Source organism: Leptinotarsa decemlineata, unplaced genomic scaffold (assembly GCF_025532065.1).
Source record: "Leptinotarsa decemlineata unplaced genomic scaffold, Ldec_3_MD MMD2_tig00003557_RagTag_RagTag, whole genome shotgun sequence".
Classification (NCBI taxonomy): Eukaryota; Metazoa; Arthropoda; class Insecta; order Coleoptera; family Chrysomelidae; genus Leptinotarsa; species Leptinotarsa decemlineata.
The window spans coordinates 61,059-587,352 of record NW_027412590.1 but is presented as its reverse complement, the minus strand read 5'-3'; the positions used below and the strand labels follow the sequence as shown (position 1 = coordinate 587,352).

The 526,294-nt window shown below is 35.2% G+C and overlaps 7 protein-coding genes and 1 long non-coding RNA gene across 14 annotated transcripts; 5 read left to right on the top strand and 3 right to left on the bottom strand.

The window, feature by feature from the left end:
- Window positions 1-78,221: 78,221 nt before the first annotated feature.
- Window positions 78,222-136,394, top strand: LOC111516690 (collagen and calcium-binding EGF domain-containing protein 1). Of its 2 annotated transcripts, XM_074178154.1 has the most exons (9): window positions 78,224-78,647; window positions 82,642-82,895; window positions 86,123-86,248; window positions 97,447-97,595; window positions 112,506-112,741; window positions 113,334-113,442; window positions 133,558-133,676; window positions 133,726-133,895; window positions 136,017-136,394. In XM_074178154.1, exons 1-9 carry the CDS (start codon window positions 78,636-78,638, stop codon window positions 136,348-136,350), a joined length of 1,509 nt encoding a protein of 502 aa, XP_074034255.1. In that variant the 5' UTR covers window positions 78,224-78,635; the 3' UTR covers window positions 136,351-136,394. The 2 variants fall into 2 exon arrangements, with proteins under 2 accessions (XP_074034256.1, XP_074034255.1); XM_074178155.1 differs by lacking the exon at window positions 86,123-86,248 and having other exon boundaries at window positions 78,222-78,647.
- A 12,466-nt stretch (window positions 136,395-148,860) lies between these two features.
- On the bottom strand, window positions 148,861-150,213 carry LOC111516909 (uncharacterized). The gene has a single exon (XM_023172999.2). The coding sequence runs from the start codon at window positions 150,211-150,213 to the stop codon at window positions 148,861-148,863; it is 1,353 nt and encodes a 450-aa protein (XP_023028767.2).
- A 6,585-nt stretch (window positions 150,214-156,798) lies between these two features.
- LOC141483484 (uncharacterized) lies at window positions 156,799-162,858 on the top strand. Of its 2 annotated transcripts, none has more exons than XM_074178152.1 (6): window positions 156,799-157,213; window positions 159,732-159,961; window positions 160,631-161,026; window positions 161,481-161,680; window positions 161,920-162,082; window positions 162,686-162,858. In XM_074178152.1, the coding sequence occupies exons 1-6, from the start codon at window positions 157,170-157,172 to the stop codon at window positions 162,808-162,810; spliced, it is 1,158 nt and encodes a 385-aa protein (XP_074034253.1). In that variant the 5' UTR covers window positions 156,799-157,169; the 3' UTR covers window positions 162,811-162,858. The 2 variants fall into 2 exon arrangements, with proteins under 2 accessions (XP_074034253.1, XP_074034254.1); XM_074178153.1 differs by having other exon boundaries at window positions 161,920-162,078; window positions 162,686-162,804.
- Window positions 162,859-188,874: 26,016 nt separating this feature from the next.
- LOC111513625 (protein O-mannosyl-transferase TMTC1) lies at window positions 188,875-445,600 on the bottom strand (the record flags this gene model as incomplete). The annotated part of the gene is made up of 14 exons (XM_074178141.1): window positions 188,875-189,316; window positions 240,406-240,535; window positions 242,528-242,663; window positions 247,493-247,698; window positions 247,780-247,923; window positions 251,070-251,183; window positions 261,024-261,188; window positions 270,239-270,360; window positions 271,427-271,616; window positions 272,536-272,639; window positions 290,298-290,370; window positions 291,666-291,803; window positions 374,672-374,745; window positions 445,423-445,600. Coding segments are annotated over 14 exons (1,966 nt in total), but the record flags the coding sequence as incomplete, so codon positions are not given.
- LOC141483481 (uncharacterized) lies at window positions 336,748-343,920 on the top strand. 5 transcript variants are annotated; one of them, XR_012466117.1, is made up of 5 exons: window positions 336,748-341,143; window positions 341,669-341,685; window positions 342,251-342,305; window positions 342,683-343,265; window positions 343,326-343,920. XR_012466117.1 is itself a non-coding variant. In XM_074178149.1 (5 exons), exons 4-5 carry the CDS (start codon window positions 342,687-342,689, stop codon window positions 343,659-343,661), a joined length of 915 nt encoding a protein of 304 aa, XP_074034250.1. In that variant the 5' UTR covers window positions 336,748-341,143; window positions 341,669-341,685; window positions 342,251-342,305; window positions 342,683-342,686; the 3' UTR covers window positions 343,662-343,911. The 5 variants fall into 5 exon arrangements, 3 of the variants coding, with proteins under 3 accessions (XP_074034250.1, XP_074034248.1, XP_074034249.1); XR_012466116.1 differs by having other exon boundaries at window positions 341,669-341,740; window positions 342,234-342,305; XM_074178149.1 differs by having other exon boundaries at window positions 343,326-343,911.
- On the bottom strand, window positions 345,601-349,996 carry LOC141483483 (uncharacterized). Its single transcript, XM_074178151.1, has 2 exons — window positions 346,044-349,996; window positions 345,601-345,987 (listed from the first exon to the last, which is right to left on the bottom strand). Exons 1-2 carry the CDS (start codon window positions 346,389-346,391, stop codon window positions 345,967-345,969), a joined length of 369 nt encoding a protein of 122 aa, XP_074034252.1. The 5' UTR covers window positions 346,392-349,996; the 3' UTR covers window positions 345,601-345,966.
- Window positions 358,283-360,642, top strand: LOC141483480 (uncharacterized). The gene is made up of 3 exons (XR_012466115.1): window positions 358,283-359,336; window positions 359,439-359,519; window positions 359,633-360,642. It is a non-coding gene; the product is annotated as an uncharacterized lncRNA (long non-coding RNA).
- Window positions 429,763-430,912, top strand: LOC141483482 (uncharacterized). The gene is made up of 2 exons (XM_074178150.1): window positions 429,763-429,925; window positions 429,989-430,912. Exons 1-2 carry the CDS (start codon window positions 429,771-429,773, stop codon window positions 430,692-430,694), a joined length of 861 nt encoding a protein of 286 aa, XP_074034251.1. The 5' UTR covers window positions 429,763-429,770; the 3' UTR covers window positions 430,695-430,912.
- Window positions 445,601-526,294: the final 80,694 nt, after the last annotated feature.

Below are 526,294 nucleotides of genomic sequence, written 5' to 3'. Positions count from 1 at the left end.
GGTATGAAGTCCTCAGACATCAGTACCGCCCTTCACGGGATACGCCTAGCTGGCTGGGGAGGGGGGATGGATGAAAAAGCTATTCGTCCGTTAACGGGGGATATGAGGGCCTCATTCGACAGAGTTTCGGGGCCTTTCATATTGGGAGGGGTCGTCTACAGCATAGTATATAGCTTCCCTAACTAACGAGACCCAGGTGGAAATGATGGTACGTAGACTTAGAAAATAAAGAAGGGACAATGAGCAACCCCTGGCACCAACTCTCTCAAGGACGTGAAATATATCGTAAGACGTCTAGCTACTCGGAAAGCCCCAGGCTCTAGAACAAATAACATACCGGGCATTGAAAGTTCTACCACGAAAGGATATGACAGCTAAAACAAACATCATAAATGCTATACTCAGACTGCAGCACTTCCCATACCCGTTCAAAGAGGCTATGGTTATTCACATCCCGAAGCCAAAGAAGAACCACCTATTCCCAGATAACCACAGGCCAATCAGCTCAACCCCTTCCTCAAGCAAATTGGCAGAACGTGTCATCCTGAAAAGACTAGAGGACAAAACCAGCTACATAGGAATCCTACCAGATGAACAGTTTGGTTTCAAATCAAAACACTCGACAGAGATGCAAGTCCTGAGGGAAGTAGACTTTGCGACGGAAGGCTCTAACTTCAGCAAAGGATACAACACCGGAGCGATTTTCTCAGACGTCTCCAAGGTGTCCGACAGAGTTTGGCACGACGGACTTCTGGCCAGAATGAGCAACTTTGGCTACACGAAACGAATGGTAAGAATAATCGAGTCTTTTCTAGCTGACAGGCGATGCCAATGCAGAGTAGGACAAGAAAGCTCAATCATGCGATTACTGGAAGCAGAAGTCCCACAAGGTGTAGTCCATCCGCCACACCTCTTCTCGATATACACAACAGACGTGCCCAAGCCGGAGAACAACTTCAACAAGTTGGTGCTCTACGCGAACGACACAGCTCTGCTGGCGAGATTAACAAGCCAAGCGCACGCCACTAGATACCTGCCAAAAGTCTGAGGTTGTCTGAGGTTTTGGATAATCTGCCACTGAGTATTAGACCATGGTATCAGCTTGACGGGGCACCGATCTACCGAACGGTATAAGCGGAACAGTTTATCATCCAGATGTTTAGGGGCAAAGTGATAGGACAAGATTGGAAAGATTATTGGCCACGAAGATCACCAGACTTATTTCCGATGAACTTTTTCCTGTGGAGTTAACTGAAATAGAAAGTGTATAGGCACAAGCCACTTGGGCAATCTGTGATTGAAAAACGCTAGTTCAACGAAAGGATTGAACTTTGCATCCCGCAAAATTTCGCTGGCGAGAATGCCATAATATTCTCCGTAGGTACGTAATATACAACTTCATGACATACTTTTTTCCTTTCATCTATGATCTAATCTATCGAACTTCTATAGTTCAAGGTCAAAGTCGGATTTGGTGTTGGTCAGTGCAATCACTGTAAAACTGAACACGTTTTGATTTTTGTTTCAAATTCCTACAATGTTTTGCTTCGAAAGTAATCCGCCCTCGAGTTAACGGAACTTGATACAATTCAATTGTCTAGTCGCTAGAGATAATCGACTTCTATTCTTAAAAACATAGACACATATTTCCATTATGTACAAGCACAGTAAACACAGTATTTCTTATTTTTTGAAGAAAGGTTAACAGGTTTTCAAGCCAAACAAACTTCACCTGCGTTAGTTAACCAACCCCAGACGCAAACACCATAGCGCAAATCCGACCCCACTTCATCATAGTTTATAATCTTCAGTTGATCTGAACTGAGAATATAGCCAAGATTTCGTAGGATGCCATTTTGGTATAAGTTCATCGCAATGTGTTTCAAAGTTCAGGTTTTTATCAATCTCAACACCCAAAAACATGATACTTTTTGACAATGGAAGCAGATAATATCATTTGATAATTTCAACTATGTTTCTATCTTCTCATATTGAAGGGTCTTGAAGTTTCACCGTTTCACCTATATAACTTTTTCACGAGAACAAGGAAAACTATGAATATACTTTTATTTTTTTATCTGTATTCTGTGGGAGGGAGAGTCTTGGGAGTTCTCAATTGTTTTTAATATCGTATTTGTGCATATAAAAGTTTCGTCACGATTTTTCAGACAATTCGGGAACATAAGGTATAAAAGTAATTGTGGGGTACGTAGTTCTTGTTGGATTTGTGTTCATTGTGTAATCCGTATAAGTGGGTTGCGGCATTTACCAATTTCTTTGATTTCTACTTCTAAAGACTATTAAGGATACTAGTTTTCGTTCGAAAGAGTATTAATGATACTCATTTTCTCTTACAGATCACGAACTATACTGAAAACTGTCTTATTCTTGTCACACAATCATCTGACTATATAGAATAAAGAAAACAAATTTCTAATGATTTTATTATTTGTTACGACCGGTTTCGGTTTATTTTCAAGTCGTAACAAATGATAAACTTAGTAGAAATTAGACAATAAGTTTTTTTATTCTATATTCAATATGAATTCCTACAAAATAAATAGGTCGTCAATCGGACAAGCACCTGACTATACTTTCTTTGATACTAGCGTGATATTTTATAGTGAAGATATTTATATATCAGTGTTATTTTTATATGAATACTATTTATGATTGAATCTTCAAAACTACCCAACTCATTTTGATGCGGTTTTTTTTTTAATAGAGGGAGTGATTCAACAGGAAGGTTTATATGTATATAACATGCATAAGTGTTTGATATCCTTTAGAACAAATTTTATAATTACCGGAGCGGCCTGACAGCGACTCTCGAAGGTGGTCGTTGGTTTTGCTTGGTTGGCCGTCTATGCTTGTCTCTCTCTCGGAATCTGGGGTCATTGTGTAGATCGCATAGCGCTGGATTGTGGTGAGATGGAATCCTGTCAAACATGTCTTCTGCGTGTTGTCTCATATATCCGTCTGCGTAGTGTATGTTCAGGTCTAGATCCCAGAATATTTACCTATCTGTTTGAAAATCTGATTTCCCGTTAACCAGCTGTCGCAAGTAGGAGATTTGAGCCGGTTCTAAGCCTCCCTCCACCACTATGACGTAATAATTGCTTTTTTTTGTTGTTGTTTAGTGAAGTCAAGGTGATGTGACCTTGAAGTGTCTGGTGCATGGATCGTTCAGAATTTTTTTCCGGTTCTAAGTCTCCCCTCACCACTATGACGTAATTATTGCTTTTTTTTTGTTGTTTACTGAAGTCAAGGCGATGTGACCTTGAAGTGTCTGGTTCATGGATCGTTCAGATTTTTATTTCATATGAGATTTTGTGTGTGTGTGTGAGAGAGAGAATGCACGGTACAGGGTTTCATCATGTGCTTGTCTATGTACAAACATACGTCTGCATACTCCAAAGATCTTCCAAGTAATGAATGTTCCATCGGTGAGAGGCCACCAAGTTAATAGTGGTGTGACGTCACAGCAGCAGCAACCGTTCAACGGTAAGAGAGCAAGATGTTCACTCCACGACGTCTGACTGAGTAATGCGTATTCATCGGTGTGCCCTCACCTCTGTCGAAGTGAAGAAGGCTGTGACGTAACGCATCGCTCTAGCCTCGCTATCGATGGTGATACGCAGGTGGCCGAGGACTGTACTAACGTCTGCCCTCTCCGAGAGCACAACGACCACTGCCTGTTCGTATCGGCATCTGTTACCGCATCCAGTTGAGAAGTGGGTTTAGCTGTGACGTCAGACATCTCTAGTGGGTAGCAACTAGCAATGTGAACCTATCACGGTTTCATGGTGGGGGGTGACTCGCGCTGTTCAACATAAAAAAAAATGCCTGGCAGACTATGAAATCAGTAGACGAATATATCTGCAGCAGTAAGCAATTGGTAGAGTGTTATTCAGTTCGTAATAGAAGGAAGACGGTGAGTGTATTTTGCTGTTGAAAATTGTTTATATTTTCATACATATTTTCATCATGTCCGTTTCAAAAGTAGACTTAAATAAAATCAATAACTTGATTGTACAGGAGGTTGAAATACTATAGTTGAAATACTGATACTCCATGTATCAGATGGAGTAGTAGAAAGCCAAAAAATTTCTTTCCCAAAAAATGAAGTATATATAATTAAGAATATGTCAACTCATTCTACAAGGTTTGGAAAATCAATTTTATTAACTTTGGAAGATGTGAGCAATGATAAATTATTTAAAACATGGCTACCAAAACGTATTTCGTTGCAATTCAGTGATGACGATATAACTTGTATCAACTCATCGGGTGGTAAATATACGATGGTGTATTTAGGTCAGAGCCCGCAAAGTTTTGCAGGTATGAAAACGCGATCTCTAGTCAAATTCAGTATGATTGAATAATAATAGTAATTATGTATAGTGAATTTCTTTTTTGTTTTAATAATATTCATATATTAGATAATTTAGATGATAATTATATGGAAATATAAACATTACTGACTTAGTTGGATACACTCACTTTATAAGTACAAATAGAATGGGAATGTGAGTATTATATCATGGAAACAAGTTGGAGGTTGCTAATTGTTTTTTTATTTGATTTCAGTTCCACCACTCAAAGATGTGGATGCAGTATGCAAGTCAAAATTGGGTCGATGTTGTAGATCTCAAATCATCGGTTCAACATTCGTCGTCTAAATTGAAGGTGTTGGGTAATGGAGCTGAACATGCAAGCAATTATAATATGAGTGTATGCTATGATGAAAAACAAATCGAATTATGTCTTCGTGATGCTGAGAACTATCGGAGTGGCGCTGAAGTTTGTTACAAATTTTTGGATAATGAATTGGAATTGTGGCAACTTTGTGAGGTTATGATTGAACTGAACCTGAGAAGATTCCTGTATAGCCTCTAACCACACTTGCCAGAATGGATTATTCATCACTTTGAATTGAATGATGAAAATCGAGAGGAAATTGAAGATGGTCGCGAAAATGATGACTATGAGAAATAAGTTATTTAAGATAGTCTATATGTTCCTGTAAATCATAAAATAAAAAATTAAAAAAAATTGTATTATTTTCATGTTTTATTTATTTAAATCCCATTATATATAATAGAAAATGATTACAAAACAATAAATATGATATATATGAATTATGAAAAATAACAATACATGATATAAGCCAGTTACAAATGAAAGAAAAAAAAATCGTAAAAACAGTACACGATAGAGAGGAAAAATGGAATAGTATCAATAATTTAAAGAGTGTCAATATCTTGCTGTGAACTGAACCATCCAATACATTGTATGTTAAAAGTGTATCATGCAAAATTAATGCATATACTTTAGTTTTGTCTGGAAACTTGGTCTTCCTTGTCTCAAACTCAATCTTTATATCAATAGTTGATGATTTTGTTGCATTCGGTTCATGGGAGCAATCGATGACGAATAGTGGATTCTCTCTAAATTGTCCAATGTCCATCAGAGGTTCACTCATATTTTTATCATAATAACTCCGCTGGAAACTCTCAAAAGCATAATAAGCAGGAGCATCAAGTTTTTTATCGAAATTCAAATTCCTACGCTCATATGGATAAACTTCAGAATTCAAGTATACTCGAATACTATTGATATCAGCAGTTGTGAATTTTGTAATATCCTGTGTTCTATCCTCTGATGTAGTAGTACTTTGGAATGCGATGATGACAAAACGAGTAGTTTCCAGAGCGTTAGTTGTTTTGATGGCCCATATGTCTGAAGAAGTCCCACGTAATGATGGTAGTTCATAGAGGTCCCACATACGATAAGCCAACTTGATTTTGGCATTCAGACCGCTTTTGTTTATTCTACTCGAAAGTTTGAGCTTGTGTTTATAATCTGGTACAATGTGTCTTATTTTCCAGTCGATTTTATTCATTTCCAAATCAGCATCAACCTCACCTATATATGAGTTTTTGAATGATCGAGCGATAATCAAAATCAATTCCTGTTTAGCATTCAAGATACTTTTGTTGTAATCTCCAGCAAAACCCATCAAATATTTCAGTGTTAATTTTCCAATAAAAACATGACTGTTTGCATCCAAGATATCTTGTTTCAATTGTGAAAGTCCCCAGCCAGATGTCAATAATGTGTTAGCATGTGATTGTCCATATGATATCATGGTTTTCATTGTAGATGTTATCCCAGGTTTTCTAACAACAGCCACTTGTTCACCACCCATTTCGTAACGAATTTCATCAAAGAGAAATGCAATTGCATTGTTCGCTACATCTTTCGGGGTGAATTTACCTTCTATGTGAATGAAGCTCTCGGCAATATCTAGTATAACATCTTGATTATTGATTGCAATTCTAATTTCATCCAAATTCCTGGATAGCGGTGATCCGTAGGGCTTATATGTGTGCTCATGTAAACTTATGAGAGAATGATCGAGCACTGGTTCATCGAATATATTCAACTCTTCACTGTTTGTTTCGAGCACCATTGTTATTTTCTCACTTTCAATCCAATCGATTTTATTAATTTAAGATCACTCACAGACAGAGCGTTATGTGCTAACTGTTTAGCATACACTCGTGGAATGAGCTTCTTTTTATGCACACTTTTCTTTTTGATAATGCAGCTGGTTTTGGTTTGGGATTGTTCAATACGATTTTGTCTATTGTAAATGAAACCCATAACAAGAGTTATTCGATTTTCTTCAATTCCAAAATGATGAAAATCTCTTCTTCACTTCCAAAATCGATAAGGTTATTTTTTTCATCCAAAATACGCACTGTAATGTTGTGAATCAATTGACGACCTTCTGGACTGACAGGCATATATATAATACTGTGTGGTTCTATAGTAAGATTGTATCCAGGTTCGACATCAATATCGAATGAGGAAAGAATGTGGGATTCTTCACCATTTATATATGAACCAGATATTATATTGCAATCTAAGCGGATAAGTCTCACAGTTGTGATGTTTATTGGTAATGAGGATTCATGTATCTGATTTGGTGGAAATATGTCATGAGCGAATCCCATCATTTCTGCTATAGAATTTGGATGTGTCAGATCGATTTCATATTTGGATCGCATTCCACATTTGAATGTATTATTATTGGCGTGTAGATAGAAAATATCATCTGCAACGATATCAATTGATTTTTTATCATGAAACAATCTGAACATGATGTGTTTCTGTATGACGGCATTGACCTCTTCTATTTCGTAAGCACCACATGGAATTTCAATTGTAAACTTTTGGAGTATCGATGACTTGTCATTACTGATTCTGAAACTCACTAAATTATTAGCTTCAGTTATATTATTGATTGTATTGCATCCATAGAATATCAAAAGTCCTAATCCATAACGGCTGTTCCTATCCAATTCAATAGGTGGAAAAATCCGCACTCAAGACACTTGTCCCGACAGCTTGTGGCTCGAACTTTTGTGACAGAGAGAAACTGTAAGCACAAGTGACCACAGAGAACTGTATTAAATTTCTGTTGACGATCATAGTTATATTTGATTTTTACATTCGAACATTGTGACTTCTTTCCCGCATTTTTAATATGCCACCCAATGTGTTCCTGGTCCACTTATTCCATCTAAATTAACAATAGCTGTCTCGTTTTGTCTTGGACCTGAAGAGGGTAATCTGTCACGCATAAAAACACCACGAAAATGTGAAATTTTCATTTTCTGTGCATAATAACTGAGATCGAGATCAGTAACAGGCCTCTGAGGTAGGGGTTCAATTAGTTTTTTGTTTTGTTTGTGGCTTTGTATGGTTTTAAATATGTATATTTCTAAACCTTTACGGTATAGTTTGAGGTATATTCCACTTCCGCGTTTACCCAATGCTACAGCCTCCATGGTTTTATTGTGGCGATTGGCTTCCATCAAAGCCGCTCTGCTGGCTTTTGCCGAATTCACGGCCTTGGTAATACCAGCAGCGGCTCCCGTCAAACTCCCTAGTGCGGATAGTCCAGCAAAAATTGGTATCAATGGCAAAAGTCCACCGATCTTGGGAACATGAATTATGCGTGGTGTGCGGATTTTCTTCTTTCCATCGGCAGCTTTGAGGAATTTACGTGCCGCCTGCAATGCCACAGTGATAGCTTTTTTGCTATTATTCGTCACCAGCTTTCTTCATTACATTTCGCACTTTATGGACTATCCCAGCACCAAATGCAACTTTTCTAATTTCATTTTTCTTCGTTTGTTTCCTTATTGGTACTACAACCCATGCCCATATGTCTTTGTGTTTTCATAATGTTGGTGACAAGTAATGCAGCTGCTTTTTTCCCGAAACTCGCGTCCTCAGATTTAACCCTATCCCAAGCGCTGTATTCAAGTTCTTTGTCGGCTAAATGTCTTGCTGCAAGATCGGATGGATTCTTAGAATATTGAATATCGTGTTTTTTGCATTCAATATCTAATTTATTGATTCCAGGACAGTTGCGAGCTGAACGTTGTTTCAATTTTGTACCTGGTCCACAGTATTGATAACCTCCGGGTAGATGTAATTCGAAAGGAAGTTTGTTTATTAAATCATTAACAAAACTACAACCTCTTTGAATTTTACGATCACGTTCAATACGTCCGAATCGTTTCATGGTACACATTGAACTGAATAAGCTAATAACATTTATATAGTCTCCAACCACGGCACGATGCGCATTGTAAAACAGAAAGAAAAGTTTGCTGTAGATAATCTAGATGAGAAATTTGGCTGTGGATTGAATGGACAAAGGGTATTCAGACACTACTTCCATCATCAGTTCGAGGACTCATTATAGGACCTTCAAATTGTGTAAGGACGAATGCAAAGATATCACTATCAACACATCCACAAGGCTGAGATTTAGAAATGTGTATCTCTATTTGAAATCACTCAATCAACCTAAATATCAATACTTGCGAAATGTTTTGGAACCTATAAAAGGATTAGGTTTTTATACATTTAACAATAATGCAGAAATAGTGGAACCCTCCGACGCTAAGCCTAATTCTGTTTTCACTTTTGATGATGTGATATGTGAAAAGCAGGATATTATTAGATAGTATTTCTTTATGGGACGTCATAAGGATGTTGATTGTTTTTATATAGCACAGACATATTCACGTGTACCCAAACAATTAGTGCGTGACAATACCAATTTCACTTCAATACCAATTGATGTGTGTCAAATGCTGGGAGGACCAATATGGATTTCTAGTCATTGATAAGGACAGAAAAATAGATGAAGGTAGATGTCGCAAAGGATTCGATAGTTTTATATATCCATGATCTTCATATTCAAACTTATTCGATCACTGAATATTGTAGAGGTCACTTTATCAGTGAATTGAGCTATAATTTGAAAAGAGCATTATGAATACGAAAAATGATTCTGAAAATAAAAATAGTGAAATGAATTTGAAACGTCAACTAGTAGAGACAACAGAAACTGGTCAGGCAGAAATTCAACTCTATCAAGAATGATAATATTGAAAATCGTACAACACTTGAGGAATTGTATGAGCCCATAACGAAACCATTGAATGTTTTATCATCAAACGCTACTTCGAAATCATTAATGTTATCGTCAACCCATGGAAATTTTCAATCTACTTCAAATTATCCCATGAGTACTCCAGTAGGGAGAAAACAATCTTTTGGTAGTGTATCATCTGTTAATAGTGACACGAGCACACTTCAAGACGATATGAGAACAACTCTATTCGAAACACCATCATCATCCCACATCGATTTCTCGGAACATGACTCCTCACCTAATATGAATGAAAGTCGTGAAGATGTTTTGGCGAAACATTTGAATAATGTAAAATCTAGAAATCCAGCATATGATGGAACATTTGGTGTACGTATGGATCATATTACACAAAAGCTGAAAATGGGAAGTCTAGTGGTACATTTCAAAGATGGAAACATTTCATTTTGGGATGCTAATAAATTGAAAAAATATGAATGCGCAGGTACTCCAGACTTGTATGATATGATCTTTTTGAAGAATCCGCAAGATGTTGATGATGAAGAAACTCGTCAAGTATATTCCAATATTGAAAATAACGAATGCTCCATATAAACAATATCGTCTGAAGAATGGTTATGAAAACACAAATTCTAAAAAATTTCGTGAAGTTATCAAACCTCTATTAGACTCACGACAATATCCAATAAGAAGTATAATTGATGGAGCACTCAAACGAAAGAAAATGGAGAGAACATATAATTCTAAACCTGTGAATTATGTGTACTGGAATTCACCGAAAGAGTTAGTTGCTCGTCTACGACTATTGGCAGCCTCAAAGTCAGCTGGGCATACTGGACATGACAATGAGATAATTTCAATAATTGAAGAATTACGTGAAGATCTAGCTGAACTACAACCTTATGCAAAAAGTAATAAAGGATACAGATATATACTTGTAGTGATTGATTGTTACTCAAAATATTTGTGGACTGTAGCAGTTAAAGATAAAACAGAAAGTACAATAACTAATGCAATGAAATATGTACTGAAGGAAGCCAAGTTTTCTCCCAAACATATACAAAGCGATCAAAGGAAAGAATTTTTTAAAAGAAGCTTCTCATCTCTCATGCGAGAATATAATATCAATCATTATTAAACATTTAGCACAAAGAAGGCGGCTATAGCAGAAAGAGTGATTCGTACAATAAAGGCATGGCTCTACAAGGAATTTTCAATGAGAGGTCACCACAAATGGCTTGATATTCTTCCAATTATAACTAGTAGATATAACAATAAAGTTCATCGTACAATAGGTGTGGCACCCATCAATGTTGATTCAACAACAAAATTGAAATTCAAAGGTATCAATGGAATTGGAGGAAAACAAAGTGAACCCAAATTCCAATTGAATGATATTGTACGTATAAGCAAGTACAAAAATATTTTTTAAAAGTCTTACACTGCGAACTTTACCACGGAGCTCTTCAAGATTGTTAAAATCAATAAAACCACCCCAACCACTTATAATCTTGAAGATATGAATGAACAACCGATCAGAGGATGTTTTTACGAAGAAGAGTTATTACGAACCGAGAATCCTGACGTATATCTGATTGAGAAGGTGTTGAAGAGAAGAAAAAATAAAATATTTGTAAAGTGGTTAGGCCTTCCTAGCGAACAAAATTCTTGGATTGATGAATCAAAAATGGTTCAAATGTATCTACTATTGTATTTACGAATAAAGTAATGTTAAAGTTCATTTTTGTTTTCATTTCAGTTATAAGTATGTCAATTGAAAAATATTGCAGCGGTAAACGTTGCCCCAGCCATTCGCAACGTTCTGTGTATACCAAACCAAATTAATAGTATACTCCATTCTCGCTTATATTTTTCAACTCACGATATTGAAAACACATTATCATTCCCAAAACTAATCGCCGTCACTTCGAAATGCAGTCTCCAATTCTTTTCGCCAATTATCTCTCACTGATAATGCCGTCTCATAAAGTTGAGTCGACTCCTCAAGCTCTACCTGAGCTTGCATTCTCGAACGTTGATTGAATTGATTATCTTCAACAATTTTTGAACGGAGTTCATCTGCATCCATACACATTTTAGCCAATTCAACTTTCGCTAATGCAATCTTAGCATCTATTGCTTGAAGAGTTTCCTTATTAGCATTAATAGCCCGCTCACTCTTTTCAAGTTCTGCAAAAGCCATTTGCACCTTCACAAAGCGGCATTTTGCTTTCTATTTCATTTCTCCAAACCGATGTAGAGGACTGAAAGAAGATAGCGATTCAGCTTTCAAATCACCATTCATTTCTTTAGGTGAACCTTTTGGTTTCCTCTTCGATCTGTCACTTTTCGTTGTGGGTTTTTTCCCTCGCACAACACTTTTCGACTGTTTCTTTTCTCTGAAGTCAGTGACAATCGATGAAGATGCATTAGTAACCTTCCTCTTGATTGTTCTAGATTTCTTATCAACACCAAGAGGAAGGGTAGATGAAGGGTGTTTGAGTGGTGATGATTGTGAAATGATTGGATTTTCATTAACAATCTGCTCATTTGGTTTCGGCACATTTGCGAAGTTGACAAAGTCGTTAATATCAAAATCATTTATCGAATCTTGACTCGATAAATGTAATACTGGAATATTTTCAAAATCAATGTCGATATCAACAAGTGGTGAACCATCTTCAGCAATCAACAACGGCATAGAGCTCATGGTAATGATTATTTAGGTCTGAGGAATGATATGTGATAGCAATAGAATGTGAATAGGAAAGGTGATGATGTTACTGATACTTCACCTTTTATAGAAGAAAATAAACTAACGCATGCGCTCTTCTATCAACTAGCCCACTCTTTCATTGACTAGCACATGCGCTCTTGCATGCACTCTTCCATCAACTAACCCACTCTTTCATTGACTAGCACATGCGCTCTGTCAATAAACTGTTCACGCATGTGACGATCTTTGTCATTCAAGAGGAACATTTTGTTGCATGCATTTCAAAATGTGAGAAAATAACACAAATAGATTCAAAATAATATATTTAATAATAACAGAAGATAATGACATTTTTAAAACAAAAAAAAATAAAAGTGTTGATGTGTCTCTGTCGTTGTAGAATGTTCTTTGATTCTTGTCCTCAATATTTGTTGATCATGTGTCAGACAGCAACATTGAAGGAAATGAATTCTCCTATTGGGGTAGAGTTGACCAAACTTCTCACACAGATCCCAAGTACTCCTACATGAAGTGCATACATGATTCCAACAATTCGTTGTGTATGAATCACAACGCAAACAACGCAGCAGCGGAGCTGGAATAGCAGCACAGGTAGCACAAATATTTATATAAATACCCTTATTGGATATTATAGGTTCGGAACACTTCAGGCACTGTAACTGTTGCTGACGATATTCTATTTTTGGCCGCTTCGGTGGATGAGATGGAGGCGACAGCTGAATCCGCGACGTACAGTCATTGCACATACCAGTGCAAGGATTAATTGTTTCCCTAGGTCTACTTATTTGGCAAAAGTAGCACACAATAGCCCCCACTATCATCATTGGGTAGACACACACTTTTGGTTTTTCATCCCACTCTTTTGGAAACGGCATTTTCACTAATTCGTTTAGAAATAATAAGAGATGACTTATAGAAACTCTGACTGCTCTCTCTTACAATGACATTCTCTATTTATACAAATTAACATCATGTGAAAATATAGTGGGGAAACTTATCCTTCTCTCCCACTCAAAACGAGTCAAGTGGTAGGTGGGAGTCGTACCACTTCCACTTCCTATTCAATCATATAAGTCGACTTACCATCCTGAAGTTCATTCATTCACTCAACAACTGTGTGCAAACAAGTGTGAGCAAACAACAAGATGAATTCTGGAAAAATAGCTGCTGCATTGAATAACATATCTGCTATTGATGAAAATAATTGGATAGACGAGTCAGATGATGAGGATGTCAACATTTCACTAGAGGAAGTGATAGTTGAAGAAGAAGATATTGGAGTCGATGAAGACGTGATAGATGAAGTTGAAAATGAGGCCAATGAAGATGATGACGTGGTGGAGTTTGAAGGGGTTGTGGATGGAGAAGAAGACGATGAAGGGATTGTAGCTGACTCTACTGAAGGAGATGGTGCTTTGAGGATTGGTATGCGAATGCACAATGTCAGTGAGACATTGGAAGATCCATTGGACTTATATTGTGCAATGGATGCATACGTGTTGATCAGCACAATTGATGGTGGTAACAAGAAACTATGTTGGTGCTGTTTTCGTTTTTATTCACACAGAAATAACAATGGAGGATGGTATCATCATGTCATCATGTCAACACCCACAACACTGTCTCTATTATGGAAATGGGGCAGAATTGGTGTGATGCTTGCGAGAGGCCCCTAACAAACTTCACCCGAGTGTCGACATGCATTATATGTAACAATGTCAAACCTGTGGCACAATAACCGTGGATCTACTGGTCAAAAAAAACCACAGCCCTTTTCAGGGCTACATAATTCACACAAACAGTAGTAGTAGAATTCACAGATTATGTGACAAATAACTACTTTGACTAAAAAAGTCGAAGTTAGAATTTTGGTAATCACTGAATATCTGTGCATATGATGAGTACTTCTTTGACTGAAAAGTCAAAGTTGGGAATATATATATATATATATATATATATATATATATATATATATATATATATATATATATATATATATATATATATGAATATAATGATAAGTACTACAGAGTGGGATGATGATACTTTCACACAAGTTTTGACTTCAATGTTAATCTATTTCTGTTTGAAAGTATAATGATAGCTCTGAATATGGTTGTTTGTTGCCTTCAATTGTAGCCCTGAAAAGAGCTGTTTTTTTCCTATTAATCCATACAATGGTATGGACTAGCGCTCCTCATCATCAGAAACAATGATGATGGTGTTATCATCTGAATCATATATATCTGATGATATACTGATGATGTCGTCCTCATATTCATCTGAATCAGATGATATACTAATTATATCATCCGCATGATCGTGTAGCTCGTTATCCTCTCGATCGTCTAACTCTACATCTACTTCCTCTTGCATACGTTCGCCTACGCGTTCTGGGAAATTATCAGGAAGATCATAGATGCGTTGCAGAAATTCTGCGAAGCTTGTATTGGAATGAGTAAGTGTTGAATCTATTTCATGTACCTGGATGGGTCCTGTACTTGATATAGAATACTCTGGTACACTCATCGGTTCGGTAGTGGAATCAGCACTCGACATTGTGGAAGAATGATGTAGAACTGGGATTGATGCTATATTTATATCAAAAAAAAATTGGAGGGGTGAAGTGTAAATGTAAAACAATTTAGTGTTTGAAATTCGAAAGCAACAAGAATGACAATCTTCATGGAACTCTGAGTGATAATTAAGAAGAAACTGGTAAGAGAGAGGGAAAAGACACTGCCCCAACCTCACAGTGTCCTGTGTACACCAACCAACAGCATGTGTACTCCTAGGAAAGGATTAGGGATTGGTTAGGGGGTTGATTAGGGGTAAGGGATTCATTCTATTAGGATAGGAGATGATGGAGGACTATCCTCGTTGAGGATAGGTGGGTCAGGAGGATCTTCCTCATCGGACTCGTCGGACTCGTAGGAGTCGCCCCACTCGTCGAGCTCGTCATTTCCGTACCAGTTCCAGAACTCATGATGATTCTCAGCTGATTGGGAAGGATCCGGGTACTCACTGTCCGAAAGGTCTGCCATGCCCGTTCAATTAATACGTCATCTGTTGGTTTTGGTTATGGTTCTATTATCCTAACATTTGGATTTATGTCCAGTCCTGGATATCCCAGCCAACCTGATGGCCTGACTTTTTTCTCCAAAACTTCAACTCTCTGTTCCAGTACATCATATTTTTTCATTGTAGTCGCTGTTATGTTAGACATAGCATCATATTTTTTCATTGTAGACGCTGTTATGTCAGACACTTTTATTTCTACATCACTTGTAAGTTTGTCAAATTTACGAGTGAAAGTTATCCGAGCCTCTGCAATTTTATCATCGAATGCTTGACGTGCATCGCGAGCAACATTACCAATTGTGGATTTTATTGCAGCTTGTAGGGCTAGAAGTATGACCTCTTTTGTTCCATTAATTTCCCCCTCAAGATATGATACAGTTACACAATCACTCTTGTCAATTGGTTCGCTTGTATTTTTCAATATTTTTTTTTGCATGTCATAATGACCATATTTTGTTTATTTAAATCCATTTCCGGGAGGACCTCGAATGATATTACCAACCCATTTTTTTTTTCTACCAAACTTATCTATCGTTTCAGACATTGTGCACCCTACGATGATTATTTTCAAACTGATATTTCTTTCATTTACATTATGCTATATACTTTTCAGTAATTGGTTAGGAAAAATATAAGTAAAGCAAATAACATTTTTTTTATCATTTTAATATTCATCAAAGTAACTTGACAAAAGTAATACTTCAATGTGAAAAAAATCACAATGAAATGATCACAAATGATGAATGTTCCAGTTTGAAGGAAAAAGCAACAACACTTCGAATGATAATTCAGTTATTCATCTCAACAGTCAACTAATTAATTAGTTGGTCTGAGGCGCTCTCTTGAGAAGAAGAATGAACGATTTCAGACACCCAACGAATGTTGTCATTAGGATCATTTCGATAAAACTCTATATCGCTATGACCCCATGGAAGAGTTCGAGTGGTATTCGGAATGATGAATCTTTTGTCGTCGTGATATGATAATGCGACTTTATTTTTCAATTCAGTGTAAATATCATGTAATAGGCTTCTGAATTAGTTCATCTTCCTGAATATCATACATTTGATGATTTTTTCATAGTCTTCACATGTCAATTCATTCTTTATAACAGATCGTTTGACGCCTTTGGCCTTCTTCAGTTCACCATCAACAGATTCCACATAATACGCTTTAGCACCTGTACCGTAAAAGCTGATTATTGGATCATTTGGGAATTCATCCTTGAAATTGCCCAGAACTGACTTTGTCACTGGGATATTGAATTGGTTTTCCATTTTATAATTAGATGTATCGAACTCATTTATATCATTTTCGATAAATTCATAGAAATTGTCTGTATTTACTTTGAGAATAAGGGAGTCGGTATCAGTGTAGAGTAAGGACGCATCTTCTCCAAACTGTTGTTTGATACATCCATAGAAAAAATCATACATAACTGTTTTGGATAATTCCAGAATGGAAAATCCCAAATACAGTGGTTTATCATAATGAACTTTTACTCTAGTCAATTGTACAGCAACAAAATTTTCAGTAAATATGGAGCATTTTTTTAAATTTGGTCGCGATATGAGACAACTATCACCTATAGTTGATTTTAAAGGGTTATATTTTTAGGAGTGATTAATTTTTTGGGAAAGAAAGTTTTTGGCTTTCTACTACTCCATCTGATACAAAAAAAAATGGATGAGAGAATCTTCCAAAGAAAGAAAGGATTATTCAATTTGAAAATAAGTAACTCTATACATGGATGTGTAGATCATGCAAAGAAGTTACTTTCAGACACAAACTGAAAGAAAGTCCTCCTGAAACAGCTACTTTCATATAAACATTGAATTACACGAAAGAAAAAATTCTTTCGAAACAAATACTTCTATATGAACACTGAATTATACAGAAGACACTTTTCTCTATTCAGTTTGTATATCGAACATTCGTGGAGGAATAAGAATCAGATATCATTCACATGAGTTCTACTTTGAATGAATGGTAATAAATTGTACTCACATGGAACACTGTCACCCTAACTGGTATACACGTGTTTCGCCTTGAGACACTTGCCCTGAGGTTCTTCAGTACCAAATTGGATAACATTATAGAAAATACACACAATTCATTCATGAATTCCGATTTTGAATGTCACGGAATAAGCTTGATCTGCTTATGTCATCGATGACATCGTAATGACATTCATTCACCTATTTGATTTAATCCCAGCCATGAGGAATCTTATTTGATTTGAAAGGGTTATATTTTTAGGAGTGATTAATTTTTTGAGAAAGAAAGTTTTTGGCTTTCTACTACTCCATCTGATACAAAAAAAATGGATGAGAGAATCTTTCAAAGAAAGGAAGGATTATTCAATTTGAAAATAAGTAACTCTATACATGGATGTGTAGATCATGCAAAGAAGTAACTTTCAGACACAAACTGAAAGAAAGTCCTCCTGAAACAGCTACTTTCATATAAACATTGAATTACACGAAAGAAAAAATTCTTTCGAAACAAATACTTCTATATGAACACTGAATTATACAGAAGACACTTTTCTCTATTCAGTTTGTATATCGAACATTCGTGGAGGAATAAGAATCAGATATCATTCACATGAGTTCTACTTTGAATGGATGGTAATAAATTGTACTCACATGGAACACTGTCACCCTAACTGGTATACACGTGTTTCGCCTTAAGACACTTGCCCTAAGGCTCTTCAGTACCAAATTGGATAACATTATAGAAAATACACACACTTCATTCATGAATTCCGATTTTGAATGTCACGGAATAAGCTTGATCTGCTTATGTCATCGATGACATCGTAATGACATTCATTCACCTATTTGATTTAATCCCAGCCATGAGGAATCTTATTTGATTTGAAAGGGTTATATTTTTAGGAGTGATTAATTTTTTGGGAAAGAAAGTTTTTGGCTTTCTACTACTCCATCTGATACAAAAAAAATGGATGAGAGAATCTTTCAAAGAAAGGAAGGATTATTCAATTTGAAAATAAGTAACTCTATACATGGATGTGTAGATCATGCAAAGAAGTAACTTTCAGACACAAACTGAAAGAAAGTCCTCCTGAAACAGCTACTTTCATATAAACATTGAATTACACGAAAGAAAAAATTCTTTCGAAACAAATACTTCTATATGAACACTGAATTATACAGAAGACACTTTTCTCTATTCAGTTTGTATATAGTTTCATATAGAAGTATTTGTTTCGAAAGAAAAGAATTTTTTCTTTCGTGTAATTCAATGTTTATATGAAAGTAGCTGTTTCAGGAAGACTTTCTTTCAGTTTGTGTCTGAAAGTTACTTCTTTGCATGATCTACACATCCATGTATAGAGTTACTTATTTTCAAATTGAATAATCCTTCCTTTCTTTGGAAGATTCTCTCATCCATTTTTTTTGTATCAGATGGAGTAGTAGAAAGCCAAAAACTTTCTTTCCCAAAAAATTAATCACTCCTAAAAATATAACCCTTCCAAATCAAATAAGATTCCTCATGGCTGGGATTAAATCAAATAGGTGAATGAATGTCATTACGATGTCATCGATGACATAAGCAGATCAAGCTTATTCCGTGACATTCAAAATCGTAATTCATAAATGAAGTGTGTGTATTTTCTATAATGTTATCCAATTTGGTACTGAAGAGCCTTAGGGCAAGTGTCTCAAGGCGAAACACGTGTATACCAGTTAGGGTGACAGTGTTCCATGTGAGTACAATTTATTACCATTCATTCAAAGTAGAACTCATGTGAATGACATCTGATTCTTATTCCTCCACGAATGTTCGATATACAAACTGAATAGAGAAAAGTGTTTTCTGTATAATTCAGTGTTCATATAGAAGTATTTGTTTCGAAAGAATTTTTTCTTTCGTGTAATTCAATGTTTATATGAAAGTAGCTGTTTCAGGAGGACTTTCTTTCAGTTTGTGTCTGAAAGTTACTTCTTTGCATGATCTACACATCCATGTATAGAGTTACTTATTTTCAAATTGAATAATCCTTCCTTTCTTTGGAAGATTCTCTCATCCATTTTTTTTGTATCACACCTATAGTTCTTTTTATATTTCCCCAATGTGTAATGAGTCTAACATCAATTCTATTGTCTACGTTTTCCATTGTTTTCCCATAGACTGCATTATTCATTAGTTTGTAGAAATCTTTTTCAGATTTGTTATTAGACCGATTACGCATTTCAGTATTCAAATCTATATAGGGTTTCATCCAACATGATTGCTTGAACCTCAATACTCTATGTGTGTTCATCACTATCAAGCTATGATTGGCAGCTTGCTGTAAGTTTCTATAGTGAACAATATATTTTCTTTCATCGTTTAAATTTGGAATTAATTTGGGAACGTTCGATTTTGCATATGGAGGTATCAAACGTTCTACTAAAAATGGAAAATCTGAATGTTTATCGTGAAGTTCTTGGGGATAATGAATATCCACTTCCAATACATATCCATAAGAACTATCAACATCCACATTCATTATATCAAGATTGAGAATTTCATGAGGTGTTAACCATGAAAATTCACCTGTTGGTAATGATTGTGACATGCTGTGACCATATAGATTTGTTGCATCCAAATATGGAATGAATGAAGATGGTTCATTTGGATTATAATTCGGTTATAAATTTATTGTTTGCTTTATGTTTCCTTTCACTACATTGACTGATTCCACCACGAATACCTTCTTAAAAGAAGTGAACCATATCAATGTCAGTTAGTAATTCCAATTCAATATTAGTATATTTCAACATGGCATCCCACGATAATCCGGATGCAGTGCAGTGCCGGATCCAATTTATATTTATCAACAGATATATTTCTAAAGTTTTCAAAAATGTCACATAATAGTAACACATCTGACTTCAAATATAAATCGGAGTATTCACCCAAATCCTGACATTCGAACAAATTCCAAACAAATTGAGCTCTCCCATAATCATTATCTGATATATGTTCACAATTGAGTTTGTATATCCATAGGTATAGGAAACCTGAGATGATTTTCATAAATATTTTTCAAATCATCTTCGATTTTGCTAACGAATTTCTGGGCTGCATCCACACCCCTATACGAAACAAATTTTGATAAATCATCATTGTATGAACATTTTATCATATAAGCAAATGAATAAGACTCATGTTTGAATGTCTTGATCGAGTACGAGTATTCAGGATTTGGTTTAGTGGTTTGAATCGGCTTGAGTACTGATTCAAAATCGGCATACACTACAAAAGGTACCTTCATTTGTTTCTCAAAGTTTTCAAAAGTTAGTATATTTTCAGGCACCATTTTCCCATATTTATTGACTTTGAAATTGGTTGATGGTGTTGTAGTACTCAAGATATTACAATCATTTATCTTATGACGTAATAGTAATTGTTCATTAGAAAAATATAATAAACAGCCATCACATAAATATTTCTTATGTTCATGAGCCGATAATTGGCTTGAAACTAATCTTGAAAGTTCTTTGATCCAACAATAATGACTATTACCGAAATCATCAGTGAAAAGTAACAAATTGACATGTCTCCTAAATCTTCTCTGAGAGTAATGTAATGGTCCAATTATTTCATACATTATTTTACCATTCTCGAATTCAATTTCTAAACCGTACACATTAACTGAAATATCATTCTTGTCTTCAAATTTCACAATATCCTTCAAATTTACCGGAAAATTCATACCTGTTACATCTATGACTGTATTGAAATGTGGATATGATGAAACTTCTGACGTTCTATCGATTGCAGGATGTAGTGCTGAAGTGATAGCCCATGCAAAACAATGCTGATCTTCATTACGGACATTAACCACGGCCTTCCTACGCTCGATACATTCAGGCAGCTTCACATATGAACATCCACTGAGCGGGCTGTATTTATTGATGTTCACCTCCAGAAACATGATTTTTTCACAAGTCCCACCTTGAATATAAATCAAAATTACTGATCCATCCAATTAAAACTTGGTAGAAATGCTTACCTGAATCACGTTCCTGGAATTCTGTAGTTTGAGCGATAATCCCATTTCGAAATCCATCAAATAAGGAATTCAAATCAGTAGATTAGTCAACTGTTCTATTCTGAGAGTTGAATGATTTGGTTTCCTTCAGGTCTTGTGTTTGCAGAATATAACTCCCAAATACTTCCATATTCACCTTGATGATTTTGTGATCCCTGATGGCTGATTCCAATAATTCTATAACTTGTAATCGTTGGAAACAATGGAACTCTGCACCCTGTATATAGCAATCCGACGCTTGAAGGCGCTCTTTATAATTTGAACACCATCACTCAATTGAACACATGCATTATTCTTATGTTGCAGACTTCTATTGAGAGAATTCACTTGAGTCAATGGAATCATCACATTACAACAATTACATGTGTACATAGGTATTGCAGCGTCATCTAATCTCACTCGTTTCACTGATGGACCTCCTTGATAACTCTGGAGCTGATGACGGCGAAGGTTAACACTACGAGTAAAAGATTTACCACATTCACAAAAATACATTTTCTATGATATGTTCTCACTAACTCACTTGATGGAAACTGACATAACCAACACTCGCCCGCTTCTAGAATACCATAATCCACGTCGCCTGCGCGTCACCGTCGAGAGTGAGGGTAGAGCCATGCGTTACGTCATAGCCATCGCCACATCGAGGGAAGTAAAGGCACATCGATGAATACGCATTACTCAGCCAAACGCCGTGGAGTGCACATCTAGCTCTTCTACCGTTGAACGGTTGCTGCTGGGGATAGAGCGATGCATTACGTCACTGCATCGAGAGAGAGGTGAGGGCAGACCGATGAATACGCATTACTCAGCCAGACCTCGTGGAGTGAACATCTTGCTCTCTTACCGTTGAACGGTTGCTGCTGCTGTGACGTCACACCACTATTAACTTGGTGGCCTCTCACTGATGGAGCATTCATTACTTGGAGGATCTTCGAAGTATGCAGACGTATGTTCGTACATAGACAAGCACATGATGAAACCCTGTACCGTGCATTCTCTCTCATACACACACACACACACACACACAGACACAAAAAAATATCTGAACGATCCATGAACCAGACACTTCAAGGTCACATCGCCTTGACTTCACTAAACAACAAAAAAAGCAATTAATACGTCATAGTGGTGAGGGGAGACTTAGAACCGGAAAAAAAATTCTGAACGATCCATGCACCAGACACTTCAAGGTCACATCACCTTGACTTCACTAAACAACAACAAAAAATAAACAATTAATACGTCATAGTAGTGTGGGGAGGCTTAGAACCGGCTCAAATCTCCTACTGTCGCACCCCTACGAACGACAACCCTCAAAAGTTGAAACCTGTGCGAGCTAAGATTCAATGAGGTCTTACCTTTTAACGTGTGATTCCTAACACGGTACATATCTTGGAGCGTTTACGGCAGCTTCTACGCACGAGTTCATGAACGACTGGATCTGTCTTCTGTATGTCGCTGCGCACTGACCCCAAGCAGTGCAGGCATAGATAGATAGATAGATGGATAGATATATTTCATTTGACTACGTTATGTAAAAATAACATTTGTAGCAAGTCATGTCATTCATTATACAATGTGAAACTTGGAAGACCGTGTCAATTTATAGTATAAATTCCTTCATAATATGATTTATATTAATGAATCATACATATAGGTATTCCCACGCACTCGCACACACATACAGACTGAAATATATATAAATAAAATACAAATTACCTGAACGTACACACTATTGTGCAGTATTGCCGAAGGCAATATTTAAAATAGAGACAAATTCTTCATATATATAATTTCAATAAGTGAGTCCTGCATATCAACGTACAGTATTCTATATGTCCATGTGAGAAGAGGCAAATTCTTCCACAGAGTAGAAACAATTTTTAAGAAGGTAACATTTTAGTTTTTTTTGAAATTCTGTAGTGCGAGCTGCCTTATTCTCTCCGGTATTTTACTGTGAAGCCCTAGGGAAGGGAAGTTGTTTTTTGATTTTGTAAGTCGAAAAGACTGTGTTTTCATGAGATTAGATGGAAGAGTGGTATGGTAGGTATGGGACTCTGACATTAGTGTAAAATTGCTTTTGTGTTTGTGAATATCAATCATAAAATAATATATGAACAAACACGGTAATGGCATTATTCTATATTTAACAAACAAGAGTTTGCAGTGCATTAAAATTTGCTCCAGATATTATTCTGACATTTTTGTTTGCAGTGTAAAAATTTGGTTGGCGGTGGATGCGTTCCCCCAGAGGATCACACCATATGTTAGGTGTGAGTGCACCTGTGAATAGTAACTAGAGAGCAGTATGTCAATGTTCAACACCTTTTTAAGTTGTCGTAACAGGAAAATATAACTGGATATTTTTGAGCTTAACTAATATACGTGTTCCGACCAGTTGAGTTTATCATCTATAATCATACCCAGTAATTTCGCGTGGTTTCCATTTGCCACCTGGTTGTTCGTAGAAATCGTGAGATGTTGAGTTTTCTCTCTATTTAGTTTTAGGTTGTTGGAATTATACCACGTTTTGGCTTTGCTTTCTGCCTCTTCCATAGCAGTATTTGGGCTCAAAGTATCCTTGTCAAAGCTAACCAAAGTAGCGTAGTCTGCAAACATAATCATAGTTTTTGGAAAAAGGTAGAAGAACAGGTCGTTTATGTATATAATGAACAGTAATGGGCCTGAAATTGAACCCTGTGGTACCCCATGCTTCACTGTTCTAAATTCTGATAGCTCATCATCCACATTAACGCACTGTTCTCTGCCAACTGAATACGATCTCAGCAGCTGGAGTGATGGACCTCTGATGCCATAGTATTTGAGTTTTTTCAATAGACTGTTGTGTGAGATACAGTCGAAGGCCTTGCTAGGATCGCATATTGCGATTCCCGCATGTTTATCAAGCTCGTGGCCCTCTACAATGTTCTGTACAATCCTACAGATAGCATCAATTGTTGAACAACTCCTCCTGAATCCGAACTGATTTTCGTGTAGGAGAGAATATTTCTCGAAATATTTAATTAATCTTTGTTTCAAAATTATCTCTATGATTTTGGAAAACACTGGAACTAACGAAATAGGTCTGTAGTTATCAGGTAATTTTTCGTTGCCTTTTTTTAGTATAGGAATAATTTTTGAGATTTTCAGTGCATCAGGAAACACTCCTTCACTGAAACATGCAATCATCAAAATTGTCATAGGGGGGATTAAAAATTCTATTGACTCTTCCATTATTATACTGTTTAGGTCATAAATGTCGAAATTTCTAGTTTGCTTCAGAGAACTGATTGCATTTCAAACGAGGGCACTGGTTCTAAATGAAAGCCTGTTATGACATGTGGAACATGTATAAGGATGTCAGTAGCTTCCATATTCGAGGGCTGTAGAGAGTTTATCACGTTGTCAGCTTCAGTGGTAGAAAAATCTATAAATGTGTCTGGTTTCACACAAGTGGTCTTGAAGTTATTTTTTCATGAATTCTCTCATAATTAATGAGTTTTCAGCTATCTCTAGGTTTATTGTTTGAGTTTTGTATGAAGTTGCTAAATGCATTTCTTGTTGTTTAAATCATAGATTGCGAGTACTTTTGCTTATAGTAGTTGTATGCGGCCTTATCAATAGGGTGTTTTGTACAATCGTATATATTTTTTATCGTAGCGGAAGTGTTGCGCATGTTACGTAGTTCTTGATTGAACCAGTTCACCGGTGGCTTCATAGTTACCTCGGTTCTTCCCTTTGGAAAGTGCTTTTCAACGAGAGATTGATAGGTACAGATTAAAAAGTTCGTTTGTCGATTTACATCAAAATAGTTGGAATTTAGGTCGTTCCGGAATTTTTTCAAACTATGTTTGTTTATCAACCTCCTCCAAATGAAGTTTTTCTCAAAGTTGGGTATACAAATAGCAAATGTTATGTACTGTCCGTAATGATATGATGAGCATGAATCAACAATACCCGTATCATACGTATTTTCAGGGAGATCAGTCAATATGTTGTCAATGCAGATTGCTGATGAATCAGTCACCTTAGTATTTTCTGTCATATTTGCAATTAAACCAAATGTTGCCATCAAAGATGCAAGATCGTTATAATTTTTTGATTTCTTGAAAAAATCAATATTGAAATTTTCCATAATTATAATTTTATCGAAAGAACCAGAAACTTTCATGAGCAATTGTTCGAATTTATCGAAGAAAATGGTAATGTCTCCATTACATGATCGGTATACCGTCACTACTGAGGTTTTTGTCGAGAGAATCTCAATTGCGCAAAATTCGGCATGGTAAGCTATACGGAATTTGTCCAGTCGTTCATGAACTCGTGCGTAAGAGCCGCCGTAAACGCTCCAAGATATGTACCGTGTTGGAATCACACGTTAAAAGGTAAGACCTAATTAAATTTTAGCTCACACAGGTTTCGACTTCTGAGGGTTGTCGTTCGTAGGGGTGCGACAGCTGATAAACGAAAAAACAGATTTTTAAACAGATAGGTACATATTCCGGAATCTAGACCTGAACATACACTACGCAGACGGATATATAAGACAACACGCAGAAGACACGTTTGACAGGATTCCATCGCACGACAATCCAGCGCTATGCGATCTAAACAATGACCCCAGATTCCGAGAGAGAGACCAGCATAGAAGGCCAACCAAGCAAAACGAACGACCACCTTCGAGAGTCGTTGTCAGGCCGCTCCGGTAAGTATAAAAATTTTTCTAAAGGATAACAAACACTTAAATTATGCATGTTATATACATATAAACCTTCCTGTTGAATCACTCTCTCCATTAAAAAAACCGCATCAAAATAAGTTGGGTAGTTTTGAAGATTCAATCATAAATAGTATTCATATAAAAATTACACTGATATATAAAGGAAAAAAGTATGTCATGAAGTAGTATATCACGCACCTATGGAGAATATTATGGCATTCTCGCCCGCGAAATTTTGTGGGATAAAAAGTTCAATCCTTTTGTTGACTTAGCGTTTTTCAATCACAGATTGCCCAAGTGGCTTTCCGTTAACTCCATAGGAAAAAGTTCATCGGAAAAAAGTCCAGTGATCTTCGTGGCCAATAATCTTCCCAATCTCGTCCTATCACTTTGCTTCTGAACATCTGAGTGAGGAACTGTTTCACTTATACCGTCTGGTAGATCGGTGCCCCGTCAAGCTGATACCATGGTCTAATACTCAGTGGCAGATTATCCAGACAACTGCCTCATAATGAAATTTCTGTTCACGTGTGCGCTCATTTTTTTCCGAAAAAATATGGTAACTATTTGGTTATATTTGAAGGTGGTTGACAGTTATCACCCGAAGACGATTGTTATTATTGTTATTAATATTTCAATTTTTATTTTTTTGTTGTTGCTTGATTTTATGTTATTTCTTTGTAATTGCAGTTTTTTTGTTCAAATAAAATTGTTATTTTCGGTTATTCTTTTTAATATTTTTTCAAGAATTTCAAATCAATTTATATTATAGTAGACAATGGTAGTCCGAACTGATGAAATAATACACATATTTGGTTATGTAATAACCCAAACCACACATCTGTCTTGAATGAATATTGGTCACGTTATTTACTTGAATATCAAAATATCTTTTTTCAAGTATATGCATGAACTTTGGCTGATGGGGTAGGTGGTGTTTTTCAATATTAGCAGACTGTCTACAGGGCGTTCTAACGAAAAATTGACCCTCCCTATAAGTCAGAAACGGAGGTATAATCGAAAATTTCAAAGGACATGTCAATTTTTATTTCTAGAGAGACTAATTCTGATATGGAAGGCATACCCTAAACTTCACCCCCCTGCAATCGGCAACTATCCCCCTTATTTTTTTCAAAGACATGGGGGTCGGTTGAAAAGTTGTTTGTCCCTCTATTACTTTTGTAATTTTTTTCGAAATCAGTTCATTCTTTATTGAAAAATTGAATGTTGAACGTTTATGAATCACAACGTGTTAGAAATCATACGATTAAAGGTGAGACCTCGTTAATCCTTAGCTTGCACAAATTTCGACTTCTAAGGGTTGTCGTTCGTAAGGGTATGACAGCTGGTTAACTAAAATACAGATTTTAAAACAGACAGGCAGAGGAAAAACTAAATAATTCGGTGTCGTTCGTTTTAATGGGAGAATCAACAACAAATAATATCAGTGGAAACAAAATCAACGGAAAAAGTGTTCAAAATGACCATGACATAGTTCCATACAATAATACAGTCCACTCACGAAAGCGTTCCGTACATTATTCAAGATGTCTAGAGTCAGCAATCGGCATTCCCGGACAATTCTCTATCGCAGGTCTTCTAGATCTGTAGGCTGAGTAGACTGTACTTTCGACTTCGGGTGTCCACACAGAAAGAAGTCCATCGGTGTGAGATCAGGTGATCTACTAGCCACTCCACTGGACCCCTTCTGCCGATCCAACGCATTGGAAAACGATCATCTAAAAACTGTCTCATCCGAACATCAAAAGATGCACCATCCTGCTGGAATGTTATTTCATTTTCTGCTAAATTGTCATCATTTTCTGGAATTTGTATAATCATAGGATAAACACAGTCTTTTAATAGATTTAAGTATGTGTTCCATTGAAATTACCTTCAATGAAGAATGGTCCAACAATATGATTACCAAGAATGCCGGCCTAGACATTCAATTTTTGTAGAGTTTGTGAATGTGTTTCCATCATCAAATGAGGATTCACATCGCTCCAGTAACGACAATTATGTCTATTCAATTCACCATTCAACATTACAGAACTTTCGTCTGAAAAACATGTATTGTATAATAGGTTTGGGTTATTTGTCAATTTCTCGCTGACCACCTCACAAAACTGAAGTCGACGATCAGGATCATTGTCGTTTAATTCATGAACTAGCCTTATTTTGAAAGGATGGAATTTGTAGACTTTCAAAATCCGAAAAACATCAGTAGTTGATACACCAGACGCTCTAGCTATTTGTGTGATAGATTGTTGATTTCGTCAATGAAATGAGCGACAGCGAATTTTCAGTTTTTTCTCAAATAAAACGTTCAACGTTTGTTTGAAGGTGATTGACAATATTTCATGATGAATTTCGCTAGTTCGAACTGCCATTGTCTAATATATAAAATGATTTGAAATCCCTGAAACAACTAAAAAAGAAGAATTGAAAAATGAATAGCTGAAAATAACAATTATATAAGGCAAAAGTAACCTGAAAAGAAATAATAGTGAAATAAAATACAAGTAAAAATAGAACGATTGAACAATGAAGAAATAAAAATGAAAAGTTAAGAGTTGCCAAGCCACGTTAGTTCACGACTTTTCGATTGTTAGTATCTACAATCGTCTTCGGGTGATGACTGGAGAGATTCCTCTGAGAGATCACTATTTATGGGTCGTTCGAGTACTTTCACTCATCCCCGCTTTCCATTTTTACCGTCTCACTGGTTCAGTGGGAGATGACCGTTTGGCGGAAGTTGGCCATTTTTCGCATGATGATGGGTTTCCATATGTTGCGTATCTCTACGCTAGCTTGGCTTAATACGTTGTTGGAGAGCACGTATGCGGCTTCCTTGAATATTCTCCTAAACCAATGTTCCTCTCTATGTATGATCTCAGCTTGGGACCACTCGATGTTGTGTTGATGGGTCCAAACATGGTCTGCTATTCCTGATTTGCTGGTTTCCCCTCGATGTGTGTGTTTCTTGTGCTCGGCAATGCGAACATTCAATGGCCCCTTAGTTTCACCAATATAGGATTTTCCGCACTCACAGGATATCCGGTGAATGCAATTCTTGGAATCGCAGTCCGCGTTTGGTGGCCTGGTTTTGGTGAGGCTGCTACGGATAGTGTTACCAGATCTGAAAGTATTTTCTACCATCGCTTTGGAGTAGCCATTCCGTTGAAGATAATTTTTGATCTAGTACAACTTCCTTCCAATTGATGCAGTAGGGTCCGGTACGATCTTTGTGTATCGTCCCTTCTGAAGAACCTCTTCGATCTTCTGTTCGTAGAGAATAGTATCCATCACCACAGTAGCGTTTCCTTTATCTGCAGGTAGGATCTTGATTGTGTTGTCTCTACGTAGGTCGTTCAGAGGTCTACGTTTTTCATTGCTGATTTTAGAAATGGTTCTCGATCCAGCTGTTCTCTGATTTTCCATCTGAATTATTCTACCTCGGTCTGGCCAATAAGGGAACAGGTGGATTCCACTGCCCTAATTACTTTCAAAGTGGCCACAGATGTTGGCGCAATGGCGAAATTTAGGCCTTTCCTCAACAAGGATTGTGTACGTTATAAATAAAATCATGTTTCAATCCATGATTGTCTATATCTAATTGTTTGGTAAATAAAATGCAGAAGATAATTATTGAGTGTTTTATCATTTATCAATATTGAATACTCCATGGTGAATTACATGTCCATCTTATTACAATCCAGTCTAAACGGAGCCATTTAGGGCATTATAGGACAAAACAGCATCGTGTAGGTGAGTGCATATACTTTAGTGTTTGCTGAAAACTTCAAAACAGAATTCGAAACACGCAAGGGCGTGTTTCGAATTCTATTTTGATGTTTTCATCAAATGTTGATGTTTGATGTTTGATGACTTCATAGCATCGGGTTGGTGGGAGCAGTTGATGATAAATAGTGGATTCTTGCGAAAGCTACCAAAATCATCATCGGCTCACTCATAGCTTCATCGTAGTAGCTGCTTTGGAAGTTTTCATATGCATAGTAGGCTGACGAGTCTAACTCCTTGTCAAAATCCAGATTCCAACGCTCATATGGATATACTTCAGAGTTTAGAGATAGTCGAATATTATTAATATTCGCATGTATGGATTTCGTCACATCTTTTGATATATTTTCAGATTGGTCGGTGCTTCGAAAGCCGATGATGATGTATCGAGGTTTTTCAAGGCTGTTGGTTGTCTTTACGGTCCAAATATCTGAGGATGTATCACGAAGTGTGGGTAATTCTTAGAGGTCCCATATACGATAAGCCACCTTTTCTTTTGAATTATTTGCATTTTTATTGATGCGGTTCAATAGCTTCAGTTTCTGACGATCTTCTTGTACAATGTGTCTGATTCTCCATTCCATTTTGTTGATTTCCTAATGAGCATCGACTTCTCCTATGAAGAAATTTTTGAATGAGCGTGCAATAATCAAAATGAGCTCTTGCTTAACATTCAATTCTCCTCTGTTGTAATCTTCAGCAAAACCCATGAGATACTTCAAGGGTAATTTACCGCTGAATACATTGCTGACGGAATCCACTATATCTTGTTTATTCACATCAAGACCCCATTTTATTAGTAGTAGGGAATTTGCATGTGTTTGTCCAAATGATATCATCGTTTTCATTGTGGTAGTTATGCCGGGTTTTCGAACAACGGTCACTTGCTCTCCACCCATTTCATAGCGAATTTCGTCGAAGAGGAGGTTTTCAAAATTGATTGGGATTCGGATTTCATCTGAATTTTTGTAATATGGGATCCATACGGTTTATATGTATGCTCATGAAGGCTGATTAGAAAATGATTAAACATGGGCTCCTCGAATACCTCCAGCTTATCACTCGTGGTGATGGTCGTCATGTTATTACTATTTTTTATATCGCACCTTCAAGCCAATAGATATGAGAAAGTTTAAACTACTAGCACTTACCCTATATCTTGACCGTTTGGCGGGCATACGTGGAATGAATCGACTTTTGGATTTTCTCTTCTTCAAATGCACATGATCATAGTCTCCACCAAATGCATTACGCTGATTCAACTGTTGCCGCTGCGGTAATCGCTGGCTTTCGAAGCACAACCCTATTTTTTAGAAACAATTATGGGGAAATCAATAGCTTTATCAATTATTATCATCTGCTCAGCGTTAGGAAATGATAAATACTGAGTTGGAATTTTGTCAACTCCTGCTTTATACTGAATTTTCCACAGATGATCATCGCTCACCATCGTTTTTGCTCAATTGTTTGAATGCTTATCGAGGGATGTTTTCTCATATCAGATTGCATCGATTTGATATCCTTTTCCATATGTTCACACTTCTTTTCAATTTCCACTAATTTCAGCCCAAGCGTAATGAGATCTTCCCTGACTGATGCGGAATATATTTCTACTCCATCTAATCTCAAACTGATTTTATCGATATCAGAATCTAATTCTCCTCTGATCTGTGAGGTGTAAAAACCAACATATTCCCGATTAACACAATCCGTACACTCTTCAGGCTCGGCTATATTTTTCAAACGTTTATTTTCCATATCAAAGTTTCCATCGGAAGTCAATTTAAAACCAACTCCAGGTTGTCCTCGCAAAACAGTATTTTAAACTGCCTTACTTCTGCGACCAAACTTATCGATGCTTCCACCACTCATTTTTGTGATACACTTATGACGGTCGTCGATGTTGTGAATCAACATATGAGAAATGATGATCGTTATAGCCTAATCAATTCCAATTTAACCATTATTTTGTCAACATTGAAATTAATTAGATTACCATTATCATCCAATATGCGTAAAGTGATATTGTCGAGGTACTTACGACCGCCAGGCTGGATTGGAATATAAATAATATTTTGCGGTTCCTTGGTGAGTTTGTAACCGGGCTCTACATCAATATCAAATTCAGATGCTATGGATTTCATCACCATTTGAATATGCTTCAGCTGTCACATTACAATCCACACGAATAATTCCCACCCTATTGATATTTACGGGCAATGTTGATTCTTGAGTTTCACCGATGCCAAACACATCGGCTTCGAACCCTAGAAGTTCGGCAATAGTGTTTTGAAGTTTGAGATGGATGTAATATTTCGACTTCATTTCACATTTCAGAGTGTTGTTGTTTGCGTGTAGGAGAAATACTCCATCGATATTCTCCTCAGCTCCATTTTCCAATTGCATTCCTTTGGATTTGATGAATTTCTGAATCACCTCATTGATTTCATCAATTTCATATGCTCCAGGTGGAATTTTTATAATGATAAGAGGTAAGTTAGCTTCTTTAGAATAAACGATAACATAATTTTTCACATCCACATTGAATATGGAGTTGTAGGAATAGAAACCATGTGAGCTCAGACCATAATTAGCGCCACTATCTAATTCGATGGGCGGGTAGAAGTTGGCGCTCAACTCGCTAGAGTGTTCCGAAAATGAAAACGTGCGTGACATAACTGATGAATTTTCACTTATTCAGGTCTTTTTATTGTTGACAGAAGAAATTGTGGAGTGATCGTCGTTATTTAGGTGGTCTGTCCAGATGATCCATCCTATTATGTGTGACTACATTCACATAATTCACTATACAATAACAAAAGAAAATTTTTCTTGTAGGTGGCTCATCATTCACATAGGATTTATTGCTGTTGCCGCTGGAATTATTCTGATGGTCTTCGCAGTAATGATACTTTGAGATATCAATATCATTTTGTAGATTTTGTGGTAACTTATTCCATACAGATGCAATTTCATGCAATGCACACCCAATCAACACCTGTTTCGGCATATCAGCGAGTTGTTCTTTACTCATAGTAGATAAAAAACACCGATTCTGCACCACAAAAAAACATAAAAGTTCCACGAGGCTGTAAGTTTTCAACGTGCGATACCTCAATATGTACAAGGTATCTCAAAATACCTCATTGAAAACAAACATGGCGTCGAAGTGTTTCAAAATACATTATTTAAGAAAAAAACATGTCAGTTTAACAGAAGTCTAGCATTCCAACATGTCAGAAGGACACTAAATCTCGTATCTTTGTTAACCAAGTAAGCATCATCAGAAGAAGAAGGAGATGGCACCAAAGGTATCGAGGAGTTACGCATTGTGGAGTTAACATTCGAAAATGGGGAAAGCGACCGTTCCACAAACTTTTCGACTGTTTTGCGTGCCACCGTTTTGCGTGCGACCGTTTTGCGTGAGTTTTCGATCGTTTGCGTGCGTTTTCGATCGTTTTCCGTGCGTTTTCGACCGTTTTCGACCGTTTTCCGAGCGTTTATTCGTTATCGTTTCATGGTTATTGTCGTAACGGTTTTTTGTGTTTCAATATAACAATCATTTATCATTTAACGCGTTCCGCTAACCAAGTAAGCATCATCTGGAAATGACTTAAGTCCATGCTTTGTCATATGAATATTAATTTTGCGAATTTTCAGACTCTTGAACGGAACCATGTGGAACACTCAACCTAACTTCTGTTACAGAGTAGTGTCGGTCAGCTAATCAGAATGGAGAAATCAAATATCACTCGATTGATTGTGCTAAATGAAACTGAACTGGAAAATATGGGTCGTATGATAATGATAATAGTGATGAAACATCAAAACCTTGGAAGTGAAGTAGTCAGCGTGGGAGGTGGTGGCGTGTGTGAGGGTTTGTGGAAATAAATGAGTTCTTACAAAAAATAATAGCGCAACTGTCACCAATAATGATCCGATCGTCGCGTACAGACGTCAAATGAAAGGGTAAGAAATGCAGAGTTCATCGACAAAGAAAAATCAAAGATGACGCTACATGTCAGAAAGGCACTAAACCAAATCTTCGTTAATGAATTTTGAATCTCAACGTACAGCACATCAAATGGAAGGGAAACGAATACAGTGTGTACCGACAGAGAAAAAAAACAAAGATGGTGTAACGAATATAATATCCAACGCCTAATATGAAACAGCATAGGAAGAATTGCACATTCAAACAAAAACATTGAACATACTTTGAATTTAAAGTTGTTGGGTTATGAACAACTACGAATGTGTTCCAATTGCAGAAGCTTGATTCAGAACGCAGAATTTATTGACAAAGAAAATGAAAAAATCATTGTATACTGAAACATGATATATTTGGATTCCTCAGGGTGAGAAGGTTTCGAATCCATCAAAAAAACGACCACTTCCGGTTTTCACTTCCGGTCGTCCGATTTCGATGATTTTGACATCAATGGATTCGTTTACATGTCATGAAACATAATTAATCATTTGTCGAAACCAAAAGTGCCGTTTAAACTATTTTCATTATACTAGCAGCAACAGACCGATGTGAGTACTCAATTCAAATGATTTCATCTGTAGATTATGAAAAGTATAATATACATCGTCTAATGTGAAATAGCAAGAAAATCATTGAACATACTTGAAATTAAAAGTTGTTGGGTCATGAACAAATATGAGTATAATCTAATTGCAGAAGTTTTAATCAAAAGAAAGAATTTGTTGACAAAAAAATAAAAAAAATCATCCTATACTTAAACATATGATATTTTTGGATTCCCTAGGGTGAGAAGGTTTCGAATTCGTCAAAAACAGGTCACTTCCGGTTTTCACTTCCGGTCTTCCGATTCCGATGATTTTGACATCAATGGATTCGTTTAGATGTCAAAAAACATACTTAATCATTTTACGAAGTCAAAAGGACCTCATAACCTATTTTTCGCTATACTAGTCGCGACAGGTCGATGTGGGTACTCATTTCAAATGATTTCATTTGTAGACTATGAATAATATAATATCGAGCGCCTAATGTGAAACAGCATAGAAAGAATTGCAAAGAAAATTGTTGAGAAAACTTCGGATCGTCACGTACAGCATGTCAAAGGAAGGAATAAGAATTGCAGAATTCATCGAAAACGAAAAAATAAATACGGTGCAACATGTCGGAAGGGCACTAACCCACATCTACATTGATGATTGTTGAGTCTCAACGTGCAACACATCGAATGAAAGAAAAAAAAATGCAGAATTTATCTACAGAGAAAAAACAAAGATGACGCAACATGTCAGAAGGGCACTGAGCCACATCTTTGTTAATAATTGTCGAATCGTCACGTACAGCACATCAAATGAAAGGAGAAGAAATGCAACGGACAGCCAATTGAAGGTTCCTTCTATGGTATGGAATTGAATAAATACATATTTGGTGGAGCGAGTTTTGAAACGAAAAGGACGTCGTCTATATGTAAAATGGCTGAGATGCTCCGAACATCACAACTCATGGAGCAATGAAAATTCATTAGTGTAATAGCATTATTATTTTACTTGATGAAAAATAGAGTGGAATGTAATAAATTTGAATTCCATTATAAATTTTGTAAAAATGTGAAATCAATTATTCTTCGCTGACTAAATAGTTTCGAAATACCAAAAATCATACGAGTAATATTGTAGCAATGAATTTATCTATTTTATAAATCAACATATACAGTGTGACCCATTTAAGATGGAAGCACCCTTATAAAACTTGCATTTTTCAACCGATTGGAATGTTTTTTTTTGTTAGGTAGATTTTCAAAAAGTCTATTAGGACACCAAATATCATGAATAAATCTCAATTTCCAGGGCCAACTAATTTTATTTTTCACGGTCAAAAATCTAAAAAAATTACTAGCGATTTTTTTAGAAAAACTCTGACTACACCACTGGATTTGTGACATTTTCAAATGGGTAACATGTAAATAACGTTGAAATGCGTCAATCAATAAAAAAGTTATAAAGGAATGAAATTTGAAAAATATGCCGTTTAATCAACCCACCAATTCATGTTCAGGAATTTTTTGAAAATTCTGAATACACCACTGGATTCAGGATGTCTTGAAATATCACTGGTCACAGTTTTATCGAAATCTGTTCAGTAATAAAAAAGTTATAAGGGAATGAAATTTGAAAAATATGTTGTAAAATGAAATTTTAACAACGTTCTTACTACACCACTGTTCATTATTGAAAAAACTATTGGGGTGATTATTGCAATGTCGTACAGTTATAACATCTGAAAATCATGATGGTAAAAATAGTCTATAGGTATTTCTCGAAGTGGAGTGGATACATAAACAAGTACAATCAGGAGAGAACTCCTGGTTAATCTTCATGAAAACAATTTCAACAATATAAGACAAGTCTAATGTACTCCCAATAGAAATTATAACGAAAAAAATATGCAATGGATAATAATTATTATCATTCCAGTAGGTAACATCAGCTGTGATTTCTTCCTTTTGTTGAATAGCAAAAAATGAGATTTGCAATTTTAACTGCCTGTTATTCAGAATGCATTAATGAAATAAACAAGTTAGCTGTGACTTACAGTTTCTCATCTATTTATTTGCGCATGAATTGTCATTTTGTTACGCACCATTAGTGAACTGAATAATTTGTGTTTCAAAATAAAAACAGATAATGGCTCAATTGTCAATTCAAGAAAAAATCGAAATTATACGTCTTTCCGGTGATGATTACCGGAGTGAAAGAGAAGTAACTAGAATATTCAATGAAAGACACCCAAATCGTCCAGCCATAAGTAACAGCACGGTACATAAAATAAACCAAGTTTTCAATCGGACTGGAGCAGTAACCACATATATTTTAAAGAACAATATACGAAGAAGGAACGAAAATAACCAGACTATATTAGATTACTTCAGAAATAATCCAAATAGTAGTTTGAGGGATGCCAGCTTAGATATAAACTTACCTAGGGAGAATGTTAGGCGATGTCTGAAGAAAAATGAATTGAGGCCATTCAAACCAAAGTTTTTACATACTCTGAAACTAGGTGATCAAGCAAAACGATTGGAATTCTGCTTATGGGCCCAGGGCGAGTATCTTAATGACAGGCAATTTCTAAAGAAAATTTTATTTAGTGATGAAGCTAGTTTCACAACAAATGGAGTGGTTTCATCACAAAATATTCGCTATTGGGCCACTGAAAATCCTAACTGGGTGATAAACTGTAAAAGGCAGTATTCAGAAAAAGTGAACGTTTGGTGTGGAATACTGAATGAAAGGATAATTGGACCATTTTTTTTCGACGGCAACATGAATGGCGCAATTTTCCTACAATTTTTAAGGAATGAATTTTCGGACGCAATAGATGAACTTCCCCTTGCAGAAACAAGGAATTTATATTTTCAGTTAGATGGTTGTTCCATACATAATGCGGGAATTGTGAAGAGTTGGCTGAATCAAAATTACCCTAATCGTTGGATAGGAAGGGGGAGTACATTAATTGGATGGCCACCAAGATCGCCTGACCCTACTTCACTCGATTTTTTCCTTTGGGGTTATGTTACACAAAAGGTTTACAAATCACGACCAAGGAATCGAGTGGAACTGTGCACCAGAATTCAGCAAGCTTGCGATGCAATTACTCCACAACAATTGAGGAATTCTTTAAAAAATATTCGTAAGCGATATGATAAATGCATTGAATTGGATGGAAGTTTGGTGGAGGCCACCAGAATATGAATTGCACTCATTTATTTTTCAATTCGGTATCTTCTTGGTTTCTATTTTTACATTCATTGTGAATAAAAAATTGTTTTCCGCTAGTTTGTAGCAATTAGAAAAATGTACTTAGAGTTAGTTTTTTGTAGATTCATTTGAAATTATTGACACTAAAGTTTGTTGTGATAAACTGATTGATTGATATGGTTCGACATACATTATGAAAGGAAATTGATTCTCCCATAAACGTTTCATGAATTTTATTTGAATAAATAATATTTTGTTGAATATTGCCCCTAATCCAGTGGTGTAGTAAGAACGTTGCTAAAATTCCATTGAACAACATATTTTTCAAATTTTATTCCTTTATAACTTTTTTATTACCGAACAGATTTCGATGAAACTATGATCAGTAATATTTCAAGACATCCTGAATCCAGTGGAGTATACAGAATTTTCATAAAATTCCTGAACATGAATTGGTGGGTTGATTAAACGGCATATTTTTCAAATTTCATTCCTTTATAACTTTTTTTGAAATTTGAAAATGTCACAAATCCAGAAGTGTAGTCAGAGTTTTTCTAAAAAAATCGCTAGTAATTTTTTTAGATTTTTGACCTTGAAAAATAAGATCAGTTGGCCCTGGATATTGAGATTTATTCATGATATTTGGTGTCCTAATAGACTTTTTGAATATCTACCTAACAAAAAAAATCATTCCAATCGGTTAAAAAAAGTAAGTTTTATAAGGGTGCTTCCATCTTAAATGGGTCACACTGTATAATGAAATGAATTGAATTGACAAAATAGAGTTAAAATTAGCAGGTTATTCCAGGGTCTATCTGGGTGTATGTCAATATACGATTACCATGGAATTCTCGTCTCCTGATCTGCTCCTCTCGTAAATACGACTGGGCTGGCATACCCCTCCTCCTCTTAATCGTAAAGAGCGAGCAGTTGAAGTAGTGTGGGGGCGCTACCACGACCACAACCGAATCATATAAAAGTCGAGTTCCGATCCTGAACCTCACTCAGTAAATGAGAGAACATCAAGATGAATTCCGAAAAAATTGGCGCTGTATTAGCTGGGATATCACTTGATGATGAGGAAAATTGGACGGATGATGAGTCATTGAATGGGGATGGAATGGCTCCCAACATAGGGGGAATTCTGGAAGAGGAAGTTGAAATTATAGGAGACGAGGCAGATATTGAAGTCGACGAAGAAACTAATATTTTGGAGCACGGGGAGATTGTTGAAGGGCATATCATCGAGGATTACCTGAGTGATGAAGGTATTGTGGCTGATTCATCTGAAGATGATGGTGCCTTAATGGTCTCCCATGATACGGTCTCTATGATTCAGCTGGGTCAGTATTGGTGGGAGGCATGTGAAAGACCGCTCACAAATTTCACAAGAGTGTCAGCATGCATAATATGTAATAGTGTCAAACCTGTGACACACAAACTGTGGGCCTTCTGGTAAAAAAACAGCCCTTTTCAGGGCTACATTATCCATACAAACAGTAGTAGTAGTACACCAGAGAATATCGTCTCACGGCATGAGACTCTTCTTCCCAGGTCTTCCATATGAATGGAAGTTGAAAAATTTCCACGTAGTAGTACAATACGAAACCGGTTTACAGCTGAAAATATACATTTTCATTGAATAACTAGTCTATTTTCGATATTACACGGAAAATAGTTATGACGAAAGTGATTGTATGAAATTGGATTTCTTACAATTGGGAATGAATATTAACTACACCCTGCCCCAAATATCATGATCCGCGTAGCAAATTCAGCGACTGCCATTGAAATAATGATGCAGGTGCAACCGCGAATCAGCGGCTATGACAGAATAAATGAATTGATCCATCGCCACTGTCGCGGACCTGCGAATAATCCGCGGATGAAACCGCGGATCCGCGATAATCCGCGGATCCGAATAATAATTTCATTCCAGACTAATTTTTAGTTATATCAGCATAATAGTTGGAAAAAAGCAGAAGCAGATTTTTTTTATCAGAATTTATTTTTAAATTAGAAAAAATATCAACAAACTAATTGTTATTATTTTCAGGGGGTGAAGTGTAAATGTAGAACAATTCAGTGTTTGAAATTCGAAAGCAACAAGAATGACGATCTTCATGAAACTCTGAGTGATTATTATGAGAAACTCTGAGTGATTATTATGAAAAACTAATAAGGGGGAGGGAGGAAGATACTGCCCCAAACTCGAAGTAATTTCTCTACATTTTCCCTCATGAAATCATAAAATTTCTCCGTGAAAATTTTAAGAATGAGAGAGTCGGTATCGGTGTAGAGGAGAGAAGCATTTGACCCATAATGTTTTCTTATGAATTCATAAAAAAACTTATACATAACTGTTTTAGATAAATCAAGAATACTGAATTCAAGATATAGGGGTTTATTGTAATTCATTTTCACTTTATCCATATGGATGCGACAAAGTCTTCTGAGAAAATTGAAAGTGTTTTAAAATTTGGTCGAGCGATGAGAGCATTCGCACCAGTGGCACGCTTTATAGACTCCCAATGAGTCACAAGCTGAATGTTATTTCTATTATCAACGTTCTCCATTGTTTTTCCAAAAACAGCATTTGTTCTTGTCTTGAAAATATTTTTATGATGAACATTTGTAGCTTGATTTCTCATAAGGGTATTTAGGTCTATATATTTCTTCAACCATGGTGATTGATTGAATGAGAGAACTCTGTGAGTCCTCATCACTATGAGTCCATTTTCAATTGCCTGCCTCAAAGCCCTATAATGAACAATGTATCTTCTCTTATCATTCAGATTAGGTATTGATTTGGGTATTTTTGAATTTGAACCGGGTGGAATTACGCTCTCTACAAGAAATGGCAGATTCGAATGTGCATCGTGAAGTTCTTCAGGGTAATGGACATCTACTTCCAGAACATATCCCTTGAGACCATCGTCTGGAACACCCATGATATCTAGTTTAAGAATTTCTTGTTCGGATAGCCATGAAAAACCACCTGTCGGTAATGGTTGCGACATACTGTGACCATATAGGTTCGTAGCGTCCAAATAAGTGATAACTGATGATGCTTCATTTTCATCATAATCTGGCAGGAAACGATTATTGGCAATATGCTTTCTTTCAGAACACTGACTAATATCCCCACGAATACCCTTTTGGAAAAAAGTTATCATGTCAATATCCGTAAGCAATTCCAGCTCTACACCGGTGTATTCGAGCATGGCATCCCAATAATGACCGGTAGAGGTAAAATAGTGGGCTGGATCTTATTTATATTTATCCAGACATAAATATTCGAAAATATCGCATAAAATCAATACATCTGATTTCAAATACAGATCTGAATAGTCCCCTAACGTTTCACACTCGAACAAGGACCATACACGTTTTGCCCTCTCATAATTATCGTCAGATATATGTTTCTCGTTCAATTTATCATGAAAATCGGATTTTGATGGTAGCTCAGTACGTGGTCAAATCTTTGAGAAAACTGTAGGGAAAAACTCCTTTTTGTCTCATCAAAAGGAACAAAATTCGGTAACTTGTAATTCAAATTACATCGAGAATGTGCAGCTCCATATCTTTTCCTTCCCGTCAAGTGATAATGATCTCTCACTTTGACGTCACCCAATTCGAAGGGTTTCTCACAAATACCGCAACTATCAGCAGTTGAAAATCAATTGTCCTTTGATGCTGTTAATGGCTTCATTGGCACGATACAATTCAAATATTTATAGTAGATGGCCCTCAGCTGGAACTCCAGTCTGGCTACAAATACTTTGGCAGCGTCCTCCACACAATATAGAACACATTTGGAGGCTGAATTATCGAAAGAACAACGAATTCAGTATGAGAATGAGTATGGCTCGTGAATAAATGATTTATTTGTGAAGGAACGTGTTGGATCCGGTTCATTTGTATGTGAAGGCTTCAGAATTGATTCAAAATCAGAGTATACCACGAAGGGGACTTTCAACTGCCTTTCAAAATTTTCAGATTTCTATATTTTTTCCGGTATGGCCCTACCACATTTATCAATTTTGATTTTCGTTGTGGGAATGGTGTTACAAATAAAATTGCAATCATTTAACTGATGTCGCAATAATTTGCATTCATCTGAAAAATACATCAAGCACCCATCACAAAAATACATCCTATGCCCGTGGGATGAAATTTATGATGAAACCAACCTTGATAGATCTCTTATCCAGCAATAGTGGCTATTACTAGATTCATCGGTGATGTTCAATAAATTTACATGGCGACCGAGTTTCCGCCGTGCGTAATAAAGAGGGCCCACAATTTCATATTTCGGTTTGTTGTTTTCGAAAGTTGTTTTCAACCCATAAATATTGACTGAACAATCATTCATATTCTCAAATTTTGGAATATCACGTAATTTCATGGGAAAAATCTATAAATAGGAATAAATGACTTGTCAAAGGGAAAATAGGAGGAATGAGGAATCTAAATTATTTCCTCATTGTGTAAACTTTTTGTGTAGTGTAAGTATTTTGTTTTATCCCATATACACCTGACGAATATTTTGTTTTGTCTCATATACACCTGTTTTTTTGTGGAATTGACAAGTATAAGTTATATTATACAATCATATTTGTAAATATGTTCATGTGTGAAAATGTGATGATTCAGTTTTTATTCATTTTGTTACATTACTTTACATTTATTTGTGACATTTGTGATATTTATTTGTGTGTGATATTTAAGTGACGTGCTAAATATACACTATTGTATCAAATATTGGTAAATAAATATTCTATTCTATTCTATTCTATTCTATTCTATTCTATTCTATTCTATTCTATTCTATTCTATTCTATTCTATTCTATTCTATTCTATTCTATTCTATTCTATTCTATTCTATTCTATTCTATTCTATTCTATTCTATTCTATTCTATTCTATTCTATTCTATTCTATTCTATTCTATTCTATTCTATTCTATTCTATTCTATTCTATTCTATTCTATTCTATTCTATTCTATTCTATTCTATTCTATTCTATTCTATTCTATTCTATTCTATTCTATTCTATTCTATTCTATTCTATTCTATTCTATTCTATTCTATTCTATTCTATTCTATTCTATTCTATTCTATTCTATTCTATTCTATTCTATTCTATTCTATTCTATTCTATTCTATTCTATTCTATTCTATTCTATTCTATTCTATTCTATTCTATTCTATTCTATTCTATTCTATTCTATTATTCTATTCTATTCTATTCTATTCTATTCTATTCTATTCTATTCTATTCTATTCTATTCTATTCTATTCTATTCTATTCTATTCTATTCTATTCTATTCTATTCTATTCTATTCTATTCTATTCTATTCTATTCTATTCTATTCTATTCTATTCTATTCTATTCTATTCTATTCTATTCTATTCTATTCTATTCTATTCTATTCTATTCTATTCTATTCTATTCTATTCTATTCTATTCTATTCTATTCTATTCTATTCTATTCTATTCTATTCTATTCTATTCTATTCTATTCTGTTCTATTCTATTCTATTCTATTCTATTCTGTTCTATTCTATTCTATTCTATAACTTCAACATTAAGTACATCTCTGAAGTCTGGATATGATCCTACTTCAGAAGTTCTCGTTTGCGCTGGTCGCAGAGCTGATGTCACCGCCCAAACGAAGCAAAAATGGTCTTCATTTTTCACATTAACTACTGCCCTTTCCAAAGCGATGCACTCTGGAAGCTTGATGTAGGAGGATCCACTGAGAGGACTATATTTGTTGATGTTTACTTCGATAAAAACAACTATCTCCAGAGTCCAACCTGTGAACACATTATTCGTTTAATGACTGAAATCTTTCATATTTATGTAGATAATATACCTGAGACACGTTCTTGAAGTTCCACAGTTTTTGCAGACAACGTGTTGACGAATGTCCTATATACCTCTTCCAGATTGTTTGATTGATCAACAATTTGGTTTTGGCTGTTGAAAGATTTCACCTCTAATATTTCCTGCGTCTGAAGTATGTACCTCCCAAACAACTCCGTGTTCACTTACAAGGTGATATGAAATTGTACCATTCGATCAATCAAAGTCACAACTTTATGCCTCACTTCATTAAAGAAAGATTGATAGTCTGAATGTAGATTCTTACTGTCGACCATGTAGCTAACAATCCTATATTTAAATGCGCTGTTGATGATTTTCACACCATCCTCAAATTTCGTACAGGAATTTGTTCTATGCTCCATTGTTTTGAGGTGTGAATTCATCCTATTCACAGGCATCATTCTATTGCAATAGTTGCACAATTCCTGAACTGCACTTGGTTGGGCAGAATCCACTCTAGGCCGTTTTGCTGAAGGACCTGCATCATTATCCGGCCTGCAGGATTGCATTTGATGACGACGCATGTTAGCTTTATGGCTGAAATTTTTACCACACCTATCACAGTGCAACATTCTTGTAGATATATTCAATACACGCGATATCAAACTAACTCCTGTGAATGAGTGGCACCTCTTCTATATGTTCATTCAAAAAGTGGGGGAGGGAAGGAGAATACACAAGCGCCCTCAAATTGACATCAGCAAAGGCACATGATATTGCAGTAGGTCACTCAAAGTCAAACTGAAAACGTACTCCAAAAGTCTTTTAGTCGATGTGGCTGAAAGTCGTTCAAAGTCAAATATTCTAAATAACAAAGTGGATCAATGAAGGTCGTTCAAGATCATACTTAAAACATTACCTCAAAGTCACCTTGATTTTGTCGTGTGACGTAGATCAGGGTCGTTCGAAGGCAATTTCAAAACAATCGTTCAAAGTCATCTATACAACAAGCTAGCTGCGTAATTGGCTTGACCTCAATCAGAGTCGAAGTCGCCTTGTTGAAAATATGGAAAGTTAATGAAGGTCATTCAAAGTCAACCCAAAACACTGCCTCAAAGTCACCTTGCCTGCGTTGTGTAACGTTGATCAAGGTCGTTCAAGGTCAAACTCGAAACAATCGTTCAAAGTCACCTTGGTTACGTTAAATCGTGTGATGCAAAACTAGCTCGAATCCATTGGAAGTCAAAGTCACCTTGTCGAAAATATAGGGAAATAATGAAGGTCATTCAAGGTTAAACCCAAACAGCACCTCAATGTCACCTTATCTGCGTTGTCGCCGTTGAAGGTCAAACTCATAATACCTCCTCAAAGTCACCTTCGCTACTTCGTGTGACGTGAAGGTCATTTCAAGGTTAAAAGTGGTGGGTGGAGGTTCTGAAATCGGCTTAAACTACCTACTCATTTTTTGCATGCTATTTCCTGAGATTTTCAGATTATGAGGAACAATGAATTTTAAAAATATAATAAAAAAAATTGTTTTTGTCAGATTAAGCGACTCCCCCTAGATAATCGTCGGATTATGAGACAGCACGTCTAAAACATAAAGATGAACCATATATATCTCAATATGACGCGCTGGGGTATTTCAAAATGGCGAATTTTTTCTGCACATTATAATAATGGCCGCGAGTTTGCGTCAGATCGAAATCGTCAGATTATTGAATGAGAGCTTTTTTTTGTTGCACTTAACACCCCCTTAGAAAATCTGACGCGCTCGATTACATTTTTTTTCTTTTCGCTTTCAACCCTTACGTACAACCCCCACATCATGCAAACGATGGAGTCCATTTGGATCTACCATTAAAACAACGTCTCCTACATTGACAGATTTTGAATCACCATGCCATTTTGATCTCCTGATCAAACTTGGCAAATACTCCTTTGTCCATCTGAACCAAAATGAATCAGATAATTTCTGTGCAGCACGCCAACTGGACATCAAATTCATATCCCTATCGCTGGTTTTGGTACAGGAGAGTGCAGCATACGACGGACCGATGAGAAAGTGATTAGGAGTCAATGCCTCTGCATCTTCAGAGTCCAACGAAACATATGTTAAAGGTCTAGAATTTAAAATATTTTCGCATTCAATCAAAAAAGTTCTCAGAATATGTTCTGGATAGTATTTTGATTTTAAAATTTCTTTTAAAACCTTTTTTATACTTTTAATAAGTCGTTCCCAACATCCTCCCATGTGAGGTGCAAGAGGAGGATTGAAAACCCATTTAATTTTAAGGTATTCGACAATGACATTTCAAAATACGTTATTTTGCATAAGTTTTCGATCGTTTTTTGTGCGTTTACGATCGTTTTTCGTGCGTTTACGATCGTTTTTCGTGCGTTTTCGATCGTTTTTCGTGCGTTTTCGATCGTTTTTCGTGCGTTCTCGACCGTTTTTGTGCGTTCATTCGTTATCGTTTCATCGTTATTGTCGTAAAGGTTTTTCGTGTTTCAATATGACAGTCATTTATCATTTAACGCGTTTCGCTAACCAAGTTAGCATCATTGGGAAATGACTAAAGTCCATGCTTTGTCATATGAAGATTCATTTTGCGAATTTTCAGACTCTTGAACGGAACCTTGTGGAACACCCAACCTAACTTCTGTTACAGAGTGGTGTCGGTCAGCCAATCAGAATGGTGAAATCAAATATCGCTCGATTGATTGTGCTAGATGAAATTGAACTGGAGAATGAGGGTCGAATAATAATAATAATAATAGTGATGAAACATTAAAAGCTTGAAAGTGACGTAGTCAGCGTGATAGGTGGTGGCGTGTGTGATAATGAATGAGTTATTACAAAGAATAATAGCGCAACTGTCAGAAGGGCACTGAGTTGTATATTCACTAATAATGATCGGATCGTCGCATACAGCACGTCAAATGAAAGGATAAGAAATGGAGAATTCATCGACAGAGAAAAAACAAATATGTCGTAACGAATATAATATCCAAAGCCTAATGTGAAATAGTATAGTTAGATTTGCAAATTCAACAAACATATGATATATTTGGATTCCTTAGGGTGAGAAGGATTCGAATCCATCAAAAAACGACCACTTCCGGTTTTCACTTCCGGTCCTCCGATTTCGATGATTTCAACATCAATGGATTCGTTTAGATGTCTTGAGACATTATTAATCATTTGTCGAAGCCAAAAGGACCTTATAACCTATTTTCATTATACTAGCAGCAACAGACCGATGTGGGTACTCATTTCAAATGATGTCATTTGTAGATTATGAAAAGTATAATATCGAGCATCTAATGTGAAATAGCATAGAAAGAATTGCACATTTGAAGAAAATCATTGAACATATTTGAAATTAAAAGTTGTTGGGTTATGAACAACTACGAGTGTAATGTAATTGCAAAAGTTTGATTCAAAACATATAATTTGTTGACAAAAAAATGAAATAATCATCGTATACTGAAACATATGGTATTTTTGGATTCCTTAGGGTGAGAAGGTTTTGAATCCGTCAAAAACAGGCCACTTCCGGTTTTTACTTCCGGTCGTCCGATTCCGATAATTTTGACATCAATGGATTCGTTTGGATGTCAAAAAACATAGTTAATCATTTTACGAAGCCAAAAGGACCTCATAACCTATTTCCGCTATACTAGTCGCAACAGGTCGGTGTGGGTACTCATTTCAAATGATTTAATGTGTAGACTATGAAAAATATAATATCGAGCGCCTAATGTGAAACAGCATAGGAAGAATTGCAAAGAGAATCATTGAAAAAACTTCGGATCGTTACGTATATCATGTCAAATGAAAGAAGAAAAATTGCAGAGTTCATCGACAACGAAAAAACAAATATGGTGCAACATGTCAGAAGGGCACTATCCCACATCTTTGATAATGATAACTGAATCTCAACGTGCAGCACATCAAATGAAAGGGAAACGAATGCAGAATTCATCGACAGAGAAAAAGTAAATCTGACGCAACATGTCAGAAGGGCACAAAGCCACATTTTCGTTAATAATTGTCGAATCGTCACGTACAGCACGTCAAATGAAAGGAAAAGAAATGCAAAATTCATCGACAGAGAAAAAACAAATATGGCGCAGTATGTCAGAGTAACACTAAGCAACATCTTCGTTAATGATAGTTATATCTCAAATTGCAGCACATCAAATGAAAGGGAAACGAATGCAGAATTCATCAACAGAGAAAAAAACGGAGACGATGCCAAGAGGGCCCAAAGTTGTATCTTCACTAATAATAGTCGCATCATCACATGTAGCATTTCAAATGAAATGGGGGAAAAAAAGCAGAATTCATGTGTTTGTTGCGCTATTCAAATCCAAGGTGACATGGATCAATGTCAACGCTGACTATGCATCTAACAAAGACTCTTTGATTTTCTTTTGTTTCATTTCAGAATATGTCATCACCAATTTTAATATTCAAACATAAAGTGACATTGATCACTGTCAATGTCGAATCTACATCCGGAGATACGCAGTTCTCAAAGCGATGAAACAAAGGCTCTTTGTTTCATTTTAAAATATGTCATCACTTATTCTACTTTGAATACGTCATGCATGGCGAAATGAGTTAGTTGCATCCGTTGAAAGTGATACCAGTGACAAGTGCACCGATTCTATTCGAAAGTAAGTGTTTTAGGTTTGACTTTTTCCTCAGATGAAATTATTCAAATGTAATTTATTTGAAAATTGGTGAGAATTTTTGAATCATTTGATTTCCAAAATTTTTCTCGAAATATATATGTTGGATGATTTCAGTCAAATGTTTTACATGTCGTGGTTTGTTCGAGATAGTATTCGCATATATTGTCAATCAAAACATGAAGCTTTCATTTTGTATTTTTCACAGATGGATTGACAAAAGTTGAATGCAAGTTCGATCGTGAAGAGAAAGCCAAGTATCAAAGTAGTAGATTTGCCTGTGGAGATGCCGCAGAGGATATTCACTGCCAAAATCGTGGAAGGAAAATTTGGTGAGGCGGTCTTGTTAGATTTGGGAGATAAAGTATCATTTCTGCCCCACCGAGTGACGGAGGCGTATCGTCCTCACTTAGAAGAATTTTCATCAGGGAAATACGCTATTGTGTTCAAAGGGTTAATGGACATTGGGAAACCGAATCTTGTCGTTTCATTTGAGATTGTACAAAATTAAGCTTAGTACTGTTTCCAATTTTTTCTTTGTTTTATAGGCAAAGAGTTTTTGGGTATATACAATATTTTTCATTCGAGTCAAAAATTCTCACTCACAGATATGATCCGCATAAAGTAGTGTTTTCAATATTTTTCCTTCACTTAGTACGTGCAGAATATGCGTTTTAAATTCTTTATTTTAAATGACACTTGATTTTTTATTTTCATTATAAGTGTAGCAATTACTTCATGAAAGACATTACCCTCTCTGTTGCCAAAACATTTTTTTTAGTGTATGTTTTTATTGAAAAATCGAATTTATTTCAGAATAATACATCAACGTGTGCAGTATCAGTCAGAGTCATCTCAACAACAACATTCAAAACCGTCATAGCAACCTTTCCAGAACGAGTTTCAAATCTAAGCAGTTTCCATTTTGCTCAATCTTTAGAGGCTTGAATTTGTCGATATTCAGTGATTTGTTGGACAAACTGCGTCTATTCAATATAAACACAACCGTAATGAATTTGGAAGACTCTGAAGATTCATCGTGGTGTGTTCCAAAATTCAAGAAAAACACGCCGTTTTGTATGGGTCATTTCAAAGGAAATTTGTTCAGCTGCAGTCTCAATAACGTTGATATTTTATATAAATGGCTTTATAATATACTACCAAAATAAATACAATACATATCACACACACATCTTTTTTTGAAAATGAAAACTTATCTTATACAGGGAAAGTTGTCAAAAATATGCAGTAACAAAAAATTATATACCAGATTTTATGGAGATGAAGTAACATCATATTGAAAGATACTAAGTTGACAGAAACAGGACATTTTAGAAATGAAGGAAATAAGTTTGTCTGTCATTTTAAATTCTGATTCGTTGGGTCGATATAACAAAAAGTGGCATTTTATATCTTGAATTTTATTCAGGACATTATTATAGATTATTGACATTTGTCATTGAATTTCAAGTGTGATATTTGTAAATTCATTTCGTATTGTAGTTTTTTCGAAATTCCCATTCAAAATAGCATCCTTTGATATAGATACCGGACGAGTCTATTATGTGTAGATAACCTGAGTTTCAATTGTTCGGAGTTCTGAGTTCTTCTACATATAAACATAACAAAGTAACGATACAGACAAATATGAAAAATCGTCATAAAATAATTCAAATCCATTCAAGTGAAAGATATTTTAACCTCAACTTCGATATTCTGAAACAAAAACACACAGTATCCACAATTCCATCTTTCGTTATTCCAAGTTCATAGTTATCAAAATTGATACGATTATAATATATATAGGAATATAAAACTATCTTCAAATACAGTTGCATGAATGCACATCAAGCATTTTGTCGTAGTACGGTGACCGGGGCAAAGTTACAACTTCAGCATAATATGAATGTTCATAAATATTAGAGAAGGTCAAGATCATCAACAGGTATTTAGAAATTCATTCGGTGTCCAAAGCTTTCTTTATAACTATTCGTTCGATATTAAATATTATTACCTCAAAATATATCGAAATCATAACACGTTTGCGATTACTTTTTTCAGTTACATTTGAAAAGTGAGTTTCAGTTTGCAGAAATAATAGCCCACACATGTTGGAAATTTTGCCATAGTGTGGTGAAAATCGTATTGAAAATTCTACGAAATATAAGCGCATACATACAGAGTGAATCAATATTTGAAATACGTCGTTTGGAACCCTCCATAACCCTTCTCTATCGAATTTTGGCAGGAATAATGCTGAGTCGTATTGTAGAGTTAACGTTCCAAATTGGGGACAGTGAAGTATTCAACAGTTTTGCGTGCGACGGTTTTGTTTTGCGTGCGTTTTCGAACAGTTTACGTGCCTTTATTCGTTACCGTTTCGTCGTTATTGTCGTTTTTTTTCCTATTTCAATATGACAGTCATTTAACACTTAACGCGTTTCGCTTATCAAGTAAGCATCATCAGGAGATGACTAAAGTCCTCGCTTTGTCGTATGGAGGTTCGTTTTGCGAATTTTCAGACTCCTGAACCGAACCTTGAGGAACAATCAGCCTAACGTCTGGTACAGAGTGGTGTCGTAAGCCAATCAGACTGGAGAAATCAAATATCAGTAGAATGATGGTTTTAGATGAAATTGAACTGAATAATGTGGGTCGAATAATAATAATAATAGTAATAAAACATTAAAACTCAACTTGTGTTACAGAGTGGTGTCGGTCAGCCAATCAGAATGGAGGAGTCAAATATGGGTCTAATAATTGTGTTAGATGATATTGAACTGGGGAATGTGGGTCGAAAAAAAATAATAATAATGATAAAATAGTAAAACTTTGAAAGTGACATAGTCATCGTAGGAGGTGGTGGCGTGGTAGAAAATGTGTGAGGATTTGTGGAAATGAATGAGTTATCAGAAAAAAAATGGAGCAACTGTCAGAAGGGCACTAAGTTGTATATTCGCTGATAATAATCGAATCTTCGCTTACAGCACGTCAAATGAAAGGACAAAAATTTCAGAATTCATTGACGAGAGAATACAAAGATGGCGCAACATGTCAGAAAGACATTAAGTCACAATTTCACTCATGATATTTGGATCTTAACGTGCAGCACATCAAATGAAAGAGAAACGAATTCAGAATGTTATCGACAAAGAAAAAACAAAGATGACGCAACATGCCAGGAAGGAACGAAGCCACATCTCCGTTAATGACAATTGAATCTCAACGTGCAGTACATTGACTGAAAAAGAAAAAAAATGCAGAATTCATCGACAGAGAAAAAAAACAAAGACAACGTAACATGTCAGAAGGGCAATGAGCCGTATTTTCGTTAATAATGATTTGTTCTCAACGTACATCAAATGAAATGGAAACGAATGCAGAATTCATCGACAGAGAAAAAACAAAGATGGCGCAACATGTCAGAAGTGTACTAACCTGCTTCTTCGTTAATAAAAGTCGCATCGTCACGTGCAGCATATCAAAGAAAAAACAAAAGAGGCAACCAAAAGGGCACTGAACCATATTTTCGTTAATAATAGTCTGATCGTCGCATTTGACATGTTTCATTCACTCAAAACTGAAATGTTTAGAAGATACCAAAGGAGATCTTACGGTGACTATAAGTTCTGGTATGTCTTGTTAGAATCGAATGATGCGTGCAATTTCATTAATTCCAGCAACATGATTATTTCAAGACATATTGGTGTCCATTTGAACCTCAAAAAACTTATTGAAGCAGAAGGTGGAACCCCAAAAAAATAGGAGATATAGTACAACAAGTCAGTGAAGAGCGGCATTTTTCTGCAGAAAAATGTTTGAATTTCTTCAAATTTTCCAGATATCTGTAACAGAAAGACAAAACTCAGCTACGGAACGCTTCTATCTACCAAAGTTAAGTATGTGTCGATAGTGTGTAATGAAGGTTTCCATTAAATTCACTGGTTGCGCCCTCTGGAGGATGTTTGTTGCGATACACCATAGATGACAATATTTATTGTTTATCATTTCGAATCCGTTGAATACAAGTGGTTTGGAAATAGAAAAAAACAACAATTCAACGCTTTGTAGACGTGTTTGATGCTCTATGACCAACACCCGTTATCCATATTTCCATTATTATCCCCATTGTATGACCACCAAACATTCAATATTATTGGGATTGAAGGGAGCTGATAGGTTAGGTGGAGTACCAAGGGGGCCGCTGGATGGAACGAGTATCGTAGCGATTTAAGCGTGTAACTCCGCCCCTCGGCCCCCTTGGTACTCCACCTAACCTATCGGCCCCCTTCAATCCCAATAATATTGAATGTTTGGTGGTCATACAATGGGGATAATAATGGAAATATGGATAACGGGTGTTGGTCATAGAGCATCAAACACGTCTACAAAGCGTTGAAACGTTGTTTTTTTCTATTTCCAAACCCCTTGTATTCAGCGGATTCAAAATGATAAACAATAAATATTGTCATCTATGGTGTATCGCAACAAACATCCTCCAAAGGGCGCAACTAGTGATTTTAATGGAAACCTTCATTACACACTACCGACACATACACATAGTAGATAGAAGCGTTCCGTAGCTGAGTTTTGTCTTTCTGTTACAGATATTTGGAAAATTTGAAGAAATTCAAACATTTTTCTGCAGAAAAATGCCGCTCTTCACTGACTTGTTGTACTTTATCTCCTATTTTTTTGGGGTTCCACGTTCTGCTTCAATAAGTTTTTTGAGGTTCAAATGGACACCAATATGTCTTGAAATAATCATGTCGCTGGAATTAATGAAATTGCACGCATCAGTCGATACCTAACAAAGCATACCAGAACTTATAGTCACCGTAAGATCTCCTTTGGTATCTTCTAAACATTTCAGTTCTGAGTGAATGAAACATGCCAAATGCGACGATCCGACTATTATTAACGAAAATATGGTTCAGTGCCCTTTTGGTTGCCTCTTTTGTTTTTTCTTTGATATGCTGCACGTGACGATGCGACTTTTATTAACGAAGAAGCAGGTTAGTACACTTCTGACATGTTGCGCCATCTTTGTTTTTTCTCTGTCGATGAATTCTGCATTCGTTTCCATTTCATTTGATGTACGTTGAGAACAAATCATTATTAACGAAAATACGGCTCATTGCCCTTCTGACATGTAACGTTGTCTTTGTTTTTTTTTTCTCTGTCGATGAATTCTGCATTTTTTTCTTTTTCAGTCAATGTACAGCACGTTGAGATTCAATTGTCATTAACGGAGATGTGGCTTCGTTTCTTCCTGACATGTTGCGTCATCTTTGTTTTTTCTTTGTCGATAACATTCTGAATTCGTTTCTCTTTCATTTGATGTGCTGCACGTTAAGATCCAAATATCATGAGTGAAATTGTGACTTAATGTCTTTCTGACATGTTGCGCCATCTTTGTATTCTCTCGTCAATGAATTCTGGAATTTTTGTCCTTTCATTTGACGTGCCGTAAGCGAAGATTCGATTATTATCAGCGAATATACAACTTAGTGCCCTTCTGACAGTTGCTTCATTTTTTTTCTGATAACTCATTCATTTCCACAAATCCTCACACATTTTCTACCACGCCACCACCTCCTACGTGACTATGTCACTTTCAAAGTTTTAATATTTTATAATTATTATTATTATTTTTCGACCCACATTCCACAGTTCAATATCATCTAACACAATTATTAGACCGATATTTGATTCCTCCATTCTGATTGGCTGACCGACACCACTCTGTAACACAAGTTGAGTTTTAATGTTTTATCACTATTATTATTATTATTCGACCCACATTCTTCAGTTCAATTTCATCTAAAACCATCATTCTAATGATATTTGATTTCTCCAGTCTGATTGGCTTACGACACCACTCTGTACCAGAAGTTAGGCTGATTGTTCCTCAAGGTTCGGTTCAGGAGTCTGAAAATTAGCAAAACGAACCTTCATACGACAAAGCGAGGACTTTAGTCATCTCCTGATGATGCTTACTTGATAAGCGAAACGCGTTAAGTGTTAAATGACTGTCATATTGAAATAGGAAAAAAAACGACAATAACGACGAAACGGTAACGAATAAAGGCACGTAAACTGTTCGAAAACGCACGCAAAACAAAACCGTCGCACGCAAAACTGTTGAATACTTCACTGTCCCCAATTTGGAACGTTAACTCTACAATACGACTCAGCATTATTCCTGCCAAAATTCGATAAAGAAGGGTTATGGAGGGTTCCAAACGACGTATTTCAAATATTGATTCACTCTGTATGTATGCGCTTATATTTCGTAGAATTTTCAATACGATTTTCACCACACTATGGCAAAATTTCCAACATGTGTGGGCTATTATTTCTGCAAACTGAAACTCACTTTTCAAATGTAACTGAAAAAATTAATCGCAAACGTGTTATGATTTCGATATATTTTGAGGTAATAATATTTAATATCGAACGAATAGTTATAAAGAAAGCTTTGGACACCGAATGAATTTCTTAATACCTGTTGATGATCTTGACTTTCCCTAATATTTATGAACATTCATATTATGCTGAAGTTGTAACTTTGCCCCGGTCACCGTACTACGACAAAATGCTTGATGTGCATTCATGCAACTGTATTTGAAGATAGTTTTATATTCCTATATACAGGGTGTCCCTGGACTTCCTCTTTTCCTCTCGGGAATGTATAGATGGGGTCAAAATGTCACCAGTATTTCATATAACTTTTTTTCCTAAAAGTCTTCGTAACCAAGTTACGGGCCCTCGAAGGGCCCGTAAGAAATGAAAAATGTTTTTCTTTGATAACTTTTCAAGTGAATATTCAAAATCATCCAAATTTTGGTTATTGACTAAACAAATGAATTCCGTCGATGAGCTTTCATGCAGGAGTCAGTTGCTTTGCTACAAAGTCAGGAACGGACTACCCCCGATGGTCCACACCCCAAAACTTTGAAATGACAGATATTTTTCAATATTTTTCAACAAAATAAGGTTACTTGGACAATTTTATGAATAAAAGTACTCGTGTGGAAAGTCGATCGGAGCAACGAGTCTTGATAAAAATGTAGTTCTACTCGACGGCATCAAACCCGCTCGTCCACCATTATTTGAAATGAATAATTATCAAAGCAGAAATAATAATGATAACGTTAATTCAACAACATTTATAACAGGAATAATACAAAGTATGCTAAAATGAAGTCGTAAACAAAAAGTACAGTACCTATATGGAAGTTTAAGTCACAATTGTGATAGCAGATATTTTTTCAAAAGAAATATCAAGTTCTGTAGATTCGTGATGTTTTTAAACTAACAATCTACTCTACTATGAAATATCGAATTCATTCCATATTTTGTATGTACATAATACGTGTGGAATAATCACGTTTCGTGTTGATCAGTTATCTGAATCTCATGAAACTCAACACTCGAATGTTTCAAATTCTTCTTCACAGCTAAACTGTTGAGGAGTTTCACTAATAATTATAATTTTATGGCAGAAATTCTTTAACACGAATCTAAATTTAGCTGAAAAAACGCACATCGGAAAAAATATTTACTATACTAATAAAAAGCAAACGAATGAACTACAAAAACGGCTGCACATGATCAGGTGAAAAATATCCAGGGAATAATATTTCTTTCACAGATGTTGACAAAAAAACCTTTTAGAAAGTTTTGATAAAAAATGAGAAACTGGAATGCGATTTTGTTTTGTTGAGTGGTGCGTTGTCATATGACTATCATTGTATTGTCAATATTCTATAGGATATTTTGAATTTTTTTGATATGGCCGAACAGTTTACATTCAATGAATATGCAGATATGCATGTATTTTATGGACGAGCATTTTGTAATGCTGCAGAAGCTTGTCGTCTGTATTCCGAGCATTTTCCCAATCGAACGGTACCGTCAAGAGAAACATTCGAGCATGTCGATCGCAGCTTGAGGGAGACAGGTATGTAATAATTGATAATTAATTTGAGCACGTTGTTTTATTTCGATATTATTGTAGGTACAGTTTTGCCAAAACGAGGTGGTGAGGGCGCTCCTAGGACTGTACGTACCGTTGTATTGGAGGAAAATATTTTGGAAGCCGTCGCTGATGATCCTTCAATGAGCATCAGAAATCTATCAGAACAGTTCCATACATCCAAGTCCACTATTCATAGAATAATTAGGGAACAACTGCTCCACCCATTTCACATCCAGAAGGTACATGCTATGACATCTCAAGATTTTCCAGCACGACTGGAATATGCCAATTGGTTCATGGATAGGCAAAGAGAGGATATGACTTTTATTAATCGAGTTTTATTCACTGATGAAGCAGGTTTCAGTAGAGATGGAGTTATCAACTCTCATAATCTCCATATATGGGCCGAAGAAAATCCCCATGGAATATTGCAAACCAAACACCAACGGAAATTCAACGTGAATGTTTGGGCTGGTATCATAGGAAACCATCTTATAGGACCATTCATTCTACAGGACCGATTGAATGGAGAACGTTATTTGGAGTTCATTCAGAACGATTTGAATGGACTTTTGGAACATGTTCCATTGCAAACCCGGAGAGATATGTGGTTTATGCATGATGGCGCTCCTCCTCATTTTAGTTTGATTGTGCGTGACCATCTGAACCATATTTTCCACAATAGATGGATTGGTAGAGGTGGGCCATATTCTTGGCCATCGCGGTCTCCGGATTTAAATCCATTGGATTTTTTTCTGTGGGGGCATCTAAAAAGCCTTGTTTTCGCTATACCTATTCACACAAGAGATGCATTGTTGAATAGAATAACATTACATTGTGAAGCCATAAGAAACGACCCTGGAATGCTATTTCAAGTACAGAGAGGGTGTCTTCGCAGACTAAGAAAATGTATAGAGAGAGAAGGTGGTCATATCGAGCAGTTTCTGTAGCGGATTTTTCATTTCTGTTTGCTCTTGAGGCTCTTGAGTTTCGTTAGTTAAACGTGTTTGCATTATAAAAATTCGTCATGAACATTTTACCTATCATTTCCATTTTCCTTAAAAACTAATATTTTCGAATAATGGTAGACATCTCAGGATAAATGTTGTTGAATTAACGTTATCATTATTATTTCTGCTTTGATAATTATTCATTTCAAATATTGGTGGACGAGCGGGTTTGATGTCGTCGAGTGAAACTACATTTTTATCAAGACTCGTTGCTCCGATCGACTTTCCACACGAGTACTTTTATTCATAAAATTGTCCAAGTAACCTTAATTTGTTGAAAAATATTGAAAAATATCTGTTATTTCAAAGTTTTGGGGTGTGGACCATCGGGGGTAGTCCGTTCCTGACTTTGTAGCAAAACAACTGACTCCTGCATGAAATCTTATCGAAGGAATTCATTTGTTTAGTCAATTACCAAAATTTCGATGATTTTGAATATTCACTTGAAAAGTTATCAAAGAAAAACATTTTTCATTTTGTAACTTCGAGGGCCCGTTACTTGGTAACGAAGGATTTTAGGAAAAAAAGTTATATGAAGTACTGGTGATATTTTGACCCCATCTATACATTCCCGAGAGGAAAAGAGGAAGTCCAGGGACACCCTGTATATTATAATCGTATCGATTTTGATAACTATGAACTTGGAATAACGAAAGATGGAATTGTGAATACTGTGTGTTTTTGTTTCAGAATATCGAAGTTGAGGTTAAAATATCTTTCACTTGAATGGATTTGAATTATTTTATGACGATTTTTCATATTTGTCTGTATCGTTACTTTGTTATGTTTATATGTACAAGAACTCAGAACTCCGAACAATTGAAACTCAGGTTATCTACACATAATAGACTCGTCCGGTATCTATATCAAAGGATGCTATTTTGAATGGGAATTTCGAAAAAACTACAATACGAAATGAATTTCCAAATATCACACTTGAAATTTAATGACAAATGTCAATAATCTATAATAATGTCCTGAATAAAATTAAAGATATAAAATGCCACTTTTTGTTATATCGACCCAACGAATCAGAATTTAAAATGACAGACAAACTTATTTCCTTTATTTCTAAAATGTCCTGTTTTTGTCAACTTAGTATCTTTCAATATGATGTTTCTTCATCTCCATAAAATCTGGTATATAATTTTTTGTTACTGCATATTTTTGACAACTTTTCCTGTATAAGATGAGTTTTCATTTTCAAAAAAAGATGTGTGTGATAATATGTATTGTATTTATTTTGTTAGTATATTATAAAGCCATTTATATAAAATATCAACGTTATTGAGACTGCAGCTGAACAAATTTCCTTTGAAATGATCCATACAAAACGGCGTGTTTTTCTTGAATTTTGGAACACACCACGATGAATCTTCAAAGTTTTCCAAATTCATTACGGTTGTGTTTATATTGAATAGACGCAGTTTGTCCAACAAATCACTGAATATCGACAAATTCAAGCCTCTATAGATTGAAAAAAATGGAAACTGCTTAGATTTGAAACTCGTTCTGGGAAGGTTGCTATGACGGTTTTGAATGTTGTTGCTGAGATGACTCTGACTGATACTGCACACGTTGATGTATTATTCTGAAATAAATTCGATTTTTCAATAAAAAATACACTGAAATAAATTCGATTTTTCAATAAAAACATACACTAAAAAATATGTTTTGGCAACAGAGAGGGTAATGTCTTTCATGAAGTAATTGCTACACTTATAATGAAAATAAAAAATCAAGTGTCATTCAAAATAAAGAATTTAAAACGCATATTCTGCACGTACTAAGTGAAGGAAAAATATTGAAAACACTACTTTATGCGGATCATATCTGTGAGTGAGAATTTTTGACTCGAATGAAAAATATTGTATACACCCAAAAACTCTTTGCCTATAAAACAAAGAAAAAATTGGAAACAGTACTAACCTTAATTTTGTACAATCTCAAATGAAACGACAAGATTTGGTTTCCCAATGTCCATTAACCCTTTGAACACAATAGCGTATTTTCCTGATGAAAATTCTTCTAAGTGAGGACGATACGCCTCCGTCACTCGGTGGGGCAGAAATGATACTTTATCTCCCAAATCTAACAAGACCGCCTCACCAAATTTTTCTTCCACGATTTTGGCAGTGAATATCCTCTGCGGCATCTCCACAGGCAAATCTACTACTTTGATACTTGGCTTTCTCTTCACGATCGAACTTGCATTCAACTTTTGTAAATCCATCTGTGAAAAATAAAAAATGAAAGCTTCATGTTTTGATTGACAATATATGCGAATACTATCTCAAACAAACCACGACATGTAAAACATTTGACTGAAATCATCCAACATGTATATATTGAGAAAAATTTTGGAAATCAAATGATTCAACAATTCTCACCAATTTTCAAATAAATTACATTTGAATAAACTCATCTGAGGACAAGTCTAACCTAAAACACTTACTTTCAAATAGAATCGGTGCACTTGTCACTGGTATCACTTTCAACGGATGCAACTAACTCATTTCGCCATGCATGACGTATTTATAGTAAAATAAGTGATGACATATTTTAAAATGAAACAAAGAGCCTTTGTTTCGTCGCTTTGAGAACTGCGTATCTCCGGATGTAGATTCGACATTGACAGTGATCAATGTCACTTTGGGTTTGAATATAAAAATTAGTGATGACATATTCTGAAATGGAACAAAAGAAAATCAAAGAGTCTTTGTTAGATGCATATTCAGCGTTGACATTGATCCATGTCACCTTGGATTTGAATAGCGCAACAAACACATGAATTCTGCTTTTTTTCCCCCATTTTATTTGAAATGCTACATGTGATGATGCGACTATTATTAGTGAAGATACAACTTTGGGCCCTCTTGGCATCGTCTCCGTTTTTTTTCTCTGTTGATGAATTCTGCATTCGTTTCCCTTTCATTTGATGTGCTGCACGTTGAGATCCAACTATCATTAACAAAGATGTTGCTTAGTGTCACTCTGACATACTGCGCCATATTTGGTTTTTCTCTGTCGATGAATTTTGCATTTCTTTTCCTTTCATTTGACGTGCTGTACGTGACGATTCGACCATTATTAACGAAAATGTGGCTTTGTGCCCTTCTGACATGTTGCGTCAGATTTGCTTTTTCTCTGTCGATGAATTCTGCATTCGTTTCCCTTTCATTTGATGTGCTGCACGTTGAGATTCAGTTATCATTAATAAAGATGTGGGTTAGTGCCCTTCTGACATGTTGCACCATATTTGTTTTTTCGTTGTCGATGAACTCTGCAATTTTTCTTCTTTCATTTGACTTGATATACGTAACGATCCGAAGTTTTTTCAATGATTCTCTTTGCAATTCTTCCTATGCTGTTTCACATTAGGCGCTCGATATTATATTTTTCATAGTCTACACATTAAATCATTTGAAATGAGTACCCACACCGACCTGTTGCGACTAGTATAGCGGAAATAGGTTATGAGGTCCTTTTGGTTTCGTAAAATGATTAACTATGTTTTTTGACATCTAAACGAATCCATTGATATCAAAATTATCGGAATCCGACGACCGGAAGTAAAAACCGGAAGTGACCTGTTTTTTACGGATTCGAAACCTTCTCACCCTAAGGAATCCAAAAATACCATATGTTTCAGTATACGATGATTATTTCATTTTTTGTCAACAAATTATGTGTTTTGAATCAAACTTTTGCAATTACATTACACTCGTAGTTGTTCATAACCCAACAACTTTTAATTTCGAATATGTTCAATGATTTTCTTCAAATGTGCAATTCTTTCTATGCTATTTCACATTAGATGCTCGATATTATACTTTTCATAATCTACAAATGACATCATTTGAAATGAGTACCCACGTCGGTCTGTTGCTGCTAGTATAATGAAAATAGGTTATAAGGTCCTTTAGACTTCGACAAATGATTAATTATGTTTCATGACATCTAAACGAATCCATTGATGTCGAAATCATCGAAATCGGAGGACCGGAAGTGAAAACCGGAAGTGGTCGTTTTTTGATGGATTCGAATCCTTCTCACCCTAAGGAATCCAAATATATCATATGTTTCAGTATCCAATGATTTTTTTCATTTTCTTTGTCAATAAATTCTGCGTTTTGAATCAAGCTTCTGCAATTGGAATAAACTTATAGTTGTTCATAACCCAACATTCTTTAATCACAAGTTTGTTGAATTTGCAAATCTAACTATACTATTTCACATTAGGCGTTGCATATTATATTCGTTACGCCATATTTGTTTTTTCTCTGTCGATGAATTCTCCATTTCTTATCCTTTCATTTGACGTGCTGTATGCGACGATCCGATCATTATTAGTGAATATTCAACTCAGTGCCCTTCTGACAGTTGCGCTATTATTCTTTGTAATAACTCATTCATTATCACACACGCCACCACCTATCACGCTGACTACGTCACTTTCAAGCTTTTAATGTTTTATCACTATTATTATTATTATTATTATTATTCGACCCTCATTCTCCAGTTCAATTTCATCTAGCACAATCAATCGAGCGATATTTGATTTCACCATTCTGATTGGCTGACCGACACCACTCAGTAACAGAAGTTAGGTTGGGTGTTCCACAAGGTTCCGTTCAAGAGTCTGAAAATTCGCAAAATGAATCTTCATATGACAAAGCATGGACTTTAGTCATTTCCTAATGATGCTAACTTGGTTAGCGAAACGCGTTAAATGATAAATGACTGTCATATTGAAACACGAAAAACCGTTACGACAATAACGATGAAACGATAACGAATGAACGCACGGAAAACGGTCGAAAACGCACGAAAAACGATCGAAAACGCACGAAAAACGATCGAAAACGCACGAAAAACGATCGTAAACGCACGAAAAACGATCGTAAACGCACGAAAAACGATCGAAAACGCACGGAAAACCACGTATTTTGAAATGTCATTGTCGAATACTTCGCTCTCCCATTGCCCTCACGTTGAGTCCACAACGCTCAACCTCTCGACACTTTTGGATCTCCTCTTTCTCCTGATGATGCTAACTTGGTTAACAAAGATACGAGACGTAGTGCCCTTTTGACATGTTGGAATGCTAGACTTCTGTTGAATCGACATGTTTTTTTCTTAAATGATGTATTTTGAAACGCCCTGTACACTTCGACGTCATGTTTGTTTTCAATGATGTATTTTGAGATACCTTGTAACATTGAGGGATCACACTTTGAAACGATACAGCCTCATTAATCTGTAATGTTTTTTCTTAAATCTGATTCATTATTATTATTATATCACTTTCGCGCTTCCAATTTTCGTCGAGTAGTTCACGATTAATTCCAAAACCGGCAACGCTACATTGCCCCATAAACAATGATTTATTGTACAATTGGCAACGCCGAACCTGACATGCTGGCATGTATTAACATTTGACAGATGCAGTCTTATGAGTCTAGTGTTTACAGTGTCCTTCTTCAACCAATAGATAGTTTAGCTAGTGACTCATAGATGACTCTGTGTATTCTATAACTTAATTTTCAAACCGGCATCGCTACATTACTCCATAAACATTGATTTATTGTACAACTGGCAACACCTGCTTGCACTAGCAACCGGTAAAACCTCGATCTCCATCTCTCTTTGCATCGATTACGTCACACGCGCCTCTCGCTCTTACACACACATACACATCTTTACATGAAATAATAATTATTTCCCAAATCTAAGTATATTTTCCTATCTTCAATATGATAATGACGATTACATTCTACGGAAATCAAAAAATAAAAATGCTGTCAAGTATAATGAATGAGTCAATTTCGGTCCCGACAAAACTAACGCTATAAATACCCAACATTCGCAGTTAACTTCAATATCTTTCGATGGTGTAGAGGCTAAGGACAATGTCTACGGCGCGGACGACCCAGGTTCGAATCTCATAACTATAAACTTTTTTTAATTAAAATCACGTGACTGGAACGTGACAAGGGGGCCGAGGGGTTAGGTGGGGTACCAAGAAGACCTGAGCGGTGATGTGGAGTACTAAGGGGGGCCGAGGGCAAGGGGGTCCACGCTCAAATCGCTACGATACTCGTTCCATCCTGCGTCAATTTCGATGAAGTTTCCTCCCACTCCCAAGTGGTCCAGAACATACGTTGTTCATCTACTAATCGTAGTATTTCATCCTGGTTCAACTTCTTCAGTTCTTGAGATATTTTCTTTTCAGCACCTATAAAATTTTTTCCATTATCACTATATAATTCCTCAGGAAATCCTCTCCGACATCCAAACTGACGAAGTACATTGATAAATGAATTCATACTCAAATCATGTGCTATTTCAAGATGAATAGCTCGAGTGACCATACAGGTGAAAATAACACCATATCTTTTTTCTCGGCTCCTCTTGACTGATACTTCTAAAGGTCCGAAATAGTCAACGCCTGTTTAAATGAAGGCCCTGATTGTGAGTTCAATCCTGCAAGGGGGTAGTTGTCCCATCATTGGGATTCTCGGTAAAGCTCTTTGATTTTTACAATGTTGACAGCTGTTCCAAGCACTTCTTACCGCTTGCCTCATTCTTAATATCCGAAATCTCATTCGCAGATTATTCACTACCATTTCTTGACCATGGTGGTGAACCATTATATGATAATGTTGGATCAGAAGTTTAGTTATTCTGTGGTTAGGATATAAAACTATAAGACGTTTTGCAGAGTCGGTCAACTGAATTGACTGGTCCAGTCTTCCACTGAGCCGTATGAGTCCATCATCCTCAGAATAACTGCAAGAAAGAGTGTAAAGTCGACTTTTACTTCTGATAGGCATTTTATTTCTAAGAAATGTCATCTCTTTATTGAATGAATCCAACTGAATTTTTCTGAAAAGATGAACTTCAGCTTTGCAAATTTCCTCTGCAGTTAATTCGAACTTGAATTTACTGCGATTCTTAATGATTTCATAAAACCTTATGACATAGGCTGTAGCACGTAACAATCTCTTCCATTTAGAGAACCTATTCGGGTCAGGCACTATGAGATTATCTTGAATGAAATGATAGAATACAAATTCGCAAGGTCTTTCCTTCAAATGATCAATATTTACTTTCCTTTCCATTTTTTCTTTTGGCCACTGATCTGGTGATAATATCAAGAAATCTGGTCCGGTAATCCATCTCCGGTTATTATCGCTAAACGTAATTTTTTCCAATCTCTTCGTATCTTCATCAGCCACATTTTCTTTGGAATTGATGTATTTCTATTCTGAAGAATTCGTCAAGTCCTGTATTTCTCCTAGTCTTTGGGCAACAAAACTTTGAATCTTCTAACTTCAGACCATATCCAATACAAAACCGTTTTTGAGTCGCTCCAGTACCAAATAGCTAAAATTTACATGTCTAAGGTTTTCTTCTAGAAATGTCCTAGGCGCGCTCCCATCAGTGCAGCTTGTAACTCTAACCTAGGAATGGGAAGAGGTTTTAAAGGTGCCACTCGTGTCTTAGCAGTGATAAAACTCGTCTGAACTTTCTCTCCTTGTTGAATTCTTAAGTAGGCTACAGCTGCGTAACATTTTTCAGAGGCATCGCAGAATATGTGGAGTTAAATTTCACTTTTTTGTCTATCCAAAGTGAAGTATTGTCTGTGAATCTTGAAATTGTGGATAGTTTTCAAATCTGCAATCCACAGTTGCCACTTTTCATCCATACACTTTGAAATTTCATCATCCCAGCCAATTTTACTTCTCCAGATGTCCTGTAGTAAAATCTTCCCTTGAATTAAAAAATTTGCCAGAAATCCAAATGGATCAAAGATGGACATCAAAACTTTCAAGATTTCCCTTTTTGTTGGTCGTCTTAGGTGTTCCAAAATATCGCTGTCAATTTTCTGAAATTTTGTTTGAAAGCTGAACTTGTCGTCATGAGGATTCCAAAAAACTTCTAAAATTCTTTCCATTACGAATTCTACATTCTTTTCCATATTCTTTCCACCTGAAGCTAAGAGTGAAACATCAATACTTTGGCTGATTTTTTCATGATTCGTGATCCAGTTACAAATGACAAAACCTCCTGCTTTGTGTACATGAATCACATCCTTAATAAGACTTATTGACTCTTCGAGTGTGTCTGCCGATCCCAAATAATCATCCATATAGTGTTGTTGTATGATGGCGGTTGCTGCTTCTGGAAATTCTTCTCTGAAGTCTTCGAAATTTTTGTTTTTATTATCCTGGGCTAAGCAAGGTCCACAGGGCGATCCAAAAAATACGACAACAATCTCATATGTATCAGGTTCAATTCGTCGATCTTTTTCTCGCCATGATATTCGTTGTGCAGAGCAATCTTCCGGTCTAACTTTAACTTGCAAAAACATTTCTTTTATATCAGCAGTGAATGCATATTTTTTAATTCTAAAATTCAACAGAATATCATTCATGGAGTTATACAAATCGGGACCTGTCAATAAATTATCATTGAGGCTCACACCGTGACTTCTGACTAAAGCATCAAAGACAATTCCTAATTCATTTGGTATGTTCACATTTCGTCGTTGTCACTGCAATATCTGCTCTGTGAAAAAACTATTTTTTTCAGTAGAAAAAAAAAACTAGACCTTTGTGATAAATATAAGTTTGAAGTCTTTTTAAAACAATGAAATTTTGGCACAATAGTTTCGGAATGTATTTTGAAAACAAAAATCATAAAATAAAGTGAGGTTTTTTCGTAATTTGTAATATTGCTCGTTACTTACACATAGCAGGGATTAATTGTCATTACTATGTACATAGCAGATGTTGCTAGTTGTCTTTTTGAAAATAATATTATCATGTTTTGCGTTAAAATTTAAATAAAGCAATAGAAAAGGATTAGAAACTAAATTTTTATTTCAAAATTACAAAATGATATTCAAAGATGCGGCAATGCATCATAAAAGGCATGATAGTCACTTTCCATTACCTTCTTTAACTCTTGTAAGTGATCAAATTTTTGCTTTGTTATTTTTATTGGAGCTGAATATAGTTGCTGTGGTATAGATGGAATCTCTGCAGATTGTATTTTATTGCGACTTTGACGAGGTTTTTCGAATTCAATCCAATCATCGCTGTGATTTATTTTGTACTTCATGATGCCGGATGGCAGATATAATAATCCACGTATGTCCGTTACTTTTGCCTCTCTTCCAGGTCTTATTGAACCGAAATTGCCCTTAACATTATCGTAGTTTTTGAAAAAAGTAAAGTTCAAGTTATGTACCCTGTATGGATGATGATCCCTTGCCTGCCTCATTCTACTAATGTAGTGACATGGTGCATAAATTGGTGGCTTAAAATATTCTTCAAGCGATGAATGAACGGAATCAGCCTCCATCATAGTATGTCCACGTTCCAAGATCAGCTGCTCTATGGTAATATTTGAATTTTTGGCTAAATTATTAAGTGCACTTGAAAGTATCTTATTGCGGTTCTGATACCCGCATCCATCGGATATTAAAACAACATGTTTGTAGATTTTCTCTTCAAAAGTTTGTTCTATATAATGAACTATGCAAGTTGTGAATTCGTTTGATGTTACACCTCCATTGCTTTCGTGCCAAACATAAAGATCCACAGTTTTGTCGTTAAGTGCGTACACTGTGAAGTTATGGATTTGCAATTTCTGTTTGTAATAAACAGCAGAAGCTTCTAACTTAGGTGCCAAAAGGACACTTTGCAAGTCCATTGTTATGATTAGCTTTTCATCTGAGGCAGATTCTTTTGCGTCTTTTTTAGCTCGTTTTTTTTCCTCAAGTGGTCATTGTATACATTTTCTGGAATATTGCCTGTTTCCCACGAGCAACATATATCACACTGATCCTTCCTAGGTTGGTGAATAGCAATTTTTTCAGACTTTAATATCGTTGTAAATAGTGTACGTGATACTGGTTTTGTGTTCCTTTCTGTGCAAAAATTAACGTATACTTTGTATGCCCGTTTGTCCATGGAGTTTTACCGTCGATCCAATCTTCCACGTTAGGATTTTGGGACTGATGCATTAACATTGACTCACTTTCATCACTATTCTCTTCAATTTCTGCTACTTTCAGGGCTAGTTCTGTATCTATAAGCTCTTTTTCTAATGTTTTCTTCTTTATTGCCGTTTCGATTTCCAATTCCTTCAGTCTTGAAGCTTGACTACTCCTACTGCTTCCTTTTAGTTTGAAACGAGATTTTCTGATTGCTCCTTGACCTTCAACTGCTGTCACGACTACTTCAGATTCAGCCTCTAGTTTCTCTTTCTTTTCTTTCAATCTTTGACTGTACCTCAGGTTTTGAACATATTTGCTTGCATTATAGATTTCTAATAGCCAGGAAAGGGGAGCTGTTGACACCATAAGTGCCAGAGAATTTTCTGGTAGGGTGCGTGAGAGAGATGAATGAGAATTTGAAGGTACATCTGTTCGATCTTCGCAGTGAAAACAATTAAAGGCAAACCAAAGCGAAGAAGACTTGCAACAAGATCATTTTGCAATTTGCGACCAGGAAAAAGTGTATCATTGAGAGATTGGGAGTTGACATCTACAGTTGAAGCATCAAACACAACTCAAAGCTTAGTGTTCAGACTATCAGGTCTTAAAACACAAAAGTGAGGAATATAATAAGAGTGAGAGGCAGAGACATTCTGAGAATTTATATTAGTGGGAAGTTTCCCCACAACTTTTCATCCACTGTTCATGACAAGGGACAATCGAACAGGGTTTAGAATCAGATTTGCGAACAATGTTGCCAGATTGCGTTGTTGATCAGTTTACATTCCAGGGAGAGGAACCTACGGCAAGCAATATCTTTTGAAACATTGAAGAAGAAAAGGTCTGACTTAATAGGAAGTTGAAGTTGAAATCGATCATTTTACAAAATTTGGAAACTTCCTCTGATATGAGTTTCAACAGAATCATCTTCGAGAGAAATGGAAAGCGCATCTGGTACTTGTTCTAACTCCCAGAAATAAGTTACACAAGTTTCGAAAGAAATATCGGTGGCAGCAAAAAATTATGAGGTGTAATGGAATTTTACCCATGATCACCCATGATCAAGGAAAACGGGCTTTTCCACACCCCTGGAAATATTTTAACCTGTGAAAAGTGAGCCAAAAATATCAGCACCGAGAAGTATATTTACAATTACAGGATGTTGAATTGAGAATCTGCCAATGAAAATTTGTGAATAGGAAGAGATTGTTCGGGTAAACTGGAACAGATCTTAGGAATGACTATAAAGTCCAGATTGAAATGAAGAGAGATTTTATCAAAAGGTTTCACAAAACAAGTAACATCTTGTTGAGAAAAAGGGTCTTTCTGGGTAATTACAGAAATGGAGACGATATCTTATCTAGAGATAAACCTAAAAGCGAGCACATTTAGAGGAGATAAAATTAGACTGCCTTGCACTGTCTAGGACAGTGCAAGCTAGTGAAATTTTCCATGTTTTTCTTTGACTTCAATTAAAACAGTAGATAGAAGGACAGTGGAATTACAATGAGACAAGAGGTTGACACGAAGTTGAGAATAATCGGGATTATCTGACGAAAAATCAGCTTTTGAGGTACAAAGTTAATCATTATTATGAATGAATGAGGGTTCAAAAGTGCAAGGGTGCAAGGGTGCAAGGGTGCAAAAGTGTGTGGTATCCACCAGAACATTTCTTGCACACAGTGGTAGAAGAGCAAATACAATAATTATGGCTAAAACCTAGTCAATTAGAACACCAATGTTTAGATTCAACCGAAGAATATCTTTCTTTGGGAGAGTGAGCTAAAAAAAAGAACAACAATAAATCAAATGTGTTTTTTGCATAGCCGATATTTAGTTTGCGTACGTGGAATGGAAGATGAGCGTTTGAGTTCACTTTCCGAATTATTATTATTATATGTGAAGAATTCAGGTTTTGAAAGAGGCCTTGGTGGCTGAGAACTATTGGGATTTACTGAATCTAACGCAGTGCAATGTTTTTGCAAAAAGCTAATTGAAGTGCCATGATAAAAGCCTTGTTGGAAATCAGATCCACATTCTAATTCAAAAGTAGTGACCGTGACAGAATCTAAGCGATCTATGAGCATGTGAAATAAAGGAAAGTCCCAATTGGTAGCTTCATAACCTGAATTGTCAAGCAATGACAAATTTTCTTTTTTTTTACATAGAACTATAGCCTGCCAATGAGCGGCTGCAATTAAATGCTCATTTTCATATCTCTGTTTCAAGTAATTTTAAGCATTTGAATAATTTTGAGCAGTTGAAGGGTACGTTCAACAAGAGCAAGAGGTTCATTTTGCAAAGAAGAAATGAGGTAATTAAATTTATCAATGTGTGTTAATGAACTTTTATTATGAACAAGGGCACTAGTAGGTGTCTATGAAAGTTTGCTAACTCTTTAGTTCTCCACTGAACTTTGGTAATCCAATTTTGGGTAATTTGACATTTTTACTAATGACAGGAGAAACATTTAGCTAGTTACTCAATATACAAAAAAGCTGAATGTAGATTGTTTAAATTTCATAAAATTCGTCATGAACAAACTGTGAATATCTTGTTGAGAGGCAAGATCATCGCTGTCTGTCGTGGCTAATAAAGCAGTTTAATTACTTTGAATTTCCTGGGAAGAATCATTTATCGTATCAATGTGTTTATATCTACAATGAAAATTCACGTGAACGAACTCATCATTAATTGCGTTAACAGCAGCGACCATTTTCAATCTTTTCAATTTACTAATTTCAACTTGCCTTAGGGCAATATATTATTTTATTTTTTTTGCCTCCGCCATTTCAGATCAACAAAGAACGAAAAAAAAAAATCATAATGTATTTCGAAGAACCAAAAAAAATTAAGAAGAAGGAAAAAAGAAGAAGTCAACTGTTCGAATTCGAATAACGAGAATACAAAAACAAAATCAATGTTGTGTTCAATGACGAGGTACCAGAGTATTTTTATATGAATGAGCAATGATGATGAGGATATATGATTAGTTGAAAAAAATATAATCAGTATGAAAAAGGTGTATTCATTTTCAGAGAGAATAGGGTAGAAGTACCAGTGAATGAACGGTACCAGTGAATAACCGATTTCGAACAAATTCGCGATTATTAAGATTATGTCGCATCTATTCTAACTCACCTAGATTTGCTATAGCAGTTCACTCTCTCTCTCTCTCTGTTTCTATAAAACATTATTTGGTTCGGTTTCAGTGAAAGAACGATACAGTTATTTTTGTTGGAACAGTTTTGATTAGTCCAGGTGTACTCGAACAACTGATAAGAAGCCATTGAGTAAGAATAGCACTTAATAAGGTTTTTCTACTCCAAAATTTTACGAAATTTCACTATAAGATGGGTGTTTATGGTTTAAAATATTTAAGAGTCTATATAACCTCAAAAATTTTTATATTGCCGGGAAAGGCGAAAAATATTGTCGTTCATTTACTGGATCCCTTGTTTTCCCCAATGAATGAACAATATGTTAATTCACTTGGTAACGATACGTTAACACGTGCCACAGCATTATAAACCCTAAAAGCAACATCTTCGTATGTAGATCGATACGTCTGATGAAGAAATGAAAATAAAATGCTCTGTCCAGTAAATGAACAGCTTTTAAGTTGCTGTTCATTCAATGGCTCAGACTGGTCCATTGAATGAACTTGGAAATTTCATTTAATGGCTCAGGCCGGCTGTACTTTGAATGAACGTGGGAATTCAAATCTAAAATATTATATACCTATTATACAGGTTAGTTGATCTGTTTGTAACCTTCTTGGTAGGTCGGAGGATGATACAAAGAAGAATTATAGAAGATTTCAGTATTCTGAAGATAGCCTTAAAGAAGCGCTGGAAAAGGTGAAACAAAATATATTCTCGATATGTGGTGCAAGTCGAAGTTATGGAATACCAAAAAGCACACTCTTTAATAAGTTAAAAGGAAAGGTTCCTTTAGTGCAGAAAATAGGATGATTTTAACGGCGGATGAGAAAAATCTACTAGAAAATTGGATTCTTTCGAAAGCAATTGTAGGATTTCCCATGCACTCTGATGAGGTAAAAAACTTTGTCCAACGTGTTTTGAAAACAGTCCAACGAACAAATCCGTTTGTTGTTGACAGGCCTGGTTGCGACTGGTTTAAATTATTTTTGCAAAAACACCCAAAAATAACAATTCAAAATCCCAAAAATAACAATTCGAAATACTGAAATTATTTCTAAGTCTCGAGCAGCAGTAACTGAAGAAGCTATTAGAGGTTGGTTTCGGGAATTATATGAGTATTTGCAGGTTGAAAATTGCACATATATAATAAATGAGCCAAGCAGAATTTTAAATGCGGATGAGACAGGTCTGCAGACTTGTCCAAAAAGTGCCAAGGTTTTGGGTCCCAAAAATTACCGAAATTTTTATGAAATTGCAAGTGGCCCGGAAGAGGAATCCATCACTGTACTTTGTACCTTCTCTGCGTCGGGTGCATCCATTCCTTCGATGATCATATACCCCCACAAACGCATTCCAAGAGATATAGCACAGAATATTTATTTATTTATTTATTATCAAATATTTCACTTGTTGAAAGGAACAATGGAAAAAAGAATGAAAAACATATCTTCCAATATACAATAACAAGGAAAACGTCAGCTAAAAAAAGAAAAAAAATTAACATTTACAAAAGATTTGCCAAATGAAAAAGAAACACAAAATAACATGGAGAGGAATAAAATCATCGATAAAATTCATCCAAGGAGTAGCAATTTCTTTCAATTAAAACAGTTTTCAATCTAGATTTGAAAATATTTATATTAGGGGCTGCCTTTATATTCACATCTAATTTGTTGAAAATTTTCGGTCCGAGATAAAGATGGCTTTTCTGGTAGAGGGCTGTTCAATGTGATCGAGGTAGTTACTAGCAAATTTCCAGAGCGAGTTGGATAATCATGAGTTTGCTTGTTCGATAAAAAGCTTGATTTGTTATCATAAACAAAAATACATAATTCATAAATATATATCCCAACAATGGTAAGAAGTTTCAGGTTTCTGAAAGAGCTCCTGCATGACCCTCTCCATTCCAGTTTAGCAATTATTCGGACTGCCGACTTTTGTAATATAAAAATCCTTTCCACGGACGATCCCGTACCCCAATTCAAAATCCTGTATCGCAAATGACAATAAATAGTGGCATAGTACAGACTCAGCAAGATTTCAGCATTACAGAAGTTAGACAAGAATCTTAACGCATAACAATTTTTACGTAGTTTTTCACAAAGTGAGTCGATATGTGGTGTCCACGTGAGTCTGTAATCAACTGTGATGCCTAATAATAGTAATGAAGGATTCTACATGAAAATCATCATTCTCATATATACTGAAAATCTTGGACTCATTTGTAACCATAGTGAATTTCATCAGCACAGTTTAAGTTATATTGATTTTCAGGTGATTTTTACTTGCCCATGTTATAATTTGCTGGTATACCTTTCCAGTAATATCTGATAAAGTTGCCGAGTCTTTCTCTGTCAAAAGGAAATTTGTATCATCCGCATATGTACCACGTGTACTGATGAAAGTTGTTGAAAATAGTGAAACAAATCATTCGCAAAAATGATGAAGAAAAGTGGTCCAAGTATAGATCCTTGAGGGACACCTTGCTCTATTTTCCGTGGTTTACTCACAGTGTCGTCAACAATCACTCGTTGAATTCTGCCATGCAGATATGATTTAATTAACTTGTGAGCAGTCCCTCTCACGCCATATCGTTCCAATTTCTGTAGCAGTAGTTCTTGGTTCACGGTGTCGAAAGCTCTTGAAAAAATCTATAAATAAACCACAAATGTGCAATTTGCAATCAAGAGTATTTATAATGTGTTCACTGAAATCACATAGAGCTGTTTCTGTACTCTTATTCCTTGTGAATCCATGTTATTTTGATGAGAGGATGTTATTCATAGAAAAAAAGGAAATTAATTGATTTTTGATATTCAACTCAAAAACTTTTGATACACTAGAAAGCAAACTAATGCCCCTATAGTTTTCATACAACTTTTTATCACCTTTTTTATAAATTGGTACAACATTAGCAATTTTCAGTTTATCGGGAAACATTCCATATTCTAGTGTTAGGTTAATGATGTGATGCAGCGGATTTGATAATTCATGAGCACATTTTTTTAGGAGCTTGTTTGAAATCTCATCATAACCACCGAGTTTTTCAGTGTTTTTATCGAATCAATTATGTCAAATTCACTAATGGGATGCATAAAAAAGGAGTTTTGGCAGATGGGAACATTATTTCCGGTATCTGTTCGGTATCTGCCGAACTACTTAGCGAAACCAGTATCTGTATTTTAGAAGAAAGTCAAAAATACATTTATGAAGAACCACCAAATATGAGCATCGATGGATGATATTATTGACGCCGTATTTGAAAATGTTCACTATGAAAACAATATTACTAATGAAGCCAAAAACTATCCAAGTTGATGATTCTAAGAATCAGAAAGTGATAGTGCATAGTAATTAAAAAATACTAACAAATGTATGGTCTCAACATTTGTACTGGCCAAAAATCGAAAAAACACGGACAAAAAACTCCAACGGCACCTATGCCCCTTGCAATTACATCGAAGAAATAGAAAGAATATACATAGACAAAAGATGCTGAAAAAAAAGAGAAGGAAGACTTGATTCTGAAAAGGAAAGCCATGAGGGAGACTGAAAAGCAAGAGAAGGAAAATAATAAATCACAGTTTCCTAGAAAGAGGAAAACCATCCAAACTAATGTTCTACCTGAACAAAATTGTAATTAATTTCTATACATAATATTGGCAACTTAAAATTCAATTTCTTACCGTAGGTACTCATATAACACCGTCAATAACAAAAAAGAAAAAACTTACTCAGTGGAGACCAATGCATGTAAAATAATATGTGACAATTCGGAAGAAGTTGTAGAAAATGGGGATATGTTTTACAAGAAATAGGTAAACAGGTATATTTAGACCTCGTTTTGAGTTTGACTATCACTTTTTCAGGATCAACTATTATGAAAAAGGGTATAAGAAAGAACAAGTTAACTGACACCTTGACATCTGTTGTGTCTACAATAGTTAAAAATGATTATGGACAAATTACCATAGGTTCTTATGTAATAGTCAGATACCAGAAGAAGTACTTTCCTGGCATTGTCACCAATATAGAAGACGATGAATATGAGTTTGAGGCTATGGCCCCACTTAGCCCCAATTTGTTCAAATGGCCGGTTCCTGAAGACCAAATTTGGTACAATAAAATCAGATCATGGAAGCAATTTTACCACCGATTTTGAAAAAATTTGGATGTTATGAATGTCAAGAAATTAGAAAATATAACTAATGTTTATGCTATACTTATAATACAGTGTATTTGTTCTTTGCATTATATGCCGGTTTACTGATTTTTATGCCCTTCTCTTATTTATACAGAAATCTATTCACTTTGTTCATTTACTAGATCATGTGAGTTTATTTACTGGGATTGGGCGTTCATTTACTAGGGATTCATGCAATAATTACATTTAATTTTGATTTTGTTGCATTACATTGCATTAACTGAAATTCTATAATTAAATTTGGAAATTGATTATTTCAGCATCACATAGAAAGTTAGTTGACGTAAATATTTATTATGATGTAATAATTATGATGATTTGAAAGTTAACAATGCCCTAACCGTTCATTTACTGGTGCTTCTACCCTAATTCAAACTCATATGAAAGATAAATAATGAAGATACAATATTATTTCAATATGTGTGAGTGAGAGATTATATTATGGAACAAAATATATACTATATGATATACTTTGATAATATTCTAGAGTATCTGTTCAATCATCCACCAGTGAGGATCGAGAATTGAAGCGACATTTTGCCTGAACAAAACATTCACCGGTAAAAAAACAAACGTGAATGGAATATTGTCAGAAACTGAGTTGAGCGTACGTACTTACCTAAAGAGAAATACAATTTGAATCGAGAGAAGTACGATTTTTTTCACTCATGACTTTTATTAGATACCAAATATTAGATACCGAATTGACTGCCGTGTTGTTCAGTGGTTCAAGCCCTAGTCTGAACGATAGATTTCCACTTACTATCGTCCAACCCGTGTTAGGAATCACACGTTAAAAGGTAAGACCTTGGTAATCCTTAGCTCGCACAAGTTTCGACTTCTGAGGATTGTCGTACATAGGGGTGCGACAGCTGGTTAACGGAAAAACAGATTAGATACCAATATAAATTCCAGTTCGATCGGTCCAAAAATACGACGTGTTTTTCAATATTAACAGACTTTATATAATAGGGTTACTCAATAAATAAGAGACTCAATAAATTAGAAATAATATCACTGTATTGTACTTTCATGACATATCTTGGTGAGTTGAGCTATATAGTTGCGCCGGCAGATTTTAAGACACTGGCAGAGAGGCGGTATGTCCCTCGTTTCGTGGTACCACACACCCACGCCCGATACTCGAAGGTACTCGTGTCAATATAAATACAAACAATGTGATACAAAATAGAATGAGTTCAAATGAGAATAGAGCATGGGGATGAAATTTATTTTTGTGCTTAATTTTTCTCACAGTTTTTCTGTCAATCCCTGTACCTTCAGTATTTCTCCTAAAATTAATTTTTTCGTTTTCAACAACACTCAAACGAACATTGAGTTGTTCTCCTCCACTATACCTTATTGAATTGTGTGGTTTTTTGAAACGATTGTCCACAGAATCACTTTCATGGAATGTTTTTTATATTGTTCCCAAGGTTCCAAAGATAATATTTTTTCCTGGAAGCCCGTGATTGAGAATACAAGCACCATCTCGATATGGCACGTTCTCACCATATAAAAGATCGATTTTCACTTCGTCTTGTGTGTATAAAACTTTAGGTAAATTAAACTTATTTGTGAATTATGAATGTACGAAAATATGTGAACATAACAACTCGATTCTTTAAACGCAATAATTTGGCATAAACCAAAACTAAAAATTTCAGAAGCCTACTGAAGGAGAATTTTATTTCGATTTGATCAGTTCTCATTATTCTCTTCCCGACATGTTGCATTAATCTTGTAATATTTGGAATCATGAAATTTCATTTCATGTTTAGTGCAAATCGCTAGAACGAAAGTCTTTTGAATTGTTATGAAACTTTACATCAATGTTTAGTTTACAGAAAAGTATGATCCTTCAGGTCAGTTTGTAACTTAATTATTGGCCAGAAAAATAATCGAACTGAATAAAAATTCATTTGAAAAAGGAGTAGGTACGAGTGTAATGAGGATGTAGAAAAATACATATCTCCCACAAAACTTATACGATTATTATCGTTTCAATTCTACAATAAATAATGAGTTCTCAGTTGAACTACTCACCAAAAAGTAGTTTCTTCGTGTTGATAATATTACTATTTCGAAAACCATCAGCCATATTATATACATATTGGAAGAAAAATAAAAAACATTGCAACAGACAAACGTCCGACACAAGAAATACCAACACAAAACGACATGAAACCAAAGAATGACTTTATCTGTGATTCTGATAAGCTGATATCTGTTTTTTAATTGATTACAGAAAAAAATAAATGAAAAAGGGTAAATTATTCGGGAGTTTTACTCATCAAATTGAAATATGCAGTATTAATTACATCGACATATCTTCTAGTGTTAAAACTATCGCATTTGAGGATATGTATCATTTCGCTCAAAAGTCCTACAGAACCCTGAATAAGAATTCATTTGAATTCAAAACGTCGACAAGGAAACAATTGTATTTTTAAGAAAAAATTGATCTTGTTACCCAACCAACCTTTTTTCAGGAGTACTGTTTAATGTTTGTCCGAGCTTTCGCAAATTTAATAAATTGTTTCCATCATCAGAGACGCCACAACATTTTGGGTCTGCGTTATATTAAATTTTGAATTGATGGTTTGACCCACAACTCTTTTGACGATGTTTCATAAGATGATTTCGTGAAATATTGGGCACATAGTGTTGAATGAACATTGGTAAAATACATTTACCTACATGAAATTGGTGAAGGATGTCTACATTTTTGATAAAATTCGTTACAGCTCAAAATTAGGTATCGAAAGAGAATCTTATCAACACGTGGAAATTCACAAGTCGTCTCTGTTGGCTGGGACTGACAGACAGTTGACATGACATATGTCAGGGGCATTAATGATAATATCTTTTTCGATTGATGACCTATTTATTTTGTAGACATTCATATTGAATATAGAATAAAGAAAATAACTTTCGTGTAATTTCTAATAATTTTATTATTTGTTACGAACGGTCTCGGTTTATTACACCATTTTCAAGTTAATTGAAAATGGTCATATAGATGAAGCTGAAGAAGTTTTACTTCAGACGTGTGGTCCAAAACAAACTAGTTTTTTAATTATCTTTATACAAAAGCAAACTTTATCGAGTGAAAATGCATTTCATTGTCGTAATAACCGAAAAATCATAATATAGACATTGGGATAAAAAACTTGTTATTTAACGTAAATGTATGTGTGGCGTATGCGTTTCCGTATGTGTGTCTGATTTGAATGTGGTGAAGTTTCATTTATTTTGTGATTTAACTTAAGTTTCACTCACTAATCTAATACAAATACTCATGGAACTGTCAAGCAGAAAAATTAAGGATTTAAACACAAAAGACACTCAAAGGATCCGCAAATTATTTTGGCAGTTACCAAATATTTTTCGAATAACTTTTCAGCCGAATCAACAAAATCTTTGTCGCGAAAGTTTTTTCCTCCAAAGTATGTGGTATCTGCTCTGAGATCAACCATAAAATTTGTTCTTTGTCTCATCGCTTCAGACAATGTTCAGCGTAGTCATACACAGAATGTAATATATGTCCCGAAAATAGTTTTACCTAACGTGAAAAATTAATTTTTTTTTCATTATAGTTAGTAACATGTGAACGCCAATTCATTTTAATTACATCGTGAGCAGTTATATTTCATAATTCAAACTTGTGACAAATTTAGAACTACCAGCAACGAGCAAAATAGCGTAATGAATATTCAGAAGCTTTGACATTGCCAGTTTTTCCAATAATTTATTTCCTTTTGAGTATGTCATAAAATTTTTTCGACTTCGTGGAATTTTTTAAGAGCACTCAATATCTGTTCACTGTTGTTGAAAACTTTCCGTGTGTAACTAGATCGTTGAGTGATTAATCCGTCACTCATCGTCTTAATGCCATCAATTTCCCAGCGTCGTTCATTTAGATTCGTGACTTAAAGTCATATCAGTAACACATTTGGTCACTTTGTTAATAAGTGGTGTGAGTGCTCGATTTAATTCCGGAGATAAATTGTGCGGTGCAGCATGTGGGTACTCATGTGAAGTTCAGTTTATCTGCTCCAAGAAATATATCATCTGGAATTGGTTACAAATGAGCTGTGAGGTAATAATGTTTTTTTCATCTCATGAACGTAATGAATTCAAATACATATCTATATAGGGAAAATGCGTTCTTACACAGATAGAATATCTATTTTCATTGATTCACTAAAAATATCAGTATTTCTTAAAATAAAGAACGTTTATATCAAATTCATTTTCTAGGCCACCTTCGAATTGCGTCGGATTCTTTTTTAGTTCATCATTTTATAAATGAAAATCAGTCAAACAGTCCTACAATGTTAATGGAGTTTTTTCCCAACACAAATCGTTTTTTCAACACCTCGACACTTGTTTCGATCACCAAATGATCATCTTCAAGAGGAAGATTGAACTGTTGATGATCTGAAGATGATCACCTGGTGATAGAAACACGTGTCGAGGTGTTAAAAATAACGATTTGGTGTTGGGAAAAAACTCCAGTAATATTCATTACTAAACCAAAGGTTCCAAACAGTACATCATAAAAACAGTTCTACGTCGATTCGAATCATGACTTTTGATTTTCTAGAATATCAATAAGAATATATTGTGAAGGCTTTTTTGTAAGAAACAAACCTATGCAGACGTTGCAGCGCAAAAAAGAGCTTATATATATTTCATTGCGTCGATTATGGTAAATTTACTCTTTACAACTCATGCTTATTTCGGAATCAATTGTTTTCAATAATTCTCAGAAATATCACTTATATATATATATTCACAATTGATTGCAGTGTAATGTCATAGAATTTGTTAACTAACCGTTTAAAACAATTAGAACATGTGCATCTTTGAAAACTCACATAATAAACAGTTTCGTTTCATTAGTTTTAATGAATTCCTTGATTGTTTTATTTTATTTGACATATTCATAATTTTGCAAAAACATGTTTGCGGTCTACCATCTGATGCATGCCTCTGTATTCCTTTCACGAGAATTTCTTTGACCGCCTGATAAATATGAGAAGTGAACGTATACACTTCGAAGTTTTCTGATAACTGAGGATGATTATAACACACTAGTAAAACAAATACTTCTGGAGCACAACTCACTCTGCATATCCATTTCAGTTATCATGTCAACAGAAAAAAACTGTGGCAAACGATCAAGGAATATAGTACAAGCGCCAGCGTACAAAGTAACGATAAACCATTTGAAATTGTACATAATAATCAGAAGGAAACAGACTATAAAAATAGGTGAAATCTTCAATGATGACTATACAACACTGCAACATATTTTCAATATTTCTCAGACCTGTAGATGAATCTGAAGTTATAACAATAATTAACAGTTTAAAAAGTGATTCTTCTCCCGGATTCGACAATATAACTGCAACAACCCTTAAACACATTGCTCCCCTTATTTCCATGCCTTTATGTCATCTCATAAATCAAATATTTACAAAAGGAGAATGTCCAAATCACTTCAAAGTTGCTATTGTCAAACCGGTCAAATAGGCAAATAGTTATAATCGGTAGTATACAGAGTAGTGAAAAAAATATTAATTATGGAATCCCACAAAGAACCGTCCTGGGATCCATATTATTCCTAATATACTTGACCGATCTATTGATTGGATCAGATGCTGATAGGACTTACTTTCTTTTGTGGATGATACTGTGCTTTACGTCGAAGTTAAACCTAGAAAAGAAGTCGAACAAAAAATAACCAGAGATCTACAATTCTTGACAGAATGGTTTGATACAAATTTAGCAATCATAAATTTGGAAAAAACTACCCCTTCTCAAACTATGAAACTGGGCTTCCTTCAAAGACAACTCATTTGACGTTACTTAAATTAATTTATCAACTTATCAACAAAAATTATATAACAGAACTCTTTCTTCTGAAAGCAACTGTAACTCTTATATATATATATATATATATATATATATATATATATATATATATATATATATATATATATATATATATATACATATATATATAATCTCGTTAGTCCTCAGCACCCAGAAGGTTTCTCTTTTGAGAGTTGTGGTTCGTAGGGAAAAACAGATTTTTACAAACTTTTAACCGATATAGGCGTTCTCAAAAGTGTATGAACAACAGTAATACACTCAATGAAAGTTCTCATTTTGTGACATTGATATCTGAAGACAGAAAGAAAAACAAGAAAAAATTCGGTCAATTAGGGAGAGGCAAGTTTTCTAGATTAGCCTGACGAGCTCCTGTCGACACATCAGTGAAGGAGAGCCTATTTTTCTGATGCCCCTACATGGAAGAACAGGTGAAGAACAATTGGACTCAAGGGCCTATTTGTTAATGATTTTCAGTTTTGAATTGTTGCCAGTGCAGAGAAAAAATCGTTTGTTTTATGATACTTCAAATTCAAGAAACACAAAACAGCGTTCTTCCTTCTAGAAATTGAATTTATAAATCAATTTGTTTCGACTGGAATCAAATAAGCATAAAATTATCAGCACCATACAGCGGCTGTATCGTTATCTCGAACATCTTAGAAGTGTTACTTAGTCGCTTTATGAATATAATGTTTGGAACTTATTTTTGTCGTAGAGTAGGGATTCTGCGTGAAGTAGTGCTCTTGAGAAATCTGATGCTATCTTGTTTTAGACTCACAGCCGAATCTAGGAATGCAGTGGTCAATGTTAAAGCTCCGCTTTTTTTTATCTGATATTCGAATTGGTTCAAGTATTTTTGAAACTATTCGTTCATGCATCTACTAATGCATCTAATTGAAATACACTGATATTTCTGAATATGCCGTCTACAACTAAATAGTTTTCATTGAATAATGGGATTATTTGAAAAGTGATTTCTGTCCTTTCGTCACTTCAGGTGGGAAATATGGAAAACAGATGGACATCTTTGGCCAAAGATCAAAATGAAACGTTATTCATTTGTTTATTTGATGATTGTCGACAGCATTTATGAAACAAACTATCATTATCTCATCTGTTTGGGGGTTATCGCCTTGTATCTTCCAGAAGTGATGTTGGAGTTCAATTTGAAACTATCAAAATTTTGTGAAAAAACAGATATCATATCAGCTTTTGATAAATCCAATCGATGTCTTGTGTGAGTCAAGAAAAATTAAATAATTTTTGAAGATCCTTCTTCAGTCCCATGAAGTTTGAAATTTTTCACCTTCCAATTCTGATGACTATAAGAAAAACAATTATTGAAAACTTGAGAAGCGATAGGAAGCATAGTGCTATTCTATTTCTTATTATACTATGGTAACTCGCTTCAATACCTCTTTCACGGAAATCCATGTATGCAGAACAATTTCAATTCCAAAGTTTTATCTGGCCAGAGTTCATCATCATTCATGTTCAAATGGAATTGTTAGAACAGAAAGCATGAGTAGAATTTGCCAATTCTATTATGTAAATCGCTTCTTACGATAGACATGATAAACTCTAGGGTAATACGTACAAGCTGATATAATGCATGATAAATCACGAAAAACTATTTTATACCTTTTCAGATCATCAAAAATTTGTGTAATTATAATTCCTCACTTTTGCTGCAGTTCCCCAAGGTACTTTTTTTCGGTACCTTTGGAGCTGTCTGACTTGTCCATCTAGTCCAAGTCTCCCGAAAACGCTGCAGCCTCTTGGGCTTATTACCCCAAAGTACTCACTATTGTATAACTTATATTGAATTCCTTCATATTTCAATGGTCTCTACTCCTACACTGCACTACTCGTTAACTATACTGTGATATGATCAGGCTTTTGTTGGTGATATCTAACATTTTATCTGCAACTGTAGCAGATATTGACAAAGGCGATAGTCTAACTGATTTACCTTGCAAACTGAATCATACTATGATACAGTTCATTTCCAGATGCTGCAAATTTGGTTGTCAAACCTCGCGCCCAGAAAAATGTTCTGTTGTATAAGTTCTGGTATATAAATGTAGTTAAAAATTTGTATAGAGTTTCTAGTGGACCTAGTACGTACTTAATTGAACAGACAATGAGTTGAAGTGCCTCGTTCGGTTGTGAGATACATGAATGACTTGCAGGTTTCAGATTATACCGGTGACATAAACAACGTTATCTTCACATCGTCAACTTCATCGCCAGGACATGTTCTGAACAAAAGTGGAATTATGGATACACTTCTTGATGTACTATCTACTTCGCTGAAAAATATTTCTCTGCCATTGCTGTTTGTGTTTCTCGTTCTGATTGGTAATGGTGAAAATACTAATGAAATCGTTCGAAGCCAAGACGGTTACTCTCTTGATTCATTCCATGATATGGCATTTGGAAATGAGTAAGTATAATATTGTTGTATTTGTAGATTCAGAATACTCAGTGCAAGTGGTAGTGCAACCGATTTATGATCGATTAGTTGTGTGTTCGAACCAAACATTTATCAGTTATATATTTCATTATTTGTATCTTTCGATTCTGCTACATGACTGATTACACTGCAAATAACAATGATGTTCTTGAAGTGGCTTTAAGAGTTGTTAATAATACCTACCCATAATTCGATGTTAATTACAACAGCAGTCGATGCCGCTGATATCAATTGAAATAAACCTCAAATATCAAAAATTGTCAACTGAATACAATGAAATCCAATATCTAACTGAACTATCCAGAACTATGTGAACTTATCAAATTGTGGTTTCCACTGTAACAAAATATTGCAACTATGTTATTTTTCAGTATTCTGAAAATCCCTGGGTGATATATTCGAAAACTAGTATTATATTATTTTTGAGACGCCTGGTATGAGACTTTTGTTGAATTTGAGTTAAATGCAAAATCTGATACTTTCCAACCAAGTACAAAAATTTATTTCATTGTCATATTCCTACCTATTGAAAAAGTGAAAAGCGCTCAACATAAGAATGAAAAATGAATGAATAAAAAATGAAAGAAAACTGAAGTTGACTGCAAATATTGGCCAAAGGAAACCAACTATTTGGAAGTGCTGAAAATAAACGCGAGGAAGAAAATAGAAAACTATTGGATCGGCTAATCAAAATATAAATGACTATATCAATAACAAGTTTGACAAATCTTTAGTCGTCTTACCAGTCAATCAAGCGCATCTTGATTCAGCAAATTAATTGAATGATAACTTTCTTTAATATGTACTGAATGTTGAAAATCAAGGTACAAATGAAAATCCACTTGAATTTCTCCTACCTGACATCTTGTACTGACTCACGTTTTTGCATATAATTAGTGGAGAGAATATAATTCGTAATGGTACATTCCAATAGTTGTTTTGAAGAAATGTCTTCATTTTCTGTCACTGAGTTCATGACGAATTTTCAATTTTTGTTTAGAATTTGTAAGTCAGCTGTTGTATTAGCTGTTCATAAAAATGGCGAACAAATATTTGTCGAATCAGTTTGTCAACTGCTTTCTCTGAGTTATTTCCTTCATTATCAAATTGAAGTTTGAATTCATTACCAATTGTGCAATATCAAATGAATATCAATGAATATTGATTTCAACTTAGAAATCTCTCTCATAAATTTCACAACCGGTTCATATGGATTATTTTTGCACTAAGCAATTTGAGAGCATTCATAGGTCTTTGATCTTGTAATATACTTGCATTTTTTTCATATAAATTGTACTGATTTTGTGGAAAGTTGTCTAATAATTGAAATGGAATATTTTCTGAATGGAATTTTTGATGGAAATATAAATAATTACTTGTATTGGATATTGCCTTGACATACTTAAATCAATTTTCGTAGCAACCCCTCAGGAAAATAATGCATTATGAAACATTGATGAAGTTTTCATTTCAAATATATTCCTCAGAAGTTTGAACTTTTAAAGACATCTTCATAATTTTTGTAATTTCAATCATACCCCGTCAACCAGCTGGTTACTAGTGGTGTTTTATATTTTATATCTTGTTATCAATTTCAATACATTTCGAAAAACACAACAATGAGTCTATATTAATTTCTTTAGTCGGATACAAGCCTTTCTCTATGGTAGTTGGACATTCCATGATAATGTGTTGATTCAAGTGGATGGTTTTTCCACTTCTGGCAACAATTCATATAAATTTCCAAATATTTCATTTCTGAGATTTTATTTAATTCGGAAGGGCAATTGCATTTTTGAAAATTTTTCTGTGAACATTTTGACCTATGAATTTTGATTGATATTTCTCACTACATTATTATATTATTGTATCCAGTTGTTATTTATTTTTCATATGGAAATGTCTCTCAAAAAAGTATTGAAATCATATGATTCCATTCTGCCAATTTAGACTTGAGTAAGGTTTTCGAAAGTGCCAACCACTGCATTCTGTTGGAAAAGTTATTTCTTCACGGAATAGGGGATTTTCTTCATACCTTTTGAATTCTCATTTGAATAAAAAAAACTCGAAAGTTCTGTATCAAAGAAAATATTGTAGAGTACTTTTCGGATCTAACTCAAAGAAGAAACGATATTCCAGAAGCTCTCTACTCTTTAAAGTTTAGTAAATGATTTGTATGAAATATCTGAACTATCAAACAGCAATATTATAAAATATGCCAATGATCCTGAAAATCATACAATGAAGTGTATTAATTAGTCTCATCAAGTTATACATTAATTTCTCAGCTAAAAAGCTGGCAAGTAAATCCTATGCTATTTGAGTTTTGAAAAGTCATGTGATCGTTGCTCTCAAAACAACATATGGTAAAGTATATCCCTTTCTGAAGTACGGAACAATACTTCAGGAAAGAAGTAGTCATTTTGAAAAAAAAATTACTAACGAACGTATATTGATTATGAAATATACAGATTTTTGGCGAAATAGAATCAAAAGTATCTATCTGTATCTACGCTTGTGAGATGTTTGTATTTGGATATATACTAACAAATCGAAATTTGAAAATGATGTAGATGAGTATAACTATTGCACAGGACAGAAAACAAAACTAATTTTTTTTAAAGCATATTTTAAAAAATACGGAGAGGATCACTATGATGCTATTGAGTTTCACAACCGGTCATTCGTATTTATAGCAGAACGTTGTAGGTACTAGACATATTTTCTGACATTCCGTTCGTTTTTGATCTCTTATATGATATTGAACTATATTCATCACACGAATTTTTTGACAAAATCGATTCCGCATAAATTTTCATATTATTCCATTGTTCACGTTGTTATAAATATCTTTCAAATTTATATTTTCAATTTTCAACATTTCGACTTTTCAATCTCAAAGTAGTGACTTTCCTCTGATATTAGTTTTCATCTAGCTAACTAATAGTTATTCCACTTTGCTACTCTAACTATGATTTTTTGTAATTTTGACAAAATATTTTTGTTACGGTTACCACTGTTCTTCAATATTGCTCTGAGTACACATTCATCCTGAAAAATATGTGCTTACTGTGATTTAGAGTTAGAACTTCGCATAACTTGTGAATTCGAAATTGATTATGCATGTTCGACACTATAATATGTTATTCAATCCTAGAAATGAATTGAATAAACATCGTTACATCCGATCATTTCAGCATAGAAACTCTCGAGTGTCCATCAAATAACGTCATAACATCGAAATACAAATGTAATGTGAATGGTAAATGGATAGATTGTAACAGAAACCACTGTTGTAAGGACTACACATTTGTAGGAGGACAGTAAGTATGAATGAGTTAATATTGACAAAACATTTTCAGAAGAAAGCTTTCATTAAAATGCCCTGAAAAACAAATTCAAATCAAATGAGACTCATCAATTTGTTGTTTTACACAATGTACCTGTATGATACACAAACTTGCTACTACGTTCATCTTCTCTATTTTTATCTGCACAGGTGAATCTCGAAACAAGTTTATGTATTATATGCATCGTGTAATGTAATAGATTGCTGGATTCGATGCACTTTGGAGTTCATCTAATACTATTCAGAGCAAGTTATTATAAGCTCCATTTCCATATGGATATATCCCACATATTCAGCATTACGCCATCGATTTTAGACACTCGACACCCTTTCGCTGATGAATAAAAAAACTAAAACTATAGGAAGCCAATTTTCCGCTGATACAATAACTCATTTTCGATACAGATTGGTCTTATGTTTGAAAACGAAATAATGTAAATCATGCATGCTACCAGTACGCTCTATGGTTTCTATACTATGAATTGCAACAAATATAGCTGAAAACATTCGGAAGAGAAAACGGGCTCACAAGATGCTGAAAAAACAAAAAATCTCTTCTTCAGCCATCTTCATCATTTCGTGAAATGTAGTGTGAGAACAAATCAATAATGCTTATTGAAACATTCATCGTGAAATTGTTCGCAAAATAAACGATGCTCCAAGTATATTTGGAATATCATGTAAAGCAAAAGAAGCAATCCAAAAATTCCTGGTGCTTTGAAGAATGAAACTGAAATCTACAATGAACCACAAGGAATTTCTGATGCAATTGCTATTTTTTCCGGAAACGTTGGAATTTCATTTGACATGTCTTCGTATCATACCTTTGATATCTTCGATTACCAGTACCTATAAACGATTCATTATTCAATATTTCCTGAAGTGTGAACTTCTTGTTTCACTCGACCCGACCCCTAACCGCTATGAACTAATCATAACCCTCTTGCTCCTTCAGTCCGTTGAAAAAGAAGGTATCAACTCATCAGTTTGTCTGCACTCTTCACCTGAAATTACTTTTTTTTTCGACGAAGATTATAACATCTTCTACTCGTATTTTATTCCTAATGGTCCCTTCATTATTTGCGTTTCTCGAAATATTAAGGAGTCAAGAACATTTCGTATTTCAATGTAAATTCAGTAATCTCACTCACTTTCAATACATTTTCAGAAGGGCTATATATTAAATATACAACACGAATGAAAACAAATAATTTGTTGAAATGCTGACGAATTATAAGTGTCATGTATTCCTGTCTAATAGTGTCAGGCGATCTCGTCGGACGAGAAGCCATTCCTGTAGAACGTCTTCCGTCGGTGAACATGATGCTTCTCAGAAATATTTCATTTCCTGTAATTCCACTTTTCACCGTTGTATGAAACCGTAGTGCCTTCAAAAATTTATATTTATCAAATCGTGTTATAGCTGCACAAGCTGAGGATGAAGTTTGTTATTTTATTGAAACTTCTGGCAACTACAGGATTTATATATCTTCAGATTTTGCTTCATTCACCAATACTGAATTCTGAAATTTTTGTCAAAGCAAGACTTGTTAACATTGAGTTATTTCCATGAGTGAATACTATTTCTATAACAAATAATTCTACCTTTGTATATTTCATGATAAACTCACATAGTTTTTAAGCAAATCACATAACAATCTCTTCAGTGTTCACTGTTCAACAAAACATTACAGAATATTTCAGAATGGATTTCAGACAGAGAGCAGACAAAGTAACACGGGAATTCGGTATTCTGTTTCATAAAATCGGCTGAACTTTATCTGGAATTGACGAAAATCGTGAATACAAATGGTCCTCATATTTACAAACTGTTTTAGCGTTTGCTGAGCCAACTTACAAAAGGAATTCCAGATCCTAAGTGAAACAGCTCAATTACAATTATTTCATTCAGCTTTCTGATGAGATTTAACTCATCCTATCTGCATTATCGTGTTCAGTATTAATATAATTTGTAATTGTATACTCAGTGGTATGGTACTACTTTGAACATGCCTAAAGAAGTTACTGTGTGGTGAAACATTGGACTTATTTTTCACGGAAAATTTCATTTTCCAAGTTTCACTTCAGAAATGTAAATAATGAATTGAGGATAATAACAATAGGAATCCAGTACGATATTTTGTATGTGAGATACACTTGTATGAAATTTGCCCTTATTTTCCATTCTTGGATTTCCACTTCTTGACTTTTATCCGTAACTCCATCCAAGTTATGCACTGAAGTAGATAATGATTTCGACAGTAACTAAAAAAAAGCTGTTTTTCTGTTAATCAGCTGTCGCCCCCATACAAACGACAACTCTCAGAAGTTTAGAAACTTGTGCGAGCTAAGGACTATCGAGGTCTCATTTTTTAACGTGTGATTCCTAACACGAATTGCAATCGTAAATTCGAATCTAACTCGGATACGACTTTGGCGTGAGCAGTTGACAAACTCTGACAACAATAGTGAAATTTTATAGCTTTTCGTGGATTATATTTTTTTATTACAAAACACAAGCACCACAGTGAAGTCCTTAAGGCGATTTCAGAACGGTACCTGTGTGCGAAAGTAGCAATTCATATTGTATTTGAATCGCTGGAGATTAAATCCACTTGGAAAAACGTTCTCAGCAAATGTATTCCACATAAACGAAGTTCTCCAAATGGAGGAGTTTTGAAATAGTGAAGTTCGAAGTTTACTGAGTTGAACCTCAAAAAGTATCTATAGGAGAGAGACAAATCTCCAACCTTTATTCGATGTTCCAGGCTATCAAGGTTGCAAGTGATATTCGCGTCTCCATTCAGGTGCATGGCTCTTTTCTGGATGGAATCTAGCAACTTCAGTGTATGTTTGGAGGCAGAGCTCTATACATGAGAACAATTCTCCAAAGTAAGTCTGATCTGAGCTTTATGAAGCATCAAAAATTGCTGAGTTGTGTACAGTTTTCTAGTTCGGAACAGTGTTCTAAGCTATTGAGAAGCAGCCTGCAAGTCGTCTTGAGTTTGTTCAGGTTGGAGCCCAGCTCCCTTACCCTTTTGGCTGATCTTTGTCGAAGAAGGACAAATGGGTTCATGACTGGGATATTGACGGCATGAAGTCCTCAGACATCAGTGCCGCCCTTCACGGGGTACCCCTACCTGGCTGGGATGGGATGGATGAAAGATCTGTTCATTCTTTAACAGGTGACATGAGGGCCATATTCAACAGAGTGTCGGGGCCTTCTATATCGGGAGGGGTCGTCTACAGCCTAATCTATAGCTTTCCTGACTAAAGGATTTTCGTGAGTTTCCGCACCTTCAAAAACTCGCCGATTCCTCGTTTGAATTTTCATTCAATTTTTTTATTCAATTTTCATGTCAATCAATTATTCAGTTACATGATTTGTTTTCCGTGCGATTTACAATTCAAATGTCTTATCATATAACCATATATTACACAATCTGTAGCCACCTAAGCTAGGCTTGTGTCGTGGCTACAGACTGACATGAGGTGTGTTATATAATGTATAATAAAATAAATACAAAAAAAGAAAAAACTAAAATAGGTCGTTTGGTTACATAATACTATCCACCTCACTAGGTTGAAAACCGCAGTTGGAGAATGATGGCTATAGTGAGGAAATAAGAAGAGAGAAAGAGAGAGCAGGTAATTTAGCTTAAACATTTTCAAAGATATCCTGCAATTGATCATAATGATTTCTGATGAAAACTTTCAGTTCCTTCTTCAATTTATGATAATTATTAATATTCTTTAAATGGAGTGGTAGCTTATTGTATAATTTCGGGCCAAAATATGTCACAAATTTCTGGTTATGACTCAATCTACAGCGTGGTATGGTAATTGCTTGGTTGGAGGTCATTCGCGTATTATAATTATGTGAAATGCTGTTAATGGGGTTCCTACAAAACCATAATGAACATTGATGAGCGTATAATTTTCTGACTTTGAACAAACCACTTTGTTCATAAAGTAACTCTGTAGAATATCTCCTATCCTTTTTCAATGCGATTTTGATCAATGTATTTTGTATAACATCAAGATTATGTAGTGATGTTTGAATAAGCCACCCCATACGAAGATGCAGTATCTAATCATCGACTCCACCAAGGCACCGTACACCGTCAGTATGACATCTCTACTTAGGATACTTCTTAGTTGGAAAAATTTTCGAATCCGTTTGCGGAGTTTTTTCACTATGTGATCTATGTGATCATTCCAGCGTAGAAATTGGTCGATCATGACACCTAAATATCTGATAGAATTTGTTTTATATATTCGGGAACATCCACAGTTTTGGTTTTCTGTACACGTAAAAATTTGTGAATCTTAATGAAGTTTTCGTCAGGTTGATCATTTCTTGTTGAAGTGAAAGTTATAAATTTAGTTTCATCTATGTTAAGACTCAATAGATTATTACTTAGCCAATTATATATCGATTTCATTCCTTTGTTTGCGTTTTCATATGTTTCATTCCAAGTTCGTCCCACAAATACTACCGCAGTATCATCGGCGTAGGATAATAGTTTTCCTTCGAAATTGCTGATATTAAAAATATTGTTTACATAAAGCAAAAATAAAAAAGGGCCTAATACTGTTCCCTGAGGTACGCCCATGCTGACGGGTAGCGTATTACTATATCAATCATTAATTTTAACTATCTGGATTCTGTTAGATAAGTAATCTTTGAAAATTTCGAGAGGCATTCCTCTAACTCCAATGTCGTGTAACCGCTGAAAGAGGATATCATGATTGACGGTGTCGAATGCCTTGGCTAAGTCTAAAAATACAGTGATGCATTTTGCCTGATCCTGAAAACTATTGAAAACATTATTTGCCAATTCAAAAACTGCTCCTTCAGTCGATAAATTTTCTCTGAATCCATATTGAGATTTGGAGAGGATCCCATTTATGTTACAATAATCAACGAGTCTATTTTTTAAGATCTTTTCAAATATTTTAGCAAAGTTAGTGATAACTGTTATTGGTCTGTAGTTATTTGTTTTATGTTTATCCCCAGATTTATAAATCGGAGTTGTGATAGGGTCTTTGAAAGCGGAAGGAATTTTACCAGTCAAAAAAAATTGAGTTGAAGATATGACATAATGGCTTTAATAGATAGATTTGAAATGTTTTTACGAAGAATACTGAAATTTCATCTGGACCAGGTGAAGTATTGTTTTTCAAACCGGAGATTATATTTATAATTTCAGTTTCAGTTACAGCGTGCAAGAATAACGAGTTTTTAATGCTTTTTTTAATTTCCGATGTTGACTGGGCCGGTTTTTCTATTTTTTTCGACATGTTTTCACCTACATTTATGAAGAAGGAGTTGAATTCATCTGCTACTTCTTTATCTGAGCTACATATTTGGTTACTGTCGTTAATTATGTCAAATTTCCGGGATTTACTATCTTTAATAGTTTCCCAAATTTTCTTAGTATTTTTTTCGGCGTTATTAATTTTATTTTTGTAATATTCGTTTTTTGTTGTCCTGATTAAGTTACATAAAAAGTTTCTGTAGCGTTTGTATTCATTTGTATGTTCTTCTGAAGGATTCTTTACTGATTTTTGTTTGAGGTAGTCCCTATGCTTTATTGAGTTGAGTAAGCCGAGCGTCATCCAAGATTTCAATTTGGTATGTTTTCGTGTATTATTTGATTTAATTTGTGTACTACTATCGATATGTAGTGATACTTGGTTAATAAAGCATGTGAAAGCTAGTTCCGGTGCATCTGTTTGGAATACTGTTTCCCAAGTTTCAGTGCACAAGAAGTGTTTCAATTTATTGTTGTTGACGTAGGAATTGGGTATCGCGGGAGTTTCGTCTTTGGATTTTTTTATTCATATTCAATTCAGTTTTAATGGAAAGTAGTAAAGTATCATGGTCACTTATATCTGTTTTGAAAATATAAGTCTTTATATCCTAATTTTAATATATATGTGATCGATCAAACTTGGACCTCTCGTTGGCTTGTTTAAAAAAGAAAAAATCCTGCCTCTGCCAGCATGCATATGTATCTGTTTACCGTAGTTTCTGTTAAGTTCAAAATATTTACATTTATGTCGCCCATGAATATGTTCACATCGCTCATATTTTGGGTTGAGAAATAACTTTCTAGATCTGAGAGATACATATCCAGATTTGTTGAGGGGGGCCTATAGGAGCATGTTAGTGAGTATGTGATGTTATTGATTTCATATGAGATTTCTATTAGGTTCACTTCAGATACGTGCTTTATGGTTGTTGAGTACGTAATATTACTATTTATATATACTATTACACCATCGTTTTGGTTACACTGTGATTTATTATATAGAATATGAAAATTTGGGATTTTAAAGTTTTCGAAGTCTTGCAGTATCCATGTTTCAGAGAAGATTATTATATCCATATTTTTTGTTTGTATATTTTCCAAGTATATGAGAAGTTCATCAAAATTTTTGTTTAGACTCCTGATGTTGAAATGAAATATGTTAAAAATTTGCTTACCGCTCCATTGATTTTTACTCTCTTCGAAATTGTGACAAACTATCATTCCAACATATCAGTTTTGAAGTTTAAGCAAATAGTGATTTAACAAGTAGATATCAGAAATTGTAAATTGCTCCTATGCATATAATGTTAATAATTCATTATCATTAGCCAGGTCGTGAAGTATCAACAATTGAAAATCAAGTATTCAGAGAGGAAAAGAAAAGAAGAAAAATATTATTATTATCAATGAACATAGAACATTAGTACATTATGTTAACTGTGTTGTGTATTGAGTAATGTCAGCAACACAATTTATGGACTCCTTGAAACTCCATGCATTTCTCATACCAAAAACGTTTTGTGCTTCTTTCAGGATAATTCTACGTTTTTTTGTCAGGTCTTCTGCAATGAATATTTTCTTTCCTTTGAACTTATAAGCATCTTTAAACAGCTTGGATTTCAATTCCGTGTTTGCTAACTTCAGTATAATAGGTCTGCTTTTATTAGGTTTATCCATTTTCCTGCCTATTCTGTAGCATTCAACTATATTGTCATTTCCTAAATTCAGACCAGTATTTATATAGATTATGGATTTGATTTTATCTCGCAAGTTTTCTTCCTCATCAGCATCTTCGTTTACCCCGTATACACAAACATGGGTGGCTTTCATATTCTGATATATATCATCGACTTTTTGTTCCAGGAGATAATTGGTCTTTTCCATTTTATCCACTTTTTGCTGTAGATGGGATGTTCTTTCAGCCTGAGTTTTTAGTTCCTCTTCTAGTTTCTTCAGTTTTTGTTCAATTTTGTCTGTTACCTTTTTTACTATTCCACTAATGAAATCTCGATCTTGGAATATTTCTTGAAGGGATTCTTTTATGAGGGAATTAATTTCTTGTTTGTTTCTGGTCACAGACATAACTTGGCTTGATGTGGTTTCGTTGTGAAATGACACACACTTCACTTTTCACGGGATTTCACAACCACTTTGTACCGACTAAAACCTGTAGTTTTCAAGGAGCAATTTAACGTAGGTCTATTCACTATGAGACATGAACATGATTGAATGGACTGCCGAATGGAAGGCAGCTTCAAATCTCTGCAGATGACTTCATTCCGCACGAACCAAGGAGCATTCACAAACATCCCCATCACTTCATTTTGCAATACCTCCAGAATGGAAATATTATATTCCGCCGCTTGTCCCCGGACGCCTGAAGCCTACAGGATGACAGGCTTGCACATCGTATTGTAGATGGTAATCTTGTTCTTCGAACTCATTTTAGATTTTCTGTTGATTAGAGTGTACAGACTTGCTATCCGACCCTCGATCTTTGACTTAACGCACATGATGTGCGGGTTCCAAGTGAGCCTACGGTCTATTAGAAGGCCGAGGTACTTTACCCGCGTTTGCCAGTCTATCTTCCTTCCAGAGATTCTCACTTTTCTGGCCGGAGAAGATAGCAATCTTCCCATGGTTATCTCCTGAGTCTTGTCCGGGTTCACTCGGATCTTCCAATCGAGGTACCGGCGCTCGAGGTCGTCCAATGCACGTTGCATATAGATGACGCCGAGCTCTCGACTCCTGGAAGACGAGAAGAGAGCCGTGTCATCGACGTATAGGGATATCTTCACACGCTCGGGCCTCGGAAGGGCCCGAGCGTGTGAAGAAAGAGCACAGCCCCTGTGGCACTCTAGCGAGGATATCTCTGTTGTCAGACAAAGAACCCTCTACTCTAACCTGAAATGTTTTGTCTTTCAGGAAAGACCCAATTAACTGGATCAGGCCCCGGGGCAGGTCGAACGCAATTAATTTTTGCAGAAGGCCTTCGTGCCATACACGGTCGAAGGCCTTCGAGATATCTAACAGTACAATGTGCACTTTTTGTTATTATTTAACTCTTGGATGGTGTTCTTGACCAGTCTTAGAGCCTGTAACTCAGTGGAGTGTTCTTTCCTGAAGCCAAAATTGTTCATCAGGCAGAACATTTCGGTCCTCAACTTCTTCGTTGAGCCTTTGGAGAACAACTCTTAGTCTACTCTCGTCGGCTTAGCCGTCGACGAGAGTAGACTGATCAGGCGATAGTTCTGTGGGAACAGCGGGTTCTGACCCTGTTTCTGGATCATGACGACGATTGCATGTTTCCACCTTCTGATGGAGTGTCTGAGGGTCAGCAAACTGTTTATAATCTGCAAAAGGCTTTCAACGCAGTTGAAAGTTTCAACTTGTTGGTTATCGAATCGACCCCCGGAGCTTCCTTGGCCTTCACGGCCCTGATGTAACCCTTCAGTTCTTTCACAGAAGCTGGACGGATGTTATCATCGTCATCTTTCCTGAGGATACGGTGAACCCGATCTTCCAACAGCATATCGCAGTCGATGTCGTCATCATCGTCAACGTTTAGTTGAAACTGACGTTTCATCGTGTCAGTAAAGGCTAACGATTTGTCGGCGGGAAAGTAGCGCACTCCGCGCTCTCCTTGAATGGGTGAGGGAGCAGTGTTCTTCCCCCTGAGCCTACGAGTGATTCGCCAAAGCTCGTCATCCCCAGGTCCGAAGGACTCCAAGAGTTCCTCCAACCTTCCGTTTCGGTGATCAATGATGGCCTGCTTGACTTGATTGGCCATCCTGCTTGCCGCAATTTCATCTCCTGGAAAAAGAGTTCGTTGATAGAGCCTTCTCAAGCAATTTCTCTTTCGAATCAAGGATTTGATACGAGGGAGAAACTCATTATAACTCTTCACTGGAGGTGGCCGCTAGAAAAGCATCATTCATATAAAGCTCGAAACGCTCAACTGCCGCATCGAGTTCGTCGGGAGAACGAAGTGCCTCAGGAGGAGCGCGCATCTCTCCGAGCTGAGTTGTGAAGATATCGCAATTCATCTTAGATCTCTTGCGATAATCAGGATAAGGAAGATCATCGCCCAATACCAGGATTACTGGATTATGATCGGAATGCAGTTCCGACAGAACGTAAATTTCGCTAGTCAGAGAGACGTTTCTGAGAAGCGCGATTTCTAGTACATCAGGCCTAGTCTGCCCGCGATAGTACGTCGGCTCATCTGGTCTCAGCACAAGATATTCATGCCTGTCAACATGCGTATGGAGCGCTTGGCCGTTTCTATTCGTGGCTCTGACCCACAGTCTGTGCTTGACATTAATGTCGCCAGCAGCAATTGTCGGAATGTTGCTTTCGATCAGCAGTTCATCCAGAGATTCTGGGAGTAAATGATTGTTCGGGAGGTTGTAAACTGAGATTATTCTGTAACAACCCCTGCTCAGTTGAATTTCCATGCCCACGGCCTCAGTTTCGTGTAATCAAGCACTGTCAATGCCGTATTGGACATACTGAAGGGATCGTTTGACAAAGATGTCTCCCCGAAACTTTCCAATTTGCTTATCAGGTTGTGGTTCCATGAAGTGGGAGGTTCTAGTACCCGGCAGAGTATTTAATGAGGTCACAGTAACTATCTTCACTGATCTCAAAAAGACTAAAGTTTCTCTCATGATCGCAAGGTTCTTGAAATATCCTTTGAATTAATATTGACCTAGCACACTCATCGGTGGCATACTCAATTTCAGTTAGCAAAGAAAAGGCTACAGTTATTTCTTGAAATTTTTTCACCAAGTGCACATAATATTGAAAATCATCTGAAATGAAAACATCACTTTCGTTTTCTATTTTTTCATTTCAGTACTCATTGATAGGAGAAGAAGTGGTCGCAATAAAATTACATTTTGAACGATTATTGAAATAAACCATTGTGAGTTTTGAACATAGTTTCTCTCGAAATTATGGAATTCATTTGCTTTGGGATCATTAAGACGAATATTATAGTTGGAACAGTTGATATGTTTTCCAAAAATGAAAAAATGTCGGATAAAAAATTGATGGTACCCTCTCAGCAACAAGTGATGCTGCTTGTCATAGCATACTGGAAATGATGCATTCGTAAACATTTTTTTCCGAAACCAATACCTTGTCCCGTTCATCGATTACAGTAATGTTTTTTCAACAAATGTACCTCATAATATTCAAGTACAACTAAAAACACCAGAGCCATTTCATTATCGATGAAGTTTATTACATTATGTAGGTTTTTATTTATGTCCACGAGTTCTGAACGACCGCATTCGCTTTTCCACTGGTTGGAATAATTATCACTTTGAGCCACTTTCGAAACAGTCTGTAGTAATGAAAAGCTACTTCATCTTACTGAAACCTGATATAGTTGAAAACTCGTTTGGGTTCATCCATTATACGGATCAGTGTACAGGCAAACCTCAGTATTGCAAGTATTGAATTTGTAAACATTTTTCATTATTGTCAAAAAGTAATGGAAAATATTTCGAACAGTTATTGAAATGTCAAAAATAGTTATTCGACATTATGACATTTATCATTTGGAATGTTGGTTTCTCACTAACTCTGATTTCCAGAAATTAAACAGAGTAGGATAAAGAAGTAAAAATTTTATCGAATACGTTATCACAACATTCTCTTTCTTGACTACGAATGATGGTACATTGTCTGTCGCATCAGAAAGTACTGAAAATGTCGCGTTACTACGTTAAAATCATCTGACTTTGATATCTTGGTTTGATCTTTGTACCCTACCTGCTCATTTTTGTTAACAACCAAATTATTGTTTTTTTAATCTGTTCCATTAATCAGCAAAAATAATTTTCAGATGCATTCATAAATCTGAAGATCCTTGTTCTATGAAGCTTTGTGAACAAAGATGTACTGTTTATTTACAGCGAGTTATATGTACTTGCTACCATGGTTATAAATTCAACCCGGAAAATCAGAGAATGGGAAAGAAACCTGTATGTGAAGGTAAGCTTCTTTCTATCCACAACATTAACCATTCGAATATTCATCCAACAAACATCTGTAAGAGATCAATACTATATACAAGGTGAGTGAGGATACATTCCATCAAATCATTATATAACCACCTTCCTATGAAGCTTGAAACAATATCAAAAGAATAACGATGAGATTGGAACCTTTGGTGTGAGAGTTGAATAACTTTTTTCGAAATCAATTGCCCTAACACCAAACTGATATTTTTGCACTCGACGCGCGTTTCGCCAACAAAGTCAGCATCCTCAGGAGAAGAAAATTGACACCTAGTCTAGTCTGGTTAGTCCTTATATACTAAAATTTGTTACCTGGGGTTGTATACCTGAAGTCCAATATGGAATTTCTCGGTAATTAACTACCTGCAAGTTCTTAGTAATTACTCTCTTCCTAACAGAAGATTAAAAAGCGGGCTAAACGGGATGGGTCTCTTATCGCCATTCATGCTGTTTTTACATTTTGCTATTTCTAGACTCTCACATGCATCGAGTAGCCTGGTGTCATGCACATGCTTAATCAGTTTCAGATTGATTTCACCAATTCTGTGGTCCTTGTCTAGAGCATGTTGGGCGACACTGGATTTTCCTATCCTTCCGTATTTCATGTGTGCACAATGCTCCTTGAAGCGGGTTTTAATCGCTTGTTGGCTCTGGCCGATGTATTAGCTGTTGCAATCTTGACAACTGATTTCGTAAATCCATCACCTTTCTGTTTATTCTAGTCTATCTTTTGGATTACCAAGAAGCTGTTGCAATTTATGAGAAGTTTTATATGCAACTTTCATATTTACTTTATCGAATATCTGTTGAAGCTCTCTCGTGTATTGGGGTTCATATGGGATTACTATAAACTTTTTGAAAAGTCGAAGTTTTACGAAGTGCGTCCCTAAATTTGCATTTTCTAATTATCCTGTCAACTATATCTGGGTTAAAACTGTTTGCTTCAGCTACATACCAAATCACTCTCTCATCTGAAAACGGCAACTTTCCTTCTTTTTCTACTTCACATGTGAATTTTATACTCTTACACCTGTTGTTTAGTGCTGAAAGGACATTCTCGATTCTGGTTATCCCTGTATCCACTACAGCGAATATGTCATCTACATACCTGATCCAGACCTTAGGGAAGTAACTGAGTTCTTTCCCAGTTTCCGTCTCGAACCTACCCATGAATAGGTTCGCTATAAATGGAGACAAAGGGTTACCCATAGCCTCTCCTTCACGCTGTTCATAATATGAGCCATTATATTGAAAACAATTTTGATCTGTGCAAAGCTCGGTGAGTTGAATGTATTCTTCAACAGCTTCATTTGCTGAGTTGTTCGATTTCAAACACTCTAGAGCTTGTGATATTGGGACGCTTGGAAATAAGGAACTCGCATCGATCGATACCAATAATTCGCCTTCTCCTAATTTAATATCTTTTATTTTCTCTATGAAATCTTGTGAGTTTTGAAAACTCGCATCGTTGGGCCGATCGGGAGATTTCCAAATTCTTTTATCAACCATTTAGCGATATTATACGAAGGCGAATTACTTGCTGAGACTATTGGTCGCATCGATTTTCCAGGTTTGTGTATTTTTGGTAAACAATATATCTTTGGTACTGTGGGATTTGAAAGTTGTAGCCTCCTGTTTAAAATCGGTGTGATCAGTGTTGTTGTAGCATTAGTCTTATTATTACAGAACATTATCGGGATGTTCTAGAAAATAAAAAGAACATTTTGGTCCTTCGAGCCGGATTGTGTAAAATTTTAAATAGTTCATAGTTTGTTTGAATCGGTTTCACTGAATTTTGTAATTTTCGGTTACCTACAATATTGCGATTCGTAAACTTACATTCATACGGAAAATATAAATAAAATTATTGTTCATTCATTTCACCTCATTTTGAATATAATCTTTCTAGGGAGTTTTTTATTTCACAGGCAGTGTATCGGTTTTTACAGTAACTGTTTTTGCTGCTAGTCCGCACCTTTACGGGTTTAGGGAGGCGGTGTTGCCAAATGTACTGAAAAGTAATAGAAGCTCTATAAAACTTATTTCATACCTTGAACATTGTGAAATTGTTTCTCAGATAAAAAAAAATAATTTAATAGATTGTTTCGTTATTCGGAATGGGAGTTACTGCAGCGGAAAGACAATTGAAAATGCTCACGGCTAAAAAAGAGTCATTATTTTCAATTTTGCAAAACCTTTTGGATTTATCCAAATCAATGAAAAATGAAACGGAAAAATCTAGGTTTTCAGCCTTATATAAGTCGATAGATTTGACGAAAGCGGATTTGATCAAGGTTATTGACCATATCATGGAGGTTAGTTTTGATGTTGATGATACGTTCACACCAAATTATGTAATTATTCAAACAATTGATGAAATGTGTTGTTACATCCATATTGCGGCTGCAAAATTTGAGAGAGAAGAACAGCAGACGAATGCTTCGCAAGGCAGTGCGGCGGCGTCATCTCTAATGCTTCTCAGGGTGATTCGGGTCTTCTGGGAAACACCAGTTTTGCGAGAAAGCTTCCTTCGCTTCCAAAATTGAACTTCCTGAAATTTCTGGTGATATTCGAGAGTGGGAAACGTTTTACTCAATTTTCGAAAGTTTAATACACGATAATAAATTGCTGACGAATGTTGATAAAGTCAATTATTTAGTGGGCCATTGGAAGGGCTCTGCATTGAGTGTTTGCACGGGATTGGCTCCTACTGGGGACAATTATGATATTATTTGGAAATCTCTTGTTGACAAATATCAAGATGAACGTTCATTAGCGACTAGTTATTTGGATCAGATTTTGGAATTTGGGCATATACAGGGGGAATCAGCAAAAAATCTTGAATCATTTAAAAAAAAAATCGATTGTGCGGTATAAGCCTTGAAAAACCTAAAGATGAAGGATTTGGCAGATTTTATTTTGGTGCATCAGGCACTTGTAAAACTGGATTCGGAAACTTTTAAATCTTTCGAAATGTCTGTTCGTGGTAAGGATATACCAGCTTATGAAGATGTAATGAAATTTGTTAAACAGTAAGCTAAAACACTCAATTTGAACCGAAATGCTACAACTGGTAGGGGGAATTGTGTTGATACGAGATCGCGTTCAACAAATAAATCTTTCTGTGTCACCCAAGACAACAGATCGGATAATAAAGAAAATACAAACACTTGTATGTTTTGTCATAAGGGTAGACATTTTTTGAGTAGATGTGAAAAATTCAAGCGGTTGACTCCATCTAAATGTTATACATTGGTTCGTGATAATAATTGGTGTTACAATTGCTTGTCTCCAAATCATGGTGTAAGATCTTGTCCGTCTGATCGGGTTTGTTCGGAATGTACCAGAAAACATCATCATTTATTGCATTTAGGGAGACCTTTGGCCGGGGTACAACATGACCAAGGAGTACATTGGCCTGTACCAAGTGAAGTTAATGCTAGTAGTGACGTCTCGAATACGAATACTACATCGAAACATTTTTGTGGAACGGCAATAAAGAATCGTAATAATACAGTATTATTATCAACGGTGATAGTAAACGTTCTGAACGGTTCAGGTCAAGGTCAAATGGCTAGATTTTTATTGGATAGCGGCAGTCAGGTTCATCTCATCACTCAGAAATGTTCAAAAAAATTGGAATTGAAAATATCTCGTTGTTCTGTTTCGGTACAAGGAATTGGTTCTAATACACATTCGGCAAGAGGTATCACAGACATCATCGTGGCGTTTCGGTATGATTCATCGGAGAAATATTTCATGCAGGCGCTTTTAGTTGATAAAATTTCTGATAGACTTCCAAGAGTAAAAATTCAACGGAGTTTTTTGGGTAGTTTTGGAGATATTCAACTAGCTGATGATAAATTTGATGAGCCGACAGAAATTGACAGTATCATAGGTGCGTAGCTCTTTGCAACGGTGATGGGGAACAAGAGTTATGCTCCTTCAACGGGATCACCAGTGGCGGTACAGACTGTTTTTGGGTATGTTATAATGGAGAAAGGTCCGATATTCAACTCGGTTTCAGACTCGAATGTATTTTTCGATTTGAAAGAAGAATCATCTCTGAATGAACTTATGACAAAATTTTGGGAAATTGAGCAAGTTCCAAAAAACACTTTACCGGATGTTGAGGAATTAGAATGTGATAAAATGTACACTAGTTCTGTCAACAGAGATTCAGAAGGGAGATTTACGGTGGCTCTTCCCTTTGAAAATTCACCCAGTACACTTCAATACTGGGTGAATATTATACTTTCTGAAACATGGAATGTTGATGTGTTAAGTGACTTTTCTATTCCTGATTTCACAATCTACTACAATGAATCAAAAAGAAATCAGAACGATGGTTTAATAATTTATGTTGAAGGTACAATTGCTTCAAACGCGTTCTCAACACCCATAAGTGAAACAAATCTATTAAGAGTCATATTACCAGTCTTGAATACAACAATTGGGATCACCGCGTCATATAGACCACCATCAACAAATACTCAGTTGTTTCAAGAGGATTTGAAAGCATACTTCTCAACTTTGTCAAAGTGCGAAATTGAAATTTTTATGGGAGACATTAATATAAATTTAATAACAAGATCTCAAACGAAGTCAATGATTATGTCAACATTTTAACAGAAAATGGTTATCTTCCATACATAAATGAATCAACTAGAGTAACCAATGAATCAAAGAGTAATCTGGATCACATTTTTGTTAGAAACTGTACAAACTCAAAAAATTATTCTTTCAACTCATCAATTATCGAAACCAGTCTATCTGATCATTACCCAACTTCATTATGTATCCGCAACGTTAGTCAAAATAATAAAGCTTCACGAACCATACGGGAAAATATCACTATTAAAAAAATTGACTATGTCAAATTAAAGGGCATCCTAACCAATGAAACATGGGCCTATGTTTTACAATGCGAAGATTTCCAAAGTTCATATGATAATTTTATCGACAAATTGAAGCAATATGTGAACCGAGCAACTAAACATCAAGTTATATCAAAGAATAGAAATTCTAAACTTAAACCGTGGATAACTCTGGATTTGATAAATTCGATAAAAAATAGAGACAATATGATAAAAAGGTTGAAGAATAACTATTCAGATGAGTTCAAAAATGAATTTACTGAATACAGAAATAAATTAAATAAATTAAATAAATTAATTAAAACAAAGAAAAATTAAAATTACAAACAGAGGTTACATGAAAACTCAAGTAATTATAAAAATACGTGGGAAATAATAAATGAAATCACGAATAAAACGGTAAAAAAAGAAACAATCACCTCTATCAATATGTCAGGTTCAAATGGTGAGGTTTTATCTAACAACAAGATGAAAGCTAACGCATTTAATGATTATTTTGTAAACGTCTAAAACTATTAATAAGCCTGATAATCTTCCGGAAGACTTTTTGAATGACAAATCTATAGGGCCTACGATACTTTCAGATCCAGTAACGGAAATCGAAATATTCAACATGAAAAGTAATTGTGCTCAGGGCTTGACGAAATATCAGCGAAGCTAATAAAAATCATTTATCCGTATATTGTAAATACCTTAGTGAATATTATAAACAAAATATTCAAAACGGGTAATATTCCAGTGCAATGGAAGGAATCAGTAGTAATTCCAGTTTATAAAGCAGAATTACCGACCGATCTCTCTAATAACTTTGCAAAAATTTTTGAACATACCTTAAAAAACTGATTTGTTGTATTTTTCGAATTCCATCATGTGATAACAAAAAAAAATTTGGTTTCATGAGTAACTCGAACTCCAAAGAGTCGGTTACGAAAACCGTAACCGACTCTTTGGAAAATTCCGATAAGTGCCTTGCAGTTTTTCTAGACTTAGCTTAAGCTTTCGACACGGTAGCACATGGCGAGCTACTGAACAAACTATATAGGTACGGCATTCGTGGCCCAGCGTTAAACATTTTGCAAAATTATTTATCGAACAGAAAACAAATCGTTAAAATTGGCAAAGAACTTTGTTCTTCAAATGAAATCACAATTGGTGTTCCACAAGGCACAGTATTGGGGTCGATTTTATTTTTAGTTTACATAAATAGTATTGGCTGTATAAAATCAGTTGATAATCTTATTTCATACGCAGATGACACGGCGATCATATTTTCTGGCAAAACATGGCAACCAGTATATCAAACAGCAGCAAATGGTTCGAAGGATATCTAGATATGGCTGAACTACAATCTCCTCAGTTTGAATTTGAATAAAACCAAATTCGTTTGTTTTACGCTTCTCAAAAACGATCAACCAATTGACACTGCCCTAAAAATACATACCTCTGAATGTCCACAAAAGAAGCAATGTGATTACCCTTCGATAAAAAAAGAGTCAAAGTTAAAATATCTTGGTGTAGTTTTGGATCAGCATATGAGATGGGATGAACATACCATATATGTTACAAAGCGACTCCGCCAGCTCACTCACAAAATGTATAATTTGAGAGAAATCTCAAACATTAAAAATTTAATGACGGTATATAGATCTTTAGCAGAATCGGTTATTAGGTATTGTATCTCTGGGTGGGGTGGCACATTTGACTGTAACCTGTACAGCCTCCAAGCCATGCAAAATACCATAATCAAAATAATTCTTAGGAAAAAAAAACTCTACTCAACAGAACAGCTCTATAAAGAAACCATACAATTTTAAGGTATTTTTTTTGTGGTGTTTATAAAATATATACAATAAAAAATATATATACAAATATACAAAATGCACACAAGGGTTTCCCCAATGGAGTGGGACAGTGGGAAGGATTGGGATGGGTAGTGAATGGGGTAGAGGGAGTGGCAGGAAAAGACCCCGATACATTTGCGCTCTCCAGAATTCCGCACGGAAGAGAAAAGCGCCTCCACACAGTCCCCCGATGGGACAGTGGGAGACGCCCCCGCTGGTGTTGGCGGTTGGCTCTCCACTCAAAAACGCCTTATATCAGCCTCATCTATAGTTTTCCGCTTCCTGCCGAGGCTTACGCAGAAGTTGTCATTCTGTCGCGTTTCGGTACTTCTCAGAAAATCATTCGTCTGTTTGTTGGTAGCAGTTGTCGATATCCCCCTGGAAAAAGTTCATTAAAAAACCAGGTAAGAGTATTTCTGCTATCACGTCATCATGTGTGCGTGAATACTCTTATCCAATTTTTCCATGAACTAAGCGCGATCGCATTCGCGCCGTTCACGGTATATCTCCAGTTCTTCATAGACTAGCCCGTGCTTACGGCGCTGTCCATGATAGCTTCTAACTGCCGTAACGTCCCTCGTCAGCGGGCTCTTCGGTAGAAAGAACTTGAAGAATTTCTGAGCCAGTCTCCTGATATGGTCGGTGACTGACTCCACTTCTGCCAGATCTAACAGATTGTTCAATAAAATGTATCTGTCACTGTTAGTGCAAATACGGAACACATTATTCTGCATTCTCTCGAGTCTCATTAATGGGGACTTCTTGAGACTGCAGACCACAGGACTCGCGTACAACATAGCCGGCCTAATTATTTGTTTATAAATAAGCAACGTGTTGTCAACACTGAGCTTAGAGTTCCGTGCAATGAGCGGATACGTGCGTTTTATCGCCGCACCTGCTCGTTGGATCGCCATACTCAAGTGTTCCTGGAAGTTCAGGCGCTTGTCCAGGATTACTCCCAGATATCTCGCACTCTTCTGCTCGTCAATGCACTTATCCTTAACTCGCAACTTCTTGAAGATTTTCACATTCGTGAATTTCCTCGTGAAGTTTACGAGTTCAGTTTTATCGGGATTTATTTCGATTTTATTTTGTTCGAAATACGGCACGACTAGCCTATCGAGGTGGATCTGAAGCTGCTGCTTCGCCACCTCGCTCGAGAAAGAGTGCGCGTAAATCGCGGTGTCATCCGCGAAAATACCCACCTTCGTCCACGAGAACATAGGGAAGTCATGCGTATATAATGAATATAAGTGCGGTGACAAACAGGACCCCTGCGGGACACCTGCTTTGATTGAATAATTTGCAGATGTGGTTTGGTCCACTCTTACACGAAAAGTTCGGTTGCTCAAGTAGGATTCTAGTATCCTAATCACGAATAAAGGCATGCCTGCCGACCACATTTTGGCGACAAACACTTCTATCCAAACTTTATCGAATGCTTTCTTGACATCTAACAGGACCATAACTGTATTCTTCCCCTGGTTGAAGGACTCCCTCACCCCGTGAACAACCCGGACCAGTTGCGATGTCGTATTCCGACCTCACCGGAACCCGAATTGCTCCTCGGGGATGAGTTTCATCCTATCTTCCAGGCGGAGAAGTCTGCTTAGGATGATTTTATCAATAACCTTCGCGACCGAACTGAGAAGCGAGATCGGTCGGTAGCTATCAATACGTGTTTTGATTTTTCCTGGTTTCGGAACGGGCACTACCACCGCATGTTTCAGACAATCTGAGTAATGCTGGTGCTTGATTATTGCGTTTACAATATGCACCAGTTGTACGATACCCTTTCGCGGTAGGTTGCGGAGCAGAACTGCATCAATTCCATCAATGCCTGGGGCTTTGTTTTTCTCCAGGCGCTTGATGTTCAAAATGATCTCTTCTACGTCTGTGATCCACTTTATCAATGTTTGCTCCGGTATAATTGGAGCCGGCCTATTTCTGACTTCATTAGCCAGTCTGGTTTTATTGGTGTGTTCTTCACAGACATCCGGTTCAACTCGGTGCACGCTGGAGAAATATTCCCCGAACAACTGAGCCTTTTGATGGTCCGTCACCGCGTGCGCTTGCCCGCTTTCTATGGTAGGAGTAGCCTCAGACCGATTGCTCAGTTTTTTGGCCATCCTCCACACAGAGTAGTCGTGCACGTTCAGGCTTTCGAGTTTGTTCTTCCACTTCATATTGGTGAACTCATAAATTCGCGCATTACCTTCCGCAGCAAGTATCAGCATTTGATCCTTGCTGCGGGGGTCTCCTGTGCGCTGCCAATCTTTTCTGGCTCGATGTTTTTGTTTTATGAGCTCAACCACATCATGCGGAAGAATATCTCGCTCCCCTTTCACCTCTATCTTCCTGGTAGAGACGTCACGAGATTTTTGAATATTCCTTATGAATTCTTCACAAACCTCGTTGATCCGTGATTTGGAAATGTTGTCTCTTATAGTTGTGAGGTTATTCATGGTCGATCTAAACTCCGCCCAGTCCGTGCTCTTGTAGTCATATTTTATTTTTTTATTGTTGGGTATCTCCCTTTTGAGATCAAAGAGCACCGGACAATGGTCGGAGCTGAGCTCGTCCACGGTAACCAACATCCCCAAATCGCGGACGTTTTTATTCAATACCAGGTCGATAGTTGTGGGTGACGAACCATTCCAGGGGTAGTGGGTAGGCTCCTCCGGGAATTCGATATTGATATTGTTGTTCAGGGAATATTCCAATAGCGTGCTACCATTCGTATTCTGTTGATTGTGGCAGTTCCCCTCATGCCTCCTGGCGTTGAGGTCTTCCACAACCAGCACTTTATTCCCAACATTAAGCAAATTGTCCAAATCATGCGGAGTGAAGTGTACACTTGGTTTGTTGTATACCCCAAACACGCAGGTACCGTCAGCAAGCTTGATTCCAGCATGTTCAATGTTACTGCGTTGCTGCGGTATCTGCGTGTGTGCGATACCCCTCCTTACCAGTATAGCCACCCCACCGCCTCTCACAGCATCAGGACGGTCCTTCCGGATAGTGGTAAAACACCGCAGTTTCAGTTTATGCTCCTGTCGTAGCTTTGTTTCAGATAGAAGCATTATGTCTACATTATGTGTATGAATGAAGTTCACAACACTGGGGTATTTGTTGCCAATTCCATTCACATTCAACATACACGCCTTTATAGGCATTTAGAAGCTGTAACTGTTGATATTACTCGCGAACGTCGCGAATGCATTCCACTTTTTCAGGGGACTATCGGCCCCTGCCATCAATTTACAAAGGTCATTCGTCGCACGAATGATCTCTGAGAGGTTTACGACCTCGTTAAGCCTCTGGAAGCAGTTAACTGCTTCCATAAGGTGCTCTTGAGTCTCCACCGGGGGTCCACCCTCCTGTTTTCTCTGCACAGGAGGGGGGGGAGGGAGTGGCTGGGATACCTGAGCTTGTCGAATCTCGCTCCTCTTTGCCCACAGATTTACCTTGGGCAGTGGCGCAGGCACAAGCCTGGGGACAGGGGGCTTCCTGGATGCCTGTGTTTCCAATTGCTTGGATTCGATCTCCTCCGCCTTCTCTTTGTAGACTTTACAGTCCCTAGAGTTGGCAGGGTGATCTCCTCCGCAATTTACGCATTTAGCCGGTTCAGTTTTCGGCTTTTCACATTCAAAGGTTTCGTGTCCTTCTGCACATTTCAGGCATCTCGGGGTCCTATAACAATTGCTCGTCGCGTGGCCCCATAGCTGGCACCTGTGACACTGCACCAGCTTTCTAGTATTTCGTTTGAGTTCCCATGTGATCCTCGTAAAAAGGACACATGGGACGTTTATTTTTAAATAGTTGAGGGTAACATCTTTGTCTGTGACGACCATGTACAGTGGACGTCTATCCGTCCTTAATCTGTACACGGTCGCCACGTTGACCTTTCTGAGTTTTCTCATGCCATCCTCAATTTCTTCCGGTTCCGTGGCAAAGTCCAACCCCCAAAGGACAAAAGCGTGTGTCTTGTCCTCCGGAAGCGTGTAGGTATGGAACTATTATATAATAGACAATGGAAGTCCGAACTAGTGAAATTCATCACGAAACATTGTCAATCATCTTCAAACACATGGATCCTTGCCACATCAACCGCTACGAAGGGTGAAATGTAAGATTAGAGAAAAAAAAAAAACCAGATCATGAATTATAAATTAGAGAAGGCGAAACAAGGAAGAGAAAATAAGGCGAAATTTAAAAAAATAATCCCAAAGGAAAAAGAATTATTCATTGAGTGAATTTTATCATATCTTACAAGAATTCAACTAGATAGAGTGTATATTTTCTTTGATATCTGTATTTGTTTAATATAATCACCATTCATTTTATTTACCTAATGAAAATCCTAAATTATTCCAAGGGGATGCACAAAACAAGCGCCTCGAGTGCTCAGGAGAACCCTTGGGATAATAAAGGATAACTGTAATAATAATGTTTGTTTATGTAGTATCTTATTATATCGAATTGGAAATGAAATTGAATTGAAAAAATTGAATAGTAATCCCCCCATATGAACTCCAATACACGAGAGGGCTTCAACAGATATTCGATAAAGTAAATATGAAAGTTGCATATAAAACTTCTCATAAATTACAACCTCAGGTAACAAATTTTAGTATATAAGGACTAACCAGACTAGACTAGGTATCAATTTTCTTCTCCTGAGGATGCTAACTTTGTTGGCGAAACGCGCGTCGAGTGCAAAAGTATCAGTTTGGTATCAGGGCAATTGATCTCGAAAAAAGTTATTCAATCTTAAAAGAATTCAAATAATCTATCAGAAAGCATATTCTGAAAATATATTGAAATGATTTATCAATAACTCATTACTTAGTGCAGGGTGTGATCTCCAGTTCACTTTCTGTCCGACCTTCACCACTATTTTAATTTACTCTTACATCTAAACAGACAAAAAAATAAATGATGAACCAGCACAAACAGGCATTCTGATGCCTAGGTGTATCTCACCCATTTGTAGTTGTTTTGACATATGTTTATGTCTTAATTTGTAACGTAATTTATCAGTTTGTTTGAAGGTGATTGACAATGTTTCGTGATGAATTTCACTAGTTCGGACTTCCATTGTCTATTATATAAAATGATTTGAAATCCCTGAAACAAGTAAAAAGAATAATTAAAAAAGAATAGTTGAAAATAACAATTATATTAAGCAACAATAAACCTGAAATGAAATGATAGTAAAATAACCTACAAGTAAAAATATAATAATTGAATAAATGAAAATTAAAGGAATGCAAAAAGAAAATAATAAAAATAAAAAAGTGTAGAGATTCCAAGTCACGTTAGTTCACGACGTTTCGATTGTTGGTATCTACAATCGTCTTCGGGTGATGACTGGAGGAATCAGTCCAGTCATCACCCGAAGACGATTGTAGATACCAACAATCGAAACGTCGTGAACTAACGTGACTTGGAATCTCTACACTTTTTATTTTTATTATTTTCTTTTTGCATTCCTTTAATTTTTATTTATTCAATTATTATATTTTTACTTGTAGGTTATTTTACTATCATTTCATTTCAGGTTTATTGTTGCTTAATATAATTGTTATTTTCAACTATTCTTTTTTAATTATTCTTTTTACTTGTTTCAGGGATTTCAAATCATTTTATATAATAGACAATGGAAGTCTGAACTAGTGAAATTCACGTAATTTATCAGCTTTGAACTGTACAAAAAAAACAACTATACCAAATAGTTACGTAAACAAGGTGAAGTAAAGGGTTATGCTCACAGCTAGCCTGAACAGGGATAGAGGGGTGAGTACCTGAAATACTAGGTGTCACTTTAACGGGCGCCAATAGATTCAAATATTTAACCCTGACTCAAAATAAAGAAATTAGAGAAATTGAATCTATAAGATCTACTCTATAAAGTAACCAATTGATAATGAACTTTGGCAGGTAACAATTAGAAAGACTACGGTATCAATTTAATAGAAATATATTATATACTGGCTCATCTATAAATATATAATGAATAAAACAAGATTTAAAATGGTTTCGTGCACTTAGAAAACTCTCATGAGAGGGAAGAAGAGGAGTGGATGAGATCTGTATTGTACCTAGGTCTTCGTCCAGTCCCCTAAAGACATTTCGCAAAACTTACATAACTAATACAAATGACAGAAAACATTTAAACAATATTCGCTGAGAGTAATTCCTCGTTGATGATTACTAAAAATAGATACTGGCCCGTGAAAGTTACGGAAAGCAAAATAAATGATCAAGAACAAATTCCGCTTTCTGTATTGTACGGAGTACCGCACTTCCTGGAACGGGTGTTCACTTCCTTAATTATATCTTTACGAGGCGACCATGAATATAACGGTATTGCGACCAGCGAATATATTCTCTTCCGAATAATTTTTATTTCCCCGAGATGATTTTAATATATGGGGTTAAACGTCTAGAAAATCATATTTATGATTGTAGTGATTTAATTATAAAAATTTGAGCTGTATGAAATATAGGAAACCTATTCAACTTAGTGAAATTATAAGAACTCACCTCCGATTACCGATTCCCTAATAATCGCGAGAAGTTGACTTTCTTTTCCACCAAAAATAGGACTGATATCTAAAATCCTCCGTAGAGACAAATCGACAGTTGATAATCTAATCCGATGAACTATTCAACCAAATATCACTGTCGAAAGGAACACTGATCAATTAAAACCGCCTAAAGCGTAAAATATGAAATCGACAGAATTCAGCGTTCAAGACATTCGAGCCATTTTCTGAATAAAAAAAAACTCTACAATCCTTTTTTTGTACCCGATAGATCGTATCGCTACAAACAAAAGGTTTCCTCGTTTCATCGATGATGGCAGCAGCTCTCGTATGCGATATGAAAGACAATTGAAATATATTCCTGGTTGCCTACCTTTCAGGAGTTTTTCTAAAATTTTACGGATAACGTAACAAATTCACTTGGTGTATTAATAAATTTGATTTGATTTGATTTGAAAATAGGAATGAAATAGAAACCTATGCATCAAAACTTCTCAGAGAACCAATTATGATGTATACCATTCCCATCATCACCTACACCAGCCTATAAAATTGTAAATTCGAGTCTGCTGGAGTAGCTGGCGAAACATTTCGTATTACGTGTTCTATTTTACGACGGCCTATCAGCTCGGATTTTGGCTCGTTAGTAGAACAAACGTGTTCGTAAAATGTCAGAAGAGTTTTGGGTATGAACCAAAAGTGTTTATTAACGAACAAATGCAATGTATTATCAGTTTCATATTGATAGTAGGATCATAGTTTTTGGGAGTATTCACCTTCAAGAATCTAACAAAATAGAAATGTATACACCTTCGTGTACCTGTATAAATTTCTCCATTACTTAGATATTGTTTTTTCGGATTTAGGAATGTGAATATTGCCGGATAAGGTCAGAAAAATCAGTCGTATTATCTCAGGTACTATTTTTTCGCATACAAATCGGTAATACAAATAGGAAAGATTTGTTAGGTTATTTATTTGTTTGTAATGGAGAAACTGAAATAATACCAAAATAATTTCAAAAATGTTTCCACTCACAGTAAGCTGAAACAACAGAAAATAACATGAGCTGAAAGAGTTATAGAGCTTTATGAAAATTGCACGAATCTGGCGACGTAAGGAGATAAATTAAGATGTTTCGTTGGTTAACAAAATGACATATTTTTCAGTTTCACGTTTGAATAAGATATGCTACTTTTCATTCAGAAATATCAACGGGACTAAAGTCTACGTGGGTGAACTAGTTGCATTTTGTTTTTTACGTCGACGAAGTCGCCACAAAAGCAATTGGATATGAGAAATTATGTGATGACTGCTGTGATCAAATCTAAAGAAATGAACTATGAATGTTTTTACTTGTTGTTTACTGCCAGTCTTCAAGCATAGCCCACTGACTGATGAGGAAACTGCTGTAATGATAAAACTTACACAGTACCAAGTGAAAATGCTTCAATTTATTGCATATGTGATTTATGGATTTCAATAATGTTTTTGCGGTAAAATTACAACCCATGCGCAAACGTGGCGTATTGTGAAATTTTCCATTACAACTATTGTCTTAGTTTATAACTATATAGGTTGATACGATATGTTTGATAATGAGAAAAAATTGCAGATATCAACGAATGTTTGAATGGCAATGGAGGTTGTCAGCATAAATGTATAAATGAGGTTGGTAGTTTTAGATGCGAGTGCAATTCTGACTACAAATTGCGACAAGACAATAAAACTTGTGAATTGATAAATGTATCTGAAAATTCGAACATTCAGGCTGCCTATGTAGACCGATGCTACGCTAACTGTGAAAGCATGATCATTCTTACGGATCAAATCAGATTATTGGAAGAAAAGGTAAGTGATAAAAATTATAACTTCTATTTTTGCAAAGACAAATAAAATATCTAAATTATCATACGCATGATAAAAACGAATTTTGAGGGTGATGCGTATCACACGATGAGAAAATTTATTTGAAGTGAGCAAAATGGTAAAAGTTACAAAGGCAGATTTAAGAATTGAGCAGAATCATTTTCAATTTTTAACTCTACACGTGAACTTGGTGCCATTTGAGAAATTGTTAGATCAACACAGTTTGGTTTCAATCTCTTTCGAGCTGCTTACGTTCATTGTTGAACTGAGGTTTGATCAGAGAAAAATGTATTTTGTGTCGGAAAATGTTCCATAAATTATTCAATAGCAGAAAACTTGGAACATGAAAATTTCAGAATCATCGGATCATCAGTTCCATCAGTTCAATGAATAATGATGGGTTACTCAATTCATTTATCATTGTTTCCATTTCAAAACGATGAAATACTTCCGAAGACTGTTGTATCTTCTCGAATTTATGTTAGTTTGCGATTTGGTAGTTCGGCAAATTAAATTTTTGATGTAAATTTCGAAGTGAAATAATGTTCAATTGAAAATTGTTCGCATATTTCAGATGTTCGCTTTGAGTACGGCAATCAGACTTTCAAGTTTTGCTTCAGGACCACCAGGACCAATGGGACCACAAGGACCTCCTGGTCCACAAGGACCTCGAGGATTTCCTGGTAAGATATTGTTGCAGTTCTTTCCGAAGTTTCAACAATATTTGATCACACTCTACAATTCGTAAAAACTCAATTTCACTCCTACACTGACAACACAACACAAAAACTCTAACAGAATTCCATCGATGAAACTCAAAATCACTATATACTATTGTATATAGAGAGGCGATGTATTTTCAAAAACAGATGGATACTTTCAATAGAAAAAAAAGCCAACATTTATAAAATTCAGTTATCTGTTCTAACAGGTATACAAAACAATACAGATTAGGGGAAGTCAAGATACGCCTAGTGATAATAATATGAAACCAGAGTCAAATACCAGTGTCGTATTTACCGCCTTCGGAACAGGAACAACATCTCGAGCACTGCGACTGTTACTATATCGCCGTTGATGATGTCTACTGTAGTAATGGCATCGTCCATAGATATTCTAATAAGTCTGGTAACTCCTTTGATGTGGGTAAAATATGCCGCTTTTTTTGCGAGCGGTCGTAAATCATGCGGCTACCAGCAGAAATACGTTATACGAGGGTCAGTCAGCAGCGCGAACCATATGTTTACTCGAAAGTGTGTTTACGAGGGTCAGGCGTCAAGTGTTGATCATATTCATTATATATTATTTATGTTTTTGTATGATCTTTCATTGAGATGATTATATAATATGAGATTCTAATAACAATAAATTGAGGAATATTTCGTTGTAATAACTGGCATAAATTATCTGATTTCTTAAATTATGGGCAGGTAAAAAGGTTGAGATACTTATAAAGGGACTCCACAATAAAGAGAAAATTAAGATGAATAATCTTTATTTACATATTACCTAATTAAATGGTGATTTGTTGTTTTCTTGAGTATACCCTAATAGTATAATTATAATCTATTCAGTATTTTGGCATATATATTTAGACACATTTCAAATATTTAGCTGGGGGTTGGTTGGAGTTAGGTCGAATAACTGAAACTACTATTATTTCGTTGCCGACGTTTCGACTTTTATGAAGTCATCTTCAGGGCACTACAAAGTTACAGTAAATCAGATATAAATACACACAAGGTAAAAAAATATTGAAATTTGCGACAAGAATCACTCCTGCAGATGAAAGGTCAATATTGAGTACATTAATTTGGTACAATTCAATTGACCTCCTCTGTCCTCTACATTACATTTTTACTCTCAATTGAATTGTACCAAATTTACTCAATCTTGACCTCTCATTCGCAGAAGTGATTCTAGTCGCAAATTTTAATAATTTTTCACCTATATGTGTGTATTTATATCTGATTCACTGCAACTTTGTAGTGCCCTGAGGATGACTTTATAAAAGTCGAAACGTCGGCAACGATAATATTGGTTTCAGTTATTCGACCTAACCCCAACCATCCCCCAGCTAAATAAATCTACTAAGGTCAAAAAACGACACCTAATATTTCAAATATTTACAAATTTTGCAAAATTTTGAGTTTCGGATGTTGTTTATTTAAACATTGAGATCTTATTTGCCTGTTTGCAAATTTGATTGTGTAATAGATTCGAACTCTTGTAAACAATGAAAGTAAATAGTCTTTGGGAAAATTGCTACATGGATGGGTGAATTCTACATTGGAATATTCTTTTAAAAATATGTTTTCTACACCATCATGTATGCAGTAATCATTAAAATTCGAAACAAAAATATTCTCTAATAGTATAAAATACTTCTAAAAATCATTGGGAGGGACTGTTAAGCCACCAAATATATTATTACTACCTTTGTAAGCTTTGAGCTCACAAAATGAAGTAGACTTGTCTCTTTCGGATGATGAACAATATTCCAAACAAATATGACATGAATGTTTAAAGAGACATCTACGTAAAAAATATCCACCAACATAGACCAGTGCATTTCCCTCCTCTGATATCAAATTCCTATAATCGGTTGATTCTATTTTTATAATTGGAGAAATATTTTCGTAATTTTTTTCCTGAAAACTTTCAATATTTTTCAATGACTCCGATGTTATATTAAGCAAAATATCGCTACTGTCTTCCATACAATTGCTGCCTTCTGTCTCGTGAAAATATCCTATAGCAAAAAGTTTTTTAAATGCTCTGGTAAACTGAATTGCAGTTGGATTTCTAGCGTTTCCACAAGCATTTCTGATTTGACCAAAGTAATTCTCGAGACAATCCTGATTGAGATTACGCGTCAATAAAAATTTATAATTTTTAATTTTCATTATTTTCCATAAATTCAAAACGGAGGAGATAGTAAGCCTCCAACCAAAAATAAATTTCAGAGAATTCGTAACATTCTTTCCTCTTTTGTCTAAAACTTTCAAGTTTGAAAAAAGCGTGTCCATTTTCTTTAAAAATTCGAATTGCCCTGTAGTTCCCATAAAAGCGTGGCATGTTTCCAAATTGCTTGAATTGAATACATCAAACAACTTATTCATGTCTTCAACGAAGTTAGCAGTTACTTTGGCTTCTTCCGGTATTTTTCCAAAGTCTATATAAGTGTGCATAGCAACGGCCACAGAGTGACTGAATACTTGAGAAGCCAATTTAACCTTCATTTTTTTGAAATTATTCGGATTAAGATGTTCGTCACTCAGCCTTGGCGCCAACCTATATTGTTTTGCCTTATCAAAGGTGTACATCATTTCTAACACCATCAACAAGACAAAAGTTATAGGAGAAAAAGTTATTCCTTGTTGACTTGAGTAAATGTGGAACATCGAATAAATAAAAAATATTGGACTCGTCCACGACAAAATAAGGTTTTTCAAAAGTTACTGTCAAACAATTTTTAACTAATTTATAAAAATTTGGGCCTTGATCGGAAGTGACTGCAAGAACATTCAGTCCAATGCCCCTAAGTTTGCGGATAGTCTCGACAATTATTTTTTTCAAATCCTCAGCATTTACAGAATTTTTTGTGAAGAAATATGAAATAGGTTGTTTCCAATTATGAGAAATCCTTCTTACCATAGTCACTAATGCCGAGGTAGCTATGTTGGTAGATCTTTTGTTTTGTAAATCCTCAAAGTCTACGACGACGTCTCTTGACACATTATAAAATAAATTTGATTTGGTTGACATTTCGTCAATGCATAAAATACAATCCTTAGCTTTACCTGACATCAAAGGTACTCCTAATTCCAAAATTTTAAAAATGAATTCATTGAATCCTGGGGTAATTTTCCAATGTTCAGTCAGCTTTCTCAGAGTAGAGGGAGATGGCAATCTCATAACTTCAGATAATTTCTTGTATGCTTTTGGTCCTAATAAAAATAAGCTCAAAGCAAAATGCTTGACTTCTTTAGAGTACCTGGTTCCTTTGGGATTTTTGTCGAGTAATTTCAATTGATTTTTCATCAACATAGTGGCCTCCTGTGGGTACTGCTCGTCCAAAAATTGTTCAACATCTTCTCGTGTTACCGTTTTGCGCCTTTTCGAAGATTTGAGCTCGCTTTGCAGCTCCTTAATTCTTCTCCTGAGTCCTTGCTTTCTGGGACTGCTATCAGATAATTTGGAAGAAGTTTGACACGATACATCTATAAAGAAATTAGCACATATTAGAAGTGATTCGAGGAATAAATAGAAAGAATTTTAAGTTAGATTCAAGTACCAATTAGTGTATTTTTACTGAGGAATTAGGTCTTTTTGTGGAGAGAATGAAGCTTGAGGAACAATTTTTTGGTTTTGTTCTTCTCCAAATCAAAAAAATAGATGGACTCTTTATTTCCTTTTGTTAATGATTCAAACGTCTTTGAATGATATACACGAACCTATCAACAGAGAGTGTTTATAATTTTTTTTTGATTTTACTTCTTTCATGGAAGTTGTTATTTCTATTTTTTTGATTTGGAGAAGAAGAAAACCAAAAAATTGTATTTCACTGGTTCGGACTTCCATTGTCTACTATATAAAATGATTTGAAATCCCTGAAACAAGTAAAAAAGAATAATTAAAAAGAATAGTTGAAAATAACAATTATATTAAGCAACAATAAACCTGAAATGAAATGATAGTGAAATAACCTACAAGTAAAAATATAATAATTGAATAAATAAAAATTGAAAGAATGCAAAAAAAGAAAATAATAAAAATAAAAATAAAAAAGTGTAGAGATTCCAAGTCACGTTAGCTCACGACGTTTCGATTGTTGGTATCTACAATCGTCTTCGGGTGATGACCAGTCATCATCGAAACGTCGTGAGCTAACGTGACTTGGAATCTCTACACTTTTTTATTTTTATTTTTATTATTTTCTTTTTTTGCATTCTTTCAATTTTTATTTATTCAATTATTATATTTTTACTTGTAGGTTATTTCACTATCATTTCATTTCAGGTTTATTGTTGCTTAATATAATTGTTATTTTCAACTATTCTTTTTGATTATTCTTTTTTACTTGTTTCAGGGATTTCAAATCATTTTATATAGTAGACAATGGAAGTCCGAACCAGTGAAATTCATCACGAAACATTGTCAATCACCTTCAAACAAACAAAAAATTGTATTTTTACCTTCCACGAATTCTTGAGATAACCCACTTTGGACTGATTCATTGGATTGTAGTACATAATCAGTTTCTTTGTTGGGAATTAATTCTAAAAAACATTTGTAATATGAATGAGTGATTATGTTCATCATCATAGAGCTTTGGCATTTACCTTGTTCAACTTCCTGACATGTATCTGTTTGTGTACACGCATCTAATTTTGAAGGAGCTAATACGCTGGAGGGACCTGGATTGTCATTGTTTTGATCATTACCTGAAAATAACTCATTCAAAAAAATATTCCATGCTTGTGAAGTGGAAAATTTCTTACCGTCCAATTTTGTTGGAAACTTTAAGGGCACAGCAGTGGTAAGTAAATGTTTTCCAGAGGAAGTGAAGGATTCATCGTCAAAATGTTTTCTACAAACTCGTATTCTAATGTAGGCTTGCTCAGGTATTAAGTTAGCATATTTGTGGTCTCCAACAAAACCAAATGCTTTTTTCCACTGCTGACACCTGCGAAATATAGTTTGAACATTAGTTATAAATAGTATCTAAATCACATTACTACCGAAACATTTTTGACCTCTAACTGACATTATGTATTTGATGAATTTATTACCTTGTGGCATCTTTTGGGAATCGAAAAAATGAAATATTTTCACGTAAAGTATCACAAGAATCCACACTGCAAAAGGTACGGTGAGAAGTCATCACAACAATGAAAAATGTTCAAATAATTACAAGAATAAAAGTTCCAATAAAATGTTTATTTTACGCACTAAGTATAACTGGCCGGAACGATGCGAACTGTTCAATCGGAGACACTCTGTTAAACTGGCTCCCCCGTCAGACGGACACTGACGACCGACCGGCCAGGCAAGGGACGCGCGAGGACGGAGGGTGATGATTTGGGTCGCTGCTGAGAGTGAGCAGACTTATTAGAATATCTATGGACGATGGTAATGGTAGGTATAAAAACCTACAGACCACGACCAAAAAAAGAAAAATAGCTTTCATACAATATTGTGGAAGATATGTTCGTTCCAATTATGGTCATTGAATATTTACGAGAATCAGTATTAATATCCCTGCATACCCGCTGTCTGAAAATAAAAATCTAGCAATCAGAACGGAGTTACTAATGAAAGTAATTCACTTATTTATTCGAAATAAACAGAGGGACATGAGTCCAATTATGAGTTTATTTTCATCAATTGATAATAATGGTGCCTAATTATATGGCAGCAACTGATTTTGGATAATGTCACAGGATTGTATTCGGCGCACTGAGGTTGCAGATGCTGTAGGATATTAAGTTGAATCATCTGAAAATGGAACTTTAACAGATGATGATCGACTGTATTGCCAAACAGGCGCCAAACTAACTGAATGTTATAAGAAAACAAATATAACTGAGGCACCAGTCAATCTAATAATATCACTGATGATCTTCAAACATGACTCAACCTCTGACGGAAGCACCAACCTTTTACGAAGGTTCGAAATAGTTGAACACTTCAATCTAGCAGACCGCTATTTTAATCTTCATGCATCCATTGTTCACTGTGGTTCTGGCGTTGAATTTGGTCATTATCTAAGTCGATGAGAGTGTATTGTATTAATATTTAATATACTTTATTTTTTCTTCTTTTTTTCCTTGTGTTTGTGTGACACTTTCATGTATTTATTCATTGTATCTCACGTTTTGTGAAGATTTTTATGTATGTATAATGTCGACGTATCCTATATCAACTTGTGATCATGAAGGATTTAATAAATTATTATTATTATTATTACGCCTTGGTAAAAGACGAAACGGACTGGTTTGAGTTTGACGATAGTCGTGTCACTAAGTGTCTGGCGATGTATTGAATTTATTGGTGCCTCTGGAGACACCCTACATTTTGTTTTATGAGAGGGGGGGACATTGGTAGATCAAGGTTTTCAGATGATGTGGTGCTGCAGGTTTTTATGGGTTCTCCTGCAGCTGAAAAACCAAATGTGCCACTGGAATCAATGAAGTCGCCCCGGAGCGCATCACAGATGTTCTTCGAAATGGTTTGATGAACTTGAAGGATAATCATATTTTTTTACGATTTTTGTGAAGAAAATATGAGAACCGATACTTGATGAGAAATTCATTATAACATTTCAAAAAACTTTATTGTGACTTCTGGAGTGTCACAATACTCCGTCCACATACCTTCGTCCGAAGTGGACATGGTAAACCGAAACACGTGTCGCTATTTTGTGAACTGTCAAGTAAATTCTCAAAATGGGGTATTTTTTTCGATACAACTCTTATGGAAAAGGAAGATGTCATCTATGGGTGCGTCAGAACCCTCGAATACCAAAGATGAACGAGGCTCTCATAATCTTCAATATCAGTTTAAGGACAGAACAGTAGTTCAGCCTGGCATCACTAATGAGAGCTTAGTTAGTCGAAACAGCGCTGTCTGCTGTTGGATAACAGTAGGTATGCTAAGTTCGTTCTGCCTCATTCACTTCCGGTGTAGTCGGATGGCGAGTCGGATGGCGATGGTCAGTTGGATGGAGGGTCGGTGGTGGTAGGAAGAGCAAGACCAACCCCAGCGAGGTTTATTAGGGTGCGGCGGTGCAAAGAGCAACCCTTGCGTGTGTGTGTGTGTGGAGGGTTGTTGATCTTTGTTGGTGGTGTGGGGTGTGGAAAAGAATGACAAGTGACAGAGGCGGCGTGACAGGTGTTTGGTTGGGATGCAGGATTTCGGTATGGTTCCTTGATTTGGAGATGGGTCCTTGATTTGGAGATGGGTCCTTGATTTGTACCTAGATTTGGGTCCTCAATTTAGGCCCTCGATTTGGACCTCGATATGGGTCCTCAATTCGGGCCCTCGACTTGGACCTCGATTTGGGCCCTCGACTTGGACCTCGATTTGAGGCCTCGACTTGGACCTCGACTTGGACCTTGATTTGGGCCCTCGACTTGGACCTCGATTTGGGCCCTCGACTTGGACCTCGATTTGGGTCTTGACTTGGACCTCGATTTGACACACACACACACAAATTTTCATTTTAATCAAATGGAATATATCAAACAGTTTCTTCGCATATTCACAATTGTTATCATGTATTATTGATAAACAGGAAATGTGATACAGGAAATGCGATAAGAGACACTGAAATACATCATTTAACGACATAAGAGTATAATATATTTTCGATGGTTTGGTCAGTCATATGAGTGTGAGAGAGATGGAGCTTCGAACTGATCTATTTCAAAAATAGTAGTAGCGTAAACAGTTCGGTGTTGTTGGTTGTAAAGCTAAAGCATTGTGACTTATGAGACGTTGCCGGTTTTCTAATAAGGAACGTATGAATTTCAGCGTTTGAGAAAAAAAAAACATGGCGGCGGATATTAAAGAAAAAAACATGGGAGTCCAGCATTAAAGAAAAAACATGGCTACCATCGTGATTTACGTGGTATGCAGCGTTTGAGAAAAAAACATGGCGGCGGAAATTGAATGGAATATACAACGTTAAAGAAAAAACATGGCTGCCAACATGCAAGTAAAAAACATCCAAGTTGACGAAGAGAAAACAAAGATGGTGCGCGCGCAACACGAAAGGTTGGGAGGGTCTAATATTTTTTCGTGAGATCCGACATGCCAAACATTATTTGTCTTTGATAAATGTGTCAAATATATAAAATAATAAAGTTTCAGATCTGTACGACTCATCGAAAAATAAATACTTTCGGTTTATAAAATTCGAGATAGAAGCAAAGTAATGGTGAATTTTGAATGGCCATATCATGTAGAGTCCAAATCTACAATGAAATGGACACTTCCGGTATTCACTTCCGGTCGTTCGATTTCGATAATTTCGGCGTCAATGGATTCGTCTCGATGTAAAATAACTGAACATATTTGAGCTTTCATCTTTCTTTATATATTTCATTTCATTTTTCATGATGGGTTGTCAAATAAAATCGAGTCGACTCGAAGTGAAAACTGACAATTGTTTGTAAACGTAAAAGAACATGTTTTGAATAGTAGACAGAAGCGTGGATGGGAGAATTTCGTGGTAGATAATTAAAATAAGATTTTGTGGTAATGACCAAACAGGAGAATTTATTTTGATCATAGTAGTTTTGATAACCAGTTTGCAAAAGGAAATTGTGTTTTTGATAAGAATTATCAAAACGAATGTGAAACCGAATGCAGGAATTTTGTGGGTTTGAAAACAGGAAGTCGTTTCCTGTGATGAGAAAAAGTTTACGGAAATGTGGTTTGAGATATTAATTGAGGTTTTCCCAGCGGAAGTTTTTTCCTGTGATAAGAATCGAAAACAGGAAGTCGTTTCCTGTGATAAGAAAAAGTTTACGGAAATGTGGTTTGAGATATTAATTGAGGTTTTCCCAGCGGAAGTTTCTTCCTGTGATAATAAACGATAAACAGAAATGTGGTTACAGATAATTGTATTATTTGAGTGAACGCTAACTAGGAGTCATATCATTCTGATAAATCGATATCGAACGTATCGGCAACGATTTGTCAAAGGGATTGAAAGAACTCACCGATTTGGTAAAAAACATCATTGAAAACAAACATGACGTCGAAGTGTACAGGGTACGTCAACATATATCTGAGAAAACATGTCAGTTTAACAGAAGTCTAGCATTCCGCACAGTTGCCGGTTTTATGATGCCTGTCAATACGGATCGGTGTTTGTGCAACTGTCAAATGTCAATGAGGGTGTGGAAAAATATTACAGATTAATGAGGTTGAATCGTTTCAAAGTGCAATCCCTCAATGTTATTAGGTATCTCAAAATATATAATTGAAAACAAATATGGCGTCGAAGTGTACAGGGTGCGTTAAAATACATCATTTAGGAAAAAACATGGCGGCGAAAATCGGATGGAATATACAACGTTAAAGAAAAATCATGGCTACTAACATGCAAGTAAAAAAACATCCAAATTGGCATTATTAGGAGATGACGTGGAGAAAACTTAGATGGTGCGCGCGCAACACTGAAGGTTAGGAGGGTTTGATATTTTTTCGTGAGATCCGACATGCCAGACATTGTCTTTGAATAATGTGTTAAATAAAGGAAATAACAAAGTTTCGGATCTGTATGACTCATCGAAAAATAAACACCTCCGGTTTATAAAAATTGAGATAGAAGCAAAGTAATGATAAATTCGGAATGGTCATATCGTGTAGGGTACAAATCTACAATAAAACGGACACTTCCGGTTTTCACTTCCGGTCGTCCGATTCCGATAATTTCGACATCAATGGATTCGTCTCGATGTAAAGAAACATAATTAGGCATTTGCAAAGTGTTGAAAGCATAGGGAGCTAACTTTGTTATTATTGAAGATGGCAAGGGGTTGCGGGTACTCTGTCACAATTTTCACTTGAGAACATGAAAATGAAAAACATAGGTTTGTAACATGCATTTTATTTATTTTGGTAATACATTATAAAGCCATTTGTATAGAATATTTGCGTTTCGAATGTTGTAATTATATTTGACTCAGTTGTGCAACGTAACCAAATGTTAGGTGGTAAATGGAAAGAGTGGTTGGGATGAAAACACGCGGTATCGTGGAAGGGAGTAATATCATTGTTTGAAAGTATGTTAATTGTGTTCAACAGTTGAAATAATCAGTGATGAAATGTCATCTGAAAAATACAAACGGAAAGTCGGAGAAAAGAAGATTGTTTGGGAGCAGCTGAATGTTTCAGATTTTCAAGACAGAGTGTTCAATCGGAAAGTACTTTAAACAAAATATCTTTTACGAAGAATTCAACTTCGCAGCATAGATAATGTCACCGCCAATGATGAAAATGAATTTTGTGCTTTCAACTGCAATAATAAACAAGGTTTGTATGTGAACGTACCAAAGGGTGTGAAATACATGACAATATGTGTGAAGCCTAATAATTTCGGTAATGGATGCAATAGAACACAATGGAAATTGATGAGTTCAACATTTGTCAATGACAACCAGTTGGCAGTTTTTGTAAGCAAAGTGCCAAAGAATACTCCATTCAAATATAAACTGAGGCTGACATTCCAAGATCTTCGTGAAGTTGATACGAAAACGGTGGAATTTGCTTCAGAGCATGCAACGTTAAAGAAATCGCAAATGGAATTTGAGCTTTATGGAATTTTCATTATAGTGTGTACGATATTAGCATGTATTTTGATTAGAGTTTTACAAAAAATAATTATGGAATTTAATAAGAAATGGCCGATTTTGTTCAAATAATAAACATTTGAATATTCACGTTTTCATTTTATTCCAAGTCGAAGAACATATATTAAACAGTTTCGCATATTCTCATTGTTAGCACGTATTATTGATAAAGTAGGAAATGTGATAAGCTACTTGACACCGTCGACACCAAGCACCAAAAATATGTTTGCCATCGAGATATACAGGGTGTCTCATCATTTAAAAACATCACTTCATTGTGTACAGGGTGTCTCAAAATTCATCAATAAAGAAAAACAAATATTGTTATCAATTAAGTTGCAGCTAAGTACTTCATGTTTTTTCTGTAACCCTATGCTGGCGTCATTACCATCTCACCCACACATACTCACAACTACCATACATAAAAGTGAAAAAATGACTTTGGAATTCAGTATTGTTTCGAAATGTTGTAGTGGCCAATCATATTTTTTCCGTACCTCACTACTTGTGAAAATGTAATGAATAAAGAAGAAATGTTGCAGTATCTATTTCGATATGGTTACATCGAAAACAATAATTCTCTCACAGATTTTGAATCGAGAAATATAATCTTCCCATAGATAGTACATCGAATTCAGATACTCTGAGTTTGCTTCAAAGACCGAGATGTGTGATTGCTGAAAACGCTTTCACGATTCAAGGTGAATGGAACAAAACATATATCAAATGGTCTTTTCCGCAGGCATCTGTCAAAATTAGGCTTGATGCTGAAAAAGCCTTCAGTTTATGGGAGAATATTTCTAATTTAAAATTCAAGTATGTTCGTTTGACGAATACCGAAAAACCTGATATAACTATATCAGTGATGAAAAGAAGGCATTCATTCCGCCGAGACTGCATGGGTAATGGAATGTGTCAATCTGAATGATGGTCCCGGGAGAATTTCAGCTCATGCTTACCCACATTCGAATGATGCATGTTCTGAAATTCATTTAGACAAGGACGAATCGTGGGATCTTCATGGAAACGAAGGTACAAATTTTCTCATGACGCTAACTCACGAAATTGGGCATGTACTTGGATTGGGGCATAGCAGCCAAGAAACTTCCATTATGTTTCCTTGGTACCAACAAAAAACAATTCAATTAGGAATAGATGATGGAAATGCCATTGAATCTTTATATGGTCGACGTAATACCACCGAAATTCGAAATTCGTGTGGACACGGCCGTTGAAATCGAAAACGGGAGAAGAAATCACAAAAACAATTGATGACGACGAGAATGAGTTTGTAATTTCGATTGTGGTGAGCGTAGGATCTCATCTCAGCCAAGTCCATCTGCCACAGATCATCCAGTCCCTTGATAATGGTACGACGTCGAGGAAAATTTTCTCTAACTGGCTTATGCAGTTCACAGACAAGTTGAATCTTGTCTTTGGAAGCCATAACTGTGCGTAATGTTGTGAAAACATTCAATTTATTACATTGGAGGAAGGTTCTGAAGATTTTTTGTTGATTACGAGCTCCAAATTTTCAACATTCACACCTAATGTAGATATTTGCGATTCGACGTTAGATTGAAATTCTTTCAACTCTTCATCTATTTTCTTGATCAAAATATCAGTTTGCTGCATAGATTGCAAAGTTTTGGCATTCTTTTCGTGAACTAAATCGGTGAGTTCTTTCAATCCCTTTGACAAATCGTTGCCGATACATTCGATATCGATTTCATATTGAAGTTTGAATTTTTCATGCAATTTTTGGAGCTGTTCCGTAGCATTTCGAGTCGTTTGAAAGAGGTCGGTGTTAACTGTTTGAATTTTTTCATCAAATTCAATATCTAACTTATTAACCTCATTCTTGATAAGTGCGTTTACATCATTTCTCAAATTTTTCATATCATTGGTTACTTTCATCGTGAACTCAATCATTTTTCTATCATAGTTAGTCATATTTCTTCTTATGAAAGTAGTGAGGTTTTTCTCAACTTCATCCATGTATTCTTTGTTGACTGCATCTGATGCGTTCGTAGGTCTTTTCACATTACACAATTTCAAATTATCGAAATCAATGTTCCCATCGGGTGTATGCAGCAAACCTCCACCAGTGCCTACTGATGATGTTGCAGAATGCTTTCGCTTCCTATTTGAGCTACGTCCGAACTTGTCAATAGTCATGATGCAAATGTGACACACATCGATATGATTTCAATAATATGTGTTTTTTCAACGTGATTACGGTGTTCAAAAATGGTCGTTTCAACGCATTGAATTTTTGTTGAATTTTTGATACTTTTTGGGGTGAAAACGAACGATTTATCGCATCAAATTTTTGGCATTTTTTGACACGATTTTCGCGTCGTTTCTGCATTATTTTCCATAGCGTGTTACAATGTGAATCATATGGGTTTTTGCACGAAATGATGGTTTGAAAGATACGTTTTTTTCGATGCGATTTCTTTGACGAAACTGTACATTTAAACGCATGAAATTTTTGACATTTTTTGGTGCGATTTCCACGTCAGTTATGCATTATTTATGGCATCACATTTTTGGAATAAAATACATGTCTTATGAATGATGATTTATTACTGAATAATGTCGGCTTCTCTGAGTTCATTAAATATAGATGTAATTTCATTGTCATGTGACGTATTTCCAGCATCTCTCGAAGCTATAAGCAGCTTTAATCTATCACATAACTCGTTCGGATCATCCCAATACACATACTCGAAGGGCTTGTCATTATATATCCAACGATGAGAATCGATGGCTTTCGTTTGTAGATTTCGAAACATAGGTCTTATTATGCCGAACCATTTCCATTTTTGAGTTCCCTTCATGAATCCTCTGGCATTCAGGTGGGATTGTGTTACTTCCAACAAACGTTTATAAGAGGCTTGATCCTCCTTATTGAAGTCTTCAGGTTCATCGAGAAAGATCAAATTATATAGCCCTGGAGTTCCTTTGAATGCGAGTCCTTCAGTTGTAATATTACCACGTTTATCAAAGTCGATGTAGTTTCTACCGAAAACTAATTTAACTTTGGAAGAAATTATAGAAGGTTTCTGTCAGGTCTCATCTTTAGATAGTCTGTATGCTAATGCTTTACGTGAATATTCATTTTATTATAAACAAAAACTAGTGTATGATTTATGTAATGGATGAGAAAATATTTACTTTTTTGTCGCTCAACAATCATTGTCGCAACAATCCTCATTCGTACGAACACAATCACATACTTCATAAATAAAACACATAAAAATATATTTGTTTTTTCCTTTATTCAAAATCTCTCTGCCTCCAAGATACAACAATAAAAAGCTTGGTGTTGTAATGGTTGTAAAATAGAAAAAACTTCGAGCTGTTATATAAGTATTTATTGATTACATTAAGTAAAATATTAATGATAAATAGATGTAATTTTCTTCAGGAGTTCTTTTAGCTGATGTAAAAGTCCTTCTGCAGGGCATGGAACACCAAACATATTCCAATTGAATTTTCCTGCTTCAACAATACGTCTTGTGAACTTGTTGTATTTAAAATACGTGTTCTCTCTAAAAAAGTACATGTGTCCATCAATGTATCGAAAAGCACCTGTGATGTCTCCTGGAATTCCCGGAAATATATCGGAAATCCGTCCTCTGGTTGTTATTACACTAGGCGTTTCAAAAAATTCCACGTATGATTTATTGTCATACAGTATGTAACCTTTTCCACTATTAGTTTGGAATATCACATTTATATCGGATGTAACTCGAATTGGATGATTTTCTTTGATTTCTAGGCTAGGAAATAGTGCCACATAATATTTACGTTTATTTTTATCGAGTGCAATTATGTCGCCTGCCGAATTTTGAAAAATTTGGTTAAAAGAAACGTTTTCACTCATATAATCAACAATTCTCTCTGGTTTCGCAGGTATCAACATCTCATTCAAATCCAGCTTCCATAAATATTTGTTGTAACCTACATATAGTCTGTGATTTGGGAACTCTGGAGCTTTTGCCAAAAACATAAAATCGGGGATATTCACATTGCAAAGGTTTTTTATTTCAGTCTCAAGGGTGTTGGATGTTTTCTTCGTTATTTGGGGAGTATTTGTCGTTGACGTTTTTTTGAATACCACAACAGTAAAAACAACGCTGAGTTGTTTTTACTGTGGTGGTATTACGTCGACCATATAAAGATTCAATGGCATTTTCATCATCTATTCCTAATTGAATTGTTTTTTGTTGGTACCAAGGAAACATAATGGAAGTTTCTTGGCTGCTATGCCCCAATCCAAGTACATGCCCAATTTCGTGAGTTACGGTCATGAGAAAATTTGTACCTTCGTTTCCATCAAGATCACACGATTCGTCCTTGTCTAAATGAATTTCAGAACATGCATCATTCGAAGGTGGGTAAGCATGAGCTAAAATTCTCCCGGGACCATCAAATTTAGATTGACACATTCCATTACCCATGCAGTCTCGGCGTAATGAATGCCTTCTTTTCACCACTGATATAGTTATATCAGGTTTTTTGGTATTCGTCAAACGAACATACTTGAATTTTAAATTAGAAATATTCTCCCATAAACTGAAGGCTTTTTCAGCATCAAGCCTCATTTTGACAGATGCTTGCGGAAAAGACCATTTGATATATGTTTTCTTCCATTTACCTTGAATCGTGAAAGCGTTTTCAGCAATAACACATCTCGGTCTTTGAAGCAAACTCAGAGTATCTGAATTCGATGTACTATCTATGGGAAGATTATATTTCTCGATTCAAAATCTGTGAGAGAATTATTGTTTTCGATGTAACCATATCGAAATAGATACTGCAACATTTCTTCTTTATTCGTTACATTTTCACAAGTAGTGAGGTACGGAAAAAATATGAGTGGCCACCACAACATTTTGAAACAATACTGAATTCCAAAGTCATTTTTTCACTTTTATGTATGGTAGTTGTGAGTATGTGTGGGTGAGATGGTAATGACGCCAGCATGGGGTTACAGAAAAAACATGAAGCACTTAGCTGCAACTTAATTGATAACAATATTTGTTTTTCTTTATTGATGAATTTTGAGACACCCTGTACACATTGAAGTGATGTTTTTAAATGATGAGACACCCTGTATATCTCGATGGCAAACATATTTTTGGTGCTTGGTGTCGACGGTGTCAAGTAGCTTATCACATTTCCTACTTTATCAATAATATGTGCTAACAATGAGAATATGCGAAACTGTTTGATATATTTTCATCGACTTGGAATAAAATGAAAACGTGAATATTCAAATGTTTATTATTTGAACAAAATCGGCCATTTCTTATTGAATTCCATAATTATTTCTTGTACAACTCTAATCAAAATACATGCTAATATCGTACACACTATAATGAAAATTCCATAAAGCTCAAATTCCATTTGCGACTTCTTTAACGTTGCATGCTCTGAAGCAAATTCCACCGTTTTCGTATCAACTTCACGAAGATCTTGGAATGTCAACCTCAGTTTATATTTGAATGGAGTATTCTTTGGCACTTTTCTTACAAAAACTGCCAACTGGTTGTCATTGACAAATGTTGAACTCATCAATTTCCATTGTGTTCTATTGCATTCATTACCGAAATTATTAGGCTCCAAACATATTGTAATGTATTTCACACCCTTTGGTACGTTCACATACAAACCTTGTTTATTATTGCAGTTGAAAGCACAAAATTCATTTTCATCATTGGCGGTGACATTATCTATACTGCGAAGTTGGATTCATCGTAAAGGATATTTTGTTTAAAGTACTTTCCGATTGAACACTCTGTCTTGAAAATCTGAATCATTCAGCTGCTCTCAAACAATCTTCTTTTCTCCGAATTTCCGTTTGTATTTTTCAGGTGACATTTTATCACTGATTATTTCAACTGTTGAACACAATTAACATACTTTCAAACAATGATATTACTCCCTTCCACGATACCGCGTGTTTTCATCCCAACCACTCTTTCCATTTACCACCTAACATCTGGTTACGTTGCACAACCGAGTCAAATATAATTACAACATTCGAAACGCAAATATTCTATACAAATGACTTTATAATGTATTACCAAAATAAATAAAATGCATGTTACAAACCTATGTTTTTCATTTTCATGTTCTCAAGTGAAAATTGTGACGTTAGAGTACCTGCAACCCCTTGCCATCTTCAATAATAACAAAGTTAGCTCCCTATGCTTTCAACACTTTTGCAAATGCCTTATTATGTTTCTCTACATCGAGACAAATCCATTGATGTCGAAATTATCGGAATCGGACGACCGGAAGTGTCCGTTTCATTGTAGATTTGGACCCTACACGATATGACAATTCCGAATTTATCATTACTTTGCTTCTATCTCAATTTTTATAAACCGGAAGTGTTTATTCTTCGATGAGTCATACATATCCGAAACTTTGTTATTTCCTATATTCAACACATTATTCAAAGACAATGTCTGGCATGTCGGATCTCACGAAAAAATATCAAACCCTCCTAACCTTCAGTGTTGCGCGCGCACTGTCTAAGTTTTCTCCACGTCATCTCCTAATAATGCCAATTTGAATGTTTTTTCACTTGCATGTTAGTAGCCATGATTTTTCTTTAACGTTGTATATTCCATCCGATTTCCTCCGCCATGTTTTTTCCTAAATGATGTATTTTAACGCACCCTGTACACTTCGACGTCATGTTTGTTTTCAATGATGTTTTTACCAAATCGGTGAGTTCTTTCAATCCCTTTGACAAATCGTTGCCGATACGTTCGATATCGATTTATCAGAATGATATGACTCCTAGTTTGCGTTCACTCAAATAATACAATTATCTGTAACCACATTTCCGTTTATCGATTATTATCACAGGAAGAAACTTTCGCTGGGAAAACCTCAATTAATATCTCAAACCACATTTCCGTAAACTTTTTCTTATCACAGGAAACGACTTCCTGTTTTCGATTCTTTTCACAGGAAAAAACTTCCGCTGGGAAAACCTCAATCAATATCTCAAAACACATTTCCGTAAACTTTTTCTCATCACAGGAAACGACTACCTGTTTTCAAACCCACAAAATTCCTGCATTTGGTTTCACATCCGTTTTGATAATTCTTATCAAAAACACAATTCCCCTTTGCAAACTTGTTATCAAAACCACTATGATCAAAATAAATTTTCCAGTTTGGTCATTACCACAAAATCTTATTTTAATTATCTACCACGAAATTCTCCCATCCACGCTTCTGTCTACTATTCAAAACATGTTCTTTCACGTTTACAAACAATTGTCAGTTTTCACTTCGAGTCGACTCGATTTTATTTGACAAACAATCATGAAAAATAAAATGAAATATATAAAGAAAGATGAAAGCTCAAATATGTTCAGTTATTTTACATCGAGACGAATCCATTGATGCCGAAATTATCGAAATCGAACGACCGGAAGTGAATACCGGAAGTGTCCATTTTATTGTAGATTTGGACTCTACATGATATGGCCATTCCAAATTCACCATTACTTTGCTTCTATCGCGAATTTTATAAACCGGAAGTATTTATTTTTCGATGAATCGTACAGATCTGAAACTATATTATTCCATATATTTGACACATTTATCAAAGACAAATAATGTCTGGCATGTCGGATCTCACGAAAAAATATTAGACCCTCCCAACCTTTCGTGTTGCGCGCGCACCATCTATGTTTTCTCTTCGTCAACTTGGATGTTTTTAACTTGCATGTTGGCAGCCATGTTTTTTCTTCAACGTTGTATATTCCATTCAATTTCCACCGCCATGTTTTTTTCTTAAACGCTGCATACCACGTAAATCACGATGGTGGCAATGTTTTTTCTTTAATGCTGGACTCCAATGTTTTTTTCTTTAATATCCGCCGCCATGTTTTTTTTTTCTCAAACGCTGAAATTCATACGTTCCTTATTAGAAAACCGGCAACGTCTCATAAGTCACAATGCTTTAGCTTTACAACCAACAACACCGAACTGTTTACGCTACTACTATCTTTGAAATAGATCAGTTCGAAGCTCCATCTCTCTCACACTCATATGACTGACCAAACCATCGAAAATATATCATACTCTTATGTCGTTAAATGATGTATTTCAGTGTCTCTTATCGCATTTCCTGTATCACATTTCCTGTTCACTAACGTTTCATCAATAATACATGATAACAATTGTGAATATGCGAAGAAACTGTTTGATATATTTCATTTGAATAAAATGAAAATTTGTGTGTGTGTGTGTCTCAAATCGAGGTCCAAGTCGAGGGCCCAAATCGAGGTCCAAATCAAGACCCAAATCGAGGTCCAAGTGGAGGGCCCAAATCGAGGTCCAAGTCAAGACCCAAATCGAGGTCCAAGTCGAGGGCCCAAATCGAGGTCCAAGTCGAGGGCCCAAATCGAGGTCCAAGTCGAGGTCCAAGTCGATGACTCAAATCGGGGTTCAAGTCGAGGGCCCAAATCGAGTTCCAAGCCGAGGGCCCAAATCGTGGACCCAAATTGAGGTCCAAATCGAGGGCCTAAATTGAGGACCCAAATCTAGGTACAAATCAAGGACCCATCTCCAAATCAAGGACCCATCTCCAAATCAAGGAACCATACCGAAATCCTGCATCCCAACCAAACACCTGTCACGCCGCCTCTGTCACTTGTCATTCTTTTCCACACCCCTCACCACCAACAAAGACCAACAACCCTCCACACACACACATGCAAGGGTTGCTCTTTGCACCGCCGCACCCTAATAAACCTCGCTGGGGTTGGTCTTGTGGTCTTGCTCTTCCTACCACCACCGACCCTCCATCCAACTGACCATCCGACTCGCCATCCGACTACACCGGAAGTGAATGAGGCAGAACGAACTTAGCATACCTACTGATAACGAGTCAGTTATTACCGAAAGAAGATTATGGGTATTGACTTTCGCGAAATAGCTTGATTTGGGCGTTTGTATGTCACTGACATTTCACCTAACATTTTTCCAATCCTCGCCGTAGGTTTATTTTATTTTCAAAAGACTTGAATTGATTGTTTTTCTCGAATCAGACACAACATTCATTAATCCAAAACAAGCTATATTCCCAATATTTTCCACGCGCGTTTCATCGATCGAATTGATGTCTTCAGTTGATGTACTTTTTCAATTCCCTGAAGACGCCAACTTGGTTAGTAAAACGGGTATCAAGATGAGTATTGCATTTCTGGTGATTAGAAAAGTACTTGTTTTGAATTCATCCTACGCCAGAGGCTCCCATTCCACCTTCGATTTTACATTTCTACTCATTGTGTATGTCTTCTCATCCTTCCATTGTTTTACTTTCTTTCACTGATCAACCTCGATAATAGTTATTCATAGATTCCAATTATAAGATATACGCATATATTTCAGGATCGGATGTTACCTCTTCCAAATCTAGCTCCAACTTGGATTATACTTACTCGATGGTAGATGCTTTCGTTCCATTAGGAGACGGCAATAATCAATGTTCCTGTAAGAGGGGACCTCAAGTATGTATGGAAGTCACCGAATAACAAAAATCAAAACTGTTATTTCCAGGGTGAAATTGGTGCCACTGGACCCCAGGGACCTAAGGGCGAGCAAGGCGATAGAGGAGCAAAAGGGCCGAAGGGTGATAAATGGTCAATCGATTTCCTTTTATTATTATTAGCTGATCTCAGACACGATATAGTTCATTTACAGAAACGAGTGTATACTAATGAAGAAGAGTAAGTATTTTTTGAAAAAAAACTACTGTGACTTTTTTCGACTGATTTCAAAGGATCGTTTTCATTACTGGAATAAACTGACATTTCCCACTTTTCAACAGAAAATTTTCAAAAATACTTCATGAAAATACATGATTTCATTCTCAGGATATCACTCAAACGATGATGAAAAGGTGTATCTCGCTAGGATGCCTTGTCAATTCTCAATTCCAGGTATTTCTGTGTAGCGGCAGTACACAGAAATACCTGATTCAACTATTTCTCATGATTGAATATCAATTGATAGACAGTTGACCGAAAAAAATATCTCTGTAGTCCAATCCACTTGTCAGGAAACATCACATTCAAATTCTTCCATGATTACTGATCTAACTAAAGCAACAGTTCATCTTTGATCTGATAAAGTAGGTTTTTGATCAACCTAGAAAAGTTTTCTCTGAATAATCGAAGCAATATGTGTCCACTAAATTTTTGTTCAACAAAATATAGTCTGACAACATAGTTATCCTCAATACTACACTCTACCTACATCAACGACACCTACTTCCAGAAATGAATAGTTTGAAATTGAATTTTATCTCTCACAACTAACCTACAGCGTAGGTTCCGGTAACTGCCTATTGAAAAACAACTACTTCACCGGCTAATACCACGTTGGATATCAAATTGTATATGACAGATATTTATGAAAGATACCTCACAGCGGTTAGTCTTGCAGATGTTATTGGTTCATCCAGCAACAGGATCACGCTGAAATCAAACAAGTATATCACCTACGGATCGGGTTAGACGTAAAACCTTTCATCAGTGCCCAAACAATAATGTGTCTGGAGCTCGATTAATTTCAATACGGCTCGTCTACATGTAACAAACCTTTATCTGCACTGATGAGAGGTAATACTTCGAAATCAGTCTATAGGTGACCTACTTGATTGACATATACTCTACTTACTACTTACTTGTAGTTGTTCTCATTTTGATACATCAAGTATTCTATCTGTTTTGACTTGTCTGATGGATTTGTTCATACTCGATGAAATAAAGAAATGGAGTTTGATTTCGAAAAATTGGGAAATGAAAACTGAAGAATATTTTTCTCGAATAAAGCGCTGTATGATTCATTCAAGATGTCATTTCCTTCCGGAAAGTTTTTTTAGTGATAATATATGAGGTTGTATAGGTGAACGCCTAAGGGTTCAGAAGTCATAACAAGTCGAATAATAGATTTGATCAGAGGCGACGACAAAGGCATCCAAAACTTCGATAATAGTAATGTTGAGATCTTCAGGAGACATTATCAGGTCAAGTAAATTACTCTTCCTCGCAGACTAGTCCACAATTTGTTCTACCCTAAATGAATCAATGATTGATTGTAATGATCCGCAGTTTGTATTGTCGAAGTAAGAGAATGAATCAATATCGACTTCCGAGTAGAAGAAAGTCGACAACTTCGTCGATAATTTTTGAAGAGAACCAGGTGTCAGGTACTGTTATAATATGAATAATTGACACACAAACTTCGAACACAAATTCATCGAGTAGTTTGTTCGTGTAATCGTGTGATACATTACAACTTTTGTTTGATAGTGGGGTAGTGAAGTTGGTCGCTGTGGTTTATTATTATCGTTTGTTATTTGTTTTGAATCAACAGTGAGGGAACAGAGTCTGTCTGTTGTATAGCAGTTGAAATCGTGAGTGTATTGGGAAACGTACTTTTTGGAGTTGCAGAGAAATATATTTGAAATGAATGCTACGGGGTTCCCCCCAAAAAAAATAGAAGTTGGTTAATTTCTCGAAGTTTTGGCAGATGGGTCATTTCCAGAAGCAGGTTCTATTACTTTATTCATTTCAATTTTGAATCCTCAGTTGATCCAATGAGAAGGATTCACTATTGATAATAACATGGCTGTCTCCAAAGGTTCGAGTTGTAACTTCTGATCTTCTGCGTCCTTCTTTCACAAAAAGTCAATAAACACTTTTTCATAGAAAGGTGTTCAATATCAACCTGAACAGATTTTGATGAATCATCAGAAACAATCAATATAGCAATTGGGGATTGAAAATTATATTTTATCTGTTATTTGTTTGTTGAAACTTTTTAACCTGTTATACTTTTTTCAGTCCACCAAAATTTGATTTCGAAACGGTACTTAAGAAAAAAAGATTCAAGCAGAAGAATAGATTTTTGCATCATAAAAAGGTTTTGGAGGGCTTCGCCAAACCATCTACCGTCATGAATAGAGATGATATTTCAACAGAAAATGATCAACCGATCAATGTTGAGAAAACTTATGATGTGGTGGAAGAATTTCGTGTTGATGATCAACCAACAATCATAAGGAAGACTCTTGATGATGTTCAGCAATTAGGAGATGATGATTTTGAAATCAACGAGGAAGATGTTGAAGAATATGATGATTTCTCAGGAGATATGGTTTACGATGATTATTTATGAATGTTGTCATTTATGAATTCAGTAAATAGTTACTAAAACCCACACTTTGCATCATATAATATTGAATTCTGGTCATCTACATTTGTACAAAATAATCAACACAATTATAAACAGTTGAATATGTATTTGAACGAAAATAACACACTCATGCCAAATGGTATCAACTAATATTCACACTTCAAAGTAACGTTTTCAATAATTTCTAGTTTGCACAAGTTTCAACGATAGAAGTTTGCCACTATTCTGAATTCAATAAAAATTCTTCCAAAAAAGTATTTATCATAACACAAGAGTTGACTTGGATCAGTTTTTGTTAAATTTAGTGTCTTATTTCATATTATATAAATATATCAACAAGTTTTCAATAAAGAACAGAAATCAAAACTCATTATTATCTTCTGTTACATGTAAATGATAAATACAAATTTCGATAGGAATTCTCACCCAAACTTCTGGATTGGATACACTGTTCTTCGTAGTGAATTGAAATATTATCTGTTGCTGAAAAAATGGATCTATACTTCTAACTAGAAACGCATCAGTGTTCAAACTTGTAACGACATTTTTTTGTGAAGGACGCAACTTTTATACTTAGTGTTTTTTGAGTTTATTTCATTTCATAAATTTGAGACGAGATTTTCGTAATGAAAACATAATGAGAACATAAAAGGATTGGTTATCAAAAGAGTAAGCACTTTTTTTCAATTTGTAGGCAAAATTAATGAATATGAGTAATTGACTAATTGAACTCTCCAATAGTTTATATTACGAAGTAAACTTTACTTCACTTCAGCAGATTTATTGACATATAATTCATTTTTTCAGATTGTGGAAGATAATAAACTCAAAAAACAGTATGAAAAAATTAAAAAATATCGTGTGGCAGAAATTTTAGACTGACTACACTATAAATTGGTGACAATTTTTATGCTCCAAAGAATGAAACATACACATGACTCTTTGATGAACAGAGCATTATTATGAATCTGAAGTTATGAGCAGGACACTAAATCTCACTCCAAAGGAAGGGTGCTGTCTTTATCGATATTGAAGGAGCATTTGACAATGCACTACCTAAATCTATAGGATCGTCTCTGGCTAGGAGAGGTATAGAATCGACCATAATTGGCAGCATCTATGCCATGCTGGTGAACAGAACTGTAACTACGACTCTTCAAGGCGAGACCATTAGCTTCAGGGGTCATCACCCAACCAGCAAAGTTGGTTTATAATTCCATGGTGTTGCAACAGTTTTATTTTATTATTATTCTATAATTACTTCCAAAATGCTAATTGATTGTATTAGATGATCGGTGAACACAATACAGTTGTAGGCAATAAAAGTGTTTTATAAATTTGTCATAGAAACGTTTATGGAATAAAATTGAAAAACCATTATAAAATAGTCAGGAAATTATCACAGAAACGTTTTTGAAACTAACTTATAATACTTATTTTCCTATAGAAGTAAATTGTTATGTAACAGTTTTATAACACTTTTCTGCGAGATTTTTATGATAGTTATAAAACTATTTCAAGCTTATTTTATAACTGTTTCCTGTAGCTTCAATGGAATTATTTTATTAGAATGCTTTCTGACACTATTTTATTTTCATTACTATATTGTCACTTCAATGATAATTTCCCAACTACTTTACAGTGTGGTATATTCACAACAATTCAAAAACACTAATATAACTGTTATAAAATTGAATTGCTTTTGCTAATATATATTTGCTGCCACCAAGAATAAACTGCAGCAATCAAGAACAACCAGGTGACATCGATTCATAATCACAGCTTTGAAAAAAATCTTCAAAATTTCAATTGTGTTTAGTAAGAATATTTTTATTCAGTTATTCAAATGGGACACCATCGATATCGTGGTGGAAATTAGTTCTTCAGCAACTTCTAAATATTTGATTTTTATTGAGTATAGGTACCCCGTAAGTAAATTCAATATTTTCAAGGCATTGGGTTCAGTAAATCAACCTTATTATTCACAATTTGGAGGACTGTAAAATACAAAGAGTTTGCACTTTCAAGTTTCAGTTTTTAGTTATCTATTTAGAAAACCTGAATATTTTGTTCTGAGTGGAGCAGTTTCGTGTTACAACCCTTTAAATGATGACAAATTCAGGTACAGTAAGGTATGCTTTACAGAAAGTATTCAGCAGTAACTCCCCATAAAAGATACATTGGTAGGTCATTAAATGACTTCGTTTTAGTTTATACATCATTGTAAACCAACTGGCTTCGGGCATAGAATTGTGGTTTTGTATTAGCTTATCAGCATCAATTTTTGGCCATGAGAGTTAGTTATTATTCACCCATGACGACGGAACTATGGTGAACATATATACCTAAAACGTAGATAAAATGGGTCAAATCCAGCTTCAAAAAAAAAAACTATCAACTGAAAATATAGGCCTGAATTATCAAATATCTGGTCAATCATTGAAGCTAATTAAAAGATATATTCTGACATCAAAAACTTACCCCTCATTTCCTCTAAACGCATGATAAATTATATATCAACAATATTTCATCGGCGATCATATAGGTTATGTCTAATATTCACCATGTATTTAGCATTAGACAACGGATAATTATCATAAAAAAGTAATATGTGATGAATATAAGTAGTTTATATTATAAGAGTCACCAAAGTGTCGTGTATTAGCAAAAATGTTGCCAACTAACTTATAACAATCACAATAGTTGCGTACAGATAGCAGAGCCACAGCGGAGTAGAAAGGCAAACAAATATTAACAGGGCCGTATTCTTAGTATTCTGTGTAAAAAAACATCAAAATAACGGGGTGCTTAGTTGTGTTTCGAAAAAATATTTCATATAGAAATGAGTTGGATGGGAATTTAGTTTTAGCAGCTAAACTATACAAGGTGATTCCAGGTTTCCGATAATTTTGTGATTTGAGCGTATGCGTTCGCGTTCAAATTCGATTGTATGGGTTCGCTACCCGCTTTCTATAATTAATTCGTGACAGTGTTCATATCCATAGGTATTCGTGAGTGTAAATGCCTTTGATGTTGGGATGTTGACTGATTGACGTATGATTAATTTTTGTGACGACTGGTTCGAATACTTTATTTGTAACAAATATTTTTTTATAATTTTTTGTTTAGTAAAAGAAGGGATAATGGTTGGTTTTGGCTAGTTTGGTTCGGTTCAAGTTATTTCAGAAAATCCATCTATTAAAAAAAATACGGTCGAAAATCTTACTAGTGGATCTAGAACAGTTTGGTGTTGGGAGAAAACTCAATTAATATGAGGTAACACTCTTGCAAAATACTTCTATATTTTTAATACATCGTAGCTCAGGGCCAAAAAAATATTGAAAACTCATTACTATAAATTATAATTCATTGATATATTTTGTCAATAACTAATAATCAGTTTTTATTGTTACTGTATTCAATTCTAATGTCACTATGATATGCATATATATTAGTGTATTAATTAATATTTTCAATTTGATAATAACTCCATTGTGTGGATACTGTAGTGGATTCTTCTGTTTGTATTCGGAATATATAAATGAAAATAAATGATAACTCAATGGCGGAAATTTTGAGCATTTATTGGGGGTATATAATAGTTTTAGATTCAGTTCGAAGTGCTTCAAATAGACGAAGAAATGACTTGGTGTTCCATGAAAAAACTTTCAGGAAGCTTTTTGAGTCGCCCTGTCTATTAGAAATACTAAAAAATACTTCAAACTATCCTACCTGATCTAGTGCTTCAATTTTTTCCTTGCGAAAAACAGGAAAAGGTTATTATAATGGTTAAAACCCGTCGTTTAGTCTTTATAATCGATGAAACATTTTAGCCAAAACATCAAAGACAGATAATATTTATCCGAACTATGTGTGAGAAATCTTTCATTCATACAAGCACTTTTGTAGAAACTTATAGCTTCAAAAGTAGTCCGACTCTGCCGCAATACCATCACTCCCAGAACTAAGTGTTTCTCAACAGTTTTATAGGGGTAACATAGTAGCTAAAATACGTTGAAATGCTTGCTACTGATACCAATTCATTTTATCGAATGACGCCATTTTAAATGATAGCGATCCGGGATACTGAAATTAGATGAGTTGAAAATATGAAATACCGCACATATAGTGATATTTACAGCCGAAAAGTACATAAATATTATAACATTATATTATTTAGAGTAAAGTGAGTTAAGTTTGCGACCAGAAAATTAATACGTCGACAGAGTGAATTATATAAATTCATGATTTATATAATTCATATAATATCATAATTTTACCGAATACCGAATACCGAATATGAATAAAATCATAATTTTACCGACAACATTTATGAATGAGTGGCGCGCTTAAATTTTGCTAATAATAGGCTATATATTTGTCAATGAAATTTCATTTGCAGTAAAAATATCAATCTTCGAAACACAAACAATGTCTTTATAAGTTTTATGAGTGCAGAAGTGAAATTTTAAAATGGCTTCAACCTTACTAATTGTTAGTTTTCAGTTGGTGACATATCTGTTACAATGTGTCCAATACAAAATTGCGTCTTCAAGAAAACATATTTAACACTTTTTTAGTTTATTGTTATCGTTTTCGGCTGTATTATATTTTATAACGCCTACTTGGAACTACTAAAAAACTCTTATAAAATTGTCTCCTGATTATTTTATGTGTCGCAAAAGTGCAATAAGGGAAATTTTTATAAAACTACTTTTTAAGAGTGTTACAAATTTTATAGTAACTGCCAAAATGTTTATTAAACTGTTTTGTAGTGTTTGTAAAAGGCCTTACAAAATATTGATAATGGCTATAATGCTTTATAAAACGGTGCCAATTTCCTATTTATAGCAGTTTTATAAACACTTTGAAAACATTTCTGTGAGAAATGCTGTTTCATAATTTGTTTCTCCGAAACATTTCCGCAACTATTATGAAATACGAAATTGCTAGTTGGGTAGAGGCTGCCCTTAAGGTGGGGTACTATATCCCCTCCTGTTGTCGCTCCTGATGGATAGTCTGCTTGATACCCTTGACAGAAAAAAGGTAGATCTGCAAGCTTATGCAGATGACCTTGTCAGGTTCATGTCAGGAAGAATAGCTTGTAATATTCTCCAAAGTACGATGGAAGTTGTTGACAATGTGTGCCTGAGAGAGCAGATGTCTCTACCCCAGAAAAACTATGATAATTTCCTTCATCGGGAAGGAAAAAATTAACGATCTTACGGCCGAGGCGAAGCTATCTGGCTTATAGACACAGGATTGTCTGGCCATCAGTGGTGCCATCAGTACCACATCATCAGCGGCCATGAAGATCCTTCTAGATCTACCTCCTCTCCACATTTTTCTAGGTGGAATGCATATAGACTTGTGCATATTGCCGATTACACAAATCAATTCAATGCAGGGTGCAACAGACTGCTGGTTGACACTGGAAGTCACAACATTCTGCAAATGACCTCTGACTTTATGCCTTCAACTCTCAACTACGAACTGCCTCATAAAGTTCTGTTCACGAGTAGAGAGGACTGGATCCTTCGGGAATAAAATATTAAGAGCAGATAGTTGTTGGTTCACAGATGGATCAAAAACACCTTCCGTTCTGGTGCAGGTGTTTTCAGTCACAGACCCAGGACAGAGATATCAACCTGCCTAGGACTATGCGACTGTATTTCGAGCGGAAATTCACGCTATCGAATTGTGTGCGGAGATATTGGAAGACACCAACCTCATACACACGTCAATAAAAATATTCTCGGGCAGTCAAGTGGCGTTGGAAGCTTTTGGCTCCTACCGAGCAACGTCTAAATTAGTAGAAAATTGCCGAAAACCACCCTCCTCGATAGGAAGACTGAAGATTGTCTCTGGTCTGAAAAGCAATGAGGCTGCTGATTCCATCGCAGAGGAGAGTGCTGCAAGCAGTTTCATTGGACCAGAACCTGTCATTGGCATCGCTTTAGGCTTTGCCAAACAAAGTTCGAACACCTGAATGACAAGAAGATTTATGGACTCCTGGCAGAATCTAGGATTGGCTCACTCCAAGGCGTTCATTCACCCTTCGAAGCTTGATACCAAACAGTTGTTGGACTACAGTAGGGATGAACGACTATGTCTAACAGGACTTTGTGAAAAACTCTTATTTGAATCATCATATGCAGAGACTCAGACTGTTGGAAGACAGTGTATGTCGCCTTTGTTTGGAAAATGATGAACAGCAGAGCACATACTTTGTGCCTGCCCGGCTGGGGATTGAATCAGGTTTTTAGAGTTCGATAGAGCCGTACTCTTACCATCTGACCTGAGAGAACTCTCACCATGAAAAATAATCGGCTTTCTTTAGAAACAGGTTTCATTTGGTCGAGTGTAAAAGGTGTGAGCCACAATAAACCGGATTGCGGTGGTAGGTCGAATAGACCCACTCACTTTGGACTCAACCTAAGGATGAAAGGCAGTAATCGTTCTTCAATGTCTTTGTGATTATAAATAACAAGGGTTTTTAATTTGATGTCTTCAGGAAGAATGCTAGTACTACGAAAGCGCAGGAAAGCCGCATATTCAAATTATTGGTGTCTCAAAAATAATGAATTTGAAACTCTGAATTTCTACTTCGATTTGAAATTTTGCCTTCAACCCCGTAATTTCTGAATTACGACTTCAAACTTGAAATTCCGACTCCAATTTCGAAATTAAGACTTCAAACTCTAAATCACGAGAATCAAATCAACATTTCGAGTTCAAAGTGACGTTGTAATTATATGGATTTAATCAATCAGTGTAACATTTTATTTTGATGTTAAACCTAAATAAATCAGCAAAAATGACCATGTTCAGTAATCAGTTTCTTATTCCAAATGGCCAGTGGTGTTTTAGTAAAAGTATTTTCCAGAATGCGAGACGTAAAAATGTGAGGGAACGCGAGTAACCATTTCAAAAAATTTCAGTTGAAATTCTAAAAATGTAGAATGTGGTGTTATTATATATAGTGATGGCAAATCGTTATATTATATGATTTATCAGCATCTGAACAATAAGATCAGATTAATATGTAAGAATTCTTTTCGAAACTGATTTCATTTTTTTTCAATATTTTTTGAGCCTCATATTTTAAATTCAAATGAGTTTCTGAGTGTATATCATTCTTATTTCAGTATCCAATATCGTTTCTGATTGGATAATTCATGAAGTGCACCAACTGTGCACTTCATGAATTCTCAGTCAGTACCTCAATATTGTATCCGTTCAAGAAGATACAGTAGCAATGATTGTAAATTCTCAAACTATGATATTTTTCCACGAGCTCCATTCAATTGGAAAAAGTGAAATTTCATATCATTTGTTCTGATACATAAAAAATATTGTTTTTCAAAAATAAAGAGGAGAAAAAAGGGTGGGACTCGCTTTATATCTCACATAAGTCAAATGGTTTATGGTAACCGTTAAACATTGATACTACTAGGCGTCTTCGGCTGTACAAAAAAATTTTCACTATGAAATTTAGAGAATAACTTGAAACAATATTCTTTATTGGAAGAGATATTGTTTGAGTTTTCTCTGTATCGACCATGTTCAATACCACTCAGTTGATATAAAGTATATTGTGCAGGATGGAAATAGATTGATGATTTTAAAATTATTCCAAAAGGTATCGATCTCAATACAAATATATATCGTTTATTCTCTGAAGTTCGTTGGGTAACAAGCTATAACAAAACCGAATAAGTGAAATGAGTCCCTCGAACCAAATTATCATAATCCGCTCAGGTTGCTTCTCAAAAGTTTGGAACACTGTTCCCAACCAGAAAACTGTACACACCTCAGCAACTTTTGATGCTTTATAAAGCTCAGATCAGACCTTCTTTGGAGTATCGTTCTGATCATAAAAGAGCCATTCGCCTGATTGGAGACGCGAACATGACGAGTAACTTTCATAGCCCGGAACATCGAAGAAAGGTTGAAGATTTGTTCTCTTCTATAGATATTTTCACGGGAGTTGTTCAAGTGACTTGGCATTTTTGATTCAACCAAGGGCAGTACATATCAGAAATACCCGACGAACTGTTGCTGCTCATCGTTTCGAGATTCAACTCAGTACACCTCGAACTTCACTGTTTAGGAACTCCTTCATCTGAAGAACTGCGGTTATGTGAAATAAACTTTCTGGGAAAGTTGTTCCAAATGGATTTAATTTCTAGCGATTCAAATTAAATTTGAATCGCTAGAGATTCAAATTTAATTTGAATCGCTACTTTCGCACAGGCACCGCTCTGAAAGTGTCTTCAGGATTTTCCTTTAATACTTGTGTTTTTCAAAGGAAAAACACACAAGTAGCACAACTCCATGTCGCAGTCCTTGAACTTGGTTTATAAATCATTATTCATTCATTACTATGACAGTTTGGGAATAATTCGAGAATTTTAATTCCATACAGAAAAAAATTGGTTGATAAGTGCTTCATTTATACAGTGTCACCATTAAAGTGCGCACCATATGGGAAACTTTTTTTTCGAAAATTTTCAATGAAGTTTAACTTCGGCACTTGTTTGTGCTTTAAATTTAACTCAAAATGATGCGGCCAACTTCGACTCACTGATGTTCAGTGTTTATCGAATTCAACTTTTTTTTTGAAAAAAATTGAAAATGTGCATTTCTGGATCGAATTTAACAAGAAGTTACTCGAAAAAGTTGTGTCTACGGCAATTTTATATCCATATGCCAACTTTTATGCAACTAGGATAAATTTAACGTTTTGCTTATTTTTGACAGATATCCCCTTTAATTTAAAAAACAAGTTCGGTTAATTGTCATCAATTCATGTATACATAACAAACTCATCATGAAGTTCAACTTTTCTGATAAATTTTTACTCATACGGACATTTTTAGAGAGAAATTAAAAATGTGCTATAAAAATTTTAACATGACTGGTGCAAAGTTTCAATCACTCAGCTATTTTCTTGAACAAACGTCAGTACCTTCAATTTTGAAAAAGCAGACACTACTCAAAAACTGCAATAAGTATTAATAAAATTACTAGAGTTGAAATTACATTAAAATTTCAATATTCAATATTTACAGATTATTTATAAACACTAACTAGGGCGGTAAGGATGCCTAATCACGTTGAATAAAATTTTTAAGTAAGTCTTGACAAACAAAATGCATGTTATGGTAGTGTCAAGTCGTTGTTTTACTTGTCAAATTTTTAACAGTTATTGTTGCAATAATTTCGTCTCTTCAGGAGAGGATAGAAATAGTATTAATATGTAGTGAGAATACACCATACCGGCAAGTAGCTAACATTTTTAATGAACGGTATCCAGGAAAAAATGTTCAACATACTACTGTGTCAAGGATAATGTCGGAATTCAGAGAAACAGGATCCGTAGCAAATCATTTTGAGAAAAAGCACACTCCAAGTAAATATGATGAGGCCCAACTCAACATTTGTTTGAAAGTTATTGAACACGGGAAAACGAGCATAACCGACATTATAAAAAATACCTATTACAAGAGAGAAAGTGTTAGAAAAGTTTCATTAAAAAATAAATTTTGACCTTACATGACCCCAATGTAAAGTTTCCGTATAAAATTTTATAGACAGATGAGGCAACGTTCTCTTCAAATGGAACGGTAAGTTCTCAAAATTGCCGATGGTGAGCCCAAGAAAATCCCAATTTCACAGTTGAATGTGATGATCAGTATTCCTTTAAAACTAATAATGTATGGGGTGGGATACGAAACGATCAAATAATTGGGCCATTTTTCTTTAGGGAAAAGTTATCATCCGTCGGTTATCTCAACCTTTTGAATAATGAGGTTAGTGAAGTTTTAGATAATATGCCTTTAAATATTAAATACGACCTATGGTGTCAGCTTGATGGCGCACCAATACATCACACGGTTGCTGTAAAACAGTCCCACCATCAAATGTTCAGAAGTAAAGTTATTGGACGTAACTGGGAACAATATTGGCCACCTAGATCACCCGACTTGACGCATTTAGACTTTTTCTTGTGGGGTTACCTGAAACAAAAAGTGTACCGAAGCAGACCATTTACTGACATACAACATCTGGAAAATACCATTCGCGAGTGCTGTGCAAATATAAATCCCCGATTTATTAAAAATGCAGTTACAGATGTCAGTAGAAGGACCATAATTTGTATTGAACGTGGAGGACGACATACTGAAATGTAGGCTATAAGTGTGTGACAACTTCATATACATCAATAAGTAATTTATTGTACCCATTTGTATTTTCTATAATATTATTGTTGTTTGAAATTTATAATGATAATAATAGTACTATTGAAATTACTTGCATACTTTTCAGTTGCCTCTGCTTATTTGAAATCAAAGGTTTCTTTGAGAAAATAGCCAAGTGAGTGAAACTTTGCACCAGTCATGTTGAAATTTCTATAGCAAATTTTTAATTTCTCTCTAAAAATGTCCGTATGAGTAAAAATGTATCAGGAAAGTTAAACTCCATGATGAGTTTGTTATGTATACATGAATTGATGACAATAACCCAAACTTGTTGTTTAAAATAAAAGGGATATCTGTCAAAAATAAGCAAAACGGTAACTTTATCCTAGTTGCATAAAATTTGGCATATGGATATAAAATTGACGTAGACACAACTTTTTCAAGTAATTTTTTTTTTAATTTGATCTAGAAATGCACTTTTTCAATTTTTTTCAAAAAAAAAGTTGAATTTGACAAACACTGAACGTCAGTGGGTCGCAGTTGGCCGCATCATTTCAAGTTTAAAGCACAAACAAGTGCCGAAGTTAAACTTCATTGGAACTCTTCATATATATAATAAATATAAATATATAATAAATATATAATAAATAGATAAGTACTTTTTGATCATTCCCATATTGATTTCAATGTAAGAGCCACTGGTGGACAGCTGTTTCAGCCTATTGGGCATCGTCAGTACCGGGCAGGCGGTCCTGGATTGAAGAAATGGGAAAAACCAAGAAAGTACTTGATAAAAATAGCTGCGAGAACGCAAGCGAAACATAAGTGGAACCACCTATTGGTGTCACACCCAAGTCAACTTGCCAAGTTTTTTAAGTCGGTGTTGGTGGTTTGACCAATCAACCGATAACTGCGGTAACAGAAATTTGGGAAGCTGACCTGAAATGCCATCGGAAAACGAATCCACATGTTTCTAGAAATGATATGAAATCTAGAAAGGGTAATACAGTCAAGCTGTTGGAAAATAATTCCATGAGAATCAAAAAATAAATAGATAAGTACTTTTTGATCATTCCCATATTGATTTGAATTTAAGAGCCACCGGTAGACAGCTTGACTGCATTACCCTTTCTAGTTCATATATGATGAGCTGTTTTCTCGGGTTTCGCTCCGTGTTCTGTGTATTTTCTCCCCATAAGGATTATTTTCACAACGTTTCGGCAAAGTCTCATTTGCCATCTTCTGGTGATGTCTGGTTTTTTTCAACTAAACTGATTAATTCGAACTCTGTGTCTCAATTTATAGGGATGGATGTTTCCCTTTACCTGCGTTGCTGCCACTACCTGTGTTTGCTCGACTACCTGTTTTGGTCTTATTACCTGTGCTGCCTCTCCTGTCTCTGTTATTGTACCTGTATTGTCATGTACCGAGTTTTGCCTCTGGAGTTGAGCAGTCTGATTGCTTATGCGAAGCGATAAAACGGATCTCCATGTTGATGGTAATCTTTGCGCATCATCCCTCTTGTTCATATTATTAGGTCGTTTTTCAATTTCGATAGCCTTTCTGATTGTTCGTGAGTAAAAGGTTTCGTTGCTTGCTAGCATTTTTGTGTTATCGAAATTGATGTTATGTCCTGTTTGAAGTACGTGTTGGAAGAGAGAAGACGTGGTGACTTTTCCCTTCACTGCTAGTTTGTGTTCATCTTTGCGAATGTTGATTCGTCTGTTGGTCTGGCCGATGTGAGTCCTGTCACAATCATGGCATGGTACTTCATACACTCCTTGTGATTCCAGTGGTATCTGATCCTTGGGATTACGAAGCCTGGACCTTATTGTCCGTTCTGGTACGAACGAAGTTGATATGTTATGTCGGTGAAGAATTCTGCTCATTTTATCTGTTGTTCCTGCAATATATGGTAGTGTGGTTGTTATGACCGGTGTATCTCGAGTATTTTGTTGTTTCCGTGTGGTCTTGGCAGCCATTTTTATACTTCTTTCTGAGTAGTTATTCATTTGTAGAGTTGTTTCGATGGTGTTCAACTCTTGTTGTCTGTGATCGTTGTCTGTCAGCCTCCTCGAACGTGTAATGAGTGTTTTTGCCACCGCGTGAATTTGTTTTGGGTGGTGGTGTGAATTTGCGTTCAGGTACCTGTTCGTGTGTGTTGGCTTTCGATATACCGTGTGACCTAATGTTCCGTCCGGCTTTTTCATAATCAGCACATCGAGAAATGCGAGCTGGTTGCCTTCTTCAACTTCTTTTGTAAATTTAATGCGTGGATGGATTTCATTCAAGTGATTAAACACCTGGAAAGTTCCTGGTGTCCATGAGACCAAATCACGAAGATGTCATCGACATACCTCAGCCAGAGTTTAGGTTTCAAGTGTGACGTTGCTATTGCTTCGGTTTCGATTTCTTCCATAAAGAGATTGGCAACAACGGGTGACAGTGGCGAGCCCATTGGTGCCCCTTCAATTTGTCTGTATCGTTGGTCGTTATAGATGAAGTAAGTGTTTTTGATGCAATATTCCGCCAAGGTGATGATATGCTCTTCTGGTTTGTATTTCTTTTTGATTATTTCTAGTGCCTCTCCGGTGGGTGCCTGGGTAAATAACGAGGTTATATCAAAGCTGACAAGGATGTCGTCCGGACTAACGGTTTGTGTTTTCAATATGTCTATGAGGTGGTCGGCATTGCGCACATATGAATCGACCTTTTCCGCATGTGGTTGAAGTACATGAGCAACGTGTTTCGCTAATTGATGCACTGGTGAACCTACCGAGCTCACGATTGGCCTGAGTGGTGCCCCTTCCTTGTGGACGTTGGGGAGTCCATAAAGTTTAGGGCACTTGGATGATTTCTCTCTTGGAATCAGATGTCTTTTGATTTTGTCGTCGATAGGAGAATTATTGATAGCAGTTTTTGTGGTTTTCTCTAGATAGGTAGTTAGATCTCTAACTATTTTCTTGTAGGCTGGATCCTCTAGTAGTTTCATCATTTTGGATTCATAATCTATGGTGTTTAACACTACTGTTGCATTGCCTTTGTCTGCTGGTAGGATGATGATATCCTCATTCTCTCGTAGATTTTTCAGTGCTTGGTATTCCTTATGGAGTTTATTTCTGGTCGGCGGTTTTGTATTTTTGAGTACGTGTGCAATGTCCTGTCCAATTGACTCTTGCGTCTCCTTGTCGTCTATCCTATTCAGGGCTGATTCTACATTGCTAATTATATTTTCAACCGGTATGCGGCCTGGTGCGACCGCGAAGTTGAAACCTTTAGCTAGCGCCTCAGTGGATGCCTCAACTAGGTGCTTGCTCGAACAGTTGTAAACAACTCTGGTGGCCTCAATCCTTGGTATGTTGTTTTTCCTTGTTTGTGTCAGACTGAGACTGTTGAACTTGTCCTTCTGTTTCTCTGTTGTGATATTGAAGTCTTTTTCCGCTCGGAATTCCGCTAGTGTGTCAATCTTATCCCATATTAGTGGATGAATTATGTTGCTTAAAGTTGTGTGTAGTCTAAGCCGTTGTGTGTCTGTTTCGTTTAGTTGTCTTCTGGCGTCATGGATGTTGGCTCGTAAGAGTGCAAAACTTGTTATTCTCATGATGTTTTCTGTGGCCTGGGTCTTGAGGTGATAATTCATTTTTACGCAGTTTGGAATGATTTTTTGATCTCTACAGCGTCGAAGGAACGTGAGTTGGCAGAGAAGCCTGGACCTCTTTGTTCGAAGTTTCTCAAATGTTCTTGTTTGTTGGAATACCTTCTCCCCGTAAAGGTTTAAAATGTTAACTCGAAGATTCTCACGGATAAAGTATGATGAGCTGTTTTCTCTGGTTTCGCTCCGTGTTCTGTGTATTTTCTCCCCATAAGGATTATTTTCACAACGTTTCGGCAAAGTCTCATTTGCCATCTTCTGGTGATGTCTGGTTTTTTTCAACTAGACTGATTAATTCGAACTCTGTGTCTCAATTTATGGATGTTTCCCTTTACCTGCGTTGCTGCCACTACCTGTGTTTGCTCGACTACCTGTTTTGGTCTTATTACCTGAGCTGCCTCTCCTGTCTCTGTTATTGTACCTGTATTGTCATGTACCGAGTTTTGCCTCTGGAGTTGAGCAGTCTGATTGCTTGTGCGAAGCGATAAAACGGATCTCCATGTTGATGGTAATCTTTGCGCATCATCCCTCTTGTTCATATTATTAGGTCGTTTTTCAATTTCGATAGCCTCTCTGATTGTTCGTGAGACACAGAGTTCGAATTAATCAGTCTAGTTGAAAAAAACCAGACATCACCAGAAGATGGCAAATGAGACTTTGCCGAAACGTTGTGAAAATAATCCTTATGGGGAGAAAATACACAGAACACGAAGCGAAAGCCGAGAAAACAGCTCATCATACTTTATCCGTGAGAATCTTCAAGTTAACACATATATATATGTGTTAACTCGTTATATATATATATATATATATATATATATATATATATATATATATATATATATATATATATATATATATATATATATATATATATATATATATATATATATATATATCTATATCTGTCTGTTTAAAAATCTGTTTCTAAATATATATATATATATATATATATATATATATATATATATATATATATATATATATATATATATATATATATATATATATATCAAGTATGAAATAATTCGTGGACACAACACTCAAAAAATAGAGGCAAACCGCGAACACGTGTTTCTGGCTATTGGCCTCATCAGCACGGTGCAGCCAAGTGTAAAGATGGGCAACACTTGTTTGCTGAAAGCAGAAAACAACACATACGCACGGAGTCAACAACAGAAGCCAACCGCACATTTGTGGTTCCAGTTAGAAGACCTAGACTTCCTAGGCTACATCTAACATGACCACGTAGGCAGCTATAGCTACCTGCGTGACATCCGGGTCCAGGATGTAAATACAGATAGAGATTTTATCGAGTGTGTATGATACAAATCAAGAATGAAATAATTCGTGGACACAACACTCAAAAATTCTAGGTCTTCTAACTGGAACCACAAATGTGCGGTTGGCTTCTGTTGTTGACTCCGTGCGTATGTGTTGTTTTCTGCTTTCAGCAAACAAGTGTTGCCCATCTTTACACTTGGCTGCACCGTGCTGATGAGGCCAATAGCCAGAAACACGTGTCCGCGGTTTGCCTCTATTTTTTGAGTGTTGTGTCCACGAATTATTTCATTCTTGATTTGTATATATATATATGTATATATATATATATATATATATATATATATATATATATATATATATATATATAGATAGATAGAGATTTTATCGAGTGTGTATGATACAAATCAAGAATGAAATAATTCGTGGACACAACACTCAAAAAATAGAGGCAAAAAATAAAGGCAGCTATTTTTATCAAGTACTTTCTTGGTTTTTTCTCATTTTGTCTTCAATCGAGGACCGCCTGCCCGGTACTGACGATGCCCAATAGGCTGAAACAGCTGTATACCGGTGGCTCTTAAATTGAAATCAATATGGGAATGATCAAAGAGTACTTATCTATTTATTTTTTGATTTTCATGGAATTATTTTCCAGCAGCTTGACTGCATTAACCTTTCTAGATTTCATATCACTTCTAGAAACATGTGGATTCGTTTTCCGATGGCATTTCAGGTTAGCTTCCCAAATTTCTGCTACCGCAGTTGTCGGTTGATTGGTCAAAACACCAACACTGACATAAAAAACTTGGCAAGTTGACTTGGGTGTCACACCAATAGGTGGTTCCACTTATGTTTCGCTTGCGTTTACGCAGCTATTTTTATCAAGTACTTTCTTGGTTTTTTCTCATTTTGTCTTCAATCGAGGACCGCCTGCCCGGTACTGACGATGCCCAATAGGCTGAAACAGCTGTATACCGGTGGCTCTTAAATTGAAATCAATATGGGAATGATCAAAGAGTACTTATCTATTTATTTTTTGATTTTCATGGAATTATTTTCCAGCAGCTTGACTGCATTAACCTTTCTAGATTTCATATCATTTCTAGAAACATGTGGATTCGTTTTCCGATGGCATTTCAGGTTAGCTTCCCAAATTTCTGCTACCGCAGTTGTCGGTTGATTGGTCAAAACACCAACACTGACATAAAAAACTTGGCAAGTTGACTTGGGTGTCACACCAATAGGTGGTTCCACTTATGTTTCGCTTGCGTTTACGCAGCTATTTTTATCAAGTACTTTCTTGGTTTTTTCTCATTTTGTCTTCAATCGAGGACCGCCTGCCCGGTACTGACGATGCCCAATAGGCTGAAACAGCTGTATACCGGTGGCTCTTAAATTGAAATCAATATGGGAATGATCAAAGAGTACTTATCTATTTATTTTTTGATTTTCATGGAATTATTTTCCAGCAGCTTGACTGCATTAACCTTTCTAGATTTCATTACATTTCTAGAAACATGTGGATTCGTTTTCCGATGGCATTTCAGGTTAGCTTCCCAAATTTCCGCTACCGCAGTTGTCGGTTGATTGGTCAAAACACCAACACTGACATAAAAACTTGGCAAGTTGACTTGGGTGTCACACCAATAGGTGGTTCCACTTATGTTTCGCTTGCGTTTACGCAGCTATTTTTATCAAGTACTTTCTTGGTTTTTTCTCATTTTGTCTTCAATCGAGGACCGCCTGCCCGGTACTGACGATGCCCAATAGGCTGAAACAGCTGTATACCGGTGGCTCTTAAATTGAAATCAATATGGGAATGATCAAAGAGTACTTATCTATTTATTTTTTGATTTTCATGGAATTATTTTCCAGCAGCTTGACTGCATTAACCTTTCTAGATTTTATATATATATATATATATATATATATATATATATATATATATATATATATATATATAGAAACAGATTTTAAAACAGATATATATATATATATATATATATATATATATATATATATATATATATATATATATATATATATATATAGTTATGAAAAGACTTGAAATACAGCAGGGTATGGGAATTTTAAAAAACATCACGAAGGAATTCAGATACAAAAATACAGCAAGGACACCCTGTACATGTCTAGAAATCCACAGACTTGATATGGAACAAGTACAAAAGAGCGAAAAAATTTAAAATTTGTGTATCAAAACTCATTAATTCTCATAAAACAGATAACCGGCAGAGGTTGTAAATTAATATCAACTGAAAACAAAATGATATCTGTTGAATAAAATTGGAAGAGACATCATAAACTTGCTTATGAAAAATTTTTATATTTAGATGTAAGTGAGACTAAACATCTATTTACATTAGTGTTGGGGAAAGAATAACCTATCTAGTAGATGAACAAGGCGGATTCTGGGCCACTTGGGAGTGGGGGAAACATCATCAACGCAGTATGGAATGAATATCGGAGAGGTTCAAAGATCGTGTACCCCCTTGCCCTCGGCCCCCTTGGGACTCCGCATCACCGCTCAGGCCTCTTGCGACTCTTCCTCACCCCTCGGCCCACTTGTCACGTTCCAGTCACGAGATTTTAATTAAAAAAAGTTTATAGTTATGAGATTCGAACCTGGATCGTCCGCGTGGTAGACATTGTCCTTAGCCTCTACATCAACGTAAGATAGTGAAGTTAACTGCCAATGTTGGGTATTTATAGCGTTAGTTTTGTCGGAACCGAAATTGACTCATTCATTATACTTGACAGCATTTTTTTTTGATTACCGTAGAATGTAATCGTCATTATCATATTGAAGATAGAAAAATATACTTAGATTTGGGAAATAATTAATATTTCATGTAAAGATGTGTATGTGTGTGTAAGAGCGAGAGACGCGTGTGACGTAATCGATGCAAAGAGAGATGAAGATGGTATCGAGATTTACCGGTTGCTAGTGCAAGCAGGTGTTGCCAGCTGTACAAAAAATCATTGTTTATGGAGTATTGTAGCGTTGTCGGTTTGAAAATTAAGCGTGAACTACTCAACGAGAATTGGAAGCGCGAAAATGATATATTTTATATTAATGAATCAGATTTAAGAAAAAATATGACAACTTAACATGCGATCCGTCATTGTATACGGGGTGTCTCGAAATACATCATTGAAAACAAACATGACGTCGAAGTAAACAGGGTGCGTCAAAATATATTTAAAAAAAAACATGTCGGTTCAACAAAAGTCTAGCATTCCAACATGCCAAAAGGGCACTACGTCTCGTATCTTTGTTAACCAAGTTAGAATCATCAGGAGAAAGAGGAGATTCAAAAGTGTCGAGAGGTTAAGCGTTGTGGACTCAAGGTGCGGGCAATGAGGGGTGGGGGCGAAGTATTCGACAATGACATTTCAAAATACGTTATTTTCCGTGCGTTTTCTATCGTTTTTCGTGCGTTTTCGACCGTTCTTTGTGCGCTTTCGACCGTTTTGCATACATTTTCTATTTTTATTGAAGGTATCATGAGGCGGTGAGGTTAGATGAAAAAGAAGAAATGATTTAGAAATTTATTAAACATTTTAATTTTGGTGATATATCACAAAGCCATTTGTATAAAATATCTACGTTTCGGAGACTACAGTTGTAGTTGGTTCGCTCGCGAATGTGATGCATACAGGGTGAGACACCTTCGTTGTTGTCGAATGTGGGAACCATCCATGTTGTATTGTCATAGCCCTCCAAATTCACAACGCGTGTCGGTTTATTCAACTCGTGAAATTGTTCAGTTAGAAAGTCATGTTTTTGATGTCCCCGCACATGAATGACATCGACATCTTGTAGATTCACCGTGAGGATGGCATCCAATAGATTATATTCCACAGAGCCAGAGAAATACCTCAATCCGTGAATGTTTCGCTCCAAGTAACAGGCGGTACGACGATCTTCTTTACTCATACTAGAAAATGGTTTGTTTGGCAGCAGTAAAAAGTTACTACACTGAATTCCAATCCTAATGGCTATTTCTTTAGGATGGAATTTTTGCTCGATGGTGAAGCCTTGAATATCTACAACAGCTATTCTCATGTTGACTCTTCGATTGATACTGAAGCAAAATCACATGTTCAGTTCCATTTTTTAATGATGACAGTGTCGTGCACAATGATGCAATAGGCTCTAGTATTTTGAGGAAATCCGTCGGATGCTTCGATTTCAAGTTTTACATCAACACTGGAACTTTTGATGATCTCATCCTTTATGGAACAATCGATGACAAAGAGAGCTTTGTCCGTGAAGACGGTGGAAGTGAGAAGAGGATTATGTTGATTGGTCATTTTGTAGCTGAGACCAAATTGTGAGTAGTTGAAATAAGCTTGTGAAAAATTCCCCTTTGCAAAATTCAAATGCATATTTTCCTTGGGGTAATTCTCACCGTTAAGAGTGAGCGTTATATTGGTAATATTCAAATGATTGAATATTGTTGGATCATTGTTGACTTTAGTGTAGTCACGATTATTTTGGAAACATACAATTAGATAGCGAGGGCTTTCGAGGAACGAAGAAGTCTTGACGGCCCATATTTCATTTTTTGCACCTTGTGTGAGAGCAGGCAGCATATGAAGTTCCCATTTTCTGAACGGTATGAGAATAGGAGTGTCTGGTTGGATAGCTTTTAAAAGTTGCAATTTAATTTGATCATGCGGAAAGTGTCGTTTACCTTTCAGTTCGATATTTTCAATTTCCAATTTACCTTCCGTTTTCGGTGTTAGTGCAGCAGGAGTCTCTTCTATTTTGAAACAGTTGCTATCATCTCCAGCTCGTACTAATCGAATGGTATGTTTACCGTAGGAAACACACTGATAATCGTTGAAGATATTCAAAAAATGCTTGATGGGTATGAGCATGTTGAATATTAGATGAGTTGTGTTGATGACGCCTGTATTGTTGGGAAAAGTCCAACCGGAGGTGGCCAAGTGTTTGATATCTTCGTCGGTGTAGATGAGAAAGCCTCTAACAGTACTAACAATTCCAAGTTCACGAACTGCTTCCAATTCCTCACCACTCTGCTCATAACTAGCAGATTGAAACATGAAAGCACCAGCATTGTTTACGAAAGACACCTTACCGTCCCTTTTGGTCTTCTCAAATTTCCACTGATGAACAGCAGACTATCGTACAAAGCATCGTAGGCATTAGATTGATTGATGTTGATTTCAATAACATCGTTGTTGCGAAAAGACTTGACATAAGGATAGTAGGTACGCCACTCTACCTTTTGTATGCCCAACAAACAATACAACGATGGCAAAAGTGCGGCCCATTGAAGTTTATGATGGGAAAGTGCCTGTGTTGGCAAATTGTCAATGGGCTAATATATGCCCTTCAGTTGCAGGCTTTCACCAAATAACCAACATTGGGCCAGTAGTGGTTTATAGTAGTTAAGTCATTGAATGTTTTCTGTCGTAAGCCCATTGTTGGCCATTAATCAGTAAATGGTTCCAAATTTACTAACCTCTAATATTTGTTCCAACCTCAACTGCCACACTGTCAATTGTCATATAATATCAAATTTTGTTAACGACTTGTTAGATTATTTATGTTTATGTAGTTTTAATATTTAAATTACAATTCTTTGACGACGTGATACAGTGGCCTGTAAATGAATAGAGATATGTCGCAAAGCGGCAATTGTTTCATCAATAAGTAAGTATCATAACCTAAAAGTTTTCAAACATAATTACAGAGAAGTAAAAAAAAATACTTGTCTCAGATTTTTCCTTGTTTGAATGTAATTCCATAATGTCTAATATTAGCAAATATAGTAAAGCTTATAAGTATAGACAAATAAAAAAACAAATTGAAAATTCTTTGTATTTAACGGATCTGAACTCCAAAGCTAGTACAAGCTTCGTGAAGAAAAACCCGGCTAAAAATTCTGATACTGTTAAAGAAAATGTATTCAACACCATCCAACTCCATTCAATAGAAAACAAACAAAACAAACAAGAAAATGTCACTGAATTACTACAAGATTCTCGCGTTGAAGTGAATCCTGAAAATGTTCCATTGGATTTTGAAAATGATGAATCTTCTGTTTCTGAATGTGAATCGCATATTTCACTTGTTTTCTCTGAAAATGAGCTTTTGCAAGAAGCTTCCATTGAAAACCATGCGTCTAATGTGGATGTTGCTAGAGGAAGAGTTATCGAGAACGATACTACTGTTAATTCCACAACATTTCTCAAGAGTTGGAGCGTTAGGAATAATATTACCTATACAGCTCTCACTGAGTTACTGAATTGGTTCAAAACAAAACCTGATATATCAGGATTACCTCAGTGTGCAAGGACAATTCTACAAACTCCTACTTATGTAGCGATTGAGAAACTAGGCTGTGGTGAATTTTTTTATTTTGGCCTTGAAACCAAATTGCAAAAAGCCATGTTGAATTTCTCTGAATACGATAATGTAATCTTGGATTTTGGTGTTGATGGGCTACCACTGCATAAAAGTACAAAATCATCTTTTTGGCCCATATTATGTAAAATTTCTAACCTTTCCTCATCACCTGTTTTTACTGTGGCCATATTTTGTGGTAGCGAAAAACCTATATTACATGATTTTTTCAGAAATTTATAGAAGAACTCCTTCATTTGAAAGCATCAGGTTTTATTTGTAATGACAAAATTGTAAAAATTAATATTCGGGCTATCTGTTGTGATACTCCTGCTCGTGCATTCATCAAAAATACAAAGGCACATAATGGATATCAAGGTTGTGACAAGTGTGAAATTAGAGGCGTTTGTGTGAATCGAAAAATGTTATTCAAAGATTTATCAGCACCTTGTAGAACTGACAACAGTTTTAATTTGCGATTAGATGAAGAACATCATAAAGGTATTAGTCCTTTAGAACATCTTGAAATTGGCATGGTCACATCATTTCCTATAGATTATATGCATTGTGTCTGCTTAGGAGTAATGAGAAAGCTGTTATTTTTATGGAGAGACGGTAGCAGATTATATCGAATTACTGGAGACTCTTTAATCAGATTGGAAAATGGTTTAAAATCATTACAAAACTACTGGCCAAGTGAATTTAACCGAAAACCTAGGTCAATTAGAGAGTTGGAGAGATGGAAGGCAACTGAGTTCCGTCAGTTTCTCCTTTATATCGGTCCCATTTTGTTGAAAAATATTTTACCCCCTCATGTATATGCAAATTTTATGCTTTTGAAATTTGCCATAACAATATTACTTAATGAAAATTTGAACTCTCAGCATAATGAATATGCAAATTCTCTCTTAAGAATCTTTGTAAGGCATGCCTCACATATTTATGGTGGAGACTTTTGCATATACAATAGTCATGCTTTGATACACCTTGCTGAGGAGGCAAAAAAATATGGCAGTCTAGATACAATTAGCTGCTTTCCTTTTGAGAACCACCTTCAAACATTAAAGAAAATGTTGAGGAAGCCAAACTTACCTCTTCAACAAGTGGTTCGTAGGATTCATGAAAAAGAAGGTGATAGCAGTACGCGCATGAATATCAAGGAGACTGGGATCCATGTTCTTGGAAAGTTAGTTAAACACACTGAGTTTAACAAATCTCATGCTCTTGTCAGTAAATACGAAAAATATGGTTTATACCGACAACTGTATTTTGATGGAAAGTTTGTATTATCCAGTAAAACTTACAATAATATAGTCATGCTTAAGGGAGGTCAGATCATGCACTGTTGTTACTTTATACAAATCAGAAGTAATGAAGTAATTATTATTGGAAGAAAATATGAAATTATGAAACCTTTTGTTGACTGCCCAGCTGATTCAACTGTTATTTCTCTTTAAGAAATTGAATGTAACGACGACAGGTTCACAGAGTTCAGCGCTCATGATATTTTATGCAAAGGAGTTATATTAGAGTGTGACAACAAAACAATTTTTTCTCCACTAGCTCGTCTATTGTGAATTTTGAACTTATGTCCTTAGAATTAATTTTATTTGTAAGATAATTGAATTTATCAAAATGAAAGTTTTTCTTTAACAAATTTTAAATTATTGTCTCTTGTTCTTTCCACTTTTCTGTGTTTTTCAATTTACATGAATATATATTCATCTGGCGATTTGGAAATAGAAGTTTTCATCCAGTGCTTAGGTATATTTAACTCAACTACCTACTTATGTATTTTATAAATCATAAAGAAAAATTTTTTCAGAGACTATTTTATAGTAGAATTTCCCGATGAGCAGGCGAATGGTCAAACACCAATGGCTGTTGTCCCATATACATGGTTAACCATCGATATTGTTAATCATGTTCGATGCTTGTGGCCCCAGAACATGAAATCAAATGTTGAAATGGCAAAGGCTGTTGAAAACAAAATAGTACTGAATTCAAAAGATTCCCAGTGCCGACTTTGTGAAGTCAACATAAAATTCAAAACAAGTGAGTATAACCTTTCTTTTCTTCTAGAGAGGACAGGGGACTTTTATTTATTATAGTTTCGTTTTTGACTACATGTTTTTCTTCAAACTCTTCTGAATTATTTTTATATATTTCAAATAGTCCTTCGCCATTAGGATTTATATTTTCCTAAAGTTTTATTCTTTGACTATTTTCAGGAAAAAATTAAGTGATAAATTGATAAAGCCTATTTATTATGCTTTCGATGAATTTTACAATGACCACTAATTTTATAAATTAAAGGATTTACTTATAGTATCTTGCTATAACATATATTTTTGAAGAAAATTTTAATTTGTATAGCATTTATTTGCTCTGTACTAAGTAATGTGTTTGACAATTTATTTTACATAGATACGATAGCAAATACTTTTATACTATTTTAACATAGTTCAAAAACGTTTATTTACAAGAACCTGTTTTCTTAGACAATAAACGTATTTGTCTCTCTCTCTCTCCCTCTCAATATCAAGTAGCAATTACCTGTTAAATAAGTAAATAAATTAATAGGTTTTGATGAGCTTTTTTCGTTTGAAAACAAATATAAAGAAAATATATAATATATATAAAAGAAAAAATATAACAATGTTAATATTCATTCATTTAGAAATAATTTCTTAAAGTTTAAAGTTTATCACAGCATCATTACAGATGACTACGAAAAAGCTATATCAAGGTTGAAACTGTTAGAAAATGAATCGAGCATATCTTCTGCCCATTCATCAGAGGAAGATGGATTAGGAAAAAGAAAAACAAAAAGAAATAGTAGATATGATAGTTCGGAATCAGAATGGGGTAATCCGAAATATACAAGTGATCGGCAAAAGCAATCATTGTCTTGTCCATCAAAATCACCATCAACTATTTCTTCTGACGATGAGCATAATATTCCAAGTGTTCCAAAGTTAAATTTACATCGGACAAATATTGATATTACCCCATCTACAAGCAATCTGAAAAGAAGCAGCCTTCAAGAAGCATTTGAGTTAACTTCAGAACCAGTGTATACTTTCAAGAACATATACGACTCTGTTAGGAGGATTGAGAGTAAGTGATAAAAATTGGGCAAAAATAGATATGTATGTATTTTTGTGTGTGCAAGTGTGTATGTGTACATGAATATTTTCTTGGGGTTGCAGTAAGTGGTAAAGGCTGATTAGTGAGAAATTCTCTTCCAGTATAGAATTTTCTGTCTAATGATCTCATTAGCTGCCTTGTTTTGAGAGTGTGCTACACTGTGACCCTTAATTTTAGCCTAATCATTTGTTAAAATAACATATTTGTCAAAATTCAACAAATGGTATATAGCTAAAATTAAGAACCCTGTTACAACACACTCTCAAAAAGAAAAAATGTATTAAAAGTTTTAAGTTCAAAACCTCACTAGCATTGGGGTGTATCATATCCTAGACTGTTTATTCGTTTTGAGTGTGCTAAACAAGTATGTTTAGGTATGCAATTATTGTCAACAATTATTTATGTTTTCCTTTATTCGTTACAGCTTTAGTTAGGCAAGTATCAACCAAAGTTGAGGTTCTTACCAAAGATGTTCATTATCTCAGCCAGATAGTACACACTTCCAAAGAGAGTGATCCAATGGAAAATGATGATGTGCTTCTTCAAAAGATGCCATTATCATCACAAGAACAGCTCATAGAATTTGATACAGAGTTAAAGAATGATCTAACTTTTTCAGAAATTGTAAGTATAGTTAGAACCTAAAATAATTTGTTGTGGATGAATCACGATATTGAACATAGTTTATCTACATATATGTACCTACAAATTGTAAAACCTACAGATTTGAAGTTTTACCATTTTCATTAATAAATAATAATTCTTTGAATTCATATTTTGTATATGGGAAAGGTATACACTAAACAAAAAAATTGCTTTCTCAGAAATAGTTTATTAGTAATTTCTTTTGTTTATATTTTCAGTGTTCATCCCTTTCCGTTGTCGGAGGCAGAGATGGGTTTGATACTGTTAGAAGACTACTTTCGAAATTAATAAGCCATGATCTGGCTTTGAATATGAATTGGTCAGGGAGAAACCAAAAACTGAGTTTCAAAGAGTATGAGAATACTCTGAAAATGATAGTAGGTATATAAGCCATAATCCATTTCAGTTTCCATAAATTAGAATAGAATAAAATAACTTTATTTAGCTCTAAAACTATATTTAACAAACTTTCATAAATATCTGAATATAAATAAAAACCAAACATGTTCAAAAGACAACGGTGAGAAATACAGCAATAAATAATATTTTCTTGGAAAAATTAGTTCAGCTCCGTTCAAAAAAATGTTTTTTTTTTCAAAATAAATTTGAAAGAATTAAGATTTTTCATTTTTATTTCGTTTGATAATTTGTTATACCCCTTTGAAAAAAATTGAATCTTATTGTGTTGATTTTAAGTTATTTAGATTTAGAATATAATTATTTTGTCCCCTAGTAAAATAACAATGTTTTTCATTGAATTTTTTCAAAATGTTTTTAAAATAAGGAGCAGATTTATTCAAATTTATTTTATGGATAAAAACTAATGTTTGATACTTACAATTTTGAAAAATATTTGATACATCATTTGAAATTTGAGAAGAATTTGTGATGTTAACAGATTTCTTCATCAGAACATTTTCATAAACCCTCGGCAATTTAAAAAATAAAAATACATGGTATATAATAGTTATATATATTTTACAGCTGTGGTAAGGAAAAATCCCGTGGCACGGGAAATGACAGCAGTTGAAGTGGACGGTGCCATAAAGGTATGGCTGAGAAGTGCACCAGATAGAAAAGGGGGTCGAGAAAGACGAAGAAAGGAGTAATGGAATTGTCATTTGTCAGAGAAATGTTTTATTTCATCTAATATGTTTTTTGAGAATTTTATGTTGTGTTTATAAAATGAATAATAAATTAGGTTCTTTCTTTCAGTTATGATACTTATTTTATTTTTTCTATTTGTAATATTTTTTAACCCAAATGTCGAACATTCATGTATATATTTATATATATATATATATATATATATATATATATATATATATATATATATATATATATATACATATATATATATATATATATATATATATATATATATATATATATATATATATATATATATATATATATATATATATGGCCTAATGCGGGAGATTGGTGCTTGGCCATTAATATCAGGTGTGGGGAAATTGTAACAGGCCATTGATTTCCCTTAGAATATTGTTTGTTGGGCAAGAACAAGGCTGTTACTGGCCTATTGCATTTTCAGATATATGAGAGTGCTGGCCCATTACTGGGAGTTTAAAATGATCTGATGGGAACTTGTACCGGGGCTGCTGTCGGCCAGAGTAAACCTATACGCAATGGCCCATTGCGGCAGATTGGTGCTTGGCCATCAATATCAGGTGTGGGGAAATTGTAACAGGCCATTGATTTCCCTTAGAATATTGTTTGTTGGGTGGACTCATAGATTTGCAGTTTTCGGAAAATATTGAACACTTGATTGGACAATATGATAACCAAGAGATTCCAGAAACAATTTATTTTCCGTTGTCAATAGTTGTCGACTAGTGAAGGTCTTGGTGAAGACTGACTCGGGGTATGGAGGTGTATTATTTTTATAGATAGTCAGCACCATACTTCCGCTTCAATTCCAAACAAATTATTGTTTCTTCGTTTCGGCAATCAATGAGCCTAGAATGTTGGTCGAGCACTCGCAGCCTAACATTGTTTATTTCGTCTCTATGTGCAATAGGTAGCTAAATGGGGTGATTAGGTGTTTCGTCAATTGCATACCCCGGATCAACACCAACAGCAAATTCGTATATCGTATGAGTCGGTGTGTCAATGTAGAAGGCTCCAATCGTAATGTTGTTATCTAAGTGTATGGTGCGTACTTTAATGATATCCACAGGTAGATCGGATTCGTGATGAAAGTTTGGTTTGAGAAGAGTAGATGAAAACCCCAGTATGTAAGCCAAGCTATTTGCAGGTCGGAAATCAATCGAGTGCTTCAGACAGAATATTTCATTCTTCAGCGTATTATTATTCGGTTTCAGATAGAAAAAATCCTCAGGGTTTTCCTTGAACGTTTTAGGCGTGATGTATTTGCTTATCAATTCTTCAATGTCACCAAGGTATATCGATGCTTTTCTGTTCATTTTTTTAAGCGTTTTCATAGTAGTAGAATTTCGTACCTTCTTCAATGTTGGGTATACTGTTGTACGAATGGAAACTGAGCAAAGCCAAAGTATATTCAGAATCAGAATCTAATTGAATGGGTGGATTGAAATCGATGAAGAGCATCGAAGAACGTCTCGTTAGCGTTAATATCATAGACATTACTGATATAATGTCAGTATGACATCTCCTTAAATAATGATTGAAACAACAACAACAACATTTTTCGTGAAAATCATTCATTTCTACAATAATAACATTCTATTTGCGAACTCACAGGACCATAATACATTGCTTCTTGTAGCGATGATGCAGCTGATGTAGGTGTTGGTACCTCATGTCGGTAATGGATGAAACATGGTAAACGAATCTGCAAAGCAAATCGATGTTGATAGTCCTTTGGTAATCTATGCCAAACATCCAATGATTCCCAAGGTTTAACATTCTCAATCAAATAGTCGATCGATGAAGTTTTCAATTCTGCATCGGTTAAATCTCGCAAAAATTTATCTCCAACCATTTTTGCAGACATTATGGAGCAGAAACTGTAGGTACAGATGTCCGCAATTACTCTGGTCAAAATTTTGATACTGATCATTGTTATATGTAATCGTTATACCCCCTCCAAAATATCTGACCAATTAATCTATTTAAATCTGTTTTTCCGTTAATCAGCTGTCGCCCCCATACGAACGACAACTCTCAGAAGTTGAGAAACTTGTGCGAGCTAAGGACTAATGAGGTCTTACCTTTTAACGTGTTCCATTGGAGGTTCGAGATTACCGAAACTATCAAAATATTGTACAGCATTGCCGTTTTCAATGTAAGCTACTCAATGAATGCCTGCAATCAATTGAAAATCCAAGTTCAATACAGTACATTCTCGCAGTCGAGGACCACGAGTTGGCAACGTGTCGCGCATAAAGACTCCAAGAAAATGTGGAATTCTCAGTTGACGGGCACATTTTTGAATTTCCGAATCGTTTAATGCTCTATGGGGTAGCTTCAGTAGGAGTTTGTTTTGCTTTTTCAAGTAAAGACCTCGCCCTTTGCGTTGCTGTTGTTTCTTTAGGAACAGACCAAATCCTCGAGGTGTTTTCCGTAGGTACAAACCGGAACCTAAATGTTCCATAGCTTTATTGTGACGTTGATCTTCTTCAAGTTTCTTTTTGGCATTTTTAGCATCTATTACGGTTTTTGCGATAGCGCCTGCTCCACCTGCCAACGAACCCAAAGCTGAAAGAGTATTGAATATAGGTATGAGGGGAAGGATTCCTCCAGATTTTGCTTCGAATGGTATTATCCTAGGTATCCGTATATTTTTACGTCCTCCAGCTTGACTCAATGCCATTTTAGCAGCTCGGAGAGCCAAAGCACTAGATTCCTTAATATTGGTAGAATGTGGCTTCCAATTTATAGTGATTTTTGAAGCATTTTACGTCGAAAGGACAACTCCATGCCGAGCTTAGGTTTTGCTTTCATTGTTGTAGTTACGAGCACCAAGCTGCAGCTTTTTCACCAAATCTAGAGTCTTTCGATTTAACGCGTTCTCAAGCTCTATTTTCCAACACTTGATCTGCTTTATGACGGTCTTCTAATGAGTCGCTTTGAGAGTACGCGATATCGTGATCTTTACAATATTCGTCCAAAGGATTTACACCGGCGTCACCGGCGTATCTTTTTCAATTTGGTGCCTGGTCCGCAAAACTGATAATCAGGTAGATGTAATCCGAACGGGAGCTTATTGATAATCGAATCGACGACACCTGCACCGGAGTAAGTCAACATTGAGAATTATTGGGTGATGACTGTGATGTTTTCATTTATAAGCGTAGCGCACTCATTATCCAGCACCACATCATGAAAGTCGTTCAACAAGACAAGACATTACCTATTGAAAATTTAGACTTTTTGAATGAAGCCAACAATAGTAGTGTAGTTGGGAAGCATGGTATATTATTACCCAATTCGTTTCGGGCAATAATTTGTGGGCCGAGTGGTTGTGGAAAGACAAACGCTATCTTAACATTGCTATTCCACCCGAATGGCGCCAAATTTGAAAATTTGGCGCCACTTGATATTGATATTTAGGTTGATATAATGATTCAAAATCATTATATCAACCTAAATATCAAGTGGTTCAAGAAATTTTCAGTAAAGTCAAGGGGTTGGAATATTATCCGTTCAGGGAAAAAGAGAATATAATAAACCCTCAACAAGCCAAATCAAATTCCATATTCATTTTCGATGATGTCGCATGTGATGGCCAACAGAAAATTCGCGAATATTATTGTGTATGTAGGCATAAGAACATTGACGCTGCCTATCTTTGTCAGACATATTCAAAAATCCCAAAACAATTGATACGAGACAATTGCGATATGATTGTACTTTTCAAACAGGATGAAATAAATTTGAAACATGTATTCGATGAACACGTCTCTCCCGACATGTCTTTCGATGAATTCAAGAGAATGTGTGCCGAATGTTGGCAACATCGATATGGAACCGTTGTAATAATGAAAGATTTCGATAAGAATGGTGGACGTTATCGTCAAGGATTCGACAAATATATAAGTTTACACTGTGCGTGATGTAGTATCATTCACCATCATGAAACCGTTGAGCAAAGAAGTTGATGTTATTCGAAAGAATAAAATCAACGAAATTGCACGCATCTTCCGAAAAAAATATTTGGCTCTGAAATTGGGCAAATCCAAAGAAGATGAGTCATTACAAAGATTTTTCAAACCTCTTTCTATTCCATTGAGGAAAATTGCTAATAGAACAGCAACACAGTCAGCTAGTACCCCATTGAAAACTGAGGTAAAAACCGAAGTCAAACAAGAGACAGTGGTAGAGCCTGAAACGACTCCATTCCAATCCTTCGTACATGTTGCAGGTACAGATGAGGAAGACGATGATGGGTATGCAGATGACGAACAAGACGACAACGTTGCGTCAGGCATAAATGAACAAGTTTTAGAAGAATATATCGATCAATATCCGATAATGTCTCAACCGTACATTAAAAAACATTGGGGAAAGGACAAGGAAATCGACTAAGTATACGGTCCCATATATGATGGGGTATCTTCAAAATGGTTCCTAGGCAGGAAGGAAATCGATTTTGACAAGTGTAGCGGATACATTAAATTGGCTGGTTGGCTGGATACATTAAATTGGAAAGGAACACCCGGTATATATGAACTGTTATTTCTTGACATGCCAGAAAATTATAACACTGAGGATTTGAATGTATACAAAAAGATTTTGAATTTATCGAGCGCTCACAAGAATTCGGCTGGGCATCTAAAAGGCACACAGAGATACAAGTACACCAACATAATCAAACCGTTGTTTCTTACAGCAGGAAATCGTTGTAAAACTGGTACTGGTTTTTTTTCAATCTGAAACACCTCTTACTACTACTACTGCCATGACATCATGTCTACCCAAAACGTCACCTCTTGCAATGACATTCAATACGAAACCCATTAAATACATTTATTGGAACTATTCCAACGAGCTATGCGAATGTCTCAAATCATTGCTAGCCTCTCGAAATGAAGAAAATACTTCACACAACAATGAAATCATTGCCATTTTTAATGAACTCAAAGAGGCAAAAATAATTCTATAAGATACACTACGTTCCCCAATACATTATCATTTTCAAAATGGTTATCGATAAGTTTGGACGTAGCAACAGCAACTGAAAGCGAACATTGCCAACGCCCTCTGGAGGATGTTTGTTGCATTATACCTCAGATGGTAATATTCATTGTGGTGATGTGAAATTGTGTCATGTGAAGAGCCCCACCACTGATTACGATGTTGCTAATAAAAAGTATGTGCATGGAACCGATAATGAACTTGCTTCATTTATATATCAACTAGCTAAAAAACACGATAAAGAAATGACCAAGTAAATGGAAAACTAACCAAATTCGAAGATACAATCTACTATCAAGGAAATCAAAAAGATACAAAATGAAGTTCAAGCATAACCATAATAAAAGTGCGGGGTTCACACATCTTCCCCATCAGTCGTCATGACTTCCAAAGGCAAGATTCAACTTGTCAACGAACTACATAAACCAATTAGAAAAAATTATCCTCGACGCCGTACAGTTAACAAAGGAATAGATGACTTATGGCAGATGGACTTGGCTGAGATGAGATCGTTCGCTCACCAAAATTAAAATTTCAAACTGATTCTAGTCGTCATAGATTGTTTTTCGAAATTTGTGTGGACTCGACCACTGAAATCAAAAACGAGAGAGGAAATTACGAAAACGTTTGCAGATATCTTGACACATACGAAACGTTGTCCAAAAAATTTACAAACCGATCAAGGTAAAGAATTTTACAACAATAATTTTTTATAAAAAAACATGGAATAAATCACTACAATACGCACAGTATCACTAAGGCTTCTATGGTTGAACGTTTCATTAGAACGTTAAAAGAAATACTTTTCAAATATTTCAGTCTGAATGGCACCTACAAATGTTTGAATGTCTTGCCTGAAATCACAAAATCCTACAATGATACGCGACACTCGAAGACGGGCATACAACCTACGAAAATCACCAAAACTAACGAAAAACAAATTCTCAAATCAACATACACCCATCTGAAAATATCTGGACCGAGAAAATTCAAAGTCTCTTGAATTCATCGAAAGACATGTCGGGAGAGACGTGTTCATCGAATACATGTTTCAAATTTATTTCATCCTGTTTGAAAAGTACAATCATATCGCAATTGTCTCGTATCAATTGTTTTGGGATTTTTGAATATGTCTGACAAAGATAGGCGGCGTCAATGTTCTTATGCCTACATACAGAATAATATTCGCGAATTTTCTGTTGGCCATCACATGCGACATCATCGAAAATGAATATGGAATTTGATTTGGCTTCGTGGGGGCTTATGATATCCTCATTTTCCCTGAACGGATAATATCCCAACCCCTTGACTTTACTGAAAATTTCTTGAACCACTTGATATTTAGGTTGATATAATGATTTTGAATATATGTAGATATTGTCGCAACTCCGTTCTCGCTTGGCTATTAACGAGAGGATTTCATTCCCTGTTTCACCCATTCATTCATTCATTCAAATAATAAAAGAACTCATTTAAAACTTAATTAAATGTTTATTGTAAAAGAAACGGAAAAAATACTTTAAATAAACTCAAACTCAAATGTTAATAAGAAAAATACATTGAAATAATCAAAAAACTTACATTATACTGCCACCCAGCAGGATTGAAGAGGAGATGTGCTGCATTTCTGATGACCCAATCGATACGTAAATGAATACTGTCTGTTGACTGTTAACTGTTAATTCAGATCCATGATCTTGACCTCCCTCAATATTTATAAAGAATTATACGCTGACATTGCGACTTTGATCCGGTCACTGTACTGAGGTAAAATGCACAGCATGCAATCTGTGCCAAGTTTGCATATTTCGAGATTGTTTTATATTCCATATCCTGTGATCGGATCAATTTCGATGTCTATGAACTTGAAATATCAAAAGATGGAATTCTGAATACTGCGTGTTCTCTTGTTAAAATATTGAAGTGAGGTTGGAATGTCTTTCAATTCATATATTTACTCAAATGAATCTGAATCATTTCATGATTATTTTCTATATTTGACACATCTCCCCTCCACGTTAAAGCTGGCCCCCAGCTTTCTGGGTGGTAATGAAAAACAAAAAAACAAATTGAAATTCAAATGAAAACTCACAATTCGATAAAAATATTTTGAATAATAAAAAAACAATGGGTTTAAAATATGATCATAAACATCAATTACAAACTATATGTCCTATAAAAGTTAGAAAAAACTATATTGTCCAATTGATTCTGCAACTATGAGTTCCCACACTAATATTGTCATAGTCCGGCACTGAACTTTATCTGTCTTTGTGTCACTCCACCAATCTGTCCGCACATCGTTCCGTGTCTTGGTTCTGATACTGTTTTGGTTGACGGCTGCTCGGCTACCACAACTCAACTGGATGGAAACATTGGCAACGTAACAGTGGACTGAATTGGACTGGACTATAATTACGTATTACGTTGTGCTTTGCGTTTTCTCGTATTACCGGAACATGTTTTTATGGTTTCCGTGAAATGTATTTGTCATTCTGTTCCATGCCTATTCTCTCAATTCACTCAATTGTGTATAGAGAAGAAGAGTTACGATTTGACATGACATATGACATACATATAATTTGATGAATATGTGAATATTTATGCGTGAAGTGATTTTGATTTTACACTTCGAAATATATTTATATCTGTGTGTTCATCGTGTAATAGTGTGATCGAGTTATTAGCTGCCCAGGAATATAGAAATTACCCCTTCGAGAGCTTTTGGGAAACTTCAAACATCATCGTCTGTGGTTCTGTTGTGTCAGCATTTATGAAACTAGCGTCGTTCTCATAAATTATTAGTGAAATATTTTCTGTAGGCTGCTTGGGATTTGGATTATCCTGGTACTCAACGGTATGATGGTGATTCTGAATTGTTTTGAGTATTACAATTCTATTCACATATTATGTCTGTGGATGATGTCTGCCCACACAGGAACTGTTTATCAGCTACTCAGAACAACTGGTAACGCAACAACGTAAGTATTTGTTTCTGGTTGAATATGGCACTAGTGACTGCGATATTCCTATAGTCCATTCATTTGAGCCATGATGATTCAACTTCATGTTTCCCTAGGTCATCGTGCTGTCTATGGTACGATCTGCTGAATGTCCTGGAGTGGAAAACCGTAACAGTGGTGATGGAGTAGTGGAGTAGTGACTGCCTCGAAGTGCCTTGGGGTGTGGTGTTGCCTCCATTGCATGAAACAAGAGAGAAATTCGGCAGTAAGTTCTTTCATGATATACTTTTATTCTTATAGCTAGGTTATGTTACTATTAAATTCGATAATAAAAAAAAAATCAACAAAAATCACTGCATTCTATAGTTAACAATCATTTGACAGTTTAATCTAATTCGTTAGAGTACATATAATATACATTTAAGTTAATTTGACAATAACTTGCAGATACCTTACAAACTTTCTTTTTCAACTTTGAAGCATACTTTTTTATTTATGCTTGAGCATACTTTCAAAATTCATTGGTTCTTTATGACACACCCATTTTAACATTAATTTCTTTTGTACAATTTTTCACTGATTCCTCACAGTATTTGTCACCTGTCTATTCAATTGTCACCTCATGTGATATACATTTCACTGAATAATAGGAAATTGAAAATAGCAATAGCAATTTATTTTCTTTTCAATGAAAATAAACAGCTATTGAAAATATTTATCGAAAACAACTACTTTCCTGGCTAGTACCAACGACGAATATTGAATTATATCTGATAAATATGTATTAGAAACCACATGTAAATTGCATCTCTCAGATTTTGCATATATTATTATTCTCTTTATACTCTTTCACCTTTTTTCATAATTACCATGACGTAGTAACTTTCTACATCTTGAAACATCATATTTGCTTTTTCTTAAGACAACTTTCTGTGTCGTACTTTCTACAACATCGTACCTGTCTTTCCTCCGAAGACCTCATGTATGCGCATTTCATTACATGCCTCATACAAAATTCATATTATAATCATCATCATTTCTCATGAACACCTATCATATTTTACACACCTTCAAAAATGAAAAATTTCATGCAGTTTTGGGAGCGTCCTCCACAGTCTGCCTTTTCATCTTGTGTGTATAGTCTACCTATATAAATGATTCTTCTTCAATACATAATCATCAATTCTCACCTTTTCAATATATCTATACGCTTCTTTTATTTCTCATAATATTACAAACTTCACTGTTTGTAGATCATCAGTCTGAGATGCTACTTCCTATTACTTTCCATACAAAATAAAAAAATAAAACTATGTGGAGACATTGAATTGTTTGTACTTCTTCTGACCAGGGGTGTGTCAATAATGCATTCATTATTATTATGTTTCTTTTCTTATATAATTACTGCTTATTTTTCCTTAATTAATTGTGTGTAAAATTTTATTTGTATCTGCATTTCATTCAATTTTTATTCTCTAATTTTTATATCCTAATTATTCTGGATTCTTATATGTTTAAAATTGAATATTTTAATTTGAGTCAGAATACTCATTCATGAAACAATTCAGTTCTGGAATTTTTCCGTATACCTAACTAGATAAATTAATTTTTGTTTAATATTATATGTACTCTGGACATGCTCTACCGAGCATAATTTAACAAATTTAATTTTGTTATAGGGGAGGCGCTCAAGAATATGCAACAAATAGTGAACAATAGTATTTGAGAAAAAAAACTTTTTGTGAAAGAGAGGTAAGTATGCTTGAAGTGTAACACTGCCATGTAAAACATGTTTTAATAAAATTTTTGAAGACCATCATCTTTTACTACCTCTTGATATCAGTCTGCGAGACTGATCACTATTTATAGCAAATGAATTATTACTCTTCAAACTCAAAGGAAAAAGTTTGAATATTTGGCGGGCATATTAAAATAAAACCATTCCCAGAATTTACTGAAAATAGTAAATCTGAGGGATTTTTTAAATATTTTATGTTGCGCTGTATCGAAAACAACATCATAAACCAATCGACAAGGGTTCATATTTATACTGTATCTCAAAAATGAGGATTTTTTCATGTTGGCGATCATGATGGCGTTCCTTATCTAAACAGTTTTCAAAAAGTTAATAAAACTCAAAAATGGACCTTTTTCTTGTGTCAATATTCTTATTGATTATATTAAATATATTGATTACTCAATAAGCTGACGTGGATGACTACTATAATTTGTTTTCGAGTCATTACCAATAAAATGTTAAAGGATGATTGGGAACAAAGAATATATTATGAATCTAACTAATTGATACTACGATACACATTCCCAAGCTGATGAAACAGATATTGGTAGGTGTATCATTTATTTTTCAAAAAGTCAGATACGTATGCAAAATTTCGAAATCATGTAATGGGTAATCGTACGGAGCTGGATGAACAGGTATTCCATACGTTTAGCCAATCTCAACAGTACAGTTCCAAGCTGATGAAACAGATATTGGAAAATGTACCGCTCATACTTTCGAAATTTACAGACGATAAATGAAAATTTTTTCAAATTATTCCATTGGCAATCTTAAGAAGCTGAATGAACAGGTATTCTTTATGATTGCTCAACTTCAGTAATACTTTTCTTTCTAAGCTGATGGACAGTTATTAGAAAGTGTATTACTCATAATTTGAGGAGAAGGGAAACATGGAAAGTTGACTGAAATGATAGGTTATATTTGGATTAAAAAAAATTGAAGCACAAGAACCAACTTAAAACATATTCAAAACTAATTATCAAACTATCAAAAAAAAACATTTATTTGAAGTATATTAAAAAGAAGGAAAAACTGTAATTTTACTGGATGAAACAGCTATTAAATTCTCTCATTATTGGAAAACAAAAGAAAAATACACTTTTCTGCTAATTATCACAACATATTTTCAAAACTTGAACAATTCAACTTTTTGTATCAGAAAATTAGGCCCATTATGAAGAATGAAGCCCCCGAGAACGAGAGAGGCGCCTCCACCACGTGTCGCAACTCAGTTCTCGCTTGGCTATTTACGAGAGGATTTTTATTTGCTGTTTCACCCATTCATTCATTCATTCAAATAATAAAAGAACTCATTTAAAACTTAATTAAATGTTTATTGTAAAAGAAACGGAAAAAATACTTTAAATAAACTCAAACTCAAATGTTAATAAGAAAAATACATTAAAATAATCAAAAAACTTACATTATACTGCCACCCAGCAGGATTGAAGAGGAGATGTGCTGCATTTCTGATGACCCAATCGATACGTAAATGAATACTGTCTGTTGACTGTTAACTGTTAATTCAGATCCATGATCTTGACCTCCCTCAATATTTATAAAGAATTATACGCTGACATTGCGACTTTGATCCGGTCACTGTACTGAGGTAAAATGCACAGCATGCAATCTGTGCCAAGTTTGCATATTTGGAGATTGTTTTATATTCCATATCCTGTGATCGGATCAATTTCGATGTCTATGAACTTGAAATATGAAAAGATGGAATTCTGAATACTGAGTGTTCTCGTGTTAAAATATTGAAGTGAGGTTGGAATGTCTTTCAATTCATATATTTACTCAAATGAATCTGAATCATTTCATGATTATTTTCTATATTTGACAATATTTTCAAATTTGGCGCCATTCGGGTGGAATGGCAATGTTAGGATAGCGTTTGTCTTTCTACAACCACTCGGCCCACAAATTATCGCACGAAACGAATTGGGTAATAATATAATGCTTCCCAACTACACTACTATGGTTGGCTTCATTCAAAAAGTCTAAATTTTCAATAGGTAATGTCTTGTCTTGTTGAAAGACTTTCATGATGTGATGCTGGATAATGAGTGCGCTACGCTTATAAATAAAAACATCACAGTCATCACCTAATCTTTCTCAATGTTGACATACTCCGGTGCAGGTGTCGTCAATTCGATTATCAATAAGCTCCCGTTCGAATTTCATCTACCTGGTTATCAGTTCTGCGGGCCAGGTACCAAATTGAAAAAAAGATTGGAACGCGGTGACACCGGTGTGAATCCTTTGTACGAATATTGTAAAGATCACGATATCGCGTACTCTCAAAGCGACTCATTAGAAGACCGTCATAAAGCAGATCAAGTGTTGGAAAATAGAGCTTGGTAACGCGTTAAATCGAAAGACGCTTGATTTGGTGAAAAAGCTGCTGCTTGGCTTGTAACTACAACAATGAAAACGAAACGTAGGCTCGGCATGGGGTTGTCCTTTCGACGTAATATGCTTCAAAAAATTACTAAAAATTGGAAGCCACATCCTACCAATATTAAGAAATCTAGTGCTTCGTCTTTGCGAGCTGCTAAAATGGCATTGAGTCAAACTGGAGGACGTAAAAACATACGGATACCTAGGATAATACCATTCGAAGCAAAATCTGGAAGAATCCTTCCTCTCATATTCGCTGCCCTTTCAGCTTTGGGTTCATTGGCAGGTGGAGCAGGCGCTATCGCAAAATCCGTAATAGATGCTAAAAATGCCAAAAAGAAACTTGAAGAAGATCAACGTCACAATAAAGCTATGGAGCATTTATGTTACGGTTTGTACCTACGCAAAACACCTCGAGGATTTGGTCTGTTCCTAAAGAAACAACAGCAATGCAAAGGGCGGGGTCTTTACTTGAAAAAGCAAAAAAACTCGTACTGAAGCTACCCCATAGAGCATTATACGATTCGGAAATTCAAAAATGTACCCATCAACTGAGAATTCCACATTTCCGTGGAGTCTTTATGCGCGACACGTTGCCAACTCGTGGTCCTCGACTGCGAGAATGTGCTATATTGAACTTGGATTCTCAATTGAATGCAGGCACTCATTGGGTAGCTTAGATTGAAAACGGCAATGCTGTACAATATTTTGATAGTTTCGGTAATCTCAAACCTCCAATGGAATTGGTCAGATATTTTGGAGGGAGTATAACGATTACATTATTTTGATCATTATCAAAATTTCGACCAGAGCAATTGCGGACATCTGTGCCTACAGTTTCTCCTCCATAATTTCTGCAAAAATTGTTGGAGATAAATCTTTGCGAGATTTATCCGATGCTGAATTGAAAACTTTATCGATCGACTATTTGATTGAGAATGCTAAACCTTGGGAATTATTGGATGTTTGGCATAGATTACCGAAGGACTACCAACATCGATTTGCTTTGCAGATTCGTTTACCATGTTTCATCCATTACCGACATGAGGTACCACCACCTACATCAGTTGCATCATCGCTACAAAAAGCAATGTATTATGGTTCTGTGAGTTCGCAAATAGAATGTTATTATTGTTGAAATAAATGATTTTTATGTAAAATGTTGTTGTTGTTTCAATCACTATTTAAGGAGATGTCATACTGACATTATATCAGTCATGTCTATGATATTAACGCTAACGAATCGTTCTTCGACGCTCTCCATCGATTTCAATCCACCCATTCGAATAGATTCTGATTCTGAATATACTTTGGCTTTGCTCAGTTTCCATTCGTACAACAATTTACCCAACATTGAAGAAGGTACGAAATTCTACTACTATGAAAACGCTGAAAAAAATAAACAGAAAATCATCGATATACCTGTTGGATCTTACGAAATTGGTGACATTGAAGAATTAATAAGCAAATACATCACGCCTAAAACGTTCAAGGAAAACCCTGAGGATTTTTTCTATCTGAAACCGAATAATAATACGCTGAAAAATGAAATATTCTGTCTGAAGCACTCGATTGATTTCCGACCTGCAAATAGCTTGGCTTACATACTGGGGTTTTCATTTACTATTCTCAAACCAAACTTATATCACGAATCCGATCTTCCTGTGGATATCATTGAAGTACGCACCATACACATAGATAGCAACATTACGATTGGAGCCTTCTACATCCACACACCGACTCATACGATATACGAATTTGCTGTTGGTGTTGATCTGGGGTATGCAATTGACGAAACACCTAATCACCCCATTCAGCTACCTATTGCACATAGAGACGAAATAAACAATATTAGGCTGCGGGTGCTCATTGATTTCCGAAATGAAGAAACAATAATTCGTTTGGAATTGAAGCGGAAGTATGGTGCTGACTATCTATAAAAATAATACACCTCCATACCCCAAGTCAGTCTTCACCAAGACCTTCACTAGTCGACAACTATCGACAACGGAAAATAAATTGTTTCTGGAATCTCTTGGTTATCATGTTTTCCAATCAAGTGTTTAAAATTTTCCGAAAACCGCAAATCTATGAGTCCATACAAAAGGTAGAGTGGCGTACCTACTATCCTTATGTCAAATCTTTTCGCAACAACGATGTTATTGAAATCAACATCAATCAATCTGATGCCTACGATGCTTTGTACGATAGTCTGCTGTTCATTAGTGGAAAAGTTGAGAAGACCAAAGGGGACGGTAAGGTGTCTTTCGTAAACAATGCTGGTGCTTTCATGTTTCAATCTGCTAGTTATGAGCAGAGTGGTAGGGAATTGGAAGCAGTTCGTGAACTTGGAATTGTTAGTACTGTTAGAGGCTTTCTCATCTACACCGACGAAGATATCAAACACTTGGCCACCTCCGGTTGGACTTTTCCCAACAATACAGGCGTCATCAACACAACTCATCTAACATTCAACATGCTCATACCCATCAAGCATATTTTGAATATCTTCAACGATTATCAGTGTGTTTCCTACGGTAAACATATCATTCGATTAGTACGAGCTGGAGATGATAGCAACTGTTTCAAAATAGAAGAGACTCCTGCTGCACTAACACCGAAAACGGAAGTTAAATTGGAAATTGAAAATATCGAAGTGAGAGTTAAACGACTTTTTCCGCATGATCAAATTAAATTGCAACTTTTGAAAGCTATCCAAGCAGACCCTCCTATTCTCATACCGTTCAGAAAATGGGAACTTCATATGCTGCCTGCTCTCACACAAGGTGCAAAAAATGAAATATGGGCCGTCAAGACTTCTTCGTTCCCCGAAAGCCCTCGCTATGTGATTGTATGTTTCCAAAAAAATCATGACTACACTAAAGTCAACAATGATCCAACAATATCCAATCATTTGAATATTACCAATATAACGCTCACTCTTAACGGTGAGAATTACCCCAAGCAAAATATGCATTTGAATTTTGCAAAGGGGAATTTTTCGCAAGCTTATTTCAACTACTCACAATTTGGTCTCAGCTACAAAATGACCAATCAACATAATCCTCTTCTCACTTCCACTGTCTTTACAGACAAAGCTCCCTTTGTCATCGATTGTTCCATAAAGGATGAGAGCATCAAAAGTTCCAGTGTTGATATAAAACTTGAAATCGAAGCATTCGAGGGATTTTCTCAAAATACTAGAGCCTATTGCATCATTGTGCACGACACTGTCATAGAACACCTCCCACTCAGCGAAATTATTAAAAAATGGAACTGAACATGTGATTTTGCTTCAGTATCAATCGAAGAGTCAACATGAGAATAGCTGTTGTAGATATTCAAGGCTTCACCGTCAAGCAAAAATTCCATCCTAAGGAAATAGCCATTAGGATTGGAATTCAGTGTAGTAACTTTTTAATGCTGCCAAACACACCATTTTCCAGTTTGAGTAAAGAAGATCGTCGTACCGCCTGTTACTTAGAGCGAAACATTCACGGATTGAGGTATTCCTCTAGCTTTGTGGAATATAATCAATTGGATGCCATCCTCAAGGAAAATCTACAAGGTGTCCATGTCATTCATGTGCGAGGACATCAACTGAAAATTGATTCAGATGAATCAGAAAGACCTATAACGCGTTCAACAGTCAGTAAGCTGGAAACGAAATTTCGAGAAACTGGTACGGTTGCAAACGTACGCAAATCAGGTCGTCCCCCTGCAAATGCTGATACAGCATCAGATGTTTTACTGAGTTTTGAAGAAGATGCGCACACTTCTGTTCGTAAAGTTAGTCGCGAAATCGGTGTTGGCAAAACAACGGTACACAAACTATTGAAGCTTGAAAAATGGCATCCTCATAAAATCGAACTTGTGCAAGAATTAAACGAAGATGATCCCGATAGAGGACTCCAATTTTGCGAAGAAATAATGGATAAATGTCACCGAGACCCTCTCTTGATACAAAACATTATTTTTTCTGATGAGTCCACTTTCACGTTGAATGGTGAGGTTAACCGTCAGAATTGTAGATACTGGGCAAAAGAAAACCCCCACTGGATGCGTGAGCATCATACACATTACCCTCAAAAGGTAAATGTATGGGCTGGAATTGTACGAAATCGAATCATTAGACCCTACTTTATCGAAGGTAATTTAAACGGGGCAAAGTACCTTGAGTTTTTAAGGGGGTATCTCGTACCTACTTTACGTAATTTATTTCCCAGCAGACGTAATCCTGGAGGTTTTGATGAAAGTTTATAGTTTCAACAGGATGGTGCACCTCCACATTATGCTGTAGATGTTAGAAGGTACGTAGATGAAATTTTTCAGAACAGGTGGATTGGTAGACGGGGACCTATTGAATGGCCAACGAGGTCACCAGATTTAAATCCATTGGATTATTTTCTGTGGGGCCATCTGAAGAATGTTATTTATAAAACGAAACCAGCAAATATTGAAGATGTACAAGTGAAAATTCGAACAGAAATAAACAATATTACGCAAGAAACCATACACAAGGTTCAACAAGAATTTGCACACCGTTTGGGTTACTGTCAAATACAGCGCTAGACAATAAGTATTTTTGATAATATTGTTAATTTACCTAATAAAGAATGTTACGCGTTACTTTATTAGCACACACACAACTACTGTTTTTTTGTCCACCCTGTACCAATTGGAATCAACATGTGATACATTTTTGGAATCAGCTCAGCTAGAGTAATCCGAAAATTGAGACAAAATGGGGGTGTTCCATTTAAAAAAAAATGACGGTGACGTCATTACTCGAACGTAATTCACCCTGTATATTAGATTATTATTTTGAAATACGGTAAATTAACATCAAAAATCGACGTGTTTCAGGATTATTTCTTAAAATGACCTGTTTAGCTAAAAATGAATTTGTTCCATACTTTACGGACACAGTGTATAGTTATTGGCATAATCTTGAGCTGACTCGTTAAACGTTCATTTTGAAAGCCGTATATTGGTAAATTGTCAAGAAGCACCTATACACTCGCAAATGGTATTGTGTGTTGACAAATTCACCTTTCTGCATCCCATCTCTCTTTTCTTCTAATAAACTGTTAGACTTCGTTTAGTTCCGATAGTCTCAAGTGTGTGAACTCTATGAAGATCCCACAAATTTGACAGAATCATTTCTGAGAACGACAAGAGTCGACAAGGTGAATTCAGATAAGGAGCACCAATCCCTTTTGTTTAGAAGCGAATCATGTTATGTGATGTATAATAGCAGTGCCCTTTTCAAAATGACGACTGGGCGCCACCTGAAAAAAAATTAAATGGAAAGGGGGATCTTGTGATACATCCATTTGGAGCTCCTGATAAATGCTTCACAACCCTAGAATGTAATGTTGATATCTTCAGCTACTACAAAATGGCGGAACTTTTAATAATTGCCTGAATACATTGATATTCAACTACATAATATGAGGTAATAAACTTGAGGACAGTTCAGAAGGTGCTCGAAATGATTGCCTTGAACATCTTGACATATGAACAGCCTCTCTGATATTTCTCGCCGAACATTTTCGAACACATTAACGATAATATCTCTTCAAATATTCATTATTCTCTGCCGTATATCCAATATTGAAGCAGGTTCAGTTTCGTACACCTTTCGCTTTAAATGGCCCCATAAAAAAATTCTGAAGGTGTCAAATCTGGCGAGCGGGCTGGCCATTCTGTAGGACCTCGACAGCCAATCCAACGACCGGGAAAAGTAGTATCCAATAGTTTCTCACTTGTCTGGAGTAATGTGGTGGTGCTTCATCTTGGCGGAATACAATATCCATATCGAATTCATTGGGGTTCGCTTCGATAATTTCAGTGATGAGAGGGTCAACAGTAGTTTCCAGCATATTGAAATACAGTTCCCCTGTTGAATTTCGATCAATAAATAGAGGTCCTACAATATGATTTTCTAATATTCCTGCCCAAACGTTAATTTTTTCTTGTTATTGGGTCGTTCGGTAGCCAGGCGGTTCGAAGTGAGTGCTTTGTTCACTCACTTGAATTGACTGCCGTGTTGGTCGGTGGTTCACACCCTAGTCTGAACGATCGATTTTCACTTGCTATCGTCCAACCCGTGTAAGGAATCACACGTTAAAAGGTAAGACCTCAACAATTCTTAGCTTGACTTCTGAGGGTTGTCGTTCGTAGGGGTGCGACAGCTGGTTAACGGAAAAACAGATTTTGAACAGATTTTTAGAACAGATGTGTTTCCCGGAAAACGTGAGTGTTGGTATCACTCCATGCGCAAAATAGAGTATGAATACATATTAATAGAAAAAAAATAACAAAAATGGATTCATATAAAAAAAAATTATGAAAACTATGTTATACCAGGTAAACTAGTTGATAGCATGAAATTTTTTAACGATATCAGTACAGAAAATAATGAATAGAAACTTAAGATCCTACATCTGAACATTCGTAGCGTTAGTAAAAACTATGATGAATTCCTTATCTCCTTAAACCAATTCTCAAGGCAATTTGAAATTATAGTACGTACGGAAACTTTAAATATTCTTGATGAAAATATTTACAGACTACCAGGATATGATATAATTCACAATAAAGGGACACTGAATATAAATGATGGAATACTCATATTCATCAATTCACATATAAGATATTGATATAAAACTGTTCAAATTACCTTGAGTACTGCAATTGAGGTACACATTTTGCATGAATAGTGCCAACTTACTACTAACAGCAATTTACAGATCTCCTAGTACAGACAACATTATTTTCAATACAGAACTCTACAACTATTTAGGGACGAGAGAAAGGAATAAACTTCACATTGTTGTAGGGGACATTGATATGGACTTACTTAAGAACGATAACAACGACATAGAAGACTATAAAAACATATTGAACTCTTTCAACTGTATCTCCTATATAAATAGAATAACAAGACCAAGCAGTGGAACTTGTCTAGACCACATCTTTGTTAAAGATTTCAATGATGAGAATAAAATAAATTCATATGTTTTCAACTATGATATAACAGATCACTTTCCAGTTTCCTTGGAATACACTTACCAAACAATAATAATAAACTCACAAAAGAACAAATATAGGAGTATATAATACTCTCAAAACAGATATTGAAAATGAACAATGAACGGATATACATAACACACAAAATGTGGATGAAATGATGGGGAGATTCATAAACATACTGAAACATTACATTAAAAAACACACAAAAACCATAAAAATTCAAACTAATGAAATCAGAAAATGAAGAACACATGAATGAAATAATAGGGAAGAGTCCAAACACTTCAAGCGGTCTATGGAAAGCAGTCAATGAAATTTGTCCTAAAAAAAATACAAAATACAAAAATTGAAAATTTAGAAATCGAAAATCAATTCATCACCTCAAAAAATTAAATTGCACATCACTTCAACAACCATGTTAATAATTTAGGTCAGAGATATGCGGATGAAATAACAATACCAAAAAATTACACAGAGAAAATTCCCTACATGAAAAATAGTATCTACCTAAAACCTACCAATGGAAAGGAAGTTATTTACACCATCAATAACCTAAAACTGAAAAAATCACATGGATGGGATGGCGTCAGATCAAAAATAATAAGACAATTAGGAGAACAAATACCTTCACTTCTAACTCATATTATCAACAAAAGTTTTGAGATAGGAAAATTCCCAAACTGCCTAAAAATAGGGGTTATCAAACCACTGCACAAAAACGGCAATAAAACAAATGCAGAAAACTACCGCCCAATCACACTATTGTCAGCCTTTTTTAAAAGTTTCTAGAGAAATATAACATACTGTCTGATAACCAATTCGGATTTAAAGAAAATCGCAGAACAGAAGATGCCTTTCTGATGCTGACTTCCGAAATCTACAACGCATTAGATAAGAAGATCCCTTTATCAGGCATTTTTGTAGATCTATCGAAAGCATTCGATACTGTATGCCACGAGAGATTATTGCAAAAACTCTACTCCTACGGCATGAGAGTTCCTACACACCAATTGCTGAAAGATTATCTATCAGATCGAAAAAAAAACAGTTGAAATTGAAGGAATAAAAAACCATTTCAGGACTCTTAGGACTATATATATATATATATATATATATATATATATATATATATATGATGTATATAATATATATATATATATATATATATATATATATACCATTACCATTTGATTGTAAACTCATCAGTTTTGCAGATGATAAGGCAATAATCTACAAGGGAAAACATGGACAGATTTGAAAACAACAACAGAACAAGACCTGAGGAGTATATGTGACTGGTTCAAATACAACAAATTGACAGTCAATACTCAAAAAACATATTATTTGCCTTTCACATCTTACCCTAAGCACCTTCCAAACTTGGGACATTGGACATTGGAGAAAACTCTCGTATAGAAGAAAAAGATCACGTGAAATATTTAGGAATACTAATTGATAATAACATGACATGAGATTTACATATCGAGCAGGTGAAAAAATAAATTAAGAGGTCTGCTCACAAAATTCAAGTACTTAGTGAAATTCTTGGATATGAAAAACTTAAAAAACTGTACAATGCACTTGTGCTATCTCAGGTTTCTTACGGAATCTTAGGTTGAGGAGGTGTAACAGAAAATATTATACATTTTTTTGTTACACCCTCAACCTTTTGTTGAGTATCATACAAAAATGGATTCTGAGAATTATGTTGAAGAAGAACATAAGATATCCCAGTGACAAGCTATTTTCAGAGACCAATGTTCTGGATATTAGACGAATATTTTTTCAACGAATTCTAATGTATATACGTAAAAATAAAATCAAGTCAACACCCATCGACCACCGTTATGAAAGTCGAATAAAAAATAAAAACATGGAAGTTCCAACCTGCGAAAAGCAGTCAGTCAACGCTCAGCAGAATAACTTGCACCAAGAATATACAATTCACTGCCACAAAACCTCAAATCTATCAAATGTTATACCACTTTCAAATACCATGTGAAGCAATGGATAGAAACATATTCAATAACCCTATAAATCTAAAGTTTTTACAATAAACAGATATACTCCAAATCACCCAAATACGACATATACCGGACTTTGACAACCCACCTACCAAAATAAGACACCAAAACCCTACCTTGACAATAATTAAAAAAATATGAAATTAGTTTAATAGTACCTGTGGAAATATTTAAATATATAATTGTTGTTCTAATATTACTGTTAATGTATTACTGTTGTATCTAATACTATATAAATATTACCATCTATATCACGCACAAGCTTTGAAGCTTCAGTGATGTTTCATGTTTATTTTCAAAGTTGGATAGCCTTTTTTTGTATTTTCCTATTTTTGAAAGTAAACATTATTATTATTATTAAGGGCAATTTTGTCTGTGAACATTGCCGTTTGAAAAAATGTACATTCCTCACTAAAACAAATATTGTGGAGATAGGTAAGATGCCTTGCAATCGTTTCCGTCATGATTTCGCAGAATTCTGTTCTTCGATCAGGGTCATCTTCAGTTAATTGGTGTACCATTTCAATTTTGTATGGATGATATTTCTTCCAATTCAAAAGTCTCCAAACAATAGAAAGAGACACCTCAAAAATATTCGCGACGGAATAAGTAGACTGTTCAGGATTCACATCTCACCAATTATTTGCACTTTCTGTTCTTCCAGAATGGACGGGAGCTGGGAGCTTTTTGTTATGTACACTACCGGTAGTTGTTAATTTGGATTCAAGTTCCCTCGAATATTTTCTGCAGATAGGATGATTTAGAAAACGTTCATTGACAATCATTTCAGTCTCGTGAAAGAATTGATCATTTTAGAGATTGTTGACATACCTTTCTTTTTGTTAAACCGAAATCTAAATGAGAATATTCTAACTGAACAATGATGTTTATTGTCGTACTGACATTTTTTGTCGTTTTCATATATAAACAAAAAATAACTCAACAAACTTTGTCGGGTTGTTGGAATTGCCATATGGCAGATAAAAAGGAATATTTCTAGGAATATCGATATCAATGTGTTTGTCTACAGGAAATTATTTAATGTTTCGCCATTTTGTAGTAGGAGAAGATATTGACTTCATACTCTGGGGTTGTGAAGTATTCGTCAAAAGCTTCAAAATTATGTGTCATGCCCTTTCCATTTAATTTTTTTCCCAGATGGCACCCAGTGGCCATCTTGAAAGTTTCATCTTTCAATTTCACTCTGATTCTGCTGAGATTTTTGGTACTAAATGGGTATACTCGTAGCATAGTTTCCTGTGTATATGTATAACTCTTCAGGATCCATTTGTTTAAACTTGGATTATCACTATATACTGGGGTTTTGATAGTAAATGATTTTAAGGCATATTGAAATTTTTTTTGCCATTCATGCTACCACTATTCGAGTTTTCCATTATATTATGTATGTTTCTATATGCAGGGGAAGTTTTTTTCCAATATTCACTTACTAATTCACACATGAACAATTGGAATATTTTTTGTATGATACCATGGTTTCCGATTTCCAATTTGAGTAGAGGTTCAATGTCCAATAGTTCAGGATTCACATCTCACCAATTATTTGCACTTTCTGTTCTTCCGGAATGGACGGGAGCTGGGAGCTTTTTGTTATGTACACTACCGGTAGTTGTTAATTTGGATTCAAGTTCCCTCGAATATTTTCTGCAGATAGGATGATTTAGAAAACGTTCATTGACAATCATTTCAGTCTCGTGAAAGAATTGATCATTTTAGAGATTGTTGACATACCTTTCTTTTTGTTAAACCGAAATCTAAATGAGAATATTCTAACTGAACAATGATGTTTATTGTCGTACTGACATTTTTTGTCGTTTTCATATATAAACAAAAAATAACTCAACAAACTTTGTCGGGTTGTTGGAATTGCCATATGGCAGATAAAAAGGAATATTTCTAGGAATATCGATATCAATGTGTTTGTCTACAGGAAATTATTTAATGTTTCGCCATTTTGTAGTAGGAGAAGATATTGACTTCATACTCTGGGGTTGTGAAGTATTCGTCAAAAGCTTCAAAATTATGTGTCATGCCCTTTCCATTTAATTTTTTTCCCAGATGGCACCCAGTGGCCATCTTGAAAGTTTCATCTTTCAATTTCACTCTGATTCTGCTGAGATTTTTGGTACTAAATGGGTATACTCGTAGCATAGTTTCCTGTGTATATGTATAACTCTTCAGGATCCATTTGTTTAAACTTGGATTATCACTATATACTGGGGTTTTGATAGTAAATGATTTTAAGGCATATTGAAATTTTTTTTTGCCATTCATGCTACCACTATTCGAGTTTTCCATTATATTATGTATGTTTCTATATGCAGGGGAAGTTTTTTTCCAATATTCACTTACTAATTCACACATGAACAATTGGAATATTTTTTGTATGATACCATGGTTTCCGATTTCCAATTTGAGTAGAGGTTCAATGTCCAATATTTCAGGATTGATGAGCTAGTTGATTTATATAGTGCGTTGCCAAAGTCAAAGAACGAATGTATGCTCTGTAAAACAGCAGGAATGTCTGCGGGTCAGACCTCACCATGTCCATCGATCAACTTTAGAAAGTTAATTTCTACTTGGCATTTTGTTACGATGTGTTCAATGAAAGGTTTCCAGGTGAGCTTATTGTCTGGAATAATTCCAAAGTAGCACATTACGAGATTGGTATTATTAACTGTTTGGTAAATTGTGCCTGGCAAAAAATGTAATATAAAATTTTACAAGGGTGGTAGTTAATCATCAAAGGTTATTCTTCGAAAATGAAAAGTTCACAAGGAATTGAATAGATAATCAATTAATTCATCATTTCAAATTTATAATAAGCTTCGAGTTTAATTTCATTAGTTCGGATTTCCATTGTCTAATATTACATAAAATAATTTGAAATTCCTGAAAGAACCAATAAAAATGAAGAGTTGAAAAAAAGCTGACAATAAGGATTTCAATAAGCAAAAACATACTGAAATGAAATTACAGTGAAATAAAATACAAGTAAAAATAGAACAGCTGAACAAAAAATTATTAATTGAAAAATAATAGATTTCAAGCCAAGTTACGTTTCGATTGTTTGTATCCATAATCATCTTTGGGTGATGACAGTCATCACCCGAATACTTACAGTGAATTCTTACAGTAAATTCTCTTCCGATATTATCGTACGAAATATCGGTCCGAGTATAGCTCTTGATCAACTCAATTCTGTTATCAATACGAACTTCAACAATATACTCAGTAACTAACTAACAATTTCATCAAAACGTCAAAAGTTGTTTCTCTGTTTCATAACAACTTCCATAATGACCCGCGGGGACCTTGAAGACGCCCGACTTGACCCCATTCAAGTCGGGCCATCAGACAGAACCATGTATTCCAATCCATGATGGGGTATCATCGGATTCAAAAAATTGTGTAGATTACAAAAATGTTACAGTATACGGGGTGTTTTATTCCAAAATCAAACTTTGATGTCAGTTCCGGACCGATCGAAAGTTTGAAAAAATCTACCATTGCGTCAAAAAGTGCCATTTGGTGAAAATATTCAATATTTTGAATTTCGTCAACATTATTTGAGGCATGAAAATTAAAATGGGGGTGTGAAATGAATCTGGGTCACCCGGTATATATACCAGGGAAACATTATGTAGGAATTTTGATTAAGTTCGTACCAAAAAACAGTTTGTCGAATAACTTACTGACAATGAATAAACCACATGTATGAAACATGTTCAAAACAGAACACCCGTTACAAATCTTCAAAGAGTACTTTCTTGACAGAATTCGAATATAGACAGCAATATATGTTCCATCATATTCAGAAAAACCTTACTATGAATTATATTTCAAAAAAGTCCATTGTATTGTTATTCAAAATTTTTTCAGGAAGTATTTTTCATCAATTGTCTCAAATTCATAATTGAAACTCGGTGTGATCCATATCGGATGTATGTTTCCAGATTTTGTGAGCCACTCTGTTCGTATATCCATTCATTATGCGAAGGTCAAAAATATTGTTATTCATTAGAAGCAATACTGAAAAAATATGAATGAACATCTTAATTTTTTTCTGTAATCTACCGGTAGATCTCGAATAATTTTTGAAAGCTCGTGTTTTCAAATTTTCGTTCAATCCACACTAATTTGACATTGATATCGTCTTCTAACATTCAATGATCATAATTAGTATCGTTATCAAAAATTCAAAAACACTGTACCGGTTTGAATGAACATCGAAGGTCATCGAAACCATATGAGAGGTGACATACTAATACTGAAGTGTACGGCATTCGTTTTTCATTATCATGATATGCTTGGAAAGAGATGAATGGTGATGAATCAGAAAATATATTTATTTATGAAAAAGAGAAAGCTATATTATAAACGGCGTTTGGCTGGAAAAGATGCCAGTTGAAATAGGTATCTGAATTTATGAAAGCTGCAGAAGAGTTATTGACACGTTACCTAGTACTTAAGAGTTGTTTTTTCAGTTTTACAAGTGAAAATCTCAGATTTTCTTTTAACTAATGGCATACGGTCGGCTCATTCATTACTTATTTACTTATTGAGTTTCTATGAGGTTCCATATAATTCGTTATTTGATATCAGTAAATAATGAGTTTGCTCTGTAACATGACTTTCAGCTTAATTTGCTTCATATAATGACTCAGAAATAAAATGTACCATATTCAATGAAAACTTCTCAGTTGAATTAATCTTTATGTCGTTATTCTGATGGAATAGATTTAAATCTAATACGAAGTTGGAAGTTTGTCAGAAAAATCATCAGTTATCAATATTTCGAAGTTTATTTTCGTGCAATCTTATAACGTTCAAAGAATCACACCAACAGAATACTGATTTGCAATGAATCTTAAAAAACTTTCAGGAAAAAGTATGTTTCCTTGTATCACGTAAGTACTGAAAAGTAATGCATGAATAATAATAACACATTCTCATAACATGCTCAACAATATAGAGATTGGTCTTATATTCTTGTAAACAACGTATCACATAGAGTATTCGTTATTGAATTTCATGCACTATCCAATGAACGATGCACCATCAAAGGAGTTGGGTCCAATTTTTGCACGGTTCTTTCAGTCTTGGGTTGCTCCAAATTTGATATTTTCTCTGTTTCGGCATTAGGGTGAGTCGCACTCCACTTCCCAGATGTAGAAGTACCATTGCTATCTAGTTCATGATCTACAGGTTCATTTCTTTTCTGCTGAAAAAAATTGAAATTACATAATTTAATTCGGGGAGAAAGAGTATAATTGGAAAGCCTTATTTCATAGTGTGTACTTTAGCCTTTCGTGACTGGCGCGCGCAACCAATTATTTTCGTACTTCATTTTAATTTCCTCTGCCCAACACCCCGCCGCACTCTGTATTCCTTGGGCTTACTGTTGTGGTCATCAGTGTAAGCCGCACAGAAGTGCAGTCGTTTAGTTTTGGTACCTGAATGCGGACTGAGAATCCGCCGCCAGTAAAAATTACCTAAATATTCTACAGATTGAAATTTGCAAGTTTTGTAGTTTTTTCTTCGTATTCCATGAAAGGTAAGAAATATTATTCTGAAAATTGTTACTTTTACTGAATAATTATTAATTTACTAGATGGCGTCATACGAAAAAGAACAAGAACGATTACAGCAACTAAGTTTAGAGTGTCTCAATGAAAATATAGTTACTGAAGACGACCCGAACGACTCCGACGAAGACAGCGAAGAGGATATTATAGAAACGCATATAATAGACTCTAATTCGGAGGAAGAGATTGAGGATGATGACGTAGAAACAATGCCCTCAGGAGTACCTTACTTCATCGGAAAAGATAAGAAAACTAAGTAGGCAAAACACCCTCCTCCCACATCATGGACCAGGGATGTAAACTTGATCACTCGTATGCCAGGTGCTAAAGCAGCTGTAAAAAAATTTGAAAACACCTCTAGATATTTGGAAATACTTTTTCAATAACGAAATGCTGAGTTCAATAGTATAGTATACCTTTATGCATATTCGAAATAGAAAGGATAATTATACCCGTAAAAAAAATACCAAGGAAACCGACGTAAATGAAATACAGGCTCTAATTGGACTACTTTATTTGGCGGGAGTAATCAAATCTAGCCGTCTGAATGCTGATGAATTGTGGAACAACAGCAGGACAGATGTTGAGCAATTCCGTCTAACAATGTCAAAGACCCATTTTAAGTTTATACTTCAACATATTAGATTTGATGATCTCAATTCTCGATCAGAAAGAAGAAAAATTAATAAATTATACCCGATTCGAGAAATTTTTGACGCATTTGTTGCCAACTGCAAATCTGCGTACACTCCATATCGAAATGTTACAATAGACGAAAAGCTAGAAGCGTTTCGAGGTAGATGCAGTTTCCGTCAATATATTATGAGCAAACCTAATAAATACGGGCTGAAAATATATGCTCCAGTTCATTCAAAAACAGTTTATACTACCAACTTAGAAGTGTATACTGGTAAACAACCCACTGGTCCATACGCTTTGGCAAATTCAGGTTTAGCACTTGTGCAAAGAATGGTTGAGCCTATTAGGAATACCAAACGAAACTTAACATGCTGTAATTGGTTTTCGCATTCCATTGGTACGTACCCTATTGAGAGATTTTAATCTTACGTACTTAGGAACTATTCATATTACCTATTGAACTATCTAATCTACAAAGTTAACCTTTAGGATCGGGCATGTTTGCTTATGATCACGATATAACATTGGTGTCATATATTCCCAAACGGAAGAAAAATGTAATTCTGGTTTCAAACCTTCATCATGATGGTGAGATCGACACAATTACAGGAAATACTGATACGATTGTTGATTACAACAACACTAAAGGCGGAGTTGACACTTTGGACAAAATGTGTGCTGCTTATGACTGCGCCCGAAACACACCAAGATGGCCTATGTTTATTTTTTACGCTATGCTGAATATGGCTGGAGTGAATTCCTTAGTGTTTTTTTATTTGCAGAATTCTGATAAAATAGCTAGGAGGCTATTTTTGCATAAACTATCAGCCGCGTTAACCGAAAACTATATTCGTTTTCGTGCTATTCAGAAGAATATTCCAATATACGATAACACTACGAATCAAAGAAATGTTTGAGATACAAGATCCTACTTCCATTTCCCAGCCTGAGAATTCCAGAGGTCGATGCAGTTACTGCGACCAAAAAAAAAGTAGACCAACGCGGTTTTCCTGTAAAAAATGTACCAAGTTTATATGCCTTGAACATTAGTAGGAGGTCAATGCCGGTTTGGCGTCATTTTGACTTCGCGTAGTCGGATGGTGAGCCGGATGGCGATGGTCCAGCAAGAAGTCGTTGGTCATTGTCGTCGGTGGTGGTGGTGGTGTGGAAGAGTAAGACAACCCCTCATCGAGGTTTGTGGGGTGGTGCAAAGAGCAGTCTTTGCGTGTGTGTGGGTGTAGGAAAGAATGACAATTGACAGGGGGGTGTTGTGACGGGTGTTTGGTGTAGGTTTTCGTGATGGGTCCTACTTGGACGTCTCGATTTGGGGGGTCCTCGAATTGGTCCTTGATTTGAGTCCTCGAATTGGTCCTCGATTTGGGCCCTCGAATTGGACCTCGATTTGGGCCCTCGAATTGGTCCTCGATTTAGGTCCTCGAGTTGGACCTCGATTTGGGCCCTCGATTTAGTCCTCAATTTGGGCATAAGAGCAATAATAATAATAATAATAATAATACAGGGTGTTGATGGAAAACACATCAAATACAGGGTGTGTACGTCCAGCGTTAAAGAAAAAAACATAACTGCCAACGTGTAAAAGAAAAAATTTGGTCACCAGTTCCAGTAAATATGACGAGTTCATTTTACACACGAGGTGTGGTCGTCACATTAAAAAACTTACAACAACAAATCAGATGGATCGTTCAGAATTGAAAAAACTCACGTTTCATTGGATGTTGAAGAAGGCTGCATGAACCTCGTAGCGGGGGGTAACTTCACAATTTTTCACACACACACACACAAAATTTTCGTTTGTCATTTCAACTCAATGAAAAAAAAATATATCAAACAGTTTTCTTCGCATATGTTATTGCCATCACGTATTATTGATAAAGTAGCAAACAACAGGAAATGTGATAGCGGCAATGAAATACATCATTTAGCGGTTGTTTGTTTGTGTGTGAGTGAGAGGGGTCGGCGTGTCATGTGAGTGTGAGACAGATGAAGATTGGATCCAGGGTGATCCGTTTCGAAGATAAAGCCAGCGCAGTGCGGTGTTGTCGGTTGTAAAATAAAACATTGTTTATGGGTGCGATGAGGCGTTGCCGTTTTTGCATGAACAATGACGAAAGAAAAGAACAAAACATTTTTAATATTCATTATACATTTTCATTTTGGTAATATATTATAAAGCCATGTGTATAGAATATCTGCGTTTCGCAGGCTGCAATTATATTTGGTTTGACTGTGAATGTGGTGCATACATGGTGAGACACCTTCGTTGTTGCCCGAATGTGGGAACCATCCACGATGTATTGTCATACTCTTCTAAATTCACAGCGTGTGTAGGTATATTCAACTCGTGAAATTTCGCAATTAGATAGTCACGTTTTTGATGTCCTCGCACATAAAGAAAACACGTGGGAGGGCAATATTTGTCATCGTAATCGAAAAAAACATGGCTGCCATACAGGATGTCTCATCGTTTGAGAAAAAAAAACATGTACAGGGTGTCTCAAATACATCAGCGTGGAAAATAACGGTATAATATTATTAATGAACGAAAAATTGGATTAAAGAAAAAAACATGGCTGCCATACAGGGTGTTTCATCGTTTAGGAAAAAAACATGTACAGGGTGTCTCAAAATACGTCGGCGTGAAAAATAATGGTATAATAATAATAATGAATGAAAAATCGGGTTGAAGAAGAAACATGACGCCAATGTGTACAGGGTGTCTCAAAATGCGTCATTAAACATGGCAGTTTAACGAGGTTCTATCGTTTTGGCGTGTGATTCTCCAATGTATACAGAATGTCTCATCGTTTGAGAAAAAACATGTACGAGGTGTCTCAAATACGTCAGCGTGAAAAATAACGGTATAATATTAATAATGAACGAAAAACCGGATTGAAGAAAAAAACGTGGCTGCCATACAGGGTGACTCATCGTTTGGGAAAAAACTTGTACAGGGTGTCTCAAAATACGTCGGCGTGAAAAATAATGGTATAATAATAATAATAATAATAATGAATGAAAAATTGGATTAAGTCAATGTGTACAGGGTGTCTCAAAATGCGTCATTAAAAACATGACAGTTTAACGAGGTTCTATCGTTTTGGCGTGTGATTCTTCAATGTGTACAGAATATCTCATCGTTTGAGAAAAAAAAACATGTACGAGGTGTCTCAAATACGTCAGCGTGAAAAATAATGGTATAATATTAATAATGAACGAAAAACCGGATTGAAGAAAAAACGTGGCTGCCATACAGGGTGTCTCTCATCGTTTGGGAAAAAACATGTACAGGGTGTCTCAAAATACGTCGGCGTGGAAAATAATGGTATAATAATAATAATAGTAATAATAATAATAATGAATGAAAAATTGGATTAAAGAAGAAACATGACGTCAATGTGTACAGGGTGTCTCAAAATGCGTCATTTAAAACATGACAGTTTAACGAGGTTCTATCGTTTTGGCGTGTGATTCTTCAATGTGTACAGGATGTTTCATCGTTTGAGAAAAAACATGTACGAGGTGTCTGAAATACGTCAGCGTGGAAAATAACGGTATAATTGTATGATTAATCGAAAATAAACACTTCCGGTTTATAAAAATTGAGATAGAAGCAAAGTAATGATAAATTCGGAATGGCCATATCGTGTAGGGTTCAAATTTACAATAAAACGGTTACTTTCGGTTTTCACTTCCGGTCGTCCGATTCCGATAATTTCGACATCAATGGATTCGTCTCGATGTAAAGAAACATAATCAGGCATTTGCAAAAGTGTTGAAAGCATAGGGAGCTAACTTTGTTATTATTGAAGATGGCAAGGGGTTGCGGGTACTCTGACGTCACAATTTCCACTTGAGAACATGAAAATGAAAAACATAGGTTTGTAACATGCATTTTATTTATTTCGGCAATACATTATAAAGCCATTTGTATAGAATATTTGCGTTTCGGATGTTGTAATTATATTTGACTCGGTTGTGCAACGTTACCAAATGTTAGGTGGTAAATGGAAAAAGTGGTTGTGATGAAAACACGCGGTATCGTGGAAGGGAGTTATATCATTGTTTGAAAGTATATTAATTGTGTTCAACAGTTGAAATAATCAGTGATAAAATGTCATCTGAAAAATACAAACGGATAGTCGGAGAAAAGAAGATTGTTTGGGAGCAGCTGAATGATTCAGATTTTCAAGACAGAGTGTTCAATCGGAAAGTACTTTAAACAAAATATCCTTTACGAAGAATTCAACTTCGCAGCATAGATAATGTCACCGCCAATGATGAAAATGAATTTTGTGCTTTCAACTGCAATAATAAACAAGGTTTGTATGTGAACGTACCAAAGGGTGTGAAATACATGACAATATGTGTGAAGCCTAATAATTTCGGTAATGGATGCAATAGAACACAATGGAAATTGATGAGTTCAACATTTGTCAATGACAACCAGTTGGCAGTTTTTGTAAGCAACGTGCCAAAGAATACTCCATTCAAATATAAACTGAGGCTGACATTCCAAGATCTTCGTGAAGTTGATACGAAAACGGTGGAATTTGCTTCAGAGCATGCAATGTTGAAGAAGTCGCAAATGGAATTTGAGCTTTATGGAATTTTCATTATAGTGTGTACGATATTAGCATGTATTTTGATTAGAGTTGTACAAGAAATAATTATGGAATTTAATAAGAAATGGCCGATTTTGTTCAAATAATAAACATTTGAATATTCACGATTTCATTCCAAGTCGATGAAAATATATTAAACAGTTTCGCATATTCTCATTGTTAGCACGTATTATTGATAAAGTAGGAAATGTGATAAGTTACTTGACACCGTCGACACCAAGCACCAAAAATATGTTTGCCATCGAGACATACAGGGTGTCTCATCATTTAAAAACATCACTTCAATGTGTACAGGGTGTCTCAAAATTCATCAATGAAGAAAAACAAATATTGTTGTCAATTAAGTTGCAGCTAAGTGCTTCATGTTTTTCTGTAACCCCATGCTGGCGTCATTACCATTTCACCCACACATACTCATAACTACCATAAATAAAAGTGAAAAAATTACTTTGGAATTCAGTATTGTTTCAAAATGTTGTGGTGGCCACTCATATTTTTTCCGTACCTCACTACTTGTGAAAATGTAACGAATAAAGAAGAAATGTTGCAGTATCTATTTCGATATGGTTACATCGAAAACAATAATTCTCTCACATATTTTGAATCGACTATGATTAGTTTTCAAGAGAAATATAATCTTTCCATAGATGGTATATTGAATTCAGATACTCTGAGTTTGCTTCAAAGACCGAGATGTGTAATTGCTGGAAACGCTTTCACGATTCAAGGTAAATGGAACAAAACATATATCAAATGGTCTTTTCCGTAAGCATCTGTCAAAATGAGGGTTGATGCTGAAAAAGCCTTCAGTTTATGGGAGAATATTTCTAATTTGAAATTCAAGTATGTTCGTTTGACGAATACCGAAAAACCTGATATAACTATATCAGTGGTGAAAAGAAGGCATTCATTCCGCCGAGACTGCATGGGTAATGGAATGTGTCAATCTGAATTTGATGGTCCCGGGAGAATTTCAGCTCATGCTTACCCACCTTCGAATGATGCATGTTCTGAAATTCATTTAGACGAGGACGAATCGTGGGATCTTGATGGAAACGAAGGTACAAATTTTCTCATGACCCTAACTCACGAAATTGGGCATGTACTTGGATTGGGGCATAGCAGCCAAGAAACTTCCATTATGTTTCCTTGGTACCAACAAAAAACAATTCAATTAGGAATAGATGATGAAAATGCCATTGAATCTTCATATGGTCGACGTAAAAAAAACACAGTAAAAACAACTCAGCGTTCTACTTGAAGAAAAAAAACTCCAACGACAAATACCCCCCAAATAACGAAGAAAACATCAACGACAAATACTCCCCAAATAACGAAGAAAACATCCAACACCCTTGAGACTGAAATAAAAAACCTTTGCAACGTGAAAATCCCCGATTTTATGTTTTTGGCAAAAGCTCCAGAATTTCCAAATCACAGACTATATGTAGGTTACAACAAATATTTATGGAAGCTGGATTTGAATGAGATGTTGATACCTGCGAAACCAGAAAAAATTGCTGATTATATGAGTGAAAACGTTTCTGTTAACCAAATTTTTCAAAATTCAGCAGGCGACATAATTGCACTCGATAAAAATAAACGTAAATATCATGTGGTACTATTTCCTAGCCTAGAAATCAAAGAAAATCATCCAATTCGAGTTACATCCGATATAAATGTGATATTCCAAACTAATAGTGGAAAAGGTTACATACTGTATGACAATAAATCATACGTGGAATTTTTTGAAACGCCTAGTGTAATAACAACCAGAGGACGGATTTCCGATATATTTCCGGGAATTCCAGGAGACATCACAGGTGCTTTTCGATACATTGATGGACACATGTACTTTTTTAGAGAGAACACGTATTTTAAATACAACGAGTTCACAAGATGTATTGTTGAAGCAGGAAAATTCAATTGGAATATGTTTGGTGTTCCATGCCCTGCAGAAGGACTTTTACACCAGCTAAAAGAAGTCCTGAAGAAAATTACATCTATTTATTATTAATATTTCACTTAATATAATCAATAAATACTTATATAACAGCTCGAAGTTTTTTTCTATTTCACAACCATTACAACACCAAGCTTTTTATTGTTGTATCTTGGAGGCAGAGAGATTTTGAATAAAGGGAAAAAACAAATATATTTTTATGTGTTTTATTTATGAAGTATGTGATTGTATTCGTACAAATGAGGATTGTTGCAACAAGGATTGTTAAGCGACAAAAAAGTAAATATTTTCTCATCTATTACATGAATCATACACTAGTTTTTGTTTATAATAAAATGAATATTCACGTGAAGCATTAGCATACAGACAATCTAAAGATGAGGTCTGACAGAAACCTTCTATAATTTCTTCCAGAATTAAATTAGTTTTCGGTAGAAACTACATTGACTTTGATAAACGTGGTAATATTACAACTGAAGGACTCGCATTCAAAAGAACTCCAGGCCTAGATAATTTGATCTTTCTCGATGAACCTGAAGACTTCAATGAGGAGGATCAAGCCTCTTATAAACGTTTGTTGGAAGTAACACAATCCCATCTGAATGCCAGAGGATTCATGAAGGGAACTCAAAAATGGAAATGGTTCGGCATAATGAGACCTATGTTTCGAACTCTACAAACGAAATCCTTCGATACTCATCGTTGGATATATAATGAGAAGCCCTTCGAGTATGTGTATTGGGATGATCCGAACAAGTTATGCGATAGATTAAAGCTGTTTATAACTTCGAAAGATGCCGGAAAATACGCCACATGACAATGAAATTACAGCTATATTAGATGAACTCAGAGAAGTCGACATTATTCAGTAATAAATCATCCATAAATGACATGTATTTTATTTCAAAAATATAATGTGATAAATAATGCAGAATTGACGTGAAAATCGCATTAAAAAAATGTCAAAAATTTGATGCGTTTAAATGTACAGTTTTGTCAAAGCAATCGCAACGAAAAACGTATTTTTCAAACCATCATTTCGTGCAAAAACCCATATGAATTGCATTGTAACACGCTATGAAAAATAATGCAGAAACGACGCGAAAATCGTGCCAAAAATTTGATGCGATAAAACGCTCAATTTTCTTCCCAAAAAACGTATAAAAAAATGCCAAAAATTTGATGCGATAAAAGGTTCATTTTTGAACACTTTGATCATGTTGAAAAAATTTTCAGACTCCTGAACCGAACCTTGAGGAACAATCAGCCTAACTTCTGGTACAGAGTGGTGTCGTAAGCCAATCAAACTGGAGAAATCAAATATCAGTAGAATGATGGTTTTAGATGAAATTGAACTGAAGAATGTGGGTCGAATAATGATAATAATAGTGATAAAACATTAAAACTCAACTTGTGTTACAGAGTGGTGTCGGTCAGCCAATCAGAATGGAGGAATCAAATATCGGTCTAATAATTGTGTTAGATGATATTGAACTGGGAAATGTGGGTCGAAAAATAATAATAATATTGATAAAATAATAAAACTTTGAAAGTGACGTAGTCAGCGTAGGAGGTGGTGGCGTGGTAGAGAATGTGTGAGGATTTGTGGATCAATGAGTTATTAGAAAAAAATGGAGCAACTGTCAGAAGGGCACTAAGATGTATATTCGCTGATAATAATCGAATCTTCGTTTACAGCACGTCAAATGAAAGGACAAAAAAAATGCAGAATTAATTGACGAGAGAATACAAAGATGGCGCAACATGTCAAAAAGACACTAAGTCACAATTTCACTCATGATATTTGGATATTAACGTGCAGCACATTTAATGAAAGAGAAACGAATGCAGAATGTTATCGACAAAGAAGAAACAGAGATGACGCAATATGTCAGAAAGGAACGAAGCCACATCTCCGCTAATGACAATTGAATCTCAACGTGCAGTACATTGACATTGACTGAAAAACGAAAAAAATGTAGAATTAATCGACAGGGAAAAAACAAAGACAACGTAACATGTCAGAAGGGCAATGAGCCGTATTTTCGTTGATAATGATTCGTTATCAACGTACAGCACATCAAATGAAATGGAAACGAATGCAGAATTCATCGACAGAAAAAAACAAAGATGGCGCAACATGTCAGAAGTGCACTAACCTGCTTCTTCGTTAATAAAAGTCGCATCGTCACGTGCAGCATATCAAAGAAAAAACAAAAGAGGCAACCAAACGGGCACTGAACCATATTTCCGTTAATAATAGTCGGATCGTCGCATTTGACATGATTCATTCACTCAAAACTGAAATGTTCAGAAGATACCAAAGGAGATCATACGGTGACTATATGCTTTGTTAGGTATCGAATGATGCGTGCAATTTCGTAAATTCCAGCGACATGATTATTCCAAGACATATTGGTGTCCATTTGAACCTCAAAAAACGTATTGAAGCAGAAGGTGGAACCCCAAAAAATAGGAGATATAGTACACCAAGTCAGTGAAGAGCGGCATTTTTCTGCAGAAAAATGTTTGAATTTCTTCAAATTTCCCAAATATCTGTAAGACAAAACTCAGCTGCGGAACGCTTCTATCTACTGAAGTTAAGTATGTGTCGGCAGTGTGTAACGAAGGTTTCCATTAAATTCACTGGTTGCGCCATCTGGAGGATGTTTGTTGCGATACACCATAGATGACAATATTCATTGTTTATCATTTCAAATCTGTTGAATACAAGGGGTCTGGAAATAGGAAAAACAACGTTTTAACGCTTTGTAGAAGTGTTTGATGCTCTATGACCAACACCCGTTATCCATATTTTCATTATCATCCCGATTGTATGATCACCAAACATTTAATTTTATCGGGATTAAAGGGAGCTGATAGGTTAGGTGGAGTACCAAGGGGGCCGATAGGTTAGGTGGAGTACCAAGGGGCTGAGGGGCGGAGTTTCACGCTCAAATCGCTACGATACTCGTTCCATCCAGCGGCCCCCTGGTACTCCACCTAACCTATCGGCCCCCTTGGTACTCCACCTAACCTATCAGCTCCCTTTAATCCCGATAAAATTAAATGTTTGGTGGTCATACAATCGGGATGATAATGAAAATGGATAACGGGTGTTGGTCATAGAGCATCAAACACGTCTACAAAGCGTTAAAACGTTGTTTTTTCTATTTCCAGACCCCTTGTATTCAACGGATTCGAAGTGATAAACAATAAATATTGTCATCTATGGTGTATCGAAACAAACATCCTCCAGAGGGCGCAACCAGTGAATTTAATGGAAACCTTCATTACACACTACCGACACATACTTAACTTTAGTAGATAGAAGCGTTCCGCAGCTGAGTTTTGTCTTTCTGTTACAGATATTTGGAAAATTTGAAGAAATTCAAACATTTTTCCGCAGAAAAAAGCCGCTCTTCACTGACTTGTTGTACTATATCTGATATTTTTTGGGGTTCCACCTTCTACTTCAATAAGTTTTTTGAGGTTCAAATGGACACCAATATATCTTGGAATAATCACGTCGCTGGAATTAACGAAATTGCACGCATCATTCGATACCTAACAAAGCATACCAAAACTTATAGTCAACGTAAGATCTCCTTTGGTATCTTCTAAACATTTCAGTTTTGAGTGAATGAATCATGTCAAATGCGACTATTATTGACAAAAATATGGTTCAGTGCCCTTTTGGTTGCCTCTTTTGTTTTTTCTTTGATATGCTGCACGTGACGATGCGACTTTTATTAACGAAGAAGCAGGTTAGTGCACTTCTGACATGTTGCGCCATCTTTGTTTTTTTCTGTCGATGAATTCTGCATTCGTTTCCATTTCATTTGATGTGCTGTACGTTGATAACAAATCATTATTAACGAAAATACGGCTCATTGCCCTTCTGACATGTTACGTTGTCTTTGTTTTTTTTTCTCTGTCGATGAATTCTGCATTTTTTTTCTTTTTCAGTCAATGTACTGCACGTTGAGATTCAATTGTCATTAACGGAGATGTGGCTTCGTTCCTTCCTGACATGTTGCGTCATCTTTGTTTTTTCTTTGTCGATAACATTCTGCATTCGTTTCTCTTTCATTTGATGTGCTACACGTTAAGATCCAAATATCATGAGTGAAATTGTGACTTAATGTCTTTCTGACATGTTGCGCCATCTTTGTATTCTCTCGTCAATGAATTCTGGATTTTTTGTCCTTTCATTTGACGTGCTGTAAGCGAAGATTTGATTATTGTCAGCGAATATACAACTTAGTGCCCTTCTGACAGTTGCTCCATTTTTTTCTAATAACTCATTCATTTCCACAAATCCTCACACATTTTCTACCACGCCACCACCTCCTACGCTGACTACGTCACTTTCAATGTTTTAATATTTTATCATTATTATTATTATTTTTCGACCCACATTCCCCAGTTCAATATCATCTAACACAACTATTAGACCGATATTTGATTCCTCCATTCTGATTGGCTGACCGACACCACTCTGTAACACAAGTTGAGTTTTAATGTTTTATCACTATTATTATTATTATTCGACCCACATTCTTCAGTTCAATTTCATTTAAAACAAGAATTCTACTGATATTTGATTTCTCCAGTCTGACTGGCTTACGACACCACTCTGTACCAGAAGTTAGGCTGATTGTTCCTCAAGGTTCGGTTCAGGAGTCTGAAAATTCACAAAACGAACCTTCATACGACAAAGCGTGGACTTTATTCATCTCCTGATTATGCTTACTTGGTAAGCGAAACGCGTTAAGTGTTAAATGACTGTTATATTGAAATAGGAAAAAAAAACGACAATAACGACGAAACGATAACGAATAAATGCACGTAAACTGATCGAAAACGTACGCAAAACTGTCGCACGCAAAACTGTTGAATACTTCACTTTCCCCAATTTCGAACGTTAACTCTACAATACGACTCAGCATTATTTCTGCCAAAATTCGATAGAGAAGGGTTATGGGGGGTTCCAAACGACATATTTCAAATATTGATTCACTCTGTATGTATGCGCTTATATTTCGTAGAATTTTCAATATGATTTTCACCACACTATGGCAAAATTTCCAACATGTGTGGGCTATTATTTCTGCAAACTGAAACTCACTTTTCAAATGTAACTGAAAAAATTAATCGCAAACGTGTTATGATTTCGATATATTTTGAGGTAATAATATTTAATATCGAACGAATAGTCATAAAGAAAATTATTTGCATTGTATTCAGAAAGCTTTGGACACCGAATGAATTTCTTAATACCTGTTGATGATCTTGACCTTCCCTAATATTTATAAACATTCATATTATGCTGAAGTTGTAACTTTGCCCCGGTCACCATACTACGACAAAATGCTTGATGTGCATTCATGCAACTGTATTTGAAGATAGTTTTATATTCCTATATATATTATAATCGTATCAATTTTGATGACTATGAACTTGGAATAACGAAAGATGGAATTGTGAATACTGTGTGTTTTTGTTTCAGAATATCGAAGTTGAGGTTGAAATATCTTTCAATTCATGTATTCACTTGAATGGATTTGAATTATTTTATGACGATTTTTCATATTTGTCTGTATCGTGACTTTGTTATGTTTATATGTACAGGAACTCAGAACTCCGAACAATTGAAACTCAGGTTATCTACACATAATAGACTCGTCCGGTGGTATCTATATCAAAGGATGCTATTTTGAATGGGAATTTCGAAAAAACTACAATACGAAATGAATTTCCAAATATCACACTTGAAATTTAATGACAAATGTCAATCATCTATAATAATGTCCTGAATAAAATTCAAGATATAAAATGCCACTTTTTGTTATATCGACCCAACGAATCAGAATTTAAAATGACAGACAAACTTATTTCCTTTATTTCTACAATGTCCTGTTTTTGTCAGTCTTGTATCTTTCAATATGATGTTTATTCATCACTATAAAATCTGGTATATAATTTTATGTTATTGCATATTTTTGACAACTTTCCCTGTATAAGTTTTCATTTTAAAAAAAAGATGTGTGTGATATGTATTTTATTTATTTTGGTAGTATATTACAAAGCCATTTATATAAAATATCAACGTTATTGAAACTGCAGCTGAACAAATTTCCTTTGGAATGATCCATACAGAACGGCGTGTTTTTCTTGAATTTTGGAATACACCACCATGAATCTTCAAAGTCTTCCAAATTCACTACGATTGTGTATATATTGAATAGACGCAGTCTGTCCAACAAATCCCTGAATATCGACGAATTATAGCCTCATAATGTGCAACTATAGACTGAAAAAATGGAAACTGTTGAGATTTAAACTCGTTCTGGAAAGGTTGCTGCGACGGTTCTGAATGTTGTTGTTGAGATGACTCTGACTGATACTACACACGTTGATGTATCATTCTGAAATAAATTCGATTTTTCAATAAAAACATACACTGAAATAAATTCGATTTTTTAATATAAACATACACTAAAAAAAATGTTTTGGCAACAGAGAGGAGGGTAATGTCTTTCATGAAGTAATTGCTACACATAAAATGAAAATGAAAAAATCAAGTGTCATTCAAAATAATGAATTTAAAACACATATTCTGCACGTACTAAGTGAAGGAAATATATTGTATATAGAACACTACTTTATGCGGATCATATCTGTGAATGAGAATTTTTGACCCGAATGAAAAATATTGTATCTGTTTAAAAATCTGTTTTTCCGTTAATCAGCTGCCGCCCCCATACGAACGACAACTCTCAGAAGTTGAGAAACTTGTGCGAGCTAAGGACTAACGAGGTCTTACCTTTCAACGTGTGATTCCTAACACGGTTGTAGAATCATTCCAGCTTCAACCAGATAAATTCTCTCGAGAAAAATATCTGGTCGAGGCGGGAATCGAACACACGACCTTTCGATCGTGAGTCGGACGCACTACCATCGCGGCCAATTCCACAACACCCAAAAACTCTTTGCCTATAAAACAAAGAAAAAATTGGAAACAATACTAACCTTAATTTTGTACAATCTCAAAGGAAACGACAAGATTCGTTTTCCCAATGTCCATTAAACCTTTGAACACAATAGCGTATTTTCCTGATGAAAATTCTTCTGAGTGAGGACGATACGCCTCCGTCACTCGGTGGGGTAGAAATGATACTTTATCTCCCAAATCCAACAGGACCGCCTCACCAAATTTTCCTTTCACGATTTTGGCAGTGAATATCCTCTGCGGCATCTCCACAGGCAAATCTGCAACTTTGATACTTGGTTTTCTCTTGACGATCGAACTTGCATTCAACTTTTGCAAATCCATATATATATATATATATATATATATATATATATATATATATATATATATATATATATATATATATATATATATATATATATATATAATATATATATATATATATATATATATATATATATATATATATATATATATATATATATATATATGAAAAATTTTGGAAATCAAAGGATTCAACAATTCTCAACAACTTTCAATTGAATTACATTTGAATAAATTCATCTGAGGAAAAAGTCAAACTTAAAACACTTACTTTCAAATAGAAATCGGCGCACTTGTCACTGGTATCACTTTCAACGGATGCAACTAACTCATTTCGCCATGCATAACGTATTTATAGTAAAATAAGTGATGACATATTTTAAAATGAAACAAAGAGCCTTTGTTTCATCGCTTTCAGAACTGCATATCTCCGGATGCAGATTCGGCATTGGCAGTGATCAATGTCACCTTGGGTTTGAATATAAAAATTAGTGATGACATATTCTGAAATGGAACAAAAGAAAATCAAAGAGTCTTTGTTAGATGCCTATTCAGCGTTGACATTGATCCATGTCACCTTGGATTTGAATAGCGCAACAAACACATGAATTCTGCTTTTTTTTCCATTTTATTTGAAGTACTACATGTGATGATGCGACTATTATTAGTGAAGATACAACTTTGTGCCCTCTCGGCATCGTCTCCGTTTTTTTTTCTCTGTTGATGAATTCTGCATTCGTTTCCCTTTCATTTGATGTGCTGCACGTTGAGATCCAACTATCATTAACAAAGATGTTGCTTAGTGTCACTCTGACATACTGCGCCATATTTGTTTTTTCTCTGTCGATGAATTTTGCATTTCTTTTTCTTTCATTTGACGTGCTGTACGTGACGATTCGACAATTATTAACGAAAATGTGGCTTTGTGCCCTTCTGACATGTTGCGTCAGATTTGTTTTTTCTCTGTCGATGAATTCTGCATTCGTTTCCCTTTCATTTGATGTGCTGCACGTTGAGATTCAACAATCATTAATAAAGATGTGGGTTAGTGCCCTTCTGACATGTTGCACCATATTTGTTTTTTCTTTATAGATGAATTCTGCAATTTTTCTTCTTTCATTTGACATGATGTACGTAACGATCCAAAGTTTTTTCAATGATTCTCTTTGCAATTCTTCCTATGCTGTTTCACATTAGGCGCTCGATATTATATTTTCCATAGTCTACACATTAAATCATTTGAAATGAGTACCCACACCGACCTGTTGCGACTAGTATAGCGAAAATAGGTTATGAGGTCCTTTTGGCTTCGTAAAATGATTAACTATGTTCTTTGACATCTAAACGAATCCATTGATGTCAAAATCATCGGAATCGGATGACCGGAAGTGAAAACCGGAAGTGACCTGTTTTTGACGGATTCGAAACCTTCTCACCCTAAGGAATCCAAAAATACCATATGTTTCAGTATACGATGATTATTTCTTTTTTTGTCAACAAATTATGTGTTTTGAATCAAACAACAACTTTTAATTTCAAATATGTTCTATGATTTTCTTCAAATGTGCAATTCTTTCTATGCTATTTCACATTAGGCGCTCGATATTATACTTTTCATAATCTACAAATGAACCCACATCGGTCCGTTGCTGCTAGTATAATGAAAATAGGTTATAAGGTCCTTTTGGCATCGACAAATGATTAATTATGTTTCATGACATCTGAACGAATCCATTGATGTTGAAATCATCGAAATTGGAGGACCGGAAGTGGAAACCGGAAGTGGTCGTTTTTTGATGGATTCGAAATCTTCTCACCCTAAGGAATCCAAATATATCATATGTTTCAGTATGCAATGATTTTTTTCATTTTCTTTGTCAATAAATTCTGCGTTTTGAATCAAGCTTCTGCAATTGGAATAAACTTATAGTTGTTCATAACCCAACATTTTTCAATTACAAGTTTGTTGAATTTGCAATTCTTCCTCCATTTCTTATCCTTTCATTTGACGTGCTGTGTGCAACGATTCGATCATTATTAGTGAATATACAACTCAGTGCCCTTCTGACAGTTGCGCTATTATTTTTTGTAATAACTCATTCATTATCACACACGCCACCACCTATCACGCTGACTACGTCACTTTCAAGCTTTTAATGTTTTATCACTATTATTATTATTATTATTCGACCCTCATTCTCCAGTTCAATTTCATCTAGCACAATTAATCGAGCGATATTTGATTTCACCATTCTGATTGGCTGACCGACACCACTCTGTAACAGAAGTTAGGTAGGGTGTTCCACAAGGTTCCGTTCAAGAGTCTGAAAATTCGCAAAATGAATCTTCATATGACAAAGCATGGACTTTAGTCATTTCCTAATGATGCTAACTTGGTTAGCGAAACGCGTTAAATGATAAATGACTGTCATATTGAAACACGATAAACCGTTACGACAATAACGATGAAACGATAACGAATGAACGCACGGAAAACGGTCGAAAACGCACGGAAAACCACGTATTTTGAAATGTCATTGTCGAATACTTCGCTCTCCCATTGCCCTCACGTTGAGTCCACAAAGCTTAACCTCTCGACACTTTTGGATCTCCTCTTTCTCCTGATGATGCTAACGTGGTTAACAAAGATACGAGACGTAGTGCCCTTTTGGCATGTTGGAATGCTAGACTTCTGTTGAACTGACATGTTTTTACTTAAATATATTTTGACGCGCCCTGTACACTTCGACGTCATGTTTGTTTTCAATGATGTATTTTGAGATACTTTGTAACATTGAGGGATCACACTTTGAAACGATACAGCCTCATTAATCTGTAATGTTTTTTCTTAAATCTGATTCATTATTATTAATATATCACTTTCGCGCTTCCAATTTTCGTCGAGTAGTTCACGATTAATTCCAAAACCGGCAACGCTACATTGCCCCATAAACAATGATTTATTGTACAACTGGCAACGCCGAACCTGACATGCTGGCATGTATTAACATTTGACAGATGCAGTCTTATGAGTCTAGTGTTTACAGTGTCCTTCTTCAACCAATAGATAGTTCAGCTAGTGACTCATAGATGACTCTGTGTGTTCTATAACTTCAATTCCGGCAACGCTACATTACTCCATAAATATTGATTTATTGTACAACTGGCAACACCTGCTTGCACTAGCAACCGGTAAAACCTCAATCTCCATCTCTCTTTGCATCGATTACGTCACACGCGCCTCTCGCTCTTACACACACATACACATCTTTACATGAAATATTAATTATTTCCCAAATCTAAGTATATTTTCCTATCTTCAATATGATAATGACGATTACATTCTACGGAAATCAAAAATAAAAATGCTGTCAAGTATAATGAATGAGTCAATTTCGGTCCCGACAAAACTAACGCTATAAATACCCAACATTCGGTGACTCATAGGTGGCGCTAGATTAGTGTTTACAGTGTCCTTCTTCAACCAATAGATAGTTCAGCTAGTGACTCATAGGTGGCGCCAGTATGGTGTACTCGCGACGATGCATCTGGGTCACGTGACAATTTGAAGCGCTCTGATTGGTGTACTCGCCATTCTCTGCCGTACGCGTGACCTTGAAAGGAACCAAAAACGCCAGAATGGACCTTAGCCATTTTCCATGTTAATCTCCATAAGGAATGAGCCAGAACTCCTATAGCCTATTTACTAATGCTGGCGCTGTCATGTTTCAATCTGCTAGTTATGAGCAGAGTGGTAAGGAATTGGAAGCAGTTCGTGAACTTGGAATTGTTAGTACTGTTAGAGGCTTTTTCACCTACACCGACAAAGATATTAAACACTTGGCCTCCCCCGGTTGGACTTTTCCCAACAATACAGGAGTCATCAACACAACACATCTACCATTCAACATACATGCTCATACCCATCAAGCATTTTTTGAATATTTTCAACGATCATCAGTGTGTTTCCAACGGTAAATATACCATTCGATAAGAATGAGCCGGAGATGATAGCAACTGTTTGAGAATAAAAGAGACTCCTGCTGCACTAACATCGGAAACGGAAGTCAAATTGGAAATTGAAAATATCGAACTGAAATTTAAACGAATCTTTCCGCATGATCAAATTAAATTGCAACTTTTGAAAGCTATTCAAGCTGACACTCCTATTCACATACCGTTCAGAAAATGGGAACTACATAATAATAATAATATTCATTTGTAGTTCCTTATCATATATAAATACAATAAATATTCAATTTATGAAAATGATTTGAAAAAACTACAAATAAGGCTAGGAACAATATGTACCGGAAGGGTACTATTGATCTTAGTTCTTCGTTCCTCGAAAGCCTTCGCTATGTGATTTTCCAAAAAAATCATGATTACACTAATGTCAACAATGATCCAACAATATTCAATCATTTGAATATCACCAATATAACCTTTACTGTAAACGGCGAGAATAACCCCCAGGAAAATATGCATTCAAATTTTGCTAAGGGGAATTTCTCGCAAGCTTATTTCAACTACTCTCAATTTGGTCTCAGCTATAAAATGACTAATCGACATAATCCTCTTTCCACTCTCACAGTATTTACGGACAGAGTTCTCTTTGTCATCGAATGTCCCAGAACGGACGAGAGCATCAAAAGTACCAGTATTGATGTAAAACTTGAAATCGAAGCATCCGAGGGTTTTGGTCAAAATACTAGAGCCTACTGCATCATTGTGCACGACACTGTCATAGCACACCACCCACTATACCTTTTGTTATCCACTCTTCCCTTTTAATATCAGATCTCTTGTATTTGATTGTTGAAGTACATTCTTGTATATATTTTTGCATTAAGTTTATGAAACAATTCACAGCATGTTCAGGATCATTGTGTTCATAAATTTCGGACCAATTTTCAGCTTGAATGTGAAAAACTAATCTCATTTTATTGAGATATTGTTTTGTTGAAAGTGTATTTTGAATTTGTCTTTTTTTTTTCAGGCAGACAGATTTGTAATACTATAGGATAATGGTCGGTAACACCCATCTCCATCACAACTGGTATACAGAAACTTTCATCGATAGTATTTTTCAAAAATATATGATCAATACATGTTCTGGAGTTTTTAATATTTCTTGTGTATGTATTGATTGTTGACAAATATCCATGTGCATTACATTTAGGTAATCTTGTTCTTGTTCATTGTTGCTCAGAATATTAATATTAGTATCGCCCACTATGATATGAATGTTAGTTTTTGGACAGTGCCGCAGATATTCGTCTAGTTTTTCATTAAAAACATTGATACTTGTTGAAGGTGATTTATAAATTCCTGTAATCAAAATGCTTTTATCAGCAAATTTGGTTTGGATTTCTACAGCCCTGATTTCACCTATATATATTATGTTATATTGAAATTCTATACCACGTTTGAAGTAGATAACAAGACCATCATTTTGAGTTAGCGTTCCCTCATTATAAATAAGGTCATATCCTACAATGTAATGAGCAGAAATATCTTGGATAACCCAAGTTTCTGTTAGCACTATGAAATCAAATTCATTTGCTATTTCACCCAAAATAATTTTCAGTTCATCTAAATTTTTTGATATACTTCGTATGTTTGTATGTATTATGTTGAGACTGGTGTTTGTTTTGTTCAGTAGATCATTAAGATTGGATATATTTCTGGCCGAAAATGTTTCTATGGAATTTATTTGGAAATCTTTGACATATGTATTCATTATTTTCTATCAGCGTTTCACTTTGTACAGTACAATTTTGTTAGTTTTAAAGAGTTTGTAGCGGTTAGTGAATATAATATAATTATGTCAGTTAGTGAATATAATATAATTATATGAAGATATTTGGAAAAAAAATAATAATAATAATAATATATTTATAATAATAGCTATTTGGTAGAATTCTTTCGTGTCGTTCGTTTATCTTGTAATAAATTTTTACTGGTTTTCCTGGGAATAGTTGCTTTCGGAGAGCTCGAGCCCTCTCCAAAGCATATATCGGGATAGTCCAAGGTTTCAGTTTGAGAGTTGGTGAACGAATATTTTCTATCTGATACTATTTCTGGGTGTTTTGAGTGAAAGTAATGAATTCAGGTACTGGTGTGCCTGGGTCACTCTGTGATTTTTTTAGATTTTCTAATTCACTTTCGTTTTCCAGATCTTCGAGATCCGAAGGGGTGAAAATTTAATTATTTAAATGAAGTTTATTGTTTTTAATGAAGCAATTATTATGTTTATCTTGCTTTGCTACGTGTGAATGCTTTCTTAATATTTTAATTTCCTTCCTCTGTTGTTTAGTGAGATCATTACCTACAGTTATTGAGGTTCCTTTCAGGTTCTTTACCTTCTTTAGAATGCTTATTTTTTTTAAATATGATCTGAATTCAACTATCACAGGACAATTCAACGTTCTCCCCAAAGGAAATGTGTTGTTGAGGTCACTCGCAACTAGTTCAATTTTTAGAAGATCTTTGAATAACTTTATGATATAAGTTGTTGTTATGGTTTGTTCTTTTCTCTCACATCCATATATTACGACACCATTTTTTCTCTGATTCCTTTCAAGCAACTCAATTTTATTTTTCAGTTCCTCGTTTTCCTTCTCCGCTTTACTGAGACGATAATTTATTTCCTCGATTTTCAAAGCGAGTTTCACTTCAACTGCTTGTAATTCAGATTTTAATTCTTCATTTCCTTTCAAAATTTCAGCTAAAAGTTGTTTATTGGATATATCCTGAGACATTATATTATTTTTGTATGGTCGCCTTAATCCTTATCGTGTTTTTGACTTGATGAAAACACTATGGGTTTGAACAATAGGTGTATGTGTATTTATATGTTTATTGGTTATTTGATTTCTTCAACATCTTTTGACTGGACTTCATAAGATGTGATGATTATTGCGTGTGTAGAATAACTATATCTTTTCAAAATATTTTTTTAATGAAGGAAACATACCATTGCTTCGAATTTTTCAAGAGCTCTTTCGGTACACACACTAACTTAGGCTCACCACACACTATATACTTACACGCGTTGTGAATTTGGAGGGCTATGACAATACAACATGGATGGTTCCCACTTTCGACAACAACGAAGGTGTATCACCCTGTATGCATCACATTCACAGCCGAACTAACTACAATTGTGGTCTCCGAAACGTAGATATTTTATACAGATGGCTTTGTGATATGTTACCAAAATGAAAATGTGTAATAAATTTCTATTCAAGATCATTTCTTCTCTTTCATCTCACCTCACCGCCTCATGATAATATACCCTTAACAAAAACAGAAGAGAACAATAAAAAAAACGACAATAACGTCGAAACGATATTGAATAATCGCACGCGAAATGGTTGAAACGCATGCAGAATGGTCGAAAACGCACAAAAAACGGTCGAAACGCACGCGAAATGGTCGAAACTTGTGCAAAACAATATATTTTGAAATGTCATTTTCGAATACTTGCCCCATTGCCCCCACGTTGATTCCACAACACGTAACCCCTCGACACTTTTGGGTCTCCTCTTTCTCCAGATGATGCTAACTTGGTTAATAAAGTGTCCTTCTGAAATGTTGGAACGCTAGACTTCTCTTGAACCGATTTGTTTTTTCTCAAATGATGTATTTTGACAAACCCTGTACACGCCATGTTTTTTTCTTCAACGATGTATTTTGAGACACCCCATACACATTTATGGATCGCAGGGTGAACTGTTGAGTTGTCATCTTAAAAAAATCTGATTCATCTTTATTAATATATATCTCCAGCTCTCTTTGCCTCGATTACGTCACACGTGTTTCTCACTCTTACACACCCATACACACCTTTATATGAAATATTAATTCTTTCCCAAATCTCAATATATTTCTCTATCTCCAACATAATAATGACGTGACAATTTCTCTAACATTCTACGCAAATCAAAAAATGCGGTCAAGTATATAAAATGAGTCAATTTCAGTCCCGACAAAAACAAACGCTACCCATCATTCGCCCCATCTCACATTGGTATAGAGGCTAAGGAGAACATCGAGACCAACTCAATTATTATAGTTCAAAAGCCAGTGATTCGTAGTCTTGAGGATTTAAGACAAAACTAATACATTTTGTGTTCACTTTCTCATACCTAGCATTCACCATAGGGGGATTTGTTAGTCTACCCTAGCGTTTCACCTGTTATTGCTGCAGATATCTTCAGCTGTATATGCGTTGACTGCGAGGACTTAGTCAATTGTTGCTGAGATTTCTGAATACTACTTTCGTCCTTCCAGTCGACGCATGTACCACTGAAGATATCTGCTACTGTAGCAGGTAAAACTTCCAGTACTACAAGTTCTATTTGACCAAGACTCATTAGCCTGGATATTGTTCTCCACATACTCTATCAGCATGTATACATTTTCTCTTGAAGAAGTGAATGTTTCTGTTTTTTGGGTGTTCAACCATTTAAAATCTGAAAAATAAACGAAACTGAATCAATATAGTCATTTAGGATTACTGTTCTATTTTATAAAATATGGATTCTCATGGCTGAAGTCACGACTAGAAATAAGAATATCCAGGCTGGTGGTGGACCGAAACCAAACGTTCAATCTGCTACTGCGACAGACATCTTCTGTGATGTAAACGTTGACTTCGAGGAATCAATCAGTTATTGCTGAGAGTTTAAGATACAACTTCCGTTCTCGCATTCAATGAATGTTGGTTGGTAGGACGCGGTAGACATATTCAGTAGTACATGAGTTGACTGCAAGGACGAAAGAAGTATTTCGAAATCTCATCAACGCCTGCTTTAGTATCAAATCCAATATACTTCTTTCCAATTTTTCGAAAATCAAGAAAAAGTATAGAAACTTCAGTTTTTCAATTGACTGTTTGATTTGTCAGTAAAATTTTTGAAAACGATAAGTTATTCACTACTTAGACTCTTCAGTAGTTGATTATACTTCAGCAGAAACTAAATTCATTCAGTTCTGTTTATTTCTCAGATTGTGAAAAAATTGAAACCCTAAAATCAGTAGAAAATTTATAATTCAAAACTCATAATGAATTTTATAATATTTGATATGGTCTGAATTCATATTTTACACGGCGAACAGAATTTATGGTAGCAATCCATTTATATGAGGAAAACCTTTTCTGAATTTTTCACAATACATCGAACTATGTGTCGACATTGGTATCATTTCTTGGCATCTCTCCGTTATATCATTATATTCATAACTATAATAAGGTGGAATATATTGTTGACAAATCATTTTGTGAAATATACCAATAAGCAGTCAGCAACATTATTTACTATACATACATTAATGATGATCAATTGAATATCGTAATCAGCGGCTCTGTTATAGATATTATGGTACATGCTGGGTTAAACGCTACTAACTGAGAAATGTATATTGTCACAACTGTATGCTCTTATGAATAAGAAACAACATTGCTATATCCCAAATTCATGGGTTGCGTGACTAGTGAAGGCTTGGTTTGTTTTCATACATAAATATTGAACACAAAAGTGCATTTGCAGCTCATGGTGTTGAATTACCTGAAGATGTGTTACAATATATTCTCAATACTATTCAAGACTTCACAAATCACATATATTATGTTTCTGAATCGATATACATGTAAAATAGCAGATTCCAGATTTCAATCTGTTACGAAGCAACAGGAATCGATGAGAAATTAAACAGGAAATAATTACAAGCTCTCTACCTCTCATTGAAGTTAAGTATTTCAACAATTGCTACCAGAGCTTTATATTTCAAATATGTAAAAAAGTAAAGGAGCTAGGACAGTTCCAAATCAAAACCCCATGTATTTTCTTATGGAGGTTCATTCTGGCAAATTTGGATCCTGCGACCAATCAGAGCGCTCCAAATTGTCACGTGACCCAGACGCATCGTCGCGTCTGGACCCTGCGACCAATCAGAGCGCTCCAAATTATCACGTGACCAAGACGCATCGTCGCGAGTACACCACACTGGCGCCACCTATGAGTCACTAGCTGAACTATCTATTGGTTGAAGAAGGAAACTGTAAACACTAATCCTAGCGCCACCTATGAGTCACTAGCTGAACTATCTATTGGTTGAAGAAGGACACTGTAAACACTAATCCTAGCGCCACCTATGAGTCACTAGCTGAACTATTTATTGGAAGATGAACAAGGCGGGTTCTGGCACAAAATCCCATGTATTTCCTTATGGAGCTAAACTTTCTGCAATTTTTGGTTAAAACAGGAGTGGGGGAAACGTGTGACGTCATCGACGCAGGATGGAATGAATATGGGAGCGATTCAAGCATGGACCCCCTTGCCCTCGCCCCCCTTAGTACTCCAAATCACCGCTCTGGCCTTCTTGGTACTCCACTCAACCCCTCGGCCCCCTTATCACGTTCCAGTCACGTGATTTCAATTAAAAAAAGTTTATAGTTATGAGATTCGAACCTGGATCGTCCATGTGGTAAACATTGTCCTTAGCCTCTACACCATCGTAAGATATTGAAGTTAACTGCGAATGTTGGGTATTTATACCGCTAGTTTTGTCGGGACCGAAATTGACTCATTCATTATACTTGACACCTTTTTTTTTTGGATTTCCATAGAATGTAATCGTCATTATCATACTGAAGATAGGAAAATATACTTAGATTTGGGAAATAATTAATATTTCATGTAAATATGTGTATGTGTGTGTAAGAGCGAGAGGCGCGTGTGACGTAATCGATGCAAAGAGAGATGGAGATCGAGGTTCTACCGGTTGCTAGTGCAAGCAAATGTTGTCAGTTGTACAATAAATCAATGTTTATGGAGTAATGTAGCGTTGCCGGTTTGAAAATTAAGTTATAGAACACACAGAGTCATCTATGAGTCACTAGCTGAACTATCTATTGGTTGAAGAAGGACACTGTAAACACTAGACTCATAAGACTGCATCTGTCAAATGTCAATACATGCCAGCATGGCAGGTTCGGCGTTGCCAGTTGTACAATAAATCATTGTTTATGGAGTAATATAGCGTTGCCGGTTTTGGAATTAATCGTGAACGACTCGATGAAAATTGGAAGCGCGAAAGTGATATATTAAAAATGATGAATCAAATTTAAGAAAAAAACATTACAGATTAATGAGGCTGTATCGTTTCAAAGTGTGATCCCTCAATGTTACAAGGTATTTCAAAATACATCATTGAAAACAAACATGGCGTCGAAGTGTACAGGTTGCGTCAAAATACATCATTTAAGAAAAAACATAACAGTTCGACGAGGCTGTAAGTTTTCAACGTGCGATCCCTCAATGTGTACAAGGTATCTCAAAATACATAATTGAAAAACAAATATGACGTCGAAGTGTACAGGGTGCGTCAAAATATATCATTTGAGGAAAAAAACATGTCGATTTGAAATATGATAATAATGTGTATACAGGGCGTTTCAAAATACATCATTTGAGAAAAAAACATGTCGATTCAACAGAAGTCTAGCGTTCCAACATGTCGGAAGTCTCGTATCTTTGTTAACCAAGTTAGCATCATCAGGAGAAAGAGGAGATCCAAAAGTGTCGAGAGGTTGAGCGTTGTGGACTCAACGTGAAGGCAATGATGGAGCGAAGTATTCGACAATGACATTTCAAAATACGTTGTTTTCCATGCGTTTTCGATCGTTTTTCGTGCGTTCATTCGTTATCGTTTCATCGTTATTGTCGTAACAGTTTTTCGTGTTTCAATATGACAGTCATTTATCATTTAACGCGTTTCGCTAACCAAGTTGGCATCATCAGGAAATGACTAACGTCCATGCTTTGTCATATGAAGATTCATTTTGCGAATTTTCAGACTTTTGAACGGAACCTTGTGGAACACCCAACCTAACTTCTGTTACAGAGTAGTGTCGGTCAGCCAATCAGAATGGAGAAATCAAATATCGCTCGACTGATTGTGCTAGATGAAATTGAACTAGAGAATGAGGGTCGAATAATAATAATGATAGTGATAAAACATTAAAAGCTTGAAAGTGACGTAGTCAGCGTGGCGTGTGTGAGGATTTGTGGAAATGAATGAGTTATTACAAAAAATAATAGCGCAACTGTCAGAAGGGCACTGAGTTGTATATTCACTAATAATGATCGGATCGTCGCATACAGTACGTCAAATGAAAGGATAAGAAATGCAGAATTCATCGACAGAGAAAAAACAAATCTGAAGCAACATGTCAGGAGGACATGTTGCTTCAGAGAGAGGAAAAACAAATATAACGCAACGTGTCAGAAGGGCACTGAGCCACATTTTCGTTATTATAGTCTATTTCAAAAGAGTGTAGAGTAATAAAATCTCATTAAGTATTCAAAAGCGCTACAGGGTGATCCGTCAATAAATTCTGTGACTTCCCTAGTCCGCATTGCAAAATTATGTCGTTTCATAAAGAGCAGGTAGGTATCACCCTGTTTTAAGGGATTTGTCCATTGTTATCGACGGATAAATACTGAGCCAGAGGCGCGCTAGTGGGATAATTGCCAAAAGAATATGCATTCATAAAAATTATATTAAAGGAAATAAAAATTTAATACAGCAGAACAGTGTTATTAAAAAAATATAAAATGTAACAATAAAATATATACGAACCGAAATCGGGAAATACTCACAAACACACACGAACGAACTTTACGTATTGAAACACTTGTGGGGACTTTAAATCAATTCATTCACAAAAACGACAAGAACTTTACTGGATACGTTATTACAATTTGACACTTGAACAATACTAAAACTGTGAACTTCCCTTAACGTTAACCAACACTCTATTTATACCCTAATTGAATGTTCTAGAGATTACTAGGTACAATTTTCGAGAACCTTCCGAGAAAATAATTATTCAGACTACCCTTAATTCTAAACCCTAACCTAAGCAAAAGTGTCACTGTCACTGATACACTGGTCTCTGTCCAGATTGCTTATCCCGCTACAGTATATTTACAATTCAATTAAATTATTCTACATCAGTATAGTCTTCATCCGAAGAACTGTCATCATCCCCTGGTGTTATAATTATAGGGTCAACCACCTGATCGACCAAGTTGTCCAGTTCCCACATTTTATCTTCCTCTTTTAAAACATGCTGGATTGCTTTTTGCCAGTTTTCTAATGTGATTTCCATAATGGCTTGATCAAACAATACCTTGACATCTTTCATTTTAAATGTGGTATTGTGCCTTGCAACATATCCTTTAACTTGTGCCCATATAAGTTCTATAGGATTTAATTCGCAATGATATGGCGGTAGGCGCAGCACAGTTACTTTATACTTTTCTGCTACATCTTCTACGGCATATTTCATGAAGCGAGATTTATGTTGTTTTACTATGGCTAGTAGTTCCTTCTTTACTGAATTCGTCTCAAACTGAATACCTTTATTTGACAGCCAGTTAATAATTTCTTGCTTTCTCCAAGCTGAAGTTGGTACCTTCTCTAAGCGCCTTGAATGGTAGCTTGCATTATCCATAACCACGACCGAATCAGCTGAAAGAAATTTTAACATTTCCCCGAAGTAGTCTTCGAAGACATCCGAATTCATGTCCTCATGATAATCTCCCGTCCGGCACGACTCAAAGCTTAACAAACCTTCTTTTAAAAATCCGTCTTCGCTTATAATGTGAGCAATTATAAGCCTCTTCCCTTTTCCCGAAGGCACTTTAATACCCGTCGAAAGGCCTTCTATGAAAGCTTGGCGAGAACTTGTTATATTTTTATCTTGCCACATTTTTTTGACTATATAACCTTCGTTTATCCACGTCTCATCAAGATAAAAAATTTTCTTTTGCTCTCTGCGGTACTGCTTTATAGTTGTCAAATATTTTCGTCTCCAGCAAACAATTTCATCACTTTCCAGTAATAGTGCCTTTCGATTGTGCTTTTCCCAGGCAAAATTCATACTTTTTAAAGTTTTCCATAAAAGTTTTCTGGATATCAAAGGAATATCGTTATCTTGGCTTATCTCGATAAATATTTTTTCAAGAGTGGGTATTTCCTTTTTAAAATAAAACGAATGAACTTTTCTTCGAATGTCACATTTGGTGTCTTCATCTAAGATTTTTATTGGTCTTCCTGATTTTCTCTTGCATGGACTTACCTGGCCTGATATCTTTCTTTCTCGCAATAATTTAAAAATCGTGGACTGTCCAATTCCAGTCATTCGGGCACATCGCTCAACACTTTCTTGCACAGACAAACTAGGGTGATCGTGTTTTATGCAATCATATACATTTAAAATTATAACTTTTTCGCAAACAGATAGCGGAGAATTTTTTACACTTCTTTTCTTTGGAGTAAATGTCCCCATTTTATAACTTTTTCACTATTTCTATATCACAATATCACTGTACGTTTAATTGGTGTAGTAACAATTACTATTATAACTCGAATGTTTAAGACACCATTACAATATATTTAAACCCTTTTTCTTAATTACCTGGGTTTAATAGGTATTGCATGATTGGTGGGCAGGGTCAAAAAGGGATTATTATAATGACATGGCACTTCGGAACTAAGTGTTAACCCTTTTTTGAGAAATCATGCTCAAGTATATGAACCCAAATTGCATATTAAATAAGTTTACAAGAACCACTAAAATTAATCTTAATCTTTTTTTAAGAAACTTTACTTACCTTAATACATGTAGGTACTTAGTTTTAGACCAAATTACTTCCCAAAAATGGCCTTTTATTATTATCTATGTCTGTAATTTTTAATTTACTTTAATTATTAAGTTTAATAATCCTAAGATTTGCCTACGCCCATGGACGACAACGAAATTCAGGCAAATTTTATGACACTTCATGATTTATTACTCTACACTCTTTTGAAATAGACTATAATTGTCGAATCGTCACGTACAGCACGTCAAAGAAAGGAAAAGAAATGCAAAATTCATCGACAGAGAAAAAACAAAGATGACGCAGTATGTCAGAATGACACTGAGCAACATCTTTATTAATGATAGTTGGATCTCAACGTGCACGTAGAATTCATCGACAGAGAAAAAAAAACGAAGACGATGCCAAGAGGGCGCAAAGTTGTATATTCACTAATAATAGTCGCATCATCACATGTAGTACTTCAAATAAAATGGAAAAAAAGCAGAATTCATGTGTTTGTTGCGCTATTCAAATCCAAGGTGACATGGATCAATGTCAACGCTGAATAGGCATCTAACAAAGACTCTTCGATTTTCTTTTGTTTCATTTCAGAATATGTCATCACTAATTTTTATATTCAAACCCAAGGTGACATTGATCACTGCCAATACCGAATCTGCATCCGGAGATATGCAGTTCTAAAAGCGACGAAACAAAGGCTCTTTGTTTCATTTTAAAATATGTCATCACTTACTTTACTATAAATACGTTATGCATGGCGAAATGAGTTAGTTGCATCCCTTGAAAGTGATACCAGTGACAAGTGCACCGATTTCTATTTGAAATTAGGTGTTTTAAGTTTGACTTTTTCCTCAGATGAATTTATTCGAATGTGATTTGATTGAAAGTTGTTGAGAATTGTTCAATCCTTTGATTTTTAAAATTTTTCTCGATATATACAGGGTGTCCCTGGAATTCCTCTTTTCCTCTCGGGAATGTATAGATGGGGTCAAAATATCACCAGTACTTCATATACCTTTTTTTCCTGAAAGTCTTCGTAACCAAGTTACGGGCCCTCGGAGTTACAAAATGAAAAATGTTTTTCTTTCATAACTTTTCAAGTGAATATTCAAAATCATCCAAATTTTGGTAATTGACTGAACAAATGAATTCCTTCGATGAGCTTTTATGCAGGAGTCAGTTGTTTTGCTACAAAGTCAGGAACGGACTACCCCCGATGGTCCACACCCCAAAACTTTGAAATGACAGATATTTTTCAATATTTTTCAACAAAATAAGGTTACTTGGACAATTTTATGAATAAAAGTAATCGTGTGGAAAGTCGATCGGAGCAACGAGTCTTGATAAAAATGTAGTTCTACTCGACGACATCAAACCCGCTCGTCCACCATTATTTGAAATAAATAATTATCAAAGCAGAAATAATAATGATAACGTTAATTCAACAACATTTATAACAGGAATTATACAAAGTATGCTAAAATGAAGTCGTAAACAAAAAGTACAGTACCTATATGGAAGTTTAAGTCACAATTGTGATAGCAGATATTTTTTCAAAAGAAATATCAAGTTCTGTAGATTCGTGGTGTTTTCAAACTAACAAGCTACTCTACTATGAAATATCGAATTCATTCCATATTTTGTATGTACACAATACGTGTGGAATAATCACGTTTCGTGTTGATCAGTTATCTGAATCTCATGAAACTCAACATTCGAATGTTTCAAATTCTTCTTCACAGCTAAACTGTTGAGGAGTTTCACTGATAATTATAATTTTATGGGAGAAATTCTTTAACACGAATCTAAATTTAGCTGAAAAAACGCACATCGGAAAAAATATTCAATATACTGATAAAAATCAAACGAATGGACTACAAAATTGGCTGCACATGATCAGGTGACAAATATCCAGGGAATAATTTGTTCCATTTCTTTCACAGATGTTGACAAAAAAACCTTTTGTAAAGTTTTGATAAAAAATGAGAAACTGGAATGCGATTTTGTTTTGTTGAGTGGTGCGTTGTCATATGACTATCATTGTATTGTCAATATTCTATAGGATATTTTGAATTTTTTTGATATGGCCGAACATTTTACATTCAATGAATATGCAGGTATGCATGTATTTTATGGACGAGCATTTTGTAATGCTGCAGAAGCTCGTCGTCTGTATTCCGAGCATTTTCCCAATCGAACGGTACCGTCAAGAGAAACATTCGAGCGTGTCGATCGCAGCTTGAGGGAGACAGGTATTTAATAATTGATAATTAATTTGAGCACGTTGTTTTATTTCGATATTATTGTAGGTACAGTTTTGCCAAAACGAGGTGGTGAGGGCGCTCCTAGGACTGTACGTACCGTTGTATTGGAGGAAAATATTTTGGAAGCCGTCGCTGATGATCCTTCAATGAGCATCAGAAATCTATCAGAACAGTTCCATACATCCAAGTCCACTATTCATAGAATAATTAGGGAACAACTGCTCCACCCATTTCACATCCAGAAGGTACATGCCATGACACCTCAAGATTTTCCAGCACAACTGGAATATGCCAATTGGTTCATGAATAGGCAAAGAGAGGATATGACTCTTATTATTCGAGTTTCATTCACTGATGAAGCAAGTTTCAGTAGAGATGGAGTTATCAACTCTCATAATCTCCATATATGGGCCGAAGAAAATCCCCATGGGATATTGCAAACCAAACACCAACGGAAATTCAACGTGAATGTTTGGGCTGGTTTCATAGGAAACCATCTTATAGGACCATTCGTTCTACAGGACCGATTGAATGGAGAACGTTATTTGGAGTTCATTCAGAACGATTTGAATGGACTTTTGGAACATGTTCCATTGCAAACCCGGAGAGATATGTGGTTTATGCATGATGGCGCTCCTCCTCATTTCAGTTTGATTGTGCGTGACCATCTGAACCATATTTTCCACAATAGATGGATTGGTAGAGGTGGGCCATATTCATGGCCATCGCGGTCTCCGGATTTAAATCCATTAGATTTCTTTCTGTGGGGGCATCTAAAAAGCCTTGTTTACGCTAGACCTATTCACACAAGAGATGCATTGTTGAATAGAATAACATTACAATGTGAAGCCATACGAAACGACCCTGGAATGCTATTTCAAGTACAGAGAGGGTGTCTTCGCAGACTAAGAAAATGTATAGAGAGAGAAGGTGGTCATATCGAGCAGTTTCCGTAGCGAATTTTCCATTTCTGTTTGCTCTTGAGGCTCTTGAGTTTCGTTAGTCAAACGTATTTGCATTATAAAAATTCGTTATGAACATTTTACTTATCATTTCCATTTTCCTTAAAAACTGATATTTTCGAATAATGGTAGACATCTCAGGATAAATGTTGTTGAAATAACGTTATCATTATCATTTCTGCTTTGATAATTATTCATTTCAAATAATGGTGGACGAGCGGGTTTGATGTCGTCGAGTGAAACTACATTTTTATCAAGACTCGTTGCTCCGATCGACTTTCCACACGAGAACTTTTATTCATAAAATTGTCCAAGTAACCTTAATTTGTTGAAAAATATTGAAAAATATCTGTCATTTCAAAGTTTTGGGGTGTGGACCATCGGGGGTAGTCCGTTCCTGACTTTGTAGCAAAACAACTGACTCCTGCATAAAGGCTCATCGAAGGAATTCATTTTTAGTCAATTACCAAAATTTGGATGATTTTGAATATTCACTTGAAAAGTTATGAAAGAAAAACATTTTTCATTTCGTAACTCCGAGGGCCCGTTACTTGGTAACGAAGGATTTAAGGAAAAAAAGTTATATGAAGTACTGGTGATATTTTCACCCCATCTATACATTCCCGTGAGGAAAAGAGGAAGTCCAGGGACACCCTGTATATATATGTTGGATGATTTCAGTCGAATGTTTTACATGTCGTGGTTTGTTTGAGATAGTATTCGCATATATTGTGAATCAAAACATGAAACTTTCATTTTTTATTTTTCGCAGATTGATTTACAAAAGTTGAATGCAAGTTCGATCGTGAAGAGAAAGCCAAGTATCAAAGTAGGAGATTTGTCTGTGGAGATGCCGCAGAGGATATTCACTGCCAAAATCGTGAAAGGAAAATTTGGTGAGGCGGTCTTGTTGGATTTGGGAGATAAAGTATCATTTCTACCCCACCGAGTGACGGAGGCGTATGGTCTTCACTTAGAAGAATTTTCATCAGGAAAATACGCTATTGTGTTCAAAGTGTTAATGGACATCGGGAAACCGAATCTTGTCGTTTTATTTGAGATTGAACAAAATTAAGTTTAGTATTGTTTCCAATTTTTTCTTTGTTTTATAGGCAAACAGTTTTTGGGTATATCCAATATTTTTCATTCGGGTCAAAAATTCTCATTCACAGATATGATCCGCAAAAAGTAGTGTTTCCATACAATATATTTCCTTCACTTAGTACGTGCAGAATATGTGTTTTAAATTCATTATTTTGAATGACACTTGATTTTTTTATTTTCATTATAAGTGTAGCAATTACATCATGAAAGACATTACCCTCTCTGTTGCCAAAACATTTTCTTAGTGTATGTTTTTATTAAAGAATCGAATTTATTTCAGTGTATGTTTTTATTAAAAAATCGAATTTATTTCAGAATACTACATCAACGTGTGCAGTATCAGTTAGAGTCATCTCAACAACAACATTCAGAACCGTCGCAGCAACATTTCCAGAACGAGTTTAAATCTCAGCAGTTTCCATTTTTTTCAGTCTATAGTTGCACATTATGAGGCTATAATTCGTCGATATTCAGGGATTTGTTGGACAGACTGCGTCTATTCAATACATATACACAACCGTAGTGAATTTAGAAGACTTTGGTGTATTCCAAAATTCAAGGAAAACACGCAGTTCTGTATTGATATTTTACATAAATGGCTTTGTAATATACTACCAAAATAAATAAAATACATATCACACACATCTTTTTTTGAAAATGGAAACTTATACAGGGAAAGTTGTCAAAAATAAGCAATAACATAAAATTATATACCAGATTTCATAGTGATGAATAAACATCATATTGAAAGATACCAGGTTGACAAAAACAGGACATTTTAGAAATAAAGAAAATAGGTTTGTCTGTCATTTTATATTCTGATTCGTTGGGTCGATATAACAAAAAGTGGTATTTTACATCTTGAATTTTATTTAGGACATTATCATAGATGATTGACATTTGACATTAAATTTCAATTGTGATATTTGGAAATTCATTTCGTATTGTAGTTTTTTCGAAATTCCCATTCAAAATAGCATCCTTTGAAATATATACCGGACGAGCCTATTATGTGTAGATAACCTGAGTTTCAATTGTTCGGAGTTCTGAGTTCTTGTACATATAAACATAACAAAGAAACGATACAGACAAATATGAAAAATCGTCATAAGATAATTCAAATCCATACAAGTGAATACATGAATTGAAAGATATTTTAACCTCAACTTCGATATTCTGAAACAAAAACACACAGTATTCACAATTCCATCTTTCGTTATTCCAAGTTCATAGTCATCAAAATTGATACGATTATAATATATATATATATATATATATATATATATATATATATATATATATATATATATATATATATATATATATATATATATATATATATATATGAATATAAAACTATCTTCAAATACAGTTGCATGAATGCACATCAAGCATTTTGTCGTAGTACGGTGACCGGGGCGAAGTTACAACTTCAGCATAATATGAATGTTTATAAATATCAGGGAAGGTCAAGATCATCAACAGGTATTAATAAATTCATTCGTTGTCCAAAGCTTTCGGAATACAATGCAAATAATTTTCTTTATGACTATTCGTTCGATATTAAATATTATTACCTCGAAATATATCGAAATCATAACACGTGTAGGATTCTTTTTTTCTGTTACATATGAAGAGTGAGTTTCAGTTTGCAGAAATAATAGCCCACAGATGTTGGAAATTTTGCCATAGTGTGGTGAAAATCATATTGAAAATTCTAAGAAATATAAGCGCATACATACAGAGTGAATCAATATTTGAAATACGTGGTTTGGAACCCCCCATAACCCTTCTCTATCGAATTTTGGCAGAAATAATGCTGTGTCGTATTGTAGAGTTAACAATCGAAATTGGGGAAAGAAAAGTATTCAACAGTTTTGCGTGCGACGGTTTTGCGTGCGTTTTCGAACAGTTTACGTGCCTTTATTCGTTATCGTTTCGTCGTTATTGTCGTTTTTTTTCCTATTTCAATATGACAGTCATTTAACACTTAACGCGTTTCGCTTATCAAGTAAGCATTATCAGGAGATGACTAAAGTCCACGCTTCGTCGTATGAAGCGTGGTACAGAGTGGTGTCGTAAGCCAATCAGACTGGTGAAATCAAATATCAGTAGAATTGTGGTTTAAGATGAAATTGAACTGAAGAATGTGGGTCGAATAATAATAATAATAATAGTGATATAACATTAAAACTCAACTTGTGTTACAGAGTGGTGTAGGTCAGCCAATCAGAATGGAGGAATCAAATATCGGTCTAACAATTGTGTTAGATGATATCGAACTGGGGAATGTGGGTTGAAAAATAATTATAATAATAATGATAAAATATTGAAATTTTGAAAGTGACGTAGTCAGCGTAGGAGGTGGTGGCGTGGTAGAAAATGTGTGAGGATTTGTGGAAATGAATGAGTTATTAGAAAAAAAATATGGAGCAACTGTCAGAAGGGCACTAAGTTGTATATTCGCTGATAATAATCGAATCTTCGCTTACAGCACGTCAAATGAGAGGACAAAAAATGCAGAATTCATTGACGCGAGGATACAAAGAAGGCGCAACATGTCAGAAAGACATTAAGTCACAATTTCACTCATGATATTTGGATCTTAATGTGCAGCACATCAAAAGAAAGAGAAACGAATACAGAATATTATCGACAAAGAAAAAACAAAGATGACGCAACATGTCAGAAAGGAACGAAGCCACATCTCCGTTAATGACAATTGAATCTCAACGTGCAATACATTGACTGAAAAAGAAAAACAAAGCAGAATTCATCGATAGAGAAAAAAACAAAGACAACGTAACAAGTCAGAAGGGCAATGAGCCGTATTTTCGTTTATAATGATTTGTTCTCAACGTACAGCACATCAAATGAAATGGAAACGAATGCAGAATTCATCGACAGAGAAAAAACAAAGATGGCGCAACATATCAGAAGTTAATAAAAGTCGCATCGTCACGTGCAGCATATCAAAGAAAAAACAAAAGAGGCAACCAAAAGGGCACTGAACCAAATTTTCGTTAATAATAGTCGGATCGTCGCATTTGACATGATTCATTCACTCGAAATTGAAATGTTCAGAAGATACCAAAGGAGATCTTACGATGGCTACAAGTTCTGGTATGCTGTGTTAGGTATCGAATGTTGCGTGCAATTTCGTTAATTCCAGCGACATGATTATTCCAAGACATATTGGTGTCCATTTGAACCTCAAAAACTCATTGAAGCAGAAGGTGGAACCATAAAAATTAGGAGATATAGTACACCAAGTCAGTGAAGAGCGACATTGCGATTGTGCGCAATCGCGATAATATTGAATGTGACATCTATGCCATCTATGGCGCCATCTATGATGTATCGCAACAAACATCCTCCAGAGGGCGCAACCAGTGAATTTATTGGAAAACTTTTTTACACACATAGTAACGATGAGACTGACATAAGTTTGAGAGAAAGTTCTTGTTCTTACTTCGATGATAGATCAGAAGGATCTGATGTCGAGAACAAAATTCGAAATGATAAACAATAAATATTGTCATCTATGGTGTATCGCAACAAACATCCCCCAGAGGGCGCAAGTAGTGAATTCAATGGAAACCTTCGTTACACACTACCAACACATACTTAACTTTAGTAGATAGAAGCGTTCCGCAGCTGAGTTTTGTCTTTCTGTTACAGATATTTGGAAAATCTGAAAAAATTCAAACATTTTTCTGCAGAAAAATGCCGCTCTTCATTGACTTGGTGTAATATATCTCCTATTTTTTGGGGTTCAACCTTCTGCTTCAATAAGTTTTTTGAGGTTCAAATGGACACCAATATGTCTTGGAATAATCATGTCGCTGGAATTAACGAAATTGCACGCATCATTCGATACATAACAAAGCATACCAGAACTTATAGTCACCGTAAGATCTCCTTTGATATCTTCTAAATATTTCAATCTTGAGTGAATAAATCATATCAAATGCGACGATCCGACTATTATTAACGAAAATATGGTTCAGTGCCCTTTTGGTTGCCTCTTTCGTTTTTTCTTTGATTTGCTGCACGTGACGATGCGACTTTTATTAACTTCTGATATGTTGCGCCATCTTTGTTTTTTCTCTGTCGATGAATTCTGCATTCGTTTCCATTTCATTTGATGTGCTGAACGTTGAGAACAAATCATTATTAACGAAAATACGGCTCATTGCCCTTCTGACATGTTACGTTGTCTTTGTTTTTTTCTTTGTCAATGAATTCTGCCTTGTTTTTCTTTTTCAGTCAATGCACTGCACGTTGAGATTCAAATGTCATTAACGGAGATGTGGCTTCGTTCCTTTCTGACATGTTACGTCATTAATGTTTTTGCTTTGTCGATAACATTCTGCATTCGTTTCTCTTTCATTTGATGTGCTGCACGTTAAGATCCAAATATCATGAGTGAAATTGTGACTTAATGTCTTTCTGAAATGTTGCGCCATCTTTGTATTCTCTCGTCAATGAATTCTGCATTTTTTGTCCTTTCATTTGACGTGCTGTAAGCGAAGATTCGATTATTATCAGCGAATATACAACTTAGTGCCCTTCTGACAGTTGCTCCATATTTATTTTCTAATAACTCATCCATTTCCACAAATCCTCACACATTTTCTACCACGCCACCACCTCCTACGCTGACTACGTCACTTTCAAAGTTTTAATATGTTATCATTATTATTATTATTATTTTTCAACCCACATTCCCCAGTTCAATATCATCTAACACAATTGTTAGACCGATATTTGATTCCCCCATTCTGATTGGCTAATCGACATCACTCTGTAAAACAAGTTGAATTTTGAGGTTTTATCACTATTATTATTATTATTCCACTCACATTCTTCAGTTCAATTTCATCTAAAACCATCATTCTACTGATATTTGATTTCTCCAGTCTGATTGGCTTACGACACCACTCTGTACCAGAAGTTAGGCTGATTGTTCCTCAAAGTTCCGTTCAGGAGTCTGAAAATTCCAAAACGAATCTTCATACGACAAAGCGTGGACTTCAGTCATCTCCTGATAATGCTTACTTGGTAAGCGAAACGTGTTGAGTGTTAAATGACTGTCATATTGAAACAGAAAAAAATGACAATAACGACGAAACGATAACGAATAAAGGCACGTAAACTGTTCGAAAACGCACGCAAAACCATCGCACGCAAAACTGTTGAATACTTCACTTTCCCAATTTCGAACGTTAACTCTACAATACGACTCAGCATTATTTCTGCCAAAATTCGATAGATAAGGGTTATGGGGGGTTCCAAACGACGTATTTCAAATATTGATTCACTCTGTATGTATGCGCTTATATTTCGTAGAATTTTCAATATGATTTTCACCACACTATGGCAAAATTTCCAACATGTGTGGGCTATTATTTCTGCAAACTGAAACTCACTCTTCATATGTAACTGAAAAAATGAATCGCACACGTGTTATGATTTCGATATATTTTGAGGTAATAATATTTAATATCGAACGAATAGTCATAAAGAAAATTATTTGCATTTTATTCCGAAAGCTTTGGACAACGAATGAATTTCTTGATACCTGTTGATGATCTTGACCTTCCCTAATATTTATAAACATTCATATTATGCTGAAGTTGTAACTTTGCCCCGGTCACCGTACTACGATAAAATGCTTGATGTGCATTCATGCAACTGTATTTGAAGATAGTTTTATATTCCTATGTATATATTATAATCGTATCCATTTTGATGACTATGAACTTGGAATAACGAAAGATGGAATTGTGAATACTGTGTGTTTATGTTTCAAAATATCGAAGTTGAGGTTAAAATATCTTTCAATTCATGTATTCACTTGAATAGATTTGAATTATTTCATGACGATTTTTCATATTTGTCTGTATCGTTACTCTGTTATGTTTATATGTACGAGAACTCAGAACTCCGAACAATTGAAACTCAGGTTATCTGCACATATTAGACTCGTCCGGTATCTATATCAAAGGATGCTATTTTGAATGGGAATTTCGAAAAAACTACAATACGAAATGAATTTCCAAATATCACAATTGAAATTTAATGTCAAATGTCAATCATCTATAATAATGTCCTAAATAAAATTCAAGATGTAAAATATCACTTTTTGTTATATCGACCCAACGAATCAGAATATAAAATGACAGACAAACCTATTTTCTTCATTTCTGAAATGTCCTGTTGTTGTCAACCTCGTATCTTTCAATATGATGTTTATTCATCACTATAAAATCTGGTATATAATTTTATGTTATTGCATATTCTTGACAACTTTTCCTGTATAAGTTTTCATTTTCAAAAAAAGATGTGTGTAATATGTATTTTATTTAGTCTGATAGTATATTACAAAGCCATTTATATAAAATATCAACGTTATTGAAACTGCAGTTGAACAAATTTCCTTTGGAATGACCCATACAGAACGGCGTGTTCTTCTTGAATTTTGGAATACAACACCATGAATCTTCAAAGTCTTCCCAATTCATTACGGTTGTGTATATATTGAATAGACGCAGTCTGTCCAACAAATCCCTGAATACCGACGAATTATAGCCTCATAATGTGCAACTATAGACTGAAAAAAATGGAAACTGCTGAGATTTAAACTCGTTCTGGAAAGGTTGCTGCGACGGTTCTGAATGTTGTTGTTGAGATGACTCTAACTGATACTGCACACGTTGATGTATTATTCTGAAATAAATTCGATTTTTCAATAAAAACATACACTGAAATAAATTCGATTCTTTAATAAAAACATACACTAAAAAAATGTTTTGGCAACAGAGAGGGTAATGTCTTTCATGAAGTAATTGCTACACTTATAATGAAAATTAAAAAAATCAAGTGTCATTCAAAATATTGAATTTAAAACACATATTCTGCACGTACTAAGTGAAGGAAATATATTGTATGGAAACACTACTTTATGCGGATCATATCTGTGAATGAGAATTTTTGACCCGAATGAAACATATTGGATATACCCAAAAACTGTTTGCCTATAAAACAAAGAAAAAATTGAAAACAATACTAACCTTAATTTTGTACAATCTCAAATGAAACGACAAAATTCGGTTTCCCGATGTCCATTAACACTTTGAACACAATAGCGTATTTTCCTGATGAAAATTCTTCTAAGTGAAGACAATACGCCTCCGTCACTCGGTGGGGTAGAAATGATACTTTATCTCCCAAATCCAACAAGACCGCCTCACCAAATTTTCCTTTCACGATTTTGGCAGTGAATATCCTCTGCGGCATCTCCACAGGCAAATCTGCTACTTTGATACTTAGCTTTCTTTCCACGATCGAACCTGCATTCAACTTTTGTAAATCCATCTACGAAAAAAAAATGAAAGCTTTATGTTTTGATTCACAATATATGCGAATACTATCTCAAACAAACCACGACATGTAAAACATTCGACTGAAATCATCCAACATATATATATCGAGAAAAATTTTGAAAATCAAAGGATTCAACAATTCTCAACAACTTTCAATTAAATTACATTTGAATAAAGTCATCTGAGGAAAAAGTCAAACTTAAAACACTTACTTTCAAATAGAAATCGGTGCAATTGTCACTTGTATCACTTTCAACGGATGCAACTAACTCATTTCACCATGCATAACGTATTTATTGTAAGGTAAGTGATGACATATTTTAAAATGAAACAAAGAGCCTTTGTTTCGTCGCTTTCAGAACTGCATATCTCCGGATGCAGATTCGGTATTGGCAGTGATCAATGTCACCTTGGGTTTGAATATGAAATTAGTGATGACATATTCTGAAATGAAACAAAAGAAAATCAAAGAGTATTTGTTAGATGCCTATTCAGCGTTGACATTGATCCATGTCACCTTGGATTTGAATAGCGCAACAAACACATGCATTCTGCTTATTTTCCATTTTATTTAAAGTACTACATGTGATGATGCGACTATTATAAGTGAAGATACAACTTTGCGTCCTCTTGGCATCGTCTCCGTTTTTTTTCTCTGTTGATGAATTCTGCATTCGTTTCCCTTTCATAAGATGTGCTGCACGTTGAGATCCAACTATCATTAACAAAGATGTTGCTTAGTGTTTTTCTGACATACTGCGCCATCTTTGTTTTTTCTCTGTCGATGAATTTTACATTTCTTTTCCTTTCATTTGACGTGCTGTACATGACGATTCGACAATTATTAACGAAAATGTGGCTTTGTGCCCTTCTGATATGTTGCTTCAGATTTGTTTTTTCTTTGTCGATGAATTCTGCATTCGTTTCCCTTTCATTTGATGTGCTGCACGTTGAGATTCAACAATCATTAATGAAGATGTGGGTTAGTGCCCTTCTGACATGTTGCACCATATTTGTTTTTTCTTTATAGATGAATTCTGCAATTCTTCTTCTTTCATCCGAAGTTTTTTCGATGATTCTCTTTGCAATTCTTCCTATGGTGTTCACATTAGGCGCTCGATATTATATTTTCCATAGTCTACAAATTAAATCATTTGAAATGAGTACCCACACCGACCTGTTGCGACTAGTATAGCGAAAATAAATTATGAGGTCCTTTTTGCTTCGTAAAATGATTAACTATGTTTTTTGACATCTAAACGAATCCATTGATGTCAAAATCATCGGAATCGGACGACCGGAAGTAAAAACCGGAAGTGACCTGTTCTCGACGGATTCGAAACCTTCTCACCCTAAGGAATCCAAAAATAACATATGTTTCAGTATACGATGATTTTTCAATTTTTTCATCAACAAATTATGTGTTTTGAATAAAACTTTTGCAATTACATTACACTCGTAGTTGTTCATTACCCAACAACTTTTAATTTCAAAAATGTTCAATGATTTTCTTTAAATGTGCAATTCTTTCTATGCTATTTCACATTGGGCGCTGTATATTATACTTTTCATAATCTACAAATGAAATCATTTGATATGAGTACCCACATCGGTCTGTTGCTGCTGGTATAATGAAAATAGGTTATAAGGCCCTTTTGGCTCCGACGAATGATTAATTATATTTCATGACATCTAAACGAATCCATTGATGTTGAAATCATCGAAATCGGAGAACCGGAAGTGAAAACCGGAAGTGGTCGTTTTTTGATGGATTCGAATCCTTCTCACCCTAAGGAATCCAAATATATCATATGTTTCAGTATCCAATGATTTTCTCATTTCCTTTGTCAATAAATTCTGCGTTTGGATCAAGCTTTTGCAATTGGAATAAACTTATAGTTGTTCATAACCCATCATTTTTCAATTACAAGTTTGTTGAATTTGCAATTCTTCCTATGTTATTTCACATTAGGCGTTGGATATTATATTCATTACGCCATATTTGTTTTTTCTCTGTCGATGAATTCTGCATTTCTTATCCTTTCATTTGACGTGCTGTATGCGACGATCCGATCATTATCAGTGAATATACAACTCAGTGCCCTTCTGACAGTTGCGCTATTATTTTTTGTAATAACTCATTCATTTCCACAAATCCTCACACACGCCACGCTGACTACGTCACTTTCATGCTCTTAATGTTTTATCACTATCATTATTATTATTCAACCCTCATTCTCCAGTTCAATTTCATCTAGCACAATCAATCGAGCGATATTTGATTTCTCCATTCTGATTGGCTGACCGACACTACTCTGTAACAGAAGTTAGGTTGGGTATTCCACAAGGTTCTGTTCAAAAGTCTGAAAATTCGCAAAATGAATCTTCATATGACAAAGCATGGACGTTAGTTATTTCCTGATGATGCCAACTTGGTTAGCGAAACGCGTTAAATGATAAATGACTGTCATACTGAAACACGAAAAACCGTTACGACAATAATGATGAAACGATAACGAATGAACGCACGGAAAACAGTCGAATACGCACGAAAAACGATCGTAAACGCACGAAAAACGATCGAAAACGCATGGAAAATAACGTATTCTGAAATGTCATTGTCGAATACTTCGCTCCCCCATTGCCCTCACGTTGAGTCCACAACGCTCAACCTCTCTTCAGCTACTGCACTCAATTTGCTATCGCATCAAGTAATTTTTTTCAATCACTAGGAAAGAAATCACGTTCATCAACAATTGAATAAAACCAAAGAGCTGAACCAAGTTCGTAGTATCAGGACAACCAGAACATTTCGTCCGCTGCAGATTACCATTATGGCGACGGTGTTCGATGTGTCGCTCCTGAACTCAGAATTAAATAAGCTAAAAAAGAGTGATTCAGTTGACATAATCTTAACTTGGAAGACCCCAGTAATAGTGACTAATTCCCAGTTGATTGACTATAAAAAAAGTATAGGTGATTGTGTGAAGGCCAGTGAAACTGACAAGTCTCAGGATTCCTATTTAGACCTAACCTGTACAAAGTGTGCCAAGCTCTCAACAAACCTTGACTACCTAACAAGTGAACTCAACTATGTAAGCAAGCTATCTTTCCATCTAGAAAAGAGATGTAATGAACAGGAAGATCTTATCTTATTGTTAAAACAAGCAAGTATTAACAATTCATCATCGATACTTGTCCCTCACTCAAACAGCAACTCAGTCAACGAACAAACGTCGTCTGGAAAAAATACTATCGTCAATGTTAAGAATGGAAAAAGTCCTCGTGAAAACAAAAACCATGCCTCATACAGCCAAATGGCAAAAACATCGGAAAAAGTAGTTCCCGCAAAAAGCAACTCGAACACAGGTGGTTCCTCTGATGGGAATTCCCCCGACAAAAAACATAAACAAAGATTTCAACCTATTTTTGGCAGTAACGAGGTGAAGAATTTTAAAACGATTCCGAGACAAGGTCATTTACATGTCTCGAAAATAGCATCTGAAATGACAGTTGAAGATGTGAAGAGTCTATTAGCTGAGACTGTTCCCACTGTACCGTTCACCTGTGTGGAATGGAATAGAAATGACCTATCTTCTACGTACAAAGTGTCATTTCCTCTGGAGCGCCTTGACGAAGTTTTGGATCCCGCAATTTGGCCTACAGGATCGGTAATAAGACGTTTCCAATTTAAAAGAAAACGAGAAAATTTTCAGAAAGCACCTTCAACAGAGGCTGTCCGATGAATCCTACCAATACTGTAAACGATGTTGATTTATGTGACGTTTTAAATAGCCAACTTGAGGTGAGTGTATTCCATATAAACGCACAGTGTTTGTCGAATAAAATAGAAATGTTTGATTTGATGCTGTCAGAATTGCCCTTCGACATTGTTTGCGTGTCTGAACACTGGCAGACTGAAAATAATCTGTCCATCATCAACTTAGATAGCTACCTCCTGGCAGCTTATTATTGCAGGACTCGTTTAAGTAGAGGTGGCACTGCAATTTATACAAAATCGGGACTAAGATATCTGACCTTAGACTTGTCTGCATTCAACGCAGAACAAAATGCCGAATTTTGTGCAATAGTTCTGATTGATATTAAACTAGTCGTTTCAACAGTTTACAGATCACCAAAAGGCAATGTAGAGGATTTTTTGGAGAGTTTTGAAGGTGCCATTGGTGTGGCGGCAGAGTCTGGTTTGGATGTAGTTATAACGGGTGATATAAATATCGATCTGAATCATTTATCACCCTCTGGTAAAAAATTAAAAGATTTATTGACATCCTTTGGTTTCGCAGCTACTATTAATGATTACACCAGAGTAACAGCAACATCGACTTCCTGCATTGACAACATTTTTACCAACTTGAACAACCATGTTTTCACGGCTGGTGTCTGGGAACCATGTATTTTAGATCACAGAGCACAAGTAATTGCTATAAATAGAAAAAAAAAACCTTTTTCCAAATAAACCTTCAGTTAAAAGGTTTTTTTCAAAAAATGGCATATGTAGGCTAAGAAATTCCCTCTTAAATATGGACTGGTCTATTTTTGAAGCCAATCGAGATGTTAACTACTTATCTCATTTTATAACAAACACCTTTAGACAGCTGATCGTTGATATTTTTCCTCTGAAAAAATGCCGTGAAAAAGTCAGGAAATCTCCAGTAAATTGGTTTGATGATTCTTTGAGGGAAAAAAGAGACAAACTCTCCACTCTCAAAGCTATTTCAGAGGTCAGCAAAAAACCTGTCGACATTGCTGTCTTCAGGAGTTTCAAGAAAGATTATAATAAACAATTAAAAAACAGCAAATGATTAGCTTATGACAATATAATTTCGTCAGCTAAGAATAAGTGTAAAGCGTCATGGAAAATTGTAAATTTCGAAAGAAATAAAAATAAAAATGCAAGCAACCTCCAAGATGACTCCTTGTCTGCTGAGACTTTCAATGAATTTTTTGTTGAAATTGCCGCTAACATAATAAAGTCAATTCCTGCAACGGCGGACACGGAACTCTTAAACTATCGTAATTTCCCTACCCCAAACAGTTCATTCTTTCTATCTCCGGTCACAGAACATGAAGTCCTAACTACCATAAATAGTCTAAACAACTCAGGTTGCTTGGATTCTTACGAACTGAACAGCTTCGTCATCAAGGAAGTAGCTGATATAATTGTAAAGCATATCACCTCCCTCATAAATCTGATTTTTTTGTCCGGTATCTACCCGGATGCTTTCAAAATATCAAAAGTCTTACCTCTTCATAAAAAAGGGAACCTTTCGGATACGAATAATTATCGACCAATAACTATCATCTCTATCTTCAGTAAAATAATCGAGACTCTCCTGAAACAGCGTCTATACAACTATTTTGAACAAAACAGGTTTTTACCCACTCACAATTCGGATTCAGAAGAGTGAGATCAACATCGCAAGCTGTTCTCAAGGTGGTGAGTGATGTGGTCGAGGGCCTTGAGGAGGGCAAGATAATCGCCATCACACTCTGCGACCTATCTAAGGCGTTTGATTGCATCTCTCACTCTATTCTTCTGGATAAGCTGCAGTTCTATGGAATAAGAGGTGTAGCTTTATCGCTCATTGCCTCATATTTAACAAATTGTTTACAAGCTGTCACATATAACAGCTGTACATCTAATTATAAACCTATCAAACATGGAGTGCCCCAGGGCTCAGTCCTCGGCCCTCTATTGTTCATCATTTACATCAATGATCTACCTAATTTTTTACATCCCTATAAGTCAGTTTTATTTGCTGACGATACTACGCTCATCTTTTCAGGTGACACCTTGCCGGATTTGCAACAGTCTGTAAAAATTTCACTCTCAAGTGCTGAAACGTGGTTTTCATTAAATAAACTAAAACTGAATAATGAAAAAACAAAGAATCTCACCTTTTGTTTGTCTAGTACTATGTCGAGTGATAACAGTGTGAAATTGTTAGGCATAAACATAGATAGTAAATTATCTTGGCAAAATCATACGGATGACCTACGAGGTAAATTGGCCAGCTCAATTTTTTTGCTTCGTCAACTGAAGCCAATTACAAGTTTTCCAACACTCAAAAATGTATATTTTTCATTATTTCACTCTGTCATTACTTATGGGATTGTACTCTGGGGGAACGCCTCTAGTGCTGTAGATATTTTCCGACTTCAAGAAAAAGCAATCAGGATACTTGCCAATGTGAGTTTTCGTGATCACTGCCAGCCCCTTTTTGCCCAATTACGCATATTGCCTTTGCCTTCATTATTCATTTTCTCGGTTCTGCTCGAGATCCACAAAAATCGAATGTGTCTGCGCAAACAATCCGATATTCACAATCATTATACCAGAGCTGCAGGCAATATTCGTACTGATCGTTTTCACTTAACCAAATCACAGAAAAACTCTCTAAATTATAATCTTTACAACCTGTTACCGCAGGAATACAAAATCCTATCAAACAATAAATTCAAGAAGCGCTTAAAAGAATTTTTACTAACTAATTGTTTTTATTCTGTCAGTGATTTCATGGAGCATTTTCGACATCACTAGTGTATTTCTATGGAATGCACTCGCCACTGCGACACTTTACAATAGCTAGTAGTAGTGTACTATATTTTAAAATTTTATTTTATCTTATTTTGTTTCTCTATGTGTTGTACTCTTTTTAGATATTATTTGGACTTACTACAAACATTATGTAATGTAAGGTAGTCAATAAACTTTCATTCATTCATTCATTCATTCATTCATTCATTCATTCTCGACACTTTTGGATCTCCTCTTTCTCCTGATGATGCTAACTTGGTTAACAAAGATACGAGACTTCCGACATGTTGGAACGCTAGACTTCTGTTGAATCGACATGTTTTTTTCTTGAATGATGTATTTTGAAACGCCCTGTATACACATTAATATCATATTTCAAATCGACATGTTTTCTTCCTCAAATGATATATTTTGACGCATCCTGTACACTTCGACGTCATATTTGTTTTTCAATGATGTATTTTGAGATACCTTGTACACATTGAGGGATCGCACGTTGAAAACTTACAGCCTCGTGGAACTGTTATGTTTTTTCTCAAATGATGTATTTTAACGCACCCTGTACACTTCAACGCCATGTTTGTTTTCAATGATGTATTTAGAAATACCTTGTAACATTGAGGGATCACACTTTGAAACGATACAGCCTCATTAATCTGTAATGTTTTTTCTTAAATCTGATTCATTATTATTAACATATCACTTTCGCGCTTCCAATTTTCATCCAGTCGTTCACGATCAATTCTAAAACCGGCAACGCTACATAACTCCATAAACAATGATTTATTGTACAACTGGCAACGCCGAACCTGCCATGCTGGCATGTATTGACATTTGACAGATGCAGTCTTATGAGTCTAGTGTTTACAGTGTCCTTCTTCAACCAATAGATAGTTCAGCTAGTGACTCATAGGTGGCGCCAGTGTGGTGTACTCGAGACGATGCGTCTGGGTCACGTGACAATTTGGAGCGCTCTGATTGGTCGCAGGATCCAAAATTGCCAGAATGAACCTCCATAAGAAAATACATGGGGTTTTGATTTGGAACTGTCCTAGCTCCTTTACTTAAAAAAAAAGAATTTCGTAAAAATCTCATGTGTCTAATCCACTTGATCATCATTGAAATCATCAAAATGGTATATTAACATTCGAGTGGAAAATGAGGGTGATTGTATTGGATTATTGTAATCAAATATGCTTTTTGTTTTTCCATGTATGGAATGCGGCAATATATAGATCACAATGTGTAAATATCCAGCTCATGATTAGTATATCACTGTGATGATGATTGGTGAATATAATGAAAAATTAATTTTGATTTCTGTTGAATATAAGTATCATTAATACTTGTTTTAAATGAGCGGAAAAACAGTACCAATATATGGTCACGCTAGAGGAAAAAAAACAGAAAAACAAATTATACTGCTCTGTTGAATACAGAAAAATATGAAATTGTAAGTAACATACTTACATGTGACTATGAAATCGCCAATGTGATTTTGAATCATGAGAATAATGTTTTTTTTCATTATTCAAGAGCCAGCTTTGTCAATACGACATATAACTTCGAATCTTTTACACATAATAACTACCATTGGAAATGACAAATATCCACCTAAGTCTGACCACTGACTCGTAGGTTTTTTTCCGTCACAGAGAAAGGTTTTGTTTCTTATTAAATATTGATGAAGCATTTGACAAAATTTACTCACATTCAATTGTATTTATGAGATAAGCAGCTAAAGTAGACGTTCCAAGTTTGTGTTTCCACTATTTGAAAAGTTATCGGAAGATTCTAAATCTGAAGGAAACAAAAATTAAAGAAATGTTGAAATCATTGAAAATACTGAAAATAATTGAAATGAACATTCCATTATTTTTTGTTTTTCATGAACTTCAAATTTCTGAATGAGTCTTCAGACAATTGAGGTGCAAATATATTCACGACGAAATATTGTCAAACATTTTTCAACAGACATGGATGAACTGCAATGGTATAGATGATTATCATAGGTGAAACAGTAGTGGCTTCCTATTTTTCACAAAAAAACACGAACATTAAGTACAGTTATCCAGACCACTGATTCATTCCATTCCAGTCATATCAAGTAGATTATGTTAAGATATTGCAGATCATCCCTGTATGTAATAATAAACGTGAAGTTATAATAACCCGGTCACTCGTGGAAGTAAGAATCCTCCTGAATGACGCATCATTCTGAGTTGTGTATATCCATACCACAGTGATGTATGACTTCAATACCACTCAGTATCACTTACGAATTTTAGAAATACCAGGCGTCCTCTCGTCGTGGAAAACCTTGTTACGGTAATGCAATGCCCTGTCGTTATGAACCGGCTTTCTGTAGTTATCCAAAGTACCCTTTATGGATAATAAATTAACCAACGCATCCGACCCGTAATCAATGGAGGAGATGAATCTTAACTAAACAACCCTGTCCTACATGTCACATCGGTTTAGGCGCGAAAGTTTCTTAGTTCTTCAACCGTTGATCCGGTTGATAAACTCAGATCTGGTGGTGCAGCCAGCCTGTTCTACAGCAGAATATGTTGTGAATATGCCTTGCTTCAAATGTTTGAGTGCCTGCCTGAGAGAAAACAAACTCCTCTTGAGCAGGTCAAATGATTCACCTCAATCATGGAAAGGCTCCGCATTGCTTGATCTGATGTATGGACAGTGATGAATGACTTACAGACGCCTCCATGTGGGAAGGTTGCTGCGATCATTGAGGTGAAAATCTTTCACATTGAATATTGGACAACCTCAATATCGACCATTCAATTGAAATATCGCCAGTATACCTACCATTCTGCAGCTGAATATTCGGCCCAGACTGGTGAGTACAGTAAGTATACCCTGTAGCCATGAGAAGTATATCCAAGAAATGTGTCACAAAGTACCCCCATTCCAAATTACACATCTGTGTTTCTTACCTACCTGATGGAGATAGTTGCAGACTGACCATTGATCAGCTCTCCACTGAATAACAAAAATATATAACAAAGAATGAGAATAGTAGAATTAGAATATATTCACCAACAGTGAATGTTCATCTGACAGAAAGTATCTCCTACTACCATTCTCTGTTCATCAGATCAGAATCAGTTCACAATCCCCCCCATGCTATTGTTTATCTACTTTCATAACACATTCGACCATAATTACCACTTCCATACTTACAAGAAGAAATTTGTTATCATAAAGTTTCGCCCTGGTCCTCAATTCAATCTTGAGGTGCCATTCATGCAAATATAATATATGTGTAGTCTGCGGAAGTTCTCCTATTCTACCTCTCCTTATGGTCTGCCATCTGAAATCATTTAGTAAATGTATCATTTTAAAATTCAGTACCATACAGTAAAAAATTATTTTGGATTATTGATATCAGGAATTGATAAATATTTCAACATTCTTGATAGTCAAAATTTTCATAATGAATATTTCTGATTCCATCGAGAAACTAAATGAATTACAAATTCGAAACAGAGATCTTCTGGTGAGTTTCAAAATTCTGAGTTTGTTCACCTATGTACTGGTTGATAAAACCCTAAGAATTGTAGAAACTAAATTAGAAAATGATATTATTGTTTCTGTGTAACATTTTCATCGAGCATTTTGAGGAAACATACATCAAACCTCACCAGAATGGCCCAAAATTATGGTGAAGATATATTGATGATATATTCAATATCTATGACCATTCTTCAGATGATATTATCGTTATCTTCGATTATTTGAATTCAAGAGAACTCACAATGAAATTTATGTTAGAAAGGAAAGTTCAAATCAAATTTCCCCTCTCAGAGTTATGATCAAGAAATCGATGAATGAATTCTCTTGATATGAGTGTTTATCGAAAGAATACTCATACTAAGTAGTAGATATATCCACAAAAATCTAGTCATCACGCAAACTACAAAAAAGGTATACTTAGTTAGATGTTTGTATGATAAGGCTAAGGCAGTTTGTCAATCAGTCAATAATCTGAAAGAGAAAATAACTATTATCAAACCGATTTTGGAGCAAAACGCATATCCAGATCAATTTGTGAAAAGAGCTCTCAATCGAGTTTGTTAAAGAAATACCCCACATATACGGATTCAACAGTTCAACTCAATTATTTTCATCATTGCATTCAGATTCTTCCGTTTGACATCAGGCACGTCAGTACATACCATACATATTGTTGAAAGTGTTTGTCGCATGGTTCTCAAGTCCAGAGGATATAAAATGTTCTATTGAAGTGTTAAAGCAGTACTCCTATTTATTGTTCGTCCATATAATTTTTATTTTTCGTAAATTCTTATTCAGCATATAATTAGAAATCGGATAGCCGAAAGTTTGTTTCATGGACTCCAATGAACAAAATCATTACAACTATCTGAAAAGTGATCATGGAACAAGGGATTTCTCTCGATCAATCGTAGTAGATCAAAATGATGTAGGAATTTTTATCATGCTGTAGTGGAATAGTAATTTGTATTCATTCCTGTTTTCACAATTTTCTCAGTTTTCTGGGTTTCTCACGAAAAACTTGTGAATTTGTACTTTTTATAGAGAAATTCATATGACACAAACATCTGTGGCATACTTGTCGATTTTTTTTTGCATTTTGTTGAGTTCGACGTATCATTTCATCACTCGTAGTATTCGGATCCATAGTGAAAATATTGCTTCCTGAAGTTGTCGTAGTTTCAAGTTCTCAGGTTCTATATCTCACCAGGTCATATATTGAATTGAAAATTTCATTGTTTGTTTCCTTCGACTAACATATGGAATGTTCACCTGTTTATTCAACTCATTTGATGCAAGGCTGATAAGAACTGCAATAATGGAATAAGATAACTTGATCACCATCAATATTTGTTTTCACGATTCGAATTTTTGTAAATGAAAAACCAAGTTCTCTGGTTTTTCTGTTTTTCTCTGTTTTGACATGGGTATTTTGATAGTAAAACTGATTTGTCTATAATGACTCATTTCCCGATTGTGGAAAATTCAATATGACTGACTTATAATGACCAATTTCTCGACTGTGAAAAAATCAGCATAGCTCAACATATAATACAAAACTTGTATGTCTCATGTGAGTGCTTCATTTTGATACTTAATATATTCCTACTGTGTTTTTCAAGTACACGTACATGTAATCGCTTGCTTTCGTGAGTACATATATTTATTTTATTGTATTTATGTGCTGTTTTGTCGCATATTGTGAATTCTTTATTTGATGAACATACTATTATTATTATCATACCAGATAAGACTAAATCGAATTTATTTGCATCGCGATAGAACTTACCGTGTTTGTAACTGAAACAGTCTTGATTTTTGACCAAACTTACGGAGAAGTTTTGCTGCTCCAGCTACAGCTTCTTGATGGGAAGGACTCATTTTCAATGTTTCCCAGAAGTAGTGAAGTGCTTTGTGGTAGCTTCCTGCAAATTTCAAAATTTTTCAATATCAGAGTAGTTTCTCGAAAATTACTGTTGAAAGAAGCATTACCTCTCAAATACTAGCGGTATTTGTCATTTGTTCTTAGTTAAGCTCGTTATTGAGTCATATTGTTATACATTTAGAAAATATCATTGAAATTCGGGAGCAATAAAAAAGTATTTTCTTAGTTGACGTAAATTACTGAATAACAGGTGCAAAGTTACCATCTAAGCCACAAGTTCTTGCACTATTTTTTTACATTCGCGAAGTTCAATTGACTGTTAGTGAAAGCGCTAATCTTATCATTCGAAAGTGCATTGTATTTTGGAAAAAAGCTAGAATCCTTGCTAGACCTATGTTAAAAAATTTTTGGATCTTCACCATGCTTAAAGGAAGTTGCAAAATAATTGAAAAGAAATTCAAGATGTGAGAAGCAATTTCCAAACATTTTATAAATTTTATTCGACATAGCACACACACGACATAGCTGATGCTTTTGAATGGATAAAAATAGAATATCAGTTGTTTTTACAGAAACAAAGAGAATCAGGACATCCAGGGTGTTTGGCGGGTGTAGACAAGAAATTATTCGAGAAAGAAGAAAGGGCAAGACAGACAGAATCAATAGAAGGGGAAAAATACATGAGCAATTATATTTCGGGAGATTGTCGTCGTCTTTTACTCAAGATTTCATACAAACGTAGAAAGGTAACGTTCAACCTACAAGCTCTGATGAAAGCCTCGAGAAAATTTTCCCATCCACCTTTAGAATGGTGAGTGTTGGAATTATTATAAAAAGATGAAAGAGAGATCTTATTACGTCTGAATTAGTTGCAGTTTCAAGTAGAAGCCACTCAAGCATGAAGAATTCTGTTTATTTACTACAGGCTATAGTAGAATCAATAGACCTCAGCTGTAATGATTTTGTGATAAATATATCGTCCATACAACGCGCTTGCCCACAGATTAGAGAGGAAACTGTGAAATCAAAGTTCCAGAATCATTTGTCTGACATGATGGCATTCCACTGAGATGAAAAATTATCACCTGAATTGGACGTGAGAAGTTCTCATTCCATTCGGAGAAAAGAAACAATACCTAGTTGTCCCAAACTGGAGAGATCTTCCGGGCAAGATCAAGCTGAAGCTGTGTTAGACGCACTTTATGATTGGAACCTCGATGACAAAGTACAAATAATGTGCGTCTAATACAGAGTGATTTGGTAGGAGTCCGTATACTTTAGAAACAAAAAATAGACAGGGAATTAGTACTTTTCACTTGCCGCCATCACGTTTATGAACTGATTTTGAAATATGTGTTCGAAACAAAAATCTCTCATGTCAGAAAAAGGCCTGATATCAATGATTCTGCTGCTATTGACACATGTACTGATAATAGTCGCACAATATTCCTCTAATGAAGTAAAGAAATATTTGTCGACATTTTATAATGAAGAATTTCAAAATATCATCGTACGTGACGATTACCGGGAACTGATTGAATCATCTAGTATTTTCTTAGGAGGAGATTAAAAGAAAAAAAATTAAAACTCCTGGAGCGATGGATCAGTCGAAGTGGATGGCTAGAGCTATTTGTTCAATAAAAATGTGTTTGTTGGAATCCCAGTTCAAAACTAGCGCCAAAAATGAACGGGCACTTCAAGATGTTTTTTATTCATTGCGGTCACATATATGAAAACATGGCTTGTTTGTAGTCTGGCATTGAAGGCACCAAATCATGATATATACTTCTTGAAGAGGCTTCAGAAACATGAAACTGTTGATAAAGTGATTGCCAAAGCAGCCCTGAGCAAGTTCAGTCCTCATCTTCGGTACTTGTCAGTACTTTGTACTTTGATGCCGAAGTTGATGAACAAACTGAGGATAACATACTAGCGATTCTGGAAAAAGATACATTCCTTCGAAAGTTGAACTGTCTGATTATTTGTATGGTAAGTACTTAAGTAGGAACTCATAGCCTTCTACCATTGCTCACATTATTTTCTTTATACTGAATATAAAATGACCTCATTCATTGTTTCAGAAAAATTATTGAGTGATTTATTGTTTGTAGGGAGCACAAATTCATTTTCTCAATTGAAAATTTATGAGAACTTTCTCCAGAGAGCCGTTTCTACGTGGGAAAAAGACATTGCCTTCATGGAGGCTCATGAGGTCATGAGGGGATGTCCACAGGGAGGGGTATTATCACCCCTTCTCTGGAACATAGTTCTGGATACCCTAATTAATCACCTTAACAAAAATGGATTCTACACAATTGCATACGCAGATGACATAGTTATCTTGCAGACCGGCAAATTTGTAAACACACTGTGCGATAGAGCGCAGGATGGGCTCAAATTGATAGAAACATGGTGTAAGGAACACTCACTGTCGATCAATCCCAAGAAGACTGAGATGGTCCTTTTCACCAGGAAAAGAAGTTTAACGAGCTTAAAACCTCCCGGAATCTTCAAAAGCCAAGTAAACTTCTCTGAAGAGGTGAAATACCTTGGTATTATCCTCGACAAGAAGCTAACATGGAACTCTCATCTACAGAGTAGAGCAAAAAGAGCATACGTGGCTTATGAGCAATGTCGGAGGACAGTGGGACGCGCATGGGGTCTTTCACCCCGTGTAGTCGCCTGGATCTACACTGCAATAATAAGACCTATGTTAACGTATGGAGCCATTGCATGGGGACCTAAAGTTCTACAAGCAACGGCCATCCAAAAATTATACCAAATACAGCGACTGGCTTGTTTAAACATCACAGGAGCCATGAGAACAACACCAACCGCGGCAATGGAATTAATCACGGGTCTGACCCCTCTGGACCTGTACGTTAAGGAGGTTGCGTTAATGGCCATGGTACGATTGCACACGGCTGGTGTGAACCTAGAAGTAGGAATGGGTCGATTGAGGTTGGGCCTATGGCAGAAAGCGCTTACTGCGCAACCTCTGCTGCAGGCAACAAGTGATGCAATTGAACCCAGGTTTGTGTTTAATAAACCCTACAAAATACAAATCAAGCAGAACACAGAGTCAGATGTTACAAATGCAAGACGGATTTATACAGACGGCTCAAAAACCAAAGAAGGCTCAGGATGTGGAGTGTACTCCAGATCACTAAGCCTAAGGATTAAGTGGGGAATGGGAAGAAATACCAGCGTGGTCCAAACAGAACTGGCTGGTATCTCAATCGCCACAAAAGAAATAACCAAGAAAAGAATTTCTGGCAAAAACATTACAATCTGCACTGATAGCAGACAAGCACTATTAGCCTTGAACAGACACCGTGTTACTTCAGGGCTAGCACTAGAGTGCCACGAAGATTTAGCTAAAGCCTCGATAGATAATAACATTATCCTGAGGTGGGTTAAAGGGCACAACAGGAGTAAAGGTAATCGCATTGCCGACTCTTTAGCCAAGGAAGCGGCTGGACTAAGAATTTTAGGACCAAGTGGCACCCACGGCCTGATGACTTCGACAATTGCGGAACTAGTCAAAAGTTACACCCATGCTCAATCTCTAAAGAGATGGGATGAAATCAAAGGATGTAATCTTGCCAGGATCACCTTGGGCGACCCTGGGAAGCTGGCGCCGAAGAAATATCTGGCGATGACCAGGAAAAATCTACGCCTTACAATAGGATTTCTGACTGGCCACTGTCAGCTAAGGAAACACCTACATAATATGGGGCTAGTGGACACACCTCTATGCAGGATGTGTGAACAGGAAGATGAGACTGTCAGGCATGTCCTGTGCGAGTGCCCGGAGTTATCGTCAATAAGAGAGTGTGTGTTCGGCGAGTCTTGGCCTACACCTGCCGATATAAAGGAGATGTCTCCCAGTGACCTGTCCACCTTCCTGGAAAGGACAGGATGGACGACGACCTAGGAGGACAACTCCTCGGGAGGATGTACAATGGGTCACATGTGGCCTAAGTGCGTGGGCTTACACTCACCCTCCCTACTCTACAGATACAGATGGAGGCTAAAAAAGTTTTTCTTTTGAGATAGTTGCTAAAAGAGCTAGTTCGATAACATGCTATGCTGTGTACAAGAAAATAGAAATCCCCATTCAGATTGTCAGAAAGATACCCTCAAAAAATAACCTGCATGATATGTATATTCATTTTCTTTCTTTCTTTCTTTCTTTCTGCAATTATTTCGCTATAAAACGTGTATGAAACAGAACTTTTTGAATATACAAAGCCTTATCGGCAGGGAAAAATGTTGTCGTAGGTAGATGAAATTGTTTATCCAACTAGGTCTAGGTAGGGTGAAAACGAATAAAGTTTGTGCATTTCGATATTCCAAAAAAAAAAATCCACACATATAAGGGACACCCGGGTGTTCATCCTATGACGTAAATCACGTCTCATACAGAACAAGCGATACCAGATGATACCATCTGAGATGTTGGCGAAACATCGACCTTTGGAGAATGCACAACGTGAATGGTAATACAGATAATCCATAGGATATCAGCAATTTTTTAGTTCTGGAGTCCAAAATCAGTATCGTACCCAATGGGAAGGGTATTGAAATTTTCCCATTAACGGGCAGATATTGACTTCGTTTTCAGTAACCTTGATACGTTTACATATATACGATCACATATCTTTTTCTTATCCAGTACTGATATTCATGTTGAACCAACTAACCGATAAGAATACATACTGAAATCATTTCGATTTCGAAAATGTTTTCGGAAATATGTTAAATATTCTTGAATAATGATGAAAAATAACCAAATGGAAAATCATCATTTGGATCATTGGGATTTAGAATATTTTCATCGACTATATATAAGAAAATATATTTTACCTAATCTAGTTAACCACTTTCCCAAATTGGTACCAAAATATGGATCTGATGGGTTCACATCTATAGCATTTCTCAGTAGTTCATTGATTTTCTGATCATCTGGTCCCCGGAGTTTTGTAAGTTCCACATAAGCAGGGGTAAATTTAGGATCCAGTCTTATACATTTCATCAACATTTCTTCCGATTCAGAAGACTTATTATTTTTCCTGGAAAAAAGATGTATTTCAGTTGGAAATTTTCTTAACCAATGTCAGTTCAAAAAAAATAAGATCATATTCAATCATCACCTGTAAAGTTGTCCCAAATTGAAATGGGCATTAACGTGTTCTTCTGAGTAACGAATGGCAGCTAAAAAATGACCTTCGGCTTCCGAAGCGTCGCTCAATAGAATTCCTAAATTATTGTGAGCACTCGCATATGTTGGCCAAAGTCTAAAATATTGAAATAGTTCATATAAAATGAAATTCGTGACAAAGAAATCAATGTGCTATCTATTGACAGTTTCCAGATCATTTTTTAGATATTTCTAAAAATAATATGCGTTATCGATGAATGATAATTCAAAGTAAGTTGCATGAGTATTTGTATGAAAACACATGACATTGAATTTTCGAATGATAACTTCATATTGCAAAGTCGAAGAAGTATATGATGTGTCGAACCTATGATTTCCTGATGTGCTAATAGGCCAAATAAAAATTTGTTTTATTCATTTCGTAGCTCACATATCACAATTTGGTTTATTAAATGAAAATCACAGAACACACTTGAACAATAAAAACAAGTTTTCATTCAGTTAGATTGACTCGAATAGTTCATTGTTTTGTTGACTACTGATGATGTCAAACTCATCGTCAATAAATTACTTCTCATTTGTCGCAAATATATTGGAACCAAATAGAATATGTTGTACTGAATCATTTCTAGAAATGATGTGTTTGGATTTGGATACTTATCATTAACAGAGTGGCGGAAGAATTTTTCTGAATATCCACAATAGCCAGTTGCAACATTTCAATTCATTTTCGATTCGATATTCACTCTTCCTACAGAATTGAATTTTTCTAGAACACCAAAGCTCTGAATCATATTTGTTTTTTCATCCAGAAGTTGAAATAAAAAAATTAATAAAAAAAGTTTGAAAATATTCTGTTCGGTACGAGATTGTTCGATTATAGTTTCAAGAGATTCTTTCCTGATGCAGAACGTTGATGACTGATATAGGTAATGTTGCATACACTTACCCGATACAGAATAATCACGTATTACCCAAGAATCACAAACACTCTCAACAAGTTCCGAAAATATTTTTGCGTGTGATATGAAGATGTTTTTCCATAATTCGATTATGATGATCATCTCACCTCAAAATATCAAATGACTTATTCAGTATGGCTGGCTCGTTTCGAGGTCCTCAAGATCATCAGGTTCACTTTCATCAACCAAGTTTCCGGATAATTCGTTACAGATTATCTTTTCTCTATCTTTCAAGAAACTCATTTCGATATTCACTCACGTTTATATTATGATGCGAAAGGCCATTATCTGTTGGGTCATTTTTCGACAAATTAGACCAGTATTCAACAGGTTTGAGTCTTCAGTTCACTTTGGGTTACAGAAAAATGTACCAATCATTTCGACATCATGATATCTGAGTTTTTTTCAACACACTATTTGCCATATTGTCAATTTTTATCGATCTGAAGATGGAATATTTTTTCCTTTGGCAGGAAATATTGTAAGGGGAAGTTACTTGCTTGTTTCACGCTCTATTCATTCTGTTTCAAACTTCTTATATATTCAATTTGTTATGTATTTCTACAACTTTATATTCATTGGGTGTGTTCGGTCATTGAGTTTGGTCGGAACTGTCTTCGTCTTCGCTTGATGAATATCAATTGAATTCAACAATTTGAACTCTGTTTTAATAGTGGATCACTATTGATCTGATTCAGATATCTAAGAAATATTTTTTTTTCAATTATGTACTCTTAACTCCTTTGGTAACCAGAAAATCATCAAAATAATTCATAATGAATCTGTTCTAAATGCCAATATACATGTTTTGATGTGAAGGTTTTATCACCTCCCTTATTGTATGCTTCAATTTCGAGACTCAAATTGAATATTTGACAACATTGCCAAAGTGACAATCTAAACTACTTTGTTCATATACAACATCATCCATAATGTGATATTTAAATCATGAATAGTTCGTGAGATAATGATTATATAAAGTGTAAATGAAATTGGAAAAACTCAATGATCAAAATAAGTTTGAAACATTCATCTTTCCCAATTTACACAGTAGTGTTTGGTAGATACCTGCCGGAAAACAACTACTTTCCCGGGTAATACCACTCTGGACATTGGATTATATCCGACAGAAATGTATGCAAGATACATTACCGAAGTCAGATATGAAGATGTTTCTCGTTCATCCAGCAGCAGGACTAACCTGGAATCAGTCGAATAGATTACCTTCAGACCTGTTTCTAGGACTGCATGTATGAAACCTTCATCTTCATCGTTCAATACAGTCTTTGATTTCAGTTAAAATATTGATACATGCGATGTTTTTCTTGCTTGGAGTTTTATTCACAAGACAATCTGTCTTTAAGACGAAGGTTTCATACATGTAGTCGAGCCGCGTTGAAATTCCGAACCAGGCACATTGCTGCTTGTGTCTGATCTTTTCTGCACTGATGAGAGCACGAAACCAGTATATAGCTGATCTACTCGGCCGATTTTAGCATAGTCCTGGTACTGGCTTTTAGCAAAACCTACTACGTAGGTACTTTCAGATATCATCAGAAAAGCATTTTAAACAGTTTTCGAAATATTTCAATTCATTCCTCGTTCTTCTAGTAGTTGCACTTGAGTAGTTTCACCTAGCACAAGTTTCGATTCTCAACATCTGCAAGCAGAAGGAAATTCGAATAACAGAAGTATTTTGATTATGGGAAGGAAGCCTTTTGACTTTCACTTTTCCACCTCCATACGAAAACTTTCTAAAGAAGGAAAAAAGCAATCGATTTCAAAATGAACCCTTTGTAATATCGTGTAGATCATGCATAACAGTTACTTCCATGTATAAACATTTACATCGAATTACACGAAACAAAAAACTTTCCAAACAGCTACTTTCATAACAACATTGAATTATACAAAAAACACTTTCTTCTTACCATTTTGTAGTTGAAATATTTGTTATGCAATCGAATTAGATTTCATTCATAGGAGCCCTACACAAAATAATATAGGAATCTTAACAGATGATCACACTTTCACTTTCCAAATCATATTTTTATTCATTTTTGTACCAGTCATGAAGACGTGACAGTTTTTTCTGAAAACTAATCTCTTTCAAAAATTCACCGTTTGACATTCAATTTAATATTTTTGTATTACCATTCAAAACTACTACTTAATTTATCTAGATCATGAAATTTTTCGTCATTATACTATTTCATTCAAACACGATACTGAAAATCTGGCAACCGTCAACAAAGCACTCTAACTTCTCCGTCCTAGACCTATTCAAAGTAAATAACTGCAAAAGTTGAATGCTACTCACTTCAGAGCTGTGTAGTAATGACTTTTCGCTAATTCGGGAAGGGATGAATCCCTCAGAAAATTGGCGTAGTTGTAATGCATCTTGGCGTTGTGCGGCAGCATCATTAACCCTGCCCTGGAATAAAAAGGGAAATTGAATCGGCTATTTATTGTAGGAGAAGAATGTGGGATTACTACAAATGAGAGCTGAAGTTCGGATTGTGAAGTAGATAAAAGGAATTAGTATTCAGGATGCATAGGCGCGATATACACAGTGGTACACTATTTCAGTATTCCTGAACTCCATTCGTTTCATCGTTATTCAATATAATGTTGATGAAAATTCCATTTCATGAGAGGTGAGGAATGATTAATGTGTGAAGCGAGAACATTGAAAAACTCGTAAATTATTAGTTGGAAAAAAATTGATTGAAATTCCTTAATGGGTCATTATAGTCTAACAGCCATCCCGACCACATTCAAAAAAGTCTTGTATAAAAATATATTGTCTTTTACTTCATATAAAATACTACTATACTTCCAAATGGAAAGAAATGTTTATCAAATTCTAATATAAACTCTTCAGTAAAAATATATTTTTTTCAGATATAAACTTGAAGATGATCTGAAACAAAAAGGCAACGACCTTATTGCACATGTATGTATTATACCTCCAGACACTCATATTGTAAAATAATATTTGCATTTTCATTGCATTTCACAAATTTGTAGTGAAATGATAGACAAAGATTACAGGTGATTGGTAGCACAAACAGGGGTTATGCGACTTGCTTTGCAATCCCTGACGAACACTTGGTTACACATCTAAAATGGTAGGTATGTCTCAAGAGCCTATTATATGTTCACATGACATGGCTTCTTATGTTTCAGAAAACAGATGATAGGATGATTTTCTGACTCGATAAGGATGTTCATGATCGCTCCATTTATTTTTAATTGATGAAGCCTCACTTAACAATACTTCACACAGATTGTCGCCAAAGACTAAAATTGGTTGCCATACAAAAAAAGAAGTGGAGGCCCGCTGGATGAAGTCGTATAGACCAATAATCAAGTAACGATATACTGCCTGGATATTTCGAGATGAACCAAATCCGACACAAACTGTTTGTTCGCGAAATAGTTCTGAGAAAATGATTCCTTATTCATTCTGTTACATTTCACAAATCGTTACAATTCCTCCAGAGCAAATAATTTCGTATTTGAGGGTAATACGTATCACTCCTGAGAAAAATATCATTGAATGATGAATGAGGCATATCGAAAGTTTTTCATATTTTTGTGTAGGAAAGGATACTAACTTAGTGAGCGGAACAAATTCCGAAATACAGTATTTTTGATCAAGTATGACAAAAATGTATTCAATAAAAAAAGCACTGTCTTCTAGATGGCTCATAAAATTTTGTTCGCAAATAAATTCAAGTGTTATACATCATAACGTATGACAACAAACTTTTTTGTATTATGAAATTATTGATTTCGTACATCATCACGTATGACAGCAAAATTTTTTGTACCGTGAAATTCAGGATTTCGTGTACAGTTTGAATAAAAATCAACCAAAATAACATGAAACTGGAACAATGATAATAACATTTGGATATTCTTTAAAAAATTAATCAATCTAGTTATTTTCAGTCACATACAAACGAAATTAAAGTATTTACTTACATGCATTTCCAAACATTTTTAAATAAAATGTCTAAATTTTCACTTCTGTTGGAAAATTTGCTAATTCGTTGGTGGCGGAGTGAGAATACTCGAATAGAGATGCCATTCAGTAAAAAATACAGTTCATATTTAGCACGTTGGTCAGCGAAACGCGAGTCGACAGACCGTAATTTTTGTTCTGTTGGGAAAGTATTTTCAATAGATTTATTTCACACCAGAGGTTCCATTACGAACTATCAAATCAATTTTATGCCTGTTTTCCATCTACGATATCTGCGATAGGAGAAGATGAGAGGTAATTAATGGACTTCAGAATGCTTGACAAATATTGAGAGAAACTTGAGAGTGTTCACAATCTCCGCTTCCATCACTATTAGATTATTATTGCAAAGTTCTGTTTTTCACAAGCAACATCCTATATATTCGAAATAAATTGATTTCCTTCGAAATAGTCGATTCTATTTTTTGGGTCGTAGGTTAATTGCAATGATATCATTCACTGACAAATCTCTAGATAGCAGAGATCTACATGAATGAGGTCTAAGTAAAATTGCAGTTCCAACAGAAATTTATCAATTGCGATGTCTTTCGTACTGAAGTGACTAGTTTGAACAGTTCGACGACAAAATGATATCAGCCTTGATTTCCATTTCCTTCCTTCCATGGTCAATGAAAAAGTTTTTGTAAGTTTTAATTTCTTGATAATTGAATATCGATTATAATCGGAATGTATGTTCGCTGTTTCAATTCAGGACAAGTACAAATCGGAATTTCCTCTAAGAGAGGTTTCATAAAATAGAAAAAGTAAAAAACAAAGTATAAAAAAATTTTTGCTTCCCGCTAAAAGATGAATATTACTTGAAATTGAAAATACATTGTAAATAGACTGAATTTATGCAAAGCTCGAAGTGAAAAATTGTTTAAACATCTTCTACTGCAGCGTAGAATAAAAAATCTTTGTTGAGTTTTACAATTCTTTTCAATAACCAGATACATTTTTGTTAAAAACAACTTATGAAACACTACATTTTGTGGATACTCATGAGTGAACTATTCTGATTATTCCTACCTATATGAAAAGGTGGAATGAAAATCGGAATTCATTATCATCAAAGATATCCGCTTGAAAAATTATCTAATTCAATTCTATGTAGTAAGAGATATTGGCATTGAATTAACTTATCTTGTGGCATAAATTTTTTCGTAACTCTTGAGTGACTAGCTATAAACAAAAACAACTTTATATTTTCGAAAATAATTTTTATGAGGGAAAAATCGCGTGAAAATATATAAAGTGTTCCTTTTAAAACAAAAATTTCTGTGAATCCACACATTTATTGAATAGTCTGTATATTAATGGTTATTTATGAAACATACTTTTCATCATTCTCTGTATGGTGACTTCCCGAGCAAGTATTCACCACGGAATGGTGACATAGGAAAATTCACTCAGGTTTTTTGGGTCCATCAATGAGAAAGGAAATGATTGACGAAAACGATTGCTTGAAATTATAATTTCTGGTATTATCAGAAGGTAGTTCTTTCGAAATCCGAAGGTAGGACATAAACGAGTGTTCATCAGAAACTGAAATATTTTTTTTCAACGAAATGTTGCTATTTATAACGCTCTCTGATTACTTTATCTAACTTTTGTCTCCTTTGTCGGGAGAAAGATGAATATTCGTCAATTGAAATGAATGCCTTGCACCTCTGACTTTTACATTTGTCACTAATTAAACCCTTCTGAAAAAGTTCCACAAGTGGAATATCCGTAAGAAGAGGAATTGAACAAACACTAGAAGTAAATTCATGCATCGTGAAACATGTAATGTTTTGAATTCGTTATGCACTTCAATTCTCTGAAAGTGATAGTTTCCTTTGTCACCAAAACGAATTAATTTCCATCTAACAACTTTTTCGCTAATGAACGAACGTGTTTCAAAGTCGCGTTTTCTTTTGAATTTCTTTTTGATCACTGTTTTTCGCAAAGAATTTCAGAGGCTGAAAAGCTACTGTATATTTTTTAATGATCCATTATGAGCTCAATGCCTATTATGAAAAAATCATTACGCTTTAAATGCTCCTCCGTTGTTAGGAACGACTCTGTGAGTGGAAAAATCCTAAATTACATCAGTCAAAATTCAGTTTTGTTAACCATCGCATACATGACACCATGGAAAATTACACCAGATGTAAACAAGCTGACCTGAATTTTGCCATGAAAACAAGATATTTATTTTTCTTACAGTAATTATATCCAATGGATAAGCCAGGCTTCAACATCTGGTCAAAACATCGCTGTCTAGTGTTGGAGCTCAAGTTCCTCTAGTTATTTCACAGTGAAAGCTGCAGTCGATATCAAACCGTTGCTTTGCAAATGCGCTTTGGGAATCTTTGTTCACATTATTCGATATTCGAGGACAATCGTATTTCTGACAATCGTATTTGAAAAAATTCTCTATTGTGAGATTTTTCATAAACAATTTTATAAAAACACAACACGTGTGTCGCCATACAAAGGGTTCTTCGGGCGTGTCTTCACTAAATATATTCTACATATTCGATGCTATATATACCTGATTCTACAATTTGAATTACCTGAGTTTCTTCTGGCCATTTAATATGTCCCTGTATTTGTAATGAATGGAACTACCTGGACTTATGTACCAGTTACCATATTTGAAAATATATTAGGTAATGGAGAGTTATTCATTTCCATTTGGTCATTCAGTAAATTACTCAAATTCTTCAATCTATTGATCTGACAAGTTGTTTGAAAGACAAATGATTAGCAAAACTTGAATATGACTTCTGAAAATTCATAACGACATAATGTGACAATCTTTGAATTTATAGTGAATCTACCAAACCAAAATCTGAATTATGATATGAATTCAATGAGGTCTTAGAAAACAAATTTTATTGTTGAACAGTTCAGAATGGAATAATAATACTTATCCAATCAGTCAGGTAAATATTCCAATTTAATTTCATTAGTGCGGCTTCCATTATCTAAAATGATTTGAAATCCCAAAAAGAACTAATAGGAATAAAATATTAAAGACAATAGCGGAAAATAACAATAATATTGGTCAAAAAAACACTGGAATAAAATCCCAGTCAAATGAAATACGAGTAAAAAATAGAACAATTGAACAAAAAATAAATAATTGTCTTCGGGTGATGATCCGAAAACTATTGTGGATACTAACAATATAAACGTCATGAAGTAACTTGGCTTGGAATCCCACCATTTTTTATTTTTCATTCAATTGTTCTACTTTTTACTTTAATTTATATAATATCATACGTAGATGATACCGCCATTATCTTTACACATGATGAGTGGCCAAAGTTGTATCGCAATGCTGAATATGAATTCATCATCATACAAAAATGGCTAAACATGAACTTACTGACATTAAATATTGATGAAACTGAATTTGTTACTTTTTCACTTACAGAACCGGAGCAACCCAGACTTGTTTATTTATTCTTGCATAATAAATGCTGCTTAGAAAGGAATGATAACTGTAAGTGTCCAAAAATAGTGAAAGTCTCAAAAATCAAATATCTAGGAGTAATACTGGACCAGCACATGAGGTGGAATGATCACATCAACCATCTTGTCAGCAGAGTAAGGAAACTTATTCACAAATTCTACACTCTCAGTAGAGAAGTTCTAATTGTAGTTTACGATTCATTAATAGAATCAGTATTGCGATACTGCATGGGGGGGGCGTATTTACTAGCGTTATAAACAAAACTCAGATTATTCAAAATACCATTCTCAAAATCATATACAAAAAAGATAGACGATTCTCCACATCAGAATTGTATCAACTAACGAACCTTTTGAATATTCGCAATTTATATATCCTACAAACCTTAATCTGGACATTTGAACAAAAACCTCAACAATATGCTCACCAATCTAGAGCCACATGATATACCACTGATCTCACACTGAAAGTTCCTAGATTCAGCAAAACTCACACTCAAAGAAATATCCTTTTTTCTGGCCCAAAAATATACAACAGCCTCCCAAACGAACTGAAAGAATGTAAAAATCTTCATAAATTTAAAGCAGACTCAAAAGCATATATTCTTCAACATAGCCATCTTCAAAATATTTTTTTTAACTAACACTGTATGATTCTATTCCTCCCCCGCTCAACTCCATCAACAACAACAAAAAAAAATTGCATTTCTATGTTCGCACTATTATGAATGGGATGAGAGTGTTGGTAATACTGCGACACAAGCCATTATAGTACTAGCACAAATCATCTCATTATTTATGCATATATTTGTATTTTCATGGTTCTTATAAATGTGTTTTCAATTTTTCATTTGTATTTGTTCTCTCAGGGACTTCAAATCATTATATGTAAAATTACACAGTGAAATTCATCATGAAACATTGTCAATCACCTTCAATCAAAAATATTCCAATTGATTCATTAGATTGAAATGATCTTGATGAATTTAGAAGATTTTTATCCTTCTCACAGAAAACTCTAGTGGATGACACATATCCAACAGGTTTATGCATCATATTCCAGCCATGTAGTACTACAGTTTTTTAACAGATGGATGAAATTTTTCCCAATATATTTTCAAAACGACATGAAATAATGTTTGGTATAATTTTCAGTCATCCGTGGTATTCCGTCTAGAGAAAACAAACTTCAATTGTGTTTTCTGAATGAATAAATTATATACGATCAAAAATTCTGTTCAACCCTACGATAGTCGCTTCCTTTACACTGATATCGATGATCAGGAGAGCTAATGAGATAAACGTCAATTGAATGCTGAAGTTTCTGATATATTAAATTAACTAAATTAATGATTTGTTCAGGTCAGTCTTTGCCCACCTACACAGTAGGTTCGTAGACTGACCCCAATCAGAAAACAACTACTTCCTGACTAATACTACGAATTGCATTTGAATATATTCGAGAGGTGTCAGTGCAGGATTCTTCTTATAAGAAATTCCTGCGTATCAAATAAAATTAATAACATTGACCATGCATACGATATTTTCATAGGGATGTTCTTTTATCATTTTGACATTAGTTATCCATCACGACGGGTGTGTAGTAGACCTAACGTTAAAAAATGAGTGGACATTGATGTCAAAATATCTAGTTGTGAGTTGAAGGATCTTTATTTATTGAAAAAAAAATACCCGGTGCTGGCTGATTTTTACAGAGAAGCACGAAAACGACACTCTTGGCTTTTAGAATCTAAAAAGAAACAATACTATCAAAATAATATTCTCAACTCTGATGATCCGGGTAAAACTGCCTGGAAAGTAATGTCCGAAATGAACAATAAAAACAAAATAGGTCACAAAAATATCAATGTGCTCTACAATGATATAAACGTGAAAAACCCAGTTATTGTATCAGATCTGTTCAATAACTTTTTTAAAAATGTCTCGCTAGAACTTAAAGAAAAGATCACCCAGTCACATACTACAGTAAACAATACCCAAGAAATTCTTATACCTTCTTTATTTCTCAGACCGTTTTCACCTAAGGAATTATTTAATTTGCTCAGTGATAGGCTGGAAAATAAAACATCCGCAGGTCCAGATGAAATACACACTTTCGTTTTAAAAAAAGTTATGAATGTTATAATAGAACCTTTGACCTTTTTATTAAATCTTTCATTCGAAACAGGAAAACTCCCCACAACACTCAAGAAAGGGAAAGTCATTCCTATTTATAAAAAACACTGTCCCGATTACATGAAAAATTATAGACCAATAACGATTTGCAGTAGTTTCTCGAATGTTTTCGAATATGGATTTTTGGACAGGCTGATGAATTTTATCAATGAGCATAATATTTTGACAAATAGTCAACAACATTGACAATTTTCAATTTTTGGAACTAGCACACTTGCAGGCAGATTTCGGGCTACTTAGCCTCTCGTTAGTGCAAGATAGTATCATCCAGGGTAGTAATTGTTTTCTGATAAGTGTCAGTCCACGAATCTACTGTGTATGTGAAAGAAGACTCGCCTGAATGGGTTATTCATTTAGATCATTTGAATTATAGCCCGTCCTCAAGTATGCCCACTTACTATAGGTGAAATTTCAGATTGATGCTGAAATGTTCATATAAGTATGATTATATGTTTTTTCCATTACCCAGCTGTCGCACCCCTTTGGGTGGAACGGAACGGAACAACAACGGAACTTGTGCGAGCTAAGGACTAAAGAGATCTTACCTTTTAACGTATGATTCCTAACTCGAGTTGGACGATAGCAAATGATAATCAAGCGTTCAGCCAGGGGCTCGAATTATCGACTCACACATCGGCCGATTGACTGAGTGAACAAAGCACCCACGTCGAACCGCCCTGCTACCGACCGACCGAAATGAAATAATAGTGTAATATATTGACATAATTAGAATTCTTCCACTATGGATAGTGAAATTTTGTGAAGTTGAAGATAATAAAACACTGATGTCGCCTTAGACCTTTGAGATTGAAAAAATATTTCACTCAAGAATTTGTTGAAACAAAAACCTTTTGATTTATTTTCTCATAAAACATATACTTGGTGATAACGACATTTAAAAGGATCAGAACACATTGAAATACATACTTACCAACGCGATCATGGTAATTCTGAGATGGAGTCACCTGCTATTTGATCACTTTTGTATAATTGAATGGTCTTTTTAAGCTAGGAGGATAGGAATTGAGCAAAGTGGTTGTGATTATGGTAAAATGGAAATTGTTGATATTCAACGTGCTGATATCAACTTATGTATTCCTTCGGAAATTTGGTGTCAGCTCTGTTGAATGATATTATTCGTTATTAGATTCACAGATTTGAATCTTGACGTTTGTTTGAAGGTGGTTGACAATGTTTCGTGGTGCATTTCATTAGTTCGGACTTCAATTGTCTAACTGATTTGAAATTCCTGAAAGAATCTGTGAAAAATGAAAAAGATCAGCTGAAAAATAACAGTTATGTTGAGCAAAAAACTGAAATTACAATGAAATGAATTACAAGCAACAACCAAGAAATAAAAAAAAACTAAACTAATAACACGAGATGAGAATTAAAAAAAATTGTCAACAAGAAATGAAAATTAAAAATAAAAAGATTTCAAACCAAGTTACTTAGTATCCACAGTTGTCTTCGGGTGATAACTGGACTCATTTCTCCAAGATCTGACTAGTTATAAGTCACGAGTGCTTTCACCTATCCCCTGTTCCCTCTCTCCGCTTCATCGGTTTTAGCGGGTGCTGACCGTTTGGTGGGAGTTGGTCGTGTTCTGCTTGATTAGGTTTCCATATGTTACGTATCTCTACGCTAGCTTGGCTAAATGCATTGTTGGACAACATATATGCGGCTCCTTTGAATTTTCTCCTAAACCAGTGTTTCTCCTTGTGAATGATTTCAGCTTGAGCCCATTTTATGTTATGTTGATGAGTCCAAACATACTCTACTATTCCGGATTTGCTGGTGAGAGCACTCGTGACCTATAAATAGTCAGATCTCGGAAAATTAAGTCCAGTTATCACCCGAAGACGATTGTGGATACTAACAATCAAAACGTCGTGAAGTAACTTGGTTCGGAATCTTTCATTTTCATTTTTTGGTAATGATTTTTTAATTTTCATCTCGTGTTAATAGTTAATTTTTTTTAATTTTTTGGTTGTTGCTTGTATTTCATTTCATTGTAATTTCAGTTTTTTGCTTAATATAATTGTTATTTTTCAGCTTATCTTTTTCATTTTTTACAGATTCTTTCAGGAATTTTAAATCAGTTTATATCAGACAATGGAAGTCCTAACTGATGAAAAGATTTGAATTTATACTAAATGTTTCTTTCACACCAAGAAGTATATGCTCATAATTTTAATGATGACCAAGTGTTGATCAAAGCCGGAACTGATATAATACTTTGACTGAACCACATGGCCTCAATCCAAAAATTTATTTCTTGGCTATCAGCCTATTTTTTTTATATAAGTCAAATATTACAAATGTGCCATGTACTCGTTTTGATACTTCCTGTTGCCTGACAAGTGAGAACTGATGATGACGAAAGTCGAAGGCGCCTTGCAAAAATTTTATAGTTAAACAATTTCATACAAAAACCTCTTCGATTCATTCAAGACTATTATATTCATTATGTTTTTAAAAAGTGTTTCACCTCACTAATTTTCAAAATGATACATTTATTCTGTTTTGAAAAAATATTATTCCAAATAAGGATTGATACAAGTTCAATTAATGATTGATACGAACCTCAGGAGTGCTTCCCTGGACCTCCAGTCACGATTTCTTGTAAGAGTTCGTAGACATCCCGTTGTTAAAAGCAAGACAAGAAAACAAATCAGCGATTGACGATGTATGACATTGTTCTCCCATATCATTTGGATTCCATAAACAACCAAAAGTACAGATCCGATGCTAAAACGAAATAATAACATGGTTGAAATAGGATAATGAAATTTGGAAATCACATGAAGAACTTTCCACGAAAAATCACGTTCATGCTTCCTTCCATCGATAGGTACCTACTTATGCATTTTTTGATTTGAATTTACCAGAAATTTTCTAGGACATGATTTGCGTATGAATTGTGAACACATTTTTTCAATGGTAGCCATTTTTCAATTTTCAGTCTAAGAAGATCTATCGATTTTATTGATTTTAGTTGAAGATGGGCATGCAGCTGTTCAAATATCGTATTATTCTTCGGAAATCATTACTGATGAAATAAAAAATATATAAATATATTTTCATACATGTTAGTCATCGTGAGTACAGAATACAAGGAATTTTATTGGGTACGTAAGTTTCGAAAAAATATTTCTGACTATAACTTGGAATATTAACACCAGTTCAACAAATGTCAATAATTTAAAATTCATGGTAGATATCCCACTGCAGGCAAAACAAATTCTAGGAGCCCCAGAAAAAACAGATTATTCATGTAACATTATTGATTAATTCAGTCTTGTAACTACTGTTGAAAAAATGCATTTTAGATTAGTTCAATGTACCAGTTCGATTGAAGAAGCAACTGTCTAGCAAACGTCTCTTCAGTAAAGTAATAAGTGTGGAAATTATTTCATAATCATGTATAGTGAAAACAATATCACCAGCAAGAAAAATAATTGTTGAGACTGAATGCACTCTGAAAATTAAAAAAAAAAACGGAACTCGAAAGCTAGAATGAAAACCTGGAAAGCTATCAATAATTTTGCAGAGAAAAATATTTTTCAGAGCTCACAACACGACTAATATTTATATTACAATAGTGAAGTTTGAATTATAATCTACGTTGATGATAAGTCAATATTTGGTTAAAAAAACTGATGCAGAAGTTACAACTGCACTCTTGAAAAAATATTCTGTAATCGAGTACACGGAAAAATTTAATGTTTTTGAGCATGGACAATATATAAGTATTGACCTCGATCAAAATTATTGCATAAAAGAGTTGCCCAGTAAATTCAGAATATAAGAGTGTAATAAAAAAAACCTACATTTGAAAAGAGAATTTCAACATAATGAAGAAAACAATATTTAAAAAAATGTGTATTATTCACAACTCATTGGACGTCTTCAATACACAGACATGGAATATGTGTTTATATTCAATCAGGCAAGAAAATATTGAGGTATTTGCAAGAAACTGGAGAGAAGGAACTTGAAATGAAATGAAAATTCAAATGATGATATTGATACATTTCAAGTCTCAGACACATTGGAAAACATATTGACATGACAGTGGATGTATGATTCTTCATGAAAAGAATCGAGTATTTTGGTTTCCAAGGAAACGAGACGAAGCTATGAGGCATCTGTATATTGAACATAATTTTATATAGAAATAAAAACAACAATAAAAATTAATTGGCGCTCCGGGGCGACTTCATTGATACCAGTGGCGCATTTGCTTTTTCAGCTGCAGGAAAACCCGGAGAAATCTGCAGCACCACATCGTTTGGAGATTTTAATCTGCCAATGTTCCCTTTCCCATGAAATAAAATGTAGGGTGTCTCCAGAGGCTCCAATAGATTCGATACATCGTCAGAACACTTCGTGACATGACTATCGTCAAACTTAAACCAGTCCGTTTCGTCTTTGACCAAGACGTGATGATGACCAAATTCAACGCCAGAACCACAGTGAACAATGACTGCATGCATATTATATCAGTGGTCAGCTAGATTGAAATGTTCATCTATTTCGAACCTTCGAAAGAGTTTCTTGCTTCCGTCAGAGGTTGGGTCTTGTTTGAAATTCATCAGTGTTATAATTAGATTGACTGGTGCCTCAGCTATACTTTTTTCCTCATAACAGTCAGTTAATTTGGCGCATTTTTGGCAATACAGTCGATCATCACCTGTTGAAAATTTCATTTTCAAATGATTTAACAATAATCTTTTCACAGACTGGTTATTAGTCATATAAAGATAAACATCTTTATCAGAAGCAGAATATAAGGACGAGGCATCTTCAAGTACGAGGCTCAACGAATCCCGAAAAAATATCGTCAGATATCAATATTTGTCATGATACAGTTCTAATAATGATAATGAAACCTAAACTTTTTTTCTCGAAAAGTAATCAAATTTCAAAAAATTCTAACCCTTAGACTTGTCACCTTCACTTGAAAGACTTTGTTTCAAAAAATCAGTTAACTATAAGATACGTATCAACTGATCAAGATTTGGCATAAACGACTATATTGATGATATCGTTACGTGAAGATATTTTCGACGGACATTTCATGGATTTTCGAACATTCTACTCGAATCTCATGTACATTTTTGGATATAGTGAAGAAGAATATAAAAAGTTGAGTCAGTCTTTGACAGTATGGAAAAAATGGTTAACATATTCAAGATATAGACGAATATTTATGTTTATCCTTCACGACGAAATAGTATAGTGCATGTGAAGTGAATTAGGCCGTCTATGAATGCTAATTCTTGGCACTTACTGGTTTATTTCATTCACAACATACGGACAAACGATATCACTATGGAATAGTTTGTGGAAAAACGAAATAAGGGTGAGTACCATCGTAACAAACAAAGAAAATACACGCATATTGTTGTTTCCTTGATAACTATCAAACTCGGAAATGCCCAATAAATCCTACTTTTAGTCGGGATGAACTTTTAATGACTTTTCCTTTGACAAATTATCAGTAACTATCTAAAACATTTTATTTTTTTATCTACAGGGTCATATTTTCGATAAATAAAAGGAAACTAATAAAAGGATGAACAAATCAATATCACATTCTCCCCCCGCTGGAGGAATTACTTTTCCTCTAGCTCCAATCTGCAAATTTTCGTGACTGGGCGCCTACATTCCGAAGTTGAGGTTTTTACGTCGACGACTCGAATTCTGCCATCAACTCCTGGATGAACAGCCGTTATTTTACCTAATTTCCACTTATAGCGTGGTGCTTGATCGTCGACCAGGATGTCCATGTCATTGAGTGCTATGGGTTTGCAGTCATTAGTCTATTTACTTCGCTTCGACAAGGTTGGCAGATATTCTCTTGTCCAGCGAGTCCAAAACGAATTAATAAGCATTCGAGAAATTTTCCATTCTCTTCTCAGAGTATTCGCATCTGGATTGATTGGTACCAAATCACCTTCTCCGTTGGAAGAGCCAATCAAAAAATGATTCGGAGTGAGTGCTTCTGCGTCAGCTGATTCCATCGAAACTTTTGTCAATGGTCGGGAATTAACTATTTTTTCCGCTTCCACAAAAAGAGGTTTGTAAAGTTTCTTCTTTCAGGGATGAGTCGTAGAGAGTACTTTGCCGATGACACTTTTCACTGAACCTATTAACCTCTCCCATATTCCTCCCATGTGAGGAGCAGACGGTGGAATGAATTGGAAGCTAATACCTCTTGACGACAAAGAATCAATAATCGCTGTTCGATCTATTTCTTCCATGGCATGGCGAATTTCGTGTGCAGCACCTCTCAGATTTGTTCCATTGTCGCAAAATATGACCTGAGGTTATCCTCTTCTAGCTGACATTTTTAGTATGGCTTGAATCGTGGAATGGCTACTCAGATTATGTGCAATTTCTAGATGGATAGCTCTAACTGCCAAGCATGTGAATAGCACACCCCATCTTTTTTCGCATCTCCTACCAATCTTTACCATAATTGGGCCAAAATAGTCCATTCCAGTGTTAATAAAAGCTCTAACACCTCTCTTTTATCGTGCTTCAGGTAGTTGACCCATTAGAGGTGGTGAAGGTTTGCTTTTCTCAATCCTACATTTAAAACAGCTTGAGAATGCTGATTTCACTGCAGCTCGACAGTTTATCACCCAGTATTTCTGTCTGATTTCATTTATGACTAATTCTACTCCTCTATGATGAAATTTTTCGTGATAATTTTGTATCAACAATTTGGTGAATTCATGTTTTGGACTCAGAATGATGGGTTGTCGTGTGCTCTCCGCCATAAATTCTGTAAAATTCGTTCGTCCACTCAGTACCACAATTCCATCTTTCATTTCTGGGAATGAACAGGCTAGTTTGTTTTGACCACACAGAGATTTCCCAGTTTTGAGTTTTTGTATTTCTTCTGGAAAACACTCCTGTTGAACATGTTTCAGCCATATCTTCTCAGCTTTCAGTATTTCCTCTACTGTTAGGTTTGGAGGAAATTTGTCTTTGTTCCTTAAAATTTCAAAAAATCTCAAACACCATCCGGTAGTCCTGATCAGTCTATTCCACTTCGAAAATCGTCGTATGTCTGTGAGGCATTCTTCATAATTTTGGAAAATGACAAAACATGTTTTAATTTTCTGATTTCTCAGCTCTACGTCATTTTCGATTGGCCATGATTCTTCTGAATTTTTGAGAAAATAAGGACCAGAAAACCATTCATTTGAAATTACTCCGTTGATTTTTTTCCTGCATGTAGCTTCATCCGCGATATTATCACACCGATTCGATGTGATACAAACGGTTTGTAGTTTCTTCTGTCTCCTCGTATCCAATTCAAGACACATGATGAGTCGGAGCAATAAAACATTTCATCTATGGGGAACTCGAGTTCATTCCTTATCACTTGAGCCAGCCGACTGGCCATTACTGCCGCCTGGAGTTCAAGCCTAGGGATGGAAAGAGGTTTCAGAGGAGAAACTCTCGTTTTCGCTGAGATAAGACAAACATCAGTTCTGTTTTCTCCAATGACGCGAAGAAAGCTAACTGATGAGAATGCTTTCTCACTACTATCACAAAATGTGTGAATTTCGATTCGTAATGCTGATGGAATCAATAGACTATAGCATCTTGGAATTTTGATCAGTACAATTTTCTCCATGTCACTCAACCAATCTTTCCAAGCAATGAGAAGTTCTTCAGGTAACAAATCATCCCAATCGATTCCTACTCGCCAAATATCTTGCATAAGTATTTTACCTCTCACCGTGAGAGTAGAGATCAAACCTAGCGGGTCGTATACCGACATCAAAGCTTGCAAAACCTTCCTCTTTGTAGGTTGTTCCGCCAGTAAGTTTTCTGAAGTCAGTCTGAAGGAAAACTCGTCGTTTCTGGGATCCCTCCATAAGCCTAATATTCGATGTAAGGAAGTGTCATCGATATTTTTTGTAGCCGCCAGTAACATATCATCAGGTAGCTTATCTCGAATCAGTTGGGAGTTTGTCATCCAGTTGACTACTTCAAATCCCGCAACTTTCTGGACTTTGTATACTTCTATTATCGTTTCTAGCGCTTCTTCTTCAGTGACTTTGAATCCAAATAGTCATCTACATAGAATTTTTTGATAATAGCTGTTCGGATGTCTGGATTCGTAGAAAATTCTTCAGCATTCGAGTTTTTTTACGAATTGAGCACATACGGGCGAACAAGTTGCTCCAAAAGTCATGACCAACATTTCATAAATATCAGGAGGTCTGTCGCTTTCCTATTTTCGCCAAAGGAATCGTTGAGCACATCTATCTCGTTTTTGTATTCCTACTCTATGGAACATCTCTCGAATATCTCCACAAAAACCGAATCGCCTTTGTCGAAATTTCCATAAAATTGCAACCAATAACTGCAACAAATCTGGACCAGAGAGTAGAGCATCATTCAAGCTCATACCTCTTGATTTAGCTGCGGCATCAAAGACTAGCCCGATTTTATTCGGTTTGTTGGGATTTTCTACAGCGAAATGAGGGAGATACCAAAGATGAGGATTGTCAATTTTCTCTTCCTCTAAGGTCGACTTCTTTATATATCCTTTCTCTTCATATTCCATAATTTTCTTGCAATATTCCTTTCCAAATTTTTCGTTCAGACGACATTTTCTTTCGACACATTTTAGTCTTTGAAGTGCCATGAATTTACTTTCAGGTAGCTATATGTTATCGGTTTTCCACAATAAACCGATTTCGTAGTTTTCTCCGGTATACTTTAAGGTGTTTCTCATCAGCTATAATGCTCGTGAACTTTCACAAGATGGTTGGTCGGCTGCGATCAAAGAACCAAATGTTTCGGCCAGATAAGATTTCTCTACTATCTTCTGCAGTTCTTCATCAGTCGTCTCTTTTTCACAAATGTGTAAAGTATGGGCGTTGAAAGAGTTTTCCCCGCTATTTGGACTTGGTCCGTGTACAGCCCAACCTAACTTACATTTACTGGCTACAGGAAGATTTTCTGGGCCGGTTCTTATCTGTCTCGCAAGTATCAGATGTATGTTATCTTATCCAATGAGCAGTGAAGGTTTTTCGTGATCGATATCTTTTATTGGAACACCTTTTAGATGTGAAAACTATTTCCAATCGGATATGTTGATGTGTTGTTCTGGTAACGACAGTTCGGATTCTTTTCATAGTAAACATTCTGCTGTCGTCATCAATTTTGGAAACAGTCACATCTAAACGAACGGAATTTTCTTCAACCATGACATTTTCGTTTGTCCATTGTAGACAAAGTGATTCCTTCGTTCCAGTTAGCCCAAGTGTCTCTGCTACTTCTGCATCTAATAATGTCACCGTAGACGCTTCATCACAAAGAGCAAGAATAGGGACAACACCTCGTGGACCATATAATTTTATACGAATCACTCTCAGAAGAATCGTAGTGAAAGGTTTATTGACAGAGCATACTCTTTCTCGATTATCATCATTAGTATCTCTTCCTATCGCTGCCTGATTGCTATTGACTTCTAATTCTTTGTGTAATAGAGGATGATGATGAAGTTTACAGCCGTTTGTTTCACAAATCTTCCTCTTTTTACATTTGAATTTTTGATGATTCTTTTGAAGGCAACTGAAACATAGTTTTTTTTTCCGGTTACCGTTTCCCATCTCTTATTCAGGTCTTCATGATTCATCTGCGGACAAATGCTTTCTTGATGTATTTTGTCACAGTAACTACATGTCTTGTGAGTGTTTTGGGTGTGAATATTGCATACTCTTTCATTTCTCTTCATTTGATTTGCGAATTTCTGTGAGAATGATTCATTGCATGGAGTACTAACATTACACGCAAAGCTTGCTTTCTCGTTCAACCACAAAGAAAAATCTTCCAAATTGATATCACCCTTTTTCATTTCCAACTTTTCACCCCAGGATAATTTCATTGAATCCGGAATTTTCGTCAGTAATTCACGAATAAATTGAGGATTTTCGAGATAAAGTTTACTTCCTAGACTCTTCATGATCGAAACCATGTTGCTCACCTCTGCAGAATAATGAATCAGCTTTTCAAAATTATTTTCTATTATGGAAGGAAGAATGCTGATTCTGTTCATCAAAATATCTATGATGTATTCAGGTCTTCCGAATCGTTTCTCTAAAGTTTCAATCACAAGATCTACGTTATCGGCAATTAACATCATTCCTGCAACTGTTGTCTTTGCTTCCCCTTTTAGAAATCTCTGCAGCTTCAGCATTATCTCTTCATTGCTGTAGTCACAAAACTTGCGAAGATTCTTGAAAGACTTATGAAAAAGGGGCCAATCTTGGGGACTGCCATCAAACTGTGGAAAATCCTTCTCTTACATTTTCTTGTGATGTGATATTTCTCGGTTTCTCTTCGGGAAATTGCCCTTCGACCTTGGGTATGTCATCATTGGGTTTCTCAGTTAATACAGGAATACGTGACAGATTTTCTTGTCTATCATAATGAAATTGTTTCTACCCATTGAGACACTCTGTTTCTTTGTTCTTGTTCTTCAACTAATTCTCTCCTGATATTTTCGCTTCTTGCTTCTGATTGAACGTAACTGCTGCCTTCTTTTTGGGCATCTATCTAGGCTTCATGCAATTCTTCTTCGAGTTGAAGAAGGTGTAAACTATCAGCTATTTCCTTCTTCTTCAACTCTCTACGGTTCTTTTCTTCTAGTTGTTGTTCTTCCAGTTCTAGCTCTCTGGAGCTATTTTTAGAGCTATTCTTTTCTTTTTCAAATCCAAACTACTTCGTCGAGATAATCCGGTATCCCTTGAGGCTCTCGAATGAATAGACTGCTTTGAGTGAACCTCGAGTATCAAGGAAGTTGACTCGCCGGATTTATCTTCGACGACTTTTTCAGGTAGTTTGTCTAGACTGGATTCTGGTTTCTCACGACTTCCAAATCCGTTTGGCCATACGTAGTCCGATGACAGACTTTGATGCAGACCTGCACCTTCTCGCTTGGACGTACGTTTCTCCATATCGTGATCACGTCGGGGTTACCAAATGTTGTTTTCTTGATAACTATCAAACTCGGAAATGCCCAATAAATCCTACTTTTAGTCGGGATGAACTTTTAATGACTTTTCTTTTGACAAATTATCAGTACCTATCTGAAACATTTTGTTTTTTTATCTACAGGGTCGTATTTTCAATAAATGAAAGCAAACTAATAAAAGGATGAACAAATCAATATAACACATATATTTTCGTTTAAGGAATATCGATTATTTCAGAAAGCTTGTTCGGACACACTCTATGTGTGACATTGATAAAGACGATTTCGTATGAGTAATCCACGTTTCACATTCGAGTGCAAAAATCGAAAATATAAAAGTTTAATAGTTTTCGTATCCTCAAAATGACAAGAATTTCTTGTAGTACTGATAATAGTTGATTATGCGTTATTGAAAGAGATTGAAAAAATTGTTTCAGAATATAAGCGACTTTTCAAGTGTGGATTGGATTGCATGCATCAAATTGGTGTGCAGAAATCAAAGCTATAGAGTCTAAAATATGCAGAAATCTGAAGAAAATTTCAATTCAATAATTATAATATCAGTAATCATTTCGACTGAAAGAAAAATATGTTATTCGAAGGAATCCATCAACTTTTATCAACTGCCTAAATTTTCACAGACCTCATGATATATCGAGTAATACTCCTATATCATGAGAAAGTTATTAGCGATGATTGATACTATACGAAATTCAAAGAAAGATTTTCGTCGTCTTGTACAGCCTCAAAAATTATCCGTATGGCAGTCGAAACATATATTTTAACTCACCTAGGAATATAAAGAACTCTTTCAGCTACTACGAATCCAACGGTGACAAGAAGATTTGTAGCTGGTAAAAATGGTAAAATCAAAATCAAGAGGCCAAGCACAATGGGAGGGTGTTTCTGGTACTGAAAAAAAATATCTATAATAAATGAGAGCTTTATCCTGAGGGACTGTCCTTGATATGGAAAAACTGTCAAATGCTAGTTTTATGTTGTTTTTTTGAAATTATTATTTGTCACATTTAGAAAATGACTGTCCATAATCAAATTTCACAGTCCAGTCGGTAGACTCCAATATGAGCAAAACTCAAGAGTGATTTATATGGGCGTTTCTTGGAGAAATGACATTTTTGAAAAATAATAATAATATTCAAGTTCGACCAAGGGTCATTGTTGTGAAAAATGTTTTCTTTGATTCCATCTTCAATTTCTAATGATCAACTGAATTTCAGATTACTATCATTTTGTCAAAGATTAAATTTAATAGTTTTGATGGTTTGTTGAACTACATGGAAATAGTTTCAACCGGAGCTCCTATTATTGTGGATGTGTGAAAATCGACATATCGTGTATGCACTGAACTCATGTTCAGGACAGGACTCCTATATTATAGGAGTAACTTTTGTGTCACTAGCTTCGGTTTCACATAGAGGTATTCAATTCAAATTTACATCAGCTGAAAGTGAGAGAGTGATTTTCGTGAAACTGACAAAGGAGAATGATATTGATATTCTGTGGGTTTTTGACATTTTGATGATTTAGGAGATGAAAGTAAACTTGACGCATGCATTAACATCTTCTTTTCCTCAAATCATTTCAGTACTCCTGAAATCAATCAAACAAATTCATAGGTCTTGAAATCTTGTTGATAGTTGATAAGTGTTTTATATATTACAAATTCAGATATTTTCACTACTGACTCGGAAGAGTTCCTCGATATAATAGCATCAGCATGATCTTCATGCATATCAAAGCTTTCGAAAATGAATCCTTGTTCAGATCTTTCTCAAAACGAGTAGAAGTCAGTAATCGTACCAAACCAAACAGTGACCATAACGAACGTATAACACGATATTGCGGATTTGCAATATGAACATGAATTAAACCACGCAATTATTGTCACTGAAGAATAAAATCGTAGTTGATGAATCATATTGAATCAACCGAATATAAAAAAATTAAAAATACTCACCAGAAAATCGAGTAAACCTCTAATAGCCAGTGAACAAATCATTGCAAAAAATGAAATTGTGAGGAAATTTCTTGAATCATGTGCTGAATAGACCAAAGGTATTGATCCCATTTGCCAATCATGGGATAACGTCGATGGACAAAGAATGAGCCACCAATTGAAAGCACTCAAATAACAAAATGTCAAAAATCTGAAAAAAGAAATGTTATTGATATTTTATCCTATACCCATTCAATATTTTACGTGAAGAATTCAGGAAAAAATAATTAGATTTCACTTCAAATTTACAGAATTTTTCTGCGCGTAGAATAGTGTTCAATTAATATTTTGGTATTTTGGAATCCCTTTTTTATTTTTTCAATTTTTTCACTGATTTTTCAGAATTATTTATTTCGACTCATAACATTTCAAAAGTTCGTAGTGAATTTCTGATTCATTGAAATATCAAATTGAAATGGAATATTATTTTTCTTTTTCTCATGAAATAATAAAATGACTGGTGATGTTTGGTGAACGAGTATTATTATCTGAGACTGGGGTAGAAATTATCAACTTTTCAGGTGGAATAAAGAAGGAATATTCAAATTGTAATTTATTAAAAGTTTCAAAAAAAAATTGCGTTGAAGACAAGAACTTTACGGGGCATGTACCTTCCACACAAACGATGTTCTATTTCTGAATCATCAAAAATAACTGTTTCCAAAAAATGTTTTTCTCAGTGTTTCCGTTGAATCAAAATATAAGTCAATTTATTCAAAATCTTGAATTGAGACATATTGTAATTAATACTGAACCATATTGCCACGTTCAGATCTATGTCAAAAGATATACTTTCAGACCAGAATTGTAAAAAGTATTCTCCAAATGCCAACCACCTCTTAGAAATTGTAGATTGTAGGTTTAATGCGTTTACATAATAAGATTTTATTTCAAATGAGAAAATAAGCATTTACTATCTAAATCAATTGATCGAGGTGGTCAAAAGTGGTTACGATGATTTGAATTTGAAACATTGGTTTGAATTTTCAATTCTTGCGAAACTATTCGAAGAAAACAGTAATATGTAACGGAATTATGTGAAAACATGATCTTGAAAGAAACTGCATTACCTCACGAGAACCGATGGATGGAATGCTGCAGGATTATCTTGCTGAGAGAATTTGGGAAGTGAACCTTGCAGAATAGCCAATCGCAGAGCTAATAATATTCCAAGCTGTAATGGTGAAATATATTTAAATGTAAATGTGAGTGGAAAATATGATGTTTTGAAATTTTTAGGCATACAACTATGAGAAGATTTTCAGTTCAGATCATCCAAAGTGGAATATACGAAATACGAAATGATAATATGAGTTTGCCTTCGGTTAACTTCAATAAAACCTTCGTTTCAACATACATCCAATATAAAATTTGGTCTTTCGAGATTTTTAATCATTATTTGTTAAGAATGATGAAAATGGAGTATTCAAAAAGTTATAAAATGAGTCTGATCTGTAACGAATAGTTACAAAACTCCACATTTTCGAAACTGAAATAGGTCAGGATCCTGATATTCGACCAGAAGGATAGTTCATATGAAAATTATATCACCGAGTGTAGGAATCAACGAATTTTTGGAATAGGAATATTAACATTTTCAGGGATATATTGAGCATTATTCATAGATGTTTGAGGGTTATATCTTCACGGAAATCGGTCTTCGAAAAGTGTAAAATAATTTATTTTTCAGTTTTCGGAATGAGTAATACCAAAAGTATTTTTGAATGCATACACTATAAAACAGTATTTATTCATCGTTCATACTGATGAAATGATGAAAAAAGGGCTAGGCCAACAAAACAGAATTTTACAGTGATTATTTTCTTCAAACTACTAACGGCTATGGAATTAAGATCTTGGTGTTAACTCAAATAAATATAATTATCGAATAAAACTTAACAATACAATGGACATACTTGTATACAAGAAACCAAAATGAAAAATAATGGCCACACTTCACTGATTCGCATAACCATACGAAAATATGACTATAACTCTCAATTCTAATTTTACTTTGAATACCGATAATCAATATATGATCTTTAGAAATTTCAATATCTTGTAACAAATTGAAGAATTAAATGTCTTAAACAAATGTATTTCCAACAATATTTCACTAATCACAAACTAATTTATTTACAATACTTAACAACTGACGCTTAATTTATTTCCACTATTTAAATTTCTTGTTTAGCCGCTCGATTCACTTTCTAAACTGCCCTGTTGGGTAGGGAAGCCCTGCTTATATAATGTAACGGTCCTTTCTAGTATTCTGTAGTCGGTTCGATACTCGACTAGAGTTTTACCGGCGGTTGCATTCTTTCGCGGTTATGTCATGTGTTTCTTACATGATTCGGCCGGCGTACTGGTTAGGGCGTCTTTAGAACCGTTACATTGCCCCCTTCTTAAAGACGTTCCGCCCTGAAATGTCATCCACGGGGTGTGTCGATACCTGCAGGACTCCCCATATCTGGACAGTCAAGTTCGATGGAAGTAACACTCCACAGTCTTCATTCTCGGTCGTGAAAGATGGTTAACGCACACCAAAATCTTGATGCCGCTGGATCTGATCATTGTTTCCAAAATGCTTCTCACAATTCTCTAATCCAGCCTGGTAAGCCCAGAGGCTAATTTCGGGATTACCAAGTCCAAAAGATTCTGGTCGAGCATCGTGTCCCTCAGTCTGATAAGACTACTCCAGACATCTTCATAGGACGGTTTGTCTCGAGAATGTCTTTGATTATTTTTTTTTCATCCGATAACTAAACCAAAATATGGGTATTTCTCCTGGTCGTCCTTGATCTTATTGTCCTCCCAGTTGTCGTCTATAGCTGTAGTTCTACGAATAGCTGCTTCCTTCTCTTCTGCTCGTCGGCAAAGTGAGCAGTCATCGGGGCATGGTCTCCGTGACAGGGCATCTGCGTTTATATGGATACTCGCAGCTCGATGTTCTATTTAGGAGTGAAATTCTTGAAATCTCTCGATCCAGCGCGCTACTTGGCCCTCGGGACTTTTGAACTGCAGAAGCCATTTTGGAGCTGCATGGTCCGCTCTCAACAGAAATCTTCTTCCATACACGTACTGCACATATCTGTGAAAGTAGGTTCACAAATCAAAGAAGCTGCAAAGCTGATGTATATATTTTGGAATGGGCCAATCCTCAACTGCTTCGATCTTTTGTTTATCTCCTTTCCCTAGAGACAACGTGGCCAAAGGTAGCTGACTTCTTTCTGAAACAGATGTCATTTCTTGAGACTGTGTTTCAATCCAGGACTTCTCAGACGCATGAAAACCTCCTCTAGATTCCTCAAATGATCGTGAAAAAATTTCCGTCTCCTTCAATATCTCCAAGGTTGCTGGAGCATTACAAATCCGAATGCATAATCGCGAACTGCCACAATTCTGAGCCGATGGTGGAAGCTGTCTTTTCTCGATCTTCTGGGGCCAATTCAACTTGCCAATATCCACTCTGCTAGTGTGTCCTGACCGGCACAATTTCATCAACACGCAACAGGGTCATCCCCAATGCGATTCCTTGTCAAATTTCCTCATCGTGTATTTTGAGCTCGAACATAACCATCATTCCACTGCTCACACTTCCATCCATGCGAGCCTCCAGGATAGTTTCAGCCCTCTCAGGTACTTACACGTCTTCAGTCAAAACATGAAAGAACTTCAAAAAGTAATGAAATATTTTGTAATCGACCATGATCATCTTTTCGCTTCTTCCATGAAGCACCAGTTCTTCTCCGCCAATACGTAGGATGCCGTCTTTGAAATTCAGCTAGAACTTTCTGGAATTCATTATGTCCATTCCAATTACACATCATCCTCGATGTCCGCCACCAATGCTCGATGGTTCAATTTAGTGCTACCCAACATCAATTCAATTGGTAGTTCTCCAAGTACAGCGGCTGATTCCCCTGTTTCGGTGCGTAGCTTCCAAGTTGACGATTCAATTCTTGCCGGCGTTTTGGCAAGGTTCGTTGTTGATGAGGTCGTCTACGAAAACATATTTGTATTGTCGTTGGAGAATGGCAACATATGCGTTTCTTACGGGGGCTTGCTGGGTACAGGCCGACGATTGCCCCTTCTCATCGACCCCTTCTAGTTTTGCTGATTTGGTGTTGATTCCTTGAATGCTGGGCATTTGCTACGCACATGCCCAATTTTCCCACAGTTCCAGCATCTTAATTTTTTTCTCTCAGGCAACACTTTTTTATTACCTTTCTAATGTTGGCCTCAATATCAGCAAGCATCTATCCATCTTCCTCGATAGTTCGAAATTTGCCCTGGCTCTTGCAGGATTGTTCTAGCAGCCTCAAACTCCAGGGCGTTTGCCAGTGCATCCACGACACGTTCGGGATGAGCTAGTGTCAAGGCCTGCCTCGTTGCTTTGTCGAGAAGTACGTCCAAGAATGCCTATACTGCTAACCCCTTCATTACATTTTCCGGTATGCAGGATATGTCAGACGAACCAATCGAGCAATGTCGACTCCAAATTCCAGTAGAGATTCTCCTGAATTTTGGCAGCGTTTCTTTAGCTGTGAATGGTGAACATAGTCTAGGCCTTCCCATACCGTAGCTCAAGATGCTTCACAAGTTGATCATAGTTTTCCTGTTCTTGATCCGTGAGGGTTCGCAAAATACCAGTGTTGATGCTACCGCCTTTTCTCCTGCATTCCATCCATTCGCTCTGACCGCAGCTTCGAATTGACGGCGGTATTTTGCCCAAGGAGTTTTTCCGTCGAACTGGGGCGGCTTCATGGAGAGCTTTTCTGGTTCAGAACTGACTTTGACATATTTCATTACTTTTTGAAGTTCTTCCATGTTGAAAATCAGTTCCGGGATTGAGTTTTCGGTAACAGTTTCTGTGGTATGGGCAGAATTAACGATTTGGTTTTGCAACTTGCTAAATGTTTTCTTCATCTTGCTTATTTCTGCCTGAATTCTGCCTTTGATTTCCTCTACTTCCGTGTTCATTTTCTTTCTGATTTTATATATCTCTGTCTCGATGGTTCCTATCCTTTCTTCCAGTTGACTCGCCACACCACAAAGTTTTTTAAGCCTTCTGCATTTTCTAGACGTTCTTCCTTCAAGCTATTCCAATTCTCTCGAAATTTATTCTCAGAATTTTTCTAATTTTCCAGAAGCCTCCTTTCAAGGCTTACCGAATTTTGTTGAAGTTCATCGAGTTTGCTCATTATTGAACCCAAATCACCCCCAGAAACTTCGAATGAATATGTTTCGGGATCTTCTCCTGATTTAGTCAAGTTATCCCACAGTCTCTTCTGGAGTACTGACACAACAATCTAGCTCCCTATTCTCCAATTCTTGCTTCAGTGAGGCGACTTTCAAGTCCGTTAGGCGCACTTCTCATGAAAATATTTTGTTTCTTATTGTCTATTTTTTACAAAACTATATATATCCATTTATTTTAATCGAATCCGAAAACACTTATTTACTGTCACAAGTCTATTTTTCGCGAGAAAGGTCTATCAGTTCATATGTCCGTGGTCCGGTACTGTATACTTCGCGAAACACAACGAATCACCAATCTCTTTGCGCGAACAAAAAATCTTTCAGTCAATTTCTCCGCGATACAAAGGTTGTCCACCGAGCGCTGACAGAGTAACTTTACAAATCCACTTCTGATCACCACTTGTAACAAATTAAAGAATTAACTGTCTTAAACAAATTAATATCCAACAATATTTCACTAATCACAAACTAATTTATTCACAACACTCAACAGCTAACGCCTGAATTATTTCCACTATTTGAATTTGTTTTCTAGCCGCTCGACTCACTTTCTGAACTGCCCTCTCTGGTCGGGAAGCCGTGCTTAACTAATTCAACGGTCCTTTCTAGAAATCTGTAATCGGTTCGGTACTTGACTAGAGTTTTACCGGCGGTTGCATTCTTTCGCAGTGATGTCATGTGTTTGTTAAATGATTCGGCAGGCGTACTGGTCAGGGGCGGCTTCAGATTTGTTATAATCTCAATAGCAACTCATTAGTATGAGACATCATTAATTTGTATTGAAACATCATTCTGAGTAGTATCAATTCCATTGAAATAAAAAAGAAACTGACGTTCAGGTAATGCAACTAAATGTGTCAAGTGAGTGTGATAATTCATATGATTGAAAAATACCAGTTTAGTCTTTTATGTACTCTGTTATCATATTAGAATATTGTGTCTGTAATAACACCACTTTCGAATAAATGTTATCGTTGAAATTTTCTGTTGTACAGTGCATTCAGTTGAGAATATTCCAGGAACTATTGTTTACGAATACTACTCGACCTGAAAGTTTTGTCAGAATAATGTGAAATTGTTCAAACTTACTGTTTTATTATACGAACTCATTCGTATAATATAACAATTTCACTTCCAATAGAAACGATATTCTGGATTTCAATGAAATCAAGAGCAATATGTATGTCTTCTATCATTATCAAATACGAGCTCAATCATTTACGTGCTGAAATGAATTTTTGAAGAATACCAATCAAGCAATCATCAGTAGATGATACCTTCCGACCTATGGACTCGTGATTTTATCATGCTGTTTGCTATAATGGTACTGCTAATTTAGAAAGTTTTGGTTACAAATGGAGATTTATTGGTAAAATTTTGAGATCTTGTGATATTGAAATCGATAATTCATATGACATTCTCATTTCGAAGGAAAGTTCTACGTCTCAAGTGAGATCTACGATGTGGTAGATACGTGTGGCAGTTATTATCTTGAAAATTTTATATCGATCAATGCATGATTAACTGGAAAATCACAATAGCAATGTACACGCTATTTTGAATCGAATAACACTTCTTTCATATTTTCTGTAGGCGGAAAAAAATTGAACTGTGGAAATAAAATATGAAAAGCTGAAATCAATTTCATTTGGTTGTGATGACCACCGACAGACTGGAAGCTCCGAAACCGGTTTGTCTGTTTTACTCATTCTATAATTCATAAAAGGTATTGCTGATATCAGAATTTTTCATTCTCGTATGGATATTTTGGGAGGTAAAAAGTTGATACTTGCTGAACGTCAAAAACTCCATTTTACTCTGAAATAATTTCTACTACGATATACTTTCATTTCGAATCTATTTACCATTGGCGTATTTTGGAAGAAGTGATTTTGTCATTTTTTTTATCTTATTACCATTCAATTGATTGATTGATTGATATTCAAAATCATTATGTAGACAATCAAAAACCCTTTTTAGATAGGTATCAGTCAACTCTAATTCATATTTCAGAATTTTTGGCGAATGACACTCCCTCTTGAAAGATTGAGACATTCATACTTCGATTTTTTCTTTGTGATTATTCGGGATATTTTCATTCTTCAAAATCAGATGGTAGTTACCAGTGAAAACAAATTTCATAATACATGTTTGAATTTTTTTTTCATTGATAGAAAAATATTAACGGTGACCAAATACGCTTGAGTTATTTATTTTGCGAAACAAAGCCGCATTAACTATGTTCGCTACTAGAGGCGTGCATTTGCTGACCAATAAAATCAACGCATTTTGTGTACATACATGGATACAACCGATCTCCAACTGATTAATATGCAGTTTGGAATCAGAATTTATCGCATTCAAACAAGTTTATTCCAGAAAAAAGAATTCCCGAATCGCCATATTCACCATAATTTTAACAAAATCGGTTCTGGATAGAAATTTAGTGCAACTGTTCAAATATTAAATACTACAGTAACATTTACTGAAAGTGATTAAAAATGATATTTGTAAATGAAGCATTTGGAAGTTGATAATATTTATGAGCTGGACTTCAGTTTGTGAAAGACATCATTATAAACTGAAAAATTTTGTTGCTTAACTCTATATTCTTATCAAAACAGTCCAATGAATGAAGACAAGATGACAGTTTTTTCACAAAAAGCATAAGAACTACTGAACTAGGAACCACTGACACGAAAATGTATCAAAAAGCGACTGAAGAGCATTTCAAAGATGTTGCAGAAACTAAAGGTCTGGCAAAGAATATAATGTTTGCCATGTAACAAACTAAAAGCAGGAACTGCTAGTGCACTTGTGGGCTACCGATGCGTCAACCAAGTTTTTACCAATAATGAGGAAAGTAGTCTACGTAACTAATCAATTGAGTGCTCTGCATATTTTGGACTATCTCCATCTGAAGTACAGAAACTGGTATACGGGTTAGCGATAAAAAATGAAAAAACATTTTCTCAAAAGTGGCACGTTTGTCGAATGGCGATTAAGGAATGGTTGACAGATTTTTTAACGACACTCGAGCCTGTCTTTGAGATGTCCTCAAGCAAGAAGTCTGTCGCGGTCTTCAAGTTTCGACGAGCATAATGTGAATGAATTTGTTGATAACTTTGCTGAGGTAATCGATGGGTATCAATTCAATCCAAAAGATATCCGAAATATGGCAAGACAAGGGTGAGCACTTTCCAAAAACCTAGCCAAATTGTAGCTCAAAAAGGAATTGAACAAAAAGTTGCAGTAACCTCAACAGAGCGTGAACGATCAGTAACTGTTGCTGTTGCCATTGATGCTTGAGTTGGACACATTCCGCCATTTTTTGTAATCACACCGAAACGATTCCAAGACCACATGATACTTAAGGGTTTTTGGTTGTACTGGAGTTGTACAAGCAAAAATGCTTGTTACTGCTCGATAACCATGCATCGCATATGTCTATTCTAGCTCTAGATTCTTCTAAAGAAAATCAAATAGTACTGCCATCATTTTCATTGCATTGTAAACACGAACTTCAGCCTTTGGATAAATCCAGTATTTGGGTCATCCAAGAAAATGATAAACTCCGCTACAGACAAAATCATCCTGGTCTAACGATGAATATTCATTATATCCTTGGGATAGTTGAAGAAGCATTTCCTCTATTTGTCACTGATAAATATGCAATTACTGGATTCACTTGTACCGGCATGAGTCCATTTAATAGAAATATATTCACTGCTTTTGATTATTCGGCATTATCTGTAACTGATCGGTCGTTACAAGTTAGCAGACAAATTTAACCAAATGATGTGTGGACTAGTTCTGACACAACGTCATCCATTCAAGTTGATCTGAGTGCTCCAGTTGGTAATTTCCCAGCATCAAGTGACCAGACTGTTCACCGTACAGATAAATAACAATGATTTGTCAAATAATAATGACCAACCACCGGCTGTTCAAAATATACCGGGCTCGATCTCTTCTGACACTGATCCTCTCTTAGCTAACTCAATTTTCGATCAAAGATACAAATCTATAGTGACAGGATCTAGCGAGCTACAACATGCAGATTCTACCCCGCCGTTCAATTTCTCACTTGAAGATCTTATATCTTCACCGGGAACTGAAACAAATAAGGGTCGTAAAACACGTTAGACTGCAGTTCTGACAGGCACTCCCGAAAAACCTAATTGACACCAACAACGAAATAAAGCCAAAAAATGTTACTGCAAACTAATACTGGAGAAGGTAAGGTAAAAATTTATATTTGCAAAAGGAAAGGGAAAAAAAAAGACAAAGAAGGCACAAAAAAAAGGAAATGAATCTGACGACGAAGATTGCTTCTGTCTTGTGTGTTTATGATCTTTTGACAACAGTCGATCAAAAAATGAACCATGGAAATAATGTATCGAATGTCAAATGTGGTCCCATGTGCAATACGTGTGTGAAGATGAGAATTATGTGTGCTATAATTGCAATTCTGAGTGAGAGAATAATTACTGAATTATAGAAGTCTTATTATAAAAGATCAACATTATACTTGGTTGATCTCCTCACTTGAACTAGGAATAATTTTTATCGATTTGTTTTTTTAAGTATATTATTTTTGAACATTTAAAATACAGAAGTTGATTAGTATTGATAATACAGAGTATTCAAATGAGTAATTTGTTGATTTACTATGTATTATATTGTATTCATTACCAACATCTTTGTCTTGTTACAATCGACCCACAACGTCTCACTTTCGATCTACCCACATGGTTGAAAATAAAAACTAACGATTTTTTTGAATTCATATCTTTCACATGAAACATAATATAACATGATGAATCGAGTCACTAGTGTGAAGAACATAAACTGAATTTATACATGGTTATATTAATTTAATGACAACAGTAACACCAAGCCAGAAATCAAGGTAGAAGTACAAAGTGTTACTTTTGTACCCGGTCTCCCCTACAACTTCAGAAACTGTATATTGCTCTTTTTTGCACGCGAAGTTACGCTGCGTCACCACTTCTAACATTTCTTCATTTAAAAATATGTTTCCTGGATCTGCTGGAGCAGATGGAAATTGAAATTCATCTCAGAATGGTATCAGTAGACAACTATCATGGACCTCTCTTTGTTACATCAAACTCAGGACCAGTATCACCAAGTTCAATCTGGGTACTCTAACGCACCACATTTCTACGTCCTGAAAACATACATATGGAATGGATGGAGATTGTCGAAGACAGGATCAAGTCTTTCGTCAGCACCTTCTTGTGAAGATGTGAAACTAGCTCTATATGAGCTTGCTTATAGAAAGACAAATCTCAAATTATTTGGCCTATGCTGCCAAATGAGACATCCAGTCAGTCCCAACAGAATTAGCAAAGAGCATGTGATTTTTTTTCTTTCGATCAATAACCCAATTACTACTTTTTTCGTATAACTGTTCTGGTGTTTGTTCTTACTTTGTTTAGAAATGTGTTTACGTTCAAATATCTTTTGAAATTGAAAATTACCTTCCAGCAACAGGTATCTAACTCAAAGAGAGTTGCTCAATAACAAGTGTAACGTAAAAAGAATTATCAAACTTTGAATTGAAGCGAAAACTAAAGAAAATATCAGTTTTTCACAAACTGGCGTCAGAATAGCAAAAATGATAATATTGTATTGTTCATTTTTTTCATTTCCATCCCCTTTAGGATTGGTGAAGAAAATACGTGCATTCTGTTGGTGAATGAGCTCCCTACAAGTATAATCCTGATAGGTACTTGAAGTTAGTATGCTGCCAAATTTTCGGAAATTGCAAATACTCGTATAATTTTAATTTAATGGTATTTCTTCAAACCATCAATACCTAAAATGAAATTTGGGGACATATATGATACCTTGAGGCTGAAATGTACCAAAAAGAAAATATTAGTTGAAGTGTGATGAAAGTGCCAATTCATTTGTTTTCCAATTGCAGTTTGCATTTGAAACACAAGGTGATATACTTAGATTACATATCAACAATTTACACTACCGGATCCTTCGTGAGTAAACACCACGCCACTGCATAGAGAATTCATTGACAACAATCAATTGGATATAATCTCCCATCTCTTCTAAAGAAAGTTTAAGAATAATCACACTCAAAATATATCATCATTTGTTTTCGAATCATTACTTGAAAGTACTGATTCAACTAAAGAAATAATTATGTTCAATTTCATCAATTACAATATTGGCATCATTTCGAAATCGAATGAATTACTGTATATTTCAATAATACCTAACTATTCGTAAAGTTGAAATTTGGAAACGTTCGGATGAATGTATTGTCTTAAAATTTTTGTTACGTTCATAATGATCAAATCTGAATCGGACGTTAGGTTGGCGAAGGCTTTTGTTGAGTTTAGTTTGTTCAATAATATCCTACAAAATCTCAAATTAAAGAAATATTATGATCCGACATATATGGAACGCCGTTTTACTTTTTATTGTCACAAATATTCATTCCTCAATTTATTCAACTAACAATTTATTTGTTTGAATTTAATTGATTCGTGCATTTGTTCGATACATTAAAAACGATTGTTCACAAAATTTGTTCTATTTTAAATAACACTTGATTTAAAATGTTACATTAATTGATTTGTTTGATGAAAAGTTGCCAACAGTTATAATATAGATTTATTGTTTGAAATTTTTGGAAGTAAATGTTTGTCATATATACTTTTATTGTAACTATCGAATAATTCACTACAATTTCTGTGAAACATGAATAAAATTGTTAGTTGATAATTATAGTTACATGAATTAAAACAATTGTTGATAATTTTAATTCGGCGGCAGAAGCTGAATTTTTAAATCTGGCAACATGATAGTCTAATGATAGTAACACAATATTCCGTCCGACCGCAGCGCCGAATAAAAATTATCAACAATCAATTTAATTCATGTATCACCTAAAATAACAATCAAAACAATTCATTCTTAGAAAATGCCAATAGAAAGTAAAACGGCCACGCCGTTCTACTTTTTATTAATATTCCTTTGAAAAGAATTGAATTATTTTGTTTGTTGAATTTCAGTGATACATGAATTAAATGGTTTGTTGATAATTTTTATTCTGCGCTGCAGTCGAACGGATTATTACCGTACTATGACCAATGACATACATATTATATGCAGTTCTGTAGTTCCTCAAAAATATGCCCGACGTCAGCGCCGAATAAAAATTATCAACAAACAATTTAATTCATGTATCACTGAAATTCAACAAACAAAATAATTTAATTATTTTCGAAGGAATATTAATAAAAAGTAAATCGGCTTGGCACGCCGTTTTACTTTCTATTGGCATTTTCTAAGAATGAATTGTTTTGATTGTTATTTTAGGTGATACATGAATTAAATTGATTGTTGATAATTTTCATTCGGCGCTGTTGTCGAATGGATTATAGTCGCACTAGTTTGTATTACAGTTTTCTTGGTTGGGGATCTACAAATATGAATACGTTGCCAATGTTTTTCTAATTAGTCTATTAAATTAAAAGAATTGCCTATTTTGTGAGTTATTTAAATGACATTGGAATTTCGGATACATCAGTAAAGTTGTCGATACAAATAATTTATAGAAACGAGTTGATCAAAAGAACAGTTGTTTATAAAGGGATGCATAATAATTATAAACCTTCTGGTATATCTTTTGCATGAAGCGCCTAACCTCTCTTTTCACGAATGTCAGAATAAAACTGGATCATAAACAATAAAATTCAACACTCTTCTCGTCACGCATTTCATCAACCAAGTTGGCGTCTTCAGGAAATGCGAAGTTTTATTCATTTCCTGAAGGGCATCATGAAGAGTATTGAAGTATTGATTGGAAAAAGTGCTCGTTTTCTCATTTATTTCCTGGTATTATATATTTCAAACACCCTCTCTAGAATGAAGTTCAATCACTTCCCAGCGTTTTCAGGTTTCCTTTTTCTTATGATTTCAGCTCCAATTTCAATAACCAGATCCTAAAACATAAATACAAATTCCAGGTAAAATAATACCTAACCTTGTCTTAACAGGTCACAATTATTATCTAATAGTCATTAAGATTTCATTTCTTGGCTAGAATATGCATTTGCATAAATTAGTGCTATCTCAACATCTACAGTTTTTTTAGAAAATTTTGTTTATTTTCCAAAGTCTTAATGTAATTTTTGTCAGCTGAGAACATCTATCGATTCCTGATAACTGAAAGATTAGTGTGATACTTGATGTATATATTTCATAAACATTTTCCGAGCAAAAGAAAATTCTCCTCTTTCATTTCATACCAAACTAAAGATTTGCAGATTTAAAGGAAAATCTTACATCTGAGGATTTGTTTGAAGGTGATTGACAATGTTTCGTGATGAATTTCACTAGTTCGGACTTCCATTGTCTATTATATAAAATGATTTGAAATCCCTGAAACAAGTAAAAAAGAATAATTAAAAAAGAATAGTTGAAAATAACAATTATATTAAGCAACAATAAACCTGAAATGAAATGATAGTAAAATAACCTACAAGTAAAAATATAATAATTGAATAAATAAAAATTAAAGGAATGCAAAAAGAAAATAATAAAAATAAAAAAGTGTAGAGATTCCAAGTCATGTTAGTTCACGACGTTTCGATTGTTGGTATCTACTTGTAGATAGAAAAGTTTGGGTTTCGTCTACGTTACGGCTGCGTCGGGCGTCCGTTCTATGTGAATCAATGCTGATGGCATGTCAATAATGAAGAGGTTAGCAGCACCTATAGTAAATAGATGGATTGATTAGTGTGGAGTGATTGAAGTACTCATAATGTATGTCGGATCATAATATTTTTTTAATTTGAGATTTTGTAGGATATTATTGAACAAACTAAACTCAACAAAAGCCTTCGCCAACCTAACGTCCGATTCAGATTTGATCATTATGAACGTAACAAAAATTTTAAGACAATACATTCATCCAAACGTTTCCAAATTTCAACTTTACGAATAGTTAGGTATTATTGAGATATACAGTAATTCATTCGATTTCGAAATGATGCCAATATTGTAATTGATGAAATTGAACATAATTATTTCTTTAGTTGAATCAGTACTTTCAAGTAATGATTCGAAAAAAAATGATGATATATTGTGAGTGCGATTATTCCTAAACTTTCTTTAGAAGAGATGGGAGATTATATCAAATTGATTGTTGTCAATGAATTCTCTATGCAGTGCATTAACCTTTCTAGATTTTATATATATATATATATATATATATATATATATATATATATATATATATATATGGTAAAACAGATTAACAGGGTCTCTCAGTCAAAAAATGCTTTACTTTGCCAAGCTTTCGCTTCTAATGTGAAGCTTCTTCAGGGCCTATAATTTTTAATGAGTTGTGAATATTTCCGCCATTGAATAACATTACAAATCATACTTACAGTAAAAATGAGCGGAAAACAATATATTGAACATAAAATTGACGAGAAAGTTGTACATGTATAGGATTTTTTTGTGGGTTTGACAAATATCATACCTTCACATAAATGTCATTTTTTCAATGGGTCTGATGATTTCATAATTATTGACTCTGAAGAAAGAGTAATTGATTGATACAATTTTCATTAGTATTATGTTTTTGATGTAGTTCCAGTAAGTTACTGAGCAACTACGTCACTCGATTGGCGTGTATGACAATATCTTTTTGACTACTTTATACAGGTACCTAGTTCTACGTAAACCTACAGTTTATTGTATGATTTTTCATTATAAAGAGTTTTCCAAAAACCGCGATACATTTTTTGCTATACCATAGCTTCCTCAAGCGTAAACTGAAAATTACTTCTAGATTACAACTATTTTGTATACTGTAACATATTGCCCACGTGAATGTTCACTTTCTAATGAATGAATCTACCTTAAAAGGTCAGGTATGGATTCATCAACTATATGAATAAGTTTTTCCAAAGTACCTTCGATATTCTTAACTATTTTTACCTGGAAATAAACAGATTCAATAATGGTGAATTGTCAAATTTAGGTTGATCGTTCATAAGATATTGAGAGTTTTTGAATTTGTTCATTTCCATCCTCTTCAACACGTTGAGTTTCCAGCCTTTCTTCTGGAAATGGAGGTGCATGAATTCATGGTTGAACTCATGCCCCCTGTGACTAAATGAGTGGCATATGTGGAAATTATTTTTCCATTCTAGAAATAATTTTTGTTTTCCTTGATGCGGGCTTGCAACGTTTTTTCAGTTTGCCATATATACAATAACGGACGTGACCCACATGATAATTTATACACTTCCGGTTTTTCTGAAACTGTACTTCTATCTTTGTTATTCATAATGTGCATGCCTAAGTTGTTGTTGGCACATTTATTAGTCTGTGGACCATACTGTTGAAAGCTGCTACTTTGTGCTAATACGGGTGAATAGACAAATTATGAATGACGATATATGTATGTGCTGGTTTACGATAAATTGAAAAAAAATGTTTGTTGTTAATTTCTGTTATTGTCAAGACCGAAAACTTTATAGAGTCGTCCTTTTCCATCTCCATTGTGAATGTGATAGATGTGTGGAGAGAATTGATGAAATTCAAAAACTAAGTGAACTGTTTGTTCGCTCCTGTAAAACATACTAGGATATCGTCCACATTTATATACCAATACACGAAATTTCTCACCAATGGGTTACTGTGTATTTTTCTCTTCAAATAATCCATGAGAATCTCTGACAGAATTGGACTAAGTGAGTTTCCCATTATGTTGAGTAGAATGTTTCATTGCGTTGGAAATAATTCTGTGACAAACAAATCGTAAGCAAGTTTAATATTTCCTTTTCCACTACCGGATTGATAGACTTTTCGTCCAATATATTATCTACAAGAGTAAGCGTCTCAGTCCGAGAAATACTAGGAAATAGATTCTTTATATCGATATCTTATTAACGATCCTACTGAATTGAATAATTCACTATTATTGAATCTGTTTATTTCCAGGCATATTTACGGTACGTTCTAGAAATTTATTCACTTAGTTAACGAATTCATTCCAGACCCTTTCAGATAGTTTCATTCAGCGGAATGAAGTAGGTAATGAAATACAGTATATAAAATAGTTTTAATTTAGAAGTAACTTTCAGTGTACGCTTGAGGAAGCTATTGTGAAGCGAATCACGTGTCGCGGTTTTAACGAAACCCTTTATAGTGAAAATCATCGAAAGATCAATAGATATTATATACATTTCATTATAAATACTCAATAATGACCAATGATTGTGCAACCCAGATTACTGATAACGAAGTAACGTTCTTTCCTGTCGTGACATAGTCGTCCAAAGTTTGTATGATCTGCTGGTGAATTGTATGTTAAAATCAAGAGGCTGGCAGTTCATACTATTATGCTGATGCCCAAAGCTAGATCTCAAACCTTTGGCGTAAAATGAATCCAAAACTAGTACTAATTCTCAACACAACAACTGCAACCCTCTTTTCGAAACGAGTTTTTCCAACCAAGTTGGCGTAATTTCAAAGTGAGCTTAATTTAGATCTTTCCTTCGAAGGAGAAGTTGCATTATTCTCTGATTGGTTGGTAGAACCTATCACGAGCTTCTATGAGGGCACTTTATGGTCACATTGTGAGATCAACTCTACATTGTTGATTTTTCGTATCTCCAACATCAGATACAGTAGGTCGTCACACATGCTTCAGTAATCTTACGAAGTTCAGGTTGCATTATTCTAGAAGAAATTTTGCTGTCCTCTGGGTCAAAATTTTTCATTGAGCCAGTATTGATCATCGTCTTTCTTTGGGTGCGTTTATTTGCAGGCTTTGAACTAGTTCTTTAAATCATCAAAATTTATTTTCTACCTAATCGACCACACTACGCATACTTTTCGCAGTTTATTCATCATTCGCAAGCATCGTGTTCTAAATGTTGTACGTTTGTATCTTCACTGAGGTTTTGTCGACCTGTATCGCATTTCGAATGATGCCCATCTATTTTGTAGCCTCTTTCGGTGATTGATGATTTCTCGTGGACTTCAGCATTCTCTCGATCTTCGAAACGCAATGGTTTTTATCAGTGCTCTGTGCTCACAACCTTGTTCGCTTACAGTAGTCTCTCTGAAAAATATCCTAATATTCAAAAGTTACAGAAATTCCACTTTTTGAAAAAACCTGTTTTCCTGTTTGCCAATTAATCGACAGTTTGCAGAAGTTTGCCTACTCTCTTCCACAATATTGAGTTTTACGGCAGATTCCCCTTTCCAATTTTGATCTTACTTTTTACGAAATATTTTGCATGACCTCAAATTCCAGAAACAATTGCACCTCGGTGTCTTTTTTCTCATCAATAACATTCCACTTTTCGAATGGAGGCTTGTAGAAAGACCGAATTAACCACTCTTTCGACGTCTGCTCCACACTCATATTGTCCTCATTCGAACGACCGTACTCTCTTCAAGCGAAACCAGTTGACTGACAATTTGAGTGTCAACGAGTTGGTTTCAATTTATTTTTTTGTTCATCCGATTTTCATTGAACTTCTCTATAATATATATATATACCATTTCTTTCATGTCTAGCTGAATAAGTGTACCTCATTTCGAATTATTTGAGAATTATAATTCTGATTCCACTCATTGAACTCCTGAGTTATATCACTTTGAAAGTTTTCTTGACAACAAATTTATCGAGCAAATCCATAGTAATGTGTTGTTTGAATTTTTTCCAATTCGGATCTTAAATTCGGATGCTTTCAGTGAATCTAAGAAAAGGTGATGTATACAAATACGGCCCATCCTCCCCTATTATAAAAAGCAATAATTTCCTCAGAAGCCCACCATTTTCCTCATTCAATTAAGTTATTTGAATATGCAGTATATTCGCTTGCTGTTTGTGTTGTTGATTCTACTTCTTCTCAAAAACTGAGTGATTGACTCTAAGAAGGAAGGTTTGGTCAGTCGATTTTCACACATGAGTCATCAATTTCTAGCTCTTCCTTTGGTTGTTTTTCCTTTTCTCTTCGGATTTTCCATTAAACCACTTGTTTGAGCACTCTGATTTCATGATATCAGATCATATCCTTCAGTTCATTATAATTTTTTTGAGTATTATTCTTGTAGTACTGAATCAATATTCTTTGTTCAATAATATTAGTGTTGAATCTGTGTATGAATGAGTCTGCGAGAACTTCATCACACCAGTCAACCTACAATATACTGAATACACTGGATTTCAGTAGCTTCGTGGTGAATTAAATAATTTTTTTTTCACACTATCTCTGTTATCCACTTCACTTGTTCCACATCGCTCTATGAACGGATCTACTACCTATGCGATGGTCACGCCTTTCTATTAGATATTGGACCATTTTGGAATATTACCTGAAAATTCTATGATTCTACAAATGAACAATATAACTTTAAAATAATTCCAATCATAAGCTATTAAGACAAACCGTTACACAACAATTCAATTGTGATGTGTAATTTTACTCACGAGTTTATTTCCATTCATATATTGAACAACACACAAAGAAATTGAATCGGCTCTACTCACCGATGTGAAAATTTTTGATGTTCTGTTGGCGAAATGAAGAGTCTCTCTATTCCACTTCAATTCAGTTAGTGCTCTGCAATTCAATAAGAACATTCACTGTAAAATTAAGTGGATGATTTTATGGGGAAAATGTATTGTGTGAACGGATTGGATGGATTCTACTCGATACTAGAAAGGATAGAAAATTTAAATGTAAATCCCTTTAACCATAAAAGTTTTCAATTGAGATTTGAAATTATCAAAACATTGGGAAAATGGCAATATTTTCAAAAGGGAGAGCGCAAAAATCATGAAATTGATTTTGAATACACCAATGTTATTTTAAAAATATTGCTTCCCCTGACGTGTATAAATAAATATCTTTCAATATAAAATATAGGCTACCATAATTAAAATATTTTTGGAAAGCTGAATACACTTATTGAATTAATGAATCGAAGAGGTTTTTGTATGAAAGTGTATAATTATAAAATTATTGCAAAGCGCTTTCGACTTTCGTCTTCATCAGTGCTCACTTGTCAGGCAATTGGAAGTATCAAAATAAGTATATGGCACATTTGTAATATTTGACTTATATAAAACAAAATAGGCAGATAGCCAAGAAAATACATATTTGAATTGAGGCCATGTGGTTCAGTCAAAGTATTATATAATACTTTCATACTTCAAACAATACTCGCTAGGACGGAAGCTGACAGAAGAATTATCAAAACTTGTTTTCTGAGAATGAGCATAACGCAAATGATAGTACATAAAAATTGAGGCTCTATCGGAACCAGGTGAATGTTTAGAAAATGGGATTGTTTCATCTGGAACATTCATTCACCTGATTATTCTTTTTTGGCTGACTATCTCCAATATAAGATGCACTCGACACGTGTCGAAGTGTTAAAATAACGGTTTGGTTTTGGCAAAAAACTCCAGTAAATATCAATATAAGAAATGGACATCTACTACTAAATTTTGAACCATGATAAATATCGAACAAAATTCAGAAATTTCAAACCTAGCTGCTTTATTACGGAACGTAGTGAAGTAATAGTCTCAACATCAGGTATTATATTTATAAGAAGGTAACTATGTTGAGAAATTTTGGTGGGATGAAGACCTGGCAAGAATGAGACAAAAGACTGGAGAACGTTAAAAAGGTTAAGAAAATTCAGGAGGTATTTTTTTGAAAACAACAAAAGGCAGAGGCAATGCGGGGTGGTCAAACAGACTCAAATATTCGCCAATCTCCATGAAATACCCTCGAAGGGACCTCAGGTCTGAAAAATGGTTTGAAAATGAAATACTTGGGATACAGAATACTGAGGATAGACTGACTTGCTATTACATACCAAAATATTCTTATTCTGTACAACTCACCTTTTCAAACTCGGCCAATGAAGATACAAATCATAAACGGAATTGAGCAAAAAAACTGTGATACCAGTTTCTTTGGACAACATGCTGAGTCCTCCAAATATGGTGCTGATCCAGGTATGATACTCTCCACTCACCTCTCTGAAACCAAAATTCAAGAGTTCAAAATGTTAGAAATATTGAATCTCATCAGTTCATATATAAGCTGATCGAAACATTCGTATTGTTTCTGCAACCAAGTGTTGCCAACCTTGCACTCATACCGTACTGATGACAGCTGATGAGTCAGAAAAAAGTGTCAACTCATGAATGTGGATCATCAGTTGTATTCATTGTAGTAGAAAATGAAATTGAAGATTCACGTATCTGATTTTTTTAAAATATGTTTGTCATTGATTTTTTGAAATTGATCATATCTATCAAGGAGTCCAGTATTATGGAGTTTTCACAATTTCTGGTTACCTGAATTATTTCCACTTTCCAATGATAAAATCATATCTCAAACAATTTTGAAATGGATATCCAATATGAATTTTTCAAATGAATTCAAGTAGAGAAAACATCAAGCATGAATTATCACAAGCAATTATAGTCAAATATCATTTTTTGTTATTCGAATCGGTTTGCTAAATGTGAAACTTTCACCGAGAAGGGTTTAAGAAACCAGTCTAGATCATTCAGAGATTTCCTAATTTTACTAAATAACATTTCTAATATCGATTCTGTGAAAATGCTCCGAATATTCATCTTATTTTCGTAGCTGACTTTCTTATGAAATATTTAAACATGCTCTTCCTGGCGCAATTCTCATGGCTTGTATTATTTATCCGCTCAGCATTTTTCCTTTGAAATCTCAAGAGAAATGTGTCCGAAATAACTCGAACGAAATGAAATGAACATTTTATCATTGTATCAATTCTTTATGAATGAAATACTTACAATTTTTGGTAAACAAAGTTGACAGAACTTGGCTACAGTTGATGTTATTTGAGAATTATTGATTATTATTTCCGGACAAGACAAGATTGATAACATGAATCGAACAGGATAACACTTCAAATGTACCTACGTATAAAAATTGCAGTGGGACTCTACAAACTTACAATGTGTAAATTAGAATGTGAAGCTGAGGAGTTACAGGAGAAAATTATTCAGAGCTATTTTGATGAAGTCAGTCTGAGACATACTGCATTCTGTATATTGTACTCGTTATTTGTATTAGTTACTTGAAGCATAAGTTCTCTAGACATTGGAAAACTAGATCACGTCTAGTAACATTCAGGCACATTTAAAGGAACTAATTTTTGAATCAGTCCATTTATCATTGATAACCTTGTAGACGAATAACATGGCTGCTAACGTTCTCTTTCGATTCTAGGCCAATATTGTTCTCTACTTTCAAGAGTACGAACTGTGCCTAGCGTTTCTCAATTTTGTTATGTTTGAGACCAAACAAATCGTCAGTCAGGAGGAGAAGAAAATACGTTTAAGAAGTGAAACAATATTGTTGAGACTTACAATACATTTGAATCTAGAATATTTGCTGTATACAATCAGCAGGATCCACAATTATATGGAATTCTGATTGAATATATAATTACACTTCATGGAAAATCTGTGAAATTATATTAAAATTCTATATTAAATTTTCAAAGAAGTAAAATAGTGAAATTTCATGATGGGATATCTCACATCATCTGCAAACGTGTTACTTGAAAAGTTCTGAATTCCCATTCAGGAATCATTTCCTAGATGGTGAATCCGACACTTCAATTCGAATTAAATCGCTCAGGATACAAAAAATACTAGGGCGGATCAATTCTCGTCCATTGAGATGAGTAGTTCTAGAAATAATTTTCCAAAATTATATGGAAAGGTTGTCTATAAACAATGCTGGGGTGGAATAGAAGAAGCCTTAAGAAGTGTATGAATATTAATAGCAATTCAACTTGAACGGACCGTGGAAAGCTAACTTTTGTTCGATCTCAAAGTGAAATCTAATATTCGACAAAATCTGTTGAAATATTTCACAATCAACAATATGCTACAAATTATCGAATGTGTATATCAAAAATAATATTGAACTAGTATCATTCTACGTTGAAACATGTATCCGGACATTCCAACAGACGAATGCCTTTCCATATTAGATAAACATAATATAAACCCATATATAACTAAAGAATTTAGCAATAACTTGAATACATATCTGGAACAAATTTTTTTCTAATAAAATAATAATTTTCACCAACAAAACTCAGGTCTTCCTATGGGTCATGAACACACTAAAAATACCTTCATCCTCAATAACACCCTTTCCCAGAAACATATTTTGTTTCGGTTTAAATACGTTGACGACTACTGGTTTTGATGGTTCAAGCAGACAAATTATTCAATTTTATATGTTCCTCAATAGTCTGCATAACAAAATTCAATTTACAGTAGGAATCTAATGGAACAAGGAGTTTGACTTCTTACATTTGAATATTTTCAGAGGTACTAATGGTTTTCAATTTAATATCTACAACAAAAAAACTTAGCACACTGAAAAATTTCCTTTGATTCTTTCAGTCCAATCTCATTTCGCCTTTAGGTGAATGACACACAGAGATCTCGCAATCCCTTTACCTGAAAAACTTTCAGGGTGTACTGAGAATAATTTAACAAAATGCGGTAAAAAATCAGGTACCAGTTTCTTCAATAGAAAATATAATATGGTATAAAACTCATAAAATGCCTATAGGTGAATTATACCCAAATATCAGAGAACACAATACGTTTAAATATAGTAGCAAAAATGACATAGGTAAACTTTCAGAAAATAGTCAAAATAATTTTTTTATACAAAGTAACAGCTTTCATTAGTAATCATAATCCAGCCAGAATTTTGTTCAATGTAAAACCCAACCGGGATATAATGAAAAATCATGTATTCATAGAATAGAGTGAGAAGAATGGTCTGCAGTATATACAGGCCAAACCAATAGAAATTTTGACGTAAATCTCCGTGGACACATTTGTTTGGACGAAAAATGTACAATGTATGAATATTTGCAAAAATTAAAACACATTATGAGTAAAGATAATCTCAAAATCCTACACATATGTAATAAAGGGAAGAAAGTGAATGTGTCTGAAACCAGAGAAATTATTAAATCAATTCAAAACCCAAAATATATAACCCTTAACGGGCAACTCCATTTATGTAGGTCTCCACTCTTGAATTTATAAGTTCAACAACTCCAGTAATTTCTGTAATCTCCAATGTTGAATTTTTATAGTTGGCGTCCTTGGTCATTCAATTACCTTCCTATTCAACTCACCTACATTCTTTCTATATAACCACGTTTATATATTTAGAATGTATCAGTTGTTATACTTGATAGTTGAATAAAATACGAAACCGGGCGTAAAAATAAAATAATCAGTGGAAATCAGACAAAAGTGTTTTCATTCATTTCATTAAAGTGAACATGAATTTCCACAAATTCAACAAGTCTTATATTACACAAATGAACTCAATAATTTTGATATTTAATTTTTCGAATCTCAGAAGAGGGGAAAATTTGTAAAAATAATTTGTGTTCAACTTATGAAAAGTAATGTATCAGTGACCTCAATAGTTCGAACTGATTTATTCTCAAATTGAGAGCATGGTTCCATGATTTGTCGATATATATCAAGTAACTTGCAAAGTCAGATACTTTTAATAAATGATGAATGAAATTGTGCAGTATAATGAGTACTTGTCTTGATCATTGTTGACTTGGCAAGTTACAAATTTTTGTAGACATTGAAATATTTTGATAGTTTTCGCATGATGGAATCGGTTGTGAATAAAAAAGAAATCACTGTGAATACAGACTGTCCCACTCATTGGAATTTTCATCAAAAATTAAAAGTTAGTGATGAATTGAATTGTAACACCATCAAAAATCAATTCCTCCATTAGTTTATTCGTGTTGAATTATAATCCGGCCAAAGACAATATATTTCAAAATACAGAAATCCAAGAAATGTGTTTCGTATTTTTTTAATTTTATTCAAAATTGAGACATAGTATCTCAACCAAATCATTCAATCTTTGGTTGCATTGAAGTATTCAATATATACTTCATACTAGTTTTTCTAATATAAGAAAGTTCTCATGTATATGCCTGCAATTGATTCATGGAAGAATTGTTCAACAAACGATGATATAACTAACCAAAGTTGCACCAAAATCAACCGAACAATATGTTTGGAGTTTTCATTCTAAAAAATGTTTGATGTGAGTTTTTGATTCGAAATGATATTTTTATTTATGGAGCAACTTGAAACAATCAAACAGTCAATAATGAATGGACTCACTTCAACACAATAGTGGAAACCGCATCGAAATCGCTTAAGGCCTATTCATCATTACCGTGCACAACCGCACAGACAAACAAACAGCGATTAGTTACACTTAATCATATACATCGATGAAAACAAGGCTGTCATCATGAAATACTGGAGAGAAAAAGTTATTGAGACTAACATATCATAAAAGCAGTAAATTTTCTCTCAATAAGTACTCTCATCAGCTTAAGGGCTCATCCGAATACATATTCTCAAAATCAATCATGAAGGTCTTCAGAAGAAGAGAAATTGACAAAACAAATTGTAGTTACGTAATCAATAAAGATTGGTACATACCAAACGAAAAATAAAAGTGGTTCTAGTAACAAGTGAGCAGAGGTATTAGGACTTCAACTTCTACAATTCCAAAATGTAGGAATACTATCATCGAGAGTATCTGCAAAACATAGACTGATTTGATATGGTGCTGATCATACCAAATGAAACACAAGTGGGCTTAGTCCAGGCATGATGTTATGACTGTACATATTGGTGGTTGCACTCATAATTACATTCGTATGTATGGTTTGGTGGCCATACTGTTAAGGGTGTCATAATTATGTGCTTGAAAATGATGGGAGCATTGAGAACCGCTATAAAGATACCGTCGAATTGGGGATTACCAGAATGAAATCAGAGCGGTATCATGGGAACTTTCGCAATAAGAAGGCAGAGACAGCTATTCATGTTTGAGACAACATGTTGGTTAGGACGGTAGATATTAGTGGACAAACCAAAATGTGTTCAGAGAAATATAGCAAATTTTCAATGAAAGACCTGTACAAAATAATATGAAAACAAATTTTTTGAAATCATGGAAAATTGAAATTCATGGGAAAAGTAATATTCGAAATAACACGTTGAAAAGTGGAATTTTTCTCTGTAAGCTTATAAGAATCTATTCAGAACTCCTGACATATACTCAGAGAGATGCACCTAGTGAGAGATATACATTGGAATAGATGAAAACTGTTTTGATTTGTTTTCTACACAATAACGTGTGAAGTGGAAAAAACTATAAAGAGGAAATGTTGCACGTAATATTATTGAAATCTATTCCAACAACATATACCTTATAATTGCGGCTTGTATCCTCCGGAATTCTTCCTTACGCCCTCCTTCACAGCTCTATAACAAACAACCTTGAACGAATAATCCACAGATTTCGTCACATCCTATTTTACTTGTTTTGATGATCATATGCAACAGCAAATTCATTTATATTCTCATCTTATACGAAACTCAAACTGAAGTTTTTGCGGTGGAATTAGTTCTCCCGCAGGATTCCGCTACATATTAGTGTATTCAACGAATATACAACTTACGAGTGAATGTTGATACGATACTATGTAAACAGTACAAGTTCAGAAACAAACATAATTTTGGGTTTCGACAGTGATAGCATATTATTGGTGAAGCAAACTTCAATACCCTAGAACCTAAAGTAATTTAAAAACGATTCCATCGTGATGAGATTTGTTGAATATTGAAGACTGTGTATACTTTTTCATTCATGTATACATTTTATCAGGAAGACATCTATTTTTTCAACATCAGAGCAGCATGTTTAACATCTCAACCATTATTAGCCGAAGCCCCACAATGGGTCAGTTCCAAGTGAAAAAACTGGTGGTAGTTTCTGGGGACACTCTATTTCATTTTTGTTCAGTCAGAAATCCAATTCAATTCAGATGGAGGTGCTTAAAAAAGTTTCACGAGTGATTATTGACTGTTGAATGAAAGAAATAATATATTATAGTGACTATAATATCAAGAGAAAATGATTAAATCCTCCTTCAACAACGAAAATGTTAAATTGAAAGGATATATTTTCAGGAGAGATTGATTCCTGGGACAAATGGAGAAGTAGAAAACCAAAACTTTCCTTTCGGAAACGTTAGTTAGAGTAAAACACGGTAACTTTTTATCTAACCTTTTATCTTCATAGATAATGAAAGTAGGTACATAAGTTTACACTCATAAATAATAGATGGCGTTACTCGGATGATATTTTGTTATAAGTTGCAAATTTGTTCATAACACCCTCTCTGAACAAAATATCCTGGCAATTACTTAGCTTCAAGTTACAGTTTACAAAATATTACAAGTATTTTAACAATGAAAAATATCTTCAAAATCTACATGCTTATTTTAATTTACTTTACTTTCCCTATACCCATTAGATCCATGAATTTATAATGTTTATTCGCACAAAGTGACTTAGTAAATATATCTGCCGGCATAGAAAAAGTTTGTAAATAATTAAGTTCAATTTTGTTATTTACAACGCATTCTCTAGTAAAATGATGGCATGATGGCGTACATCAATATTTTTCGTACGTTTGTGAAACATCGGATTAGAAGCCAATTTTAAAGAACGTTGATTGTCACTATACAAGCACAACGGTTTATCATATATACCTAGTTCTGATATCAGGTTTTTCAAATAAATTGCTTTTTTACAAGCCGCTGCAAGTGCCATATACTTTGCCTCTGTACCAGACAAGGCAACTGTTCTTTGCTTTCGTGACTCATAATTAATTACAGAGCCTGACAATACAAAACAATATCCTGTATATGACCTTCTGTCAATGTTACAAGATGCCCAGCCAGCATCAACAAAACCATGTAAATCAGTAATATTCTTCCTAAAAATTTAACCAAAATGTTTAGTTTTTTGCAAATATCTTAACAATCTTTTCAAATGTTTCCAATGTGTTTTATTATAACATGAGTTATATTGGTTCAGAAAGCTAACACTATAAGAGATATCTGGCCTTGTGAGAACTGAAAGATACATCAGTGATCCAAGTAACTGTTGATAAGGATAAGTCTCACTACAATTGCCATTAACAGCCTTTTCTAATTCCAAGTTTACTTCCATTGGAGTATCTGAAGTTTTACAACTAATCATATTGAATCTTTGCAAAATATTATTAATAAATTGCTCTTGGTCCAACGTTATACAATCCTTTTGAACATTTACAATCATGCCAAGGCAATTTTATTTGACTCAAATCTTTAATTATGAAATCTGACTCTAATACACTCCTCATCTCTTTGTAAATGTTGTCACAGTTATTAAAGACAAAAAAGTCATCGATAAATATAGCTACATGAACTTTTACATTATCATGACATTTCATGAATGAACAGGGTTCATATTCAGATTTATTGAAGCCTAAGTTCAACAAACTGGATTCCTCTTTCATGTACCAAGCCCTAGCTGACTGTTTCAGCCCAGATATGGCCTTTTTTAACCTCAAAACTTTTTTATCACAATTTTTGAAATCTGAATTTTATGGTATTTCCATAATTACACATTAATACATATTACCAATAAGGAAAGCTGTTGGTACTGTTAAGACACCCTGCAGTTATAATACGTGGCAACCTTGTAAATTGTTCAAGCGTTCGAGGAGCCGCTTTTTCCGCCCTCTAGGCGGGGGAAAGAGGAGATGATGTTCGAGAATGGTGTGAAGGAGGCACGCAATATTTGTTTGTAAAAAGGAAGAAATAAATTTATAATCAGAAAATACATACAGTCCATTATTACCAGCCTCAACATTGGTCCTTCGAGCTGGAGTAGTATAAAAATAGTGCCAATCGAGAGTAGTTTAGTGGTGAAGAAGAGAAAAATGGAAGGAAAAATTGTCTAGGGGGTAAAGAAGTAAGACTATTCATATTATTTTGTAGAGTATATTTTCGTTTGTGTCAGTAGGCAAATATGGCCGAATTGAATCAATTGAAAATATAAAGAAGAGCTCTTAAAGTCAAGTTAACTCGTTTTAGACATTATGTTGAAGAAATCAACCGAGAAACCATGTCCGAAAACGTGTTCAGTCAATTACAAGTTAGATTAGATAAAATAGAACCTCTTTCTGAAGAATTCAATGAGTTACAAACAGAAATTGAGAATAGACATAACGCTGTCATAGGCGATTTAGAAAGTGATAGTTTTGAGAATATTCATTTTACTCTGATTGGAGACGTTGAAGCTCTTTTAAAAAGTCATGAAACTCAGTTGATGTCGAAAGTTGGAAATGTTAGTCCAGATCACCAGTCAGTTATTTCGAATACTAGTGATATACGTTCTTTAGTAAAGTTGCCGCCTATAAAAATTCCGACATTCGATGGAAAATATAGTCAGTGGTTAGAATTTAAAGATATTTTCACAGCGTTAGTACATGATAATAACATGTTGACAGATGTTCAGAGGTATTATTATTTGCGAGCATCCCTTGAAAAATAAGCAGCTTAACTAATAGGATCTCTACAAATGTCAGCTGATAATTATAACGTTGCTTGGCAAGTCTTAAACGACCGATTTGAAAATAAAAATTTGATTATACATAATCATATTCGGGATATATTTGAGCATCCAAAGTCAATTAAGGAATCTCATGTAGAATTAAAAAACTTGTTTGATTCATTCAACAAACACCTTAGAGCGTTGAATGCACTAGGTGAAAAGACTGATTCGTGGGACAGGTTAATAATTTTTATACTATGTAGTAAATTCGATTCAGTTACTAGAAGCGAGTGGGAAAGTTTTAATTTTGTGGGAAATTTACCGACGTTGAATGACATGAATAAGTTTCTGAATCAAAGATGCGAATTGCTTGAAAAGTTAGAAAATTGTAAAATTAACAATATTCAACATGAGACTCCTTCTTTAAAAAAAATCCGAAGTTATGGATTAGCGGCTGCAAATGATAACGAGTCTAGTTATAAATTACAATGTTATTATTGTAAAAAAGAGCATAGTATCTTCCAATGTAATAGCTTTCTAAAACTACCAATAATTGAGCGAATTTCAGAAATAAAAAGATCAAAATTATGTTTAATATCCTTCATGGACACCCATCCCTCTTGGAAATGTAAAATGCGAAAATGTTTTAAATGCCACAAATCTCATAACTCAATTTTACACATAGAAAAATATCCAGCGTCAATTTCTAATTCAACACCAACTAGAGCGAAGCATAGTTCTGGCGACGAAAATGCGGTCGGAAATTCTAACACATCGTGCGCAGTCGGAAAAAACACCGAAAGTCGAGATGTGATATGCACGATTGAGCAATACATCTGTTATAACTCACTTCAGAAAAATAACTTTTTAAAAATTAATATTTATTGAACAGGGGAAACAGATCTGTGTCCCCAGAGTTGAGTAGTAACAGTATGACAACTAGAATACAACTAACTTTATTACGCCACGCAGGACGTTTTTATACAAAAAAATATCATGAAGTAAGCGTCTAGGTAAACAAAGAACAGTAAACGGCGCCTGGGATCTTTCTGGAACTGGATGTTGATTCAGCTATGCTCTTGAGATGGTCACCTTGGAGATGAATGGTAGAGGTCAGCCATGGGCATATAACAACTCCCCTTTACCAAAAAAAGTTGGTTCCTTATGAAGTAACTTTTAGGCTGTAAAATACAAAAAATATTAGTAATCGTCTAATGTGATTTCCTCGTCCTCGGGAATCTTATCTTGAAGGCTAGGTCTTCTTCTTGGGAACATGCTTGTAAAACGCTTAAAAGGTCTGAAGGGTCTTGGAGGCGGTGGTGTGTTGTTGACATCTGCAATTGCTAGGCTGTTGCGAAGTCTTCTTCTGCATTTACAAAAGGTATACAGAATTATTAACACAATAATTAGCGTAATGGTAAAGTATGTAAACCAAGAAATATGTTTGGTTACATATGGTTGATTTATCAAATCATCCAAGGTTTTGGAATACGAATCAAGTTTGTGTTTAGTAATTTCCAAATCATCGACATTCAAATCGTTCAATTTCAATGACTTCAGTTTTGGAATACTTGATTTTTCCGGTAGGTTATTGCAACATTCGTATGGTATTAAGACTGGATGTGATCCATACGAGATATTTGAATATTTCAAAAATCTGGAATCAGCTTGAATTTTTGTTACTCCAATAAAGGCACTGTATTCCATTTCAAGGGTTATGAGAGAGTTTTTGTTTATTAATACCGTTTTCACTTTCTTTTCGGGACAGTTTATAGTCATTTGTAAAGGTTCCGAGAGTATCACTAGCCATAGGTTCGTTTCAATTTTGTTCAATTCCGACTGAAAAATAAGGAGCTCTGACAGTTGATTGGAACGTTTTTCGTGTACTTGAAAATTTGGGCTTCACAAATTGAGTTTTGGTCAATCGGATATGCGAACATATTGTAACACAATTTAGTTTGGAATGTCAATGTCTTACACGCACTCATATCCGTGATTGGTATGAACATTAAAGAGTCATCGTCTTTCGCGATATATTGTTGTGAAATTTGCAAAATATGATGTAGCCCTGTTCTATCATCAAATATTGGAATGGGGTACACATGGTATAGGGTATAAATTGGAGGTTCAGTCAATGGGATTTTGAGTACAAATATTAGGTTGTGGTCAGTTTGATAGGCTTCTAGTTCAATTATATCGAGATATTGAGCTATTTTGTCCAATTTTGGTTGGAGAGGAAGGTTATTTCTTCTTAAATTTTGAGAAATTTCTAGTAGTGCATTTATTAAGTGATCAGGTGTTATGATTGACGAGTGAATAATATTTAATCTTGCAAATGTAATTGAATCCAAGGCGTCATCAACGTTTTCTTTAATAAATAAAAAGTATTCATAAGTTTTTCACAAATTTCTATAAATTTAAATTTTGCTTCCACTTGTGCTATTCTGTTCTGTTCTGTTCAGTTCTGTTATTGACTTTTCTATAACTCGAATGTCTTCAATAAATGTTTTTTCATCAATTTGCAATTTTCTTATTGTTGTATCGAAATTTTGAATCACAGAAGTAGTAACGGATATTTGATTTTTCAATAAATTCTCTAATTGATGTTCATCGTTATTTAGCCTGTTTATTGAATTTGTATAAAATTCGCCATCTGAAGCGTCAAGATTTCCAGTAATTGACTTGAAAATAGATCCAATGCCATTTATGAGACCACATTTATTTCGTCTAGGGTGTTTTGCATCCATTGCAATTTCATGAAACTTATCTCTCAACGCTTGAGCTAGTTGTAAGATAAGGCCGGTGTGCGTTTTGACTTCAGAGCGAAATGTGCTCATACTCTGACCGTAAATCGAGGTCATGCTGATTAATGAATCTAGAATCTTAACGTTGTTATCAAAGGCTTCTTTGAGTTGGGAAATGTTTTTATTGACGAGTAGCGTCCATTTGTCGTTCGTGAGAATAATATTACCTTTTTCATGATAAAATACGCCTACGGTATTGTTGATTGTTTCGATTTTGTATGGACTGGTTACAGGGAATGCTACTGTTCCGAGCGGTAGGAGTGACCTGGAAATAAATTTAATGTTCAGTGTACGGTTTCATACTATCAAAGTTCACTTTTGTTCTTTGATTTGTTTGCACATTTAGAAGTATTGCTGAGTTTTGAAAGAGTTGTTCAATTATGAATGGGCCCTTGAATTTATTTTGCAATTTGTCTTTTATTTGCGATTCCTTGACGTAAACTTTATCGCCTACTTTATAATAAGGTTTTTTTCCAGAAATATTTCTGTCGAAACGGATTTTAGCTTTTTTTCTTCCTTTCGATTTTTTCTCGTGCGACTTTGTAATAATGAGAGAGTTTGTTATTTAGGTCTCTCACGTATTTTGTAATAAGTTGTTCTTGATTATATAGTTTTTCTGGAGGCCTGCTTGCCGTGTGTCCGAAAACTAATTCATGGGGTGTAAATCCGTGAGATTTGTTCTCAGAGTTATTATAACATATTACCGCGTATGGTAACACATTAAAAGGGTGATCATCTAGGTGTTCGGCCAGATGGGCTCTAATCATTTCTAATAATGTTGCATGGAATCTTTCCACAGATCCGTTGGATTGGGAATGATTGACACTAGAATATGTTGGCTTTATATCAAAAAGGGTACAAAGATCTCTTAGAAGGGCATTATCGAATTCTCGACCGTAATCACAGTGGATTCGAAATGGGGTTCCATAGTGCTGGAGGAATAAAAGTACGGTATCTGAAATGTTTTGTGCTGTTTTGTCTGGGATTGGATACACTTGTGTAAATTTTGTCAGTTCTTCACGTATACTTAATGCGAAATTTTTCGTCGGGATTTCAACTACATTGATGTTTATTCTTTCGAAAGGTGTTTCAGGCGTTTCGTTTATGACTAATGGGTTGTTTAAATTTTTTCGGCAGATTTTTGTTTTTTGACAAACATCGCAAGCTTTTATAAAATTTTCAACATCTTTGTTGAGTCCTTGCCAATTATATTTTCCACGTATTCTACGAATTGTTTCATTGATACCTCGATGTAAATTACTTTTTTCGTTATGGTTTTGATCAATTATGATCGGGATTTGATCTTTATCCGGAGTGGTAATAATGTTATTGCGTATTTTGAATTTTGTGTCTTTTTGAGCAAAAATGAAACATAGAATTTCTAAAATGGGAAGTTCAGGATTAGTTTCAATGCAATATACTTTAGAGGGATCTAAATCATTTTGACTTCTTTACAGGGTGAGAAACAAGTGTTCAATCACCGATTCTGGATCATAAGTGAGAGGAACTTATAATATTTTCTGTTTTTTATTGTTTTGCTTGATACAATATTTATTTTGAGATTTCTGAATTCGTAATCTTCTTCGAGAATATCCTCAAAGATTTTATAGTGAAAGCCTTTCAGTTCCTTCTGTCTAGGGAATATTAGAATGTTTTCATTTTCTTTATCGAGTAATTGGCAATTGGAATACTCGACTTTTGAATAATCAATCAAGGATGTTGTTTTGTATAAATTTACGAATGTTGTGAACTCTTCGGTTATGTGTTCTGGTGTATATTCTGATTGATCGCCTTCACGGTTTTCAAAGTTTTCAGGGTTTTCAGGGTTTCCTTCGGATTCCTCTGGTTCTTGTACCGGATCTTGGATTATTTCAAGATCTAGTTCTTCATTTGTTGGCAAAATGAAGGTACCTGAAGGTATTAATTTTGTATTAAAAATGAGACAAGCTTTTGTGGAATCAACTTTGATTCTTGAAAGTGCGTCTGAGTTTTTATTTATTCTTCCGGGTTTATATACAGAGTGACCCATTTGAAAGCGGGCCACCTCTCTAAAACTGTTATTTATTATCCGATTCAGAAGTTTTTTTTTTCAATAGATAGAGCGTCAATAGTTCTATTAGAGTGCTGTGAAGTCGAAATATAAATAAAATTTTCAAGGCCTACTTCGAATTTTTTTCAAGGTCAAAAATCCAAAAAACATACTAGCGATTTTTTTATATGAAATTTGACGACGCCACTGGATTTGTGATGCTTTCAAATGGTTGTGACTGAAATTTCAAGATAAAATAATGTTTTTTAACAGAAATATGGCATAAGTAAAATATACCAATCACTGTCAAAATAATTCAAATAGTTGTATATTAAATAACAATTTTGTAAATAATATGGTTTGAAATACTTCTTCAGAACATAACAACTTTATGTGCGATATAGTTATCTTTATTAGCACACTGCAGTTTGTTGTCAAAGAATAGAAATACACATCTTTATATCATAATATAATTATCAATATTAAAACCATAAATGAACCACTACAAAAGAATGTATTAACATGACAATGCCCACACATTAAATTTTGGACTGTTCCACCAAATCTCCATTCAATTCGATACATTTATCATATCGTTTTCTAATGTTAACCAAAACATTCAATAATTGATTTGGGGTGATATCTCTGCAAGCCTGTCTTATTCTTTCACGCAGTTCCTCTTTGCTCGTTGGGCGAGTTTTGTATACTTTTTCCTTAACGGTGCCCCATAAAAAAAAAATCAAGTGGAGTCAAGTCCGGGGATCTGGGGGGAAACTCAATCAGTGAACTATTTCGCCCTATCCACCGATTAGGAAAATTTTCTTCCAGCCAATCTCTAACAATCCTGCTATTGTGGATGGAACAGCCATCTAATTGAAATAGAATATGGGCCTCTTCTGCTAGTGGAAGTTCATCCATAGCGTTGGAAAACTCGTTTTTCAAAAAATTCAAAAAAATTTGACCATTCAAATTGTTTTCAAAAAAAAAGGGGCCAATTATTCTGGTATGTAATATTCCGCACCAAACATTTATTTTTTGGGAGTACTGTCTTCTGCAATTTATTATCCAATGTGGATTTTCTTCCGTCCAGTACCTTGAATTTTGAGAATTAACTGTTCCATTGGTTGTGAATGTTGCCTCGTCACTGAACAAAATTTTTTTCAGAAAATTCCTGTTATTTAGATATTCTCCTTGAGCCCATAAACTATACTCCATCCTCTTTTCATTATCGCCTTCTTCTAAGGTGTGAAGAAACTTTGGTTTAAAGGGCTTCATATTATTATATTTCCTAAGATTTCTCCTTATTGTTTCACGCGGTAAGTTGATGTCCAAACTTGCAATTCTCACACTTGTTTTCGGATTATTATTAAAATAATTTCGAATTCGTTCAGAATTATTTCGTCTCTGCCTTTGTACAGTATTAATATTCTTCAGGATATGTTTACTAACAGCTCCATACTGATTGAAAATTTTGTTTACTCTTCCAACTGTAGCTCTGCTAATATTTCGACGCTCCGGATGCATGTTATTGAAAATTCTACATACTTCCCTTTCGGATCTGTCGTTGTTACCACGAAGTTTTACTATTTCAATTTTCTCCTGCAAAGTCAAATTATCTGCCATACTTCTTTATTAGTGTAGGTACTTGAAGAGTTATAAACTTCACTATTAATACTGACAAATTTGTGTCTTTTCGTCTTTTATTTTAATGACTTGTCATCTCCACGGCAACTTAACTTTCAAAGCCTTCTAATAAAAATAATATTTTCGAAATGTGGCATCCCAAACATGTTTGAATGAAACCAAGATATGTAGATATTCGGAATAACTGACAACCACCAAAGAGGAACTGCGTGAAAGAATAAGACCAGGCTTGCATAAATGTTACCCCAAACCAATGATCGAATTTTGATCGAATCTTATGATTAGTTAGCATTAGAAAATGGTAGAATAAACGTATCGAATTAAATCGGAAATTAGTTACAAAGTACGGAAATTAATGTCTGGGCACTCTCATCTCAATCCATTTTTTTGTTGTAGTTCATTTATTTCATCAGTATTGGTTATTATTGATTATTGAATATTGATTACTATTTGATGTAAAGATGTATATTTCATTTCTCTGATGACAAAAAAACTGCAGTGTTTTGATGGACATAACTATCTTCTATACTTTATGGAGTTCTGTTTGAAAGAAACATAATTTGACACCATTTTGAATAACTGCTGTTTACAAGCTCGACTGCTAACGACGTGAAAGAGCATTTTAAACGATATTATTAATAATATTGTGATTTAATATGACGACAATTCGAAATATTTAGATAAAGTGATAAAAATTTTACTTATGCTATATTTCTGTTAAAAAAACATATTTCATCTTGAAATTTCAGTCACAACCATTTGAAAGCATCACAAATCCAGTGGCGTCGTCAAATTTCATATAAAAAAATCGCTAGTATGTTTTTTGGATTTTTGACCTTGAAAAAAATTCGAAGTAGGCCTTGAAAATTTTATTTATATTTCGACTTCACAGCACTCTAATAGAACTATTGACGCTCTATCTATTGAAAAAAAAACTTCTGAATCGGATAATAAATAACAGTTTTAGAGAGGTGGCCCGCTTTCAAATGGGTCACTCTGTATAATTTCATAGTCGTATTCTTCAAGCTTTAAACGCCATCTTGCGAGTCTACTTCCTGGATCTTTTATGGAAAATAGCCAAGCTAGGGGTCTATGGTGCGTGATAAGTTTAAATTTTCTACCGAAAAGGTAGGGCCTAAAATGCTTGACTGCCCATACTATTGCCAATAGCTCTCGTTCAATCGTGGAATACTTTGATTCTGCGGAACAGAGAGTTCGTGATGCGTATGCAATAGGTAGGTCCTTGCCAATAGGGCCTTGGGATAATACGGCTCCAATAGCGTATGCGCTTGCATCTGTAGTCAAAAGAAATGTGTCTTCGAAATTTGGGTATATTAGAATTGGGGTTGAAACAAGTGCTTGTTTTAATTCTTCGAATGATTTTCTACATTCATCATTAAAAATGAAAGGTGTGTCTTTTTGAAGTAGTTTCGTGAGGGGTTTTGATATTTTAGCAAAATTTGGGATAAATTTTCTATAATATCCGGCTAATCCGAGGAATGATTTTATACTTCTCTGGTTTTGAGGTTCTGGGAAATTTATTATGCAATCGACTTTGTCGTGATTTGTTTTCACTCCGTCTTTGGTTATTACATGTCCAAGATATGCTACTTCCTTTCTAAGAAATTCACATTTATCTGGTTGGATTTTGAGATTGGCTTGGCGGAGTCTTTTAAATACTTCTTTTAGTCTGGAAATGTGTTCATGAATGGTAGGGGAATAAATGATGATGTCGTCCATATGGATAAGACATCGCTCGTTCTGGATTCCGAGAAGAATGTTATCCATCACCCTCTGAAATGTTGATGGAGCATTCTTGAGGCCAAAACTCATCCTAAGAAATTCGTAATGGCCATTTTCTACCGAAAATGCTGTTTTGAGAATGTCCTTGTCATCGATATCGATCTGGTGGAAACCAGAAGCAAGGTCCAAGGTGGTGAAGTAGTGACATTTGCCAAGTTGATCCAGAAGGTCTGATATCATTGGGAGAGGGTATTTGTCATCTACAGTAAGCTCATTTAACTTCCTATAGTCGACAACTACACGCCATTTTCGTTTTCCTGATGCATCTATTTTCTTTGATACAACCCACACTGGAGATGACCAGGGAGAAATAGAAGGACGTATAATTCCATCTTCTAGCATTTTGTTTATTTGTCGTTTCACTACCTCTTTATGAATTTGAGGGTAGCGATACGATTTGGTAAAGACCGGTTTTGCATCTTTCGTGTCGATTGAATGTTTTATTTCATTTGTGAATGTGAGTCGATCACCTTCCAAATAAAACATGTCTGAAAATTCCAAGCAAGTTTGCGTAATTATTTCGGATTCTTCTTCGTTCAAATGATCTAATCGTAATTGTTTTTTTATTTGAAATTTCCTATCTACATAATTCTTTTCGATTTTTGTTTCGTTTATGGGGTTCAAGGAAAAATTTTGAATTAGTTCGATATCCAGATTATAAAATTCTACTGCTTTAGGTATAGCATTTGAATTTATAATTGAAGTGAAAAATTCTCCTTTTTCATTTACTTTCACTAAGGCGTTTGGCAAACGAACATTTTCTTTATTCTGAGCTACCAGTATAGCATCAGTATTTGAGAGATGACATTTTAATTTGAAAATTCCTTCTGTCCGAGGTTCGATTTCTATAGTATTTGGAATTTCGTCTTTTAAATATTGGTAGTAGTCAAATTCACTTTCAAAAGCATAATTGTCGGGGTCGTATTCAAAAATATCGTCAAGTTCTGCGGTTGATGTTACCGGGTCCAACGTAACTTGGTATTTCTTTTCTGAATTTTGACAATTTGGGGAAGATTCTTGTACATTATTCGAGTCTATCACTTTGAAAAGGGGTATGGTTTTGAAATAAGTTATTAATTGTTTGTTTTGAAAATCAACAACACAATGATAGTGTTCCAAAAAATCAGCTCCGAGAAGTCCGTCAAAGTCTATGTCAAGATTGTGTATGTAGATTTTGTGGGGGTCAGTGTCTGAAAAGGGCACTAGTACTGATTCGGTTATTTGAGTTATTTCGTTAGTAATGCCTTGAATCATAACATTTTCTGGTGAGCGATTTCTATATTTTTCGACAGTTTTGGGTTTAAATACTGAAATTCCGGCTCCAGTACCTATTAAACTGTTGGAAAACTAGCTGCATAGTCTTCGTATTCGTAGGGGTTTTCAGAAGATTCATTAAAATTTTCTTGATAACTATATATGCCTTGATTGAGATAATGTGCTCTTTGAGTGTTTGTTCGATTAAAATAAGGATTGGGTTGTAGAGCCGATGGTCTTTGTTGGTTTGGGTTTTGTTTAATTAACAATGGTCTATTTAAATTTTGATTTGATGCGGGTTGATTAGGTCTGACACCTTGCGTTTGAAAATTTGTTTTTTGAAAATTTTGTTGGATCGATGGATTTTGTTGGAACATTGGTTTTCGAAAATTTTGTTCGTGATTCTGTCTGACTCTACACTCGGTTTGGAGGTGTCCCTGTTGTTTACAGAGATTACAAAATTTTTGTTGTGTAGGGTTTTGTGGTTTTTTGTGTTGGTTAAGATTCATATTTTTATTGAGTTTCTGTTGTTGGAAGTAAGAGAGTTGTAATTCTCTCTTAATTCTCTGGACAGCTTCGAGCATTGAGGGTGGATTTCCTGCTCTTACTATTTGTCCGATTATTGGCTCTAAACCTGCTAATAGCGAGTTTAGCGTCATGGTTTCGATAAGATTTTCTTGGGCTTGTTTTTCTTCTGCGGTGAGCGGTTGTTTTTGTATAGCCGCATGCATTTTTGCATTATGAGTTTGGAGTCTGTTAATAAAAACAAGAGGAGACTCATTTGGCATTTGGAAACTCCTCTGCAGGTCTTGAATTAAAGAGGCTGAATCTCGAGAATCACCAAAATATTGGTTCAGCAATATTTTGATTTCTTCCCGAGTTTCTGGGTTGCGGGAACTTATTAATTCTGCTGCGTTACCTCTGAGTTTATTTTTGATATGTGAAATAAGTAAAATTCTTTGGTCTTGAATTGCCATGCGGTAAGCGGTATTACACGCACTTATGAACGTATTAGGAAAAATTTGATCACCGTCATATTCTGGGACGATTGAAAAAATTTCACTCAATTTATAGGATTCAAGTGGGGGTGCACTGGGTGAAGCATTCAATTATTCAATTATTTTCAAAAATCGAGATGATTCTTTGTTTGTTGCTTACCAAAGGATGTCCATGGAGGATGAAATCCGGCTTCACTAGCGTTGCTTCGGCGAAGTTAGCGTGCGCTTGTTCTTCTACCGTTGAAGAGAGCGTCCTGCTATGGTCCTGTGGCTTGGGGTTGTTTTTGTTTCTTCTTTGGGGTTGTTGGTTCTTCCTTGAAGGATTAGGATCCACCACTATCGGTTAGGCTGTTCCTTGTTTCGTATAGTGTTGAAGGATCCTACCGACTGCGCCAATTTTTTTATAACTCACTCGAGGAAAATAACTTTTTGAAAATTAATATTTATTGAACAGGGGAAATAAATCTGTGTCCCCAGAGTTGAGTAGTAACAGTATGACAACTAGAATACAACTAACTTTATTACGCCACGCAGGACGTTTGTATATGAAAAATATCATGAAGTAAGCGTCTAGGTGAACAAAGAACAGTAAACGGCGCCTGGGATCTTTCTGGAACTGCGTAGGTGCCGGATGTTGATTCAGCTATGCTCTTGAGATGGTCACCTTGGAGATGAATGGTAGAGGTCAGCCATGGGCATATAACACATCACAAGTATTGCTATCAACAGCCGTAGTTATGATAAAGGCTAACGAAAAAACTGTGAAAGCACGAGCGTTGTTGGACAGTGGTTCACAATCAAATTTCATATCCAAAAAATTAGCTAATAAACTTAATTTGAGTCGTCGTCAGATAGAACACGTGGTAAGAGGAATAGGGCAAAGTATAACTAACGTCAATTAGCAGGTTACTGTAAAAATAGCATCTTGTAATAATAATTTCGAAGGTGATTTACAATGTCTGATTATGCCAAATATAATTGGCAGTTTATCCGCGGCTAATTTTAATAAAAATGTACTTAAGATCGACTCTTGTTTCAAATTAGCAGATCCAGATTTCAATATTGTACAAGTGATAGATTTATTATTAGGTTCAGATATTTTTTGGAAAGTTATGATTCCTGGATATAAAGTCTTAGACGTTAATTTATCCGTGTTGAAAAATACGTTATTTGGTTGGATTATTGCAGGAAACATTGATAGACACAGAAAAGGTCCTTAAAAAATATACGCACTGTAATTTATCACTAGATGCTAATAGGGCTCTTGATGATAACATTAAAAAAATTTGGGAAATCGAAAAATTGAACAAAAAAGAAATATTATCGGAAAGTGATAAGTATTGCGAGAATCATCATGAGAAAACTGTTAAAAGAGACGAAACAGGCAGATTTATTGTGGACATACCTTTCAAGACATCTTTAAAGAATTTAGGAAGTTCAAGGGAAATTGCTCTCAAACAGTATGAATCACTGGAGAAAAGATTAATGAAGAACTCAGATTTATGTGAGGAGTATAATGGGTTTTTAAAGGAATATCGAGATTTAAACCACATGTCGGAAATTGACGAAAATAATTCGGAAGGTTATTTTTTGTCCCACCATGCTGTCATAAAGAGTACGAGCCTTACCACGAAATGTTAGTTGTTTTTGATTCATCGTGCAAAACCGATAATAACCTGCCACTTAATGATGTACAATATGTAGGACCCACATTACAGCAAGATATATTTCCATATTAACAAGGTTTCGCTTACATAAGTTCGTCATGACTGCAGATATAGCCAAAATGTTCAGGCAAATACTTATAAATCCAGAACAAAGGAAATATCAGAAAATATTTTGGAGGCCCAACAATGAAGAAAAGATAAAGGTCTTCTCGGTGAATACAGTAACATACGGAAACGCATAGCGGTAAAATGTATATTTCATTTAGCAGAGGAAATCGAGAATAAACATCCATTTATCAGCAAAATAATTAAAAAGGACTTCTACATGGATGACATGCTTACAGGTGCAAATACAGAGAAGGAGCTTCTAGAAATACAAGGCAAGGTAACAGAGATCCTTAGTTCTGCAGAATTTCCCCTACGTAAGTGGTTATGTAACAGCCGCGATATTTTAAATAAGTTTAATGTCAAGGATGATCAGGAGTTAAGTATAATGAATATAGGGGAAGGCGAACAAAACAAAACACTTGGTATATTCTGGGAATCTAACAGGGACTTTATATGTTACAAAATAAATACAAGCCATCTAATGTTGAAAAAATGTGTTACAAAGAGATCAATTTTGTCTATTATATGCCAGATCTTTGATCCATTGGGATAACTGGGATCTCTAGTAACACCAGCAAAGTTGATAATTCAAGAGTTATGGAAGCTAAAGGTAGGTTGGGTCGATACAGTTCCAAATGAAATATTCAAGATATGGGTCGAGTTTCAGTCGAATATAGAAAATATTAATGATGTAAAAATACCAAGACGTGTTATGGTCTCTACTTACATTAAATTGGAGATTCATGGATTTAGCGATGCTTCAATTCGGGCATACGGTGCTTGTATTTATATTTGATGCCATATATCACCAAATAAATTTGTTTCGCAGCTCGTATGCGCAAAATCAAGGGTGGAACCGATAAAACAATTGAGTTTACCGCGATTAAAGTTAAGCAGTGCTCTTCTATTGAGCAACCTTGTTAAAAAAATCATGGACTCATTGAGAATTGTAATCGATTATATTTACTTATGGACAGATTCAACTATAGTTTTAGCCTGGATTAAGGGTATTCCAACGAAATGGAAAACATTTGTAGCAAACAGAGTGAGTGAAATTCAATCCTTGACGACTGGGAGCGATTGGCGGCATGTGAGATCAGCTGACAATCCAGCAGATTTGATATCGAGAGGTGCCTCAACGAAGGATCTAATTGATAACAGCTTATAGTGGTTTGGTCCCAGTTGGTTTTCCGTAAACAATGATCAGTGGAATGGATATTATACCTGAACTCGTTCCAGAACAGAAAAAGGTTAAGTCTTGTATAGCAGTTGAAGAAAAGGCTGTTTGAATTGAGTTAGTTAATAAATTTCCTTCTTTGAAAGAGATTTTGAGAATATTAGCTTTAGTATTAAGATTTATTTCAAAATGTAAGACTAAGCGTGAAAAGGTTGGACCCGTGAGCCCATCTGAGCTTGAGGATGCTCTGGATTCACTAATTTTAAATGCGCAATTGCAATATTTCTCGCGTGAATATGAAGACCTCAATAAAAACAATCCGCTTCACCGTAAAAGCAAAATTATCTCTTCAAATCCTTTTATAAATAACAAACTATTACGGGTAAGAGGTCGTTTAAGAAATGCCAATCAATTAGTTGACAAAAAATTTCCAATTATTTTGCCAACTAATCATATTTTAACATGAACGGTTGTTATATTGTGGCCCACAAGCTCTGCTTTGTTCTATAAGAGAAAAATATTGGCCTATATCCGGACGTGAACTGTGTGAGGGCATAGTGAGAAAATGCATAGTTTGTTTTAAAGCGAATCCAAAATCGAGTCAACCTCTTATGGGCGATTTGCCCTCAGTGCGAGTTAATAGTATTTCTACATTTTGTAATGTCGGGATTGATTATGGGGGACCGTTTTCCATTAAGGATAGAAAAACTCGAGGAGCTAAGATATCTAAGGCCTACATATGTTTGTTCGTATGTATGGCAGTAAAGGCGGTACATATAGAATTGGTGACCGAGTCAACGACTGAATGCTTTTTAGCTACTTTTGAACGTTTTATTAGTCGACGCGGTAAGCCCGAGAATATTTACTCGGACAACGGCTCCAATTATATAGGAACAAATAATGAAATAATAAGAGTGTATGAGTTTTTAAAAGACCACAACGACAATATAACAAATAAAATGGCTGACGAAACGGGTAATCAAACGGGTAATTGGTAATAAACTATTAACTTATGAACAATTTGCAACCGTACTGACACAAGTCGAAGGTATACTAAATTCGCGACCACTTTGTCCTTTGTCTAATCCGGATGACCCCTCGGCACTGACCCCAGCACACTTTCTAATCGGAAGACCACTAACTACACTCCCAGAAGAAAATGTAATACATATACCTGAAAACAGGCTGAAGCGATGGCGAATCCTGCAACAAATGATACAACACTACTGGAGTCGATGGCAGAAGGAATATCTGTCTGAACTACAAACTCGTGTGAAATGGAAGCAGAGAGCCCCCGAACTATCAAAGGTGGGGAAGCTAGTGCTAGTAAGAGAAGAAAACACACCGTGCTGCTATTGGCCTTCAGGACGTGTAACTGAGTTGCTTCTTGGTGCGGACGGTATTCTGAGGGTAGTGAAATTGAAAGTACGCAATTCAATTGTAACGCGTGCAGTAAATCGTCTTTGTGCATTACCCATTTGAACTTTGAAAAACAATTTTAAATTGAAGAATGTTTATTTGCGTATTATTGATTTAGATTTGAAAACAAGGTTGATTTTGTGAATGTTAAATTCCTTGTTAAATACATGTTTCATTTTTGAAAGTATATAATACTTTCAAGGCGGGCGGCATGTTAAGACACCCTGCAGTTATTTAATACGTGGTAACCTTGTGAATTGTTCAAGTGTTCGAGGAGCCGCTTTTACCGCCCCCTAGGCGGGGAGAAGAGGAGATGATGTTCGAGAATGGTGTGAAGGAGGCACGCCATATTTGTTTGTGAAAAGGAAGAAATTAATTTATAATCAGAAAATACATACAGTCCATTATTAGCAGCCTCAACAGGTACATTTGAGTGGTTCATTTTTAGGTCATTTTTAGGGCAAAAAGGAATCTAAAAGTAGAATAACGCATAACTGGTGAAAATGTTTCATTATAGTCCATACCTTGGATCTGGGTGAAACCTTCAGCTACAAGTCGGGCTCTGTAGCGCACATTACTACTACTGTCGCCCTTTTTTTTTGGAAACCCACTTGTTTTTCACTATTGTGCACTCCCTTGGCCTATCCACTAACTCCCACGCATCATTTTCTTCGAAAGATTTCAGCACTTCTTGTATACCACTACACCAATGCTCTTTTTCAGACCCTGTGAGAGCGCCCTGTAGATATATTTGTTCACTAGTAAAGTCTTCAACACTCATGTTGGAAACACCACATCTCTCTGGTGCACGACAAACTCGCTTCTCTGTTTGAACGACAGCATCACTGTCCATACTGTCATCAGTTGTTGAGCACTCACTATATTCTTCATCTTGATCACTTGAGGACTCATTATCTTTAATGCTTGTCAAACTTTCCTCCTTGCTTGCTTTTTTTTTCTATAATATTGTCTGGCTCCCTCTCTTCAACCATAACTTCTATTGTGTCTTTTTTCTCACTTTCCATGACTACAACATCCCGTGCCACAGTAATTTTATTTGTTTTCGGGTCATATAATCTGTAACCTTTTGGAATTTTCTGAATATCCAACCAGTTGTAACATTTGAGATTTTTTGTCCCATTTTTTACGTCTTACTTTTGGAATGTGGACCATAACTGGACTTCCAAACACTAATATGACTTAGATCTGGTTTTCTGCCAATTCACATGACATATGTGGTGACATATGGGCGTTGTCCAAAACAGCTGCTGGTGATCTGTTCTTCGAATACACTGCTGTATTCACAGCCTCTGCCCACAGGTGTTTGTCGAATGAAGCATCATACAGGAGACAGCGTGCTTTTTCTACAATTGACCTATTGAATCTCTCACTTACGCCATTTTGTTCCGGCGTATAGGCAACTGTCTTTTGATGCATTATTCCATGTATTTTTAAGTACTTTTCCATTTTCACTGAGCAGAACTCTCCACCATTATCCGGCCACAATATCCTAATCTTTTGTGACTGTTGATTTTCAACCTGCTCTTTGAACTCTCGAAAATACTTAAATGCCTCATTCTTTTCCTTTAGGAAGTATACAAAACACATCCGGCTGTAGTCATCAACAAATAACAGGTGGTATTTAGCTAAGCCAAGTGATTTCTGCTCCATAGGGCCACACAGGTCAGTATGAACGATTTCTAGGACTCTGCTGCTCGTGCTTGTACTTGCAGTGAAAGGTAGCCTAGTTTGCTTGCCTTCACAGCAAACTACACAACTTGATTTGCTTATATCTTGCTTTTCCTGGTAAGTTACACCTTCAACTGCTCTTTTTTTCATTTTCTCAAGGTCATTTTTATTAATATGACCTAATCGTCTGTGCCAAGTGTTACATTCAGTTTTGTGTAGCTGCCGCTAACAGCTGCTCTGATTTTTCAATGTTCAATCTGTACACATCATTTTCCAAACTAGCTTCACCAACACAAATATTTTGAGAATTGTGAATGTAACATCCATCTTTATTGAAAGATACTCTGTTACCATTTGCGATCATTCTGCTCACTGAAAGCAAATTTGTAGTGAGTGTTGGTATGTACAAAACATTGTTCATTTCTACTTCATGTGTCATGTCACGTGATCTTGATTAAAAAAGGTTATAGTCATGAAATTCGAACCCACAACGTCCGCGTGGTAGACATTGTCCTTAGCCTCTACACCAACGTAAGATATCGAAAGTAACTGCGAATGTTGGGTTATAGCGTTAGTTTTGTCGGGACCGAAATTGACCCATTTCATAATCTTGACAGCATTGTATTGATTTCCGTAGAATGTTAGGGAAGTTGTATTCATCATTATCATGTTGAAGATAGGAAAATATACCTAGATTTGGGAAAGAATTAATATTTCATATAGATATGTGTATGTGTGTGTAAGAGCGAGAGACGCGTGTGACGTAATTGAAGCAAAGAGGGATGGAGAAGGTATCGAGGTTATACGCTGCCAATGCCAGCATGGCAGGTTCAGCGTTGCCGGTTGTACAATAAATCATTGTTTATGGGGCAATGTAGCGTTGCCGGTTTGAAAATTAAGGGTTAGGAATACGACTGTGTACGGGGTGTCTCAAAATATATCATTAAAAGAAAAAGTTCCACAAAGCTGTAAGTTTTCAACGTGCGATCCCTCAATGTCTACAAGGTATTACAAAATACATCATTGAAAACAAACATAGCGTCGAAGTGTACAGGGTGCGTCAAAATATATCATTTAAGAAAAAAAAATGCCGGTTCCAACATTTCGGAAGTCTCGTATCTTTGTTAACCAAGTTAGCATCATCAGGAGAAGGAGTTATGTATTGTAGAGTGAACATTCGAAAATTGAAAAGCGACCGTTTTACAAGCGTTTCGACCGTTTTAAGTGCGACCGTTTTTCGTGCGTTTTCGATCGTTTGCGTGCGTTTTCGACCGTTTTGCGTGCGATTATTCGTTATCGTTTCATCGTTATTGTCGTAACGGCTTTTCGTTTTTCAATATGACAGTCATTTATCATTTAATGCGTTCCGCTAACCAAATAAGCATCATCAGGAATTTTTAGACTTTTGAACGGAACCTTGTGGAACACTCAACCTAACTTCTGTTACAGAGTAGTGTCGGCCAGCCAATCAGAATGGAGAAATCAAATATCGCTCGATTGATTGTGTTAGATGTAATTGAATTGGAGAATGAGGGTCGAATAATAATAATAATTGTGATGAAACATTAAAACTTTGAAAGTGACGTAGTGACGAAACAATAACGATTAAAGGAACGTAAAACGGTCGAAAACGCCCGCAAAATGGTCGCACGCAAAACTGTTAAATACTTCATTTCCCCCATTTTTGAACGTTAACTCCACCATACGACTCAGCATCATTTCCGCCATTTCGAGAGAATGGTTATGAGGGGTTCCAAACGACGTATTTCAAATATTGATTCACTCTATATATATGCGCTTATATTTCGTAGGATTTTCAATACGATTTTCATCACACTACGGCAAAATTTCCAACATGTGTGAGCTGTTATTTCTCCAAACTGTAACTCACTTTCCAAATGAAACTGATAAATCAATCGCAAACGTATTATGATTTCGATATATTTTGAGGTGATAATATTTAATATCGAACGAATAGTCATGAGGAAAATTATTTGCATTGTATTACGAAAGCTTTGGAACCGTTTCTGACGAGTGATCAATGAACACCGAATGAATTTCTTAATACCTGTTGATGATCTTGATCTTCCCCAATATTCATAAACATTCATATTATGCTGACGTTGTAACTTTGCCCCCAGTCACCGTACTACGATAAAATGCTTGATGTGCATTCATGCAACTGTATTTGAAGATAGTGTTATATTTTTACATATATTATAATCGTATCAATTTTGATGACTATGAACTTGGAATAACGAAAGATAAAATTGTGAATACTGAGTGTTTTTGTTTCAGAGTATCGAAGTTGAGGTTGAACCATTTCTCAATTCATGTATTTACTCGAATGGATCTGAATTATTTTATGACGATTTTTCATATTTGTCTGTATCGTTACTTTGTTATGTTATATGTTATGTTATATATATATATATATATATATATATATGTATATATATATATATATATATATATATATATATATATATATATATATATATATATATATGTATATATATATATATATATACATATATATATATATATACATGTATATATATATACATATATATATAATATATATATATATATATATATATATATATATATATATATATATATATATCGAGAAAAATTTTGGAAATCGAATGATTCTACAACTCTCACCATTTTTTAATTAAATTACATTCGAATAAATTCATCTGAGGAAAAACTCAAACTTAAAAACACTTACTTTCAAATAGAATCGGTGCACTTGTCATTGATATCACTTTCGATGCAACAAACTCATTCCGCCATGCAGGATATATTTATAGTAGAATAAGTAATGACATATTTCAAAATGAAACAAAGAGCCTTTGTTTCGTCGCTTCGAGAACTGCGTATCTCCGGATACTGATTCAGCATTTACAGTGATCAAGATCACCTTGAATATGAATTTAAAAATTTGTGATGACATATTCTGAAATGAAACAAAGAAAATCAAAGATTCTTTGTTAGATGCCTATTCAGCGTTGACATTGATCCATGTCATCGTGGATATGAATAGCGCAACAAATACATGAATTTAGCTTTTTTCTCTTTTATTTGAAGTGCGACATGTGATGATGCGACTATTATCAGTGAAAATACAACTTAGTGCCCTCTTGGCATCGTCTTCCTTTTTTTTCTCTGTCGATACATTCATTTTCCTTCAATTTGATGTGCTTCACGTTGAGATCCAACTATTGTCGGATTGACCAACCGACCAACATATATTTTGATGATGCAACTAATTTTTCCCTTATTTTCAGTATTTCACTATTAATGTAAGTTACAAAAAGGATTTAGAGCTCTATGACTTCTATTTGATTATCTGCGAGCGCTTTCGACAGCTGGTCGTGCTGTCATCTTCTAGGCACTCTTCTATCTGAAGGTGTTATCCTGTTGTACAGGAAAATTCACCTAAAGCAACAGAAGTACCTGTATTGAGGCGTTCGTTCAATATATATATATATATATATATATATATATATATATATATATATATATATATATATAGTAAAATGGATTAACAGGGTCTCTCAGTCAAAAAATCAAAAATCAAACTCTGCTTTACTTTGCCAAGCTTTCGCTTCTAATGGGAAGCTTCTTCAGGGCAGTAAAAATGAGTGAAAAACAATAAATTGAAGATAGAATTGACATAAAAGTTAACATGTATACGATTTTTTTTTTACTGCCCTGAAGAAGCTTCCCATTAGAAGCGAAAGCTTGGCAAAGTAAAGCAGAGTTTGATTTTTGATTTTTTGACTGAGAGACCCTGTTAATCCATTTTACCATACATTTCTCCAGTCGCTAACATTATCCAATTTATATATATATATATATATATATATATATATATATATATATATATATATATATATATATATATATATATATATATCTATATATATTATTATATATATATATTATATATATAATAATATATATATATGCAATATTGAATGATGCAATTAATTCTCAGTATCTTTCGACAGCTGATCGTGCTATCATCATCAATGCTCCACTCAAACAGTTTGAGTAAATATATTTTTGGTCTGTAATTTTTCCTCATTCCTAAGTGTTTATTTTTAAAGGGAGGGGTTTTCCCTCTACTAGGGTGTATTGCTCTATCAGCCGTACCACTTGCACATAAAAAAAACCGTTGCAAGTGGTATGGCTAATAGAGCAATATATCGTAGTAGTCCATCCTCAAGAGAAAACGCACTAAATAAAGTAAGGAAAACCTTCCTAATAATAATTATTCCCTTCAGTTCATAAACAAAATAATCGAAACAAGAATTCATAAATATTATAACCAAACAAGATACTAAAAAAAAAACTCCGGAAATTAAACAATATATTACAATTCCTTATGTACAAAATTTATACGAAAATGTAAGAAATGTTCTCTCCAAACCCATCTATCAAGTAGCATTAAAACAGCTCTACGAACCCAACAGGTTGAACCTTGCTAATAATCCATTTCGACTTTTGTATAGTACGCCTGTGTTGGAGTGAACCTGACAAAAATTTATTATGGTTTACAGATTTCAATAATTAACAATTTTTATTGATAATCTTTTTATGGTTTATAGATTTCAATAATTAACAATTTTTGTTGATAATCTTTTTTGAAAGGTATCTATCTCTTGTGCCCACAACATCCATCACTTCATCGCCAGCTTATGTGAGCAAAGCAATAACGTATCAGTCACTCTACAAAACCTACACAAAAACAAAGAATCTTCATTATTGGGACGGAGTAGATGCACGACATTGAGTAATATGAAAGAAATCACACAATATCCTGTGCCGAGACAGATCGTTACAATGGGGAGATCTTCAAGCATTTCAATTGCAGCACTGAAAGAAACCGTCATGTGTGAATACTCGAGCTTTGTTTGATAGTTTTCCGGTTTCGGGAGTGGCTGTTTGAAAGCGAACGGGCATTCCTTTCTATTTGAATTGTCGCTCCCATGTCAACGTATGTGACAAGAGCAGATATTTTTTGTTCATTGAAAAAAACCAAACTTGAGTTAGACTGGATTTTACATACAATACTTTTTACTAGCACCTAAATATATTAGGAGATGTTGAAACGAATCCATTGATCCGAGAGGTATATTGAATATATTGAAAGAATTCAGACAGGTAACCTACTTTGCTGAGCTTTCAATCCGTATATCTAAATATCAAACAGTCTTGAATATATTCTGATGGATATTCGTGAAAATGAATATTAGTGACCCAGACACCTGATCCTGTTGCACAAAATGAACTATAGCTGTTGAAGTTTTGATTACGAAATGAATAATTCGAATGATCTATCGTGAAATGGAAAAGAAAGATAGAAAGCATTTTCACACAAAATAATGAATGACGATTTGTTATCACAAGAAACTGGTGAATATTACTAACAATTTCTTGATATGATAGTCGACATGTTAGATTTAAGTCATCATTCAACTAGTTTGAAGAGCCAAATTGATATAGTTGGATACAACATTCCACAAGGGTCATGGAAAAATTTGATAACGAAAAAATCTACCATTTGCAGATAAATCAAGAATGAAGTTTTTCAAAATGTTATGGAATCATTAGGAAAAATATTTATTTGATGAGGTCAGTCATGTATTGGGTACGAGTACACAAGAATTATTTTCTTCTTTGGTTTTTGTCGGTTATTGTCATACTTGGCAGCTTTGTCCATCTCATTATTGTACCTAATATTTTTTCTAGTACAGAAATGAAAGTTTTCCATTTTTGATTCAATGCTTACTTTGTGAACATTAGTATTCATGCATGAAAACTTTAATATATCCAATCACATAATACGATTGTACTTTTCCATTGACAGCCTGTCTGTCTGCATGAAAACTTTAATATATCCAATCACATAATACGATTGTAGTTTTCCATTAACAGCCTGTCTGAGAATCATCTCGCCTCGATTTTGAACAAAACCCATTTCTATGGGCATGTACCTAAGTTTTTTCTATTGTATTGTATCCTAAATAATCACTACTCTGATCCGTTTATGGAAATCAATAGCTAATAATAATCTTTATTTTCCATTAGACATATACATGTATAGGAATCGTAAAATTTCACACATAAAATCATGAGCATACGCACTATAAATGTACATATATGTGTATATAAATAAATACATATGAATTATGAATAAAATAAGGATACATGAACAAGATCATAAGTAACAACAGATCATGAGTAAAAACGTATCAATCGTAAAAATCCATTTGCAATCGTCATAAATTAAAAGAGAAAAATCTCGGCCAAATTATAAAAATTTTCTTGAACTAAAAAACTCTCTAATGAATTCATCAACGGTGCGTGCCTCCTTTATGTATTTTGGCAGCTTATTACAAATTATTTTCCCCATCACAGATGGCGAGCCTGATGAAATTTTGTAATTGCATTACGAAATATGAAAATTTGATGTTTGCCTCGTATTCACATTATGGACATTTGAGTTCAATGAGAACTTATCTTCATTCTTAAAAGTATATGAAGATAATTAAAAAATATAAAGACTTGCAAGAGTCATAACCCTGAACTGCCTGAATAAACTCCTACAAGAAAAAGTTCTGTTAACTCCAGTATTCGCCAGTATTCGTAAAATCCGTTTCTGTACTATGAATACTTCAGATGTCAATGTAGAGTTACCCCACATGCATATGCCATATCTTAGCCTGTATGTAACCTGTGAGTGATATAAAGAAAGTAGTTGTTGTTTCGCCCAGAAATTCCTCATATTTCCGAATAGATAACACAAGGAATTTGATTTACCAATTAGAAGTCCACAGTATTTCCTCCAATTCAGGCACGAATCGATAGTGACACCTAAAAATTTTGTTTCTTCTGAATTTTCGAGTATTAGGTTGCATGTTCTGACTCGCATATCAGGGCATTGTTTTTGGTGATTGTGGAATCTTATTAATTGCGTTTTATTGGCGTTGAGAAATAAAGAATTCATTCCACATCAATTGGTAATTTTCTGTACCACATTTTTACATTTGTCAGCTAAAACTTCTTCTGACTCGTCGCACACGATCAGTGAAGTATCGTCCGCATACATCGTCACAAAAGTATCTCTCATGACTGTGTCCATTTCATTTATGTACAGCAAAAACAGTACCGGACCTAATACCGATCCTTGTGGCACACCCATGAAAATCTCCGCGTAATCGAAGTGATGTATAAGAGTTGTATTTTCATTGTTATGTGTTATACTCACATACTGTTTTCTGCTTTCTAAAAACGATTGAATCCAATCATATGCTACCCCTCCTATACCATAAGAATACAATTTCGATAAGAGATTTATTTGGTCAACACAATCGAAGGCCCTGCTTAGGTCACAAAAAATGCCTACAGGACATTCTCCTGCTTCTAAATAATGTATCAAACGCTCGACAAAATTAATTACTGCTGTATTCGTAGATTTATGTAATCGAAAACCATGGTGCTGGTCAGTAAGACACTATTCTTACTCAAAAAGTTAATGAGCCTATCCTAGTAAGAATATTCAAATATTTTTGAAAGTTATTGTTACTGATTTATAATTTTTCGATTTTTCTCGGTCCTGCTTTTTATGTATTGGAACTATCTTCCCAATTTTCAATTCTTTCGGAAATGACCCTGTTACAAATGACAGATTGATCAAGTACGTCAGAGGCTGTATTATACTGGTAAGACATTTACTTATGAGGAAAGAAGGAAACTCATCATGACCAGAAGAATGTTTGTTCTTGAGATTTTTTCTCAATAGGGAGAGTAGTTCTTCCGGAATAAAAGGTTCAAGAAATATAGAATGTTGATGAATATTTATGAGTCTCCCTTCGCTTACATTTTCTTCGGTGATAATATTATTCGCTATTTCCTGAGGAGCGTTAATGAAAGAATTATTGAATAGATTTAAAATAGTCGCAAGATCATCATACACGATTTCATTTCGTTTAATCTGAATATTCTCTGATTTTTCTTTTCTGTTTGACAGTTCAGATATTACTTTTCAAACTGCTTTATTAGAATTTGATGAACCCGTTATTCTGTTTTGATAATAATTTCTTTTGGAATTCTTGACCAAAGCTCCTTTTTGGCTTTTTTGTAAGAATCCATCACAGTATCAGGATTTACACAAAGTATGCAGATTCTCAGTTTCATACTGGATATTTTTACTTTATCTGTTACCCATTTCTTATTTGCGGTATTACCAATATTCCAATATTTCGTCAATGGAAAATATAGATTGAAATAATATATAAACGTATTATGGAATGCTTCAAACGCATTATTCATGTTATTGCCTCATAAACATCATTCCACGATTCTCGCTGCATCGCTTCCACAAAATTTTGAGTTGCATGCTCATTAAAGCTTCGCCTTGTTTGTGTTAAACATAAGGTATCCATGGAAAAGTTTGGTAACGAAATTAACGAGACAACACCTGGACTTTTTTGTTGAACCAAAAATTCAAGATTGTACCAGCAAAAATTAATTATTGTAATAGACCGCAGCACTATCATACGAGTTGCTTTATTTGATCAATATAATGTTTCAACGAGCCGCATTGATGGTATAATACTAATGATTCTTCGAAATTGGTTTGTAGAAGTAAAAGAACTGAGTTTGACTTGTGTTCGCACAGGAGTTGAACAGTGGACCAGTTCAGTGGACTAGTCATTCAACGGTGACGAGATAAATAGGGAGTTGAAAAGATAGCTGGCCGACTGGAACACTAAAGTAAGATTTGATTTGGGTTTTTATTGAGCTTTATCAGGCTAGCATGGCGAATCCAGCAAAATTGCAAAAAAATACATTAATTTGAAGCTGAACAGTTGCTAATCAGTTGCCAAAACAACGATTGTGCTGCTCGTGCCGATCCCTAGATATCGCAAATAATGCTATTGTGATATAAAGGTAGCAAGATAACTCAATTAATTATATATTTTTCCTTTGATCTTTACAGAAGATTCAATTACTATTCTGTTGCTAAACCTTGGATACAGCGGAAAATTTTTGAATAATTTTTTAAAAATTTTTTCTGATCTTGCTATCTTGAAAATGGTTTCTCCTGGAATTGAAGATGTTCTGAATTTGTTGCTCACCAAGAGTATACTTGAATACACCTTGAATATCAGCAACAAAATAGCTGAAACCGTTCGGACGATTTAATTTTTTTTTAATTTCCACGTTCTTGCTATCTTGAAACTGGTTTTCCTTAGAATAAAAAGTGTTTCAAATTTATTGCTCACCTCGAATATACTCAAATACAACTCGAGTACTAGCAACAAAATAGTTGAAACCGATCGACCGATTTTTAATTTTTTTTTCTCATTCTTGTTATCTTGAAACTGGTTTTTCTGAGAATTAAAAGTGTTTCAAAGTTGTTGCTCATCAGGAGGATACTCAAATACACCTTGAGTATCAGCAACAACATATTTGAAACCGATCGGCAGATTTTTGTTTTTTTTTTTTTTAATTTTTCACGTTCTTGCTACCTTGAAACTGGTTTTCTTTGAAATGAGGAGTTTTTTGAATTTTTTGCTCATCAGGAGGATACTTGAATACAACTTGAGTATCAGCAACAAAATAGTTGAAACCGATCGGCCAATTTTTTTTTCTTTTTTCTTATTCTTACTATCTTGAAACGGGTTTTCCTGAAAATAAAAACTGTTTCAAAGAGGTTGCTCATCAGGAGGGTACTCAAATACACCTTGAGTATCATTAACAAAACAGTTGAAACCGATCAGCTAATTTTTAATTTTTTTTTTCATTTCCCACGCTTTTGCCATCTTGAAACTGGTTTTCTTTGGAATGAAAAGTGTTTTAAATTTGTTGCTCATCAGGAGGGTACTCAAATACACTCCAAGATTCAGCAACAAAATAGTTGGCTTTGGGGGCCGATTTTAAATATTATTTTAAATTCTCCCTGTTTTTGCTATCTTTTTTCTGGAATACAGAGTATTCTGAATTAGTTGCTTACCAGGAGCATACTCAAATAAAAATTGAAATAAGAATGAATATCGAATTGAAGGTTGAATCAGCACTTGTTAATATACGCTTGTTATTTAAAATGAAAGGATGTCGCTGACAGCAGAAAATTTCTCATCAAAAATTTTTTACTAATCAATGAATTACAAAAGTAATAACAGGTGAATCAACACATTTAAAAATTTTGAAAAAATATCACCGTTCAATTTACAAAAATTGTTTTATTAAAACCGTTAACTCCTGATTAACTTTGTTTTTCACGATTCATACGTTTGATGAAATATAAAGTAAATAATCCCTTCATTCGAAACACTCTTCATTCTAGGAAAAACCAGTTTCAAGGAAGCAAGATCATGGAAAATTGAAAAAAAAAACACATCGGCCGATTGGTTTCAACTATTTTGTTGCTGATACTCAAGGTGTCTGTAAGTTTACTCTTGGTGAGTAACAAATTTAGAACATCTTCAATTCCTGGAAAAACCAGTTTCAAGATAGCAAAATCAGAAAAAATTTAAAAAAAATTATTAAATTTTTTTTCGCTATATCCAATGTTCAGCAACTATATATTGACTGAATCTTCTGTAAAGATCAAAGGAAAAGTATATAACTTATTGAGTTACCTTGCTAACTTTATATCACGATAGCATTATTTGCGATTTCTAGGGATCGGCACGAGCAACAAACTCGTTTTTTTGGCGACTAATTAGCAACTATTCAGCTACAAATTGATGTATTTTTTTTGCAAATTAACTGGATTCGCCATGCTAGCCTGATAGGGCTTTTTCATTGTTGAAAAGTCAATAACAATTGGCCGTATAATTTTTACTAATTAACAAATCAACTTGTTACATATAATTGTTCTGTATCTGTAGAGTAAGGAGGGTGGGTGTACAGCACTTAGGCCACATGTCACCCATTTTACATCCTCCCGAGGAATTGACCTCCTAGGTCATCGTCCATCCTGTCCTCTACATACTGGGAGATATCTCCCAGTATGTAGCACCTTCCATACTAGAAATACTAATATTGATATCTTACAGGTATGTATCCCTTTTTAGGTATTTCAGCAACACTCTTGTGTTTGATGAACATTGGATTATACTGTTTATGAAACTGGTGTTTTCAATATTTTTTCACCCATTCTATTCAAGAGTTTTGACTGAAGAATTTATCTCTGACCTAATATAGTAACTGTTGATTCTACATTTTTGCCACTGCTGTCTTCTTGTGAGTAATCACGGAATCGATGATTCACTCCTATGTTGGATCGGTAGGATAAAGAATTCGAAGCTAAACTGCCCAAAACTGAATTGGAAATGGCAGATGTTTTGAATTTGGAAAAAGAAAATAATTATCATGGGGACTTTTGGGGAGTATCACAAGGAATATGGGAGGTTTTCTGAAGAAACAATCTCCTATCGTGACGACGGTATAAATGTGATTTGGAAACAACGGGATGAAGAAACATTTTATCCAGTGAATGTGACGATGGAATGGTGCCAAAAAAAAGCTGAATTACCATGCTGTATAGGTCAACTCATTTTTTGGATCAGAAAGATGGACCATATTTTTTCATTAGTTCCTTCAGTCATTCTTCTGTCAATTTCATTACCAAAATTCAGAGATAAGGGCCCAAATACACCAAAAGTTTCTACAGCCACAGAATAAAATATGGAGTTTATTTCCAACATTTCGATATTTCTGCTGTTTTGTTTTATAACTGGTTATGGCAGCAGCATCTGCATTTTCAGACGTTCCAACCAAATGACATGGAGCCAATGTGTCTGTACACGTGAAATTCTCAACGACAGCTTTGCCACATTCTCACAGAACAAGGGTCATTCCATCAGGACGTTTGCCATCATTGCGGCTGGTACCTAGTCATTTTAGGATAGAAGGTATCCCACCTGATATGGAGACCCTTTTTATGGATGTCGTTGACTTGATGGTGTCTTGAAAAACGCCCAAAACTCTTTCTTCAGCTCAAACCATGAGTATCTTCCACATTCACGTCACTACCACAAACACATTCATGAGGAGTACAAATATCTAAACCCAAAGTAAGTCCACCGGCTACTCTGAAAGTATCATTATCTGATAGTGTTCACAGAGTAGCAACAGGTAATGCATTCGTCAACCAAGCATCATATCCTTTATTATTGACGGATTTTAGGCAAGCTCTTTCCAAAAACGATGACGAAGATGAAGTTACGGAGTCAAAAGCAATTTTCAGTAAAGGTTCATCCCATGCTTTCTGAAGTGATTTCAGATCTGTAGGCACATGCCTTTTGGTTTGAAAACACCAAAGAGATTCGTCTTCGATGGCTAAATTATCTTTTATATTGGTAAGTATCATTTGCGAAACATTGTTGATGGAAGACATAATTGCTCGTGAAGCCAGCGGTGATGCTGAGCACAGACCCAACCCTCCACGATTCACACGCAATGTTGCTTGAGACCGAGAAATATCGGTGAAACAGCTGTTAGTAACATTTTCAATTATGTTACGTAGGTTACAATCAAACTTATTGAGGTATACTTGACTTTTCCAACGAGGATAGCAACTTAAAGTAAAGAGTAGTTTAGGAATGACTAAAAAATTTTTCAATAAAGAAAAAGGAAGTATGCATTGGCAAATCTTATAAACGGGTGAAAATCAAGTCGAAGGAATCTATTTTGACTGCAAACTTTCACACAAAACTGCCATAGTGAGGGGCGCAAAGTAGTTCGCATTTCGATTTTTTCATTAGTTTTATACCAGAAACAACTTCCATAATGTTGGTAAGAGATTCTGACTGGAAACTCAAATTAGAAATCCATTCATATTCATGGAAGTTGAGTTCAAGACCAATTTGTTTAGACTTGTTAATAATTATCTCCAAATCCTTCAATATAATGTCAACATCATCTCCAATGCATCCGTCTTTCAGATACCAACAGTTGAATTCTAAATTTAGTTTCTATTCAGCTCTGAACTGGTCAGATAGAAAAGTACTGGTCCTAAAGCATCGCCTTGTTGAACACCTCTGTGAGATTCAAAATGTTCACCAAAATTCAAAAAACTTGTAGCATCGGTATATATCTGGCACAGCCTCTTGAGACAGTTGTAACATCAAATTTCTGTCAATCATGTTGAATGTATTTTTAAAATTCAACTTGAGGAAAATTTCTGATAACGAATTTGGATGTTGATGGATATATCGACGTACTGCATGGGCGACCGCTTCGCATCCTCTAGGAGTGCCGGAACCAAATTGAATGGGGCGTCAAATGGACTCAAAGTCTTATTCAATCCGAGAACAATCTAGTTTGGCCACTAATCGGCGAAATGAGATACTGATGGCAATGGGACGTATTCTTCTGTCTTTCTTTTTGAGAGCACAGAGAGATGCACCGTAAAGTATGGGACAAATTACTGGATCAATTTTCCCAGATATTGAGAGATTACAGAGATTTGTCACAGAAGTAAGCAGTTCATCTCTAGAATTGCCAGAACTATAACTAAGAAAGTCATGTATGTGACTTGGGCGAATACCATCTAGTCCTCCAGATGATTCATTGCGGAACGCTCTCAGTGTTGCAAGTATGAGTTGTTCAGGAACTTGAAACGTTGAATTGCTTGTTTGATCAAGCGAAGATTCAGATGCATTTGATATTGAGTCAGCTTGAGGATGTTCAATAATGAGCTTCGACAATATATCATTGTCATAATCAGCGAGAGTATCGTTAGAACTGAGAATCTCAATGGAAAATGAAATATCGCCCTCCTCAACCTTATTTAAAATAATTTTTGAGATATTTCCTTCAAATCGTTTGGAAATCGCTGGCTGAATGACGAATGATTAATTATTCATCGTTCTGATGTTCCTCTTCATCAATGTTGTTAAATATATTTTTATGACTTCAGATGAGACGGATATTAGGAAAATTCTAGCTGATTCTCTTCATAATTTTAGTAGAGTTCTTTGAAGCAGCTAATCTTTTGAACAATGATAATGATGTTCCTTGTCCTGTTTTATTCCAGTCACTGCTGAAATTTTCAATTAATGAATCCTTCGACATCAAAATGCTATTTTCTGAATTTGACATTGATGTTTCCATGATGAATTTTGAGGCCGGTTTTTTTATCTGAATGATTTATGGCAAGTTGTACAAACATTGTCCATGTCGTATGATTGTTTCAGTTCATCATCAGAAGCGAAATTGAATGGGCTGTTTTAATTATATTCTAGTTGGCCTTCAAACTTGATGAAATCTCTTGACGAGAATGGGAGTTATTTAAATGTGATGAAGAAGAATTGCCTATTCTTGAACATTTTGATAAAGTCATGAAAAGCCTCGCGGATCTTCTAAAAACTTTAGAACTGAGTCATCCTCCTGCAGAGTTGAAATCGTAAAAAAAACTCACAAAATTTACGAATGTGAGAATGTTTTGAAAGAAACCGTAGAAAAAAGTTTGCGTCTTTGTTTGTGTCGTTTGAACCAAATCATTTCAGCAAATTAGATGCAAAATATGTCGATTCAAGCACCAAAGTTTACTGCACATCAATGAATCCGAGGTAAAAAAACAGAAATCACAACAGAAAATATACAGGAAAATTCTTCACGGAATATTTAAAAATCTGCGACTTTTTCAACGCAATATGATGAATATGTAGAAGTAATATTATCCACAGCTTCAGTTTATGTTTCCGATAACTTTGGAAAATAGCATGAATGCAGAGCTTTGTTGGATTCCGGATCTCAATCTAATTTCCAACAACCGATGCCTCCATTTCGGTTACGTGTATCAATAAAGTAGTTGCTCAAATTAAACAAAAACATCAATTGATGATAAAATCATCTCATACTGATTTCACATCTCAGTTGATGTGTTTTGTTATATAGACAAAATCGGAGGGAAAATACCTTCACGATCTATTTCTTGTAATGAGTTACGAATTTCTTCAAATTTACATTAATGGGAGCAAGATTATTTTGGAATTTGTTAAATTCATGTTAGGAAATAATCTGCCAGATTTGCAACAACAAGCTGGGTTGGATCATAAGTGGGCAAATGAGATATTGTGAAACAAAAAACACAACTAGTGGGTTTACTTCAAAAAATGATACGATTCAAGAAAAAGCTGAGTTTTGGGAGGTTGTTGGAACCAGCAAAATGAAAGAAACATTTACGCTAGAAGAGAAAGAGTGTGTAAAGCATTTTGTAGAAAATACCTTTCGAAATAGTGATGGTGAATTCGTAGTTTCGATTCAATTCAAAAAATTAGTTCCAAAGTTGGGTAGCTCAAAACAAAGAGCTCTATCTAGTTTCTTTTCATTAAAAAAACGTTTACTAGAGAATGAAAAGTTGAGAACGATATATGTTGACTTTATGGTAGGTGTTGGAGTTCATTTCTTTTATTCAGTTTGAAATTGTTATATTCTGTATAATGATATTTGATGGTTTCTTAATATTTGATAATATGTATGAGTTAGCTGTGACGTTGTTGAAGAAAAATAGATAAGAGTTTGACAGACAAAAATTTTGGATTTTAATTTGGTTTTTCGAGACTGGATATTTACAATTATACCTAATTTAAAGGTAAAGTCAAAACATATGGTTCTTCGAGATTGGATATTTCCAATAATACCTAATTTACAGGAAAAGTCAAAATATATGGTCCTTCGTTGAATATAAAGAACAGCAATTTGGTAATGCTAAGCCAGAATTATGTCTGAATTGAGAACAAGTAAACTACTCACCGAAAAAAGAAAACAAAAAGGCGTAGAAAATAATGCTGAAGCCGATGAGGTGTATGTGCAAATTACTTCTGATAGATCGATGGTAGATCCAAATGACATTGACAAATCTACCCGAGAATCAATGAATGCAGACAGCAAGAAGAATTATTCTGTACATGGTGAACCTCATGAAAGCATGAAAGTCAGTACAAGAAGTACTGGCATCAAAATGCCAAAAGTAATGTGAAATCGAAATTCAGATTAAAAATTAACAACCGGAAATTAAAAATCAGCAAGAGGTTTTAAAAAAACAACAAGAAATCTCAGATTTGGAACTTGCAATGAAATTAGCCGAAATTGAAGACATTGAGTCAGTATCTACTCACCAGGATAAAACTGTATCAGATGGATACGAATCAATGGCATGCTATATTCCTAACATACAAAAGTGGATGACAGAAAGAACTCCGTGGAATAGTGATGACAAAGCAGGATACCAGGAGAAGTAAAATCGACTGGGATGATGACATTTCCGATATCTTGTGCATGAAATGGATAGAATGGATTGACGGTCTAAAAAATATTCATCACTTTAAACTCTCACGACAATGTTGCATGATGAAAAGGGAAAAAAGTACTCTTCAACTTCACATTTTTTGTGATTCTTTTGAGATCGCCTATGCTGCTGTAGGTTACATTCGTTGGGAACAAAACAAAAATGTGAAAGTTTGCTTCGTGATAGCCAAAACTCGAGTATTGCCTCTGAAACTTTCTTCAATACCTTGCCTGAAATTGCAGGCTGCATTGATGGAAGCAAGATTGTGTTCTTATTTGACCAAATCTCTGCAACTCAATATTAACCCATTTGAAACCACTACCAATATTTTCAGAAAAATCTTCAATTTTTTGACATATACATATTTATTCATATATACTAAAAGATCTCTGGGGTTTGAACAAATAAAAATAATAAACTGAACAATATTTTTTTTGAGTTGCGTAAACGCAACATTGGTAACAAATGCATAAAAAATGTCAAAATATTATTCATGATATTTCTTGAAACAGTTCGGATGTAGTGGAATTCTACATTTATTGCACATCGAAACCGTTGTGCTTTTACATAACCTGCATCGTCTTCTCCAGTTCTCTGAATTTTTTTCTATTATATGACCAACATTATCGAGTCTGACAGAAGATGGTAGAGGTGATGTGGAACCACGTCCTCAGAGAGATTGTGCCCTACGTTTGTTGGTACTCATGAGGCTTCGTGCAAGTTCGGACCTGAAATCCAGATGCGAAATGGGCTTATCACTATTTACAAGCCGGTGAAGTTTCCAAGCATTCACCACAGAAGAATCTAACATGTTTATAAACAATGACCACCACCATTTTTTCCCACGAATATTGGTTCGATAGTTTGCGATTGCGTTATCATGTAAATCAACGCCTCCCATATATTTGTTATATCTGGCAATCATGTTAGGTTGGAGAATCAAAGTTTCGCGTTTCTCCTTTCGATTGTACCTTTTCACAGATACAAGAGGCTGCACAGATTCACAATTGGTTGCAACTGTTACCACGGATTTATCATTCCAACGTACTATGCCAATTTCATTCACGTGATAGTAACGGGAATCCATACTACCACGCAGTTTTTTTCCTATAGTTTCATTGTTCTCTATCGGGCATTTCACAATCCTATTCTCGCGTACAGTTCCAGTTACAAAATATCCTTCATTTTTCAAGTGAACTAGTAGCTTATAACTTGCGAAAAAGTTGTCGAAATAAATCTTATGAGCTGATCTAGTTTTTAGCACTTTCAATAGATCAATAACAACCTCTTCACCAAGACCAAATTCTTTTCTGACTTTTTGAGGATTTCTTCCACCATAAGGTATGAATTGGTATAAATATCCATCACTAGAATTTAGGCACCACATTTTGAAACCAAAACGTACCGGTTTTCCCTTCAGGAACATTTTTGCCGAATGACCAGCAAAATAGGGTACCATTTGTTCATCAATCGACAGATGATGTCTGAAAACACCATATTTCAAGTAATTCGCATTCAAAATATCAACTAGTGGTCGAACTTTGGCGAATTTGTCTTCCTTATCCAGCTGACTGTTGTCGGCAAGGTGAATATCTCGCTTCATATCAAGAAATCTGTTTCGAGACATTGCATCTTTCACAAATTGAACTCCTTTATCTTCATCAGAAGACCAGTAGAGTTGTAATTGTGGAAGAATGTGATATCCACTCAAAATCAATATTCCAAAAAATATCTCTAAGTCACCCTGTTCTAACTCAAAATTGGGACGGTTATGATCTCTGGAATATTTGATGGAATTATTTATTATCAACTGCATCACTTCCCCATCAAACATTTGCTTGAAGAAATCTAGTACTGATTTTCCATGAAGTTCCTCAACCATAGATTTTACGTCCCTTTCCTCATTTGAAGTAGCATCAATCTCGTAGTCGACAGGTGTTTTACACCAAATTATATCTTCCATCCCTGCCGCTTTTTTTGGTGGAGGCAAGGTTGCCTCATGAGGCATATTTTCTTCAAATTCGCCATCGTTAGCCACATGCATTATTTCAAACGTCCCTGCTAAATCTACAGGCAAATTTTCTAGTTTACCTGTCACATCCTCGTCGATATTCTCCTCATTCGTAAGATCATCGACTTCGGGTGGTATATAACAAATATCAATATCATTTTTCTCGTTAAGGTCCAGATCCTCAACAATTGCTTCTAATTCTCAAATAGTCAATGGTCTTTTCCAATCGTTATTGTTCATTCTACTCTGAAACAATTATGAATATTCGAAATACGCAAGTAGAGGGGGAAAGACGGGTCTGGACCTCCCCCCAAGGGTATGCCCCCCCAGATACACACCACTGACTGTGACCTTGATTCGTTTTTTTATTCTCTGCCTATGAGTTGACCTTGAGTTGTGTGTAACATGATGAGGTGAAACCCCTTTTTTACTCTCCGCCCATGACTGGCATTGAGATGTGTAATGAGGTGAAACCCCTTTTTTACTCCCCGCCCATGACTGGCATTGAGATTTGTGTGATGTCATGACCGTGAACCGCTTTTTACTGTACAGCTATGATTTGGCCTTGCATGGTCACATGACCTTGGAAATTTCCTAAGCGATTTCGAGCTTCGAACACGTCATATGACCTTGGGAAAAATTTTGAACGATATTACTGATGTATTACCTTGAGTTTGAGTGATATTTAATAAAATGACGTAGATTTACCTTGCATTGGAGTGGGGGGGTTATGCACATATAACATGTGTGTTGTGAATGTTTCTTTTTTGTCCGTATTCTCATCATAATCGTGTGGTATTATATAAAAGATGTATACGTGTAGTGAATGTGGAAATAGTTTCACTCGGAGTGATAACTTGCGTCGTCATCAGCGAGAATCATGTATTCTTGCAAATAATGAAGGACCATCAATGTCGAAGAGGCCTAGGTTAAACGCTCCATTATCTCCAGAAATGCAAACCTGTTTGTGTTGCAATTTGAATATTGCAAGTGATCAGATGAATATTCATCGGAGGACTTTGCAACATAGAACAAATGCATGTATTCAGTATGGGGACGGTGTTAAAATCATACGCACAGCATTCAAGTGTAGAATTGTGAGCTATAGAGTGGATAGTCAAAACCGTCACATTGATTACCCAACATTTTTCAATGAATTGAAGCAAAAAGTTTTTAAACTACTCGAAGAAGTGTTAGTTATCCATAAAAGTGTGAAAGTCAATATGGAGGTGTTTGGACGTTACTATCTTCAAACTAAGGAGAATTTAGAAGTAAAATCATTCAATAGTCCCAATCAAGTTGTCGATCAATCGATGGATTTGAATGTGATTTATAACATTTTTATTGATGCTTTAACTGCTCAAGCAATGGAATTTCAACATCGAGATTCAGGTAAGTGATGTATTCACAAAATTGGTTATTAGATGTGAAGAGAAAATAAATTTTCAGGTTGGACTATCGAGGAAATTCTGTTTATGGAAGTAAATGTCAACAAGTATAGTCCCCTTGGAGGCTCTTCTTATATCCAGTTACCCAAATTCATTGAGTTGAAGAAAAGTGTTGTGAATGTTATTAATCAAGATCAATACTGTTTTGCATGGGCTGTAACTTCAGCTTTGTATCCTGCCAGTGTGAGAGTGTGTGAAATTTCATCTTATCCTCACTTCTCTACCGTGTTGAATGTAGCAGGTATGGATTTTCCAGTAAAGTTGAAAGATATTCCTAAATTTGAGATTATGAATGATTGCTCTATCAATGTTTATGGTTTAGAAAAATGTTTCAAAAACGGTAAAGATTCATATGATGTTGTAGGCCCGTTACATTATTCGAAACGTAGACTTAATAGTCATGTGAATCTGCTTAATATAATGGATGATTCTGGTAACAGTCATTATTGTTGGATTAAAGATTTATCGAGATTAGTATCATCTCAAATATCAGCACATGAACATAGAAAATATTTCTGTGATGGTTGTTTATTATACTTTAGTAATGAGCGGGGTTTATTGCGACATCAATTGAATGATTGTAATCACATATCGACAACAACACCAACCCCTAAATTCAGAGTTGATAAATTCGGTGAATGCGTACCTGAGAATATTTTGAAATTTGAAAATATTGAGAAACAGTTGAGGGTTCCATTCACGGTGTATGGAGATTTTGAATCAATCCTTAAACCACTGCACACAAATGAGCCAAATCCTGCTAAGTCTTTCACAAATCGAACCTATCTTCATGAACCATACGCTTTCTCATATTTCATAAAGTGCTCTTTTGATGATTCAATTTCAAAATTCGTATTGTATAGAGGGGCTGATGCATCTAAAGTTTTCATTTCAAAGTTGGAGGCTGACGTCACCAATATATATCACAAATATTTGAAAAATATCGTTCCAATGAACCCTTTGACTGTTGAGGAAGAAAATGATTTCAATAATGCCACTACATGTGCTATATGTGGAAAGACATTCGAAGAGAATGACATTAAAATCCGTGATCATTGTCACCTGACAGGAAAAAAAAATTTTGGGGCAACACATTCCATATGTAATCTCAATTTCAAATTGCCCAATTTCATTCCGATCATTTTCCATAATCTCAGTGGGTATGACTGTCACTTGTTCATAAAAGATTTATGCACCAATAAAAGTAAAGTTGACGTCCTCGCTCAAACTAAAGAGAAATATATTTCTTTCACGAAACATTTATTTATGGAAAACAAATTAAATCGAAATGGGCAATTGAAAAAAGTATTTTTGAAATTAAGGTTCATTGATAGTTTCAAATTTATGAGTGCATCTCTTCAAGAGTTGGGCGATAATTTAGATGAGAAACATTTTGTGGAAATGAGAAAACATTTTCCAGAAAATGATAAATTTAAACTTATGAGACAGAAAGGTGTTTTTCCATACAGTTTCATCGATTCTTTAGATAAATTGAATTATTCATCTATACCATCAAAGGCGGACTTTTTTGACAAACTGAATGAAAGACATATTTCTGATAATGAATATGATAGAGTGAAGCAGGTATGGAAAACATTCAATTGTCGTGATTTGGGTGAATATTCTGATATTTACTTAAAATCAGATGTTCTATTACTGTGTGATATTTTCGAAAATTTCAGAAACATGAGTTTGAGTACATATAAATTGGATCCTGCACATTATTTCACATCTCCAGGACTTTCTTGGGACGCTATGTTGAAATATACAGGCATCAAGTTGGAATTATTAACTGATATAGACATGGTGCATTTTTTTCAAAAAGGTATTCGTGGCGGTGTTAGTCAATGTTCGGAGAGACAGCACATTGCAAATAATCAATTCCTTCCAAATTATAATCCTAATGAAGCTTCATCATTTATCATGTATTTGGATGCAACAAATCTGTATGGTCATAGCATGTCTCAATCACTACCTTTTGGAGGGTTCACATGGTTGACCTCCGATGAAATAAGTAAACTAGATATCGTCAGTATTCCAGATGAAAATTCTCAAGGATACATTCTTGAAGTTGATATTCACTACCCCGTTGAAATGCACGATTTACATTCAGACTTACCATTTTTGGTTGAAAGTATCATACCGCCTGGGTCAAAGTCTAAAATAGCCAAACTTATACCTAATTTGAATGATAAAAATAAATATATCGTTCATTATAGAAATTTGAAACAGGCGCTTCGTAATGGTTTAAAGCTGATTAGAACCCATAGAGTTCTCAGATTCGATCAGTCACAATGGTTGAAAAAATATATCGATTTAAATACTAAACTGAGAAATGAAGCCACCAATAAGTTTGAGAAGAATTACTTCAAATTAAATGTGAACTCTATTTATGGGAAAACTTTGGAAAATGTTTACAACAGGAGAGACATTCGAATTGTTACACATTGGGAATCTATACGGGGAGGAATGGGTGCTAACGCTTTGATAGCTCGCCCTAATTTCAAAACATTATCCATAATTGCAGAAGACTTTGTAGTCATACATATGGATAAAGTTAAGGTTTGTTACAACAAACCATTGTATCTGGGGTTTAGTATATTGGATATGTCGAAAACTGTCATTTACGACTTTTTCTATGATGTTATTAAAAAACATTTCGGATCACGTTCTTCTCTTCTCTACACCGACACAGACTCTTTGATTTTGAAAATAATGACAGATAATTTTTATGAATTTATCATTGAGAATGTTGATAAATTTGACACTTCCAACTATCCGTTGGAAAATAAGTTCCATGTGCCAGTTACGAAGTCGGTAATTGGAAATATGAAAGACGAACTTCCAAACGATACTATTATTAGTTTTCATGGGACTGGAGCAAAAGCATATCACATCCAAAGTGTGTCAAATGAAATTAAAAGGGCTAAGGGTGTCAAAAAATCCGTGATTAAAAATCGGATTTCAATTGACGATTACATTAGGATTGTTGAAACAGGTGGAACAATATTGCGAAAGATGAATGTATTCAGAAGTGATTTACATGATATTTATACTTTGATGTGTAATAAAGTCGCTCTGTCGCATAACGATGATAAAAGATTCATAATTCCGAATACTACCAAAACATTACCTTGGGGTCATTCCGATATTGAATTTTATCAAACAAGCTCCCAACAGAATCTGAGAATTCTTTTGGAAGTAATGAAAGATTCCAACAATACCATCGATGAAAACCTAGATCTCCATATTGCATTATTGGAAGAGCAATCGAGTAATTGAATTTTACAAATCTAATTTTTGCTTTTAACATTTTGGAAAATTCATATTTGACGAAAAGAATCGTTCAAATCGTTTGTGGTGTCACTATAAATTAGAATTAAGATTTCATGTTCATAAGTGATTGAGTCACAATTAGTTTAGCGCGAGTATATGATTTAGAAAAAATATTCAATTATTATATTTCATTCCAAAAACTGACAATTGCGCGTATTCGCCATTTTTGGGTAAAAAGGATGTTTAGTATCTAAGTTTTGTAACTTTGTGGGTAGAAAATATCGATATTCAAACAAAAATTTATGATTATATGTCTCTGAAGTCTAGACAATTTCATTATTTTATTGAAGGGAAGCGAGAAGATGTTTGGTTATTTGGAGAAAAAATATTTTATCATTATATGCTGTTGATGTCGAGACAATTTTCATTCTTTTATTGAAGGGATGCAAAAGGTTGTTTGGTTTATTTTTGGAGAGAAAATATTTTATGATTATATGGTGCAGTATTCTACTCAATCTCATTATTTCATTGAAGGTATGCCAAAGGATGATTGGTTTATTTGAAGAAAAAATTCGGGTAGGAAACCCTGACCGTAAAATCCATTAGCACGTTCAGAAGTGCATTGGCATATTTGAGATAGAAACCCTCGAAGTGTCCATTCAGGAACTTTTATAGCGTGTCTAGACAATATTATTTTATTGAAGGGATGCAAGAGGTTGAATGGTTTATTTGAAAAAAAATTCGGGTAGGAAACCCTGATCGTAAAATTCATTAGCACGTTCAGAGGTGCATTGACATAATTGAGGTAGAAACCGTCGAAATGTCCATTAGGATATTCGGGAAGTTTTTATAGGGTGATAAAGGCGGAATTCTAACAATTTTGTGATTATATGACCCTGCACTCTGAACAATTGTAAAATCTCAAATTAGTTTCTACCAACAATAAACTGTTACTACCCTTTTCTTCCATTTTCAATTTTGTATCGTTGGGACAAATCATAAGACTCGAATTCAATCCCCACCAGAAAGGGCTGACCTTTCCGAACAGCAGAACAGAATCAGAAGGGACGACACATCATTCTGTTTTAGTATCTCTTACCCATCGAACTAACTTGCAGTGACACACTCAAGTCAAGTGATATAGTTGACTCAAGCAACCCAATAATCATCAACGATTCTTAGCAGTTGAAGTTATCTCAATGTAAGTACAGTGTACTATATTATTCATTTCGAATTGAAAGGGTTATAATTTTAGGAGTGTTTAGTTTTTTGAATTTCTAATTTGTATTCAATTCAGTGTTCACATAAAATTATCTATTCCAAAAGTATTTTTTTTTTTGTAAATCAACTGATTTTGATGAAAGTAGATGTTTTCGAAAGAGAGTTTTTATTTATACTTAATATAACCTTGAATATTCTGAACAAAATTTGAATGTTTCTGAAAGGGAGTTGAGATGTGACGATGGTATATGAAATTCTTTTCTGAAATTGCTTCCTTCTTTTCAGTTTCTAATTTTTTTTTTTGTATAATTCAGTGTTCATGTGAAATTATTAGTTCAGAGTTTTTTTTCATATAATTCATTGTTTTCTATGAAAGTACTTGTTTTTATGTAAACGTAATACAACCTTGAGAAGTGTGAAACAAGTTTGAAGGTTTCTAAAAGGACATTGAGATTTTGATGATGTTATATGGAATTCTTTTTTGAAATTGATTCCTTCCTTTCAGTTCAATAAAGCAGCCAGGTGAAGCAACTCCACCAAAGCCTTCAAATCTCAGCAGCTGAAAATTCATCTCGATGTAAGTACAACCTACTATATTATTCATATCAAACTGAAAAGGTTATATTTTAAGATGAGAATAATTTTGGTAAAGAACGGTTATTTATACTTAATACCTATAACCTTGAATATTCTGAACAAAATTTGAATGTTTCTGAAAGGAAGTTGAGATGTGACAATGATATATGAAATTCTTGTCTGAAATTGCTTTCTTCTTTTCAGTTTCAAAATTTTTTTTTTGTATAATTCAGTGTTCATATCAAATTATCAGTTCAGAGTTTTTTTTCATATAATTCATTGTTTTCTATGAAAGTAGTTGTTTTTTATGTGAACGTAATACAACCTTGAAAAGTGTGAAACAAGTTTGAAGGTTTCTAAAAGGTCATTGGTTTTTATGTGAACGTAATACAACCTTGAAAAGTGTGAAACAAGTTTGAAGGTTTCTAAAAGGTCATTGAGATTTTGATGATGTTATATGGAATTCTTTTTTGAAATTGATTCCTTCCTTTCAGTTCAATAAAGCAGGCAGGTGAAGCAACTCCATCAAAGCCTTCAAATCTTAGCAGCTGAAAATTCATCTCGATGTAAGTACAACCTACTATATTATTCATATCAAACTGAAAAGGTTATATTTTAAGATGAGAATAATTTTGGTAAAGAACGGTTTTTGTTTTTCTATAAAGTTTTTTTTTTGTATGATTCAGTGTTCATATGAAAGTAATTGATTTGAATGTAATTTTTGTTTCATGTAATTCAATGTTTTTTTTGAAAGTAGTTGTTTTAGAAAGGGTACATTGTGATTAAAAGTTACTTCTTCGTATATAGTTACCTCTTTTGAAATTGCTTTTTCTGAAAGATTTCCACTGTTTTGTATCAAGGTGATGAAAAGAAAAGATGAAAACTTTTTTGTTAGCTAATTAAATTTAATCATATTATATTGTCTATTATTTTTTGATTTCAGAACCATGTCTTTGTTGAAAGAAGCTTTATTAAAACCATCAAGCTCTGTGAACCGATCAGAAATGTGTGAAATGGAGCGCAGGGATGTAATTGTCCACCAGAACGTGATCATTCAGGAAGGCGGGGAGATACCACAACCGGTGATGACTTCCATTCAGCAGATGCACAATGCTAAATCATTTTTAAATGGATTCAATCCAAACCATGTGGAGATGAATGACAATCCCTCAAACATTGATAATGTGATGGCGACTCACACCCAGAATCTTGATGAGTCACTTCCGAACTTATCACAAACTGTTGTGAGTAACATATTAGAGATGGAGGAAACATATTCGAAGAATATGGGATCTCCACATAGTTCAATCATTCAGAACAGTTCGGATGATGACCTTGAGAGACGAAAAAGAAAAAAAATGGAGAGTGATGAAAAAATAATGAAGAAGGCGAAGACTAAAAAGTCTACCTCGAAGTCGCCATCTAGAAGGAGACACAAGGCGAAACACGAAAAAAGGGATAAAGTCAAGTCGATAAAAGTGAGAGAGATGGAAGTCATAGCAGGACCTTCTACATCACTCCATCAGGTAATTATCATTACTCAAACGCGACAAGATGTTAGTTCATCATATCCTTTCATTCCACAGGTTCCTGAATACGATAATGTTAGTGCTGGAAGCACGCCTCCCCCAACGATTGACCTCGAAAACTCAGACGATTGGTTTTCATTTATGAGATCCAGGAGAGATAAATTTCTAGAGATGTATCACGCTTACAATGGCTTCGAAACGGAATATAGAGCGAAGAAGGAAAAACTTGTTGAACTGGAAGAGCAAGTTTCTCTCCTCAAAGTGGAATGTGAACAAATGAGAGCAGCTCAACGAGAGAGATCTGCTCACATGAAAAAACTTTCTCCCAAAATTCGACAATTGGAAATCTTCAGTAAGGAGATACATGAAAATTCCATCTTACATCTCTTGTAAAAATTTTTATCTTTCCCTATACATTTGCAATTCATGTATCATAATATTTTCTATATTATTTTCATATCTGTATTATTCAGAGCAATCGTGTCGAGAAATCTCCCCCAATAAATATTTTGTAAATATTTTTTTTTGTATGTTGCTAATAAAGTTATATGTGAGTGTCACTTTCTAGTCATATTTAAAAGTGTAAAATTGATTATTCATATTTGAAAAAATGAATAATGAATGTATCAGTTAATCATTTAGTTTAAAAAAAACAAAATAAAGTTATGTTATGCAATTTCTATTTATATGTAAAAAAGTATATTTTATATTTTGAAAAATAAATAAGGAAAATAATGATTAGTCATTTTTATTTCTAGAAAACAAATAATATTTATGTATCTTACTTTCTACTCATAACTAAAAGTGCAAATCTGATTATTTAAAAAATATATAAAAGTAACAATTAGAAAGTTATTTTCAATCTCTGAAAAAATTAAAATGATTGTAGCATTGATTATTAAATGTCGTCAATGCCACAGATCAAAAAAAAATTCTACATCCTATATTGAGATGGATGACTCAGATGAAGACAAATCAATGGTTATTTTTCAGAAAACAGAATGAGATTATCATTCATTACATTCAAAAGTTATCTGTCGAAAACAAAGTCAATCGTTAGGGTTAAAACTCCATGTCAGAGGGTATATGACATTTCATAACACAAGGTCGTATGAGATAGTAAAACCAAGGCCAAAACTCCATGTCGGAGGGTATATGACATTTCATAACACAAGGTCATATGAGATATAAATAAGTTGTGTTCATATATCGAGGTCATGTGACACAAAATATAATCAAGGTCATATGACACACATATCCCAAGGATTTGTGATGTTATTCATTGTCAATGTCGAAAGATTGGAAGTTTTCAGCTTTACATTGCAAGTAACTGACCACTTGTTCCCTCATAATGAATCAAGTAAAACCAAGGCCAAAACTCCATGTCGGCGGGTATATGACATTTCATAACACAAGGTCATATGAGATATAAATAAGTTGTGTTCATATATCGAGGTCATGTGACAAATCCTTGGGAAATATCCCAAGGATTTGTGATGTCATTCATTGTCAATGTCGAAAGATTGGAGATTTTCAGCTTCACACTGCAAGTAACAGACCACTTGTTCCCTCATCATGAATCAAGTAACACCGGTTCTGCAAGAAGCCGATTCAACGAGTGAACCATATTTCGTTCCTTCTGAGGATTCAGCTTATGGAGACATTCAAGTTGAAATTATCAATTCAACGGGTGTGGACAACAACTTCGATGGATATTCAGACACCACAATTGATTTGGATGAGGACCGTGGTTTCGAATTCGACGCTGACGAATACGGTCTATTTGACGACCCAAATGATAGCGACGGCGACTTTGGTGTGATGAATGAATTTTTTCCAATCTTTCGGGATTCACCCAGCCCTGACCTTATGGAACCGTATTTGGATGAAGAAATTGTACAAAATCAATTCGCCGACCCCCCAGAAATCATTATGATAGCTGATTCTCCAGATCCTGAAATAGTCGTTATCGATGATGATCAGAATGGTTAGGTTACGCTAGTGTACTCGGAGTGTACATAATTTGGTTGGTGCACACGGAATACTGCGTGATTTGGGGCAGTGTTCAACCTAAGACATTATTTTATTGAAAACTGATTACTCATATCTATCACTTATAGATGTTAGAAAAAAATTAGGTAAGTTCAATACAAAATTCAATGTGAAAAATGAATGATGAATATAAAGATAAAGCCAATTGTTTGTTTCATCTCGTTTTGTGTTGATGTTGTCTCGAAAATTTGTTGTTGCAATGATTTTTATTTTTCAAATATCTACTATCTCTGATAGGTTTTAAATTAATATCATCAACACGAAAAAAACGACTTTTTGAGCTCTGAAGAAGAATTCAATTGAATTCAAATCGTCGACTAGAATACAATTATTTTTTAAGAAAAAAACTTGGATGTCTCAACAATATACTTTAGTTTATCATGTATATTGTGTCAATCATATTTTTTGAGAAGGACTTTTCTTCTCCATCAAAAGGTTCATTATTAAAATAACATCAACAATAGTGAAATCAATGATATTTATTATAACATTTCATTGTGCAGGGACATTGTTACAAATAATGCATGCATCTAAACGGCGAAAATTCGTTAGAGGTCTGTCACAAGATTCACACCAAGTTTGTGTTATTTCCATCATCGATATAGTGTAATGTAAATCCATATGTTCATATTCGCCTCCATTATTTCTATTTCGATGGGAATAAAATCTAAAACAACACCAACATAATGTGTGGATGCTATCATTAATGCTTCGTATACGCACATGAGAGTCCGTCACACAGTACAGATCTAAATTATTTTCCACTGTCTCACTAATGTTCATCCACCGGCTCCCTATTATAATGTTGCCATTGTCTGTCGCTGGATCATCATCAATGCCTTCATCTTCAAGTTCTGGATCCATTACACCTTCATTATCCTGCAAATTATCAGCAGCAGCTATGGCTCCACCATCTTCTTGTGCTACATCGAATATATCGATTTCTCCTCCGATGTTATCTTCTCCTTCGATAATGATGTTGGGAAGTTCGTCTTCTCCATCCGAAAACCAATTATTTTCATCTTCAAGTGTCAACCTTGTCAAAACTTCATTAATTTTTGCAGAATTCATTTTTCTTTATTTCTGAGTGAAAAGCTTGAAGTTACTAATAGTACTAGTGAAGTGAAGTTTCAGAATCAGCATTCGATTTTTATGATTTGTTCGATTGTGGAGGTGGTAGCCCCACCACTCTTCTCCCTCTATTCTCTCTATGAGTTTATGATAGGAAAAATAGGTTCATGAGAGTGCAGTTGAATTTGTCAGTTGAATATTGCACCATCTAATAGTGAATACTAATATGCCTTTTCCGAAAGAATGGAATTCAAAACCGAAAGTGTGTGGCGATCCAATTAAAATTGATAAAACTATATTTTGTAATAATTGTCAAGGTTATTGGCCTGAGACGTATATTAATCCATGTACTGGTTTGTGTCGTAGATGTGTGTTGGAGAATCCAGTTCCAGTTCCGAGTCCATTCACAATTCCGAAGACGTCAAATGATTCATCTCCTGAAGTATGCGTCCATCATCAGTGCTACAAATGTTTTACCAAAATCGTGTATAACAATATAGGAATTTGTAGAAGTATGTGTGTGAATTGTGCATCAAATCGCGAGTTACTAATTCAACGTTGTATGCGTTGTGATAACTACAAAGTAGATTGTTGGAACAATTTATGTAGTATGTGTAGAAATGGATGGATATTATGTGAAAATGTTGGTGATTTCCATCCCGATGAGAACTTTCACTTCCGGGATTGTTGGTGTTTGGAGAGTGAAGATCAGATGAGGAGACTAGAAATCTATGGCAACGTTATTCGATCTTACATTCCATTGGTTATGGTGCCACCTATCACAACGAACGCTAATAATTAAACAAATGCATTAATAGATATAAATGTGATGAATAAAATCAGTTTGAATATTGTTTGTTTTTTTTACTATTTAAAATCAAAATTCAAAAAAAAAATTCAATTTCATTTATATATCTTTATTTTTCATCAAAAACAATAATACTGCAATTACATTAATGAATTTTCATCAATCCAAGAGTTATGATCTCCAGAAAATCCCAACCATTTCACAAATAGGCGACGTCCTTTCTTTTTCAAAACTCGTTCAACCAAATATGTATTGGGATCTTTCGCTTTATTCAACTCCATTTTATAAAAGCAACCTTTGATTGGATGTCCATTCACATCTTCTAGCTCATAAGTTATAGGGTCTGTACTATTAATTTTCACAACTTTAAAAAGTTCAGTGGTGAAGTTTGCAGTATAGCCTTTGGCGAATATGTTTTTAAATTTACTAATTCGTACCATATCTCCAATTTTGAATTGACTTTTTGCACGTTTACCACTTGGCTTCTCAGATTTTGTATAAACGAACAATTTTGTAGATGGTTTTACCTCTGCAGGCTTCATGCCAATGGTGCGATGAACTTTGTTGTTATATTGATTGGTAATTTTAGGAAGAACTTTCAACCACTTGTAATGGCCTTGAAGTGAAAATTGTTTATAAAGCCAACTTTTCAAAGTTCTGATAACTCGTTCGGCAATTGAAGCTTTTTTTGTGCTGAATGTTGAGTAATGATTGATATGGTGTTTTCTCATTAACGATGAAAATTTTGAATTATAGAACTCACTACCGTGATCAGATTGTAAGTTTCTCGGCACATGCTTTGCATCTTCCAACACACTTGCCATAGCTGCAGTAACTGAATCAGCAGATTTATTTTTCAACGGTTTTGACCATACATATTTTGAATAACAATTGATTACTATGAGTATGTATCTATTCCCGTTATTTTCTTTAGCATATGATTGCATTTCCATCAAATCCATCTGCCACAAGTCCGAAAATCCCTTTATTATTGTCTTTCGACGGGGAAAATTTCGACGCGCTGGCTTATGTATTTCTTTCACAATCTCCCATTTTGCATCACTCATATTACTCAAGATTAATATGTTAAGGATTCACTTCTCTACTGTTCAAGTGCAGGTTTAATTACTGACTGATCAAATTCATCAACTCGCTCAGTAAAAGTACCAATCAATTCAGTTATAACGCTAATTCACATTTCCACATTCCTCAAATCATTTAGTGATGAGTCAGTTTCACAAACTGATTCTGTGTTTATGACTTTGTGATTAATAGACTAATCCTTCTTCACGTAATTCCTCAATTATGGACAATATTTCATTATCGTGGCCGGTATGACCAGCCATTCGTGAACTCCAAAGTAATCGAAGGCGATCAATCAATTCTTCGAGTTTATTCCAATATACATAATCTATATGCTTATTTCTGATATATTTTTTTTGGGTTGGCGGTTTGATCATGCCAGCACCTTCTCTACTAGAGTTTGGCAGAGGGTTTCCATTGGATAATAGTGGTAGAATTATTTCACGATATTTCTTCCAATTATTCGATAGTAGACCCTGTTTTCTTTCATTATATTTATATGCCGCCTTTGTTAATTTGAGTATATCACCATAAGTGCTCATATCGGAAGAGGGAATATTTCCCGATGGTACTTTCATGAATATCAATTTATATAATTTTGGTGTGCCCTGATATGTGGCAATAGTTTTACCATTTTTCTTGAACACAATTTTCTCATCGATAAATTCCACATCAGCTACACCCATTTGTAAATTTCCCGTATCAGTGTTCATGTGTACTCCAAAGACTGTATCGTATGAGGGATTTCCTGATAGTAACTTTTGTATATGCATTTGTACTTCATCACCATTATCAAGTGCATTTGGTGATTCTGAATTTGAAGTTGACAATTGAGAAGATTGATGAGCCTTCGAAAAAGCACCTTCAAATTTTGGTTTCAACTCACTTTTAATTATAGTTTTAGCGGTGAATGGTGTACCACTATCTGTTTTCTGTATAACTCCATTCATTTGAGATAATCCTCCAGTATTGGCAGATATTGCTTTCAATGGTGTTATTATTGGCTCGTAGATTCTCTCGAGTGTTGATTGATCACCTTGGCGACTATTCTTGATATAATTGAATTTCTTTCGAACGGCATCCGTTGCTTCAATTAATTTTCTTTTTAAACATATTTCGTCATCATTTTTCCCCTCCATATTGTTTTCACTCCGAAAATGAGTACAATGAAGTGTTGTCTACACTATCCAGCACTTGAATGAATCAATTATTTCAAGAACGTCAAGGATATATGAAAGCGTCAAATCCTTTTCGATAACGTCCATCTAGCACTTCTCGATCCTTATCAATTACTAAAAATCCATATTTATCTTTCCAACATCTCGCACACATATCTTGAAATTGCTTGAATGTAACATCTGGTGACACATGGTCGGAAAAAATATGATTGAGATTCATATCATCTTGTTTGAACAGCACAATAAAATTTGCATTATCTCGAATCAATTGTTTTGGGACTCGTGAATATGTTTGGGCTAGATAGAAACAATCCACATTTTTATGACGACCCATACTGAAATATGATCGTATAACATCCTGTTTCTCACACATAACATCATCAAAAATGAATATCGAATCCGCTTTGGCATCTGACGGTTCTACTATTTCACCTGCGTTATTGGCGAAGGTGTAAAATCCCAATCCTCTAATTGGAGTTAGCACTTCACGTAAATACTCATATTTAGGTTGATAAAGAGATTTTGAATACAGATAAACATTTGCGAATCGTAATCCTAGAGGATGAGTCAGCAGAGAAATCATAACATTTGTTTTGCCACAATTAGAAGGTCCAATAATCAGTCCGCGAATGGATAGTGGAAGTAAAGATCCATGACGCTGTTTGACACCACTTCCCGATCCACAACCCACTTTTTCATCGAAATTATCGATGGAAAATTGTTGCTTTTGCTGTAGTATGCGCATTGTATGACAGTTGGAGACTATATAAGCAGGGTTCCATATCGATTTCTTTATTTAAATGGGGGTTATGAACCGATGCAGATCTACTAAATTGCATTCGAATAAAGTTGGTAGAGGATTGGTAAATTCACTCATTAATAATCTACCATTCGAATTACACTTACCTGGCTATCAGTATTGCGGTCCCGGCACCAAATTGCAGAAAAGATTGGTGAGAGGTGATCCAGGTGTCAATCAACTGGATGTTGCATGCAAAAAACACGATATTGCATATTCACATAATCCCAACAATCTTGTAGCTAGACACATAGCGGATCAGGAACTTGCTGAAAGTTCTTGGAATCGATTCAAGGCAAAAGACGCTTCTATTGGAGAGAAAGGAGCCGCTTGGCTAATTACAAATATAATGAAGGGAAAACGACGATTTGGTATGGGTTGCAAGTCACCATCCAAGCCGTCGCGCATACAAAAAAAACGTCCTATCAAGAAAAAAAAAGCTACAAAAAAATTAAAAGATTCTAAGTTAATAGCTTTTGGATCTGGAATCGTTAAGAAAGTGCGCGATGTTTTACACAAAGCGGGAGGAAGTGAATTTATTGTCAAAAATTCTAAAAAAGCAACTGAAATTGCATTAAAAGCTGCACGCAAATATACGCGAGATGCAGGTGGCAAAAAGAGAATTCGCACACCTCGAATCATACCAATTCCTAAAATTGGTGGAATACTACCACTCATTCCAATTTTTGCTGGTTTATCAGCGTTAGGAAGTTTAGCTGGTGCTACAGCTGGCATAACGAAAGCAGTTCAAGCAGCCAGAGCGAGTAGGGAGCAGCTGAGTGAAACAAATCGACATAATAAACACATGGAGGCAATTGCTTTAGGTAAACAAGGGAGTGGTATCTACTTGAAACCTTACCGTAAAGGATTAGGACTATATCTGAAACCTCAAAATCCAAAAAACTCATAGATTTGCTACCTCAAAGAGCTCTCTCCAACATCGACCTCATCTATCACGCTAAGAAAATGATGATTCCATATTTTCGGGGGGTATATATGCGTGATGATTTACCAAAATCAGGACCACGCCGATATGAATCTGCTATAGTAAATCTGGATAGTCGACATGGCCGAGGAACACATTGGGTAGCATACAGAAAAAGCGGCACTTCTGTGAAATATTTTGATAGTTTTGGTGATTTACCCCCTCCCAAAGAATTGATTTACTATTTCTATAAGGGATCAAATTCTATCAATACTATTACTTATAACTATGAGCGTAAACAACAATTCAACACAGTATGGTGTGGTCATTTGTGTTTGAAGTTTCTCCAGAACAAATCATGGAAATAACACCAGCACAGGACAGAAAGAGTATCAAGAGGATGAGTCATTCATTGATCGCATATTCCAGAGCACGCACTTTACGAAAAATGAGTAAAGAACAACTCGCTGATATGCCGAAAGAGGTGTTGATTGGGTGTGCATCACATGAAATTGCATCTGTATGGGATAAGTTACCACAAAACCTACAAAATGATATTGATGTGATGAAGTATCAGTACTGCCAAGAGCATTACAATGATTCCAGCGGCGGCAGCAGCTGTATTTCTGATGTGAATGATGGTCCACCTACAAGAAAAATTTTCTGTTGTTATTGTAAAGTGAATGATGTGAATGTAGTCACACATAGTGATATGGATAGATCGCCGAAAAAGCAACGATTACTCCACAATTTCTGCTGTCAGCAATAAAAAGACTTGAATCAGTGAAAATTCATCAGTCATGTCACGTACGTTTTCATTGTCGGGATACTCTAGCGAGTTGAGCGCCAACTTCTACCCTCCCATCGAATTGGATGCCACCAGTAATTATGGTCTGGGATTACATGGTTTCTACTCTTACAACTCCATATTTAATGTAGATGCTAAGAATAATGTTATCGGCTATTCGCAGACAATAAACTCACCCCCCACTATTATAAAAATTCCACCTGGGGCTTATGAAATTGATGAAATCAATAAGGTGATTCAAAGATTCATCAAATCCAAAGAATTGAAACTAGAAAATGGGGATGAAGAAAATATCAACGAAGTATTTCTCCTACATGCAAACAACAACACTCTGAAATGCGAAATGCGCTCCAAATATTTCATCAATCTCAAACATGAAAACACCATTGCTGAACTTCTGGGGTTTGATAATAATGTGTTCGGTTGTGGTGAAACACACGAATCAACATTGCCTGTGAATATCAATAAGGTAAGAATAATTCGTGTGGATTGTAATGTTACAGCTGGAGCATATTCAAATGGTGATGAAATCCATAGCATCTTTGAATTTGATATTGATGTAGAGCCCGGTTACAAACTCACCAAAGAGCCACAAAATATTATATATATGCCAATCCAACCTGGGGGTCGTCAGTATCTCGACAATATCACTCTACGCATATTGGATGATAATGGTAAGCTGATCAATTTCAATGGTGAAAAAATAATAGTTAAATTGGAATTGATAAAGCTATAACAATCATCATTTCTCATATGTTGAATCACAACATCAACGACCGTCATAAGTGTATCACAAAAATGAGTGGAGGAAGCATCGATAAGTTTGGTCGCAGAAGTAAGGCTGTTTCAAATACTGTTTTGCGAGGACCACCTGGAGCCGGTTTCAAATTGACTTCCGATGGAAACTTCGATATGGAAAATAAACGTTTGAAAAATATAGCACAACCTGAAGAGAGTACGGATTGTGTTAATCGTGATTATGTTGGTTTTTACATCTCAAAGATTAGAGGAGAAATAGATTCTGACATTGATAAAATTAATTTGAGATTAGATAGAGTAGAAACACATTCCTCATCTGTTAGAAAAGATCTCATTGCGCTTGGACTGAAGTTAGTAGAAACTGTGAGAAATTGTGAGCATATGGAAAAGGATATCAAATCGATGCAATCTGATTTGAAAAAACAACCCTCGATAAGTATCCAAACAATTGACCAAAAACGATGGTGAGCGATGATCATCTGTGAAAAATCAATATAAAGCTGAAACTGATAAAATAGTAACTCAGTATTTATTACTTCCCAGCGCTGTGCAGATGATAATATTTGATGAAGATATAAACTCTACAAGTATTGTAAAAAAAAATGGGATTGTGCTTTAATAGTCATCGATTGCAGCAGCGGCAGCTGATGAATCAACGTAATGCATTTGGTGGAGAGTATAGTCATGTGCATTTAAAGGAGGGGAAATCTAAAAGTCGATTCATTCCACATATGTTAGCCAAACGGTCAAGATATAGAATAAGTGCTAGTAGCGTGAACTTTCTCAAATCCATTGGTTTGAAGGTGCGATATAAAAAATAGTAATAACATGGCTACCATCACCACAAGTGATAAATTGGAGGTATTCGAAGAGCCAATGTTCGACCATTCCCTCATTAGCCATCATGAGCATACATATAAGCCGTATGGTTCACCATATTACAAAAATTCAGATGAAATAAGAATTCCAATCAATTTTCAAGATCTTATACTGGATATAGCAGACAGTTACATTTATATCGAGGGGAAGTTCACACCATCTGATACCACGAAGCAGTGCTACCTATCCAATAACGCCCTCGCTTTTCTCTTCGATGAAATTCGCTATGAAATGGGGGGTGAACAAGTGGTCGTTGTTCGAAAACCTGGTATAACTACAACAATGAAAACGATGATATCATTCGGACAAACACAAGCAAATTCACTACTACCGATAGGATGGGGTCTTGATGTGAATAAACAAGATATATTGGATTCCGTCAGCAATGTATTCAGCGGCAAATTACCCTTGAAGTATCTCATGGGTTTTGCTGAAGATTACAATAAAGGGATATTGAATGTGAAGCAGGAGCTCATTTTGATTATAGCACGCTCATTCAAAAATTCATTCATAGGAGAAGTTGATGCAGATTTAGAAATCAATAAAATAGAATGGAGAATCAGACACATTGTGCCGGAAGATCGCCAAAAATTGAAACTATTGAATCGCATCAATAAAAATTCTAATAATGCTAAAGTGAAGGTGGCTTATCGTATGTGGGACCTTTATGAATTACCCACACTTCGTGATACATCCTCAGATATATGGGCTGTGAAGACAACCAACAGTCTCGAAAGACCACGATATATCATTATCGGCTTTCAAAATACTAATCAATCCGAAAATATATCAAAAGATGTAACTAAATTCTCACATGTGAATATTAATAATATTCGACTATCTCTGAACTCTGAAGTATATCCATATGAGCGTTGGAATCTGGATTTCGATAAGAAGTTAGACTCATCAGCCTACTATGCATATGAAAACTTCCAACGCAGCTACTACGATAAAATTATGAGTGAGCCGATGATGGATATTGGCAGCTTTCGCAACAATCCACTATTCATCATCGACTGCTCCCATCAACCCGATGCTATGAAGTCATCCACTGTCGACATCAAAATAGAATTTGAAACACGCAAGGTGAAGTTTCCAGCAAACACCAAAGTATATGCACTCATCCTCCACGATGCTGTTTTATCATATAATGCTCTTAACGGCTCTGTTCAGACTGGATTATAATAAGATTGACATGTAATTCATCATGAAATATTCGATAAATAATAAAACAATCAATAATTATTTTGTGTCTTTTATTCACTAGATATAGGCAAATATGCAACATTATTTTATTCATACCATATACAACAGATTTCAATTATTTACATCACCATCAGTTAATGATTCTTCCAGTTGTGGGTTAGGACTTCGCGGTTCCAATTGATATTTCTCTATAATATTCTGCGGCAGGTATGTGCATATATCGTAAAGAAAATGTTTCAAGTCTGCTTCAATTATTAGCTTACAGAAGTCATCCAAATTCCTGCTTCCATACGAATATTTATGACACAATGCCACACCAAGTTCATACTTTTCACTAAGCTCCAAAAGTTTTCGCACCTCCTCAGCATCATAACATACACTTAAATCATAATTTGATGAATGTAGAGCGTCAAAACTCAGATCAGCCATTTCCCAAGCCATTTTTCTTATGGCAGAATCCAAATCCACAGCTTCCGGCCACTCTTGTGCTGAATATTGCATCCACATATTTGCAGAATGAACAGCTCTGAAAAAACACAAATCACATTCATTAGTTTGGGAGATATATTGTGAATGGAAAAAAAACACTCACTTGAAATTTGACCATGATTGAAGCGAGAGAGTTGATACATATTTCATATAAATAAACCATATTTTCACTATTTACAAAGAGAATAAAGACACAATCAACACCATCAATCTAAAATATCAAATTTTACCAATGAGCGGGTCTTGGCACCAGGATAATCCTGAGAACTTTGACCCATATATGTAAAAATGAATTTAGATTTGGTTGAATTCACTTCACGAATAATGTCCTCTGTGAATTGCTCTGTGACACGTTTTGGTAGCCACGATTTGAAGGAAGTATTACTTTCCTCATCCAATAAAACTACTTGGATGGATTTACCATATCGTGTAGAAAGCATATTCATTTTTTCAATTTTATAACCCTTATCGACAATCAATGATGTTATGGATCTCTGCTCTAAAACTTCATTTTGTTGATTAATTGCAAAATTAATCTTTTCAATGTCAAATTTCAAATTATCCATTTCAAAAAAAAATAGTGAAAATTACAGTTTAAGAATATAAAAAATATGTTCACCTCTATGACGATGTCAACACTCACTACTTGGATTGCTAGTTACTTCTCGTTATCACCTTGAAACTCAACAAATACTGATCACCTATTCGAACACTTGAGATTATATGAACTGAATGTGAAAGTATGAAACTCCATACTTATAGAAAAATTATCAGGAGGGAAGGGGTTCAAGGTTACATCTTCTTTATATTTGAGCTCATGTATCAAGGGCAAAGCCGGTTGTCTATCCACACTTTGTGTTTAAGGTCATATGACGTGTTCCGAGGTCAATACGGATCAGAATTTTCTCCCAAGGTCATATGACGTGTTCGTAGCTCGAAATCGCTAAGGAAATTTCCAAGGTCATGTGACCATGCAAGGCCAAATCATAGCTGTACAGTAAAAAGCGGTTCACGGTCATGACATCACACACATCTCAATGCCACTCATGGGCGGAGAGTAAAAAAGGGGTTTCACCTCATCATGTTACACACAACTCAAGGTCAACTCATAGGCAGAGAATAAAAAAACGAATCAAGGTCACAGTCAGTGGTGTGTATCTGGGGGGGCATACCCTTGGGGGGAGGTCCAGACCCGTCTTTTCCCCTCTACTTACGCACATTGGGCAACAAGAAATACTCACTATTACTCTGCAGTCCTCAAGATGACGATATTCTAATGCACGATAACCTTCTCAACATTCCTATAGCACTGCGCATATGAGAATAAAATGGCCCTACCTAGTACCTACGCAACGTAAGAACAGTGAAAGCGTCCAGACGTGAAACTACAAGTTTCGACAGGAAAATTGACAACTTCCACAACTACTACACCATTCGTACCAATGTTGCGTTTTCGCAACCATATATTCAAACAACTTGAAAAAATGTTCCATAATAATTTTATTCTCATTCGGCAAATGAGTATTATTTTAGGAAGTTTATTTCGTATAAATATTTTGATAAATGATGAAAAAAGTCAATCGATGATTTTATAATGATTTTTTATTATTATCGAATTGTTTGGTGGAAAATTATCAAGGAATGGTTATCGTCATACAAAATTTCGAATATTTTTCAGTACTTAATGAAAAAATCGATTTTGTCTATTGAGAAAAAAATTATATTTTCAATGTTGCGTTATCGCAACCATGGCAGTAAATGGGTTAAAAGCATGTTCTACTGGACTGATTCACAAACCGTACTTCATAGGAAACGTTCAAAAGCAAGATTTAAAATGTTCGTTGCACAACGCAATGTTACGATCAAGCAGAATTAGAAATGAGGAAAGATTTTGTTTGCGTACAGACTGTGCTTAGTGAAATCCAAACTCCACAAGTTAGACAGTTTTCAAAATGGCAAAAGTTACTATGTTCAACCGCATGAATGTTCAGATTCGTGAATAATTGCAGAAAAAATATAAAAGATGTGGAACTTGACGTACTGGAATTGGACAAAGCAAAAATTCAGTTGCAGAAAAAGGTACAGTTTGAATTATACCCTGAAGAATTAATAATTCTCAAAAAAAAAGGGAAAATTGACGCCGTAAAATAAATTATACACATTTGATTGTTTATTTGATGAAGCCGTAGAACTGATAAAATGTTATGGAAGAATTGATAATGCATTTGTCAATGAAAACACCAAAAGGCCTATCATATTGAATGTCAAACATGAAATCACAAAATTAATCATCAAATACCATCATAAACTCGTGAATAATCATGGTCAAGAAACAGTTGTCAACAATCTAATCCAACAATATTGCATTCCCAAAATTTGCCAAGCAGTTCGAAGTTGTTGGGCAAATTGCCAAATTTGTCGAAACAGAAGAAGTACTCTAAAAATACCTCTAATGTGACAATTGCCAATTTGTCGACTCGAACCCACTGTTAGGCCGATTATCAAAAACGGGGTGGACTTTTTTGGACCAACTGAAATAACTGTCAAAAGATCACGCGAGAAACGATATGGTGTAATATTTACTTGTATGGTTACAAGAGGTGTCCACTCAGAAATAGCCCAAGATATGACCGCTAATGGATTAATTCATGTATTCAGACAATTTGGTTGCAGAAGTGGTTTCCCAGAAGACATTTTTAGCGATAATGGAACCAACTCCAAAGGAGCGGAAGCGGAACTGACAGAAAATCTTCGGTATATGGACCAAGAGAAAATTTAAAAATATTGCACACTGAAAAATGCAAAATGGGCATTCAACCCACCGTTAGCACCGCATATGGGTGGCGCATGAGAACGTTCAATACAAGCCATCAAGAAACATTTGAAAGAAATTTCAAGGGAAAGATATCCCCAAGAATATGTCTTGGGGATATCTCATATGTCTCATATAATAATATATATGATATATGTCATTGCAATTTATAATAGATATATACACACATATATTACGAACTTCATATTTGATTGTATACATTACTTTTCTTAATGAATTGTATATTTTTCTCCACATTGTTATTCAAAGTAAGTTTTATATTCTCACTGATGTTCATTAGTTTTCGTTCTTCATTGTAGTAGGGGCAGAGACATATGATGTGTTCCACTGTCAACGATGTATTGCAAAATTCACATAATTTGGGAGTTTGTTTCTTGAATAAATGTTCATGTGTTATTCTGGTGTGACCGATCCTCAAACGAGTAATTGTGATTTGATCTCTTCTGGTTAAGTATTAGTAGTATCAAAGACTACAGAATACTATAAGACGTGTCACTCGCTCATTTTTCGACATCTGAGAAATCTCGCCGCCCGCTAGCGACAGCGGGTAATTACCAGCCGAGGTAGTACAGTGTGTCGCTTGAAGTTACCAGTTCTCGTCGGCACACGAGATATAAAGGTTGTCCGTATTGTTTGGTATTGTCAAAGACTACAGAATCGGTAAACTTTGGTATTGTGATTGTGTTGTGTTCGTTCGGAGTTCGAAATATTCATTTTGTGAAAATGTCGACGTATTGCTCAGTGGATGGTTGTCTGAGTACGGTGGGAAGCCCAGGTATTTCGTTTTTCCGCTGCCCAAAGTACAGTGAAAGGTATGCATTCAATATATTCACCATTAATTTTTATTTTACCTATCTATACCTTTTATGGTTTTGTTGTATAAAATTATTCATAACGAAATATACCGCCGGCATTTGCCAATCCAAACTCATTTCAATCTTTTTTCAAAATGTTCAGTTTATCGATTGATATACTTGAATTTTTTTTTAGGTGTCAACGTTGGAAAAATGTATAAGGCTTCATTGGGAATCATAGATATGCTAATCTTACCCCAGAGCAGAGTCACAATAGAATTAAAATTTGCAGCTTACATTTTAGAGCCGATGATATTGTGAATTCTCGTATTCATAGCTATGCTGTTCCTTCATTGCGTCTGCCTCAAGATGGTTCTCAGAAAGGTTGGTTCAGTGAAGTTTATAGATTCAAATGATGAAAAAATCTTATTCCACTTTTTAACATATGAAATTTACAATATCAATTTTGTTGTTTAAACCTCCCAGATGATGATGCCATTGCCGGTACTAGCAAGGATTTTATTTACATTGATGCTCAGGTTCAAACGGATCAATTAGGATCACGAGGTGAAATATCTTTTCGTTATATTATATAGTTACCTGATCTATTTTTATATGCTTCGGAAACAAAAACGATGACAAGAAAAAAATTATTGAAAGTACGTACATCTTTCTTTTAGATGAATGCAGCCAAACATCTGCTAAACTCTCTTCGGGAACTCCAAGAAAAGTGGCTTTATGAAAAAAAATTGTATCACTAGAGAAAACAGTAGCTTCAACATCGAAAAGAGCACTGGACGAAACCGGAATTACTCTGGATGATGTTTTCAAGTTTCTGGATCGAAAATATCCTGAGCAATATTGTAAGCTCTTGAAAGCACAGCTTTCTTTGATAAATAAAGCACCAAAAGGGTCCAGGTATAGTGACGAATTCAAACAGTTTGCATTGACTGTTTATTTTCTTGGTCCGAAAGCGTACAAAAAATTTTGTAGATTACCGTCAAAAAGTACACTTCATCGTTTCACGAAAAATTGGATTGTTGAACCAGGCTTCAACGATTTTATTTTTCGTGTTATTGAATTCAGGATTGGGCTCATGAAGGAGACAGAAAGAGATTGTATTTTATGCCTAGACGAAATATCTTTGAAATCTCATCTTTATTATGATATTTCCAGAGACAAAATAGTAGGTTTCCAAACGAGTTTGAATGGGACCTCTACTGACATAGCAAGTAGTAATCTAACAGTAATGGTCAGAGGTTTGGCAAGCAATTGGAAAATACCACTTGCATACTTTTTCTATAAGACATCAGCAACTTCTGATGATTTGAAAGATATTTTGTTCAAAACGGTACGAAGATGCAAAAGTATAGGCCTAAATGTCATGGGGGTGGTTTCCGATCAGGGTTCAAATTTTCAGAAGTTGGTGAAAACTTTGAATGTTACAGACGAAAATCCCATATTTCTGATAGACATAAACTTGTATATTTGTTTGATATCCCGCACTTACTGAAGTCGACACGAAACAATTTGTTTTCTTATCAGTTTTTACTTCAGGGTGGAGAAACAAGAAAACATTACATAGAAACAATGTATAATTATGATAGAACTAAACAATATAAATTGGCTCCTAAACTTAATAATGACCACATTTATCCAAATAATTTTCAAAAAATGAAAGTCAAGTTGGCTTCCCAAATTTTGAGTCACTCTGTAGCCGTGGCTATGCACACATACATTGACTTCAATATTTTGTCCAAGGAAGCATTAGTTACTGCTGATTTCATTAAAAAAAATGAATGATCTTTTTGATTTATTGAATTCGAGCAATTTTGAGAAATGTCAGGCTTTTATGGGAACGGAAAAGCAGATGAAATGTCTTCAAGAAGCCTATGTCATGTTTCAAAATCTCCAAGTAAAAAAACACGATAGCAAAAATGTCACGAAACAATTGAAATTCATTTTTGGGTGGAAGTTGACTTTGAAAGCAGTTTTTGCCTTGTGGGAGATGTTGAAAGAACGCGATTATAAATATTTGTTCACGCGTAATTTGAATCAAGATTGTTTGGAGAATTTTTTTGGACAGATCAGAAATTGTTCTGGCAACGCAAAGAATCCAACACCCATACAGTTTTGTAGAGCTTTCAAAAAAATATTTGCTTTGAAATATTTTGATTCTAGTGAAGGTGCTAATTGTATGGATGATGTTAATGACGTTTTGTTAAGTTTGACGCCAGAATTAACTGAACAATGTCGATACATCCTTGCTAGACCCGACATTCCAAACTATGCTCCTCTGAAAGTTTTCACTCGAGATTATAAGAACCTTGAAAGTCCCGAAGGAAACGCTCTTGTCTATGTCACAGGATACCTCATGAAAAAATGTCTCGTGCAACATTCGTGTGACATTTGCATACATTTTAGCAAATCCTCAGAAAACCTTCTTGATCAAGATGTAATTTTCTGTAAGCTAAAGGCTTACAGTACCGACAAATCATCGTTTGGTGGATTAACCGTACCATCAAGAGATATTGTTGACCATGTAATAGAGATGGAAAACATATTCATTGAAAATTTTGATAAAATCGGCAGTGAGAAGGGAATTGGACAGTATTTAAAAACAAAATATTCGAAAATTCTTTTCTCACATCCATGTCAAAAATTCCCCTTCGATTATTATATATCTTTATATACAAGAGTTCGGATATACTTTACTTTAAAATTCATGAACCAGGACATGAAGATTGTTAGGAAACATAAATCATGCAATGTGAAATTGAATATTTTAAATCATTTATAAACATATAACATTATATAATTGTATTATTTTTGTTAATAAAACATGTTTTTCTGAACGTATGTTTATCATTTCATCAGTAAATCACTCTGATCTGTTTCTTAGATCATTTATTCATGAGTTTATCTATCATGTTTCTAGAAGTTGATCGACAAACAACTACTTTCGTATCTTTGTTTATCTGTCTGATACAACCGAGCAAGCAAAGTTTCAACTTCGGAACGTCCCCTGTAGATATCGCGAATAGGAACTGCCCTCGTATAACTGTCATGCGGCCGGCGGCTTCCGGACATCGTCTGTCGGCGTTATGATTTATGGAAATCGCAAAAAATGCAATCCTGAGCCGTACCGACAAACGAATTCCTTGGAGTGAACCAACTTATAGTATTCGGTAAACTTTGGTAGTATGTTTGATCAATTCCGGATTCACTTTGAATAATTTATTTGTGGTTTGCTTTTGCCACCTTTTTGTCCAATCCTGCGAAATTTTCGTTCTAATAGAACTGTATAAATCTTCATGATGAACTTTATATATGTTTATCACTTCAGGGTTCTCAAAGGAGTTACGTGCCACAAAATCTGCCTTTTCGTTACCGAGAATACCAATGTGAGAAGGAACCCATACTATTTCCACCGAACGATCGTCATGATATAGTTCTTGAAGATCAGCTTTGATTTGAAGGAGAAGCGGATGCTTTGGGTAAAGTTGACGTATCCCCTTGACAGCGCTCAGTGAATCGGTGAAAATAACTGTATTGCCCACCATATGCATGGCTTGATCCAAAGCCTGTGCTATCGCAAATAGTTCTCCAGAATATACGCTACATGTGGAAGGTACTTTGTAGCCTTGACTAAGTTCTTTATTAACTGTGGCAGCTCCTACGCCGTCTATTGTTTTCGATGCATCTGTATATATGTGATTGAACTTAGCGTACTTGAGGGTGATATTTCTAAATTCCGCTTGGATGACCTTACTTTTTGTTTCACTTTTTGGAAGACTCAATAATTCAATGTTGCAGTGAGGAATTTTAATAGTCCATGGAGGTGGATAGATTTTTTGATTGGGCCATTATATGCAGCATTGCCATGTTTAAAGATTGAAGAAACAAATTTACATCTCCTGTAGAGATGTAAGGCAGCTCAGAAGATTGCCAATATATTCTGGCAACGTTGGTCACGTGAGTATGTGCCATCACTAAGTAAAAAAAGTAAATGGCACAATGAACAGAATTCTCTCAAAATAGATGATATTGTTCTCATCTATGAACCTAACGCATCTCAGAACTATTGGCTCAGAAGAAAAATAGTACATCTTCATCCAGCAAAGGATGGAAAAATACGTATTGTCGATGTTATGACAGCCAAGAAAATAATTTTCCGAAGACCAGTCTCCAGATTATGTGTGTTGCCAGTACACGAGAAGATAAGTAATTGTTGATGGGACAATTACTGAAGGGGAAAATGTTGGAGTTAATTTCTTATATTCAGTTTGAAATTGTCACATTCTGTATAATGATATTTGATGTTTTGGTAATATTTGATAATATGTATGAGTTAGCTGTGACGTTGTTGAGAAAAAATTGATGAGAGATTGACAGAAAAAAATTTTTGATTTTAATTTGGATTTTCGAGACTGGATATTTCCAATAATACCTATCTAATTTACAGGTGAAGTCAGAACAGTAAGTTACGAACTATCGGGACATATGACGAGAGTTGATGATACATATAGACAAGTTATATCCTTTTATTCACATCGTCATAAAGTTTTGTACGGGCACAGTACAACTACAATGTTTAGAGTTGTTTTCAATGAATTAACTCCTTCAGAAAATGGGGTGTCTCTTACAGTGAAAAAGCAAGCAATTCGTAGAAAATACAAATTGATTGAACTACATGCTCTCTCAGATGCTTCTCTTCCCGCATACGGTTATTGCAGTCATTAACGGAGTATAGGGAAAGACAATAGTGTTTCTGTGTTTTTATTGTGTGCAAAAAGTAAGGTAGCATCAATAATAACAATTACTACACTAAAGTTGGAACTTTGTGGAGCATTGTTATGTGCCAAATTAGTGTGTGAAGTAATAATTTCTTTGAAAATTGACTTTGAAAAAATTTATTTTTGGAGCGACTCAACAGTAACTTTTGGTTGGATATGTTCTCAGGCCAATCATTTTCAGATTGTTTAAGTTGATCGAATCTCCCCAATTCAAGATTTAAAAAACTATGAATATTGATATTATGTGAATACTTAGGACAATCCGGTAGATTTAGTTTCTAGAGGTGTTTCGCCTTCAGTTTTGAAAGATAACAATGGACCTTATTGGTTATTAAAAGAAAAAAACTTCAGCCTGAATTGTTTTTTAAACAATTAGATCATCTCCCGAAAAGAAAATGTAAATTTCGAAGAGTATTAATTTCAAAAAAGTTTCAGTTTTTTTCTCAAAAATCAGCTTACTCTAGGCTATTAGATTTATATACAATTGCCCTTATCCCAACTTTAAGGGAATAGATTCACTATCCATTCATTCATCTTACTGAAAATGTTAGCTCAAGAGAAAAGTTGAAAAAGAAAAAAAAATATTGAAAACAAAAGGAGAACTGAGAAATGATCGCTTAGTCAATTTGAACCCATTCATTGATGGATTGAGTAGACGCCTGCCACTTTTAGATTTGAATTTTGGTAAGAAGTACTCAATAGTGTTACATGCTAGTCATCATTCAACATTGTTTGGACATCTCAGACTGCATCATACAGGTCCACATATGTTACTATTATCAGTAAGAGAAACATTTTAGCCAATTAGAGATAGACACTTAGCAAAATAAACAGTACATCCGTGTTCACGATGTTTCAGAGCAAAATCTCGTCAAGAAACTCACAATATGGGACATTTACCTGAAGAAAGAGTGTTAACTGCACCAGCATATTTTGTGATAGGTGTTGACTACGCTGGGCCATTTTTCGTTAATACTAAAATAGGACGAGGTTGTTCGATTTCAAAATATTGTTTTTATATACATCTATTTTTCCACCCTCGCAATTCATTTATAATGGGACACAGATATGACAATATGAATACAATGAATACATTGTATTCTCTGATCATGGAACTATTTTCATTGGAACAAATTCAGAATTAAAGAGGTTGGAAGAATTACTCAAATCAAATAAAACAGTTTTGTATGAATCATTCGCGAATGAAGGTATCAATTGGAATTTTATTCCTTTCTATTCACAACATTTTGGAGAATTATGGAATTATGGAAATTATGGTAGAGTCATTTGGATTTCATATGGAAAGGGTAATGGGAGAATCAAAATTGACTTATGACGATTTTTCAACATCATTAGCCCAAGTGGAATCAATACTGATCTCTCGACCATTAACTTCCCTTTCCTTCTTTTCCTTCTGACTTGAAAGTGTTGACTTCTGATCATTTTTTAATTGAAAGATCTCTAGTTTCTGTACCTGATCCTTTCCTCACTGATATCCCTGAAAACCATCTGGGGAGATTCCAGAAGATTCAACAGTTGCAACAACATTAGAGTTCATTGCAGAACTGCAACGAAGGGTGAAATGGAAAACTTCTCAACATCAACTTGAAATCGACCCAATGGTCTTAGTTGAAGACAGTAATTTTCCTCCAATGTGTTGGGCAATAGGTAGAATTGTGCAGCTACATCCTGCTTGGTCCAGATGGAATATGTAGAGTGGCGACAGTGAGAACATGTAAGGAAGTCATGAAACGAGCATTTGAAAAACTCTGTTTCCTCCCCATTGAGGATAATTTTTCATGGTTTCTGTTTTATTTATTTGGTATTCAAAATATTCTTGAGGTGATAATTGCATTATGTAACAGATACTTGAGATGTGGATTGTTTTATGTATACTATAGAACTTTTCACTTAATTTTGAAAGGGGGTAACGAAGGTAACGAGACAACAACTGGACTTTTTTGTTGCACCCAAAATTTATGATTGTACCAGCGTAAACTAAATATTGTAATAAACTGCAGCAGTAACAAACGAGTTGCTTTATTCAATAAACAATAACTGAATTCATTATAATGTAAGAATTTTCTGTTTCATCTTCGCGATTTGCTTCAGAGTAGTATCTTCCTCAATTCAGTTGAGGAATTGAGTTGAATTTATATTTGGGTAATATCAGAAATGAATCCATCAATTTTCATGATACCATAACTTTGAGGAGACTGTATAGCTTGAGAAAATATTCAAAAACTGTGAAAACTCCACAATACTGATGAAGTATGTCAGTTTGAACAATTTCACAGGTCGGAAAATCAAACGGCAAACACGAAAAATAAAATTCAATCATCCACAGAGCATGAATTAGAAATTTTATAAAACAAGGTTCTGGTGAATACTTCAGAAAAGTCCAATTTTGTGAATTTCAGAAAGTATAGTGTGTAAAAACCATTATACAGTTCGATAACAATTCTTTCAATTGATTCGTAATGTTCAATATAAGCATCTAAAACGATTGGCGTGAAGTTATCCACAGATTTCTGGCCACACATGCCGACGTAGAGGAAAATAAAAATCTGTGGTTGGGATACAAAATTATTAGCACCCGTACTAATATCTGTGGCTGGAAATACCTATTCACTATAGGTTGAACGTGAAATTATTGAGACTATTTGGTGTTTAACATTTTTATAGAGTCTTGAGTAGACTGAGGCGTTGATAATCCTTTTCTCATCAACAATACAGATTAAGGGAAAGATAAAATTGAAAATATTAGACTTACTTTCCAATACCCCATATAGAAATGATATCCGATGATGTGCGTCCATCAAAATCACACAACTTCCATAGTTTCTTGAGAAGATTAACTTGGTGATAACAGTTTTCTTGTTATCTAAACAGATTTCGACCAAGAAATTGTTGAAACAATCAGACTCGTTTTTTGAGATTCCTTGTATTCATGAAAATCACACAACTCTTATAGAATTTTGAATAGATCAACACAGTGAAAACCGTTTTTTTGTTACCCATACGGAATTCGAGAATAAAATTGTTGAAACGATCAAACTAACTTTTTCAACCCCTTGTAGAATTGAAACCAGATGATGTGCGTGCATAAAAATCGCATAAGTCTTATGGAATCTTGGGTAGATTGACGTAGTGATAACAATTTCCTTGTCACCCGAAGAGATTTCGAAAACAAAAATGTTGAAACAATCAGACTCATTTTTTGAGATTCCTTTTAGAATTGGAACCAGAAGATGTGCGTTCATGAAAACTACATAACTGTTATGGAATCTTGGGTAGATCGATATAATGAAAACCGTTTTCTTGTCACCCATACAGATTTCCAGGAAAAAATATTGAAACAATCAGACTCACTTTTTAAAACACCTTGTAGAATTGGAACTAGAAGATGTGCGTTCATGAAAATTACACAACTGTTATATAATCTCAGTTAGATTGATATAGTGTAAACCGTTTTCTTGTCACCCATACAGATTTCCAGGAAAAAATATTGAAACAATCAGATTCACTTTTTAAAACACCTTGTAGAATTGAAACTAGAAGATGTGCGTTCATGAAAATTACACAACTGTTATAGAATTATAGTAAGATCGATATAGTGTAAACCGTTTTCTTGTCACCCATACAGATTTCCAGGAAAAAATATTGAAACAATCAGATTCACTTTTTAAAACACCTTGTAGAATTGGAACTAGAAGATGTGCGTTCATGAAAATTACACAACTGTTATAGAATCTAAGTAAGATCGATATAGTGTAAACCGTTTTCTTGTCACCCATACAGATTTCCAGGAAAAAATATTGAAACAATCAGACTCACTTTTTGAAACACCTTGTAGAATTGGAACTGGGAGATGTGCGTTCATGAAAATTACACAACTGTTATAGAATCTTAGGTAGATCTATATAGTGAAAACTGTTTTCATGTCACCCATACAGTTTTCGAGAAAAAAATTGTTGCAAAAATCAGACTCATTTTTTGAGATTCCTTGTAGAATTAGAACCAGAAGATGTGCGTTCATGAAAATTACACAACTGTTATAGAATCTTGGGTAGATCGATATAGTGATAACTGTTTTCTTGTCACCCATACAGATTTCGAGAAAAAAATTGTTGCAACAATCAGACTCATTTTTTGAGATTCCTTGTAGAATTGGAACCAGAAGATGTGCGTTCATGAAAACTACATAACTGTTATAGAATCTTGGGTAGATCGATATAGTGAAAACCGTTTTCTTGTCACCCATACAGATTTCCAGGAAAAAATATTGAAACAATCAGACTCACTTTTTAAAACACCTTGTAGAATTGGAACTAGAAGATGTGCGTTCATGAAAATTACACAACTGTTATAGAATCTTAGGTATATCTATATAGTGAAAACTGTTTTCATGTCACCCATACAGTTTTCGAGAAAAAAATTGTTGCAACAATCAGACTCATTTTTTGAGATTCCTTGTAGAATTAGAACCAGAAGATGTGCGTTCATGAATATTACATAACTGTTATAAAATCTTGGGTAGATCGATATAGTGAAACCCGTAACCTTGTCACCCACACAGATTTCCAGGAAAAAATATTGAAACAATCAGACTCACTTTTTAAAACACCTTGTAGAATTGGAACTAGAAGAGGTGCGTTCATGAAAATTACACAACTGTTATTGAATCTTAGTTAGATCGATATAGTGAAAACCGTTTCCTTGTCACCCACACAGATTTCCAGGAAAAATTATTGAAACAATCAGACTCACTTTTTAAAACACCTTGTAGAATTTTAACTAGAAGATGTGCGTTCATGAAAATTACACAACTATTATAGAATCTTGGGTGGATCGATATAGTAGAAACTGTTTTTTTGTCACCCATACAGATTTCGATGAAAAAATTGTTGCAACAAACAGACTCATTTTTTGAGATTCCTTGTAGAATTGGATACAGAAGATGTGCGTCCATGAAAATTACACAACTGTTATAGAATCTTGGGTAGATTGATACAGTGGAAACCGTTTTCTTGTCACACTCTTCTGATTCCAATTCTACAAGGAATCTCAAAAAATGAGTCTGATTGTTGCATAATTTTTTTTATCGAAATCTTCATGGGTGACAAGAAAACATTTTTCACTTTATCGATCTACCCAAGATTCTATAACAGTTATGTAGTTTTCATGAACGTACATCTTCTGGTTCCAATTCTACAAGGAATCTCAAAAAATGAGTCTGTTTGTTGCAACACTTTTTATCGAAATCTGTATGGGTGACAAGAAAACAGTTTTCACTATATCGATCTGCCTGAGATTCTATAACAGATGTGTAATTTTCATGAACGCACATCTTCTGGTTCCAATTCAACAAAGTGTTTTAAATAGTGAGTCTGATTGTTTCAATATGTTTCCTGGAAATCTGTATGGGTGACAAGGAAACGGTTTTCACTATATCGATCTACCCAAGATTTCACAACAGTTATGTGATTTTCATGAAAGCACATCTTCTAGTTCCAATTCTACAAGGTGTTTTAGAAAGTGAGTCTGATTGTTTCAATATTTTTTCCTGAAAATCTGTATGGGTGACAAGAAAACGGTTTACACTATATCGATCTAACTAAGATTCTATAACAGTTGTGTGATTTTCATGAACGCACATCTTCTAGTTCCAATTCTACAAGGTGTTTTAAAAAGTGAGTCTGATTGTTTCAATATTTTTTCCTGGAAATCTGTATGGGTGACAAGGAAACGGTGTTCACTCTATCAATCTACCCAAGATTTCATAACAGTTATGTAATTTTCATGAACGCACATCTTCTAGTTCCAATTCTACAAGGTGTTTTAAAAAGTGAGTCTGATTGTTTCAATATTTTTTCCTGGAAATCTGTATGGGTGACAAGAAAACGGTTCACACTATATCGATCTAACTAAGATTCTATAACAGTTGTGTAATTTTCATGAACGCACATCTTCTAGTTCCAATTCTACAGGGTGTTTTAAAAAGTGAGTCTGATTGTTTCAATATTTTTTCCTGGAAATTTGTATGGGTGACAAGAAAACGGTTTACACTATATCGATCTTACTAAGATTCTATAACAGTTGTGTAATTTCAATGAACGCACATCTTCTAGTTTCAATTCTACAAGGTGTTTTGAAAAGTGAATCTGATTGTTTCAATATTTTTTCCTGGAAATCTGTATGGGTGACAAGAAAACGGTTTACACTATATCAATCTAACTAAGATTATATAACAGTTGTGTAATTTTCATGAACGCACATCTTCTAGTTCCAATTCTACAGGGTGTTTTAAAAAGTGAGTCTGATTGTTTCAATATTTTTTCCTGGAAATCTGTATGGGTGACAAGGAAACGGTGTTCACTCTATCAATCTACCCAAGATTTCATAACAGTTATGTAATTTTCATGAACGCACATCTTCTAGTTCCAATTCTACAAGGTGTTTTAAAAAGTGAGTCTGATTGTTTCAATATTTTTTCCTGGAAATCTGTATGGGTGACAAGAAAACGGTTTACACTATATCGATCTAACTAAGATTCTATAACAGTTGTGTGATTTTCATGAACGCACATCTTCTAGTTCCAATTCTACAGGGTGTTTTAAAAAGTGAGTCTGATTGTTTCAATATTTTTTCCTGGAAATTTGTATGGGTGACAAGAAAACGGTTTACACTATATCGATCTTACTAAGATTCTATAACAGTTGTGTAATTTCTATGAACGCACATCTTCTAGTTTCAATTCTACAAGGTGTTTTGAAAAGTGAATCTGATTGTTTCAATATTTTTTCCTGGAAATCTGTATGGGTGACAAGAAAACGGTTTACACTATATCAATCTAACTAAGATTATATAACAGTAGTGTAATTTTCATGAACGCACATCTTCTAGTTCCAATTCTACAGGGTGTTTTAAAAAGTGAGTCTGATTGTTTCAATATTTTTTCCTGGAAATCTGTATGGGTGACAAGAAAACGGTTTACACTATATCGATCTTACTAAGATTCTATAACAGTTGTGTAATTTCCATGAACGCACATCTTCTAGTTTCAATTCTACAAGGTGTTTTGAAAAGTGAATCCGATTGTTTCAATATTTTTTCCTGGAAATCTGTATGGGTGACAAGAAAACGGTTTACACTATATCAATCTAACTAAGATTATATAACAGTTGTGTAATTTTCATGAACGCACATCTTCCAGTTCCAATTCTACAGGGTGTTTTAAAAAGTGAGTCTGATTGTTTCAATATTTTTTCCTGGAAATCTGTATGGGTGACAAGAAAACGGTTTACACTATATCAATCTAACTAAGATTATATAACAGTTGTGTAATTTTCATGAACGCACATCTTCTAGTTCCAATTCTACAGGGTGTTTTAAAAAGTGAGTCTGATTGTTTCAATATTTTTTCCTGGAAATCTGTATGGGTGACAAGAAAACGGTTTTCACTATATCGATCTACCCAAGATTCTATAACAGTTATGTAATTTTCATGAACGCACATCTTCTAGTTCCAATTCTACAAGGTGTTTTAAAAAGTGAAACAGATTGTTTCAATATTTTTTCCTGGAAATCTGTATGGGTGACAAGAAAACGGTTCACACTATATCAATCTTACTAAGATTCTATAACAGTTGTGTTATTTTCATGAACGCACATCTTCTAGTTTCAATTCTACAGGTTGTTTTAAAAAGTGAGTCTGATTGTTTCAATATTTTTGCCTGGAAATCTGTATGGGTGACAAGAAAACGGTTTACACTATATCGATCTTACCTAGATTCTATAACAGTTGTGTAATTTTCATGAACGCACATCTTCTAGTTTCAATTCTACAAGGTGTTTTAAAAACTGAATCTGATTGTTTCAATATTTTTTCCTGGAAATCTGTATGGGTGACATGAAAACGGTTTACACTATATCAATCTAACTAAGATTATATAACAGTTGTGTGATTTTCATGAACGCACATCTTCTAGTTCCAATTTTACAGGGTGTTTTAAAAAGTGAGTTTGATGTTTCAATATTTTTTCCTGGAAATCTGTATGGGTGACAAGAAAACGGTTTTCACTATATCGATCTACCCAAGATTCTATAACAGTTATGTAGTTTTCATGAACGCACATCTTCTGGTTCCAATTCTACAAGGAATCTCAAAAAATGAGTCTGATTGTTGCAACAATTTTTTTCTCGAAATCTGTATGGGTGACAAGAAAACAGTTATCACTATATCGATCTACCCAAGATTCTATAACAGTTATGTGATTTTCATGAACGCACATTTTCTGGTTCTAATTCTACAAGGAATCTCAAAAAATGAGTCTGATTGTTGCAACAATTTTTTTCTCAAAAACTGTATGGGTGACATGAAAACAGTTTTCACTGTATAGATTCACCTAAGATTCTATAACAGTTGTGTAATTTTCATGAACGCACATCTCCTAGTTCCTATTCTACAAGGTGTTTCAAAAAGTGAGTCTGATTGTTTCAATATTTTTTCCTGGAAATCTGTATGGGTGACAAGAAAACGGTTTTCATTATATCGATCTACCCAAGATTCCATAACAGTTATGTAGTTTTCATGAAGGCACATCTTCTGGTTCCAATTCTAAATGGAATCTCAAAAAATGAGTCTGATTGTTTCAACATTTTTGTTTTCGAAATCTCTTCGGGTGACAAGAAAATTGTTATCACTACGTCAATCTACCCAAGATTCCATAAGACTTATGCGATTTTTATGTACGCACATCATCTGGTTTCAATTCTACAAGGGGTTGAAAAAGTTAGTTTGATCGTTTCAACAATTTTATTCTCGAATTCCGTATGGGTAACAAAAAAACGGTTTTCACTGTGTTGATCTATTCAAAATTCTATAAGAGTTGTGTGATTTTCATGAATACAAGGAATCTCAAAAAATGAGTCTGATTGTTTCAACAATTTCTTTGTCGAAATCTGTTTAGATAACAAGAAAACTGTTATCACCAAGTTAATCTTCTCAAGAAACTATGGAAGTTGTGTGATTTTGATGGACGCACATCATCGGATAGCATTTCTATATGGGGTATTGGAAAGTAAGTCTAATATTTTCAATTTTATTTTTCCCCTAATCTGTATTGTTGATGAGAAAAGGATTATCAACGCCTCAATCTACTCAAGACTCTATAAAAATGTTAAACACCAAATAATCTCAATAATTTCACGTTCAACCTATAGTGAATAGGTATTTCCAGCCACAGATATTAGTACGGGTGCTAATAATTTTGTATCCCAACCACAGATTTTTATTTTCCTCTACGTCGGCATGTGTGGCCAGAAATCTGTGGATAACTTCACGCCAATTCTAAAACGACTTACTTGAGGTTGGGAACAAATTCGAATCATACACTGACATACTGTACCTAAAACAAATTAAAACGATGTACACCTCGACTTTTTCTCATAGAAATAGCTACTGTTTACTTGTAGTTCACTTCATAGGCAGCAGTAATGTAAATTTCACAAGGGCTTCCAATATACCATGCATGCTTGTGAATTGAAACGAATAGTGTGTATTTCAGGATCATACTGTTTCATTCTAAAGATTAAATTTTCGAAAATTGCAGTAAAAATTCATTTTTCGTTGAACTTGCGATATAGGTGTCTTTTTGCACGTTTTCCGAAAATACTTCTTCGAAGTATTTTATTTCACCATCAGCAAATATTTCAGGTAAAAATATATGAAGTATCATTGATGAATATTATAAAATATTTCTAAGAAAATCACATATACATTGGTAGAAATTGTAACAACAGAATCATAAATAAATAATGGGATGTTATCTGTCTTGAAATGTGGTGAAGATATCACCTCGAAAAAGTATTCTAAAAATATTTGGACTTATCAATGCTGAAAGTTCTTCCACTGAACATTGAAGTATTGTCAAATTATAGTTTGGAGTCTGACAGTTTAACATATGGCAACAAGTATGAGAGTGGAAAACCACTGGAAGAACTAGTTTATTGCTAATTGATAGAAACGATCTATTACCGTTTCGAAAGTCGACTTTCGAGTTGAAATGGTCCGAATACGATTGCACTTCGCTTCATTTAGGTAGAAGTTATGATACATATTAACATTGACGAAACTATTTTGATTGGTCATCATTTACATTGAGTGTCATTTTTGTTTATTTCAATTATAATAGCCTGATTTGAATCATTATTATATTTCGTTTTTGAACGACTTTGACAGGTTCGATAAAAATAGGGTAACTCCAACAACAGGGACTTTGTTGTAGGATTTCTCGTGCAACTGAAAGCTAATGAAAACATCTGAAGGATTATGCATCCTCATTTGATTTGAAGTCAATGAATTCGCTACTTGCATAGGAATCTTTGAGATTAAGACCGAGAATAGTGAACATTTCAATTAGTTTTGATAGAAACAAGAACATAATAATCAAGGATTTTTCTCAATTTTTTCAAGGTTAAAGCGAGGTTGTTTATTTCATTTTCATTGTAAACGTAAAATTGGATCATTCAAAAAATCTGGAATATTTTCTGACGAATCTATTTCACAGATTTTCATCGACGCAAATAAAGCAAGACGACAATATAACTAATATCGAAGTAAACAATGGTTGGTTCCTGAGAATTTCTCCAAACAACGAGAGATTATTTCAGAATCGTAATGGATATTGAACAGATCTACTTCAATTCAAAATCTTATAATGCCCCAAAGCTGAATACACTCGTAAAAGAAAAATTGTTACTGACTTTCTACTATACCAAATCGCTTGATTCAATATAAGACAATGCAAACTATGACCTCAAAATATTGTGGATACTGATAATGAAGAGCAAAAAAATAAAATGATCTCAGTTACTTGTGCCCTGAATTTGAATGACATTTTTACAGTTCATAAAACTCACCCATGATAAGCTAACAGCGATATAAGAAAAAAAACACCAGCTAGAACGTCTGCTCTACCAACGATTCCAGTGACCTGAAACAAAAAATAGGACTCAATTCTTCATGTGGAAACTTGAATGCTTTATACCTATTTATTCAACACAGACAATAATATCGATGGATGGGAAGTTATAATTTCAATCACAATGGAGTAACTACCATTTTAGATTTCCTTCCGTTTTGAGATTGTTGAAATAATTTTAAAATGAAAGAAAAAAATAGGCTGCCAACGTTAGAGAAAAAAACATGTCTGCTACGGAGGTATACAGGGTGTGTTTGCAGCGTTGAAAAAAGTTGCCATGGGGGTATACAGGTTATGCAGCGTTAAATAAAAAAACATGGCTGCCAGCGTAAAAGAAAAAAATATGGCCATCGCAGTATACATGTTGTGTGCAGCGTTAAAGAAAAAACTTGGCTGCTAACGTAACGTAACGCGATGATGACCAATATATGAATAAATACTTCTGGTTCATAAAAATGGAGATAGAAGAAAACTAATGGTAGATCTACAATAAAATGGTAATTTCCGGTTTTCACTTCCGGTCGTCAGATTTTAATAATTTTGACATCAATGGATTAGTCTCGATGCCAAGAAACATACTCAGGCATCTTCAGAGGTGTGAAAGACATAGGAGGCTAACTTTGTTATTAGTGAAGATAGGACGGGGATGTGGGTACTCTAACATTACAATTTCTACTATAAAACATGAAAATCAGAAGCAAAGGTTTGAAACATGAATTTCATTCATTTGGTAGTATATTATAAAACTATTACGATAAAATATCGACATTATTGAGACTGAAGTTGAACGAACGTCCTTTGGAATGATGCCTTCAAAACACTTCATACAAAAGTTGAGTGGCGTATGAAAAAAAAAGGTATCAGTATGTATAGGGTGGCTCAAAATACATCATTCAAGAAAAAAACATAACTTCAACGTGCAAAAGGTGTGGCAAAAATATATTATCTTGGAAAAACATGACAGTTCAACGGGGCCCCAACGCAACGTTTCAACGTGTGTACAGGGAGTACAAAAATACATCATTAGAGGGAATACATGGCGTCAATGTGTACAGGGTGGCTTAAAATATATCACTTAAGAGAAAAACATAATACTAATGTGTACAAGGTGTGGCAAAAATACATTGATTGAGGAAAACATGACAGTTTAACGAGACCCCAACGTTTCAACGTATGATCCTTCAATATGTACAGGGTGTATTGAAATACATCATTCAAGACAAAACATGGAGTTCGAGTGTACAGGGTGGCTCAATTTACATCATTTGAGAATGAAAAATAACGTCAATGTATACGAATTGTGACAAAAATACATTATCTGGGAAAAACATGACAGTTCAATGGGGCCCTAATGTTTAGAAGTGGCTCAACATACATCATAAAAAAATATGGCGTCAAAGTGTACAGGTTTGGCAAAAATACATCATTCGGGAAAAATATGGCACCCCATCGTGCGATGCAACATGCCTGAAAAACAGCACTATTCACCATCCATGATGGTGAATAATATATGAATCCCCGTTTTGAATAGTAGGAGGTTTGAGCCGGTTCTAAGCCTCCCCCCACCACTATGACGTTGTTGTTTGTTTGGTGAAGTCGAGGCGATGTGACCTTGAAGTGTCTGGTGCATGGATCGTTCATATTTTTTTTTCATATGAGATTTTGTGTGTGTGTATGTGTGTGAGAATGCACGGTACAGGGTTTCATCATGTGCTTGTCTATGTACAAACATACGTCTGCATACTTCGAAGATCCTCCAAGTAATGAATGCTCCATCGGTGTGAGCCCACCAAGTAAGTAGTGGTGTGACGTCACAGCAGCAGCAACCGTTCAACGGTAAGGGAGCAAGATGTTCACTCCACGACGTCTGGCTGAGTAATGCGTATTCATCGGTGTGCCCTCACCTCTCTCTCGATCCAGTGAAGGCTGTGACGTAATGCATCGCTCTATCCCCAGCAGCAACCGTTCAACAGTAGGAGAGCTAGATGTACACTCCACGGCGTTTGGCTGAGTAATGCGTATTCATCGATGTGCCCTTACCTCCCTCGATGTGGCGATGGCTATGACGTAACGCATGTCTCTACCGTCACTCTCGACGGTGACGCGCAGGCGACGTGGATTATGGTATTTAGGAAGCGGGCGAGTGTTGGTTATGTCAGTTTCCATCGAGTGAGTTAGTGAGAACATATCATAGAAAATGTATTCTTGTGAATGTGGTAAATCTTTTACTCGTAGTGACAACCTTCGTCGTCATCAGCTCAAGAGTTGTCAAGGAGGTCCATCAGTGGAACGAGTGAGATAAGATGACGCTGCAACACCTATGTACACATGTGATTGTTGTAATGTGATGATTCCATTGACTCAAGTGAATTCTCACAATAGAAGTCTGCAACATAAGAATAATGCATGTGTACAATTGAGTGATGGTGTTCAAATTATAAAGAGTGTTTTCAAGCGTCGGATTGCTATATACAGGGTGCAGAGTTCCATTGTTTCCACCGATTACATGTTATTCTTTAATGAAATCAGGCAGAAAGTTATAGAATTATTGTAATCAGCCATCAGGGTTCACAAAATTATCCAAGTGAATACGGAAGTATTTGGGAGATATATTCTGCAAACACAAGACCTGAAGGAAACCAAATCATTTAACTCACAGAATAAAACAGTTGACCAATCCACTGATTTGAATTCCTTATTTGATGGATTTCGAAATGGGATTATCACTCGAACTACAGAATTCCAGGAACGTGATCTAGGTGAGCATTTCTACCAAGTTTTAATTGGATAGATCAGTAATTTTGATTTATATTTAAGGTTGTACTTGTGAAAAAATCATGTTTCTGTAGGTGGATATCAATAAATACAGCCCGCTCAGTGGATGTTCATATGTGAAGCTGCCTGAATGTATCGAGCGTAGGAAGGCCGTGGTTAATGTCCGTAATGAAGATCAGCATTGTTTTACATGGGCTATCACTTCAGCACTAGTCAAAGTGAGGGATCATTGTCAACTCACAGAAAAAAAAGTTCCCCTGCTGCTTATTCATCATGTGAATTTGAGTTTGAAATTACCAAATTTCATTCCTATAATTTTTCACAATCTGAGTGGATATGATTGTCACTTATTCATGAAGAAATTGTATAAAAACAAAGATTAAGTGGATGTCATCCCACAGTCTAATGAGAAATATATATCTTTCACAAAACATCTCTTTACACACTCCTATACGGATAAAGATGTTCTAGTCATTGATAAGGTTCGAAAAATAGATGAAGGTAGATAACGCAAAGGATTTGATAGTTTTATATACCCATGATCTTGTTTTTGAAACTTATTCGATCACTGAATATTGTAGTGGTCAGCGAATTGAGCTACAATTCAAAAAGGGCATTATGAATACAAAAAAAGATTCTGAACATAAAAACAATGAAATGAATTTGAAACGTCATCTAGTAGAGACAACAGAATCTGTCAGGCAGAAATTCAACTCTATCAAGAATGATAATATTGAAAATCGTACGACACTTGAAAGATTGTATGAGCCCATAATGAAACCATCGAATGTTTTATCATCAAACGCTACTTCTAAATCAGCAGTGTTATCATCAAATCGCGAAAATGTTCAATCTACTTCAAATTATCCCATAAGTACTCCAATAGGAAGGAAACAATCTTTTGATAGTGTATCATCTGTGAATAGTGACACGAGCACACTTAAAGACGATATGAGAACAACTCTATTCGAAACACCATCATCGTCCCACATCGATTCCTCGGATCCTGACACCTCATCTGATATGAATGAAAGTGGTGAAGATGTTTTGGTGAAACATTAGAATAATGTAAAATCTAGAAATCCAGCATATGATGGAACATTTGGTGTACGTATGGATCCTATTATACAAAAGCTGAAAATGGGAAGTCTAGTGGTACATTTCAAAGATGGAAACATTTCATTTTGGGATGCTAATAAAGTGAAAAAATATGAATGCGCAGGTAGTCCAGAATTGTATGATATGATCTTTTTGAAGAATCCACAAGATGTTGATAATGAAGAAACTCGTCAAGTATATTCCAAAATATTGAAAATAACGAATGCTCCATATAAACAATATCATCTGAAGAATAGTTTTGAAAATACAAATTCTGAAAAATTTCGTGGAGTTATCAAACCTCTATTAGACTCACGACAATATCCAATAAGAAGTAGAAGTAAAATTGGTGGAGCACTCAAACGAGTGGAAATGGAGAAAACATATAATTCTAAACCTGTGAATTATGTGTACTGAAATTCACCGAAAGAGTTAGTTGCTCACCTACGACTATTGGTAGCTCCAAAGCCAGCTGGATATGCCGGACATGATAATGAAATAATTTCAATAATTGAAGAATTACGTGAAAAAGGTATGATATATTAATATATCCACAAGTAATGATCACTGTCACATCATCATTCAGTGCAGTAACATCATCACTTTTTTTTTCTCTTTATTCATATTTAAATAGAATGACTAATGAAATGAGTGATATAAAACGACAAGTTGTTGATGAATTACATAGACCTGCAAGACGTAATTTTTGCAGAAGAATAACCACCATCAAAGGTTTTGCAGGTCTATGGCAAATAGAACTAGCTGAACTACAACCTCATGCAAAAAGTAATAAAGGATATCGACATATACTTGTAGTGATTGATTGTTACTCAAAATATCTGAGGACTGTGCCAGTTGAAGATAAAACAGGTAGTACAATAACTAATGCAATGAAATATGTACTGAAGAAAGCCAAATTTTTCCCCAAACATATACAAAGCGATCAAGGGAAAGAATTTTTTAATAGAAGCTTCTCATTTCTCATGCGAGAATGTAATATCAATCATTTTTCAACATTCAGCACAAAGAAGGTGGCTATAGCAGAACGAGTGATTCGTACAATGAAGGCATGGCTCTACAAGGAATTTTCGATGAGAGGTTATCACAAATGGCTTGATATTCTTCCAATTATAACTAGTAGATATAACAATAAAGTTCATCATACAATAGGTATGGCACCCATCAATGTTGATTCAACAACAAAATTGAAATTCAAAGGTATCAATGGAATTGGAGGAAAAAAAGTAAACCCAAATTTCAATTGAATGATATTGTACGTATAAGCAAGTACAAAAATATTTTTGAAAAGTCTTACACTGCGAACTTTACCACGGAGCTCTTCAAGATTGTTAAAATTATTAAAACCACCCCAACGACCTATAATATGTAAAGTGGTTGGGTCTTCCTAGCGAACAAAATTCTTGGATTGATGAATCAAATATGGTTTGAATGTATCTACTAATGTATTTACGAATAAAGTAATGTCGAAGTTCATTTTTGTTTTCATTTCAATTATGAGTATGTGAATTGAAAAATATTGCAGCGGTAAACGTTGCCCCAGCCATTCGCAACGTTCTGTGTATACCAAACCAAATTAATTGTATACTCCATTCCCGCTTATATTTTTCAACTCACGATATTGGAAACACATTATCATTCCCGAAACTAATCACCGTCACTTTGAAATGCAGTCTCCAACTCTTTTCGCCAATTATCTCTCACTGATAATGCCGTCTCATAAAGTTGAGTCGACTCCTCAAGCTCAGCTTGCATTCTCGAACGTTGATTGAATTGATTATCTTCAACAATTTTTGAACGGAGTTCATTCGCATCCGTACACATTTTAGCCAATTCAACCTTCGCTAATGCAATCTTAGCATCTAATGCTTGAAGAGTTTCCTTATTAGCATTTATAGCCCGCTCACTCTTTTCAAGTTCAGCAATAGCCATCTGCGCCTTTACAAGGCGGCATTTTGCTTTCTTTTTCATTTCTCCAAACCGATGTAGAGGACTGGAAGAAGATAGCGATTCAGCTTTCAGATCACCCTTCATTTCTTTAGGTGAACCTTTTGGCTTCCTCTTCGATCTGTTACTTTTCGTTGTGGGTTTTTTCTCTCGCACAACACCTTTCGATTATTTCTTTTCTATGAAGTCAGTGACAATCGATGAAGATGCATTAGTAACCTTCCTCTTGATTGTTCTAGATTTCTTATCAACACCAAGAGGAAGGGTAGCTGAAGAGTGTTTGAGTGGTGATGATTGCGAAACGATTGGATTTTCAATAACAATCTGCTCATTTGGTTTCGGCACATTTGCAAAGTTAACAAAGTCGTTAATATCAAAATCATTTATCGAATCTCGACCCGATAAATGTAATACAGGAATATTTTCAAAATCAGTGTGATCGATATCAACAAGTGGTGAACCATCTTCAGCAATCAACAATGGCATAGAGCTCATGGTAATGATTATTTAGGTCTGAGGAATGATATGTGATAGCAATAGAATGTGAATAGGAAAGGTGATGATGTTACTGATACTTCACCTTTTATAGAAGAAAATAAACTAACGCATGCGCTCTTCTATCAACTAGCCCACTCTTTCATTGACTAGCATATGCGCTCTTGCATGCACTCTTCCATCAGCTAGCCCACTCTTTCATTGACTAGCACATGCGTTCTTTCACTAAACTGTTCACGCATGTGACGATCTTTGTCAATCAAGAGGAATACTTTGTTGCATGCATTTCAAAATGTGAGAAATTAACACAAATAGATTCAAAATAATATATTTATTAATATCAGAAGACAATGGCATTATCAAAACAGAAAAATTAAAAGTGTTGATGTGCCTCTGTCGTTGTAGAATGTTCTTTGATTCTTTTCCTCAATATTTGTTGATCATGTGTCAGACAGCAACATTGAAGGAAATGCATTCTTCTATTGGGGTAGAGTTGACCAACCTTCTCACACAGATCCCAAGTAAGATTTACATGAAGTGCATACATGATTCCAACAATTCGTTGTGTATGTATCACAACGCACACAACGTAGCAGCGGAGCTGGAATAGCAGCACAGGTAGCACAAATATTTCTACAAATACCAATATTATTGGATATTATAGGTTCGGAACACTTCAGGCACTGTAACTGTTGCTGACGATATTCTATTTTTGGCCGCTTCGGTGGATGAGATGGAGGTGACAGCTGAATCCGCGACATACAATCATTGCACATACCAGTGCAAGGATTAATTGTTTCCTTAGGTCTACTTATTTGGCAAAAGTAGCACACAAAAGCCCTCACTATCATCATTGGGTAGACACACACTTGTGGTTTTTCATACCACTCTTTTGGAAACGGCATTTTCACTAATTCGTTTATGAATAATAAGAGATGACTTATAGAAACTCTGACTGCTCTCTCTTACAACGACATTCTCTATTTATACGAATTAACATCGTGTGAAAGTATAGTGGGAAAACTTATCCTTCTCTCCTACTCAAAAAGAGTCAAGTGGTAGGTGGGAGTCGTAACACTTCCACTTCCTATTCAATCATATAAGTCGACTTACCATCCTGAAGTTCATTCATTCACTCTACAACTGTGAACAAACAACTGTGAGCAAACAACAAGATGAATTCTGAAAAAATAGCTGCTGCATTAAATAACATATCTGCTATTGATGAAAATAATTGGATAGACGAGTCAGATGATGAGGATGTCAACATTCCACTAGGGGAAGTGATAGTTGAAGAAGAGGATATTGGAGTCGATGAAGATGTGATAGATGAAATTGAAAATGAGGCCAATGAAGATGATGACGTGGTAGAGTTTGAGGGGGTTGTGGATGGAGGAGAAGACGATGAAGGGATTGTAGCGGATTCATCTGAAGGTGATGGTGCTTTGAGGATCGGTATGCGAATGCTCAATGTCAGTGAGACATTAGAAGATCCATTGGACTTATATTGTGCAATGGATGCATACGTATTGATCAGCACAATTGATGGGGGTAACAAGAAACTATGTTGGTGCTGCTTTCGTTTTTATTCACACAGAAATAAAAATGGAGGGTGGTATCATCATGTCAACACCCACAACACCGTCTCTATTATGGAAATGGAGCAGAATTGGTGTGATGCTTGCGAGAGGCCCCTAACAAACTTCACCCGAGTGTGGACTTGCAGTATATGTAACAATGTCAAATCTGTGGCACAATAACCGTGGACCTACTTGTCAAAAAAAAACAACAGCTCTTTTCAGGGCTACATAATTCACACAAACAGTAGTAGTAGAATTCACAGAATGAGAGTTGAAGTTGTCATTTTGTCAATCATTGAATGCATATAATGATGAGTACTACAGAGTGGGATGATGGTACTTTCACATGCATTTTGTTTGTTTGAGACTATAATGTTAACATAATGTTGACAATGGTATGAACCTGTTTCTGTTTGAAAGTATAATGATAGCTCTGAAAAGAGCTGTTTTTGTTTCAGTCTTCAATTGTAGCCCTGAAAAAGGCTGTTTTTTCATTAATCCATGCAATGGTATGGACTAATGCTCCTCATCATCATCAGAAACAATAATGATGGTGTCGTCATCTGAATCATCTGAATCAGATGATATACTAATGACATCGTCCGCATAATCATCTAGATTGTCTAACTCGTCAACAACCATCTCAAATTCTGCATCTACTTCCTCTTGCATACCTTGTTCTATACGTTCTGGGAAATCATCAGGAAGATCATAGATGCGTTGCAGAAATTGAGCGAAGGTTGTACTGAAATGATCGGACGTTGAATCTATTTCATGTACCTGGATGGGTCCTGTACTCGACATTGTGAAAGAATGATGTAGAACTGGGATTGATGCTATATTTATATTGGAAAAAATAAAATAGAGGGGTGAAGTGTAAATGTAGAACAATTCAGTGTTTGAAATTCGAAAACACCAAGAATGATGATCTTCATGAAACTCTGAGTGATTATTATGAGAAACTCTGAGTGAATATTATGAAAAGAAGCTAATAAGGGAGGAGGAAGACACTGCCCCAGCCTCGCAGTGCCTCGTGTACACCAACCAAAAAGTGTCTACTCTTTGGAAGGAAAGGAAAGGAAAAAGAAGGGTGGAAGAAACGAGGATACGATTACATATCGACATCAATCAGGATGGGGGATGGTGGAAGACTATCTTCGATTTTGCTAACGAATTTCTGGGCTGCATCCAAACCCCTATACGAAACAAATTTTGATGAATCATCATTGTATGAACATTTAATCAAATAAGCAAATGAATAAGGCTCATGTTTGAATGTCTTGATCGAGTACGAGTATTCAGGATTTGGTTTAGTGGTTTGAATCGGCTTGAGTACTGATTCGAAATTGGCATACACTACAAATGATACCTTCATTTGTTTCTAAAAGTTTTCAAAAGTAAGTATATTTTCAGGCACCATTTTCTCATATTTATTGACTTCAAAATTGGTTGATGGTGTTGTAGTACTCAAGTGATTACAATCATTTATCTTATGACGTAATAGTAATTGTTCATTAGAAAAATATAATAAACAGCCATCACAAAAATATTTCTTATGTTCATGAGCCGATAATTGGCTTGAAACTAATTTTGAAAGATCTTTGATCCAACAATGATGACTACTACCGAAATCATCTGTGATAAGTAACAAATTGACATGTCTCCTAAGTCTTCTCTGAGAGTAACGTAATGGTTCAATTATTGTATACATTATTTTACCCTTCTCGAATTTACTTTCTAAACTGTACACATTAACTGAAATATCATTCTTGTCTTCAAATTTCACAATATCCTTCAAATTTACCGGAAAATTCATACCTGTTACATCTATGATTGTATTGAAATGTGGATATGATGAAACTTCTGAGGTTCTATCGATTGCAGGATGTAGTGCTGAAGTGATAGCTCATGTAAAACAATGCTGATCTTCATTACGGACATTAACCACGGTCTTTCTACGCTCGATACATTCAGGCAGCTTCACATATGAACATCCACCGAGCGGGCTGTATTTATTGATGTTCACCTCCAGAAACATAGATATGCAGAGAAACGTCACGTTAACGGTAATAATCTCGGCATTTGAACTCATGAAGAAATAAAATAGACGGTCTAGAGAAAGTTAACCATAAAAGTATAGGCCTTTCATTGAGGGTTAACTTGGAGTTGAACACAATGAACACAATGAACAATTTGAGATTACAACTAGACCCAAGGGTCAAAAATGTTCAATAAAAAAATTATAGAATTTTCAAAATTATGTAAAAAAGCTGATACGTTTGAACAAAAGCAATTATGTCGCCTGCTGAATTTTGAAAAATTTGGTCAACAGAAATATTTCCACTCATATAATCAACGATTTTTTCAGGTTTCGCAGGTATCAACATCTCATTTAAATCCACTTTCCATATATATTTTTGTGAACTACATATATTCTGTGATTTGGAAACTCTGGAGCTTTTGACAAAAACATAAAATCTGGGATTTTCACATTGTGAAGGTTCTCAATTTCAGTCTGAGGGGTTTTTGGATGATTTCTTTGTTATTTGGAAAGTATTTGTCGTTGATATTTTCCTGTTGAAGTAAAGTAGAACGTTGAGTTTTTTTACTATGGTGGTGGTACGTCGGCCATATGAAGATTCAACTGCAATTTCATCCTCTTTTCCTAATTGAATCGTTTTTTGTTGATACTAAGGAAACATGATGGAGGTTTCTTCGCTGCTATGCCCCAATCCAAACACCTGCCAAAATTTGTGTGTTGGGGTCGTGAATTGTAGTTCTAGTTCTTGGAAACGAATTTCCTTTTATCGATTTCATGAAAACGAAACGAAGTTAAAGCAACAATGAGAGTAACATTCCAATCGATTTCAATTATAATGAAGAATTATTCTGGAATATTTCTGGAATGTGTCAAAGGAGACAACCAAACTTTTATTCTGGTTATACTCGAGTTCATCTATTGTTTGAAATGAGTCAATTCCTGTCATGAAATGAGATTCATCAGTCTTATTGATGAAACTTTCAATAATAGAGTCGTGAGTGTTATTGTGTATATTTTTTTAATGATATTAAAATGACATATTCTATTCTGATATTCCATTTCTGCCATTCTCTATGATGTGTTATGGAATCTTGAATGATTTTTATTACTTCTTGATTGGAAAAATATCAGTGTTGCAGCTATCCGACCTGAAAGATAAAGGGCGCGATGAAGAATCACATATTTTGCTTTGTGTTAGAGAGTAGCCATCAATTTGGTGAGCTCTTTTATCGATTTGGGGGTCTTTTTTGATTTTGGATTTATATGTTCAGGGCAGTATGACAAGTCTTTATGTGAATCATGTAGATGTTTGGAATACTAAAGATCAACTTCAAACATATATCCCACGTTGCTCCCATCGGATAAAGATGAAACGTCAATATTAGTATTGGACCACTCAAATGTATTATATGGTAAATACTGAGACATCGCCCAACTATACTGATTGTTTACATCAAAATACATGAGGTATGTGTCAGGATTTGAAGGGTCATAATTGTTCAAATATTTATTGTTCGCATGAGCTCTTCTCTTCGAACAAACGTGGTTGAGTTCACCTCGAATCCCTCGTTCAACAAAAAAACACATGTCAGGATCTGTCAGTAATTTCAATTCAACTCAAGTATATTTGAGCATCGCATCCCACGTAAGGCCTGGTAGCGTACAGTAATGGGCAGGGTCCAGATTAGGAGTCCTGTGGCAACTAGCACGAAATTGTTCGAATACGTCAGTGAGAATGGGGATATCTGTTTTCATATATAAATCCACATATTATCCCAAAGTTTGACAATTGGAACTATTCCACACATTTTGCGCTCGTTGATATAATCTGATGGGGGTAGGGCTCATCTTCTGATTTGTTGTAGAAGGTATCAATAGAGGGCAAGCAAGCTTCATCGAATCTATCGAAAGAATCAATATGATCATAAGGCATGACCCCCTTCTTAGTAAGTAATTTAACCAAGTCTTCAGGTAACTCAGAGAACTCAACCTCAACGTTAGGAAACTCTGTCAAGTATGATGTCAACATATCCAGAGATGAATTCATGAAGCGGAATGAATCGATGAATCGAAACTGCACTGGAGTATCATCCACATGTTTCGTGAAGGAAATGTACTTTTCTTCAGTGATGGGTAGCAGGTCTATTGTACCCCTCATTCTAGATGCAATATATGTGATGATAAAATGTGTATCATAGCCTCTCGAATTGTGAAAGATTACAGGAACTACATGGCTATCTTTGTAGTTTATATTGCACCCTTCGTGCGCGGGGCCACGATAATTATCACATGTTATGAGATGGTTATGGTGGCGTATTTTCTTGTCTTCAGGGGTGAAGGGCTCTCCGCGGATGTGGCAGTGTGTAGCTCTTCGAAATTCAACTTCTTGCCCTACAGTCATATGGATGTTGTATGGACACCAAAACACTGTAGTCATATCTTCAGCTAGTTGACGCATCTCATCAGCGAACCATTGCATACAATCCTCTCCACGGTATGCCCTATAAAAGGATATAGTGTCATCGTATGAGCACTTCAAGTAGTAACCCACAGCTGCGGAAATATGATGTTGAGGTTTTTTAGGATCATCAGTAGGCTTCAAAATGGATTCTATATCGGCGTATACGACGAAATGGACCCCTTCTTTATATTCATGTTTTTTGAATTTGGAAATGTTTTTACCCTCCTCAGGCATCTCGATGGCTGTTTCATTGATTCTCTGACAATCCTCAGTATGTTTCTCACGTTTTTATTGGGATCGAAAGTAATGTAGGCAGCGATCACAGAAGTACTTTTGACCATGTTCTTTACTCAACTGTTTCGATAAGAGCCTTGTTGAGTTCTTTATCCATACGTAGTGATAACGTACTGAGGTTTCAGATTCATCATAATTATCTTGAATCAGCAGTAAGTTCACATGTTCACCTTTTTTTTCATTTGTGAGGTATGTAGGTAGGGTAATGAATGTTTCATATTACTTTGGAAGAATGTAAACATTGATAGAAATATCATTCAGTTTTTCAAATCTCGGAATTTGTCTAATAGTCATTGGGAAATTAATTCTTCCAAGTTTCAATGCTTCAGAATAATGAGCATAATGCAGCATGTTTCTGCACAGGATAGAGTGCTGAGGTAACAGACCACGCAAAGCAAGCCTCATCATTCTTTTTCACATTTATGCAAGAATTTTTCAGCAACATTTGAGGTGAAAGGTCTATGAATGATGACCCCAGGCATCACGACCTAAGGGTGCCAGAAAGTGGGTTCATTTCAGCTTTCGACTCTAGAATTAGATCGGATGTTATTTCCAATCTCGAATATAAAGACCTTTAGGTTTTATGGATGACTGCAAGGCTTTCTTCAAGCGGCGAATTTGGAATGCTCTGAAGAAGGATGAATCTGTCAAGGTTAATACCACCTTCTGCGGAGAATTTCAGATAGTGAAGGGGGACAGAGTGCTGAAGGAGTGAAAGTACTTCACTACTATGAACTTTCCCATATATAGAGACACCGCCCTCAACGATTGGTTCGATGAAAAAGTTACAACTCCAATACTCAGAGAGCTCGAAGAGTTTCAAGAAAGGGACAGTGGCTGGGCGTTGAAGAGGATCGTTAACTTGGGTGTGAATATAAATAAATTCACACCGCAGCTGGGGTCATCATTCATAGACCTTCAACCTCAAATTTTGCTGAAAAATTCTTGCATAAATGTGAAAAACAATTATGAGACTTGCTTTGCGTGGGCTATCACCTCAGCACTCTATCCTGTGCAGAAACATGCTGAACCTCATCATTCTGAAGCATTGAAACTTGGAAGAATTAATTTCTCAATGACTATTAGACAAATTCCCAGATTGGAAAAACTAAATGATATTTGTATCAATGTTTGCATCCTTCAAAAAAAAAATGTGAAACGTTCATTACCCTACCTACATATCTCACAAAGGAAAAGAAAGCTAGACATGTGAACCTACTGCTGATTCAAGATAATTATAATGAATCTAAAACCTCAGCTCGTTATCACTACGTATGGATAAAGAACTTATCAAGGTTCTTATCGAAACATACGAGTAAAGAACATGATCAAAAGTACTTCTGTGATCGCTGCCTACATTACTTACTGAGAATTGTCAGAGAATCAATGAAACAGCCATCAAGATGCCTGAGGAGGGTAAAAACATTCCCAAGTTCAAAAAACATGAAAATAAAGAAAGGGCCCCTTTCGTCGTATACGCCGATTCAGAATCCATTTTGAAGCCTACTGACGATCTTAAAAAACCTCAACATCATATTCCGGCAGCTGTGGGTTACTACTTGAAGTGCTCATACGATGACACTATATCCTTTTATAGGGCATACCTTGGAGAGGATTGTATGCAATGGTTCGCTGATGAGATGCGTCAACTAGCTGAAGATATGGCTACAGTGTTTTGGTGTCCATACAACATCCTTATGACTGTAGGGCAAGAAGTTGAATTTCGGAGAGCTACACACTGTCAAATCTGCGGAAAGCGCTTCACTCCCGAAGACAAGAAAATACGCGACCATAACCATCTCATACTATGTGATAATTATCGTGGCCCCGCGCACGGAGGGTGTAATATAAACTATAAAGATAGCCATGTAGTTCCTGTAGTCTTTCACAATTTGAGTGGCTATAATGCACATTTTATCATCACAGATATTGCATTTAGAATGAGGGGTACGATAGACCTGCTACCCATTACTAAAGAAAAGTACATTTACTTCACGAAACATGTGGATGATACTCCAGTGTAGTCTCGATTCATCGATTCATCCCGCTGTATGAATTCATCTCTGGATATGTTACCATCATACTTGACAGGGTTTCCTGAAGTTAAGGTTCATTTCTCAGGTTCTCTGAACCTGAAGAATTGGTTAAATTACTTACTGAGAAAGGGGTCATGCCTTATGATCATATTGATTTTTTCGATAGATTTGATGAAGCTTGCTTGCCCTCTATTGATACCTTCTACAACAAATTAGAAGATGAGCCCTGCCCCTGCAGACTATATCAACGAGCGCAGAATGTGTGGAAGAGTTCCAATTGTCAGACTTTGATACAATATGTGGATTTATATATGAAAACAGATATCCTTATCCTCGCTGACGTTTTCGAAAAATTTCGTGCTAGTTGCTTCAGGACTCATAATCTGGACCCTGCCTATTACTATACGCTACCAGGCCTTACGTGGGATACGATGCTCAAATATACTAAAGTTGATTTGGAACTACTGACAGTTCCTGACATGTTTCTATTTGTTGAACGAGGGATTCGAGGTGGACTTAGCCAAGTGTGTTCGAAGAGAAGAGCTCATGCGAACAATAAATATTTGAATAATTATGACCCTTCGAATCCTGACACATAACTCATGTATTTCGACGTAAACAACCAGTCTCAGTATTTACCATATAATGGGTGCGATACCAATATTGACGTTTCATCATTATCCGATGAGAGCAAAGTGGGATATATGCTCGAAGTTGATCAGGATTATCTCAAACATCTGCATGATTCACATAAAGACTTGCCATATTGCCCTGAGCATATAAATCCAAAATTAAAAAAGACCCTCAAATCGATAAAAGAGCTCACCAAATTGATGGCTACTCTCCAACACAAAGCAAAATATGTTATTCATTATCGCGCCCTCAAACAGGTCATTGCTAATGGTCTTGTCATCAAGAAAATTAATCGAGTACTTCAATTCAATCAATCACCATGGTTGAAGTCCTATATTGATTTTGAATACTGAGGTGCGGAAAAGGGTTTGAAGGAGTTTGAAAAAACCTCTTCAAGCTAATAAACAACGCAGTCCTCGAGAAAACGATGAAAGACATTAGGAAAAGAGTCAACATTAAACTCCTCACCAAATGGGCTGGTCGTTACGGAGCCGAGGCCTATATTTCTAAGCCAGATTACAAAATTTGCATGATATTCAATGAGAATTTGGTGGCAGTCGAACTGAGGAAACTGCAAGTTCATCTAAATAAACCGATACAAGTAGGACAAGCTATCATAGACTTGACAAAGACTACCATATACGATTTTCATTATGGTTATATGCGTCATCGATTCGGAGATAATTGTCTAATTCTCTACACCGATACAGATAGCCTGATTTATGAAATATGCAATCAGGATCCTTATGATATCATACGTCAAAATTGTCACAAATTCTTCGATACTTCTGTTCACCCGTCCAATAATCAGTTTAACATTCCTTTGGTAGATAAAAAGATTCTCGGGATGATAAAAAATGAGAATAACGCAATTCCGATGACTGATTACGTAGGCCTCAGATCGAAATTGTATACAACTAGGGTATTGGTGACGGAGGATAGTATCAATAACAAGCGTCAGCAGTTGGTAAATGATGGCTATGATGAGGAAGAAATCAATCAAATGATCTCATGGTATGGGGGTTACCAAGAAGGCAAAGGGAGTAAAATCTTTTGTGGTGAAGAATAAAATTACTTTCGATGATTATGTGAATTGCTTAGATAATTGGAAGAATATGAGTGTCATCTAAAATTTGATTAATGTCAAGAACACTATCGCCCAATACAAGATTGCCCTCAACCCTGAAGATGATAGGCGTTATATAATTCCAGATTCCACTCACTGGGGTCAATATTCTATCCCTCAAACATCGAATGCTATGGATATAGACGTTTAGCCCATGATTACTAGTATATATGTTCTGGCTGCAGTTCAGCTGAGAAAAGATTTATATATTTTTAATGAATCTTCAACTATTTAATTTATATTATCAGCAAATATGAGGTATAGATATTTGAAAAACTTTAATAGCAGCACAACGTAAAATGTAATTGTTAATATACTAATGGAATAATCAGATATCAATAAATACTTTGTAGTATATTTTTTGAATTCATGAATAATTTCTAAACCCATACCCTTTTTCGGTTCAACTAACATTCACTCATAACTAACAATATGCTAATTACAGTCTGCGAGCAATTTTTATCCATTCGAAAGGTGAAATATTGTTTCTTATTGCTTCTTATTGCTTGGTATTGCTTATTCGACCCACATTCTCTAGTTCAATTTCATCTAGCACAATCAATCGAGCGATATTTGATTTCTCCATTCTGATTGGTTGATCGACACTACTCTGTAACAGAAGTTAGGTTGAGTGTTCCACAGGGTTCCGTTCAAAAATCTGAAAATTCGCAAAATGAATCTTCACACGACAAAGCATGGACTTTAGTCATTTCCTGATGTTGTTTACTTGGTTAGCTGAACGCGTTAAATGATAAATGACTGTCATTTCGAAACACAAAAAACCGTTACGACAATAACGATGAAATGATAACGAATAAATGCACACAAACGATCTAAAACGCACGCAAACGATCGAAAACGCAAGGTAAACGGTCGAAAACGCACGCAAAACGATCGCACGTAAAACGGTGGCACGCAAAAATGTCGAAACGTCTGTAAAACGGTAGAATACTTTGCTTTTCCCATTTTAGAATATTAACTCCACAATACGTAATTCTTCGATACCTTCAGTGCCATCTCCTCTTTCTTCTGATGATGCCAACTTGGTTAACAAAGATACGCTTCTAAGTGTCCTTCTGACATGTTGGAACGTTAGACATCTGTTAAACATGTTTTTTTTTTTAATGATGTATTTTGAAACGCCCTGTATGCACATTAATATCATATTTCAAACCGACATATTTTTTCCTTAAATGATATATTTTGACGCACCCTGTACACTACGACGTCAAATTTGTTTTCAATGATGTATTTTGAGATACCTTGTACACATTGAGGGATCGCACGTTGAAAACTTACAGCCTCGTAGAACTGTTATGTTTTTTTATCTCAAATGATGTATTTTGACGCACCCTGTACACTTCGACGTCATGTTTGTTTTCAATGATGTATTCTGAGAAACTCCGTACACATTGAGGGATTGCAGGTTGAACTGTTGGCTTGTTATATTTTTTCTTGATGCTGATTCATTATTAATAATATATCACTTTCGCGCTTCCAATTATCACCGAGTCGTTCACGCTTAATTTTGAAGCCGGTAACGCCACATTGCTCCATAAACAACGATTTATTTTTACAACCGACAACGCCTGCTGCGCTAGGAACCTAAAACATCAATACCATCTCCATCTCTCTTTGCCTCGATTACGTCACACACGTCTCTCGCTCTTACACATACATACACATCTTTTTATAAATATTAATTATTTCCCAAATCTAAGTATACTTTCCTATCTTCAACATGATGCAGACGATAACAGCTTTCCTAACATTCTACGGAAATCAAAAAAATGCAGTCAAATATATAAAATGAGTCAATTTCGGTCCCGACAAATCTTACGCTGTAAATACCCATCATTCGCAGTTACTTTCAATATCTTATGTTGGTGTAGAAGCTAAGGACAATGTCTATGACGCGGACGATCCGGGTTCGAATCTCATAACTATGAAGTTATTTTAATTAGAATCACGTGACAAGGGGGTCGAGGGGTCAGGCAGAGTCGCAAGAGGGGCCAATCGGTGATGTGGAGTACTAAGAGGGCCGAGGGGCAAGGGGGCCCACGCTCTTTGAATCTCTCCGATACTCATTTCATCCTGCGTCGATGACGTTTCCCCCCACTCTCGTTCGAACCAGAATCCGCCTTGTTCATCTACTGGTTTGAATTTCCCGCTGAATGCGCGGTAAGATTCTGATTGGTCGACTGTATGACGGTGAAAGTGGAGAAGTGGAGGTGTTCTAAAGTGGGCTTTGAAGACTAAGGCTCAGTTTACACATAATGGATAGCTGGCAGAGACAAGGCGCTGACCTTTGCCCCTTCCGTGTGAAGTGGCCCTGAGGTCCAAGTACAATACCCTGTGAGTGCTGCAAGTTCTATAGCGATGAAACTAAGAGGTCATTGAACGTACGCTTTGCTGAGCCCAAGAAACACACATAGCGAGGAGAAACCAGCAAGTCGGGAATAGCAGTGCATGTTCAGACTCATCAACAAAATATCAACTGTTTCCAAGCTGAGCACAGGTAGGAACACTGGTTTAGGTGGAAATGCAAAGAAGCCGCATAAATTTTGTCCGGCGACGTAGTCAGCCAAGCTAGGATTTCTCTCGAAGGAATAGTCCAGTCATTACTTAAAGACAATTGTGGATACTAACAATTGAATCGTCCTGAAGTAACTCAACTTGGACTCGTATATTTTATTGTAATTCCATTTGAGGGTTTTTCTGCTCAATATAATAGAATGAATAATGAAATTAACCATGAAACATTGTCAATCACCTTCATACAAACGATGAATATCATGTTTCCATGAAAAAATGTATTCAAAATTCACTTAGAAATGCACTTCTCACTCTGACCATTAGCTCTATGATATACTGTTGTTGTGTAATACAATATACTGTTTCCAGAGGTGATCTAGCGGTCATTCTGAGAGACAACGTTTGCATATTGGTCATTTTTGATAATTTTCATGTAGCCACTAAAGAACCATTCTGTCGTAATCGAAAGGTACCTTATCTTGATGAAACGTAACATCTGATAAAAACTCATTTGGATTTGTCAACTATACAAGCTAGCAGACATGCAGACGTAGAAAAGCCCACTAGGTCAATTAATATGACTTGATGTTTTTCAGGGAATACGTGACATCTCAAGTGCACGATGCAAAACCGCAGTTCAAGAAATTATATAAATAGAAGGACATTCATTATTTCGTATTTGTCTTTGAACATACGTGAAAAAAATGACGGTTTCAAATTAAAATTCCCTACAATATGAAGTGATGGCTATTGTTATTTCTACGCTCTCTGTTGCATATACCCAAGTAGACGATTTACTGCCAGATACTTTAATATAAATTCCTGCGTTTTCATTGTTCTGTAAGATATATGAATCTACCGTATTACAAAATGAATTGAAACAAATTCTGAGTTATATAATGACTCTGAACATGTTTGTACACCTGTGACCGTAATTACTTCCATTTTGTTTATGTGGAAAAAGGATTTGATGATCAATTATGGAGGAGTTGAACTTGCCACGACTGATATATGGGATCTCCTCGAAGTGTATCAATTCTAATAGAATACACGATTTTGAATCAATATTTGACGGCTTTCAGAATGATCACAATGATACTCACCTGGTTCATTCAGTTATGAATGATATTTTATAGAGGTTATCAAAATCGTATTGACTGAATTAGGACACAATGAGCAGGTGAATTTTCAACAAAAGTGAGTAGAGTGAATGTTGATATATAGTTTTCAATATACGTCATATATGTTCTTGTTTTTTCGACAACAAATAGTGACCCAACTTTGAATAGTTTTTTTTCCTATTTGGAAGCCGTCTCACTTATCCATTTCTCCAAGTTTTCGAAAAATACTACAGCCTCATGAGTCATTTTTTTGAAGACACCCATCCCATCAAAATTGTTTCTTGTACTAGTTTTTACAGATCCTGGATGCATCATGTCATAAACTTCTGGATATGCTTTTTCAGTTGTCCTCTCAGTGTAACTTTTCAATCAAAAAGTTACGTCCAACTCAGGTAGATCTCACGAAAGATAAGTTAGTGGTCGAGAATTCAGTATGGATTCCAGATGAGAAAACAGATGTACCTATATAACAACATGACATTTTGAAATCAAACCATTAATTCTCAATTTATTTTCATAAAAAATGAGCCATCATAGTCAACACCCATTTCAAAAAATACTGGTGTAATTTTCAGTTTCCTTTCATTTCCCAATATTTTTATTCCTTTCCAAAAACTTTGCTCTTCAGCTAACCTTTTCCGTAATATGAATGAATATTCAAGATACAGGTGAGATCATGGAAATTGTATGAAAATATTCTAGTGTGAGCTAATTCCCTTTTCATTTTACTGGAACTAGAAAATATATGGAACGTAAAGGTATTGAAGAAATAATTATATTTGAAATCTATATTTATTTTCCGGAAGATGTTCTTATTGTTCAAAACGCATTTCAGGCCAAAATCCTTTGCTATCTGACAACCAATCATGTCTGTCGACATCTTTTCAATATTCTTCAATAGCGAAGGCGAAACACTTTTAGTAACTTATTATCCGTATTTATTGTCTCAGTATTTATAATTACTCAGTTTGGTTACTGAATACATTGAGATATGGAAAAGAAAGTTTTTGGCTGGCTACTACTCCATCTTGATACAAAAAATGTGGGAATCTTCCAAAGAAAGGACGGAAGTAATCAATTCGAAAATAAGTAAATCTATACATGGATGTGTAGATCATGCAAAGAATCAACTTTTAGACACAAACTGGAAGAAAGACCTCCTGAAACAGCTACTTCAATATATACATTAAATTACACGAAAGAAAAAAATTCTTTGGAAACAAATACTTTTACTTGAACACTAAATTATACAGGAGATACTTTCCTCTACTCAGTTTGTATTTCAAACATTGAAATATTTTCAGTATTTTTTTCAGCATAAACCGGAATTTTAACTCTTCGCCTATTTGAAATGTACATGATTACCTTTCATTCTAAATATCCCTCAAAATATCACTGATAAATTGCCTTTTTATCAGATAAAACTCTTCTGACTTCAATATTTCCGATATTTTTTTCGAAGTTTCATTGCTCCGGATATGGAAACAGTAGCACTCAAGAAGTCATCAACAGAATAATCATCTGCTATAGCTTGCGATTCAATAGTTTCAAACATCGAATTGCTAGAAACATACTGGATGTTTAGCCAAATTTTGCTGGCAAACCTGTGAATCTGTAGAATCTGTGAATAATATAACTTCTGCATTTCCATCATATTGTGTTAGAAAAGTCGAAGATTGTTCAATTTTCTGTGAAGAATTACCCAGTATAATTTGTGTTGTGATTTTCAAATTTTTATTTTTTCGGGATTGATCAATGTGTAATGGTGCTTATATCAATATTTTTTCGCATTTGATACCAGAAAAATAAAATATACTGAAATGTTTTTTTTTGAAATAACACAAACGAAGACGGGACATTTTTGCTTCAGCAATTCCTGTCTTATTCATTGTTACTAGTGTCCAACCGAAAGTTCGGTTTCGGTCGAGTTTCGGCAAAAAACCGGGTTTCGGTTTAATTTCGGTTTCGGCGGCAAACCTGCCAAAACTACGATCGAAACTGCATTCGGAAGTTCCCGCGCTGTCATCGGTCATGTTCGGCGCGTTGAATTCCATACAAGCCACGAAGACATTTTGCCGCGTCCACGTGCCTAATCATGTCATGACTCCTGACTTACTTTGTTTATTACATAAATATCAAGTACCTATTGTGATATTAGGTAACAACTTGAATAAGTGATTTCATGTTTAATATTTTTGAAAAATCATGAATAATATTCAAAAGAAGAATCTACACCTACTCAAATAAACACTTTTCCTATTTCGAGTATTTTCAAGGTGCAATTAATATTTTTTCTCAAATAAGGGTTTGTTATGTTGATTATCAATAAGTAAAAATGTCGAAGACTGAATAACGTTGTGATTTAAAGATAAAAAAAATGAGAATGACTGATTGCTATAACGTTTTATTTATTCTTCCCATCAAAACATAATACAAGGATTATGTTTAGGTTTTGGCCGAAACTGAGACCGTTGCCGAAATTCGTTCTTGGTTTCGGTCGTAAAAACCAGTTTCGGTCGGACACTAATTGTTACATATGACTACTTTTGCAGAATTCAACTTTGCAGAAGAATGACTCAATTCTGGAAGTTTCGAAAAAATCTGCACGGCCTTTTATAAATTCATTGGAATCTCCAAGAGAAGGCAATTCTTCACCATATTTGAATGACATCTATTATCGTAAAGAAGTTTAATCAAGTTTGAAGACCAACCAGAATATAATCGAAATATTCAAGTGCTTTTTTGGTGGATTCAAAGTTTCCCAAGCCCGCAAATGTTCATTCAAGGTATCCAAAAACTTCGTCAGCTCATGAAATGATCCACGTGATTTTACATGCATATCTTAAATCAGAGAAATTTGGTTATAAAATAACTACGTCTTATTATCAAATCTTTTTGATTGAATAGAACTGGACGATATTTGATGAAAATCCTCATTGAAAAACTAATTATTACAGTTTATTGTATGTTTTAACTATGAAGGGTTTTACAAAAACCGCGACACGTGTTTCGCTGTACAATAGCTTCCTCAAGCATAAACTGAGAGTTACTTCTAAATTACAACCATTTTACACTTTAACCTATTACATACTCGTCTACCTAAATAATTAATCTACCTGAAGAGTCCAATATGAATTCATTAATTTGCATAACTATATCAATACAGTTTTCCAAAATATACCTGTAAATATACCTACCATTCTTTACATCATTCGATGTGAGGAATCTGTTTCCCAGTATTCCTTCGAATGAAACGATTACTCTGGTGAAAAATCTATTGGACGAAAACTATCAATCCGGTAGCGAAAAATGAAATATTAGACTTGCTTACGGTGTGTTTGTCACAAAATTACTTCCAATTCAATTAAACTTTTCACTCATCTTGCAAAGGTCTCATAGTGGGAAACTCACCTAGACAGAGTCTTCTCTCACCCATTGGTGAGAAGTTTCGTGTATTGGTATAGATATGTGGATGAAATCCTGGTATGTTTCACAAAAACGAACAGATAGTTGACTAACTTTTTGAAGCTCATCAATTCTCTCCACCCTTCAATCACATTCACAATGGAGATGGAACAGGACGACTCTATACATTTTTTGAATTTGACAATAACAAAAGTTAACAACAAACATGATTTTTCAATTTATCGTAAACCGGCACATACAGATATTATCATTCATAATTCGTCCACTCACCCATATCAGCATAATGTAGCAGCTTCCAAGAGTATGATCCACAGACTGATAAATGTGCCCTTGTCAGAGGCGAATTTCAATAAAGAACTGAATATAATAAAGCGAATAACCGTCAACAATGATTATGATGATAAGTTATTCAATCGAGCTTTGAAGGAAATTTACCCAATTCGAAGAGAAGATGATAAAAATTATAGAACCTCAATCTACTTAGGCCAACCCACTACAAATATTTCAGATTTTCTGCACAGCAAGGTGTAAATACGGCTTTGAAAACCAACAACACCTTAGGCATGCACATTAAGAATAACAAAGATAAAAGTTCAGTTTCAGAAAAATCAGGAGTGTATAAATAATTGTGTGGGTCATGTCCGATGTTTTATATAGGTCAAACTGGAAGACCGTTCAAAGCCCGCATAAAGGAACATAAATGTAGTTTTCAGAATGGAAAAATAAATTCCACATATGCCACTCATTTAATCTCATAGGGACATGTGTTCAACCATGAATACAAGCCCCTCCATTTCCAGAAGAAAGGTTTGAAACTCAAGCTGTTGGAGAGTATGGAAATGAACAAATTCAAAAACTCCCAACATCTTATGAACGATCGAAGGGAATTGAATATTCCACCATTATTGAATCTGTTGATTCGAATGAAATCAATTTGGCAGGTAAAAATGGGTAGGTATATTTACAGGTATACTTCGGAAAAATTTATTGATATAGTTAATGAATTCATACTTGACCTCATCAGGTAGATTCATTATTTAGGTAGACGAGTAGGTGATAGGTTAGAGTAAAGAATGGTTGTGATTTATAAGTAACTCTCAGTTTATGCTTGAGGAAGCTATTGTATAGCGAAACACGTGTCGCGGTTTTTGTAAAACCCTTTATAGTGAAAATCATACAATAAACTGTATTATTCAGTTTTTTTTCAAATCTATTTGTTTGATTTCCAAGTAACTTGGTAATCATCATCCCAAATAGTGATTTTTTTGATAACCTCAATGGCAAAATTTCCATGAAACAAAAATTCGAAGGTATCTTCAATTACCATTGAATGTTGGCAAATTGATACGTGATTGCCGAACATTAGAATACTTTTTCAGTAAACACTTCTATTCAATTTTCCCTGTGATGACTTATATTCTCTCAAATTCCTAAGAAACTAAAAAAAAAACTAAAAAATCCTGTCCAATGAGGATGGTTTTAACAGATGACACAACCAATATATGGTAGTGCTCTGAACTGAAACATCTCTGAAAGATATGGCAATCTGCTAGTGCAGTAATTGATGAAGACCAGCTCCACTTCAGTGGGGATTGGATATTCTTATGCTGCATGTGGTTGGAATATTTAGAGCCTCTCTAGCTCTGAGGTATATTTTCAGTATGTGAAGAAGAGTGCGAGTGGTATTCATACCCAAACTAGTTAGGATGGACTACACCTCACCAAAATCATTCCGACCAATTAGTCTCACATCGCTTCTTTCAAAAACTACCGAGAGGCTATGTGAACGGTATATAAGAGATAAAGTACTAGTTTTTCATGTTAGGAATCAAACGTTGGAAGGTAAGACCTTGTTAGTCCTCAGCTCGCACACGTTCCTCAACGTCTGGGAGTTATCGTTCGTATGGGGCCGACAGCTGATTAACGGAAAAACAGAACAGAACAACCTACTTCATCCACATCAGTAGGCATATTATCTGGAAGATCTACTGATTCGGTCCTCCACCATGTGGTTGGCAAAATTGAAAGTTCATAGGACAACAAAGAATCCATCCAGGGTATAATCATGAATAATAAGGGAGCGTTTGATAAAACAACCTTTTCAACAAATACCCAGCAACTACACTCCAGGAATGTACCTCTTATACTAGGAGAATGGATACTCGAAATGCTTTCTAGAAGAGCAATACGTATCAATGTATAAGACATCGCAGTGAGAGGACTGGTCATGAGGGGATGTCCACAGAGAGGGTTCTTATCACTCGTTCTTTGGAACATTATCCACCTCAACAATAATGGATTCTACACAATGGCAAATGCAAATGATATAGTTATCTTGCAGACCGGCGAATTTGTAAACACACTGTGCGATAGAGCGCAGGATGGGCTCAAATTAATAGAAATATGGTGTAAGGAACACTCACTATTGATCAATCCCAAGGAGACTGAGATGGTCCTTTTCACCAGGAAAATATATTTATCGGGCTTAAAATTTCCCGAAATCCCCAAAAGCAAAGTAAACTTCTCTGAAGAGGTGAAATACCTCAGTAGTATCTTCGACAGAGAGCTAACATGAAACTCTTATCTACAGAATAGATCAAAAAGGGCATATGTGGTTTGTGAGCAGTTTCGGAGGACAGTATGGGATCTTTCACCCGATTAGTTACCTAGATCTACACTGCAATAATAAGACATATGTTAACGTACGGAGCCATTGCATAGGGATCGAAAGTTCAACAAGCAACGGTCATTCAGAAATTATATCAAATACAGCGATTGGCTTGTTAAAACATTGCTATGAGAATAACACCAACCGCGGCAATGAAATGAATTACTGGTCTGACACCTCTGGACCTGTACGTTGAGGAGATTACGTGAATGGTCATTCACAATTGCGCACGGCTGGTGTAAACCTCGAAGTAGGAATGGGTCAATTGAGGCTGAGCCTATGTCGAAAAGCGCTTACTGCGCAACCTTTACTGCAGGCAGCCAGTGATCCAATTGAACCCAGGTTAGATAGATAGACAAATATCTATTTAATCTCTTATGATTGCTTCACAACACGAAGAGGAAAAAAATTTCATTGGATGTAAACATTAAGAAAAAAAACATCACGAACATCCTAGTCGTTATAAATTGATCAAGAATAATAACAATGAAATGAAATATAAAATATTTAAATATAAACACATGTTAAAATACATTGAAATAGTCGCTAAGTTTTTTATACTCATCTAATGAATAAAATGCATGGCGGATGAAAAACTTTTTCGAAGATAGTTTGAAATGTTTCATATTGGTAATGAGTTTCAAGTCTTCACGCAAAAGATTAAACAAATGTGCTCCAGCATATAGAGGGCTCATTATATGTTGCTTTCTTTGCAAGTGGTGCAAATGGAAGTCATCCTTCTGTCTGGTATCATATTCATGGTAGTCACTCTTTCTGGTCATATTTTTAGCATTCTGATGGGTATATATTATCAATTTGTGGAAATAGATAGATGTTAGTGTTGGGATATTGTTTACGATGAATGTGTTTCAGCACGTTTCTCTATAGTTCAAATGATATATTAACCTTATGAATATTTTTTGTGATATAAAATTTTTGCATGTATTTGTTGCTCTTCCCCACACAATGATGTTACTACTAATGATACTGTATATTGAAGAATAATATAGGTAGTGCTTCTGATAACTCGATTTCAGTTTAATAAATACAAAGTACAGCCCGTTGAGTTTTTTTTTCTTATGTGTAATAAACCCTATAAAATATAAATGAAACAGAACACAGAGTCAGATGCTATAAATGCAATGAGCGTATATACAGACAGTGCAAAGAAAAAATAAGGCTCAGGATGTGGAGTGTACTCCAGATCACTTAGCCTGAGTATCAAATGGGGAATGAGAATACCAGTGTGGTTCAAATAGAACTGGCTGGAATATCAATCGCCATAAAAGAAAAAACAAGGAAAGGAATTTCTGGTAGAAACATAACAATCTGCACTGATAGTAAACAAGCCCTATTAGCCTTGAACAGACAACGTGTTACCTCAGGGGTAGTACTAGAGTGTCACCAAGATTTATCCAAAGCCTCTGTAGATAATAACATTAACCTGAGGTGGGAAAAAAGGGCATGACATGAGTGGAGGTAATCGCATTGCCAACTCTTTAGCCAACGAAACGGCTGCACTAAGAATTTCAGGACCCAGTAACACCTACGGCCTGATGAGTTCGATAATTGCGAAAGTAGCCAAATGTCATAGAGATGGGATAGAATCAAAGGATGCAATCTTGCCAGGATCACCCTGGGTGACCCTGGAAAGCTGGCGCAGAAGAAATATTTGGCGATGACCTAGAAAAATCTACGCCTAACATTAGGATTTCTAACCGGCCACTGTCAACTAAGGAAACAGCTCCATAATATGGGGCTAGTGGACACATCTCTATGAACAGGAAGAAGAAACTGTCAGGCGTGTTCTATGTGAGTGTCCGGAGTTATCGTCAATGAGAGAGTGTCTGTTCGGCGAGTCTTGGCCTACACCTGCCGATATAAAGGAGATATCTTCGAGTGATCTGTCCACCTGCCTGAAAAGGACAGGATGGACGATGACCTATGAGGCGAACTCTTCTGGAGGATGAACAATGGGTCACATGTGGCTTAAGTGCTGTGGGCCTACACTCACCCTCTCCACTCTACAGATACAGATACCTCTGCCATTTGTGGAGTCATGTTAACTTGAAGATAACCTATTTGCAGTTTATAATGAAAGCAATTGATATTCCACTTTGAACTCCAAAAATATCACCTACGCTTGACTGAACACTCATTCCTGTTGAGTTTTCAGGATAGTGAGGATAACATTTTTTGTAACAGGTATTTATGACCCCAGCTCGAGTTGTTTAACAAATACATTCATTAGATATGCCAGGGAATGACTCAAGCTCATGACTACTATTCATGAGTGGATTATTTGATAATCCACTGAAACTTTTTCAAAAATCTCGTTTAGAAAACATTAAACTCTGGGGATAGTTATAATCTCAACAAATTCAAAAATCGTTGCCAAAACCTGTTGAACGATTATTTCATATATAGAAACATATATAGATATTCTGCTTTTCGAAAAGATATTCTTGAATGCATTCATTGGTAGGAAAAGGGGAAGCAATGGTGGAAAATAGGTTGGAATTAAATACTTGAGAAAAATTAAAAAACGCCTGTGCCAAAGTTTGTCAGTTAGTAGAGACCTACATTTTTCAGTTCAACCTAGACCTTATAAAAAAGGAACCTTAATGATTTCGGGGTTAGAATACAACTGTTGAAAAGTAGTGTTGTGCAGAGGATGAAAAATGGTGTCAATTGAACTGAACCCGAAGAATTTCATCATATTATTCATTATGATGAAACAGCAATGAGAACCTTCTTGCAGAGAGTACAGGCATTCTCAAAAATAATATGCCTAATGATAAACCAGCATCACTGAAAGACGCAATGGTGTATGCAAATTAATTCGAAAGAATGTAGGAAGAATCTAACGAAACAAAGAATACAACTCCAATAACTGATTTGGTTCCTCAACATTTGAAAATAATTTAAAATGGCAATATTTCGGTAACCAACATTATTTCAATCATCAGTTCCACTTTCAGCAAACCCCCAATCTTCTGGAAATTTTAACCGTTTCCAGATACACGATAACCAAAAACCAGTTTGGCCAATACCAGCCCAACCTAGACAAAAACAAACTAGGTTTCAAACGTCTTCAGATCCCCAAAAAGTGTCTTCAAACCTAACGAAATACCACAAAACCGATTACCTGAATCCGAACCAGTGTCGATATCCTCAAGAAATCCACCAGTAGCATCAAGAAATCTATAATTTCAAAATTTCGGAAATGCTAATATGAATTCGAATGGTCAACAAAGTAGGAGTTCAAACCAACGGATACGAAAATCAATTTATGCCAGATTCATTGTATCCTAATGAAAATTTATATTTACCACGTGTATATCATCATGATCAATATCAAAATTTCCACGATTTGATTATCGAAATACCTGAACCTGACGAAAATATAGAATTTGTTGATGACCAAGCCCAAAATTCCTTCTCGAACAACCAAAACAACCTTCCTCACATAGACATTTAAAATCCCATATTGAAACTTTTGGTCGACACAAGTATCGCTAAATCTGTAATACAACCAATGATAATATATGATATATATTTCCGAATACAATTTATCACTTGAACACTATTTTGAAACAACTTTAGGATACAAAAACATCAGATGTTCCGTGTTTTCAATAAAAATTATGGAATTGATTTCATTACATTTGGTTTTCACTATTATTCCAAAGGTGTGATTGGATTAAATGATATGATCAATATGAATGTCATCATTGATCTCACAAATCATCAATTGATTGGAAAACATTGGGATATAGGGAGAGTTACGGCAGTAATTTTAGTTTCTCAGTAGGTCCTGAAGAAAAACATTACCGGTCCATATTTCAGAAGGATATATTTTCATCGATAGAAGTTATTCAGGAAAATTTGTTATAACACGAACTTTAACTTCAACTAACGAATCGAAGAAATTCGAAACATATGAATTCGAAGTCTTCTCTATCCCACCACAAACCGACAGATACACACATACAAACGGATGGAATACTAGATTTCATTCGTACTGATTACATGAAAAAGTTTGATTATGTAATTGAATATAAAAATGGTAAAAACAAACAAGCAGCAGAAGCCCTCTCATATTAGTAAAAACGGCAATCAAAGTCAACCCCGAACCAGAGGCGGACTTGGAAATGCTACACTTTTGCCGAAAACCCTATATTGACAAAACTTATGCAAGGGAATATTTCAACCCCAAACAGCACTACGCTCTGTACTTTGAAAACTCACAACTACCTGTAATAATATATATATATATATATACATATATATATATATATATATATATATATATTATTACAGGTAGTTGTAGGTCTCTACTAACTGACAAACTTTGGCACAGGCGTTTTTTAATTTTTCTCAAGTATTTAATTCCAACCTATTTTCCACCATTGCTTCCCCTTTTCCTACCAATGAATGCAATCAAGAATATGTTTTCGAAAAGCAGAATATCTATATATGTTTCTATATATGAAATAATCGTTCAACAGGTTTTGACAACGATTTTTGAATTTGTTGAGATTATAACTATCCCCATAGTTTAATGTTTTCTAAACGAGATTTTTGAAAAAGTTTCAGTGGATTATCAAATAATCCACTCATGAATAGTAGTCATGAGCTTGAGTCATCCCCTGGCATATCTAATGAATGTATTTGTTAAACAACTCGAGCTGGGGCTCATAAATACCTGTTATAAAAAATGTTATCCTCACTATCCTGAAAACTCAATAGGAATGAGTGTTCAGTCAAGCGTATGTGATATTTTTGGAGTTCAAATTGAAATATCAATTGCTTTCATTATAAACTGCAAATAGGTTATCTTCAACTCCACAAATGGCAGAGGTATCTGTATCTGTAGAGTGGAGAGGGTGAGTGTAGGCCCACAGCACTTAGGCCACATGTGACCCATTGTTAATCCTCCAGAAGAGTTGGCCTCATAGGTCATCGTCCATCCTGTCCTTTCCAGGCAGGTGGACAGATCACTCGAAGATATCTCCTTTATATCGGCAGGTGTAGGCCAAGACTCGCCGAACACACACTTTCTCATTGACGATAACTCCGGATACTCGCATAGGACACGCCTGACAGTTTCTTCTTCCTGTTCATAGAGATGTGTCCACTAGCCCCATATTATGGAGCTGTTTCCTTAGTTGACAGTGGCCGGTTAGAAATCCTAATGTTAAGCGTAGATTTTTCCAGGTCATCGCCAAATATTTCTTCTGCGCCAGCTTGAGCATATATCTATATATATATATATATATATATATATATATATATATATATATATATATATATATATATATATATATATATATATATATATATATATATATATATATATATATATTTTTCAAATTCAACTTTTTTTTTTGAAAAAAATTGAAAGAGTGCATTTCTAGATCGAATTCAACAAAAAGTTAATTGAAAAAATTGTGTCTACGGCAATTTTATATCCATATGCCAAATTTTATGGAACTAGGATAAAGTTAACGTTTTGCTTATTTTTGACAGATATCCCCTTTATTTTAAAAAAGTTTGGTTAATTGTCATCAATTCATGTATACATTACAAACTCATCATGAAGTTTTGACTTTTCAGATACTTTTACTCATACGGACATTTTTAGACAGAAATTGATAATTTGCTATAAAAATTTCAACATGACTGGTGCAAAGTTTCAATCACTTGGCTATTTTCTTAAACAAACCTTTGATTTCAAAAAAACAGAGGCAACTAAAAAAAATAATAATGCAAATAATTTCGATAGAACTTGTAAGGCCAAAATTTCTTCTTTTATAAAATTTTTCTAACACTTTCTGTAATCGGTATTTTTTATAATATCGGTTATGCTCTTTTGCCCGTGTTCAATAACTTTTGAAGAAATGTTAAGTTGGGCCTTCTCATCATATTTACTTGGTGTGTGCTTTTTCTTAAATTGATTGGTTACGGATCATGTTTCTCTGAATTTCGACATTATCCTTGACACAGTAGTATGTTGAACATTCCTTCCTGGATGCCGTTCATTGAAAATATTAGCTACTTGCCGGTATGGTGTATTCTCACCACATATTGAAACTATTTCTATTCTTTCCTGAAGAGACAACATTATTGCAACAATAACTGTTGAAAATTTGACAAGTTAATCAACAACTTGACACTACCATAGCATGCATTTTGTTTGTCAAGACCTACTTAAAAATTTTATTCAACGTGATTAAGCATCCTTACCGCCCTAATTAGTGTTAGTAGATGTTTACAGCTGATTCTCGGCCTCCCCCCACCACTATGACGTATTAATTGCTTATTCTTGTTGGTTTACTGAAATCAAGGTGATGTGATCTTGAAGTGTGGTGCATGGACCATTCAGAATTTTTTCAAGATTTTGTGTGTGTGACGTAATGACGTAATTGCATTTGGTTGTTGGGGCATATTTTAAAGATCATCCAAGTAACGAATGTTCCATCGGTGTGAGTCCACCAAGCGGTGTGACGTCACAGCAGGCAAGGTACAGGGTTTATCATGTGCATGTCTGTATACAAACATACGTCTGCATACTCCAAAGATCCTCCAAGTAATGAATGTTCCATCGGTGTGAGCCAACCAAGTTAGTGGTGTGACAGCTGCAACCGTTCAGCAGTAGGAGAGCGAGATGTGCACTCCACGGCGTATGGCTGAGTGATGCGTATTCATCGGTATGTCCTCACCTCTGTCTCGACATCTGTCCTGTACGCAACGCGCAACGCTGTCTGTTCGTATCGGCATCCGGTAATGTGTCCAATTTAGAGATTGAGTTGGTGCATGTAACTGAGAGGTGGGGATGACTTTGTCGTCTTGACGGATACGATCAGAGTGTACCAGTGTAGGTTATGTTAGTTTACATCAAGTGAGTTAGTGAGAACGTATCATAGAAAATGTATTCCTGTGATTGTGGTAAATCTTTCACTCGTAGTGATAATCTTCGTCGGCATCAGCTCCAGAGTTGCCAAGGAGGGCCTGCAGTGAAACGGGTGAGAGTGGATTATGCAACACCTATGTATACGTGCAATTGTTGTAATGTGACAATTCCTATGACCCAAGTGAATTCTCACCGAAGAACCCTGAGTCATAAAAATAATGCATGTGTTCAATTGTCTGATGGTGTTCAAATTATAACGAATGCATTCAATTGCCGCATTGCTACATACAGGGTGGAGGGTTCGATTGTAACCAGTGACTTCATGTCATTTTTCAATGAGATTAGGCAGAAGGTCATTGAATTACTGGAATCGGCCATCAGGATCCATAAAAGCATCAAAGTGAATATGGAAGTTTTTGGGAATTATATTCTTCAGACTCAAGATTCGAGGGACACGAAGTCATTTAATTCCCAAAATAAAATAGTGGACCAATCTTCAGATTTGAATGCTGTTTTTGATGGATTCCGTGATGTAATTGTGGCTCGAACGACTGAATTCCAGGAACGTGACTCAGGTATTAATTTTTAAAAATTTCAATAGAATTGAATAGTAATATTTTTTTTATAATTCAGGTTGGACTTGTGAAAAAATATTGTTTCTCGAGGTCAACATTAATAAATACAGTCCACTGGAAGGACGTTCATATGTGAAGCTGCCTCAATGTATTCAATGGAAGAAAGCTGTTGTGAATGTTCGTAATGAAGATCAATATTGTTTTGCTTGGGCTATAACATCAGCATTATATCCTGCAGATAGTCGAGTGTCCGAACTCACATCATATCCACATTTTTCCACTGTTTTAGATGTCACAGGTATGGATTTTCCGGTTAAAGTTAATAATAAGAGTATTGAAAGATTCGAAGATAGGAATGATATTTCAATTAATGTTTACGGTTTAGAGAGTACATTTGAGAAGGGTAAAATGAAGTATGAAGTGATTGGTCCATTGCGATACTCACAGAGAAGACTCCGGAGACATGTCAATTTGTTGCTTATAACTGATGACTCCGGTAATGGTCACTATTGTTGGATCAAAGATCTTTCAAGATTAGTTTCTAATCAACTATCAGCTCATAGACAGAAAAATATTTTTGTGACGGATGTTTGATATATTTTTCTGATGAGAGATTGCTTTTACGTCATAATATGTATGATTGTAGTCACATTAGTACCACAACACCAACTACTAATTTAAAGATCAATAAATATGGTAGAATGGTTGCGGAAAATAAACTGATGTTTGAAAACTTTGAGAGACAAATGGGGGTTCCATTTGTAGTGTATGCTAATTTTGAATCAGTGCTTAAACCGATTCATGTGAATGAGCCAAATCCTGAAAGTTCATACACGACTAAAACATTCTAACATGCCCCATATTCATTTGCTTATTTGATAAAGTGTTCATATTATGATTTTTTGTCAAAATTTGTTACATATAGAGGTGTAGATGCAGCTCAGAAATTTGTGAGTAGCATTGAAGATGATTTGAAAGAGATACATGAAAATCATCTCAGATACCCTAAACTAATGGATACACAAACTGTCGAACAAGAAGAACAGTTTGCTGCAGCCAGAACTTGTGGTATATGTAATAAAGCATTTATTGATGGTGAAGTCAAAGTTAGAGATCATTGTCATGTCACAGGAAAGAAAAGATCACATGCCGCTCACTCGAAATGTAATTTAAATTTCAAAATACCAAACTTCATACCTATCATTTTTCATAATTCAAGTGGTTATGATTGTCATTTATTCATAAAAGAATTGTATAGGAACAAAGATAGAGTTGATGTTATCCCGCGAACTAAAGAGAAATATATATCTTTCACGAAGCATCTCTTTACAAACAGCTATACCGATAAAGTTGGTGTGGTTAGGAAGAATTATCTCAAAATGAGATTTATCGATAGTTATAAATTTATGACTAATTCGTTGGAGAAGTTGGGTGCAAACTTGACCTCCGATCAATGTTTGGAGATGCACAAATATTTCCCACAAATTGAGAAATTCAATTTGATGAGACAGAAAGGTGTATTTCCATATAGTTTTGTTGATGACATCGACAAATTGAATTATCCATTACTTCCGATAAAAAAACAGTTTTATGACACACTCAATTGTGAACATATATCGGAAACTGATTATGATAGGGCTAGAAATGTTTGGAATTTATTCGAGTGTCAGAATTTGGGGGAATACTCTGATTTGTATTTAAAGTCGGATGTATTGCTACTATGTGATATATTTGAAAACTTCCGCACCACAAGTTTAGAGATATATAACTTACATCCGGCACAATATTACACTGCACCTGGATTATCATGGGATGCCATGTTGAAGTTCATTAATGTTGAATTGGAATTACTAACTGACATTGATATGATTCACTTTTTTCAAAAAGGTATACGAGGTGGAATTAGTCAATGTAGCGAGAGGAAACATATAGCAAATAATAGATTTTTACCGAATTATAATCCCAATGAACCTTCCACATTCATTACATATTTAGATGCAACAAATCTATACGGTCACAGTATGTCACAACCTCTACCAACAAGTGAATTTACATGGTTGACACCAAATGAAATTCTAAATCTTGATGTGATGGATGTGAGTACTGATAGTCCGTATGGGTATGTGTTTGAAGTGGACATTCATTAACCACAAGAGTTGCATGATAAACATTCTGATTTTCCATTTTTAGTCGAAAAAATAAAACCACCTCGTACACAATCGAAAATTCCCAAATTAATTCCAAATTTGAATGATAAAAGAAAATATATTGTTCATTATAGGAATCTAAAGCAAGCTGTCAAAAATGGATTGATTGTAATGAATACACATAGAGTATTGAAATTCAAACAATCATGCGGGATGAAACCCTATATAGATCTTAATACTGAAATGCGTAATAGGTCTAACAACAAATCTGTTGAAGATTTCTATAAACTAATGAATAATGCGGTATATGGAAAGACAATGGAGAATGTGAATAATCGAATTGATGTTAGACTCGTTACACATTGGGAAAATATAAAGAAAAATATGGGTGCCAGCACTCTCATAGCCAAACCAAATTTCAAAAATTGTTCAATTTTCACTGATAATTTCGTTGCCTTTCAATTGGGTAGAGTTAAGGTTCATTACGATAAACCATTATATTTGGGATTTTCCATATTAGAATTATCTAAAACAGTCATGTATGTCTTTTTCTATGGATGCATCAAACAACACTTTGATGAAAATGTCTCTTTACTTTACACAGATACCGACTCGCTCATTCTTAAAGTAAACACAGAAAATTTTTATGAATTCATAAAAACTAACATAAGTAGATTTGATACATCCAATTGCAGTATAGTTAACCAATTCAATATTCCAGTAACAAGTTCAGTCTTGGGTAACTTCAAAGATGAATTTCCAAATGATCCAATCATGAGTTTTTATGGTACAGGTGCTAAAGCATATTATGTGAAATCTGTTGATGGTGAATTTAAGAAAGCCAAAGGGGTTAAACGATCTGTAATAAAGAATGAATTGACATGCGAAGATTATCAAAAAATTGTCGAACAAGGTGGTATGATATTCAGAAAGATGAATTCATTTAGAAGCGTGTTACATGATATGTATACTGAATTGAAAAATAAAGTTGCATTATCATATCACGACGATAAACGATTTATCATTCTGAATACTACCCACACTCTTCCTTGGGGTCATAATGATATTGAATTTTATGAAAACGATCCAAATGAGAACATTCGTTGGATAAGTAATATTATTCAACAATCACAATCTCAGGAGACTCCATTGGATCAATTGATTAATTTATTATCTGCCGAGATCAATGATTGAAATATCATTCAATATCTTCAAAACCGGAAAATTCAATATTGATATTTATGTAGCAATTTATAATTAATAATATATGACAGAAGTAATGTGATATTAATGTATTATGTATGTATGTATATGTATTACTGTAATGAATATAAAATGATTAAAATTTTATTTGTATTATTTCTATTTCCCTAATCAATTACTGCAATATATAGTATAATGTGAATGAAAGGAATATCAGTTTGAAAAGAATCATCGTGGGTGCACAATGTCTGAAACAATCGATAAATTTGGCAGAAAAAGAAAATGGTGTGGTAATGTCATCCGAGGTCCACCCAGCAATGGATTTAAATTAACAAAAGATGGTCATTATGACATGCAAAGGAAAATATTGAAAAATACAAGCAAACCAATTAACAAGAGTGATTGTGTAAATGTATCATATCTTGAGGGGGAAATTAACGAAACAAAGGAGGTTATACTTCTAGCCCTACAAGCTGCAATACAATCCACAATAGGCAATATTGCTCGCGATGCCCGTCAAGCATTTGACGATAAAATTGCAGAGGCTCGGATAACTTTCACTCGTAAATTTGACAAACATACAAATGATGTAGACATAAAAATGTCTGACATCACAGCGTCTACAAATAAAAAATTTGATGCTATGTCAAACATAACAGTCGCTGTTATGTTTGACATAGCATGAAAAAGTATGATGTACTGGAAGAAAGAGTTGAAGTTCTGGAGAAAAGCCATAAATTCAGGCCATCAGGTGGACTGGGATATCCAGGAATGGACATTGATCCAAATGTTAGAATAATAGAACCAAAACCAAAACCAACAGATGACGTATTAATTGAACCAACATGGTGAATAGTTAAGTGGAATAGCCTGCCTGGGTAGGGCCTGATTAAGTTAGGTTAGTTAAAAAAAAATGTGTATTTGAAAAATTAATAATGAAACTTATCAACAACTATTACTATATATATATTCCAATGTCCCAGAACTGGCATTAGTGATCTACTCGAATTCTGACTTGAAATTTTCCCAAATGCTAAAATTTGAAAAAAAAATTTTTAATTTGACAAAAAAAAAATAAAATTGAAAAAAAAAAAATTTTCAAAAAACTATTTTTTCACATGTCTATACCCCTTGCCCCCCCTCCTTCTTATCATTTTTCTAGTTTTTTTCTAGTTTTGCCATTGCCAAGATAGTGTGCGTGGTAGGATAATACCTTAACATCCACGCTGCCACAGGCCCACTTATACTAACAGTTTAAATTCTATTCTAATCACAAGGAATAATGGTGAGAAATGAAGAAAAAATTTTTTTTACGCCACAGGCTTACATATTGGTATTAATAACATTTATTATTCTATATAAGATATGAAAGCTTCTTTTATATGAAAATTATTGATTTTTTTCATGGGTAATCCGGGATTCGAACCACTAATATCAATATTTTACTTTTTTTATGAATTATTAAAGGTTCATAATTAAAAAAAAATTTTGATCGTCAAGATTGTTTTCTCGAAAAATATCGATCCTGCGAAAAAATTAATCAGAATCAAATTTGTTGGAAATTAAATTCTCTACAACTTTTGTCATTACTATTTTTCGTGTGAAATTGAAAATAAGTGTAATTAATTTAATATTACATAATGAGATTACAACCCGTTCTTTTCTCGAAAAATATCAATCCTGCGAAAAAATTAATAGAGACCAAATTTGTTTGGAATTGAATTCTCTACAACTTTTGTCATTACTATTTTTCGTGTAAAATTGAAAATAAGTGTAATAAATTTAATATTACATAATGAGATTACAACCCGTTCTTTTCTCGAAAAATATCAATACAACCAAAAAATCAATGGAAATCAAATTTGTTGAAAATTGAATTCTCTACAACTTTTGTCATCACTATTTTTCGTGTAAAATTGAAAATAAGTGTAATAAATTTAATATTACATAATGAGATTACAACCCGTTCTTTTCTTGAAAAATATCAATCCTACGAAAAAATTAATGGAAACCAAATTTGTTGGAAATTGAATTCTCTACAACTTTTGTCATTACTATTTTTTGTGTAAAATTGAAAATAAGTGTAATAAATTTAATATTACATAATGAGATTACAACCCGTTCTTTTCTCGAAAAATATCAGTCCTGCGAAAAAATTAATTGAGATCAAATTTGTTGGAAATTGAATTCTCTACAACTTTTGTAATTACTATTTTTTGTGTAAAATTGAAAATAAGTGTAATAAATTCAATATTATAATAATGAGATTCCACCACTCTTTTCTCAAAAAATATCGATTTTTCATACACACTGATTATAAAATACCCCCATTATTGATTTTAATAATATAGATTTACAAAAAATAAAGATTTTTTTCTCCAGTCACAATTTAAGTAGATGACCAATGCCGGTTCTGACTGTAGATGACCAATACCGGTTCTATGACTGAAAATTTTTAATTTTATGTTTCATTAAAAAAAAAATTTTTAACAACACACTGTAGTCCCCGCCCACTCTCCTCCACTTTTAGCCCCGCCCCCTTCCCACCATTGCTCGCCTCACCCCACCATTGCGCATGCGCGCCCCCACCTCACTCCCACCACTCACATTTCTGCCTACACCCTGAGGAGCGCACTTCTCGGCATTCAGTACGACAAGTCTTCTCATCGAGTGCAGTCCAGCTACAGCAGTCTACTATAGCGGCCTTCTACAGTCTACAACAAGCGAATTTTGAGTAAGTTATCAATGTTACTTTTTCATAACAACTAACTTTGTATTATTTTACATTTTCAGAATGGAAAACTACACGCAGGAAATCGACAACGTTGTGGCATCGATCATACCTGTGGATGTTGAGGTCGAGCGACCAGGCAGCTCTGACATGTTCGAGGGAGACGAGGTGGTGATGGTCCAAGAGGTGAAGGCTTCAACTTCGGGTGGTGTGCAGCGGCCACGCAGCCCTGTCTCATTTCAGGAAGACAGGGTTGTTAACAAAGCCAAGCGGCAATCTTCAGCAAAGTTTGGCCCTATTCAAAGGTATAGGAGTGAATGCAATAGGACTAACTCTTATGCAGGTAGTTGGTCGACCGCCAAAAGGAATCCTCCGAGACGTCCCGCACCGCTCGCCTTGACAGTGGAAAGACGGAGGACATATAAGCCGGTGCCGAGGGTGCCATGTCCAGGTGAAACCCTCACCCAATTCGCACCATAAGCGATGTTGACACCCATGGAACTTACACCGGTGCCAGAGCCTGCCATGGAGGTCGTGCCACCAGTGTCGAAGCCTGCCGGGGAGATCGCGCCACAAGTGCCACCAGTGCCGGAGCCTATCAGAGAGGTTCACCCCCAGGAGATGGAAACTTTCCTACAGAGGTGTAGGGATGTTGCACTAGCTTCACGAAATAATGAGGCCGCGTTGGCTAGCATTTCCCGGGAGGAGAATGAAATTGCTAGCCGACGGCGCGAATTGTTAATGGGGATGGCCAAGCTAGATCGAAGGACTGCATCTCTGAAGGAAAGGCGGAAGGCAGAGACCTCTTCGATAGAGCTCAATAATGAACTAAACATATTTATTAAGAACTTTTTATATAAAAGGAAATAGTTTTTAGGTCAACTAGGATAGTTTTAGGATAATTAGGTAGCATGGTAGTTTTAGGTTTGTAATTATAATTTTAGGAATGAAAAACAAAAAAAAAACAAATGAAAAAAGAAGTGAAATAAAGGGTGTACTTCGTTTTGGTTTGGTACACATTGAACAATGCAATGGTTGGAGCATTTTTCTTCACTTCGTCTTTTCATTATTTTTCTTTTTTTCAATTTCAATTCCAAGTTCTTTCATCCCCACTCCTCCCCACTCCCTTTCAAACGTATAAAAGTAGGAATCATCTGAGGAAACATTCAGTTGATCAGCTAGCATCGAGATGAAACCTGATTCAACTACTGAGCCCTATAGTGTCCCGGAGCCTCAGAGGCCTTACTATGCATATATACAGGAAGGATTCGTGCACTCCACAACGGCGCCTCATGACATTCCATACGAATTCAGGAATAATGACTACAGGGTGCAAGTTCAGCATGTCACTGGGAGTGATGAAGCTGACCTATCGGACGTGGATTATCCTGATCCCAACCAATGGGATGACGAATGGGGTGACCCACCGCCTGGAGACACCACAGATGATGACGATGACGACGACGACGATGACGCTGGCGACATCAGACTTCTACCATCCACAATCCTTATTGAGGACAGTCCTCCACCATCTCCCATCCTGATTGATGACGATGATGTCTTTGATTCCGACGACGATATGTAATCGTTTCCCTGTTTCTCCCACCCTTTCCTTTCCTTTCCTTACCTTTCCTTACCTTTCCTTCCACGGAGTACACACTTATTTGGTTGGTGTACACGAGGCACTGCGAGGCTGGTGCAGTGTCTTCCTCCCTCTCTCTTATTAGTTTTTCATTATAATCACTTAGAATTTCTCATAATAATCGCTCAGAGTTTCATGAAGATCGTCATTTTTAATGTTTTCGAATCTCAAACACCGTTCTACATTTACACTTCATCCCCTCCGTTTTATTTCTTCCATTATAAATATAGTATCAATCCCAGTTCTTCATCATTCTTCCACAATGTCGATTGTTGATTCCAAAACCGAACCGATGAGTGTACCAGAGTCTTCTATGATGAGTACAGGACCCATCCAGGTACATGAAATAGATTCTACGTTTGATCATTTCAGTACAACCTTCGCAGAAATGCTGCAACGCATCTACGATCTTTCTGATGATTTCCCGGAACGTATGCAAGAGGAAGTAGATGAGTTAGACGATCTACAGGATAACGAGCTAGATGATCATGCGGACGACATAATTAGTATCCCATCTGATTCAGATGAATCTGATGAATATAAGGACGACATCATCAGTATATCATCAGATTCAGATGATGACACTATCATGATTGTTTCTGATGATGAGGAGCGTTAGTCCATACCATTGTATGGATTAATAGGAAAAACAGCCCTTTTAAGGGTTACAATTAAAGACAATAAACAACTATTTTCAGAGCTATCATTATACTTTCAATCAGAAATAGGTTAACACTATAGTCAAAACTCATGTGAAAGTATCATCATCCAACTCTGTAGTACTCATCATTTTATTCAATGATTGAGAAATTACCAACTTCGACTTTTCAGTCAAAGTAGAACTCATTATATGCACAGATATTCGATGATAAACAAAATCCTAACTTTGACTTTTTATTCAAAGTAGTCATTCATCACATAATCTGTGAATTCTACTCCTACCGTTTGTGTGAATAATGTAGCCCTGAAAAGGAATGTTGTTTTTTTTGTGACCAGTAGGTCCACGGTTATTGTGCCACAGGTTGGACATTATTACATATAATACATGTAGATACTCGGGTGAAGTTTGTTAGTGGCCTCTCGCAAGCTTCACACCAATTCTGTCCCATTTCCATAATTGAGACAGTGTTGTGGGTGTTGACATGGGCATACCACCCTCAATTATTGTTTTTATGCGAATAAAACCGAAAGCAGCACCAACATAGTTTTTTGTTCTCTGCATCTATTGTGCTGATCAATATGTATGCATCCATCGCACAATACAAATCCAAATTGTCTTCCAGTGTCTCACTGACATTGAGCGTTCGCATACCGATCCTCAAAGCACCATCGCCTTCAGTTGTGTCAGCTTCTATCCCTTCATCATCTCCTTCTTCATCCATGACCCTCTCAAATTCCATCACGTCATCATCTTCGTCGCTTCGGTTGGCCTCGTTTTCAACTTCGTCTATCTCATCATCTGATTCGTCTATCCAATTGTTTTCATCAACAGCAGATATTCTATTAAATGCAGCATTTATTTTTGCAGAATTCATCTTGTTGTTGTTGTTTGCTCACAGTTGTAGAGAGTGAATGAATACACTTCAGGATCGCAAGTCGACTTATACGATTGAATAGGAAACGGAAGTGGTACGACTCCCACCTATCACTTGACTCGTTTTAAGTGGAAGAGAAGGATATGGCATCTCTAGTCGATGAAAGAGTGGGCTAGTTGACGAAAGAGCGCATGCGCTAGTTTATTTTCTTTTATAAAAGGTGAAGTATCAGTAATATCATCACCTTTCCTATCCACATTCTATTGCTATCGCATATCATTCCTCCAAACCTGAATAATCATTATCATGAGCTTCATGCCACTATTAATTGCTGAAGATGGTTCACCACTTGTTGATATCGATAACACTGATTTTGAAAATATTCCAGTATTACATTCACAGTCTCAAGACTCGATAAGTGATTTTGATATTAGCGACTTCGTTAACTTCGCAGATGTGCCGGAACCAATTCAACAAATTATCGTTGAAACTCCAATCATTTCACAATCATCATCATCCAAACACCCTTCATCTACCCCCCCTCTTGGTGTTGATAAGAAATCCAGAACTATCAAAAGGAAGGATAATAATGCATCTTCATCGATTGTCACTGAGTTGAAAGAAAAAAAAAACAATCGAAAAGTGGTTTGCGGGAGAAAAAGCCCACAACGAAAAGTGACAGATCGAAGAGGAAGACAAAATGTGAATTTTTCTATTGTATTTCATGAGATTTAAATAAATAAAACATGAAAATAATACAAAGATTTTTATTTGACATTATTTATGATTCACAGGAACATACAGACTATCTAAAATAACTTCTTCCTCATAATCATCATTTTCGCGACCATCTTCAATTTCCTCTCGATTTTCATCATTCAATTCAAAGTGATGAATAATCCATTCTGGCAAGTATGATTGGAGGCTATACAGGAATCTTCTAAGGTTCAGTTCAATCATAACCTCACAAAGTTGCCACAATTCCAATTCATTATCCAAAAATTTGATACAAACTTCTGCACCACTCCAATAGTTCTCAGCATCACGAAGGCATATTTCGATTTGTTTTTCATCATAGCATACACTCATATCATAATTGCTTGCATGTTCGGCTCCATCACCCAACACCTTCAATTTAGACGACAAATATTGAACCGATGATTTGAGATGTACAACATCGACCCAATATTGACTTGCGTACTGCATCCACATCTTTAAATGGTGGAACTGAAATCGAATAAAAAAAAACAATAAGCAACCTCCAATTTTTCAGTGATATAATACTCACATTCTCATTTTACTTGTAGTTACAAAGTGAGTGTATTCAACTAAGTTAGTTATGTTTATATTTCCATATAATTATTATCATCTAATACATGAATATTATAATAAAACAATAAGAAATTCATTATAATTACTTTTATTATTCAATCATATTGAATTTGACTAGAGTTAGCGTTTTCACACCAAAAAACTTTGTAAGCTATGACCTAAAGAAATTCACTATAAATTATTACTATTATTATTCAATCATATTGAATTTGACTAGAGATCGCGTTTTCATGGCAGCATGGCTCTGTCCTGAATACATCATCGTATATTCACCACCTGATGAGTTGATACAAGATATATCGTCATCACTGAATTGCAACGAAATACGTTTTGGTAGCCGTGTTTTAAATAATTTATTATTGCTCACATCTTGCAAAGTTAATAAAATTGATTTACTAAATCGTGTGGAATAAGTTGACATATTTTTAATTATGTACACTTCATCAATTGGCAATGATGATAAGGCCTTTTGCTCTAGTATTTCAACCTCCTGTACAATCAAATTATTAATTTTATTCAAGTCTACTTTTGAAACGGACATGATGAAAATATATATGAAAATATAAACAATTTCCAACAGACAAATACACTCACCGTCTTCCTTCTATTACGAACTGAATAACACTCTACCAATTGCTAACTGCTGCAGATATATTCGTCTACTGATTCCATAGTGTGCCAGGCATTTCTTTTATATCAAACAGTGCGAGTCACCCCCACCATGAAACCGTGAAAGGTTCACATTGCTAGTTGCTATCCACTAGAGATGCCTGACGTCACAGCCAAGCCCATCTCCCAACTTGATGCGATAACAGTTGCCGGTACGAGCAAGTAGTGGTCGTTGCGCTCTCGGAGAGGGTAGACGTTAGGCAGACGGTCCTCGGCTGCCGTGGTGGCACCATCGATAGCGGGGCTAGAGCGATGCGTTACGTCACAACCTTCATCGCTTCGGGAGAGGTGAGGGCTGACCGATGAATACGCATTACTCTGCCACACGTCGTGGAGTGAATATGTCGCTCTCTAGCCGTTGAACGGTTATTGCTGTGACGTCACTCCACTACTAACTTGGTGCCCTCACACCGATGGAGCATTTATTACTTAGAGGATCTTCGAAGTATTCAGACGTATGTTTGTACATAGACAAACAAGCACATGATGAAACCCTGTACCGTGCATTCTCTCTCTCACACACACACACACACATACACACACAAAATCTCATATGAAAAAAAATCTGAACGATCCATGCACCAGACACTTCAAGGTCACAACGCCTTGACTCCACTGCACAACAAAAAAAGCAAATAACACGTCATATTGGTGGGAGAGGATTAGAACCGGGAAAAATTTTTGAACGATCCATACACCACACCCTTCAAGGTTACTTCACCCTGACTTCACCAAACAACAACCAATAAAAAAGCAATTATTACGTCATAGTGGTGGGGGGAAGCCGAGAATCAGCTGTAAACATCTACTAGTGTTTATAAATAATCTGTAGATACTGAATATTGAAATTTTAATGTAATTTCAACTCTAGTAATTTTATTAATACTTATTGCAGTTTCTGAGTTGTGTCTTGCTTTTTCAAAATTGAAGGTACTAATATTTGTTTAAGAAAATAGACAAGTGATTGAAACTTTGCAACAGTCATGTTGAAATTTTTATAGCACATTTTTAATTTCTCTCTAAAAATGTCCGTATGAGTAAAAATGTATTAGAAAAGTTAAACTCCATGATGAGTTTGTTATGTATACATGAATTGAAGACAATTAACCGAACTTGTTTTTTAAAATAAAGGGGATATCTGTCCAAAATAAGCAAAATGTTTACTTTATCCTAGTTGCAAAAAATTTGGCATATGGATATAAAATTGACGTAGACACAACTTTTTCAAGTAACTTTTTGTTAAATTCGAAACAACCAACACTGACATAAACACTTTTTAAGTTTATTTGGGTGTCACACCAATAGGTGGTTTCACTTATGTCTCGCTTGCATTTACGCATTTATTTTCATTAAGTACTTTTTTTGGATTGTCTTCAATCGAGGACCGCCTGCCCGGTACTGACGATGCCCAATTTCTTGTTGATTTGTTGGATGTTTATAAATTTTTGTTTTGTACGTACCTTCTTTAAAAATATTGATAACTTTTCAAAATGTAAACAATGTTGAAGTGCTGTTGTTCTTCTTATTTGATAGTGATTGCTAGTAAAGGTTCTGATCATGTTTTCCTATGTTTTTGATGTTTATTTTTTGAGAATCGGATCGAGCGTCGTTGTCTTAAAAATGGCAGGTGGAGGGATCTTCTGTGTGTCGTTTCGGTGATTGAAGGAGATAAGGACGGAAATGACGTGTTGTGTTGGGATTTGATTTGTTCAAACTTTTTAAGTTCATTTGGGTGTCACACCAATAGGTGGTTTCACTTATGTCTCGCTTGCGTTTACGCATTTATTTTCATTAAGTACTTTTCTTGGATTGTCTTCAATCGAGGACCGCCTGCCCGGTACTGACGATGCCCAATTTCTTGTTGATTCGTTGGATGTTTATAAATTTTTGTTTTGTACGTACCTTCTTTAAAAATATTGATAACTTTTCAAAATGTAAACAATGTTGAAGTGCTGTTGTTCTTCTTATTTGATAGTGATTGCTAGTAAAGGTTCTGATCATGTTTTCCTATGTTTTTGATGTTTATTTTTTGAGAATCGGATCGAGCGTCGTTGTCTTAAAAATGGCAGGTGGAGGGATCTTCTGTGTGTCGTTTCGGTGATTGAAGGAGATGAGGACGAAAATGACGTGTTGTGTTGGGATTTGATTTGTTCAAATATTAGTTTGTGCGCGCGTGTGTATTTAATTGCCTTTTTACTGTGCATTGGGCTTTGTTTAGAATAGATGGGTGTTATTGTGTATATGTGGGTGGTGTAGGTGGTTATATGGTGGTTTGCATGGTAAATTTGACTCAAGTTATTTATGTCCCATCTGTCGTTCATTGTGTTTTGGTTCATCTTAATGTAAATCATTTCTTTTACAAATCTTTCGTTTAGATTTGGTTCATAGGTTGAAATTTTGGTTTCTGCTGAATTGGGGTTATGGTCATCTTGTATGATATGTTTGTTTAACGCGGTACTTGATTTTTCATATATTTGTGTCCATTTATTCTGTTCCCCAGAAGTTGTGATGTCATACCTGAATATTGTTTGTTGCAGTCATTGCATGGAATGCTATATATCAGATTGGAATTTTTAAATTGCGGATCTCTACTTTTGAGAGGGGTGTAATATTGTTTTAGAGTGTTTTATGCTCTGAAGCTGACATCAAGATTGTGTTTGTTGAGAATGTTTTTTATGTTGTCGGATAATCCTTCAATGTGAGGAAGTGAGATGTATTGTTTGTTTGTGTTCAGGGGATTGTGTTGTTTTTGAACTCATTTTTTAATTGTGGCATTAATTAATAGGAGGGAGTTGTTGTTTTTTTGTAGGATATTTTTGACTTTGTTCAAAAATACATCTCTTCGGGTTGGGCTGCTGAAATATATTGCTTCATCAGCTATTTCTATTATTACACTTTTTTTTTGTTTAAGTAGGTGATTTGAATCATAATTGGGATATTTACCTGACCATGTTTGTTTCGTGTTCCATTCGGTAAGAATTTTATGATTAGTTATGAGCAAGGAAACCAGTCAAACATCCAATGTGTTATAAAAAAAATCAAATAAACAATTGAAAAAGCCTTCAGTCAGGGGCGAAACGCCTTGACACTTAATTGAAAAAACTTTTCCATTTTCCAAGAGAATCCAAAACCCAAGAACAACAACGAAACAACTATACCAAACAGAATTCAAGAACCTACTCAATCAATCTGGTTTTTCATATTTTGTCTTCAATCGAGGACCGCCTACCCGGTACTGATGATGCCCAATAGGCTGAAACAGCTGTCTACCGATGGCTCTTAAATTGAAATCAATATGGGAATGATCAGAAAGTACTCATCTATTTATCTTGATTTTCATGAAATTATTTTCCAGCAGCTTGACTGCATTAACCTTTGTCGATTTCATATCATTTCTAGAAACATATGGATTCGTTTTCCGATGGCATTTCAGGTTAGCTTCCCAAATTTTTGCTACCGCCGTTGTCGGTTGATTCGTCAAACCATCAACACTGACATAAAAACTTGGCAAGTTGACTTGTGTGTCACACCAATAAGTGGTTCCATTTATGTTTCACTTGCGTTTACGCAGCTATTTTCATCAAGTACTTTTCTGGTTTTTCACATTTTGTCTTCAATCGAGGACCGCCTGTCCGGTCTGACGATGCCCAATAGGCTGAAACAGCTGTCTATCGGTATATATATATATATATATATATATATATATATATATATATATATATATATATATATATATATATATATATATATATATATATATATATATATATATATATATATATATATATATAGGATAGAATAAAGTGAAAATATCAGATTCACGATATTATTGACCAAATATGTCAATAGATATAGATAATTATATCAACAATTGTACAACATGTCTGGAAAACAAATATGACGACCATATTGATTTGACCATGATCAATGCTTTCGGCAACAGAAATATCAGCTGTTGAAGATCTTTCGAATTTTGTATCTCACCATGGGTTTACCCTAAAAATCATATGTGGAGAAGTTGAAACTTCAAAGACACGAAAACAATTTCAGACAATACGACAATTTTTTTTCCACGACCGCTAAGATCCTAACGACTGCGTTAATTATGTACCTATGTGAGTAGGAGATTTAAGCCGGTTCTAAGCCTCACCCCACCACTATGACGTATTAATTGCTTTTTTATTGGTTGTTGTTTGGTGAAGTCAATGTGATGTGACCTTGAAGGGTGTGATGTATGGATCGTTCAGAAATTTTTTCCCGGTTCTAATCCTCTCCCCACCAATATGACGTGTTATTTGCTTTTTTTTTGTTGTGCAGTGAAGTCAAGGCGTTGTGACCTTGAAGTGTCTGGTGCATGGATCGTTCAGATTTTCTTTTTTCATATGAGATTTTGTGTGTGTATGTGTGTGTGTGTGTGTTAGAGAATGCACGGTACAGGGTTTCATCATGTGCTTGTTTGTCTATGTACAAACATACGTCTGCATACTTCGAAGATCCTCCAAGTAATGAATGCTCCATCGGTGTGAGGGCACCAAGTTAGTAATGGAGTGACGTCACAGCAATAACCGTTCAACGGCTAGAGAGCGACATGTTCACTCCACGACGTGTGGCAGAGTAATGCGTATTCATCGGTCTGCTCTCACCTCCCTCGATGTAGTGAAGGATGTGACGTAACGCCCCAGACTCGCCATCAATGGTGACACGCAGGCGGGCGAGGACTGTGCTAACGTCTGTCTTCTCCGAGAGCGCAACGACAATTGCTTGTTCGGCTATCGCTCTCGAAGCAAAGAATGATGTGACGTAACGCATCACCCTACCCTCGCTATTGATGGTGACACGCAGGCGGGCGAGAACTGTGCAAACGTCTGCCCTCTCCGAGAGCGCAACGATCACTGCTTGCTCGTGCCGGCAACTGTTATCGCATCAAATTGGGAGATGGGCTTGGCTGTGACGTCAGGCATCTCTAGTGGATGCATCGATGTGTCCTTACCTACCCTCACTCTCTACGGTGATGCGCAGGCGACGTGGATTATGGTATTTAAGAAGCGGGCGAGTGTTGGTTATGTCAGTTTCCATCGAGTGAGTTAGTGAGAACATATCATAGAAAATGTATTCTTGTGAATGTGGTAAATCTTTTACCCGTAGTGACAACCTTCGTCGTCATCAGCTCCAGAGTTGCCAAGGAGGGCCATCAGTGAAACGAGTGAGATTAGATGACGCTGCAGCACCTATGTACACATGTAATTGTTGTAATGTGATGATTCCATTGACTCAAGTGAATTCTCACAATAGAACTCTACAACATAAGAATAATACATGTGTTCAATGTAATTGTACACATGTAATTGTTGTAATGTGATGATTCCATTGACTCAAGTGAATTCTCACAATAGAACTCTACAACATAAGAATAATACATGTGTTCAATTCAGTGATGGTGTTCAAATTATAAAGAGCGCCTTCAAACGTCGGATTGCGACATACAGGGTGCAGAGTTCCATTGTTTCCACCGATTACATGTTATTCTTTAATGAAATCAGGCAGAAAGTTATAGAATTATTGGAATCGGCCATCAGGGTTCACAAAATCATCAAAGTGAATATGGAAGTATTTGGGAGTTATATTCTATAAACACAAGACCTGAAGGAAACCAAATCATTTAATTCACAGAATAGAACAGTTGATCAATCTACTGATTTGAATTCCTTATTTGATGGATTTCGAAATGGGATTATCGCTCAAACTACAGAATTCCAGGAACGTGATTCAGGTAAACATTTCTACCAAGTTTTAATTGGATGGATTAGTAATATTGTTCTGTATTTAAGGTTGGACTTGTGAAAAAATCATGTTTCTGGAGTTGAACATTAATAAATACAGCCCGCTCAGTGGATGTTCATATGTGAAGCTGCCTGAATGTATCGAGCGTAGGAAGGCCGTGGTTAATGTCCGTAATGAAGATCAGCATTGTTTTGCATGGGCTATCACTTCAGCACTACATCCTGCAATCGATAGAACATCAGAAGTTTCATCGTATCCACATTTCAGTACAGTCATAGATGTAACAGGTATGAATTTTCCGGTAAAGTTGAAAGATATTGTGAAATTTGAAGACAGGAATGATATTTCAGTTAATGTGTACGGTTTAGAAAGTAAATTCGAGAAGGGTAAGATAATGTATGAAATAATTGGACCATTACGTTACTCTCAGAGGAGACTTAGAAGACATGTCAATTTGTTACTTATCACAGATGATTTCGGTAATAATCATTATTGTTGGATCAAAGATCTTTCAAGATTAGTTTCAAGCCAATTATCGGCTCATGAACATGAGAAATATTTTTGTGATGGCTGTTTATTATATTTTTCTAATGAACAATTACTATTACGTCATAAGATAAATGATTGTAATCACTTGAGTACTACAACACCATCAACCAATTTCAAAGTCAATAAATATGGGAAAACGGTACCTGAAAATATACTAACTTTTGAAAACTTTGAGAAACAAATGAAGGTACCATTTGTAGTGTATGCCGATTTTGAATCAGTACTGAAGCCGATTCAAACCACTAAACCAAATCCTGAATACTCGTATTCGATCAAGACATTCAAACATGAGCCTTATTCATTTGCTTATTTGATTAAATGTTCATACAATGATGTTCATACAAAATTTGTTTCGTATAGGGGTGTGGATGCAGCCCAGAAATTCGTTAGCAAAATCGAAGATGATTTGAAAAATATTTATGAAAATCATCTCAGGTTTCCTATTCCTATGGATGTACAAACTCCTGAGGAAGAGGAACAGTTTGCTTCTGCCACAAATTGTGGCATTTGTTCCAAACAATTTAATGATGGCGAAGTCAAAGTGAGGGATCATTGTCACCTCACAGGAAAAAAAAAGGTCCCCTGCTGCTCATTCATCTTGTAATTTGAATTTTAAATTGCCAAATTTCATTCCTATAATTTTTCACAATCTCAGTGGATATGATTGTCATTTATTCATAAAGGAATTGTATGAAAACAAAGATAAAGTGGATGTCATCCCACAAACTAATGAGAAATATATATCTTTCACAAAACATCTCTTTACACACTCCTATACGGATAAAGATGGTAGGGTGAAGAAGAATTATTTGAAAATGAGATTCATTGATAGTTTCAGATTCATGCCTAGTTCTTTGGAGAATTTAGGTGCAAATTTAACATCTGATCAGTGTATCGAGATGCGCAAACATTTCCCACAAATTGAAAATTTCAATTTGATGAGAAAGAAAGGTGTATTTCCCTATAGTTTTGTTGATGACATCGAAAAACTGAATCATCCAAGACTTCCAACCAAAAATCAATTTTATGATAAACTCAATTGTGAACATGTATCAGATAATGATTATGGGAGAGCTCAACTTGTTTGGAATTTATTCGAATGTCAGGATTTGGGTGAATACTCTGATTTATATTTGAAGTCAGATGTGTTACTACTATGTGACATTTTTGAAAACTTTAGAAATATATCTGTTGATAAATATAAATTGGATCCGGCACAATACTTCACTGCACCCGGATTATCGTGGGATGCCATGTAGAAATATAGTAATATTGAATTGGAATTACTAACTGATATTGATATGGTTCACTTCTTTCAAAAAGGTATTCGTGGTGGAATAAGTCAATGTAGTGAAAGGAAACATAAAGCAAACAATAAATTTTTACCGGATTATAATCCAAATGAACCATCTTCATTCATTTCATATTTGGATGCAACAAATCTATATGGTCACAGCATGTCGCAACCATTACCAACAGGTGAATTTTCATGGTTAGCACCTCATGAAATTCTCAATCTTGATATAATGAATGTGGATATTGATGGTCCTTATGGATATGTATTGGAAGTGGATATACATTATCTCCAAGAACTTCATGATAAACATTCCGATTTACCATTCTTAGTTGAACGTTTGATACCTCCATATGCAAAATCGAAAGTTCCCAAATTAATTCCAAATTTAAACGACAAAAGAAAATATATTGTTCACTATAGAAACTTACAGCAAGCTGTCAATCATGGTTTGATAGTGATGAACACACATAGAGTATTGAGGTTTAAGCAATCATGTTGGATGAAGCCTTATATAGATTCGAATACTGAAATGCGTAATAGGTCTAATAAGAAATCTGAAAAAGATTTCTACAAACTAATGAATAATGCAGTCTATGGAAAAACAATGGAAAACGTAGACAATAGAATTGATGTTAGACTCATTACACATTGGGAAAATATAAAAAGAACTATAGGTGCTAGTTGTCTCATATCGCGACCAAATTTTAAAAAATGCTCTATTTTTACAGAAAATTTTGTTGCCATTCAATTGGCTAGAGTAAAAGTTCATTATGATAAACTACTATATTTAGGATTTTCCATTCTAGAATTATCTAAAACAGTTATGTATGATTTTTTCTATGGATGTATCAAACAACAGTTTGGAGAAGATGCGTCCTTACTCTACACTGATACCGACTCCCTTATTCTCAAAGTAAATACAGACAATTTCTATGAATTTATCAAAAATAATATAAATAAGTTCGATACATCTAATTATAAAATAGGAAACCAATTCAATATTCCAGTGACAAAGTCAGTTCTGGGTAATTTCAAAGATGAATTCCCAAATGATCCAATAATCAGCTTTTACGGTACAGGTGCTAAAGCGTATTACGTGAAATCTGTTGATGGTGAACTGAAGAAGGCCAAAGGTGTGAAACGATCTGTTATAAAGAATGAATTGACATGTGAAGACTATGAAAAAATCATTGAAGAGGGAGGTATGATATTCAGGAAGATGAACTCGTTCAGAAGCGTATTGCATGATATTTACACTGAATTGAAAAATAAAGTCGCTTTATCGTATCATGACGACAAGAGATTCATCATTCCGAATACCACTCGAACTCTTCCATGGGGTCATAGCGATATAGAATTTTATCGAAATGATCCTAATGATAACATTCGTTGGGTGTCTGAAATCGTTCATTCTTTTTCTCAAGAGAGCGCCTTAGACCAACTAATCAATTTGTTGACTGTAGAGATGAATAATTGAATTATAATTCGAAGTATTATTACTTATTCCTTCAAACCGGAACATTCTTATTTGTGATTATTTGTGATTATTGTATTATGTATTGTATATGTATCACTTTTACCAAGTTACTTAGATGAATAAAAAATGATAAAAATATTATTTGTTTCATTTCTATTTTCCTAACCAATTACTGTAAAGTATATAGCATAATGTTAATGAAAGAAATATCAGTTTGAAAAGAATCATCGTAGAGTGCACAATGTCTAAAACAATCGATAAGTTTGGTAGAAAAAGAAAATTGGGTGGTAATGTCATTCGAGGTCCTCCCGGAATTGGTTTTAAATTAACAAAAGATGGTCATTATGACATGCAAAGAAAATTATTGAAAAATATAAGCGAACCAATTGACAAGAGTGATTGTGTAACTGTATCATATCTTGAGGGGGAAATTAACGGAACAAAGGAGGTTATACTTCTAGCCCTACAAGCTGCAATACAATCCACAATAGGTAATATTGCTCGCGATGCCCGTCAAGCATTTGACGATAAAATTGCAGAGGCTCGGTTAACTTTCACTCGTAAATTTGACAAACTTACAAATGATGTGGACATAAAAATGTCTGACATAACAGCGTCTACAAATAAAAAATTTGATGCTATGTCAAACATAACAGGGACTACAATGAAAAAGTATGATGTACTAGAAGAGAGAGTTGAAGTTTTGGAGAAAAGCCATAAAGTCAGGCCATCAGGTGGACTGGGATATCCAGGACTGGACATTGATCCGAATGTTGGAATAATAGAACCAAAACCAAAACCAACAGATGACGTATTAATTGAACCAACATGGTGAATTTACTCCCGCGTTAGGGGGAGTAAATTCCCACCATTGCTCACCCCGCCCACTTCCTACCATTTCTCGCCCCACCATATTCCAACCATTGCGCATGCACGCCCCCACCTCATTCCCTCCACTCCCATTGATGTTGATACCCCGAGGAGCACGTTCTTCTACATTCAGTACGACAACTCCAGTCATCCAGAGCAGTCCAGCCATACTCAACCAGAAGCAGTGTACTATACGACGAGGAGCTAAGTTTGAGTAAGTTAACAATGTACTTTAATTTTTTACATCTACTAACTTTGTATTATTTTACATTTTCAGAATGGCATCCAACACTCAGGAATTAAATAACGCTGTGGCATCCATCATGCCTATGGCAGAGCAGGAGAAGGCATCCACTTCGCGAGTTAGGTGCAGATCTACCAGCCCTGACTTATTCGAGGAGGAGGAGGAATTCAGGCCTGTAAAGAAGGTTTGCCAACGACCTGCAGCGAGGCTTGGTCCTATTTCTAAGTACCGAGCTACTTGCAATAGGACTAATCCTTATGCAGGTAGTTGGTCGACCGCTCCAAACAGCTTAAGGCCCTCCACACCACCCGCAGCAGTAGTGGAACAACCTAGGGCGCCTTCTCCGGAGGAGCCACCAGTCGCATTGTCCCCATCGGAGGAGGCTCCCATCGTATTCACTCCGTCGGTGGTGCCGCTTTCGCCGATGCTGGCAACACCGGTGACGAATCCTGAAGTGTTAGTGCCACAAGTGCGACAGCCTATCGGAGAGGTTAGTGAAATGTTGGACAGTTTTCTACAGAGATGTAAGGAAGCAGAACATGCTTCTCGAGCTAGTGAGGCCGCGTTGGTTAAAAGGAAGCGCGAAATGGCTGAAATTGTTAACCGACGGAGGGAAGTAGAAAAAGAAATAGCCGAACTAGATCGGAAGTATGCATCTCTGGAGAAAAAGTGTGAAGCAGATACCTCTTCGATAGAGACTTATAAAAAGTTAGTGACTTTTATAAAAACTTTCCCATAGATTAAGTGTAAGTGTAGTAAGATTAGTTTTAGGTTAGTTAGGAATATTTAATTAAGATAGTTTTAAGTTTATGTTTGTAATTTTAGGAAATAAAAATAAAATAAAAAAAAAAGAAGTGAAATTAAGGGTGTACATTGTTTTGGTTTGGTACACATTGAACAATGCGATGGTTGGAGCATTTTTCTTCACTTCGTCTTATTATTATTTCCTTTTTTTTATTTCAATTACAAGTTCTTCTATGCAAATACCTCACATTAATTTTTGTGTTCTCTAATCTATTGTAAATAATCTCTTGGGAAGAAAATATGTTTCATAATGAAATCAATAAGTATATTTCATATAATTCATATAGTATTTTCAATTTTCTCTTTCATGGAATATAGCTCATGTCATTTTTGAAATTCATTCCCACTCAATCCCCTCTCCTCCCCACTCCTCCCCCACTCCCTTTCAAAAGTATAAAAGTAGGAATTATCTGTTGGAATATTCAGTTGATCAGCCACCTTCAACATGGAACCTGATTCAACTACTGAGCCGTACAGTGACCCAGCGCATCAACATCCTTACTGGGCTTCTATCCATGAAGGTTTCGTTACCTCCACGACGGCACCTCACTCGATGAATTATGATGACATAATTTATGATGATCGGATACAAGTGCTTCACGTTACTGGAACCGATCAAGCAGACCTGTCTGATGGGGATTATCCAGATCCCTATGATTGGCGAAATGATTACGAATGGGATACACAGTCCGGAAACACAGACGACGACGACAGCGATGACGATGATGACGGTGACGCTGACAATGAGTCCGATGATAGTCCTCCACCATCCCCTATCCTGATTGATGAAGTCCTGAATTCAGACGATGATATGTAATCGTTTCCTCGTTTCTCCCATCCTTTCTATTCCTTTCCTTTCCTTCCACGGAGTACACACTTTTTGGTTGGTGTACACGAGGCACTGCGAGGTTGGGGCAGTGTCTTTTTCCCTCTCCCTTATTAGTTTTTTTATAATAATCACTCAGAGTTTCTCATAATAATAATCACTTAGAATTTCAAGAAAATTGTCATTCTTATTGCTTTCGAATTTCAAACACTGAATTGTTCTACATTTACACTTCACCCCCTCCTTTTTTTTTCCAATATAAATAAAGCATCAATCACAGTTCTATATCATTCTTCCACAATGTCGAGTGCTGATTCCACCACCGAACCGATGAGTGTACCAGAGTATTCTATGACGAGTACAGGCCCCATCCAGGTACATGGAATAGATTCAACGTTCGATCATTTCAGTACAAATTTTGCACAAATGCTGCAACGTATCTATGATCTACCTGATGATTTCCCGGCACGTATGGAAGAAGGTATGCAAGAGGAAGTAGAGGCAGAGTTAGAGATGGATGTCAATGAGTTAGACGATCTAGAGGATAACGAGCTAGATAATTATGCTAATGATGATGCCATTAGTATATCGTCTGATTCAGATGATTATGAGGATGACATCATCAGTATATCATCAGATACAGATGATGATACAATCATCATTGTTTCTGATGATGATGAGGAGCGTTAGTCCATACCATTGCATGGATTAATAAAAAAAACAGCCCTTTTCAGGGCTATCATTATACTTTCAAACAGAAACAGGTTCATACCATTGTTAACATTATAGTCTCAAACAAAATGTATGTATGTAAAAGTATTCATCATTATATGCATACAATGATTGACAAAATGCCAACTTCAACTTTCATTTAACGTAGTACTCATCATATGCATAGATATGACTATCAAATTCCAAATATCGACTTTTCAGTCAAAGTAGTAATTTATTTGTCATATAATGTATAGATATTCAAAGACTAACAAATTTCCAACTTAGACTATTTATTAGTCAAAGTATTCATTTGTCATATAATCTATGAATACTAATACAACTAACTACTGTTTGTGTGAATAATGTAGCCCTGAAAAGGGCTGTTGTTTTTTTTTGACCAATAGGTCCAGGGTTATTCTGCCACAGGTTTCACATTATTGCATATTACGCAAGCTGATACTCTCGTGAAATTCGTAAGCGGTCTTTCACATGCCTCACACCAATATTGACCCATCTCCATCATAGAGACCGTATCGTGGATATTAACGTGTTGATACCAGCCACCGTTATTGTTCCTTATTGAATAAAATCGGAAACAGCACCAACATAACTTTTTTATGCTGCCATCAATCGTTTCGATCTGCACATGCGCATTCATCACGCAATATAAATCGGCAGGATCTTCTAAGGTATCGGTGATGTTGAGCATTCGGTGACCGATTCTCAAAGCGCTATCACCTTCAGATGAGTCTGCTACAACCCCTTCATCTTCACCTTCACCATCCACGACTAGCTCAACGACCATGTCTTCATCTTCATCGCTCTCAGCCTCAATTTCAACTTCGTTGACTTCAAGGTCAATCTCCACTTCATCGACTCCAACACCTTCTTCAACTCCAACACCTTCTTCAAGTATCACTTCCTCTAGCGGAATGTTGACATCCTCATCATCTGTCTCTTCTATCCAATTATTTGTATCAATAGCAGATATTCTGTTTAATGCAGCAACTATTTTTTGAGTATTCATCTTAACGTTTTCTCACAGTTGCAGAGTGAATGAATGAACTCTAGGTTTGCAAGTCGACTTATATAGGTAGTGATGCGACTCCCACTTGACTCGTTTAGGGTGGAAGAGTAGGAGAAGTTATCCCACTATACTTTCACATGATGTTGATTTGTATAAATAGAGATCGTAGGTATAGGAGAGAGCATTCAGAGTTTCTGTAAGTCATCTCTTAATATTTCTAATCGAATTAGTAAAATGCCGTTTCCAAAAGAGTGGAATGAAAAACCAAAAGTGTGTGTCTACCCAATGATGATTGCAGGGGCTATTGTGTGCTACTTTTGTCAAATAAGTAGACCTAAGGATTCAATCAATCCATGTACTGGTATGTGTAGTGATTGCGTGTTGCGGATTCAACTATCGCCTCCTTCTCATCCACCGAAGCGAACAAAATCGGATTATCGTCAACAACAGTTACAGTGTCTGAAGTGTTCCGAACCTATAATATTTAACAATATAGGTATCTGTAGAAATATTTGTGGTACCTGTGCTGCCGTTCCAGCTCCACTGCAACGTTGTTTGCGTTGTGATACATATTCCATGAATTGTTGGAATCATGTATGCAATGCATGTAGAAGTACTTGGGATCTGTGTGAGAAGGTTGGTCAACTCTACCCCAATAGGAGAATCCATTTTTTTCAATGTTGGTGTTTGACGCACGAGCAACAACTATTGAGGAATAGAGCCAAAGAACGTTCCACATCCACAGAGACATATTAACATTTTTCATTTTATATTTTTTATTATCGTTATTGTCCTCTATTATTAATAAATATATATATATATATATATATATATATATATATATATATATATATATATATATATATATATATATATATATATATATCTATATATATTGAATTTATTTGTATTATTTTCTAACATTTAAAAATACATGCATGCAACACAAAGTTTTCCTCTTAAATGACAAAGATTGTTACATGCGTGAATAGTTTAGTGAGAGAGCGCATGTGCCAGTTGATGAAAGAGCGCATGCGCTAGTTTATTTTCTTCTATGAATGGTGAGGTCTCAGTAACATCATCACCTTTCCTATCCACTTTCTATTGCTATCACATATCATTCCTCAGACCTTAATAATCATGAGCTCTATGCCGCTATTGATTGCTGAAGATGGTTCACCACTTGTTGATATCGATCAGACTGATTTTGAAAATATTCCAGTATTACATTTATCGAGTCAAGATTCGATAAATGATTTTGATATTAACGACTTCGTTAACTTTGCAGATGTGCCAGAACCAAATGAGCAAATTATTATTGAAAATCCGATCGTTTCGCAATTATCATCACTCAAACACTCTTCATCTACCCTTCCTCTTGGTGTTGATAAGAAATCTAGAACAATCAAGAGGAAGGTTACTAAGGCATCTTCATCGATTGTCACTGACTTTAAAGAAAAGAAAGAATCCAAAAGTGTTGTGCGACAGAAAAAACCCGCAACGAAAAGTGACAGATCGAAGAGGAAGCAAAAAGGTACTCCTAAAGAAATGAAGAGTGATTTGAAAGCTGAACCGCTATCTTCTTTCAGTCCCCTCCATCGGTTTGGGGAAATGAAAAGGAAAGCAAAATGCCGTCTTGTAAAGGCACAGATGACTATTGCAGAACTTGAAAAGAGTGAGCGAGCTATTAATGCTAATAATGAAACTCTTGAAGCATTAGATGCCAAGATTGCATTAGCGAAGGTTGAATTGGCTAGAATGTCTAAAGATGCTGATGAACTCCGTTCAAAAATTGGTAAAGATAAGAAATTCCATCAACGTTCGAGAATGCAAGCTCAGGCTGAGCTTGAGGAGTCGACTAAGCTTTATGAGACGGCATTATCAGTGAGAGATAATTGGCAAAAAGAGTTGGATACTGCATTTCAAAGTGACGGCGATTAGTTTTGGGAATGATAATGTGTTTTCAATATCGTGAGTTGAAAAATATAAGCGGGAATGGAGTATACAATTAATTTGGTTTGGTATACACAGAACATTGCGAATGGCTGGGGCAATGTTTACCGCTGCAATATTTTGCAATTCACATACTTATAATTGAAATGAAAACAATAATGAACTTTAATATTACTTTATTCATAAAAGTCACTATTAGATACATTTAAACCATATTTGATTCATCAATCCAAGAATTTTGTTCGCTAGGAAGACCTAACCACTTTACATATACTTCATTTTTTCTTCTCTTCAACACCTTCTCAATCAGATATACGTCAGGATTCTCGGTTCGTAATAACTCTTCTTCGTAAAAACATCCTCTAATCGGCTGTTCATTCATATCTTCAAGATTATAAGTCGTTGGGATGGTTTTATTAATTTTAACAATCTTGAATAGCTCCGTGGTAAAATTCGCAGTGTAAGACTTTTCAAAAATATTTTTGTATTTACTTATACGTACAATATCATTCAATTGGAATTTGGGTTTACTTTGTCTTCCTCCAATTCCATTGATACCCTTGAATTTCAATTTTGTTGTTGAATCAACATTGATGGGTGCCATACCTATTGTACGATGAACTTTATTATTATATCTACTAGTTATAATTGGAAGAATATCAAGCCATTTGTGGTGACCTCTCATCGAAAATTCCTTGTAGAGCCATGCCTTTATTGTACGAATCACTCTTTCTGCTATAGCTGCCTTCTTTGTGCTGAATGTTGAATAATGATTGATATTATATTCTCGCATGAGAGATGAGAAGCTTCTATTGAAAAATTCTTTCCCTTGATCGCTTTGTATATGTTTAGGGGAAAATTTGGCTTCCTTCAGTACATATTTCATTGCATTAGTTATTGTACTACCTGTTTTATCTTTAACTGGCACAGTCCATAGATATTTTGAGTAACAATCAATTACTACAAGTATATATCGGTATCCTTCATTACTTTTTGCATAAGGTTGTAGTTCAGCTAGATCTATTTGCCATAGATCTGCAAAACCTTTGATGGTAGTTATTCTTCTACGAAAATGACGTCTTGCAGGTCTATGTAATTCATTAACAACTTGTCGTTTGATATCACTTACTTCATTAGTCATTCTATTTCAATATGATTAAAGAGAAAAAAAGTGATAATGTTACTGCATTGAATGATGATGTGACAGTGATCATTACTTGTGGATATATATTAATATATTATACCTTCTTCACGTAATTCTTCAATTATTGAAATTATTTCATTATCATGTCCGGTATGTCCAGCTGACTTTGAAGCTACCAATAGTCGTAGGCGAGCAACTAACTCTTTCGGTGAATTCCAGTACACATAATTCGCAGGTTTAGAATTATATGTTTTCTCCATTTTCACTCGTTTGAGTGCTCCACCAATTTTACTTCTACTCCTTATTGGATATTGTCGTGAGTCTAATAGTGGTTTGATAACTTCACGAAATTTTTTAGAATTTGTATTTTTAAAACCATTCTTCAGATGATATTGTTTATATGGAGCATTCGTTATTTTCAATATTTTGGAATATACTTGACGAGTTTCTTCATTATCAACATCTTGTGGATTCTTCAAAAAGATCATATCATACAATTCTGGACTACCTGCGCATTCATATTTTTTCACTTTATTAGCATCCCAAAATGAAATGTTTCCATCTTTGAAATGTACCACTAGACTTCCCATTTTCAGCTTTTGTGTAATTGGATCCATACGTACACCAAATGTTCCATCATATGCTGGATTTCTAGATTTTACATTATTCAAATGTTCCATCAAAACATCTTCACCACTTTCATTCATAACAGGTGAGATGTCAGGATCCGAGGAATTGATGTGGGACGATGATGGTTTTTCGAATAGAGTTGTTCTCATATCGTCTTGAAGTGTGCTCGTGTCACTATTCACAGATGATACACCATCAAAAGATTGTTTTCTTCCTATTGGAGTACTCATGGGATAATTTGAAGTAGATTGAACAGATCCACGATTTGGTGATAACACTGCTGATTTAGAAGTAGCGTTTGATGATAAAACATTCAATGGTTTCATTATGGGCTCATACAATCTTTCAAGTGTCGTACGATTTTCAATATTATCATTCTTGATAGAGTTGAATTTCTGTCTGACAGCTTCTGTTGTCTCTACTAGTTGACGTTTCAAATTCATTTCATTGTTTTCATGTTCAGAATCGTTTTTTATATTCATAATGCCCTTTTTAAATTATAGCTCAATTCGTTGATGAAGTGACCTCTACAATATTCAGTGATCGAATAAGTTTCAAAAACAAGATCATGGGTATATAAAACTATCGAATCTTTTGCGATATCTACCTTCATCTATTTTTCTATCCTTATCAATTACTAGAAATCCATATTGATCCTCCCAGCATTTAACACACATCAATTGGAATTGTTTGAATGTTACATCGGGTGAAACATGATCTGAATAAATGTGATGTAAATTCGTCTCATCTTGTTTGAACATTATAATGAAATTGGTATTGTCACGCACTAACTGTTTGGGTACCCGTGAATATGTCTGTGCTAGATAAAAACAATCAACATCCTTATGACGTCCCATACAGAAATATGATCTAATAATATCTTGCTTTTCACATATCACATCATCGAAAATGAAAACAGAATTAGGCTTTGCGTCGGAGGGTTCCACTATTTCTGCATTATTGCTGAATGTATAAAAACCTAATCCTTTTATAGGTTCCAAAACACTTCGCAAGTACTGATATTTAGGTTGATTGAGTGATTTCGAATAGAGATACACATTTCTAAATCTCAATCCTTGTGGATGTGTTAATAGTGATATCATTGCATTCGTCTTTCCACAATTTGAAGGTCCTATAATGAGTCCTCGAACTGATGATGGAAGTAGTGGACCATGTCTGAATACTCTTTGTCCATTCAATCCACACCCAAATTTCTCATCTAGATTATCTACAGCAAACTTTTCTTTCTGTTTTACAATGCGCATCGTGCCGTGGTTGGAGACTATATAAATGTTATTAGCTTATTCATTTCAATGTGTACCATCAAACGATACGGACGTATTGAAAGTGATCGTAAAATTAAAAGAGGTTGTGGTTTTGTTAATGATTTAATAAACAAACTTCCTTTCGAATTACATCTACCCGGAGGATATCAATACTGTGGACCGGGTACAAAATTGAAACAACGTTTAGCTCGTAACGATCCTGGAATCAATAAATTAGATATTGAATGCAAAAAACACGATATTCAATATTCTGAGCATCCATCTGATCTTGCAGCAAGACATTTAGCCGACAAAGAACTTGAATACAGCGCTTGGGATAGGGTTAAATCGAAGGACGCGAGTATTGGGGAAATAGCAGCTGCATTACTTGTCACCAACATTATGAAAGCGAAAAGACATATGGGCATGGGTTGTAGTACCAATAAGAAAAAATGTAAGAGGAAACAAATAAAAAAAAATAATATTAAAAAAGTTGCATTTGGTGTTGGGATAGTCCATAAAGTGCGAAATGTATTGAAGAAAGCTGGTGGGAATCAATTTGTGACGAATAATAGCAAAAAAGCTATCACTGTGGCATTGCAGGTGGCACGTAAATACCTTAAAGCTGCCGGTGGAAAGAAGAAAATCCGCACACCACGCATAATTCCTGTTCCCAAGATCGGTGGACTTTTACCATTGATACCAATTTTTGCTGGACTATCCGCACTGAGAAGTTTGGCGGGAGCCGCTGCTGGTATTACCAAGGCCGTGAATTCGGCAGCCAGGAGCGGCTTTAATGGAAGCCAATCGTCACAATAAAACCATGGAGGCTGTAGCATTAGGCAAACGCAGAAGTGGAATATATCTCAAACCATACCGTAAAGGTTTAGGACTATAGTTAAAACCATACAAAGCCACAAACAAAACAAAAAACTGATTGAACTCCTACCTCAGAGGCCTCTTACTGATCTCGATCTCAGTTATTATGCACAAAAAATGAAAATTCCACATTTTCGTGGTGTTTTTATGCGTGATAGATTACCATCTTCAGGTCCAAAACAAAACGAGACAGCTATTGTTAATTTAGATGGAATAAGTGGACCAGGAATACATTGGGTGGCATATAAAAAATGTGGGAAAGAAGTCACATATTTCGATAGTTTTGGAGATCTACCCCCACCATTGGAATTGACTCGATTCTTTCGAAAATGTTCGAATGCAAAAATCAAATATAACTATGATCGACAACAGAAATTTAATACAGTTCTCTGTGGTCACTTGTGCTTGCAGTTTCTCTCTAAATAATTTTCCAAATAAAAATGGATTCAACACCAAAACTGGATCGGGAGGCTATCAAGGGAATGGGGTTTTCACTTAGAATGTTTTCAAAATATGGTACCTTGAAAGAAATGGATAAAGTGATGCTTGCAAATATGCCTAAGGAAGTGATACTTGCATGTGTTGCACATGAGATTGCATATGTTTGGGAAAAGTTGCCTAAGCATCTGCAAGATGACATCGATATAATGAAACATAGATATTGTTATGAGCACCACCACGATCAAAATTCAGATTCGGATGTTAATGATGGTCCTATACCTCGAAAATCTATGTGTTGTATCTGTAATATAGAGGATGTGAATATTGGTATCAATAAAAATGATACTTATTACAATACAACACCTTCCAAAAAGTGTAAATTGTCTCAAATGTGCTGTTGCTGTGTACAATAATAAATTAAAATGTGTTTCAAAATATTCATCAGTCATGTCACGAAAGTTCGAGCTACAAGCTGTCGGGACAAGTGTCTTGAGTGCGGATTTTTTTCCACCAATTGAATTGGATAGGAACAGTCGTTATGGATTAGGACTTTTGGGATTCTATGGATGCAATACAATCAATAATATAACTGAAGCTAATAACTTAGTTAGTTTTAGAATCAGTAATGACAACTCATCGATACCCCAAAAGTTGACAATTGAAATTCCATGTGGTGCTTACGAAATAGAAGAGATCAATGCCGTCATACAGAAACATATCATGTTCAGATTGTTTCATGATAAAAAACCAAATGATGTCGTTGCAGATGATATTTTCTATCTACACGCCAATAATAATACATTCAAATGTGAAATGCGATCCAAATATGAAATTGATCTGACACATCCAAATTCTATAGCAGAAATGATGGGGTTCGCTCATGGAATATTTCCACCAAATCAGATACATGAATCATCATTACCAATAAACATTACAACTGTGAGACTTATCCGCTTAGATTGCAATATAATATCAGGTTCATATATAAATGGTGAAGAATCTCACATTCATTTCTCATTCGATATTGATGTTGAACCTGGCTACAATCTTACTAAAGAACCACACAGTATTATATATATGCCTGTCAGTCCAGAAGGTCGTCAATTGATTCACAACATTACAGTGCGTATTTTGGATGAAAAAAATAACCTTATCGATTTTGGAAGTGAAGAAGAGATTTTCATTATTTTGGAATTGAAGAAAATCGAATAACTGTTGTTATGTGTTTCATTTACAATAGACAAAATCGCATTGAACAATCCCAAACGAGTTGCACTATCAAAAAGAGAGGTGTGCATAAAAAGAAAAGTGTGCATAAAAAGAAGCTCATTCCACAAGTGTATGCTAAACAGTTAGCACATAACGCTCTGTCTGTGAGTGATCTTAAATTTTTGAAATCGATTGGATTGAAAGTGAGAAAATAACAATGGTGCTCGAAACAAACAGTGAAAAGTTGAATATATTCAATGAACCAGTGCTCGATCATTCTCTCATAAGTTTACATGAGCACACATATAAGCCCTATGGATCACCGCTATTCAGGAATTCGGATGAAATCAGAATTGCAATCAATAATCAAGATGTTATACTAGATATTGCCGACAGCTTCATTTACATAGAAGGTAAATTCACCCCCAAAGATGTAGCGAAAACATGCTATCTCTCGAATGATGCAATTGCATTTCTCTTTGACGAAATTCGTTATGAAATGGGTGGTGAACAAGTGGCTGTTGTTAGAAAACCTGGGATAACATCTACAATGAAAACCATGATATCATTTGGACAATCTCATGCTAACACATTATTGACATCTGGTTGGGGACTTTCACAATTGAAGCAAGATATCTTGGATACAAACAGTCATGTTTTTAGTGGAAAACTACCACTGAAATATTTGATGGGTTTTGCTGAAGATTACAACAAAAGTATCTTGAATGCCAAACAGGAATTGATTTTGATTATCGCTCGATCATTCAAAAACTCGTATATAGGTGAGGTTGATGCTGATTTGGAAATAAATAAAATCGAATGGAAAATAAGACATATTGTACCAGATGATAAACACAAGCTAAAACTTTTGAGTAGAATAAACAAAAGCGGTCTGAATGCCAAAATCAAATTGGCGTATCGTATGTGGGACCTCTATGAACTACCATCATTACGTGGGACTTCTTCAGACATATGGGCCATCAAAACAACTAATGCATTGGAAACTCCTCGTTTTGTCATCATCGCATTCCAAAGTACTACCACATCTGAAGATAGAACACAGGATATTACAAAATTCACAACTGCTGATATCAATAGTATTCGAGTATACTTGAATTCTGAAGTTTATCCATATGAGCGTTGGAATTTGAATTTCGACAAAAAACTTGATGCTCCTGCTTATTATGCTTTTGAGAGTTTCCAGCGAAGTTATTATGATAAAGATATGAGTGAACCTCTGATGGACATTGGGCAATTTAGAGAGAATCCACTATTCGTCATCGATTGTTCCCATCAACCGAATGCAACAAAATCATCAACTATTGATATAAAGATTGAGTTTGAGACGAGGAAGACCAAGTTTCCAGACAACACTAAAGTATATGCATTAATTTTGCATGATACAGTTTTAACATACAATGCATTGGATGGTTCAGTTCATAGCAGATATTGACACTTTTTTTCACTCTATCATATACTGTTTTATGATCTTTTTTTTATTTGTAACTGACTTATATCATGTATTGTATTTTATATCATATTTATTGTTTTGTAATCATTTTCTATTGTATTTCATGAGATTTAAATAAATAAAACATGAAAATAATACAAAGTTTTCTATTTGACATTATTTATGATTTACAGGAACATACAGACTATCTAAAATAACTTCTTCCTCATAATCATCATTTTCGCGACCATCTTCAATTTCCTCTCGATTTTCATCATTCAATTCAAAGTGATGAATAATCCAATCTGGCAAGTATGGTTGGAGGCTATACAGGAATCTTCTTAGGTTCAGTTCAATCATAACCTCACAAAGTTGCCACAATTCCAATTCATTATCCAAAAATTTGTTACAAACTTCTGCACCACTCCAATAGTTCTCAGCATCACGAAGGCATAATTCGATTTGTTTTTCATCATAGCATACACTCATATCATAATTGCTTGCATGTTCGGCTCCATCACCCAACACCTTCAATTTAGACGACAAATGTTGAACCGATGATTTGAGATCTACAACATCGACCCAATCTTGACTTGCGTACTGCATCCACATCTTTAAATGGTGGAACTGAAATCGAATAAAAAAAAACAATAAGCAACCTCCAATTTTTCAGTGATATAATACTCACATTCCCATTTTACTTGTAGTTACAAAGTGGGTGTATTCAACTAAGTTAGTAATGTTTATATTTCCATATAATTATCATCTAATATATGAATATTAATAAAACAATAAGAAATTCATTATAATTACTATTATTATTCAATCATATTGAATTTGACTAGAGTTAGCGTTTTCACACCAAAAAACTTTGTAAGCTATGACCTAAAGAAATTCGCTATAAATTATTACAATTATTATTCAATCATATTGAATTTAACTAGAGATCGCGTTTTCATGCCAGCAAAACTTTGTTGGCTCTGTCCTAAATACACCATCGTATATTTACCACCTGATGAGTTGATACAAGATATATCGTCATCACTGAATTGCAACGAAATACGTTTTGGTAGCCATGTTTTAAATAATTTATCATTGCTCACATCTTGCAAAGTTAATAAAATTGATTTACCAAATCGTGTAGAATAAGTTGACATATTTTTAATTATGTACACTTCATCAATTGGCAATGATGATAAGGCCTTTTGCTCTAGTATTTCAACCTCCTGTACAATCAAATTATTAATTTTATTCAAGTCTACTTTTGAAACGGACATAATGATAATATATATGAAAATATAAACAATTTCCAACAGACAAATACACTCACCGTCTTCCTTCTATTACGAACTGAATAACACTCTACCAATTGCTAACTGCTGCAGATATATTCGTCTACTGATTTCATAGTGTGCCAGGCATTTCTTTTATATTAAACAGTGCGAGTCACCCCCACCATGAAACCGTGAAAGGTTCACATTGCTAGTTGCTATCCAACTAGAGATGCCTGACGTCACAGCCAAGCCCATCTCCCAATTTGATGCGATAACAGTTGCCGGCACGAGCAAGCAGTGATCGTTGCGCTCTCGGAGAGGGCAGACGTTTGCACAGTCCTCGCCCGCCTGCGTGTCACCATCAATAGCGAGGGTAGGGTGATGCGTTACGTCACATCATTCACTGCTTCGAGAGCGATAGCCGAACAAGCAATTGTCGTTGCGCTCTCGGAGAAGACAGACGTTAGCACAGTCCTCGCCCGCCTGCGTGTCACCATTGATGGCGAGTCTGGGGCGTTACGTCACATCCTTCACTACATCGAGGGAGGTGAGAGCAGACCGATGAATACGCATTACTCTGCCACACGTCGTGGAGTGAACATGTCGCTCTCTAGCCGTTGAACGGTTATTGCTGTGACGTCACTCCACTACTAACTTGGTGCCCTCACACCGATGGAGCATTCATTACTTGGAGGATCTTCGAAGTATGCAGACGTATGTTTGTACATAGACAAACAAGCACATGATGAAACCCTGTACCGTGCATTCTCTTACACACACACACACACATACACACACAAAATCTCATATGAAAAAAAAAAATCTGAACGATCCATGCACCAGACACTTCAAGGTCACAACGCCTTGACTTCACTGCACAACAAAAAAAAAGCAAATAACACGTCATATTGGTGGGGGGGGAGGATTAGAACCGGGAAAAAATTTCTGAACGATCCATACACCACACCCTTCAAGGTCACATCACATTGACTTCACCAAACAACAACCAATAAAAAAGCAATTAATACGTCATAGTGGTGGGGGGAGGCTTAGAACCGGCTCAAATCTCCTACTTATGTGAAATCAAGAACATGATTATATTTATTCAAAAAATATACTGGAAACATTTTCATTCCGTTTTATTCGAATGACACGTGTGCTGAATTCATTTCGTGGTTTCCTGTATGATGAATGAACCTAATTGATAATGTGAACCCGTATGTATATCATTTATATGAAGGTTTTCGATGATTTTTTCGAAATGTTGATTGACGTTTTATTGGGAAATAATAACATAATTTCGGTATTCCCACAACAAAACTTATTATTCTTTGAGAGTATTCTACACTGAAAATAGAAACGCTCACACTTCATTTTTTGAACATTGTTTTTGGAACAACTTTTGAACTGCTCAGTATCTGAAACTGTAGTTCCCACAAGTATTTCACTGATGGTATAGGTATATGATATATATTGATAATATAACATGATTTTCAATGATAATCCATACTCCTATTTGGTATTCTGTGGATCAATGCATTTATGACTAGAACATTTTCACCTCTTTACTTCAAACTTCTGATGGGAGCTCAATGTGACAAACACTTACTCATTTTCTGTTTGAAGGGATGGACTCTTGACGACGAATGGAGTGTTTCAAAATTCTGCCACGTAATTTATCAATAGTCTCATGCATTAGTGTAAACTGAAAACACGAATGATTGTACCTTTTGTTTTCAATTGTAATTAATTTGACATCCAGTTGAAAATAAATATCATTCCTTCATCATTAATGACTTCAGGTAATTCAATTTTGATTAACCGCTTTGGGAAACTCAAAAAAGCACTTACCGCTTCTGTGTGAATAGGATGTACGGCGAATAAAAGGCCAGCTATAGTAGCGAAGGGAGGCTTCAAATGAGCAACACATAAACACACACGAGTGAACAGGATGCAGGCGATGGCATGCAGCAGGACGTTTGTTAAGTGAAACCATGTAGACTTCAGACCAAACAGTTTGTAGTTGGCTCTGCAACAAATAAATTCATCAATTTTCTATGAGATAATACTGTGTGAGAAACTTAGGAGCGGGATATTCACAAATGAGTCAGAAATACACCTTTTTTATCATTAGAATATAAGTAGGATTGCGCTTCCCTACTTATCATCATTACTCAACAGTCTGGAACATTCAAAACTTCCGTTCATGTCCAAAATCAGTTCAACAAATGTGCATCAAATGCATACACATTATTAGTTATTGCAAACAGTTATATTCATTGAAAAAGGTGATTCAAAGATAACGACTGTTTTTTTAATGCAAAAAAATATCATACAAATCATAATGAAATATTTTGTGTTCAAGTTCAGACTGAAAAATTCAGTACCTCATTATTTTTGAAGAAAGTATAGTCATAAAATGGATTATTGGAAATGCATGATCCGATAAATTAACTTCATCATTCGAGTCTCCCTGCTAAGTTGGTAGAGTTTCTCTCGAATCTACTTCAACAATTTAGAGAACTGAAGTGAATTGGAATCAAGCAGCGATGCTGTTCCACATTCCAAAACTTTCAATCACTTCGATATTGGTATTGATACTTCACTAAAAGACAATTTTTTTACTTAGATGACGACTTGTGAGTAGCGTTGTTCTACTGAAGGAAAGTATTACCCTTACCGACATCTGAATAGTGCATGATTTTTGACCATTACAATCTACAGTGTGTCTCACTTCTCATGAAAACATCTTCCGTAATATTCGTAATAGTATGATGGAAATGCTCAAAATGCACCTACCACCTGAATGGGGTTGACCAAAGTGATATACACTGTCCGCCACTCGCGGTGGAACACCCCATTTTTACGGTAAAACATATTAGGGGGCAATATAGGCTCAAAATTCCTTCAGATTCGTGATCAGGACTGCCAACTCACTACGAATATACTTTTTTCCTGAAAAAAATTCAGTCCTGAAAAATCCAAATTCGTCTCACTTCTTATGGAAACACCTTCGTATCTTCCGTAATATTCAAGGTGGAACGATGAAACTCTCAGGACTGATGGAAATGCTCAAAATGCACCTAGCTCCTGAATGAGGTTGGCCAAAGTGATATACACTGTCCGCCACTCGCGATGGGACACCCCATTTCTACGGTAAAACATATTACGGCGCAAAATAGTTCGCTTCCAATACCTAAACCCCTTCATTCTATCTGGAGAGTACTCTTAGGTATGAAAGATACAGATGCTGTAAGATGCTATCATCCATTTTGAGCCTATCTGAGGAAAATGTCACAGCATCACATTCTCAGATTATCGAGATAGTCTGAAGCAGTGTATGAAAAATTATCGATGGCGGCATCTATTATAACTGAAGCAGATTATTCGTTAAACTAATTCTGGTTGCTGAACATGCAAATTCTATCCCAACCAGAAGTGAGAGCTCTCGATTGATGAGCAAAAACTGAAAAAAAAAAATGGAAAAACTCTATTTTCAAAGGTTCACATCTCGAAAACTGTACAATTCTTGAGCTTTGACTGTGGACACTTTCAATCAGCACATCAAGAACTACAACATATCAAAATTTCGGCAGAATTCAAGGTAAGCCATTTCTCATAGGAAATGTGCGGGGTCCTTTATCAAAATATTGAGGAAACATTTTACCATCCGAAACAGAATCAATCTTCATAGTCATTGCAACACCGAAACAACTGTTAATTTTTAAAGAAAAAAATCGCACTCGGTGAACGGGTAGAATTCAGATTATTTTACCTACTTGCTGAATTATTGTCTGAAATCATTTGAAGGGGTTGAATTACATCAGTTTCATTGAATCATGCAGTGCCTTGAAATCACCATGGAAAACAGTTGCTCATTGATATTTACTGCCAACCTGACAATATTGTTGAAAGATCTTGTTGTATCAACCCCCAGACCAGTTTTCATTGCATTTGTTGTTTCTAATATTGTTGTTCTTTGAATCACCGTTGTTCCTGTTGTTTCCGCCGTGTTTTTGTTCCCATTATGTTTTTTGTTTCTGTATTTGTGTTGGATATTGTTCCTGCGTTCCAGTTGTTTTCTTTTCGTGATTTCCTGTTCATAATTCAATATTTCTGAAATTCCCATTTTAACTGATATTAGCACATTTTGATTGACAAAGTTCAACAGGGCACGTCTGTCACTTCAAGCAAAAATTGAAATTTAATTGTTGGTGAAGGGGTGAGGTCTTATCGTGAAGCGGCCGCTGAATTTAATAGAAGACACCCGCTAGAGGTAGCTGTACACCCTGGAACTGTACATAAAATATATAATCTATTCGTAAGCACCGGCCAAGTAACAAAGGACAGAAGAATTGTAAAACATCATATTGATGATGATACGATATTGGCGCCTCATCAAGCTGATCCTAGAATTAGTTTGAGAAACTTATCGCTTCAACTCGATATGAGCCGCAGTAAAATGTGGAGGTGGTTAAAGAGGCATAAAATGCATGCGTTCAAACCCAAATTTTTACATACTTTGCACGAAGGAGATGAAATCCGCCGTATGGAGTATTGTTTATGGATGCAGGAAAATTATCTCAATGACAGGATTTTTTTCAAGAATATCTTATACAGTGATGAGGCTACCTTCACCACGAATGGTGAACAGAACATTAGGTTTTGGGTTGAACAAAATCCAAAATAGGTGGTGAATTGTAGAGACCAAATATCTCAGAAAGTTAACATGTGGTGTGGTATCCTGAACGAAAATATTATCGAGCCATTTTTTTTTCGATCAAAATTTAAACGGACGACTATTCGTTGATTTTCTCGAAAATGCATTTTCCGATGTGTTGGAAAAACTACCTTTGGATATGAGACACATCATGATTTTTCAGTTAGATGGTTCACCACTTCACAATAGTGGCATAACAAGGGTTTGGTTGAATAGGAATCTACCTATGAAATGGATAGGACCCAATAGCCCTCTAATAGTATGGCCACCACGATCCCCAGATTTAACTCCACTGGATTTTTATTCATGTGAAAACTTGAAAAATAAAGTTTATAAGGTTAGGCCAACAAATAAGGAAGATCTCTGTACAAGAATTATACAAGCGTGTAGAGAAATCTCACCTAGAGAACTGAGAAAAGTTGGAACAGAAGGGGCATAGAAAAATGTGTTCGATTGAAGGAAAATTTCATAGAAGGCACGAAATTATAAAATTGTCAACGGATAAATCATTTGAAATTCATTGTTTTGTTTTTTAATTGAAAATGTGATTTTGAAAGTAGTACTTCGAAAGAATTTTGAACTACATAACATTTTTTGCCACAAAATATCCGTGTGTTTTTAAAATAATGGGAAAATGAGAATATAAATTAACTTTAACCATCCTAAAACCTCACTGATACATGTTTCTGTTCCTATTACAAAATCACCATTTTCTCTCTTATTGAGGAGGAATAGCTTTCGTGACAACAAAATAAAAAATAAATTATTTACGTGAAAACAAAAGTCGAGTTTCTCTTATACAATTTCGTTCATGTTTTGATGTCAAAACCAAAAAAAATATTACGGAAGATACGGGGGTGTTTCCATGAGAAGTGAGACACATTGTATACCAGTTTCTATGACGATAGGGTGTAAGTGTTCTCCGGTGAAGTTTCAGCTACATTTACAATAATTTTGTAGAGAACTGAATGATGACAATAGTGATACTGGAAAAAGGTAAACCAAGGAAATCACTTTGAAACACACCGCTTATATCGCATCAAGTTATGTTTGTTGAAAATATGTCAGAGAGCAGTTTCTTCTTGCAGCCAATCACCGTGAAATTACTTCTCAACACACTGTTCATCTGGTGTTAACCGATCACCTCTATGATGAGCTTATGCGATATTGTGATAATTGCCTAGCACTATCTGATATGAGCCTCACAAATATGTATATCCCTTAAAAAATACAATTTTTGCGAGGAGTATGATATGATTCTATTGCTTAGCCAACTAACACTTGATGCCACTGATCCTGGTCCAGGAAAGGCGCATTCCATAATTATATTTCGCAACATGAATCATTGCGTGCAGAAGAGAGTGCAACTCGTTTGCCAGTCTATTTCAATGTTTTACCACTCACCATAGTTCTGAGTATTCGGTTGTTAATCTAGTATCATCACACCAAAATCCTTGTGCTGGTTAGGCTCTCTAGCGAAGCTTCGATTATATGAAGTTCTGATCAGAATCCAGAACCATTTGCCATTTCCCGTTTTGGTGATATTTGTGTCCAAAAATCATGCATTCTGCAAGGATGCAATCAGCCAACAATAACAGTTACATCCGGCGGCACCGCTGCAAGCCGATATGATTTTGAAATTAAATTGGAGAGAGCATCATTCAATGAATTTTCATTTTCTCCAGAGAAAAAGAAACTCATAGTTGAAGGTGATAATGAAGCACTGGTAGGGCCACTTTATGTGATATCTTCATGGCCGTATCCATTAGTAGAGAAATACGTCTAACACAAATGATTTTTTCTCCATAGACAAACACGATGACTGATAGCCACATTTTTTATATGAAACAGTTTGTTATTCTGATCGTTCGTGTCAAAACATCGCAGGAGGGAAAAAACGCTAACGAGATGAGGTTGCGTGCAATTGGTCGCGCAAGAGAACGTCTTAATTAGACGTATGCTTGTATTTCAATATTTGTCATATATCAGTTGGTGAAATGAATGTATGTTATGTATTTTGACTAGTTATGCACGTATTCCAAACTTTCTGTTTCAATTCAGAATGAACGTATGACACACCTGGAGAAACACGTGTTGATGATTTCAAATGCAAGCTTTATAGATTGAAATATCGAACAAAAAGTTGAAACTTAGCTATATAGAAATTGTTCAACTTTTATCAACGTATACTGACCAAGTTTATATACTTTTAATTACAATTTTGAATAACTGTGTCGTTTGGAAAAAAGGCGTCTTTGTGGATATATTTGTCAGTGACATCAGCGAACAAAAGTCTCTTCTTTGGCAGAGCTTTGCCTGTATTGTTGATTGTTTTTCTCTATTATTCGTTCTGAACAAAATCAATAACCATTTGACACTTTCCGTTGTAGTGATATTTGTGTCCGATAATCATGTACCTTGAAAGGACGCAATCAGCCAAGACTAACAATTTTATCCGTCTAAGATGTTTGCAGCACAGCTGCAAGCCGGTATGATTCCGAAATTAGATCGGAAAGAGTATCATTCACTGGATTTTCATATTATCCGGGAAAAAAACTCATAGTTGAAGGTGATAATGAAGCAGTGGTAGGGCCACTTAATGTGATATATTCATGGCCGTATCCATGTGTGGAGAAATATGTCTAACACAATTGTTTTTTTTTTCTTCTTAGACAAACGTAATGACTGATAGCCGCATTTTCCATATTTATCATTTTTTTATTCTGATCGTTCCTGTCAAAATATCGCAGGAGAAAACAAACGCTATGCGCAAGAGAACGTCGTAGTGGCACATATGCATGTATTCCAATATTTCTGTTATATTTCAGTTGTTGAAATGAATGTATAATATACAGGGTGTTCCTCAAACACATGCTAATATTCAAAGGTAATTCTTAGATCTATTACAAGGAAAAAACGTCTTATGGACGTATGTCTTAAACGCCTTAACTTTTGAGATACAGGGTGGCAAAGTTTTCAAAAATAATCAGTTTTTTAATAATAACTGAGATTATTTTGTAGACATCTTTGGCATATTTGATATATATGTTCCATGCCTCAAGGCGCATTTTCTGATGTACAATTTTCCTAATTTTCTCTGCCAGTGGCGTACGTACGAGTTTTGAAATGTATATTTTTGGTGAAAAAAATACTACGCCACTGCTTTATCTTGAATTAAAAATTATTTTTAAAATCTCCATACATTTTTGAGCACATTTGATTTGCTGGGTTTTCTTTGTCCGACGCATGGTTTTCGCTCAAAAAATTAAAAATTGCTTTACCTAATGATAAATTCCTTAAAAATCTGATGCGGTATCGTGCAACGACTGGAAGCAAACTAAGAGATCAGATTTGTTGCAAAATAATTAAGGATCTAAAAGGTATTTGTTTGTTGTCAGATGCACTGTTCTCAATTAAAATTACGTCATAACGCACCACCGCTTAATAATTTTTGAAAACATAAATTTAGTTATCCTGGAATAAATGACGTGTAGCAGAATTTATTTACTGCACCTCTTGGAAATATGTAGTTTGTCGATATGTGATTTCTTTTAAATATTAAAAGCAGAAAAAACAGCGTACCATGTACAAACGTCAGTAGCTAATATTGATGTTGGTTTAAAGTAATGTGTTGGTGTTAAAAACTATCACAGCGCGTTTTGATTGATTTTGAAGTGTTATTGAAGTTATTTTGGTAGTCCGCTGTTTTTCTGAATATCAGTAAATATGGTAAATTATACGAATGCGGAAATGGCGCAAATGCATTACGTATATGGCCTTGCCGATTGTAATGCAACAGAAGCCAGGCGCATTTATCAGGAAAGATATCCTAATCGTTCCTTACCAGATAGCCGAACCTTTTCAAATATTCATCGTCGACTTGGGGAAACTGGTAGTTTCAAGAAAGGGACTCCGGAAGGTATACCTCGTGTAGTAAGAACTCCTGAAATTGAGGAAGCGGTGCTGCAAGAAATTGAGGAACATCCTGAGACGAGTACGAGGAAGATCGCTAGAACTCTGGATATTTGTCATCAAATTGTTTGGCGTATTTTGGTTGATTTTTTGTTATACCCATACCATATTTCAAGAGTGCAGACATTACTCCCCAGAGATTTTCCACAGCGCGTGAACTTCAGTCAGTGGTATCTACAAAGTATTGCACTAAATCCGCAGTTTGAGACACAAATTTTGTTCACAGACGGAGCAAAGTTTTCTCGGAATGCCATTCAAAATTTTCATAACAATCATGTGTTTGCTGAAGAAAATTCCCATGCAATAACCGAAACCCATTTCCAACACCAATTTTCGGTTGATGTATGGGCATCTGACGCATGATACCAAGCCCGCTATATGCCGAGGGTCAGTCGAAGCCCGGGTTGAGAGGAAGATCGGCGAGTGTATATAAGAAATGTATTCGCTGAATATATTCTACGTGTATTACGAATCCATTGATATTCATTCGCTTATACAAAGCCCCATTGTATATAAGTATAAATTTTGAAGATATAACCAAGCCCCTACGGTGTTGCCAAGATATTTGGTCGTAGGTATGACAAAAGTAGATATAATATTTGAAATAGGAGATTTAGAGTTTATTGTCGACGGTCGATGGGAAGAGGTAAATTGTCAAATTAGTCAAGGGTTTCGACGGTACTCCTCAGGTGAAGTACATATTATCTCAGATCAAATCATATCTTTGATTCATAGGTATGATTGGAAAGATTCGTATGAATATAAACACTTTTTGTTTGGATTCAGTTATCCATTCACCAATTTAAAAATACTTGCACTTGACGTGCGTTTCGCCAACAAGGTTGGCATGTCCAGGATAACAAATTAATACTTTGTTGTTGAAATTCAAGTTGAGTAAATGTTTTTCCTGTTTACAGTATAGGAAGTTGAGAGCTTTTGTACCTCTGATAATCCAAAACTTACATTGATTCAGTGATATTCATTTGTACTCAGTTGAGGAAACATATAATTCTGTTCTTGTTCATAAAATATATTCAGCAAAATGATGAATATATCATTTCACATATTTTATTTTTGAAAACAATTTGATGAGAAATAATAAAATAAACAAATATTTTTTAATGGTTTCCAAAACCATTTTTGGCAATATATGGCGGTACGGTATAACCATATTATACAAAAGAGTTTTTATTACAGTTGATATTGATTATGATGACTTCTATTGTTTTATTTTTTGATTCATCTCTTAAAAATGATTTTTTGAAAGACTTGCACTAGGATATCTTGCAAGCAAGGTGGAAAAGTTCAAATATTTTATTCAACTAGAAACTTTTTTTCTGGAATGTCAAGTAATCTATAAAGATATTACTCAAATGGATACTTTTATAGTAACACAATTTTCACGATTGAATTGGAAATTGAATTATACGAAAACAACCTCTCCTTCTTATCAGTTTAAGTTTCTATTGGACAAAGAAGACATAGACACAGAAGAAAAAATATATTTGCAATAATTTCTTCAAAAATATTATTTAATTATACGTAATTTACTATTTCTGAATCAGTGTGTTTATTGACAAATGAAATTAATTTCAAGCAATAACTGGTCTTGAATTCCCCATTAGAACCTTCGTCGGATTTATTTGAACCATGGTTTACTCAAACCTTTCTTGAAATTTTACTTTGACACTGTAATGTAATGTAGGTAATGAAACAAATCTGTGAAAATGACAGATTGTTTGAAACATTCTGATAATCAACAATAAAATAAATATTTCCAAAATGAAATTTCGAAAATTTCATCTTTCTCAACAAAACTACACAGTGGGTTCTGGTAAATTCCAACTGGAAAACAACTACTTCCCCGGCGAATACCACGTTGGATATTGAATTATATCCGACAGACATTTATGCAAGATAACTGTTTGATCTCAAATCCATTTATGACATTTTTCACCTCTCTTCTACAAGGTGTTATGTGAAATAAGAGTTAAATGAGAAATCCTAATGCAATACTCTCAACATTACGAAGTACGATAGGAAGCCCGCATCACGTGTAGCTAGCGCTGTATTGTAGACAAACACAAAACTAATCTGTTCCGATTGATTCGGTCATTACTTGATGAAGATCCATAGTAATTTCATAAACTATACTTTACGATCTGATCTTCACAAACTTTATGTTCAAAAAATATATCACGACATGTTTCGCTAACACAGTAGCTTTTTCGTAGTTAATTGAGTACTAATATATATTTTTTGAAAATAAAGTTTGTGAAGATCAGATCGTAAGGTATAGTTTATGAGAAATCAAAATAACTCGTTTCCTACCACCAAATGTATTGGCTTTGTATAATGCACGAAAGATTGTGGGAATCCTATGAACCGCGTACACCATACTCTGCACATTGTATATAATTATGCACATATACTCGCAAAGTCCTAACTGACCAGGTTTCAAATATTCCGTAAGGATACTGAATCTTGTGAATGAAGTAGTGAACTTGGTTCAAAAGAATTATTTTGGCTGCACCACTACTTAACTACCCCTTTAGTAGTCGAATTATGGGGGTGCTAGTTGAAAACACCCTTTCACAAAAATCAAAAGTGAGTTGAACTTGAAGATTTTCGGGTCGTTCCGAAATATTTGAGGTATTGATGATGAAAATCCATTTTATATGCCTAAGTGTGGTGGTGGAGATGAAAACAGATTGCATTATATAGGTTGAATGCTTCAATTGAATAAGATTTTCGAAATAAGCAAACACTTCATGACTTGATAAGTAGAGAAATTGCACGAGCTTATTATTCTGCAACCTAGAAAATACGAAACAATGTGATTGTATTTATAATTAGTAACCTAAATGTTAATCTCATTTTATGTCGAATGTGTATTTGAACTTATCTTGACACAAATGATGATCAAAGCTTTCTGATCTCGTCTTCGTCATCGAGAGCAAAAATGAGTGGAGCAATCCAGAACAGGCTGCTCAGAACAGGCTGCAGATTAAATGTGTTTTATCTATAATTTTGCTCTCAATTGAAGTATTTTTCGTTTGGATTCGCTTTTGTGAGTTTTGCAACCGAACATGCAGTTTTCAGTTCGAGACATTATTGAAGTTCCAAGTATATGTATTTCACCTTCAGTTTTTTTATAATGTCGAAAAGAAGAAGGTACTTTTTAATTCATCAATCAAACGGTTTTATTCAGCTTGTCCTGTTTGTTTGTTCGTTTATTTATTCATACATTTATTTATTTGGGTCAAATTTAGTAATTGGAGTTTGACTCATTTCCTGTTGATAATTTGATCTAATATTTGGTACACATATTCAGTTTTGATGACAATACAATTTAATGAATTCTGTATCATTGTAAATTCAAGATGGCCACAGCTACAAAATTATATATTTTTATCCCACAACTACCTCAATATGGATATCAAATGACAAAGCTAAAGCTTGACTGGTAGAATAGTAGTCCACTCTGAAAAAGATGCAAATTCAAGCTATAAAATGGTGAAATACATATTATATCACAACAACCTCAATATGTGTATCAAATGACGGCTTGACTAGAAGGTACTATTATAGTGGTACCTACTAATCGAAACACAAGCATGGATCTTTCATCCAAGTCAAAATTTTATATCGTGTTGAGGGCTGTATGGCGTTAGGGTAGCTACAAATGATACGTCGTTAGCGATACATCACCCAAGTTGAGGTAAAAGGTTATAACGTGTCTAGAATTCTGTGGCATTGGGGTGGATAAAAATTAGAAACTGAAAATGTTACAGAATTCAACCAAAAGTTTTCTTTACAAATTATTTCTTCATCACTATCTCGAATATATTTTCCCAATTTTGAAAATATTTTTTATTCTAGGGTTCTAGTTTAACACTTGAATCGCAGAATTGTTGATAAATAGAAGCTTTATACTTGACGTGGACACATCGATTTCATCTGACACTGCTGTTTACGAGAAAGTGTCCCAAGACCCTGTCCTAGGTCAATTTTTCTAATAACTCACGTAACCAAAATTAGACACTATTTGAATAGTTCTGAATCACTCCATGCTAATGATACCAAATTTTACTCCAATCCATCACCTTTTACAGGAAAATTTGGCCTCAATTCCCAAATGATGCAATGAATGGTTACTTCCATTGAATATTGCTTAATGTGTCGTCTTACATATAAAAAAAAACAACTGTTTTTCCTTACACATTACGATATACTCAATCACAAACTAGAAACGGGTACTTACCTGACACTAAGACCAGTATGTTTTATCACTTCAGACCTCACCTGGTCCAATCATATTCTATCAACAAGCGAACGTGCCAGAATTGATTTCACGAAACATTTTTACAAATACCCTTCATGACATCGATGAAACTACCATACTTACGTTCACCCTATGTTATTCAAATCTGTTGAAAAACTAACCCTCAGATACTGAAAACTACACTCGGAGGAGATCTCATCTTCTCCTTCCGCACTCTCATATAAAATTATACCTACTAGTCTAGGCCAAATTTTCATTCAGAATTTTGATAAAAGATCATAAAACTATTGATTCAAACTGAAGAAATGAACTTTGAGACCAAACAATGAAAGCAGTTTCAATGCATTCGAATTTTCAATATAATGAAAAGTTGTTAGTGCTACATCTGTGAATGCTATTGAAAATAAAATCGATGATATCTTGTTCTGATCCTTATGTTCATAATAATTTTGTACTCTGCTATACTATCATGTTTATATTTTTATTAGCGTCCATATGATCCATATGTTCATGATAATTTTGTACTCTGCTAGCGTCCATATTGATCTTATTTTATTTATTAGACTTTCATAGGACACTGTCCTCAGCTTGTTGAGATAAAAGGTTATAACGTGTCTAGAACTCTGTGGCATTGGGGTGGATAAAAATTAGAAACTGAAAATGTTACAGAAATCCATCAAGAGTTTTCTTTACAAATTATTACTTCATCACTATCTCGAATATATTTTCCCAATTTTGAAAACATTTTTTATTCTAGGGTTCTAGTTCAACACTTGAATCGCAGAATTGTTGATAAATAGAAGCTTTATACTTAACGTGGACACATCGATTTCATCTGACATTGCTGTTTACGAGAAAGTGTCCCAAGACCCTGTCCTAGGTCAATTTTTCTAATAACTCACGTAACCAAAATTAGACACTATTTGAATAGTTCTCAATCACTCCATGCTAATGATACCAAATTTTACTCCAATCCATCACCTTTTACAGTAAAATTTGGCCTCAATTCCCAAATGATACAATGAATGGTTACTTCCATTGAATATTGCTTAATGTGTCGTCTTACATATAAAAAAACAACTGTTTTTCCTTACACATTACGATATACTCAATCACAAACTAGAAACGGGTACTTACCTGAGACTAAGACCAGTGTGTTTTATCACTTCAGACCTCACCTGGTCCAATCATATTCTATCAACAAGCGAACGTGCCAGAATTGATTTCACGAAACATTTTTACAAATACCCTTCATGACATCGATGAAACTACCATACTCACGTTCACTCTATGTTATTCAAATCTGTTGAAAAACCAACCCTCATATACTGAAAACTACACTCGGAGGAGATCTCATCTTCTCCTTGCGCACTCTCATATAAAATTATACTAGTCTAGGCCAAATTTTCATTCAGAATTTTGATAAAAGATCATAAAAGTATTGACTCAAACTGAAGAAATGAACTTTGAGACCAAACAATGAAAGCAGTTTCAATGCATTCGAATTTTCAATATAATGAAAAGTTGTTAGTGCTACATCTGTGAATGCAATTGAAAATGAAATCGATGATATCTTGTTCTGATCCTTATGTTCATAATAATTTTGTACTCTGCTATACTATCATGTTTATATTTTTATTAGCGTCCATATGATCCATATGTTCATGATAATTTTGTACTCTGCTAGCGTCCATATTGATCTTATTTTATTTATTAGACTTTCATAGGACACTGTCCTCAGCTTTCAACTATGTTTTTTATGTTTAATTATATTTATTATTATATTTCAAATAGAGTGAGTCAATTCACTATGTAAAAGTTCATTTGAATGGAAATAGGGTCTCTGGAGCCATTTGAAAGCTATATATAGAGCAATTAAAATTGGCATTATGGGTAAAATAGTGTAGTCTATTTCAGTTAACATAATTCTTCTGAGTTTCATAATAAAATATCCAGGAAATTAAAAACACTCTCATATACAACGCTCTCAATTTCAGTTCCACCACCTCACTCAATGAACAAAGAGAGAGAGAGAGAGAGAGAAAAAAAGAGAGAGAGAGAGAGAGAGAGTAGCTACTTTTTGACTTGAGTCATTTTTTACTTTTGAAAACCGTTTTCTTATCTATACTTCCATAGTTAACATTTTAACGGAAAAAATTATAGTTTCACCGTTAACATCTGTCGTTTCCATACGAACAACAAACCTCGAAATTCATGCTATCTGAAGATAAACACGGTCTTACCTTTTAACGCATGATTCGTAGCGTTCCCAAAAATGATGTCATGATTATGTACTCAGGAAAAATGAAATATCTTTCATATATTAAAAATTGGATTTTTCTTGACGTAAACAAAAGAAAACTTGTTCAAAGTTGAAAAGGGAATACATTTCTGAAAGCACATTGGCCTGAAAATATCTGAAAACAATCCCAATATCGAAAAAATCGACTCATTTTTCAATTATTTAAGTTGTAATAAACAACATCCCCTATAGTTATACCCGGGGATGAGTGAGTGATTTAGGCCAACATGTTTTTTTCAAATATTGTAGTATTCTTTTAGTTATCCAGCTAAATATAACGAAACGAAATGTGGAGACTGAGAATTCGGAGTTTCGTCTATCTAATGCTTGAATCATGATACAAAACCTAACGATCATTACCCATTGATGCCAAATGTATGGGCTTTGTATGATGCGTGATATCTAATGGGACTCGTATGAACCGTATAAAATCCGCACAATATATATAATTTTTTACATATCTGCTAGTGTGCCCCCTACCTGAAATAGCGAGAACTAAAGGTGTATATCTTGAGACGTTTTCCATCGTTTACAAAGCCCGGGCTATATTTCGTTTATGTGGTACCCTACTCATTTCTAACCTGATAAAAACGATATACACGTGAATTTTTACGAAGCCCGAGAACGGGCTTCTCAAAGGTGTATAAGGCTTGGTATAGTGGTCCTGTGTAGCGTTTTGGGCTTCGTAAAATAATATATTCAGTACTTAGTTTTCTATCCGTTTTTAAGCCATTTCATATTTTATTCTCATGTAATTGACGAAGGCGTGGAATATACCGAAAACTTGACAAACAACACAGAGTTCTCTTTGTAACAGCCCAGCTATTGACTGCAACCTCACAAATTAAACCAATAGCTGGGCTGTTACAAAGAGAACTGTGTTGTTTGTCAAGTTTTCGGTGTATTCCACGCCTTCGTCAATTACATGAGAATAACATATGAAATGGCTTAAAAACGGATAGAAAACTAAGTACTGAATATATTATTACAGTGAATGCACGAACCGAATGAAAAGAAAATCTTCAAAGCATTTCCAAAACGATAAATTCTAAGCGAAATTCCATTTCAATCGAACGGCGTTCATAAAAGTTCAGTAAACCACTCGGCGAGATAGGAAGGGTGCATAATTCACTTTTTCTAGACCTCCATTCAGTCCAGGCCAACCACAGACTTTGTTAGCTACAACGCGTGAACGCGACCCTTTGGCGAAATAGATGACCACCCATAAAATTTATTTTTAGAGTCTAGAGGTCCGGAGATCACAACCACATGTAATTCGAAGTTATTGAGCTTTGAGATATATAATTCGGCATATTTTTTCTTCAATAAAAAAACAATGGCAGAAAGGTTTGCCACATGTTGAAAAAAATATACAGGGTGACTCAACGAAATCGAAACACAAACGTTGGATTTTTTTTCAGGAAATGTTTTGAGCATATTTCCATAGTAGATACTTTCATCCTCTTAACGGAATTATGTCCGAACCCTACATCTTGAAAATAATCGAAAGTCATGAAAAAAGTTTCTCATTTTGAAGATAAACTTCAAAATAGTTATAAGATAATAACAAGTCATCATTTAGAAAATTAGTTTTTATGAAGTTTCATTCAAAATTTTCAAAAGGAATTTTTGTTTTCTCAAAAAGAAAACTTATTCGTTGAAAATTGATAGTTCGTACTCTGGCGTGAAATTAATCTATCGAAAACACTTTTTCAACACCAGGACAAAAATTACGGTCTCTCGACGCGCGTTTCACTAACCAAATTAGTGTTCCTATGAGATCATTATGACTGTCATAATGATCTCCTAAGAACGCTAACTTGGTTAGCGAAACGCGCGTCGAGAGATCGTAATTTTTGTTCTGGTGTTGGGAAAGTGTTTTCAATAGAAGTTGAAAATCTATTTGCTTGAATTTCAATGAGTAAGTGGAGTAACATAAACAATCTTAATCATAATACGGTTTTTGCTGAGCTTCTCAACATCAAGTTCATTGGAACATGCGACATTCTGTTTTTGACAATATTATTCACCAGATCATTCTCGATAAGATTCCGTGAATCACATATGCAAAGAATTCAAAACCACCAATGGCGATAAAAATCACTTTAATATTTCATTATATGACAATAATGAAACTTCAGTATTCAAACCATTAAACTATAGAAACTTTCATTAAACAATTCCACAACGTTGACGAAGTTAATTAAATCACTATATGGCTAGCAGTTAGATTTGAGTTGAAGAACTTACTGTTGATTACACCAAGATAGTTTATAATGAAGAAAAAATTTATTTCTGTAATTCAATATTCAAATATTTGAAGTTTTTTTCGAAAAGGATACCAAGAAGCTTGATGATCTCTTGGATATATCGGTCCGAAGAATTAGATTATGGGCACCAAATAATGGTGAGTATGACCTGACCTGATCTGATGACCTGACCTGATTCTCGCTATGAACATATGTGAGATTATCTACTATACCTTGCTATCTTCTCAAAATATTTTTGCTGACAATTCGTTGTAGTCTTTAAACTTTCATCACAATACAATTCACAAATTGAAAATTTCTGTAAATGAATCGACAATCACTTTCATTTTCCTTCATTGCTATCAATTCACCAACAACCTTGATGACTATGCAGTCCGGAGTTCATTCTTGTATTGCTAGAAGAAGGCACAAGTGTTGGTTATCTCTTTTATTATCTGCATATCTACTCCACTAAAATAATGATCTCTGAACAAAAACCATACTTTTTGAATTCTGAGATGAGGGCAAAGTAATGCAACTGGGAAGCGTTTTATTGCCCCCTCAACATCGGGATATTTTAAGAATCTGCCTTGCCTCGTATCTTTGAGCAACACGTACCGAATCGGCATCAAAAGGGACAATAATCTTCGCCTGAGCATGTTTCGCAAAAAACCTCCGTTGTACGTCACATAAATGTCCTTCTCATTGCATCGCATGAAAAGCAGAAGCTACTCAGTTCCATAGCTTTCGAGCTGAGTTTACAGAATAGATAATATTGATTAAACGATTTCAATCCTCCTTTCCGTAACATATAATCAAACAGCTTTCATGTTCTTTAACTTCTGATCAAACCGAGAATGCTAAGTGGTACAATCAGGAAACGATTCATGACAGAATATTTTAGAGATTTGCCTTGTCTTGCTTATTGAGCAGCAGAAGCAGAATCTGCATCAGAAGAGAAACTTCCGCAGATGCAAAATCTGCGGAAGCTCATTTCGCAACTTCGCCAGTGATTCATGTGAGTAAATTTTTGTATCATTACTCTATCATATTTTATATTGTGAATAACCAGGAAAGGAATTTCCGACAAAAATATATCAATCTGCACTGATAGTAAACAAGTCCTATTAGCATCGAACAGACAAGGTGTTACCTGAGGAGTAGTACTAGAGTGCCACCAAGATTGAGCCAAAGCCTCGGTAAATAATAACATTATCCTTAGGTAGTTAAAAGGGCACGACAGGAGTATTGCCGACTCTTCAGCCAAGGACCAGTGGCATCTACGGCCTGATGACTTCGACAATTGCGGAACTATCCAAACATCGCACATATACTCAATCCGTGAAGAGATGGGATGCAGTCTTGCCAGGATCATCCTGGGCGACCCTGGGAAGCTGGTGCCGAAGAAATATCTGGCGATGACTAGGAAAAATCTATTTGGCTACTGTCAACTAAGGAAACACCTCCATAATATGGGACTAGTGGACATACTTCTATGCAGGATGTGTGAACAGAAAGATGGAACTTTCAGGCATATCCTATGCGTGTGTTCGAAGTTATCGTCAATGAGAGTTCGGCGAGTCTTGGCATACAACTATATCTCCCAGTGAACTGCCCACCTTCCTGGAAAGGACGAGTATGGACGATGACCCAGGAGGACAACTCCTCGGGAGGATGTACAATGGGTCACATGTGGCATAAGTGATGTGGGCCTACTCACCCTGCCTACTCCACAGATGCAGATGTTATATTGCATAGCCATTCTATGAATGATGCCTGAATGGAAAAAGTTATTTTATATAATCAAATAATACTCATATAAAGGTAGTTGTTTCTTTACAGCATTTCATTTCTGTAATTCACTATTTATGTGAAAGCAGTTATTTCGGAAAGGCTTTTTCTTGCAGTTTGTATCTGAATGCATTATCCACATATGTCTGTTAGAAGTTCATTCTGAACTTATTTTTTTTTCTTTCGGAAGGTTTCCACAGATTTTGAATAGAGTCGAAGAAACAGAAAACCAATAACTACTCTTTTCCAAAAATAAACTCCTTTCAGTTCAAAGCTGAAAGTTTCTCACTGACTTGAGAAAAATGTACCATGATCTGGAAGCTTGTAGAGAATAATCCTTTACTAGCAAATGCAGGCCTTGGTAGTAGAGCATATACTCTAGACCCTTCCGGAGACCATTCAGATTTCCAGCATTTGACAAAGTCTCACTATTGCCATCTGACGTGTAGGGTCTGTTTTTGAAATTGCATTCATGTTCAAAGGTGCCTCGAATCGAGTTGTTTTGTATATGGTTATGATTTATGTGTCTAATTATATTCTCAGATCCCCATTATATTTTTGAAAAACTACACTATGGATAATAAATGATGAGTTACAATGTTCATTATTATTTTGCTCTAACATTTCCCTGCTGAACCAATTCTGATGAAAGTTAAGGAAACATCCAACCATTATTTTAACACTTCCATACGTGTTTCGATCACCAAGTGATCATCTTCAAGAGGAATATTGAACTAAATATACTTTCAATGTTATCCTCATGTATACCATAGATACCTCTTCTAGACACCTGTGTCATAAGTGTCTTGAATAAATTTCACAATATTGCCTTATCAACTAGTCTTAAATTAATTTTTCAATGTGTCCTCATATAATAGTCAAATAAAACTGTTAATTGAAATATTACTTCAAACAGCTACATAGTATACTAATAGGTATTGGGCCACCATCGTTTTTCATAATATTATTACGTTTACTTATTTCTACACTCTTATAGGCATCTAGATGCTTGTTGTTGTTAACTTGTCTAACTAATCTCAATGAACTAAAGTCTAAGGAATGTTTTTGTTGCAAAATATGACGTACGACTGCTCATTTTTCTGGTCTTCCATATTTCGTGAATGGAATTTACGAATCTGCAATCAGAAAAATTATCAGTGGCGCATCATATTTGGCATATGAGTGTGTAGAAATAAGTAAACATAATAATATCATGAAAACGATGGTGGACCAATACCTAATGTTATACTATGAAGTTTGGGGTACCTCAAGGGACCATACTTGGTGCAATTCTTTTTACAGTATATCTCAATAACCTGTTTAATATCCACACTGATGGGACAATTATAAGCTATGCAGACGATACAGCAGTTTTTTATGAAGCCGAAAACTGAAACTCGCTCATCACTAAAGCACAAAATGACTTTAAAACAATCATTTACTGGCTCAATTTCAAATTATTGACTATAAATTTTTCTAAAACGAAATATTTAGCCTTTTCAGTGAATAACAAAAACTTACACAGTCTTCAACCCCTTGAAATCAGAGGTGAAAACAGCATCGTGAAAATCACACAAGCTACAGAAATAGAATATCTCGGTGTGATGATAGGCAATCATCTAAAATGGAACTCACACATTAGGAAATTAGTGCAAAAAATTAGAAGCCTATTGTCTAAATTCAAATATTTAAGAAACATTCTTGAAGAAAAACATATCTTAATGCTGTACTGCGCATTAGTGGAATCCCAACTGAGATATGGCATAATAGCTTGGGGAGGGGCATATAATAACATTATAAAGAATGTTGAAATAATTAAAAAATGGATTTTGAAAATAATATTCAGAAAACCAATTACCTACCCATCAGATGACCTTTACAAACTTGGCAATATATAAGATGTGAAACAAATATTTCATTTAACACTTGCTGTTGACCAGAAAAAAAATCGGAGCAAAATATTTCTAGATTATTTCTACTCCACAAGGTCAAAAAACATTTCAGTTCCACATGTGACTAAAACTATATCCCAGAGATCTAGCATGTTTCTTGGGCCGAAGATATACAACGATCTACTAAATGAACTGAAACAACTAAACTCATTATCTCTGTTCAAGAAGAAGCTGAAATTATGACTGACTTCAAAATCAAGAATTTTAACACATCGATTAGTCGATATAAAAAATACATACTGTGATTGATATTGAGTTGAGGCTATTTAAAATAATTTCTTTCACACTTTTCTTAAGCCATTTTTGTTCCAACTTTCGTCTACCGCTCTTTTTATAATTAAGCTATATCCGACACTCTCAAGATAGTTGAAAACACATTCTTTTGGTTAACCTATAATCTCATTTTTACCCTTGTTTTCTTTTCCATTAATTTGACTGTATTACATTTGATTCGTCAACATCACACCAGAATAATATGTCACCACACACAAGCTGATAATATCGGCTTCGGTGGATTTTTTGTATATTCTAAGCCTCATATTACTAAATTTTTTTTATTAGACATTTGATTTTGTAACAATTGAAGGTCTGTATTTTTTTTTTCGCTATTTATGAATAAACATTATTATTTTATTTTCACCGTAGTGTGCGCTGGTCAGGCCCTATCCCCCGAAGCCCCGATACATTCGGGAGGGCGCGCCAGCATAATCAACCAATGACCACTCCCCACATCGTGGGGTAAGTGATCATTGGATCCGAGAATCATGTGCCCTGAGCAAACGCAGTGAGCCAAGAATGACAGCCTTCTGCATCTGTGCGGTTAAGATTTCTGCCTAAGTGCGACAAGCCGGTATGATTTTGAGATTCGAGAGTAGTCTTATTATTATTATCATTATTATTTTATTATTATTATTATTATTTTCCTCCGTAGTGTGCGCTGGTCAGGCCCTATCCCCCGAAGCCCCGATACATTCGGAAGGGCGCGCCAGCATAATCAACCAATGACCACTCCCCACACCGTGGGGTGAGTGATCATTGAGTCCGAGAATCATATGCCCTGAGCAAACACAGTGAGCCAAGAATGAGAGCCTTCTGCATCTATGCGGCTACGATTTCTGCCTTAGTGCGGCAAGCCGGTATGATTTTTAGATTCGAGAGTAGAGAAGACATCATTCCACCAAGGACTCCAACAATCTGAGCGACCATCATGACAGAGTGATCTGTCCGTTTTTCCTCCTCTTTTCTGACGATATTCGTCTCGCCAGGAGCTGAAAACTCCACGACAAATATCGTTTTGGTCTGGTGGTCGAGAAGAACTACATCAGGCTTATTAGCTTGTATGAGCTTGAAGGTGGGGAAAGAATAATTCCAATAAATTCGGCACTTCTCATTCCCCACAACGGATTCAATATCCCCCGGAGCGTAGGGCAACACCGGTGTCTCGTCAATACCATAAGAGTGCCGTAGATGGTAATATAGCACTCTTAGGGCCGCGTTATGTCGATGGATATAGGCCGAGACCGCATATGCTGGACATGCTGATAGCAAGTGCATTAGGGTATCGGGCGCCTCGCGGCAGGCCCTGCACCTTGTGTCAGGAACCTCTATACCCATCACGCGACTGCGGTAGACTAAGGTGTTGAAGACACCATCCTGGCAAGCCATGATGAACCCCTCAGTTTCCGACTTCAGCCCACTCGACCTGAGAAAAGCGAACGTCAGGCACTTTGATAAGCCAAGGTCTTCAATGTTATTGAAGAAGACCCCATGCATTGGCTCATCCCTGTGTCTCCGCAGAAGTAAGGTGATCTCTGCGGAGACACAGAAGAAGGTGAGACACAGAAGTAAGGTGATCTCTGTGGCTTTTATCTGAGCTTTTTGCTGAACGGGTTCCAACTCGGTGACAGAGCTGTAGTCACCTCGTTCAGAGTCGAAAACTATAACGAGTTCATCAGCAGCTCGAGCAGCTGCCCCAAGGAGAAATGCTCCAATTCCTGCTCTCTCATGGTCACGGACCATGCAGAGAAGGTGATCCGAACTCCTGACGAATTTACAGGCTGTATCCAGTACCATTCTGTCATGTAGACACTCCAAACTCAAAAGTCCACGACCTCCCTGTTGTCGGGGGAAGTACAACCGTGGAACGGACGATTTGGGATGCAAACTCCTATAGAGATGCATCATTTTTCGGGTTCTTACCTCGAGTTGATACAGCTCCTCCCGAGTCCACTTCACTACTCCAAAGGAGTAGAGTAAGATTGGAACGGCAAGCATATTTGTTGCAGCTACTTTGTTTTTCCCCGACAGTTCCGATTACCAGATCTGACGAAGTTTGTGCTGATACTTGCCGCGGAGAGAGTTTTTCACTGCAGTTACCTCTTGTGAGTGGCGTTGTTCCACCCCGAGGTAATTATACGTCGCTCCGGCATCCAGATAGTGTAAGATGCTTCCATCTACGAGCTGCACATCCTCTCCGTAGTCCCCGCATCGTCCTCTTTTGAGATGAACCATTACACATTTATCTATCCCGAATTTCATACCGTTAGCATGCGTGTACTCTCCCACCACCCTCAAGGACTGATGGGGATCCTTTTCTCCAGAGGCATAAAGTTTAAGATCATACATATAAAACAGATGGGTGACCTTGTGCCTCCGGTTTCCGGGGGTGCCACAGTTATACCCTCGAGTCTTTCTGAGCGCAACGGATAATGGCAATAATGAGATGCAGAATAGAAGGGGGCTGAGGAAATCACCCTGAAATACACCCCTTCTGAAAGTGACCACCCTGTTTGAACTCTTGCTTTGACCAGATGTTATGGTGAAGCGAGTTCGCCAAAGTGGTGTCAGTTGTTCAATGCATCTCACTATGTTGTCGGGTACCGCAAGGCATCTGAGCAAATGCAAGATGAGCTCATGCGAAATTGTATCAAATGCCTTACGTTAATCGATCCAGGCCATAGAGAGGTTACGCTTATATTGTATCGAGTCCTGCGTTACACATCTATCGATGAGCAGGTTCTCTTCACATCCAGCGACTCCTCTCTTCGACCCTCTCTGCTCATATATCCGTTCGAAAACTCGGTCAGCTGTGGTGAGTATTCGTGTGTATAAGATGCTTGTAAACAACTTATAACACGAATTCAAGCATGTTATCGGTCTGTAATTCGTAGGAATCGACAAATCTCCGCTTTTGGGGATGAGAACGGTCCGCCCCTCGACAAACCAATCCGGAATCGGCTGCTCTCCATCCAGCCATGAGTTGAAAACTCTGGTCATATGGCGGTGGGTACTTGGTAGTTTTTTCCATCAATAAGTGTTCAGCCCATCTGGGCCTGGAGCAGCAAAGTTCTTGGAACCAACAAGGGCCCTTCGAACTTCATCCGGGGTTATCGGGTTGCGCAGTTCATTGGGCTCAGGCTGTCGAAGCTCTCTATTGAAAGTTTCGAACTGCGCTAGGGCTGGAGTGTCTAAGTTGAGTGGCTGCGTGTGTTCATTGATATCCTTCCAGAAGGATTCCACCTGATCAGGCGGTAGGCGGATTATCTACAACACGTGGGGCTCTTGGAATAAGAGAGGAGGTTTCTCGCGGAACCTAAGGTTTTCAGCGATACTTCTCGCTCGCATCAAGGTAGTGCTGTTTGGTGGTCAGCAGCACGCCTTGGCTTAATGTGTGATGGATACGTCGTAGATTGGCGGCTATTCGCCGCACTGCGGGCGTGAAAGGCCTATTGGCCGCCCTGTAGTCCATCACACATTGGATACGAGACGCGTGTTGTCTCGCCGACGTGATCTCAGCCTCCATCTTGTGTACACGCCGTTCAATCTTCCGAACCGCAAGGCCAGGATTTCGTCCTTTCGATTCGGAAAGCGATTGGACGACGTTATACACGGCGGTGTTGATTTGCCAGATGTCAGCCTCTTCTGTTAGAACACTATGAACCTCCGCATCCAAACGAGCCAGTTCTTGTGGCTTCAGGGGTTTAATCCTGTGGAGAGCCCTGCGTGTTCTGATTGTCGTCTCCATTGGTGGTATGATGCGAGTCTCCTCTCCAGCCGTGCCAACGGGTGGTAGAACTGTCACTTCTACCACTTCGTTAGGAGGCTGAAAAAAAGCTAAATAGCCCTGCCGCCGAAGATAAAATACATAATCCCTAAGGTTTTGGGCGGAAAAGGCGGCATGCTCCGGATGTGTTTCACACCACAGAGTATGCAATCTCGCCATGTACCCTCTTCGCGCAGGCTCACTACTCTCGTAGCAATGCATAAGGCTATCTCTTAGCTCATGCGTCCACTCAAAACGTCCGTTTTCATTGCCAGGGTTGTCATCAGTAGGCAAATCATCGTTATGGGCCCCACCACCTTGCCTCTGACCCCTCCAAGCGGGTCGATTGTGGGGGCCCCTTCCTTGATCATTGGGAACCAAGTGTTGGGTCCACCGGGTGGTTAGCCCTGTGGACCCACGGCCGGCACCGGAGGGAGAATAGAGTTCTCCTTCCCGGGTGCGCCCGGGCTGCCGGTCCGGTTTTGTACCAGTTGCTTGGGTAAGTGATGTCGCAATTCACCAAAGGCCAAGGGTGTTAGTAGCCATCCCTGCTTATTTATTATTATTATTTTTTTTTCCCCGTATATTGCGCTGGTCAGGCCCTATCCCCCGAAGCCCCGATACATTCGGGAGGGCGCGCCAGCATAATCAACCAATGACCACTCTCCACACCGTGGGGTAAGTGATCATTGGGTCCGAGAATCATGTGCCCTGAGCAAACGCAGTGAGCCAAGAATGACAGCCTTCTGCATCTGTGCGGCTAAGATTTCTGCCTTAGTGCGGCAAGCCAGTATGATTTCGAGATTCGAGAGTAGAGAAGGCATCATTCCACCAAGTACTCCAATAATCAGAACGACCATCTTGACAGAGTGATCTGGATAGAGTCTGCGGAGTTCGAAGAGGAAATCTCGATATTTTATCCGTTTTTCCTCCTCTTTTCTGACGATATTCGTCTCGCCAGGAGCTGAAAACTCCACAACAAATATCGTTTTGGTCTGGTGGTCGAGAAGGACTACATCAGGCTTATTAGCTTGTATGAGCCTGAGGGTGGGGAACGAATAGTTCCAATAAATTCGGCACTTCTCGTTCCCCACAACGGATTCAATATCCCCCGGAGCGTAGGGCAACACCGGTGTCTCGTCAATACCGTAAGAGTGCCGTAGATGGTAATATAGCACTCTTAGGGCCGCGTTATGTCGATGTATATAGGCCGAGACCGCATATGCTGGACATGCTGATAGCAAATGCATTAGGGTCTCGGGCGCCTCGCGGCAGGCTCTGCACCTTGTGTCAGGAACCTCTATATCCTTCACGCGACTGCGGTAGACTAAGGTGTTGAAGACACCATCCTGGCAAGCCATGATGAACCCCTCAATTTCCGACTTCAGCCCACTCGACCTGAGAAAAGCGAACGTCAGGCGCTTTGATAAGCCAAGGTCTTCAATGTTATTGAAGAAGACCCCATGCATCGGCTTATCCCTGTGTCTCCGCAGAAGTAAGGTGATCTCTGCGGCTTTTATCTGAGCTTTTTTCTGAACGGGTTCCAACTCGGTGACAGAGTTGTAGTCACCTCGTTCAGAGTCGAATACTATACCGAGTTCATCAGCTGCTCGAGCAGCTGCCCTAAGGAGAATTGCTCCAATTCTTGCTCTCTCATGGTCACGGACCATGCAGAGAAAGGGATCCGAACTCATGACGACTTTACAGGCTGTATCCAGTACCATTCTGTCATGTAGACACTCTAATCTCAAAAGTCCACGACCTCCCTGTTGTCGGGGGAAGTACAACCGTGGAACGGACAATTTGGGATGCAAACTCCTATAGAGATGCATCATTTTTCGGGTCCTTACGTCGAGTTGATACAGCTCCTCCCGAGTCCACTTCACTACTCCAAACGAGTAGAGTAAGATTGGAACGGCAAGCATATTTGTTGCAGCTACTTTGTTCTTCCCCGACAGCTCCGATGACCAGATCTGTCGAAGTTTGTGCTGATACTTGCCGCGGAGAGAGCTTTTCACTGCGGTTACCTCTTGTGAGTGGCGTTGTTCCACCCCGAGGTAAGTATACATCTCTCCGGCATCCAGATGGTGTAGGATGCTTCCATCTACGAGCTGCACATCCTCTCCGTAGTCCCCGCATCGTTCTCTTTTGAGATGAACCATTGCACATTTGTCTATCCCGAATTTTATACCGATAGCATGCGTGTACTCTTCCACCACTCTCAAGGACTGATGGAGATCCTTCTCTCCAGAGGCATAAAGTTTAAGATCATCCATATAAAACAGATGGGTGACCTTGTGCCTCCGGTTTCCGGGGGCGCCACAGTTATACCCTCGAGTGTTTCTGAGCGCAACGGATAATGGCAATAGTGAGATGCAGAATAGAAGGGGACTGAGGGAATCACCCTGAAATACACCCCTTCTGAAAGTGACCCACCCTGTTTGGACTCTTGCTTGATCAGATGTTATGGTGAAGCAAGTTCGCCAAAGTGGTATCAGTTGTTCAATGCATCTCACATGTTGTCGGGTACCGCAAGGCATCTGAGCAAATGCAAGATGAGCTCATGCGAAATTGTATCGAATGCCTTACGGTAATCGATCCAGGCCATAGAGAGGTTACGCTTATATTGTATCGAGTCCTGCGTTACACATCTATCGATGAGCAGGTTCTCTTTACATCCAGCGACTCCTCTCTTCGACCCTCTCTGCTCATATATCCGTTCGAACACTCGGTCAACTGCGGTGAGTATTCGTGTGTATAAGATGCTTGTAAACAAATTATAACACGAATTCAAGCATGTTATCGGTCTGTAATTCTTAGGAATCTTCGAATCTCCGCTTTTGGGGATGAGAACGGTCCGCCCCTCGACAAACCAATCCGGAATCGGCTGCTCTCCGTCCAGCCATAAGTTGAAAACTCTGGCCAGATGGCGGTGGGTACTTGGTAGTTTTTTCCACCAATAAGTGTTCGGCCATCTGGGCCTGGAGCAGCAAAGTTCTTGGAACCAACAAGGGCCCTTCGAACATCATCCGGGGTTATCGGGTTGCGCAGTTCATTGAGCTCAGGCTGTCGAAGCTCTCTGTTGAAAGCTTCGAACTGCGCTAGGGCTGGAGTGTCTAAGTTGAGTGGCTGCGGGTGTTCATAGATATCCTTCCAGAAGGATTCCACCTGATCAGCAGTCGGCGGATTATCCACAACACGTGGAGGCTCTTGGAATAAGCGAGAAGGTTTCTCGCGGAACCTAAGATTTTCCGCGATACTTCTCGCTCGCCTCACTAGTGACTTCTTAGCAGCCACTAGCATTCGTATCCTATCAAGGCAATGCTGTTTGGTGGTCAACAGCACGCCTTGGCTTAGAGTGTGATGGATACGTCGTAAATTGGCGGCTATTCGCCGCACTGCGGGCGTGAAAGGCCTATTGGCCGCCCTGTAGTCCATCACACATTGGATACGAGACGCGTGTTGTCTCTCCGACGTGATCTTAGCCTCCATCTTGTGTACACGCCGTTTAATCTTCCGAACCGCAAGGCCGGGATTTCGTCCTTTCGATTTGGAAAGCGATTGGACGACGTTATACACGGCGGTGTTGATTTGCCAGATGTCAGCCTCTTCTTTTAGAACACTATGAACCTCCGCATCCAAACGAGCCAGTTCTTGTGGCTTCAGGGGCCTAATTCTGTAGAGCGCCCTGCGTGTTCTGATTGTCGTCTCCATTGGTGGTATGGTGCGAGTCTCCTCTCCAGCCGTGCCAACGGGTGGTAGAACTGTCACTTCTACCACTTCGTCAGCAGACTAGGGAGGAGCTATATAGCCCTGCCGCCGAAGATAGGATACGTAATCCCTAAGATTTTGGGCGGAAAAGGCGGCATGCTCCGGATATGTTTCACACCACAGAACATGCAATCTCGCCATGTACCCTCTTCTCGCGGGCTCACTACTCTCGTAGCAATGCATAAGGCTATCTCTCAGCTCATGCGTCCACTCAAAGCGTCCGTTGTCGTTGCCAGGGTTGTCGTCGGTAGGCAAATCATCGTTATGGGCCCCACCACCTTGCCTCTGACCCCTCCGAGCGGGTCGATTGTGGGGGCCTCTTTCTTGATTGTTGGGAACCAAGTGTTGAGTCCACCGGGTGGTTAGCCCTGTGGACCCACGGCCAGCACCGGAGGGAGAATAGAGTTCTCCTTCCCGGGTGCGCCTGGGCTGCCGGTCCGGTTTTGCACCAGTTGCTCAGGTAAGTGGTGTCGCAACTCACCAAAGGCCAAGGGTGTTAGTGGCCATCCCTGCTTATTATTATTATTATTATTATTATAGCTTGTTGAAAAAATATTTCAATTATAAGATTTACCTGACTATTACATAAAGGCAGATTGTATAATTAACTTAAGACTAGTAAATGAGGCAATATTGTGAAATTAATTTAAGTCACTTAAGGTGCAGGTACCTGGTATAAATAAGGATAACATTGTAAGTAGTTTAATCGTCCTTTGGAAACACGTGTCGAGGTGTTGAAATAACGGTTTGGTGTTGGTAGAAAACTCCAGTAATATTCATTACTAGACCAAAGGTTCTGAACAATGCATCACAAGTAAAAAGTGAATGTGATCACAGAAAAAATTAACAATCACAATTAGACCTTCAGTCTTGGAGAAATGGATGGACAAACAAACATACGCACATGCAGGCATAAATTTATGAAATTTTTGTATGATAATTCAAAAGCCTCAATGAATTATATATAGTTTAATGATGAGTGTCTGATGAGTTTCTGTTCTGAGAAACGATTTACAAAGGGAAGTCGTTTTATTAATCTACGTTTCCATTCATTATGAAATTTTTGTATGATAATTCAAAAGCCTCAATGAATTATATATAGTTTAATGATGAGTGTCTGATGAGTTTCTGTTCTGAGAAACGATTTACAAAGGGAAGTCGTTTTATTAATCTACGTTTTCATTCATTATTTTCATAAAGTAATCAAAAAAGACAATAACCCTTATTGTTCCAGAATTTATGAAATCTAGTGGCACTTCAGTTTATCTCGAGACGATCATATTTCTCTTTTCTTGTTATATTCACATTTTCGTACGTTATATCTCACAAAATAAAAAAATCCAGACTGAGAATACTCCATAAATACAATTGATGGAGGTGCAATTGGAAGAGTGTACTCTTACTGCTAGAGCATAGAAAATACAACTGTCGTATGTCTAACAGACGAGTTTTGCTGTATAATCTATCAGAGGAATATAAGAGAATATTAATTTAAGAAAACGCCTTTGCATAATTTCAATTTGAGAAATAGGACTATTCAATGCTCCTCCTCAAACTACTATTCCATAGTAGATATGACTTTCCACAAGCGAGTAGTATAAAGTTTTGAGAGGTAGGAGTTCTTTGAATTTGAATAGAATGGTCCTCAATTTATTGACGGTATATTTAATATGGAGGTCCCATTTCAAGTTGGTGTCTAGAATTATTCCTCAGTATTTTATTTTCTTCCCAGGAAAAATGTTGAAAGGTGTATCAGTTTTTATTATTAATTGATCGAACGGGGGTGCTCCAGCTGCATTTCAACAGAATGGTAGGTAATGCGTGTGTATAGCATCTTGGGTTGACATTTTTTCTCTAAATCCGAATTGATTGTTGGAAATCAGATTGTATTTATCCTTTTTTTGATAATCTTTTCAAAAATTTTCGAGAGGTGAGTGACTTAGGAGATAGAACGATTATTTGTAATAATATGTGTCCCCTTTCTTAAACAGTGGAGTAATAATTGTTTTTTTGAAATCACAGGGGTAAACACCTTCCTCCACACATCGGTTGAGAATATGAGTTCTGTCGGGTCAATTGGTTCAAAGAAGAAAGAATTTAAGATCAATGTTCTTTTGATTTCGAAAATTGTATTATTCGGAATCTTGCAAGCAAGAACTCTGCCCGTTTCTACAAATGCTATATTGAATGTATTTACAATTGGCGTTTTATCGGTTGAGATTTCCTTGTTTGTGGTATGTTTTATTTTGTCTACAACAATTTTGTGTTTTTTCGTCTTAGATATTTGTTGAGTGACGTCACATAGCATTTTTTAATTATTTTGATTTTTGTCGATTTGTTTTTTATAGTAGTTGAATTCAGCTTTTGTGATCAATGATGTTAGCTTGTTTCTGTAGTTTTCGTATTCTTTCTTCAGATCCTCATCGTGATCATGCTTTTGCATGTTGCCAAACAAGATGTTTTTTGTTGATGAAGTGTAATAATCCATCCGTTAACTAGAGTGCTATTTTGGTATTTTTTCTGCGAATCTGGCGTTTATATGTGCTGAAGTAATCTAGAGTAGTGGTCTGTTATTGTTGTTTTCAATACGATGAGTAGAATATTTTCAGTTAGATCAGGATTTTTTGATTTTATGAAAATATGGTGCAAACATAATTTACTGTTTCTTGGTATTCTCGTAGATGCATTTATTGTGGATATATATCCAAATTTATTCAACCTGTTCAGATATTCAATTTTAAATTCACCTATTCATAGGTGAATTTAAAATTTGACTTTATACAGGCAACTACCCCATCATTATGGTTATAAAGACTTTTGTTATATATCATGTTACATCCATTTAAATGAAAAATACTCTGGTCAATCACCTCTCTAGTTTCTGTTAGGATAATGACATCAATATCAGATTTTAAATTTTTCAATAGGTTTTTATCGATACTGCGAATATTAATTTGCAGAATTTTGAAGTTTTGATGGCTCTTTTTTATATCAAGTATCTGACTACATTCTTCAGTGGTGTCTATGCTATATATTTCAATATTGTCAATTCTGAAATAAGGAATGTAGGAATCCATAATAGGAATTGAGATATGAGCTAGCCTAGGAGAAAGAAAAAAAACTAATTATTAATACGAACACACAGCTAAGGTTAAAATGAGTATGTATATAAATACAGGCTGATTCACGGTGGATGGCACATTAGACGTTTCTGGTGAACCAGACAACGGATCACTTTGAAAATTTAATGGAGGGCATATTCGGACATTCTCTAGCCAAATAAAATATTTTCGACAATGCGGTGTTGCCGCTTCTATTAGAAAGCAGTAGCAATTTTGATTTTTCAAATGGAACACTCTGTATATAATATTATTTTTGGAATCTCCAACAATTGCCACACAACTTTTCTTGATATTTCCCTATACCTATCTGTTACCGATTCCGAAATAAAAATTAATTTCAATTTTTTTCTTCGAAAATCATGACTTCTAAAAATGCCGATATCTTTTAGTTAAGAAGTACTATGATATCGAAATTTGGTTTGGAGTTAGGTGATACTTGGACACTTCCCACACGTCAGCCTAATCTCCGTTACTTCAATACAGGGTGGTAAAAAAATACAGTATTTTCGTTTGCTTGAAAAAGTTGCTGAAATTTAATTATTTTGAATAGAACACCCTGTATATTATTGAAAACTCGGAAAGCTGCTGAAATTTGCTTTTTTTCTATGTATATCATACCTATACCTAACTAGTCAAGTTTCGGACTTATGAACATTTATTTGTGAAAATGTCCCTTCAGAATGGTATTTCCATTCGGTATTTGGTAAGCAGGCCATGATTACTATTTGACAGTAGCGTTGTGACATTCTCCTAATAATATCGACATTTTCGTCACTTCAGAAGTTGCAAATGCCTTCAAAACGATGGAACAAAACTATTCAAACGAAGTTCTTATGAATTTGTTTATTATTTTTGGACAGTGTGACAAAATTATCAGCAGAACATGTAGAAAGTTCAATGAAATGTATCCGAATCAACCGCCAATGAACCTCAAGAAATTTATACGAATTCAGAACAATTTCAATATGTTTGGATAAACTTTAAAAAAGCACCAAGAAAATTGAAATTGGCAATATTGATATGAATAATTATAAAAAAGTAAAACAATCATGTGGAATATTTCAAAATATGTTCGAATCGCTGGCCGTTCACTTCCAAGCACTTTAAAATGCGGGTGTTGACTGCTTTCGTTGTGGCAGATCTGATTTCATTGGGATCCAAATCTTCAAATGTTTGGGAATTCCTTTCTAACAATTCATCTCTCGAACGCACGGGTATTTTGTAAACTTTTCCTTTAAACATTCCCCACATATAAAAATCTAATGGATTAAGATCGGGTGATCTCGCTGGCCAATTTCATGGTCCCAAGCGCTTCATCCACCGATCGTCAAATAGTCTATCCAGTTCTGCGCTCACTCCTCTTGTGCAATGTGCAGGAGCTCCGTCTAGTTGGTACCAACAGTTTCGATAATCTTCGAGTGGCAGATTATCCACGAAACTGTCTACAGTATTCTCCAAAATATTCAGGTAGCTTCTGGATGTTAATGACTCCTCATATATCACGTACCTCAATTTGTTGTCCATCAACATGCAGAAGACATTAAAACTAAATTTTTCTTGAAATCCGGCTTCTTTTGTGACGTGAGGATTTTCACTGGACCAATAATGACGATTTTTTCTATTGAAAATCACTTCTCTCGGAAATTTCGATTAATCAGTCCAAATAATTTTATTTAAAAAAAGTGAATCTTCTTGAATGCGTGTCAACAACATTTCACAAAATTCTACTCTCTGTTGAGGATCTTGAGGCTTCATTGCTTGAATTTTGGTGAATTTAAAATCATGCATTTTATGTCTTCGCAAGATTCTTTGAACCGATGAATATTTTATACCCAAATCTTCTTCAGCACTTCTTATCGATGACTCGGGAAATGCGTGAAAATATGCTAAGGTTGTCTTCGAAAGTTACGGGCCGAGGCAAGTTTCTTGGTGCTTTTAAAGATTATCCAAACATATTGAAATTGTTCTGAATTCGTATAAATTTCTTGAGGTTCATTGGCGGTAGATTCGGATACATTTCATTGAACTTTCTACATGTTCTGCTGATAATTTTGTCACACTGTCCAAAAATAATAAACAAATTCATAAGAACTTCGTTTGAATAGTTTTGTTTCATCGTTTTGAAGGTATTTGCAACTTCTGAAGTGACGAAAATGTCGATATCATTAGGAGAATGTCACAACGCTACTGTCAAATAGTAATCATGGCCTGCTTACCAAATACCGAATGGAAATACCATTCTGAAGGGACATTTTCACAAATAAATGTTCATAAGTCCGAAACTTGACTAGTTAGGTATAGGTATGATATACATAGAAAGAAAGTAAATTTCAGCAGCTTTCCGAATTTTCAATAATATACAGGGTGTTCCATTTAAAATAATCAAATTTCGGCAACTTTTTCAAGCAAACGAAAAAACTGTATTTTTTTACCACCCTGTATTGAAGTAACGGAGATTAGGCTGACGTGTGGGAAGTGTCCAAGTATCACCTAACTCCAAACCAAATTTCGATATCATAGTACTTCTTAACTGAAAGATATCGGCATTTTTAGAAGTCATGATTTTCGAAGAAAAAAATTGAAATTAATTTTTATTTCGAAAACGGTAACAGATAGGTATAGGGAATTATCAAGAAAAGTTGTCGGGCAATTGTTGGAGATTCCAAAAATAATATTATATACAGAGTGTTCTATTCGAAAAATCAAAGTTGCTTCTGCTTTCTAATAGAAGCGGCAATACCGCATTGTCGAAAATATTTTAGTTGGCTAGAGAATGTCCGAATATGCCCTCCAGTGAATTTTCAAAGTGATCCGTTGTCTGGTTCACCAGAAACGTCTAATGTGCCATCCACCGTGAATCAGCCTGTATATATATATATATATATATATATATATATATATATATATATATATATATATATATATAGTGAAATAGATTACCAGGGTCTCTTAGTCAAAAAATAAAAAAACAAACCCTGCTTTACTTTACCAAGCTTTCGCTTCTAATGTGAATAAGCTTCTTCAGGGCAGTAAAAATGAGCGAAAAAATTAATTGAACATTGAATTGACGAGAAAGTTGTACATCTATAGGATTTTTTTGTGGGTACATCCTATAGACGTACATTTACTTGAGCATTGTTGACGCTCAAGTGAATGCAAAAATGAAATATTCTTGATGAAGAATCTTCTCGACTGAAAGAAATCATATATAATGGAAACTTATTGATACATTTGATTTTGATTTTCACTATAAAAACCCAACACTTGTTTCACTATACAATAGCTTTCTTAGGCAGGTTCTCATATAATTTATATACAAAATAAATCAGATAAATTTCATATTTGTATGATTTCCTGGGCCCGGATGTCACGCAGGTAGCTATAGCTGCCTCCGTGGTGATTTTGATAGTTTTCTTGTAAACACAAGATCTATCAACTGAAACCACGAATGTGCGGTTGGTTCCTGCTGGAGGCTCCGTGCATTTGTATTTCTGTCTTTTGGTAACAAAGTGTTGCCCATCCTTACACTTGGCTGCACCATACTGAAAAATCCGAATTTGTCTCACTTCTTATGGAAACACCCCCGTATCTTCCGTAATATTCGAGTGGAACGATGAAACTCTCAGGACTGATGGAAATGCTCAAAATGCACCTACCACCTGACAGGGGTTGGCCAAAGTGATAGACACTGTCCGCCACAAATCTGATAAGTGTGCCACTTATTCTGAAAATTTTGCATTTTTCGAGTCAACATAATGCCATAATTCAGGCGACACTTTATCCTGAATATATGTGACTCTATTATTCACAAAAGTTTTCCATCTGTGTGGAGAAGCTTCAATCCATGCAAGAGTAATTTCCAAATCTGTCCATGCCCAAATATAACTGCATTTAAGTTCACCTTGATATACACTAGGGATAAATGACATTAAAGAAGAGAGGAGTACAGCAGCACACAACTCCAAACATGGAATAGATATGCGCTTGAGCGGGGCAATTTTAGATTTCGCACAGACAAAATATAGCTTCGATTTCTTATTTTGTATTTCACGAAAATAAATGAGAGCAGCATAACCTTTTTCGGAAGCGTCACAAAAACCATGTAGTTCACATTCTAAATGAATATTGTGTAATAATCTGCGGGGTAATTGAATTGCTGACAGTGAATACAATTCTTTTTTATAGCGTGACCAATATTGGATAATTCGTTCATTGGGAGTTTCGTCCCAGTCTAATCCTGAAACCCATAACTGTTGAATAAGATATTTTGTTAAAAACGTTATAGGGGCAAGAATTCCCAATGGATCGAATACACAAGCAAGTTCGGACAGAAAATTTCGCTTCGTGCAAGGTCTATTCAATACTTCAACTGAAAATGAAAAGTTATCTTCAGAACAATTCCAAAATAATTCTGAAATTTCATGGAAGCTTTCTTGGCATTGATCAAAAGAAATTGGAGATGTGTCTAAATATGATTTGGGTGAATGAGACATTGCTCGACCACTTACGTAGATCGTAGCCTCCTTTCTTCAATAGAGTTATCAACTCTTTTTGAAGACGTAAAGCACCTTCAAACGTCGCATGACCTGTTACGATGCCATCAATATAACAGTCGGACAACAAAGAAGCAGATGCGAGCGGAAAATTGGCACCATCTTCAGCCACCAATTGCTGAGTAGTTCTCAGTGACAGATATGGCGAGGCTGAAATTCCATAAGTAAGGGTGCGAAGTCTAAAATCTTGAAGAGGTTCAGATGGCGAGAAACGCCATATATTGGGTTGATAATCTTGATGATCGAGAGTGATTAAAATCATCCTGTACATTTTTTGCACGTCTGCACATGGGGTATATTTATGTATGCAAAAATTTAAAAGGATCGTGACAATATCACGTTGTAATTTGGGACCAGTTAATAAATAATCATTGAGTGATAATTCATTTGGATCACAGGCAGACGCATTGAACACTACTCTCAAATTTGTTGTTGAATTTTGAGGTTTAATTACGCAATGGTGCGGTATATAGTAGCTTTTCATTGGTACTTTGTTTTCCGAAATTAATTCCATGTGATTAAGGTCTAAGTATTTTCGCATAAATGAACAATAATCTTCATATATATGTGGTTGTTTTTGTAAACGTTTTTCAAGGGCTAAAAAACTCCTGATTGCAAGACATTTACTTCGGGAAAATACAGGTGGTGAGTCTCGAAAAGGTAATGAAACAATGAAGCGCCCAGACTCATCCCTTGTTTTTGATATTCTATATAAATCTTCAGCCATCTTATCTTCTAGTGATAAACAGGTTACGTCAGGAACAGAATTAAGCTCCCAGTATTTTTTAATATTGTTTTCTAGAGATGTATAATCTATTTTACAAAAAAATGAATTTAGTGAAAGCGAAGCGTCACAGTTAAATTGACCCACTACAACATAACCAAATACTGTTTCTAAAGCATACGGTTCCCCATTTCCATCCTTCAAATGATTTCCTAACAATTTTTTTTTAAATATATCTGCGCCTAAAAGGAGATCAATTTGACCTGGACAGTTAAAGTTAGGATCTGCCAACTCAATATTGGAGATATGTGGCCATTCTCTAATAGAAATATTGGTGGAGGGGAAGTTTTTCACATATTTTTGGTAAAATTACAGCATCAGTTGTAAATACAGGTGAAGTTTTTCTATATGGTTTGATACACAATGTTACCCCCCACCTAAACTAGTAACGGTTTCAGTTTCACCTAATCCTTGCACAGCCAAAGACAAATGATATTTTGGTAAGCCTAAATTGTTGAAAACTTTTTGAATAATGAATGTACTTCGACTGCCTGGGTCTAACAAAGCACGAAAATTGTGATAATTTCCTTGATTACCCAAAATTTCAACGCGTGTTGTTGATAACATTACCATTGAATTGCGTTTCGTGAATCCACACCCACATTTGACAGTAGCAACTTCTTGAGCAGCAGGCGTGTTGCAAACAGTAGAATTAGATGTAGATGTTTGGGTTTGAGGCGTTGATGAAGTTGATTTTTCCATCAAACATAACAAGGAATGATGTCTTTTACTACACCACCGACAACAGACATTTGACTTGCAGGTCCGAATATCATGCATATTGCTCAGACAATTAAAACATCGATGTAACGATTTACAAAGATTATAGGTTTTCTCAAGAAAGTTAAGACAGGTATATAGTAAATGTTTGCTCTGGCAAAGTGGACACTGATTATTTAAAATGTGTTTTTCAGTTTTAGTAAAAAATTTAGAATTTTTTGAAAAATTACCTTTACCTTCAGAGCGGAAATTCATACTTGACTTATTACTGGTATCTGAACTTTTCTTTCATTTTGAAGTGAATGAAAAAGCTGAATCTTCGATGGCGGTACATTGTTTATCCAAAAAACTATATAAATCCATGTATTTTAGAATAGCGGTAGAACAATGAATTCGCTCAAAATTTCTCATCATGTCTGGATCAATACGCTCAATCAACATTTGAACCAAAATAAAACTCCACTCATCAATAGGAAGACCCATCTTCCTACACTCGGATGAATTTTCTGAAAAAACATCCAACAGATGTCGAATCGAAATTGGATTTTCACAATCAACTTCTGGACAATTTTCTAACTCATTCCAGTGAGCCGTAGCTCTGAATCTTTCATTAGTATATTTCAGTTATGCAGTTGCATAACTGGGTCCTTCTAAAGGATGCATCTTTACTAATGCTAAAGGAGGTCCGTCTAAACTTGATACTAAATAATTGATTTTTTCGGAATCGTTCAGTGATCCGTTATTATGAACTGTATTATTGAAAAGATCAATAAACAATGGAAATTCCTTGTAATCACCAGAAAATGTCCTAAGTTCCATTTTAGGTAACCTTCTGCGCGAATTATCGGAAAATGAATTCGTATTTTCAACAGTCTGATTCAATTGTAAACTATTTTCGAATAAATCTGCGTATATTGTGCGAATATCATAATATGATTCAAAAAATGTTTCCTTTGAAGTATTTTCTTGATCCAGATCAAAGTTTGGATCGCTAGATAAACTAACCAAAATATTATTATGGTGTTTCATGAATTCATCTCTGAGAGTTTCTAACTCAGCATATCTAATTTTGAACAAAGTATGTTGAGATTTATTAGTCTTTGCCGAATTTGCGATTCCCTGCAAGGAATAAATTTCGTTAAGTGCTCTAGTCCGCCAAGCCTTGTACCTTTTCAATTTATCTGCCATTATTGAACTCTACGCCAGTACAAATTGTAAACAATCTGAAGCGAATGCGATAAAATGAAGACAAAAACAAATGCTTTTTTTATAGATTCACTGTTCGTGATAAAGAAACAACTCGCACCTGATTTGTTTGTATACTGCGATATCCCCACTACGATCTCTCAACTCTCCTTTGCGCCTGACTGAATGAATGGAATGGAACTGTGAGCGTTATCAAAACAAAAAATTGTATTGATAAAAAAAATATATATTTTCAAACCAATCTCGGTTCGATGGACCAATGTCGCGTCTTCGAATACTTAAGAAATAATAAAAATTAAAACAAGAGTGGACTGTAAGAATTGTGGCATAAAACGAACTCTCCGAATTCCTCGCACAAATCCCTGCTTCTGAAAGGGCCCTTTCTTGGAGTGGTCTTTCTTCAGCTTCACTGGATTGTACAACAAAACGAAAAGTTAAAATGAGTTACCAAATAGTCGAAGATGACACAGAGTCTAGAGCACACACGGCGAAATAAGTAATTAGCAAAAATAATAGCGATTCACGTAGCGTACTTAGCATGAGATCGTAGGTAGGTATCTATTGATATTGTTTAGATGGATGAACATACTTCATTCGAGTCTTGAGCATGCGCCCTTACGAGTCGTTCCTTGCCAACAATAATAATACTAATAATAATAGAAAATTACAAATAAAGACGCAACAAGTGGTTTACCCTATCAAAAGCATGGTTAAAGTCTATACTAATTATGCCACCCTCGAACTGTTCGTCTTTCTCCGCATGTATTATTATATTCCTTATTGAAATTAGATTATTGAAAATTGATTAATCTGTCCCTCAATTCTATTCGTTACCTAAACTATTTGCTATAACAGTCTTGAATCTTTCTGCCAAAATTTTCTTAAAATAATTTATCAGCATTCAGTAAGGTAAGGTATTAGATGATTGATTAGTAATCAACATAATAATTTCTGGTATAAGCGTGATTATAGCTATCGAGAATTCTTTTGGTGAGGGCATTGAGGTTGTAAGATTTAAATTGAGAAGTTTATTTAGTTCATCGCCCATTTCATCTAAGAAACAAATGCAAAATACGTAGGGAATTTCATCTTTACCTGGAGTCTCCTTTTTTTGAAACTGAGTTGAGAATTGTTAGTATTTCATCTTTTTTCATTTCTTTGATTAGTTTATTGCCATCTGATTTATATATTCGTTTTCCAACATGAGCCAACATACACCAAACATCTCGATCTTGAATTTCCACGGACTTTAATTCATCTTTATGATGTTCAGCTTCATACTTCAATATATTTTTAGACTTTTTTAAAGTTTCTTCATATTCCGTTTGCAATTTAGAATTACATTTTTTCTTTCTTCCAAACAAAGTCAAATCAATCAAATAACAGTTTTTGTTGAACTAATCTTAATTTTTATTTGCAAATTTTTCATCTAGATCCTTTTGTTTTAGTTCGATTATAATATTTTTTATTTCTCTAATTCCACTTTCTCAACTTTTGAGTGTGGAACTTCATAGAGTTTTTATGTTCTATAGCTTCCTTGATTTCTAAATCTATAGAGCAGGGGTCTCCAAACTACGGCCCGTGGACCAAATCCGGCCCGCCAGTGTCATCAATCCGGCCCGCGACAGCCAATGATTTACTGTCATCAATCTGGCCCGCGACAGCCAATGATTACCTAATTGTTGTTACTATTGCTGTGATAAGTTGAAAAAGAAAACACAGAATGATAATTACTCGGTTTTATTTACTTGCAAGGTAAAACTTAACGACAGAAATGATGACAAAAAAACTTAACTTAAGTATCTAAGTTTAAGCTCATTAATAACTAACATATAATTGAAATGAATCACAGTAAAACAAAAACACTAATGAGATTTATGTAATTGTGATTTTTTACCGACAATACTTTGTAGTTGTGGATCAATTTTACTTGTACCAATTATCAAAAGAGATTCAAGATGCTCATTGGATAATTGAGATCTGTAAACATTCTTTGTGTACTTCATCTTGGAAAACGTTTTCTCACACAAGTAAGTAGTACCAAAAACAGAAAACAACCCACGAGCAAATTTATGCAAATTATCAAATTGTTCCAGTTCTCAGTCAAGCATTAGAGTTGAGTTATGAACCTAACAAGTAAGATCCTTAATATAAACTATTGTAATTGCTTAAAAATAAATAAACCTATTTATTTTTCATTACTCCAGTACACCACAAACTATTAATAAAATACCAAATGGAACATGGAGAAAAAAATATATTAAAAAGACAAAAATAAGCATAAAGACATACAATACTAATGATAAATTAAATTATAAAACAAAACGTAACTATGTCAAGTACATTACAGAATTGTAACAGAATCCCAAATGTTACATCAATGTGCAAACAAACCCTAGAGTCAAGTTATCACTTCATAATAAATAAAGGTATGCATTCTCATTTGTCAAGTAGTACATTAAGTTCAAATTCAAATTAAAAAAAAGACATGTACAAACACTAGAATGAGTTATGATCATTTGAAGAAATAATAAACGACTATTCAGAAGTTTAATGAACAATCTCTACGTGAAGTCGTCTGATGGCAATTTTTTTGAATTTTGAATATGACAAATGAAAAAGATCAAGTTCTGAAAAGTATGTATTGAAATTCTTTTGAAGCCTACAACTTATTGCCATCGACCCATAGTTAGTCTTGTGGAATCGCAACCCAAATGAAAAAATGTTATTGCTTCTTAAGGATCTTGAGTTAACAGAAAGGCAAAGGTCATCTGAAATAGCTGAACAATTGTAGTGGAAGTTTATTATTTTATGAAGGAACAGAACCATTACAAGTTAACGTCTATCCTCAGGTGATATGTGATACTCTTGGATTTTCTACAATTCTCGAAGCATTATGTCTTCTAATTTCCAAAATTCTAATAATAGGTTTTGATGAACATTACCTTCATTCATGACCCAGTTTGTCACATATCAAGCAAGTTTTCACGTGTATTTTTAAATGTGACTGAGGAAGTTATTCCTTCAATAGTAACATAAAAAGGTATCTTCTGTTTCATTGAATTTGATATCGATCTTAAAACTACACCTCACGATTTGATCTCTACAAACTTTATTTGAAAAATATATCACAACAAGTTTCGATAGCACAGTAGTTTTCTCAAGTGATTTGAAACATGTTGTGATATATTTTCCAAATAAAGTTTGTGGAGATCAAATCGTGAGGTGTAGTTTATGAAATTACTATGGATCTTCATCAAGTAACAGTCGAATCAATCAGAATAATATCGAACTGACTCCGCTTTCAACATTATAAATCTCGTTTCCTGACCACATTTCATTCCTAATTGTTTTCACTTTCCCATATTGAGGAAAATATCAAATTACTATTTTTGAATTCTCACCCATGTATCGTCTTCCTCTGCATATATAAATTTCATGATATTGTTCCTCGTCATTATATATCAATTTTACATCTTCATATCTCCAGATTGCACTTGAAACTAGTAGTTCTGATATTACCTTTATGTATACTTTGTCACGTATATTATCAAACTGTATGCCCACAACTTGATCATTTCCAAAATCAAATTTACTTTTGATCCATCGTATTTATGTTTATGTTGGGCGGTTTTTTCCTAACGTTTTTGAAGTCCAAAATTATTGTGTTTTCTCTTCTTAACGACATGTGATACCACTGTTTCACTGATAATATTTGACAGTTTTCTAAACTGCACCACGTGTTTTGTTTATACAGGCTGTTTTTTTTTAGTAATATCACTATTGCTATTTCGAAAACGGTAGGTCCTTCAAAAACGGTGAAATGAAACGAAAGTTGCCTTTTTGGAAATGCAAGATAATGGTATTCTCAGATCGATAAAATCACCAACCGTTTCAAGAATATCGAAAAATGACAGAAGAACTTTAAGTTTCATTTCATCTTTCTCATAATACGGTTCCACCCATTTTTCAATGGGACGTTTCGTTCATTGGAATTCATCATCATTATATTTTTTAAATGAACCAGTATATTTTTTAATAAATTTTTACAAATTCATTGACATATTACAACATACGTATTTCACGACGTTTATTCCAAAAACCACTTCATAAAAACTCCCTCATTTAACCTTGTTTTCAATGAACAATCAAATTTCTGAATATCATTGCGGGCACATAGTTGATAGCATTGTAATACAACACAATGAAATAGAAACATATGCGAGAATGTACCGAAATAATAATTCTTAGAAAATGAACATTATAGCTGAATGATTCAGGTTACATTTTTTACTTAAACGTCTTACAAGATATCGCATTAAATATTCCAATTGTATTCCATCATTTCTCAAACAAATACTTGCTCTAAAAAGAGTGTGCTTGAGGCAGTTCTCTAACATTTGTGACCTAGCCTAACCTAGCATCTGTAGAGTGATAGCCATGCAGGCTCTCTTAATTGACTCTTCCAATTCCTCAATATTATCAAAATCTGTTTTGGATACTGTATCTTTTATGAAACCCCACAATGAAAAAACTATGAGGAAGGTCCGGTGAACGCGGTGGCCATTCAATAGGACCACTATTAGAAAATAATGGAAAATGGTTAGGAATCCATCTTCCTGGCATAGTTGTACTGAGGAAATCTCTGCAGATTCTCCTGCGATGTGATGGAGCACCGTTGTGTTGGAAAAACATATATTTTCTCATTAGGCTGAGAGACAAATCTTTCAGAAACTCAATTAGAGTTCCTGATAAGAAGTCCTAGTATAATTCTCCGGTCAGAGATGTTTCATAAAAGTGGGGGTCAATAATTTTTTTATTATCAAGAGAATTGTAACACTATGTAAATATTAATTTTCTTATCGCCACTGATAATGTAGCTATTTTTTTAACAGATTCCTGTTCAACCATCCGTTATTGGTAAATCTACTTTCATCATACCACATTTTTTTGCAAATTTCATTATTTTTGAAAAATTTTCTAATGAGTCATCTACAAAAAATGTTCCCCTGTTGAAGTCCGTCAAACATAAATGATGGACTCTCCTGACTCGATGAGGCTTAAATTGATTTCCATTTAAAATTTTCCGTACAGTCGTAGTGGATATGGCCGAATTATGAGCAATCTCCTTCAGATATATTTCGTTGTTCCCAAATTTTTATTTTCCACAAATCTCTGATCAAATGAATGCCAATTCATCATTATTGTGAATCTTTTTCGAACTCACCTCAAACGCCGAATCCATTAATGCCACTACTTTCTGTTACCGTCATTTTCTTTTGAAGGTTTTTAGGAGGATCCATAATTTCGTAAACTATTTTCAATATGTTGAAAATATCTACGACTAGGTTGTCGTCGTTCTGGAAACAATTCCCGATACATTACCAAATATTTGGTAGCATTTCTCATCTCGAATAAACAAAAAGCATATCCACTTTTTTTTCATTGAAAAAATTCATGTTTTTCCCTTAAAATCTCTCACCAAATTGAATACCTGTTTCATTTTGTGTTTGACAATCAACTTGACATTCACATACATGAATTTCATGGCTTACTTGAGAAAGAGAAATTATCGCTTATCATGTTTTTGCTGTTTTCATTAGTTAATTCTTGTTAATATACTCATTTTCTGAACTGAAATATTTGGGTAGCTACAAATTTTCAAGAGTCATTTCGAAATTATGAATGTCTTGGTATTGATATGAAGATTTTATTGGTCTGTCTTGTTCAAGACAACCCTATTTGGATTTGAATGGACGACATCACCGACAAGAGAACTCTGGATTTCAATAACATTCGGAAATTCGAGAATTTAATAAAAAAGATTAAATATTGATGACGAGTTTTCGAAAAAACCGTCGAGGAATATATATGTTGTAATATATCAATGAATGTGTGATCACCGTGACTACCAAAATGTATAGAAAAATATACAGGTTCGTTTCAAAAAATATATCAATGATGAATTTTAATGAATGAAACATTGCATTGGAAAATGAATTGAACCGAATTATGAAATCCATGAAATGATGTAAAAATTCTGTTATTTTTTTTTTTTTTGAAAATAGATGCAATAGAGCAAAAAAATTAAATCAGTCATTTTCAATTTTTTGCAAATATCTCAGAAACGATTGGTGATTTCATCGATCTGATAAAACCATTATGTTGCATTCCTAAAAAGGAAACTTTTGTTCCATTTAACTGTCCTTTCTACCATTTCTACGGCCTGTATATACAATAACTTTTTAAACGTTTACACACTGACATTTTATCTTTTTTACTTGAAAAAAGTGCAAGCATTAGGTTTTTGTCCGAAGTAAAAAATCATTCATTGAGTAGAACCTCTTCTGAATTTCTCGTATTTTTTATTGAATTCATACAGAATGGATATAGGTGGAAATGTCACTAACACAGTGATAGTCATATAAAGTCCAGATATTCAATAGTTCAGTTACATTGTATAACTGAGTTTCATAAGTTCGGACTTTCACTGTCTAATATAATACTAATATGATTGGAAATTTCTGAAAGAATCAAATTTCTTCACTGAAATAACTTGGTACGAAATTGTACAATTTTGAATTTTTTTGCTAGGTTTTTATTTTATCGTAATTCAATTTCACGTTTTATTGTCAAATATAATTTTCATTTTCAGCTATTCATTTCGATCTTTAATTTCATTTGTTCTTTCAGATATTTCAAATCATATAAGTATAATATCAGACGAAGGGAGTCTGAACTAGTAAAACTCACCATGAAATATTGTCAAGCACTCTCAAATAAACATTTTATAAATGTTTTGTAACAAGTCGTCTGTTACTCAAATTTCATTTAAAGTATTTTATTTTCAGTGGCCAATATATTAGCAAAAATTCTGACCTTTGGAGTTATGCAAAATCCCATGACAGATTTCGCTATAGATCTATATGCCCAAGTGAATTATAATATATCAGTATCAAATTTCTTTTCCACTACATTAAATTCGCAGCTTTATTCATCACATTGTTCTCGCTTCTGCTTAAACTTATCATTTCGATAATTTTAAGATTCAGTTTCAAGATTAGATGGTAACCGCTTTTATAGAATGTCTACTCTCTAAGCCAACCGTTGGTTATATTGCTCAGTTTTTAACACAGATATCCTTTTTTTCACTCCAACTGTTTATAATCATCTTGAAGTACCATTTGGATTTCACTACAATGAATCACAGAGGTGATTATTATAAACAAAAATAATAAACATTTGATCGTATGTAGGTATAGGAATTGAAAATGAGATGTTTTGAGTGAAGATTGTTTTTTTGAAAAAACTTTCAACATTACAATGACTGAACAAATTATGGGAACTTCAGAAGAGAGGAAAAACTGAATTAGAGAATTTATCATATGGAAGATACTCGATCCCTGAGGAGAATATTGGTCATTTTTATTCGAGTGACACTTTATTGTGAGGCTCCTACTCAATTTGACTGATTTCAAATTGATCCGCCCATTCAGCGTAGATGGAGAGTCTACGAGATATACGACTAATATATCAGTACATTATTAAGATTCAAGGCGCTCAGATGGTGTTGTAAGATGGAAAAATGTTTCCCAAAGTTCCAAAAGAATTGATGGACAGTTTTTGACAGCACTTTCTATTCCATATTGCTTTCGTTTCTGTGTTGCAAAGCTTTACTGGCGCATGTTCGTATAGTTATTAAATTATGTATGTCTGTTCATGAGTGTTCTGACAAGAAGCTGATCTATAAAATTTCGGATATAATTTTAATGAAGAAAATAGAAATGAAACTTTCTATGTTTTTTACCTCTTTTATTTGTAACTAACGTTACTGCAGTTTCGTCCTATACGGACATTTTCAAACTCATACAAAAAACTCAGTAAAAAACATAGAAAGCTTCATTTCTCTTTTCTTCATTATGATTTGCTACCACGTAGTAACGGCTACATCCATCAATTTATATAATTTTGATATATTAGGTACTACTGTTTCAGCCACTTCTGTAAATTCGCAGCGTAATAACTGTGCATGACAATTTGCATGAAATGAAAAGCAATATCATCATCCAGTTATGTAACAGTAGGAGTCACATTAATTGCTGTTTAACTGATTTTGAAATTAATGGCGCAGTGCGTAATGAAACTTGCTTATCATAAGCCTCCCAGGTGTATGCCACCAATTGCTCTGAATTACCTGTTTCTCCCAGATTCTTCTGAAATCCAGGCATTGAGGTGACATCTGAGCTGAGACTCTTGAATCTACAACAGTGATAGACCACATGGATTATCTTGCATAAAATACATTTCTTGTTTGTATTCTTTTTTTCATTACGTGTATGAATAGAACTGAATGATAACTAATGAACATTGAAAATTATTCAAAAAACATACTTGAATATGAAATTTACACTTTCAATTGGAAATCTTACTTCAAACTGTGTTTTTTGAACAACTACTTTCATATAAACAACTACTTTTATATGAACATCGAATAACACAAAATACAAAATTTTTCTCTTCAGTTTGTACTCCAAACATTCGTTATGGAATTGAATCAGATATAATTCACAGGGTTGCTACACAAGATAGTATATGAAAGAGGTAAATAATCCAAAACTTTTCTTTTCAATTGTGTTGGTTGATAAATATAAATTCTTTCATTGAAATAAAAAAACTCCTTTGGTATCGGAAAATCTATTATTTTCAGAAATACCGAATATAAAAGCATTTCGAAGAGTTTTGTTGTTTTATGTCATTAGGGATTCAAATCGAACTGTATTCCAGGAAATATTGAGCTAACACTCAGCAATTCTAATTTTCCGATTGAAAATTACCAACTTCAGTACATTTCGAACTCCTCTCATCAATAATGTATGGGATGGCTTTCGAGAAATAAGGCGCATTTGTGGAGGTTCGGAATGACCCGTTCGGTAAAACAATTGACAGTGAATGGTACATTCCTAATTGAACTTCTTTGAAACCACGGTTGAATTGGTTCAGAAAATCAGTTATATAATTGAAAGAATAAGGCAGTGCACGTTCATTTGTTCATTGGTACTGAATATTCATTACTCAAATGGTTCATTAGGAATTTGAAGATTGCTGTCAGTTGATTCGTGAAACTTCCTGAAATTGTAATGCATCAAGTGGCGCATTGAAAACGAAATACCAACAATATCGGACACCTAATGTAGAATTAAAAAAAATCGAATTCCCCCATTTCAATTCCAGCAAGACAATTCACAAGTATTCAATCAGTTACGTGTCTCCAAACAATTGAAACAGGCGGCGGCTCCCCTGAATTATGAATAAGAAAGAGAGGTAAAGTGGTGTAGAAAAAATGTTGAATAAATGAAACATATGTGTTGCCTTCAAGTATTCAATATGAAACTAACTCTTCTCCTTATTCCAAACGTCATATTTCCTGATGTCGTAGAATTTCACAGAATATAAATATGATAAAATTATATGCAGAATTTCAACCCCTCCACTCAAAAAATAAAATATTATCCACACAAACCCGATTTGTTTGAAATTCTGTATGGTTTTCACAACTCAAAATCAGCGGGCATTGCGTCTGTGCATGAATACTCCAATTTGTTAAAAATTTGTCTATCAATTCTTACATCACGTTTTTACAATATATGGCTTCTCCAGCTGAGTTAGTTATAGCTATACATTTCAAATTCATACTGGACGAGGTGACCTTTTTTTACTTCGTACTTTCGTATGAATCATTAAATTTGGAAAAAAATTCTGTATAAGATCGCCTGCCAATAGAATAACTAGCCCAATCAGCATCTACAAAGACTTGAGGCTGAGGATATGCATTTTATTTCAAAAATCGTAACTCACCATTTTTTCTACCTTTCAATTATCTCAGTATACTTCCAGTGAGTACTAGTGAAACAGTTATTGAACTGACTCCAGTAACTTACATTGAATGCCTTTTGGGTAGAGTAAGTACAGCTAAGTATAAATATCGAACTAAAGTTTGATTTGAAAGGATTATATTTTTAGGAGTGATTAATTTTTTGGGAAAAAAAACACGTGTATACCAGTTAGGGTGACAGTGTTCCATGTGAGTACAATATATTACCATTCATTCAAAGTAGAACTCATGTGAATGATATTATCTGATTCTTATTCCTCCACGAATGTTCGATATACAAATTGAATAGAGAAAAGTATCTTCTGTATAATTCAGTGTTCATATAGAAGTATTTGTTTCGAAAGAATTTTTTCTTTCGTGTAATTCAATGTTTATATGAAAGTAGCTGGAGGACTTTCTTTCAGTTTGTGTCTGAAAGTTACTTTGCATGATCTACACATCCATGTATAGAGTTACTTATTTTCAAATTGATTAATCCTTCCTTTCTTTGGAAGATTCTCTCATCCATTTTTTTGGATCAGATGGAGTAGTAGAAAGCCAAAAACTTTCTTTCCCAAAAAATGAACTAAAGTTCTTGTTGAGGAATACCTACTTCATGCCCTTCTTCTGACAAGTCTAGCTTGGCCTAGCTCTAGTGGTGTTTTTGTTTGTTTACAATCGACTATATTGAATTTTGTGACAAATTGTTCAAGATATTTTTTGTGACTCAAACTAATTACATTTTCAGACATATCTATATTCCCGAAAATTCCTAAGCAATACCTGAATCTTCAATTCTGAATTCAGCCTCTAACTCTTCTTCAACAAAATTATTTCCTAGTCTTCTATTCAAAAAACAAAAACAATCGTCTACATATAGTGTTATAGTTGTCAAAGATTTATCGTTTATTTTTGAAAACACACATGACTCTAAGTTATTCCATTCACATCTCAAATCTAACAATATAGAATTCATTCTTTCACTCTAAGCCAAAGATGACTGCTTCAAACCATAAATGATACTATTCGAATTTGAAAATCAATTTTTATCGAAATTCACCCATAATGCTTACAGCAAGCGTAAAGTGAAGTATTTCATCACAGGTCTTTGCGAGAAACCTTTTGCAACTAGTCGCGCTCGGTATGTCACTTCATCATCACTATTTAATTTTTTCTCAATCACTCAAAGTGCACTATAGTTACCAGGCCTCAATTTTTTCATAAGATGTAAGTGCTGGGTTACCTCCTTTGAAGTTTGTTAATTCTTAAATGCCACCCTCATTTCATAACATATGTATGATGGAATTGGACGATACTTTATGAAAATTCATAGGTAACATAATCAAAAACTACTTATTGTGAGATTCCCATTCCCTCATTTTTTTCATAAGATGTAAATGCTGGGTTACCTCCTTTGAAACTTGTTAATTCTTAAATGCCACACTCATTTCATAACATATTATAGGTATGATGGAATTGGCCTATACTTAGTGAAAATTCATAGGTAACATATTCAAAAAAAACTTTATTGTGAGATTCGCACTGAACAGTTTTTCAAAAAGGTTTCTGTAGAACTGTTTAGTGAAAAAATCATAATAAAATGTTTGTTGAATATGCAATTTCATGACATTTTTGTTGATCGCTTCTAACAAGAAATTTATCGTCACTGGTGTCATTTTGTTTGGTCACTGGATAGCGAATCAGAAGAATTACTTCTGTTTGAAATACTTTTATCCCCCACTGAAACATTTGTTTCATTCTCTTTTTTTGGGTGTTCATTGTAAATTCTAATATCTTTTTTGCTTCTTCTTTTCCACGAAAGCACTTTCTGTTTCATCATTGACACTGTCGAAATCATGTCGAAGTGTTTCGTTTTATTGGCATCTGTTATAATTTTCCTGCCTTTATATTCGATGACTATGATCATCGGCGAATATTTTTCTGATGGTCCTTCCAGAAGCATCAAGCCTGTCCATTTTGGCGAAAATTTTGACTCCGGTGATTCGCAATTTCTGCGACGTCTCCACCACTTTGTTTACATAGGAAAACATATTATCACAATCTAACAGTTGCGTGGAAATCAGATATCTCTGTGGACTGAAAAAGTGGTGAATGCAATTAGACTAACGACTATATGCCAGAGATATTTCAGCCCATGTAGTAGATGTTTCTAAGTAAGTTTGTGAGTAGAGTGAGAGTAGTCGCCCGAGAGTATATACATATACATCTACAATAGCAGGTCGTTATTGCATTCATGAAATCATAATTATAATAAAATAATAATACCAAAACATCAACTCATCCGTTATTGAAGTAAAGAAATACATCGGTAGAACGTTGTGCATGAGTAAGTGAACAAAAAATTAGGAAATACAACGATTATGATATTGCTTTGAACCATCAAAGATTTTCAACTGTACATTTATTCAACCGACAGATATCTGGAGCATAAAACTTTCACTCACACTTAATGATGAACTGGTGGAGTGTTGTAATAAAGTCAAACATTATCAAGTATTACAGATAGTGAAGCAGGCGCATTATAATATTTATTTCTGGTGATGAAAGAATTGGAATATTTGAGAATATCATAGAAAGTTTATTTGTTGGGAACAAAAGGTTTTGGTTAACTACCTCTCAATCTTCATATAGTAAAATATCAAAAACTTCCAAAGGAACTAAGAAAGCAATCAATTTCAAAATGAAGTTTATAGAAAAATGTGTATGTCATGCATAGAAATTACTTTCAGACACAGCAAGGAAAAACCCCTTTCGAAACAACTATTAACGTATTCCAAAAACATTTTATTGTGAGATTTTCACTAAATTGTTTTACAAAAACGCAACACGTGTTTCGCCATACAATGGCTTCATCTGGCGTGTCTTTCAACTAATTCTACACATTCAATACTAAATATATATATATATAGTTTATGGAGTACCTGAAATCAAAGTACCTGTAAACGAAGTACCTGAATTTTAAGTAGCTGATATTTTACCTGAGTTTCTAACGAATTAAATTACCTGCACTTATGTTCCATTTTCACATTTGAAAAAATATATTCAGTAACGGAGAGTTATTGAGTTCTAATTGATCATTCAGTAAATTACCCGAATTCCTGAATCTATTGATTTCTAAACATTCTAGATGAATAAGTTTCAAACTCTTCTCTTCTAAATGTAACACCTCGTACTCATGATTGAACTCATGTCCTTCTGCTAAAAGATGGTTTGCAAATGTGGAATTGGTCTTTCTATTTACAAAACTACTCCTATGTTCTTTAATTCGTTGGAAAAATGTTCTTCCCGTTTGGCCAATATACAGTTTTGGACAAGAGCCACAAGTCAGCTTATATACTCCTGATCTATCCGACACCAAAGTTTTGTCCTTATTGTTTTTAATAAATTTACTTAGGTTATTATTCGTTCTATAAGCTACGTTTACGCCTTCTTTCTTCAAAAAACGGGCAATATTCCTGTTTGGTTCCCCCACATATGTCAATGTCTTATAACTAACGTTATCGCATCTTGAATATGGGTAGACCAGATCCATGGCTTGCTTTTGTCGTTTTTTGGAAAGAATGGAGCTTACAATATCTACCTTATAACCGTTATTAATCGCGATTTGTTTGACCAAATTCAGCTCTTTCTGATCAAACAAATCGCGATTAATAACGGTTATAAGGTAGATATTGTAAGCTCCATTCTTTCCAAAAAACGACAAAAGCAAGCCATGTATCTGGTCTACCCATATTCAAGATGCGATGACGTTAGTTATAAGACATTGACATATGTGGGGGAACCAAACAGGAATATTGCCCGTTTTTTGAAGAAAGAAGGCGTAAACGTAGCTTATAGAACGAATAATAACCTAGGTAAATTTATTAAAAACAATAAGGACAAAACTTTGGTGTCGGATAGATCAGGAGTATATAAGCTGACTTGTGGCTCTTCTCCAAAACTGTATATTGGCCAAACAGGAAGAACATTTTTCCAACGAATTAAAGAACATAGGAGTAGTTTTGTAAATAGAAAGACCAATTCCACATTTGCAAACCATCTTTTAGCAGAAGGACATGAGTTCAATCATGAGTACGAGGTGTTACATTTAGAAGAGAAGAGTTTGAAACTTAATCATCTAGAATGTTTAGAAATCAATAGATTCAGGAATTCGGGTAATTTACTGAATGATCAATTAGAACTCAATAACTCTCCGTTACTGAATATATTTTTTCAAATGTGAAAATGGAACATAAGTGCAGGTAATTTAATTCGTTAGAAACTCAGGTAAAATATCAGCAACTTAAAATTCAGGTACTTCGTTTACAGGTACTTTGATTTCAGGTACTCCATAAACTATATATATATATTTAGTATTGAATGTGTAGAATTAGTTGAAAGACACGCTAGATGAAGCCATTGTATGGCGAAACACGTGTTGCGTTTTTGTAAAACAATTTAGTGAAAATCTCACAATAAAGTGTTTTTGGAATACGTTAGTTATGGATTTTCATCAAGTATCGGCCGATTCCATCATATATCTGAAACAACTATTTTCATATGAACAGATTACATGGAAGAAATGATACTGACGGAACAACTACCCTTATATGAATATTGAATCATACAAAAATCACTTTCGTCAATTCAGTTTGTACTCCAAACAATTGTTGTGGAAGTTACTCAGATATCATTCACACGACTACTACACAAAATAGTATATGAACGAGATAATATTTCACCTACATGAAACACTGTCATCCTTAATGACTGACATTGATGTATCAGAACAATATATTTTCCTTATTGCCTCTTCAGCATCAATCTGGATAAAATTGAAAAATGAAGCATTAGATTCATTGATAATATCACAACTTTATTTCAAGAAAGTGTTGAATATACTCATGCCACGATAACAGTGATTAATGACATTAAGTCGCTTGTTTGATACAGAATCAAACATAGGAATTTTGTTTGAATTGATAGGTTATAATTTTAAAAATGAATTGAATTCATTCGAAATTTGTATATTCTTTGTAATAGAACCCTTTCATCCCAAAAATTAATCTCTTCTGAAAATATACTACTTCCAATTTGAGTTCAACAATTTTCAACAATACATATTGTGGATATATTTCCAAAATATTTTTCAAAAAGTTATTCGGAGATCATAATAATTCTCATATTTTTATATTTATCTTGAAGTTGGGAGAATAATTCTCCATTCGCATAAATATGGTTTTTTAAACCGAAATGAAAAATTATTTCAATTTTCGCATATTGAATCCTCCCGGATTCCTCCATCTTCCGAATCATGCAACAACTGATGTGGCTAACGATATCGAATATTTTTGCAATACCTAAAAATTCGCAAACTGCTGCTTCTCCTCCATCCACTGCTTCGTGAAGGATGCCAGTGATATGCTCTATAACATCCATAAAACCTGTTTTATAACCAGTTGTTCACTCGATATCAAATCATATTCATCAAAATATTCTTTGAGCCTTTTCTGTAGGTTTTTTTCAGGTTCTTACTCAAATCAGTAATCTAACTATCTCTTCGAATATTTTATTAAAATACACCTTATTGGTTTATGTTATATATTGAATATGTCAAAGACTTGAATATTTCCGTTAAATACGTTACATTACAGGACGTTATATTCGTAGGGTATAGTCTTTGCTGACCAGTTAGGATATGAGAAATATAAATGTTTGGGAATGTAGCAAGTGTGAAAGTATACTCTTATAACAATAGATTCCAATCATTTCAACGATGATCACTGTCATCTCCAGCGAAAACAACAAGTATTTAGATATTGATGTTAAATTTGAGTGGAGCTGAGGAGAGCACCCACGATGTCTTTGAGGTTGAGATGCCATGTTCTATTAAAAATTATCGAGAGGGAACAACATATTGATATCATGTGTACATACATAAGTAATAAAACTGTAACACTAGTCCAGTCATTCTGACCTACATGGAAAGTTGAAATAACTTCATTAACAATCACGTTGAATTTTAGGTAAATGGCCGGTACATGTATCCAACAAGTGTTTTTTTGACCATGAGGACACATCAATCATTATGACAAGAATAACACGACATTTGAAACACTTTTCGTGCCCTCAACTTTGATGTCAACGTTCATCATGAACAGAATTGTTTCATAATACAAATCAATGTTTTTGAAATATGACAGAAGTTGGACAGAAAGTATGATATTTAAAAGTAACAAAATTTGTTTTTGATGAATTTTTATCTATTGATGGGAGAAAATAATATATTTCACTTGGGTAATTTGAATTTCTTTTTGTTCATACATTCATCTGGTTGTGAAATAAATGACATCGCAAAAAATAGCCTCTTTGTGGTATTTTCTTTTTCAGTAACATTGTTTTTATGATGTACTGTTTGGAACCTTTGGTGTAGTAATGAATATTACTGGAGTTTTTTCCCAACACCGAATCGTTATTTTTACACCTCGACACGTGTTTCGATCACCAAGTGATCATCTTCAAGAGGAAGATAAAACTAGGAACTTCTCAAAACTAAAGCTATTTATGCTATTCAGATACATCATACAGGTAGGTAATCAGTGATACCACCCATACAAGTGTACCACCCTGAATTAATTTTACAATAGGCCTTTCTATTATTTTACAATATGTCCTTATGTATGTTTAAATGTTTCAGCTATATATAGAACAATTTTCAGCTATATAAACTTAGTTTCACAATATTGCCTATCTAAATATATTTACAATATGTCTTTTTGTAGTAATTAGTAAACCCAACAATATTATTTCAACTAGCTATATAGTATGCTATTTGGTATTGGTCCCTTATCGTTATTCATAATATTATTATGTTTACTTATTTCTATACTCTCATAGGCATCTAGTTAACTGTTGTTGTTAACTTGTCTAACTAATCTTAAAGAACTGAAGTCTATGGAATGGTTTTGTTGCAAAATATAATGGGCGACTGCTGATTTTTCAGGTCTTCCATATTTTAAGTGTGCTATGTGTTCCTTATAACTCACTTCAATAGATCTTTCTGTCTGTCCATAATATTTTGCATCGCAGTCCTTACATTCAATTTCGTAAATTCCAGACTTTTCCGAATTCTCAACTTTGTCTTTTGGACTTCCCAAAAGGTTCTGCAGTGTATGACTTGTTTTAAAAACCACCTTCATACCAAGTTCCTTGAAAATCTTTCCAAAGTTCTTCGTATATTGGTGGTATGGAACTAAGATGTATTTATCTTGGTTTTTGTCCTTTCTGAAAGTCGAGATTTCGTTCATTCTCAACCTAAACTTCTTTTTCCTAATTGTGTCATCTACAATACCCCTCGGAAAACCGTTAGTGGCTGCTATTTCCTGTATTGTGCGTTTTTCTTTTGTGAACCTATCATGTGTTAGAGGGAAAGTCAAAAGACGATACACCAAAAAATTCAACCCAGCACGTTTATGCTGTCCACAGTGATGTGAACTGTCAGGAATATACCTGTACGTGCTTGTTTCTTTTCTAAATATATCGTATTCTAACCCTCCATCTTTGCTCCTCATTACCAAAACGTCAAGAAATGGTAGTTGTCCCTTATTTTCTAATTCATACGTGAATTTTATTGATGGACATCTATTATTTAAAGAGGAAACAAAGTCCTTGATATTCGAGTTTTTGGTATCGAATACCGCGAATTATTTCGAAGGATTTGCTTTGAGACTTTTTAAAAACTTTATTTGTACATTTAAGGCAAATGACTACAATTGAATGACATGAGTAGTTGTTTACAGCTGATTCTCGGCCTCCCCCCATTTCACAGCTGATTCTCGGCCTCCCCCCAGTTTACAGCTGATTCTCGGCCTCCCCCCACCACTATGACGTCACGTGGGGTGGATGACCTAGACCGACTCATGTGACCCTGAGAAATATGTCTGGTGCATGCCACCTTGAAAAATATGTATGGTGCATAGGTGGTATGTGTACATCACAGATTACAGCCGGTTCTGGGCCTCCCCCCACCACTATGACGTATTAATTGCTTTTTTTTGTTGTTATTTAGTAACATCAAGGCGATGTGACCTTGAAGGGTCTGGTGCATGGATCGTTCAGAATTTTTTTCATATGAGATTTTGTGTGTGTGTGTGTGTGTGTGTGTGTGTGACATAGTGACGTAATTACATTTGATTGGTGTGTGTGTGTGAGAATGCACGGTACAGGGTTTCATCATGTGCTTGTCTATGTACAAACATACGTCTGCATACTTCGAAGATCCTTCAAGTAATAAATGTTCCATCGATGTGAGCCCGCCAAGTTAGTAGTGGTGTGACGTCACAGCATCAACCGTTCAACGGTAAGAGAGCGAGATGTTCACTCCACGACGTACAGCTGAGTAATGCGTATTCATCGGTGTGCCCTCACCGGTGTGCAGTGAAAGCTGTGACGTAACGCATCGCTCTAGCCTCGCTATCGATGGTGACACGCAGACGGCCGAGGACTGTGCTAACGTCTGCCCTCTCCGAGAGCGCGACGATCACTGCCTGTTGTTGGTATCGACATTCAGTTGGGAGGTGGGCTTGGCTGTGACGTCAGGCATCTCTAGTGGGTAGCGAAGTAGGGTGAACTGAAGAGAGTTGAATAACGTGCATTTGTATAGATAATATTGTAGAATCTCGTGAAGTAATAATCTGAAAATTATCAACTTGAGCTGTGCCAAGGTATGGTTAGGGCGAATTGGATACATATAACAATTGACAGAAATTCTCTCTATTATAGCAAAATTTGATCTCACATTTTCGCTTTGAAACCTCATTGAACTATTGAGGCCCGCGTCGGACTGCAAAGTTAAAGGTTATAAAATAATTGGAGATAAGTAATGAGAAGAGTTCATTGCATGTATTCAAATGATTCAACATGAAACAAACCAATGAAGCACAAGTGATAAGAAATGAGAGTTCAGAGAGTGGATTCTTGTTGCTTGTAACTATCCAATGGAATTTAAGATCTGAATCTTGTGCAATGTTATATTTATGATGACGAATGAAAGAACAGTTATTATTTAGGTCTATTTTATGTTTCTTCGATTGACGACTTGTTTATTTTGTGGAAATTCATGTTCACTGAGGATACACTACAAAAACACACTTTTGTCTATTTTCCACTATATTACATTTAAATGTAACCAGTTAGTTTTGAAAATGGTATAATAGCCGAAACCGGTCAACAATAAAGAAATATAGTGGAAAATTGACAAAAGTGTGTTTTTGTAGTGTATCCTCTATTTTATGTACGGAAAACACTGAAGAGAGTGAAATTGAATGACAGAATACATATTCGGAAGAGAAATAAATATAGTAGGATTTGGAAAAATCTTGAGGATTGGTTAGAATTTAAAAATTGTCGAAAGAGACAACTGCTTTGATGAGCCGATTTTCTATAGTTTGTGCCTGTATTTCTTGGTCCCGTATGACAAAAACTTGTCGATTTCGATATTGCATGTAGCTTCTGCATTCCGTTTCGACCTTCACAGCATATGACATCAGCGTAACTATAACTGAAAAGTAGGATGTGCCATCACTTTGATCGAAAATAAATTCATTCACCTGTCATTGCCAGATTTACCCGGCAAGTTTGATTTGACTTTGAAATAAATGCAAGGTTATTATCTGCCCCAAAACAGATGCGTAGACTCAAAACATAACATTTTACAGGAGAACAGACTGACATTTCCCACGCATATGCATGTCTAACACGAACTAGATACCGCATACTTGATGATGATTCAAAATGCTACACTATATTTTTTCTTGAAATATGATTACATTACAATTTGAACCAACAAAGTGGATAATATTGACGTAACTTCAACTGAAACGTGGGTACCGCCTCACTTTGGTCTCTTTTTTTCCACACATTGGCAAATTTGATGGTGAAGTTTGGTTTAACCTTGAAACTAAATACTAGGATTTTCTCGAGGGTCGAGTTCTCATGTATGCCGATGACATAACATTGTGACGTCCCCAGATCTGAATGAAATTGAAAATGAAACGAAACTAGTAATCAATGAATTCGAATGTTGGTGTAGAAACAATCATTTAATAAATAATGGAAATAAAACAACATTTATCCAGTTCTCAAGTAAGTATCAGCGCCCTTTCCAAATAAATCTAAGTTTCGAAACTGAATTGTCTTTCAATAATCACATCGAATACTTGTGCACTTCTCTGAAAAACGTATTTTGCCTTCCTAACAATGAAATTGAATTTTTTGAGACATAATCTCTTGGATATATACTATGGTCTAGTGTATTCTAAGCTTAATATAAATATTACCATTTGGGGACACTCATAAGAAATAAATAGAATCTTTATAAGGCAAAAACGCTTCATTAGAATAATTTTTGATCTCAAATACAGAGAATCTTGTAAGAAAACATTCCAAGACACAAATTTTTTTCACATTACCATGCATTTATCGTTACAAAATATTAAGCTACGTTCATGAACATTCCCATTTGCTAACAAGAAATGAGGAAATTCACTGTCATTAAACGAGACGGAGAAACGATTTCCATCAGGAAAAAATTAACCATAATGAAAGAAATTTTCTCATATTCAAGAAAAAAGTCAAAGACTTTTTGGCAACAAGTTGTTTTTACTTCCTGATAGAGTATGAAAATAATATTTTTGTGTAACATGTGCTGTTATTGATATAAGTGCTATAAGATAAAATATCTTTTGTAAAATGTGACGTGTCATATATACATTCATGTATCAAAAATGATGACTAAAATTTGACTTTGACTTCTCCGTCATTGTCATGCTAGACGGAGATTTGTAGACATGTAGTGTCAACACTTGACATTTTACAGGAGAACAGACTGATATTTCTCACACATATGCATGCCTACATGAACTTCCGCATGCTTAAAAATGATGTAATAATTTAAAATGTCACACTACGTTTTTCTTTTCGAAACATGATTGATTACAAATCTGAAGCCATACAGTAAATGATTATGATATGACTTCCACTGAAAAGCAGGTTTGTTCTCACTTTGGTCTGTTTTTCCCCCACCATGTCAAGATCTGACAGAGCAGTTCAATTCATTGTCTTTAAACGAGACGGAGACACGATTTCCATCAGGAAAAAATAAACCATAATGAAAGAAATGTTCTCATATTCAAGAAAAAAGTCAAAGACTTTTTAGTGACAAGTTGTTTTTACTTCCTGATAGAGTATGAAAATAATATTTTTGTGTAACATGTGCTGTTATTGATATAAGTGCTATAAGATAAAATATCTTTTGTAAAATGTGACGTGTCATATATACATTCATGTATCAAAAATGATGACTAAAATTTGACTTTGACTTCTCCGTCAATGTCATGCTAGACGGAGATTTGTAGACATGTAGTGTCAACACTTGACATTTTACAGGAGAACAGACTGATATTTCTCACATATATGCATGCCCTACATGAACTTCCGCATACTTAAAAATGATGTAATAATTTAAAATGTCATACTACGTTTTTCTTTTCGAAACATGACTGATTACAAATCTGAAGCCATACAGTAAATGATTATGATATGATTTCCACTGAAAAGCAGGTTTGTTCTCACTTTGGTCGGTTTCTCCTTCACCATGTCAAGATCTGACAGAGCAGTTTAATTCACTGTCATTAAACGAGACGGAGACACGATTTCCACCAGGAAAAAATAAACCATAATGAAATAAATTTTCTCATATTCAAGAAAAAAGTCAAAGACTTTTTGGTAACAAGTTGTTTTTATTTCCAGATAGAGTATGTTAATAATATTTTTGTGTAACATGTGCTGTTATTGATATAAGTGCTATAAGATAAAATATCTTTTGTAAAATGTGACGTGTCGTATATACATTCATGCATCAAAAATGATGACTAAAATTTGACTTTGACTTCTCCGTCAATGTCATGCTAGACGGAGATTTGTAGACATGTAGTGTCAACACTTGACATTTTACAGGAGAACAGACTGATATTTCTCACACATATGCATGCCTACATGAACTTCCGCATGCTTAAAAATGATGTAATAATTTAAAATGTCACACTACGTTTTTCTTTTCGAAACATGATTGATTACAAATCTGAAGCCATACAGTAAATGATTATGATATGATTTCCACTGAAAAGCAGGTTTGTTCTCACTTTGGTCTGTTTTTCCCCCACCATATCAAGATCTGACAGAGCAGTTTGGTTTGAGCTTGAAACTGAACGCCCAGGTTATGCTAGACGGAGATTTGCGGAGTTTCTAAAAGATATGCGTAGGGTCATGCCATTTTGCAATAGAATAGATTGATATTTCTCACACATACATATGCTCGCCTAACAAAAACATTCACGTATTGCAGTACAATCTAATCATTTGAAATTCAACACTATATTGCAGTATCTGACGGTGGAGTGTGGTTTGACTGTGAAAATGAATACAAAGTTCATTTTTAACGAAAATCATGCTAAACGGGGTTTGGAAGTTCTTCAAAATAATGTATACAGTCACAACACACCATTTTGCAGCGAAAAAGAGATATTTTTCCCACCTAAATATATTCTCGACATGAACTTTTACATGTCGCATTACACATGTTTCAATTTGAAATGTATTACTATCTTCTTCTTAAAACCCAATATTATCCAAGATTCAAGCCAATATACCATATGACGTAAGCGTGTATTCAACTGAAAAGGAGGTATTTCCACACTTCAACCTGACAACTGATTTCTCCCCTCCACCATTTCATGATCTGACCTTGAAGTTGAGTTTGATCTTCAACTTGACTACGTGGTCATTTTCTGTCGATGTCCTGCTATACTGGTTTGTGAGTCCCCAAATATTACATAATGCACACATTTTTCGTACATACACACGCATGCTTCACACCATGCATGCTTATGTTTATGTTGTAGTATATTTTTCGAGAGAATTTATATGGTTGAAGCTGCGATGATTCTGCAACCGTGTTAGGAATCACACGTTGAAAGGTAAGAACTCGTTATTCCTTAGCTCGCAACTTCTCAACTTCTGAGAGTTGTCGTTCGTATGGGGGCGACAGCTGATTAACGGAAAAACAGACTTTAAACAGAAACAGAACATTTATTTGCTGCATGATAAAGATACAGTAATGCAACGTGTCGCTATCGAATTGGGTACTGTAATAGCGTGATCAACATTGTTGTCAACATTTTCAGTGTTGTTCCTATGAATATAGTGTTTCAGACTAACATATCATCATAGAAATTCAGTTTTCTGATATACTATGATTGAGACATGTGTCTCAATAGCAGATTTTATTCATATTCATATTTGGTCACATTACTTCTAACGCAAAGTTTTCCCCGCTAGGTAGTGCTGTTTCTAATTTACTGTTCGAGGAATATTTTCTGGCTCTCCATTTCGGTCAATCAGTTATTGTTGAACCTGCTTCTGCAATTTTGAAAAATGTTTGCTGATTTGATGAAATATATCGCATCTATCTTGAGCCTCATAATAGATGAATACAAGGAGAAAACGGTGAAGGATAGACTTGAAGAGTGTTATAAGGCTTCTAAACGAATAAAAAAAGATCTGAAAAATACTACTACTATGGGTGGGAAACAAAATCTACTAGCATTCTTAATCAGATGAATTTTTAGATGAAGAAAGGAGCAGGCCTGATTAGCCGGAAAGAGACATCCTCTAATCGAGTACATCGGCTTTTAATTCGCGTACTAAAGTGATTAGTAATCCCAAGCATAAGAACCCTACCTCATTTTTGATCGACTATAAGACCCTTTTTGTGAGTATAATTCAAAATGCATTGGAAAATGATGCATTTTTAAAGGTTAATATGGTGGAGAATTTGAGGTTGTCAAAGGCGATCGAATCTTCAACGAATATAAGTATTTCTCAATATCTAACGCATCCATCCATAGTAACACTGATATGAATATGTGGTTTGAGGATCATGTTATGGTGTCAATCATGATAAAGTTGGAAGAGTTTCAGGAACGTGACAGAGGTTAGACGTTGAAAGCAGTAGTGAATTTGGGGGTTACCGTAAACAAATTTGTGCCGCAGAGAGGTTCATCATACATTGAACTGCCTTCTCAAATCAAACGAAAAATCATGATAATGCCTGCTTCGCTTGGGCCATTGTTTCGGCGTTGTATCCAGTTCCCCATGGACAACATTCAGATCACATTCTATCTTATCCTGACTATTCAAAAGTTCTGAAGTTGTGAGGTATTCACTTTCCGATGAAAATTATTCAGATAAATAGTTTCGAAGAGCAGAATGATCTCTCAGTCAATGTTTACACGTTGAAACTTTTTAAATCCAAGTATACTGTTATACCGCTAAGATTGAGCATAGCAAAAAATAAAAGCAAACATCTGAATCTACTCATGATTCAAGACATGTATTACGATGAAAGATGTAAGGATTCAATAAATGTCTATGATGTTACCTCACCAACCAGAAAACACTTTGTTTGAATAAAAGATCTATCTAGTTTGGTGAGTAATCAACTCGACAACCATAATAGAAACAAATATTTTTGCCATAGGTGTTTTCACTGTTTTTCCACGCAAGCAATGTTAGATAAACACCTTGAAGACTGCTCGAAGACACATTTTGTTATAGAAAATATTGCATTGGATCTCAATGGAAGTGTCGCCGTTAGGCCGATAACAAAGGAAAAGTATATCTCCTTCATTAAAAATATTTCTGGTAGCAAGAGCCACTTCAGATTTTTTAACTCATTCAGATTCATGAGTTTTTCGCTGGATACGTTAGTATCATATCTATCAGATTTCCAAATCTCATATCACAGTTCTCCAACCGCTCGAATGATGAAGAGTAGATTTTGACAAAAAAGGGTGTAATGCGGTATGACTATATCGATTCTTTCAGAAAATTCAATGAAGATTGTTTACTCCCTATCGAAACTTTTTTCAACATATTGGAGGAAAAACCGTGTCCTAGGAGATCTTACTTACGTGCCAAGCTGATATGGGCTACTTTTAATATAAACACATCGGGAAAATATACGAATCTGTATTTGAAAACGGATGTTATGCTTCTGGCTATGTCTTCGAGCAGTTCCGCTCAAGTTGTCATAAAACTTACGGTTTGGATCCTGCCCATTATTTCATTCTGCCTGGCTATACATGGAATGCTATGTTATTCAAAACGAAACAGCAACTTGAACTTCTCACCGATGTAGATCAGTTGATGTTTTTCGAAAAGGGAACAAGAGGTGGACTGAGTCAAGTTTGCTCCAAGCGAAGAGTCACAGCTAATAACAAATACATGGGTGATATCTTATGATAAAGCCAAAGCTGACTCATTCCTAATGTATTTCGATGTTAATAATCAATATGGTTGAGCAATGTCTCAATATCTACCATACGGCTGGTTTGAGTAGATGGACACCAACATTGATATCACAACTGTACCTGATGATGCCTCGGAAGGTTATATACTAGAAGTTGATATGGAGTATCCAAACAACCTTCACGATATGCATAAGGATTTACCGTTTTGCCCCGATCATGTGGATCCTAAGACAAAAAAATCTCGAATCGAAAGTACATCGGATGTGAAACAATTTAAATTGATGGCTACTCTACAGTCGAAGAAATAGTATGTGAATCAGTACAGAAATCTCAAGCAGGCCTTAGAAAATGGTCTCATTTTGAACAAGATTCATCGTGTTCTAAAGTTCAAGCAGTCCACATGGTTGAAGCCCTACAAAGGCTTGAACACACGTTTGCGAACTACTGCCTTGAACGATATTGAAAAGAACCTATTCAAACCAATGCCGTATTTGATATGTACTGCTATCTTCAAAACTCAATTTATTTCCCATATATATAAATATTTGTTTCAGGGAAAACTATGGAAAATCTGAGAAAGCACTCTGATGTTCGCCTTGTAACGAGTTGGGATGGGCGATATGGTGCCGAAGCCAGAATCTCCAATCCTCGGTTCAAGAGTTTGACTGTCTTCGATGAAAACTTGACTGCCATTGAATTGGGAAAATCCAAAATATTCTTCAACAAACCTATATATGTTGGAATGGTAGTACTGGATTTGGCAAAGTTGACCACATATAATTTCCATTATGAATACATGGCTCCTAGGTATAGAGGATTTTTTTTGCGCAGTTTATACTGACACGGACAGTTTGATTTATGAAATTATAAATTATGATCCATATGAGATGATAAAAAAATGATTGTCATCAGTATTTCGATACTAGCGATTATCAATCAGATATCATTTATAATATTCCCCGAGAGAATAAAAAAGTGATTGGATTGATGAAGGATGAGAACAACAGAAAGCTTATGCTCGACTTTATTGGACTCAGTTCTAAATTATACTCAACTAAAACGTCAGAAGATCAAATCACTGATTTGAAAAAAAGATTGAAGTAGGAGAATTATGAAAATGATGAAATGAAACAAATTGTGGCCAATTTCGGAGTATCCAAGAAAGCGAAGGGCGTTAAACATAATGTTGTCAAAAAAAATCGCTTTCGAAGATTACGTGGCCTGTTTGGAAAATTATACCGAAAAAGCAATCACAAAAAAAAAATTAATAAAATCCTATAAGCCTAGGGTGTATTCAACAGAACAAACGAAGATTGCTCTGAATCCTAACGATGATAAACGCTATCTAATTCCTGAAACCTACCATACTCTTCCATGGGAACATTACTCAATTCAAAATCTATGTACATTGATTAATAACAATATCAACTACAAATTATTCTCGTCTCACATGAACGGTTCTATGTACGAGTGAAAATCACATATCACATTGAAAGTTTTTGTTAACATATTATCTTGTTGCTGATATACAGGTGTATTTTTGTGAGTCAAAGCAGAACTACTGGAAAAATGAACCCTAATGTCATTTATTTCGAATTGAACTACACACCTATTTTCTTTCGAGAGAGGTTTATATAGGGCTATTGGCATAAAAATTCAGTTTTGACCAAATTGCAGTATATTTCATAGCAAAGCACTTCATTAATTATGAATCTCGATATTATAGAAAATGCCAAGTCGAACAAACATGTTATTATCAGCATATACCCTTTTCAATATTAGTCCTTATTGAGATTAAAATCTTTCATAATTACCAATCAACTACATCTATCCTTCCACTATTCTAGACAAATATCTGCAATTTCATCAAAAGTCAAATATGGAGCTACATAATCGAAAATTGGTATGATGGAGATTGCGATCATACTGTTGGAATGGAACAATCACATTACAATTGTAGCGAATCAATTGTTTTGCTAATCGTCTGTAGTTTTGATCTAAATACATAACATCGATATCTTTATGGCTACACATTGAAAACATTTTCTCGAATTTGTACCAATATATTTCAAATACGCACTTGGTGTTATGCGAGTTTACTTGATTTTGAGATTTACTGGTGTGTAATTTTTCTGCGTATCAGTAGAATGGCTTCAGTTTTATAGGGAGACCAGATCAAGTTTATTTTTTTCGACCATTCTTAGCTGGAAATAAAGCCCAAACATAACGCATTTATGATTCAATACCGGACAGCCCTGTTTCGACCCGCCATAGCTCTCATCAGTGGTGTTACGCTGAATCACAAATTAATTGCTAGAATCAACTGTAATTGAAGAACAAGCTATAGTAAAAAAGCGGGTTTACATCTCTGCCCATGGCGGGGGTGGAGTTTGCAGACCGGTTTCAAGTCTATAATGAACGTAAAGTCGAGTGGCCAAACTGCCCGAAACTGCCCGATAGATGCGATATATTTCATCAAATCAGCAAACATTTTTCAAAATTGCAGAAGCAGGTTCAACAATAACTGATTGACCGAAATGGAGAGCCAGAAAATATTTCTCGAACAGTAAATTAGAAACAGCACTACCTAGCGGGGAAAACTTTGCGTTAGAAGTAATGTGACCAAATATGAATATGAATAAAATCTGCTATTGAGACACATGTCTCAATCATAGTATATCAGAAAACTGAATTTCTATGATGATATGTTAGTCTGAAACACTATATTCATAGGAACAACACTGAAAATGTTGACAACAATGTTGATCACGCTATTACAGTACCCAATTCGATAGCGACACGTTGCATTACTGTATCTTTATCATGCAGCAAATAAATGTTCTGTTTCTGTTTAAAGTCTGTTTTTCCGTTAATCAGCTGTCGCCCCCATACGAACGACAACTCTCAGAAGTTGAGAAGTTGCGAGCTAAGGAATAACGAGGTCTTACCTTTTAACGTGTGATTCCTAACACGGTTGCAGAATCATCGCAGCTTCAACCATATAAATTCTCTCGAGAAATATACTACAACATAAACATAAGCATGCATGGTGTGAAGCATGCGTGTGTATGTACGAAAAATGTGTGCATTATGTAATATTTGTGGACTCACAAACCAGTATAGCAGGACATCGACAGAAAATGACCACGTAGTCAAGTTGAAGATCAAACTCAACTTCAAGGTCAGATCATGAAATGGTGGAGGGGAGGAATCAGTTGTCAGGTTGAAGTGTGGAAATACCTCCTTTTCAGTTGAATACACGCTTACGTCATATGGTATATTGGCTTGAATCTTGGATAATATTGGGTTTTAAGAAGAAGATAGTAATACATTTCAAATTGAAACATGTGTAATGCGACATGTAAAAGTTCATGTCGAGAATATATTTAGGTGGGAAAAATATGTCTTTTTCGCTGCAAAATGGTGTGTTGTGACTGTATACATTATTTTGAAGAACTTCCAAACCCCGTTTAGCATGATTTTCGTTAAAAATGAACTTTGTATTCATTTTCACAGTCAAACCACACTCCACCGTCAGATACTGCAATATAGTGTTGAATTTCAAATGATTAGATTGTACTGCAATACGTGAATGTTCTTGTTAGGCGAGCATATGTATGTGTGAGAAATATCAATCTATTCTATTGCAAAATGGCATGACCCTACGCATATCTTTTAGAAACTCCGCAAATCTCCGTCTAGCATAACCTTGGCGTTCAGTTTCAAGCTCAAACCAAACTGCTCTGTCAGATCTTGATATGGTGGGGGAAAAACAGACCAAAGTGAGAACAAACCTGCTTTTCAGTGGAAATCATATCATAATCATTTACTGTATGGCTTCAGATTTGTAATCAATCATGTTTCGAAAAGAAAAACGTAGTGTGACATTTTAAATTATTACATCATTTTTAAGCATGCGGAAGTTCATGTAGGCATGCATATGTGTGAGAAATATCAGTCTGTTCTCCTGTAAAATGTCAAGTGTTGACACTACATGTCTACAAATCTCCGTCTAGCATGACATTGACGGAGAAGTCAAAGTCAAATTTTAGTCATCATTTTTGATGCATGAATGTATATATGACACGTCACATTTTACAAAAGATATTTTATCTTATAGCACTTATATCAATAACAGCACATGTTACACAAAAATATTATTCACATACTCTATCTGGAAATAAAAACAACTTGTTACCAGAAAGTCTTTGACTTTTTTCTTGAATATGAGAAAATTTCTTTCATTATGGTTAATTTTTTCCTGATGGAAATCGTGTCTCCGTCTCGTTTAATGACAGTGAATTAAACTGCTCTGTCAGATCTTGACATGGTGAAGGAGAAACCGACCAAAGTGAGAACAAACCTGCTTTTCAGTGGAAATCATATCATAATCATTTACTGTATGGCTTCAGATTTGTAATCAGTCATGTTTCGAAAAGAAAAACGTAGTATGACATTTTAAATTATTACATCATTTTTAAGTATGCGGAAGTTCATGTAGGGCATGCATATATGTGAGAAATATCAGTCTGTTCTCCTGTAAAATGTCAAGTGTTGACACTACATGTCTACAAATCTCCGTCTAGCATGACATTGACGGAGAAGTCAAAGTCAAATTTTAGTCATCATTTTTGATACATGAATGTATATATGACACGTCACATTTTACAAAAGATATTTTATCTTATAGCACTTATATCAATAACAGCACATGTTACACAAAGATATTATTTTCATACTCTATCAGGAAGTAAAAACATTTTGTCACTAAAAAGTCTTTGACTTTTTTCTTGAATATGAGAACATTTCTTTCATTATGGTTTATTTTTTCCTGATGGAAATCGTGTCTCCGTCTCGTTTAAGGACAATGAATTGAACTGCTCTGTCAGATCTTGACATGGTGGGGGAAAAACAGACCAAAGTGAGAACAAACCTGCTTTTCAGTGGAAATCATATCATAATCATTTACTGTATGGCTTCAGATTTGTAATCAATCATGTTCCGAAAAGAAAAACGTAGTGTGACATTTTAAATTATTACATCATTTTTAAGCATGCGGAAGTTCATGTAGGCATGCATATGTGTGAGAAATATCAGTCTGTTCTCCTGTAAAATGTCAAGTGTTGACACTACATGTCTACAAATCTCCGTCTAGCATGACATTGACGGAGATGTCAAAGTCAAATTTTAGTCATCATTTTTGATACATGAATGTATATATGACACGTCACATTTTACAAAAGATATTTTATCTTATAGCACTTATATCAATAACAGCACATGTTACACAAAGATATTATTTTCATACTCTATCAGGAAGTAAAAACAACTTGTTACCAAAAAGTCTTTGACTTTTTTCTTGAATATGAGAAAATTTCTTTCATTATGGTTAATTTTTTCCTGATGGAAATCGTTTCTCCGTCTCGTTTAATGACAGTGAATTTCCTCATTTCTTGTTAGCAAATGGGAATGTACATGAACGTAGCTTAATATTTTGTAACGATAAATGCATGGTAATGTGAAAAAAATTTGTGTCTTGGAATGTTTTCTTACAAGATTCTCTGTATTTGAGATCAAAAATTATTCTAATGAAGCGTTTTTGCCTTATAAAGATTCTATTTATTTCTTATGAGTGTCCCCAAATAGTAATATTTATATTAAGCTTAGAATACACTAGACCATAGTATATATCCGAGAGATTATGTCTCAAAAAATTCAATTTCATTGTTAGGAAGGCAAAATACGTTTTTCAGAGAAGTGCACAAGTATTCGATGTGATTATTGAAAGACAATTCAGTTTCGAAACTTAGATTTATTTGGAAAGGGCGCTGATACTTACTTGAGAACTGGATAAATGTTGTTTTATTTCCATTATTTATTGAATGATTGTTTCTACACCAACATTCGAATTCATTGATTACTAGTTTCGTTTCATTTTCAATTTCATTCAGATCTGGGGACGTCACAATGTTATGTCATCGGCATACATGAGAACTCGACCCTCGAGAAAATCCTAGTATTTAGTTTCAAGGTTAAACCAAACTTCACCATCAAATTTGCCAATGTGTGGAAAAAAAGAGACCAAAGTGAGGCGGTACCCACGTTTCAGTTGAAGTTACGTCAATATTATCCACTATGTTGGTTCAAATTGTAATGTAATCATATTTCAAGAAAAAATATAGTGTAGCATTTTGAATCATCATCAAGTATGCGGTATCTAGTTCGTGTTAGACATGCATATGCGTGGGAAATGTCAGTCTGTTCTCCTGTAAAATGTTATGTTTTGAGTCTACGCATCTGTTTTGGGGCAGATAATAACCTTGCATTTATTTCAAAGTCAAATCAAACTTGCCGGGTAAATCTGGCAATGACAGGTGAATGAATTTATTTTCGATCAAAGTGATGGCACATCCTACTTTTCAGTTATAGTTACGCTGATGTCATATGCTGTGAAGGTCGAAACGGAATGCAGAAGCTACATGCAATATCGAAATCGACAAGTTTTTGTCATACGGGACCAAGAAATACAGGCACAAACTATAGAAAATCGGCTCATCAAAGCAGTTGTCTCTTTCGACAATTTTTAAATTCTAACCAAACCTCAAGATTTTTCCAAATCCTACTATATTTATTTCTCTTCCGAATATGTATTCTGTAATTCAATTTCACTCTCTTCAGTGTTTTCCGTACATAAAATAGAGGATACACTACAAAAACACACTTTTGTCAATTTTCCACTATATTTCTTTATTGTTGACCGGTTTCGGCTATTATACCATTTTCAAAACTAACTGGTTACATTTAAATGTAATATAGTGGAAAATAGACAAAAGTGTGTTTTTGTAGTGTATCCTCAGTGAACATGAATTTCCACAAAATAAACAAGTCGTCAATCGAAGAAACATAAAATAGACCTAAATAATAACTGTTCTTTCATTCGTCATCATAAATATAACATTGCACAAGATTCAGATCTTAAATTCCATTGGATAGTTACAAGCAACAAGAATCCACTCTCTGAACTCTCATTTCTTATCACTTGTGCTTCATTGGTTTGTTTCATGTTGAATCATTTGAATACATGCAATGAACTCTTCTCATTACTTATCTCCAATTATTTTATAACCTTTAACTTTGCAGTCCGACGCGGGCCTCAATAGTTCAATGAGGTTTCAAAGCGAAAATGTGAGATCAAATTTTGCTATAATAGAGAGAATTTCTGTCAATTGTTATATGTATCCAATTCGCCCTAACCATACCTTGGCACAGCTCAAGTTGATAATTTTCAGATTATTACTTCACGAGATTCTACAATATTATCTATACAAATGCACGTTATTCAACTCTCTTCAGTTCACCCTACTTCGCTACCCACTAGAGATGCCTGACGTCACAGCCAAGCCCACCTCCCAACTGAATGTCGATACCAACAACAGGCAGTGATCGTCGCGCTCTCGGAGAGGGCAGACGTTAGCACAGTCCTCGGCCGTCTGCGTGTCACCATCGATAGCGAGGCTAGAGCGATGCGTTACGTCACAGCTTTCACTGCACACCGGTGAGGGCACACCGATGAATACGCATTACTCAGCTGTACGTCGTGGAGTGAACATCTCGCTCTCTTACCGTTGAACGGTTGATGCTGTGACGTCACACCACTACTAACTTGGCGGGCTCACATCGATGGAACATTTATTACTTGAAGGATCTTCGAAGTATGCAGACGTATGTTTGTACATAGACAAGCACATGATGAAACCCTGTACCGTGCATTCTCACACACACACACACCAATCAAATGTAATTACGTCACTATGTCACACACACACACACACACACACACACACACACAAAATCTCATATGAAAAAAATTCTGAACGATCCATGCACCAGACCCTTCAAGGTCACATCGCCTTGATGTTACTAAATAACAACAAAAAAAAGCAATTAATACGTCATAGTGGTGGGGGGAGGCCCAGAACCGGCTGTAATCTGTGATGTACACATACCACCTATGCACCAGACATATTTTTCAAAGTCATATGCACCATACATATTTTTCAAGGTGGCATGCACCAGACATATTTCTCAGGGTCACATGAGTCGGTCTAGGTCATCCACCCCACGTGACGCCATAGTGGTGGGGGGAGGCCGAGAATCAGCTGTAAACTGGGGGGAGGCCGAGAATCAGCTGTAAAATGGGGGGAGGCCGAAAATCAGCTGTAAACAACTACTGACATGAATAAGAAAACAAGGTGTATAAATAAGTTCGCATATGACGGAATGCTGAGTAAGCAGGCTGGATCGGCTAACGACCTGGTCTGGGAACATGCATCTGTAATGTTATACCGGTGTACTATCAGTTCCTGATATTACTCCTCCCTCCTCAAATTTCTACTTCGGGCTGGAACAAGACTGAAGGCGAATTTTCAAGTTCTTTTCCTTCAAATTTCACTTTCAATTCGGAGTTTGGTTTCTTCCGTGCATTTTGAATTTTCCTGAAGGTGTGGCAGGCCAAAACAAATAAAATAAAGCAGATAATTGTTCATAGAATCCAGTCAGTTGATTGGTAGTAATCGATGTCTTCTATTGATAGTTGATTTGTCGCATCGATATGTCTCTGAAGTTGATGGATATCTTCCAGTGGTATATTTTCTATCCTTGAAGGTTTTCTTTCGAGTGTCTCAATCCTTAACACTTCATTGTTGATTTTTGGCAAGACAAATGGTTTTCCAAAATTCGAATTTTAGCGGTTTTCGAATTTGTATCGTTTGAATTCGAAACTCCAATTGGTTGGAATTCGTAAAAGGGTGCTGCCTTTGACTGTGAAGAATTGATCCTCTGGGCATTTTGATTTTATTTTCGTTTCTTCTGAGGTGATAACGATAATATATTCCTTGTTGATTTTATTGAATATTTGGGTGGGTGGTTCTATCGGCATCTGGGGGCACCTAGCATCCTTGTCGTGAATAAGGGCGGCAATGCAGTCTTTTTCTGGGTGGAAACTCAGGTTTTCTTGATTTAAGAGATACATGTCTAAGATTTGTGTACAGGGTTGGTCCATATATTGGAATGTTTCTTCTCCGAAAGCCAAGTAAGGTTTTTTTGGGATGATTATGGTATTTGTTTCAGTTGGGATAGGAAACAAATGGAAGTATTGAAAGGTTTTAGGATAAACTATAGGAAATTCTATGGCAAAGATAATATTATTTTTTGAAAAATAACAGTTTGTTTGAATAATTGAATACCATGAGTGGACATCTAACTGAAGTATTTCGTCAAGACTATAGTGATTGTGAAGCTCACAAATGATTTCTTCCAAATTTTGACTTGTTAAATATCAGGGTGAACTGTATGTAATTTTGCAAAAGTGATTGCATTTTCGACGTTATCAAGAAAGGTGATAATTACATTTGCATTTTAAAATATTTGATCTAGCATACTTGAATAATTAGTATATTTATAAAATTGATCAGTTATATTGATCAAAGCTGGTTTATAGATTTCAATGTATTCAGAAATATTTTTCTGATTTTCGATAATAGGTTCAATATGTTTGGAAAATTTATCAATTATTTGTTTGTTGTTTGGAAAGAGAAATTTGTGAATTAACTTCTTTCACAATTTTTTGTTGATTGCTTTTCAAAGTTTCGATTGCCTTATCATATCGCTCTCCATCGGATGCGTCTAAGTTACCAAAAAGCCATTTTTGGATTGTTTCTCCAACATTTAATAATCCTCGTTTTTGTCTGGTCGTTGATGTATTTAGAATATTTTTGAGTTTATGAGAAATTTCGAAAACCAGTGGTTTTAAATGTTCGTATTTATTTGCCAAACTCCTAAAGTACATCTGTTGATTACTTGATATCTCATTTAATTTATTATAGTTCTTTATTAAATTTTTTATTTCAAGTTCAAGGATACTTAAATCAATATCTTTGAGAAAAATATGTTTTTCAGTTACAATTTTTGAAAAACCAAGTTTAAATGGAAGGATTCCGGGGAAAGGACTTATTGTTTTTATTTCAATTTCTGGATTGGCCCTGACCATTGCTAATAACGTCAGGAGGTTCAGGATTCTCAGGTTTTTCATTTTGAACCTGTAACCAAGGTGGTTTTCTTAATTCTTTTATGTGAATTATTTCAAAATTTCCCATTTTATTTTTTACTTCTACTTTGTTATGTTCTAGGATTTTTGTAATGGTAAATGGTCCTAAAAATTTATTGTTCTTTTTATTTCTGTTTTTCGGATTTTTCTTGAAAACTTTTTGAATGATTTCAAATTCCTCGTTCGTGTTACCTTTAATGTTTGTTTTTTCTTGTATTTTCTCTTTGCGAGATTTCAATTTTTCCAAAACTTTTTCATAAACAGGGGTTAGTTTTTTATTGTGTTCTTGTACATATGTTGAAAAAAAATTCTTTGGGACTGAAAATTTCTTCTGGACTTCTTGAATTTGTATGACCAAATATTAATTCAAATGGAGTAAAACCAGTTGAACTGTGAATTAAAGTATTGTAACCTAGTATGGCGTAATTAATGAGATCTGTCTCGTTAGGGTGTATTTCTTTCAGAATTCGTAGATGTTCGATTGAGGTGGAATGAAGTCTTTCTACAGGGCTGTTGGATTCATGGTGTCCAGGGGTGGTGAAATGTACTTTTATTTTGTGTAATTTCAAAAATTCTTCGACAGTTTCGTTATTGAATTCTCGGCCACTATCAACAGTTATACTTTGAGGTGTGCTAAAAGAAGCAAAATACCTTACTAAAGCATAACAAATGTGAATGTCTGATTTGCCGGCAATTGGTATCGCTTGAGCGAATTTAGAAAAAGAGTCAATGATTGTCAAATATATTTGGGCGTCGAAAAAGAAAGCATCGATGTGAATTATTTGAAAAGGTTTTGAAGTTTGTACACCTGAATAATTTTAGAGTCTGTTTGCTAAAATTTTCAGAGTACACTTTTGTGAAATTTTTCATGAGTTGAGCGTTTTCAAAATATATGAAGTAATTAATATTCGGTTTCAAATAATCTTTCATGAAATTGAAAATCAAGAGTTCATTATCTTCTGAAAGTAGTTTTAGTGTTGAAATTTTATGAATACCATATGTTTCTTGTTGAAGAGATATTTTGTTTTGTTCATTTTTTGAAACGTGAATTTGATATATTTAATTAATGATTATATCATCTCGAATAGGAATTCCATTATTGGCTACTTCTTGTGATAAAGAATGGGGAGTTTCGTCGGTTTGAGAGATAGGAAGTTGATCGATTTGATTAGTGAGTTCATTCGGGGGATTGATTTGGATATCTGAAATGATATTAATTTTATATTGTTTTCCAGGATTATCATTAGATATATCTGGTTTTAAATTTTCTACTGGATTTTCTGCTAGTTCTCTAAGAAAGTCTAAAGTTTCTTGGTCAATGTCACCTGGATTGTTAGCAATGGAGTCGGTTTCGTGCATGTTAAGTTGAATACGTGAAAGTGCGTCCGCATTGGAGTTTAGAAGTCCTTTCTTATAAACAATTTTGTAGTTGTATTCTTCCAATTTCAAACGCCAACGGAATAGTTTGGAATTGGGTTCTCGAATATCAAAAAGCCATGTTAGTGGGCGGTGGTCACATACAATTGTAAAGGGTCGTCCAAAAATGTAAGGTCTGAATTGTTTGCAAGCCCAAACTATCGCAAGAAGCTCTCTTCCGATAGTGCTATAACGTTGTTCAGTTTCATTTAAAGTTGGCCAATATTACCTTGTGAAACGATTGCGCCTAGGGTTACGTTTGAAGCGTCTGTGGTCACTATAAATTCTCGTTGAAAGTCGGGGTATCGAAGTATAGGGTCGTTACATAAAATTTTCTTACATGTTTCGAAACTTTCGATAAAAGTTTGGTCACGTATTATTTTTGCATTTCGTTTTAAATATGCGGTCATAGGTTCTGTAATTTTCGCAAAATCATTAATGAATTTTCGATAATATCCCATTAAGCCTAAAAATGATTTGATTTCTCTCTGAGTTTTTGGGATAGGGAATTTTTGAATTGCTGAGATTTTATCCGGATTGGGTTTCACTCCCTCAGGGGTGATTAAATGTCCTAGGTAGGCAACTAATTTTTTAAGAAATTCAGATTTATCCAATTATATTTTGAAATTTGCTTTCCTCAGTCTCTAGAATACGTCTGTTTTCCACTTTGATCTAATTTTTTGGGAACTACCCAAATCGGGCTGTTCCAGGGTGAGGTAGAAGGTTGAATTATACCCTGTTCTAACATTTTATTGATTTGGGAATTTACTTCATTTTTGTGAATTTCCAGAATCCGAAAAGTCTTTGTAAAAATTGGGGTTTCATTTTTTAAATTTATTTTATGAGTAATTTCATTAGAGAAACTCAAAGGAATGTTTTCACAGTGGAATATATCTCTATAATCATAGCACAATTTTGTGATTTCTTCTTTTTCTTCTTTATTGCAATGTTCCAACCTTAGATTTTTCAAGTTATTTTTTAAAAGAAGATCCTGGTGTTCGTTTACTTTACTATTTGTCTCGATTTTTCCAACGAAATTAGTTTCATTTAAATCGAAAGGTTCAATCTCGAAAGGTTCTGTTATCGTGATTTTAAATGGCTTTGTGTTCGAGTTTGTTATTGTTGTATAAGCAAAATAATTTTCTATGTTAACAATAACTTGTGGAGATTCTAAATTGTTTCCAAAATCTATATAATTTAAAATTCCTGAACCAGATTTTTGAAGGACAGGAAGTTTTATAACTTGCTGCATTCTGCCAGGGATTGTCAAAGTATGAAAACATTTTTGTGTATTTGATGTGTTTAGTGACTCATCAAAAATAATTGGAATTTGGTTAATAGGAGTAATCAGTAATTTTTTATGAATATCGACTATTGCTTGTAATTGTTTTGAAAGATCCATTCCTATAAATCCGTCATATTTTTGATTAAAATCAAAAATATAGAATTTGTGACATTTCTCAATATTGAAAATCTCAAATATTGGAATAACAGCCACTTCGTTGTGAAAAGAAATACTATGAGAGGTTTGAATATTGAAATTTTCATTGAAAATATAATTTTGGAAAAATTTATTTGCCAAATTTGGACTCATGAGACTACGAGAGCTACCTGTTTCTATTAAAAATTTTGCTTCCAATTTGGGAACGAATATATATGGTAAATTGTTCTGTAAATGATTGAGGTCTATATTTGTTATGTTGTCCTGGGTCGAGGTATGGGGAAAATTTTCTTCCTAAGTAAAATTCTCGGTTTCGTTAACATTTTCGTAAGGGCACTGGTTAAATACAGTGTCCTGAAAGTTTTCAAAATTGTCGTTATAAGCATTTGGGTCATTTTGTACATTTATAACACCTGAACATTCATATTGTTATTTTTCGAAGGGATTATCAAATTTTAACTGATCATTTGAATAGTATCTGGTCTCTATATTATGAAGTTCCTCTGACATGAAATTTCTTGGACCGGAATTTTGAAAATAATTTCTATTAGGATTACGATTTTGTTGTATCGTAGGATTACGGGATGATGTTGACATAGGTTCTGGTTTATTTTGTATAACTTGTCCGGTAGGTTTGAAAACGTTACGGGGTGTTCCAAATACTTGTTGGTTAGTAAACTATTTTGGAGGAGGCGTATTTTGTCTCGGTTGTAACTGGATAGATTGAGATCGGAATTGGTATTTCAAATTTTCAACCGGTGGTTGGTTTTTATTTTGGAAATTTTGGGTATTGAAATTTGGTCTTTGAAAATTTTGAACTGGCATTTGTTGTCGGAAATTTGAAATTGGTTGTTGCGGTTTGAATTGATTAGATGATTGTGGTCTTGGAGGCATCGTTTTATTATGTTGAAGATGATTTTGAAAGTAATTATTTTGTTTTTGATTATAAATGAAATTTTCTTCTTCTAGAACATAAGAAATGGCTAGTTCTAAAAAGTTTGGATTTCGTAGTCTAACCATGTCTTGTATTCTTTCTGTTAAACCACGGATAAAAGTTTTTGAAGAAAGTTCATCGTAATTTCGCAATTTGAAAGTTCGTTCTTTCACACTCAGGTTTATTGAAACTAATTTTGAAGCAATTGTACTCCTACTTTTCTGAATTCTCTGACCGAAAGAGAAGAAAGTTCCATTTCGAAAAGGTTTCATTATCATCATTTCTTGAACAAGGCAATCTAGATTTCTTTGGTCTCCGAAACTAAGCCTAAGCAGATTCTTTAAATTATCCTAATCTCGAATTTCTGGTCTACTTCCAACTAACATCAATGTATTTTCTGATGATTTCCCAATAATTGCTTTGATTAAAAATTTATTAATTGGATCCTCAATATTTTGAATATTTTAGTAGGTAGAAATCAAATATTCACAATGTTCAATAAATACTTCTGAGGTACTTTCATTATTATCATTAAAATTTGGAATAGTATCAATATAAAGTCTCAATAATTGATAATTGATACCCATTTCTTGAGGATTTACCATATTATTATCTCTATTTAATACTAAGTTATTTAATTGTCCAACTAATTCGTCAATTTTGATTGATTGTAAATGAAAATTTATTTTATTACTATTCTTTCTTTTATTACTTTTACTTATTCCTGTACTTTCGAAAAATTGTAATTATCCTCTTTCTCTTCTTATGCTGAATTTATATTTCAGATTATTATTTTCGCTAATATCTAAAACGCAATTGATTTCCACTCAATTCTGGTTTTATTGTTAAATTTGAATTATATGCACTAATTGATTCAATCAATAGTCAACTTTGCCACAAAATTCAAATAAAAGGAGAAGAAAAATGGATAGCTCACCTATTCCTGGTTTTCATCCACTTTTCTGGCTCACTGTGTTTTTCTGGGTCTCTGGCTCGTTCTCCAAATTTTCGGTTTCTTGTCCGTTAAGAGTTGAAACTCACAAACGAATTTGCAATGAGTCGTTTTTGAACAATCCTACAACGACTGCGCCAATTATTTCGAAGGATTTGCTTTGAGACTTTTTAAAAACTTTATTTGTACATTTGAGGCAAATGACTACAATTGAATGACATGAATAAGAAAACGAGGTGTATAAATAAGTTCGCATATGACGCAATGCTGAGTAAGCAGGCTGGATCGGCTAACGACCTGGTTTGGGAAAATGCATCTGTAATGTTATACCGGTGTACTATCAGTTTCTGATATAACTCGCGAAAATATCATCCACATACCCTAGCCAAATCCTAGGAAAGTACTTTGACTTTTCTTTAGTTTCCATTTCAAATCTGCTCATGAATAGGTCTGCCAAGATAAATACATCTTAGTTCCATACCACCAATATACGAAGAACTTTGGAAAGATTTTCAAGGAACTAGGTACGAAGGTGGTATTACCTCTTTCTGATATTTTTTATGATGATCGAATGAAAGTCCACGGCTAATAGAGAATTTCAAAAAAAGGTAACAAGTTGCTAACGGCAGTCAATATATTGGGAGAGCAGTGGTCGTGGGTTTTTCATTTTGTGGAACAACCTTTTTTTGGATGGGGCGCCACTTGATTTGATTTTGCTAAAATCAAGAAATAAAAATATGCATAGTCAGAAAATTATTCAATAGTTGCTGCAGACTAAACCAAAATATGGTAGACAAAAAGCGGTTATTGTTTTCATTACAAAAATGATGTGATCCAGTAACACAACAAATGAACTAATACGACGCCGCTGCAGCTGCTGTAGGATCTTACAAAACAACATTATAAAGTAAATTCATATGACTTCCATTACGTCTACACAAAATAATTATTGAAACGTTGGAAATAATTTTTGAAACGTTACATGCATGTAAGCACATATAATTCAAAAAGGAAACACCAGGTATATAGTTGGTTTCCAAAAATAGGTTGTCTGTGTAGTGGAAATCAACTCCGATGTAAAAAATTGGAAATTCCTCACCAAATGAGTCCCTTCTTTTCTGGATGTTATCAGTAACAGGCTGTCTGAGAGGTCGAGATTCTGGATGTAGTCTGGAGGGTTAGAAAACGAAACCGTTCAGTTGTCGGGCGATACTATAAATATCCTGGATTTGAAAGATATATGTCGAACTGGAGCAATTCGACTTTTCCTTTTTTTCAAAACTGGTCGACAGCAAAAATCCTATCAGGTTAACCTCCGACCAGAAGTATTAACACAAACTCGTCCTTTGCGCCGTGACGTACACGTTGACGAAATTTGGTGTACTCCAATGGCAATACTTCTCCTTTGAATTAAGTATTCATTGAGCATTCCTTCTTTTTGAGAATTTTATTTCATTATTAATAATTCGTTTCTTTTTCTCTTCCCCAGACTACATCAACTATGCAATGAAATACAGAGTTGTCAAGAAAATAAAATAGCTGATGTTTACTAAATTGGAACTCTGAAATTGTATACATGTATTTTATGATTTCCACAATTGAATGATACATTTCGTAACAAGTGCTTTGGATTGTTGATAAAAGTCAACTTTTCACGTTACAGTGGTTTTTAAAACAAGTCATACACTGCAGAGCCTTTTGGGAAGTCCAAAAGACGAAGTCGAGAATTAGAAAAAATCTGGAATTCACGAAATTGAATGTAAGGACTGCAATGCAAAATATTATGGACAGACAGAAAGATCTATTGAAGTGAGATATAAGGAACACATAGCACTCTTGAAATATGGAAGACCTGAAAAATCAGAGGTCGCCCATCATATTTTGCAACAAAACCATTCCATAGACTTCAGTTCTTTAAGATTAGTTAGACAAGTTAACAACAACAGGCAACTAGATGCCTATGAGAGTGTAGAAATAAGTAAACATAATAATATTATGAATAACGATAACGGACCAATACCAAATAGCATACTATATGACTTGTTGAAGTAATATTGTTGGGAGTACTGATTACTACAATAAGACATATTGTAAATATATTTAGATAGGCAATATTGTGAAACTAAGTTTATATAGCTGAAAATTGTTCTATATATAGCTGTAACATTGGAACATACATAAGGGCATATTGTAAAATAATAGAAAGGCCAATTGGAAAATTAATTTAGGGTGGTACACTTGTGTGGGTGATATTACTGATTACCTACCTGTATGATGTACCTGAATAGCATAAATAGCTTTAGTTTTGAGAAGTTTCTAGTTCTATCTTCCTCTTGAAGATGATCACTTGGTAGTAGGAGATTTGAGCCGGTTCTCGGACTCCCCCCACCACTATGACGTCACGTGGGGTGAATGACCCTCCCATCACTCTGACGTCACGTGGGGTGAATGACCTAGACCGACTCATGCCTCCCCCCACCACTATGACGTCATTAACGACGTAATGGTGTAATTAGGGTGACCTTGAACGACATGTCCGACTCATGCCTCCCCCCACCACTATGACGTCATTAATGACGTAATGGTGTAATTAGGGTGACCTTGAGGGTTGGTGTGTGTATGTGTGTGTGTGTGTAGGTTTTCCCATATTCGTGGATATTTGTGTGTGCAAAATCAGTATTAGTCGTATACATTCATTTTGTGGTATACATACACGCGTATACCACGAAATTCTGACCATATTTTTGGACTCTACGCCTAAGATTTGATCAGATCGGCTAGAAACGGATTTTTTCGAGTGTAAGTATCCACAAATGCCCTTACTGACCGAAATCTTACAGACGAATATTTGTGGTAACCCCTCACTTTGCTGCTTTGAGCGCCCCTAGTGGCGTCAAAATGAACTATTGTGTATTCATTTGTGGATACCCGGTGAATATCCAGTTTTCATTGTAATTTTATATCACAGTGTGGAAGTGAAACGTGAATTCCAATATTAGTGGAACCTGAGCCAAAACAAAGTTTGTTATTTGAATACATGTTTATAACCAATCAGACAAGAGGTGATCGGTATTTTTGAAAAGGTAAGTCATTACCAATAATTATAAAATGATATCGAAAAGTTAGGTTGGGTCTTCTTTAGATATATTTTGTGAAATTGTTATCTG

Coding starts and splice junctions, on each gene's coding strand:
- LOC111516690 (XM_074178154.1), top strand. Junction 113,443..133,557: donor AGGACCTCGAGGATTTCCTG/GTAAGATATTGT, acceptor CATATATTTCAG/GATCGGATGTTACCTCTTCC. Junction 133,896..136,016: donor GTGTATACTAATGAAGAAGA/GTAAGTATTTTT, acceptor TACTTTTTTCAG/TCCACCAAAATTTGATTTCG.
- LOC141483482 (XM_074178150.1), top strand. CDS start 429,771: ATGCACGCCCCCACCTCATTCCCTCCACTCCCATTGATGTTGATACCC. Junction 429,926..429,988: donor CGACGAGGAGCTAAGTTTGA/GTAAGTTAACAA, acceptor TTACATTTTCAG/AATGGCATCCAACACTCAGG.
- LOC111516909 (XM_023172999.2), bottom strand. CDS start 150,213: ATGAATTATCACCTCAAGACCCAGGCCACAGAAAACATCATGAGAATA.
- LOC141483483 (XM_074178151.1), bottom strand. CDS start 346,391: ATGAATTCTGCAAAAATTAATGAAGTTTTGACAAGGTTGACACTTGAA. Junction 345,988..346,043: donor ACTGTGTGACGGACTCTCAT/GTGCGTATACGA, acceptor GTGTTGTTTTAG/ATTTTATTCCCATCGAAATA.
- LOC141483484 (XM_074178152.1), top strand. CDS start 157,170: ATGAATAGAGATATGTCGCAAAGCGGCAATTGTTTCATCAATAA. Junction 157,214..159,731: donor GGCAATTGTTTCATCAATAA/GTAAGTATCATA, acceptor AAATTTTTTCAG/AGACTATTTTATAGTAGAAT. Junction 161,681..161,919: donor ATCTAACTTTTTCAGAAATT/GTAAGTATAGTT, acceptor TTATATTTTCAG/TGTTCATCCCTTTCCGTTGT.
- LOC141483481 (XM_074178149.1), top strand. CDS start 342,687: ATGTCTTTGTTGAAAGAAGCTTTATTAAAACCATCAAGCTCTGTGAAC. Junction 343,266..343,325: donor CTTCTACATCACTCCATCAG/GTAATTATCATT, acceptor TTCATTCCACAG/GTTCCTGAATACGATAATGT.